Source organism: Perca fluviatilis, chromosome 9 (assembly GCF_010015445.1).
Source record: "Perca fluviatilis chromosome 9, GENO_Pfluv_1.0, whole genome shotgun sequence".
NCBI lineage: Eukaryota > Metazoa > Chordata > Actinopteri > Perciformes > Percidae > Perca > Perca fluviatilis.
The window spans coordinates 9,314,374-9,871,414 of NC_053120.1; the positions used below are offsets into that span (position 1 = coordinate 9,314,374).

A 557,041-nucleotide genomic window follows, 5' to 3' on the forward strand; every position below is an offset into this window, starting at 1 on the left:
CTTTTTTGGGAGGGTGACTTAAAGCAGTGTTTTTCAACCCTTTTTTGAGCCACGGCACATTTTTTACATTAAAAAAATCCCGCGGCACACCACCAACCAAAAATGTTACAAAATGACACATTGTAGCCTAATACAGTATATATAACGAAGATTTAGTCTCTCAATGTGGGCCTGTTTAGATGAACACAAAGCTGATATCCTGGCAGGAATTAAAGAAAGGCACACACGAAGCTCTTCCTCAACCGCTCTCAGTCGCTCTCTTTTTTTTGTTTTTATAGCCACCCGTTTCGAATGTTATCATTGGATTGAATGGCCGTTATCAGTGGTTATCAGCCAACACCCTTCCGAGCCTACCAGTAGGCGTAGCAGGTCCCTACTGACCCATATCTATGAGGCTGATAAGCACTGATAACGCCCATTCAGTCCAATGATAACATTCGAAACGGGTGTTATAGCAGTCGTGCTTGAGAAGCTCAGCTCACAAAGATATGTTGTGGAAAATGGGAGCAATGCTGAAATAGCTCTGTTTGCCAGAATGGGGAACTCCTTGGCAGCAGTCAACCAAAAACTGTCCAAAGGTAGATCAGCAAAGCTTAGCTTTAAACCACGGTCTTGTCTCAGTTCAGTTAGTCCCTCCTGCTCCTGCAAAGTCATTTCCTTTCCAAAAACTGCTGCTGAGCTATATGGGTCCCTAACCCAGTCAAGGCATTCAGTGGAGGTTGAGGGGAAAAATAAAATGACAACTTCTCCTCAAGAGTTTTCAAATGTTGACCTATTATCTCACACAGTGCAGCAGTGTTGACATCTCCTTGCCATTTATGGGTGAGTGGGAACATGTCAAGCTTGGCATTTTTCAGATGTTGTTGCCAGAGGTGCACCTTTGAACGGAATCCATTTATTTTATCTGTGCTTGCTATGAGCAGGTTTTCATTTCGGCCTTGCATTCGTGTGTTCAGTTCATTCAGATGCTGAAATATATCTGCCATGTATGCCAGCCTTGTACACCACTCATCGGATGCAAGCAGCTTTGCGTCATCGCACCTATCATCAGTCAAAAACACTTTAAGTTCCTCCCGCAGCTCATACACACGGGCCAACACTTTGCCGCGCGACAACCATCGGACCTCCGTGTGGCGCAATAAGGCTTTATGCTCCGCTCCCATTTCCTCACATAAAGATGCAAATATGTGGCTTTTCAGAAGTCGGATCTTGACGAAGTTTACCATGCGCACGACATCATCCAACACAGGAGCTAGGTCTGCTGGTAAAGTTTTGGCAACAAGTGCCTCGCGGTGCAAAAAACAGTGCGTAACAATAACATCTGGGTGTCTCTCTTTCACTCTGCTAACAAAGCCTTTGCAGCTCTCCATTAGTGCAGACACTTTTCCCACTTAAGTCCTCCTTGTTCAAGATATTCAGTTGTGACCCGAAACATTTCCTCTCCTGTCGTTGTTTCTGGCAATGACTTGCAAAATAGGAAGTTTTCTCTGATGGCGTCATCCACAAAACGCACATTGGCCAAGAGTTGAGCATGTCCACTAATGTCCGTAGACTCATCAAGTTGCAGTGCAAATTTCCCACTGATGCGTATCTTTTCCAAAACAGCACAGTCTATATCTGCAGACATGTCAGAAATACATCTGGCAATTGTGTTATCTGAGAGAGGGACTCTGGCTACTTCTTTAACCGCGTCGGGGCCGAGCATCTCGTTCACAATGGCTTTGCAGGCAGGTAATATTAATGTCTCTTTTTTGATTTGGCTACTAGTTCAGCTACTAAGTAGCTAGCTTTGAGAGCTCTCTCAGACACATTTGTGGTTTTTCTCATTAACGTTACCTGTTTCTCAGTGTGTTCACGCAGTCGGACAAAATAGTCCATGTTCTTGTTTTGAAGTGACGCGGGTTTCGTTTGGAGATGGGGTTTAAACTTGCTTGGGACCATGGCACCGTTGGATAGCTTTTCCCCACACACCAAGCATAATGGAGTCGGTGCAGTTGGATCCCCGGTGAAAGTAAATCCTAACGAAAGATAACTTTCGTTGTATTGCCTCAAGCTCACTGTTTTTGCTTTCTTTTGACCACCACTCGTACTAGACTCTTCATCTTGGTTAGAATTTTGTCCAGTGCCCAGATCAGAATCTGCATTTTTCCTTTTTAAAAATGTATCCATCGCTGTTGCAGGCTTACATCAATGATCTCGGCCCTACTGCTTACATCCTGTCACTGCCACCTTTTGCGCGTAATTCTATTGTCTTAAATCAACAAGGTCATTATTGCGCTATACTGCCACCTACTGACACGGAATAGTATTTAATTGCTCTGCCAGTCATCAAATTGCAGGCACAGATGCACAACAATGGCAAATTATTTGCAGTAACTCAATAAAAAAATTGTTAGACCAATTAAGGAAAATCAGACAATTTCCCATGGCACACAGGACGATCTCTCACGGCAGACTAGTGTGCCACGGCACAGTGGTTGAAAATCACTGACTTAAAGAGCGTTTTAGACAGAGAGTGAATACAGGTATATTCACACAGACAGTATGAGACAATAATGCATTTTTTGAACATTAAAGCATTTAAACATGTTAGAAACCAAAATACAAATAGGAACCTGAAAATAAGTATAATATGGGACCTTTAATGTTTCATTCTGAATTGGCATGTCTTTCACTATGCAATCGTTTTATTACCAGCTGTCCTATTGCTTGGCCTATTGGGGGCATCACCTTTTTTAAATTAATATGCCAAACCTGTTGGCAAACAGTTGCTTATTTACACATCCATCAGTTATATTATGATTCATTTAGATGCGTGTCTGTGTCCAGCTGATGAGTGTAAATCCAACATTCACTCTCTTTTAGCTGGTTTTGGTCTCTACCGACTCCTGAGGGAAATATCTGTCTCTTTAGCTGGAAAATGCTCCACTATGTTCACCCGCTAGTCTTAACTGTGTCTGTCGGCTGTTTGCTGCAGAGCAGGTCGAGTACAGTGGGCTTTTACAGTTTTTCGCTGAAAATAGCTGCAGTGATAAGAATGCTGAGAGTGAACTAAAACAGTGAAGTGGCGTGCAGCCTAACAGCTACACAATGAGAAGGCCGAGGGGAGCTGCAGATGCAGGTTATAATTCTCTGTAGGTTCATCACTACTAGCAACCCCTTTCACATATTTCCCTCTGAAATATGGCTGAGCAGAAATAACATAACATGTTAATGCTTACTTTCCACTCTTCCAAACATGTTACCCAGAGTAGAGTTTTACCCATCAGATGGACCACACTGTGTGGGCTTTTTGGATGAATCTGCATAACAAATGCTTTATCTTCAGCAGGAATGACCTTGTTGAGTTTCAGCATTGATCAGCACATCGACTCATCCACTCCGATAACTCTGAAACCCATTCATCATAGGCAGGTTTCAGCCTGCCGCGGCTACATTTACTGGCAGAAAATCAATCTGTTCGTATCAGTTAATACACCGACGGGTCATGGCAGGAATATGTGAACATGTACAGTACAAGCCAAAGCTCTGATTAGAAAAGATGGAAATGTTCAGTAATGGGGAAAGGGGGAGGGAGGGAGGGAGGGGGGTGGGGGGAGAATTGAGAGTGGAGAGAGGTCAAATCAGAAAGACACGCAGCTCAGTACAATCCAGCACTAATTCGCCATCAAACATCATTCTTTTTCACCGGTTGAAGAGATGTTGAATGAGTATTGTAAAGTTCAATATACATTTCCGGAGTCTCCCAGGAAATCTGCCTGGAAAACAGGAGTAAAATTATATATATATTTTTTTTCTGCTTCCTAATACTAAAATTCTCTGGAGGCGAGGAAGTTCAGCTGTGCTCACACACACACACACACACACACACACACACACACACACACACACTGTACAAAGCAGGACTTACATACCATAGCTACATCTGTATGTGAGGGATACCTTTTGATTTGCATATAATGCAGTCTCAGCCAGTGTCTGAGCCCAGCACACACACTCTCACACATTCAGACAAGAAATGTTGCCACAGCCGTTGACTTGTTGCAAATGGAGAATTTCCCACAAGGCTTGTATATTTATGTAGTATAATGAAGCAATTCCTTAATGGGCAAACTGGGTGTTTGCAGGTGGGATTATGTGTGTGTGTGTGTGTGTGGTGTGTTTGAGATAAACAGGAGGAGTAGGAGAGAGATGGGGGTATTTTTTGCTCCTCTTCTGGATGTATCAGGTTTTGGCTGGATTAAGTAGTCTCTTAATTACATGGTCTGTTTGTTGTGAGGAATAAATAGCAAGCGGCAGAATTGTGCTTGGCATCTTAGAACAAAGCCCATGTAACAATGTGTCATTTGCAATCACAGCTTACAGCGCTCAGAGAGACAAAGTCAATACCCCCTAATGGACACAGGAAATCTGTAACCTGTCCCGTTGCCTGGGCCAGAATGCTTATTTTGTCCAACTGTGACGGCGCAGCTCATCAACTGCATTATGACTGAAGGTTCGCTTAACCAAGCTTCAGCCTTAAATTGATGCAGAGGTTTTGACGAGCAGCGTAATTGCAGTCAGTACTTACGCTAAATGATGGTGTGTGCAACACTGACTTTGTGAATTAGCACTGAGAATCCCCTCTTCAAGGGTCAGTTAACCCAAATCACAACAGAAACACAGATATTAGTTTAATGTGCTGAGGTTTATACCCAAATCCGAAATGTTGTGCTGCCTCCCCAATACATTGGAGATGAATGACAATGTGTTTGTGGTTCTCAAGGCTTTAAAGAATGTGAAAAACTCCACAGCAGAGGCCACGAAAAAACAATCCCTCGGTTAGTGTGGATCCACAGAGCGCTATGTGAACGGGGGGGAAAAAAAACATTATCTAATATTTAACTATCACCATGGCTACTGCTAAAGGCCAGTGTTTTTTTGTGGGAATCTACCATTTATCCTTTACATCATATTATAGATGAAAGAAAATAAATGGGCATGAAAAATAACTCTTGATGTGTTTAAATAAGTCTGCTTTTATCTGTAAATAAGTGTGATTTATACAGCATCTGTTGTCCACATGCAGTTGCTTTAGACTGTATGAAAAGCTTATTGTGCAGTTCATTAAATCCCTGAAGCAGTCCTTAGGCAGCAGGACACATATGTTGATACATCTGCAGCCCCTGATTCGAGAAGTGCCACATCAGAGCGCGGTGGCGTTTCGTGCGACAGTCCACGGTGTTTACCTTCTTTGAATCACGTGCGAATGACACCAGGACGCAGAATAACCACACACGCCTCTGCACACATCCGACAGGTCCGTTTTATAACTCACTGTTCTGCCTGGAGCTCATTAATCCTGTGCGTTATAACCCCTTTTCCAGCTGTTTTTTTATTCTTTTTACTGTTTTATGTAACACTTATTTAACACTGCTGTATCGCATTTCCACGAGATACAGCAGAATTAACCACTGGAAATTGTCGGATCGATGTGATTTTATTCAAGGCTTCAACAAACTATTGATTTCCTGAAGAAGAGTAATTTCATTTGTTGAGCTATTGCTGTCGTATACAGTAACGAACTTCGTGTAATTATAAGGGTCCACCTGGCAGGTGTCAAATAATACTGCTGGCAAATACAGTTTATTTGCTCTTAACTTGGCTTTCTTAATTGGTTCACTGCAAACATCTCTGTTACATACATACGCCATGCGATTTTCTCTCTGAACTCTTCCTGTTATGAGGCGTGTCTGCCTAGCAGCTCGCTCTCTAATTGGTCACTGAGGAGCACCATTTTATTAACACAAACAATGTCTGGACAGCAGGAACATGGAAACCACCTTTATTTAAGCGATTTAAACAAATAATGAATGCTGCTGTTCACCCAGTCAGGACAGTCTCTTTTTTTTCCATCTTCGCCATTCCATCATTATTTTTGTCACTTGTGTGGAGTAACTTTGCGCAGTCAAAAAGGCAAAGGAAATGCATTCTTTTAATTTGTTAATTCAGGTCTACAGGGAAACTCCATCTCATGGTATCAAAGGTTCATGTAAACAGCTTAACCCCAGCGACACCTCAATCTGTTTGCACATCCCTCTGACATGTCAGCACAACGGTTGTGATCAGCCTTCAACCTAAAGCCAACCAGGGTGTACCATTTGTCTTGTGGTCTGTGACTAATGAATAACAGAGGTAGATATTTACTGAAGCCAAGTGTGGTGGAGATGTGATCATCCACCCTGAACACATCACGCTGCTCTCCAGTAGTGTAATAATGGATGCTAGATGGCTGCCATTACAACCTTCCCTCTCCACGGTGGTGCACTGTGAGCCACGTGAAATTAAATTACTGCTCAAGAGGAGGTTCACTCTTCTCACCCGGCATGTGCCCTCTTTCTATCTCTCGCTTTCACTCTCTCTCTCTCTCTCTCTCTCTCTCTCTCTCTCTCTCTCTCTCTTTCTCTCTCTCTCTCTCTTCTCTTCTGCTGCCTCTGCATCTGTTTCAGAAACTTTTATGAAATTACTTAAAATACTCACATTTAAAGCCCTGCTTCTTGACAGTAAGAAACTGCACATTGTTTATTCGGTGTAATGAATGAATGAATGCCAAATAGGCAACTTAAAGAAAGAAATATTGAATATTCTAATAATAATAGCTTCTATTTCTAACTCCAGATAGCCTACAACTATGGACAGACATATAAAAGCCCCCACCCCCATAGGACTAATACCCCCAGACACGTCGTTGTTTTGTGTCTCTTCGTGGGCATTCTGAGTCCCTTTGTTGTCATTTTGTGTGCCCCTGAGATTGTTTTTTGTCCCCGCTTCGAAATCGTTTTGTGTCTCTTTTGGAATGTTTTGCGTCCCTTGGTGGTTTGATTGTCATACACAGGTTCAGTCTAGGGGCCCCTGGGCCTGTACCCTGTAGGCCCGTTTAGTAATCCATCCCTGATACCAACCAGCCAACTATGTATCACTTTCTGATTACGGAATCAGATTCTACCCCTCCTATTATCTGCCCTTTTCTTTCTTTCATGCTGTCTCTTCTATGACTGTGTGGAAGAGGAGAAAATGCAGGACAAAAAAGGAAGCGCAGGAATCCTTTGAGACCTCATAAATTCTATATATTCATATTGTCTAGACTCCCTAAAAGTGCTTGGGAGTGCATTCAGTGGGTCCATAAGTCACAACTTTGTCAGAAAGGCGATGGTGATGCATGAGGGCGCCGGCGCTCAGCTCATTCCAGAGCAGGTACTCTCCGTCAGATAAACCCAACCTTAATTCCTTCCGCTGGCCTAATGTGTTTTTAATGCAGCGCTGTGACTTATGTTGCTGTCAGTCGGTCCGCCTCTTAGGGATGCCAGGCTGCTAGTGGGCGGCAGACAGGGACCAGGAAAAGGTGGCAAAGATGAATCAAAGCGGCAGAAGCAAACACATTTGATCAAATCCATATTGACTGAGAGCATTGAGAGGGCTGCATCTCTGTAAGTAAAAAAAAAAAATGCTTGGCTAGTCTCCACCGCAGGATAAATGAACTCTGTTTGTTCAAACGTGCATTTGATGAAACAATACGGTTTGACCTCAGAGGCAATTTATGTCATCGGTCCATACCGAGGCAGGTACATTTCTCATTGCGATGCGGTTCAGTGCAGACGTAATTAATTGTTGCTGTGTTTTCAAGCTTTCGAGACTTATTGTAGAATCACCGCACAGCAATACATCACCAGGCATGTGTCATATTGTGATCAACAGACACTTTATTTAAAACCAGTGGGAATTTACAATGGAGGGATCTTCCCTCTAAAATGTCCCTGGGGAAATGTACATGACAACAGTGGCCTACATTTACATTTACCATTTAAAATAATTCGTCTCACTCAGATAACTGGAAGTCATCACAGGAAGTGTGAAAAGACTTTCACCCAGGAAATGTATGTTTTAATACAAACCACGATCTTTTTTTCCTCAACTGTTCCCGTAATGGCAGCTCGCGGTGCTCTGTACCCGTCTTAACCCTTGTGTTTTCCTTCGGGTAACCGGAACCCAAAGGTCCATTCTTAGTGTTTGTGCACTGGAGGATTTCACACTTGTTGCATATCTGCACCGCAATTGACTCCCAAGTAGTTGTAAACAAAATCATTTTGTATATGTATGCACAATCTAAAGTTTCCCATTTCGCATTTGAAAACTCATACATCATTCTGCACAGTGAAGGTTAAACATACAACTACGTTTTGTACACAAGTGCACATGTGCAAGTGCAAATGAGACGTGTAGGTAACTACGCTGTCATCTGCTTTAAGTGCACGCCGGTAATGTAATGCAATAAAATGTCAATAATTTTATTTGCTGCCTGCGTAAAAGTAAAAACACAAATTGAATCCAACTCTGCCGCAGTGTATTCAGTGCTCCATATTTGTGAGTCACCATGTTCCCCCACCCCCCCCAGTTCTGAGTCGGTGGCCAAAGGTTTTGCCGCAAGGCCTCCAAATCCATGTCCCCTGCTCCACATGCTCTTTAAAAATGTTCAAAAGAAATCCTCCTTTTAAAACACCACCATGCTTCCGTTATTTTCTTGCTTTTCTTTGCTGTAGGTTTGTCCCCCGGCCCTGATAATGCCCCACATCCTTGGCTAATCACCAGGAAAGGAACAGGGCAGCAGTGTGCTCAGGGTTGAGTTTTAAAAATGCATGTTCTTCCTCTGAACACACACTGCAGCCCACAGGGAACCAGGCTTTCTCCCTCCTGTGAGGAAAGGAGAACCACAGGCAGACTCCACACAGGGTAATGACATGCATGATTACCGCCTGCATGCACACGTGGCAGATCAGTGCTGAAGGTGAGGATGTTTCCTGAGTGGCGCACAGATAAACAGAGAGGCCAGGGTCATGCATGTGAGAGAGTGTGTACGTCTGTGTAAGAATGAGGATTTGTTCTGGGTGGGAGGTCTTCTGACAGCTAATTGTGTTTTCCCGGCCTTGTGCCTGCCAATAAATTGGCACTGTGGTTTCTCCTAGCTGGCCAGGCTGCCACAGAAAGGTCACAGTTGTTCTGGGAGAACTGAACTACAGTACTGCATTCCGTATTAGGTGTTAAAAAGTCTAATTTGCACGTTTTATTTTTTATCTCAACATGGTCGCAGCAGCAACATGGGCTTTAGTCTCGCACAGGGGCGGGGCTAGAAGGGGGCACGGGGTGGCACCGGATCCCCCCCAAACCATTGGGCTAGACTGCTGTAAATCTGACAATTGTGATTTCCATTGGATGTAAGTTCTGTCACTTTGCTGATGGTTCTGACAATTTTCCCAGCCCTTGTCACATGACCAATTGTTTCCATGATAAGTATCCAAAATTCTGATACCATGGAACTTGCACTGGAATATTTTTTTTTATAAAAGTGGCAGACTAAGTCTATAAAAAATGTGCATTGTATTTGGATATACATGTACTGTATATGTGTGTGTATTTTATTGCTTTCCTTCAATACATAACATAACAGACATAATGCATATTGCAATGTTGTGACTTAAGCACAATATTAGTGTGAGCATTGTTTCTGATATAAAACATTTTTAGCCACTATATTACTATGGGGACTTTGCAGAAATATGTCATCAAAGAGATGAATGTAGCTCATCAACCTGGGAGAAAGAGAGATGAGATCACGTAAAAATTATAACAAAATAAATAAATCAGGTGTATACTGTACATCATTGGGGGACTACAACTGTAACAATAAAAGTGCATCCCCACCCACATCTTTATCTGACAGCTGTCTGTGTATCTGTTGAAATTGTCTGGAAGTATTGCTCCCGAGGCGACACTGGAGGGAATCAAGCTTTGACTGGAACTCTTGTTTAAGCCTCAGAGTCCCGAAGGACGGACGCCCCTCGATATTTTTTTGTTATTGTGTTCGATCACATGCTAGAGTCAGGATGAGTGACAGCTGCTGGAATTACTGAATTTCATCTGGTTAACTCTTTACATGTGGCATCCCAGTACAATGATATCAACCCCAAAGCAGTAATGTAACTTTAATTACACACTTAGGGGACTCTGAAGTTTTTTTTTTTTTTTTTTTTTATACTTTCTACCTTTTTCTCCATTTTTGTGCTTTCACAGGATTCCATCGTCATTTTAATTATGTAGCATTGTGTCTTTGTTTTTTCAAAGATTTACCTGTGTGACATTTATTTGTATTTGCTCGTGCGGGGCCTATTTTGCCGATACTCCCCCCTCCCAGTGTTGTTTTGTTGTTGCACCTAAGAATTCTTCGAGCTGATGTAGTACTCCAGGGCTAAGCCGTGGACAAATAGCTGCATTATTTATCTCATTAGGGATAAATATAACCCGTTGCACTGCTACATTTGCAGGTAACAACACTGATAATGGCGCCTCGGCATTGTTAGGTCTTTTCCTTTCCGTCCTTTTCTTCTTTTTCCCCTCATTGCTGTGAGAGCCATTTCTGTGAACAACAGGCGCACAGTTTTATCTCCAGGCCATTTGGATTTTCACTCATTTTTTTTTTTCAAAACCTCATTTCATCTGTGTTGAATGGTGTTATCTTTAGCTGCACTCTATGGGCTGTAACTGCCTTCCAGAGTGGCTCCACAGTGGCTACGTGGACGCTGAATAACAATCACGTGTTGCTTTGATTGGACAGTTCATTAGCGCCTGACGTCACTGCTGTCGCCGACTGTCCATCAACATGATGCAGATGGACCAAACTATTATTTGGGGATCTACGCTACCTGCTCCATCTGCTGGGTGATATGAATCAGAAAACAATTTTGTATTGATTTTTTTCTATTGATTTGTCTCTTTTATGTGCTCGAAGCGAGCAAGAAAGTTGCTCTGATTGGCTACATGGGCTCTGGCTCTGTTTATGTTGGATTCAGGTTTCTGGTTTAAGAATACACCGTTCTGTCATCTCCTCTGCAAAGTTAAGCATGCAAGACGTTGTGTTTTAAACATGCCGTTAACCGTAATGTTCTGTTTGACCCCGGGCCCTCTTAAAAATAAGTCCATTACAGAAAATGAAGGTCTCAGAGAGCCCTGCTGTAAAACATGGTTAAATACAATGGATTTTTATTACTATTTAGCATTAATAAGCACCATATAAACATGTCCAGACGTTGTTAATAACACACTATAATATAGTTCTTACCAGACACGAGGATATTTTAATAGAAGTGTTTATTAATGAAAAATATTTGTCAATTTTAAATTCTCCTATCAACGATATTTCACTTCACATTGTTTTATTCTATTAAATTCAATGTCATTTGTAGTATCAAATCATAACAGGAGGTATCTCAACACACGATAATTTAAAAAGACCCAATAATTCCAACAATTCCCCGAAGAGCAAGCATTTAGGCGAGGAAAAATTTCCTTTTAGGCAGGAACCTCGAGTAGTTCCTTTTATTCCACTCATGGACACAGACAAAGTTTAGAATTGAACCAAAAATTATTTGCGATATGACATTTCAAATCCATGAGAAAATCGTATTTTTCCAGCCCCTTTCTCAGATAATACAACAAACTGAAATTTGATGATTTTACTCACTTAATTCCTTAGCATATTGCTTTTTTCATTTGTTGTCTGTTTATACAGCAGCCTCCACTTATGGGGGCCCACATGAGGAGTTACATTTGTTGACCTGTACATTAATGAACACATATGCTTTTCACTACTTCTGTTGGAGGTCTAAAAGGTCTAACAGGGAGTTAAACCACTCTAGGGTCTAACTGACCCAACATAAAACACATCACTGTATAGGATAACTTGAATGACTTTTTGGCAAACAAAAATAATATAAATGTTTAAATGCATAACCCATACATATTATATATTTCCTTATTTGGCATAATAACTAAGCCTTGTAGCTTTATGGTCATCGCTATGTTTTGAAAGCTTATTATTATTATCACCACAAACAATGAAGAAGTAAAGCTAGCAGAACATAAAGGTAAAATTACTGCAAGGACACAAGTACCATCCTTCCTCCATTGGCGTTTGTTAGCGAGACATTTCTACAAGCTCCCGTCCTTGAGTGACATAATATAGTTATGGTCACACATTCTCCAGACTGGCCAAAAGTATTTCATGCACATTAATGTAGTTTAGTTTGAAATGAAATACAGTGTATGCAGTTTCACTTTACTGCTCCCCAGTCTCTCTGGCTCTCCCGCTGCTGCTCCTCTTCTTTCACTCTCCTTCTTCTTCCCCGCTCAATCTTACACATTACACTCGCTACTTTATCTCTCTGCCCGCTTCTCTCTCTCCGTGTCTCAGTTTCCAAAGGCTAATGCACTGAAGCAGATAATTATACACACCCCCACCCCACTTGCGTACTGGCTTCTCAAACAACATCCCTCTCCTCCATGTGTGCACAGTGAACCTGCATTGATGCAGGAGAAGAGAAGACAAAATCACATACTCAGCGTACGGTGATAAATGAGGACACAGATGCGGCAAACAAGCTGTCGTTGTGACATTGCTGGGGGCATTTCACCCCATTACCAAAATAGATCCATGTTATTTTGTGTTTTCCCATCAAATCACATCCGAGGATGCTGCTCAAGTTAAAAGCTTAGGACGTCATTTAAACTCAGAGCATTGCAAAGACAACGTGAGGAGTTGGAGCTTTCTGTGGAAGTTAGGGAGATGACATCATTTCCTCTGACAGCAGCAGGCCTAATGGTCATATTTTAATGTGGAACAACATGTCTCAATGTGCTCAGGAGTGAAGTGAAGGTCAGCCTTTTCCATATTCACAGCCATATTCTGAGAGTTTTCCAAACTCTAATTATCCTGACATAGGGCCCATAAATAGGAAATGCAAATGCCACACCTCATCTTGTCTTTACTAAAGCACACAAAAAGATGACATGGTCTTCTTTTTTCATTTTCTCCTGGTTTCCTCAATTTATTTCTTGCCAGATTCAGTCCTCAGTCATGTGCCAAATTGTTTGTGGGATATTGGAGTTAAATCTAGTATTTGCTAATGAAAAGTGAATCCCAAGTTCAGTTGACCTTTTTTTCCCCTAGAACATTCATTAGTTTGTCCTTTGTGTGCTCAAAATGAACGTGATGTTACATAGTGCTACCGGTACTAATGCATGTGCATGCGTGTACGTGTCACATTATTTTTGGAAGCCCTTTACTGTCCAGAAGAGATGAGTAACAGGTGTGTGTAGAGCCAGAAGAGGTTTTTTAAGACACAGTGATACAAGAGCAACAGTTTATACGGGGGGAGTCTAATTCCATGTATGTGTGTGAAAGATTGCCTGCGTACAGTTCATTCTGACCGATTTGTATACATGTTTCAACATTCACTATTTTGACAAAAACATGTGGACATCCTTATCTGTTTGTGTACTCATGGTTGGGGCTGTTTTTTATGGTTTGGGCAAAGCTCCTTAGGTTTCATTGCTACAGCATTGGGCTGCCAACATTGTGGTCACAGTTTTGGTAAGTCCACTTCCTGTTTCAGGATAGAAAAGCAGAAAAAACACGTTTCTGCTACCATAAATGATGTCCATTTGTCAGATGATCCACCTCTTGTGAATCCCTAGATACTTTAAGGTGTTCCAGATATTTTTAAAATAATACAAATAATACAAAAATGTATTTGCATTAATCTCCTCTAGGCTTGATTATTGCAACTCACGGTAGTGCAGTAGCAAAATGCTGCAGACTTCTGACTGGCACAAGGAAAAGAGAAAGCATCACACCGATTCTAGCATCCCTGCATTGGCTACCTATTAAATACAGGATTTATTTTAAGATTCTCTTATTTGTTTTTAAAGCCATACATGGTCAGGATCCCCAGTATATTTCAGAACTCCTCAGCCCCTACTCCACTCCCAGGCCTCTTAGATCCTCGAATCCATTGTTCTTAACTGTTCCTCGATCGAGTTTAGTGGGTAAGGGAGATCGTGCCTTTTCTGTGGCAGCTCGAAAGCTTTGGAATCATCTTCCACTTCTTTGTCTCAGATGTTCCCACCCCTCCATTGATAGTTTTAAAACACATCTCAACCCATATTGGTTTTCAATGGCTTTTGGTTGCTCTTAGAGGCTTTTAGCATTTTAATAATTTCATTAATAATTTATTTTTATTCAATTATTTAAAAATTATTTTATGTTATACTGTATTTTCTTGCTTTTATTGCTATTTTATTTTTATTTGTGTTATTGTATGACTCCTTTTGCTTTGATTTTACTTGTGCCGTGCACTTCAATTTGTACAGCACTTCGGTCAACTCTGGTTTTAAACGTGCTATATAAATAAACTTGACTTGACTTGACCATTTGGTTGAAATGCTCACAACTGTCAGATATGCAAAGAGTGGCTGGTAGAAATGACATTGCTTAGTATTTTGGGTTGGGGACCACTAGTATAGAATAACTTGGCTGGCCTGCACAGAGCCCTGACCTAAACCCCATTTAGTACCATTGGGATTAATCAGAACGCCGACTGCAAATGAGGCCTTAAATAAGGCTGGCGTTATTCCGTATATTTGGTATTGTCAACAAATCCCATGAAAAGATCATTACCGATGATGAATTCACTTTATATACAATACTTTTTCACTTTCCCAGTCTGTCTGGCTCTCTGCCACAAGCCCTGAAGACGTAAATCTTTAAAAACATGTCAGGAATATATACTTTCTTTGAAAAAAAGCTGGACACTGAAGTTTTTCAGAAAAGCTACTGAAACAGGAGTAAATAGTGAATTTGTTGGGGACTATTTTCAGCGGTGGAGTAATACACATTTGCTGCTCCAGTGAGTACAGTATTCCTCGCTCAATTATGTATTTTCAATACTTCCTTGGACAAAAAAAATGTAGTTCTTTTGCACAGAGGATTACTTTAAGGCTTTGACTAGACAATAGTGCATTGCTATTTTTGGTCTTTTCATGGGATTAGTTAACAGGAAAAAGAAAAGAGTAGAATATCACCAGAATTTTTTGTTAGCGTTCAACATCAGTGGCTAACCTCACTAATTCTTTTGTGGCTGAATGGGAGAAAATCTCTGCAGCCAGGTTCCACAATCTGGTTGAACCCCAGTGTCCACATTTTGAATTTATGTGTCTTGTTTGTGAATGGGTCTGTGGATGTTGTGTGTACACTTTCAAAGGTGTCTTCTCGTTGCCCGGATGGCCACAGGTAAAAAGTGACAGAGATCAGCACAGCTGTTAGAAGACCCAGCCTGACCATATATGCAAGGTGACTTCCAAGAGGTATGTGTGAGTAGTCAGATATCATCTCTAGATACCATCGCAGACTTTACTGCTCTGCTGCTGCTGAATAAGACCTTGCATGCGTGCCCACAACCCTGGGAAATAGATTACTGGACGGGTTTAGAGGTCTGTGGCTCATAGAGCTGTGATCCCTGCAGTCCAGCTGGAAGAGGGCAGATGAAGATCTGATTATAAAGGACATATGCAGGATCAGGAGGCATTCGAAGAACAGCGAGAAGGATGGAATTTGGATCAATAATCAATGCCAGCAATTATCATAACCTATAGTATGCATCCATAAATTATTGAAGAGTCCCCCTTTGTTTCCTCCTTTTTTTATATAGAAACAGCAAAGACTAACACCCTCTCTTGCTGTTTTAAAGTGATCTACCCAAACATTTGAATAAATAAACATCCAATTCTTTGGCTGCTTTTCATGACAAAAGAGTGATTAAACCCACAGTTCATTAGAGTTTTTACATTTAGTTGTTTTAAAGGTCCTTGTGCAGAGGAAGGGATGCTTCAGCAGAAACTGTGAAATCTTTGGAATAAACAGAAGCATGAGTAGTTAGTTAGCGCACAATCAAAGGCAAAACAAATATGAGAGTGCCACCCACGACTGACGGTAGAGCTCAGGGAAATGCATTTAATGCTTTTTGCACTAAAGATGACAAAGAGCCGAACAAAAACATTGTATGGCACAGTGAGAGGTTGCCACTGTTACTTCACTGTTTTGTTATAAATATTGCTGCTGAAATTTTCCAGCCTCTCGCCGTGTGGTTGTTTAAGGCTATGTTTAGACGGAAACAATCTGAAGAGAAAACGCAAAAGTGGCGTTGCGTTCTCACTTTTTATAGTTTTGGGGGGGCAATCTGCGTGCATATGGTGACGCAAAAGTGTGTGAAATTCGATGTAGTATGTACGCCCAGGCGGCTAGGTGGCACTGCCACACAACACCACCACACGCGCCAGCGTCCGCGTAGAACCTTCCTTCTATTCTCTCCTTAGTAGCGCCAAACCAAAACATGTCGGCGGACAACAAACAAAAAGCTTCGTCTGGAAAGACGGAGGAGGTGGAGTGGCATGTTTGTCTAATGATGACTGGCACAGTTGACCGTGATAAGCCAAAGTACAGCACCCACGGGAGCACTACCAATACCTCGCGCGCGGCCCTTCAGCCGCTGCTGAGCGCGAGGCAGCGGCCAGAGGAGGCTGAAGCATCTCTCTCTCTCTGACTGCTGTCTCTCTCTCTCTCTCTCTCTCTCTCTTCATCCGCAACGTTGTCGCCTGCTCTGGCTCAAATGAATAGCCTACATATCATCATCGAACTAAAACAACCTTATCCACATTGTCGAAATCATTTAAATATTGAGCCATTACATTAAAATTATTTTAGATAACAGAAGCCTATAATTTCTGTAGCCTACTCTGTAACAACAGACTACCTGGATGCCTTTTTCTCGTCTCTCTCCACAACTCTGTCTTCAGAATTTTGCGTTTTGACCCTTTAGACGGTAACGCGACGGTGGAGCGTTTTTAAGATTTCCACTCTGGAGGGTGGTTTCACCCAAAAACGCTGTCGCCGTATAAACGAAAGGCACATCCGATAAAATATTTTTTCGTTTTCACCCGTGAGCGTCATTGTGTAAACAGGGCCTCAGTTGGCTCGTGTGCTAACCTGCATTACAACTTCATCACTTTCAACTTGTTTTTAAATTCTTCAAATTCTGCAGTGGTTGGGGCAACCTGGTAAAGGACAGTAGCGTGATGGCAAAATGGAGACAATGTGATTCAAAAATTTTAATTTTTCCATAACTTCTTAAAGGTCCAGTGTGTAACGTTTTTAGTTGTTCATTATCAAAATCTGTGTTGCCCGTTCACAAACTTGTCCTTTTTCATGAATATTTACCACCACCATCAATTCCTTTTTGGCTTGAAATTTTACATTTGCATGAACTGGTGTGGACTCCATATTCATGAGCCATCTTGAAATACGTTTAGCCGGTAAGGGACATACAGCACATACTGCTCCGCCTTTTGCGTTTTCAGTGTCACATGATAAACTCCCAGGTGCTGCTAATGGGTATCTTCCTGGCCCTGGCAAGTTTGAAGAAAGAAACATGCAGGAACCACACGTATTCAAAATCTAAATTTCAGGAACAGGAGTCTACTTCTTCACAAACCTAGTCCAAATCATAGCCTACAATGTAAGAACTAGTGTAGTATGTTGTTTGTTAGTTCTTGTTGGTGTTCATAATGATGTGTTACTGTGTTATACATGTCACCTCTTAAATAATAAGAGGGGGAGGGGAGCGTTTGCCTGTCTTCCAACCAATGCATGGTGGGATACTTGTCTCCAAATGTATATATGAAGGTGAGGAAAACAAATTAATAAATGGGTTCCCAGACCAACTATTAATTGGCTGAATGCTCTCTCAGTTTTACCCTGAACCTTGTTATCTCCAAAAACCCACATTTTTGTTTCAGTGCATAAAACGATAATATCTGATGTTATGTCCCTAATTATCCCGCTTGGCATGTAAAAAATGAAAGTAGTGTCGTCTTAAATGAAAAGAGAGAAGATTCATGGATTCAAGCCATTGCAATTTGGAAGAGGGAAAGTTTATTATGCAGAGGAGAATGCAAATGTTGTGTACAAAACTTCCCATAATCAGCCCTGCAAAAAAAGGCACACAAAGCCTTGGTACATATTGGTATTCTGCCCGTATTTCCTGCTGTGGTGGGTGTTCACATCGCAGCGATTATCCCACCGAGACATAGTGGCACCGAACACCAAATATGCTTCAGTGTGTGTGTGTGTGTGTGTGTGTGTGTGTGTGTGTGTGTGTGTGTGTGTGTGTGTGTGTGTGTGTGTGTGTGTGTGTGTGTGTGTGTGTGTGTGTGTGTGTTCAAGGTGAGGAGGACAGAAGTAGACAGACAATTTGTATATTAAGTTACGAAGTGGAAACCTCAAGCAGTTTAGTTCATCTCACAGGTCGAAAGCTTTTATCTGAAATGGAAATTGCGTTGCACACTGAGTACACTTTATTATTCTACATCCTATTGTATGTCTCGGAGAGATGATGCTAATTATTCCCCTCTTACTTTTTTTTAAGGATATTAAGAATTTGTTTCATTAGAGAGCAGGAGCCTGTTTTTAGTTATGTTATTGATGGAGCTGCTTGGTACAGTATCGTCCCCATGCTCTCGGTTATATAAGCGTATTGCTTATTTATTATTTAGCTCTAGTCAAAGTGAATAGTAATTAGCCATGACCCTGTTTGATGCTGCAACTGAGGCCTGTTAAATTGATGCTGTGGAATAACTCTGGATCCAAAACGAACTCAGTTCAAACCTGTTCATTTATTCATGTCAGGCTCATCTGCAGTGCACTTTCATAAAAGTTTGCCTCTTATTTTGCTAGGGTCTGCTCAGCTCTTTTTTCATATAGAAGTGTGTCTGTGTGCAAGTTTGAACATAAAAGTGAGACTGGATGCTGGTGGTGGGAAGGAAGAGATAAAAATTGTGAGATACTATCAGAATTATCCTCCGTACAAGATTACAAGTGGTAATGTTTTCATTCACACAAGATTATTAAGAATGCCTTCAGGTCTATCAGATAATATGTTAAACAACCCAGAACTGAAAATGAGGAAGACATTATATTGTAGAAGGCAATTTACAGAATGACATGAGCTTGTAAATAGCTTCAAATGATGTGTCTCATGATTTTTTTATAACACATTAGCTGTTACTTTCATTAGTGACTACAAAAGTCTAGCAGGATGCTAAAAGTGTTGGTAAAGGAAAAACAGAGCAACATTAAATATAATTCCTTCCCTTTGATGTAAAATCTTCAAGAAGATTCTCGAGAGCCAGTACTGATGGGGGATGATCTCGTATACGTTTTTTTTTTTTTTTTTTTTCATTGCTTGAGGTATATATTTGTCATAGTTTAATTATTTGCAGTAAAACACCCACATGAGGGTAGCGAAGGTTATGAAAAAGGCAATCAACTATGCCAAATGAATATACTGCAGCAACTGTGCTCCAGGGGATAATACATATTTATTCAAAGTCATTCATGTTTATGAGCCACAAAGATTCTCATGACTTCCAAAGTGGAAGAAGACACACACTATTTATGCATTTTAATGTTCCACTGTGGATACAAAATCTTAGAGTTCAAGTATAGCTGCCTGCCAGTGTTTAAATATTGGCAAAACTTTTCAGACTGCAGGGGATTTGCTTAGAGACAGAATACTTTCTAATGACTAGTATTAATGAGAAACTATTGACCAACTCTGCACAGTCTGATTACAACATATTGACCTGTAGAGTGTTATAAAAGATTAATTTCCCATGCGTGCGCAGACATGTTCAATGTGTGGCTATTTTAGTTATGCTCACAACTTCTCTCCCACTCGTATCGCCAGATTATCCAGGTTAATAAACCCCAGATTATGTACAATGTCAGTGTTTTAAAAAACATCTAATGTCAACATTTTTACAATAAATTTTTTCGACAATATCTCCACATGGCAACTACAGTATAGTTAACGGGGAAAGACACCAATTTTACACATCAAAGTCTGAGGAGTACTGCATTTAAAAAAGTTGTCTTAAGCCTTTTGTTGCTCCACAGGGAGCTGTGCTAAATCTGATAAATTGCCTCGAGTGATGTCACTTGTGTCAGTGTTGGTTGGGGCTGAAGACTGCGAGTTTGAAATTGATAAAAAAAAATCTGGGGGTGAACGAAGTGAGTTCATCAGACCTCTGTAGCCCGTTCTTCATCTCTGCTTGAGGCTAGCACCTCCAGGCTAAATTAGCCGCTACTAGCATAACACACCCAAACCCCTGACCTAACTGTCAGTGGCGGATTTGCATTGTGGGTAATGTTGTTGCCAGATGGCCCACGCCCATCGACCAACCAAACTGTTGCTCACCACTTAACTATATAAAGACACTGGCTGTAAATTGCGAGCTTCAGATTGGTCCAGTATGAACATACTTCTTATGGACAGTGGACTGTGTCTTCTGATTGGTCAGTGTTCCTGTGCTGTCCTGTCCTGTCCTTTTCCTCCTAGCTTGTCCCATTTGATTTAGTAACATATATTTTAAAAACGTATCAACCTCGGCTACACTCCATGTGTTGTATGAAAGCAATATGGACTAGGCATTCTGTTGATCCTCATGACAAGAGAAAGAACAAGAACAAGAATCTCCACAGGGAGGTCAAAGGTCAGGCTCAGCTGCAGGGGGTAGAGATTCCAACCCGTTCTCAGTCCCAACTCGTCAGTTGGTCAGTGGCTCTCAGCGTTGGATACCGATGCAAAAATCCCCCTTTGGACTGCGGCGCTGTAAGATGACATAAGAGTGACAATGGTACTGACTAATATGAAAGATACATAAGGAGATTGGTTGGGATGGTGGATGGGTCAAACAACACAGGACTTTCACCCAGGAGACATGGGTTCATGTCCCATTCTTCTCCCGCGTGTCACTGAAACGTACGTTTTATAACCCCATCCACGATCTTTTCCTAAACCTAACTGTCTCGTTTTTGTGCCACATGTCAGTTAAACGTAAATCCCGACCCAGAGCATCAAAAAGTGACACCAAGAGTCCCTAACAAAGCGTGTTTAAATATGACGCTAAAGGAGACTTTTTGCGTCAATAACAAACGCCAAATTTCCCTGACCAAGCGTCGCTTTTTGACGCAATGGGAGTGAGAAAGGCACTTCAGTCAGGAGGATTGCTCTGCCTCATATGCGACTGGACCGGTTCCTTTCTGTCTGTTTCTGATGCCTTCCTCATGTCCATACCCTGATGACTGGCACTGATAATGCTGCTCCGGTGCAAACTTGTAACCTCTAACGTCTAAAGTGTAAGTAACACGTACATCATCTGTATCCGTATTTTATGACTTGCTTAATTCAAGTTTATACAAAACCAACTATGTATTTTAAATATTTTATAGATGCTACTTTGTCAGAACACCAACTGTAACTTTGCTCTTATTTCTCAGATTCTTGAAGTGACTTGGCATTATTTAATCCTAAAAATCTAAACATAGACTGATCTCTCTTATGGACAGAAAAGAAATGCAAACAAGAAAAGATAGAACAGCCAGCAGATGGGTAAACAGCTCTACCACGCCTGCCTTGCTGCCTTGCTGCATAAACTGCATCATGTCATGCTTTTCATACTAATGAGAGACAATTAGTCCTGAGAAACAGTGAGCCACCCCTCCATGTGTCAAACACAACATTCTCTGTTTGATGTGGACTTATTTGTTATGCACCCAGGGCTTATTAATGAATGAATGGCTCTTGTTATAATTGTTGACTCAGCACCACGGCCTGAGAATTTAATTGCAAAGCATTGTCGGCATCATGTGGCAGCCTGACTGTGCAAGTCTCCCCTATGTATTATCAGTGTTAGATCAGATTTATTGAGTATGTTTTCAAAGGGGAAACTCATCCCCGTAAAGTGTTTGCTGATTTGTCCTGACAGGAATGCATGAGGCCACTTTGAAACACACTTTGTCAGAAGTTCACTTAAAAATGTAAATCAATAGCGGTGTGTGCAGCACAATTCAAATGATTTTGTGTTCATTTGAATCATAAAACATGCTGTGATGCTGTATGCTTAGGATCATTTCTAAAGTGAGATTCAGCCAGAGGAATTTTCTTCTTCCAGGGTTTCTCCCCTTCCTCTCTATTAAAAAAATAAATAAATCATTAATGACGCATGCAAAAAAGGCCCCCCCAACTGAAGTCACACAGGGTGGTAAGCTTCTAAGATATGATAAAAGTTATGAATAAATAACAGAAAATACAATAGCAAATACATGAGTGACTTGGATATCAAAATCAAAAGCTACACAAATAATACAAATTAGTTTTATATTAAATAAATACAAATTGAGTAAACAAAGTGATACAACACAATGATGCTGTCACTTCTTCAGGATTGATTGATTAAAGTTTTGGTCACTTGGAGGCAAAAGAACAAGCTGTAACTACAACAGTTATATATAACCACCTATGAAGTTGATATTTCCCCAGGCCCCTGCGTTGCCATTCTCCATCCATCCACCAGATGCCCTCAGACTTTCCCACCTGTCCCAGTCCTTTGTCATTTCAGATCTAGCCACTCCCTTCTGCCCTGCACTAACCTCTTTTTCCCATTACCTGACCTTCCCTGCCCACCAGCTCATCTGTTTCCACTTTCCCTCATCGGTCCTGCATATACACCAGCCCATCTCCTCTCATTCCTGGCCAGATTGTCAACAATGCTAATGCCTTTACTTTCCAGCCATCTGTGCATGAACTCTAGCCTGATCTTTTCCTGATTTTCCTCGTTATCTGTTCCTACATTTCCTGGACATTAGCATTGATTTGGAGTTGTGTTTGAATATACATTCAATATTCATTCTTCTCTTAGCTCTGTTTTGCTCTCCATTAACTTTTTGTTGTTTTGAGCTTTTTATTTGATTTAAAAAAAAAACATATGTACAGTATATCCAAGGTCTGTGTTAGTGCTGTAATAATTTGTTGACCAGCCATTGCAGTGGAAGTTTTAAGTAAATTGAATCACCAACAGCAAGACAAACCTCTGTAACGAACATCACCAACATCTGCCCACATAAACTTACTTACTCGCAGCATGTTGGGGGGCCTCTGTGTACAGTGTTACTGGTTGACTCCCACCACTGTATTTGAAATTCAAGTTATGCTGATGATTACAGACTAAGGTGTGAAATTCATCACATGCAGTACCTACTTCCACAACCCCAGTCTTGCATTTGCCTCTGTTGATTTTCTACATGTATATGTTGCGATCATGAGAAAAGTGCCAAGTCTGATCAGCGTGAAACTGGCTTCTGTGGTACAGTATGTGGTACAGTATGTGTCACCGCGACAGAGTCACTGCTCCGAACGGCAAATTCGCTGGTGACTAATCTGATTCCATCTGACAGCTTTCACATAATCTCCACATCATCCCCAAATAGAAAAAAAGAGGATGTTGTGAAAGGGGAGGCTGTGAATGAATCAAAAGCAGTCTTCAGTAAGTCACACTATGAACATAAACTGCCTTTGTTTTCTGAGAGGAACAGATATGATTAATGACTATACAATTTTCTGCTGTCTTTGTATTTGAATGGCATGATTAATGTTCCAATTTCCAAAATAAACAAAAGTTGTTTTTTTTATTACAAATGTGACACACAGTATATATGCTTTAAATTTATACTGGTGCTTTTTGGATGTTGGGGTTGAAGGAAGTTTGGGGATTTTCTCTCAGTATGACTTTACAAATTGCATGGTCTGTTTAAGGTATGGTTTTCTTTCTATGTGATATGTTTTCTGTGCTGACATTCTTGAAATGTCAAACCTGTTGTCTTCTGCCATAAAGCAGAAATACAGTTTCAAAGGAACAAGGGCGGTGTGTTTTGTTGCTCCAGCCATTAGATCTCCTGGCGGTGATTACATTATTCTCACCAAAGTAATTGTTGAGATCTCAAACTGCGACAGCATAGCTAAAATTACATGTTGGTCTAACAGGGCCACAAACACGAGCAGTCAGACAGTCATAGAACTTAAAGTGAGTGCACCTGCAATGTCCCTAATAATTTATAATTGCATAAAACAACCATGATTGCGTGCTACTGTGGCAATGTCAAAATATAAACTGCTCCTCAGATCTCTGCAGGGTAAATCCAGACAGCTAGCTAGACTATCTGTCCAATCTGGGTTCTCACACGACTATTTTACAGCGGCTCTGTGCAGAGCTTAGCGCTGCCCATGACGATTGTGATTGGTTTAAAGAAATGCCAATAAACCAGAGCACATTTAGTAACTCACCATTATCTACTATACAGTCCTATAGGAGACTGGACATGTTTGTGCTTGTTAACTAAATCCACTATGTTTCCCAAACCCTGACCAAAGGACTGTCTTTTGTCTTTTGTCTAAACATAATCACATTTTAGTCTCTAGGGGGCAGAATTTAACATCCACCACTGGATACCCTGCTTTAATCAAAATGTTTTCTTCTTTTAAAGGAATACTAACCAGATTTTTTTGTATCAAGTCCTCCCCCACATTGGCTTACAATGTGGTTTTAACAAAAAAAGCCATCAAACATGCCCCTAAACATGCAGAATTATTCACTTCGCCAGACTCAGATGTTTTTGCCATGGCTCTGGGTCACCATTGGCATGCAATATAACTGCTATAAATCCAAGCTGACAAATGCTGCATGAAGGAGGAAGCAACAAAGGGTTGAGAAAGCGCAACTTTTCAAGCCCACAGGAAAACGAGTATCTTTTAATGGAATGTTACACTTTTTCTTTGAATTTAAAATGGACTTTCACTCGAAGGAGACAATAGGACTGTTACTTTGATGGTCTAAATGATTTCTAAAGTCTGACTCAGCTTGAGTGAGCTGATTCATAGATGGAGACTTCAAGTGAAGAGCAAACTGAAGAGAATTTAGTTTAATGATCGTATTCTAGGTGGGTGATGCAAACCTTGGCCACATCATGTAAGCCCTGTCGGTCACTCATCATTCAGTACGTTTACATGCACACCAATATTCCACTATTATTCCGAAATGACAATATTCTGAATTTGATACAGGACATGGAAACAGCATATTCCGGTTGGAAATTCCGAATAAGTCAACGGGAATATTAGTGGAATACTCACTTTCATTAGCCAGTTTAGTCGGAATATCGTCTTTTTCGGAATTAAGGCAAAAAAACTGAATTTTATGTGCATGTATATGTAGTCACTGTGATAGCAGTTACAGAAATGAAGATACATGTAGATGGAGGAATGACCTGAGAGCTCCTTTACAGGGCTGAAAGAATACAGCGGACACACCTCAGAGACGCCATCTGAATAGTGAGATCATCCTTGTGATGAGAATGACTGTCGCAGAATAATGAGTGCAAATCAAATAGACGGCACATACAGTAACACCCCTAACTGTATATTGTATTTTTCATTATCCCTCAACAGCATCCACAACTAGCATGCCTTTATGCACACTTATAACTTTACTGAGACGGTGCACAAAATAGTCAGAGGAAATTCTAATTTTGCAGTTTTATGAATTCTTTGCAACCACCACCACAGTCTTTCTGTCTTGCCAATGCCAAGGGATTATGTTGCTATTTAAGAAGTCAAGGCATTGTGAGCTGTTTCCTGGGAGTGTGGTTGTTGTTTAACCCATTTTTTTTAGGTAATTAAATTTCTTTCTGCAAGGCCTTTATCAACTGCTCTAGTATTTGCAGTTTATCTGTCACTTTAATGAGGCTGTCTTTTTGTTTTTTTTCACCTCCCTCGGGTTGTATGAAAGAATTTAAATCTATCAAAATGTGCAATTCTACACATGGAAAGCTAATGAAAACAAGGCAGTGGGAAATTAATTCAAAGTGATTTGAAAGCAAAGTCTGCACCAGGAAACTCAGAGGCAGAATGGGAGTAGCCTCCTTCAGTGACAAAAAACATGACTGAGCCCTTTAGAAAATCTTGAAACAGTTTCTGCACAGGCCGTACGTTTCCCCCAGGACTGCTATAAAAGGATCACTTTGAATACTAATATAATATGTGCTTCAGTAGAGCATTGGTCATGTGAAGACTTCAGGGATGCACCTGGACTTTATAGCCCACTGTTCCCCAATTTGCATTCCCGCTTCAGTCTTTTTTAAATCCTTAGTCTACCATTTGATTAATAATTCGTGCTCAGCGTGCATTCTGCATAGGCATGTCATGAAAGTGTTTAGTAATATGCATAGATCAGATATTCCCCCTCTACCGGCAAGAGATCAGACAGGTGTTAGAGCTGTCCTTGTTATAAGTCTCTCTGATCTCCTCAAGCACCACCACTTGGAAAGGCTCTGTTAAAAATATGCTGTATTCAGTAAAGAAGATAAAAAGACATTATAACTCTCTTGATGATGATTTAGACACCTAGTGAAGCAGTCAAAAGGTCAGATATCTGAATTCATCACTATCATCATCAAGTATTCCCACTACTGCTGTCCACCATATATCCAAATCAGTATATACATCCAGTACTTGCATTAATATAAGCATTTCATTCAAAAAAAACGATATCCATTACTTCAGCCTACACAACGTGACCACAAAGACCTGAATGTCTCATAATCTAGTAAGAAAATTGTAAATTATTATATAAATTCTACGGGGGATAAGACTCCACAATCGGCCTCCATAGTCCTGTGAAAATAATAATTATTGTATAATAGTATTTCACTTTAGTGCGAATATGATCTTAATTATGGAGTAGGGGGACATTTCTTTCTTCTTTTATGAATTGCAAAATATAATCCATCAGTTATGCAGTCTTCTTCCTTACAATCATAGCCTTTTTAACTATCTGCTGGTCTCTCTTGCACACACCAAGTGCCAAATATTGAAAAAGCATTGTCTTTTTCCATAAAGGTGCTGTCATGTCTGAATAAAGCTGTAAAGAACATCCAGTGAAAGACACCTATGTGTAAATGACAAAATGCCATTACTTCAACAGCTTGATGGAGCCAGCAATGTTATGCATTCTGTATTCTGTTATTATTCATTGTCAAGATATACCTGATGCAAATGTTCACTTATGCTGATAATACTGTCATTTATTCCCATAATTATTACACATATATACCAAAGACTGTTATTTACAATGTACCCCCAGCTGCCAGACACCATCTCTTCAACCTCCCATAGTTTAAGGAACTGCATTTATAAAGCCATTTTTTAATTTATAAATCTTTCATTTTATGGTATATTCTACCATCTTATTCATTAAAATACATTCCCCAAAAATATGTGAATAGCTATGGCCTCCATGCCCAAGACTTACTTTTGTTAACAGTCCCAAAGGCCTGCATATGAATAGGTAATGGAGCTTTTAAATATGCTGCACCCCACACCTAAAAGATTCTGCAAAAAGGTGAAAACTGCAAATAGTGGTCTTTTTCAGGGAAAATAAATTATTGTAGCTTGGGATCTTGATATGTTAGTGTTATAAATGTATCATACATGCATGATGTGTTTAATAGCACGTAAATACCATATTGCAGTCCTATGACAATGTATTCTGGTAAAAGTAGCTATAACTTGAGGCAAAAATACTCCTCTACAAGTACTACATTTAAAATCAGTTAAGGTACAGACGTACTAGCATCAACACATTTTTAAAGTATCAAAAGAAGAAAGGATGTGCTTTATAGTACTTTACCTACTTTCATGTAATACATGTTTATCTACTTTTATTGCTAATTTCGATTTTCAATTGAGCTGAACCTGATTCTGTTACTTTTTAATGTGGGTGTCTCGACCCAGGATAAAGCCTCTACTGCACAGGATTTTACATTTTTTTGTATTTAAATTTATAGCTAATAGAAAATTGACATTGTCTGTCTTTGTGATTACTGTAAACCACCACTACGGATACAACCAAAGCTCTCACCCTTATCAGAAAAATAAGAATCTTCATTATCACCACCCATAATAAATACTGTAGGTGTGTTTGATTGTCTGAGTATTAGTATGTCTTTGCTGTGGTGTTTGCACCACCCAAAACACTTACTTGTGATCATGTGAAAGCTCTCACATTAGTAAGCAAGCTAACAGACAGTTTAATATACATTTAATTATGTCAACATCCACTAAATGATGTTAGAGCATTGCAAAATACTTGCGCTAATCTCAGTTTTTTTCATAATCTTATTCTTGTATTGAATTTTACTTTTAATCAATTATTCTGCTTCATTACAGCAAAGAGTATGAGCAAGGGCAGCAAAAGTTATTTTCTTAAACCTTGTCCTTACATGGAACTCTCCTGCTCATAGGCCGTACATAATTTAACTTTATCTTAATTAAATCAATAATATTACCTTCATATGTCTGGTTTAATTGCAAGCTAAAATATCCACTGGGAGTTTTTTCTTTCTCCTGTTTGTGTTTCTTTCTCTCATTTAGTTGCCCTTGAAATCCCGTGTGTCCTTCATTAGTAATTAGCAGCTGTGGGCTCTTCTCCAGAGACGTATATATAATGTATAGATGTCTGTTGCCTTTGTCGGCATCCTTGCTCTCTCCTGTCTCTGCTGTGCTGCGGGTGCTGATGGTCTACCATTCTCTACAAAGGAGGAGGGAATAATCAGGACCTCTTGAACTTCAGAAACCCCGCCGTGTAAGATGGAGTTGAATTTATTTCCCGAAATTACCGCCTGCAGAATGTGGTTAAACTTTCACTGGAAAGCCAGCAGATGCCACTCAAAATGAGGTCTACCAGAGAGACTCCTGGCTTTACCTTCACTGGGGTTTGCTGTCAATTATTCATAATTTTCTCAAAGTACTGGAAGAATATTCTCAAGGCAGCTCGCATTGTCGTGAATATTAGCCTTTAGCTCTGGCTTGTGTTTGAATACAGCCTGTTAATAAATTCCAATCATCTGTTATTTAATTAAAATGAACATCAGTCTTCTCTAATGATGTTTTGTGACCAAACAGAAGCTGTTGTTTGTCTGGCATACACTCGCAAGGGTGACTCTGTTTGTTGTGGTATTTATGAAGTTATGAGGATTGAATATCTGCATAAACACAGACGGATCATTTTACTAATCTCACTGGGCTAGTTAAGAATTTTGGCCGGTGTTAGGGTTTGGTATAGCTTTGGCTTAATTTAAACATTATTGTCCTTTTCCCTCAAATGAAATGATGGGAGTGTGTGAGGTAATGGGAGTGAAAATATTAAAATGCAGTTTCCAGTTTGATCTAGGCCAATTTCATGGCTTGAAATATTCTGCATTTATTTTATTGTCTACAAAAGTAATGAACATACCAAAAGCAACAATGAATTGATCCCGTTAAGAAGTATTGCCCTTTGTCTGCCCTCACTATACATGTAGGTCACACGTCCTAAAAAGGCTGACTTAGAGGTTTTTACTGGAAGCAGTGATTACAAATCAGAAAATAGTACAGTAAACATACAATGAACATGGATCAAAGTACTGTAAAGATGAATTGATACAGTCTCAATGACTCACAAAATTATAGTTGTATGCCCTATTCAAAAGGGATTGACATTACCTGGACACGGAGCTAAAAAACAATACCTGTAGACATTACAACAGCAGAGTTGATGAGCTCTTGCTCTCCTGATTGCTTTTTTTGTTTTTTCGTTGTTGTATTGGTTCCAAAATCCCAAATCCATATGTTGGTGTTACCATATTTCTGTCTCAACATACTTGATAGGTTGGATATTTCAGCCTACATGTTTCAGAATCATCACCCGATATCAATACTCAACATAGCATTCAGTGATGGGAGGAAAACCTGCTCTGGTTTAATGGCATTTCTTTAAACCAATCAGAATCTTCATGGGTGGCGCTAAGCTCCGCACAGAGCCACTGCAAAATAGTTGTGCGAGAGAAAACTCAGATTGGACAGATAGTCTAGCTAACTGTCTGGATTTACCCTGCAGAGATATGAGGAGCAGTTAACCATAGTCCTCATAAATCCACCAAATTTAAAATTCCAACAGAAAGAAAGCAGAAGGAAACGGAAAATACATGCATCCAGCGGCATTTCCTGGGGCAATGGAGCAATCACTGAAGTGGACCGTCAAGAATATAGACTAATTTTAACAGGACCAGTGAATTTGGCGAAAAACTGTAGCAGCTGTACTTATTACTAGGGTTGGGGTGAAATATTACCCAAATACTGAAGAGCGCATGTAATGTTAAAATCACCCCACCTCCCTTAGAGAAATACATCCAGTCCGAATGGGCTTCAACTGTAATAGAAGTTGAAAAAAAGAAGATAGATAAGAGAAAACATAAAAGAAATACAAGCCAATAATACACTTTAAGAAGAACACCTTAAAGCAATGACCCACACTTGTTCAAAGTGTGACGGTTAAGCCGCTGCTCACCATCATGATAAAGGACCCACAATGCAACAGTGGGGGTTCAGCACCACGGACAGCGACCGCCGTACATGTCTCCCTAGGACAGGGGTGTCAAATTCGTTTTAGTTCATGGGCCACATACCCCTAATTTGATCTCAAGTGGGCCAGACCAGTAAACCACTCCAGAAAGATCAGAAACTATCTGACACAGTTTCTTGTCAGCTTGATGTTGGCAATCGCAAGTTGCCTCTGCTACGACAACGTTCTAAGGCTATTGTAGGAAAAAAAATACCGTTACGCACCCAGGAAAGAGGGGTACTATTCCGAGAATAAAAACTTTCTTTCTAAGATTAATGTTGTAAATTTATGGAAAAAGAACTTGGATATTCTCTGAGATTAAAGTGGTGAATTTGGAATTGGAATTAATTACTTCTCTGCAATTTTCACACTTTGCAAAGTCATTCAGTGGGTTCTGATTGCACCCTTTGGTGGGCCGGTTCTGGCCCATGGGCCGTATGTTTGACACCCCTGCCCTAGGAGAAGACGACAGGGATAGAAGCCTGCAGAGCCAGACACAGTCGGTGAAGCACAAACAGCAGAGGAGGCAGTCCGAGGCGAGACACTGCACAGCCTCTGCTCTCACCGTTGTTGCTCAGACCCTGATGATGTCTGGGACTCTCAGGTCAACTGTGCTGCCTGTCCATCATCCTTTATACAGCTGGACTCCTGGCTTGCTCCCTGCTCTGCCAATCTGGTTCAAGTACTTTTTACCAGCCGTGACAGCGGCCCTGGTGTTGTTTTCACCTTGTGTGTCTGTGTGTGTCATTGTGGCAAAAATGTGTTCCTGGAGACACCGACTGTAGCGGCATGTACCACAGAGGCGGTTTTCAGTACTTTACCAGGTGTTATGACTGTCCGTGGACAGATTTTATCACCACGATAGCATCACAACCATGCAAGATGCAGTCAGGAAACTTTACAGGTGGGTAGTTAAAAATCTAAATGAAAGCCAAGTTCACACACAAACTTTACACCCCTGGCCCAGTTTGACGTTGCGGCTGGTGTGATGCCAAGATCCCAAGATGATCTCTAGTGTGGCTAAAGTTCTCTATGTTCTCTTTTTTCTAAAATATTTTATTGGAATTAATCTTAAAATGTTCAAATCAAATGCAAACAGTTAAACTACTACCCACTACTACCAATTTAAGATGTCTCTGGAAATCTCTTAAATTTGAGAGCATTGTTAAGTAAGAAATATGATGCATACCATGTATCTATCTATCTAGTATTCATTGATGATGAATGTGGAAAGCCCTCTTAACGCTCCTCTGCAGCTGAACACTCACCATGCCCATTCACTCTGCAGCGCTTTTCTCCGTCCCACCACCTCCCTCTTTTCTGTGGATAAATTATTCCTTTGATCTCCAACTCTGTGGTCCCTCCCTCTCTTACCTCCTCGTCCACTTTTTCAACTCCCAGTCTTACATAAAAGCCCTTTCAAACATGTGATGCCTTATGTCAAAGTGAGAACTTGATGAAAAAGTGAAGAGGAAGAAATCAAGTCAGTAAATTGGAGGAAATGTTTGCTTCCTTGCAGTGTCCTTATGTGCACCTGCCCATTCAACAGCTGTAACACCAGGAACATCTTAACTGCTAAAATCAAGAGTGCCCCCACCTGTGGCCAGGCAGGTTGAATGCTGATACATCAAGGGCTTTTCACATGAGGAGCGATTGTCGCGCCTCGTAATCAGGCCCGTATTAAGACAATGTGGTGTCCCCGGGCACTATACCTCAAAGTGTCCCCCACCCCCGTCCCCATGGTTGTGTGATAAATGTTTTTATTTGCTTGCCAATTACATTGAATCAAGAAAGCCAACCACTTTTAATTTTTTATAACAGTTAATATTTTACATTCATCATATGATAACATTTTTGGGGGGGTTAAACTGGCCACTTCTGATTATTGTTATTAATGTTAAATTTCAACAATTTCAGTGAATAATTTACGGAAAATATTGTTAAAGCTTGTGTCATGTGGTGCCCCCCCACTGGTTGTGAGCGACGCACAGTGCAAATCAATGAACGAGAGACGGATTCTTGCTTGTTTGTGAGTTCCCTAAAATATAAAGCAGTTTTTTAAAAAGTTATCAGAACATAGACAGCGGAGCTTTTGCTTGTCAGAGCATCGGCACAAGACTGGATTTATTGGGTAACGTCAGTAATAATGACTATGCTAATTTAGCTAACAACAATAACAGTCCGTGGTTAGGAAAGACTAGGATTACAACCATTTGTTATAAATCGACCTGTGATTAGGGATATCTGATTCCACAGTCAGCTAATGTCATTCAGTTGTACGGCAGGGATACAGTAGTGCACAGAATCCCCATGGTTACCACACATTGATTGCCTGGCGTTGTCCTTCACATGAGGAGCGTAGTAGACCCCACGGATCCACGCGACTACGCAGGCAAAGCGTGTCGCTCCCCTTTTTGAAAAGCCCTTCATTCTTCTAATGGCTACTCAGACTCAGATGTTGAGTCTGAGCAACACATTCAATTTAATCTGAAATCTGCTAATTGAAATCCTGTTATCCTGTCCTCATTTTGGACCAAAGTGTTGAACCGACCAAATACAAGTTATGAGAAAATAAAACTGTAGTAGGAATACATTTTACACTATGTTTTGTTGATTTTAAACACTTTGAAGGATTGTACCTTCTATTTCATTAACATGTGGAAGATCTAGGAGATCCACAAATGTGTTTAAAATTCAGTTAAGCCTGAGAAAAGGACTTTCCCAAGATGTATACTGAAGTGTGTGTGCCCACATTACCTTCATGCTATCAACTGCATGTTGTTTGGTATGAAATATATATTGTTGAAAACATCATTCTGTTGTTTTTCCTCAATAAACAGGTTCAAAAGCAATAGTGGACTGGTGAAAATTTGAGGTGTTATGTAACTGTGAAAGCTTGTAAACCCGCCTCATATTGTCTGTGAGAGGAAAACGTTGTATGAGTAAACCAAATTCACTTGTTTGCTGGTGCAACTTTAGCCTGGAGAACATCCAGTAAATGTGTCGAATGTGTGAAAATCTGCCTGCTCGCTTTCTTCTACCACAGGGTCGTGTTCACAGTCACACATTCACAAACACACACAACACACAACACAAGCACAAACACAGCAGCTCCAACCTTCGCATGCCTCTCAGTTAGGATATTGTCTGGATCTTGCCTATTTCATGGATTAGTTACAGGAGGGGCTTTTAAAATTGTATCTGAGTGAACATTTTCGGAGGGAACCTCTGTATAACCTTGCCACTTCCACACTGTCTGCCAGACTTAGGCTCATCTTCTCTGTAATAAAAGCAGACACAAAAGAATATCCTTGGTCCTGCCCTGTATGCTGTGAATGCTGCGCTTCTTTTCTTTGTCCATCACAGAGTCTTTTGGCTGTGCTATTCAGAAGGCAACTTTCAGCAAAATATCTAATTTAGTACTGTGGAAACTTTGAAAAGGACAGAAAATGCCATGCAAAGACCAGAGAGAGGAATTGATTGTTAGCCAGGTATCTGAAATGGAATGAATAAATCAAACAAAACTGAAAAGGACAACTGGTAAATGTTAAAAACAGGAAAAGAAATCTACAAATACGTGACAGAAAATGTTACAGAGGAAATGTATGATAATTCACTGCAGACATGATATGAAGAATTTCAAAGTGTATGAAAGTTCTTCAAGTTGTGGCCAAGTACACAGGTTTCAATCCCCAGAAATGTTATGCAGCTGTTATGAATAGGACAAAATGGGTCTCTTGCAAGAACCAAGAGTAGGCTATACGAGTGTCTAAGAGAATTTGTCAAAACTGTCTCATATTTAGAATTTTCTTTTACATACAACTCGTACAATGCTCTGCCATGACTGTAATTTTCTCATTTTTGGGGTCCCCTAATAAAACTACTAACACTAAATCTATTAATTTTAAGCTCCACAATGTGAAGTTATATTTTGTATTCTTAGAGTGACATTTTTGGGAACATGCCAACAAATGGAGCAGACCAGCTAACCTCACATAGTATTTTAGCAAATGGTCACCTCCTCATGAACAGGTGGCAGTCATCAAGGTAAAGATTGATGAGAAATACATAACAAGTTTGTACATGAAGCTAATATGTTGATGGTATTATGTTTACCATGTTCGCTATCTTGCGTGTTAGCGTTTTAACATTTGCTAAATTAACACTAAACACAAAGTTTAGCTGAGGCTGATGGGAATATGATTAGTTCTACAAGTATTTAGTCATAAACCAAAGTATTGAACACATCACAAATGTAACCTGTTCATGGCACTAGATGAAAGGTGAAGGCAAGAGATTACAGTTCATCTAGAGTTGGTTGAGTGGCTAAAAAGTTAAGCAATGGTTTAGGATAGAAATAAGAAAATGCTCTTTAATGAAGTCCCATGTCAAGTTATTAGAATGCCCTTCAGCAAGGCATTTTATTCCCACCTGTTGCAGTAAGGATAGTCTGTGGCCAACAGGCTTCACATCACCATCACTTTGATTCAATGTGAAAACAGGCTGGGGTGAATTTAAAGGAGCTTTTTTGTATGTGTAATGATGTAACGTACCAAAGGCAGCCTTTCCTCACCCCTTTATATTTTGTGACTCAAAACCCTAGTCCTTTAATGTGCATCAAAAGGATTATTGTTGACAGAGTCCTGGTAACATTAAAAATATATGTCCCTTACCTTTAATGAACAAGTACAAGCCTCAGGGCATTTTGTTGAAAGTCTCACTTCAAAGTTTGCCGGCCCTGTTATGAGAGAGAACCTGCAAAACTCCTGCAGTCCTTCAGGACTTCTCATCAATTCACTTTTCATGACCCAATCACACATGCCAAAGTGGAACACATCAAGGGGAATTAGATCACGCTACTGTTTATTAATGAGCTATCACTTCATGGAAAATCAAGTGGAAGGTTTATTTATTGTTAACTCTATGCCCTGGAGTGCCAATTAAGCAGCTTCTGGGACCTTTTGAATGCCAGTAATTAACAGTCATGAGGAGGTGGGTTTTGGCAAAAGTTTTTTTAAAGAGCATACATGTACGCATAAGATTTCTAGTTGACAGCCTTTTAGTAGAAATATTTGAATGTACAAATAACACCCAAAAAACACCCATAAAAAAGTACGACATACCATCATAAAGAAAATAGGTGTAATTGCTTTGTTCATGCTGATTAGCATGCTTTTGATTCGCTGACTAACAGATGAATGAGAATGTATTGGTGCTTTAAAATATAAAATATATAGACATAACTCAACTGTACCTTATTGTAATTTGCTCATTACTCAATTTTGAATGGAGTTAAGAGGTGGTTAAATACAGTGGGACTGGATGATCCTCCATTGACTATAATGCAATATATAAATAATAATAACTCCAGAACTGTACATGTCATCATAATGAACTTATGTACAGTTGATGTGTGTAATAATTAGCATGTTGGAATATCATTGGAGTTTGTGCTCTATACAAGCACATAGTTATAAATACAAAAAGGCTAAAAAAAAGGGGCCTCCATCGACATGAATGCCTTTTTGGTGTTGGATATTGTTGGCAAACTACAAATTGACCACTGCTAGTAATCTTTGTGCTTGTCTAACATTGTCACATTTGTATCTTATATTCTTTTTTTGATACGTTTTCATTGTGTTTAAATAGTTTATGTGTATCAGCTTTTGCAAACTCACTTGCCTCAAATTGGCCTTTTAGGGACAAATAAAGAACGGATGGAATACATGCGTGCAACATATAATAATATTCTAAAAACTGTGCATGCTGTCATAATGATCTTATCATTTGATCAGTGTAATACTGAACATTTTGAAATGTAATTGGAGTTTTTTACTGTGTACATTGGCTGAGACAAAAATGCAATAGTTGTCTATGAGGATCACCTTTAACTATTAAAAATTCACAAAGTATACCAAGTTACACAAAGTATACCAATACCAGTTACCAATAAAAAAAATAAATAAATAAATGTTGGTCATCGAGAAAGAATTAAACACAATGCATATGACTCGTCTTGGTGGGATTCAAACTCTAGGAGACAACGAGCATAAAATCGTTTTTTTAAAAGTGAAAAAAATCATGAGCACAAAAATAAAAATAGAAATTCATGAATTAGCTCTCTAAATAATAATTTCTGGAATTCTTGCTCTCAAATCAGACATTACTTGTATTTGTGTCAAGTTACCGTAACTGCAGGATCTGAAGGTACAGGTGGGCGTGGCTATAATGGGAACTGTTTCATTCAAATTAATGTTTAGACATTCCCTCCACACATCTAGTTTATCTGGGTTTCTAAGCTTTGTCCACATGCTGCACCAGATGAATACGGGAGCTTGAAAGAAAATCTGCTTAGACCCGGTGCTCTGCAGAACTAGCAAATGGATGAGATGTTTAAAAAGCAGACAGCTTTTTGAAATGACAGAGAATAACACCTGTGAATGGCCACACATTCAAAATAAATCCCCTATTCGAAGCTGTTGTAGCTTACTACAATATGGTTTTGAAATCTGGTAAAGTTGGGTACTCCACCAGCAAATGCAGTTGACCCTCCCTGCTCTCCACTTTTTTGTGCTGCAGTCTCAGGCTGCTCCATCCATGCCAGTGCTTTATCGCTTACACTTTCTCCAAGGTCAGTTCTTCAAGCCCACTCTTCAATTCACTGTGAAAACAGAAGAGAATGCAGTCTCTGTGTTTTTTTTTAATACACTCCTTCTTAGCTGAGAGGATACAAGCTGACGATCTAGCTGCCAGCCTGTCTTGCTGCTATACTCTGCAGCAGCCTGGCTGCCTGTTAAGCTTAACAAGTTAACATTTAGCAGATGGACTTGACCACACAGCAGTCTTGCAATGCATTGCCACTATCCAAGCAAAAAGTCTCGGAAACTGAGGCCTACAATTTGCAAAACGAGGACTCAAAACAGGCACAAATAGGGGAGCTTGAAAGAAAATCTGCTTAGACCCGGGGCACTGCAGGACTAGCAAATGGATGAGATGTTTAAAAAGCAGACAGCTTTTAGAAATGACAGAGAATAACACCTGTGAATGGCCACACATTCAAAATAAATCCCCTATTCAAAGCTGTTGTAGCTTACTACAATATGGTTTTGTGCACTTTGATGTGTTGTGGTTCTTTTTCTACTTCAGACCATTCAGACTCTTAAAGGGGAACTATGCAGTTTTTTTTAGCTTAATTTACCTTAACTGAACAGCTTCGGAGTCATTGGAATGGTTATATGACTTTTTTTCAGGTTGAATGGTGGTCGTCTCGTTTCCCCCTAGCGCCTGTGAGCGAAAAAACCACCCTTGCAACTTTCAGCCGGTGAGCCACCGGCCTCAGCGTCAGGAAGTATCGCGTGAAATCAGGTCTCGCGATGTAATGAATTGCTTCACGGTAGTGCACACATACAGGAACCATCTAGCGATAAGAACAAGGTTGCAATGGAGTTTTTCACACTATCGTCATGGCTGAGCCGGCAAAGAAGAAGCAGAAAGCTAGGAAAGCATTGTCGGAGGAACAGAGAAAGAGAAAACGGCAGACTGACCGAGCGAGGAGTCAGCAGTTATATCTATTCCGAAGCTGTAGGGGGAGCTCTATAGAGAAACCTAAGAGCAAAAAGCGAAATTGCCAAAACTGCCCCTTTAAGTTGAAGTAAAAGAAGTATTAAGTTAGCCTGGTCCTATCAGACTCTCGTACATTTCATTTGTACAGAGAGTCTGGCCACTCGCCATTGACAAGTGTTAATTTCCTTGAAGGCTTAGTGACGTCGGCTTAGTGACGTCGGCTTAGTGACGTCGGCTTAGCATCGCTAGCGTTCGCCTTAGCTAACTCCTTCACCAGTAAGGAGCAAGCTGGAAAATCAAACGTTTCCCGAACCCTGTGGGAAGGAGGGCCACAACATCATGGCCACCAACACAACTCAGCAAAGATTGTTCTTGCTCGGGCTTTAACTTCTGGATATTCGTCAGCGTTGCTGACGGACTGAATGGCTTCGCTCGCATCTTTCTCCGCAGCCATTATGGAACTACAACTAAGACAAGCGCACAACCTCAAGGAGGATGGAGCCAGGCTAGTATTAAGTACCTTTCAATCAAAATACTCAAATAAAGTAACACTGTTAAAAATGTCAATAATGTGCTCATTCCTAGTCCAAATATTGATACTACTGGAAGCCATTCAGCACTGTACACAGCAAGAGGCTTTTTGGACCCAGGTTCCCTGATTCCTATGCTTGAAATGCAGGTAAAGCTCCTGTGCTCCTAAAAGGTTCCTAGATTTCTAAAAAGGTTCCTGCAGTTGGGTTTTGTTTGTCAGAGAGCTCTTAGGTGATTAGCTGAATAGCCATTTTCCCTTCTGGGTGTCAGCGAAGGATACACAGCAGCTCGGCCTGAACAGGATTCATGTCCCACGTCTCAGGGATGTGTAATAGTTCAGATGTGGGCCCAACAGGTCAGGGTCTGACTCAAGGGTCCTTTCATGGTTGCTAACCTCAGCAGGGGCATTGCATTTCAGCAGAATGAGGATCAGTTGAAGACACATTACAGAGGTGGCCAAAGCATTGAGCTGGCGATGATGATCTTTGACTGTTCTGCCTCAGCAGCCACTTGTGTGTGTGAGATTTATATCAATTAGGAGCAGTGACTTTTTCGTGTGCATTAGGATGTGTTTACTTTACTACAGCTGAATGACTTTGAATGAATCCCTCAAATGCTAATGTCATTATTCCCCCTGTCTGCTGCTTTTGTTGTCTCACATATGACTGAAAAAAGTTCCAAGGTCTGTGGACAAATTTCAGCTTTGAAATTCAGCTGGTAGCTCTACCGAATAGGTCACTCTGACACCAACATACGCATTGTCTCACTGCAACAGATAACTATTTTCGTTTGCCAAACTTTCAGTCATTTTAATAATAACAATAATAATTAATAAAAAATGTATAGCGCTTTATCATAGACACTCAAAATGCTTCAGAGGGGGGGGACACTACTCTCTACCACCACCAATGTGTAGCACCCCGCTGGGTAATGCATAGAAGCCTTACGACACCAAACGCCCACCACACATCAGCTCTTTAGAGAGTGAAACATGTTTTTAATGGTGGGGGAAACGGGAGCACCCTGAGAAAACCCATGCAGACACAGGGAGAACATGCAAACTCCACACAGAAAGGCCCGGGACGACCAGGGTTTGAACCCTGTACCTTCTTGCTGTGAGGCCATGGTGCTAATCATTGGGCCACCGTGCTGCTATTTTGGTCAGGGAACAAACTGCTTCGACATCGGCCTCAGTCTTCCTGTAGGGGATCTATCTGATCAACTCAACCCTAAATCACAAATCTGAGGTGCATGAGGGTCGGCCCTGGTCCAGTCCAGAGTGCGTAGCACCCGAAGCTGTGTGGTAACTATAGTTATAACAATCCACTTCCGGGATTGCTCCGGTGCCGCAGGAAATTACTAAACTTACAAAACTAAATTACAAAACTCTGGTGGATTTCTGAGGACTATGGGTAACTGCGCCTCAGATCTCTGCAGGGTAAATCCAGACAGCTAGCTAGACTAGACTTTCTGTTGCATGACTAAAACAACTTTTGAACGTACACATGTTCCACCAAAACAAGTTCCTTTCCGAGGCTATTTTGCAGCAGTTCCGCGCAGAGCTTATCGCCACGCATGACGATGGTAATTGGTTTAAAGGAATGCCAATTAACCAGAGCACGTTTTTCTCCCATTCCCGGAATGCTATGTGGAGTAGCCAGACCCTCCTCCGCAGCTCCGCAGCATGTGGAGGATGGTCTGGCAAAGCGAGACTAAGTTACAACACATCTGTTTAGCTAGCATCAGCTGGTTAACAACTTATCCATAAAGTAACAGAAACACATGGATGGCCAAAATGTGTGACATACCACTGAAAATAAGTGTGACACATTGCATCAGCGCCTTGTTTGAGCACAATCAAAACAATTTTTGCAAACAATTTGACTTGTTGAGGACACAGTTAATTACAAAAGAATATTTTTATAGTTGTGTGTGCTGTGTATGATTTTCAGAGTAACAAATCTAGCCAATTACAGGTGAAAACGTTTGTCCCTGATTGGCTCAGTTGGGACTGTAAACATTGATTGGGGCACGGTGTGTTTACTGTTGCCGTATTGTCACAGGGTTTTCAGTGCCCATGAGGGTCTGGTAACCCGTGTCTGTGTGTGTTTTGGCGAACGCTATGATTGAAGGTTGGCGTGTGTGTCTGTGCACCTTTGTCTATGTGAATGCTTTGGTAAGCTTTGAGACACACTGGGGAGCCTTTCTTCCCTCTGCCCCTCAGTCTGGCAGTAATCGCTGATTAGAAAACACCAGCTCATATTCTTATAAAAAAAAAAAAAAAAAATGTGTCCCCCCCGGGGGGGGGGCCTGGGCCCGCCCCCCCCTTCTTGGGAGACGCAAGCAATAACAGGACGCAATGTGTCCACTGAGACTGTATGTGTTTGTGAATACGTTCTTGTTTCTGTCACAAGCAGAGAAAAAGTGAGGATAAGGCCTCAGTCTGAGGTGATGCAAGTCCTGAGTTGGTTGAAGCAATTCTAAAGGTTGAAGGTGGATTTAAAAATGGGGGAATGTAACTAAGTACATATAATCAAGTAGTGTACAAATCTGAGGTACTTTACTTATAGTTTTCAATTTCATGTAACTTTCTTCTACTCCACTACATCTTAGAGGTAAATATTGAAAGTTGTACTCTACTACTACATTGTTCTGACAGCTTAAGCTACTTTTGTTAAATTTTTTTCATCCCATTCCTGTCGAGTAAAAACCATGTTTATCCGAAAAGTCTCGTATAAAATTCTCCTACTTCCTAAGTTAAATAAACTATTTCAAAAAGCCTCTTTGATCAGCTGGAAAATGCATTGTCACAAAGCTGAAAACAGAGCTGTTTTTGTGACACCATGAAAAGTTTTCACAGGACAGCGATGCTACAAACTTATGATGGTCTTATAGAATATGATGCATTGCTGTATGGATTTGAGCTGTGCTGAATATTGTTAGCTATCAGCTTCCAAGTTGTAAAAAAAACATACATAACATGAACCAACCAAAATTGGTCAAATCACATTCAAGTCACAATTAAAAAGTCCTCCATAAAAACCATCACTTCTACAGGCCTCTGATATGGATATGAGATTAACTACAATGTTAAATCCTTTGAGAGTATTAGTAGATCTGCTGGGTACACCAGATTGACCAGGATTGTAGAGATAAACCGATGATTTCTCAGCTTACATTTAACCCTGTTGTCAGCAATCCCAAGAGATGAAAAGCACTCTGATGCACCTTAAAAGTTATTTATTAAAGCGTGAGGAACCACTGTGCTTGGACTCAGGAGACTCATTGCCAGGGGGAACTGAAAGACATTGGTCCCTGATGCTTTCATAAAGGACTTTTAACTCACATCAAAGTGCCCCAGACCTCTTGGGATTGCTGTCCACAAGGTGTGTGGTTGTGACCTTAATGTGAGATGAGCAATCATCGGTTTGTATCTTGCTTTCCACAACTTAAAGAGCATCAGCAGATTGTGTGGAGATTTCATTGGAACCTGGAAATACCGAAGTCTGGCACATAACCTGGTTTTTATCCAGTTAAGTATTTACCACAAAGACAAAATCAGTGTTGCCAAGTCCGCTTATTATAAGCGACTTTGGGCTTGTTTTTCTGTAAAGTCGCTTATATTGGTAGTCGCGGGTCGCGTTTATTTGGGCTTGTGTCAAAAGTGTAGTTGCTTATTTGGGCTTGTTCCCAGCTCCATAACAAGTTGTCAAGTAGTCTTGCCTGTTCCCTCTGTCTCTCCCCTTTCCCCATACACACAGGAGACAGCAGAGTTTTTTCCCACCCACATCCTGCTTCTAATTGGCTCTGACCCAGATGGCAACGAGTACTAGCCAATCAGAGGCAGAGCAGGTCAATCAACTTTTTTCTGTTTAGGAAAACGTTAGTGAGTGATGTTTAAATGAAAATATGCGCGAGTCGCGACTGATGGTGACTGGACTGGAGGAGAGTTTTTGAAGAAACAAATGCCCGGGGCAAAGTGGGCGAAATACGGGAAGAAATATAACAAAGACTGGGAGAAAGAGAAAGGAGTAAAAGAATGGTTTCAACCCGTCGCGGGTTGAATCAATAATGTCTCCTGTTTCTGGGTTATAGTTATTTAAAAATGGGATCTTCTGCAGTCCCTGCAATAATAAATAAAGAATTTGTGAATTCAGGATGATATTTATGTGTGCAAATTTTAATTATCAGAGGTTACTGTGTATATAATGTACTTGGTACATCAGTCTATATTTGATATCCCATCAGTTTTCTAATGTTAAATAATGTTAAAAGGTGGTTTAACTCCCTATTGTAGTCATTGTCCTGAAGCTCGGGGAAGAAAAATAAATAAACTACCCTGTGTACAGTTTTGCTAAACTGTGCACAGTTTACCAATCTGTCCACATGGATGTAAATTGACAATCTATACCCATGGATTGTAAAACCGTGCACACAGTTTATTTATTTTTCTCTTCCCGGAACCTAGGGGGGCTCTGTAGAAAAAGTCGCTTGTTTTGGGCTTGTTTTCACAGGCCTGATTGCTTATTTGTCTCGCGAGATCTGGCAACACTGGACAAAATGTTGAGCTATACCTTTAACTTTTCTCCTCTGAATCCATCATGAGGTAAAACTCAAAAATCAAAACCAACACTTTAGTTTATGACCAGATACCTGCACAACGAATGACATTCGCATCAGCCTGTGTTTTATGTTTATTGCTAGTTAGCAAATGTTAGCATGCTAACACACTAATATCTTGCACATGGTGGAACAGGCATTTCTGCTTCAACCACATAAATAATAATAATAATAATAATAAAATAAATTGATGCTGATTTAAATGCAACTGCTGGTTGACATGTGATTAACTAAAATGGTTTACTTACATTTTAAGCATTATTCAGTCATACGTATTTGCTCCAAGTATTTAGTGGCAGCTAGCCTCACATTACCAGCTCTATCTCCACAGCGCTGCAGAGTAAGGTCTGGCCCCTCCACACCTACACTCCTGGACAGGAGAAAAAAAGGGTCTGGTTTGTTTGCATTTCTTTTTAAACAATCACAAAGGTCTTGGGCAGCGCTAAGCTCGGGACGCAGCGCTAAGCTCGGGACGCAGCGCTAAGCTCGGGACGCAACACCAGTGGATCTGCAATTTTATCTCAGGAAAGAACTTGTTTTCAAGTTCAAAAGAAAAATGCCACATAAAATATCAAATTAACTTAACTGTTGACACAATACAGTAACATGAGCTATTTAAATTAGCTGGATACATGGTTAAACGTAATTTGCTCCTACCAGTGTATCGCCGTGTGTATTTTGTCCATAGCAAATCCCTGCCATTTTCCCAAAACGTCCTAGTGAGAGAGTAAGTACCATACACATATTCTTTGTAAATCTTTACGATCCTTCCCTGAAAGAACCAAGCAGGCCTGTCTCGTTGCACGATCCAATTTCTTTTCAAAAACGGGCAGAGCAAATTTCAAGGTTAGAAAAATACCAAACAGTCTGAATGCTGCTTGCGCAGGTCATTGCATCGCCACAAAAATAGGGCCCTTATTTAATTTTTATTTTTTAAGATCAGGATTGATGGTTCTTTTTTAGCAACTAAGCCTAATTAGATCATTAATTCTTGTTTTATTCTTTATTTTATTTTTTTAATAGGCTAATCTTATATTAAGCTGTAGATCTTTCAATATAAGATCATAAAGAGCACACTTGTAGTCCTTTTCACTGTGCACACAGCACACATTGCAGTCCCTGTATAGAGTGCTTACATTTTCTAAGCATTTACAAACAACACCTGCTCTAAACACCGGCAATACATTTGGACCTGGCTCCCCCCTGCCTGATTGGTCTGAACGGCTCATTTGCTTTATGATGATTAAATTTTCTGAGATAACCTTTTCTTGCTTTGCACAGATGTCAGTAATTTGGGGGGCAGTTTTGTCACAACCACCCATCTCTGGCATTAGTCAGGGCCCTTTGGTATCCAGCATCGTCAGCAATCAATGATGGGTGTGTCTAAATAAAATCTCATCCAATCACCATCTGTGTTTGAAGGTTAGATGACAGCAAGATATAATGTATAAAAACGTGTAAAACTCCATATGCCCTCTACACTCTGTCTGTGAGTGTGCAGTACATAAATACATATATTGCATATTAAATTTGAATTGATCTCCTTTTTATGTTCAAACTATTTGTTTCCTCTAATATCTTGTTTGCTCTGTGTTTCTCTCTTCTACTGTATTTTTCCAGTGAGCTAAAAATGGTGAAAGTTGCTTCTTTATGACCTATCCTCTCATGCATATTTTATGCAATATTCTCATTCACATTTGAAAAGAGGCTAATTCACAGCATAAATATTTGATATGGACCTTTTATATTCCCACCTCACACATTTCAATTAACTGCATAATGTATCTTTGGGCTTAGAATTTACAGCTTGGTAGATACCATGCAAACTCTTCCCCTCATTACCTTTATGTTTGTTATGCTACCATAAAAACAGGCAACGTAAACTATTAGTAAGATTGCATTTCTAATTGATTAACCTAAGAAAGCCTCTTCAAGTCATCCCTGTTGACCACGTTAAGCACACTTCACAGACCATGAGTAGACTTTGATTTCCTGATGACTCTGAGCGAAATGGCCACACAGCTTTATATGTTGTGAGGCGCCTTCACATCTACAGTACCACCTGTGTTGGTCTTACTGTGAGACCAAAAGCGCACAAGGCCACTGCACCTCATCAATCAAACAGGGAGTAATCAGACACAGATTGTTGCAAATTGCCCAGGAGGATGGCAATCGATGTAAAGCAAAATTAACCCAGGGACAAAATTGACAAAGATGAAACAACTGGTACAAAATTGGATATGAATTCCAATTATGATAAATACCATGGCTCAAGGCGCAAGCCTTTGTTTGTTGGCTCTGGATTCTTTGAAGGACGCCAAGTGGAACTGTTCTGCATGAGTAGATATGGAATATGAAGTGGTCTCCTGGCCAATAAGACATAAAAAAGTATCCGGTTTCACCTTGTGAACTGGATCTGTTTTGATTCTCAGAGCTCCACGTAAGACCCAGAGGGCAGCATTATACTGCAGGACATACTGCGTGCTGTAATATGAAGAAAGTACACAGAGGAAAGCAAAGCAAAAAATAAGACAGCTACTGAACATAGTGGATCATTTACCAGCTATTGTATAAAGGCCCAGATATTTCTGTTAGGGGCTGGTGAAGACCAAAACAATGCTTAAAATTCACCAGGTGTTTTGTTGATACCAACCTCTTCTCACTCACAACTCATAAAATACTGACGCTTAGTCAGTGGCTCTCAGCGTCGGACACCGACGCAAAAATCACCCTTTAGCTTCTGTATGGGACGCACCGGGCAGAGCAGCAGCTCGACCGCAGCGCTGTAAGATGACGTAGTATTAAAAGCGACAACGGTAGCGAGTAGTATGAAAGAGCGAAAATCTGCATAAGGAGGTTGGTTGGGGTGGTGAATGGGTTATCACAGGACTTTTACCCAAGAGACCGGAGTTCATGTCCCGTTCTTGTCCCGTTCTTGTCCCGCGTTTCACTGAAACGTACAGTACATTTTGTAACCCCACCCACGATCTTTTCTTGAACCTAACTGTCCCGTTCTCCGTTGTCAGTTAAACGTACGTCTCGACTCAGAGCGTCAAAAGGAGTCCCGACCAAGAGTCCTGACCAAGCGCATCTAAATATGACGCCAAAGGGCTAGACCTAAGTCCAGAGAGCGTCAAATAGCAACACCAATAGTCCCAAACCAGAGCATCAAAAAGTGAAGACAAGAGTCTCTAACAAAGCGCCTCTAAATATGACGCTAAAGGAGACTGATATAAAACGCCATTAACAAACACCAAAGGCACCTCACCGAGCGAAAGAGTGAGAATGTGTTGCTGATGCATGTTCGAAGGCATTATTTTAAGACAAACTAAACAATTCACACAATATTTCTTTCTTTCTGTTAAGACCTCACACAGTGTTTACACCATCATGGGACACTCAGTGCAGGTTTTCCATTGTGTTATATGTTCATTTCTGATCCTGAAAAATTATTAATTATTTCTAAGACTTTTTTTTCTTCTTTTTTAAGGGTAATATCAGTTTGACCCCGACGTGCAGAATGTCAAGCTTTCCAAAGAAGGAACCGGAAGCCTTGACAGGTTTCTCAAGCCTGAATAGGACCGAGCCATCCTCTCTATCTGTGACAAGCTACTGCACCCCGAACAGTGTAGCTGATCCTTTCTAGAGCTGAGCTCTGCTGTGCTCTTATCTGAAGGAGTGTGTTGATGTGACTGTGTCATGATAATGAAGTTAGGGCCACAGAAGCCTGTCTCAGTGACTGAGTGATCGCCTGAGGGCTTCTGCCACCACCTTCATTCATCACAGCGATGATAGTTTTCTCTCTCTCTCTCTCTCTCTCTCTCTCTCTCTCACATGCTCTCCTTCTCTCCATCTGTCTCTCTTTTCCCATTCCCAGTCCCTGCATTTGCATGTGTACCCTTTCAGCTGTTCATTAACACTTGATGAATGCTGCTGTGTAAAAAGGTTTCCTTAAAGTCATTTAGTTTGTGAGTCATGAATATTTCCCTGCCCCCCCCCCCCGCTCAACACCCATCACACATTCTTTTTCTGGCTACACGGCTGCAACGCGGTTTCCAATGCAGGTCATCTGTCAGACACCCACCCCTTATTACCTGTTACCTCAGTAGATGTGACACGGACCTGGGCACCAGCACCTCCTTTCACCCCCGAGCAACCTGAAACCTTTGAATAGGGGCAGACCCAGGAGATTGGAGTGGACTGACATCACATCACCATAATGTCTCTCTCTTCCCAACTCTCTTTCACCCCACACACAGCAGAGGGCTGGCACGCCTCCCCTTCAGAATCTGATTGGCCTCCCCTGGTGCCCCCCCTACCAGAGTCATAAGGGGATAAGTAGTTGGCTGGTTAGTGTTGGTCATGTATTACTGAACAGCACAGACCGAGGGGGGCGGGGCTAGAAGGGTGGCCGGCCCCCGCTGAAATATGATTACCCGAGATCTGCCGGATGATGCTAAATGCTTTGTTTTGCAGTGAATAAGGGTGTGCCCACCCTCATTGAAGAGTTCACGTCACATCATCTCTGCTCCTTTTTTCCTTCCGTCTAACTCTCTTTTTCAATCACTTTCACATCATTTCTTTCCCTCTCCCTCACTTTTCTTGCCCCTTGCTGCTCTTTCTCCTCATCTGGCCTGATTTTGCACTTTGCAGCTGCCATTAGTCTAAAGTACCGTCGCTCATGCATTAACCATTGGCCCATATTGGCTCCCATTAGATCTGCCATCTCTCATAGAGGAAGAGCCGAGGTGTTAGAAGACAGGCTGAGTGCGGTTGCCTGATGCTTTTTACGACAGCCACAAGACGGCCAACCATCTTGTGCTTATTAACATCCTGCTCAGTCATACCTTTTGCAAAAGTTAGCGCTTTTAAAAAGGAGGTTTCAAATTAGCAGCGACAAAGGAACAAGATGAAACACTTTCGAAAGACGTGGACGCTAATTGTGATTGGTTGATTTGCTGCTCCGCTGCCGGATGGAATACTGATTGAGGGACTGAGGCCTTTTGATAATGGGAACATGAATGTTAAAACATAATCACATTGAAAAAAATGACCTTTGCCACCCTTTTGCACCTGTTGGCTCTCTCATTGGCAAAGTGTTTTGATGTTTCACTTTGTGTAAATAATTAAAATTTTGATTCCAGCCCTATCTACTTGCACTGCCAGTGTAACATAAGCAGATAGAGGTAAATGTTAACTTATCGCAATGCTTTGCTGTCAGAAAGATTCAACCTCTAAAATATCTGTGAATATCTACCACAAAAGCAATGCCAGCTACATGTCCTTAAAAATGAACTTATAAATATTTCAATACTGTAAAATGCACAGTAATTAGAGGTAAACATATGTGAAATAAGAATTCAAGTCTGTGCTTTCTTTGTGTTTTTTCTTTTTTTTTTCTTTGTACTCTTCATTGCATCTGACATCTGACAATTAGAGCTCCATTCTGCTACTGCTGATTACATTTGCAGCAGGTATCAATTTGCCCTGATAAAGGATACATGTTACACGGCTGTTATGAAATTAAGTCCAGGTGAGCGTCTGTTTTACGTAAATGGTGCATTGTAATTACACATTTAAACCATTTGCTTAAACACTAGTTCTGTCAAATGCTGTGTTTAAGTGCTTTCTCTCAGTCAGATGCCATTTTTTGGTCACATTTAACAGATGATCATCTGTTTGGATTTATACGCTTTCAAAACAAACAAAAAAGGTCTCTATGAGGGCAGGAGTGTCTAATGACCCCAAACAGTGGCTGTCCAATCATAGCTTAGCAACTGTAACTATGTGAAAAGGGGTCGCTCGTAGTGATGAACCTATAGATAATTATCACACAAATCAGCAGCTGCCCTCGGTTTTAATGAGCTTCATAGCGAGTTTCAGCTCATTGTTTATCTGTCTGGCCCACAACTTTAGTGTTCTGGTTCAGTCTCACTGCTCTCATAGCATCATTTGTCAGAGAAAAAGCTGTAAAAAGCCACCGATACTGCCTGCTCAGCACTAAACAGCAGACAGACACGGTTAGAGACTAGCTGGTGAATAAAGCAGAGCATTTAGCAGATATTAGAGCCAGATTTTTCCCTTTCAGAAGTTAGTTGAAACCAAAAACAGCTAAAAGAGAGTGAATAAAACAAACAATACAACCAGAAACCCCAAATGAAGAATAATGTGCTCCTTAACAGATGGATGTGTAAATAAGCAACTGTTATTGCAACAACGCCATCAGAAACACCACAGTGACAGTTCAATATGTGTAAGTATTTCCATGAGATATTTTAGTACAATGGACAGCGGCATGGATTCATCAATACTAAGCACAGTTAGGCTACTGGTTTTCAGAGCCATGGTCAGGGCCAGAGATTCTAACTTGCACCAACCTCAGTCAGATATGAATCAGGTAGACTAGACTAACATATTCAACTAAACAACCCCTCTTCTTCTGAGGAGAGGGGGGATGGCAGGTTAACAAGGGGCAATTTGGTAACACTGCTAAAAATCCCCCCTCATATTGCCTACTGAGCACAGAAAAACATGGTGTGGGGTAATTTACAGCCAACTATACCAATTGACTCCTTTCAAACTATAGATTTAAAACTTGTATTGTGTAACTTCTCTGTAGTTCTACAGTAATTTCCTCGGATCTTCTTTATACTGTAGATTCAAGATTCAAAATCCTTTACTAATCCCACAATGAGGAAATTCACTCTGTTGCAGCAGCAAGGGATAGGTGAAAAGTACAAGACACTCTAAAGATAAACAAACAAATAAATATAAGTAAAGAGAATAAATGGTAAAATGTATTTACAGGATTGCAGTAATTGCTGTATATCGAAACTTAACATGGTTAATACTAATAACCATGGTTGATGTTTATGTCCATGTCCAAATGCCTGTGACACCCTGATAAGCTCACTCACAAGAGATTTAAAGGCTTACATTCACATAATGTCTGACAAACTACTCATAACAAACCATGAAACAACAACAATAAATATGTCCTGAAGGATAAACTAGACAAATACACAAAATAGAGTCATCAAGTAGAATATAGAAAGGGTTTGACTGGAATAAGACTGCAGTGTAGGCGTTGTGTAGTTATAGGATTTTCTGGTGTGACTGCCTCAGTTACCATGTTGGATTAAGCACAGTGAGCTCTGTAAGACCCCAAACCCTGCAGCCTACAAACACAAACACACTGGAATAAGCTATTGTAAATGAGCATTAGCACTCTTTGGTCAACTTTAAATTCCTGCCACACCGAAACATTTTAAGCCCAAATCATTTTGCAGAAACGCTGCAGAGCCGCATCTTTTTTTCCTGTGTGAAATGGAGGGGGGGATATGGAATGATGGCTTTATTTTGAGCTTTTGGTGCACTGCTTTCCTCGCAAGGAGAATGTTTGTTTTCTCTTTGCTACTAAAACAGTCTCTTTGAATCCCCGCAGGACTCCGAGGCCTCCACTTTTCCAGCCTTGATATTGATGCAATTTGATGTTCACATCTGTGTATCTGTAAGGCATTTTTTTCTCTGGCTGGTTTCTTCAAGCACAATATATATACTTCAATTTTCCTGCTGGGAGGTTGATATAATTGGCCTGAATACAGCTATGTTTGCATCTTTTAGCCATTGCCAATCAGGCATCATTAGTGCAGGCTAAAAGAGAGAGCTTACTGTGTGTCTGTTTTCTCAGTATGAGCTGCTCTCTATCCTGTCATGCTTATTCAGAGGATCAAGAGTCTATCTCATCATTTCAGCTTACCCACACACATACACATGACTAAGTCAGAATTGGTAATAACCCACTGGCACATAGAGAAACAGGAGGTTTAGATGCCACATTGAGTTTGATTGGTTCACGTTCAGAGTGGTGGCCAGTAGGGACGTAGCTCAAAGCTACTGTCTGTGTTTGTATCTATGTTTCACACCAGTCTACAGTCATGCTAATCACATGTGGCTGTATAAGGCTACCTGCTGGTGGCACTATAAAAAAGTCAGGGGATCACTTATGTCATTAGGGCTCATTATTTGGGGACCATGAAAGACAACAATTCATGGTAATCCATTAACATTATTATTATGATATTTCAATCTGGAGTGTGTGTGTGTGTGTATATACATTTAGTTATTTTAAAGCTATAGTGCATAGTTTCTGTCACCACCATGAGGAATTCTAAGTAATGACAACAAAACTGTGGTGCGTCCACATGATACAAGCCTTGCGTAATCGCACACGCGCCCCTACCCATCCCCCACGCAGTTGCTAGTCGCCAAGGGAGACAGGGAGGATTAAAAAAACATGATGGACTCTTCAGAAGAGGTAATTATCTTCACGCTAGCTTCTGTGCAGGAAAGTCACTGGACGACACAATCTTCTGAACATAGCCATACTGAGAGTTTATGGAGCCTTAATTAGCTTTGTAGAAACTCATTTGGCAACGGCTTGAATGTAACAGACGTACATTAATATCAAAAAGTCACGCATTAAAGCTATGAATCTAAATGAGCAAAATAATAAAGCATGACTTGTATTTTAATCCCACCTTCAAAAAAAGAAAGAAAAAGGTGTAAACTTTGTCTAAATGTAAGTGGCGAAACTTTGAATGGTCCAAGCACAAATGAATAGTAGAAAGTTGTACATACAAAAGGCGGGGACCACAATGAATGTAATGTTGGTCTGAAATGTCTATCTTGGCAGGCAGTACTGATGAAACTGATAAAGTGCCTAAAAATTGAGTTAGTTACTGACTGTCTTGACCATGCCAAATGCACTTTTGAGACATAACTTTGGCTTGTCTACTGTGCAAGGTAACAGGCTTTAATATTGGATCATAAGAAAAAAATAACACCTGTGGGACACACTTAAGCTCCATTTTACACTGCACAACAAAGCTGGTGAAAGATTGAAGAGACTGAAGAGGAACCTTGATGTATTTCCTGAATATTGAACTGAAAACTACTAGTGTTATATGCCTATAGCCAAATTGTTTACATTTTGGCAAATCTGCATCAGGGAACATCATGCTGCTTTGGTTACGAGCAGGTCCTGTTTGCACTGCACAAACAAAGATCAACTGGATCACTTTTGATACTGAAGAAAAATCAGAAGCTGATGATGTATTAATATTTGGCATTTTCTCACTTCATTAGGCATATTAGACTCTCAATATTGGATCCATGTATTTTATGAAGAACATATTAATTTACTATAACGTACTGTATTTAATCTTATCAATGCAGGCTGAAGTCTACAGGGTGGAAGCGAAGCAAACATCCCGACATGTTTCCAGTCCATTGGAGGGCAAACACACAGTCATGCAGACAGCTGACAGCTGAGGAAGGTAATTTAACCGTTTGCTGCCTCAACATCAAATAAGAAAAGGGAATCTGGAATGCTGGAATGAGCTGTTTTTATCCCCATGACTGTGGTGTCTGTGTTTTAACTTTTAAATTTAGTCTTTTAAATTGTGAATTAGTGAATTAGGGGTTAGTTGGAAAAACTGACCAGACCTCAACCACCAAAGTCAATGTCAAAAGATAAAATAATACATAGAAATCTAGTCTATATATTCCTGTGACCATTAAGAAATATTAATTTGCTCTGAACATAGTCATCAGCAAGGGGAGATGATTTTGTCTAACAATACTTTATTTCATTTTTTATGTCCCCCTCACTTTTACAAAATCTGAGTTTTCCCTCTTTTGTTTGATTTGCTATTAACATTGTTCTCTGACTTGGTCCCTTGGAAACACGGCTGCATGTTGTTAACCCTCTATGCCTTCTAGAATTTAGATCCTCGGCCCATATTTCCCGCCACTATCCAGGCCCTTGATCAAGCATTTGTGTTTTTTTAATCATTACTTTATTAGCCTAATGGGTGGGGAGAAAGCTATGCAATAATCATGCGCAGCATCTCCTCCATTCGCACGCATCACACCGGGCCTGCTGTGCTGTGTAGCTTATTTGCAACATGGAGCTTGAAGATGTAAAGAAAAAAATGAAAACAGGAGACTTAACTTTGAGCAAGTTTGGAGGAAAGTCTGAGGTATGGAACCATTTTAAACAAGTCGTGGCCAGTGACAACACATGTGTCGGCTTTGTCGAGTGCATTAAGTGTGGCACGCTGCTTGCCTATGACAGCAAAAAAACGGGGACTTGGACGATGAACAGACACATGAAGCAGGCTTACCATGGCAGAAAAGATGATGGTCAGCCTTCAATGTCCTCTTTTGTTAATTCTCCGAGCATACACCTTCTAAACAGATTTCTGCAGTTCAAACAGAATTCAGAACAGAATTGTAGTTGAGAACGTTAGTTTTAACGGCCCACGTATTAAAAAAGTGTCAAAAGTGTTAAATCGGGCTCGGGATCATAATTACAGTTAATGTGTCGGGCGGGCCGGGCTCGGACACAACGTGCTCTACAAACATATTTGGATTTCTTGATGAGCATCAGGGCTTCTAATGGAAATTAAATACCCCCTCAAGTGTTCATAGTCCTGGAATAGAAGTCAATCTTATCCCAACAATTTTCTATTGCTCTGTCTCTGTGTTTTGAGGGCGAAAAGCTGATTAAAGAGACAAAGACATTTTTGGCTTGATGACAATGAAGCTCAGCTCATCCAGAAAACTAATCTCTTTAATTCTCTCCCTCAGAGACCCAAACCCTCCTTACTGACCACCACACCCTCTTCCTCCCATCCTTCATCCTCCCTTTCCTTTCTTACCTCTTCAGTTGTAATACCAATTCTCAGAGGCCTGACTGTGCATATAACCCTCCATGGCTTGATAAGCCTCTGATAAGCAGTCTGTCTCTTCTCCCAGAGGACACTGGGTTTGAGTTTCTCTCTCTGACCTCTCTTTGAGGTCCAGGTTTCTTCCCTGTGGAGGAGCCAGGCCCAAAGCTCTCATGCGGTGACCCGTCCGAGAGCGCTGCAAAGAGCTGACAGGATCAAAAGCAGAGGCATAGAGCTCAGGGAATAGAAAGCTCTGTACATGTTCAGACTGGAGAGAAGGGATGAGATTCACTAACTTTTCATGTCTCTCTCTCTCTCTCTCTCTCTCTCTCTCTCTCTCTCTTCTTATAGTGGATGATTGTTACTGTATACATGTCCAGGCAGACGTGTTGCTGCATACAAATGTATTTGAGCTCTCTGTGGCGTTGTATTTTTTCTGTGTTGACGTTCCATGGCCGAGGTGTGATGTGCTGACCACAAGATGTAAGTAGGTAGACGTAAACAGAAGCACTGAACCAGAAAGAGAGGTGGACATGTTTTCCCACAAGGCAACACAACTAATCACATGATATTGTAGACAGGTTCCATGGGATCCCACAGCGGGGACTGCTGTAAGGAGAATTGCAGAAGTTTGACAAAGGCAGTGTGCACTTGGGAAGTCAATGCAACACAGTCTGGTACTTTATTTTCACAACCTTCACCCAAATTACAATTTTATTATTAATTACTTCTATATTTGTTGTCTAGCCATGTAGATTGTTTGGCTTGAGATAAGTCTGCTATATCTGCTGCTAACCCAACACATTGGGTGTGAAAGGAATTTTGCTCACTGTATACCTTAAACCATGACCAATTACAAGAGTCTAGTACTAACCCTATCTCATAATTGCATCCATTTTGCATGCCTTAAAGTAAATTTACACATTGTATGCATGCAGATGTTTAAAGGACATACTTATTCACATTCAGGACACCTGCAGCACTGCAGCAGATAACATAACATAAAATACTGCTTCAATGGAAACCATTTCTAAAACTTTTAACATTTTCATTAAATTGAGATCATTTCTACTCCCACTGGCAACATGCCGATATTTTTACCAGGAATAATGTTTACCATGTTCACCAGCTCAATTCAATACAGTTAATTTAAAGAAGGGGACCATGCAAATTCATAAAACACATGATTTTACATGGGTTAAAAATACCAGAATTAGCCAAAAGACTATTTTTCATCTGTAGTCTCCTGGCCTGGATGCTAAAAAAGGCTTTTTGGCTTTTTTAGCTGAGTGTAGTGTGTTAGCATGCTAACATTTGCCAATTAGCGCTTAACACAAAGTACAGCTGAGACCGATTGGATTGTCAATACTTTTGCAGGTATTGTCCTAAAGTAAAGGGGGAGACTAAATATGGGAAAAATACACATTTTGACCTGCTGATGGAGCTAGATGAAAAGTCAGAACATCATCAAAGTCATTGGAAATGGTCATCTGGGGACCATTAAGTCTATATAAAACTTCATGGCGAAGTACAAAGTTGTATCTGCTGTAGATGCTAAGAGGAAAATGCCAATCCATCCAACAGTTTTCAAAATATTTCAGTCTGAACCAAAATTATGGACCAACTGAAGACTGACAGACATTGCCATGCCTAAAGCCAAGTCGCTTAGTTGAAATGCAAAGATGTTGGGTTACCCTTTACTTGAAAGTATCTACATAAGAGTGATATGACACTGTCATGAACGTGTCATAAACATTTTAAACAATTTCAATTCAATTCAATTTCAATTAAATTTTATTTATAGTATCAAATCATAACAAGAGTTATCTCGAGACACTTTACAGATAGAGTAGGTCTAGACCACACTCTATAAATTCCAAAACCCCAACAATTACAGTAATTCCCGCAAGAGCAAGCATTAGCAGTGGCTGTTGCGACAGTGGCGAGGAAAAACTTCCTTTTAGGAAGAAACCTCGGCAGACCCAGACTCTTGGTAGGCGGTGTCTGACGGGCCGGTTGGGGGTGTGATGAACAGTGGCAAATAATAGTCACATTAAAGATAATGGAACACTGACTTCGAAGGTAGTCGTTGTAGATGAACTACAACGACTACCTTGAGTCATAAACGTTTATGACATAACGCTTCTGTCATTAAGTGTCATTCGGTTTTTGTCATGACAAATTAGGGCAAGGATTAGGGTTCATGTGTCATGACAGTGTCATGTGTTCATGACAGTGTCCTGTCACTCTTATGTAGATACTGTGGTATCTTTAGTAGCGATGCTGTGGTGATGTATGAAGAGGAATCTTCTGACACTGTTCTTGATTGTAAAAGGTTTATTACATCAAAGAATTCAGCATCAATTACAGACCCTGCAGAAGATCTGGAGAGGACAGTTTCCCAATTCTCAAAATAGTCACTCTAACATTCTGCTGTTGAAACACAGTATATATGCTCGGGCATGGTGTAACATAAGATGTAGTTATGTGGGGGGTAGAAAGCAAGAATAGAACAAAACCCATATAAGCCTCTAACAGAGACCTAAGTTAAAAGTCATAATCTTCAGATACTACAATACCTTCAAGTAAAGTGTTACCAGATGTTGTAAATGTTTCATCGATTTGTACACATTATCTACTTTGCATTTATATTCCATTTTGAAACCCTCCTCAAAGAAAAAACTTAACTTAAATTCCTGTTTTAGATCTGTGCAACACCTGCAACTTTGCTTTAAACAAAAACCTACACCTTCGCAGCAGGACTGTGTTGCTGTTTAAATAACATGGTGCATTTGAGCAGCTGTTGATGCACCCTCTCATGACAAGGTCTTTCGTGCCTCTGCAGACAAAAAGGTCGAGGCATCCAGGAGATAGATCCTAGCAGAGACTTGCTCAACCAAACCAGCCGCGAAAAAGCAGATAAGAAGTGACAACACAGTCTATAACACGGGTTGGATTTAGGTGACAGTAACAAAGACTTGGAGCGGTTTTCTTTTTCAATTTCAACAGAAATAACATAAAAAAACAACATCAAAGGTCAGAAGATAAAATGCCAGTGTTAGCTGTGGGGGGCTGCGTCAAACCCGGGAACCAAATGCAAACGCAACAGATAGTGTCTCCCAAACACATCAGATCAATTATTCATAGACAGAAGAATAATATGGAAACAGTGAAATATAAGCCACAGTCTCAAACTATGGGAGCTACATTCAGACACTAAAAAACTGAGATACTGAATATAGGTTAAGACAAGGAGAAGAAAACTACAATGCCAAATATTTCCAAACAATATGTCAAGATCTACAATGATCCACGATGTATGTGATATGTTTTAGTTTGCGGCTCTTTTTATGAAATCTGAACATCATAGAGATACGCTTGCTTTTGAACTTATAGTAATAAATCGTACAATTTCCTTGGCAAAGTAGAAAAACTCTTTTCTAGGTGCTTGCACTCACACCAGCTTGAAAAAAAAATCAGCTGACTTGACAGTAGATATGCTTGAGTAAAACATTTCATAAATCTTTTCACCTCTGCCTTTCTGGGAAAGATATCTCTTCTCAGAAATTCTCCACATGAGAGACTGAGTTCCTGCTCTGACTTTCAACATCAATGGGACAATATATTCTAGCTCTGAGCTTAAATACCGAGTTCTTGGTACTGCATGCGCCATACTTGCTAACCCACCAGGTAGAAATATTGGACACTTAACTGCTAAAAGGCCACTATTCTGCATTATGACATACATGAAGAATTTAGGGGGATTTATGGTTCTTCATTCCTACACTTTACACTTAGCACCAGTTAGTCCTGGTTGTTTTGGTGATTATCTGGCAGCACTTTAATAGCAATACCACAGCAATGCAGTGCTGTCACAAAGAGAGAAAAGTATTTTGCAACATATCTTCTCATAATGGGAAGATTGTCTCGAAAGCGACACTTAATCAAATTTTTTCAAATGGATCCAATGATTATATGTGTAATGTGAAAGATGTCGTGTGAAGTGACGAACCACGGAAAACGATCAGCCAACCCTACAGTTGCCCGGAATCTTACAAAGCATTTTAGTGTCTTTTAGCCCACTGGTTTGGTTTTGCAACCCGTAACTTCACTCTTTTGGTTTACTCTCACATTAAGCAGGTAGGACAACATTGTGTGTACCACACACTTAGGATATAAGCTTCTGCCAAGGCTCCCCGCAGAGCTTTAGCCGTAGCCTACGTAAGTGGCCTGAAGTTTATACTTATGCGTTGGTGTGTGCTTCGATCTCTTCAAGAGAATAGCAGGGCAGGCATTTGTGTGTGGGCGTGGGGAGTGTGTGGTAGAGCGAGTGTGAGAGTGACGCGATTAGCTTCGGAGCGAGTACCGACTCTAGAAGCATAGTGAGAGAAACAAAGTGTCTCCCCTGTGCTTTTTTACCATGGTCAGAAATCTGTAGCAGGAAAAGTTAACCCTCTCCTTGATTTCATGTTGTGTTACATTTTTTGAAAGGTCGCTTTGAAATGGCGTAGGGTTCGTATCTCCACGTATCGATTTAACGCATAAATTGGCCTTAAGGCTGGAAACAACAACTGTCTGCATCTCAAGCAACCCTACATGAGATCCCAACACCAAGGTTGAGAAACTGCTTTCATGTACATAAACCTGTCATTATATTATCCATAGAAGAGATGGAGTCATTTGGTTTGACAAAAGGACATTCAACGACAGCCATCAGGTCTATGTGTCGTCAACTCAAATGCACCTATGCTCCGTCAAATTGTTTACTTGTTCTTAGGGTATCCCAGAGCGTCACGCAGCAGCACTGTTGATGACTTGAGTGCATGGCTCCCTGCCTGAGCTCATTAAAAACAACGTCAGTAAGGATGCACGAACATATACATATGCAGTGACCCGGTTTTGTGTGACGCTGCCGTTGCTGCAGCTGAGCACCATCACAGGGCCATCTATAAATAATAGTGCAGCAGTGAGTTGACTACATTTTGTTCTGACCCCGCAGAGTGACTGGATTTAGACCGAGTCTACAGGGAAGCCACTGAAACTGACATCAGGTAGAGTCTACAGTATGCGCTGTTCAAGAGGTTTAACGTGGAAAGCTACAGTAGGTTTCCAGTTGTCTCATGGGCATAGTTTTGTTTGCAGTTTAAAGTAATTTCTGCCTAATAACACCTTTGCAGTCCTCTAAAATAAGCAGCCAAAAGTGTTAAGGCTACAGGACATAATCAGGTTTAAAAGGTAAAGGAGAACAGAAAAATACATGTAGCCTCTCACCCCCTTTGACCTGCCTCCACTTGAGCCTTTACATACCAAATAAAACACATGAACACACTGTGGCAGCATGCACTGAGATCCACACTGTTTCACCGGGCACTGTACATTCACAATGAGGTTCAAATGAATTCTCCTGCTTTTGGAGCAGCTGGCAGGTAAAGTGCCTTGCTTAAGGGTGTCAAAAAAATTGTTGCTGACGGAAGAGAGAGCAATACCTCTCACTCATGCAAAGGCAAAAATAGGCACACACTCATGCACACAAGCAGTTTCCTGGCCAGTGTAGGGATTTCAACAACACTGTGTAGTATTGGATCAGCAACAGTAAGCCAACATGAATCCCAGGCAGATATTACTGTTATGTTAAAAACGCCATTAAAAGCAACTGTTATGCCTGCTAATGTCGCCAAATAACATATTCACCAACTTGCTGCTTTGCAGAAACTACATCATCTTTGAAGAGTAACTGACAGTAACACCAGCTGAAAACCTTTTGCTGACCTCCAGTTTTTTTAATTTCTCATCTTGCAGCAGTGATGTAGAAGTGTACTTCAAGGTGTGGTCAGTACACTGTGACATCAGTGTGATAGCAGTTGCGACAAAGCACACCTGTGACCACAAACAACTATACCCAGCATCACAGAGTTGCATCGGCCTTGGAACATTCAATTAGAATGGGCGTGTGAAACACTAGCTTTTTCTCAGCCATTTTTTTCACTTTGGGGCAGCAGAAACAAAACAAAAACAATAAGCTGAAAGATGCTATATAGCTTCATAGACTGCAGTTTTGGGAAATAATTATCTGTGTGTTCATCACTGTTCAGTCGGTCAGATATGGATTGAAAGCCTTCTTCCAGACTTCTGAATTAAAACATCTGACCAAATGACCAATCAAAGCTCTGTGTTCGGAGATTAAGAATTGGCCATTGTCATCCTTCCTTCGAGCAACCATTATACGGGCTGGTGTAAAGACCTTCGTCACCCAGAAAACGGCCATATAGGTTGATTGGGCAAGCAAATGTGGAAGCAAGGTGAAAGCAAAAGAGCGCCAAATTCAACATAAGTAAGCAGGTTGGGTAAAACAAATACAGGATTTCACTTAGAAGACTGGGCTCCGTGTCCCCTGAAACCATAAGTCAAATGTCACTTTTGGACATTTTTTAGTTTTACAGACCTTAGTATGTGACATAATAACGTCCGTTACGTCCTTATATCAGTAGTTTTACGAGACTCATTTTAAACCAATCTCTAATGTTTTACTGACCCTAAGTAATTTGTGTTACCTAAACTTAACTAGTTCCGTTTCACAACAATAACTATGTTAAATAGAACAGTCACATGATTAAATTTTTCACTGCAGTCACGTTAGGTCACATGTTTAAAACAGCCACCATGCAGTAGCGGTATAGAACGGTTATATGTCGCTTTGGGAGTTTTTGCTTTGATAATAGACCTATTCTGTTAATGTAGGTATGAGGACGTGTTGCTGTTGTAAATTGACTTAAAAATAACAAATCTTATGTTGAAATAGTTGTTTGACCATTGTGAAAAACCTTTGTTAACTGCACCCATAGACTGTAACCTAGCAAGAGAATTTGGCCCACTCATGAGAGCGAGACATCATGGCTTTCAAACGAGCAAAGTGGTAGTTGGTCAAGGCCACACCCCCACCCTCCACCTTGCCCCCCTCTCTCCTCCTCAATAGCATTTAAAGCTACAGACACAAAAATGGCACATCCTAAGGAAAGCTCATTGTGGGACTGGCTAGTGGCTGTAATTCTGCACCAAGGCAGAATTTTGGGAAAGAGACTTCAGATACAGTATTAGGGGACCACTAAGGCCTATATAAAAGCATCCAAATAGCACCATGTCATGGGACCTTGGGGAATAGGTCCCCTTGTGCTTGTGAGTCAAGCTTTAGTTATATAAATGTTGAGAAGGAGGAAATAATATTAGTGATTAAGTTCAAACATTTTTACAAAATATGTGTGGAACAGCTCAAAAAACATATGATCACACTGTGTCAAAATCAACATTATTGGCTCTGAGTTTGAAACAAAACTCAGAAAAAAGGCAAAATCTCTGGTTTAGGTCCAGGTAAAATACATTTTCATCCTAATTTTGCTAACAGTTTGCTAACTAACGTGTTGTACTGCCAGAATGCCCGCCATGTCACAAAATGATTCATGGCAGCGGAAAAGCCTCTGTTAATGAGTATCCAGCCAGGTAAAGGGTAGCAGGAGATTTCTAGGCCTAATTGTATTTAAATTGTAATTATTTTAGAAGTTATCTGTTGTAGTTATGGCTGATACTGGGACAGGGCCATCACACAACAGAAGGAAATGAAACAAAGAACAACTCAAAGCTAAAAGGAAAAGTGAAAGACAACAGACAAAACTGAGTCAATTTCGGTCGGGCTTTCAACAGATGGAGACAATTATGGGATTGTAAATGATTGAAAAACGTCCCCAAATTGACCCTCAGGTATGTAATATGTCTATTTCATTCATAAAATAACTTTAGACGTGGTTGTATAACAGTAGCCTAAATTAAATTTTAGTCCGTGTTTGTGTTGGCCTATTATTTTCTTTACCCTTGTCCCCCCGGGTTTCATGAAATTCGCTATTTAAGTTATTACTACATTGGTTGAAACAACAATCTCTTAAAGCTATAGTGCGTAGTTTCTGTCGCCCCCATGAGGAATTCTAAGTAATGACAACAAAACTGTCGGCGCACGATACAAGCCTTGCGTGACCGCGCACCTACAACTAGAACCAACACAAACTGAAAGTTACATATAGCCACTTTAACTTCGAAAATTACTTCTGCCTTTTGGAGCAGCTCTGCCTCTGGAGAATATTTTTAATGATCAATCTGATCAGCAAATGGTCCGTCAAAGTGGCAATTCAATGGCTAAATCGCTTTTTCACTGACTAATTATGAAGCAATTGTGGGGAAAAAGAACCTGCAATTCACATATTGCTCACATGTTACTCCAGAGTCATTTAACTCCATGAACAGTGCACATAAATCCACTGAATGCCATTTCCCAACGCAGAGACAAAGCTGCAATCCTAAAGTAAGCGACAAGTATTTCTTATGGACGTATATGAGGCATTCATCACACGAATCGGGAACAACGTTGTTAAGCTTGGCAGGAGACTCACACACAGCAATCCTTTCATTCCCTTTCAGCCCTATCTGAACTAATGAAGAGTTATTACTGAGGTTAGCGGACCACAGGAAAACCCTGTCGCTGTCTCTCTCGCTGCTGTACCGGGGATTAGGTGTAGGCCAGAACCAAGTCAGTCTGCAGTTTGAGGTGCAAAGTCATCCCGCATTCTCAATTTGAAGTTTTACTTTCTAACCACGTAACATCACTGTCCTCAATATTGTTGTCACTTTTAACAACTACCGCTGGTAATGATGCAGCTACGGTATGTTATTTTTCTGCAGTACCGTTCAAAGTGAACTTAGACAAAATCCCTGACTTATTCCAAACATTTCCCTAAGGACGGTAATTCTACACTTACTGTCTGATTGTAACAATCAAAACATCTAGCTTGGTGTTTTATACCCCAATGCCAAGCTGCCAACTACTCTGCAACTGATAAAAGGCTGCTGAATTTAAACATTCCATACCATATGTATATTTGTCATGATTATCAGGGAAACTGGATGACTAAAAGAGTGCAGATTTTAAGTGATTTTTCTTTTTAATGGCGGATACTAACCAACATAATCCACAAGCACAATGTACGAGTTGCAGTTGGGGCGTAGTCTCTGTGGCGTCACCCATAGATTTCTGAAGAAGACCCAAAATGAAGCTCAAAGTGGGTGGCTTTCGGTGGCATGGACTGGCAATCCATGATGGTAGCAGCCCAGTATTTCAGGCTAGCTACAAGTAAAAAAAAAGAGCATACCCCCGAGAGTTGGCAAAGAACGGGAGTGGAAGATAACTCACTGGCATAACCAGTGAGTCAAGGTGCTAATTCTCTGTAGGTTCATCACTACGAGCAACCCCTTCATATTGCCATTTGATTAAACATTTTTATCATAAAATGTATTGATTATAGTCGCTTTAAAGACCTAGCTTTAGAGGAGGATCTAGTATGAAAATAGAGATGGACAACACTCACTGGTCAATACATGACATGCAATAGAGCAATCAACATATTTAGCCTGTTTATCGGCAATACAAGTCTTTCCCCAGCACAAATATATTGGCATGGAGTCAACACTGCTTTGGCTGTTTGGCAAAATTCAGTGATCTCACCTGTCTTCTATCTCTATTGACATCTGGCCCATCGCCCTGAAGTTAGTTCTGACTAGTCGCAGTGGTGTTGAATGCACAGCTTTGCCTGTCTACAGGTTTTCAATAAATAATGTTGTCGATGGACGGACTAACATTTGGGCTTTTTGAGTGTGCAGTCTGCAGAGACCCCTTGTTTCTTGTATCTGAATCGTTCATTATTCCTTTTGAGGCTCAGCCGTGAAGAGATGTATTAGATTTCAGTCGGTCAGCCATGTGTTTTAACAGGGCCTCTCTTCTTGACAGTCAGCTGTAAGAAACATGAGGATCAAAGCAGGAGAAGCACTGGCACATAAATGAATATTGACTCTGTGGAAAGCCGATGACAGCTAAGACGTAAGCTTATCGTGACAATTTTCCGTTTCACACATCAGCCTTTGCTATGTTAGGAAAAGGAAATCTCCCGCTCGGCTGAAACAACCAGTTCATTAACCTGTAAAAACAAATTGTTACTGCCTACTGTATATCATTAGCATTAAGCTGAAATCCTTAGGGAGGGCTTGGCTGTTTATTTGCAGGGGGCTTAAACATTCATGCTCATCCTGTTGAATAAACAGGCTCGGATTATTTTAGCAGCCAAAGACAACATGCTAGCAACAACCTCAAACGGATCCACTAAGAAGCCCTGTTCATCAGGAGCATTACAATGTTTACTCTAGATGGCAGATGCAAGAAAGACGTATGTAATCCGACCAGAACTGAAAATCTGTCCATTTAAAAATAAAGTAACAGTTAAAAGGTAGCAGAATTATTGATGGACACATTTTAGGTGAGTTATGTCAGTCAGAAACATTATTTAAATCCTTAACATTTTAACATCATGTTTTTTCTGAATATTGAACTTGGTAGAAGTTTGCCCAAATTAGTCTAGAAATTTCTCCTCATTTGCTGATGAGAATGTTGCATGGCCTTTTTTTTTTTTTAATAAACCATTGCTAATAGTAATAAAAAAAAAAAAAAGATGATTAGTATCTTGACTTTCTTATGCCTTCAAATTTGGAATGGCAAATAAACAGAAGGAGGTTGAAGTCCATCGGTGGTTTCAAAAAATAGAATACAACAGCAGTCAGAAATAGTCTAAATAGTCAGGATTTAGCTCTTCAGTACTCCCTCTGTCCCCTTTGGGTGGATATGTGGAACTAAATGAGCACAGTGTTGAGTTCTATGCTAAAATGTATACATAAACAGTGTAAAGGTCAGACAGTAAGCATTGCGTTTCCTTTATGTCCTTTTATGAATCTTTTTTTCTCAACATGCAACCAAAACCAACCGGCTGAGCAGGAAAGTTTGGGTCAATAATAGGATTACAGGAAGTAATAAAACCAGCTGGTGTCCATTTTTCTTCCTGCGACCATGCATTAATAATAGAGAATCTGTAATTTAAAAACATTCCAATTGATTCTTGTATTATATTTATTTAGTTTTTTTTGTTTTTTTTCACATTTCCTCCTCACTTTGCTGCTCTTCCACACTTGTGGATCACTTCTGTCCTCTAGTGGAGGAATATAGAAAGGATGCAAACACAACCACAGTTGTCTAGAAATATTGGTAATCAAGAAAAGAAATAGCTTGGATGACCTTTGTGATTAAACAGTGACATTGTGGAGTTTTTGCCAATTAATCTTCCTTTTCTACGTATATACATTTATTTTGCCACAGTTTTGCCACATTATTCCGTATCCATGGGACACAAATGTCTTCTATGACCCTTTAGTAATCCATAGTGTAGGTGGATATTTCTAGCCAATGCACCATCACTATAGGCCTACATACCTAACCCTTCCATAGTTAGCCCCGTTGAGACTAGAGCAGAGTGTGGGTGGCCCAGTGGGATTTAAATCCGCCTCTGTTCCCACAGTTGCCTTGCAGCAGTTCTCTTAACAAGACTGACCCTCAAAACATAAAATTAGCAACAGATTGTTTTACTTGTGTTGTCTTACTATAAAGGTGAAACAATGTCCTGCTTAACCATTTGTTTCTGACATGTTACATAATTTACATACTACAAACTAAAGCTTTTAAAAGTAGCGGAGTTGAATTAGCAGCTCTTTGACAAGGTCAACAAAAATGTACTATTACCTAAGGTACATGACTGTTGGCTTGTATTGCATTTTAAATGTTTTTGTGTGGTCATTGACATGAAAATGTTAAAGAAAAATGTAAAATGTTAAACATACAGTTCTAATGCTTTGCGATGTTTTAAAAAGTGTAATAGAATATGAAACTTAGTAGGAGTACTTCAGTAAATACTGTATGAACTAAAGAGTTGCTGTTAATCCTAATAGTAAATATGAAATAAATGCCAGAAGTTCCCAGAGTCTTAAGGGTGATGTCTTCATATTGCTTGTCTTGTCCAGCTAACAGTCCAAACTAGGGTTGTGCCGATGGACGATATCATCGTCCATTGTGATGGCTGCCCAACATCACGATGGAGAGCAACCATCGTGATGTGTCTTCCGGTCAAACACACTAATCCTAGTCGCGGGCGCTGGACGGGAAATTGACAAGTGCGTCGGTCTTAAACTAGCAAAGACACAAAGACAAGATTGGCTGTAGTGATACATTCTCTCTCTCTCCCTGTCAGCTGTAGCTCGCGATATCATCGTCCATCACGATGTTTTACTGTTACCATCGTCAACTGCCAATTTAGGGGACATCGCCCAACCCTAGTCCAAACCCCCAAGATATAAAAACCGAGAAAAGCACCACATCCTTGCATTTGAAAGGGAAAAGGTTTGATATTTTTGTTAAATAATTTTTCAAAAATGGTTAGGGTTTAATTTTCTGTGGATGGACTAATCAGTTCTGTGTTATCTATGGACTGCACCCCCAAAAAAAAAAAAATAAAAAATAAAAAAAATTATATATATATAAAATAAACTACAAAAACATGCAGTGTATCCCAAATCCACACATTCATTCTCAGCATGTTTTAGATGTGTCATGTGAGGTATGGCCTAAAAACAAATACACTATTTATTCGTATATTTATAACCCATGTAAAAGTTAGTCAGGAGGACTGCCTCGGCGGAAGTCAGAAGACGCAGTACAAAGAGCGACAAAGTCTGCATAGGGAGAAGGTTGGGTTGGATAGTTGGTCAAAATGACTACGGAGAGATAGCTGTCAATGTGCGGCTTACAGTCATAAGGAATACATATGAATTACAGTGTAGTAATTTTCATAGATATATGTAGGAACAGTTTATGAGGACAGCCCGAACTTAACTAACACTAAATACATAGGTTACATAAGCAGCATACTTATTTTAACCCAAGCCACAATATTTTCCTAAAACTAACCAAGTCGTTTTCTTGCCTAAACAGGATCTGCACTGTGTCGCACTGAAGGCTTGCGTTGCTTGAAAGTTGTAAGGTAACGCACATAAAGGGTTTTCTAAGATATCATACGAACTGTTGTATGAGGATTGTTATTGAGTGATAACTCAGAAATGATGTTGGAAGACTTCAAAGATGACGACCAGTCCGATGAATTCAAATCAAATGCAGCTTTATTCAAACAGTGAACAAACTCTCATGACAACGAGACAACCGTGAGCATACAGACATGTCTTCCCAAGGGTGACCAACATGCACAGCAAAATGGATCCTTTTTAAACTCTTTTTGTGCTCACACAGCCCAAGATATCTATTTCAGGGCACCAGTTTACTCTTAAACTGCACCTTTTATTGCCGATGCTCCTAATAGATTCTCACATTCCAGGCTCCAATTCCTCTGTGTGAAAGTTGTACCCAAACTCATAATAGATTTACACATTCTAAGCTAGGTGTTTCTGTGAGACCATGTCACCTTAACACTGACTCGTCCATAGAAGTTCCTTAGAATAGATGAGATACATTCAAACACCTGCATGCACAAATACCAAACCTATCAAGGATACGTTGAATATGTATGGTGCGTTCTTTTTGTCTTGTAATCGCGACTAATAGCTCGAGTGTGACGTCACATCCGTGTCGAAAAACGAATAACCGCGGGTAGGCTACTGCTCTGCTTTCTCTTCAAGACTCGGCCATTGTTGTCATATAGCAACCGAGCGTCTCTAGCCAATTTCAGCTGCACAAGCTACAAAATAACTAATTAGGCGGTATTTAACTCCTAATAAGACTATGTGCTATGTGTACGACTTCTTCATTTGGTTAGAACAAAGACAAAAGTGCTTAAAATTGTAAAAAACCCACAATGTTACACACTACGTGTGATGCACGACGTAGCCATCTTTGAAAGTGAACTCGGGGTCCTCTGAGTTCAGACGACTTGACGAGTCGTATACGACCTCGGGGGCGTTCTTTTTGCAACTTCCGGTTCATAACTCCGGAAAACGACTCGTAGATCGACTTCGGTGGACAAAAAGAACACAAAAAGTATATTCATAACAGTCAGTATGCATACTAAATAAGGTCAATTTGTAAGTGTGCTGTCAGGGGTCACTATTCTCCCATCATGCATGGCACAAAGGAAATGGAGGAGCTGCTTACAGATGGGAAAAGTAATATAAATTTGGAGTGGTGTTGGTCTTTACTAAATCAATTCTACAACATCTTTCAAATAAAACAGCCGGCAGATGGACTGTTTCTAGCAGAAGAACACATCTTAGTTTGTTGCATTCTGCTCGTCTGTAACTGCATATCATTTGAATATTCAGTGCCATCTGTTTTAACCTCCGCTCTATGTATCCGTCATCTTTCTCTGCCCTACTGATTGACTTCATAAACCTGATTCAAGGTATTATTTATCCAGCAGTATCGATGCTGATATGTAATATCATTTGGCAAAACAGTACAGTACAACACTTTTAACGAGAGAAAAGTTGAACTTCCTTAGTGGAAAACTAGTTTATTACATTATTGAAAAGGGTTGCAGTGACTATGCTTTCCAGTTTACAATGTCCTTTTTTTTTCTCTCAGTGTTTTGTCTCTGTGGAGCAACACCTATCTGCTACCTCAGGAGGTCATTGTTGAGCCATTTATGGAGCAGTTGGGTTGTGAAAGGAATCACATGGAGAAATTAGTATGTGGTATGGAGGGGGGGCATTTTATCAGAATACAGCATAGAAAATGTGATTAGCAATATAGGAAGTATTGGATAGGACAACACAATCTAATTCTGCAAAATAAAACATCAAATTTATTACTCATTTCCCTTGTTTTCATTTTAAACAAATTGTATATCCGAATACAATACACATTTTCTATAAGCTCAGTCTGCCACTTTTTTAAGATACAATTCCAGTGCTGGTTCAATGGTAACAGAATTTTGGATAGTCATCATGGAAACATTAATTGGTCATGTGACAAGGGCTGGGAAAATTGGCAGAACAGGCAGCTAAGTGACAGTACTCTGATCCAATGGAAATCGCAATTATCAGATTGACAGCGCGTTAGCCCAATGGATTGGGGGGGGGGATTGGGCTAACGCGCTGTCAATCTGATTTTACCCCCCTTCTAGCCCTGTTCCTGTCAGTATTGTGTTTATTGATTGATGTCTGACATTGGTTTCTGGGGTAGAGATGGAATCATTGCATTTGCCACAGTCGAACAGAGTGGAATAAATTAACATACACACACATACAGGTGTGGACATACAGTATATATACAGTATATATATATATATATATATATATATATATATATATATATATATATATATATATATATATAAAACTGAGGTTACCCATCATCCAGTTAACAAAATAAAACATTATTTAAAAAAAGTTATTTTGGTAACACTTTATAATAACCATCACTAATAAATAATCGATTGAAAGTTAATTAAATCTAAGTTATGTTATTTTACTGTTAACAAACAATGAAATGATAATGATAACAGTATATTGTTGCACACATCTGACTAAACTCCTGGCCCTCCAAATCCACATCCAGTTGAACATTACTCAACAACTGTCTCTGTCCTTTCTGCTTTGTCAGCAATGGAGGAGGAAGGTTTACAAAGCACACAGCTCTCGCAATCCTCAGTCAACAGAAATAGTTCCAACAATATTGGCAACACATTGACTTAATCTCAAAGTGCTTTGACATACAGGAATGATGAGGCAAATAATTGCAATTTTCTTGTAAGGCAGATATAAAATAAACCTTGATTTTGGGTGGGAAAATGTGATCCTAACAGTTTGTTGTCAGAAATTGGTAACAAATGTTCCACTGCATGGTTTGTGCAATATATGTATTTTCAGTGAGGCATACACTTAACTTCTGTTCAGAACAACTTTGTATGAATAACATGAAGCCATATTGAGAAATAAAGGCTAATCCAACATTGCTCAAACTGACCTTAGGACCTGCAATATTTGTCTCCTAGCCTTTTGGCAGCTTTCTCCACCTTTCTACAAGGCCATCAACAAGCAAACATTTGTATAAAATGTAGCCTTAACAGGGCCATTTATGCACAGTAAAGGAATCTTATGTCAGTTTCAAATTTATTTTAAATAATATGTTTGATTCAGTCTTGAAATTAATATGTGCTTTTCTTTTTTAAATATATATTTACCCTAGATGAGAAGAGTCGAGCCAACTCTCAGAAATGCATTGCATTTGTTAGCTCTATTGATTTCTTGCAAATGATTGCAGAGAAGGAAAAAAGCAAATAACCTGTTACAGGAATACGCATGTTTGTTGTTACTGAATGATAAACATAGCAAAGCCTGACTACGGAGGGCCATTAAACCATTGAAACACAAATTACATTGCAATAAAATACCCTTTCAAAAGATACAGACTAAGGAAGACATTCTTCAAGGATGCATTAAGAATCCAGTGTGTCATATAAGGTGTTGTGAATGTGTTCCCCTCATTCTTTTCTGTCTCCTGTAAGTCTGAGATTGAATTTGGAGGCTGGAACAGACTTGCGTAATTCATTGCGCAATCTCTTTTTCCTGTAAAATCTACAGCTCTCTTCTGTCTGTGTGTGCGTTTGGGTGTAATAGTGTTTCAGTCTCCAGTTTCTACTTCTGTTCAGCGGTTCAGGGGAATGAAGATAAAATGCATGTAATAAACCCAATCTGTGTGCTACTTTTGTGGGTGCATACGCTGACCTTCGCGCTGATTCCAGGTAAGCCCAAGCACTTACCATTTAAATTGCTGATTTGATGTTTTGTTGTAAGGGTAAAAATGCAAAATGATATATATTTCTGTTTTTTGCTGTCCCACAGACTGTACACTTCAACAGTTTTTAAACGGACCCAAGTATGATTCAAATTTTGACACATCTGGGCTTCAGCCCAGCTACCCTGCTGGAAAACAAATTCGAGTGGCCTGCACTGTTGGCTACAGTGGCTTTTTCAAACTGACCTGTGTCGAGGGAAAATGGGAGTCTAGAGGCACTGTATGTCAACGTGAGTTACAATCTTTTACTGATTGAAATGAATTTATTTATTCTGCCATCAAGAGTGGTGAACGGTATTATATGCAACATGTTATGCTGTATCAGTATGTAGTGTTGGTTTGAATGAGTCCACAATGCCAAAGCAGGCTTATCGTTATTGGATTTATATTATGGAATTCATATTATATTATATAGTATAAAATAATACACAGCGTATTATTGAATGGAAGAACCACTTGCTTCATCACTGCAATTTAGTACGTCACACTGTATTTACTCACATTCTCATTACTCGTCATTCTTATGTTTTAAGCAAAATCATGCGGTCATCCCGGCGATGCCCAGTTTGCAGATTTTAATCTGGAAGTAGGAGACGATTTTGTCTTTGGGTCAAAAGTTGTATACACCTGCCACAAAGGGTATGTATAATCACAAATGTATAGTGTTTCTTATGTCTCTTTGTACATTTCTGATGTGCTTTGTACATATTATACTGTATCTCTGTAGGAAACCCTGCATAACAAGGAGTGTAATTTAAATTTGCCTCCATTATTTGTTTTTACCTAATACTCGTTTCAGTTATCAAATGGTCAGTCGCACAAACTCCCGGCGTTGCATGAATGAAGGCTGGGATGGTGTGATTCCTGTCTGTGAAGGTAAGAGCTTGACTATTGTATTGTTCATCCAGTACCAGACACATGAAGGGGGAAAGTTTCACTCTGTGTCATACCTTTGAAATATGAAAATAAAATTGTATTGCTTACCTGCTTATAGGTCGATACATTTGAAAGTTTTTTTTTTGTTATACAATTTATTTATTTTTTATCATATTTTTCCTTCCAGCCCAACAGTGCCCAGTGATTCATGTGGACAATAATGTCCAGGTGAATGGGGACCCAGAGGAAGCGACCTATGGCAATGTAGTTCGGTTCAGCTGCAAGTCCAACAGTTACATCCTGTCAGATCCTGCGTCAGCAGAGTTGTATTGTGATGAAAATGGAGAGTGGAGTGGCCAACCTCCAAAATGCATAGGTGCATGCATACATGCATAAAACACCATAGCAACCAATCACCTGGCAACTACTTAGTAACACCAAACACATGCACTAACCACGTCATGACCACCATGTAGCCTAACATCATGTCAACCAACAGAGTTAATGGCTGCAGCTGATGCAGAGGTTTCTATTGATGCCACTATAGCATCAGTAGTTGATGAACTGGACAGTATATTTTCACTTGAAGAAAAACAAATCAATGCATTTAAAGCTTTTATTGGAAAAGAAATATGTCTTTGCCCATTCTTCCATCAGGAGTTGGCAAAATCTTGAAAAAATGACTTCTGAATGTTCAAAATAGGCACATCATTTTACTCTCGAATGAAGTTCATCACTACTGATCATTTGCCTTTTCGTGAAAATTGGTAATAATATGAATGCTTGTGTGTATTCTTCAACAGAGATTAAATGTGCAGTACATCAGATAGAAAATGGTCAGGTGTCTGATCGCGATATCCGAGAGTATAAAGAACATGATGTCCTGCAATTTAGGTGTGATGTTGGATATAAACGCACTGAAGACAGACCCTCAAAATGCACAAAAGTAGGAATAAGAGCCGAGTGGACCCCCACACCTGCGTGTGAACGTAAGTATAAACTGATTAATGCAATTTATTGGTTATATCACACTGACTAGTGGAAATTGGTGCTAACAGATGATGTGCTTCATTTCCCAACAAATGCAGCAATAAAATGTAAACTGTTGCTGACGCCAGGCGAGGGAACCAGGTATGGATCTGTTTCCAGAAATGTGTTTTTACCTGGTGAGATACTGAGAGTCATTTGTGAAGCGAAATACGGGATTTCTAACAATCAGGAATCAGCAGTAACTACATGCAATGAGGACGGAGAGTGGTCTATCAGACCAATATGCACAGGTACAACCTTAGACAGACTGTGAGATTGTTGTTCTCTACTGTGTGTTTATGGTTCATTAATCTGTGATGATGATTATCAATCTTTAATGAAGATACACAAGTCTGTCTCTTATTCTAGAGGTCGTATGCAGCAATCGAAAACCACAACATGTGTATTCCTGGGGTATCCCTTACTGGAGAAATCAACCATATAAAATGGGTGAGACTATAAACTATAGGTGTGAGACAGGCTTCAAGAGCACAGATGATGCTACCCTGGCCACATGCACCAGAGATGGATGGACACCAAATCCACTCTGTCAAGGTATTGTAAAATGAATCTTGTATGACTGTTAATGTTGGTATCCATATTTTTGATAGTGGAGAAGAAGCTTTTGGTCCAGTTAGGATTAATATTTCTACTCTAATGGCAGTTTTTCACTAGAAAAGTCCCAGGAACTAAACTCTCTAACTAAATTAAGAAGTAAAAGTCAGTTTTTCCACTTTAGTAACTTCATTATTAATCTGTCCAGGTACCATGGTGCTCATTGCAGAGGAAATACTGTATTATGTTGCATATTATTCCACACCGCTTCACTACAAGGCTACTTCACATTCACTCCCATACACACCCCTCACCCCACAACATAAATACAGAAATAACTGTTGGTGATCACATTCAAAAAGAAGCAGGTGCCCATATTATTTTCAGAATATAGCCCCAGAATAGTCAGCAGATCATTACTATTCTGGCCTTTCTGCTACTTGCACTCTGTCACACACTGTCAATCACATATCTCTATAACTATATTTTTACTAACAAGTGTGAAATAAATGTAATATAAAAGCAGTCTTTTATACTGCTGCCAGTAAGAACACACTTGATGTGTACATGTTTGTTTGTTTTGTTTTTAAGAAATAACATGTGACAGAAAGGATATTCAGGAGGCAGAAGTTATCAGCGAATACAAGCAGACATACCGCTACAATGAACAGGTCCGTTATGTCTGCAGGGAGGGTTATCAAGGACAATTCACTCTAACCTGTAGAGAAAATGGTTGGATCGGGAATCAAAAGTGTACAGGTAAGGACGTTCAGGACAACAAATTCAGTGTTGGCATATGCAAAATTTAATAACATTTGTTATTGCTTTTTTGTTTATACATGCATGCAATTTATTGATTTTGAGAAATTACCATCTCAGCCAAACCTGTCAAAATGATTCTCCCAGTCAATCCCAAATCCAGTACAGTCATTCTTACACCACTATATAATGTATTTTGTTAAAGAGATTATTGGGAAATTAATCACTGAGTAATAGTCACACATAATCTGTAATTTTGAGTTTTCTAAACAACAGCAGTAACAGGAAAATAAAAATAAAACAGTAAAAAGGTTTTGAGGTTTGCAAGCTTCGGTTTTTCTTAACCAATCTTATTTTACTACTCCACAGAATGCCAAACTAATCCACATTTAAAACTGATATTAATCTGTTTTAAAAGCATAGGTTGTTAGCTCTCAATAATTTTAATGTTGCATATTAATGTGCTCATTCTGGAGCACTACAAGATCTGAGATGAGACAAGGGGAGGTACCTTACTTTGTGACTTTGTCTTTAAATGCTCTTGTATAGTTTCTATTTTTACTTCTATTCTTATTCTACTTGTATATAACGTCATATTTATTTTACTATCCCTATTTATCTGTATTTATTTCTGTCTTTGTGCTGCTGCAACAACTGAATGTCTCCTCTGGGGATCAATAAAGGCTTCTCTTTCTCTTGGAGACCAGCCTTTTTATATGACAAATGTTTTGTTTCTAACTATTTGAAAGCAGTCTTTCATACTGCTGACGTAAGAACACACTTGATGTGTACATGTATGTTTTGTTTTGTTTTTAGAAATAACATGTGACAGAAAGCATGACCCGAAGGCAGAAGTTATCAGCGAACACAAGCAGAGATACCGCTACAATGAACAGGTCCGTTATCGCTGCAGGGAGGGTTACCGAGGAGGAGAATTCACTCTAACCTGTGGAGGAGATGGTTGGATCGGGAGATCAACGTGTAGAGGTAAGGACGTTCAGGACAACTAATTCACTGTTGGCACATTTTGTTATTGCTTTACTGTTTTTACATGCATGCAATTGATTTTGATTTTGTAAAATTCCCATCTCAGCCAACGCTGTCAAACTTATTCTCCCAGTCAATCCCAAATACGGGTTTTCATGCTTACACCACAATATAATGTATTTTGTTAAACAGATTATTAGGAAATGAATCACTGAGTAACAGTCACACATCATCCGTAATTTTGAGTTTATACGTAAAATAAAAAAGTATTTGGTTTGCAAGCTTCTGTTTTTCTTCTAACAAATATTCTTGAGGATCTTATTATTTTACTATTACACAGTATGCCAAACTAATCCAAATTTAAAACTGATATTAATCTTTTTGAAAAGCACAGGTTGTTAGCTCTCATTAATGTTAATGTTGCATATTAATTTGCTCATTCTGGAGCACTACAAGATCTGAGATGAGACAAGGGGAGGTACCTTACTTTGTGACTTCTTCGTCTTTAATTGCTCTTGTATAGTTTCTATTTTTACTTCTACTCTTATTCTACTTGTATATAACTCCTTGTTTATTTTTACTATCCCTATTATCTGTATTTATTTCTGTCTTTTTGCTGTTCCAACAACTGATTAGGTGTAATGTTTTCATAACCCAATGTGTACTTATAGCTTTGGTTGCTCAAGACAGTAGGCTACACACAGCTACGGATTCGACCAAAACAAACAACCTAAGTCCTGCCTTCCACTTCTTGTTAATACATCTTTTTATTTTGGAATTTTGAAGAGTACCGAAACAGCAGTTTCACAGGATCTAAACAAACTTTTGAAGTGGTAAACATGTGGCATCAGGGGCGCAACTACCCAGTGTCAGAGGGGTATGTGGCAAAAATTTTAGCCACTGTAGGCCTACCATAATTATAAATAATTATATGGTATATATGTACATATATATACAGTACAGGCCAAAAGTTTGGACACACCTTCTCATTCAATGTGTTTCTTTATTTTCATGACTATTTACATTGTAGATTCTCACTGAAGGCATCAAAACTATGAATGAACACATATGGAATTATGTACTTAACAAAAAAGTGTGAAATAACTGAAAACATGTCTTATATTCTAGTTTCTTCAAAGTAGCCACCCTTTGCTCTGATTACTGCTTTGCACACTCTTGGCATTCTCTTGATGAGCTTCAAGAGGTGGTCACCTGAAATGGTTTTCCAACAGTCTTGAAGGAGTTCCCAAAGATGCTTAGCACTTGTTGGCCCTTTTGCCTTCACTCTGCAGTCCAGCTCACCCCAAACCATCTCGATTGGGTTCAGGTCCGGTGACTGTGGAGGCCAGGTCATCTGGCGCAGCACTCCATCACTCTCCTTCTTGGTCAAATAGCCTTTACACAGCCTGGAGGTGTGTTTGGGGTCATTGTCCTGTTGAAAAATAAATGATGGTCCTAAACGCTAACCGGATGGGATGGCATGTCGCTGCAGGATGCTGTGGTAGCCATGCTGGTTCAGTATGCCTTCAATTTTGAATAAATCCCCAACAGTGTCACCAGCAAAGCACCCCCACACTATCACACCTTCTCCTCCATGCTTCTCGGTGGGAACCAGGCATGTAGAATCCATCCGTTCACATTTTCCACGTCGCACAAAGACACGACGGTTGGAACCAAAGATCTCAAATTTTTACTCATCCGACCAAAGCACTGATTTCCTCTGGTCTAATGTCCATTCCTTGGGTTTCTTGGCCCAAACAAATCTCTTCTGCTTGTTGCCTCTCCTTAGCAGTGGTTTCCTAGCAGCTACTTGACCATGAAGGCCTGATTCATGCAGTCTCCTCTTAACAGTTGTTCTAGAGATGTGTCTGCTGCTAGAACTCTGTGTGGCATTCATCTGGTTTCTAATCTGAGCTGCTGTTAACTTGCGATTTCTGAGGCTGGTGACTCGGATGAACTTACCTCAGCAGCAGAGGTGACTCTTGGTCTTCCTTTCCTGGCAGGGACGGACTGGGGCTAAAAAACAGCCCTGGACTTTCTCTCAAATAGGCCCATCATCCGGCCATTTGCCCCTAGCCGTGGCGACAGACACTAGCCAGGATGTCCAGATACTATGCCACAATACTGTAGCCTATCAGCCAAGGTATTCATAGAAAGTAACATCTCAAATGATGATTGTGTTTTTTAATGAAGCCTCAGCCTTCAAATAAAAACTAAAAATGTGCAATGCCATTACATCTGCATTGAAATTTGAATACAAATAATGAAATGTCACTGGCTAGAGAAACCCCAAATTACACAAACTTGTAAACAGTACAGAGTATTACTGACAACACTTTCAGAGATAAAGTAGGCTATTGCTGTACCTGAACATGGGGATTAGATATATTGTAGGCCTATACCAAAACTACACTGAGTGTTAGTTATTATATACTATAACTATTCAAATATAAATGTATATAACATGTGTTACTTTGTGTTAAAGAATTAGCATTGAATAACCTATTTAATATTTATTACACTTTTGATTCATATTAAGGCTGTGAAATTATGAAAATGACTAGGCCCTATCAATGTTGTCTGTTAAGCTTTCACAACCAACCACCGGGGGCCTGTTTCACAAAAGCAGAATATATAAATCCAGGATAACTGATAAAGCGAGGCTTGACCTAGTCTAATCTGTGCATCCTGGCTTGGTGCGTTTCACAAAGGCCAAGCCAGGCTGAGGAGGAGCGACTAGGTCGAGCCAAGCTGAAGTAATTCAGATAAATGCACGTCCACGGCTTTCCTCAAAAGACCGCGAGATCGATCACAGATTTACTAATGCCAACATGGAGAATACGCATTGTACATACTTTATACAGAGTGAGCAGCAGCTTCTTGTGGAAGTATGACGACGTGAAACACATTATTTGTTTAAAAAGAAAAGAAACACGGCCGCTGTAATGAAACAGCATTCGAAAGCGTAGCAGACGATCACGGACCGACTGAATGCGTAATTGTAGCCTAAATATATACATTAACTGACCATGGCTCTGAATTGAAACCGTCATAATAATTCCATTCAAGGATTAGGCTACTAATCATTTTCACAAATTAACAGTTGTACTCTTTGCCTTAAAAGTAAGCAGAAGATAATGTTACTCAGGAAAGTTACAATGAAGATCAATTTTCTACAACGCTAGAATAAGATGCGTTAATATCTCTTTCACTCTGTTCCTCCCTCTCTCTCATGGGCTAAAATATAAGTTTCCTAAGTCATATTAACTTCCACTGCTCGATTTTAATGCAAATTGTACAACTGTTCGTTTTTGCAAATGACAGTGACTCATTGAATGGTTTCAGTTAAGAGCAGTATTTCATAAAGGTATATTTTTAGACAATCATTCAGTCTGTCCGCTATCTGCCACGCTTTTTCTCGCGTTTCATTTTTTTTATTTTTTATAGAGGCCGAGTTTCCTTCTCTACATATTATATGCCTTGCTCCCTGTATATATGGACATAGAAAATAAAGACCCTGAAGAAATTGGACTCTAAAATCTAGAAACTATGAAGATAATTAAGTGATAAATTCCATGCACACTGTAAACATGAATGGAACAGAATATATTCATCAGTTATTTCCCCCCAAATATAAGGTCAAAAACCATTGAGGTGTTCTCTCCCTGTTGTTCCATGAATGTACAGTAGCCTACATCATTAGATAGTTACTGGTCCAGTGAACTAAGACTATCATTTGGGAGGATTGTACAATTAGGATATGTTCTTAAAATTGTACAATCCTCCCAAATTACAGTCCCAGTTTACTGGACAACATAAATGGTGTGCTAAGAATGCCAAATACAATGCACATGGAAGTGGAACAAACATGATCCTTATTGTTAAAGAATTAAAAAAAAATTAATCAACTGAAATAATTCAAGGTGCATTGGTCAACTATAGAAATGTACAGCATTGCATGCCCTTAGTAACAGACTTCATTTAAAACACATATGAAATTTTATCAGCCTTTTGTAATTATGTCAATTGCCATAATATATTCATCAAACTTCTAACAACAATATGAACAGCAGTCTTCATACAGCAATATAACAGTAACAATGACTGTCACATGAATAATTATAAATAAAAAAATAATGGTTTATAACTTTAAATAATAACAGTACTTAAATAAACAGCTAAATGCACCTGTTGTATTTTAATCCAGGCTAATAATAACAATAGGGTAAAACCACTGCTGGGTGATCAGAAAAGGCTCCAGGATTAAATAAATCCTGACTGTTAGCCTGGTCAGGAGCAGGCTAGCTGTACAGAATAAATCTCCATGGTGATTTATGTGCCTCCGCTTTCGTGAAACCGAATCAAGGCTTAATTCATCCAGGATAACTGGGAAATCCCGGCTTAATCCCTTATCTTGGTTTTGTGAAACAGGCCCCGGGTCTTTGCCAGTTCCACAATAGTAAACCAAATATGAAAGACAATGAAAAACTGCACTCTGATGGAAGACAGACAGAAAGTGCAAGCTAGGATTTTTATGGTTAAACTTTTGGTTACATTTGGTAAATTATTTAGCCCCCTTCCCTGTTTGTTAGCATGTTTAGAGTGGTACCAATGCATGCCTGATGTTTTCCCGTTTAATTTAATACCATAATCTTCATCCTAGCAGCAAAAGTGAGTTCACTACAACCTCTCATATACAACCAATTGAAATCGCGGTCAACCCGCGATTCATTTCTAACGCGTTTAATGTTTCAAATTTACCTAACAGAAATTATTAAATACGTTAAGTTTGACAGCACTAAATGGCACGATAATTTTCATAATCATGATGCACATGCTCACGTTGAGCTGACAACATGCAATTCGCTAAGATAGGTATAAAGGCAGCCTATAGACCCTTTGCACGTGACGTCACACTCTACTCCCGCGAATTATGAACGCCATGACGGACGGCGGAAGAGCTATTCTGTAGACGGACGGCAAGTCAAACGAGTGTGTTCGCTGTTCTTGTTCTCACATGCACAATCTGCAGAGTAATCCTCACCAACACAAGCATGTATATGTATTGCCTTTCTGTTTTAAATGACTGATAAATAATAATAATAAAACTTCCTCACCTAGCTAGCTGCCGTGCTAACCAGCTGTTCCTGCTAACAGGTCCCACATAACTATCATCGGTTATTCAGTGACCTACATATCCCAAAAAGTAAGCCGTTCCCTTGATCATTTAACTTAACACACATGCAAAAAATATTGCTTAAATTAAAGATGACATGGCATGGAAACTAGCTTCAAAAAGGCCAAACAACTGAATTAAATGCGGGTCTGCAGAGCTCCTACCCCGGTTAGCCGACCAGCTAGCTGCAGCCAGAGCCATATCACTCTGCTAGCTTTGGACTGCTCGCTAGCTGCTGCCCATCGCGTCGAAATATCCACCGGTCAGCAGCGAATATAATCACAGATAAGACGATGGCTAGATGTTACATTATGTGTGGTTAATACTGATCATAGACACTCCATGATTTACTGCATGGATTAACGTGTGATGAATTATTTCCCAGCTGGGATGCGTTCAGGCATCCATTAGAAAGATGCATCGGCTCAGCCAGTGAACAACGGTACGTGCCTGTAGCTAGCTTGCCCTGCTAGCTGATAGCCGTTATCTTTTAGCTGCCGTCCTGTGAGTGTATGTATGTAGACATCTGTGATAATCATCCCAATAACAATCCACGGTGGTGTGGCTATGTCCTCCAGAGGACAGGTCATGTCACGTCTTGAAGAACGAGACAGACAGAGGGGCAACAGGCAGATGAACTTGCTGCTCCAAGCGCAAGCTAAAGCTAGCCTTCAGTAACTGGAAGACATAGCCACACCACCGCCACTGTTATTGGGATGATTATCACAGAAGCCTGGCTGAATACACTCACCGGACGGCAGCTAACGGCTAGCGGGGCAAGCTAGCTACCAGCAGGATCGAGACAGGGACCAGGGTAGGTGAATTTAAACAATGTCTGAAGAAGCCATGAACAAGAAGAAGATACGGTAGTAGTAGTATTATTATTACAGTTTATTTAGTGTTATTTATTTGAAACTAATGAAACTTTCCGCTCGTCTACTACACTGTTTAGCTTGTGCTTCCGGTGATTCTGCCGTCCGTCATGGCGTCGTCACGTGGTCGTGGTCACGTGTTTGCAAAGGGTCTATAGTGTTTACTGCTCCTGGCATTTACCAGTAATGCTGATGTGAAATTAACTCACGTCTAATGATGTAGGCCACCTCTTCTTCTTCAGTTTTATTTTTACACATAGCATGTAAGTGATTGTATTTGCGCCCCCTGCTGTTGGCTGTTAATATCACTTTAATACACTTTTTTTTTTGTGCCGACAGCCGTCGGTTGGACGGCCGTTCTGGACTTTTCCAGATCGCACAGTTTGTCAGTCCGTCCCTGTTTCCTGGGGTGGTCCTCATGTAAGCCAGTTTCGTTGTAGCGCTTGATGGTTTTTGCGACAACACTTGGGGACACATTCAAAGTTTTCGCAATTTTCCGGACTGACTGACCTTCAGTTGTTAAAGTAGTGATGGCCACTCGTTTCTCTTTACTTAGCTGATTGGTTCTTGCCATAATATGATTTCTAACAGTTACAGTCAAATAGGGCTGTCGGCTGTGTATCAACCTGACTTCTGCACAACACAACTGATGGTCCCAACCCCATTAATAAGGGAAAAATGAAGCATGAAGCTCATTGAGAGAACACCAAGGGTTTGCAGTGCTATCAAAAAAGCAAAGGGTGGCTACTTTGAGGAATCTAAAATATAAGACATGTTTTCAGTTATTTCACACTTTTTTGTTAAGTACATAATTCCATATGTGTTCATTCATAGTTTTGATGCCTTCAGTGAAAATCTACAATGTAAATAGTCATGAAAATAAAGAAAACGCATTGAATGAGAAGGTGTGTCCAAACTTTTGGCCTGTATTGTATGTACATACATATATATAAATACGGGCTCAACATTAACAGTTGCCCTTGGCAACCAAATTGTGACAAGTGGCAACCTAATCATCACCCCTGGTTGCCCCCGTGGCAACCACATTATTGTAGCTCACTTTTTTTCTTGTACTGTATTTTCATTACAATAAATAAATCATCATTGATGGTATTCGAGCATATGTATTGCGGCTGTTTAAATTTGCGTTCTGATTTGTTTACTACATCCCCGCTGTCAGACATAGGCTAATTGTTATATTTTACATCTCTGTCTGCACTATTTTTCCCCAAAAAAGGACATAGTGAATAGGTTGGTCAACAGGACTTCAAACCATACTGGACCTTTAGTTTTGTGTGGTCTAAATAATAGAACTCCTACCTGATGTCATCACTGGTCTCATCTCTACGTGATGCCATCGCCGACCTCATGTCTGTCTCATTCACTCCTTGCCTGTGTTCTTCTCCACTAAGACATATTGTCAAACAAACATTATGTAATTGATTTTCCATATTAATAATATTAAGAAATTAATCTGTTGGTATCAAGTGGCTCCCCGTACACTTCCACCTAATGTTAGACCTACCTATTGCCTTCCCCTGTCTTTCCTGATCCACCATCCTCACACCTGAATGAAACTCACTCAGCCTAGTGTAGGGTGACCAGACGTCCCGGTTTGACCAGGACAGTCCAGATTTTGAATTGCTTGTCCCGAGTCCCGACAAAAGCCTGTCGGGACGCTAAAATGTCCCAGTTTACACCAGGAGCAGCGTCAGCCGATTTTGCCATGTCTTCAGCCCTGAATGTTTTGAGTGTAGCCCCGAATGTAACTTTGTCCAGTTTATTTTTCCGAGGCGAATAGAACGGGCAGCTACGGGCGGGGTCCGACCATGCTGTATTTATTGCTATCACCTAGCAACCATCTATACGTGAGGAAAGCTGTAAAAGGTGAAGTTTTCGGAGGAATCATAGCCAAATCAGTCCAATACATTGATGCCATCAACACAAAGTTTAGGAGCGCAATACTGATTTAGTTTGAAGTTCCCGTGCCGTGACCTTTGCAGTCTAATAGTTCAGACTCAAACACACGGAGCTCTGAAGCAGACCTGTGCGTCGCTTAGTGTCCACTCTCGCTGTAAAATTCAGCGCAGCTTCAGGTTTATGGATGCGCTCAGTAGTGGCAGATGTGTTGCATTTGCACTCTGTGTATTTCTGGAGTAGTTTCAGTTTTCCAACTCCGACATAGAGGAGCGTACAGCCACTTCTCTAGCTAAACTAATTGTCTCATTCAGAGACCAGAGACCCAAACGGGGCTCTGTCTGTCAGAAAGTCTGAGATCTACCTTATCAGCAGAGCAACCACGTAATTTACAGCAGACTATGGTGCAGGTAGATTATTTTCTGAAATATAGAAACTTTATTCTTGTAATAGCCTATTATCACTTTATTTTTCTCAAAATATCATGACTCCTCCAAATCACAGAGAACACAGATATATACTGTATTTTGAATGTGCACAAAGTTTTAGACATAGACAGAAATCTTTCTCAAACCTGAAATATTACAGTCCAGGGGTTTATTAATAAATTAAAATGAATTAGTGTATCATTGAGGTGAATAATTGTCATATGCACATTTAAGGAGGTTACTTCCCCAACAAAAGACGCAAAAGAGGAGGGAAGAGTAAATAATGCCTAGGCTACATGTGTGCTGACTCAGATATAATTAGAAAAGTCGACCCAAAGGAGAATAAATAGTTGAAAGCAATACAGAAAGCCTGAGAGCCTTACGGCAATATATTCCACTATGTTTTTATATTTGGATTGTAATCTATGTTTCTTTTTACATAAAGATATTTGCAGCATAGATTTATTCAGAAAAGGGAAGAAATAGGTGCATAAAAATTCACCAGAATGCAGAAAATGAAGTGTTTAATGCTCAAAATTTTCAATAAATCATTTTAGTTATTTTGGTGTTAATGGAATAAATAACACTTCAAAAAATCTTTTTTAGAAAAAATCTCAATACAAATCTCACACTAAACTGAAAAAGGCTATTGCTGCAATTTTGTTAATTTTACAGTAAAAAACACTGTTATTATTAGATGAGGAGCCTAAGATCAAAATAATGAAGTTTCTGTCTGTGTCTATGTCTGACTTGGGCTGGCACATGTTCACGTTAAAAAGCATGTGCGAGCACAAGCACTACGGTCACACGCAAAGTGTCCCGGTTTTAGTTCCGGGAAATCTGGTCACCCTAGCCTAGTGATGGCATCTGATAAGACAACTATTATGCAGTAAGGTTGTGTTTCTGTTGAAATTACATTCAGATTTTGGATTTTAAAAAGTACAAATATGGAGAGCCACTTAGCACAGATTTTTAAAGAGAGAGAGATGTGACCCTGTAATCAGAGCTGTATAGTAACGAAGTAGAACTACTTCACTACTGTAGCCTACTTAAGTACTAAAAGACTGTATCTGTACTCTACTGGAGTATTATTTTTTTCTCCTACTTCCACTTTTACTTGAGTAAATATTTTCCATGAGTTTAATACTTTTACTACGATAATTTTTTTATGTGCTGCATCGTTTCTTGTTACTGTTGTGAATTCCTCACGCTACGAAGACTATGTGGGTTACAGTGTGTGTAGTTATGGCTACAGTGTGTGTAGTTACGGCTACGTTAGTTACGTACGCTAATTACGTAATTTAAGTAAGAAATCCGTGAGATCGCGTCATGTTTCTTTTCATTACGGTTGCCCGTTCAGAAGTCAGAGACGATGTAAGTTTGTACTCTTTCTGTTTAGCTGTTGTTGCAGCACAGTAATCTATTCCTGAGTTGTTTGAGTCCGCAGTGAGTCCTGAATGTTAACCGGTTGACCCTGTGACGTGAAGCTGCTAGTTTATCTGTATGTTGCTAACTTTCCACTGTTCATCACACGTTACTAGCTAGTGTGTGATACGTATTTGGGGGCTTTAATCGTTACTGTGCTGGAGAAGATGTTCATTTTACTTGCACAGTGTGATAATTGTACATTTTATTTCAGTATTAGTTAATATTTGTTATTTTTAATTATATATATATATATATACAGTACAGGCCAAAAGTTTGGGCACACCTTCTCATTCAATGCATTTCCTTTTTATTTTCATGACTATTTACATTGTAGATTCTCACTGAAGGCATCAAAACTATGAATGAACACATATGGAATTATGTACTTAACAAAAACACATATGGAATTATGTACTTAACAAAAAAGTGTGAAATAAGTGAAAACATGTCTTATATTTTAGATTCTTCAAAGTAGCCACCCTTTGCTTTTTTATTAATAAGGGAAAGAATTCCTCTAATTAACCCTGACAAAGCACACCTGTGAAGTGAAAACCATTTCAGGTGACTACCTCAGGTGACTAGTTTTGATGCCTTCAGTGAGAATCTACAATGTAAATAGTCATGAAAATAAAAAAACACATTGAATGAGAAGGTGTGTCCAAACCTTTGGCCTGTACTGTATATATATATATATATATATATATATATATATATATATATATATATATATATATATATATATATATATATATATACACGTCTGCCTGTAGCTTCCATGTCACCCAACAGATGTAACTATAGCCTGTATGTCTGACAGCTAATGGTAAAACGAAATATATGCATGATTCCATAGTACCAGAGTTATTGCATTAGTTAGGCTATGTTTTCCAGATTGTTCATCATCTATTGTACATGCTACCTTATATTTTCCAGTTTTCAGTTCAGCAACCTCGGTTTTGCATATTCTAAGATAGCCATAAACCCCCATTTGGCTGCTACATTCCCAGTGTTAGCAAACGCTAGCTAGTCTGTTAACATGGATATTTGCAAGCCTCCAAGCACAGACGTCACACTTCTTCTTCATCCACTTATTTAACTGCTGTTGCATCCCTTGACATGCTATCTCCTTTTCCCTCTTTCTTTTTATATTTTTAGCCCTCGACAGTTTCTTTGCTTTATCTATCTTTTTCCATAGATGACAACTCACTACTGTACCTGCTCGCTCAGCGCTCACGGCGTCCCTGCTTGCGATATTACGAATCCTACTATGGCTACGGCAAGACCCGCCCTTCAATAGTCCGGGTCTTGCATAGATATATATCTATGCGGGTTTTGGCGTGGCCATAGTATGATTCGTAATATTGCAAGCGGGGGCACTCCCTCTTCTACAGTAGCCTATGTCAAAATTCTATGATGGAATCTTATGCAATAGGGAGCCTACTCTAGCCTGTTAGTCCTCTACAATGTTATGTAACATTGAGGAAATACAGAAATGATTTAAAAATGCACAACAGCAGCTAGATATAAAAAATTATCTTATTTATTAATTTTTTTTACCATCGCTTTGGCGCCCTCATGGTGCTGCGCTCTTATGCGCCGCATAGGCCATAGCGTGACGAGGAAAAAAAGAGGTGTTCGATGGCTTTACTCATAGGCCGACCAGGGCTATGCCATTTGGGGAGGGGCTGCTCACTGATCCCACTATATATTTCTGATAATCCTAGACATGGTTGTGACCTGCACTTTGTTAGTGCTTTCTGATTAGCCTGTGTTTGTATTGAAATGAGATGCTGCTGCGGCCCGCCGTACGGGTTGAGCAGAGGCTGCAGCGGCCACACACCAGGCCGCCAGATGGTGTTGCTAAGAACTTGCAATGTATAACTAATAGGCTCGTTCGAGATGAGCCAGATCTGTGCAGAATCGATCACCGGCGATCGCCGCCCAATGCATGCCAATTATATTTGTGTCCGACTTGATCCCGACTTGCTCTGACGTCATGCACACGTGGGCAACGATAACTTCACGAGATCAAGGCTGCCGCAGTTCTGAGACGCAGGCAGGGCAGTTTCTTTTCACCGACTGCAAGACCCAAGCGGACCCAGGGCATGCTGGGAAAACCAATCAGCTGATCTAACAGTTGATTGGTTCAGAATTGACATTATGATGTTTTATATAAACTTTTTATTAATTTTGAATTGGAGGGATTTTAGTTGCTATTTGTCTGATTTAAAGGCTTATTCTGTACAGAACACGTGTGGCTGATTGTTATGTTTAGAAATCAGAGAGACTAAATCTGCTCAGATTACAGATCATCTACAGTCAGCAGCAGATCGCATGTAGAGCATTTTGAGAGCTAATCTGTCATAATTAAAACAACTGGAGACGGTTTACAAGCTGATATGTGGGTCTGATAATATTTTATTAGATCAGAATTGGACCACAGTGTTTCTGTGACTTCCTGTTCAGCCTGAAGGCTGCTGGAATCGGCTGGAAACTGTCCGACTTGATGTCAGATTTTTGTCACCGCCCCCGGCTGCTCCCGCCTGCTCTCGTCCACTTTACAGGGAGGCGCAGCTCATCTCGAACGAGCCTATGATCAGACCGGCCTCGCGGCCTCAAAACACTACCGGCCCAACGGAAAAGTCCCGACTCTCCCAATTGCCTCTCCGCTACTGAGGGGAGGTACCTTACTTTGTGACTTTGTCTTTAATTACTCTTGTATAGTTTTTATTTCTACTTGTATATAACTCCTTGTTTATTTTTACTATCTCTATTTATCTGTATTTATTTCTGTCTTTGTGCTACTGCAACAACTGAATGTCTCCTCTGAGGATCAATAAAGGCTTCTCTTTCTCTTGGAGACCAGACCAGCCTTTTTATGTTTTGTTTCTAACTATTTGAACACCTGAAGGATGGGTGATTTACATTTTTTATTTATTTATTTTTATTTCAGAGAAAAAAAACAATATGTGAAAAACTTCACATTGACAATGCAGTTATAACCGGGGAGAAAAAGGAAAGTTACAGCCAAAATGAAAAAGTCCAATATGCATGCACCAACCGTGAACAACAGTTTACTGTTACCTGTGAACAAAGAGGTTGGACTGGGATTAAGAGCTGTACAGGTAACATACAACTACAACAAATACAGTTTTAAGGATATTTACAGTGTGGATTTGTGTTTTAATAGCAGAGACAAGAAGGGCATACAGAGAGCGCAGGCCTCCGACAAGGCCATGCCCTGTCTACGTGAAAAATTATTTGATTCGGATCTGCTCCAAAATGTAATGTGTTCTTCTTTGCCCCGTGCTACACCCTTCCTCTGAGTTTCATGAAAATCAAGCCAGTAGTTTTTCCTTTTACCTGCTGAAAAATAGATAAACAAACTGAACTGAAAACAGAACCTTCTTGGCGGAGGTAAATGACTAAAACTAAACAAATTCTATAGTATGTGAAATTTAAATGTCATTATTGTTTTTCATCAAAGATGTCAGCAGTACTTTGAGCTAAATGTTAATGCCTGCATGCAGACATACTCAGAATGACAATGCTAACAGGCTGCTGTTTTGCTGGTATTATGTTTACCATGTTAAGTATCTTAGTTTAGCCTGTTAGCATGCTAACATTTGCTATTTATACATTTTTGCTATCTAAATATAACTTCTTTCCTTGTTTTTTATAGATGAATGTCCAAAGCCTGAAGTTCCAAATGGATTTGCAGTTGGCCCATACAACAACACAATATACTACAGATGCAAGGAAGGTTTTAAGTTTTTCACCAACAAAGGCTGGTGGGCTGAGGCCAAATGTAATGACAGTCAACTTCAACTATGCATCGGTAATTTATCTTTATTACCCTACGGGTCAAGTTCTAACGAGCATGAAGTAAACCGAAAAATCAAACTTAGGCTGTACATCATTTTAAGATAGAACATGAATTAAGGGCTTGGAATCATAACGATTTCCTAGGAATATAAACAATGGGTATTATCTGAAAGAGAGGTCAAACCCACCCACTACTACGCCACACACTGGCAGTGAACGCATCTAGCCCTATACCTCATAGGAAGCAAAATCTGATATGATCGCAGCCACGGCATATTTTAGTTTTTATAGGCTAAGTGAACAAAATACGTGTTAGTTTTAAGTTGTTAAAACTTGATTTATTTATAAAGGGACTTCCTTAATTTTTATATTTATATTTATTTATATTTATTGCTGATATCACATTTCTTTGCAACAATACACATATACATAATATACAATATAATTGTTTGTAATTATATCCACTCTAGACTCTAGAGAGTGTGGAGAAACTCCTGTGATTCCAAATGGGAAAGTGGGACCTCCACGAAGGCAAAGCCAAGGGCAAGTCCTAGCTGGGATTACTTGTAACACAGGATACAGCCCTAGGGTTAACTACTTAACTTGTCGCGGGGGAAAATGGACGTCAAATGAAATATCAACCAAAGATATTTGTACACGTGAGTCATTTTCTTCTTTCATCGTCTTACTTTATCAGATGTATGAATTTATAAAAAGATGACAGGGTGTAACCCAACACTGTACATGCTTTCAACTCTTGCAGCAACTGAGAAGCCATGCAACCCCCCACCTAAAGTTGAGAATGCAGTTGTTAGGGCATCTTATCAGAAGGAATACCTGTCTGACTCTCGAGTGACTTATCAGTGCCGTGATGGCTATGATATGGTGGGAGAAGACACAATTCTATGCAATGATGGGAAATGGGAGAAGAAGAACATAAGATGCACACGTACGTACAAAATGCATTTCAGAAAGTCACACAGAAAGTTTTTGAAAATATTCTAGTTTTAAAGATGTCTTGTGTAGCCTGCTGACTTTTCAAGATTCTGAATGTCATTATGAATGTATAGGGTGAAAAATAGTATTTATGTTTGCCACTTTTGTGTGTGGTGATCCTTTGCTGCTTTGGGTAGGGTTCAAGCTATTGTTCAGATCTCTGTATATGCACTGATTTTAGCCTCTTTTTTTTTTCGCACATTAATCAACATGAGTACAGAGTCCAACATGTAAATGTGCCAGATTTAGCCAAACAGTCCCTAGCAGGTTGATGGCTTAAAACAATAGATAAGCTACATTTCCAGATCATGACAACTGGCAGGTTGATAGCATGAGAAAAACATAACACAAGTATCATAAACAGTAGACACAGGTAAAAGTGCATAGACACACATTAGAATGCATCAACATCACATAAGCACACACAGAGACACCAGTGTTTCCTTTAGGATTTTTTTTAGCAGTGGGGGCAGGTCCAATCTTGCAAAACAATAGCTGCTTGTATAACAACTCCAGCATTAATACACATTTTATGTTCAGGCACGCACACCCCCTGGTTAAGGTTGGAGAAAGACTGTGGTCTTTGTTCAATAAGGAAATAATCTTTAGGGATTTGAGACATGATGCCATGATCTTTCCCTGGCCTTAACAAAAGTACTTTTGTAGCCTAAACCTAACCACACACCAGACTCGGGATGTGAACCCTGAGTCCAGTGCTTTTTGCACCCTCCATCCACCTAAATCACCTCCCTACAACTCCTGTGCGTTCAATACAATTCTGACTAATCATATGTGGTTTGAAAGATTGTTGGGTCACTGTAATCACTCCCCCAGCCTGTAAAGACTGTAAAGAGATCACTTTTTATTGCAAATACACTGTAGAAATATTCCTTGCTCTGTGTAAAAATGCATTCTTAAGTTATAGTATATGTATCAAACAACATATGAACAAATTAAACATGCAAAGGGTAATGTTATCCTTTACAGAATCATACAAGACAAGGGCACATGTCCTTTTGTCAAATTTTTCAAACAGACTTTAGATTATTACAAACTGGATGCATGATTTACACTCACTGCATGTTGAGATGTGATGCTGAACAAAGACATTTCTCTCCCACAGCTCGTGATGCTGATGCTGATGGTGTTCCCGATACAAAGAAGTCTCAATAAAAATGTCAAGAAAGACAACTTTTTTATCGTTCTTATTTTTAGTCAGTTGTTTGGAGAAACAAAACTGCATTTGCCGTGTGCATTATTCATACTGATGTTTCATCTTGTTACATAAAACACGATCCTGATACATATATTGGCTGAATCAATCATTTGTATCATAAAGTGATCGGAAATCATAAGGCTTTGCCATTGTGAATAAAAGATGAAAATTACAAAGGCTTTATTTGTTTTATTTGTGTTATTCTGAATAATAATGCCTATAATGACTAAACATATGGGGTTTAACCATTAATATACAGTCTATGGGTTTAACAAAGTCATTGGGATGGACATTCAGCCCCTCCCATTAAGGAATAAATGTACAGTTTCCAAACAAAGTTTCAACAGTGGCTTCAGGGTTTTTTTAAACCACGTTTTGTCTTCTATATCCTTTAAGTCTGTTTTATCTTATCTTTCATCTAAAAACAAGTTTGACCCACTTCTCATCTGAAGTTTAAATTTCAACTTGTAGATTTCTGTGAATTTAAATCTCATAAATTACAGTTACCCCCCACAAACACACACACACACACACACACACACACACACACTGTGTTAAGAGCAAACATTTAGAAGAAGACAGTGACTCAGCAAATTGCAACAAATGAAATAAAAGTGCAATTTACATTTCAAATGTTTGTAGGGCCAAATATTGACCCGGCCCTCTGTAAATTGTTGACACAGTGACATCAAATCTGGGAACAAAGTTAACCATTTATTATAGGGTTGTTGAGCTGAATACTTGTTTGTTTTTTGGTTAATATTAAAATCAAGGTTAGGTTATGGTACATGTTTGGTATGTTGAATGTAGGTCAATGCAATGGCCTGCGATTAACATGACAGTGACACAGTTTGGAAAGAATTCATTTCTCAAATTTCCTCAGCAGCATTGCTCATTTGATGTTATTTTAAGTATAAATCATGCAATATGAACAGTATTGCTCTCTTACGTAGTACCATTTAAGGGGAGACACCTGCAGGTGAATAGGAACAAAACTTAATAGATATCAGCATGAAACGTCCCCAGTTGATTACTTACATTAAGACAAATATCTTTTGTATTTCAAGTTTTCTAAAAGGTTATGCAATTGATATTGACACATTGTCCCTGATAAATAAACCTGAAATAAATAAATAAATAAAAATTATGGTTTTGCCTGTAGAGTCTCCCCTTAATATAATTATAATAATAATAATAATAACTTTATTTGTATAGCACCTTTAAAAACAACAGCTTACAAAGTGCTTTAACAGAAGAAACAAAAGCATAAACAAAACATAAATATTCTCTTATTGACTGATTGCTCCACTTAATGATTTTTACATTGGACTTTGTAATCTAGTATCAACACTACTGATGACACATTGATCGTGGTAAGCAAACTGGACCCAAACTGTTTCATCACCAATGGATACTTTAAAACATCAAACATTAAGCTTTACATTCTTTATGTCTAAGCAAAGTCAGCTGAAGAAAGTCATAAACCATGTCATGTGCCTTGTTCAAGCTAAACAATGTACGTTTGCCTTAATGCTGTTGTGTATTAGATTTATTATTTGTCGTTGTTATTGATGTGATTTGTCATAATCATCTTTTCTGACATCCGTCCCAAAAGTTCAGTTATGTTGTTATCAGTATGTTTTCTGGTTGAAAAGCAGACTCCCTTGCAAACATTTTAGGAATTAATTTGATAGAATACCAAAGAAAGTCATTGTGAATATCATCGCAAACAAATATACTGTACGTGAACTTTTGCAGAGATTGAACAGTGCGTGCTGTGTGTGTTCGTCTGCGTCGTGTTGTGCAATCCCACTGGGCAGGCCATGTGTTGACCCTTGGTGCTCCCCAAGGACTGAGGCTTGGGACAAACACACAAACACACAGAACAGCAGTCGTCAAAGAAGTAAGCCTCAGTTAGACTCGGTCACTGCCCAGCTGCTCGTCTAAATGCAATTGTCTTTAATCCTTTTGTTTCTCCAGCTGTGGGGGAACGTGGACGTTTCTTTATCACAGAATGGTAAGGCAGTAGTTGTTTTTTTTTTTTAAATGTGCTTTCCAAAAGTGCTTACGTTTGTAAGGTTAAAGGAAGAGGGATCTGTGTGTTGTGATGGGTGGCTTACTTACAGGACAGTGTACAGTATATTCTCAAAGTTACATTACCCAGTGCCTAAAGATCTTCTGATGTACAGTTTGTGATATGACTCTGACTGGCATTTGTAGCACACAAATGTTGAGAAGACAACTTAGCCAATTTCCTTTTTTTCTTTTCTTTTCCCTGTTTGTTAGCATGTCCAAAACCCCCGGAGGTTCCTCACGCCAGTGTTTCAGAAGTGACCAAAAAAGCTGTGTACCAACAAGGAAACGTGATCCATTTCGTTTGTGAAACTGGTTATACATCATTCCCACCCATCAGATATGCATGTACAGAGAATGGCTGGTTATTAACCAGTCGGGGAAGATGCAACTGTGAGTTAAACGGCTTTCTGCTCGTCTCTTTATTTTGTTGCAACTTGGGTGACTGCCTGCGGTAATCCGGTTACAAGAAACGTGAATCCTTTTAGCGCTGGAAGTCATTATCTTTTCAGACGAGCTATTACAACTTTTTAAAGGTCCAGAGTAGTTTGATGGCTTATTGACACAATTATAATTGCATAAAATGAATTGTTCATACTTAGAGATGATAACTACATGTGTGCATTCTAACATTTGAAAATATCTTTAAAACTTTTCATTGTACTTTCCAAGAGTAACTGTAATTAATCAGATGGTACTGAGAGAGTTGGGGGAAAAAAATGCATTATGCACTTTCTAGTAACTTGAAATCAATCTGCTTCTTCAAAGCAACAAATTAATACTATGGTTGCTGCACAAAGTTATTCTTATCAAAAGAACTAAATCCAGTTATTGCCATTTTGTTAGTGCTTTCAACTCAAATCTAACAATGAAGCCTTAAAGAATAAAGTTCAAACTATAATTTAACATTTTAGAAACTGTTACGTTGATGAATAATCTCTTTTTTCTTTTTTTTTCAGTAAAGCCATGTGTACTTCCCGATGACACACCCAATGGCTATTATCAAATAATCCACGGGGAAGAGTTTGTTTTTGGAACCACAATCAAATACTTTTGTAATGAAGGGTAGGTGCATCTGGAATGATTCAATAAAACTAGACATGATGCTAACACAGCCTTTATAGCCAGTATTTAGACACTTAATATATTATTCACAATGCACAGTTGTATAAAGTACAGTTGTATGACTACAATACAAGACATTTTATTTATGAACACACTTTATATGATCACAACTAACTTTAACTATGTTAAATTATGTGTTATATGTTTTTTGTAACACAAATCAAATGTACCAATATGTTCTCACAACTACATTATAGTGTGTGTTTTATTATTATTGTTTATTCTGGTGTATATGCTGCTTATAAATGCTAAGTAGGGAAGGTTAAAATAAAGTGCTGCCGACACAGGCGCAAGTATTTTTGAATGGTATATGAGTGAGATCATGAAAAGAAATTAACTTTGCACATTATTTTTCTCCCCTTGTTGATTTCTCTGATGGAGTTTTCATGTCATAATGGAACTTTTTGCTGTACTGTTTATTGCAGGTATCAAATGGTAAGTAAGGATGACACCAGGACTTGTATGCTGGACAAATGGACCAATCATGTGCCAATATGTGATCGTAAGTCTTTTTTTGTTATTGCTCTTCAGCGTTTCAGTTAGCAAGGGTTACAAAGTCGGAGGAACTATTACAGGCACCTGTGCTTCTGGGAAACAAACTATGGTGCTGCGTTTTGTTCACATTTGCAACGCCAAAAGCTTTTTGAATGTGGTTCGCACCTCTCACTGGCTTTTTCTCCACGGCAACTACGGCCGAGGCTCATAGGAACTGTAGCATTTGAACGTGTCGGCGACCGTACCAAAATGACAGACGAAACATGATTTCTCAGAAACAAAGCTGAAATAATTCAATAACATAAATCTGTAAGGTTGCTTCACCATCCATGAGTCCTGTAACATTGAGGATATCACTAAAAATGAATGTGGAAGAACAAACCCTCCTCCCACTTAGTAACTCTACGGAGAAGCTGTGCTCTCTGTGGGACTTTGGCTGTTTATTCATACATGAAATTCTTGCCCCGTTCCACTTCTTTTTTTTTTTTGACTGTGTTTACTCAGGTTTGAGCTGCGACCCCCCGCCTGCAGATGGAGGAGTTACAGTAAAAGGTTTACCAGATAATGACAATCCCATTTTCCCTGACCACCTCCTCACATTCAGCTGTGAAAGACCTGGGAAATATCTGAATGGTAGTTCAGTGCTGAGATGTGGTCAAGATGGACAGTGGGATCATCCATTCCCCACTTGTGAAAGTAAGCCTTTTAAGATGAAAGGAAGAATTATGTAGACAATATTTATGTGATACTTTTTTTTATTTTGTAGAGCATGTTACAGTGCATGTTACAGTGTATGCAGTTAAATCTCTGCATACACACATAACCATAACACTGTGGGACATAAACCCCTGTCCACTGACCCGCGTAGTTTTCATTTGATAACTTCTGTTTTTTTCTTTCCAGACCTAACCAGACACGAGGAGGGATGTGGGCAAAATTGTGCAGGTAAAAATGTCGACAACGCCACCTTGAGACTTCCACCCAAAGAATAACCAAAACTTGGGATTCAAACCCAATTCCTTACTTTTAACTACTCATTTGTGTTTATACCAGGGGTTCACAATTAAAAACTCAGAGACGTAGATTCTAAAAAATATAGATATACTGTATTAAAAAACAATCAGAACTAAATGTATACAACAAGAAAGATAAGAAGGAAAATAAAAAGTTTTAAAACACTAATGCCTGAATTTAAAATAGTCAGACACAAGAAAATAGAAAAACAACCTTTAAACAAAAGGGAAATGGAGGAAATACTAAAAGTGACATAGAGAGTAACTACAGCCACACTTAGCTGGAGGGAAAACAAGTGGCATACAACTTCATAAAACACAATAAATAAATAAAAACAAGAAAACAATAAATAAAACACGGCAAAGGCACTCGTTAAAACATGCGCATAGGACAAGAATTAGCCACTTGCTTCCCACAATCCACTCTACTCGTGTAGCTCTCTTACAGAAACATTAACAGGTTATTTCAATTTAGTATTTTCCTCCACAAACACAATGTTAAAAACTAAAAACAAACAATGAAGCCAAAATCACAGTAACTTTCCACTAAAACAATCAAAAGGCCATCTAATAAAAACCAGGCAAAAGTCAATAAAACAAAGAACTAAAATAATAAAAAGAGAAAGCTTGTGCAGTTTATATCCACGATGTTTCACTTCCGGGATGCGCCCATATTATGCTCATTTTCAGGTTCATAATTGTATTTTGAGGTTGTACCAGAATAGGTTTACAAGGTTTAATTTTCAGAAAACACCATATTTTTGTTGTGCTGCACATTGCTGCAGCTCCTCTTTTCACCCTGTGTGTTGAGCTCTCTGTTTTAGCTACAGAGTGAGGCATCTCACTTCTGTTCCATCTTTGTTGGGAGTTGCAAATGCGCAGTAGCTAGGTAAGGATCATATCAGCTAGCTAGCTGTTTAAACAAGTCAGTAAAAGGCAGGATTAGCTGGGAGACTTCTTCTAAACGAGGGCACACTTCCAACTTTCCGTGGAATACCTGCAGAATAGGGACATGGAAGTAGTTATTTTGTAGATTATGGTGAACTTGTGTGTGTTGTAGATGTGTTTTGCCATTGAGAACGAGGGGGCTAACCGCTAGCATGCTAGCGCTACCCCGGCGTTTCGGCAAGTGACGTAGAAAGCCGTGCAGATTCTGAACGGCTCACCCAGAGACTGAAGGCAGGATACATTCAGAAACCCGTATCTCATTCAAAACAGGATGGATGTTTTTTTTTCCAAGTTTGTATGCGTGTGGAAGCACCAGAGACACAAAATAACACCCCAAATCCCAGAAAAAGTGTTTTTTTTCCATAATATGGGCACTTTAAACACCGGTGGATTTCTGATGACTATGGTTAACTGCTCCTCAGATCTCTGCAGGGTAACCTGCCGGTTACACAGATATCACTTGTGAACTTGACGAGATGGCTCCTTATATCAATGTAGCTGGACTACCACCAGCACATGGAACAATGAAGTTTGGACATAAATTACAGTTTCACTGTGACAATCCATATACAGTGGTTATGTATGAAGAAATTGTAAAAAGTAAAGGCTCTTTGGTAAAAGGAAACGTAGATTGAAACTTGAGTAACCAATAAGTAGTATATCACATACATTTGCAGGTAAAGTTACAAAGATTTCGACACAAATTTACATCACATTTGTATTCATTAAATCCCAAAAGTCTGAATCTCAGGTATAATATGCTGCTGTTTATACTGTTTAAACCTCTTGATTAAACAGATTCTCTTCCAAAAAACAGAAAACTGCAAAGTCCCAGGTCTATCAGACGACTTACAACTCACCACACATGAACCAGGCGATCAACTCAGAACAGGAGAAAAGTTGACGTTTACTTGCCGCCGGCGTGGAGACTTTGTAAGAGGGAAAGCTGAGGTGGAATGTTTAGCAGGCGGACGGTGGAGTGATCCATTCCCAACATGTGGAGGTAAATCAATTCTTTTCTTTTCCCCTTGCTCCTTATCTAGGAAAATGATGGGTATAGGAGGTCAGGGTACTAAAGTATAATCCATTTTTTGTTTTAAACCAAAAACGAAAAAACCAAAAAACGGGTCGATGTTTCGTTTTTGGTTTCAAACCAAAAATGGAAAAACTAAATTATGAGCTCCGTTTTCTTGTTTTTCCAATGTCCATAAAAATTAAAAATTAACTGGAAAACTGCTCGTTTTTCAAGTGTTGTTTTTTTGTTATTTATTTTTCTGTTTTAACCCAAGAGCGAGAATATGGGCTCATTTTTATAATGTGCATAATCATTGAAAATCTGATGGAACTCAGGTCTCGTTTATAATGTTATTTTGGTCTTACGTGTTAAGCCAAAAGTTGACTAAAACCCATGCGCTCTGGGCAGGAAGTAACATTAACGTGTCAAAATAAAAGCATGAGAGCTGTAATAACTGCCAGAAGAACGAGGCACCTTATGAATACGTTGTTTGCCTGTAGCTTGTCAGATTAGGCTAAAGTTAGCTATTTAGGGTTATATAAAGTATTTAATTATTTAATAATAATTTTAAAATCACATGAAATTTACATTCATCTATTATTAGCCTATGTGTGGCAGTTATTGACTAGTTACTCTAATCTTACACCAGCCAGTAAAAAGGCATCTAACACTTGTATTGTCTTCGTGTTAAATGTGTCATGTTTTCAAAGTTTCTTATAAGAAATATGGATTTCTTTCAACCAAATTGACCAAAATAACATGCATCTTTTATTAAATTTTATAGCAGTTATGGTCTTCCCGGGCGAATTTTGACCTGGTAGTGCAATAGGGCACTATTGAGCTTTACAGAAGATAAACACATAGGACACACATGCATATTTACAAGTATGTGCATGCACACACACACACACACACACACACAAACAGACACAGACACACACACACACACACACACACACACACACACACACACCTACCTACCAAGAGCCTGGGTCTGTCCAAGGTTTCTTCCTAAAAAGGGAGTTTTTCCTCACCACTGTCACTTTTACGTATTTATGCATGCTCTTGAGGGGAATCAATGGAATTGTTAGGTTATTATAAATTGTTGGGTTATTATAAATTATACATGTGGTCTAGACCTACTCTATCTGTACAGTGTCCTGAGATAACTCCTGTTATGATTTGATTCTATAAATAAAATTGAATTTAATATACAAGTCTGTTATAATCCAAAACAACTAATCGTATATCCTCATTTTACTGAGAAATTAGGTATAATTAATGTAAATGAGGTCTGTTGACCATGAATGCAAAAAAATAAGTGTAAAATTAATGAGTGGAATGAAGTTAGATAAAAGGGGTAACCCAGAATTGAGTGATAAATTACTTCATGCTTTATGAAATGGTCAATTTTGTTATGCCAATAACATTTATAATGACCCAATTTATAAGACAAGATAAGTGCTAAACCACTTGACCACTTAAATGAAAAGGCTTCTTTTTATTGCAACTCTGCAGAATATTCATGTGATATGGTTGACCAACTTAACTGCCATTACAGTTTTTACAATCACTTTGGCACTAGTTTCAGAACCTTGATGTCATTTTTCAAAACTCTAGACACAAAACTCACAACCAATGATCAAAATACACATTTTTCAAAACTAACACTTCTTTCAATTGCTTGGATACAATACACATAAACCTAAGATCACCTGTTCAATATGACACAACTTAACATCAAAGTACTACTATTTCAAAAGGCAATCCACACATTACATTTCAGATGATTGTCTATTCATTTCATTACAATCATCTAACTATCAATACAACTGCTCAAAATGATAAGTAACTGCTCCATTACTCTTAATGCATAGTTGTATGGAAACAGAAGATAATGAGATTCATTGTCACCAGTTAGCGTGGAGCATGAACCAATTAGACTACATGATCTGTGGATGTAATATTTCATCATCATTCTTTTCTGTAATGTACTACTGTTTACTGTATCAGTCTGTTTCTATGGTCCCATGGAGGCTACCACTTTTTCAGACTATTTACAGTATTGACAGTACTGCACTGTATGGATGCAGGCCCTTGGAACTCGTTACTGATGATTGAGATATATATTTTTTTATAAATTTTAAAAAATGTTTTTTTATATATAAAAAAAAAAAAAAAAAAAAAAAAAAAAAATTTTTAAAGTGGTTTTTGAAAAAATTATATATATATATGTAAAGTTTGAATATATTGAATGAAAGTCTGAATATTTTGAATGAACTTTGAATATACTGAATGAACATTGAATATATTGAATGAATGTCTGAATATATTGAATGGAAGTCTGAATATATTGAATGAATGTCTGAATATATTGAATGAAAGTCTGAATATATTGAATGGAAGTCTGAATATATTGAATGAATTTCTGAATATATTGAATGGAAGTCTGAATATATTGAATGAATTTCTGAATAATTATTGGAAGTCTGAATATATTGAATGAATGTCTGAATATATTGAATGAATTTCTGAATATATTGAATGAAAGTTGAAATGGAATCTGACGTCATTGTCTGCCACCATCTTGTGTTTTCGTTGTGATTAATCCTAACCGAAGTGTGACACTATGAGCAAATCAGCAAGAAATCTGTGTCAGCAATTTTGAGCAATGAAGAGATTATTAACACACGGCGAATGCGTATGCGCGGGCAAAACACTGGTAACGATAACTGTATCCAGTACCGTTCTACCAATGAAAAAGTTTATTCAACTTTTTCATCATGGAAGACTAAATGAAAGGAACCTCTTTGGTCAGGCAGGTCCCTTTCATCAGGCTCACTCAACACGCCTTTCATTCAATATATTCAGACTTTCATTCAATATATTCAGACTTTTATTCAATATATTCAGACTTTCATTCAATATATTCAGACATTCATTCAATATATTCAGATTTTCATTCAATATATTCAGACATTCATTCAATATATTCAGACTTTCATTCAATATATTCAGACTTTCATTCAATATATTCAGACTTTCATTCAATATATTCAGACTTTCATTCAATATATTCAGACGTTCATTCAATATATTCAGATTTTCATTCAATATATTCAAGGTTCATTCAATATATTCAATCTTTCATTCAATATATTCAGAATAAGATTCATTCAATATATTCAAACTTCACATATATATAATAATTTCCTTAACAGCATGCCATAATATATATATATAACAATGTGGTACAAGTGTGTGTATGTGTGTATATGTATATATATATATATATATATATATATATATATATATATATATAATATATATATATATATATACATGGTTTTTTTCCAAGATGTTTGGCTAATGAAAACAACCATTGTGATGTAGATGAGAACCTGCGGCCAAATCCACAAGACAGAGTTGATGAAGATGTAGAATACAGTAATCACTCCTTTGTTTGTTTTTACAGTACAAGCAAGTTGAGGAACACTGCATTTGACGTTTACAGTAACAGTACTACAGTCTTTTCTTTCCTAGCTAATTACAGCTTTTTACAATCACTTTGCTATTAATTTCAGAACCTTGATGTAATTTTTCAAAACTCTAGACACAAAACTCAAAACAATCATCACTTGTAACACAGGCTGTCCAATGTTCAAAACATTGCATTGTGCATTCATATCTTTAAATACATCTTGCGCTTGCACAATCATTGGTTCAAAAAACTAATATATTGTGAAATACCATTGAAACGTTACTTTAGATCACCCACACAAGCTACACATAGTTTTACTGTGTCATCGTTCATACAACCATTAAATATTGTAGTACAAAATAGGTGATACATGTACTGCAGTAGTAGAGAGAATACTACAGACACAGTGGAATCATTGAAAAAAAATAAAAAATGTATTGATGAAAAAAAATACAGTACAATCACAACATTGATTTATTTGAATCAAAGCAAAATAATTAGCTACAAAATAGAAAAGAAAAGACAGTACTGTAAAACATCAAATTCAGTGTTCCTCAACTTGCTTGTACTGTAAAAAGCAAAACAAAGAAGTGATTACTGTACTTCTACATCTTCATCAACTCTGTCTTGTGGATTTGGCCACAGGTTCTCATTGCAATTAGCCAAACATCTTGGAAAAGACCTTCGGGCATGGCGAACAATGTGGTATGAGTGTATATTTATATGTATATATACAGTATATATATATATAAAGTATATATCTCAATCATCAGTAAGAAGTTGGCAGAATTGGACAAGCAATTCCAAGGGCCTGTATCTATACGGTGCAGTACTGTCAATACTGTAAATAGTCTTAAAGGTGGTAAGTAAGTAAGTGAGTAAGTAATTTATTTGATATAGCACCTTTCACAGACAGAGTCACAAAGTGCTTCACAAAAAATACATTTGATTAAAAAACATTAAACATGGGAGAAACAGTGTCTGATGAACAGTAGTATATTATCGTAAAGTTGGTACATGAGACCATAGAAAGAGTGTCTGATAAACAGTAGTACATTACAGTAGTAGTACATGAGACCATAGAAACGGTGTCTGATAAACAGTAGTACATTACAGTAGTAGTACATGAGACCATAGAAACGGTGTCTGATAAACAGTAGTACATTACAGTAGTAGTACCAGAGGTGGGTAGAGTAGTCAAAAATTTTACTCCAGTAAAAGTACTGTTACTTCAGAATAATATGACTCAAGTAAAAGTAAAAAGTAGCCATCCAAATAATTACTTGAGTAAGAGTTATTTTTTAACATAAGCATTCAATCAGACGGACAAAAATACAAAATAATCATCTTGAGGCAAATTATAGTTCATCCAATCAATACAATAAATAAAAATTAATTAATTACAAAATAGCTTACATTAAAATAATCCAGGTAAATCCAAACCTACTTTATTTTACCAGGCTCTGCAGGCAGAACTAGAACAAGGTAATGGAGCTGCTGTTTGGCACTTTTACTAAGGTAAACATGCTTTCATTATGAGGCCAGAGGCCTGGACTACGAAGCAAGATTTGGCGTTAACGAGCTAACTTCAGGTTCAACCCAGGGTTTTCTTTATCACGAAGGTGGATCACTTGATACCGGGTTCAATCGCCATGGTAACTCATGCTGGACGCCTAACCTGGTCGGGAGCAGGTTATGTTGGAGATCAGAGATCAACCGGTGTAAAAGCACCGCCTACTGACCAATCAATAGGCCTACTCGATTGATAACGGCATCACCGTTCTTATAGAAGATCAGGCGGAGCTCGGTGCGAGAGAGAGAGAGAGAGAGAAAAAAAAAAAAAAAAAAAAAAAAAAAACGGGGAAATGAATGCGTCATAAAAGTTAAAACATTTAGAGAAAAACATTCCCTGATGGGTATATTTATGAAATATATAGATTTAAATGGGAGGGAATTACATATTATACTTATACTATATTACATACATATATTACTTACATATATTACTATTTCTCTGCTTCTTGAGCCAATGCGCACGTTTTTTATATTTTTTATTTGCTCTCACAATCGCTTCCACTGGCAGGATTGCAACTGAAATAATAGGCTAATTACGGCAGTTTATGGAAAGCACAAGTGTAATTATGGTCAGATCTTGGTTCTGACTGATGGGGAAGTGATATTGATAAGTGTTGATTTACGCATCAGCGTCGCCTATTTTTTGTTGCCAGCTGACGAGACTGCACAACTACGTTTGATTGGTGAACAGTTACGTACGTGGTAGAGCCTTTGGCGGAAGTCTCTCTCTCTCTCTCTCTCTCTCTCTTTCAAAATAAAACATTAAAATGAGGCGTACGCGGGGGGAATACAAACAATGACGCGTAGAATACCAGAGGTAAAAAGAAAAGTAACGAGCTCATTGTAGCCCAATGTAGCGGAGTAAGAGTACAGTTTCTTCTTCACAAATATACTCAAGTAAAAGTAAAAAGTATAGTGATTTAAAACTACTCCTAGAAGTATAATTTTTTCAAAAACTTACTCAAGTAAATGTAACGGAGTAAATGTAACTCGTTACTACCCACATCTGAGTAGTACATGAGACCATAGAAACAGTGTCTGATAAACAGTAGTACATTACAGTAGTAGTACATGAGACCATAGAAACAGTGTCTGATAAACAGTAGTACATTACAGTAGTAGTACATGAGACCATAGAAACAGTGTCTGATAAACAGTAGTACATTACAGTAAAGAATGATGATGAAATATTACATCCACAGATCATGTAGTCTAATTGGTTCATGCTCCACGCTAACTGGTGACAATAAATCTCGTTATCTCGAAACTTTCATGATCTAAACGTGGAATATTGTCTGTCTGTTTCCATATGCATTAAGAGTAATGCAACATTTCCTTATCATTTTGAGCAGTTGTATCAATTGATAGTTAGATTATTGAAATGAAATGAATAGACAATCATCTGAAATGTAATGTGTGGATTGCTTTTTGAAATAGTAGTACTTTGATGTTAGGTTGTGTCATATTGAACAGGTGATCTTTGTTAAATGAACATATGATCTTAGGTTTATGTGTATTGTATCCAAGGAATTGAAAGAAGTGTTAGAGTTTTGAAAAATGTGTATTTTGATCATTGGTTGTGAGTTTTGTGTCCAGAGTTTTGAAAAATGACGTCTAGGTTCTGAAACAAGTGCCAAAGTGATTGTAAAAAAATGTAATGGCAGTTAAGTTGGTCAACCATGTCACATGAATATTCTGCAGAGTTAATTTTACACTTATTTTTTTGCATTCATGGTCAACAGACCTCATTTACATTAATTATACCTAATTTCTCAGTAAAATGAGGATATACGATTAGTTTTGGATTATAACAGACTGGTATATTCAATTCCATTTTATTTATAGAATCAAATGATAACAGGAGTTATCTCAGGACACTTTACAGATAGAGTAGGTCTAGACCACATGTATAATTTGTAATAACCCAACAATTTATAATAACCTAACAATTTATAATAACCTAACAACTCCAGTGATTCCCCTCAAGAGCATGCATAAATACGTAAAAGTGACATTGGTGAGGAAAAACTCCCTTTTTAGGAAGAAACCTTGGACAGACCCAGGCTCTTGGTAGGTAGGTGTGTGTGTGTGTGTGTGTGCGTGTGTGTGTGTGTGTGTGTGTGTGTGTGCATGCACATACTTGTAAATATGCATGTGTGTCCTATGTGTTTATCTTCTGTAAAGCTCAATAGTGCCCTATTGCACTACCAAGTCAAAATTCGCCCGGGAAGACCATAACTGCTATAAAATTGAACAAAACACCCCAAATTGTATGAAATTTGTGAATATTAATTTACTTGCGAAGAGCATGGAAGGGAACAATGCATGTGATTTTGGTCAATTTGGTTGAAAGAAATCCATATTTCTTATAAGAAACTTTGAAAACATGACACATTTAACACGAAGACAACACAAGTGTTAGATGCCTTTTTACTGGCTGGTGTAAGATTAGAGTAACTAGTCAATAACTGCCACACATAGGCTAATAATAGATGAATGTAGATTTCATGTGATTTTAAAATTATTATTAAATAATTAAATACTTTATATAACCCTAAATAGCTAACTTTAGCCTAATCAAACAAGCAGGCAAACAACGTATTCATAAAGTGCCTCGTTCTTCTGGCAGTTATTACAGCTCTCATGCTTTTATTTTGACACGTTAATGTTACTTCCTGTCCAGAGCGCATGGGTTTTAGTCAACTTTTGACTTAACACGTAAGACCAAAATAACATTATAAACGAGACCTGAGTTCCATCAGATTTTCAATGATTATGCACATTATAAAAATGAGCCCATATTCTCGCTCTTGGATTAAAACGGAAAAATGAATAACAAAAAAAAAAAAAACAACAGTTAAAAAACGAGCAGTTTTACAGTTAATTTTTAATTTGTATGGACGTTGGAAAAACGAGAAAACGGAGCTCATAATTTAGTTTTTCCATTTTTGGTTTAAAACCAAAAACGAAACATCGACCCGTTTTTTTGTTTTTTCGTTTTTGGTTTAAAACGAAAAACGGATTATACTTTAGTACCCTGACCATAGGATGTATTGCAGAGCTGTTGTATTCATTTTATCTAGGTGTACCTAATTAACTGGCAGTGTGGACATACTGTATACAGACTTAAATAAGAAAAAGACTTAAAGAGCTTTTTCAGGAAATTACTTATTCGTGTGTGCATGCGTGTGTGTGTGTGTGTGTGTGTGTGTGTGTGTGTGTGTGTGTTTGTGTGTGTGTGTGTGTTTTACGTTCTTTTAGCTCCTTCAGGTTGTCGGACACCACCACACATTGCAGATGCAGACACCAGGGGAACTCTTAAATCCCAGTACAGACATGGAGAAAGGGTTGAATACAGCTGTCAGAATGTCTACATTATAGAGGGTGATGCTTACAAAACCTGCAACAATGGTGAATGGACCGGACAGATGAGATGCCTCAGTAAGTTACAACTCCTTTCACAGTTTTCATGTTGACATTAGTAGCCTATGTAAAACTGGGTTTCTGGGGTTTGCATCCTTTGAGGATTTTGCATACAGTATGTTAAAGCTGATATTGTTTCCAGTGTTTGCATGTAGCCGCTTGATTTAAACATAACATAATGAAGATAGACAAGAACTACAGAATAATTAACACGCAACACTGTCTCTTAAATTATGCTCACAGTAGAACCAGGGTCCAAAATCAGCACCCGCCACTCACCAAATGTGATTGAAAATCTTTGTTGGCGAATAAAATTAAAAGAGGTCACTTACCATTCATTTATGGGTTGCTAAATGAAGCTACTTTACTACAAACTTGATTGACCACATTTTGTTTTGCATCAACTCTGCAACGGCATCGGGGTTGGGTGATATGGCGGTATACCGTGCAACCGTAGAAATGTGTCCACGGTTAGAGACTTGGCAATTCAGTACCATTTATGAGTATTATTATTTACTTATTTTTAAGATTAGTTTTTGGGCATTTTAGGCTTTTATTATATACCGTTTCCACCAAATATCCATGTTTCGACCTCAGGAGCCATTGTCACGTGATCTTGTGATTCTTACAATCTCACGAATCCGGCTGCTAGCAAGGTAACGTGATTTGGGCATGTAAATACAGAGCAGGAGGAGGCATCCCAGCCTTTTAAAATAACGTGTATAAAAAATTATACAAGCTAGAGTTGATTACCAGATATTTGCACACTGTAGCTTTTTTTTAACGTTGTTTCATCAGTTGTTTTTTATAAAAGATGAGCAAATCCTGCAGAAGACTTTTTTTTCTTTTGAAATACTCTAAAATACAAATTATTTATCATTTCTGTGTTTTTTTGAATTTTTCCGGTAACCTGTTTACCTTTAAACCTTAAAGGTGCTCTAAGTGATGTGACGCATTTTTTAGGCTACAACATTTTTCGTCACATACAGCAAACATCTCCTCACTATCCTCTAGCTGCCTGTCTCCTGAACACACTGTAAAAAAACACGGTCTCTGTGGACAGCCCAGGCTCCACAAACGGCAACAAAAACAAACTGCGCCAACCTGCACAACGAAACATAACAAACAATGTTCCAGCCAATAACCGACAAGAAGGAGCTGGTTGAGCCATCACTGCAGCAGCGTTAGCACGTAGGCTACCTCCACAATGCGTATTCATGACTCGACCAGCTCCTTCTTCTCGGTTAATGTTGTAGCCTAAAAAACGCGTCACATCACATAGAGCACCTTTAACCTTGTAATACTTGAAATTATTATATATTATATATTATACTTAAAACTTTTTTAAGTGTTGTCTCATGTGAGGCAATTGTTTTTGTCTGTAGGGAAAATAAAGAAGATAATAATCAAATGTGATAAAGTATGATATAGTTATTTTGAACCATTTCTTTAAGTATTCACAGAACAATTACTGTAGCGTTATATTTACCATAAGCGTGATATGAAATGACATACCATGGTAGAAGATTTTGGCCATCTCACCCACCCCTACACGGTATGCAACGTATGACCATCAATAATTCTAATGAAATTCTTTGACTGCGCCTCAATGTCCACTGTTGGCTTACTTATCTCACTCACTACCCGGCTCGATTAGCAGTGGTACTGGTCGGGTATCACGGAGGAGAATTTAGCACTTACCGCCAAGAGTAGGTTTTGTGACATCAATACATTGAGCCGCAGCGTTTAATACCATCCAATGCAGTTTTATGGCGGGTTAAAAAAAATTGTTTTGCCAGTTAATGTTTTCAAATGAACAGCCAATGGCAGATAGACCCAAAAAGGTAATTTTGGAACTAACCACAATTCAGCCCAGCAAAGCCAGCGCAGTAACATAGTATTTGGTGACAATTGACAGGAATTTGAGTTTTTGGCATCTGTTTTACGTTATCAAACGAAAACTATAGCTAATGATATATCAAGTCAAACCTATAGTTGGGGAGATATCCACGGCTATCCTAAGCTATAGCTATAAGCTTAATTTACTCACTGAGTTTTCCTGAGATGTTATCAGGGCTAGGTCTACTATAACTAAAAAATAGCCATTAACATGCACCAACATTTTAATAATTAAGTTTGGTTTCTCACGTAAATAAATAAATAAGGCAGCAGATGAATGTAATCATGATGCAGACCAAAAACAGGTAAACTCAATAATCTCAACAAAGTAGGAGCAGTAGGCTAAAATCTCAGCTTCTGACTCTGGTGAAATTCATGTGATTCAATTTGACTAAACACCCTTTTTACTGATTTCAATATACTTTAAATAAAAACACAGAAATGTCTAATCCCTATAACTACAGTATGTAAATGATCAAAATAATGTTCATTCTCTCTAAAAGGTATAATTAACCTTCTGTTCTCTATCGTATCGAGACTATCTCTCCACCGTTACATATTCCATATGTATGGGGATGATCGCCCTGAGGTCAGGTATATGGATACTTCTTTAAGACACACCCTATGCTATTTCCTATAAAGCCCCTGTGCTGGCATGAAATCACTGATAGTTTGATTGGAACCGTCTCCAAGCGGCCTACAGTTGGAGAGATAGTCTCTTCACTCAGAGAACCAAGGTTACAATGTAACCGAGCATTTTACAGTTTGCTGGCCATTAATGCGCTATATCCTAAGTATTGTCACAGAGCATGTAACTGATTATATTTTAGAGAACCTATTCAGTTTTTAAGCTCTAAATATATTTTGTATCTAAGAATAGCATTTATTATACATGGAGTTTGATGTGAAGTAATTTCCCATTAATAAAATGCTGTTTATCTGTTTTCTCTTGCAGAACCCTGTACTGTGGATAAACAGCTCATGAGCAGATATAATATTGCCTTCAGATATGGTCATGAAGATAAGCTGTATTCAACCCATAATGATTTTATCACGTTTACTTGTACTGAAGGTCATAGACCTACCGGCTCATTGCCCATGCGTCAGCAGTGTATTGATGGTGTGATGGACCTGCCCACTTGCCAGTAAACATTTTTAGTTAACTGGATGTGATAAACATGATCTGGCTGGACAAACATGTAAACAATTAACCAAAGTAAAAAGTAAGACCAATTATGATCCAGTGTCTATACTTCAGATCTTTGTGTCATAATTTTAATAAAACCTATATTTTTACTCTGTTTTCTGTTTTCTGGCTCTAAATGTATGATCGGAGTAAAGTATGTGTCCCATTTTGATTTTACTGGAGAAAGCTGTTCTTCTCTCCTGGAAGAGAAAAAAACATAATATCCCAAATAATAATGCAACACAATAAATTACAAAACTGGGCCCAGTTTCCTGATAATGATTGGTCTTAGAAGTTAAGAGCATTTTCTACAAACGCTTCTATAAACCTAAATTTCCTAACAGGTTTCTTTAAGCAGCACTTCTCTAAGCATGCCGATGCCGATAAGAAGAATAAGTTGGCAGTTCCGAGGTGCTGAAGATTCAATTCAATTCAGTTTGTTTATGAAAGGGGACAGTGCAAATTAATAAAACGTATGATTTTACATGGGTTAAAAAAGCCAGAATTAGCCATAAGGCTATTTTTCATTTGTAGTCCCCTTCCCTCAATGTTGAAAAAGGCAGAATACACTTTAAAGTAAAATTTAAGCCGTAAATTAGAGGTTACAATTTTTTCAGAAGGACCCCTTACAGAGAATTTACCGGGGACACCCTGATGTATGTCCCGTGAAATAATTTGACGTAGCCCAATTTTTGAGATTATGTCGAAGAACAACGCAAGAGAAATGTATTAGAAAGATACTGTATTAGACATGCATTAAACATGTTTGCTGATTCTAAGAGTTAATAGATTCGTTAGAATAGAACATAATCTTTGGTATGTTAGACTTAAAAATTAAAATATTTGTTGAACTACGAAGTTTTTGGAAAAAGAGATGATAATATGATCATCATGATCAATTATGATAATTTGAATGAATAAATCACAAAATGTTTCATGGACCCCCTGGCAGTATGATGCAGACCTGCGGATGGTTGGAATTATTCATTATGAAAATAAAGCTTAATTTTCAGTAAACAATCTGCAGCATTCAGCCTTTAATACCGTAATTCATGTTCCTGGGTAAATGTCAGTTTCAGAAAATAAACTTGACCTGCTGCTGAAGGCAGATGTTAATTCTAAGGTCATATGAAACCTAAACTGGAGCAGTTTCTTCAGTATGCACGACGTCTATTGTGAATGTCATTCTGTCAACATTTCTGTATTATAGACGTTAGTGTGTTGCTTACATCATACAGTATACGCACCATAATTAAAAAGAAAAGAGAAGATCTGGAACCTAAAAAGTATACCATCAGGTGAGCACAATAAGAGTTCAAAGTCTGTATCAGCCAAACACATTTGAGTCACTTTTATTATTATTGTTGATTTGGTCTTTTCGTGGGATTTGTAATCACATTTTTTCCCATTTGTAAAAAAAGAAATAAAAAAGTTAATACAGAAAATTGCCAGTCTCATCTTTTAACTATTGAAAAAAACAGTGATTTGACCCAACATGCCTTGAATTTTTCAACATTTAACCAAAACTACAACCATGTTTTAGTGGACCAATTTTAAATATGTGATTTAATTGTTTTCTTAAAGTCCTGTGCTTTGTATGCCCAACAACCGTTCCTGGCCTTCTCCATAGGACTTCTAAGGAGAACATCTTACATCTTGAATTGGCCAAACATAGTGAGCATAATCTGCAGCAATCACTAATAGCAAGCCAAACATCTTTTAACAAAGGTAATTTATAACTGTTAATTAATTTCAACCATTGGCTGAAAAAATATTTATACCTTTACATATTTTTATGAATAAGACTGATGCACAAAGGATGCTGTTTGTGAGCACATCTGGAACATCCAGTATTGAGAACGATGTGTGTTGGTGTGTTGCAATGTGTACAGTCCCACAGGGCAGACCATGTTGTGAACCTCAGGGCTCCCCGAGGACTCTAACACACAGTAGTTCTGCTCAGGAGACGTTTGTCAAAGGACCATGAGTTTGTCTGTAATCCTCTTTCTCCAACTGTGGGGGATTGTGGAAGTCTCTTCATCACAGAATGGTAAGTAGGGGTCTTTTATTTACTGAAGTGTTAGGATTTAGCTTTGTGGACTTCAACTTCAACTTTATTCCCTGAAGGGCGATTCGGTGTGCAGCAAGTATAAACACATACAAGATACATAAATACATATTATTATACATATAAGTTCTACACACAGTCCAACTGGAACACAACCGTAACAGTACGAGGACAAATACAGTAAATACCATTACAAGTTTCATGGATACAAGAAACAGAAAGTGTTTATATTAAACTAGGGTATTGTACGTGACTCATACATAAGAGAGGAATAACCTGTATATTACATTGGTATCTTCCTTGTATATATTTAAAAGGCCCATGTTTGTGTACGGATATGTCATTACCATTAGTGTAAAAGTACTACATTTTGAGCAGAGGCCAGTTCATGCGGTCTGTGATAGCATACTGCCTTATCCGAATTATTGTTTTGGTAATTTAAAGATAATTTATCAAATTTGTTCTGTTACCTCAATTCTTACAGTGCTCTTTACTGTTGTTTTAAGTGATCTTATGAGCTTACACATTGATGAAATGTCTTTCCCCGGATTTCCACTGGATGCGTAACAACTGCGGAACGGCTCCGAAACGGCGGCGGAGTCATTAGGTTTCCATTAAAGTCAATGTGTGTATTTCCACTGGCTGCATAACGGCTGCGTGCCAACTCCGGCACAGCTCCGGCGATCCGCAGCCCTCCGGAGCAGATACGCAGAGCTTCTATTTTTGCCGGACGCCGGAGAGCTCCGCAGCAATTCAGCACACGGCAGATAGTGCGGGACAGGAAGTCGAGCACAGAAACAAAATAAAACGGTTAAATCCGGTTCATTTTCAAAATAAAACACACTGTGCTCACGGCGGATCATATTTCCCTGCACTACACCTTGAAAACACAGCACAGAGTTGTTTCCCCTCTACTCCTCTGGATGGAAACTAACTGTTGTTGGAAAAGAGTCAGTTATGACACTGTTTCCATGAATCAAAACAGATCCAGCTGTCGCCTCATGTTTGAAATCCATAGTTTGTCATGCTTTATTTTAGCTTTGTTTATGAGGATTTTTATGGATTGATGTACACATGCATCCCTCCATTTGAACATATACATTTGTTTAGTTGACAAAATAGTCAGATGTACACTACCTGTGTAAGAAGGTGAAGTGTTTCAAAAATGGTGTACCTGCTGAAGATCATGCAATTGCTAATGTACTCTTGGTAATTATTTTAGGAGTCCTTCAGTGCCATGGACATCCTTCAACGTTGTAATGTGTGTTGTGATGTTTCATGTCCATCTCCCTTTCACCCCTTTATCCATCTGTATTTGATGCAAACAAGGTAAGACAGTGAGGACCTTTCTCATGTCGCCATATTTTTGTCTCTTAGCGTGTTCAAAGCTCCCAGATGTTCCTCATGCCCATTTGTCAAAAGAGTACCAAGAAGGAGAACTGATAAATTTCACTTGTGAACCTGGTTATACTACATCCAGTCCAACAATCAGATATGTATGCTCCAGCGAGGGCTGGCTGACAGTGCAACAGGGAACGTGCAACAGGGAACGTAAGTGAATTGTCTGTTCTACGCTCACTGCAGTACTCTGCTTACACTGTTGGAAGATGTGTTTAATTATACTTTTTAAACGTTACCATCTTAGAGTTTGGGGGAAAGGAAACATATGCTAAGTCCCTTTCAGAAAAGGGCTTCATTTTGTAAAGTATGTGGCACATATGTATGGCGGTTTTGACTCAATTGTACACCTATTTGTAAACGATTAATTGTTCAAGATGATGATAACAATATGCATGCATAAACACAAACATTTGGAAATGTGTGAATAACTTTTAGAGTAATTAAAACACAGATGATGGTACTGAGAGGTTTATAAAAAAAAAACTGCATTAAGCTATTTCACTGACTTCAGTTCTGAGCAAATAAACATCAATCTATTTGTTCAAAGCAAAAAAAACTAAATGTGGTAAGTCTGAAGGATTTCAGTGGCCTTTAACTCTTTTCTGTGCTGCAACTCTACTTTGTGCTGATAAAATGTGTGTGTATTTACACATCAACAACTTGCCTTGTTCAGCTTGTTTTTTTATCTTCATTGACCTTACGGACTGTTTGTATTTAGGTTCACCATCGAGCTGTAACCCCCCGCCTGCAGATGGAGGGGTTACAGTAATAGGTTTACCAGAAAATGACAATCCCATTCTTCCTGACGGCCTCCTCGCATTCATCTGTGAAGGACCTGGGAAATATCTGAATGGCAATTCAGTGCTGAGATGTGGTCAAGATGGACAGTGGGATCATCCATTCCCCACTTGTGAAGGTAAACCCTTTAAGATAAAAACTAATAATTCTGTACACGATATGTATGTGATACATACATACAGAAATACAGAAATACATACATACATTATCATTCATTTGAAGTCAACTTTGGCTACCTAGCTAATGAAAGTCAACCATTCACTCTCCCTTTAGCTCCATTTTTGGTCTCCACCATTTCATAAAAATATTTACCTTTAGCGGTTAAATGCTCCTCTACGTTCACCAGCAAGTCTCTAAATGTTGTTTTTTAGGGTATTTTCACTGAAAACAGCTGTCTCTTGTATCTTGTCTTGTTGTTGTGTCTTTGTATAATTACAATAAATAGTACATTTACATACATTTGCAGGTAATGTTTCAAAGATTTGGACACTCAGTCAGATCTTACAGTTGTAGCAGATTGCTTACACACAGAAATCAAAAGTGTTACACAACTATCACTACCTTACACTCAAGGAGCAAAACATTGGCCCAGATGTGCACCACTATAAGCACAATGTCAGCGTCACACTTCTTCCAAAACATTACACACAGTGATTTGCAAAACACTAAACACACGTGTATACATTAGACACAGAAATACTGTATATCATGATGTCACTTCCTTGCAATTCCAAAGCACTGTCAAATGACCACACCTATGAGCCAATCTGTGAAACACAGCCATCAGGTGCGCAAACACATGATTGCTTAATTGTAGACACACCAATCAGGATTAAGCACTATAAAAATGCAGCAGGTAAGTCTAGTATTTTCTGTACAGTATTTTCAGTTTTTTTTTTACTGTAATTGTAACCTGTACTGGATTCAGTATTTTATATTTGTCTGTTGTTTGCTGAGCTAACAGTGTCTACATGTTTTGTTGTGATTCTCGATGTTGACATGATAATTGATTTATGTATATGGAGAGAAATAAATTATATTTTCCTCAGTCTGCAGCATTGGTCTTGTTTAGTGAAGTTATTGTATATTTTCTATATAAAACCGGTCGCTTAAGCAATCGAAAAAAAACTGTAAGTGTAATATGCTGCTGTTTATACTGTTTAAACCTCTTGATTAAACAGATTTTTTTCTTAAAAACAGAAAACTGCAAAGTCCCAGGTCTATCAGACGGCTTACAACTCCCCACACATGAACCAGGCGATCAACTAAGAACAGGAGAAAAGTTGACGTTTACTTGCCGCCGGCGTGGAGACTTTCTAAGAGGGAAAGCTGAGGTTGAATGTTTAGCAGGCGGACGGTGGAGTGATCCATTCCCAACATGTGGAGGTAAAGAAATTCTTTTCTTTTCCCCTTGCTCCTTATCTAGGAAAATGATGGGTATAGGATGTATTGCATACCTGTTGTATTCATTTTATTTAAGTGTACCTAATTAACTGGCAGTGTGGACATATACAAACTTAAATAAGACTTAAAGAACTTTTCCAGGAAATTACTTATTTGTGTTTGCGTGTGTGTTACGTTCTTTTAGCTCCTTCAGGTTGTGGGACACCACCACACATTGCAGATGCAGACACCAGGGGAACTCTTAAATCCCAGTACAGACATGGAGAAAGGGTTGAATACAGCTGTCAGAATTACTACATTATGGAGGGTGAGATTTACAAAACCTGCCACAATGGTGAATGGACCGGACAGATGAGATGCCTCAGTAAGTTACAACTCCTTCCCCAGTTTTCATGTTACATCCTTTGAGGATTTTGCATACAGTATGTTAAAGCTGATATTGTTTCCAGTGTTTGCATGTAGCCGCTTGATTTAAACATAACATAATGAAGATAGACAAGAACTACAGAATAATTAACACGCAGCACTGTGTCTTAAATTATGCTGACAGTAGAACCAGGGTCCAAAATTAGCACCCGCCACTCACCAAATGTGATTGAAAATCTATGTTGGCGAATAAAATTAAAAGACGTCACTCACCATTGACGGGTTGCTAAATGAAGCTACTTTACTACAAACTTGATTGACCACATTTTGTTTTGCTTCAACTCTGCAACGGCATCGGGGTTGGGTGATATGGCGGTATGCCGTGCAACCGTAGAAATGTGTCCACATTTAGAGACTTCGCAATTCAGTACCATTTATGAGTATCATTATTTACTTATTTTTAAAATTAGTTTTTGGGCATTTTAGGCTTTTATTATATAGAACAATTGAATATTTGAAAGGGGATAGAAAGGGGGAATGGCATGCATCAAAGGGCCGCAGATCAGATTCGAACCTGCAGCCGCTGCGACAAGGACAGAGCCTTTGTACATGGCTATCCAAGCGCCCCACCGTTTATGAGTATTTTTTTCCCATGATGGCGAAGGCATATACTGCCCTACTCTGCCACTGATTGGCTTACCCTGACATTCTTACCCTAACAAATCCCACTCCTTTTGCTTAAACTAAACCAACCCAACCACAGCAGGCGATAATTACTGGCCAATTATAGGGAAAGTAGGGCGGGTCGTGCCATCCCCATGCCTTTTCTATTCTAGGAAAACTAATTTTGCATATCGTTTCCACCAAATATCCATGTTTTGACCTCAGGAGACATTGTCAAGGCATCTTGTGATTCTTACAATCTAACAAATCCAGCTGCTTTCAAGGTAATAAAATTTGGGCATGTAAATACAGAGCAGGAGGAGGCATCCCAGCCTTTTAAAATAACTTGTATAAAAAATGATACAAGCTAGAGTTGATTACCAGATATTTGCACACTGTAGCTTTTTTTTTTTAACGTTGTTTCTGTTATGGAACGACACAGAAGGTGGGACCCAAAAGCAGACGACCAACACAAAAAGTAAATGATTTAATGCGTGAAATCTATACAATAAATGTGCTGGTGGCAAAAAAGGGGAAGTAGTGTCGAGGGAATCCAGTGGTGAGTGGTGGGTCCTGTGTGCTCTCCAGAGCGTTCCCCCGTGACGTGGTGGGGGTGACCATGTGGTAGGCCTCCTCCAGAGACCAACAAACAATTGAGACCAATCCGTAGAAAGAGAAGGGCAGGTGTGAGAAGCAAGCAGGCAGGCAGGCAGGCAGGCAGGCAGGCAGGTGAACAAGCAAGGCGGGCTGCAACCTGAGACAAACAGAAAACTAAGTTAGCCACACAAGCAAGAACACAGAAAATACAGGGAACTAGGATTGCCACTATACCACGCTTGTAGACTGTACAATCTGGCGACGAGTGGATTACAGAGCCAGCCTTAAATACTGGAGGAGGTAGATGAGGGAATGAGCTGCACCTGGAGCCACCTGCCAGCTAAGCCACGCCCACAGCAATCAGCACAGGCTGCCATGACGACATCATGACAGTTTCATCAATTGTTTTTTATAAAAGATGAGCAAATCCTGCAGGATAAGTTTTTTCTTTCTTTTGGAATACTCTAAAATACAAATTATTTATCATTTCTGTGTTTTTTAAATTTTTCCGGTAACCTGTTTACCTTTAAACTTTAAGCTTGTAATACTTGAAATTATTGTTCTCAGGAACCTTAAAACTTTTTTAAGTGTTGTCTCATGTGAGGCAATTGTTTTTGTCTGTAGGCAAAATAAAGAAGATAAAAATCAAATGTGATAAAGAATGATATAGTTATTTTGAACCATTTCTCTATGTATTCACAGAACAATTACTGTAGTGTTATATTTACCATAAGCGTGATATGAAATGACATACCATGGTAGAAGATTTTGGCCATCTCACCCACCCCTACACGGTATGCAACGTATGACTATCAATAATTCTAATGAAATTCTTTGACTGCGCCTCAATGTCCACTGTTGGCTTACTTATCTCGCTCACTACCCGGCTCGATTAGCAGTGGTACTGGTCGGGAATCACGGAGGAGAATTTAGCACTTACCGCCAAGAGTAGGTTTTGTGACATCAATACATTGAGCCGCAGCGTTTAATACCATCCAATGCAGTTTCATGGCCGGTTAAAAAAACTTTTTTTGCCAGTTAATGTTTTCACTTGAACAGCCAATGGCAGATAGACCCAAAAAGTTAATTTTGGAACTAACCACAATTCAGCCCAGCAAAGCCAGCGCAATAACATAGTATTTGGTAACAATTGACAGGAATTTGAGTTTTTAGCATCTGTTTTACGTTATCAAACGAAAACTATAGCTAATGATAGCAGCTATAGATATCTCAAGTCAAACCTATAGTTGGGGAGATATGCACGGCTATCCTAAGCTATAAGCTTAATTTACTCACTGAGTTTTCCTGAGATGATATCTGGCCTAGGCCTACTGTAACTGAAAAATAGCCATTAACATGCACCAACATTTTAATAATTAAGTTTGGTTTCTCACGTAAATAAATAAATAAGGCAGCAGATGAATGTAATCATGATGCAGACCAAAAACAGGTAAACTCAATAATCTCAACAAAGTAGGAGCAGTAGGCTAACATCTCAGCTTCTGACTCTGGTGAAATTCATGTGATTCAATTTGACTAAACACCGTTTTTATTGATTTCAATATACTTTAAATAAAAACACAGAAATGTCTAATCCCTATAACTACAGTATGTAAATTATCAAATGAATGTTCATTCTCTCTAAAAGGTATAATTAACCTTCTGTTCTCTATCGTATCGAGACTATCTCTCCACCGTTACATATTCCATATGTATGGGGATGATCCCCCTGAGGTCAGGTACATGGATACTTCTTTAAGACACACCCTATGCTATTTCCTATAAAGCACTTGTGCTGGCGTGGACTCACTGATAGTTTGATCGGAACCGTCTCCGAGCGGCCTACAGCTGGAGAGATAGTCTCTTCACTCAGAGAACCAAGGTTACAACGTAACCGAGCATTTCACAGTTTGCTGGCCATTAATGCGCTATATCCTAAGTATTGTCACAGAGCATGTAACTTTTATTTTTTATTTTATTTTATTTAACCTTTATTTAACCAGGTAGGCCGTTGAGAACAGGTTCTCATTTGCAACGGCGACCTGGCCAAGATAAGCGTAAGCATGCAAGACAACAAATAGTTTCACATTCAATACAGTACAAGAAAACAGAATACAATATGCTACATGAAGTGCAGAATAAGTGGGGATTGCAAATGCCGGCATGTAGTGAGGTGCAAGTAAGTCGGATAGTAGGAAATGCAATAAACATGAACAGAGAGTCTATATCGCTGCTGAGATGGTGTAAAGATTCAATGAGCAGAACTGACTGTTCTGAGCCTGTACTGATGTAACTGATTACATTTTAGACAACCTATTCAGTTTTTAAGCTCTAAATATATTTTGTATCTAAGAATAGCATTTATTATACATAGAGTTTGATGTGAAGTAATTTCCCATTAATAAAATGCTGTTTATCTGTTTTCTCTTGCAGAACCCTGTACTGTGGATAGAGAGCTCATGAACAGATATAATATTGCCTTCAGATATGGTCATGAAGATAAGCTTTATTTATCCCATAATGATTTTATCACATTCACTTGTACTGCAGGTCATAGACCTACCGGCTCATTGCCCATGCGTCAGCAGTGTATTGATGGTGTGATGAACCTGCCCACTTGCCAGTAAAGGTTTTTAGTTAACTGGATGTGATGAACATGATCTGGCTGGACAAACATGTAAACAATTAACCAAAGTAAAAAGTAAGACCAATTATGATCCAGTGTCTGTATTCCAGATCTTTGTGTCATAATTTTAATAAAATCTATATTTTCACTCAGTCTGTTTTCTGGCTCTAAATGTATGATCGGAGTAAAGTATATTTCCCATCTTGATTTTTTTTTTGCGTGCTCAGAGAAAGTCACGTCAGCTTTACTGGAGAAAGATGTTCTTTTCTCCTGGAAGAGAAAAACACCAATATCCAAAATAATAAAGCAGCACAATAAATTACAAAACTGGGCCCAGTTTCCTGATATTGATTGGTCTTAGAAGTTAAGAGCATTTTCTACAAACGCTTCTATAAACCTAAATTTCCTAACACCTTTCTTTAAGCAGCACTTCTCTAAGCATGCCGATGCCGATAAGAAGAATAAGTTGGCAGTTCCGAGGTGCTGAAGATTCAATTCAATTCAGTTTATTTATGAAAGGGGACAGTGCAAATTAATAAAACGTATGATTTTACATGGGTTAAAAGAGACAGAATTAGCCATAAGGCTATTTTTCATCTGTAGTCCCCTGCCATCAATGTTAAAAAAAAGACTGAATACACTTTAAAGTAAAATTTAAGCAGTAAATTAGAGGTTACATTTTTTTCAGAAGGACCCCTTACAGAGAATTTACCGGGGACACCCTGATGTATGTCCCCTGAAATAATTTTACGTAGCCCATTTCTGAACTTATGTCGAAGAACAACGCAAGAGAAATGTATTAGAAAGATACTGTATGAGACATGCATTAAACATGTTTGCTGATTCTAAGAGTTAATAGATTTGTTAGATTAAAATACTATCTTTGGTATGTTAGACTTAACAATTAAAATATTTGTTGAACTATGAAGCTTTTTGTAAAAAGAAATGATAATATGATCATCATGATCAATTCTGATAATTTGAATGAATAAATCACAGTGTTTCATGGACCCCCTGACAGTATGATGCAGACCTGCGGATGGTTGGAATTATTCATTATGAAAATAAAGCTTAATTTTCAGTAAACAATCTGCAGCATTCAGCCTTTAATACCGTAATTCATGTTCCTGGGTAAATGTCAGTTTCAGAAAATAAACTTGACCTGCTGCTGAAGGCAGATGTTAATTCTAAGGTCATATGAAACCTAAACTGGAGCAGTTTCTTCAATATGCACGACCTCTATTGTGAATGTCATTCTGTCAACATTTCTGTATTATAGACGTTAGTGTGTTGCTTACATCATACAGTATACGCACCATAATTAAAAATAAAAAACCTAAAAAGTATACCATCAGGTGAGTATAATAGTTCAAATTCTGTATCAGCCAAACACATTTGAGTCACTTTTATTATTATTGTTGATTTGGTCTTTTCGTGGGATTTGTAATCCCATTTTTTCCCATTTGTAAAAATAAAAAAGGAAATACAGAAAATTGCCAGACTCATCTTTTAAATATTGAAAAACAGCCCAACATGCCTTGCATTTTTCAACATTTAAACAAAACTACAACCATGTTTTAGTGGACTAATTTTAAATATGTGAAACAGGACGGAAACCCTGTTTTTTTTTCTGTCCTGTGATTTGTATGCCCAACAACCTTTCCTGGCCTTCTCCATAGGACTTCTATGGAGAACGATGTGTGTTGGTGTGTTGCAATGTGTACAGTCCCACAGGGCAGACCATGTTGTGAACCTCAGGGCTCCCCGAGGACTCTAACACACAGTAGTTCTGCTCAGGAGACGTTTGTCAAAGGACCATGAGTTTGTCTGTAATCCTCTTTCTCCAACTGTGGGGGATTGTGGAAGTCTCCTCATCACAGAATGGTAAGTAGGGGTCTTTTATTTACTGAAGTGTTAGGATTTAGCTTTGTGGACTTCAACTTCAACTTCAACTTTATTTGTGTCCCTGAAGGGCGATTCGGTGTGCAGCAAGTATAAACACATACAAGATACATAAATACATATTATTATACATATAAGTTCTACACACAGTCCAACTGGAACACAACCGTAACAGTACGAGGACAAAGTAAATACCATTACAAGTTTCATGGATACAAGAAACAGAAAGTGTTCAGATTAAACTAGGTTATTGTACATGACTCATACATAAGAGAGGAATAACCTGTATATTACATTGGTATCTTCGTTGTATATTTAAAAGGCCCATGTTTGTGTACGGATATGTCATTACCATTAGTGTAAAAGTACTGCATTTTGTGCAGAGGCCAGTTCATGCGGTCTGTGATAGCATACTGCCTTATCCTCCTAATTATTGTTTTGGTAATTTAAAGATAATTTATCAAATTTGTTCTGTTACCTCAATTCTTACAGTGCTTTTTACTGTTGTTTTAAGTGATCTTATGAGCTTACACATTGATGAAATGTCTTTGTCATGTCGTAAGTGAATTGGCTGTCTGTTCTACGCTCACTGCAGTACTCTGCTTACACTGTTGGAAGATGTGTTTAATTATACTTTTTAAAGTCTCTTTCAGACACAGGCTTCATTTTGTAAAGTATGTGGCACATACTGTATGTATGGCAGTTTTGACTCAATTGTACGCCAATATGTAAACAATTAATTGTTCAAGATGATGATAACAGTATGTATGCAAACATTTGGAAATTTGTGAATAACTTTTAGAGAAATTAAAACACAGATGATGGTACTTGTTAGGAGTTTTTATAAAAAAATGCGCATTAAATTATTTCACTGACTTCAGTTCTGAGCAAATAAACATCAATCTGTTTGTTCAAAGCAAAACATACCTAAATATGGTAAGTCTGAAGGATTTCAGTGGCCTTTAACTCTTTTCTGTGCTGCAACTCTATCTCTGTGCTGATAAAATGTGGGGTGTTTTTACACATCAGCAACTTGCCTTGTTCAGCTTGTTTTTTTTATCTTCATTGACCTTACGGACTGTTTGTATTTAGGTTCACCATCGAGCTCTAACCCCCGCCTGCAGATGGAGGGGTTACAGTAATAGGTTTACCAGAAAATGACAATCCCATTCTTCCTGACCGCCCCCCTCGCATTCATCTGTGAAGGACCTGGGAAATATCTGAATGGCAGTTCAGTGCTGAGATGTGGTCAAGATGGACAGTGGGATCATCCATTCCCCACTTGTGAAGGTAAACCCTTTAAGATAAAAACTAATAATTCTGTACACAATATTTATGTCATACATACATACAGAAATACATACACACATTATCATTCATTTGAAGTCAACTTTGGCTACCTAGCTAATGAAAGTCAACCATTCACTCTCCCTTTAGCTCCATTTTTGGTCTCCACCATTTCATAAAAATATTTACCTTTAGCGGTTAAATGCTCCTCTACGTTCACCAGCTAGTCTCTATGTCTCTATATCTCTGTTTTTAGGGTATTTTCGCTGAAAACAGCTGTCTCTTGATCTTGTTTTGTTGTTGTATCTTTGTATAATTCCAATAAATAGTACATTTAGATACATTTGCAGGTAATGTTTCAAAGATTTGGACACTCAGTCAGATCGTACAGTTGTAGCCGTCTTACACACAGAAATCAAAAGTGTTACACAACTAACTCACTACCTTACACTCAAGGAGCAAAACATTGGCCCAGATGTGCACCACTATAAGCACAATGTCGCGTCACCGCTCTTCCAAAACCATTACACACAGTGATTTGCAAACACTAAACACACGCCCGCGTGTATACATTAGACACAGAAATACTGTATATCATGATGTCACTTCCTTGCAATTCCAAAGCACTGTCAAATGACCACACCTATGAGCCAATCTGTAAACACACGCATCAGGTGCGCCAAAACACATGATTGCTTAATTGTAGACACACCAATCAGGATTAAGCACTATAAAAATGCAGCAGGTAAGTCTAGTATTTTCTGTACAGTATTTTCAGTTTCAGTATTTTCAGTATTTTACTGTAATTGTAAGTTGTACTGGATACTGGTTTGTCTGTTTGCTGAGCTAACAACACTACATGTTTTGTTGTGATTCTCCATGTTGACATGATGACTGATTTATGTATATGGAGAGAAATAAATTATATTTTCCTCAGTCTGCAGCATTGGTCTTGTGTGAGTGACTTTATTGTATATTTTCTCTGTGTACTTCATTTTACAGTACTCTAATCACTGTGAAGTAGACTTGCTAAAAGTGTTTTAGGTTAGCTACAGCAGTGTGTAACTGGTTCAAACAGAATTAAGTCAAATGATATGTGTGTGTTTCATATGGTAACAAAATATGTTTTTTATAAATTAGTGTATAGTTTTTGCAAGAGTGTTTCATTTAGCAAAGGGTCTGAGGTGTTCTGCAGATTGGGTGTGTGGTTGTGTTAATTGGGTGTGTAGTGTTTTGGAAAACCGGTCCCTGTATTCAAAATATTGCTTAAGCAATTGAAAAAAACTGTAAGTGTAATGTGCTGGTGTTTATACTGTTTAAACCTCTTGATTAAACAGATTCTCTTCTTAAAAACAGAAAACTGCAAAGTCCCAGGTCTATCAGACGGCTTACAACTCCCCACACATGAACCAGGCGATCAACTCAGAACAGGAGAAAAGTTGATGTTTAATTGCCGCCGCGTGAAGGACTTTGTAAGAGGGAAAGCTGAGGTTGAATGTTTTGCGGGCGGACAGCTTGAGAGTGATCCATTCCCAACATGTGGAGGTAAAGAAATTCTTTTCTTTTCCCCTTGCTCCTTATCTAGGAAAATGATGGGTATAGGATGTATTGCAGACCTGTTGTATTCATTTTATTTAAGAGTACCTAATTAACTGGCAGTGTGGACATATACAAACTTAAATAAGAAAAAAACGTAAACAGCTTTTCCAGGAAATTACTTATTTGTGTTTGCGTGTCTGTGTGTGTGTGTGTTACGTTCTTTTAGCTCCTTCAGGTTGTGGGACACCACCACACATTGCAGATGCAGACACCAGGGGAACTTTTAAATCCCATTACAGACATGGAGAAAGGGTTAGAATACCAGATATGTCAAAAAATGTATTTTTATATAAAAAAGGTTGTGCTTACAAAACCTGCAACAATGGTGAATGGACCGGACAGATGAGATGCCTCAGTAAGTTACAACTCCTTTCACAGTTTTCATGTTGACATTAGTAGCCTATGTAAAACTGATTTTGGTTTCTGGGGTTTGCATCCTTTGAAGATTTTGCATACAGTATGTTAAAGCTGATATTGTTTCCAGTGTTTGCATGTAGCCGCTTGATTTAAACATAACATAATGAAGATAGACAAGAACTACAGAATAATTAACACGCAACACTGTGTCTTAAATTATGCTGACAGTAGAACCAGGGTCCAAAATTAGCACCCGCCACTCACCAAATGTGATTGAAAATCTTTGTTGGCGAATAAAACGGGTTGATAAATGAAGCTACTTTACTACAAACTTTCACCACTGTAAAACCTGAGTTGATTGACCACATTTTGTTTTGCTTCAACTCTGCAACGGCATCGGGGTTGGATGATATGGCGGTATGCCGTGCAACCGTAGAAATGTGTCCACGGTTGGAGACTTGGCAATTCAGTACCATTTATGAGTATTATTATTTACTCATTTTTAAAATTAGTTTTTGGGCATTTTAGGATTTTATGATATAGAACAATTGAATATTTGAAAGGGGATAGAAAGGGGGAATGGCATGAATCAAAGGGCCGCAGGTCGGATTCGAACCTGCAGCCGCTGCGACAAGGACAGAGCCTTTGTACATGGCTATCCAAGCGCCCCACCGTTTGAGTATTTTTTTCCCATGATGGCGAAGGCATATCCCGCCCTACTCTGTCACTGATTGGCTTACCCTGACATTCTTACCCTAACAAATCCCACTCCTTTTGCTTAAACTAAACCAACCCAACCACAGCAGGCGATCATTACTGGCCAATCAGAGGGAAAGTAGGGCGGGTCATGCCATCACCATGCCTTTTCTCTCCTAGGAAAACAAATTTTGCATATCGTTTCCACCAAATATCCATGTTTCGACCTCAGAAGCCATTGTCAAGGGATCTTGTGATTCTTACAATCTAACAAATCCAGCTGCTTTCAAGGTAATGAAATTTGGGCATGTAAATACAGAGCAGGAGGAGGCATCCCAGCCTTTTAAAATAACTTGTATAAAAAAATGATACAAGCTAGAGTTGATTACCAGATATTTGCACACTGTAGCTTTTTTTTTTACGTTGTTTCATCAGTTGATTTTTATAAAAGATGAGCAAATCCTGCAGGATAAGTCTTTTTTTTTTTCTTTTGGAATACTCTAAAATACAAATTATTTATCATTTCGGTGTTTTTTTTAATTTTTCCGGTAACCTGTTTACCTTTAAATTTTACCTTGTAATACTTGAAATTATTGTTTTCTAGAACCTTAAAACTTTTTTAAGTGTTGTTTCATGTGAGGTAATTGTTTTTGTCTGTAGGGAAAATAAAGAAGATAATAATCAAATGTGATAAAGAATGATATAGTTATTTTGAACCATTTCTTTATGTATTCACAGAACAATTACTGTAGCGTTATATTTACCATAAGCGTGATATGAAATGACATACTATGATATAGTGTTAATTTTGTCACCTATTTTTAATTTAGTCTTAGTCTTGTGCCAAAATATTTTGTTAGTCAAGTTTTAGTCGACTAAAAGTCTCGCCATTTTAGTCAAGTTTTAGTCAAAACATTTTAGTCTTTTTTTTAAATAAATTATTTCTGATAACCATTTAAGTCAAATAGTTATAAAAATAAATGCTATAAAGTTATATAAATATTGAGCCTCTTCCTTATTTCACCAGTAAACGACAAAAACAACCACTGCATGGGGAAAGGACATTTTACATTTTACAATAAAATAAATGCAGCACGAAACTGGCGAGGCGTATTTCAAGTGAACGCAACATGTGTTGTTTTTCAGACAACGGCAGCTGCAGACTGTCGTACGTCTCGTGTTGGAAATAGAGACAAACCTTTACACCGTTTAGCTGTCAGCATTTTAACTGTGTTAAATCCAACTGCTAGCTAACGGTGGGCTAACGTTACCTGCTGCCAAGTGTAGTGTTAAAGTGATGGTTCGGAGTAATTTCACCCTAGGGTCCTTTGCACCTGTCACGGCTGACCAGGAGACAGACTGGAGTAGTGAAGCAGATCTTTATTAGACAATGATCCAACAACGAGCAGGAAGCAACAGGCAGGAAATCTGGTAGCTGGGTAGGCAGGTTTCAGAGCAGCAGCAGACAACATGATACAAAGTACAGGTAAGGCAAACTTGGAATGACTAGGCTTAACGTGAGTGGTCAAAGCGTCGTGTGGAAACGAGACTAGACAAGGCGTGTGTGTGGTTGTGCTGCTTATGTAGGTGGTGGCTGATTAGTTGCAGGTGGTGGACTGAGGATGAGGCTTGATGAGGTGCAGGTGTGTGTAATTAGGACTGAGGGGACTGGGAGAGTCTGATCTGCGTGAGTGACGAGGAGTATGAATCAGTGGGAGGAGTGTGCTGGAGAATGAGAGAGAGTGAGTGCTGGTGACAGTGAATGGGGAAACAAACAGTCAATGAACACCGACTAACAGTCCAAGATACCCTGACAGCACCATGATCTCGAGCCAAACACCCCCCCAGAAGCTTTTTTCACCCGGGTCGAACATTGGGAGCGTTAGCGTAGCGTAGCGTTATCAGCTGAATAGCTTAGCGCAGAGGCTAATGGATCCGAAGTGTCTCTTTACATTACCCCACTAATAATGCCCGAAATGATACCAAACGTCTACAGTAGTACAAATAGGTTATGCACTCATAAAACGATGGATTGTAAAATTTGTAAGTACACCAGAAGTTTATGTAAATAACACTTGCCTGCTGGCTTCTGCTCTCTGCTGCTGCTGCTGCTGTTAATACCGGGCAGTAAGAGTGCTTAGGGACATCTACAAATTACAACACCAAAAAGAGATGCAACAAAAATATTTATTAATTTAATGATTAAATAAGGTAATGTCTCCAAACTTACCTCAATTATTAATTGTCTCCTGCTAGTTATACTACAGCACTTACTTTAAAAAATAAGTTAAATTAAAAAATATTTTTGTTGCATCTGTTTTTGGTGTTGTAATTTGTAGATGTCCCTAAGCACTCGTCTTACAGCAGCAACAACAACAGCAGAGAGCAGAAGCCAGCAGGCAAGTGTTATTTACATAAACTTCTGGTGTACTTACAAACTTTCCAATCCATCGTTTTATGAGTGCATAACCTATATGTACTAGTGTAGACCGTTGGTATCATTTCGGGCATTATTAGTGGGGTAATGTTAAGAGACACGGATCCATTAGCCTCTGCGCTAAGCTATTCAGCGGCTAACGCTACTCTACGCTAACTCTCCCAATGTTAGACCCAGGTGAAAAAAGCTTCTGGGGGGGTGTTTGGCTCGAGGTCATGGTGCAAAGGACCCTAGGGTGAAATTACTCCGAACCATCACTTTAACTAGCGCCCCGTGCAGCGATGTTTCGGTTGCCTCTAACATCCGTTTAGGAGCATCAGAGAGAAGCGCAGGCTATTCGGTCCGGTAGATAACAGTCGTTAGGGCACCTGTCGGTGCCGTAGCACCGGGTCTCAGTAACAGCTGAATATTCTATCTCATGATGAAAAAGTAGACGATTGTAGACGAAAATGAAGAGAAATTTTATCTTAGTTTTTATTTTATGCAAAACATTTTAGTCTCGTCTTTTTTCGTCAACAATAATGCATGTTAATTTAGTCTTAGTCAGCGTCTATGGACATTGGCGCAGTCTCGTCATCGTCTCGTCTTAGTCATGGAAAAAAAGGTCGTTGACGAACATATTTAGTCTCGTCTCGTCTGACGAAATTAACACTACCATGATATAAGATTTTGGCCATCTCGCCCACCCCTACACGGTATGCAACGTATGACCATCAATAATTCTGATGAAATTCTTTGACTGCGCTTCAATGTCCACTGTTGGCTTACTTATCTCACTCACTACCCGGCTCGATTAGCAGCGGTACTGGTCGGGAATCACGGAGGAGAATTTCACACTAACCGCCAAGAGTAGGTTTTGTGACATCAATACATTGAGCCGCAGCGTTTAATACCATCCAATGCAGTTTTATGGTGGGTTAAAAAAAATTGTTTTGCCAGTTAATGTTTTCACTTGAACAGCCAATGGCAGATAGACCCAAAACGTTAATTTTGGAACTAACCACAATTCAGCCCACCAAAGCCAGCGCAGTAACATAGTATTTGGTGACAGTTGACAGGAATTTGAGTTTTTGGCATCTGTTTTACGTTATCAAACGAAAACTATAGCTAATGATACATCAAGTCAAACCTATAGTTGGGGAGATATCCACGGCTATCCTAAGCTATAAGCTTAATTTACTCACTGAGTTTTCCTGAGATGTTATCTGGCCTAGGTCTACTATAACTGAAAAATAGCCATTAACATGCACCAACATTTTAATAATTAAGTTTGGTTTCTTATGTAAATAAATAAATAAGGCAGCAGATGAATGTAATCATGATACAGACCAAAAACAGGTAAACTCAATAATCTCAGCAAAGTAGCAGAAGCAGTAGGCTAACATCTCAGCTTCTGACTCTGGTGAAATTCATGTGATTCAATTTGACTAAACAACCTTTTTATTGATTTCAATATACTTTAAATAAAAACACAGAAATGTCTAATCCCTATAACTACAGTATGTAAATGATCAAATTAATGTTCATTCTCTCTAAAAGGTATAATTAACCTTCTGTTCTCTATCGTATCGAGACTATCTCTCCACCGTTACATATTCCATATGTACAGGGATGATCCCCCTGATGTCAGGTACATGGATACTTCTTTAAACACACCAGCTTACCCGGTTACACTCTATGCTATTTCCTATAAAGCCCCTGTGCTGGTTGGAATCACTGATCGGAAGCTTCTCCGAGCAGCCTACAGCTGGAGAGATAGTCTCCTCGCTCAGAGAACCAAGGTTACAACGTAATGAGCGTTTCACAGTTTGCTGGCCATTAATGCGCTATATACTAAGTATTGTCACAGAGCATGTAACTTTTATTTTTTATTTTATTTTATTTATCCTTTATTAGGCCGTTGAGAAAAGTTTCTCATTTGCAACGGCGACCTGGCCAAGAAAAGCGTTAACGTGCAAGACAACAAATAGTTTCACATTCAATACAGTACAAGAAAACAGAATACAATATGCTACATGAAGTGCAGAATAAGTGGGGATTACAAATGCCGGCACGTAGTGAGGTGCAAGTAAGTCGATGGATATGCAATATACATGAACAGAGAGTCTATATCGCTGCTGAGATGGTGTAAAGAGTCAATAAGCAGAACTGACTGTTCTGAGCCTGTACTGATGTAACTGATTACATTTGGGAAGACCTATTCAGTTTTTAAGCTCTAAATATATTTTGTATCTAAGAATAGCATTTATTATACATAGAGTTTGATATGAAGTAATTTCCCATTAATAAAATGCTGTTTATCTGTTATCTCTTGCAGAACCCTGTACTGTGGATAAAGAGCTCATGAACAGATATAATATTGCCTTCAGATATGGTCATGAAGATAAGCAGTATTCAACCCATAATGATTTTATCACGTTCACTTGTACTGCAGGTCATAGACCTACCGGCTCATTGCCCATGCGTCAGCAGTGTATTGATGGTGTGATGAACCTGCCCACTTGCCAGTAAAGGTTTTTAGTTAACTGGATGTGATGAACATGATCTGGCCGGACAAACATGTAAACAATTAACCAAAGTAAAAAGTAAGACCAATTATGATCCAGTGTCTGTATTCCAGATCTTTGTGTCATAATTTTAATAAAACCTATATTTTCACTCAGTCTGTTTTCTGGCTCTAAATGTATGATTGGAGTAAAGTATGTGTCCCATCTTGACTTTTTTTTTTACATGCTCAGAGAAATCACGTCAGCTTTACTGGAGAAAGCTGTTCTTCTCTCCTGGAAGAGAAAAACACATTATTTCCAAAATAATAATGCAGCACAATACATGACAAAACTGGGCCCAGTTTCCTGATAATGACTGGAAGTTAAGAGCATTTTCTACAAACGCTTCTATAAACGTAAATTTCCTAACAGGTTTCTTTAAGCAGCTCTTCTCTAAGCATGCTGATGCCGATAACAAGAATAAGTTAGCAATTTCGAGGTGCTGAAGATTCAATTCTATTCAGTTTATTTATGAAAGGGGACAGTGCAAATTAATAAAAAGCATGATTTTACATGGGTTAAAAAAGCCAGAATTAGCCATAAGGCTATTTTTCATCTGTAGTCCCCTGCCCTTGATGTTAAGAAAGACTGAATACACTTCAAAGTAAAATTTAAGCAGTAAATTAGAGGTTACATTTTTTTCAGAAGGACCCCTTACAGAGAATTTACCGGGGACACCCTGATGTATGTCCCCTGAAATAATTTGACGTAGCCCATTTCTGAACTTATGTCGAAGAACAACGCAAGAGAAAAGCATTAGAAAGATACTGTATGAGACAATGCATTAAACATGTTTGCTGATTCTAAGAGTTAATAGATTTGTTAGAATAGAACATAATCTTTGGTATGTTAGACTTAACAATTAAAATATTTGTTGAACTATGAAGATTTTTTTAAAAAGAGATGATAATATGATCATCATGATCAATTATGATAATTTGAATGAATAAATCACAAAATGTTTCATGGACCCCCTGACAGTATGATGCAGACCTGCGGATGGTTGGAATTATTCATTATGAAAATAAAGCTTAATTTTCAGTAAACAATCTGCAGCATTCAGCCTTTAATACCATAATTCATGTTCCTGGGTAAATGTCAGTTTCAGAAAATAAACTTGACCTGCTGCTGAAGGCAGATGTTAATTCTAAGGTCATATGAAACCTAAACTGGAGCAGTTTCTTCAGTATGCACGACGTCTATTGTGAATGTCATTCTGTCAACATTTCTGTATTATAGACGTTAGTGTGTTGCTTACATCATACAGTATACGCACCATAATTAAAAAGAAAAGAGAAGATCTGGAACCTAAAAAGTATACCATCAGGTGAGCACAATAATAGTTCAAATTCTGTGTCAGCCAAACACATTTGAGTCACTTTTATTATTATTGTTGATTTGGTCTTTTCGTGGGATTTGTAATCCCATTTTTTCCCATTTGTAAAAAAAGAAATAAAAAGAAATACAGAAATTTCCAGACTCATCTTTTAAATATTGAAAAAAGTTAACAGTGATTTGACCCAACATGCCTTGCATTTTTCAACATTTAACCAAAACTACAACCATGTTTTAGTGGACTAATTTTAAATATGTGAATTGTTTTCTTAAAGTCCTGTGCTTTGTATGCCCAACAACCGTTCCTGGCCTTCTCCATAAGACTTCTATGGAGAACATCTTACATCTTGAATTGGCCAAACATAGTGAGCAAAATCTGCAGCAATCACTAATAGCAAGCCAAACATCTTTTAACAAAGGTAATTTATAACTGTTAATTAATTTCAACCATTGGCTGAAACCATATTTATACCTTTACATATTTTTATGAATAAAACTGATGCACAAAGGATGCTGTTTGTGAGCACATCTGGAACATCCAGTATTGAGAACGATGTGTGTTTGTGTGTTGCAATGTGTACAGTCCCACAGGGCAGACCATGTTGTGAACCTCAGGGCTCCCCGAGGACTCTAACACACAGTAGTTCTGCTCAGGAGACGTTTGTCAAAGGACCATGAGTTTGTCTGTAATCCTCTTTCTCCAACTGTGGGGGATTGTGGAAGTCTCTTCATCCCAGAATGGTAAGTAGGGGTCTTTTATTTACTGAAGTGTTAGGATTTAGCTTTGTGGACTTCAACTTCAACTTTATTTGTGTCCCTGAAGGGCGATTTGGTGTGCAGCAAGTATAACCACATACAAGATACATAAATACATATTATTATACATATATGTTCTACACACAGTCCAACTGGAACACAACCGTAACAGTACGAGGAAAAATACAGTAAATACCATTACAAGTTGCATGGATACGAAACAGAAAGTGTTTAGATTAAACTAGGGTATTGTACGTGACTCATACATAAGAGAGGAATAACCTGTATATTACATTGGTATCTTCCTTGTATATATTTAAAAGGCCCATGTTTGTGTACGGATATGTCATTACCATTAGTGTAAAAGTACTACATTTTGCACAGAGGCCAGTTCATGCGGTCTGTGATAGCATACTGCCTTATCCTCTTAATTATTGTTTTGGTAATTTAAAGATAATTTATCAAATTTGTTCTGTTACCTCAATTCTTACAGTGCTTTTTACTGTTGTTTTAAGTGATCTTATGAGCTTACACATTGATGAAATGTCTTTGTCATGTCGTAAGTGAATTGGCTGTCTGTTCTACGCTCACTGCAGTACTCTGCTTACACTGTTGGAAGATGTTTTTAATTATACTTTTTAAAGTCTCTTTCAGACACAGGCTTCATTTTGTAAAGTATGTGGCACATACTGTATGTATGGCAGTTTTGACTCAATTGTACGCCAATATGTAAACAATTAATTGTTCAAGATGATGATAACAGTATGTATGCAAACATTTGGAAATTTGTGAATAACTTTTAGAGAAATTAAAACACAGATGATGGTACTGAGAGGTTTATAAAAAAAAACTGCATTAAGCTAGTTCACTGACTTCAGTTTTGAGCAAATAAACATCAATCTGTTTGTTCAAAGCAAAACATACCTAAATGTGGTAAGTCTGAAGGATTTCAGTGGCCTTTAACTCTTTTCTGTGCTGCAACTCTACTTTGTGCTGATAAAATGTGGGTGTATTTACACATCAGCAACTTGCCTTGTTCAGCTTGTTTTTTTTTATCTTCATTGACCTTACGGACTGTTTGTATTTAGGTTCACCATCGAGCTGTAACCCCCCGCCTGCAGATGGAGGGGTTACAGTAATAGGTTTACCAGAAAATGACAATCCCATTCTTCCTGACCGCCTCCTCGCATTCATCTGTGAAGGACCTGGGAAATATCTGAATGGCAGTTCAGTGCTGAGATGTGGTCAAGATGGACAGTGGGATCATCCATTCCCCACTTGTGAAGGTAAACCCTTTAAGATAAAAACTAATAATTCTGTACACAATATTTATGTCATACATACATACAGAAATACATACACACATTATCATTCATTTGAAGTCAACTTTGGCTACCTAGCTAATGAAAGTCAACCATTCACTCTCCCTTTAGCTCCATTTTTGGTCTCCACCATTTCATAAAAATATTTACCTTTAGCGGTTAAATGCTCCTCTACGTTCACCAGCAAGTCTCTATGTCTCTATATCTCTGTTTTTAGGGTATTTTCGCTGAAAACAGCTGTCTCTTGTATCTTGTTTTGTTGTTGTATCTTTGTATAATTCCAATAAATAGTACATTTACATACATTTGCAGGTAATGTTTCAAAGATTTGGACACTCAGTCAGATCGTACAGTTGTAGCCGATTGCTTACACACAGAAATCAAAAGTGTTACACAACTATCACTACCTTACACTCAAGGAGCAAAACATTGGCCCAGATGTGCACCACTATAAGCACAATGTCAGCGTCACACTTCTTCCAAAACATTACACACAGTGATTTGCAAAACACTAAACACACGTGTATACATTAGACACAGAAATACTGTATATCATGATGTCACTTCCTTGCAATTCCAAAGCACTGTCAAATGACCACACCTATGAGCCAATCTGTAAACACACGCATCAGGTGCCCAAACACATGATTGCTTAATTGTAGACACACCAATCAGGATTAAGCACTATAAAAATGCAGCAGGTAAGTCTAGTATTTTCTGTACAGTATTTTCAGTTTCAGTATTTTCAGTATTTTACTGTAATTGTAAGTTGTACTGGATACTGGTTTGTCTGTTTGCTGAGCTAACAACACTACATGTTTTGTTGTGATTCTCCATGTTGACATGATGACTGATTTATGTATATGGAGAGAAATAAATTATATTTTCCTCAGTCTGCAGCATTGGTCTTGTGTAGTGACTTTATTGTATATTTTCTCTGTGTACTTCATTTACAGTACTCTAATCACTGAGAAGTAGACTTGCTAAAAGTGTTTTAGGTTAGCTACAGCAGTGTGTAACTGGTTCAAACAGAATTAAGTCAAATGATATGTGTGTGTATCATATGGTAACAAAATATGTTTTTTATAAATTAGTGTATAGTTTTTGCAAGAGTGTTTCATTTAGCAAAGGGTCTGAGGTGTTCTGCAGATTGGGTGTGTGGTTGTGTTAATTGGGTGTGTAGTGTTTTGGAAAACCGGTCCCTGTATTCAAAATATTGCTTAAGCAATCGAAAAAAACTGTAAGTGTAATGTGCTGGTGTTTATACTGTTTAAACCTCTTGATTAAACAGATTCTCTTCTTAAAAACAGAAAACTGCAAAGTCCCAGGTCTATCAGACGGCTTACAACTCACCACACATGAACCAGGCGATCAACTCAGAACAGGAGAAAAGTTGATGTTTAATTGCCGCCGGCGTGGAGACTTTGTAAGAGGGAAAGCTGAGGTTGAATGTTTAGCAGGCGGACGGTGGAGTGATCCATTCCCAACATGTGGAGGTAAATAAATTCTTTTCTTTTCCCCTTGCTCCTTATCTAGGAAAATGATGGAAAAAGATGATCAATGACCCAAAAGTCAGATGGTTCTAACAGTGCACTGCAATCTCACAACACCTGATTTGCTCTATTTACCTTGTGTTTTTTTTGTGCTGTGCTATTTTCTTCTTCTTCTACTATATAGTAATAATACTTAGTGTTTCAAGTTTCATCAAATTATTATTACTGGTATTAAAATTAATTTAACTTAAAGTTAAGTAAAGTTGAATTAACACATCTTTAAAAGGGTTTGAACCACACCTGAACATTTAAACCTTCATGAAGGTATGGGATGTATTGCAGAGCTGTTGTATAAGACTATATTAGTTTTAGCTAGGTGTACCTAATAAACATTTACAGACTTCAATAAGAAAAAGGCTTTAAGGGCTTTTTTAGGGAAATAACTTTGTGTGTGTGTGTGTGTGTGTGTGTGTGTGTGTGTGTGTGTGTGTGTGTGTGTGTGTGTGTGTGTGTGTGTGTGTGTGTGTGTGTGTGTGTGTGTGTGTGTGTGTGTGTTAATGTGTCTTTTAGCTCCTTCAGGTTGTGGGATACCACCACACATTGCAGATGCAGACACCAGGGGAACTCTTAAATCCCAGTACAGACATGGAGAAAGGGTTGAATACAGCTGTCAGAATTACTACACTATGGAGGGTGAGATTTACAAAACCTGCCACAATGGTGAATGGACCGGACAGATGAGATGCCTCAGTAAGTTACAACTCCTTTCACAGTTTTCATGTTGACATTTGTAGCCTATGTAAAACTGATTTTGGTTTCTGGGGTTTGCATGTAGCTGCTTGATTTAAACATGACACGATAAAGATAGACAAAAACGAAGGAATAATTAATAGGCAATAATGGGTCTTAAATTATACCGACAGTTGAGCTGAAAAGTCAAAATGTAGTTACTACATGTTTGGTGAAAATTAAGTTAAGACAGGAATCTGTTTTACATTATGAAAGAACAACTAGTCAGCTATACACATTTATCAAGTCAAAACTATGGTGAGATATCCCTAAATTTAATCACAGATTTTCCCTCGGCTGTTAAGCCTAGTTGAAAATAGCCTTTCGGAAGAAACAACCTTTAAAGTTTGAATAAATAAATTTGGTAGCTGGTGAATGTAATCATGATGCAGACAAAAACAGGTAAAGTCCATTATCTTAGCAAAGTAGCAGCAACAGTAGACTAACATCTCAGCTTCTGACTCTAGTGAAATTCATGTGACGTGATATGAGTAAACAACCTTTAAATCACATAAAATGGTAGATTATTGATTTCAATATACTTTAAAACACAGATACGTCTTATCCTTATAACTATGGACTGTAAATGATCTAAATAATAATTTTCCTTTAAAATAGGACAAGAGAGGTGAAAGAACACATTTGTTTTATAGATGCTGTGTCTTCCTCTGAAGATTGTTCAGAGGGAGAATGCAGTATCGGCATTTCTTTTGGGTCAAAGCGTCAGAAATAAAAGGTAAATGCATAGATTTCTATCAAATAAGGTAGCACAGACGCATTGCCTTTACTGTACACCAACCGATCATGCACACTGTTGTGTGTAGTAAAAAAAAGGCCCATTCTTAGCCAGGAAAAACCTTGACATAGATAAACAACATCAGGCTACATAAATAAAAGTACACAGCAAACACAACAACACAAAATGTAATACAGAACAACTTGTGTGATAAAACCAACGTCAAAAAAGAAGAAAGTTAGGAGAGTGAATTAAATCAGTATAGGGAATACAAAGACAGATCAGGAAGTGACTTGACAGAAGCCAAGCAGCCTCAGACTACGCTAACAGCAGTAGAAGGGCATGTTACTGATTACACCTATTCAGTGTTTAATCTCTAAATATATTTTGCATTCTATAATAGTGTTAATTATACATGGAGTATGATGTGAATTAATGTCCCATTATTAAAGTTCTGTTTATCTGTTATCTCTTGCAGAACCCTGTACTGTGGATAGAGAGCTTATTAACAGATATAATATTGCCTTCAGATATGGTCATATTGATAAGCTTTATTCATACCATAATGATTTTATCACATTCACTTGTACTGCAGGTCATAGACCTACCGGCTCATTGCCCATGCGTCAGCAGTGTATTGATGGTGTGGTGAACCTGCCCACTTGCCAGTAAAGGTTTTTAGTTAACTGGATGTGATGAACATGATCTGGCCGGACAAACATGTAAACGATTAACAAGAAGTACAGTTATTAACTTATCTTCTGTACCTACTTCTGCTCTGTCAACTGAGACAGTTTTAATAAAACATACATGTTCACGCAGTCTGTTTTTTCCCCTCATATGTATTGTTTTATTAAAGCATTTGGTTAATTTTTGTATGTATTAGTCAGGCCTGCAATGCTGTTAAGCACAACATTTGCATTTAGAGGATTTACTTTTCATACTCTTAATAAATCATTTAGGTACATTCAGGTACTAAATAAATAGTATTCTCCCCGATGCTGGACACACGACTGTAACAGTGTTGAAAAGTAACTAAGTACATTTACTGTTTGAGGGTACTTGTACTTTACTTGAGTATTTCTATTTTATGCTACTTTACAACTTTACTCCTGCTAAATTTCAGAGCAAAATATATTTTACTCCACTACAGTTGACAGATGAGACAGAGTTATTTTTCAGATGACAATTTTACATTTAAAAAAGGAATGATAACCTTATGTAAAACAACACATTGTTAAAGATTAACAATAACAATAACTGACCTTTTTTTTTCTCTGGTGGCACCATATGAAAAAAATGCAGTCTAGCTGAGGACTCCTTGGGCCCTATTTTAACAATTTGAAACGCAAGTGTGAAACGCCAAACGCAAGTAGCTTTGTGGGCGGATCTCTGGCGCTGTTGCTATTATACCGGCGGGATAAATGACTCCTGCGCCCGACGCAAATCTTAAATGGGTTGGTCTGAAGTAGCTAGGTGTGGTTTGGGCGTAACGTGAAAATAACCAATCAGAGGGCTCATCTCACATTCCCTTTAAGAGCAGGCGTATTGTTCCATGGCGGAACGGCTATTATTATGGCGGATTTGCTTAGCGCACGCCAGCGGGAGCTGTCCGGGATGCGGCAAAGTAATAGTCCGCTCCTTGTCCGGGTGGCGATGTTGCTGCGGCCTCTCGGGCGCATCTCCTTAAGTCTGGAGAGGATTGCTGCAGCCATGGGCGCGGGGCCTCCAAACGCACCACCTGCTCCTGTTGTGCCCCTTCCTCCTCCCCCCACTCTATCTCCGTCCACCCGCTTCCATCAGGCGCCGCGATCGTTACACTCCAGATTCACCAGATTTCTCCCGAGTGTCCAATCCCACTGTAGTTCAACATCACGTCTCCTTAAGTCCTCTATATTTCCTCATTTATGTCATCAACACATCCATGATTCATGGAAATGTTGTGTAAAACACAACAAGCCACAAAGAATGCGCGACTTTTTGAGGACTGTACTGTAAAGTGCCTCCTGACCTATCCAAACACCTGAAGCGCATTTTCAGTAATATTTTTCTTTGTAATTATGTATGGTTTTCAAAAATGGGAACTGCTGTAGATGAGAGAGGTGTGCGCTGTTGCACACGCTACATTATGGCCGCGCCCCTAAAAAAGCATCTGAATAACGCTTGCTGACTTTAGCTTAGCGCCCACTGACTTTAGACCAGGTTTTTCCTGGTCAGTGGCGGAATCGTTTTCTGAAACTGCAAAATAGGGACTACGTAACGTTTGCGCCTGAACACGCCCCCTCTTTTCGCTGAACCGCCCCCGGGAGCGCAAATACATTCCCTAATTTACCGACGTGCATCTGTGGAGGGAAAAGTCCGCTGTGCGTCGGGTGCAAAATAGGAATGATACATGCGTCGGTGTACAAAGGCAATTGCGCTGAGTGCAAGATAGGGCCCCTAGTCTCATTTTAGAGAACTTTATCTTTGAAACTTCTTAGATGGTTACCTTCCAATCACTGTTTAAAGCGTATAGAGGTCAAATTATCTATACAAATTCTTTAGTTTTTTCTTCATTTCACAGGCCCTCAGATTTATCTTGTGGGACTGTAGAAGGGCCCCACCCCTAGATTTGGAAACACTGAAGTAAACTAACAACATAAAGTAGATCAAAATAGCTCCACCTCGATGATTCCAGATGCAGGATTTAATTGTAATGGACATGTTGCTTTGGTAAGGATATGTGTACGTGTTCCCCCATTAGTATGTATGCAGTGTGCTTTTAAAGTCATTCCTCCCATTAACAAAATGTGTCCATTATATCCTGCACGATAAATACTGATATAATTAGGTAACATAATAGTGCATTCAAAATGAGCCATGGGTGCCCGATTAGTTCAGTTGGTAGAGCAGGCACCCAGATATAGAGGTTCACTCCTCGATGCAGTGTGCCCGGGTTCAACTCTGACCTGTGGTCCTTTGCTGCATGTCATTCCCTCTCTCTCTCTCTCTCTCCTCCCTTTCATGTCTTCTGCTGTCCCATCAAAATAAAGGCTGAAAATGCCCAAAAAATAATCTTTAAAATTGAGCCATGACCAAAAGCCCATATTAAGCCCATAGTAATGAACCTGAGATCAGGTGTACCAGAGGAAGAGCCACTGAGCCACCCATTGATTGTGGGGGTGTTCTGATGGTGGGATGACCCTGTCCTCTTGTCAGTAAAAGCTTCAGTTGACTGGAAGTGACATGAGCTGGCTGGACAAACATGTGAATGATTAACCAGAGGGAAAAGATATTGTATTGTAGTGCTGGTATCTGTAACAATTCTAATAAAGAAGAAATGTATTTTTGGCCCTAAAGCACTCAGTGCTTTATAAATCAACAGTAGTGTTTAAAATAACTTATTTCACAAACGGGAAGCCAGTTAAAATTCAAACTCCACACAGAAAGGCCTGAGACAATCTGGGTTCGAACCCACAACCTTCTTGCTGTGAGGAAGAAGTGCAAACCACTGAACCACCATGCTGCCTGCTATGTTCAACTGTAGGTCTGAGTCCATGACTGCTGTTTGGATTTGTTTACATTTCTAATCTCATTCCTTGTTTTGGGAAACTGTGTAAATACGTGTGTGTGTGTGTGTGTGTGTGTGTGTGTGTGTGTGTGTGTGTGTGTGTGTGTTGGTGTGTGCGTGTGCGTGTGTGGGTGCGTGTGTGAGAGTGTGGTTGGTGGGGGTGTGAGACTGTTTCACTGCAAATGTCTGCATTTCTACTGCACAGACAGACTTCAATCTGAATAACTCTAAGAGGAAAAACCTTACCTCAGCCTCAAAGAGTGGAGTTCCTAAATACAGCGATTCCTGGATCTTCACAATGAGACTCTTTCACCTTCTTTGGCTTTTGATCCTGTTACTGAACAGTGATTCATCTTTACAACAGAATGGTAAGCATGTCAGATTTCAGGTCCATTTTCTCTGTTGTTTTACTGCAGTTAGAAAACAACACGCATGCATACATTACATACATACATTGTTGTCAGTTGATGCTTGGGGCCTAAGACACCAGCTAAAAAAGAAAATCTATGTTACCAATTTCTATGAACGCCATGTCTGTAATGCATAATAAGCACATTTATAAGACATATTTCATAAGCCCTTGTAAAAATCTTTAAAAATGTGTAGAATCATGACAAATTATAACAAGGTTTATAAAGTATTGTAAGTGGTGGACATTATGTATTATAAGTTAATGTTTTATACCTCCATGCCAAAGTGACAACAGTGTTTGAAAGAAGAGTCTGAGTCCTGGGTTACAGAACACATCATAATGACTACCGTAACTTTAGCCAGTTATAGAGAACTGTTCTGATGTATTATAACTGATGTGAATAATGTCTTATAATCCAAAAATACACTATAGCATGACTGGGAGCTTTAAGCAAAGTGACATCACTGTATAAGGTTATTGCTATTGTATAATACAACACATTTATGAGGACTTATTTTTTATTTTTTTATGGGGTTTACAGTGTTGAACTTAAATGATGATTAAAACATGATATGGTGTCAATTTACACATTACCATTATATGTCACATGAAGCTAACGCCCACAGGAGACAATGTACAATACTCTATCAGCAACGCCGTTATCGAATACAAACACAGCAAAAATTAATTAAATGAATAAAACAGAATATTCCTAGAAATAATAACAATATTGAAATAATGATGAGGACTTATGAGCAGTATTTGCTGGCTGCAAGTTAGGACAAAAATTTATTCCAAATGATTATCAAAGCCATGTCGAGTCTTTATTTTCTGAAGCAGACAACTTCTCATTTTAATTTAAACGGCCAATGGCACCATCACACCAAACACAGTGGCTAATGGCAAAAGACTGGGCTAGTATAGAGCATTGGCTAATCTCCTAGGACAGGTGTTAATGTGCAACAGAGAGTTGCTGTAAGTGAACTCAGCCAATCTACACTGGGTAAATACAACCAAAATCCATGCAATCCCTGTTTAACGTTTTTATCCACCAGTGAGGAAAGGTCGCAAATATGTACTTAGCTTTTCAACAATTATGAAAAGTAAATTTCTTAATATCATGCTATACCTATAGTCCTGCACTTTAGCTGTAATCTTACATGTATACACGCTGAAGCCAGATCTTCAAAATAGGAATTCATGGAATTCAACCTGTTATTGATGATTATTACCTCTGAATGTTTAAAAAGCATAGATTATTTTAGTCTTCTTGAATCAGGTTCATCAGTACTGTTCATTTACCTTTTTAATGAAAACTTGTAGTAATATTAATGCTTGTGTGTATTCTTCAACAGAGATTAAATGTACAGTACCTCTGATAGAAAATGGTTATGTGCCTGATCGCGATATCCGAGAGTACAAAGAACATGATGTCCTGCAATTAATGTGTGATGATCGATATAAACCCACTGAAGACAGACCTTCAAAATGCACAAAAGTAGGAATAAGAGCCGAGTGGACCCCCATACCTGCGTGTGAACGTAAGTATAAACTGATTAATGCAATTTATTAGTTATATCACACTAACTAGTGGAAACTAGTGAAAACAGATGATGTGCTTCATTTCCCAACAAATGCAGCAATAAAATGTAGACTGGAGCTGATGCCAGGCGAGGGAACCAGGTATGAATCTGTTTCCAGAAATGTGTTTTTATCTGGTGAGACACTGAGAGTCATTTGTGGAGAGAAGTACAAGATTTCTAACAATCAGGAATCAGCAGTAACTACATGCAATGAGGATGGAGAGTGGACTATCAGACCAGTATGCACAGGTACAACCATAGACAGACTGATATTGTTGTTCTCTACTGTGTGTGTGTATGGTTCATTAATCTGTGATGATGATTATCAATCTTTACTGAAGATACACAAGTCTGTCTCTTATTCTAGAGGTCGTATGCAGCAATCGAAAACCACAACATGTGTATTCCTGGGGTATCCCTTACTGGAGAAATCAACCATTTAAAATGGGTGAGACTATAAACTATAGGTGTGAGACAGGCTTCAAGAGCACAGATGATGCTACCCTGGCCACATGCACCAGAGATGGATGGACACCAAATCCACTCTGTCAAGGTATTGTAAAATTAATCTTGTATTTATGATTGTTAATGTTGGTATCCATATTTTTGATAGTGGAGAAGAAGCTTTTGGTCCAGTTAGGATTAATATTTCTACTCTAATGGCTATTTTTCACTAGAAAAGTCCCAGGAACTAAATTCTGTAACTAAATCAGGAAATAAAAATCCCTTTTTCCATTTCAGTCACTTCATTATTAATCTGTCCTGGTACCATGGTGCTCATTGTAGAGGAAATACTGTATTATGTTGTGTAGTACTCCACACCACTTCACTACAAGGCTACTTCATGTTCACTCTCATACACACCCCTCACCCCACAACATAAATACAGAAATAACTGTTGGTGATCACATTCAAAAAGAAGCAGGTGCCCATATTAATTTCGAAAATATAGACCCAGAATAGTCAGATCATTATTATTCTTGCCTTTCTGCTACTTGCACTCTGTCACTGGCTGTCAATCTCTTGATATCTTTGCTTACAAGTCCATACTCCCCACATCACTATTTCTATAACTATATTTTTATGTGTACTAACAAGTGTGAAATAAATGTAATATAAAAGTAGTCTTTCATATTGCTGCCAGTAAGAACACACTTGATGTGTACATGTTTGTTTCTTTTGTTTAAGAAATAACATGTGACAGAAAGGATATTCAGGAGGCAGATGTTATCGGAGAATACAAGCAGACATACCGCTACAATGAACAGGTCCGTTATGTCTGCAGGGAGGGTTATCAAGGACAATTCACTCTAACCTGTAGAGAAAATGGTTGGATTGGGAATCCAAGGTGTACAGGTAAGAATGTTCAGGACAACAAATTCAGTGTTGGCACATGCAACATTTAATAACATTTGTTATTGCTTTTTTGTTTATACATGCATGCAATTTATTGATTTTGAGAAATTACCATCTCAGCCAAACCTGTCAATATTATTCTCCCAGTCAATCCCAAATCCAGTACAGTCATGCTTACACCACTATATAATGTATTTTGTTAAAGAGATTATTAGGAAATGGATCACTGAGTAATAGTCACACATAATCTGTAATTTTGAGGTTTCTAAACAACAGCAGTAACAGGAAAATAAAAATAAAACAGTAAAAAGGTTTTGAGTTTTGCAAGCTTCAGTTTTTCTTCTAACCAATCTTATTTTACTACTCCACAGAATGCCAAACTAATCCACATTTAAAACTGATATTAATCTGTTTTAAAAGCACAGCTTGTTAGCTTTCATTAATTTTGACGTAAGAACACACTTGATGTGTATATGTTTGTTTTGTTTGTTTTGTTTTTTAGAAATAACATGCAACAGAAAGGATATCCCGAAGGCAGAAGTTATCAGCGAATACAAGCAGACATACCGCTACAATGAACAGGTCGGTTATCGCTGCAGGGAGGGTTATCAAGGAGGAGAATTCACTCTAACCTGTGGAGGAGATGGTTGGACCGGGAGTCCAACGTGTACAGGTAAGGACGTTCAGGACAACTAATTCACTGTTGGCACATTTTGTTATTGTTTTACTGTTTTTTAAATGCATTCAATTTATTGATTTTAAGGAATTAACCTCTCAGCCAAACCTGTCAAACTTATTCTCGCAGTCAATCCCAAATCCAGTATACAATAAATGCTTTCATGCTTACAACCCAAATATAATGTATTTTGTTAAACAGATTATTGGGAAATGAATCACAGAGTAAAAGTCTCAAGTAATCTGTAATTTTGAGTTTTCTAAACAACAGCGGTTTTTGTTCCAAAGTTATGTTTTTCAAACTATCTGAACACCTGAAGGGTGACTTTGAAAGTTACAGCCACAATGAAGAAGTCCAATATGCACAACTGTTTACTGTTACCTGTGAGCAAAGCGGTTGGACTGGGATTGAGAGCTGTACAGGTAACATACAACTACAACAAATACAGTTTTAAGGCTACATATGGTGTAAGTTTTTATGTTTTAACTAAAGTAAAACATAATTTGTGTATCTGCCAGTGATTCAGATCTGCTCCAAAATGTATTGTATTCTTCTTTGCCCCGTGTTACACCCTTCCACCAAGTTTCAGAAAAGGTTATAAGCTTTTCACAAACAAAGGCTCGTGGGCTGAGGCCAAATGTAATGACGACGTGTTGTCTGGACTTCAACAATGCATTGCTAATTAAGATACACAAGTCTGTCTCTTATTCTAGAGGTCGTATGCAGCAATCGAAGACCGCAACATGTGGATTACTGGGGTATCCCTTACTGGAGAAATCAACCATATAAAATGGGTGAGACTATAAACTATAGGTGTGAGAGAGGCTTCAAGAGCACAGATGATGCTACCCTGGCCACATGCACCAGAGATGGATGGACACCAAATCCACTCTGTCAAGGTATTGTAAAATTTATCTTGTATTTATGATTGTTAATGTTGGTATCCATATTTTTGATAGTGGAGAAGAAGCTTTTGGTCCAGTTAGGATTAATATTTCTACTCTAATGGCTATTTTTCACTAGAAAAGTCACAGGAACTAAACTCTGTAACTAAATCAGGAAATAAAAGTCCCTTTTTCCATTTCAGTCACTTCATTATTAATCTTTCCTGGTACCATGGTGCTCATTGTAGAGGAAATACTGTATTATGTTGCGTAGTACTCCAAACCACTTCACTACAAGGCTACTTCATGTTCACTCCCATACACACCCCTCACCCCACAACATAAATACAGAAATAATTGTTGGTGATCACATTCAAAAAGAAGCAGGTGCCCATATTAATTTCGAAATATAGCCCAGAATAGTCAGATCATTATTATTCTTGCCTTTCTGCTACTTGCACTCTGTCACTGGCTGTCAATCTCTTGATATCTTTGCTTACAAGTCCATACTCCCCACATCACTATTTCTATAACTATATTTCTATGTGTACTAACAAGTGTGAAATAAATGTAATATAAAAGTAGTCTTTCATATTGCTGCCAGTAAGAACACACTTGATGTGTACATGTTTGTTTCTTTTGTTTTTAAGAAATAACATGTGACAGAAAGGATATTCAGGAGGCAGATGTTATCGGAGAATACAAGCAGAGATACCGCTACAATGAACAGGTCGGTTATGTCTGCAGGGAGGGTTATCAAGGACAATTCACTCTAACCTGTAGAGAAAATGGTTGGATTGGGAATCCAAGGTGTACAGGTAAGAATGTTCAGGACAACAAATTCAGTGTTGGCACATGCAACATTTAATAACATTTGTTATTGATTTTTTGTTTATACATGCATGCAATTTATTGATTTTGAGAAATTACCATCTCAGCCAAACCTGTCAATATTATTCTCCCAGTCAATCCCAAATCCAGTACAGTCATTCTTACACCACTATATAATGTATTTTGTTAAAGAGATTATTAGGAAATGGATCACTGAGTAATAGTCACACATAATCTGTAATTTTGAGGTTTCTAAACAACAGCAGTAACAGGAAAATAAAAATAAAACAGTAAAAAGGTTTTGAGTTTTGCAAGCTTCAGTTTTTCTTCTAACCAATCTTATTTTACTACTCCACAGAATTCCAAACTAATCCACATTTAAAACTGATATTAATCTGTTTTAAAAGCACAGCTTGTTAGCTCTCATTAATTTTGACGTAAGAACACACTTGATGTGTATATGTTTGTTTTGTTTGTTTGGTTTTTTAGAAAGAACATGCAACAGAAAGGATATCCCGAAGGCAGAAGTTATCAGTGAATACAAGCAGACATACCGCTACAATGAACAGGTCGGTTATCGCTGCAGGGATGGTTATCAAGGGGAATTCACTCTAACCTGTAGAGGAGATGGTTGGACCGGGAGTCCAACGTGTAGAGGTAAGGACGTTCAGGACAACTAATTCACTGTTGGCACATTTTGTTATTGCCTTACTGTTTTTTAAATGCATTCAATTCATTGATTTTAAGGAATTAACCTCTCAGCCAAACCTGTCAAACTTATTCTCGCAGTCAATCCCAAATCCAGTATACAATAAATGTTTTCATGGTTACAACCCAAATATAATGTATTTTGTTAAACAGATTATTGGGAAATGAATCACTGAATAAAAGTCTCAAATAATCTGTAATTTTGAGTTTTCTAAACAACAGCGGTTTTTGTTCCAAAGTTATGTTTTTCAAACTATCTGAACACCTGAAGGGTGACTTTGAAAGTTACAGCCACAATGAAGAAGTCCAATATACATGTAACGACAATTCACAACGGTTTACTGTTACCTGTGAGCAAAGTGGTTGGACTGGGATTGAGAGCTGTACTGGTAACATACAACTACAACAAATACAGTTTTAAGGCTACATATGGTGTAAGTTTTTATGTTTTAACTAAAGTAAAACATAATTTGTGTATCTGCCCTGTGATTCAGATCTGCTCCAAAATGTATTGTATTCTTCTTTGCCCCGTGTTACACCCTTCCACCAAGTTTCAGAAAAGGTTATAAGCTTTTCACAAACAAAGGCTGGTGGGCTGAGACCAAATGTAATGACGACGTGTTGTCTGGACTTCAACAATGCATTGCTAATTTATTTTTATTGCACTACGGGCAAGTTGTAAGAAGCATAAAGTAAACCAAAAAAATGTATTTCAAGCTGTACATAATTACTAGAAATGGGTGAGACTTCAAGATATTGGTGTAAGACAGGCAACGAGAGCACAGATGGTGCTACCTGGGCCTCATGCAACAGAGATGGATGGACACCAAATCCACTCTGTCAAGGTTTAACTTTATATTTCTTAAGTTACTGTCATAAGGAGTTACTTTTGTGTCTGTATTTTAAAAGTGGGGAAAAAGCTTAGAAAATGGAAATAGAATTTGAAGACACCACAGCCTTCTCTGTGATCAAGTGGCAAAAAAAATAAAAGGAAAAGGAAACCAGATTTGACAGGAATATATGTACATGCAATTTATAATCCTAAAATTTGTTTGTAGTACAAATAAATGTTTTAAGATTTACCATGGTCTGGTTAAAACTGCATATCATAACATTTCTGGTAATCCCTACTGTCCACTCTCCAAACAATGGCAAAGGGTTTAAAAGCTCAAAGAGAAGAAGGGCTAAGGGGACGACCCTGTTCAGGTCCCTAAAACAACATGGCTTGCATTTCTTGAATGTTAGCAGAGTTACTTTTTCTTTTATCTTTTTAATCATTTTATCAGATTGCCATTTTCCATGCTGAATTTGCATCTGATATTGCTGTGGCCAGACTTTAAAAATTATTTCACAATTGGCCCTTTCTGTTCCTTTCAGTTCCTTCCATTTACTGTTCACTGTGCCAAAATCTAATACCTCAACTTGTACCCATATATTTTTTAGAGAGTGTAGGCTGTGGGAGTCCACCACCTCTCACAGATGGAGACATCAAGTACACCATTAAAAGTAATTACAGCCATCAAGAAAGGGTTGAATTCATGTGTCAAAGATACTACACCATGGAGGGTGGGCCTTACAGAACCTGCATCAGCGGTGAATGGACCGGACAGATGAGATGCCTCAGTAAGTTACAGTTCTTCTCATCAATCAATCAAACTTTATTTGTGCATAGCACCTTTTATTAAATAAGTCATGCAACACAAAGTGCTTCACATTATAAAAATGGAGACAATGAGACAGACAGTTATGGGACAAAGTTACAGAGAGCTGTATTTCTGGAAATCTCTATTAAATAAAAATTGAGAGAGACACTAAACAAAACAAGGGGTGTGGGGGTCCTCCGCTCAATTTTTTTTTCAATTTGAATCCCATTTCCTGCATTTCTACATAAGTTTAGGGACTATGGTGATAGAAAATTCAGGAAGCAATTAAGTTGCTATTAACAAAATGCTATTTGTCCATTGTCTCTTTCAGAACCCTGTATTGTGAATGAAGACCTCTATAGACAACACAACATTACTATAAAATCTAGTGACAGTACATTTTTCCCTCATGATGAAATAATTGAGTTCAGGTGTGCCAGAGGAGTACCAGTCGGTGCAGTGGCAATGCGTCAGAGGTGTAATGGGGGTGTGATTCTCCTGCCTACCTGCCAGTGAGAGGCATCTGAAAGTAATCTACAGAGCATGCAGACTTATCCTCCACTTTAACTGTGAACATTATAATAAAATATACTTGATCTCTGTCTCTGTTCTGCCTCCACATATGTAACCTACCATATTATGAGTACAACTCAACATTTCTTTGTTTGAAGATTATTTTTTGGGCTTCTGGGCCTTTATTTGATAGGACAGATGAAGACAGGAAAGGTGGTAGAAAGAGGGGTGGGGGGGGGACGACGACATGCAGCAAAGGGGCCAAAACCAGACTGAAACCTGGGCCGCTGCAGGGAGGACTGAGCCTAAGTATATGGCGGCACATGCTTAACCAGGTGAGTGACCCCTCAACATTTCTTTTTTCAAGAATAAAGCTAAATATATCAGTTTTTATCATTTTCTTTTTAAAAGCTCATGACCTGAAATAAATTCTTTGAGTTCTGAAATTATTTAAATAAGTAGGAAGTTAATTTATATGTTAAAAAAAGATATATATATATATATATTTTTTTTTTATTCCATGCAGTGATGTGATTCATGACATTATGTCAACCATGAGTAACCTAAGATTATATGACATACTGCTTGTTTGGCAAAACCAAGACAGACATTTGGAAATGTGCTCTCCATTACAAATTAAAGTTTCATAACAAATCTTTGTAACATAAAATACAATGGAGATGAACGGATGTCACTGCAAAACCTCCAGTGAAGATGCCTAAAGATTTTATTTTGAATCATTATTATGTGTATATCTTTTAAGAGGGCAGAAAAATGTTTGGTGCTTCCATAAAATTACCCCTTTAATTTAAGTTATTTAATACAAATTACATTTTCTAATAAATGATGTATACCTTAATGCAGAGAATCTAACATCAAGTGGCCCGACTGTTAACTCCTACAGGACAGACAATATACTGTAGTACATTGCAGATTAATGAATACAGAAATGATTTAAGCCCAATGGAGATTGTACAAAAAGGAATAAAATAAACCACTTTGGTCGAGACTGATATCCTGCTGTTTTTAGTATTTCTGTTTAGTGCCAAATAGAAATTTTAATATTAACATTTTATAAAGATGGGGAATATGGTATCTTTTACCTGCTTAATAAGCAGAATGTACTGTATGTTGTCATGCTTCTGTTACATTTAGAGGTGTTTCTAAAGAGCTGCAACTTAGGAGCAAATAAGTGCATTTAAAATTGTAAAAGCGTCAGAAATAGAAGGTTAATGCATAGATTTCTGTCAAATAATGTAGCACAGACTCATTGCCTTTACTGTATGCCGACCGATCATGCACACTGTTGTGTGTAGATGCAGATGAGTGCTAGTTACTTTTCAGATGACAATTTTACATTTAAAAAAAAGGAATGATAACCTTATTTAAAACAACACATTGTTAAAGATTAAACCAGTGGTTCTTGGCCTCTTGTGGACTCTCATTTCAGAGAACTTTCTCTTCTAAACTTCTTAGGTGGTTACCTTCCAGTCACTGTTTAAAGGGTATAGAGGTCAAATTATCTATTTCACGACCCCTCAGATTTATCTTGTGGGACTGTAGAGGGGCCCCACCCCTAGGTTTGGAAACACTGAAGTAAACTACCACCATAAAGCAGATCAAAATAGCTCCACCGAATATGATTCCAGATGCAGGATTTAATTGTGATGGACATGTTGCATTGGTAAGGATATGTGTACGTTTTCCCCCACTAGTATGTATGCAGTGTGCTTTTAAAGTCATTCCTCCCATTAACAAAATGTGTCCATTATATCCTGCATGATAAATACTGATATCATGAGGAAACATAATAGTGCATTCAAATTGAACCATGACCAAAAGCCCATATTAAGCCCATAGTAATGAACCTGAGATCAGGTGTACCAAAGGAAGAGCCACTGAGCCACCCATTGATTGTGGGGGTGTTCTGATGGTGGGATGACCCTGTCCTCTTCCCAGTAAAAGCTTCAGTTGACTGGAAGTTACATGAGCTGGCTGGACAAACATGTGAATGATTAACCAGAGGGAAAAGATATTGTATTGTAGTGCTGTTATCTGTAACAATAGTAATATAACATGAATGTTTTTTGGCCCTAAAGCACTCAGTGCTTTATAAATCAACAGTAGTATTTAAATAACTTATATCACAAACAGGAAGCCAGTTAAAATATATGAGAACTGCAGTGATGTGATCTCTCCTGGTCTTTAGAGGACTTATAAGAGAGACAATGAAAAACAAAACTACAGTAGTCAAGCCTGTTAAAGATGGCATGGACAAGTTTTTAGAAATCTAGGTAAGACATAAGTCCTTTAATGCCTGATATAGTCTTACTGTAAGGTGATACTAGGCTGATTTTGTATCTCATCTTAATGTGGATGTTAAACTGTAGGTCTGAGTCCATGACTACACCAAGTTTTACAGCGTTGTTTGGTGTCTTTAATGATAGCGTTTTGGTCTTTAACAAAGCTATATAGAACAAACGTATTTTCCATTTTACAAGCATTCATGCCCTGTAAGTAAATCCATGTCTGAAAGCTACAATTAATTAATTATGAAGTTAAACCAATATTGCAAAATACTGTTTGGATTTATTTACATTTCTAATCTCATTCCTATTTTGGGGAAATTGTATAAATACGTGTGTGTGTGTGTGTGTGTGTGTGTGTGTGTGTGTGTGTGTGTGTGTGTGTGTGTGTGTGTGTGTGTGTGTGTGTGTGTGTGTGTGTGTGTGTATGTGTGAGACTGTTTCACTGCAAACGTCATTTCTACTGCACAGACAGACTTCAATCTGAATAACTCTAAGAGGAAAAACCTTACCTCAGTCTCAAAGAGTGGAGTTCCTAAATGCAGCCATTCCTGGATCTTCACAATGAGACTCTTTCACCTTCTTTGGCTTTTGATCCTGTTACTGAACAGTGATTCATCTTTACAACAGAATGGTAAGCATGTCAGATTTCAGGTCCATTTTCTCTGTTGTTTTACTGCAGTTAGAAAACAACACGCATGCATACATTACATACATACATTTTTGTCAGTTGATGCTAAGACAAGAAAATCTATGTTATGCTATTGCTATGAACGCCATGTCTATAATGTATCATAAGCACATTTATAAGACATACTACTTTCATAAGGCTTTGTAAAAATCTTTAAAAATGTTTAGAATCATGCATGGCAACTTATAACAAGGTTTAAAAAGTATTGCAAGTGGTGGACATTATGTATTATAAGTTAATGTTTTATACCTCCATGCCAAAGCGACAACAGTGTTTAAAAGAAGAGTCTGAGTCCTGGGTTACAGTACATATCATAATGACTACCATAACTTTTCTGAAATGGAATCATTATTATATTATTATAAACCAATAATACAAAAATGTATTCCAAATGATTATCAAAATTGAAAATTGGTACTAACATATAATATGCTGAATTTCCCAACAAATGCAGTAATAACATGTAAACTGATACTGCCGCCACCCGAGGGAACCAGATATGAATCTGCTTCTAGAAATGTGTTTTTACCTGGTGACACATTGAGGGTCATTTGTGGAGAGAAGTACGGGATTTCTAACAATCAGGAATCAGCAGTAACTACATGCAATGAGGATGGAGAGTGGACTATCATACCAGTATGCACAGGTACAACCATAGACAGACTGTGAGATTGTTGTTCTCTACTGTGTGTGTATGGTTCATTAACCTGTGATGATGATTATCAATCTTTACTGAAGATACACAAGTCTGTCTCTTATTCTAGAGGTCGTATGCAACAATCAAAGACCGCAAAATGTGTATTCCTTGGAATACAATTGGTGGCAACAAAAAAAAATTGGTGAGACTACAAGATATTGGTGTAAGATAGGCTACATGAGCACAGATGGTGCTACCCGGGCCACATGCACCAGAGATGGATGGACACCAAATCCACTCTGTCGAGGTATTGTGAACTTTATATTTCTTCCCATACTGTTTTATGGAGTTACTTTTGTGTCCATATTTTAAATGTGGAAAGAGCTTTGAAAATGGAAAGATTTGATTCGCTGTGATCAAGTGGCACAAAGTGGAAAACTGATTTCATAGGAAATATTTATATTATGTTTGTAGTATAACTGAAAGTTTAAACATTCACCATATAGCATTAAAACTGAAAGAATTTGAAGACTCTACAGCCTTCCCTGTGATCAAGTGGCAAAAAATTAAAAGGAAAAAGAAACCAGATTTTACAATAAATAATTTATGTATATGCAATTTATAATCCTAAAACTTAAAAAGGTTTGTAGTATAACTAAAAGTTTTAAGATTTACAATGGTCTGGTTAAAACTGCATATCATAACATTACTGGTAATTTCCACTGTCCACTCTCCAAAATTAGCTAAGTTTCCATCCATTTGTCAATCGAATTATCTGAAGTTCGGTAAAAAAACTCATGCGAATAAAGCTGGTGAAAGTGTGTTTCCATCAAACAGCTCTAAAGTGAATAAAAACCTGTGCGTAATGACGTCACATGCTGTTTTGCAATTAAATTGGTATATCGAATTGATTTGAGACATTTTATGGTGTTTCCATTCATTTTTGCACTGAATCGCACAACATTCAAGCGAACTTTTGTGAACAAAGTTTTGCTAGACAAAAGTAGTAGTTGTTGTTAATATTAGAAGCCAAGCTAAGCTCCGATGGGCCTTTGACCGAGGATCTGATCCAGCTCATCAGAAAGGTGGAACTTGCCTTTTATTTTCCCTCCGGCACCGCTGCGAGACAACTCTCTTTTTTGAGCCGTGTATCGCTGTTTGAGCGCCTTCCATTTACTCCACAGGACGTCCCACGGCTTGTCGTAAGGGACATTCTAAAACGCTTAACGTGAAAAAGTTTAACGTGGTTTAATGTATCTAAACAACGATCAGTCATCACCAGATGTATCATGGTCATATCTTGTCATGAACACTTAAGCCTGTCAAAAAAACTAAATCGAAATCCAACGATTAAAGAAGTTATCTCACGTTAATGTTTTCGTGCATAATATTTGGACATTGGGTTCGATTTGACCGTTTTAAGTGGTTATGATGAGCAATATAGAAGAGGATTTTTTTGGTGATGATTGATCGTTGTTTAGGTACATTAAACCACGTTAAGCTTTTTCACATTAGGACTTATAAAGCCAATGAGAACCGTGGAGAGTCAACCCCCAGCCGCTCCGCTGCCCTGCTGTGAAGCAGAAATGCTTTATGTCAGATAATGTCCATAATAATTGGACTTTGGGTTCGAGTTTTTGACAGTTTTCAGTGGTTATGAGGAGCAATATGAGAGAGAAATTAGGTAATCATTTATCATTGTTTAGGTAGGCTACATTAAACCAAAAAGCTTTTTCCTCGCCATAGGGCGCAACGATGAAGAAAACATTAACGTGAGATAACTTCTATAATCGTTGGATTTCGATTTAGTTTTTTTGACAGGCTTAAGTGTTTATAACAAGATATGACCATGATAAATCTGGTGATGATTGATCGTTGTTTAGATACATTAAACCACGTTAAGCTTTTTCACGTTAAGCGTGTTAGAATGTCCCTGTCGTAACCTTTGTTGGTCATTTCCTTCGCGAGCTCCTGATAAATGATGGCGTTTCTTAGATTTTTGCTATCTAAAATAGCCGTTATATTTTTCTGGTAAATTCAATTAAAAAAGTATCTTGTCTCCTCGTTTGTCCGCTTACATCTGTTTTTGTTGACAGCTGGCATGTGTGCAAACAGAGCGGAAATACTGGGCGGAAATTAACTGAAACTTCTTCTTCTTCGTTTTATTGCGGGTTGCAACCATAAAATGACCTAAAGCTTAATCGCAATTCATTATTTATTCGGCAAATAAAGTTTCCATCAGCGTTTATCGCATAAGCCGTATATTGATCAAGAGAAAATCCGATGAGACCGAACGTATTTTTTGAGTCGATATTCATGAAATTCAGTCGGATTTTACTGTTTCCATAAGGCATTTTTCATTCGATATCACTTAATTTGGATAAAAACGTGTGGATGGAAACATAGCTAATGGCAAAGGGTTTAAAAGCTCAAAGAGAAGAAGGACTAAGGGGACGACCCTGTTAGAACAAATTTGCTTGCATTTCCTAAGAAAATTTATTTTTCTTTAAAATTTTCACCATACTTCAGATGGCCATTTTCAATTAAAGGACAAATCCAGTGCAAAATGAACCTAGGGGTTAAAAACACATGTGTACCGAGTTTGACGTTCTCTGGGATATGTTTTCATGCTAATCAAATGTGACCATTTTTATTGCAAACCGCTAATTAGCTTATAACGCTAGTCGTCAGGGCAGAGGGTAAAGTAAAAAGAAATTGCTATTTCTATACCACTAACAAGGCTCAAAATAGCACCACACTTCCAGTGTAGCATAATGAGGGTACCTACATGTAAACCAAAGCATTAAGAACTTTGTAAGTGTACAGACAGTTTATTAAAAAGATAGTTTAGAAAGACAATCATTCACGTATACAGGCGGGCGCCATCTTGGGTCTGACCAGTCGAACGACAAATGACGTGCATTGTGAGCTGAACTGTCATTTGAAATCTCCCATGGTCCGTGGTTTCCCAATGGGTCGATAGGAATTACGTTTGTGAAATGTAATTGCATGGAAATGCATGAATTATATCTGTCCATTAAAATATATGCACGGCGTTCGTCGTTCGACTGGTCGGACTGTTTTCACAAGATGTTTTCCCACCTGTATACGTGAATGGTACAGTCTTTATAACCTATCTTTTTAATAAACTGTTCTGTACACTTACAAAGTTCTCAAAGCTTCGGTTTCCATGTAGAGACCCTCATTATGCTACCTGGAAGTGTGGTGCTATTTTGAGCCTTGTTAGTGGTATATAAACCTGTTCCCAGACGACTAGCATTATGAGCTAATTAGTAGTGATGGTCAAAGGAAGCTTCGCAAACCAGTGTCTTTACTTTCTGAGCTCACTAGATGGCGCTCTCTGTTCAAAGAAAAAGGTTAAATGAATGGCAATCAATGGGTTTTCAAACCCTTTGTTGAACAGAGAGCACCATCTAGTGAGCTCAGAAAGTAAAGACACTGGTTTGCGAAGCTTCATTTGACCATCACTACTGATTAGTGGTTTGCGATAAAACTGGTCACATTCGATTAGCACGAAAACATATCCCAGAGAACGGTCGACTCAGTACACATGTGTTATTAACCCCTAGGTTCATTTTGCGCCAGATTTGTCCTTTAAATATGAAGATGAATTTGCATAAGGGACTGTTCATTATTTACTTAAGGGGCCACCGGAGGAGTTTTGGGACCTTTAGTCAAAATTTACCTGATCCTCCTTTCATCAGCAATACATTTTGGATGACCCTCCAAAATGAGTGGGAGAATAGGGATGACACTCCCCAACAATTTATTGTAGTCTGTTATGGTGTGGCGGCCATTTCAGTAGATTTACTCACTAACATTGTTGTGGAAACACAATATGCATGGAAACTAAATGCACACTTCCTGCGTTACTTCAAATACTAAGTTACTCATCTAGTAAACTAGTATTCACATGAAATAAAACAATAAAACATTGAGACCATTCAACAAAGCACACTGGGTAATTCAACACTGGTTGCTATGGACTCATCACTAGGCTTCCTCAGTCATTTTATATTTTAGCATAGGTAAAGCTGCCAAAGTTGAACATTATCCAAAACTCCATTTCTCAGATGAGCGTCAATTTGGGAGCTTGCATGCTACCACTCGTCCCTTCTCAAATGCCTTGAAAAGGTAGCCTGGGTAAACCCTGACGAACTTCCGGCAAATTTTAGATTTGCTCTGCAAGTCAGTCTGGCAAAGAGCCCATTCAAACCGATTTCCAATGTCCCCAAAATCGAGGCACCTGGATCGTTGGTCTGATTGGTTGGACTATCCAATGCGCCCAGAGGCATTTGAGCGGCGTCTGTTGGTGACGCCCCTTTGGAAATTAACTGTCAATGAACCTTTCCCAGACCCACTCTCAGTTCCAAATGAGGGGTTACAAAGGGTCTGGTGTCAACCAGGCTATTGAAAAGTTTGCACAATTTCACAAATAATCACCGGACCGAAAGGATATACCTCCAGTTTCATACCTTCCGGGCTGCCAGCTAGTGCTATCTACAGTGTGAGTTTCGGCTTTTCAAAATAAAAGCTTGCGTCTGGTCAGCTATGTTTTCATACGATGTTTTGGAGGTTTTTGAACTAAACAGTATGGCAATCAGGCTAATTAATAAAATTATTTTTTCAGCAGATGTCTTAGTTACAACACAATTGAGCTAGCAAAGCAGTTTTGTGTTTATATGCGCGAGCGGGATTTATTCAGTTTGGGAATTCCCATGGTCTCTAAGCTACAGGTCTGGCTGACTAAACAGGGAGGTACCCATCTGCTAGCGATAGGGGCCAAGACTGAGAGAGCTACATGGAGCTACATGGATAAATACGCACAAGCCACTTTGAAATTTTGCTCTTCTCATCTATCTATAATCTATCTATAATTTCAGGAACATCTGTCTGTCTGTCTGTCTGGGTGTTAAGCGCATATCTCTGGAACCGTTGGTCCGATGGATTTCAAACTTGACAGGTGTCTTGCTATGGGCACGAGTAAGTGCAGTGCCAAGTTTGACGTTGTATGGATTAGAAATGCAAAATATATCGTTAAATATATAGGTAAAAGAAGCACACATTGGCTTTTGCCGCTCTAGCCGCTGGCCCCTCCCCCTCTCACACTGAGTGAGCAGGAGCAGAGAGAGAAAGAGAGAAAGAGAGCTTTGGCAGCTACAATGTGTCCGAAGTAGCACTACTTTGGACTGTCTTTGACTTTAAATAAACAAACGACAATTCCCAAATTTAAGGATGTATCAGAATCCCACACATGCAAGGCACAACCAGACAACACGTCTGTCTGCACAACAAGTGCAGACAGAGCGTGATCCCACTTATAGGCAGGCTATCTATCTTATAAAGCGAGACGTATCTGTATTTGTGTCCGTGTTTGGGGGGAATGTAACCTGCACATCAGCAGACGCCACATGCAGAACGCTTTAGAACAGCGGAGGGACTCTTTTCCTGTTATTGTATTAAATGAGCTGGCACTCCATACAGTGGAGTTGCATATGAAGTGGTTGTTTGTTCACCTTGTGGTCTGTAGGCCTTCGGTCCAAGCAATCGCCCGTTCCACACGGGCACTGCACTAGTGAATACAAAAGTTGGGTGACCCTCCCCCCTAGACTAAAATAAATTGGATGACCGTCCCCTCAACAAAGAATAAAAACACATGACCCTACCCTATTTTCCTCCAGTGGTCCATTCCATGAATACCAAACAGTCCCTAATATGATATTGCTGTGGCCAGACTTTCAAATTATATTTTACAATTGGTCCTTATCAATGCTTTTTAGTATGATTTACTGTTGTTCATTTTAATTTCCTGCACTTAATTACATATTCACATTTTTAAATGGCCAGTTTTCCTGGTCAGACCCCATAGTTCACATTCCTATGTGCTCATTAGATTGTGATATACTGTCTAGGAGATCAATAGTTTAGTCATCATACAGTTTTAGGATATGTTTCTACAAAGTATTAGAAATCATTGAACAGGGGGAAAATGTACTAAATTAAGACCAAAGACTTATTAGTAAATATATTTTCAAATTTTAAAGGTTTATCTCATGTAAATGTATATTAACCATGTCTTCAGTTCTAGAATCACATCCTTCTTCAGTGGATACAAATATAGGCCTACAAAAGATAATATTATATTTAGGGGGAAAATCTTTTTCAGACTGATTTACTGATTTGTATTTATTTTTTAGGTTGACATTTTTTAACGCCAACCAATATATGTGAAACCTTTTAAACTGTGCCAAAATTTAATACCTCAACCTCTACCTTATTTGTACCAATATTTTTTTAGAGATTGTAGGCTGTGGAAGTCCACCACCTCTCACAGATGGAGACATCAAGTACACTTTGAAAACTAATTACAGCCATCAAGAAAGGGTTGAATTCATGTGTCAAAATTACTACACCATGGAGGGTGGGCCTAACAGAACCTGCATCAATGGTGAATGGATTGGACAGATGAAATGCCTCAGTAAGTTAGAACTTCTTTCACAATTTTCATGTTGCATTTGTTGAGGATTTTGCATACAGTATGTAAAACATTTTTTTTTGGTTTCTAGTGTTTGCATGTAGCCACTTGATTCAAACATTACTTAATAAAGATAGACAAGAACTAAATAATAATTAACAGGCAACAATGGGTCTTAAATTATACAGTAGAGCTGAACACAGCCCTACAAAGCCAAAATATGAAAGAAGAAAGTCAGCTATATATATATATGTGTTGAGTATTGTAACAAAGCAAACTGATTATTACCATTTTTACTATTATTATTACTGATATTCATTTGTTAACTAAATATATTTTTTATCCAAGATAAGTAATAATTATACATGGAGTATGATGTGCAGTAATTTCCCATTATTAAAGTTCTGTTTATCTGTTATCTCTTGCAGAACCTTGTATTGTGGATAGAGAGCTCATGAACAGATATAATATTGCCTTCAGATATACTAATTCTGATGAGCTGTATTTTGCCCATAATGATTTTATTGAGTTCACTTGTACTAAAGGAAGACACACCGGCACATTGTCCATGCGTCAGAAATGTATTGATGGTGTGTTGAGCCTGCCCACTTGTCAGTAAAGGTTTTTAGTTAACTGGATGTGATAAACATGATCTGGCTGGACAAACATGTAAACGATTAACGAGAAGTTAAGTTATTAACTGATCTTCTGTACCTACTGCAGCAGTTTGAATAAAACATACATGTTCTCATGTTTTTTTCTTCATAAATGTTTTATTAAAGGTACAATATGTAACATTTCTGCATTAAAATGTCTAAAAACGACCACACCTATGTTATATATTTGTATGAGTTGTGTTCTTACACTATCCCAAATGTTTCCACCAAATGTCAAACCCAGAGAAATCTGTTATTTTATTTTCAGACACAGGACGTTTCCTTAAGTCGCCCGTCAGTGGCGTCATATAACCTTTCACCGTCTAGTTTGTCGTAACTTCCGTCAGAACACTGGCACCAAGATGATATGTTCAGGAGTAATTGTAAATCATACAATGTCACAGAAAAAAATACTTGTAACCATAATACTGCTTTTTTGCCACACAGCATCATTTTGTGTTTAATTACAACCCTTCGTGTTTAGCTGTCTTTACGGTTAGCTAATTTAATCTGACTAAAAGGTGGGTTAAGCACCAAAACGAAAAGTTCAGATTATAGAAAAGGGGGGGATCGTTCCACCACGCAGCTTGGAGATGTTCTGCTGCTGCACAACGAACCATCGAACGCCCTTCCCATACCGGAGATTCCCCCGGCAATACCCATCCACACCCGTCTCTCAGCCTCCTTGAGTAGCTAGCTAGTGTTACAACAAACCCCATCGGCCCCGGTGATGAAACCATCCAAAAGGTGACATTGACATGTGAAATATAATGTGATAGTCACTGTGGTTTTAGCTGCTGGCTAATGTTAGCTTGCTGGCTCACTAGCTAACTGGTCAGCTACCAATACAGATCGAATCAAGAAAAACGTAATTATGTTGGGGAAAATGCAGCTATTTTTTAGAATGACATGAATAAATGTTACTAAACATAACATGAATAAACTTGAATGGTAAACTTGTCCGTGAACAGATGCAGTCTATGATTCTAATCAGTGAAGGTGTTTAACAATAAAAACTACAACTCCTATAATTCCACGCAACTTCCCAACGTCATCAAAAGTCTGTGTTTACAAGTTGTTTTGGTTGAGAGACCCCTAGCGGCAGAAAGTTACATATTGTATGTTTAAAGCATTTGGTTAAGTAGATCAGACACTATTTTGTATGTATTAGTCAGGCCTGCAATGCTGTTTAGCACATTTGCATTTAAAGGGGTGATAAAATGCAAAACTGATTTTACCCTGTCATAGTTGAATAATGACAGTTTAGGGGGTAACTAGGACATACATAGAACCTCTAAATCCCATTGACACCTCTTTTCTCTGCAAATCTCACAATTTGAAACTGCCTCTGAAAACGGGCAAATCGCAACAAAGCTGGAAGTTGACGTCAACCTCCCAAATCCTCCTCATTTGGCTCAAACTTCTATCTTTGTAACGCCCCAAAATGTACATACTAGGCCACTAACTGATCTGAGGTCAGTTAAATCTAGGTCGTGCAGATCTGCTATTCTATTACAAAATTCACTTCTGAGACTTTTTTATGCGAGCTCATATGTAGAGCTCAAATATGGGTCGTTTTATGAAAATTGATGGCTAATTGCAAATTTGATAAGACGTGTCGGACTTTACGAGCTCCACAATCTGCCAAGACAGGCGGCGGCTGCTGGCCAGGTTTGCTGCCTTCCCTGTCGGCCTCACCGCCTTCACAGACCCCCTGAGCTGGAGCTGTGTACTTTAGAAAAGAAGAAAGTTTGGAGGTTTTGCAAGGATATTGAAAAAGAACCACGGTCGTAAATGCAGTGTTCCAGACTGTACAACGGAATAGCCTACTGGCCGAGAGAAAAGGGTTTAGAACGAGTATATCGGACGAGAGGGAGTTGTGGATCTAACGCAGCGCTGCAGAGGCACTGGCAGAGGACAGGCTTGCAGGGGTTCACTCTCCTCTCCCCACGCTTACTAGCTAAAAAGGTGAGTTAATTCTTTGGTGGAGGTTTATTTATGTCGGAAGAGTAACGTTAGAACAACACTAGTTATAATGAAAGTGTCAAAACTTTTTTATTTTGTCTCGGCTGTTTTAGTCGCTGCGGCTCGCGCCTGTGCATGTCTGGGCATGTAACAGACAGTGAGTCTGTGTTTGTGTGTGTGCGCTGTGCGCAGGGCAGCAGTGTGTGTGTGTGTTTTGAAATATGAGACCTGCTGTATCGTCTCCAATGTATTGTGTATGTGGTTCCTTATCAGCAAGCGCGCAGCTCATCTAAATATTCATGAGCATACCATATTTGGAAGAAAAGCTGTCGTTCCAAATAGAGCCAAAACACAGGGATGCATAAGGGCCAATAAATTATCAACCAGGCCATTTTCAGCCCAACCAATGTTAAATACCCCATTAGGAGACCCTAAGGAACAGTGTAAAATACCCTATATAATCATTCTATCACCCCTTTAAAGGATTTATTTTTCATACATAAAACATTTGAATAAATAATGGAGGAGGTATGCAGTATAGCAGGTACTAAATAAATAGTATTCTCCCCGATGCTGGACACACGACTGTAACAGTGGTAACTAAGTACATTTACTGTTTGAAGGTACTTGTACTTTACTTAAGTATTTCCATTTGATGCTACTTTACAGTTGTACTTTTACTAGAGGGGCCCCACAGCTAGGTTTGCAAACATTGAACTAAACTACCAACATAAAGTAGATTCAAAATAGCTCCACCTTGATGATTTCAGATGCAGTATTTAATTGTAATGGACATGTTGCATTGGTAAGGATATGTGTACGTTTTCCCCTACTAGTATGTATGCAGTGTGCTTTTAAAGTCAATCCTCCCATTAACAAAATGTGTCCATTATATCCTGCATGATAAATACTGATATCATGAGGAAACATAATACTGCATTAAAATTGAGCCATGACCAAAAGACCACATTAAAGGGATACTTCACCGATTTAGCATTAAGCTTTGTATCAGCAGAAACACGGTAGTTATTTTTGAATGACCGTGCTTCCCTCCTTCATGTCCCCCTGAGACGAGAGATCTCTGTATTGTGGGTCTGGAAAAAATCTTCAGATGATGTAAAACGAAGATTTTTGCGTCATTGGAAGATTTTTTTGCCCAGAGGCAATGGACTACAGCCAGTAGTAGGAGTTACTTCCGCATGTTTTCAACCCGCCCATAGGGGGTTGGACTGTCAGCTTTCTCCAAAGATTTCCAAAGCGAAACGAATCAGCAGTCTTGAATCTTCGCTAACTGGCTTCTCAGCAGAAAACTTCTAGATAGATAGATAGATAGATTTATTCATCCCGAAGGAAATTATGTGCATTCAAACTACCGCACATGTGTACCACCGGGATACACTGTACAGATCGGAGAATATGCAGGACACTTTATTACAGACGGAATACTCGACACACTACGCGAGCTTCGCCCGCCTGCTATGGAGAGACCAGCGGTGTCGCTTGATGCCTCTGGCCGGTAAAGGGACATCATCAGCGGAGAACGTTAGCCGGCCACCTGTTCCATCAATCCTGCTAGCAAGTGTCCGCTCATTAGACAACAAACTGGACTACATCCAACTTCAACGAAAATCCCAACGCGAGTTCAGAGACTGCTGTGTTGTTGTTGTTGTGGAAACATGGATGAACAACAGTGTACCGGACTATCCAGCTACCAGGCCTGCTGCTCTGTTGCCAGGTAAGACTAGTGGAGGGAGGCTGTGTTAACACGGACTGGTGCATGTATCCAACTAACTAAGTGTAACCACTTGAGCCACGGTGAAACGTTGTTTCGTGTATATGGTTGGCGTGGCTTGGGAGTAGACGCTAAAGCAGCGAAGCAAGTGCATTCTCCGATTTGGTGTCTTTCATCCACATGAGCAAAAAACACATTTTCTGGCTTTTCTCGGCCTAGAAGCCACCAATTTCTAAAAGATAAATCACATTTCTACTACATAAGTGACCCAATTTAAATATATATTCATCTTTCCAATGGTGAAATATACCTTTAAGCCCATAGTAATGTAAAGTAAGGTAACCAATTGATTGTGTCGGTGTTCTGATGGTGTGATGACCCTGTCCTCTTGCCAGTAAAAGCTTCAGTTGACTGGAAGTGACATGAGCTGTCTGGACAAACATGTGAATGATTAACCAGAGGAAAAATGTATTGTATTGTGTATTGTAGTGCAGTTATCTGTAACAATTGTAATATAACATGAATGTTTTTTGGCCCTAAAGCACAAAGTGCTTTATAAATCTGGAGAACTGGAGTGATGTGATCTCTCCTGGTCTTTAGAGGACTTCTAAGAGACAAAACTACAGTAGTCAAGCTTGTTAAAGATGGCATGGATAAGTTTTTATGAATGTAGCTGAGACATAAGGCCTTTAATGCCTGATTTTGTATCTTATCTTAATGTAGATGTTAAACTATACTGTAGGTCTGACTCCATGACTACCGCAAGATTTATAGCGTTGTTTGTGGTCTTTAATGATAGCCTGGTGGTCAAACATTCTATTATTTTCTATTTTATAAGCATTCCTGCCCCTGATTCCTTGACCCAAGTAAACTAAATTAAACCAATATTGCAAAATGCTGTTTGGATTTATTTACATTTCTAATCTCGTTCCTGTTTTTGGGAAATTGTGTAAATACGTGTGTGTGTGTGTGTGTGTGTGTGTGTGTGTGTGTGTGTGTGTGTGTGTGTGTGTGTGTGTGTGTGTGTGTGTGTGTGCGTGTGTGCGTGCGTGCGTTCGTGCATGTGTGTGATCATGCTTGCGTATGTGTGGGTGCACGTATGAGTGTGTGTGTTGGTGGGGGTGTGAGACTGTTTCACTGCAAATGTCTGCATTTCTACTGCACAGACAGACTTCAATCTGAATAACTCTAAGAGGAAAAACATTACCTCAGCCTCAAAGAGTGGAGTTCCTAAATACAGAGATTCCTGGATCTTCACAATGAGACTCTTTCACCTTCTTTGGCTTTTGATCCTGTTACTGAACAGTGATTCATCTTTACAACAGAATGGTAAGCATGTCAGATTTCAGGTCCATTTTCTCTGTTGTTTTACTGCAGATAACAACAAACATGCATACATTACATACATACATTTTTGTCAGTTGATGCTTGGGGTCTAAGACACCAGCTAAAAAAGAAAATCTATGTTACCAATTTCTATGAACGTCATGTCTGTAATGCATCATAAGCACATTTATAAGACATAATTCTTTCATAAGCCCTTGTAAAAATCTTTCAAATTGTGTAGAATCATGACGTTTACAAGGTTTAAAAAGTATTGTAAGTGGTGGACATTATGTATTATAATTGAATGCTTTATACCTCCATGAAAAGAGTCTATAATGTTGCGTACTACACACAGCTTCACTACAAGGCTACTTCATGTTTGATTATTGTTAATTTAAAGGACCCCCCATTAGCTTATGCCGTAGCAGTCAGCTGCTCTTCCAGGGGTTCACACTAGACACGTTACATCAGACATTCCATTAAGAGAACATATGTAAAGTCACATCAATGTGCAATACACTTATCACACCCACATACATACACATGCAGGTGTTCACCCGCGAACATACACACACGTATATTTCCCGTAAACAAGAGATCAAACTAACAGTCACACTCACATTATAAATAACCCACAATCTAAAACCTGTTCGCACAGAACAAATCCTTTTTTATATATAAAAATAATTATAAAACAATATGAATATTTGTTTTAAACAGTGTGAGAATCAAACAAGACTAATACAATTACTAAAAGAATCAGATGCCGATAACATTTTTGGGAATATAGCCCCAGAATAGTCAGCAGATCATTACTATTCTGGCCTTTCTTCTACTTGCATTCTGTCACACACTGTCAATCTCTTGATGTCTTTGCTTACAAGTCCATACTCCCCACATCACTATTTCTATAACAATGTATGTGTATGTGTACTATGTGTACTAACAAGTGTGAAATAAATGTAATATAAAAACAGTCTTTCATACTGCTGCCAGTAAGAACACACTTGATGTTTACATGTTTGTTTCTTTTGTTTTTAAGAAATAACATGTGACAGAAAGGATATTCAGGAGGCAGATGTTATCGGAGAATACAAGCAGACATACCGCTACAATGAACAGGTCCGTTATGTCTGCAGGGAGGGTTATCAAGGACAATTCACTCTAACCTGTGGAGGAGATGGTTGGATTGGGAGTCCAAGGTGTACAGGTAAGAACGATCAGGACAACAAATTCAGTGTTGGCACATGCAACATTTAATAACATTTGTTATTGCTTTTTTGTTTATACATGCATGCAATTTATAGATTTTCAGAAATTACCATCTCAACCAAACCTGTCAAAATTATTCTCCCAGTCAATCCCAAATCCAGTACAGCCATGCTTACACCACTATATAATGTATTTTGTTAAACAGATTATTGGGCAATGAATCACTGAGTAATAGTCACACATAATCTGTAATTTTGAGTTTTCTAAACAACAGCAGTAACAGGAAAATAAAAATAAAAACATAAAATGGTTTTGAGGTTTGCAAGCTTCGGTTTTTCTTCTAACCAATCTTATTTTACTACTCCACAGAATGCCAAACTAATCCACATTTAAAACTGATATTAATCTGTTTTAAAAGCACAGCTTGTTAGCTCTCATTAATTTTAATGTTGCATATTAATGTGCTCATTCTGAAGCACTACAAGATCTGAGATGAGACAAGGGGAGGTACCTTACCTTGTGACTTTGTCTTTAATTGCTCTTGTATAGTTTCTATTTTTACTTCTATTCTTATTCTACTTGTATATAACTCCTTATTTATTTTACTATCCCTATTTATCTGTATTTATTTCTGTCTTTGTGCTGCTGCAACAACTAAATGTCTCCTCTGGGGATCAATAAAGGTTTCTCTTTCTCTTGGAGACCAGCCTTTTTATATGACAAATGTTTTGTTTCTAACTATTTGAAAGCAGTCTTTCATACTGCTGACGTAAGAACACACTTGATGTGTACATGTTTGTTTTTTTTGTTTTTGTTTTTAGAAATAACATGCAACAGAAAGAATTTGCGAGAGGCAGATATTGTTTACAATAACAAGCAGACATACCGCTACAATGAACAGGTCCGTTATCGCTGCAGGGAGGGTTATCAAGGAGAATTCACTCTAACCTGTGGAGGAGATGGTTGGATCGGGAGTCCAATGTGTAGAGGTAAGGACGTTCAGGACAACTAATTCACTGTTGGCACATTTTGTTATTGCTTTACTGTTTTTAAATGCATGCAATTTATTTAGATTTTGAGGAATTACCATCTCAGCCAAACCTGTCAAACTTATCCTCCCAGTCAATCCCAAATCCAGTATACAATACATGTTTTCATGCTTACAGCCCACTATATAATGTATTTTGTTAATCAGATTTTTGGGAAATGAATCACTGAGTAAAAGTCACTAATAATCTGTAATTTTGAGTTTTCTAAACAACAGCGGTAACTGGGGTTTCTGCAGCAGTTTCTATTTCAAATTTATGTTTTTCAAACTATTTGAACACCTGAAGGCTGACTTTGAAAGTTACAGCCACAATGAAGAAGTCCAATATGCACAACGGTTTACTGTCACCTGTGAGCAAAGTGGTTGGACTGGGATTGAGACCTGTACAGGTAACATACAACTACAACAAATACAGTTTTAAGGCTACATATGGTGTAAGTTTGTATGTTTTAACTAAAGTGAAAAATAATTTGTGTATCTGGCCTGTGATTCAGATCTGCTCCAAAATGTATTGTATTCTTCTTTCCCCCGTGTTACACCCTTCCACCAAGTTTCAGAAAAGGTTATAAGCTTTTCATAAACAAAGGCTGGTGGGCTGAGGCCAAATGTAATGACAACTTGTTGTCTGCAGAGATGTTCACAAGTCATTTTTTGGAAGTCCAAATCGAGTCTCAAGTCTTTTGCCACGAGTCCAAGTCAAGTCTCTAGTCTCTGGCCATTTGATCTGTCCCTAACACTGTATTGTTAAATCTTATGAATTCTAAGCATGTCCTGTAGCTACCATGCATACTGTACGGTATCAAAATCTGTTGTAGGACAACTTCATGGGGTCTACTGCAATCTGAAGAAACACAAATTAAGAACTCCGTTTCAATTTCATAACTGTATTTTTCAACATTTTGTTATCTGCACCAAAGAATACATGTTTGTCTGTGTTACTAACTGGCTGTAAAGCCCAACCTCATCATACATTAAATTTTATAGTGTTCAAAGTTTGAGGGAAACATCTATATTGAAAGTTGAAAGTTAATAGACCAAGCATGGTGCAAACATGTGAGAACTGATACTTTCCATATTGCTATTTAACAACAACCTGGTGAAATATTAACCTAAGTCTGTCGCATCATATGAATACAACTATAAAGATGCAATTTGCCTGTTCCCAGCATTAGCACAACACTTTGCGATGGTAAAATGTGTTCCTTGGGAGGAGTTCAAGTAACTCGGCGTCACACTGGACCCAACACTTTCATTTAAAAAACACATCAAACTTACAGCGAACAGAATCAAATTCAATTTACAAAACTTTAAACAAATCAGATCATCAATGACAATTACTTCTGCTAAAATGTTTCTACATTCAATGATATTTTCACACACAGATTACTGCATCACAACCTGGTCACTTACTGGAAATACAATTTTAAAACCCATAGAAATATTATTCAAAAAATCTAGAAAAATACTTGATCAAAAACCTATGTCATTCCATCAATGTAATATTTTGGAAAAATACAATATGCTTAATTTTGAAAATTTTATTCATTTTAAAAATTGTTGTTTAATTTATAAAGTTTTTCATGGACTTGCTCCACCTTCGCTTTCTATATACATTAAACCAAAGTCTGACAGAGGTCATTGTACCAGAGCTTCATTTAGAGTAGATATAGAGATCCCCCATAGAAAAACTACCTTTGGACAAACTGTTCTGTCTATCAGAGGAGGTCATTTCTGGAACAACATCCCAACAAACATAAGAGAATGTCCAACTTACTGCACATTTAAAAAGCACTTTAAACAATTTCTAAAAAGTTCCCAGTTATGTCATCATTTTGACTAATTTTATTGATGTAATGTAATCTGTCTGAATGCGTGCTAATGTGTTTTCCTGTTTGATATTGTATATTGAAATATCTTTCTGTTTTGCATTATCTTGTAAGTTGTTTTCCTGCCTCGGGACTACAGGTGGAAATTAGCATTTATGCTATAACCTGGCTCATTTACAGTCTGTACAGAAATGTTAGATTGTTCATTAATGTGCACTGTCCCGAATAAATAAATAAATAAATAAAGTAAGCTTGTTACCAGTGACGATATATGCTAAATCTCTTTCATATTAGCAAGTTACTGACCTATCTGGGTGCGTTTTGAGATGTCTGATGAAGTTCAACGTTGTTGATCCGGCGTCATTTATCTTGGGGCCACAAACCTTGCATGTAGCTGTTGGCTTAATGCCACTGTTTACGAAGTTATTGAAAGCTAAACTAATGACAAAAGGCACAACTCCGGGAGGACTTGGTGTCGGCATCGTCAATGCATTTTTCTGTATGTGAGTGCGCGCACATAGGCATAGCGCATGCGTTACGTTGCACATTATAGCAGAGGGCAGGGGACATGCAGCTCGTCATACGTTTCCCCAACGTATATGCGCCACTAAAAGAAAATAGAAATACATGAATGACTTCAGATTTAAAAAGCAATAATTGCATGAAGACAGGTTGTTGACGAGTCCGAGTCAAGTCTGAAGTCTTTTGGGTCGAGTCGCAAGTCAAGTCTGAAGTCAGCTGTTTGTGCGACTTAAGCGTGCGACTCGAGTCCGAGTCTCAGACTCGAGTCCCCATCTCTGGTTGTCTGGACTTCAACAATGCATTGCTAATTTATCTTTATTGCCCTACGGACAAGTTGTAACAAGCATAAAGTAAACCAAAAAATCTATTTCAAGCTGTACATAATTACTAGAAATGGGTGAGACTACAAGATATTGGTGTAAGACAGGCTACGAGAGCACAGATGGTGCTACCAGGGCCTCATGCAACAGAGATGGATGGACACCAAATCCACTCTGTCGAGGTTTTGAAGTTAACTTTATATTTCTTAAGTTACTGTCATAAGGAGTTACTTTTGTGTCTGTATTTTAAAAGTGGGGAAAAAGCTTAGGAAATGGAAATAGAATTTGAAGACTCCACAGCCTTCTCTGTGATCAAGTGGCAAAAAAATAAAAGGAAAAGGAAACCAGATTTGACAGGAAATATGTATATGCAATTTATAATCCTAAAACTTAAAAATGTTTATAGTATAACTAAAAGTTAAGATTTACTGTGGTCTGGTTAAAACTGCATATCATAACATTTCTGGTAATCCCTACTGTCCACTCTCCAAACAATGGCAAAGGGTTTAAAAGCTCAACGAGAAGAAGGGCTAAGGGGACGACCCTGTTCAGGTCCCTAAAACAACATGGCTTGCATTTCTTAAACGTTAGCAGAGTTACTTTTTCTTTTATCTTTTTAATCATTTTATCAGATTGTCATTTTCCATGCTGATTTTACATCTGATATTGCTGTGGCCAGACTTTAAAAATTATTTCACAATTGGCCCTTTCTGTGCCTTTCAGTGTAATTTACCGTTTATTGTGCCACAATCTAATACCTCAACTTGTACTCATATATTTTTTGGAGAGTGTAGGCTGTGGGAGTCCACCACCTCTCACAGATGGAGACATCAAGTACATCAAGTAATTACAGCCATCAAGAAAGGGTTGAATTCATGTGTCAAAGATACTACACCATGGAGGGTGGGCCTTACAGAACCTGCATCAGCGGTGAATGGACCGGACAGATGAGATGCCTCAGTAAGTTACAGCTCTTCTCATCAATCAATCAAACTTTATTTGTGTATAGCACCTTTTATTAAATAAGTCATGCAACACAAAGTGCTTCACATTATAAAAATGGAGACAATGACACAGAGACTTACAGGACTTATGGGACAAACTTACAGAGAGCTTTATTTCTTGAAATCTTTATTAAAGTGATGGTTCGGAGTAATTCACACTAGGGTCCTTTGCACCATGACCTCGAGCCAAACACCCCCCCAGAAGCTTTTTTCTCCTGGGTCTAACATTGGGAGAGTTAGCTAGAGTAGCGTTATCAGCTGAATAGCTTAGCGCAGGGGCTAATGGACCACGTTTGTATCTCGTAAGTTACCCCACTAATAATTTCCGAAATGATACCAAACGACTACAAGTAGTACAAATATGTTATGCTCTCATAAAACGATGGATTGGAAAGTTTGTAAGTACACCAGAAGTTTATGTAAATAACACTTGCCTGCTGGCTTCTGCTCTCTGCTGTTGTTGTTGCTGCTGTAAGACGAGTGCTAGGGCCCGTCTCACAAATTACAACACCAAAAGAGATGCAACAAAAATATTTTTTAATTTAACTTTTTTTTTTAAGTAAGTGCTGTAGTATAACTAGCAGGAGACAAGTAATAATTGAGGTAAGTTTGGAGACATTAACTTATTTAATCATTAAATTAATAAATATATTTGTTGTAACTTTTTTCGGTGTAGTAATTTGTAGACGGCCCTAAGCACTCGTCTAACTGCAGGTAGCAGCAACAGCAACAGAGAGCTGAAGAGAGCAGGCAAGTGTTCATAAACTTCTGGTGTAACAAACTTTTCAATCCATCGCTTTTTGAGAGCATAACTCTTTTGTGGGGGTTTGGTATCATTCGAACGATTATTGGGGTAATTACTGGATACAAAGATGAGTCCATTAGCTTCTTCGCTGGCAACTCTCAGGTGAGCGCAAATTCATTACTCAACCCATCACTTTTAATAAAATGATCAGTAATCTTAAAACATTTAAATTCTAGGCATGTGGGGGGTGGATATGGGAGTAAATAAAGAAGCTTGGAGAGTTATTATGACCAACTGGTCTGTTAGCGATTAGCTAGCCAGTTACTGTAGTTCAACCACCAGCCCTCTAAGTAGTCAGTGTCATGCTAGTTTCTCCCTGCTGTGAACAGGACTTTATGATTAGGAAAAGATTAAGGCTTTAGTTCAATGCTGAAATAAAGTCTCAACTGTATCCAAGGGTGTAACTTTAGTTTGAAAAGAAAATAATTTTTCTATTTGAATCCTATTTCCTGCATTTCTACATAAGTTTAGGGACTATGGTGATAGAAAATTCAGGAAGTAATTAAGTTGATCATAATGATAAATTCTTCCAGAACCAATAGTACTTAACGAAGAAAAAGAATAGACTCTTTGTCTATTATAGGGGGTGATCACCGAGACTTATAAATAAAATAATGTCAAACAAATTGAAAGTGGGGGTCCAAAACTATATTTTGAAAAGGGGTGGGGTTGATGTCCCCCCTGTCTCCAGTGGAAATTAAGCCATGGACAGTATCACCCAACACGTTTACAGTGCTTTACAGTCATTCCTGCTATTAACAAAATGCTATTTGTCCATTGTCTCTTTCAGAACCCTGTATTGTGAATGAAGACCTCTATAGACAACACAACATTACTATAAAATCTAGTGACAGTACATTTTTCTCTCATGATGAAATAATTGAGTTCAGGTGTGCCAGAGGAGTACCAGTCGGTGCAGTGGCAATGCGTCAGAGGTGTAATGGGGGTGTGATTCTCCTGCCTACCTGCCAGTGAGAGTCATCTGAAAGTAATCTACAGAGCATGTAGACATATCCTCCACTTTAACTGTGAACATTATAATAAAACATACTTTATCTCTGTCTCTGTTCTGCCTCCACATATGTAACCTACCATATTATGAGTACAACTCAAGATTTCTTTGTTTGAAGATTATTTTTGTTCTTTCTTTGATAGGACAGATGAAGACAGGAAAGGTGGTAGAAAGAGGGGGGGTCGGGGGGGCGGCTTGCAGCAAAGGGTCGGACTCAAACCTGGGCCGCTGCAGTGAGGACTGAGCCTAAGTACATGGCGGCACATGCTTAACCAGGTGAATGACCCCTCAACATTTCTTTTTTCAAGAATAAAGCTAAATATATCAGTTTTTATCATTTTCTTTTTAAAATCTCATGACCTGAAATAAATTCTTTGAGTTCTGAAATTATTTAAATAAGTAGGAAGTTAATATATATATATATATTATGATTCATGACATTATGACAACCATGAGTAACCTAAGATTATATGACATACTGCTTGTTTGGCAAAACCAAGACATTTGGAAATGTGCTCTCCATTACAAATTAAGTTTCATAACAAATCTTTGTAACATAAAATACAATGGAGATAAACAGATGTCACTGCAAAACCTCCAGTGAAGATGCCTAAAGATTTTATTTTGAATCATTATTATGTGTATATCTTTTAAGAGGGCAGAAAAATGTTTGGTGCTTCCATAAAATTACCCCTTTAATTTAAGTTATTTAATAAAAATTACATTTTCTAAGAACGATGTAACATACCTTAATGCAGAGAGCCTCACATCAAGTGGCCCGACTGTTAACTCCTACAGGACAGACAATATACTGTAGTACATTGCACATTGATGAATACAGCAATTATTTAAGCCCAATGGAGATTGTACAAAAAAGAATAAAATAAACCACTTTGGTCGAGACTGATATCCTGCTGATTTTAGTATTTCTGTTTAGTGCCAAATAGAAATTGTAATACTAACATTTAATAAAGATGGGGAATATGGTATCTTTTACCTGCTTAATAAGCAGAATGTACTGTATGTTGGCATGCTTCTGTTACATTTAGAAGTGTTTCTAAAGAGTTGCAACTTAGGAGCAAATAAGTGCATTTAAATTTGTAAAAGTGTCAGAAATAAAAGGTAAATGCAGATTTTTGTCAAATAAGGTAGTACAGACTCATTGCCTTTACTGTATGCCGACCGATCATGCACACTGTTGTGTGTAGATGCAGATGAGTGCTAGTTGCTTTTCAGATGACAATTTTACATTTAGAAAAAGGAATGATAACCTTATTTAAAACAACACATTGTTAAAGATTAAACCAGTGGTTCTTGGCCTCTTGTGGACTCTCATTTCAGAGAACTTTCTCTTCTAAACTTCTTAGGTGGTTACCTTCCAGTCACTGTTTAAAGCAGTGGTTCCCAACCTGGGGTCCGGGCACCCCCAGGGGGGTCGGCAAAGATCACAGGGGGGGCGCAAGTCTTTATCTGGTTTGAGGTTGAGGAAAAAAATATATATTTGCATATGTTAAACAAATTATGATAATACACTAGAATATATAATGTATACAAAAGTCTGTATGAAAACTATATATTTTGTTGTATCCTCATTTTTCCTGCCGCCACGGCATCACTATTTTATGAATGAAACATGGCGGAGAAATGTAACAGTGCTGATAACTCCTCTGTATCAAAAAAGAAAGTAAGGCTCTATCTCAAGAGTTACCTCAACTTCGGTTCCGGGGGGGGGGGCTCAGCTTTTCTTAGACATGAGTAGGGGGGGGCGCCATGAAAAAAAGGTTGAGAACCACTGGTTTTTCAGTGTACAGAGGTCAAATTATCTATTTCACAACCCCTCAGATTTATCTTGTGGGACTGTAGAGGGGCCCCAACCCTAGGTTTGGAAACACTGAAGTAAACTACCAACATAAAGTAGATCTAAATAGCTCCACCTCGATGATTTCAGATGCAGGATTTAATTGTAATGAACATGTTGCATTGGTAAGGATATGTGTACGTTTTCCCCCACTAGTATGTATGCAGTGTGCTTTTAAAGTCATTCCTTCCATTAACAAAATGTGTCCATTATATCCTGCACGATAAATACTGATATCATGAGGAAACATAATAGTGCATTCAAATTGAGCCATGACCAAAAGCCCATATTAAGCCCATAGTAATGAACCTGAGATCAGGTGTACCAGAGGAAGACCCACTGAGCCACCCATTGATTGTGGGGGTGTTCTGATGGTGGGATGACCCTGTCCTCTTCCCAGTAAAAGCTTCAGTTGACTGGAAGTTACATGAGCTGGCTGGACAAACATGTGAATGATTAACCAGAGGGAAAAGATATTGTATTGTAGTGCTGGTATCTGTAACAATTGTAATATAACATGAATGTTTTTTGGCCTTAAAGCACTCAGTGCTTTATAAATCAACAGTAGTATTTAAATAACTTATTTCACAAACGGGAAGCCAGTTAAAATATCTGAGAACTGCAGTGATGTGATCTCTCCTGGTCTTTAGAGGACTTATAAGAGAGACATTTAAAAACAAAACTACAGTAGTCAAGCCTGTTAAAGATGGCATGGACAAGTTTTTATAAATCTAGGTAAGACATAAGTCCTTTAATGCCTGATATAGTCTTACTGTAAGGTGATACTAGGCTGATTTTGTATCTCATCTTAATGTGGATGTTAAACTGTAGGTCTGAGTCCATGACTACACCAAGATTTACAGCGCTGTTTGGTGTCTTTAATGATAGCGTGTTGGTCAAACGTTCTATTATTTTCTATTTTATAACCATTCCTGACCCTGATTCCTTGACCCAAGTAAATCCATGTCTGAAAGCTGTAATTAATAAATTACTAAATTAAACCAATATTTCAAAATAGTTTTCTGATTTATTTACATTTCTAATCTCAGTCCTTGTTTTGGGAAACTGTGTAAATATGTGTGTTTGTGTGTGTGTGTGTGTGTGTGTGTGTGTGTGTGTGTGTGTGTGTGTGTGTGTGTGTGTGTGTGTGTGTGTGTGTGTGTGTGTGTGTGTGAGAGTGTGTGTGTGGGTGCGTGTGTGAGAGTGTGGTTGGTGGGGGTGTGAGACTGTTTCACTGCAAATGTCTGCATTTCTACTGCACAGACAGACTTCAATCTGAATAACTCTAAGAGGAAAAACATTACCTCAGCCTCAAAGAGTGGAGTTCCTAAATACAGCGATTCCTGGATCTTCACAATGAGACTCTTTCACCTTCTTTGGCTTTTGATCCTGTTACTGAACAGTGATTCATCTTTACAACAGAATGGTAAGCATGTCAGATTTCACTAGGGTCCTTTGCACCATGACCTCGAGCCAAACACCCCCCCAGAAGCTTTTTTCACCTGGGTCTAACATTGGGAGAGTTAGCGTAGAGTAGCGTTATCAGCTGAATAGCTTAGCGCAGGGGCTAACGGACCCACGTTTGTATCTTGTAAGTTACCCCACTAATAATGCCAGAAATGATACCAAACATCTACAAGTAGTACAAATAGGTTATGTACTCATAAAACGATGGATTGGAAAGTTTGTAAGTACACCAGAAGTTTATGAACACTTGCCTGCTCTCTTCAGCTCTCTGTTGCTGCTGCTGCTACCTGCAGTTAGACGAGTGCTTAGGACCGTCTACAAATTACTACACCGAAAAAAGTTACAACAAATATATTTATTAATTCAATGATTAAATAAGGTAATGTCTCCAAACTTACCTCAATTATTACTTGTCTCCTGCTAGTTATACTACAGCACTTACTTTAAAAAAAAAAGTGAAATTGAAAAATATTTTTCTTGCATCTGTTTTCGGTGTTGTAATTTGTAGACGGCCCTAAGCACTCGTCTTACAGCAGCAACAACAACAGCAGAGAGCAGAAGCCAGCAGGCAAGTGTTATTTACATAAACTTCTGTTGTACTTACAAACTTTCCAATCCATCGTTTATGATTTTGTGCATAAATTTTTTTTGGGTTCATTACAGATACAAACGTGGTATCCCTAGCTAAGCTATTCAGCGCACTACGCTTAACTCTAATAACCAGGTGAAAAAGCTTCTGAAGGTTTTAACTTCGAGGTCATGGTGCAAAGGACCCTAGGGTGAATTACTCCGAACCATCACTTTAATTGACTAATGTTCCATTTTTCCAGAGAGACCATGTGAAAAACTTCACATCGAAAATGCAGTTATAACCGGGGAGGTGGAAAAGGAAAGTTACAGCCAAAATGAAGAAGTCCAATATGCATGCAACAACCGTGAACAACGGTTTATTGTTACCTGTGAGCAAAGTGGTTGGACTGGGATTAAGAGCTGTACAGTTATCATATAACTACAACAAATACAGTTTTAAGGATAATTAAAGTGTGAGTTTGTGTTTTAATAGCAGAGACAAGAAGGGCATACAGAGAGCGCAGGCCTCCGACAAGGCCATGTCCTGTCTAAGTGAAAAATAATTTGTGTATCCAGCAAGTGATTCAGATCTTCTCCAAAATGTAATGTGTTCTTCTTTGCCCCATGCTACACCCTTCCTCTGAGTTTCATGAAAATCGAGCCAGTAGTTTTTCCTTTTACCTGCAGACAAATAGACAAACAAACTGAACTGAAAACAGAACCTTCTTGGTGGAGGTAAATGGCTAAAACAAAAAATATTCTATAGTATGTGAAATTTAAATGTCATTAATGTTTTTGATTAAAGATGTCAGCAGTACTTTGAGCTAAATGTTAGTGCCAGCATGCTGACATACTCAGAATGACAATGCAGTTAGCCTGTTAGGCTGCTGTTTTACAGGTATAATGTTAAGTATCTTAGTTTAGCCTGTTAGCATGCTAACATTTGCTTTTTATCCATTGATGCTATCTAAATATAACTTCTTTCCTTGTTTTTTTTAGATACATGTCCAAAGCCTGAAGTTCCAAATGGATTTGCAGTTGGCCCATACAACAACACAATATACTACAGATGCAATGAAGGTTTTAAGTTTTTCACCAACAAAGGCTGGTGGGCTGAGGCCAAATGTAATGACAGTCGACTTCAACAATGCATCGGTAATTTATCTTTATTACCCTACGGGTCAAGTTCTAACGAGCATGAAGTAAACCGAAAAATCAACCTTAAGCTGTGCATCATTTTAAGGTAGAAAATGAATTAAGGGCTTGGAATCAATAAAGATTTCTTAGGAATTTAAACAATGAGTATTATCTGAAAGAGAGGTCAAACCCACCCACTACTACGCCACACACTGGCAGTGAATGCATCTAGCCCTGTACCTCATAGGAAGCAAAATCTGATATGATCGTAGCCACGGCATATTTTAGTTTTTATAGGCTAAGTGAACAAAATATGTGTTAGTTTTAAGAACGTAATTTAAAGCGTTTGATTTTTGTTATTGTTTATTTATTGCTGATATCACATTTGTTAGCAGCAATATACAGACAGACCTAATTGTTTGTAATTATATCCACTCTAGAGAACACAAAGTGTGGAGAAACTCCTGTGATTCCAAATGGGAAAGTGGGAACTCCACGAAGGCAAAGCCTAAGGCAAGTCCTAGCTGTGATTATTTGTAACACAGGATACAGCCCTAGGGTTAACTACTTAACTTGTCGCGGGGGAAAATGGATTTCAAATGAAATATCACCCAAAGATATTTGTACACGTGAGTCATTTTCTTCTTACATCATCTTACTTCATCAGATGTATGAATTTATAAAAAGATGACAGGGTGTAACCCAACACTGTACATGCTTTCAACTCTTGCAGCAAATGCCAAGCTCTGCAAACCCCCACCTAAAGTTGAGAATGGAGTTGTTCGGACATCTTATCAGAAGGAATACTTGTCTGACTCTCGAGTGACTTATCAGTGCCGTGATGGCTATGATATGGTGGGAGAAGACACGATTCTATGCAATGATGGGAAATGGGAGGAGAAGAACATAAGATGCACAGGTACGTACAAAATGCATTTCAGAAAGTCACACAGAAAGTTTTTAAGAATATTCCATTTTTAAAGATGTGTTGTGTAGCCTGCTGACTTTTCAAGATTCTGAATATCATTACCAATGTATAGGGTGAAAAAAAAAAGTATTTAAGTTTGCCACTTTTGTGTGTGGTGATCCAATGCTGCTTTGGGTAGGGTTCAAGCTATTGTTCAGATCTCTGTCATGGTAAACACTGTGAGTCAACCAGGGTGAAAAGAAAATACTGGTATTAAGAAATATGCTTCTGAAAAGTTCCCAATTGAGCTTTTGAAACCTTTAGCCTGAATTTAGTGTTTTCACAACTTGAAGTCATGATTTAGGATTTCAGTTGTCACAGTAATAATGCCTGCGAAATACTAAACCTCTTCTCTGTTTTTATTATTGTTTTTTTGAATAGCACATGTGAGGCAGAATATGTCTCTAAAGTTATTCAGATCTGCTCAAACATGTTTTGTATTCTTCTTTGCCCCGTGTTACACCCTTCCATCAATTTATTTTTTTTTTTTTTTTTTTTTTTTTTTTTTTTTTTTTTTTTTTTTTTTTTTTTTTTTTTTTTTTTTTTTTTTTTTTTTTTTTTTTTTTTTTTTTTTTTTTTTATTTTTTAAATTTTTTTTTTTTTTTAAAAAAAGTTTTTTTTTTGTGGGGGTAATTTTTTATGATGTTTTTTTTTTTTTTTTTAAATTTGTTTTTTAATTTTTTTTGCCTTCGGGTTTTATATATGTTATAAGCTTTTATAACATTGCGTTTTTTTTTTTTTTTTCCCCTTATTTGGGTGCAAGCTGTTGTTCGGTTTTTCTTCTAACCAATCTTATTTTACTACTCCACAGAATGCCAAACTAATCCAAATTTTTGAGTTTTAAAAGCACAGCTTGTTAGCTCTCATTACATTTTAATGTTGCATATTAATATGCTCATTCTGGAGCACTACAAGATCTGAGATGAGACAAGGGGAGGTACCTTACTTTGTGACTTTGTCTTTAATTGCTCTTGTATAGTTTCTATTTTTACTTATATTCTTATTCTACTTGTATATAACTCCTTATTTATTTTACTATCCCTATTTATCTGTATTTATTTCTGTCTTTGTGCTGCTGCAACAACTGAATGTCTCCTCTGAGGATCAATAAAGGCTTCTCTTTCTCTTGGAGACCAGCCTTTTTATATGACAAATGTTTTGTTTCTAACTATTTGAAAGCAGTCTTTCATACTGCTGACGTAAGAACACACTTGTGTACATGTGTACATGTTTGTTTTGTTTGTTTGGTTTTTTAGAAATAACATGCAACAGAAAGGATATCCCGAAGGCAGAAGTTATCAGCGAATACAAGCAGACATACCGCTACAATGAACAGGTCGGTTATCGCTGCAGGGATGGTTATCAAGAACAATTCACTCTAACCTGTGGAGGAGATGGTTGGACCGGGAGTCCAACGTGTACAGGTAAGGATGTTCAGGACAACTAATTCACTGTTGGCACATTTTGTTATTGTTTTTCTGTTTTTTAAATGCATACAATTTATTGATTTTAAGGAATTACCATCTCAGCCAAACCTGTCAAACTTATTTTCCCAGTCAATCCCAAATCCAGTATACAATAAATGTTTTCATGCTTACAGCCCACTATATAATGTATTTTGTTAAAGAATAATAATAGAATTTGAAGACTCCACAGCCTTACCTGTGATCAAAAATGGAAAAGGAAACCAGATTTTTACAGGAAATATTTACTGTATATGCAATTTATAATCCTAAAACTTAAAAATGTTTGTATTATAACTAAAAGATAAGATTTACCGTGGTCTGGTTAAAACTGCATATCATAACAAGGAGGGCTAAGGGGACGACCCTGTTCAGGTCACTAAAACAACATGGCTTGAATGTTAGAAGAGTTACTTTTTCTTTTATCTTTTTAATCATTTTATCAGATTGCCATTTTCCATGCTGATTTTGCATCTGATATTGCTGTGGCCAGACTTTAAAAATTATTTCACAATTGGCCCTTTCTGTGCCTTTCAGTGTCATTTACTGTTCACTGTGCCACAATCTAATACCTCAACTTGTACCCATATATTTTTTAGAGAGTGTAGGCTGTGGGAGTCCACCACCTCTCACAGATGGAGACATCAAGTACACCATTAAAAGTAATTACAGCCATCAAGAAAGGGTTGATGTCAATGTGTACTACACACACCTGGAGGGTGGGCCTAACAGAACCTGCATCAGCGGTGAATGGACCGGACAGATGAGATGCCTCAGTAAGTTACAGTTCTTCTCATCAATCAATCAAACTTTTATTTGTGTATAGCACCTTTTATTAAATAAGTCATGCAACACAAAGTGCTTCACATTATAAAAATGGAGACAATGAGACAGACAGTTATGGGACAAACTTACAGAGAGCTGTATTTCTGGAAATCTTTACTAAATAAAATGATCAGTAATTTTAAAACATTTAAATTCTAGGTGGAGGGGGGGATATGGGGAGTAAATAAAGAAGCTTGGAGAGTTATTATGACCGACTGGCCTGTTAGCGATTAGCTAGCCAGTTACTGTAGTTCCACCACCAGCCCTCTAAGTAGTCAGTGTCATGCTACTTTCTTCCTGGTGTGAACAGGACTTTATGATTAGGAAAAGATTAAGGTTTTAGTTCAGTGCTGAAATAAAGTCTCAAATGTATCCAAGGGTGTAACTTTAATTTGAGAAGGGAGGGCGGGGGGCACAAAACAAAGGGTGTGGTGGTCCTCCACCAAAAATTATTTTTCTATTTGAATCCTATTTCCTGCATTTCTACATAAGTTTAGGGACTATGGTGATAGAAAATTAAGGAAGTAATTAAGTTGATCATAATGATAAATTCTTACAGAACCAGTAGTACTTAACTCAGAAAAAGAATAGACTCTTTGTCTATTATAGGGGGTGATCACCGAGACTTATAAATAAAATAATTTTGTAAACAAATTTGAAAGTGGGGGGTCCAAAACTATATTTTGAAAAGTGGCGGGGACATGTCCCCCCTGTCTCCAGTGGAAATTACGCCCTAGACTGTATCACCCAAAACGTTTACAGTGCTTTACAGTCATTCCTGCTATTAACAAAATGCTATTTGTCCATTGTCTCTTGCAGAACCCTGTATTGTGAATGAAGACCTCTATAGACAACACAACATTACTATAAAATCTAGTGACAGTACATTTTTCCCTCATGATGAAATAATTGAGTTCAGGTGTGCCAGAGGAGTACCAGTCGGTGCAGTGGCAATGCGTCAGAGGTGTAATGGGGGTGTGATTCTCCTGCCTACCTGCCAGTGAGAGTCATCTGAAAGTAATCTACAGAGCATGCAGACTTATCCTCCACTTTAACTGTGAACATTATAATAAAACATACTTGATCTCTGTCTCTGTTCTGCCTCCACATATGTAACCTACCATATTATGAGTACAACTCAACATTTCTTTGTTTGAAGATTATTTTGGGGCTTCTCGGCCTTTCTTTGATAGGACAGATGAAGACAGGAAAGGTGGTAGAAAGAGGGGTGGGGATGGGGGGAGGGGCGGCATGCAGCAAAGGGTCGGACTCGAACCCGGGCTGCTGCAGTGAGGACTGAGCCTAAGTACATGGGGGCACATGCTTAACCAGGTGAGCTCAACATTTCTTTTTTCAAGAATAAAGCTAAATATATATTTTTTTAATAATTTTCCGTTTAAAAACTTGTGACCTGAAGTAAATTTTTTGAGTGCTGAAATTATTTAAATAAGTAGGAAGTTGAAAAATATACAGTATATATATACACAAATTATATATATATACATACATACACACATATGTGTACAATCTTTTTTTTTATATTCCCTGCAGTGATGTGATTCATGACATTATGAGAACCACGAATAACCTAAGATTATACTAACGTACTGCTTGTTTGGCACAACTAAGATAGACATTTGAAAATGAGATGAACGGATGTCACTGCAAACCCTCCATTGAAGATGCCTAAAGATTTTATTTTGAATCATTATTATGTGTATATCTTTTAAGAGGGCAGAACAATGTTTGACGCTTCCATAAAATTAGCCCTTTTAATATAAGAGTTATTTAATACAAATTATATTTTCTAAGAATGATGTAACATACATTAATGCAGAGAGCATCACATCAAGTGGCCTGACTGTTAACTCCTACAGCACAGACAATATACTGTAGTACATTGCACATTGATGAATACAGCAATTATTTAAGCCCAATGGAGATTTTACAAAAAAGAATAAAATAAACCACTTTGGTCGAGATTGATTGAGTATTTCTGTTTGGTGCCAAATATAAATTGTAATACTAACATTTAATGAAGATGGGGAATATGGTATCTTTTACCTGCTTAATAAGCAGAATGTACTGTATGTTAATGATTCTGTTACATTTAGAGGTGTTTCTAAAGAGCTGCAACTTCGGAGCAAATAAGTGCATTTAAATTTGTAAAAGCATCAGAAATAAAAGATAAATGCATAGATTTCTGTCAAGTAAGGTAGCACAGACTAATTGCCTTTACTGTACGCTGACGGATCATGCACACTGTTGTGTGTAAGCCCCCCCAAAGGCCCATTCTGAGCCAGGAAAAACCCTGACATAGATAAACAACATCAGGCTACATAAATAAAAACTACATAACAAACACAACAACACAAAATGTAATACAGAATACACAGAACAGTCTCTTGTGGCAACCTATAAAAAATGCAGTCTCCTTGCATCATTTCTCTTCTAAACTTCTTAGATGGTTACCTTCCAATCACTGTTTGAAGAGGTCAAATGATCTATACTAATTCTTTAGTTTTTTCTTCATTTCACAACCCCTCAGATTTATCTTGTTGGACTGTAGAGGGGCCCCACCTAGTGATGGTCAAATGAAGCTTTGCGAACCAGTGTCTTTACTTTCTGAGCTCACTAGATGGTGCTCTCTGTTCAACAAAGGGTTTGAAAACCCATTGACCCATTCATTTAACCTTTTTCTTTGAACAGAGAGCGCCATCTAGTGAGCTCAGAAAGTAAAGACACTGGTTCACGAAGCTTCATTTGACCATCACTAGCCCCACCCCTAGGTTTAGAAACACTGAAGTTAAAGTGATGGTTCGGAGTAATTCACCCTAGGGTCCTTTGCACCATGACCTCCAGCCAAACACCCCCCAGAAGCTTATTTCACCTGGGTCTAACATTGGGCAAGTTAGCGTAGAGTAGCGTTAGCCGCTGAATAGCTTAGCGCGGGGCTACTGGACCCACGTTTGTATCTCTTAAATGACCCCACTAATAATGCCCGAAATGATACCAAAGGTCTACACTAGTATATATAGGTTATGCACTCATAAAACGATGGATTGGAAAGTTTGTAAGTACACCAGAAGTTTATGTAAATAACACTTGCCTGCTGGCTTCTGCTCTCTGCTGTTGTTGTTGCTGCTGTGAGACGAGTGCTTAGGGACATCTACAAATTACAACACCGAAAAGAGATGCAACAAAAATATTTTTTAATTTAACTTATTTTGTAAAGTAAGTGCAGCAGCAGCAACAGCAACAGCAACAGAGAGCAGAAGAGAGCAGGCAGGTGTTCATAAACTTCTGGTGTACTTACAAACTTTCCAATCCATCGTTTTATGAGAGCATAACCTATATATACTAGTGTAGACCTTTGGTACTCTACGCTAACTCGCCCAATGTTAGACCCAGGTGAAAAAAGCTTCTGGGGGGGTGTTTGGCTCGAGGTCATGGTGCAAAGGACCCTATGGTAAATTACTCCGAACCATCACTTTAACTGCCAACATAAAGTAGATCAAAACAGCTCCACCTCGATGATTTCAGATGCAGGATTTAATTGTAATGGACATGTTGCATTGGTAAGGATATGTGTACGTGTTCCCCCACTAGTATGTATGCAGTGTGTTTTTAAAGTCATTCCTCCCATTAACAAAATGTGTCCATTATATCCTGCACGATAAATACTGATATAATGAGGAAACATAATAGTGCATTCAAATTGAGCCATGACCAAAAGCCCATATTAAGCCCATAGTAATGAACCTGAGATCAGGTGTACCAGAGGAAGAGCCACTGAGCCACCCATTGATTGTGGGGGTGTTCTGATGGTGGGATGACCCTGTCCTCTTGCCAGTAAAAGCTTCAGTTGACGGGAAGTTACATGAGCTGTCTGGACAAACGTGAATGATTAACCAGAGGGAAGAAATATTGTATTGTAGTGCTGTTATCTGTAACAGTTGTAATATAACATGAATGTTTTTTGGCCTTAAAGCACTCAGTGCTTTACAGGGGCGGATCTACAGGGGGGCAAGGGGGGGCAGCTGCCCCCCCACTGTAGGGCCTTGCCCCCCCAGCTGCCCCCCTAACTTTGGCATTCAAAAAACTTTGCTTGTAAAAACAAACTGCCACTATGTGCACAGGCTTCTTAAAACATTGAAACAAACAATTAATTTATATTAATTCATAATAAATAATAATTGTAGATGTAATCTTAGCCCCCTGCCCCTCAAATACTTAGCTACGTCCCTGCATCAAACGTGCAGAGCAGCGTTCGCACATTCAGGCTCGCACACAGCGAGTCTGACAAAAATGTATTTTGGCCCTAAAGCACTCAGTGCTTTATAAATCAGCAGTAGCATTTTAAAATAACTTAGTTCACAAACAGGAAGCCAGTTAAAATATATCTGAGAACCGGAGTGATGTGATCTCTCCTGGTCTTTAGAGCAGGGGTCTTCAACGTTTTTTAGGCCAAGGAACCATTAGCTGAAAGAGAGACAGAGCAGGGACCCCCTATTACATACATTGTATAAAATTGGGTTATACTTATTATACTGGGTCAGATGGATGAAAATGAATGGATATTCATGTATAATTTATAAATGTGGAAGGTACAGCAAATCCTTTCTGTGAATGGCTCCCATAGTGGCTACCTTACCTTGATTAGTAAAGTAAATCCTCAATGTTGTCTAAGTAAAAACATTTTTTATACGAATAGGCTGATTTGTTGTATTCATGTATATATATATATATATATATATATATATATATATATATATATATATATTTCAATCAGGAGAGACTTTGTTGCAGATATGCAAAGATTTATTGTACGAATGCATGATATGACAACTGAGCAGCAGAGAGAGACAGGTTTAAAATGCAGTGATTGGCTCGTGAAATTCAAGGCCATTTCTGATTGGTTAGATAAAAGTGAACGCCTCTAACAGCTGTTCAGTTTTAGAAGAGAGAGAAATGTGATTAAGTTTAGAAGTCTTCCTGCAAGGAATTTATGCTGAGCTCCATATATATGATATATATATATATAATTTTTTATTATTATTACAGTTTTTACACTTTTTTCGATTGCTAAACGACAGTGGGCACAACTGGAGTCACATGTGCAAAACGCTAACTACAGTCTGCACAGCAGCAGTTCATGTGGACCAAACTCTAGTTCGTTTTTCATTGCTTGAACACAGTTTTCAAAACTCTACACACTTATCCCATGACTTTAACCACAACGTGCACAACACTGTAGATTTACAGCACTTTGTTCAAATGCTAACACACTGCTGTCAAAGCTGTTAACCACACATTCAAAACAGAATAGATTCCAGTCTGGTGCCTATCAAACACTGCTGATTGCAATTTTAGCTGAAAGCCTAAGCAGGTGTCTTATTTTAGACTAGTTAGTGAAGATATACGGTATTTATACAGAGAAAGCTCAGAAAGCCTTTTTTGTAATACAAACACCAAATAAGAATGAAACAATCATACACTGTACTGTTTGAGAGAAACAGGTAAAAGAGCAACGATACCAATATGTCCAGGTAAGATGTCTGAGGTTATATACACAGCTATAAAAAAAAGTGAAAAACACTATATCTTTACAATAGTAAAACTGCGTTCTTACTGTTTTTCAGAAAGTAATGGAGGTGAAAGCAATAGAAACACAACATACATTTCTATTTAGAGATTATGCAGACATCCAATGTGATGAAGAGAACTTGCCACATGATGCTGGAGAGAGGCAGGATTAATCACACTATTCTTTGGTACTGTTACGTATGTACCTTAATTTTTTTTCCCCCAGTAATTCCATAAATTACCAGAGACAAAATACTTTATTGAAGAAAACTGCTGATTTTCATTCCTTCTTGTTTACCTTATGTAAAAATTGGTATGCTAAACAATCTATATTTTTTCCTTAAATAAACTGTTGAGTAGTATCAAGCCACTCAAATTGTTCAAACTGTAAAGATGAAAAAGTTTGTAATTTCTGTATTGGTGGTTGACGCTAGTGTTTTTTCCCTCAGTGTGTTCTGAGTGACAGTGTGTGTTATCTCAGTGAGGCCTGTGCATACTGTTTGAGACGTGTTAAGCGTTGTGTTGCTTTGAATGAGTTTTGCAGGAGATGTGAACTGTTTAGCTCAGGTGACTGTTGGTAGTGCAGACTGTAGTTTGAGTTTTGCACACGTGACTCCAGTTGTGCCCACTGTCGTTTAGCAATCGGAAAAAAACTGTATTATTATTTATTTATTTTTAATTTAAAATTCAATAATATAGCGACCACACTGCAGTAACTCTGAGGACCCCCTATGGGTCACGGACCCCTTGTTGAAGATCTCTGCTTTAGAGACATTTAAAAACAAAACTACAGTAGTCAAGCCTGTTAAAGATGGCATGGACAAGTTTTTAGAAATCTAACTGAGACATAAGTCCTTTAATGTTTGATATAGTCTTACTTTTTTTACTTACTTTAGTAATTTATTAATAAATTACTAAGTTAAACCAATATTGCAAAATACTGTTCGGATTTATTTACATTTCTAATCTCATTCATTGTTTTGTGTGTGTGTGTGTGTGTGTGTGTGTGTGTGTGTGTGTGTGTGTGTGTGTGTGTGTGTGTGTGTGTGTGTGTGTGTGTGTGTGTGTGTGTTTGTGTGTGTGTGTGTTGGTGGGGGTGTGAGACTGTTTCACTGCAAATGTCTGCATTCCTACTGCACAGACAGACTTCAATCTGAATAACTCTAAGAGGAAAAACATTACCTCAGCCTCAAAGAGTGGAGTTCCTAAATACAGCGATTCCTGGATCTTCACAATGAGACTCTTTCACCTTCTTTGGCTTTTGATCCTGTTACTGAACAGTGATTCATCTTTACAACAGAATGGTAAGCATGTCAGATTTCAGAAGATTTCATTTTCTCTGTTGTTTTACTGCAGTTAACAACATGCATGCATACATTACATACATATATTTTTTGTCAGTTGATGCTTGGGGCCTAAGACACCAGCTAAAAAAGAAAATTCATGTTACCAATTTCTATGAACTGTAACTGTCTGTAATGCATAATAAGCACATTTATAAGACATAATTCTTTCATACGGCCTTGTAAAAATCTTGAAAAATGTGTAGAATCATGATAACTTATAACAAAGTTTATATAAAGTATTGTAATTGGTGGATATTATGTATTATATTTGAATGCTTTATACCTCCATGACAAGAGTGTATCATGTTGCGTAGTACTCCACACAGCTTCACTACAAGGCTACTTCATGTTTGTTTATTGTTCATTAAAAGGACCCCCATTAGCTTACCCACATCACTATTTCTATAACTATGTTTTTATGTGTACTAACAAGTGTGAAATAAATATAATATCAAAGTAGTCTTTCATACTGCTGCCAGTAAGAACACACTTGATGTATACATGTTTGTTTCTTTTGTTTTTAAGAAATAACATGTGACAGAAAGGATATCCCGAAGGCAGATGTTATCGGAGAATACAAGCAGAGATACCGCTACGATGAACAGGTCGGTTATGTCTGCAGGGAGGGTTATCAAGGACAATTCACTCTAACCTGTGGAGAAAATGGTTGGATCGCGAATCCAAGGTGTACAGGTAAGTGACGTTCCGGACAACAAATTCAGTGTTGGCACATGCAACATTTAATAACATTTGTTATTGCTTTTTTGTTTAGACATGCATGCAATTTATTGATTTTGAGAAATTACCATCTTAGCCAAACCTGTCAAATTTATTCTCCCAGTCAATCCCAAATCCAGTACAGTCATGCTTACACCACTATATAATGTATTTTGTTAAAGAGATTATTAGGAAATGAATCACTGAATAAAAGTCGCAAATAATCTGTAATTTTGAGTTTTCTAAACAACAGCAGTAACAGTAAAATAAAAATAAAAAATAAAAAGGTTTTGAGGTTTGCAAGCATTGGTTTTTTTACTCCACAGAATACCAAACTAATCAAAATTTTAAAACTGATATTAATCTTTTAAAAGCACAGCTTGTTAGCTCTCATTCATTTTAATGTTGCATAATAATGTGCTCATTCTGGAGCACTACAAGATCTGAGATGAGACAAGGGGAAGAAACTTACTTAGTGACTTTGTCTTTAATTGCTCTTGTATAGTTTCTATTTTTACTTCTATTCTTATTCTACTTGTATATAACTCCTTATTTATTTTACTATCCCTATTTATCTGTATTTATTTCTGTCTTTGTGCTGCTGCAACAACTGAATGTCTCCTCTGAGGATCAATAAAGGCTTCTCTTTCTCTTGGAGACCAGCCTTTTTATATGACAAATGTTTTGTTTCTAACTATTTGAAAGCAGTCTTTCATACTGCTGCCAGTAAGAACACACTTGATGTGTACATGTTTGTTTTGTTTTGTTTTTTAGAAATAACATGTGACAGAAAGAATGTCCCGAAGGCAGAAGTTATCAGCGAATACAAGCAGACATACCGCTACAATGAACAGGTCCGTTATCGCTGCAGGGAGGGTTATCAAGGAGGAGAATTCACTCTAACCTGTGGAGGAGATGGTTGGATCGGGACTCCAACGTGTAGAGGTAAGGACGTTCAGGACAACAAATTCTGTGTTGGCACATTTTGTTATTGTTTTTCTGTTTTTTAAATGCATGCAATTTAATGATTTTAAGGAATTACCATCTCAGCCAAACCTGTCAAATTTATTCTCCCAGTCAATCCCAAATCCAGTATACAATAAATTTTTTCAGAGATTACTGGGAAAAGAATCACTGAGTAATAGTCACACATAATCTGTAATTTTGAGTTTTCTAAACAACAGCGGTAACTGCGGTAACTGGGGTTTCTGCAGCGGTTTCTATTCCAAATTTATGTTTTTCAAACTATTTGAACACCTGAAGGGTGACTTTGAAAGTTACAGTCAGAATGAAGAAGTCCATTATACATGTAATGACAATGCACAATTACGGTTTACTGTCACCTGTGAGCAAAGTGGTTGGACTGGGATTGAGAGCTGTACAGGTAACATACAACTACAACAAATACAGTTTTAAGGCTACATATGGTGTAAGTAGTGTATGTTTTAACTAAAGTGAAAAATAATTTGTATATCTGCCCTGTGATTCGGATCTGCTCCAAAATGTATTCTTCTTTGCCCCGTGTTACACCCTTCCACCAAGTTTCAGAAAAGGTTATAAGCTTTTCTTAAACAAAGGCTGGTGGGCTGAGGCCAAATGTAATGACAACGTGTTGTTTTAGTGTGATTTCTTTTAACCTTTATTTATCCAGGTAAGTGGATTGAGAACAACTTCTCATTTGCAACGATGACCTGATCACATTCACACAGTTAGACATTCAAACCTGGAAGCTGCCCAGTGCAACCACAGTCTGATCTGCTGGCCACTGAGCAGCTCCACTGGAGCAGTTGGGGTTAAGGGCCTTGCTCAAGGACACCTCAGTGGTGGTAATGAGGGAGGGACAAGCATTGCTCTTTCACTTTCCCCACCAAGATTTTTTCCTGTCAGTCCCAAAATCATTTCTTAACCACTAGACCACCAATTTACTGTTGTTAATTTTAATGACCTGCATTTAATTACATATTCACAATTTTAAATGGCCAGGTTTCCTGGTCAGACCCCATGTATGTTCCCATTCCTATGTGCTCATTAGATTGTGATATACTGTCTAAGAGATCAATATAATTATTCATCATACAGTTTTAGGATATGTTTCTACAAAGTATTAGAAATCATTGAAAAAACGTACTAAATTAAGACCAAAGACTTATAACTAAATATATTTTCAAATTTAAAAGGTATATCTCATGTAAATGTATATTAACCATGTTTTCAGTTCTAGAATCCAATCCTTCTTCAGTAGGCCTACAGAAGATAATATTATATTTAGGGGGAAAACTGTTTTTGTGACTGATTTGTATTTATTTTTTTGGTAGACATTTTGGACTGCTAAATATTGTGTGATGTAAACATTTTCCGCAGCCCTCACCCACAAAGGTGTGGCAATATATGTGAAACCTTTTAAACTGTGCCAAAATATAATACCTCAACCTCTACCTTATTTGTACCAATATATATGTTTTTAGAGATTGTAGGCTGTGGGAGTCCACCACCTCTCACAGATGGAGACATCAAGGGCACCGTGAAAAGTGATTACAGCCATCAAGAAAGTGTTGAATTCATGTGTCAAAATTACTTCACCATGGAGGGTGGGCCTTACAGAACCTGCATCAATGGTGAATGGATTGGTCAGATCAAATGCCTCAGTAAGTTACAACTTCTTTCACATTTTTCATGTTGCACTTGTTGAGGATTTTGCATACATTATGTAAAACTATTTTTTGGGTTTCTGGTGTCTGCATGTAGCCACTTTTAAACAAACATTACAATAAAGATAGACAAGAAGTAAATAATAATTAACAGGCAACAATGAGTCTTACACTATGCTGACAGTAGAGCTGAACACAGCCCTACAAAGCCAAAATGCAGTTACTACATATTTGGTAAAAAATAATTATTATCTGTTTTACCTTATGAAAGAAGAACTTGTCAGCTATATATATATATATATATATATATATATATTGTGTTTGTGTGTGTGTGTATATATATATATATATATATATATATATATATATATATATGTGTGTGTGTGTGTGTGTGTGTGTATATAAAGATATTATATTAGTATTATCCTTTATCCTAAGAATAGCATTTATTATACATAGAGTTTGATATGAAGTAATTTCCCATTAATAAAATGCTGTTTATCTGTTATCTCTTGCAGAACCCTGTACTGTGGATAGAGACCTCATGAACAGATATAATATTGCCTTCAGATATGGTCATGAAGATAAGCTGTATTCAACCCATAATGATTTTATCACGTTCACTTGTACTGCAGGTCATAGACCTACCGGCTCATTGCCCATGCGCCAGCAGTGTATTGATGGTGTGGTGAACCTGCCCACTTGCCAGTAAAAGTTTTTAGTTAACTGGATGTGATGAACATGATCTGGCTGGACAAACATGTAAACGATTAACAAGAAGTACAGTTATTAACTTATCTTCTGTACCTACTGCAACAGTTTTAATAAAACATACATGTTCTCATGTTTTCCTCTAGATATGTATTGTTTTATTAAAGCATTTGGTTAAGTAGATCAGACACTACTTTGTATGTATTAGTCACGCCTGCAATGCTGTTAAGTACATTTGCATTTTAAGGATTTATTTTTCATACTCTTAATAAAACATTTGAATAAATAATGGAGGAGGTATGCAGTATAGCAGGTACTAAATAAATAGTATTCTCCCCGATGCTGGACACACGACTGTAACAGGGTTGAAAAGTAACTAAGTACATTTACTGTTTGAAGGTACTTGTACTTTATTTAAGTATTTCCATTTGATGCTACTTTACAGTTCTACTACTACTACTACTACTACCACATTTCAGAGGGAAACATTGCTGTAATATCAACAACTCCATGCCTTATTTCCATAACAGCTAGTTACTCTTCAGATGATAATTTTACATAGATAATGATATAACCTTGTACAATACAACACATTGTTAAAGATTAAACCCAACCTTTTTTTCTCTTGTGGCACCGTATAAAAAACACAATCTAGCTGAGGAGTCCTTGTCTCATTTTGGAGAACTTTCTCTTCTAAACTTTTTAGATGGTTACCTTCCAAACACTGTTTAAATTGTATAGAGGTCAAATTATCTATACTAATTCTTTAGTTTTTTCTTCATTTCACAGCCCCTCAGATTTATCTTGTGGGACTGTAGAGGGGCCCCACCCCTAGGTTTGGAAACACTGAAGTAAACTACCAACATAAAGTAGATCAAAATAGCTCCACCTCGATGATTTCAGATGCAGGATTTAATTGTGATGGACATGTTGCATTGGTAAGGATATGTGTACGTTTTCCCCCATTGGTATGCAGTGTGCTTTTAAAGTCATTCCTCCGATTAACAAAATGTGTCCATTATATCCTGCACGATAAATACTGATATCATGAGGAAACATAATAGTGCATTCAAATTGAGCCATGGGTGCCCGGATAGTTCAGTTGGTAGAGCAGGCACCCATATATAGAGGTTCACTCCTCGATGCAGCGTGCCCGGGTTCAACTCTGACCTGTGGTCCTTTGCTGCATGTCATTCCCTCTCTCTCTTTCTCTCTCTCCCATTTCATGTATTCTGCTGTCCTATCAAAATAAAGACTGAAAATGCCCAAAAAATTATCTTTAAAATTGAGCCATGACCAAAAGCCCTTATTAAGCCCATAGTAATGAACCTGAGATCAGGTGTACCAGAGGAAGAGCCACTGAGCCACCCATTGATTGTGGGGGTGTTCTGATGGTGGGATGACCCTGTCCTCTTGCCAGTAAAAGCTTCAGTTGACTGGAAGTGACATGAGCTGTCTGGACAAACATGTGAATGATTAACCAGAGGGAAAAGATATTGTATTGTAGTGCTGTTATCTGTAACAATTATAATAAAGAAGAAATGTATTTTGGCCCTAAAGCACTCAGTGCTTTATAAATCAACAGTAGTATTTTAAAATAACTTATTTCACAAACGGGAAGCCAGTTAAAATATCTGAGAACTGGATGGATGTGATCTCTCCTGGTCTTTAGAGGACTTCTAAGAGAGACATTTAAAAACAAAACTACAGTAGTCAAGCCTGTTAGAGATGGCATGGACAAGTTTTTAGAAAATCTAGCTGAGACATCAGCTGACAAGGGTCAGTGTATATTTTGGTCATTTGATTTTCATTTCATTAACAGGTATTAAAGTGCCCATATTATGAAAAAATCACTTTTTCTGGGATTTGGGGTGTTCTTTTGTGTCTCTGGTGCTTCCACACACATACAAACTTTGAAAAAAATCCATCCATGCTGTTTTGAGAGAGATATGGTTTCTGAATGTGTCCTGCCTTCAGTCTCCTAGTGAGCTGTTCAAAATCAGCTCGGTCTGTGACGTCACAGTCCGAAATGAGCTGGCTAACCACAACCGTTAGCTCGTTAGCATGCTAACCGTTAGCATTAGCATGCTAACGCTAATGCTAACGCTAGCATGCTACGTCGTTCTCAATAGTAGCACTGCTACAACACACACAAGTTCACCATAATCTCCAAAAGAACTACTTACATGTGCGCCCTCATTTAGAAGTCTCCCAGCTAATCCCGCATTGTAACTGACTGAAGTTGGAGAAACAGCCTTTCTTTTACTGTCTCTAGAGTTAGCTAGCTGACATGATCTACATCTGAGCTACTGAGCATGTGCAAGTGCAATCAAAGATAGTACAGAAGAAGAAGATGAAAAGAGGTCTCACTCTGTAGCTAAAACAGAAACCTGGTGAAAAGAGGATCTGCAGCAGTGAGAGAGAGCTGTGCAGTACAACAAAAATATGGTGTTTTTTGAAAATTAAACCATGTAAACCTATTCTGGTACAATCTTAAAATACAGTTATGAACCTGAAAATGAGCATAATATGGGCACTTTAAAAAACAAAAAAAACGAGCGGTTATTTGATTTTCGTTTTAAAAAAAAAAATTGAAAATTGAAATACAAAGCATTTTTCCTTTTCATTGTCAAAACCAATGAGCGAAATTTAAAAAATCATTTGATTTTCATTTTCTATTTCATACAACAAAACATATAATCACTAGAAAACAGAAATGAAAAAAATGCCTGTTTTTTCATATTCTGAGACCAGATGTTGCATTTCCAAGGTAGTAGCACGTTCTCTTACTGCACAAGCTACAAAATAACTAATTAGACGGTATTTAACTCATAATAAGACTGTAGCGACATGCCTGTAGGTAGCAGTATACAGTGCTATGTGTTTGACTTCTTCATTTGGTTGCAACAACGACAAAAGTGCTTAAAATTTTAGAAAACCACAAAGTTTACTACGTGTGATGCACGTAGGACATTAATGAACATTTCTGTAAATGTGCCAGTGTTATCTAGTCAGCTAATTTTCAACTGTAGTTCTAGTTGCATAGCATGCATGTCTTCATAGTGGGAAGAAATCAGAGCACCTGGGGAAAGCCACAATAGCACAGGGAGAACATGCAAACTCCACACAGAAAGGCCTCAGACGACCTTGATTTGAACCCAGCACCTTCTTGCTGTGAGGCAGAAGTGCAAACCACTGAGCCACCATGCTGCCTACTATGTTCAACTGTAGGTCTGAGTCCATGACTACACCAAGATGTACAACGTTGTTTGGTGTCTTTAATGATAGCATGTTGGTCAAACGTTCTATTATTTTCTATTTTATAACCATTCCTGACCCTGATTCCTTGACCCAAGTAAATCCATGCCTGAAAGCTGAAATTAATAAATTACTAAATTAAACCAATATTGCAAAATGCTGTTTGGATTTATTTACATTTCTAATCTCATTCCTTGTTTTGGGAAACTGTGTAAATACGTGTGTGTGTGTGTGTGTGTGTGTGTGTGTGTGTGTGTGTGTGTGTGTGTGTGTGTGTGTGTGTGTGTGTGTGTGTGTGTTTGTGTTTGTGTGTGTGTGTGTGGGCGGGCGGGCGTGCTACGTGTGTTCATGCTTGCGTGTGTGAGTGTGTGTGGGTGCATGTATGAGTGTGTGGGTGTGTTTCACTGCAAATGTCTGCATTTCTACTGCACAGACAGACTTCAATCTGAATACTTCTAAGAGGAAAAACTTTACCTCAGCCTCAAAGAGTGGAGTTCCTAAATACAGAGATTCCTGGATCTTCACAATGAGACTCTTTCACCTTCTTTGGCTTTTGATCCTGTTACTGAACAGTGATTCATCTTTACAACAGAATGGTAAGCATGTCAGATTTCAGGTCCATTTTCTCTGTTGTTTTACTGCAGTTAGAAAACAACACGCATGCATACATTACATACATAAATTTTTGTCAGTTGATGCTTGGGGCCTAACATACCAGCTAAAGTTGTATTGTGATGAAAATGGAGAGTTGAGTGGCCAACCTCCAAAATGCATAGGTACATGCATACATGCATAAAACACCATAGCAACCAATCACCTGGCAACTACTTAGTAACAGCAAACACAAGCACTAACCACGTCATGACCACCATGTAGCCTAACATCATGTCAACCAACAGAGTTAATGGCTGCAGCTGATGCAGAGGTTTCTGTTGATGCCACTATAGCGTCAGTAGTTGACGAACTGGACGGTATATTTTCACTTGAAGAAAAACAAACCAATGCATTTAAAGCTTTTATTGGAAAATAAATATGTCTTTGCCCATTCTTCCATCAGGATTTGGCAAAATCTTGAAAAAATGACTTCTGAATGTTCAAAATAGGCACATCATTTTACTCTCTACTTGCACTCATATGAGCAGTATTTGCTGGCTGCAAGTTGGGACAAAAATTGATTTCAAATGATTATCAAAGCCATGTCAACTCTTTATTTTCCAAACCACACAACTTCTCATTTTAATTTAAACAGACAATGGCACCATCACACCAAACACAGTGGCTAATGGCACAAGACTGGGCTAGTATAGAGCATTGGTTAATCTCTTAGGACAGGTGTTAATGTGCAACAGAGAGTTGCTGTAAGTGACCTCAGCCAATCTACACTGGGTAAATACAACCAAAATCCATGCAATCCCAGTTTAACGTTTTTATCCACCAGTGAGGAAAGGTCGCAAATATGTACTTAGCTTTTCAACAATTATGAACAGCAAATTTCTTAATGTCATGCTATACCTATAGTCCTGCACTTTAGCTGTAATCCTACATGTATACACAATGAAGCCATACCTTCAAAATACACAAAACTAGGAATTCATGGAATTCAAGCTGTTATCAATGATTATTACCTCTGAATGTTTAAAAAAGGTACATAATTTTACTCTTCTTATATCAGGTTCAACAAGTACTGATCATTTACCTTTTTAATGAAAACTTGTAGTAATATTAATACTTGTGTGTATTCTTCAACAGAGATTAAATGTACAGTACCTCTGATAGAAAATGGTTATGTGCCTGATTGCGATATCCGAGAGTACAAAGAACATGATGTTCTGCTTATAGGTTGATACATTTGATGTTTTTTTGTTATCCAATTTATTTATTTTTTATCATATTTTTCCTTCCAGCCCAACAGTGCCCAGTGATTCATGTGGACAATAATGTCCAGGTGAATGGGGACCCAGAGGAAGCGACCTATGGCAATGTAGTTCGGTTCAGCTGCAAGTCCAACAGTTACATCCTGTCAGATCCTGCGTCAGCAGAGTTGTATTGTGATGAAAATGGAGAGTGGAGTGGCCAACCTCCAAAATGCATAGGTGCATGCATACATGCATAAAACACCATAGCAACCAATCACCTGGCAACTACTTAGTAACAGCAAACACAAGCACTAACCACGTCATGACCACCATGTAGTCTAACATCATGTCAACCAACAGAGTAAATGGCTGCAGCTGATGCAGAGGTTTCTGTTGATGCCACTATAGCGTCAGTAGTTGACAAACTGGACAGTATATTTTCACTTGAAGAAAAACAAACCAATGCATTTAAAGCTTTTATTGGAAAAGAAATATGTCTTTGCCTGTTCTTCCATCAGGATTTGGCAAAATCTTGAAAAAAATGACTTCTGAATGTTCAAAATAGGCACATCATTTTACTCTCAAATGAAGTTCATCACTACTGATCATTTACCTTTTTAATGAAAACTTGTAGTAATATTAATGCTTGTGTGTATTCTTCAACAGAGATTAAATGTACAGTACCTCTGATAGAAAATGGTTATGTGCCTGATCACAATATCCAAGAGTACAAAGAACATGATGTCCTGCGCTTTATGTGTAATGATCGATATAAACGCACTGAAGACAGACCCTCAAAATGCACAAAAGTAGGAATAAGAGCCGAGTGGACCCCCACACCTGCGTGTGAACGTAAGTATAAACTGATTAATGCAATTTATTGGTTATATCACACTGCCAAGTGGAAATTGGTGCTAATAGATGATGTGCTTCATTTCCCAACAAATGCAGCAATAAAATGTAGACTGGAGCTGATGCCAGGCGAGGGAACCAGCTATGGATCTGTTTCCAGAAATGTGTTTTTACCTGGTGAGACACTGAGAGTCATTTGTGGAGAGAAGTACGGGATTTCTAACAATCAGGAATCAGCAGTAACTACATGCAATGTGTACGGAGAGTGGACTATCAGACCAGTATGCACAGGTACAACCATAGACAGATTGTTGTTCTCTACTGTGTGTGTGTATGGTTCATTAATCTGTGATGATGATTATCAATCTTTACTGAAGATACACAAGTCTGTCTCTTATTCTAGAGGTCGTATGCAGCAATCGAAAACCACAACATGTGTATTCCTGGGGTATCCCTTACTGGAGAAATCAACCATATAAAATGGGTGAGACTATAAGCTATAGTTGTGAGACAGGCTTCAAGAGCACAGATGATGCTACCCTGGCCACATGCACCAGAGATGGATGGACACCAAATCCACTCTGTCAAGGTATTGTAAAATTAATCTTGTATTTATGATTGTTAATGTTGGTATCCATATTTTTGATAGTGGAGAAGAAGCTTTTGGTCCAGTTAGGATTAATATTTCTAATGGCTGTTTTTCACTAGAAAAGTCCCAGGAACTAAATTCTGTAACTAAATCAGGAAATAAAAGTCCCTTTTTCCATTTCAGTCACTTCATTATTAATCTTTCCTGGTACCATGGTGCTCATTGCAGAGGAAATACTGTATTATGTTGCGTAGTACTCCACACCACTTCACTACAAGGCTACTTCATGTTCACTCCCATACACACCCCTCACCCCACAACATAAATACAGAAATAACTGTTGGTGATCACATTCAAAAAGAAGCAGGTGCCCATATTATTTTCAGAATATAGCCCCAGAATAGTCAGATCATTACTATTCCGGCCTTTCTGCTACTTGCATTCTGTCACACACTGTCAGTCTCTTGATGTCTTTGCTTACAAGTCTATACTCCCCATATCGCTATTTCTAGAACTATGTTTTTATGTGTACTACTAACAAGTGTGAAATACATGTCATCGCAACTCAAGATACAACACGTGCCAACACTGAATTTGTTGTCCTGATCGTTCTTACCTGTACACCTTGGATTCCCAATCCAACCATTTTCTCTACAGTTTAGAGGGACTTGTCCTTGATAACTATCTTTGCAGCGATAACGGACCTGTTCATTGTAGCGGTATCTCTGCTTGTATTCTCCGATAACATCTGCCTTCGGGTTATCCTTTCTGTCACATGTTATTACTTAAAAACAAAACAAACAAACATGTACACATGAAGTGTGTTCTTCCTGGCAGCAGTATGAAAGACTACTTCAGTCCTTCCAGAAATTCTTTTGTGATTGTTGCGGACAAAAATCCTTGATTATGCGGCACGTTTTCTTAAAAAATGTGATGGAATATGCGGGATATTTATTTACAACCCAAATATAATGTATTTTGTGAATCAGATTATTGGGAAATGAATCACTGAGTAAAAGTCTCAAGTAATCTGTAATTTTGAGTTTTCTAAACAACAGGGGTTTTTGTTCCAAAGTTATGTTTTTCAAACTATCTGAACACCTGAAGGGTGACTTTGAAAGTTACAGCCACAATGAAGAAGTCCAATATGCACAACGGTTTACTGTTACCTGTGAGCAAAGTGGTTGGACTGGGATTGAGAGCTGTACAGTTATCATACAACTACAACAAATACAGTTTTAAGGCTACATATGGTGTAAGTTTTTATGTTTTAACTAAAGTAAAACATAATTTGTGCATGTGCCCTGTGATTCAGATCTGCTCCAAAATGTATTGTATTCTTCTTTGCCCCGTGTTACACCCTTCCACCAAGTTTCAGAAAAGGTTATAAGCTTTTCACAAACAAAGGCTGGTGGGCTGAGACCAAATGTAATGACGACGTGTTGTCTGGACTTCAACAATGCATTGCTAATTTCTCTATATTGCCCTAGGGCAGGGATCTTCAACAGGGGGTCCGGGAATCACTGAACAGGGAAAAAAACGTACTAAATTAAGACCATAAGGCTTATAACTAAATATATTTTCAAATTTAAAAGGTATATCTCATGTAAATGTATATTTACCATGTCTTCAGTTCTAGAATCCCTTCCTTCTTCAGTAGGCCTACAGAAGATAATATTATATTTAGGGGGATTTACTGATTTGTATTTATTTTTTGGTAGACATTTTGGACTGCAAAATATTGTGTGATGTAAACATTTACCGCAGCCCTCACTCACAAAGGTGTGGCAATATATGTGAAACCTTTTAAACTGTGCCACAATATAATACCTCAAATTCTAACTTATTTGTACCAATATATATTTTTTAGAGATTGTAGGCTGTGGGAGTCCACCACCTCTCACAGATGGAGACATCAAGGGCACCGTGAAAACTGATTACAGCCATCAAGAAAGGGTTGAATTCATGTGTCAAAATTACTACACCATGGAGGGTGGGCCTTACAGAACCTGCATCAATGGTGAATGGATTGGACAGATGAAATGCCTCAGTAAGTTACAACTTCTTTCACATTTTTCATGTTGCATTTTGCATTTTGCATACATTATGTAAAACTATTTTTTGGTTTCTGGTGTTTGCATGTAGCCACTTGATTTAAACAATACATAATGAAGATAGACAAGAAGTCAATAATAATTAACAGGCAACAATGAGTCTTAAATTATACTAACAGTAGAGCTGAACACAGACCTACAAAGCCAAAATGCAGTTACTGCATATTTGGTAAAAAATAATTATTATCTGTTTTACCTTATGAAAGAAGAACTTGTCAGCTATATATATATATATATATATATATATATATGTGTGTGTGTATATACAGTGCCTTAGTGTTAAATTGTATTGTTTGTTTGCCCCATTTCTCGCCACATTTAGGCCTCAAACATAAAGATATAAAACTGTAATTTTTTGTGAAGAATCAACAACAAGTGGGTCCCAATTATGAAGTGGAATGAAATTCATTGGCTATTTCAAACTTTTTAACAAATAAAAACTGAAAAAGTGGGCGTGAAAATTATTCAGCCCCTTTACTTTCAGTGCAGCAAACTCTCTCCAGAAGTTCAGTGAGGATCTCTGAATGATCCAATGTTGACCTAAATGACTAATGATGATAAATAGAATCCAGCTGTATGTAATCAAGTCTCCGTATAAATGCACCTGCTCTGTGATAGTCTCAGAGGTCTGTGTAAAGCGCAGAGAGCATCATGAAGAACAAGGAACACACCAGGCAGGTCCGAGATACTGTTGTGGAGAAGTTTAAAGCCGGATTTGGATACAAAAAGATTTCCCAAGCTTTAAACATCCCAAGGAGCACTGTGCAAGCGATATTATTGAAATGGAAGGAGTATCAGACCACTACAAATCTACGAAGACCCGGCCGTCCCTCTAAACTTTCAGCTCATACAATGAGAAGACTGATCAGAGATGCAGCCAAGAGGCCCATGATCACTCTGGATGAACTGCAGAGATCTACAGCTGAGGTGGGAGACTCTGTCCATAGGACAACAATCAGTCGTATACTGCACAAATCTGGCCTTTATGGAAGAGTGGCAAGAAGAAAGCCATTTCTTAAAGATATCCATAAAAAGTGTCGTTTAAAGTTTGCCAAAAGCCACCTTGGAGACACACCAAACATGTGGAAGAAGGTGCTGTGGTCAGATGAAACCAAAATCGAACTTTTTGGCAACAATGCAAAACGTTACGCGTTTCCGTAAAAGCAACACAGCTCATCACCCTGAACCCACCATCCCCACTGTCAAACATGGTGGTGGCAGCATCATGGTTTGGGCCTGCTTTTCTTCAGCAGGGACAGGGAAGATGGTTAAAATTGATGGGAAGATGGATGGAGCCAAATACAGGACCATTCTGGAAGAAAACCTGATGGAGTCTGCAAAAGACCTGAGACTGGGACGGAGATTTGTCTTCCAACAAGACAATGATCCAAAACATAAAGCAAAATCTACAATGGAATGGTTCACAAATAAACATATCCAGGTGTTAGAATGGCCAAGTCAAAGTCCAGACCTGAATCCAATCGAGAATCTGTGGAAAGAACTGAAAACTGCTGTTCACAAACGCTCTCCATCCAACCTCACTGAGCTCGAGCTGTTTTGCAAGGAGGAATGGGCAAAAATGTCAGTCTCTCGATGTGCAAAACTGATAGAGACATACCCCAAGCCACTTACAGCTGTAATCGCAGCAAAAGGTGGCGCTACAAAGTATTAACTTAAGGGGCTGAATAATTTTGCACGCCCAATATTTCAGTTTTTTATTTGTTTAAAAGGTTTGAAATATCCAATAAATTTCGTTCCACTTCATGATTGTGTCCCACTTGTTGTTGATTCTTCACAAAAAATTACAGTTTTATATCTTTATGTTTGAGGCCTTAAATGTGGCAAAAGGTTGAAAAGTTCAAGGGGGCCGAATACTTTCGCAAGGCACTGTATGTGTGTATATATATAAAGATATTATATTAGTATTATCCTTTATTAAAGTTCTGTTTATCTGTTATCTCTTGCAGAACCCTGTACTGTGGATAGAGACCTCATGAACAGATATAATATTGCCTTCAGATATGGTCATGACGATAAGCTGTATTCAACCCATAATGATTTTATCACGTTCACTTGTACTGCAGGTCATAGACCTACCGGCTCATTGCCCATGCGTCAGCAGTGTATTGATGGTGTGATGGACCTGCCCACTTGCCAGTAAAGGTTTTTAGTTAACTGGATGTGATGAACATGATCTGGCTGGACAAACATGTAAACGATTAACAAGAAGTACAGTTATTAACTTATCTTCTGTACCTACTGCAACAGTTTTAATAAAACATACATGTTTTCATGTTTTCCTCTTCATCTGTATTGTTTTATTAAAGCATTTGGTTAAGTAGATCAGACACTACTTTGTATGTATTAGTCACACCTGCAATGCTTTTAAGTACATTTGCATTTTAAGGATTTATTTTTCATACTCTTAATAAAACATTTGAATAAATAATGGAGGAGGTATGCAGTATAGCAGGTACTAAATAAACAGTATTCTCCCCGATGCTGGACACACGACTGTAACAGGGTTGAAAAGTAACTAAGTACATTTACTGTTTGAAGGTACTTGTACTTTATTTAAGTATTTCCATTTGATGCTACTTTACAGTTCTACTACTACTACTACTACCATATTTCAGAGGGAAACATTGCTGTAATATCAACAGCTCCATGCCTTATTTCCATAACAGCTAGTTACTCTTCAGATGATAATTTTGATAATGATATAACCTCATACAACACAACACATTGTTAAAGATTAAACCCAACCTTTTTTTGTGAAAAAAAATTAATTATTATCTGCTAAATATATATATGTATATATCAAGTCAAAGCTAGTTGGTGAGATATCCCTGACTAGCCTAAGCTAAAGCAAAATGTACTCACAAATTTCCCCTCGGCTGTTAATCCTAATTGAAAAATAGCCCTTTGGAAGAAACATTTTAAGTATGTTATTCCACGTCAATAAATAAATTTGGCAGCTAATGAACGTAATCATGATGCAGACAAAAACAGGTAAAGTCCATTATCTTAGCAAAGTAGTAGGAACAGTAGACTAACATCTCAACTTCTGACTCTATAAAATTCATGTGACGTGATATGAGTAAACAACTTATAAATCAGATATTTAAATTGTAGATTATTATTATTTTAATACACTTTAAATAAAACAGAAATACATCTGATCCCTAAAACTATGGACCGTAAATTATCTAAATAATAATTTTCCTTTAAAATAGGACAAGAGAGGTGAAAGAACACATTTGTTTTGTAGATACTGTGTCTTCCTCTGAAGATTGTTTAGAGGAAGAGTGCAGTATCTGCATTTCTTTTAGGTAATATGAGGTTCCTAACCTATCTAAAAAAGGTATAAAAAATTCTTATGTTTCACAGTTTGCTGGCCAGTAATGCGCTGTATGTTGAGTATTGTAACAAAGCAAACTGATTATTACTATTTTTATTATTATTATTACTGATATTCATTTGTTAACTCTAAATATATTTTTTATCCAAGATAAGTAATAATTATACATGGAGTATAGGGTTGGGTATCGTTTGGTTTTTTTTCGATTCCGGTGCTAAATCGATACTTTTAAAACGGTGCCGGTGCCTAAACGGTGCCTGAACTGGTACTTTTCAATAAAGTTAAAAAAAAAGAAGAAGAAAAAATTAAGGGTAGTTAACAACAGTCAGTGACTTGTTTATTGCTAAGGCCATGGTCAAAATTAAAGATTTAATAATAATGTAATAACTATAACAATAACAATAACTTATTTCACCAGTAAATTGCTGTTGAACCCCAGATGGGAAAAGGTTTTTTTACAATTACTGTGAATGCACCACGAGGCTACCTGTTTTATGTGAGTGCACCGTCTGTGTTGTTTAATTCCGACAACGGCAGCTGCAAGTGAACGCACCGTCTGTGTTGTTTAATTCCGACAACGGCAGCTGCAAGTGAACGCACCGTCTGTGTTGTTTAATTCCGACCATATAAACATACTGTACTGTCTATGAATTGCGACAACGGCAGCTGCTGCTGCTGCGCTGCAGAGCAGACTGTTACATCCCGCTGTTGAAGTCCTCCACAGTGAAATACAGTCACACTTTACCCCGTTTAACGTTAGCTGTCAGCATTTTACCGGTGTTTAATCCAGCTGCTAGCTAAAGGTAGGCTAACGTTACATGCTGTCAGGTGTAGTGTAAAGTCAAGCACCGAAATGAGGCACCGAAACTTTCGTTCTTATTCTGTCTCGTTACCGTTTACGTCGGCACCGGTTCCCTATTGGCACCAAGTTTCGGTACCCAACCCTAATGGAGTATGACTTGCAGTAATTTCCCATTATTAAAGTTCTGTTTATCTGTTATCTCTTGCAGAACCCTGTATTGTGGATAGAGAGCTCATGAACACATATAATATTGCCTTCAAATATCGTCATGACGATAAGCTTTATTTATCCCATAATGATGTTATCGAGTTCACTTGTACTGAATAGGGTGACCAAACGTCCTCTTTTGCCCGGACATGTCCACTTTTTACCTACTGTCCGGGGCGTCCGGGGGGCTTTTATAAATTCATTAAAATGTCCGGTTTTCACTGTTTTTCATGGGACCATTAAGCGTGTACTTAAATTGACTGGCACTTTGCTCAACACAATACTACGGTAGGCTACTTTGTTGTGTGACGTAATTCCCGAGAGGCTGCCTTGTGAGCGGCTCTGTGACGCGCACATACACAGGGACCAGGGCAGACAGCGGAGCAGCATTACACACAAAATGCCGAAGCGTTTCCTGCTAAAGATTTCCCACCGTGGTCAGAAAACACAGGGGAGAACCTTTGTTTCTCTCACTATGACTCTAAAGTCGGTAGGACTCGCTCGCTGTCACTCTCACTTCTCCCCCGCTCTATATCACACACACACACACACACACACACACACACACACACACACACACACACACACACACACACACACACACACACACGCCGTCTCGACGCACACACTAGCGCACAAGTATAAACATCAGTTACATCACTTACAACCATAAAACAAGACTAGTGCAGCTTCACAGTTGAACTGCAAAAAAAATGTCCCACATACCGTCCCGGTCGGGACCGGACAAGTGGGAGGCGGAGTGCACCATGTGCAAAGCTGGCACATATGTTTCAGTGTCTTTATTATTTATCTTATTACATTGAAAAGGTATTAAGAGATATTTTGTTGAAGCTGGATTTTCTAACACAGAAGAGGTCATATTTAGAACATTATTTCATATTATTTATTTATTTTAAGAGAGAGCTATTATTTTGTTACATGTTGTTACAGATTTGATTTTATTACAGAAGTTATTTTTGCACAATTGAGGCATAATAAAGCATGTTCATTAACCTCTGAGAATCACCACTGTCTGGATTTGTCTCGAGGCCAGGCAGATTGTCCTCTTTTTTGGAAATCAAAATATGGTCACCCTAGTACTGAAGGAAGACCTACCGGCACATTGTCCATGCGTCAGCAATGTATTGATGATGTGGTGAACCTGCCCACTTGCCAGTAAAGGTTTTTAGTTAACTGGATGTGATGAACATGATCTGGCCGGACAAACATGTAAACAATTAACAAGAAGTACAGTTATTAACTGATCTTCTGTACCTACTGCAACAGTTTTAATAAAACATACATGTTCTCATGTTTTGTTCTTCATATATATTGTTTTATTAAAGCCTTTGGTTAATGTTTGTATGTATTAGTCTGGCCTGCAATGCTGTTAAGCACAACATTTGAATTTAGAGGATTTATTTTTCATACTCTTGATAAAACTTTATATGTATTGTTTTATTAAAGCATTTGGTTAAGTAGATCAGACACTACTTTGTATGTATTAGTCAGGCCTGCAATACTGTTAAAAGGATATTTCACCGTTGCAAAGATAAATATATTTTTAAATTGGGTCACTTATGTAGTAGAAATGTGAAAAGATTTTAAAAATTGGTGGCTTCTAGTCCGAGAAAAGCCAGAAAATGTGTTTTTGGCTCTTGTGGATGAAAGACACCAAATCCCAGAATACACTTGCTTCGCTGCTTAGAGTCTATTCCCAAGCCACGCATACCGTTTACAGACAGACAGACAGTAGCTAAGTTTCCATCCACTTGTCAATCGAATTATCTGAAGTTCGGTAAAAAAACTCATGCGAATAAAGCTGGTGAAAGTGTGTTTCCATCAAACAGCTCTAAAGCGAATTAAAACCTGTGCGTAATGACGTCACATGCTGTTTTGCGATTAAATTGGTATATCGAATTGATTTGAGACATTTTAAGGTGTTTACATTCATTTTCGCACTGAATCGCACAACATTCAAGCAAACATTTGCGAACAAAGTTTTGCTAGACAAAAGTTGTTAATATTAGAAGCCAAGGAAGCTACGATGGGCCTTTGGCCGAGGATCTGATCAACTCTCTTTTTTGAGACATGTATCGCTGTTTGAGCGCCTTCCATTTACTCCACAGGACGTCCCACGGCTTGTCGTAACCTTTGTTGGCCATTTCCTTTGCGAGTTCCTGATAAATTATGGCATTTCTTAGATTGTTATCTAAGATAGCTGTTAAAGTCTCTTGTCTCCTCGTTCGTCCACTTACATCCGTCTTTGTTGACACCTGTCATGTGTGGAAACAGAGCGGAAATACTTCTTCGTTTTGTGGCGGGTTGCAACCAGAAAATGACCTAAAACTTAACCGCAATTCATTAATTTATTCGGCAAATAACATAGTAGACCGAACGTATTTCCTTTGAGTCGATATTCATGAAATTCTATCGAATTTTACTGTTTCCATAAGGCATTTTTCATTCGATATCACTTAATTTGGATAAAAACGTGTGGATGGAAACATAGCTTGTGAGACAGTCAACTCAAGTGTGTTTTATTTTATTTTCAACCATATACACGAAACGTTTCACCGTGGCTCAAGTGGTTATAAAAACGACATTATATAAAAACAACATTATATAAAAACAACATTATATAAAAACGACATACAAAACAGGCTATGTTTAGCGCACACACATTATATGCTCCGTAAAGTTCAACTAACACATAGCTACTTCTATTAGCTCTTGGTGGGCTGTAAACACAGAGTATAAACACAGCCGTAAATTTGCGCTGAATGTAGAATGGTCGGCATTTAACAGTCACAAACTCCACCAGCAGTTAGCAGTTAGTTGGATACAAGCACCAGTCCGTGTTAACACAGCCTCCCTCCACTAGTCTTACCTGGCAACAGAGCAGCAGGCCTGGTAGCTGGATAGTCCGGTACACTGTTGTTCATCTATGTTTCCACAACAACAACACAGCAGTCTCTGAACTCGCGTTGTGAGTTTTGTTGAAGTTGGATGTATTCCAGTTTGTTGTCTAATGAGCGGACACTTGCTAGCAGGATTGATGGAACAGGTGGCCGGCTAACGTTCTCCGCTGATGATGTCCCTTTACCGGCCAGAGGCATCAAGCGACACCGCTGGTCTCCATAGCAGGCGGGCGAAGCTCGCGTAGTGTGTCGAGTATTCCGTCTGTAATAAAGCGTCCTGCATATTCTCCGATCTGTACCAATGTATCCCGGTGGTACACGTGTGCGGTAGTAGGTAGGTACTGTTTAGCGAAGACTCAAGATGGCTGACGCTCGTTTTGCTTCGGCAAGCCTCTGTGAAAGACGACAGTCCAACCCCCTATGGGTGGGTTGAAAACATGCAGAAGTAGCTCGTACTACTGGCTGTAGTCCATTGCCTCTGGTCAAAACATCTTCCGATGACCCAAAAATCGTCATTTTACGTCATCGGAAGATTTTTTCAAGGCCCTTTTTTTTTTCTCTCGTCTCAGGGGGACATGAAGGAGGGAAGCATTTAGTCATTCAAAAATACTACAGTGTTTCTGCTGATACAAAGCTTAATGCTAAATCGGTGAAGTATCCCTTTAAGTACATTTGGATTTTAAGGATTTATTTTTCATACTCATAATAAAACATTTGAATAAATAATGGAGGAGGTATTCAGTATAGCAGGTATTTACTGTTTGAAGGTACTTGTACTTTACTTAAGTATTTCCATTTGATGCTATTTTACAGTTTTACTACTACTACTACTACTACTGCTACTACTACCACATTTCAGAGGGAAACATTGCTGTAATATCAACAGGTCCATACCTTATTTCCATAACAGCTAGTTACTCTTCAGATGGAAATTTTACATAGAAAATGATATAACCTCATACAATACAGTGGCACCGTATAAAAAAAGCAGTCTAGCTGAGGACTCCTTGTCTCATTTTGGAGAACTTTCTCTTCTAAACTTCTTAGATGGTTACCTTCCAAACACTGTTTAAAGGGTATAGAGGTCAAATTATCTATACTAATTCTTTAGTTTTTTCTTCATTATACAACCCCTCAGATTTATCTTGTGGGACTGTAGAGGGGCCCCACCCCTAGGTTTGGAAACACTGAAGTAAACTACCACCATAAAGTAGATAAAAATAGCTCCACCGAATATGATTCCAGATGCAGGATTTAATTGTAATGGACATGTTGCATTGGTAAGGATATGTGTACGTTTTCCCCCACTAGTATGTATGCAGTGTGCTTTTAAAGTCATTCCTCCCATTAACAAAATGTGTCCATTATATCCTGCACGATAAATACTGATATCATGAGGAAACATAATAGTGCATTCAAATTGAGCCATGACCAAAAGCCCATATTAAGCCCATAGTAATGAACCTGAGATCAGGTGTACCAGAGGAAGAGCCACTGAGCCACCCATTGATTGTGGGGGTGTTCTGATGGTGGGATGACCCTGTCCTCTTGCCAGTAAAAGCTTCAGTTGACTGGAAGTGACATGAGCTGTCTGGACAAACATGTGAATGATTAACCAGAGGGAAAAGATATTGTATTGTAGTGCTGTTATCTGTAACAATTATAATAAAGAAGAAATGTATTTTGGCCCTAAAGCACTCAGTGCTTTATAAATCAACAGTAGTATTTTAAAATAACTTATTTCACAAACGGGAAGCCAGTTAAAATATCTGAGAACTGGAGTGATGTGATCTCTCCTGGTCTTTAGAGGACTTCTAAGAGAGACATTTAAAAACAAAACTACAGTAGTCAAGCCTGTTAAAGATGGCATGGACAAGTTCATTTATTTTAGTTTATTTGTCAGGGACAATGTACAAAATACATTAATCTTACGAAAAGATGTTTTGTACCAGAGTTAGCTAATGCTAGTTTCCATCTGCAGTCCCTGTCAGTCTAACTGAGACATAAGTCCTTTAATGCCTGATATAGTCTTACTGTAAGGTGATACTAGGCTGATTTTGTATCTCATCTTAATGTGGATGTTAAACTGTAGGTCTGAGTCCATGACTACACCAAGATGTACAGCGTTGTTTGGTGTCTTTAAAGGGGTGATAGAATGATTATATAGGGTATTTCACAGTGTTCCTTAAGGTCTCCTAATAGGGTATTTAACATCCGTTGGGCGGAAAATGTCCCGGTTGATATTTTATGGGTCCTTATGCATGTGTTTCGGGCGCAGCCGTGGCTGCAGCGCGCCTAAAACAGCGGAGACAAAATGCAAAGTTTCCACAATTTTATTACAACTAGTGTTGTTGTAACTTTATCCTTGGAACCTCCACCAAAGAATCACAACTCACCCTGTAGCTAGTCAGCGTGGCCAGTATTCCATTGTACAGTCTGGAACACTGCATTTACGACATGGTTCATTTCCAATATCCTTGAAAAACTTCAAAACTGTCTTTCTTCTTTCTAAAGTACACAGTGCAGCTCGTGTGTGAGATCCTGACAGAGCTCCAGCTCAGCGGGTCTGTGAAGGGGGAGAGGCCAACAGGGAAGGCATCAAACCCGGCCAGCAGCCGCCTGCTGTCACGGCAGATTGTGGAGCTCTTGAAGACCGACACTGTCTTACCAAATTTGCAATTAGCCATAAGTTTTCATAACACAGCCCATATTTGAGCTCTACATAGTTGATTTCTCGCATAAAAAAGTCGCAGAAGTGAATTTAGTGATGTAATATCAGAGATCTGCGTGACCTAGATTCAGAAGACTAAGCTGACCTCAGGTCAGTGGTGTAGCCTATGCAAATGTTAGGGCGTGACTAGGGTTGGGTATCGTTTGGTTTTTTTTTTATTCCGGTGCTAAATCGATACTTTTAAAACGGTGCCGGTGCCTAAACGGTGCCTGAACCGGTACTTTTCAATAAAGTAAAAAAAAAAAAAGAAGAAGAAAAAAAATAAGGGTAGTTAACAACAGTCAGTGACTTGTTTATTGCTAAGGCCATGGTCAAAATTAAAGATTTAATAATAATGTAATAACTATAACAATAACAATAACTTATTTCACCAGTAAAATGCTGTTGAACCCCAGATGGGAAAAGGGTTTTTTACAATTACTGTGAATGCACCACGAGGCTACCTGTTTTATGTGAATGCACCGTCTGTGTTGTTTAATTCCGACAACGGCAGCTGCAAGTGAACGCACCGTCTGTATTGTTTAATTCCGACAACGGCAGCTGCAAGTGAACGCACCGTCTGTGTTGTTTAATTCCGACCATATAAACATACTGTACTGTCTATGAATTGCGACAACGGCAGCTGCTGCTGCGCTGCAGAGCAGACTGTTACATCCCGCTGTTGAAGTCCTCCACAGTGAAATACAGTCACACTTTACACTGTTTAACGTTAGCTGTCAGCATTTTACCGGTGTTTAATCCAGCTGCTAGCTAAAGGTAGGCTAACGTTACATGCTGTCAGGTGTAGTATAAAGTCAAGCACCGAAATGAGGCACCGAAACTTTCGTTCTTATTCGGTCTCGTTACTACCGTTTACGTCGGCACCGGTTCCCTATTGGCACCGAGTTTCGGTACCCAACCCTAGGCGTGACAAAGACTAGGAGTTGAGGAGTTGAGGTCAACTTATCCTCCTGAGAACCTAGGAAAATAAGTTTTTCCTAATCATATTTTTAGTGATTCCATACCTGTTTAAGGTTAAAAAAAAAACATCCTACAATTAAAATTTTTTGATTTTTATTTATTTACAGCATGTCCACTGTAGTGGACAACAGGATCATTTGGTAAATGTGGAGTCATTATTTACATGAAGATAGTCCTGATGTCCACTATAATTGACATTCATAAAATGGCAAATTTTTCAAAAGATACATAACGTAGTTGCTATCAGAACTCAATATATGATTCCTAACACCTTTATGAACAAGAAAATATATGATTACCATAGTAACATAACCATAGACAAACAATATTTGACTCATCTCTTATCTTTCCATAAAATGTGCTTGTTCCTATGCCGTCCATTTTGGATTGAAAGACAGAGGCGGTTCCCGGCCTCCCAGCCAATCAAATAACACATCACTGAAAAGCCCAGGATGTCCTCTGTACAGTACAGCAGGAATTAAGAGACTTGTACAAAAGATTCCAAGGAGAGGAATGAAACTCAAATGTCCACTACAGTGGACATAGGTCAATGGGCTGGGTCTTGGTTGAGATTCACCCGTTTTCAGCAGCAGTTTCAAATTGTGAGATTTGCAGAGGAAAGAGGTGTCAATGGGATTTTGAGGTTCTATGCATGTCCTATTTACCCCCCAAACTGTTGTTTTTCAACTATGAGAAGGTAAAATCGTTTTTGCATTCTATCACCCCTTTAATGATAGCGTGTTGGTCTTTAACAAAGCCTTGTAGAACAAACTTATTATTTTCCATTTTATAAGCAAGCATGCCCTGTAAGTAAATCCATGTCTGAAAGCTGACATTAATTAATTACTAAGGGACCGTTCGGTATTTATAGAATGGGCCACCGGAGGAAAATAGGGGAGGGTCATGTCTTTTTATTCTTTGTTGAGGGAAGGGTCACCCAACATTTTTCAGTCCAGACGGGGGTTCACCCAACCTCCTTCGCTACCAGATGGGTCTGACCCATGAGTTTGCTGGGGCAGGGGGAGCTGCCCTCTGGTGGCTGAAACAGATAATTGCATTGTTTAATAATTACGTATGGCATGACCAGATATGTTATAAATATCTTAAATAACACAAAACCACTAAATGGTAGTAGGTAATACATCTGATTTCATATACTGCTTTAGTAAAAGAAATATTTCCTGGCTGATGATGGGAGCAGCAGGATGTAAAAAACGAAAATGAATGTTGCTAGTCTGGACATCTTACCGTGCCAAGGTTGCAATAAAGGTTTCCTAAATGCCACATTTGATGTCAGCTTACTAATTGATTGCAGGTTTTGTGTAGATTTGGACTTACGTTTATTCCGTTTAAACGGCGAAGTGGAGGAAGCCTAGTGACGAGTCCATAGCAACCAGTTTGTGTGTTGAATGTTACCCAGAGTGCCTTGCTGAATGGTCTCAATGTTTTATTGTTTTATTTCATGTGAATACTAGTTTACTAGAGGAGTAACTTAGTATTTGAAGTAATGCAGTAATGCAGGAAGTGTGCATTTAGTTTCCATGCTTATTGTGTTTCCACAACAATGTTAGTGAGTAAATCTACTGAAATGACCACCACACAATAACAGAGGAGTGTTATGCGTCAGATGAGAATGCAGAGGTTAAATCGTGTATGTCATGGCTGTAAAAAATTTACGGGAATCTGTATATATTTGCCAAGCTCAAACCAGTACAGAAGGTATTGATAAATTGTTGGGGGAGGGTCATACCTTTATTCAAATTGTTTTGGAGGGTCATAGAAAAATCTATTTTGACTAAAGGTCCCAAAACTTCTCTGGTGGCCCCTTAAATAAATAACGAACAGTCCCTAAGTTAAACCAATATTGCAAAATACAGTTTGGACTTATTTACATTTCTAATCTCATTCCTTTTTGGGGGGAAATTGTGTAAACATGTGTGTGTGTGTGTGTGTGTGTGTGTGTGTGTGTGTGTGTGTGTGTGTGTGTGTGTGTGTGTGTGTGTGTGTGTGTGTGTGTGTGTGTGTGTGTGTTTGTGTTTGTGTTTGTGTGTGTGGGCGGGCGTGCTGCGTGTGTTCATGCTTGCATGTGTGAGTGTGTGTGTGTGTGTGTGTGTGTGTATGTGTGTGTGTGTGTGTGTGTGTGTATGTGTGTGTGTGTGTGTGTGTGTGTGTGTGTGTGTTTGTGAAACTGTTTCACTGCAAACGTCATTTCTACTGCACATCTACTTACCTCAGCCTCAAAGAGTGGAGTTCCTAAATACAGCGATTCCTGGATCTTCACAATGAGACTCTTTCACCTTCTTTGGCTTTTGATCCTGTTACTGAACAGTGATTCATCTTTACAACAGAATGGTAAGCATGTCAGATTTCAGGTCCATTTTCTCTGTTGTTTTACTGCAGTTAACAACACGCATGCATACATTTTTGTCAGTTGATGCTAAAAAAGAAAATCTCTGTTACCACTTTCTATGAATGCCATGTCTATAATGCATAATAAGCACATTCATAAGAAATACTTCTTTTATAAGGCCTTGTAAAAATCTTTAAAAATGTTTTTTTTATTTAAATTTAAAAACGTATAACAAGGTTTAAAAAGTATTGTAAGTCGTGGACATTATGTAATATAAGTTAATGCTTTACACCTCCATGCCAAAGTGACAACAGTGTTTGAAAGAAGAGTCTGAGTCCTGGGTTACAGAACACATCATAATGACTACCATAACTTTAGCCAGTTATAGGGAACTCTTCTGATGTATTATAACTGATTATAAATACTTAGTTTTCTAAAATGGAATAATGTCTTATAAACCAAAAATACACTATAGCATGACTGTGAGCTTTAAGCAAAGTGACATCACTGTATAAGGTTATTGCTATTGTATAATACAACACATTTATGAGGACTTATTTTTTATATGTTTATGGGGTTTACAGTGTTGAACTTAAATGATGATTAAAACATGATATGGTGTCAATTTACACATTACCATTATAAGTCACATGAAGCTAACGCTCACAGGAGACAATGTACAATACTCTATCAGCAACACCATCATTGAATACAAACACAGAAATAAAAAAATAAAAAAGAATATATATACCTAGAACTAATAATGATATTGAAATAATGATGAGGACTTATGAGGAGTATTTGCTGGCTGCAAGTTAGGACAAAAATTGATTCCAAATGATTATCAAAGCCATGTCTGGGATTAAGAGCTGTACAGGTAACATACAACTACAACAAATACAGTTTTAAGGATAATTACAGTGTGGATTTGTGTTTTAATAGCAGAGACAAGAAGGGCATACAGAGAACGCAGGCCTCTGCCAAGGCCATGCTCTGTCTAAGTGAAAAATACTTTGTGTATCCGGCATGTGATTCGTATTTGCTCCGAAATTCGCTGTGTGCCTCGGCCACACAGCTGAGCTATTCACACCCTGTGACGTAACAACAAAAACAAGTTGCTCGCGTGCACAGAAATCATGGCAGACGTTCATCTTCCTTGACAGCAGAAACTGGCATATTAGGAAAGTTTTGTCTCTAAAGTTTATAACAATTGAATTTATGGCGGAAAATGGATACAACAGTTGCGCTTTCTGTCTTCAGTGAAATCATACAACCGTTAGTTTGTTAGTTAGTACCTATTTTTTGTAGACAGTATGGTTACCTAGCAGCCGAGGCTTGACGACATCAAGTGGTAAACAGTTGTCTAATTTTCCATAAGAACTGCTAGGTGAGTGGTTAGAACACTGAGCTCTGGTCTGGGAGTCTGGAGTTTGATTCCCTTGTGATGTGATCTTGTTTTTTTTTCATTTTGGATAAGATAATTTGCATGCACTTGCGCAAGTCAGGGCCCGCGAACGCAATTTGTTTTTTGCAGGGTGGTAGGGGAAGACTCATGAATATGCCTGCTCTGGTTGGGTTGGTTAGGTTTAGGCAAGAGGAGTGGGATTGGTTATGGTTAGGGTAAGAATGTCAGGAAGAGCCAATCAGTGATGAGTTCCCTAATGAATATTCGTGAATCTTCCCCTACCACCCTGTAAAAAAAAATATATTGTTTCCCACGCAAGTTTAGCGTCTGCGAAATATTGGACACTGTGACGATAATATTCCAAAAAGGTGTAATACATGAGTAGTATGGATAACTGTGTGTAAATATATGCCAAGGTACTGTAAATGCACAGGGGTGCAAATAGCATACAGTGATATTTGTACCAGACGGGGTATTAATAGAACACATTGCTGTGTGCACCATTCATTTTCTAATTGCACCAGGGTACGAATAGCACTTCTAATTGCACCAGGGTACGAATAGCATACACTGCTAATTTTACCAGGGGTGCAAATAGCCTCACCCAAAATGTAATGTGTTCTTCTTTACCCCGTGAAAACTCAGAAACTCATGAAACTCATGAAACTCAGAGGAAGGGCTACACCCTTCCTCTGAGTTTCATGAAAATAGAGCCAGTAGTTTTTCCTTTTACCTGTTGACAAATAGACAAACAAACTGAACTGAAAACAGAACCTTCTTGGCGGAGGTAAATGACTAAAACAAAATAATTGTGAAATTTAGACTGCATTAGTGTTTTTGATTAAAGATGTCAGCATACTTTGAGCTAAATGTTAATGCCAGCATGCTGACATACTCACAATGACAATGCTAACAGGCTGCTGTTTTACAGGTATATGTAAAATATATGTTAAGTATCTTAGTTTAGCCTGTTAGCATGCTAACATTTGCTATTTATCCATTGATGCTATCTAAATATAACTTCTCTCCTTGTTTTTTATAGATGCATGTCCAAAGCCTGAAGTTCCAAATGGATTTGCAGTTGGCCCATACAACAACACAATATACTACAGCTGCAATGAAGGTTTTAAGCTTTTCAGCAACAACGGCTGGTGGGCTGAGGCCAAATGTAATGACAGTCGACTTCAACTATGCATCGGTAATTTATCTTTATTACGCTACGGGTCAAGTTCTAACGAGCATGAAGTAAACCAAAAAATAAACCTTAAGCTGTGCATAATTTTAAGGTAGAAAATGAATTAAGGGTTTTGAATCAATAAAGATTTCCTAGGAATATAAACAATGAGTATTACCTGAAAGAGAGGTCAAACCCACCCCCTCCTACCCACACACTGGCAGTGAACGCATCTAGCCCTATACCTCATAGGAAGCAAAATCTGATATGATCGCAGCCACGGCATATTTTAGTTTTTATAGGCTAAGTGAACAACATACGTTTTAGTTTTAAGTTGTTAAAACTTGATTTATTCATAAAGGGACTTCCTTAATTTTTTGTTATTGTTTATTTATTGCTGATATCACATTTGTTAGCAGCAATATACAGACAGACCTAATTGTTTGTAATTATATCCACTCTAGAGAACACAAAGTGTGGAGAAACTCCTGTGATTCCAAATGGGAAAGTGGTACCTCCACAAAGGCAAGACCTAAGGCAAATCCAAGCTAGGATTACTTGTAACACAGGATACAGAACTCAGGTTGACAACTTACCTTGTCGCGAGGGAGAATGGACGTCAAATGGAATATTACTCGAAGATATTTGTAAACGTGAGCCATTTTCTTCTTTCATCGTCTTACTTTATCAGATGTATGAATTTTTAAAAAGATGACAGGGTGTAACCCAACACTGTACATGCTTTCAACACTTGCAGCAACTGCCAAGCTCTGCAACCCCCCACCTAAAGTTGAGTATGCAGTTGTTCGGACATCTTATCAGAAGGAATACTTGTCTGACTCTCCAGTGACTTATCAGTGCCATGATGGCTATGATATTGAGGGAGAAGACACAATTCTATGCAATGATGGGAAATGGGAGGAGAAGAACATAACATGCACAGGTACGTACAAAATGCATTTCAGAAAGTCACACAGAAGGTTTATGAGAATATTCCAGTTTTAAAGATGTGTTGTGTAGCCTGCTGACTTTTCAAGATTCTGAATGTCTTTATGAATGTATAGTAGCCTGACATGCCAGACCCACAATCAAGATGTTGGGTCTGGGAACTCACCATTGGCAGGACTCAATCCGAGGGTCGGGATAAACGGTTGTCTTTCAAATTCCCTCTGCAAGCAATAGGATAGCGCTACAACCAACCAGAGCAACGCTAGTTGATAGATTAAACTTTTGCCGTATCCGGTCAGCAAAACTCCTTACACATCTTCCTTTTTTAAGAATGACTTCAGTGCCGTTCTTTGTTCTTTTCTCAAAGAAAAGCTTAAGTCCAAGTCTTCCAGAGTCGCAGCCAAAGCCAATTTGAAAGACCGCTGATCACCAGCAGCAGCAGCCATCTTCTTTGTTTTAGCAGGGAATTCACCATAGACAACATAAACTGGACCAACAAATCCTGTTTCTCTGGACGGAGACCAGTGAAGGATATTAGAAGCACTTTTCCGGTGAGCGCTGAGCGTAACTGAGAGAGACAATGTAGATGTGACGTGAGCAACCTGTCTGACAGTTGTAAGTCTTCTGGTAGCTGTGCCAGGAGAAATCTCAGTCATTCCCAAACTTGCAGAGATGGAGAGCGTAGGTATATGTAAGGAGATAACATAGGCACAGGCTAATTATTGCTAACTAAAATGCTAGTTACCATTAGTAATTAAACTTAAACAGCTCATATAAATTGAAACTGCCTGCGAGCTTATCCTGTACTATACGGTAATTCCTCTACTATGCGACAGTAAGTCGCGTGGTTATGACACAATCATTAGCATATTTTTACAAAAACGTCTGCTACGGAGCCATAACGTGAGGTACAAGGTAATGGAACCTTTTTTTACGTTGTCGTGTTTCTTTACAAAAAAACAATGGACAAATACAGTCTTTTAAACGCTTCAGATATAAAGTTATTCGCTGTCAAAGAGACGTCAAAATGAATGGCAGTCAGTGGAATGCGAACGGGAGGTGATCGCTTTGTAGCATCAAAATGGCGCCATAGGAGGTTCGAGTTCTGAAGCGAAGCTTACCCACTTGGAATTCATGTGGAACCGTCGTAACTCTGCCGTCATTATGTTAAGCCCACCCACCAACTCTATACACGATGTGATTGGCCTGGCTAGAGTTTGGCTTTTCCATCTCGCAAGCCAACGGAGAGTTGCTAGACCCCCTGGCTGCAAATTACATTTGCTGCCACTAGGGTGCGTCTAGATTTCTAGGCTAAATGTATAGGGTGAAAAATAGTATTTAAGTTTGCCACTTTTGTGTGTGGTGATCCAGTGCTGTTAGGGTTCAAGCTATTGTTCAGTTTTTCTTCTAACCAATCTTATCTTACTACTCCACAGAATGCCAAACTAAAAAAGCACAGCTTGTTAGCTCTCATTAATTTTAATGTTGCATATTAATGTGCTCATTCTGGAGCACTACAAGATCTGAGATGAGACAAGGGGAGGTACCTTACTTTGTGACTTTGTCTTTAATTGCTCTTTTATAGTTTCTATTTTTACTTCTATTCTTATTCTACTTGTATATAACTCCTTATTTATTTTACTATCCCTATTTATCTGTATTTATTTCTGTCTTTGTGCTGCTGCAAAAACTGAATGTCTCCTCTGAGGATCAATAAAGGCTTCTCTTTCTCTTGGAGACCAGCCTTTTTATATGACAAATGTTTTGTTTCTTACTATTTGAAAGCAGTCTTTCATACTGCTGCCAGTAAGAACACACTTGATGTGTACATGTTTGTTTTTGTTTTATTTTTTAGAAATAACATGTGACAGAAAGAATGTCCCGAAGGCAGAAGTTATCAGCGAATACAAGCAGACATACCGCTACAATGAACAGGTCCGTTATCGCTGCAGGGATGGTTATCAAGGAGGAGAATTCACTCTAACCTGTGGAGGAGATGGTTGGATCGGGAGTCCAACGTGTAGAGGTAAGGACGTTCAGGACAACAAATTCTGTGTTGGCACATTTTGTTATTGTTTTTCTGTTTTTTAAATGCATGCAATTTAATGATTTTAAGGAATTTCCATATCAGCCAAACCTGTCAAATTTATTCTCCCAGTCAATCCCAAATCCAGTATACAATTTTTTTTTTCAGAGATTACTGGGAAAAGAATCACTGAGTAAAAGTCACTAATAATCTGTAATTTTGAGTTTTCTAAACAGCGGTAACTGCGGTAACTGGGGTTTCCGCAGCGGTTTCTATTCCAAAATTATGTTTTTCAAACTATTTGAACACCTGAAGGGTGACTTTGAAAGTTACAGTCACAATGAAGAAGTCCATTATGCATGTAATGACAATGCACAACGGTTTACTGTTACCTGTGAGCAAAGCGGTTGGACTGGGATTGAGAGCTGTACAGGTAACATACAACTACAACAAATACAGTTTTAAGGCTACATATGGTGTAAGTTTTTATGTTTTATCTAAAGTGAAAAATAATTTGTGTATGTGCCCTGTGATTCGGATCTGCTCCAAAATGTATTGTATTCTTCTTTGCCCCGTGTTACACCCTGATCACATTCACACAGTTAGACATTCATACCTGGAAGCTGCCCAGTGCAACCACAGTCTGATCTGCTGGCCACTGAGCAGCTCCACTGGAGCAGTTGGGGTTAAGGGCCTTGCTCAAGGACACCTCAGTGGTGGTAATGAGGGAGGGACAAGCACTGCTCTTTCACTTTCCCCACCCAGATTTTTTCCTGTCGGTCCCAAACTCATTTCTTAACCACTAGACCACCAATTTACTGTTGTTAATTTTAATGACCTGCATTTAATTACATATTCAGAATTTTAAATGGCCAGGTTTCCTGGTCAGACCCCATGTATGTTCCCATTCCTATGTGCTCATTAGATTGTGATATACTGTCTAAGAGATCAATATATTTATTCATCATACAGTTTTAGGATATGTTTCTACAAAGTATTAGAAATCATTGAACAGGGAAAAAACTTACTAAATTAAGACCAAAGACTTATAACTAAATATATTTTCAAATTTAAAAGGTATATCTCATGTAAATGTATATTTACCATGTCTTCAGTTCTAGAATCCCATCCTTCTTCAGTAGGCCTACAGAAGATAATATTATATTTAGGAGGAAAAGTTTTTCTAAACTGATTTACTGATTTGTATTTATTTTTTTGGTAGACATTTTGGACTGCTAAATATTGTGTGATGTAAACATTTTCCGCAGCCCTCACCCACAAAGGTGTGGCAATATATGTGAAACCTTTTAAACTGTGCCAAAATATAATACCTCAACCTCTACCTTATTTGTACCAATATATATTTTTTAGAGATTGTAGGCTGTGGGAGTCCACCACCTCTCACAGATGGAGACATCAAGGGCACCGTGAAAACTGATTACAGCCATCAAGAAAGTGTTGAATTCATGTGTCAAAATTACTACACCATGGAGGGTGGGCCTTACAGAACCTGCATCAATGGTGAATGGATTGGTCAGATCAAATGCCTCAGTAAGTTACAACTTCTTTCACATTTTTCATGTTGCACTTGTTGAGGATTTTGCATACATTATGTAAAACTATTTTTGGGGTTTCTGGTGTTTGCATGTAGCCACTTCATTTAAACATTACATAATAAAGATAGACAAGAAGTAAATAATTATTAACAGGCAACAATTGGTCTTAAACTATGCTGACAGTAGAGCTGAACACAGCCCTACAAAGCCAAAATGCAGTTACTACATATTTGGTAAAAAATAACTATTATCTGTTTTACCTTATGAAAGAAGAACTTGTCAGCTATATATATATAGATATATATATATATATATATATATATATATATATATATATATATATATATATATATATATATATATATATATATATATATATATATATATATATATATATATGTATAAATGTGTATATATATATAAAGATATTATATTAGTATTATCCTTTATTAAAGTTCTGTTTATCTGTTATCTCTTGCAGAACCCTGTACTGTGGATAGAGACCTAGAACAGATATACATATAATTGCCTTCAGATATGGTCATGACGATAAGCTGTATTCAACCCATAATGATTTTATCACGTTCACTTGTACTGCAGGTCATAGACCTACCGGCTCATTGCCCATGCGTCAGCAGTGTATTGATGGTGTGATGGACCTGCCCACTTGCCAGTAAAGGTTTTTAGTTAACTGGATGTGATGAACATGATCTGGCCGGACAAACATGTAAACGATTAACAAGAAGTACAATTATTAACTCATCTTCTGTACTTACTGCAACAGTTTTAATAAAACATACATGTTTTCATGTTTTCCTCTTCATCTGTATTGTTTTATTAAAGCATTTGGTTAAGTAGATCAGACACTACTTTGTATGTATTAGTCACGCCTGCAATGCTGTTAAGTACATTTGCATTTTAAGGATTTATTTTTCATACTCTTAATAAAACATTTGAATAAATAATGGAGGAGGTATGCAGTATAGCAGGTACTAAATAAATAGTATTCTCCCCGATGCTGGACACACGACTGTAACAGGGTTGAAAAGTAACTAAGTACATTTACTTTTTGAAGGTACTTGTACTTTATTTAAGTATTTCCATTTGATGCTACTTTACAGTTCTTCTACTACTACTACTACTACCACATTTCAGAGGGAAACATTGCTGTAATATCAACAGCTCCATGCCTTATTTCCATAACAGCTAGTTACTCTTCAGATGATAATTTTACATAGATAATGATATAACCTCACACAATACAACACATTGTTAAAGATTAAACCCAACCTTTTTTTCTCTTTTGGCACCGTATAAAAAATACAATCTAGCTGAGGAGTCCTTGTCTCATTTTGGAGAACTTTCTCTTCTAAACTTTTTAGATGGTTACCTTCCAAACACTGTTTAAAGTGTATAGAGGTCAAATTATCTATACTAATTCTTTAGTTTTTTCTTCATTATACAACCCCTCAGATTTATCTTGTGGGACTGTAGAGGGGCCCCACCCCTAGGTTTGGAAACACTGAACTAAACTACCAACATAAAGTAGATCAAAATAGCTCCACCTCGATGATTCCAGATGCAGGATTTAATTGTAATGGAAATGTTGCATTGGTAAGGATATGTGTACGTTTTCCCCCACTACTATCGAAGTGGTGAAGCAATACAAATACCTCGGTATTATAATAGACGACAAACTCACCTTCGAGCCTCAGGTTGACGCTGTCTGTAAAAAAGCACACCAGCGTATGTTTTTTTATCGTAAACTTCGCAATTTTAATGTCGATAAGACCTTTATGAGGACGTTTTATTGTTGTTTTATTGAAACTATTCTTTCCTTTGCCTTTGTGAGCTGGTTTGGGTCCCTCACTCTTAAAAACAAAAACAGGCTGCAATACATTACTAAAGTGTGTGGAAAAATTTCCCTGAACTCTCTGACTGACTTAAAATCTCTATACGAGACAAGGACCCTGAAGAAGGCCCAGTCAGTCCTGGCTGATATAAACCACCCCTTGAACAGCTACTTCATGTTGTTGCCGTCTGGCCGCAGATTCTGTCTGCCTAAATGCAGGACAAACGGACACAAAAACTCTTTTGTTCCTGCTGCTATAGGTTTTGTTAATAATTCAATGTGAGATGTGGACTTTGTGTAGTATGTATTTACTTGTGTTCTCCATCGATAGTGTCTTTTGTCTGTATGGCTTATGTGTTGTTTATGTTGCACTTTATTTGCTGCAAAACGAATTGCCCCTCGGGGATAATAAAGACTCCTTGACTCCTTGACTTGACTCCTAGTATGTATGCAGTGTGCTTTTAAAGTCATTCCTCCCATTAACAAATGTGTCCATTATATCCTGCATGATAAATACTGATATCATGAGGAAACATAATAGTGCATTCAAATTGAGCCATGACCAAAAGCCCATATTAAGCCCATAGTAATGAACCTGAGATCAGGTGTACCAGAGGAAGAGCCACTGAGCCACCCATTGATTGTGGGGGTGTTCTGATGGTGGGATGACCCTGTCCTCTTCCCAGTAAAAGCTTCAGTTGACTGGAAGTGACATGAGCTGTCTGGACAAACATGTGAATGATTAACCAGAGGGAAAAGATATTGTATTGTAGTGCTGTTATCTGTAACAATTCTAATAAAGAAGAAATGTATTTTCTGCCCTAAAGCACTCAGTGCTTTATAAATCAACAGTAATATTTTAAAATAACTTATTTCACAAACGGGAAGCCAGTTAAAATATCTGAGAACTGCAGTGATGTGATCTCTCCTGGTCTTTAGAGGACTTCTAAGAGAGACATTTAAAAACAAAACTACAGTAGTCAAGCCTGTTAGAGATGGCATGGACAAGTTTTTATAAATCTAACTGAGACATAAGTCCTTTAATGCCTCATATAGTCTTACTGTAAGGTGATACTAGGCTGTTTTTGTATCTCATCTTAATGTGGATGTTAAACTGTAGGTCTGAGTTTGTGTTTGTGGTTTTTAATGATAGCCTGGTGGTCAAACGTTTTATTATTTTATATTTTATAAGCATTCCTGACCCTGATTCCTTGACCAAAGTAAATCCATGTCTGAAAGCGTGTGTGTGTGTTTGTGTGTGTGTGTGTGTGTGTGTGTGTGTGTGTGTGTGTGTGTGTGTGAGAGTGTGGTTGGTGGGGGTGTGAGACTGTTTCACTGCAAATGTCTGCATTTCTACTGCACAGATAGACTTCAATCTGAATAACTCTAAGAGGAAAAACATTACCTCAGCCTCAAAGAGTGGAGTTCCTAAATACAGCGATTCCTGGATCTTCACAATGAGACTCTTTCACCGTCTTTGGCTTTTGATCCTGTTACTGAACAGTGATTCATCTTTACAACAGAATGGTAAGCATGTCAGATTTCAGGTCCATTTTCTCTGTTGTTTTACTACAGTTAGAAAACAACACGCATGCATACATTATATACATACATTTTTGTCAGTTGATGCTTGGGGCCTAACATACCAGCTAAAAAAGAAAATCTATGTTACCAGTTGCTATGAACGCCATGTCTGTAATACATCATAAGCACATTTATAAGACAATTCTTTCATAAGGCCTTGTAAAAATCTTTAAAAATGTTTAAATCATGCATGACAACTTTTAACAAGGTTTATAAAGTATTGTAAGTGGTGGACATTATGTATTATAAGTTAATGCTTTATACCTCCATGCCAAGAGTGTATCATGTTGTGTAGTACTACACGTTACATCACAGACATTCCATTACACTACAAGATCTGAGATGAGACAAGGGGAGGTACCTTACTTTGTGACTTTGTCTTTAATTGCTCTTGTATAGTTTCTATTTTTACTTCTATTCTTATTCTACTTGTATATACAGTAACTCCTTATTTATTTTACTATCCCTATTTATCTGTATTTATTTCTGTCTTTGTGCTGCTGCAACAACTGAATGTCTCCTCTGAGGATCAATAAAGGCTTCTCTTTCTCTTGGAGACCAGCCTTTTTATATGACAAATGTTTTGTTTCTAACTATTTGAAAGCAGTCTTTCATACTGCTGCCAGTAAGAACATACTTGATGTGTACATGTTTGTTTTTGTTTTATTTTTTAGAAATAACATGTGACAGAAAGGATATCCCGAAGGCAGATGTTATCAGCGAATACAAGCAGACATACCGCTACAATGAACAGGTCGGTTATCGCTGCAGGGATGGTTATCAAGGAGGAGAATTCACTCTAACCTGTGGAGGAGATGGTTGGATCGGGACTCCAACGTGTAGAGGTAAGGACGTTCAGGACAACAAATTCTGTGTTGACACATTTTGTTATTGTTTTACTGTTTTTTAAATGCATTACATTTATTGATTTTAAGGAATTACCATTTCAGCCAAACATGTAAAACTTATTCTCCCATTCAATCCCAAATACAGTACAGTCATTCTTACACCACTATATAATGTATTTTGTTAAACAGATTATTGGGAAATGAATCACTGAGTAATAGTCACACATAATCTGTAATTTTGAGTTTTCTAAACAACAGCAGTAACGGTCAAATAAAGTGTTGTGGTTTGCAAAAGCTAATTTTCTTGAGGATCTTATTTATTATTTTACTATTTCACAGAATGCCAAACTAATCCAAATTTAAAACTGATATTAATCTGTTTTAAAAGCACAGCTTGTTAGCTGTCATTAATTTTAATGTTGCATATTAATGTGCTAATTCTGGAGCACTACAAGATCTGAGATGAGACAAGGGGAGGTACCTTACTTTGTGACTTCTTCTTTAATTGCTCTTGTATACTTTCTATTTTTACTTCTATTCTTATTCTACTTGTATATAACTCCTAATTTATTTTACTATCCCTATTTATTTGTATTTATTTCTGTCTTTGTGCTGCTGCAACAACTGAATGTCTCCTCTGGGGATCAATAAAGGCTTCTCTTTCTCTTGGAGACCAGCCTTTTTATATGACAAATGTTTTGTTTCTAACTTTTTGACCTGTCAGCAAAGAGGTTGGACTGGGATTAAGAACTGTACAGGTAACATACAACTACAACAAATACAGTTTTAAGGATAATTACAGTGTGAGTTTGTGTTTTAATAGCAGAGACAAGAAGGGCATACAGAGTGCGCAGGCCTCCGCCAAGGCCATGCCCTGTCTAAGTAAAAAATAATTTGTGCATCCAGAAAGTGATTTGGATCTGCTCCAAAATGTAATGTGTTCTTCTTTGCCCCGTGCTACACCCTTCCTCTGAGTTTCATGAAAATCATTTTTTTTTTTTAAAAAAAAACAAACAAACAAAACTGAAAACAGTTTTTATAGTCCCATTTTTTAAAAAAAAAAAAAAAAAAAAACAAAAAAAAAACCCCTTTTTCCAAAAAAAAAATAATTAAAAATAAAAAATTAATAGTAATAACAAATTATATTGTATATGAAATAAATTGAATAAATTTTTGTTTAAAGATGTCAGCAGTACTTTGAGCTAAGTGTTAATGCCTGCATGCAGACATACTCAGAATGACAATGCTAACATGCTGCTGTTTTGCAGGTATAATGTTTACCATGTTAAGTATCTTAGTTTAGCCTGTTAGCATGCTAACATTAGCTATTTATCCATTGATGCTATCTAAATATAACTTCTTTCCTTGTTTTTTTATAGATACATGTCCAAAGCCTAAAAAAATTTTTTTTTAAAAAAAAAGTGGGGTAGGTTTATCATATTGCATTTCCTAAAGTTCATAAATTGAGAAGTAAACAGAAAATAAACCTTAAGCTGTACATCATTTTAAGATAGAACATGAATTAAGGGCTTGGAATCATAACGATTTCCTAGGAATATAAACAATGGGTATTATCTGAAAGAGAGGTCAAACCCACCCACTACTACGCTACACACTGGCAGTGAATGCATCTAGCCCTATACCTCATAGGAAGCAAAATCTGATATGATTGCAGCCACGGCATATTTTAGTTTTTATAGGCTAAGTGAACAAAATACATGTTAGTTTTAAGTTGTCAAAACTTGATTTATTTATAAAGAGACTTGCTTCATTTTTGTGTGTGTTTATTTATTGCTGATATCACATTTCTAGCAACAATATACATATACATAATATACAATATAATTGTTTGTAATTATATCCACTCTAGAGAACGCAGAGTGTGGAGAAACTCCTGTGATTCCAAATGGGAAAGTGGGACCTCCACGAAGGCAAAGCCAAAGGCAAGTCCTAGCTGTGATTATTTGTAACACAGGATACAGCCCTAGGGTTAACTACTTAACTTGTCGCGGGGGAAAATGGACGTCAAATGAAATATCACCCAAAGATATTTGTACACGTGAGTCATTTTCTTCTTTCATCGTCTTACTTTATCAGATGTATGAATTTATAAAAAGATGACAGGGTGTAACCCAACACTGTACATGCTTTCAACTCTTGCAGCAACTGCCAAGCTCTGCAACCCCCACCTAAAGTTAAGAATGCATTTGTTCAGACACCTTATCAGATGGAATACTTGTCTGACTCTCCAGTGACTTATCAGTGCCATGATGGCTATGATATGGTGGGAGAAGACACGATTCTATGCAATGATGGGAAATGCGAGGAGAAGAACATAAGATGCACAGGTACGTACAAAATGCATTTCAGAAAGTCACACAGAAGGTTTTTGAGAATATTCCAGTTTTAAAGATGTGTTGTGTAGCCTGCTGACGTTTCAAGATTCTGAATGTCTTTATGAATGTATAGTAGCCTGACATGCCAGACCCACAATCAAGATGTTGGGTCTGGGAACTCACCATTGGCAGGACTCAATCCGAGGGTCGGGATAAACGGTTGTCTTTCAAATTCCCTCTGCACGCAATAGGATAGCGCTACAACCAACCAAAGCAACTAGCCTGCTGACTTTTCAAGATTCTGAACGTCATTATGAATGTATAGGGTGAAAAATAGTATTTATGTTTGCCACTTTTGTGTGTGGTGATCCAGTGCTGCTTTGGGTAGGGTTCAAGCTATTGTTCAGAGGCCCGTTCCAGAAAGCAGGTTTAGTGAAAACTCTGAGTTTCCCATCTCAGGGTAAATCAACTCAGACATCATGGTTAGACTCAGAGTTTGTTAAACCTTCTACCTGGAACCCAGGCCTCTGATCTCTGTCATGGTAAACACTGTGAGTCAACCAGGGTAAAAAGAAAATACTGGTATTAAGACGTGTTAACATTCTAAATATGCCAATTGAGCTTTTGAAACCTTTAGCCTGAATTTAGTGTTTTCACAACTTGAATTCATGATTTAGGATTTAAGCTGTCAAAGTAATAATGCCTGCGAAATACTAAACCTCGTCTCTGTTTTTATTGTTTTTTTGACTAGCACTGTGAGGCAGAATATGCACTGATTTTAGCCTCTAAAGTGATTCAGATCTGCTCCAAAATGTATTGTATTTATCTTTGCCCCGTGTTACACACTTCCACCAAGTTTCAGAAAAGGTTATAAGCTTTTCACAAACAAAGGCTGGTGGGCTGAGGCCAAATGTAATGACGACGTGTTGTCTGGACTTCAACAATGCATTGCTAATTAATCTTTATTGCCCTACGGGCAAGTTGTAACAAGCAAAAAAAGTAAACCAAAAAATCTATTTCAAGCTGTACAAGATATTGGTGTAAGACAGGCTACGAGAGCACAGATGGTGCTACCAGGGCCTCATGCAACAGAGATGGATGGACACCAAATCCACTTTGTCGAGGTTTTGAAGTTAACTTTATATTTCTTAGGTTACTGTCATAAGGAGTTACTTTTGTGTCTGTATTTTAAAAGTGGGGAAAAAGCTTAGAAAATGGAAATAGAATTTGAAGACTCCACAGCCTTCTCTGTGATATAGGGGGAAAAAAATAGAAAGGAAAAGGAAACCAGATTTGACAGGAAATATGTATATGCAATTTATAATCCTAAAACTTAAAAATGTTTGTAGTATAAATACATGTTTTGAGATTTACCGTGGTCTGGTTAAAACTGCATATCATAACATTTCTGGTCATCCCTACTGTCCACTCTCCAAACAATGGCAAAGGGTTTAAAAGCTCAAAGAGAAGAAGGGCTAAGGGGACGACCCTGTTCAGGTCCCTAAAACAACATGGCTTGCATTTCTTGAATGTTAGCAGAGTTACTTTTTCTTTTATCTTTTTAATCATTTTATCAGATTGCCATTTTCCATGCTGAATTTGCATCTGATATTGCTGTGGCCAGACTTTAAAAATTATTTCACAATTGGCCCTTTCTGTTCCTTTCAGTGTAATTTACCGGTCACTGTGCCACAATCTAATACCTCAACTTGTACCCATATATTTTTTAGAGAGTGTAGGCTGTGGGAGTCCACCACCTCTCACAGATGGAGACATCAAGTACACCATTAAAAGTAATTACAGCCATCAAGAAAGGGTTGAATTCATGTGTCAAAGATACTACACCATGGAGGGTGGGCCTAACAGAACCTGTATCAGCGGTGAATGGACCGGACAGATGAGATGCCTCAGTAAGTTACAGTTCTTCTCATCAATCAATCAAACTTTATTTGTGCATAGCACCTTTTATTAAAAAAGTCATGCAACACAAAGTGCTTCACATTATAAAAATGGAGACAATGAGACAGACAGTTATGGGACAAACTTACAGAGAGCTTTATTTCTGGAAATCTTTATTAAATAAAAATTGAGAGAGACACTAAACAAAACAAGGGGTGTGGGGGTCCTCCGCCCAAATTGTTTTTCAATTTGAATCCCATTTCCTGCATTTCTACATAAGTTTAGGGACTATGGTGATAGAAAATTCAGGAAGCAATTAAGTTGCTATTAACAAAATGCTATTTGTCCATTGTCTCTTTCAGAACCCTGTATTGTGAATGAAGACCTCTATAGACAACACAACATTACTATAAAATCTAGTGACAGTACATTTTTCTCTCATGATGAAATAATTGAGTTCAGGTGTGCCAGAGGAGTACCAGTCGGTGCAGTGGCAATGCGTCAGAGGTGTAATGGGGGTGTGATTCTCCTGCCTACCTGCCAGTGAGAGGCATCTGAAAGTAATCTACAGAGCGTGCAGACTTATCCTCCACTTTAACTGTGAACATTATAATAAAACATACTTGATCTCTGTCTCTGTTCTGCCTCCACATATGTAACCTACCATATTATGAGTACAACTCAACATTTCTTTGTTTGAAGATTCTTTTTTGGGCTTCTGGGTCTTTATTTGATAGGACAGATGAAGACAGGAAAGGTGGTAGAAAGAGGGGGGGGGGGTGGCCTGCAGAAAAGGGTCGGACTCGGACCTGGGCCGCTGCAGTGAGAACTGAGCCTAAGTACATAGTTCACAAGGTGAGCGACCAGGGCGACCCCTCAACATTTCTTTTTTCAAGAATAAAGCTAAATATATCAGTTACAGTAAATTGTTTGAGTGCTGAAATTATTTAAATAAGTAGGAAGTTAAAAAATATACAGTATATAAACCAAATATATATATATAAAAAAAATTATACATAACAGTATATAATATATACTGTGTATATATTATATATACACATACACACAGTATATATGTAATTTTTTTTTTTTTTTAAATATTCCCTGCAGTGATGTGATTCATGACATTATGAGAACCACGAATAACCTAAGATTATTTAACATACTGCTTGTTTGGCACAACTAAGATAGACATTTGAAAATGAGATGAACGGATGTCACTGCAAACCCTCCACTGAAGATGCCGAAAGATTTTATTTTGAATCATTATGTGTATATCTTTTAAAAGGGCAGAACAATGTTTGACGCTTCGATAAAATTACCCCTTTAATTTAAGAGTTATTTAATACAAATTACATTTTCTAAAAATGATGTAACATACCTTAATGCAGAGAATCTAACATCAAGTGGCCCGACTGTTAACCCCTACAGGACAGACAATATACTGTAGTACATTGCAGATTAATGAATACAGAAATTATTTAAGCCCAATGGAGATTATACAAAAAATAATAAAATAAACCACTTCGGTCGAGACGGATACCCTGCTGATTTTAGTGTTCATGTTTAGTGCCAAATATAAATTGTAATACTAACATTTAATAAAGATGGGGAATATGGTATCTTTTACCTGCTTAATAAGCAGAATGTACTGTATGTTGTCATGCTTCTGTTACATTTAGAGGTGTTTCTAAAGAGCTGCAACTTAGGAGCAAATAAGTGCATTTAAATTGTAAAAGCATCAAAATTATTGGTTAACCTGGCTTCCCTCTGCCTCTGTAAATATACTAATAGCGATGATGAACTCTCATACACAAACACACACGGCTGTAGAAATATTTCTATAATCTGGATGGGTCATTCTTGGTATTGAAGTTGTATTCCCTGTATTATGTATAGACTCAGGACACAGATAGTTCACTTCAGCTTTGATTACCTTACAGGTCAGGAATGGGAGGGTGTGTTTTTCTGTACCAGACGGAGAAGTGGAATAGGAGGGTGTGTGTGAGCTGGAGAATCTGGCTGGAGGGAGGAGAGAGACATTGTTGTATCTTGAGTTGCGATGATGTGAAGATGTGTGGAGGAGGAAATTTGCTTGACACCATACTTTATCATAAAGGTTATATTACATCAAGTTTTCAGCATTAATAACGAGTCCTGCAGAACCCGCAGAGTACAAATATACATATAACATACGCTCCCCCTGCTCTAAAAACCATAGCTTATATTGGCTATGTTTAGGCAACAGGTTAGATAACATAGGAAAATGTAAGTTAGCAAAGTAAAGGTAAAAGTCCAAGTACCAAAACAAAACTCCCTTGGACCCCCGCAGCCACCAATCACTGATCTCCACTCAAAACATCCCAGCAAAAATCACTCCACAGAGAGGTAAATCATTACCCACTGCGCTGCCACAGTGCTCCTGATGACTCCGCACATTTGAGCTTTTATACAGACTTTAAACTTATAGGGCCAGATACCACAACGCCTTCAAGCAAGATGATAAAAAGATTAGGAATATGGTTAGACGGGGTTCATAATCTGACAGATTGTGCTGACTTGAACTCTGTATACAATGTCTGCAGTTAGGGAAACTTAATGTCATTTTTGTGAACCCACAATTGTGTTTTGTAAGCTTAAAGGCTGGACTTGAGTAAACTTGCTTAACTGAACCCTTCACCTCAGATTGATCCTTGTGTTCTGGTAAACTGAAGTCCGATGAAAGAAGGTGCAACAATTAATAAATTGGAGTCAGATTTGACAGGCCTCAGGGCCTTATTTTAGACATAATTCCCTACATCAGCCTGCCAAAACAATGTAAACCCATAAGAAAGATGCATGAAACTCACCCATGTTTAAGAAACCAATCCACTTTAATAATATATACATGGAAAACACAGAAGTGATTTAAAAAAAAACCTCAAATAATACATTGTAAAATATTTTCTGAAGTAAAAAAAAAAAAAAAAAGAAAAGAAATGAGAAGAAGAAAGTATTTAAAAGGTTTTCATTTACAACACAATGGCGAGTGTGTTAGCCACTAATGTAATGGCCCGGAGAGGGTCCACAATGTCTCGGAGCTTGTTTTTTCGGAGAACCCACTCTGGTGCAAATCTGAAAAACAAAAAACAGGATCTCAATTACGCCTGCAAACACATACCATCTGTATATCTCAGACAAACCGAACCGTGCATACCCACACGTATACATACTTCGGCACAGGGCGGGATTTACAAGGCGTTGCAGGAACGACGAAGCTCCCGTTGACCGACGCATTCATCTTCTGTTTCATAACAGTTCTTTCTGCATCCATTTTGTTTTTGCGAGCTACGAGGCGGTAAATACTGTGTATCCTCTCCAAGACTTTGGGTCGCTTCATAACCTCCTAAAGAACATAACAACATTTGCATTACATTTACAAAACTACAATAGCCGTCCTTCCTGTAAAATTTGAATTTGGTATTAAAGACATGTTTAAAATTATTGGATTCTTATTTTTTTATTCTTCATGTCATAGTAGCTACGGACCACAGCACGGTGCTTGTCCTGGAGGAGGAGAGCGAGAAGGAAGCAGGCCTTGGTGAAAATACTGCCGCCCTTTTCTGCTACTTTATCCCCCGCCTTCTCCCGGTACCTCTGCAGCAGGTCCAGCAGAGTGTCCACGGAGTTTTCCACCGAATACACCGCCTCGATGGTCTTGTGGTACTGAGGAAAGAAAACCATGAGTGAGTAAGTGGAGGAGAGGGAACAAAAAAAAAAAAAAAAAAAGCAAGAAAGTACAAGCATGGAAATAAAATCAATTAACCACTGTTTATTTCTCCCTTGGACATTATTCATTATTTTTTAATCTTTGATTGTTGACCAAGAATGCCTAAACAAAAGCTGAACGTGAAAAAAAAAAGATTAAAAAAAAACAAACAATCAAAACAAACAATCTGTGACAAAAGGATGTTATGCCAAAACATATGCAAAAGGGAATGAGAGTATCCCAGCTTTGGAGAAAACAGGAAAACATTCCTCAGTTATCAGAGAACCAGATTCATCCTACACTCGTATCTCCAGTCATCTTGGTTCACCGTCCTCCAGTTTCAGCTCTCACTGCCTGAACTTGTTATCTTAAGTTTCAAAACCCCCTTTAAATGTTTTCATTCCAGCATTCCTGACTGACTGCCAGGCTCTGTTCAAACCAATGTTATCTGCTGGCTTGATGCTTTTTATATAATGTGCTGGCATTTCTGTTTTGAACATCTTTAGACTTTGTCAATTAATTCTCTGAGATTCGAAAATCCAAATTTAAGCCGGTAACACTTACGTGTCTGACAATAACCAAAAATACATAATAACCTTATATTTACTTATCCAAGGTACAGATTCTTTATGAAATTAACTTGGTAAAGGACATGTGACCGATGCAATGTAAAGTCTTTTAAGTTTGTGGTCATTTTATCATGAAAGTCATAGAATCATTTGAAACAAAGATTGCCTTAAATGTGAAATGTCAGTTTGTATAACAGTTTTGTTTTTTGTGTCTCCTCATGAACAAAAATGCAAACTTGGCGAAATGTTCCAGCAGTATCCACATGATGCATACTAAATTATGGAAAACAGGAACCACTAAGCTTAAAAACTGACAAAACGAGGTTGGCGCTCAGTCTGAACTTTGTTTAGCAGAAGAGGAACTGAGCCATGTGAGAAGGAACAGTAAGCCTGTGGGGAATTGAGTAGGGGGTGGAAAAAAAGAAAAAAAACGTATGTCTCGTGATTTTTTTTGGGGACGATTTGGTGACACACTCGGCACCCATGTATCGTGACCGAATCGGATCGGGACAAAAGCATATCATCCCAGCCCTAGAACTGAGAGCTCAGGGCTGTTGAGAAAATGCTGTGGCCTTCTCCATCCATCCTCAGCTGAACTTTACTTTCATGTCAGACAAGTTGCTTGGTAGTAACTCCTTATTCAGCACCGTGTGCAACTTAAACTATTCTTTTAACTCGATATTCATCCCATCAGTTTGACATTTTGGGAATACAGAGATCGATACCACTCGCAACTCGGTATGCTTAACATGAAGCTAGAGCCAGGAGGCAATTAGCTTAGCGGGAAGCAGCTAGCCTGGGTGTCCAAAAACAATCCATCTACCATCCCCTCTAAAGATCACTATGCAACGGGTTTTATCTCTTTTGTTCAATCCGTACAGAAACTCCCCAGTAAATACAACAAGCTGACAAGAAGTCACTGCGCCTTGCAATATAAATTAAAACAAATTAGCCCTGCACAAAATACTCCGTAAAACCTTAAGGTGTTTAATGTTAGAGATACACAGCCACGTAGATTATTTTTGGACTATTAGGTTATATAGGTTATATTATGCATATATTGTGAGTAAAAACGCTTGCGTCTGCTTGGTTTAGAAAGTTCAGCTAGGCAGAATTCTTTGGCCTCTCCCTAACCGTGACGTAAGGGATCCAGTTATTAACCCGAGCCCTGACGAATACCTTTTTCTTCAGGCGAGAGGTGTAGCTTATTTGTCAAAGGACCCTTTTAGCAAGTCAAAATATCACTTTAACATCATCTTCATGTTTCACACCCTGATCACGACAGCCTGATTACTTTTCATGGCTACATAAAGAGAGCAGGTCTTAGGTTTGTACCTTGGAGAGGTTTAGGAGGATCTGGATGGAGTAGGTGATGACGTCCATGCAGGGGACACTCCTGTTGCAGGAGCGGATGAGCGTGAAGATGACGTTGGTGGCTCCGCTCTCTACCAGCCGCTCACAGCACTCTGGGGACAGTCTGGTGGTGGTCTCTGCACACACACACACACACACACACACACACACACACACACACACACACACACACACACACACACTAACGTTAGCACTCAGAACAAACTGCACTACCGAAAAGATTGACACCTGAGATAGTCTTCACAAATGCTAGAGCTACAAAAATTATTTGATTCATCAATCAGTTGTCAACTAGTAAATGAATCGCCAAATTTAAGATCGTCGATTAATCAGTTTGAGTAAAATGGTTTGCGTTTCTAAGTAAATAGGTTTTGATTCCAGATTCTCAAATGTGAATATTTTCTAGTTTCTTCACTCCTATATGACCGTAAACTGAATATCTTTGCGCTGGGGACTCAATGAGACATTTGAGGACGTCATCTTGGGCTTTGGAAAACAATGATCGACATTCATATTCATTGATAATGATAATTATTAGTTATAGCCCTAATACCTACTGTTCAAACGTTTGGACTATATATATTTTTGAATGGTCTTTCATGCTTCAAGGTTGTAAAAGTTTTGTATATTGAGAGAAAAGGTTGTACAATGGTTTAACCAGACTGACAATTCAAATTAAGGACAAAAAGAAAGATCAGAAGAAGAATTCCCAGTAATTGGTTAAAAAACAGATTTGTGTGCAGATTTAAATAGAAAGGAACAGTGTCCTGTTTCACAGTTGTCAAGTACACAACAATGCAGCCTAACAAGCTGGAATTAACAAGCAGGTTGTTTTAGCGAAGCTCTTCTTCAAAACTTCACAATACAAACTGGTGGTTAGTCTAGGGTAAGCACTATTGGAATATCAACTGAACATACTATGGACCGACAAATCAGTTTAAACTTCTTCAATCTAACCACTGAGTAGACTGCAGACAGCCCAAACAAAAAAAAAAAACGGGGTCCCAGAATATTTAGAGCCCAATTGCACCGTTGTGGTTCGATAACGATCGAGGGTCACTTGCACTTTTCTGGACTGAAATTCTAAATCCAATTCAAACTGTATTGTCCCTTGTTATGCAACACTGCGGGGACATCGACTAAATGGAAGTTTGAATCATTTCATTCTTTTTTTTGGAGCCACATCTATTGTAAAGTACATATTTGGTGTCTGAATATGCGGTTTTTATCTGTTTAAATAACAATTGTTGTTCGGGGCGACCTCTAGCTCGGCCAATTAGAGCCCCAGCACCCCCAACATGTGGCCCTTTGCTCAGTGTCATCCCCCATATCTCTCTCCCACCTTTCCTGTCTATCCACTGTCACTCTGAATTAAGAGAAAAAGCCCACGAAAATTCTTTAAATAACCATTGTTGAAGCAAAGAAAAAAGGGGTCAATATAAAAGCTGATTATAGACCTTTGAACAGCGAAGTCAATCAGATTCAAGTATTAGCCAAGGAAACTCAAAAACTTTTTTTTTGTCTATGAGGCACTTACACTTTGGATGTTTAAATTGCAAAAGTCAAACACCTTCTTATGTAATGAACTTATTCTTATCTTGACAAACCAAGCACTTTTGATACGACAACACACAACCAAAATACATCAGAAGAGGAACTGATTCTCCCGCACTTCCTACAAAGACTTCCCGTTTCTCAGTCCAAACGGTTGCTAAATTACAGCGGGTTTTGACATGACTTGTCTAGACTGGAATCATCGTTTAACCCTTCCTCTGGTTGTGAGCAGTTTCATGCAAGAATCTTTTTTTCTACAGAACTACACCTGTGAACACCGGTGAACGGTCGCTTTACTAGTCTTATAACAACACTAACTTTGCGAAGTGTTCTCTTCCCTCGCCCAGATTGTTGCTCTGCTGGCCTTTATCAACTACAATAAAGGTTGCTTTTCCAGTAAAGCTACATAGTGGCATATGGCTGAATTGCCAGAAGAAGCAAACCTTACCCAGGTTTCTCAGGGCCTCTAGGATGTAGGAGAAGTGTTTGAATCGAAGGAGGTATTCCAGGGCAGACGAGGTCTTGTTGCACAGTTTGTCCTCCTCTTTGGCGCCGGCAGAGACTTTGCGTAGACGGTGTCTCAACTTCACCACCTTGATATTGTCATTCAGTCTACGGGAGCGGTGTCCTCTCCACAGAGCCTTAAGGGAGATGGAGGGAAGACAAGAGAGAAAAAAATAAAATAAAAATGAGTTGCTAATCATTAGCGCATCGGATCAGAGGGGGATGTTTACCATTTTATCCCGAAGGGAGGAAAACTGAGGATTGAAATGGTTCATCAACTCAATCAAATTACCTTCATCTTGGACTATCATCTACATTCCATTCCAACCAAACATTTTGTTGATAAATTAGGTTCTCAAGTTGCCCTGATTTCCCTGAAATGATATAGCCAAGAGTCATACTGCCCTCATGTGTTCAAATGTCCTAGTTTAGAGGTTGGACATGGTCAAAAATATTAGAGTTACAGAAACTAACATCTTATTGGACTACTTTGTCCAATAACATCAGAATAAAGGCGACAATTCAATGCAATCTGCATTGCATAAAGGCAATTCAGTATCAAATTTCATTTTTGTGTCCCCGGACAGTGGTTCCAGATGTTCTGCAGAGGGGACAGTATCGAATAGAAGGAATATTGTACTAAAACGACTCCAGATTTTGTCCACATTCATTTCCCTTGAAAGTGCATTAGAAGAGGATCTCCTAATGGCCAGTATGAACAGGAGGAATGATTACAGCAAACACAAACCTGTTCCACTGTTCATATGGGCACCTGACTATTGTATAAGACACATCTGAAAAAGTGTGAACCCAGTACAGAAGTCACTTGCTCCAAATTCACCACTGACTGTAGTACCTGTGCTTTTACAATGCCCTGTTGAACCCTCTTCTGGCGCCTGAGAAGGAGGAATTTGCGGACGGCTTGCTGGATGACGGACGCCACCTTGTGGCGACGAGCTAACCAGCGCTTGACCGCTCTCTGGGCTATGACCACCTTCCTCCTGTCTTCCAGATACCGTCTCCTCTGCTGCCTCGCTCTCACCCATCGCTAGGATGAAGAAAAAACAAACAAGGAAATTGTTTGCATCACTGTAAGAAAAGAGCTCAGCACTGATTCATTAAACTCATCAGAAGTGCTTTTCAGTGACATTTCATTTTGGAAAAATGGAATTGTTGTCTATGTTTCTGTACCTGTATGGTGATGACAGAATGGATTTGTCTTTTGGCCGACTCCAAAGCCCAGTGTGCTCTCAGAGCTCGCTGGATCTTTATGGCACGGAGGTGGTGGAAGATCGCCGATGTAAAACGGAGCCTCCTCTCTGCCTTGGCTCCTTCTAGTACCTGAAACACAATAGCAAGGATTATAACTTTTTTTTTTTCTACAAATCACATTTTAATATGGCGAGCTTCTTTCCAGACAGGCAGTATTTGTTTTTTTTTTTTTTTTTTTTTTTTTTTATATTTTTATTTATAAATTCGTCTATTGACCATATCAAATTACCACTTGTTAAAATACAAAAGGCTGTGAACGATTACCCGTTTAAAGCAATTTTCTACAAGGTTAGTGAATGCAAATGTAAGGCTGTCTGGAAGGCAAAGAAATGTGTTTTAGCAAACTATGAACTGTAAATAAATCCCCATTACCTGTTGTCTTGCAATCCAGGCTCGGCAGTGTGTCTGAAGTGTGATGGCAGCTTTCCTGATTCGGGTGTAGTCGTTCCTCTCCAACCTGCCGAGCTGCACCGCCCGGACCCTCTGCTGAAGTTTCACAGCAGTCTCACGCTTCCTTTGGAAAAGGCGCCTCTGCACTAAGCATCTCCAGCACGACTGGATCACAATGGCAGCTTCATTTTGTCGGCTTATGTCCCTCCTGACAGACCAGCCCCTAAACGCTGCCTGAAGGGTGATGGCGGATTGCTTCATCTTAAGGAACTTTTCTCTCTCTCGTCTTTGAAGAATACAGGCGCGATAGTATCTCTGGTTGATAATGGCAGACAGGCGCATGGCCTTGAACTTGACTTCCTCTCTGTGCTTTCTGAATGCAGACTGGATCACAGTGGCAGCCTGATGCCAACAAGCAACATCCTTTCTGAGCTGCTGGCCTCTGTATGCCGCCTGAACAATGATGGCTGCGCTGCGCATTTCCAGATATCGACTTCTTTGTACTTTAGCTGCAACAGCCGACCGATATTTTCGCTGAATTGTAAGCACGGACAATTTCATTTGCAGATACTGCTTGCGTTCGAAGAAGCCTCTGTAACCTCTCTGGATAACACTGGCGGCATGATGCCTTTGTTTGAGGATTCTTCTGGATTTCATGCCACGGAAAGCAGCTTGGAGTTTAATGACAGCTTCTCTAACGTCCTGATAATGTTTTACCTCAATGTGTTTAAGTCTCTGAGCTCTAAACCTCTGCTGTAAGACACAGGCTGCCCAGCGTTGCTTCCTGAAGGCCGACTGCTGTTTATGCCTCTTGAGGTTTGCTTGGATGACAGTAGCTGCCCTGTGCATACTGGCAATGTTGGCTCGCACACGATGACCTCTGAAAGCTGCCTGGAGAACGATGGCAGAATGTTTTATTTTTAGGAAATTTTCTCTGTCACATCTCTGAAGAATACAGGCGCGATAGTATCTCTGCATGATAATGGTGGACAGACGCATGGCCTGGAATTTGACTTCCTCTCTGTGCTTTCTGAAAGCAGACTGGATCACGGTGGCAGCCTGATGCCAACGAGCAACCTCCTTTCTGAGCTGCTGGCCTCTGTATGCTGCCTGGAGGACAACAGCAGCACTGCGCATTTTTTGGTATATTTGCATTTGCTCCTTTGCTGCTACAGTGGCCCGATACCTCCTCTGAATGGTGATGACGGAGGATTTCAAAGTCAGATACTGCTTGTGTTCACAGAATGTTCTGTAACCTCTCTGGATAACACTGGCAGCCTGGTGCCTTTGTTTGATTTTCTGCCTTAATTTTATTGCACGATATGCAGCCTGCAACATGCTAGCAGCTTTTCTGCGCTGTTGATAATGTTTTACCTCAATGTTTCTCTGTCTCTGAGCTCTAAACCTCTGCTGCAAGACACAGGCTGCCCAGCGTTGCTTCCTGAAGGCCGACTGCTGTTTATGCCTCTTGAGGTTTGCTTGGATGACAGTAGCTGCCCTGTGCATACTGGCAACGTTGGCTCGCACACGATGACCTCTGAAAGCTGCTTGAAGAACGATGGCAGAATGTTTTATTTTTAGGAAATTTTCTCTGTCACATCTCTGAAGAACACAGGCGCGATAGTATCTCTGGATGATAATGGCAGATAGACGCATGGCCTGGAATTTGACTTCCTCTCTGTGCTTTCTGAATGCAGACTGGATCACGGTGGCAGCCTGATGCCAACGAGCAACCTCCTTTCTGAGCTGCTGGCCTCTGTATGCTGCCTGGAGGACAACAGCAGCACTGCGCATTTTTTGGTATATTTGCATTTGCTCCTTTGCTGCTACAGTGGCCCGATACCTCCTCTGAATGGTGATGACGGAGGATTTCAAAGTCCGATACTGCTTGTGTTCACAGAATGTTCTGTAACCTCTCTGGATAACCCTGGCAGCATGATGCCTTTGTTTGAGGATTCTTCTGGATTTCATGCCACGGAAAGCAGCTTGGAGTTTAATGACAGCTTCTCTAACATCCTGATAATGTTTTACCTCAATGTGTTTAAGTCTCTGAGCTCTAAACCTCTGCTGTAAGACATAGGCTGCCCAGCGTTGCTTCCTGAAGGCTGACTGCTGTTTATGCCTCTTGAGGTTTGCTTGGATGACAGTAGCTGCCCTGTGCATACTGGCAATGCTGGCTCGCACACGATGACCTCTGAAAGCTGCCTGAAGAACAATGGCAGAATGTCTCATCTTTAGGAACATTTCCCTTTCTTGCCTCTGAAGAATACAGCCGCGATAGTATCTCTGGATGATAATGGCAGACAGACGCATGGCCTGGAATTTGACTTCCTCTCTGTGCTTTCTGAAAGCAGACTGGATCACGGTGGCAGCCTGATGCCAACGAGCAACCTCCTTTCTGAGCTGCTGGCCTCTGTATGCTGCCTGGAGGACAACAGCAGCACTGCGCATTTTTTGGTATATTTGCATTTGCTCCTTTGCTGCTACAGTGGCCCGATACCTCCTCTGAATGGTGATGACGGAGGATTTCAAAGTCAGATACTGCTTGTGTTCACAGAATGCTCTATAAGCTCTCTGGATAACACTGGCAGCCTGGTGCCTTTGTTTGATGTTCTGCCTTAATTTCATTGCACGATATGCAGCCTGCAACATGCTAGCAGCTTTTCTGCGCTGTTGATAATGTTTTACCTCAATGTTTCTCTGTCTCTGAGCTCTAAACCTCTGCTGCAAGACACAGGCTGCCCAGCGTTGCTTCCTGAAGGCCGACTGCTGTTTATGCCTCTTGAGGTTTGCTTGGATGACAGTAGCTGCCCTATGCATACTGGCAACGTTGGCTCGCACACGATGACCTCTGAAAGCTGCTTGAAGAACGATGGCAGAATGTTTAATTTTTAAGAACTTTTCTCTGTCATGTCTCTGAAGAATACAGGCGCGATAGTATCTCTGGATGATAATGGTGGACAGACGCATGGCCTGGAATTTGACTTCCTCTCTGTGCTTTCTGAATGCAGACTGGATCACGGTGGCAGCCTGATGCCAACGAGCAACCTCCTTTCTGAGCTGCTGGCCTCTGTATGCTGCCTGGAGGACAACAGCAGCACTGCGCATTTTTTGGTATTTTTGAATTTGCTCCTTTGCTGCTACAGTGGCCCGATATCTCCTCTGAATGGTGATGACGTAGGATTTCAAAGTCAGATACTGCTTGTGTTCACAGAATGTTCTGTAACCACTCTGGATAACACGGGCAGCCTGATGCCTTTGTTTGATAATTTCACGGGATTTCATTCCTCGGAAGGCAGCCTGTAAGACAACAGCAGCATTTCTCATGGCACGCAGGGTTTGCATCTCCTCTCTCATTTTCTTGTTGCCTCTGTAACGTGCTTGCAAAACACTGGCAGCCCTGTGGAGATCCGTGTAGTAGGTTCTCTGCTGGTACTTTCGGAAGTGAGACTGAATTGTTACAGCTGCTGTGTGCTGGATGCGCAACTGCTTTCTGACCTCACATCCTCTGTAGGCTGCCTGCAGACAAATTACTGCGCTGCGCTTTGACAGATAGTCCAAACGGTCTTTTCTTGCCAGAGTTACTGCTCTGTACCTCTGCTGACAAACCAAAGCTGCTGCCTTGAGAGCTAGGAACCTATTTCTATCCCAAGTGGTGAGAAACTTTCTCTGAATGATTGTAGCAGCTCGGTGCATCTCTACAATCTTCCTCCTGGCGCTGTGGCCACGATATGCTGCCTGGATGACTAAAGCTGCAGATTTCATTGTCCGATAACTCTGCACCTGTTGATCCCTGAGCATTTTGGCCCTGTAGCGTTCCTGAATAACGATGGCAGCACACTTGGTGGCAAGGTAAGCCATACGCATTCTGTGCATCCTGAACTGAGCTTGGATTGCTCTGGCAGAGTTGTGCTTCTTCTTTAGGTCATCTCTCGCTCTAAATCCCCGGTAGACAGCTTGTATCTTTACGGTGGCCTGCTTCAGCTCTCTGTATTCTTTTTGTTGTGCCCTGCAGAGGAGAAGAGCTCTGTATCGGCTTTGGATGATAATCACCGCACTTTGTAGTAAGAAATATTGTTTCCGACATAAAAACATCCTAACTGAAGCCTGAATGACAGTCGCTGCCCAGTGATTTTTCTTCAGCTCCGCCCTAACTCTCATGCCTCTGAATCCAGCTTGGAGTGTAACACAGGCTGCTCTTATGTGCTCATATGCTTTCCTCATCTCTTTTCCTGCAACATAAGCTCTGTAGTGACGCTGTATGACCACAGCGCAGGCCTTCTTGGACCTGTATTCCGCTTGTGCTTTGTGCCGACGGTAGTGAGCCTGTATCAGTGTTGCACACTGGTGTCGCCTCTCTATCCTCTTCCTGTCAGCTCTGCCTCTCCAGTTTGCTTGTATGACAAGTGCAGCATTCCTAAGAGCGTCATAATCCTGCTTTGTCTTAAGGGCCAAATTTCTGGCTCTGTACTTCTGCTGTATCACAGCTGCAGCTTTTCTAAGCACAAGGTAGCGCCTTTGGGCAGCATACTTCCTGAAAGCTGCCTGGATTACCGTTGCTGCCTGGTGCTGTTTTTTAAGAGACTCCCGAGCCACTTTTCCACGATAGGCTGCCTGTATGGTAATGGCAGCGCATTTCATCCTCACAAACATTTGCCTTTCAACGTCTCTTTCCACGGAGGCCCTGAACCTGCGCTGGATTAGGACGGCAGCGCATCTCATCTTTGCCACCCGTTTTCTGACAGCATGCCCTCTGAAGGCACTCTGAATGACAATAGCCGAGTGGTGCTGCAGTTTTAACATCTGAAAGCAGCGCCTCTGTGCATGACCTCTGTACTGGGCTTGAATGAGCACCGTGCTTCTCATGATCTTTCTGTATTGATGGAGACACCTCTGCGTTCTATACCAGGACTGAATCCTCACAGCAGTAGCACTTCTTTTAGCCATTTTTTCCTCGTACCATTTCTTGAACACAGCTTGTATCACTTTGGCAGCACAGTTTTCCTTTTCCGTTTTCTGGGTTTTCCATCTTCTGTACCCCCTTTGTATTTTTACCACTGCTGCTCTAAGGGAGAGATAATGTTCCCGATCTCTTTTTGCCAGAGCCCATGCTCGCAAGTTCTTCTGAATGACAGTTGCCGCCCAATAGATTCTTCCATAAGCAGCGGCTGCCCTCCTCATTCGCCATTGTGCTTGGACAACAATGGCGTAATATCTAAGGCCTTGGTAAGCCCTCATGGCCGAAAACATCCTCCATTGAGCCTGTGTGGACAAGATAAGAACAATCTACTCACAGAACAATTACACAAGCAGGGTTCATTATGACGCAGGTGTCCTTGATGCAACCAAATGGAAAGACATTGAAATTTAAGCAAAATCACAAATGGTAACTAAACAGCATGTAGATTCATGACCAAAACTTTTAAAACTGTCTGAGGCAAGAAAAACAAAACCAGATGTGATTGCTTTTACTTGTTGATCTGGTTTTGTTTTTTCACCTGAGAATGCTAAAATGTACAGTACACTCTTATTTCTACTGTAAAATCTGCTAGGTGATATTTTTCATTTCAAATCAATTGTAGATATTAACTCAAAAACTCTAAATGGTTTATCATGTACAACTTTAGCTTTTGTTAACAGTCCTTTTCATCCTCACACATGTAATAAACCCCTACCTGGATGACTGTTGCCGATTCATGCTGCAGAGCCCGAAGTTGAGCCTGTTTTTTTAGCCTCAGCCTGTTGCGGGCTACATAACCCCTCCAGACTGATTGGATGACAACGGCAGCTCGGTTTTGCCTCTTAGCTCTGCGCTTCTGGAGAAAACTCCTCACACATAATTGGAGTTTCACAGCGGCCATGTTTCTCTCCTGTGTCCCAAAAAGAAAGAAAGAAAGAAAAAAAAAGCTCATTATAGTTTCAATCAATATCAGTCTCCTCCATGCTTACAGTGGCTATAAATCAATATTTTAATATTAAAGCAACACTAGAACTTTTTGCAACTTAAAATAATGTTTTCAAAAGTGGTTCATCAACTCGTAACAGGGTGAACAGCACTTATGCATTCGCTTTGCGGCTCTCTACCGGCTTTAACCGCTCTATGCAAGTTTGCCAGATCGAGTAGCGGATCTGTAGTTTCAATGAGACGTAATGGGACAATTCTGCTTCCAACCTGTAGGGGGACCGGAGCTGGAAAAGTTCTCGAGCGTTGCTTTAATGCATCAAATGACTTTGGTTTTATAATAGAAAATAAAGCAGGATAAAAGAGCACAAAACATGAACAAACCGAAATGTTTTTTTCAAAGTCTGTGACAGATTAATGTTGGTTCCAGCCAGAAATAAATAGCCTCACCAGTGACTGAACTTTTTTTTTTTTTTTTTTAAAAGGGCAGCATGCGCCCGTGAGCACTCACGGAGGAAAAGTTAAATCGGCGCCTATGTTTGCAGTTGTACTAAACACTTCACCAACCTTGTAGAGCTGCAGATCCTTCTTTAACCTGTATCGCCTCCAGGCGCCCTGTATGACCCGAGCTGCTCTGGTCTCATTGCGCAGGTCGAGCAGACGAGCACACAGGATAGCCAGGTAAGACATTACAACCTGTAAATAAACACATGTGGATGATGACGGATGTGTAGCCTTGAATCCTTTTTCTACAGAGATTATAAAGATTTAATGATGGATCTAGAGCAGTCAGTCTAAACCCAGATTACTTTAAACATATTAAATAGTCACTATTTCTCACATTTGGAAAGACATACATAAAATGTAAAAAAAAAAAAAAAAATTGGAATAATCATAATTGCTGCTAGTTAAACTACAATTAGATACAGAAGTAGAAGTCTCTCACAGAAAAAAAAAAAAATCCAGACAAAAGGAGACGAGACTAACAAAATAAAAAAAACATTTCAGTTGTTTTAGCTGAATAACTACTGGTGGCCTACATTAGCGTTAGTGTCGGTCATATCCCAAAGTATGCAATTATAACTTAACATTTTCAACTTAGAAATGTTCAGGTGAAAAAAACACCTTAAGTCCTTCACCTGCCTAAAGACATCAGCATTTATAACTCACTGTAAATCATGATTTTGCTCCAAAAACAATGTTTTATCCTCTGACTAATTTCCAGTCATGGGGGTGTCCTGCCTTCAAGAAGTTCTGATTTGAGAGACTGTTAAAACTTCTAAAGCTCTAAAATTGAGGTGCTTTAAAGAAACATGCATTTCATTATCATGCATTTCTGATTATCAAGTTTCTTTGCTAGTGGATATTTATGGCGTACTAAAATGAAAGCCACAGTTATGGCACTTCAGTTCAGGGCTTCACCTATGACCTGATATTTATGAACATGAACATTATTCTTTTAATGCTGGAAAATAAGACATATTGTGCTTCCAGGCAACAGCCTGCTCCAGTGACAAATTTGCTATACATTGGTAATGTTGACTAAGAAGATAAAGTAGATTTATACAGGTCTGCATTTGATAAAAAAAAAAAAACAATCTGTGTTCCTGCAGAGGGTAGAGAAACCCTTGTGCCTGGTCTCACCTTCTCATTGGGGATCGTGTTGGACATGTCCGCTGGGTTGATCATGGCAGGAACTCCGCCCAGGAAAGACACTGCCGTGTTGACCAGTCTGAAGTTGTTTTTCTCATTCTCCAGTAGCTCTTTAAATTCCACTGACTGAGAATCTGGGCCTGTTGACAAAAATAACAGACAGTCATCATTAAGCCTTTTATTTCTTCATAAGCTTTTAAAAGTCCTACATACAAGTTCACAAATATACGTTTAATTTGGAGGCATGACATGCAGTGATTCATTTTTTTCTAAATGTGTCCTATAATTAAAAACAATCATCTTTCCACATTTGGAAATGAAGTCAAGTTAACATGCAAAACATTACGCATTTGATTTAATTTCTTTTTTACTTTTCAATGAATTTCCAAAGCTACACCAGTGTCCTTTAATGGCATTCTCCTTGTAGGAGCCAAAAAAGCAGTTTGTTGATATTTAAAAGAGCAATAGTTATTTGAAGACTTCGCATATTTTGATAATAGTTCTGATCAACTGATTTTGATTGACAGCTTTTTTTGTGGAAGTCCTAGCTTTGGTTGAGACCAAACCGTTTAACCACATCTAGTCATCCTGTTTCATCTTATTTGATATCATTTCAGAAACCATCAGTATTGTTTATTTTCCCTGATTCATACACAAGCAACATTAGCCTACAACACTTTTTTTAGGATCATAAAGATTTATTTCTATAGGTAGGATATTTGGGTTTAATTATTTTCAAACAACGACCGCATGCCTGGATCAACAATAAACGAACAAAGGTGCGTTAAAACCGCTCTTCTGTTGCTGGGGCAGTGGCTATAATTTTTAAACGGAACAGCCACTACACTCCTCATGAATGTTTGTTTCAAATAAAAAGTCTAGATCCCGTAACAAGTGGGTTTACTGTGTATAAAGCCTGCTACAAATCCCAGGGCTAGTGTAATGACTGTATAAAACATGATGGGACTATAAACTCAGGTTTATTCCTGTCAGACTTGGTAGTTTTCCCTGATTTTTCTATCCCCCCCCCCGGATGTTGCAGACATCACATTCAATTTCACGAAACAGACACAGCTGACAAGTACCGTTCAAGGCTGTCGGCAAAGAGTCAAAGGAGTTGTCAGAGTCGCTGGCTGAGCAGTCGAGCTCCAGGCGACCCCTTGGTGAGCACTCGACAGTCTGGCTGGTGCGGTGACTGACAGCCCTCTCTGGCAGGAGACTGGGGTGGTAGTGGTGGATAAGGTAGCAGAGGACGCGGCCATCCGAGAACGTCACTGTGAAGTTCTCCACCTGCACAGACAGCCAACACACTTCATTTACGGGTTTTCCTAAAAGTTGGACTTGTGAGGGACTTTTGGGACTGTGACAGTTTGACACGAGTGAAAGTAGAGAAATGTAGCTGCCTCTAGGCACACGCAGCAGTTTAGCAACCCAAACAAAAAACTGAAGTTTACTTTTTAACCTTTACAAGTTTTTTCAGGTGAAACCGCCACCAAATACACAGCACCAAAGGCTACAACAGGAGAACAGTTCAATAATACATCAAATGACGAGAGGTGAACAAAGTAGCCCTGCATCCTGCTTAACGAGTTGAAATGAAAACAATCAATACAAACTCTTAACATTTTTATTTTCAGCTCACGGTCCAAAAACAAAATGCTTCAAACTCACCTTAAGATTGTAGAAGTCACAAACAGTGCGGGCCCAGTCCATCAGCAGTGTAATCTTAGTGCTGCTGTGTTCATACAGCACCCTGGTCTTTGCGGGACTTGGCTGGAGGCCCCGGTCGGCCCTCAGAGACGCCAGCCTCCGTTTGGTCCTCAAGGTTCTCTTCAGGAAGCCAATTTCCTCCCTCAGCTGATCCTCGTCCAAAATCACCTCCACCTTAACAGATCATTTGATAACAGCATATCAATCAAATCCTTCCACGGGTTTAAAAAAAATAAATAAATAAATAAAAAAAAAAAAAAGGATGAATTTTGTGCCCTACTGGCAGATTTGAAACAAAGTCAGGTACACACATGAAACGCGAAGATGATTTTCCACAAGAGGCTTAGGGTCTTCTCTCTGTGTCCATCCACAATGTCTCTGGAATCGATGATGGAGCCTGAAAATAAAGACATAATGCTCATAACGCCTTTGAACCACATCGGTTCATTGCATTGAAGTCTCATTACTAAACTACTTTTCTCCCTTCGTATTATAAGCTGCATCTCATGGCCCTTATTTGACAGCTCCTTGGTCCTGTGCTGAACCGGAAGTTGTTCTGTCTCTCCTCGGTGAAGGCCGTCTCAAAGCTCTTATTTCTGCCCCGAGGAGCGAGCATCGAGGAGGGCTCACCGAGAAGCAAGGATACACGAGAGCAGCCTTCCCGGAAGCCGTGCAGCTGACAAAATTCATGAGACGCTTCAGAGGAAAAGACGTCTCATCCCTCTAAAAACACATTTCATCGTTGCTTCCTCGGTGGGAGGGACTAAGACAAGGAAGGGAGGCAAGTGGAGGAGTCGAGGAAGCAATTCAAGGGACATGAGAAGCACCTATAGTAAATGGAATATCTTTGGGTTCAACCCGCAGACTTTTTATAAAAGCTGGACTTAACAGCTCCCCAAAGGTGAAGCCAAACCTCTTGATGGCCCCCTGGTGGCTGGCTGCAGTATAGGTCATAAATCCCAACCCCTCTATGTTGGCCGATGGCACATTGGCCAAGGGTGTTGCTAAAGCCACTTTTAGGATTGAAAAGGAAGTTGTTGTTTTTTTTAAAGCATTAGGGGTGGTCTTTTTTGTGATTGAGTTGCAAGCAAAGTTATTGAGTTTAATTTCCTTCATGTTCTCGAAATGGTAGGTTTCGTCAAGGACCGCTTAGTCACCGACACGTTCCCTTATGCAGAAGTGCACGAACAACCAAGCATATTGTTAAATAAATGGAAAAGCAATCCAATTATGTCGCTGTGCAGCTGTACAACAGCTGGTGTTGATCAAACATAAAAATGTGTGCAGTGAAATGGCAGGTGTTCATGCTGAAGTGAAAGATGTAATAAATGAATAAAACGTTTCACAATGGTGAAAAAAAGCCCAGTATGAAAAATACAATGAATATGCACCACTTCTGTGAAAGAGAACATCAGACCGTAACCCTATAATCTCATTTTGGGGAGGAAAACAAACAAACAAACAAACAAACAAACAAACATTCTTTCAGGTTGAGCGGCTCCGCGTTTTTTCCCCCCGTTTGCTCAGGAGAAAAACAATTACCGTGTTCATCCTTGAGGTCGACCCCTTTGCTTTTCAGCACTTGCAAAGCAATGTCGACGTTGTGGACCTTCTGCAGACGGCTGATGGCTGGCAGACGGAGCTTGGCCGACAAACTCCACTCCTGGATGAGGAGCTCCATCACACGCCTGGAAGCAAAACCCCACATGAAAGCCCTACTTTAAAATGATGCTGCATAAGAAACTTTGCCTCTATTTTTTGACATCTTAGGACTTGTTGCTTTGGCACTTTTGTTTTACTCCAATAACCTCACATATTCCTTCTATTGTAGAATCAATGAATGCTGATGGTTTTAGTCCTAAATGACCACAATCATCATTTCAGACAACTACATGGCTCACTCTTGATCAGCTGCTTGAGATTTTGTCATCCTATCAAGCATTTTTGTAGGAAACCAATTTACACAAGAAAACCAATTTGCAAAGAGCTACTTAACATAACATGTTGCACCTTCAGATACATCAAATAAAATGTAATTGCAGCATGTTTTTGGGTTGACAGCCTCTGTTGGCACCTTGGCTTTGATTGCAATACAATAGCAGTTCAGTATTGATTATTCACCCAATTAGCTCTGTGTGTAAATGAAGCCATTTCCCTGCCTCCCCAACGAGAGGGACACACACACACAGTTTTGTCGAGGTTCTTCATCGTACCGATACAAAAATGATGTTATGCCAATCCTGCCATGAAGCTAATCCTGCTAATTGATCGCCAACATTGCCCACAATGCCTTATTACAACCAGAAACCACAAACTTTAGGAGACACATGCATGAGATTGAACTATGATCAGAGAGCAATACTGTTCGATCGGTAGGGCAGCTGGAGAGCGCATCCTTCAGTGAGAACCACATGAGGAAATCCCCGGTCTCAGACTGCTCTGCTGAACGCTGATTCCCTCCCAGCTGCAGGGATACTGCCGTGTAGCTGAGCCTGACCTTTGAGAAAAGCAAATATCCGACGGGGATCAGAGCGTCACATTAAAATTCACGACTAACTCACACTAGACGAATGCCACATTTCAAGTCAACTGCCAAATTCTTCACAGCAAAGTTGAACTCGTCCAGGGGCGTCTGAGCGTGGGAGACGGGTAACCCCAGGTAGCCGAGATGCCGGGGGAGGATCCCCTCTCCACTCAGGAAGTCCCTGGAGAAGGCCAGGAGCAGGTCTTTACTGGTCTGTAAAAAAATTAAAATAAATAAAGCATATAGCATGGCAGAGTTTACTACAACACATTCATCATTTAAGTTGAACGATGGATTCAGAAAACGAGGATAGCGGTGAAGTTCACTTATGCGTAGCTTTTCGGGTCTGTGCTCATCGGCATTTAAAAAAATAAATACATACCAGTGCACGCCTCCTCTCAGATAAAAAGGGTAGACTATGTAAACATTGTACACATTTGTTATTTTTTTCTTTTTTCATTTGGTCACATCCCAAATAATGTTATAAATCTGAGCTAATATGTATTAGGTGACTCAAAGTAAGACTTGATATATTATTGGTACATAAGCATAAATGTACATACATTTTACTATTACTACTTTTAAATCGATCTGTTGATCATGAACTATTCGAGAAGCAATCTTATAATTCATCTGACTGAGCTCTGAGACAAGATACAAATACTAAAAAGTATTAAAAAAAAATAAAAATAAAAAAGGATGCATCTTTGGCCCTTAATTAGAAAGCGATTTAATGTTATTTTTTATTATTTTTATTAATGTATTTAATGTTTGTTGCATTGACATGAGGACTACCTTGAACTCTGCGTCCAGGCAGAACAGACAGGGGTCGTGCTCAATCAGCCGCGACTGTTTGGCTTTGTCCAGGAAACAGACCAGCAGGAGCAGCTTCTTCAGAGTGAAGCGAGACAGCGCCTCCTCGTGGCCTAACCGAGGACAGGCAAAGAGACGTCAACACCAGGCCAGGGCAACACAAGCCTGACAACGTACACAACTTAGACAACTGGCACAAGAACTACATGAAACAATTGTGCGGATTTGCAGTTTCATATAATTTTAAAATCAATATATGTTGGCTGATCTGACAAATCTGATTAAAGCATTGCAGCAGTGTTGATTTCCCATACAAATGTTTTTTCCAAAAGTTTTTAGCATCCTGCGCACTGATCTACCAAATAAACTACATGACTTGTACACAACATGCTCTCATTTTGTAGATATCTGCAGAAAATGTCATAGCTGTTGTGTTTTGCTAAGCAAGTTTTGCTTAGGTCAGTGAAAGAATGGCAGGATGTCAAGTTGTTTAACGTCTACCCAAGTTAAGTTTCTGTCTGCATATGATATGGAAAAATTGGTTTACGTTTCTGCTTGGGTAGGAAAGGGGAAATACAACCTGAGCCAATAACTCACTCAATATCCCTTTAAATTTGGATACGAATATATCACAACAAGTAGTTCCCAAGATAAAAGTCTCCACCTCAGGATATTTCTGAAATGTTTGCAACTCTGGCAGTAACAGAGCAGTCTTCAGACATTCAGACGACACAATAACTGATGCTCTTAAATTACCGTCTTTGTATAGGTTAGGCACTTTGGCGTGTCTGAACTGAGCAGCGATGTCGGGGTTCCAGAGCAGCCGCTGGAGGATGAACATAGCCAGACCCAAGGCATCACTGTTGCTCTCCAGCGAGATCAACTCCCCATAGATCGTCTGAGAACAAACAACATTGTGTTTAGTAAGTGTAGCGTGGATGGTGAAGAAACGAACATATACAAAAAAATATATATTAAAAAAAACAGAAGGAAACACTGTTGTACAAGATTACCTCGAGCCCAATCCGTAACCACAGCAGGTTGTATGAAAGAAGCCAGTTGAGGACTTTTCGTCGTTCACCTGAAAGAATGGCAAAAAACAAGAAAAAAAATAAAATTAAAAAAAAGTTACTTTCAGGCATATCTGGGGTTTGATGAGAACAGAGCATTTCAAAACCCTACATCAGCAGGTTTCATGCTGTAATGTTCATTTACCTATGTCCTTCCAAAGATGGCGGTCTTTGCGGACGAGCAGCCTCTTGGCCTCCACCTCCAGTTCGAGCCTCTGAATAGCTTTGACCATGGCCTCAGAAGTGAACAGCTGGCACGCAGAACGACGGAGGCGGTTCAGCTTCCGCCGGGCCGTGTAGGTGCTGAAAGACATCTCCTCCTTGGTGGGAGCTTTAGGCCCACTGTACTTGTCATCGCTGCCCATGGCGAGGGACACGGCATTCACTATACAAGAAATAAATGAAAAATCAATCTATAAGACTTATAAAGTCCCTTGTGCAAACATGTAGAGCTCAGATACTCATTAAAACAAAGACTCAACCACAGCAATTACTGTGTTTAAGTTGTAAAGTGTTCAGACTAGTCAGAGTCAATAAATCTGGAAGCTACTCTAACATTTCTTGAAACCAAACCCCACACTCTACAATACAAAGATGTTCCCCACATCATATTTGAGTAGTGAAAGCCTGCTGAAGGTTACCTTGAGCGACTTCAGTGTTGACTTTAAAGTCATCTGGGGTGAGGACGTAGTTGATCCACCATGTGAATCCCCTCTGCTGCTTCTCAATCCACCTCTCATCATAGAACATGTTCGTGGCAGCAAACGGCATCGGGTGCCTCGGTATGGCTGGAAGAAAAAGAGTAGATGCAGAAAACGGAATTGACATTTTATGATAAACAAAGGCTGCAAAGAAACTCCCACAGTGTCTAACTTGCAAAGATTTTTGCCTGATGACAGTCTAGTACCAAAACATTGCCTACTATTAAAATAATTACTTTTTGCAAGTTAGACAGTGTGCGGGACTTTCTTTGCAACTTTTGACCTGCTGGTCTCCCTCCGTCTCACGTTGTAGATGTGCAAAGTAATTTTCTGTACCAAGATGACCAAAAAAAGGCAAATTACCCTTTGACACACTCAAACAAAACATTTTACAATGTTGTGCCATCAAAATACCTGTTTGCGCCGGCTTAATGAAGGTCAGCTTCGACTGCGCTACAGCAACTACAGCTGACCGGGCACCTGTGAACAATAGAAAGGGTCATTTTGAAATTTCACCACAAATTTATGTTGGCAAAACTCCCAGACAGACCTACACTACAAGAACAGCAATTGGGTCTCATTTAAGGAAATTGGACATCCTTGAATACCTCGTGAGGAGAGTTTGGAGCTGGATAGCTTTGCCTGGGCAGGAACCACAGACCTTGCAGTCCTTAGAGATAATGTTGTCACTGATCGCACCGAGCCTGGGGAAGAAGAAGGGGGAGAAGAAAAAAAACAAAAAAACATTTTAAGTACAGAGAGTCCAGAAACAAGTCAGATATTAAACAGAAATTTTGATAAAATTTTTGGAAATACAGGTAGTCATGAGTTTTCATTGATTTCCATAAAGGCACATCTGCAGGGGCGGACCTGTTTATCTGACTCCAGGATCTAACCACCTACAAATCATCAGGTAGGATAGTTATTGTAAGGAAACTATTTGCTGTATGTCTATGTACCTTCAAAGAGGTACTAATCTGAACATGACATAGCCTATATAGGGTGAAAAAACATTTAATTTTATTGTGGCCTTAATTTTTAAAATGCTCCAAACTTGGGACCTATGTGATGTGATGCTGAAGTGAAAAAACGCTGAATAATAGAGAATGTTTTACCGTCTTAAATTGATTAATGAACCGACTTAATGCCAATACTTTTTTGTAATTTTAAAGCAAACCAATTATCATTTACTTCTTTACTGCATATCATTTGATAACAAATCAAAAAATGTTAAGTAGAATAAACAAGCCTTAAATGATGCACTCTGATATGTGCACCATTCAAGTTGTATAAACTCAGTTGTCCATTTGTAAGTTATGCCCAGCTAAAACTTGTCCAATACAACAGTACTGCTCGTTTGTTTTTAAACAGATTTAATTCAACTTTATAATCCTTTTGGAATGTAGTTTGTGGTGTTGAGTTATACAGAGAGGTGTTTGTTATTCAGCCTACCCTACATCACTGAGATACATGTGGGTTTCGATAGACCTCAGAGCGCAGATTTAGACTGATTTTAATATGCAGGTCAAAAACAGACAAAACATCTGTAGCATTTTTGAATTTCTATGAAACAACACATCACACACCCTAACATCAAACATCAATAAAAGTTCACATTAGCTCACCTGCTGTTCTCGGCTGTTGCCTCTGTGATGCACTTCTCCTCTCCTGGACCGATCTTGGGGGCCCTGTTTTTCCAGCTACCCCCCTGCTCCTTTTGACACGCTCAGCATTCCCAGCATCCACAATCTTCGCATCACTTTTCAAATACTCCTCACTCTTCCTCTTCTTGCTATTCACTGCCATGTGAATGGGAAATGAGTCTTCCTGAGCGGACGGAGGTACCGAGGGAGTTGGAGACATGTGTGGAGAAGATGAGCCCAGGGGCGACGCAGAGGGGACAGTAAAAGTTGGGGCTGCATGAGGTGAGGAAAAGGCTGGGAAAGAGAAGCGACCAGGGGCCATAGACGGAGGGGAGGTGACGGGGAAGGGGATGGGTGCAGGCGAGCCGTCGAGCCGTCGAGTCAGGCTGTAGGAGGTAAACTCCTGGGCGTGGTGTCTATCATCACACAGGGAGCTGGCAGCTTCAGAGATTTGCCAGTTCTTGGTTTCTCCGTCTAGGTCTATAACAGGCAGGTCCGGAGTGCCTAGTCCGGGCTCACACTGACTGCTGCTGTCAGACAGCTCCAGTGTTTTTTCTAAGAGCCTTCGCCTTGACTTCTTCGTTTTCCTGTCACTCGAAAGGTTCGCCTCCACTGGTGCTTTGCTCTTGGTCACTGTGGCAGAGGTAAAGGAGGCCTTTTTGACCTCTGCATTATCAGCCTCGGAAACGACAACAATCTCACTTACAACATTTTTGCTGACAAAGAAAGTAAGTCTTGGCTCGTTGGACTCGGGTAATGCTTTAAGGGCATTTATTTCAGGTCCACAGGCGAGACTCCCACTCTTGGATTCCAGGGAGTCTGAAAAGCCACCGCTCGAACTCGTGTCTCGAGGACTGGTGTTAATGTGGCTCAGATCAGAGTCAATGAGGGCCAGGGCATCTTTCAGCGAAGGCACCGGAGTTCCAGTTAACACACGGTCAGCGTCATCAGCCACGGACTTCACAGTAGCAAAGAGTGGGCTATCTGACTGAATACGCGGCATGAGCTTCTTGAACATCTCTGGTGTCCCGATAGGCGACAGCGTCCTGTTGAGCATTTTGGCAAGACCTTTGTTTTCCGGTTCGCCTAGCAATGTATCTGGGCTGGCAGACACGTTGCCAGAGTCCGTCAGCATTATGGCTGGTACGAGCAGGCCAAGAGGAGAGTTTCTCTGGACATGATTGATATTCTCCTGGCCTGACAAGCCCAGAGACCGTTGCCTCAGGCCGGAAGTGGAGGCCTTCCTCTCCTCTGCATTCTGAGAGTAATCGTCAACAGGACTGACCTTGGAGAGGGACCTCTCTCTGACAGCTTTGCCCTCGTTGAGAGAAGCAAGAGGGCTGCGTGGCTTTTCTCGTTTGTACTGTGGCTTTCGGGACACTTGGAAGGTTTTATTAGCAGCCATCTTCAGGGGCTGTTCGGTTTTCTTTCTCCTGGGTGCGGCTACTTTTTCGCCCTCCTTTTTGTTTTTGATTGTGTCCCATAAGCTTTTCTGAAACACAAATGAAAAACAAAGATATATGCCATGTCAGAGTTACAGTATAGGATGTAGTTGTTAAAGTTCCTGATCCTGTTTAAATGAGAACTTGTACCAGGTTTAACCCTTGTGTTGACTTCGGGTCACAATGAGCAGTTTTCAATTTTTGTTTTATATCAGAAAATATGGGACATAGAAATAAGCGCTGAAAATATGTAGAAGAAAAATTTAATAATTTAAAACGTTGGAAAAAGCAAAAAATATGTGGAGGAAAAAAAGGCTTAAAAAAAGAAATGACGGGAAGACAACACAAGGGTTAACTAAGCAAATTAGGCCTGAATGTAGGGCTTCAAATCATTTTCATGGTTTATCAATCTGCCAATTATATTTGTGATTAATAGTTAACATCCGAAAAAACGCCTAAAAAGTACCCATCACAATTTCCTATAGGCCAAGGCAATGTCATCAAGTCTTGTTATATTGATAAGGCAAGAAAAAGAAGCACCTTTTCACCCTTTAGAACTTTCAACAATATCCTATTTTTATATTTTGAAAAAAAAAAAAAGAAAAGAAATCAACCCAGTGATTGTTCAATTATCAAACTAGTTGCCAACTAATTTTCTGTCAATCAACCAATTTATTAATATTTGTTAGAGCTCAACCGGAGTTAATAAAAATCTTCATCTACTTGTGTGCAATTGTAGCTGTAACAGCCTCTGGGTTTAGCTGGGGACATTTACCTTTTTCTTTTTGGGTGCATCTGCTCTCCCAAGCAGTACAGCCTGGTGTTTGAGGACCCCATTTGTATTAAAGATGATGAGCTCTCGGATCCCACCTTCTTCTGTTGGGGTCCAGGTTACTGTCAAATTGAAGGAGTCCTCAGGCTACAAACACAAAGCACAAGTTAAGATGTGGAACAACTGCGACCGTACAATGGACAAAACTAAAATCATGAGGGGTATATTGATTAATACGTTCCAATAGTGTAAACATAAAATAAGGAGAACAGATTCATTTGGGCACAAAGCAGCTCCGGAGCATGACAGCAGCTTGGTTTACAGGCTCTGTGGGACATGGCTTTACCATGAAGTAGGAGAGTTGTGTCCACATAGATATAGAACAACAACAAAAAACAGTCTATTCCATAAGTTCATAAAATAAATAAATAAATATATATATATATATTTCTTAGAATTGGTCACTAACTTACTGGAATGCTCATACTGCCCCCCCATTATATATTAGTTATGGCATATTTGACATCCTTAAACTTCAAATGGGTATCGTTACTTTTGTTGTGCAAAATATGTTCATGAAATTAATGTTATTTCTTCATTTGTTTAATTCCTTGGTGTTTGTATGTCTACTGTACATAGATAGCTATGTCGGTTGGTAAATTGGTGACAAGCATATACCTTTACAGCTGTCATTAACTCCAATGTAACGTTAAGTTGGGTTCCTTTTACAAGCACTCATTCTAACTGTGCATTTTCGTATATATTTGTTCTTCTTTTTGTTTTATTTTCTTACATGCACAAAAAAATAGCATAGGTTGCGTCCCTTCGTGTACGTTAACGTTAAAGAAAAGCGGTTAGTTAGCGAGATACATACCTGAATCGTGAACGTGTTGTGGTCCACAGAAAAGCCTTTACTTGACGGGACCTTTTCAACAGTAACCTCCGCTTCGGCATAGTCTGTCGGGTTTTCAATACGCAAAACAACAGCCTTCGATGTGCCCAACTTTACGGTTCCAAGTGAGAGAAACGGAGCCTTTGAAAAATGGGTCAAAATCAAAACTGGAACATTGTTCTCCTTGTTAGATTCTTCTCTCTTTATTGGACTGAAGTCCAGTAATTCTCTCCGTGTTGAATTTCCCGTGTCAGCCATTTCAAATTAAAAAATAACAGTAGCTAATAGCTAGCTGCATGTTACGAAGTTACCTAATGTTAACTGCAACCACTAGTAGTTCTGCCTAGAATGATACTAGCCAAGTAGCAATCGTTAAAACACGCTTCTTTCAACACTGACTGACGAGCAAGTTTGAAATTCGGTTGTGTTGTTTAATCAGCCAATTATAAACGAGGGTGGCTGCGTCTTGTCCAATGGGTAAAGAGAATACATCTGATCCATAAGAATACTTTGCTATCGACCAATCAGTTATCGAAAACATTTTTAAACTGCCGCAAGCCACGCCCATAGTCTGAGAAACCAAAAACCGAAGCTGCTTCATATATTTCGACACCACTAAAGCCAAATTACTAATTTATTATATTATTTGCTTTAATATGTATTTTACTTATTATGGTTAGTTATCAAATGAACTAAAAATGTTTGACATAAATAATAATTGTAAAAATATAGCTAACTTAATCTTCTTTGTTGCGTTAGTGACGTTATATCCTTTTTAAAAGACGTTTGACAAAAAAAGTGCTCTGTTACAGCAGTAGAAGACTTTCTGTGAAAAAGTGCATCTACACCTGGAGGATAGCTCGCCGTGATCGTATAGTGGTTAGTACTCTGCGTTGTGGCCGCAGCAACCCCGGTTCGAATCCGGGTCACGGCAGTCTTTTGAGGGATCATCAATGACCAACTTACAGTTAACGTTAAAAATGTGCCATCAAAGATTGTTAAATTAGGTTACAAAGCCAAATTACTTAGCAAGAAAAATACCAGCATATGAAATGTAGCTTTATTGCCAGTGATGTTGTAGCCTATAATCTTACAAGTTAATAATTGTAGAATACTAGTCTGCCAAGTAAGTACAGTAGTATAAGTTCTGAAATATAGGCTAGTTGATTAGATTATTACAAGTAGGCCTACCTCAAAAGGCACAGTAAACCTACCAAAAAGGTATATATATATATATATATATATATATATATATATATATATATATATATATATATGTAACTTTTTATAATAATAACTGGACCCAGTGGAGGAAACCTTCATTTTAGTAGGCCATGTGTCTGTATGTGTGTGTGTGTGTTATAAGGGGGTGGAAGTAAAACAGACTGAACCTGGTTCAGTAGTTTGACTCATTCAAGACATGCTTTTCACACTAAGAGAAACCTTTTATTGTGGCAGGTGGGATTTGAATCCACACTTTTCAGATTGCACAGCTCTTTCTATCAGAGCTTCGAGGACAAGCTGAATCTCACACACAGAAATATTAGACCTTGTCCATGTGAACATGTTTCCGTGTAAACGTGTTCCAGTGTGAGGTCTGTAAGCTTTGTTCCTCTGCAGGTTGATGAAGGTGAAGTTTTTGCAGCTCCAGTATGATCTTCATTCTCTCTCTGGTTCTCTGTGTTCGTCGGTGCTGGCGACGACCTGAATTTTTCAATAAAAATGTAAAAATTAGGTTAATTAATGGCTAAATTAATGGATTGATTTATACGAGTGTTTTAATTTATATACAAAGTTTAAGGTTAGTTTTTATCATCATCAATTTTCTATTTCAAAAGAAATGCTACAAAAGTGCCTTGTTTGCCCCTGTGGTAAATACAACGTGATAAAGTGCCCTCTAGAGTGCCCTTTTAGTGGAGAAAATGGGATAAAGTGGCATTTAGGCTGCCATGCATGATAGAAAACTTTCTACACACTGCTGGTGCCCTTTTTATGTTATGACTCTGCCACTGGTACGCATGAAGACCAGCTGGGGGCAGCCATGCTCAGGAGTTCAGTATGACCCTGCAGTGTATTGGTGCAAAATGTATAATCCTCTTTCAGAGCCTTTTATTGCATTCAAGCATCACATATAATATATTTTTTTTATTGATATTGAGGTGATTCATCTTTATCTTGAGGTGATTCATATTTTAAAAGTATTTGAGAGCAACCTCTTTTGAGAGAGCAGCATTTCAGAATGTTTTTTTGCCTCAAGAGTTTATTTCCAGTGGTTACAAACGAGAACGTCTCGATTCATTTGTTGGTTGTTTATTTTTTTTAAATCAACTTTATTGAAATAAACAGAATAAGGAAATGATATACACAGGACATAAATCTGGGACATTATAAAAAATAATGATTGAATTACTAAAAAAATGAAGAGTTGATAAAGAATAACAATGTTTCACAATGTCTTCCAGGAGAGTAGCAGTTTTTTTGTTGCACTTTTCGGTTTAAATGATTGTCAAAGTATACATAAGATTCCACAGCAATTTTAAAAGGTCTTATGTTGCATGTCACCTACATCCACTCTGTAAGTGCAGTGACGCAACTGGTCTAAAACCCACTAAATCATGACTCATAGTACATCTTGAACAAACAAATGTGATTAAAATAGCACAAAAATACAGAAAATTATATCATCACTCAGTCACTCTATCAGCTGTCGACATGCCTTTGCACAGAAAAGGCCAAACAACAGGTCCGTGCACTATATGAGACACATCTACTGCACTTTGGCACTTTATATTTTTCAAAGGCCTCACAAGTTGCATGTTATTCATGTCTCTCCGTAACTACTATATGCTCCTCATCTTGTATCTGTGTAATTCCTGTTTTGGTTATTGTGTTTTTCCATTAGTCTTTATTAGTAGTACCACTGCTGCCCCTCTCTTAAAAATATGTTTTGCTGTTACTTCACTTGAATGTTTGAGCGTCACTATGCATTGAATGTGCAGAGTTTGATTGTAGAAGCCTGTTTTCATATTTATCTGCTGAAGAGAGACATTTTCTCTGCATGCGCTCTCCGCACCTTAAATCTGAACTGAAGACGTGTCAGCACGAGCATAATTTGTGACATGTTGTCACAATCCTAGCACAATATGCATTCTACGCAACTGTAATATGGAAACTTAAAGTCTTCACTTTTATGTAAAGTAGGAGACATTGTGTGTGTTCAGCAGTTACACTTTTGAAAGTAACAATATTTGCATGTTAATAGACTCAAAATGAGAAAGGAGTAGATGTAATTTTAACATTTGTTTAACAAGGTCATATGTCTTAAAACAAGTATGGAGGAAATTTAAAGCAGTTTCAGTATTTTTCTACACCAGCCATCTTACTTTTTTTGGTTACCCCCACCTCTCTTTCCGCTTTTAACTGATCAGTATAATCCATGGTATAATCACCACAAAAGGCCTTTGAAGACATGCTAATGTAAATTCCCAGTGTGTTTGTGTCATTGAATGCAATAGAATCGTCTCCATACACTAACATTGCTGACACTGCAGCTCTTTGACTGTTCCTTTAGGCAAATAATTTATACTGTTTATTGATCCCCAGTGGAGAAATTACAATAAAAAAAGAGAACAGCAAACGTGGAATAACGTTTTTGTGGAGGACAGAAGGGTGGTCTCAGGTCTCGTCATCAGTGAAACAATATCTTTATCGTAGACAGGATGAATCAGATCGTTTTAAAAGCTAAATTGTGCTGCCTTCACGGTCGAACACCCTCTTCAGTTCGAGGCTGACCACGTGACCCGCGCGCCGTCCAATCCCGTGCCAGAAAAACACGGCTCGTAATTTTGAACAGACGGAGAGCAGCCAGGCAGAGCTGTGTGTATCTTCAATGCTGCCATTCATTATATGGTAGCAAAACATCGGTTAATTCCTTCCCTGAGTAATGGATATTTGTACCTCTTGTCATATCGGATGAAGACAAACGTTTTGTGTGATAAATATGAGTTCTCATGTTATCACTCCTGGACCGTACCGGGCCACAAAACTGGTAAGTTAACATTGGCTGATAAGGTCATTATCTACGTTAGGTAACGTTAACTAACCTAAAGTTAGCTAACGTTACCTGCTAATTTGAACGTTAACTCGTTCGATAAAAAGCGTCAACGGCAACGCTATAACGTTAACTGTAAAGAATATCGAACTTAAAATTACCGTTTGTTGTTTCGGTGATACACAAGTGTTTATCGCGGATTTATGGTCTTTCACGAATTTCTACTTAGCAACTAACATTAACGTCAATCCAGCTAGCTAGCTAATGTTAACGTTAACTTGTTAAATACGTGGCTATGCTTTTTCCTCGAAACTGTTGTTGCAACTTAGCTAAGTTATACACGACTATTTTAATTCCCATGAATGTACCAAATATTCTCTGAAGGTTAGCTAATCGATTAGCTAATATTTTGGTGTAACGTTCTATGGTTATAACATGTCTGTTTAACTAATTTAGCTTAATTTTAACGTTACGTTACAATAGAAGATTAGGAAAACCAGCAAATATTCACAATTGAAATGGTGGAATCAGATAACTTGCCTACAATAATGTAGCTACTTTACTCGTATCAATCGTTATCAAAATTTTTAACAGTTAATATTAGTCAATTAATCTATTATTTGTATCCGCTGTATTTAAAAACTAACCTATTCAATCCTCGTCGAGCTGCCCTGTCAGATCATTTCAATTGCCCTTTTTTGTACAAAGTACAACGTGACTTGTTTTGACACAACTTCACTCTTAACCAATAAAAGCCAAACAGCTAGCTAGCTAGCTAACGCTGGATACTGAACATTGAGCCGAATGTGAACTGAGGCATGGGTGATATGGATAAGGTCTAGATGTGACTTGGTTCTAGGGCTTCAACTAACAATGATTTTCATTGTTGATCTTTTTTTCCCCATCAATCTTATAGTTTGTCAGATGAAAGCTGAAAAAATTTGGAAAAATGTCCAAGTTGGAAAACAAGTTGATGTCTCCTAATAGCTTGTTTTTATCTCACTAAAATTGATGACTCAAAGAAAGTCAACTTCACTTTCTTCCAATGTGCATGAATCAGAAAAGATTTATTGCTGGAGTAAGTTACACTTACAAGGGGAGGTGCACTTACATGGAGGTGGGAAATAGTCGTAAGTGGTCAAAAATTCCAGCAGGCTAGCAACACTTGTAATACAGAGACATACTTTACAGTTAACCCTACAGTGTTTGACCTGTGGCCCTCTGGATGACGTCGAAGAAGACCACAAGCCAAAACTGTTGATCCTACCGTTTTATACTACAAGTGTTGCTGGAGTTTTGATCCTTTAGGACCACTAATCTTTCAGCACGACTTGGTTCTCACTATTGTTGGTCTCAACTGTGGAGAATTTTGTTAAGTTTGTCTCAGAACGATGCTCGAGACAGAACATAATTATCTGGTGTCCAAGCCCGAAAGGTTTGTAAACCTCTTATCAAACTGCACCAATACTTCTTCAGTGGTCCTCGGGTCGATGCTGTCAGGAATGTCCCTCAGGACACAGTAATAAAATAAAATTGTTCTACTGTGCATGGACAGTTTGGTTTGTACTAAACTCCTCCTCTCTTGTTTCAGTGGAATGAGGTGACTCGTTTGTTTCGGGCTGGTATGCCCGTCAGGAAACACCGCCAGAACTTCCGGCACCACGCCGCCTGCTTCACCGCCTCGGCCGCTGTGGATTGGATGCACCAGCTGCTCCGTAGCAACAACAATTTTGGCCCTGATGTCACCAGGCAGCAGACGGTGCAGCTCCTGAAGAAGTTTCTGAAGAACCACGTGATCGAAGATGTGAAGGGTCGCTGGGGCACAGAGGATTTGGAGGACAACAACACTCTGTACAGGTAGGCAGCGTTTTGGAGAAACTTGCTTTTTTAATTATTCAAAAAGGCACTGTGAAATGTATGTAAAAATGTATGTGCTTCCGCATGCAAAATTACGCACTCCATTTTCTCCCAGATTCCCCTCCACTTCCCCTCTGAAGCCCATTCCCTGTCCAGCCTCGGCCCCTGGCTCTATTAAGAAAAAATCTTCATTCAGGGACAAGGAGAGTTTCTTCAGGTTTAGGAATATCAAGAAGCAGCTTGAGAAGGAGACACAGGTAAGCTAGACTAGACAAAGATTATTGTATCTACAGTATTTTATGTACAACCTATACTTAAAACACAGTCACCGTCTGAAGAACGGTCTAAATGTGTGATGGTGATTTATGCTCCGTTTGTGCCTTTTCTAGGAAAATGTAGATCCTGCCCTCCAAGCAGAGGGAGAGAACGAGCCAATAGGAGAGCAGCAGGTGCCGAGACGAGAGCTGACGGTGGATGATGAACAGGAGATCTGGAGAGACATCACCCTGACCCAGTACGAATGCACACATTTCAACTGAAGGGGGGGAAAAAGACTTTACTTGTTGATGTCATAGACATTACAAGTTTGTTACAAAGCAATGTTTCCTTTTTATTTGAAGAACCTGTAGAATAAGTACGGACAAAGAATCTGAGACCAGAAAGTGAGGAAGATTTTTGTGTGTGACTAAACTTTGTGTGTTGTGTTTCAGCCTGCAGAGGATTCTGGGCGTTGCATCTCTTGATGAGGTCTTAGACCAACGTTATGTAAACCCACAGAACATCATCCATAATATGACCAAAGTCAACAAGCATGGAGTGGTCACACTGGACGACAAGACCAGTAGGTTTATACATCAACAAACAATGTTTATCGATAGAAAGCGTAAAGCTGCAATCGCACAGCCTGCGTCGGCCGTTAGACCGCTAGCGGCGAAAACGCAGGTCTGCCCATTCATTTTGAATGAGCAGGTAGTGCGTTTAGGCTGTGGCAGGGGGTGGCGAAAAGTTGAGAGCGACTCAACTTTTGGGGAAACGCAACTCGACGTCGCGCTGCGGTGGCCAATCATGTAACCGGTGATCAGACTTGTCAGTTTTGAGGCAGTGTGAGAGTCCTGAACCGTGAAAAGGAAACATGACTGCCTCTATCGCTGCCACAAGAACGTTTTAAAACACAAAACGCGAGCACTGAACTGCCGAGGAGTTTGTGTAACGTTTGCCAAACAACAAAGCACGGACGCTCCGTCTCGCTCGTCCCTTTTTCTTTCTCTCTTTCTCCTCGAAATGAAGCTGCCTTCAAGTGAGGTCGGAAACGTCGAGATCTATAAACGATCTAACGGAAAACAGTAGCGGTGATATATGAAGTCTACTTGTGCTACATTGGGGGGGCTAAAGAACACAACGACGTCACACAAATGGGCCGTTTCAGTGACACTCTCCCCCCTCAAGGCACCTAACCCTAACCATAACCACTGCCTAATCGACTTCAAGGCAGCGCTGCGACCGTTGACTTCAAGGCACCTAACCGTAACCATTGCCTAATCCTAGTGCCTTCCAGGCAGCGTTGCCTGGAAGGAGACGTTGGGGCCTTAAAACACTGATAAACTCTATTCAGCCCCTCTCATTGAACACTTCTTTCACTGGATACTTAGATTCTCTTTTCTTTACCATGTATACTGCTCACTTTATAACTGTAGTCCACTAAAATATGAGCATCGACAACATGACGTAAACTATTAGGATTCTGTTGTTTTAGGTGATACAACCCACAAACAGTACAATTTACTGTAACTATCAACCATTCTAACCTGTTAATCATTTCTCTAGATGACCTTCCACACTGGGTGTTGTCTGCCATGAAGAGCCTGGCCAACTGTGAGTAGCAACAAGTTGCTCAGACACCAGGCCTCCTGTGCTGCATGGGGGTGGATAACAACTTAAATGCATCATTTTTTTTAAACTTTAACTACATTTTGACTTTCTCAGTCAACATTCAGTCACATTAACAATTAAAAAAATGTGTGTGGATGTTTAAAATTCTATTTCAATTTTTTAACCCTTGTGTTGTCTTCCCGTCAACCTTTTGACATTTTTGATGCTTTTATTTCACAGTTTGTTTTTGCTTTTTCCAACGTTTTAAATTGTTACATTTTTCTTCTACACATTTTCAGCGCTTATTTCTACGTCCCATATTTTCTGATATAAAACAAAAATTGAAAACGGGTCAATTTGACCCGAAGTAAACACAAGGGTTAAAACTCATAAATAGGTTTGTGTTGGGAGATTTGAAATAGCCTTCACTCTCATGGTAGCTGCAGTAACGCGCTGTTTATTTCCAGGGCCGAAGTACGACAGCGCGCAGCCGTCCTATCCCGGCTTTGAGAGGGACGTCTTCAAAACAGTGTCTGATTACTTCTACAGCCTTCCGCAGCCAGTACTCACATACGAACTGTATGAACTATTTATCAACGTCCTGGGTATGTACTGTGGACTCATTCCATGAGGCTTTTTGCCTGACCATGAAACAGCAGTTAAATGGGAGTGCTTTTAAGAGGCTTTAGTTTTAGTGGGTGCTGTTGTTAGTGGGTGCTGTCGTGTTACACTGATGATGGTCGAACTGACGGGAGTGTCTGCAGGGTCTTCACTCGGTTGGGTTGTCACGCTGTTTCCACTATGTGGTTGCGTGCTCGGACCTCTAACCGTGCCTTTTGACTGCTAACAGAGGTTCTGGTTGTTACTTATGTCTGTGGAGTCCCAACGGCGAGCCGAGCAGCTGTACTCTGTGTCTATGCCTGTTCTGTGTTGTCTCTGACTACCTGATGGTTATGTATGCACCGTAAAGGTTTGAACTAACCAAACCCTCTCCCTCCCCTTCACTGTCTGCTTGCACTGACGCTCTGCCTGCTCCGCTCGGCTCTCCCTTTCTCTGCATCCGCTCTCAGTGTTTTGCGGGTACGTCGCAGCGCCCGCAATACCCCAGCGCGGGAAGCGCAAGAAGCCGGACCTCCCCTCAGTCCCGCCTCCAGCCAAGGCTTCTTTCCGCTCCACAGAATGCCTCCTCCTGTCGCTGCTCAGACAGGGGACGTGCGACGAGACGGAGTCGCCAATGAGCGAGGTGATTGGCGGGAAGCTTCAGTCGCGGCTGGCGGCGCTGGAAGGAGGCACTGCCGGCGCGGGTGACGGTCGGTTAGGTGGCAGCTGCGTGAGTCTGAGTACAGTTGGTTCCACGAGGCCTCGAACCAGGAGCTGCTCACTGGAAACCATCCTAGATGACTCTGCCCCGCTCACCAGGCAAGTGCTGTTCCTGTCCAATGACAGCCTGGCATCCTGCGCCTATAGCAACAGGTGCCAGGATGACGGCCCTGTCATCACAACCCCCCACAGTCATGCCGACTCTAAATCTGCGTCCAAAGCAACCCCCTTAACTTGTGAAAAGGCTCCAGGAGGTCCAACCAGAAGGTACAGCCGCTCCTTGCGGCCGCACAGCGTAGGTAGCTGTCTGGACATAGTCGTAGAAACCAGGGAGGAAGAAGACAAGGAGACCAAGTGGCAGGGCCGAGCAGCCAGCTGCCTCAACGTCAACACTCCTGCAGAGCAGCATCACTCCTCCTCCGCTTCACGTCCTCCCTCGTTGCCCTCCTATCATCCCTCCTTTTCCTCCTATCATCCTTTCGCCCCCTTCCCTTCATGCGCTTTGGCCAAAGTACACGGGCCCCATGCTCCTACAGGACCTAGTGGGCCCAGACCCGCCTCCAGTACCTCTGATCTTTGGACGCTCCCTGCACCTGCTGTCGCCCGGCGCTGCCTCAGCTCTCTGGATGTGTCGAAGCCTGTTTCACTGTTCGCTCCGCCTGTCCGTGTGCCCGCCAGCATCTCCCAGCCCCCCCAACCCAAACCTGAGCACAGTAAGACCCTCTCACCTAATACCTGTCTGTGTGTCTGCTTGTCTGTTGATCTCTAATCAAACTAACTACATCTAACCATCTAACCACTGTTGGTGTGTAAGGTTTTAACTCAGAAATACAACTTCTGTTGAACTCTAAAAAAGTCGAAGTCGAGATGTGAGTCGAAGAGGTGCAGAAAATGACTTCACGTATTGGTGTTATAACATTTCTACGGTTTCAGTAAATACGTTGGCCAAAGAGAGCACTGGTTCAACATACATAGAGCTCATGTGCAACTTAAGCCTTAGATTAAATACTTTAAGGTACGCAACACTTTATATGTTGCTTGCTTTTGGCATGTTTTGTTATTTCATCTCTGCTGCTTTTGATTTATGCAACACACTTTGCAGCTTTATATCTCAGTCCTTTTATCAATATTTTCTGGCACTTGGGCATTTCAGTTACCAATTTACCCATACAATTTGTTAAAGGTAGAGCATTGAAAATACAAACTCAATGGATAGGAGACAAGCTTCTTTTTCTTGTCTTTCATTAAAGTCAATACAAACTGTGTGAAATCAAAGAAGAAAGAATCCTTGTTCACCAACTGTAGAGCACCAGTGACAGGAAGATGTATGAATGAGATTACCATATTAATCATTAGTATCTCTGCAACGTGCCTCCCAGCCACGACTAGCAGCACTGAGTGTTCCTCGACAGAGCAGCAACATGGTAAGGGAGGAAGGACAGCCGTCCTAAGGTACGTCTCATGTCGTTAAATTGCATCCACGTTTCCTTTTACTTCCTTCCCTTTCTCGCGTCTTAGTCAAACCCACCGAGGAAGCATGGGAGGGACGCGAGGAAATCGCACGGGAAGAGAGGAAACGATGAAATGTGTTTTAGAGGGGTGAGATGTCCTTTCCTCTGAAGCGTCGCGTGAATTCGTCAGCTCTATGGGTAGCGTTAGCAACGACTTTTGTCTGCTTTGGCTTCCGGGAAGGCTGCTCTCATGTATCCTCGCAGATCCTTCCTCGCTCCTCGCTCCTCGGGGTAGGAAGGAGGGGCCAGAACGACTTCCGGGTTCAAGCGAGGAGCTATCAAATAAGAGACGTGAGATTCAGCCCTAGTAGGTTGCGTGGAATATCGCAATAATCAACATTCTTCCCATAGCAAATTTTATGAGCGACTGTGACTGAAATGTCCAAGTTCCAGGAGATATCCATGCAGGAACATGATGCACATGGTACAGTCCTGGATCAGGGCTATGAACAGGGGTGTATGCTTTTACATATTACACATACAATGTTATATTTATCACTCTTCCCTGACTCATCTTACACTGTAGCTGTAGTTGATTAATCCTGTCTCCCATCCATCCGTCCGTCCATTCATTTGTCTGATCTACTGAATGTGATGTAGCAGTGATGGATGAATGTGGCCACAACTCGTGATTCTACTGCTGTGTGTTTCTGTACTGATTGCGCTACAAACTTCCCCAGTCTCCGTCATTATCACTGTATGACCGTGTGTGTGTGTCTGTGTATAGGCCTTCTCCAGCCTCAGTGTGAGCGTGTGGCCATCGAGGCCCTGCAGCTTTGCACCCTCCTCCTCCCCCCCAACTCCCGCAGGAAGTTGCAGCTCCTTATGAGGATGATGTCGCGCATCAGCCAGAACGTGGACATGCCCCGCCTCCACCCCGCCATCGGCACGCGGACACTGGTGAGGCACAAAACTGATGATGATGTGGTGATCTTTCCTCTAGAACACGTGTCAAACTCAAGGCCCGCGGACCAAATCCGGCCCCTTGCAGATTTAGATCCGGCTCGTATATCATTTTGGGTTCACAATAGCCTACATTTTGGCCCGCCTAGTTGTGCGCCAAACCAAAAACACAGGTAAGTGTTTTTTAAACTGCAATTACCTGTCATTCAAAGCAGAATATGGCAGATTTGCCGACTCTGAGACCACAGAAGCAGAGCGTTTTCATATTCAGGCTGTAAAACAGGTTGTTAAAAAACTATGATGGCTAAGGAACTCTTTTGATGACTTTTGTAGGGCTTCATGTCAACAAAAATGCGACAAAAAGTGTACAAAAATGTTTTTTTTCCTTCTTTACATTTATTTATTTGTGTCTTAGTGGCTGTTTTTTTTTTTTTTTTACTGCTTGTCTTTATTTACCCGTTTCTCTATCTGTTTTTGTGGTTCTCCTTCCAGATGGTTCACACGTTTTCCGGCTGTGTCCTGGGCAGCGCCGAGGAGTGTGATTTGGACGAACTGTTAGCTACCAGACTGGTGTCATTTCTAATGGACCATCAACACAGCATCCTCTCGGTCCCAGAGTACCTTCTCAGTGCTATCAATGACCATATACAGTACCTGCGCACTGTACAGGTACACAGCATAGTGCACCCTGGGGACATAGGGACAAATAGAAAACCACATACGCAAATAAGTCATGCAGTCATAGACTATGTAATACAATGTACAGTTTATTTGTAGAAAGACGCCTCAGCTAAATTTTTAATTATACATGTACAGTAAAATATACAGTATTGTTCTGACCTCCTACATATATACAGTATAAAGTGGTATGGTTTAAGTAGGCCCCAGACGGTATGCAAACCTAAATGCAAAAACAAAAATCTGGTTAAAACAGTAATAGATACTATTACTATTTTGCTGTGTTATATCACTTGTACTGCACTTTTGTATGGCCAATATTTGAACTGCTTGTTGTTCAGAATTGTCTTTTTTCTTTTTTTTTTTAAATGTGTTAAACATAAACAGTAATAGATACTTAAGGATTACGAAGTAGTAAATAACAAGTCATTAAACTTGCTTCAACTCCCCCTTTACAAATATATATATATATATATATATATATATATATATATATATATATATATATATATATATATATATATATATATATATATATATAAACTGCATTTCAAGCCTGACACCCCATCGACACAGTGAAACGTCCGTGTGTAGTTTATCAAAGTCATTTTGAGATGGTTTCATAAACCTAGTGTTATAAAAATGTGGATGTGTAAAATGTGTAAATATGTAGTTCAAAGTATGTCAGAAGCAGACCGCCTCATTTGTCAACAATATGAAAAAGGCCAGTGATTGAAAGCCTTAAAGGAACACGCCGACTTATTGGGAATTTAGCTTATTCACCGTAACCCCCAGAGTTAGACAAGTCCATACATACCCTTCTCATCTCCGTGCGTGCTGTAAGGCTGTCTGACGGCTCCAGCGGCATCAGCCCATAACAGAACATGCAGGTGAATGGTTCCAGTAATCCTACTGCTCCCAATAAGTGACAAAATAACGCCAACATGTTCCTATTTACATGTTGTGATTTGTAGAGTCAGAGCGTGTACAAAAAACAACGTAACATGAGACACAGCCATCTTCTAACCGTAAACAAACCGGGAACTATATTCTCAGGCGGAAGAATATAGTACTTGGGCGGAGTGATATGCTTTGCAGCAAGCCTGTCTGAGAATATAGTTCCCGGTTTGTTTACGGTTAGAAGATGGCTGTGTCTCATGTTATGTTGTTTTTTGTAGACGCTGTGACTCTACAAATCACAACATGTAAATAGGAACATGTTGGCGTTATTTTGTCACAATTCGGAGCAGTAGGCTAGTTGGAACCAGTTACCTGCAGGAACTGTGCTAGGCTAAGCTAATGCCGGAGACGTCAGACAGCGTTACAGCACGCACGGAGATGAGAAGGGTATGTATCGACTTATTCTGGGGGTTACGGTGAATAAGCTAAATTCCCAATAAGTCTGCGTGTTCCTTTTAAATAGCTCAATCAAAAGTTGTGAGCAAAGTGGGATTTCGGCTTCATCTACTTTGATCGAGTAAATCAGAGACACACAGACATACGCATGTTTTTTTTCTTGCTCTCCTGACCCCAGGTCCCCATCGATGGTGTTTCCAATGTCGATGGCGGCAATCCAGTTTGCGTTCCAATGCCCATGTACGCGTTCTGCCGTCAAATTAGCGGCGCCGAGTTTGAACAGCAAAAGCTGGCCTCTTCCCAGAAGGCCATGGAGGAGTTGCTGGAGATGCTGCTGGCCGACCAAAACATGAGTGAGAAGGACAGACGCAAGAAACTGAAGCAGGTAACAAAACCAGGGTAAACCAGACGCTTTGGACTATAGTTCTCACTGAGGTCCCTTAAAGGTGCCATAGGCAGGATTGCAAAGATCCAGGACTTAGCCAAAAAATGTGAACATCAACAACTTCTCAGTCCCTCCCCCCTTTCCACTAAAGCTCGAAACGGTTTCCTAAGCCCCTCCCCCCCACAAGGGAGAATGAATGCGTGTGCATGAGCAGTGATTGACATGCAGTTAGAGCCCCCCCTCCCTCCCTTGGCCCTGATTGGTGCATCTGGACAGGGAGCGGTGGATTTTTGCAAATCGCACTACAGGCTGTAGGTGGTGCCAGAGGAGTCAGATTTTTTTTTTTTTTTATTACCTGCTTCATGTAGTTCTACTGGACCATAGGGTAAGTTTCAGCAAATATGACAGAACGTTAGTTTTATAAGTCTTACCTACTGCACCTTTTAACTTTTCCAAGCTTACCATACTCCAAAACGGAGGACATATGGGTAGACAACAAACCTTTTTATATTATGTAGCTACATGTGGACACGGAAGGTCAATCACTCAGTCATGAGTTTAATTGTCTTTGCTTCAGTTTCAGAAGCAGTACCCAGACATCTACAGTCGTCGGCTCCCCTCCTCAGACGGCACTAACAACAAACCAAAGATTAAACCTCCACTTCTCAACATCAAGAAGACCAAAGCTTTCAGCATCAGGAACTAAACCAACCATACAGGTTGTCCCCATTCTAGAAGCCGCAGTCATTGTTCCGCTGCACTGATACTGCACTGATACTTAGAGATCTCGAGAATTCACTCCTCGTTGCGGCCGTTAACTCGTTCTCGTTTTAGTTTTAGTCATTCCTGCCGTGTCTCATGTACTGTATGTAGTAATGGGAGAGATAATGCAGACTGGAAGACTTCTGTGTGTGTGTGTGTGTGTGTGTGTGTGTGTGTGTGTGTGTGTGTGTGTGTGTGTGTGTGTGTGTGTGTGTGTGTGTGTGTGTGTGTGTGTGTGTGTGTGTGTGTGTGTGTGTGTGTGTGTGTGTGTGTGTGTGTGTGTGTGTGTGTGGGGGTGTGTGTGTGTGGTGACCGCTGAATAAGATGAAGGAAAGTCGACAGTTCAGTTCACATTGATTACTGTGTTCAAATATAATATGGTTTTATTAAGCAAGGTTTTTTTTGGGAAAAAGTTTTTGAGTAACATCTGTGATAATTTGTAACGGTCAGATTTTCTATCTACCCATTTTCTTTTCCCCCTCCTGTCTTCTCTATTGCTTTGGAAGTGTGTGTGTATGTGTGTTGCATTTTGGGAGAAATAATTCTATGATCACTGGTCAATATGGGAATATTTAGATTATAGATTTCTTAATTTATATGAATGATAACATTGGGAGCAGTGCTTAGATATCCTTGCTTGAGGTGTTTCTTGTCATGTTAACTGTTTTTATAGACTTCACTAAACATTGTTTATCATAGATTCTCAAGTTTAATTTAAAATGATCTTTAGTTTTTAGATGTGGAACCTTTTTTTTTCCTTCAGAATTGTCATTCTTGTCCTTTGAGTCTTTTCTTCCTTTTTGCTTTTAAAGCAGTTTGTACAGGAATGTTTAAGGCTTTCTCATCGGGGATCTTTTGATTTTCAGGATCTCCGCTTTTTTTCCATATACAACTCTGTTATTTTGAAATGGAGCTGGCCCTTCCCAGTTTCTTTCATTCCATGAGTTTGTGTCTCATATCCAACCCATCCCTGTTTAGTTTATTGGATAGAGAAATGTTTTGCACTGGAGTTAGGCATTGCAAATGGCCAGCAAGCTTCTGCCAATCATCAGAATAGTTAATTTATACACATTTTAATGTATATTTAGACTCCCTAGAGAAGGTTTCCCTAAACACCTGTCATAATTTGGGTTGAAGGTTGCTAATGCTTATGAATTTAACCTTGCATGTTTTCTCAACAGCTGTACGCATTGCCTCTAATGAGAGAAATAGTTGTCAAAAAGCATCCATTCATTTCAGTGATGGACGCTATTCAGTAAACAGAAGTGCAATACAGAACCCATTTTATGTATGAGTGTCTGAGGTAACATGTTTGGCTTAAAATTTCAAACTATTTTTTATTTATCTGATATGAAGTATTAGTTCTACCCTGATGTGTTTGTCTATACCTCAAAAGTGTGTGTGTGTGTGTGTGTGTGTGTGTGTGACATCAGCAGTGTTATCAGGGGTGTTATATTGTACGCCTACACAGTTGTGCTCTTCCTCTATATTGTTTACTATGCAAAGTCCTGGGAAATAAATCTGTTTAGCAGTTTATTTATATGCCATTGTCCTGTTTCTATTTGCGTGTGTGTGAGAGAAATTTATTTAATTAAGTTTAGTTTTTACTTTATTACAGCATTACTGTCAGCCTTTTTTATTTATTTTTTAAAACTACATCCGGTCTTCATGTTGCCGTGAATTATACTGAGCATGTTTATGATCCCCAGAGGATGAACCCTTTTCTTGCTTTTTTTTATTTTTTTTTATTACATTGTATATCCAGTGGCTCAGTTGCCATATAATTAGTTGTATATAGTCATGGTTTGTCACCCTCATGCAAAAATGTTAAGATTTTAAAGTCTAAATGGACACAGTACTGTGGTATTTACTGACCTGTGTCATGCTCCTTGGGGGGGTGGGGGGGATCTCTGACCATTTTGTTCATTCAACATGACCCCTCCTTTTGTTAGCTGTATTGCTAGTTGGGTTCCTGTGAATGTTCATCCTCCCCAGAGGTTGAACCGTACATTAGCCTTATTGCGGTGGTAATGCTTACACAAAAATGTCCCCTAAAAATACAGTATATTACATATACATAGGTAGACTGCTTTTTATGATATTTAATGAGCACGTTGATGCTGCTTTGATCTCATGGCGGTGCTAGGTGAAAAATCATCAAATTTAGAACAGTTCATCCAGAGGGGACCCCCAAATTTCATGGCGATTCGCCGAACAGTTGATTTGACATTTCACTCAAAACCACAAATGTCAACGTCATGGTGGCACTAGATGAAAAGTCAGGGGATTGACAAAGGTTTTATGATTCATCCTTTGGGGAACATCAATGTTTTTACAAAAGTTCATGGTAATCCATCCAATAAGGTGTTCCCGTTTGTTTCTTTGTCCTGTTCATTTATTTACAGGCAGGCATCTGTTTGTGAACCTGCCCTGAGCAGCAACACACAAACACTAGAGGAGCGATTACTGCTCCTTTTAACCCTCATTAATGCAACTATTCCTTTCACCCTTTCACCCTACTATTCAACTTTCATTTATCAGAATGACGGAGGACCAAAGAAATAGACTGGTGAATCATCGGCGCTCTCCCTTCCAGAGAAATCTGTTGCTCTTTCTCCCCCCTCCACAGCCAGCCAATTAAAATAGTTTGAGCGTTTGTCGAGGCTGTCTGGGACTAATTAGACCGGATTCCTTCTCCACGCATATCTACCTACAAACAACAACACAAGCTCACCGCTTTTAAAGGCCGACGTCGTTAGTTTGACCCACATCATCGGCCTGTTTGTGTTCCCAGGGTGACAAAGACCTTGTTTTGGGGCCTGGGGAACATTCTGCACGGAGCTGCAGAGCCAGACGGCTGAAAGGAGAAGAGACAAAGCTGGCTTGTTTAGCTCTGGGTAAGACCAGAGGAGGAGGAAGAAAAGAGGGAGCAGGGGAGCAAAAGGCATGAAAGGAAAACAGGAGGAGAGAGAGGGAAAGAGGAGGGATTGGGGGAATGAGAGAAGGGGGGTGAGAGAAAAAAGGGAGGAGGGGGCCCAGTTTCCATCTCTGACCACAGGAAATCTGTGTGTGGTTCAAATGCAAGCAAGTCCAAGTCGCTTTTTGCAGTCTACTTGTGTGTGTGAGGAACATACGGCAGCATGACCAGCCAGTGAGTAAAACTTTTCTTTCTTTTAATTTTTTTTGCATGTTTGAAGATAGAGACTTCAAGACAACACCTACTTTTGAAAAAGGCCTTTCAAGGGTTTAAATGTATTTGGTTCTCAGGAATGAAATAAGGGAAAGACGCTTGTAGGTGCCCCTCAGTGATGTCTGTTGAGAGAAAACCGATTTAAACGGGGAAGTCAACTATGTAGAGTTTAGTATTCCACTAGATCTTTTAACTGTGAGTGGGAGAAAAACTGAACAAATCTCAAAAATGAAGAAAAGATTCCAGAAAAAAAGATTGCTGCAGCAGTGACATACCCAATAAAGATTGGGAAAAAAAGACCTCTGTTAAATAACTGAGGGAAAGGCGCAGTCTTTGAACTCCTCAGATCTTGTTTTTCTCATTTTATCGAACCAAGGACATGCAGCAGACAAGCTGTGGATGCAAAACTCCCATACGTTATAATTATTTAGAGGGGTGTTAAGCATTTCACATCAATATAAATAAAATTAGGATAGAAAAAAAAAAGAAACTGATAAATGAAAAGGAGGACGAAGAGACAGAAGGAAAGGAAGAGTAAAAACAAGGGGAAAAAGAACAGAAAAAGAGAGCCAGAAAGATAACGACACGTTAAGAAAAATAAATGGAATAAATTACAAGAAAGATGATGGACACAAATATCAAGAACGGACGGCTTGATGGAAAGAAAGTGGTTTAAAAAAAAAAGGCAAAGAAACAACAGTTGGCAAAAACAATCTCAGCACACGGAGTTTGCCTAGTTGTCTCTGAATTGTAGATGTTCAAATTCCCATGCTTAAAGGAATTACTTTAATCGATTGAACTTACAAATGTTTAATTTCAACAACCTTAATTCCGTGATTACTATGCGTACTCTATCTGGTGTGGAAGATCTTGCGATCTAATCAGAAGCTCCAAAAACAGCCACTAAATGGATTGCTTAAACCTTGTGATAAGATTGTTTGGTCCACTTTAAATCTCAGGTAAGAAATTATCTGCATTAGCTGAACCCCATCGATCAGTGTCTCTATAATATATAACTTGACTTGATCGTGTTGTGGAATTGTTCCTCAAATTCATGTTTTTTTTGTTATTTTCCTCTCCAGTGTGGAGCATCCTGCTGCAGGCTACAGGAAGATCTTTGAGACCGTGGAAGAGCTGAACGAACCTATACCTGCTAAGATCTCTGGTAGGAAAGAGAGCAGCCTGCTTGATGGTTTTCAGAAATTCAGCCTTCATTTCAAAGTTGACAACAGAAAGTCTCTACTGTGCAGTAATGTGATGTGATGGTGATGGCACAGTGGATATTACACATGCCTTTGGTGTGGGAGATCTGGGTTCAATTCCCACTGCTATACATCAACCAATGTGTCCCTGAGGAAGACACTTAACCCCTAGTTGCTCCAGAGGCGTGCGGCCTCTGACATACAATTGTAAGTCGCTTTGGAGAAAAGTGTCAGCTAAATGACATGTGATGTAATTTTAGATTTTGTGACCCTTCAGTATATACTTTTTTATTCTATTAACCCTCGTGTTGTCTTCTAGTCAACCATGAACTTGTTGTCCTACGGGGTCAAAATTGAAAATTCACTTTTTTTTTATTCTTTTGACGCTTTTTTTTCTTCTTTTTTTTACATTTTCTTGCTTATTTCAATGTTTTTTTTTATTTTATTTATGGTCAATAAACCTAATTTATGACATTATACCTAATTTTTGAGTTAGAAAAAGCAGAAATTATAAATTATTTTAACTAATAAACTATTTCAGATCAGAGGATGTCGAGTGGATAATCAGACTGGTTAATGTCAACATGTAGTCTGGATACTGTTTTAAAACCATGTAAACATCTTTTTTTTCAAATGCTATAAAATTGAATAATCACCCCAAATGCAATGGAAGTAATCATTAATTTTACCTGCGAAGAACGTATTCATATAACATACATCCATCTTATTTTTTGGGCAATTTGGTTGAACAAAACCAATATTTCTGATCTAAAATAACTTTAAAAACGGGTCAAATTTGACCCGAGGATAACACAAGGGTTAAAAAGTGTTGCCCAAATATTGTCAGGCGAGGTATACGCTAATGTTTCTACTATCATAGCTATCAGATCTGAATATTATAGGGTCACAATTTTTGGTTGCCAGCTATCAAAATGTATCTTCTATAATCTATAGACTATACTACGTTGCACCATTTTGGTAGCACCTATCATAAGAGAGTATGTGATAGAGTATGATAAAACATTTGGTGTTTGGTGGATTTTGTCGTAACACTGGTAGCCAGTTAGCTTAGCTTAGCACAAAGACTGGAAACTGGGGCGAACAAATAGCCTTCCTCTGTCCAAGAATAAAAAGAATTTCTACCAACCAGCACCCTTTAAAGGTCCCATGGCATGAACATTTCACTTTTTTAACATTAATATGCGTCCCCCCAGCCTGCCTATGGTCCCCCAGTGGCTAGAAATGGTGATAGGTGTAAACCGAGCCCTGGGTATCCTGCTCTGCCTTTGAGAAAATGAAAGCTCAGATGGGCCGATCTGGAATCTTCTCCTTATGAGGTCATAAGGAGCAAGGTTACCTCCCCTTTCTCTGCTTTGCCCACCCAGAGACTTCCGCTGTGTGTGGCTTTAGAGTGTCCACTTTTCAGTGCTTCATACAGATTTTACGTTTGCTTTCACATTAATGTTATGTTGTATACAAGTTTTATTAACAAATTCATTGGCTATTTCAAACTTTTTAACAAATAAAAACTGAAAAAGTGGGCGTGCAAAATTATTCAGCCCCTTTACTTTCAGTGCAGCAAACTCTCTCCAGAAGTTCAGTGAGGATCTCTGAATGATCCAATGTTGACCTAAATGACTAATGATGATAAATAGAATCCAGCTGTGTGTAATCAAGTCTCCGTATAAATGCACCTGCTCTGTGATAGTCTCAGAGGTCCGTGTAAAGTGCAGAGAGCATCATGAAGAACAAGGAACACACCAGGCAGGTCCGAGATACTGTTGTGGAGAAGTTTAAAGCCGGATTTGGATACAAAAAGATTTCCCAAGCTTTAAACATCCCAAGGAGCACTGTGCAAGCGATAATATTGAAATGGAAGGAGTATCAGACCACTGCAAATCTACGAAGACCCGGCCGTCCCTCTAAACTTTCAGCTTATACAATGAGAAGACTGATCAGAGATGCAGCCAAGAGGCCCATGATCACTCTGGATGAACTGCAGAGATCTACAGCTGAGGTGGGAGACTCTGTCCATAGGACAACAATCAGTCGTATACTGCACAAATCTGGCCTTTATGGAAGAGTGGCAAGAAGAAAGCCATTTCTTAAAGATATCCATAAAAAGTGTCGTTTAAAGTTTGCCAAAAGCCACCTGGGAGACACACCAAACATGTGGAAGAAGGTGCTGTGGTCAGATGAAACCAAAATCGAACCTTTTGGCAACAATGCAAAACGTTATGTTTGGCGTAAAAGCAACACAGCTCATCACCCTGAACACACCATCCCCACTGTCAAACATGGTGGTGGCAGCATCATGGTTTGGGCCTGCTTTTCTTCAGCAGGGACAGGGAAGATGGTTAAAATTGATGGGAAGATGGATGGAGCCAAATACAGGACCATTCTGGAAGAAAACCTGATGGAGTCTGCAAAAGACCTGAGACTGGGACGGAGATTTGTCTTCCAACAAGACAATGATCCAAAACATAAAGCAAAATCTACAATGGAATGGTTCACAAATAAACATATCCAGGTGTTAGAATGGCCAAGTCAAAGTCCAGCCTAAATACCAATTGAGAATCTGTGGAAAGAACTGAAAACTGCTGTTCACAAACGGCTCTCCATCCAACCTCACTGAGCTCGAGCTGTTTTGCAAGGAGGAATGGGCAAAAATGTCAGTCTCTCGATGTGCAAAACTGATAGAGACATACCCCAAGCGACTTACCAGCTGTCGCAGCAAAAGGTGACGCTAGGCAAAGTATTAACTTAAAGGGGCTGAATAATTTTGCACGCCCAATATTTCAGTTTTTTATTTGTTTAAAAGGTTTGAAATATCCAATAAATTTCGTTCCACTTCATGATTGTGTCCCACTTCTTGTTGATTCTTCACAAAAAATTACAGTTTTATATCTTTATGTTTGAGGCCTGAAATGTGGCAAAAGGTCGAAAAGTTCAAGGGGGCCGAATACTTTCGCAAGGCACTGTAAAAGAGACTTCAGATACAGTATTAGGGGACCACTAAGGTCTATATAAAAGAGACTTCAGATACAGTATTAGGGCACCACTAAGGTCTATATAAAAGAGACTTCAGATACAGTATTAGGGCACCACTAAGGCCTATATAAAAGAGACTTCAGATACAGTATTAGGGGACCACTAAGGTCTATATAAAAGAGACTTCAGATACAGTATTAGGGGACCACTAAGGTCTATATAAAAGAGACTTCAGATACAGTATTAGGGGACCACTAAGGCCTATATAAAAGAGACTTCAGATACAGTATTAGGGGACCACTAAGGCCTATATAAAAGCATCCAAAGAGCACCATGTCATGGGACTTTTAAATCTCACTAATTCACATGTTTTGTCTTGTTTGTTTAATCCGTAAAAAATTAATTTTTTAAATTAACAAAGCTTTTTTATGGGCAGTATTAGGATGGGCTATGTACTGATTTTTGAGACTTCAGGTCAGGAAGTTTAAATTATTTTAATTGGTATCAAATGTATATATTTTTTATTATTATATTTTGCCAAAACCCTGTCATGCTCTTCCTGTTTTGTGTTGCATTTCTACCACATTCAATCCAACGATGCAGTTGGAGATTGTAATATTGACCGACTATTTGTAGCACATGTGTTTTCTTTACCCTATACTTGTATTTACCTCGTGTGCATACAGACGCTTAGACCTAACAACAGCATGTGATGTGTGTGTGTCTGTAGGTGTGATACCTTCATGGCTGGGCGGCAGTCTTCTCAGGATGGGTCCAGGTCTTTTCGAGGTGGGAGATGAACCTTTCTACCACCTGTTCGATGGACAGGCTCTCATGCACAAGTTTGACCTGAAGGATGGTCAGGTGACCTACTACAGGAAGTAAGAATACACGCTTGTTTGTCTCTTTCTGTAAAGCACCTAACCGTCCTGTTGTCCTCGGGTCAAATTTCAACCATTTAAAAAAAGTTTCCATATCAGAAATTTGGGTTTCTTTCCACCAAATTGTCAAAGAAACGTGGATGGTTCCATACAGCCATTACTCTTCACAGGTAAAATAAATGATCAGTTCACTACTTTTATCGAATTTGGGTGTTTTATTTAATTTTATAGCATTTGAAAAATAAAAATGACAAAAGAACGTTGAAAAAAATTACAAAAATGTTGGAAAAAGCTGCAAAAACGTGGCGGAAAAAAAATCGACAAAAACATAGGATCTAGGTGTGGGTCCAGGAATTTTTGAAGGATTTCTTAACCTTTATTTTCTATTCACTACAAATCAATCAAATCTTGTACATGTATCCCATTGTTTAGCACTTTTTTTGCTCTGATGTAGATCCCAAACCAGATGTCGATATTTTATGGCATCTGATTTCTGTTAGTGCAGAGAGGCATGCAGTTGATCTGTGCAGCCGAGGAAAAAGAGCTGACAGTAAATGAATCCAAACAGGAATGTTGCAAGGGAGGAGACAAAACCAATACTCTGCCTCAGACCACATAAATCCTTCATTCTACTCCAATAGATGTATCATTGTATTGGATTTGTATATAGTTGTGTTTTTATGGAATTCAAAACTACATTAACAGTTTGATAACGGTTAAAAATACTGTAAATATCTTGTGATTTATGGTTCTCTGACTCTGACGCATGTGAAAATCTCTCCACTCAGGTTCATCAGGACGGATGCGTATGTTCGTGCCATGACAGAGAACAGAATAGTCATCACTGAGTTTGGAACAGCAGCCTACCCAGACCCATGCAAAAACATCTTTTCCAGGTAACCCCAAATCCAAATATTGTAGATGTTGTGCTTAATATAAATAGTATTTTGATGATTGTGAAATGTTAAATGCATTTTTTTTAACCATGAATACACGTTCCAGTTTCTCGAATACTTGCTGTGTTTTTTGTTTGTTTTTGAAGATATTGAACTCAGTATGTCTGGCTTTTTGAACTACTAGTTGGACAATACGAGCTATTTAAAAATGTCAACTTAATTTATAAAGAAAATAGTTGGCAGATTAATCAATAATGAAAATAATTGTTTGGTGCCGCCCTTAACTTCATAATGCTACAACACTAAAATACAAAGGTTGAGTCGGTTTCCGCTTTCAGCGGAGTGTGTGTTAATAATGTACATGTGTTGTTATGGACATATAATAATAGATATAATGCCATGCTTTGCAATAATTTTTCGCCTAATCTCGAGATAACAAAGCTTGTTTTCTCGTGATAACGGCTTGCTCTAAGCGATGTCACGTGTTTTTTAGGCTACAACATTTTTTGTCACATACAGCAAACATCTGCGAGCTGCCAGTCCCCTGAACACACTGTAAAAAAAACGCGCTCTCTGTAGACAGCCCAGGCTCCACAAACGGCAACAAAAAAAAAAACTGCGCCAACCTGCCCCAAGAAACATAACAAACAGTGTTCCAGCCAATAACTGACAAGAAGGAGTTGGGGGTGAGGGTTGGGGGGTTAGTGCGCGGAAGTAAGGGGGAGGGGCCGGGATGAGGAGGAAGGAGGGGCGAGCTAGCCTCAGTCTTGTTTGACAATACTTTGAACGTCAACAAGAAGTGACGTCACCCAACATCGCTTAGAGCACCTTTAATTTATGTTGATTCTTGAATTAACAAAAGGACAATTTCTCGAGATAACGAGGTCATTTATCACGAGTTGTTTTCTCCAACACGGGCTTGTACGTGTACCGTACGCAACTAACATTAGTTTGCTGATGTGTTTTCGACACAGTGTATACATTTGGACGAAAGTGAAAGTTGTGGTTTGGTAGCAGCATTCTTATCCTTTCAACAGCTCAGCCTACTCTTAAAGGTGCAGTAAGCAATGATGCGCCAATATTGTTAATATTTACGAATACAACCCCCATTCAGAAGCTCCGCCCCCACAGAGTAACGGACAGATAACTACTGGCCGGCAGGCACATTCACATGCTGCCTCCCCACTTACCATCAAATTTCGCCGCCTGTTGCTGATTGGCTGGAACAGTGTTTTGTGGCCCGTGCACTCCTTTCTGTTTGTTTTCCATTCACACACAATGGATTTTTTCTTCTTCAGCGCACACAGAAAATAGAGAGCACACACCACTGTGGGGTGGGTTTGGCAGTTTTAAAGCAAACCGTATGAACTTTTTATGAACTTTTGCCATTCGTTGTAAGAATGTTTTCCCTAGTGATTTGATATGAGGGTATTTGCATAACTTATGGATAATTATTGTAAGGGATAGACTTACATATAGTGGTCAACTTAAAGCAGATGTGTTACTGTCCAGTAGGCTGCTCCTGATAACTCTTTCTGAAGATGGATTAGTTGTCTCATTTACTCAAGATCATGGGTTAATTATTTCATTCTTTCCAGACAACGGCATTAAAAAAAAGTCGCAAGCACGGCTGTTCTTGGCTTCCTTACCAAAGTATTAATATACTGTAATATTATTATTACATTGTATTACTCATTGATAAAACCTTTGTGTGCTTGGATAGCAACTGGCCTTCAGCTTTCCTGTTTTTTTTGTGTGTAGATTCTTCACTTACTTCAGAGGCATTGAGGTGACTGATAACTGCGTAGTGAACGTCTATCCAATCGGTGAGGACTTCTACGCTGTCACGGAGACCAATTACATCACTAAAGTTGACCCTGATTCCCTGGAGACTTTAAAGAGGGTGAGAGCTGATTGGTTTCTCATCATCTTGAATCTTTGGACTTGCAGACAGGACTACACTGATGAAGAATGCAATTTGTCCATTTAAGTACCAGGGTTTACGTTTAGAATGCATTACATCTTAACTGTTATCTTTTATCTTGAGTAAATTATTATTATATGTAGTTATGAATGCATGTTGTTTATTTCGTTGTTTAGACAACCTTTATGATAGCTGTTTCAACTGGCAAACCCATCATACTGACACTCCACCAGTCTAATTCTTTCTTGTATTCATTCTCTGTCTTGTGTGCATGTATTCATATTAGGTGGACCTGTGTAAGTACCTCTCAGTGAATGGGGTGACTGCGCACCCCCACACTGACACAGACGGTACAGTCTATAATATCGGCAACTGCTTTGGCAAGAACATGAGTCTGGCTTACAACATTGTCAAGATCCCACCGGCTCAGAACGGTGAGTTTTGCTCCATATTCAAAAGAGTGATATTTTAATGGGACTAAATTGGACTTAATCCCATGCACACTCACAAGACAATACTGCAATCACACACTGTCACTGTGTGTTTCAGACAATTCCGATCCCCTGGAGAAATCCCAGGTTGTCGTTCAGCTACCCAGCAGTGAGAGGTTAAAACCCTCCTACGTACACAGGTACCCAGGTAGTTCTTCCATTTCTCACAATATAATATATATATATATATATATATATATATATATATAAATAATATGAATACACAATACAATGAATTCAACATAATATAACCTTCACAGCTGTACTAGTTTTGCCCAAACCAGCCAAAGAAACTGGTTGTGTCTGTGACCCCCGCCCCCCCCTCAAGACGTTGCCCCCTGCTGCTTATGGATCTGAATCTGTCTATCTCTCTCTCTGATTGTCTGTCTGTAGTTTCGGTATGACAGACAATTATTTTGTGTTTGTGGAGCAGCCGGTGAAGATCAACCTGCTCAAGTTCCTGTCGGCTTGGAGCGTCAGAGGAGCCACATACATGGACTGCTTTGAATCCAACGACAGCATGGGGGTAGGTCGGGGGCGGGGCCAGAGGGTGATAGGTAATTGGCTTGTGAGTGTCACGGATGGATTACAGACCCTGGGGCCCCTGGACCAGACGCTCCGTATGAAGTGACTGTTAAGAATGCTTTTTTAATTGTCCAAAGGAGAAGGTAGTACAATAATGAACAGTTGCAATAATACGATAAAAAAAATTGAAACAACATACTGTTAACAATTGTTGTTGGAAAGTCAATCAAACACAACCACAAAGAGAAGCAAAACGACCACTTAGAGTCACAAAATGACCACATAGAGATGCAAATTGACAACAAAGACAAGCAAAATGACCACAGAGACACAATTAACACAAAGAGTTGCTTCTATGTAGGAGGGCCGGAGGGCCTTTTACATCTGTGTCCATGAGCCCATTGTCTTAGAATCGGCCAATGGATGCAGGCTATTTTGAGTTAAAAAAATAGCAGCTATTAAATGTCATATTAGAATATTTAAAGTTGTTTGTTTGGAACAATCAGTGTAACTGTTAAAAATGTACAGTTTATTAGTGGCTTTAAATTTGAGTCTTAACACATTTTTACTCATTTTACAAATTTCCCCCCCTTTCTTTTAATCTGTGCCCCAGGCTGCCCCCTCCCCTGTTTAAAATCCCCACAGCCTCACTCTACTGTGAAATACAACTGTGCAATATTTGCAATGTTTATTCTCGTTACAAATACAAACAATATCCCCCATACATGTAGTTGTATCCTCCAGTTAGAGTATTCATAATTTTTTTGTAGAGTATCTAAGTTTTTTTTGTCTTATTCTATTTTAATTTATTTACCTTGTATAATATGTATTATATAATATATAATAATGTAATTAATCGGTGTGCTTTTCTCTTTTTACTTGACCCAAAGAGCCTGCACAAGAATTCCTATGTGCCTCTGGCTCACCCAGTGAGGGCGTGCGCCCCATGTAGGCTGAGCCCTTTGCGGCGGCGCGGGTTCGGGTCCGACCTGCTGCCCTTTGCTGCGTGTCATTCCCCATCTCTCTCCCCCAAAAAATAATCTTAAAAAAATCTTGAATCTTGAAAAGTTTCTTAACCTGCTTTTGGGGCCAGGAAGGAAAGTGTTTGATTGATTACGTGTGACTGTGCCTGTGCATCTCAGTTCATATACAGTATGGTGTGTTGTAGACATGGTTCCACCTGGCCACTAAGGACCCAGCAGATTACCTGAGCAGCCACAAGTTCAGAACATCAGCTTTCAACCTCTTTCACCATATCAACACCTATGAGGACCAGGGATTCATCGTGGTCGACCTCTGCACGTGGAAAGGGCGAGTGTGACTCTGTGTGTGTCTGTTTGAGTGTTTCATGAACAGTACAGTTCCCTCATCCTGACTTCTCCCTCTGTTTTTCCGCAGTCATGACTTTGTGTATAACTACCTGTACCTGGCCAACATAAGGGAGGAGTGGGAGGAAGTGAAGAAAGCTGCGATGAGAGCTCCTCAGCCTGAGGTCAGACGATACGTACTGCCGCTGGATATACACAGGGTGAGTGCACACAAACACACACACACACACACACACACACACACACAAACTGTCATCACTAATGTGTTCATTCATTTATTTATTGGTTGTATAGCATTCTTTACAAGCTTTTATTTTGAAATGTCTGTCATTCTCTCTTCCTAAACTACTCATAACACATACATTCTACTAAATCAAGATGCAATTAAAAAAGAATACACTGTATTCACAGATAATGTTCCAACAAGATAAAATATGGCTGTTGATATTTACCTGGACACAAATCTGACAAAATGTCAGTAAGAAGTTGCTACTAGCAACAGAATATTTAACTGAAACCAACTGCTGGTGCAGACTAATACAATGCTAAAAGACTGAGGCTAAAGCTACATTGACTTTGAGGATCAACTTTTCTTGGATTAGTATTTCACTCAAGTCAGACATTTCACATAAACCACACTTTTCTCACACTCCTGTATAAAATACCCCTCAAACTAGAGAGTGTGTGTGTGTGTGTGTGTGTGTGTGTGTGTGTGTGTGTGTGTGTGTGTGTGTGTGTGTGTGTGTGTGTGTGTGTGTGTGTGTGTGTGTGTGTGTGTGTGTGTGTATGTACATCCATGTGCGTGCTTGTGTGTGTTCTCAGGAAGAGCAGGGAAAGAATCTGGTGTCTCTGCCCTACACTACAGCAACAGCTGTCCTTCACAGTGACGGCACCATCTGGCTCGAACCTGAAGTCCTCTTTTCTGGACCTAGACAGGGTAATACACACACACACACACACACACACACATTGGATGGAGACGGATAACTTTGTTGAGCAGCACTTTACACTTTACCCTTACATCAAGGATCTATTGCATGCACACACTTCTGGTCGCTCTCTGAGGTCTTCAAGTCAAGACCTTTTAACTGTTCCCAGAACACGTTTTAAAACTAGAGGTGATCGTGCATTTTCTGTGGTGGCTCCAAGGCTCTGGAACTCTCTCCCTTTAGCCCTGAGAGCCTTGGACTCTGTTGAAACTTTTAGGAAACACCTAAAGACACATCTTTTTAGACAAGCATTTAGTTAGCAATATGGTTTTGTATTGTATTTTATTTGTTGTTGTTTCTTTTATTTGTTCCTTCTGTAAAGCACTTTGTGACTCTTCTTGTCTGTGAAAGGTGCTATATAAATAAAGTTTACTTACTTACTTACTTACTTTACTGTTCTTCACACTTCATCAGCCTCATAACAATAAAACTTCCCCGTTTCACTTAATCACATGTAGATGAACTAACCAATCAGACGCTAGCAGAACTTAGACTCAGGTAAATGTGAGGAAAACCACAGAGTTTGCTGCTGATAATAATTACATGTAAATAATGATATGTAAATATACATATTCTGACTGTTTAAACACACATATGTAAATAGTTAACTGTATAAACGTAAATAAATGTTTAGCAAATTAACTCAAATATATGAATTTACTTGTAAATCTTACAATATAATATAATAACAATATGGTATGAACAATATCAACTCAAAGCAGAATAATTGTACATTTTACATCAGTATGATGGTTTTAAGTTGAGCTTGAAGGTTCATTCTTGACCTTGTTGTTGCTGAAGCTTACAACCAATCTTTTTTTGTCATGGTGCTTCTATACATTCCCCAAGTTTGGAATCAACTTTTATATTGACGGTTTTTCTCCTTTCCTCTAATAACTATTTTAACAGACATAAAAACACTATTTCAGACGTCAAGTGTTTTATTATAGGTTATAATATTCGGCTCGGCTTGTCCGTCAGTTTGTTTGTCTGTCAGCTGAATTACGGAAAAACTACTGGCCCGATTTTCATTAAACTATACTGTATATCTTTGTATAATATCTGTCTTGCTGTCTTTTTCTCCCTTAGCCTTTGAGTTTCCACAGATTAACTACTCTCTGTGTCGTGGACAGAAGTATTCCTTTGCCTACGGTCTGGGACTCAACCACTTCATCCCTGACAGGGTAAGGAGCGCTTTCATCGTTCACAGGAGGGGACAAAGACAGTGTCTGTGCTCGTCTCCCCAGCCCAAAGTAATCCAGAAAGTGACGCTGACGTTGTTGTTGTTGATGGAGACTGTCTCGCTTGTTTATTGTTGACTTGCTGTAGATAGTCAAGCTGAACGTGCAGACCAAACAGACCTGGGTGTGGCAGGAGGAAGAGTGTTACCCATCAGAGCCGCTGTTCGTACCAACACCTGGAGCCACAGAGGAGGACGATGGTAGAACACACACATAATTACACTTTTAAACACACACACACACACACACACGACACAAAATGCCACTTGGCTTATAATGAAAGGGTTTCAAATATTGTGTGATAGGGACCCTCTTTTTCCAGTATATTTTACAGAAATATGACAGCAGACTTTAAAAATGATTTTGTAGTTTTAATTATTTGTAATACTAATAATATAATAATTTAACTTTGACTAAGAAAAAATGTAGCCAGAGCTGGATTACCAACTCGGCAACTGCCCCAGTGCCCCATACCCACAGGGGGCCTAAATTCTCCCGGTTCACCGTGTGGTAATTTGATACAATTCTTTTTGTAATATAGTCTGAACCACAAAATGTGCTATTTTAAGAGATATTACAGGGGCATGTGTTAAAGGGGCTCATGGCCTTAAGTTAAAATATAGTTTTAAAAACCTGTATTATTTCAGTTTACCTTATATGGCATTTATGCCTAGTAAAGTTACCACAAATCCTTACTAATTTTATTACTTCGACCCTGAATGTAGCACACCAAATCCTGTTTGGAGAGGTCTTGTCACATGGGAACAGAACACAAAGATTTAAAAATTGCACCAGAAATATTGCAAAAAACTTTAAGATCTTTATCAGACATATGAGCAAAAATCTAACAAAAAATGGAGAAAGAAAATGGAACAGCCAAAGGGTAACTTCAATTCTAATCTTTACGTGATCAATTTCTAAATATATTCCTAAATCAAACTCCCACTTAGATTCATTTTAACCCATACCTAAACGTCTATGGTGGAAACACACACACACATATTCATCCCATCTGTCTGGGTGTTGCAGGTGTGCTGCTGAGCATCGTGGTGAAGCCAGGCACAGAGAGACCGGGCTTCCTGCTGGTGCTGGATGCCATGACACTGACAGAGCTGGCCAGGGCCGAGGTCAACGCCATCATCCCCGTGACCCTCCACGGCATGTACAAACCATGATCCACACGTTGACCCCAACCCAGCCAAGACATATCCTTAACCCTCCTTCTCGTCAAGCGTGCACCTGTTGTCCTCCGGTTTGGTTTACCTGTTTATAAAGCTTAAAGTAGCCTCTTTATGATTACCCAATTGTATGTTATATCATTTTAAGCCAACTTCATAAGTTGTTACCACTAGTTTTACACTTCTTTATGGAATTGATGGTGATAAACATCATTTACATGAAATTATCGGTAATCTTTGAGTAAAATGAGCAGAAATTAGGAATTATCTCGACTAATAGTTAAGGTCAGAGAAACATATGTTTATGGATGATCACAGATTTTCACCCGGTTAGACCATAAAAGTAATGATCAATAAGTGGATGGAACCATCCATGTTATTTTTGGGAACTTTGGTTGAAAAGAAAGCCATATTTCTAATGTAGAAACTTTGAAAACAGGTCAAATTTGACCAGAGGACAACATGAGGGTTAAATAGGCTACACCGCCTTCACTTCCCTGTCAGCCAACTACAAAGTTGTGAGTGTCTTTTGATTGGAATGTAAAAACGGTTTCTTCTTATAGACAATTGAACAGCGTCTTGTAGCTGGTGGATAAAAACAGTGCCTGTGTACAGAGAGTTTACTTCATAGTTTACTTTGCTTTAGTTAAAAACACCTTAGCAAATACATTCACATTTAGTCCATTGAAAATGTTTTATTTTATAATTAATATAGCACCTGCAGATTTGTAAAACCCCTCTTCTAAAGTGAGGGCAACAATTAAATACAAAAAGAATTTTTGCAACATGTATTGTAAAAAGCTATTTACATTTGTTTTAATCAAATAAAAACTATTACATGACTATGATAATGTCACGTTTTTGTAATTAGATTACTGGTTACAGTTTTTTGACAACAATTACTGTAAAATAATATCAATATCGTATCAACATTCATACGAGTTGCTTTTGGGCGTGCAGATTTTAATCTTTCATCTCCTAGAAGAGAGAAAAAAAGAATAAAAAAAAAAAAAGAATTAAAAAACATGCCAAGACAACTGTGTTATGTGCAAAAATGAGGCAAACATTAAATTATACACAAACAGAAGCCACATGGGCATAATACTCAGTATCTCCTAAAAACTGTTCATGTTGTGTTTACTGTGGCTTGTGCTGCCCCCAAGTGGACAATAAACGTGAATGCAGGTTTAATGAGGTAATCACATTGTGGGACCTTTGAAAGTTTCTACCACCATTTATCGGAGGATAGGCAATACAATCATCTATCTGCTTGTTAATATTTCTGTACAGTGTCCATGCGGACACATTTGCATTCAGTATGTGCAGCAATTGTAGTTGATTTGAATTATTCAAAGTATGAAGATAAAACTTTTACTGAAGTGATTTGTATTACATTACCTGTGTAATCAAAACAAAATAATCTTATATAACCAGGAAAGTACTGAAATAGAAAATTATTGTTAACAGGAGTTAAAAGATGCAGTAAGATATACCTATAATATGACCTTTAATAGAATAGATTAATTATGAAGGGAGTAAGCATAATTTAAAATTGATTAAAAATCTATCTAAATTAATATTCCCTCGCACACAGACTGTTAGCTGCTGGTCGATGCATCTTTAAGAGATTGTTGAGATAATTCTCGTTACCTACAATTACTAATTTACACTGTATGCAAACATGTTAGCATGGCCAGACATACAGACACAGATTATTGTAGTGCACACATTGGAAAAGATGATCAATGGGCTTCAGCAGCAGTTTAATCTCAGAGATGGACAGATGTTTGTAGTGTCCAGAGGACATGAGGAGGACAAAAATGGAAGCTTCTATATACGTAGAAGTGGCGGCTGCAGTTTCTCTGTGGACATCTGATACTGCTGCTGTTTGATGATGTCCAGGCAGTCTCTTAGAACCTGCAGACAGAAACAGATGTGAGAAAAAAAAAACCCATCATAATGGGGAAAAAAGGGAAAGTTGAAATCGTATTGGTGTTTTTTTTTTTACCTTCCTGGTGTCCTGAGGCAGAATGACTCCATCGTCCCAGAGCCTGCTGGAGGAGAAGAAAGCTGAGCTCTCCTCCTCCAGTCGCCTATTTAACTTGTCCTCCTCCTGCGTCTTCTTCTCCTCCTCCTGCTCGCTGTCAGGGGGAAGCAGAGAGCCGGCGTGACCCGGAGCAGTAATAGACACTCTGGCGTTGGGCCACAGGAACAGGAAATTAGGGTCAAAAGCCCGCCCACACTGGAGGAAGAAAAAAGGAAACAAGATTGAAATTGTGGGATTAACCCTGAATCCTGCAAGAGTAACATGTATGATGATACAGTAGAATAAGAGGGATTGTGTACAATTTGTTGTTCGTAACCAAGGGTAACAAAAACTAGATTGGTATCCATTAAATATCTTTTGCAGTTGATTCTGCAAAAACAATGCGGTCATACAATGAATTGGACCAGGTCCCATTTGATGTTCCCCAAGACGATTCATTTCTGCATTCAGGATAATACCACCTTTAAAGCTCTACACGTAGTTTCTGTCGCCCCCATTAGGAATTCTAAGTAATGACAACAACACTGTCGGCGCATCCACACGAGCAAGCCTTCAGTGATCAGTTACTAGAAGTGTTTAACCCGTCAAACCAAGGAGGACACGGAAGAAGCACGATGGACTCTTCAGAAGAGGTAATGATCTTGTTTGATGTCCTCTTTGGCTCCAAGGCTGAATGCTGCTGAGGCCTTTCTCAGCGGTGACGTACTGTAAAACTAGGGTTGGGCATCGTTTGGGTTTTTCCCCGATACCTGTGCGAAAGCGATACTTTAAAAATGGTGCACATGCCTAAACGGTGCCTGAATCAATACTTAAAAAAAATATATATATTATTTAAATATATTTTTTTTAAATGATTATTATAACAAATAACATATTTCACCAGTAAATTGCTGTTAAACAACCACCAGATGGGAAAAGGTTGTTTTACAATAGCTTTTGATGCATCACAAGGCTTAGGCTGCCAGTTTCAAGTGAATGCAGCACCGCCTGTGTTGTTTTCTCAGACAACGGCAGCTGCACACGGTTACGTCCCGGTGTTGGAATCCTCTAAAGTGAAATACAGTCACGCTTTACACCATTTAATTTATACAATTTATGCTGTTTATTGATCCCCAGTGGGGAAATTACAATTTAATTTTAACGTTAGCTGTCAGCATTTTAACAGTTTTTAATCTAGCTACTAGCTAACGGTAGGCTAACATCAGCTGCTGTCAAGTGCAGACTTAACTAGTGTCGCGTGCAGCGATGCTTCTGTTGCCTCTAACATCCGTCTCGGAGCATCGGAGAGAAGCGCAGGTATTTCAGTGGCATCGAAATCCGCGTTGCTATTGGTCCGGTAAATACCGGTCGTTTAGGCACCGGAGCCATATTAGCACCGGGTTGAGGTACCCAACCCTACGTAAAACGCATCACTCGAGCTGCTGCGCGTGAGCAGTCGCCAGACTACACCATTTGTAAACATAGCCATACTGAGAAATACAGAGAGAGTTGTGTGGAGCCGATAGCCTTAATAAGCTTTGTATCAACTCATCTGGCCATGGCTTGAATGTAACGGACATTCATTGATATAAAATAGTTGCACACTATAGCTTTAAATGAATAAGCTAGGTAAAAGACCAACGTTTTTGTTATGAGATTGTCACATAACTACATTAATGTTCATCGACGTTTACCATGGCGAAGCTGTCCGCACCATGGCATCCACCAATCACCACTGTGATTTTGGGGACGGAGGCACACGCTACTGCTGACATCATTGAACCCTGAGCCTTCAGATGGTTAGTGTTCATCTCTGCCTAGAAGAGAGAGAAACAAACTGAGAAAATACAGATATGAAACTACATTATTTTTATTAAAATGTTACAAGCTGGCCAGGATTTTTTTTTCTAAATCCTGCCTTCAGGAATTACTAATTCAGATTCTATCTTTGATGTCCCAGAATATCTGTACAAAATTGACAATAATAATTTATACATTTACTTATAAATATAAATCCAAGAAAAGACCAGAGAACTATTTGGTAAAGTCTATGAGTTGTACGATGCATTTTGAATCCAAACAAGCCTGTGTGTGTGTGTGTGTGTGTGTGTGTGTGTGTGTGTACCTGTGTTGTGGAGAGTGTTAGAGCCGTTGTGGGTGCCGTGTTCTGGAGGAAGAGAAGGGGGATGTCTCTCTGGTCACACAACTGGACAAAATGGCTTCCTTTGAGTGTGGCCGGGTATGACAGCTCTCCGTCGTTGGCTACTATTCCCACTAAGTGTCTAACACAGTACATGCACACAGACATGAAAACAAATACTCACATATACTCAAAAACAAATAAAAACAGCTCAAGCTATCCTGCAGAGGCTTCCACTGTGGCGTTTTCTGACGGCAGGGATCCCCCCCGCTTCCCAGCATTGCACGCTAGTGGGCTTGCCACTAGCAGTTATCAGTTTCTCTTCACTGTCCACTGACAAGCAAAGAAAAACAGGCTACACCCTGAAACAACCGCGATGGCTGCACCTGATTGGACAAACGCTTGACATGGGGCCGTAATGCATTACGCGGCTGCTCATGGGAAGCGGGGAAATGCCCTTTGGCAGTGGACACGTACCGTTAGGCTGCTTTTCAAGCATCTTCGATACACACATTAGAAACAACACAATAGTGTAAATAAGTCTGATCAGTTCAGTCAACAGATGAATTTGTTCCTACAAAGTCTTACGTGGCCTTTGGTCACTTTCAAGGGATTGAGATTCGTTTTGGTCTTCTGTCTGTTGACATCTACTGATTAAGACGTAACTGAGGGCAGCTGCTAATCTCATGGGTGAGGGGTCACTGAGTTTAAGAGTGTATAGTGTAAACTATGCAAGTGTCTCACCCATTTTCAGTATAAAGAAGCCAAAAAGGACCATTCAAAAAATAATCTCTGCACCCAAAACTACAGAAACTACATCTTCTGTTTATTGTGTTCAGTGAGAGATTCTATTGGCCAGATTCAACAGCACGGTGCAAATTAACACAGTTTGTGCTGACAATCTGCTTGTAATATATGCCTTTATTAAATAATTAATTATTGTTAAATTGGCAAATTATTATAATTTACTAACTATTATTCCAACTTAACTGCAGACTTTAACTTAAAGTTTGTTAGCTGAACAGCGTATGTTATTCCTGCCCCCATTATCTAACTCTGTGTGCGTTTGTATCCATTACCCATGTATCTTTGCAAAGCCAGTGATGAGTGTGGTTCCATAGAGAGCTTTAAACTCCTGGAAGCGGCTCCCGTCTGTCAGCCGACTGATTACCTGGACAGACAGACAGACAGACAATAACAACAACCAACAGCGTGTTATTAAGTCTGGATTCAGTGAGACAGGAACATGACTGTCATGACGTGAAACTGACTTTTCCACATACCAAACGACAATATACAGTAATTTGCCATGAATTTTGAAGGGATAATCTAAAATCATTGTGGTGTTTTTGCACTTACTTGCCAGAGAACATGTCATTAAACCACTGTGACAAACTGCAGTGTGTAATGATTCTGTAATGATTACATAGGTCTCTTTTCCCTGGCTGTTACATCAGACGGAATGTATTTACTGCCCATGCTAACTACATTAATATTTGTTTTGCACACTGTACCATCTTAACATCCAGACTGTAGTTATAACTTTTAGGAGCGAGCCCCAGAAGATCCTCTGAACTATACAGCGGCTCTTCCTCAGCTTTCCTCTTCCTCTCTTCATCCTCCTCCTCCTCTTCCTCAGGCAGTTGGAAGTTGAGGGTGGAAACAATGTTTCTGGTGTAATCGTACGCCTCCTTTTCTTCCCAGGCAAAATGGTCCACACAGCCACTCACCCTGAAACCAGATGATGGATTGACAGACTTGACAATGTGAACTTATTCTGTTATTTATTTAATAACAATAACATTTATTAATAATAATAATAATAATAATAATAATAATAATAATATTTTGGGATTGGTTTGATTTATGGGCCTACTCAGCGTGAAGCCTGGCTCCTCCCAGGTCTTCTGCGGAGACTTCCTCTCCCGTGGCGGCCTTGACAAGGGGCGGTCCTCCCAGGAATATGGTTCCTATCCGGTGCACCATCACTGCCTCTTCTGCCATGGTGGGAATGTAAGCGCCACCCGCCGTGCATGACCCGCACACCACCGACACCTTTAAGATTGTTGTTTCTATTTAGAAATAGTTTATATATATATAAAAAAATTTTTAAACTGCAATAGCTGTAATTTTATCAAATGATGATGTGGTTTTGTGTCTTTTCTGTGTGGACTTCAGCTTTTAAGACTGGAACCCAAGTTTGAGAAAACTCTTGCAGACCTCAACATGTTATGTATGTAGGTAAAAAAAAAAAAAAAAAAACTTGATTAAAGAGGAATCAAAGAATCCTTCACACTGTCTGTCACAGAGTCAGGACAAAGAATAAAATCAAAAGGTTTTTAATGAAGGTCGTCAGGCAAACAAAAGTCAAAAACAGCATCAAAAAAAAAGGTTGAGTCAAAGAGGTAAAAAAACTAAACAAAAAAAAAAAAAACAAAAAAAAAGGAGAATGGTGCCAAAGGCAGTGTCAGAAATACCAGAAAAACTCAGGAGACTTCTAGTTAAGCTGTTTAAACAAACTTAGTAGTACATTCATTTCTACCTTCTATGGCCTAAAGATCAATTTAACACCAATTATATTTGATGTACTTGAAAGGAAATTTGTAAATCCGATGCCTCTAAAACTGCAAAATAGAGGGAACCTTAAAATAGCCTGGAAAACACCATGATACAATTTCCTGAAAATATATTGTTAGCACATTTTAACAGTTTTGTCTGCTTTTTGCTTTACATGGCTCCAGGGACAGTAGCATGTCACATGTGACATCTGTTTAGTATTTATAACACATTCATTCATTCATTGCCTTTTTTATTTTTAGTTCTGTTTAAGCCCAAACTACTTTTTTTTCTTTACCTGTGCGATTTTCATGGCAGACATGATTGCTTCGTTATAGAACGTCCTTCCTCCCTGGTTCTTATCAGGAAAGATCTCTGACTGGATAATTATACAAACACAGAGAATTAGAGATTAAAATAGCAGTCAATATACTTCAGCTTACATTAAGATCCCCTGAAAAGACACTCTTCTAATGATAACCTCTTACTGTGTGTGTGTGTGTGTGTGTGTGTGTGTGTGTGTGTGTGTGTGTGTGTGTGTGTGTGTGTGTGTGTGTGTGTGTGTGTGTGTGTGTGTGTGTGTGTGTGTGTGTGTGTGTGTGTGTTTACCTGCAGTGGTAGAAAAGCTCCTCCAGAGTCGACCAGGTAAACACAAGGTAGGCGATTCTGAATTGCTATTTCCTGTGCTCGTAGCTGCTTCTTCACTGTGATTGGATACGCTGTGCCACCTTTCACTGTGGCATCGTTGGCAATGAACATACACCACAGGCCACTGATCCTGCCAATGCCTGGATAGATACGCACACAAGGACACACAGTATAAGTCGGTGGCATGCATGTGCATCACACATGCATCGTCATAAGGTGGGAAATAATAATAATAATAATAAGTTATAATTTAAAAAATAAGTCAGAAGAGTAAACTGAGTTAATTCGAGGCACTGGGGTAAATCAAACTAGTCAGATTATACAATCTATGGTTAGTATTTAAGGTGCAGGATTGCAGCTAGTGGTTTCTGACCAGTCAGGCATCCGGCTGAAGGGATGTCCCCATATGGCAGACCCAGCCCAGCGAATGGTGACAGCTCCAGGAAGTCCTCATCATCCAACAGGAGGCGCAGCCGTTCCCTGACCATCAACTTCCTATTTCTCTGGGTGTGTCTAGCGATGGCATTTTCCCCTCCACCTTTCCGTACCTTTTCAATCAACTCTATGTACCTTACAGAGAGAAAAAAGAGAGAGCTAATGATCAGCATGCATTTGCAAACTAATTTCAATGAATAATGCAGTAGGGGAAATCAACAAGAACTGGTCAGAGCTGATAAGAGCAGAACTTACTTGTTGCGACAGGCGATGCTGTTTCGGAGGTTAGCTTCATACACATGTTGGTTGTTGGGCTGGAGGGGTTGCTCCAGGACCTGGAAGGCACTGCGCAGCGCTCTCCTCCTCCTGGCTGCAGAGCTCATACAGCGGACTGAACATTGCCAACGCTGCTCAGCCAGCCTGCAACAGATTCATCTATAAGTGTTTATTACTGTGTACTGGTAGCAAAGCATGTTCATGGTCTGTTTACAACATGACAACCTGATGCAAAAAGATGCAATGTAACATTCCCTTAAGAACATTGCAAAATGTGTGTAAAAGTAGTGCAAGTTATTAAGTATGTTGTTGCTATCATCTTTCCGTATACTGTAAAACTATTAATTGATGAGAGCATAAATAGCAAAAACACCCAACATGTCTCCAGTTTATTATGTCTCCAGTACTCCATGCTAACACTTTAGCATGCTGACAGTATGTCAATAGCATTATCCAAAAGTAAGCAGAAAAACTTTTATTATAAAAAGAAAAATTATAAAAGATTATTTTTAATATAATACCTTTAGTTTCACAAAATCTAAAATTATATATTATTTTTCAACATGACTTATGTGGCCGGGTTCATTTTTGAAACTGTTCCTGGGAAACATGTAGTTGTTCATCCACCCTAAAGTGATTTTAGCCGTGATGCAACAAAGTTGAAAAATTGATCGATTTTATTGTAAATCAAAATCACCAGAGCAGCTGTTTTGATTGTAATCTACATACTTAACAGCTGTTAACAAGCTGGAGCAAGTTAGAGGTAAAGCCAAGGGTTTCACAGGTTATATTAATGACTGTCACCAGCAAATTGAACTACTTACCTTAATTCTGTGAGTTGACAGACGGGATTTAACAGCATTTTTAAACATATAACATATATAGTTTTATTATTATTACAAAACAAAACCATCTCTAATATTATTGTAATGCCAAGTATACAGACCTTTTTCACGGCAGACATGTTGACATGTCATAGTAGGAAAAGCACAGGTGTATTCAAAACCATTAATGATGGCTGCATTCTACTTAGGAGAGACCCTGGTATTGTACATGCTGACTCACTCACTTGATGGAACTGAGCCATCGTTAAGGTTATTAATTTCAGCTGTGCTTTTCCTACTATGACAAGTCAAAATGTCTGCTGTGAAAAAGGTCCACACCACTAATGTAGCCTAATATCTTAATTAATGTGGGCTTAAGTGGTCAATTTCACAGCAAACTAGCCAATTTACATAGCTATTTACATAGTTTACTTTTCCCCCAACTAGCTAAGAAAAAACGTGTGAGGAAACCAACCGGTACAGCAGCCTTTTATATAATGACATTAATGTAGAAACAAAATTAATTTATAATTGAATTTACTATTCTTCAATTGAACCCAGCTAGACTTGAAACATTAATTTCCATAAATAAACAGACTAAAAGTTATGGAAATGGCGTGAACGACGACAATGTAGACACACGTTTGCTCATATTTTGTCACGTGAATCTAAAGATATTAATGATCATACAGTGAAATTGTTTTAAAGTAACATTTGGATAACCTCAAATCCCAGATACGTTAGCTCCCTCCTGTATACCAACAGAAAACAAGAAATGTATGCCAAAGGTCGTAAAGGCACCTGAGTGCACTTCAAGAATGCATGTGTAGATTTATGGACGGGAAATAAGTTACGCCTCTTACCTTAGCATGCAGCGGAACATGTCTGTCTGTGTCTGCTCTAAAACACCTAATTACACAACTTCAGTAGCTTAAAAACTACCCCAAAACCATGAAAAGCAAACCCAAACAGCTAACTTTACTCCATCGCCATAGACATTCTTCTTCCTTCCTACTGCTGTTGGCAGTTTGTCTTCTGTTTTACACATTACCGCCACCTACAGGAGTAGAGGGGGAGTGGGATGGGAATCAGAATCAGGTTCACGTACAAGAAATTTGCCTATTATTTTGGCACATAACAAAAACCAAAGTAAGAGAAAATAAAAAATAAAAAATAGGCATACTACAAATGTCAAGAATCATAAATAGAAAACAGATTGTATGAAAAATGTGCAATAAAAAATATGAAATTGTATTTAAACAATTCTCATTTTAAAATGAAAATAGCTGTGTGCAAAGAGGATGGAATGTCAAAATACACTTGATCTATCTATCTATCTATCTATCTATCTATCTATCTATCTATCTATCTATCTATCTATCTATCTATCTATCGCTGTATTAACACATCTTGGCCGCTAGATGGAACTGCTCATTAACCAATTAATGAACAGGGGTTCTGCATAGACTGTACATATTAACAGTCTATGGGGTTCTGTCTAAAGATGAAATACATCCCTTCCCATAAATGTCAGTTTTTACGAGGTGCATTTGATTTAAATAAACAATAGGTGTTTTAACATTAATATATTTGCATCAGAAGGAGATATTTGGAAATGTTCTGTGCATGCTACATAACTAAATTGAGAGTAGGCTCTTACATTTTTACAGTTGGTGTATTGTTCCCTAACTTCACTGACAAAGCTAACTAATAAACTATTTGAATGATGAAAAGTAATGATTGCTGAATTATTACTGTAAGTCTAGGTCTTACATCATTTGTTATAAATATTGTAGTAAGATACCATAGACTCCCATAGACAAACCTTTTAAGGTACTACTGTACATGTAGGCTATTTCTTTCTTTTTTTAGCCTTGAGATTGAATTTTTATTGTTAAATTTCTTCACACATTTATTTGTTTATTAAAGAATCAGAATACTTAATGGATCCCCTCAGGGAAATTGTTTAGTTGTAATTATTGTACCAAGTAGGCTAATTATTGTACAATTGTCCAAGAATGTTGAGATGTGATGTGGAAATACGTGTTAAGTCCAGTTTTGACACTAAGCGTGTAACACTCAGAGAGAGGAGTTATAGCCTATAGAAGCTAGTAAGTAGGGCTGCTCGATTATGGAAAAAAATATAATCACGATTATTTCAGTCAATATTGAAATCACGATAATTTAACACGATTACTCGATTCTTCTGGAAAGATGTTGTAATTATTGAACTTAAAAAACAGTGGAAAAAATTAAATAAATCAATAGTAAAAAAAACACATACAACTGTGAAATTTGCCTCAATAGTTGCCCTATTTAAACTTTATTTTTTTCATTCAGAAAAGAGAAAATAAGAGTTTACTTGCAAAACGTAATGAGCTAAATAATTGTTTTTCTCGATTATTCTGTTTTTGTGATCATTGGGAGCCAAAATCATAATCACGATTAAATTTCGATTAGCCTAATTGCACAGCCCTACTAGTAAGATTGTTTCATATCATCAATACTTTGACCTTTATGATTTTTTACACTAGGCTATAGTTGGAAGGTAAACTTTGTTTGGTTAACTTTGTCTTGAAATTGGGCCAACAGAAAGCATGATAAAATAATATCAAACTGATTAAAATAAAATGCATTTAACTCGATGAAACAATCAATCCCAATGAAATAATAGCATAGCCTACTCTAGACTGGTTCCTTTTGCATTTATTTGCCTAGGCCTACTGAATGAATCAATAATATCACATAACATTAGCCTAATTATTTACAGAAAGCTCATAGTTATTTACCTGTTGTTGGTCTTTCTTAGGTCTAAAACCGCTTGGCTGACCCAACAATAACCCTATTTTTAGAACCACTGTGGTCCAGGGCCCCTGGTTTGGGCGGCCCTGCTGATTCAGGCGGATAGAGAGCAGGAGGAAAAGAAGGAGGAGGAGGAGGAGTGTGTGTTTGTCAGCAGACACTGAAGAACCGGAGTCCCAGCGGCAGTTCAGGAGAGTCTTGAGCGGGGAAATCTCTGTCTAATACGGGAGAACTCAGAAGGGGGAATCCGCGATGAGTTGGGGAACGGAGCTCTGGGTATGTTTAACTGTGTTTATGATGTACTGTTTGGCTGGTTTACGTTGTGTTTCTGGCCCGGTCAACACACCGACTGTTGGGAACCCGAGTGGAAGAAAGGTGCCGTGTTACCTTTTTAGCTTTGTGTGAAAAGGCGAGCGGCTACGCTAGCTGGCCGGCTGTATTGCGGCGAGGCTAAAAGCTAAAGCTAGCTAATCTGCGGTGCACCTTAACGGCTGTGACAGCGGCGGAACAATAGGCAAGACTGCAGACACACGGCACGACTGCCGGGGCGGGGGTCACGCTGCCTTCTCCGCCCGGTTACTTATCAACGTAAATAATATCTGAGTTGCTAAATTCTTGATTTTGTTTGACTGGCAAGTTACGAAGTTGAGGTTTGAGGTTTTTTGGAGTGTCACACCCTGTTTCAAAGAGAAGCTGGAAGGGATTCCCGACCGGTAGCAGGGTGGAGAATCCGGGTAGAGACCACAGTCCTGTTCGGTCTGGCTCCTTAAAAATACCCGTCCCTAAACAGCCGCTGGTTTCACTGACTGATTGGCATAGCATGGCTCTTTGTGGCCAGTTATCCCATCTTTTGTCTTAACTTCCATGCGATTAGAAGAGGACACATGAATCAGCCGCGACACAATTCACCTCCCAACGTCTGCCCTGTCTTTCTAGCAATTGCAACTCAACGAGTAGCTACAAGTCAGTCATATAAAATGTTATCGCTTAAATCACTCAATCATGAGCTACTGCTGCTCTTTGTCAAGTACAGTAGAGATCAGAGTGAGTGAATATGTCCTTTTTACATCGTCCATGTCCTCAAATTTGATATTATGATGTGGTGTAATTGTTTGTTGCACTATGGAGTTAATTTATTAACTATTTGTTTGAATACGAGTCTTAGCTAACATACTGTATTTTCTGGGGTGTTGGCCATCACAAGCTGCTGTAACCAGAGAGGCAACCAGCAGCATTGTGTGTGTGTGTGTGTGTGTGTGTGTGTGTGTGTGTGTGTGTGTGTGTGTGTAGGAGGGGGTACTTCACCCTCCCTGAGATGATACTCCTCCAGCTGACCTCAGTGGTTATCTGCAGTTTAATATAAGCTAATTTTTGGCTTGCTCAGTCCTCAAATGTAACATGCTGCTACAGACAAATAGATAACTGTTTGCTTGTCTGTGATGAAGTGTTGTGAAATATTGTACACATGGACGCAGATGTGATTTTTATTTTTTATTTTTAAATGTCCCATTCATGTTATCCATTTAGTTTTTCTTCCTCCCTCCCTCTTGGTTTTTTAGTACCAAGTATGGAGAGGATATAATCATGTCAGTTTGTGTTCCCAGCTAGACAGATGGAGAGGCTGGCAACATGGCTTTAAGACTGGAAAGGGAAATGTAAACATTTTTGAGCCTTTTTCTAAAGGTGTGAATGTGTGTTTCAGCCAATTTCTTTAACAGAAAAAGACGAGATAACACTTCTGTTTCTAGATGTCATTTGATTCAGTTGCATTTCATATAAGATTTAAGAACAATCATACCAAGAAAACTATTTAAACTGGGTGTAACTTATGATTATTTTCATTATCAATTCACCTGTTTGTGATTTGTCCAGTAATCAATCATTTACAACTATAACATTTCCAAAAACTGTGAAAATGGCCATCACAAGCGATTCATGCTTAACACACACACATTAATAAATTGATTAATCGTTTCATTATTCCTAAGTATTAAGTGTGTGCAGAACTATGTATAACATTTTTGTAATCTTTACACTTTTTCGTGTTGGGATTTACATACATCCAGCCACATATGTCAATATGTCGTTTATTTGTTTAGCTCAATATCCCATAAGGCTACAATTTCTCAAAAGCAGGACATAAGAAAAGAAACATTGGGAGAAAAAATGCAAGCTTGCAAGACAATTAAATAATTCACAGAAGAAATACAAAATAGCCTAGTTGGATTCAAATTCAACAGCAGGATTTTAAAACTAATGTAGTACATTCATCACAAAGGTCCTGATGAAATAAGTCCAAGGTGTGACTTTAGTAAAAGTAACTCAAATTCGAAAGTGTTAAATCGCTTTACTCTCTCATCAAACCTGTTTCAGTTCATCTCTGCGTCGTCGTTTCCTCGGTGCTAAAGAAAAGCAAAACACACAAAGATCTGCTGAGTGGGGACGCTTGCTGACGGGCCGTCATAATCCCCTCAATCCATTGATGAGATTAATTTGTTGGCTGTCTGATGTCAGATTATACATGATTGGCTGTCTGATGTCAGATTAAGGATTATTGTCCCCGCGATGGAATGTCAAACCGTTGATTGGCTGTTGCGTTTTACAGATGACCGACGATGTAATGTCAGACACCATACATTATTGTCTGGCTAATTTCATTAGGTAGTAGGCTAGTAGCTTGGCTGTCGGATCTCAAATGAAACGTGATTGGCTGTCCAATAGAAGTTGGCAGTTGTGGGCCAAACACCATTATTTGGTTGTCTCACGTATGATTATGATGGCTGCATTGAGTCAGCCATCATTAATTTGAATGTCTTCAGATTGTTTGTTTTATTGGACCAACAGTCCAACATTCAAAGGTGTTTGATTCACTGCCATTTAAGATAAAGAAAAGCAGCCAATCTCATTCAACATTTGAGTAGCTTGAAGCAGCTAATTTTTGGCTTTTTTTTTCTTGAGAGATGGTATAAAATCATTGCTCAGATTATCAAAATAGCTGTTGGTTGATTTTCTGGTAATTTACTCCAACCTTTGTGGATTGAGACCCCTTAAAACCAAGCCTTGTCTACTGGCAAACCCTCAGTATTGCATATTACTACTGGCTGTGACCAAATTCAAACAAAAAAAGTCTAAAAAAAAAATCCCAAAAATGTTTTTTTCTTGTTTTTTCCTATCCTCTTGATCATCTTGTGAGCCCTCAGATTTTCCTTGTGACAGCGTCAACCCCTAGGTTGGTATTTTCTTTTGCAAACGTCATTATATGAATAAAAAGCATCAAGCAGCACTCAAGTAAAGGCAGCATTAGTATGTTCAATGAAGCCCGGTGCCTTTGCTTTTGCCTTGCGTTCTGGCTCTAACCCAGGTCTTTGAGACATTACAAAGCAAGCGAGGAACATCCTATTACGGCGCTGGCTTCCTGCCCTCCGAGACACACACACACACACACACACACACACACACACACACACACACACACACACACACACACAAAGTAGGAAGTGTTGGTCTGAATTAAAGCTCTGTGTGCGTTCAGTGTGTGCGCTTAGTGCCAGGATGCTGCCATGCTGTGCTCTGGTCTGTCTGGTTGAGGTGAGCCGGAGGCCGGCAGAGCGGAGCAGCCAAGTCTGACTAAAGGACAAGAGGCTGACAGGCAGTCGTCTTTACTGATCGGCCAAACTGAATAGCAAAGATAAGGGGATAAAGGATGGAAAGGTAGAGGAAAGAGGGCAGGCTTTAAACGGCTGGCTAGACTCTTGATTTTACTTTGAAGACTGTCAGCCGATAAATGGAGAGGGAAAACCAATTGTGGAAACTCAGATTCAGAGCAGTGAGCAGGTTGTTACCGTCTTGCCTAGCAAGGGGTCAAAAGAGTTTGCTTTTCTTTCCTTCATGCGTTGTGTGGATTTTGAAAAGGCTTATTACTGCGTTCCCCCAGGTGTCCTATGGGAGGTGTTGTTGGAGAATGGGTTACCAGGCTTATGTGTGAATCGTTTGATTCTTGGAACAAGAGGATTGCTTGTATTCTTGGCATCAGGTGGCCATCGGACTCAGATAAGGGTGCTCAATATCCCCACTCCTATATGTGATATCTATAGACCGTAGCCTACAGTGTATATATACGTCTTACTGACTGTAGGGTTGCATCTCTGCATTTCACATGTTTTGCTTTATGGGACTATCAGGATGAGGATTGGGCAATATATTGTATATTAAAGATATACTGTAATTGCAGTGATTTTTGAATACTAAAGTGATCATTCATGTGCGTACTGTGTGTTTTAAGTTTCCTGAATCCTGGATCAGTTGTAGTGGTCTCGCAGTCAATCCTTGTAGTGCTTAATATGCCTAGTATGATTAATTGATTAGTCGATCAAAAGAACATGAACTGACATCAATTGGAATAATTGATTACTAGTTCTAGTAATTTATCAGGCAAAACATGTCAAACATTTACTGGTTTCAGATTCCTAAATGTGAGAATTTGTGGATTTTTTTAGAACTGTAAATATTTTTGGACAGTTAATAATCAGACAAAACAAGCAATTTGACAATGCCACCTTGAGCTCTGTAAGTGGACTTCATTACATTTTTTTTCTGATGTTTCAGTTATTAAACCGCTAATTGAATAGAGCATAGAAGTTCAATCTTTGCCGTTGGATCTGAAAACCTCTTAAAAATTTGGCCATCTACATGACTTTGACACCCTCCAATTTGATGCTGTTAGAGATTTTGTTCTGATGTTGTCTTCTTCCGGTGTGTATTCAGTCTTTACCCAGTGTTCTCCTTACCATTAACTAGTTTATTATTGATTATTGATAATGTATATCCTTGACTCCAGAGTATGAAAGGGTTAGCGTTAGGGCCGGGTACAGAATTTAGGCTTATACTTTTTAGGCACCGACTACTTGCCTCTAAAGTATCGGAAAAATGTAATTTCAATACCTAAGGAGTAAACCTCACCAGCGTCAGTGAGCCAATAAGCATGCAGCATGCTTCTGCCAAGATCTAACAATGTCTGTGATTGGCTGTCTAACGTTACACGTCGTCGAGGCAGGCAGGGAAAACTCTACGTTACACAGAGACAGAGCTCAAGCAGTAGGAGCTGGAAAAAAAGATTTGTGCCGTAATGTGAGATGTTGGAATTTCTTTTTGTTTTATAAAATTGGTTTTAAAAATAAAAGTATCGCTTAGGAACCGGTATCGAAGTCACGGCATTGGTATCGATACCGGTATTGGATATTTTTTGAACAATACCCAGCCCTGGTTGCTGTGTTATGTGCTCCTTGATCCACCATTCGTTGTCTATCTTCTCATTGGCTTATGGATCTGTGGCAGTGAAAGCTCTGATGAGAGGGTTCCTGTTGTTTAGTAGGCCAGTAGTCTGGTTCTTAGCAGGACACAGCGGGTGTGAATGAAGTCATGTTGAAGCTGAGGGCACTGGCCTGGACACGACAAGCTGTTATATCCAGTCTAGCCAAGCTTTTCAACTCTGTGTGTGTGTGTGTGGGGGGGGGGGGGGGTTGTAGGTGTAAGTAACAGAACATGTTTTCAATCCTGGATGTGTGACAATGATTGTGCCCAGATTACTTTGTGCATGTCCTGCGTGTGAGGGCCAATGTCTTTCTTAATTAACAAAATTGTGCTAACACACATCTCCAGGAGACAGGGAGGAAGATGAGGATAGAGAAGGTGGAATGAGGTGTGAGAGAAGAATGGGAGGAGGAGGAGAAGAAGAAAGCTCATAAAAAGGATGTTTAATGAGCGCAGAGAAGGGAGATACTTTCATATGTTAAGAGGAGGAGGTGCATTGATGAAGGCCCATGCACTGAGAGACCAGTAGAGTTTACAGACATAAAGGATTAGATTAAACATTAATGATCCAGGTGGAGAATTGGCTGCTGCAACAGGATACATCAAGAATAATGATGCAAAATGTCAGCAGAAGCTACTGTACCAACCTGAATTTCCGTTGTCTAGTAATAACTGGCGATTGACGGGAAAACAACGCTGAGGAACGAAAATTCTTATTGTCTCCGGTCAGAATGACTGATGTAAATAATTTCCTCTGCACAATTTGAATTGTGTTAACATAGGCTACAGTGATTTTCATAACTTTCGATCTGTTAAAACAATAAACAATCATGTTTTAAATTTATTTTAAAAAAAAATGACTTGCTCTGAATGAATGCAGGAGTAGATTACCGTAGATATATAAACTACAAACGGCGACAAGCAAGCGGGAAAGTCAAAGCCCAAGCCATGGCGAAAAAGGGATATATTGCAAATTACTTTATAAAGCCAAGCAGCAGCGGGGCTAAAATAAATTACGCCAAGAAATTGCCAGCGAGGACGAGTCGGCACCAGCTACATGCTCAAATTAGCACCACACTTCCACGGTAGCATAATGAGGGTCCCTACTTGTAAACTGAAGCATTGAGAACTTTGTAAGTGGATGACAGTTTATTAAAAAGATAATTATTAAGACAGTACCGTTCATGTATACAGGCGGGCACCATCTTGGGATAACAGTCATGACCAGTTGAACGACGAACGCCGTGCTTGAGCTAGGTTACTGGTTGTACGGCGTTCGTCGTCCCATTCGATTAGCATGAAAACACATCCCAGAGAACGGTCGACTGGGTACACGTGTTATTAACCCCCTAGGTTCATTTTGCACCGGATTTGTCCTTTTTAATGTCACAAACTCACATCGAGATGCCATCCCATGATGGCAGCCCTCTGTGGTTATGGAGGCTTGACTTTCTCAACAGCCTGCGAGGTTCTTATTAGGGATTAGCCTGCGTGATTCCCGTCTGCTCAATAGGAGACCCCTGATCAGAAGAACTGAAAACACCTGTGGGAATAATAGTGGTAGTAGTTAGGGCTGGGCGATATGGAGAAAATCAAATATCACGATATTTTTGACCAAATACCTCTATCGCAACGATATTGTAGGGTTGACTATCGGTGCTTTCACAAAATATTTACACAATGAGATTTTTGATAAATAATCATCAGTAATGTGGATACAATGACTAAGTGGGGAAAGGAAAATAATAATAATAAAAAAAAAAATGTTTCTACGTAACAATGATATGCATAAATTCTCAAGAATGTAATCCGAATCAGATGAATGGTGTTGGCAGTTTCACCGGATGACATATGGACAAACAAAGGAAGGCAGTGACAAATGAGGCAATTAACTACCAAAGGAAGAAATAAATGGTAGAATTACCAATCCATAGTCTTGTGAATTTAATTATTTCATTCTGTGGGACTAGTACTACACACACAAACAGAGTTGCTGCCTTCTTCCTCTTTGTTGTTGTTGGACTCTGTCCCCAATGCTTCTCTCCTCTCCTTCCCTTTCTTCCTGCCTCTCATCCTCCCATCGCTCCCGTCCTCCTTCTGGATGCAGTCACAGTTGTATCCACCCAGCCAGCTGTTTGGCAGTCATGCTCTTCTTGGATTCAGACACCATCACACCTGTACGCCTGTCAGACCACTGCAGTGACCCTGGATAAACCTGTTTTCTGTCAGTCTAAATGAGTCAGTGTCATACAACACGTATGACCTGGCTTTGTGACCGTCCTCACAATCGGGGCTTATTGTTGGTGTGATACTTCTTTTTGTGTCTTAAACTCTAAGAATACTATATGGCCTCATATTGTCAAATTGTGTCATGCAACTTCCCAAAGTGGCTTGAATGAAGCCTTGCCTATTCTTAGATATTTGACTGTCTCATGTATTTTGAACTTGTGGTTCATTGTTTCCTAATACCAGTCATAAAGATACATTGTTATCATTGTTGACAGTTTCTATCCATTGTTGCAACGTTTTCAATTTCTTTTCCGGGAAGTACAAACTGAGTCACCAGAGACAGAAACGGTTCCAGACGGCTCCGATTCATGACTTGTCTATATGCAGGGTTTTGGTCAGCGTTGCAGCTGTAGTCACTGTTTGCTATCTTCCAGGAGTCAGTCTGTCTGTCAACTGTTTATTAGTCAGTTACTTTATTAGCCAGCGGATAAAAATGCAGGCTTTAAGGACACATGGAAAATTGGAAGATGTTGGGAATTGTTCTGGTGAATTTTCCCTAGATTTCCAACCCAGTCATTACACTAAGCCTCTGCTGGATGGCTATCTGCTGTCAATCCTAGGCCTGCTTGTGTTACATGCTCACAGGCAGTAGTAAAGACTGTATGCTGATGGCATTCTTGTTTGTTAGTAGGGCTGGGCAATAGATCGATTATTATATCGATATCGTGATATGACACTAGATATCATCTTAGATTTTGGATATCGTAATATCGTGATATGACATAAGGGTCGTCTTTTACTGGTTTTAAAGGCTGCATTACAGTAAAGTGATGTACTTTTCTGAACTTACCAGACTATGATTTGCCTTTTTCCCTCTTAGACATTATGTCCACATTACTGATGATTATTTATCTAAAATCTAAGTGTGAAGATATTTTGTTACAGCACCAATTGTCAACCCTAGAATATCGCCGCAATATCGATATCAAGGTATTTGGTCAAGAATATCGTGATATCTGATTTTCTCCCTATCGCCCAGCCCTATTTGTTAGCCCTGTTTATTAACAGCGACACCCACTAGTTTGAAAGATTTTAAAAATATTTATAGGAGGGTTGGGCAGTATACAATATATTGCCATACTGTTTATACTATGGTATAAACTATGTCTATGTATCCCTTTTAATATCTCTTGTAGTTTTAAGCCATTGTTGGTAATGCTGCGAATCAATGAGCAGAACTCTTTTTGGGAATATTGGATTTTTATGATCCTTTTGCATCAATATAATGATTTTTAAAAGTATTCAATTCACTGAATTGGCCAAAAACAAAATTTCCTGTCTGGTCAACTTTGACATCAACAATTTCTCAGTGGAGTTTCCATAATATTTACTAAATCACAATACACAGTATCATAATATGAAATTACATTACATATGAAATTACCAGAGACTGTATGGAATTACACGAGAGGTTTTTATTGCACACCTCTACATAGAACCGCATTCTTAGTTTGAATTGAGTAAAAAGTTATCCAGCCACAATGATTTCTGTAGGTGATTGATAAGATTAAGTTTATTTGGGTTTTTTAAGTTTTTACAGAAAAAAAAAATACTTAATTTTAAAACTGGAGACCATATATAATGCCCCTAAAACATTCTCTAATTCCAGCTTTTCTCATGTGAATATTCACTGCTTTTGTTTTCTTAAGTGAAAGTAAATTGAATATCTTTAGGTTATGTACTGTTTGTTGGAGAAAACAAGCACTTTGATGACACCACCTTGGGCTTAAGGAAACTGTGATGGGCATTTTTATATATAAATCACCTCCTTACTGTAGCATCCCCTTTTTTGCTCCCCTGGCTAATTTCTGTTGACTGAAACGGCATCGAGACAAATGTTTTTGTCACAGCTGTGGACCGTGTGGGTGAACCTGCAACAACTTGTCCAGTTGGTGACGTGGGAGCGAGATGTCCTCCAGCTGATGTCCTTTTCTGGCTGTGTACTAAACACATCAGCTGACTGCCAAACCTGCCCATCTCAGCCGCACAGATGCTATCTGCTCTGTGGACTGACATGATACCAAATTACTCAAAGACAAACCCCTGCAGAGAGATAACCTAAAGAGGCCTACTCAAGACAAAGCTTTCATTGTGCAGCACAGTGTCCTGTAATTGTTGGTTCAGTTCCATGTTTAGTGATCTGGTTCCCTGTTGCTACAGTCCCATTACTTCCCTTGGCTACCAATGTTAGCGCATGGAGAATAAGTCAAGCGTGAATGAACGAGTCGAGCACCTTTTTGTTCCCCGTTTGTGTGTGTTCGTGTAAGTAACGACCGGCGGCCATGTGACAATAAACCGTTGGCTCTTCCTTATCCCGTTGTGGAGTCAATAATTGCACCGCTGCCTTCCTCTCCATCCTTACGCTAGCACTCTTCATCATCCTCTTCATCCCCATCAACAAACCCTGCCTCTTTTCCCTCGGGATCTGGCAGAATTCTCCAGAACTTTTATATAAGGGTTTCCCACAGGCCAAGATAGAAGTCTTTTTAAATGTTTTAACGTCACGGACCCTTAAATAGACTTTTGTGATGTGAAACTGCTGTTTGAAAAGGTTTTCTCCCGCATGTGGGATGATGTTTTTGTTTGAGTTAAACTGGACATAATAGTGGTTATTTTTGCATTTATTTGATTACTGGTTTATAAAGTAAGTAAATAAAACCTAGTTCTAAAACGCTTTTTCAAAGACGTACTGTAAGCCACAAGTGCCTTGTAGGTGCCTTACAGGACATCAAACTATAAATCGAGGAATCTCTGTGCATGCGTGTGTCTCCTGCATACGCAGTACAGCAGCAGGGGCAGGGAGTTGCTGCATCCCTAAAAGGCTCATTGATTGCGGTTCACCGGCTGTCTTGCCAAAAAGTGGTCATCTGCCAAAAACTGATTGCTGTCTACTTGCAAATCGTACACAAAGACATGGTAGATGGACGCCCTCTCTCCCTCGCCCGGACAACATTGCTAGTGGCTTCTCTGGCAGACTGAGCCAGGCTCCCTGCTCCCCCCGCCCGAGCTACATCGCTACCTGGATGTGTGACGGCTAGACGGAAAAAGGGCACATGCCCAATCTCTAAATGAGTCGCCGAGCCACGTCTGATTGAACTGCGCTTATAGTAGGATTGGGCGTCGAGAACCGATTCCTACTTGGAATCGTTTCAAAAATTAAGATTCCAGTAGAATGGTTTCTTTATTGGAATCGTTTAGAGGATTTGGTTTCAAATCCGATCATCGCTTCCCAATTTAATAAGTGCAAGTTTTGATTTCCGAAGTGGCCAGGCGCTTGTTGTGTTGCAGCCTTGGAGCACAGTAATCAGCGTTCTAGTGTGGCTTTATTTTACATTGAAAAAGCCCTGTAAAACTGCAAACCACCATTGAATCAAAAAAAAATAAAAAATCCTCTTATTTGTGAAAATAGGCATGTGACCCGTTTCAGCTCCACCCCTTAAAGAATCGGAATCGAGAATCGATAAGAACCGGAATCGAAAGGAAGAATCAGAATCAGAATTGTTAAAATCCAAACGATGCCCAACCCTAGCTTATAGGTAGATAAAGTTGTGCGGAAAAAATACTGGGAACATTACCTCCCCTTTCTCTGCTTTGCCCGCCCAGAGAATTTGGCCCACCCATGAGTGAGAGACATCATGGCTTTCAAACGAGCAAAGTGTCAGTTGGTCAAGGCCATACCCCCACCCTCCACCTTGCCCCCCCCTCTCTCCTCCTCAATAGCTACAGACATAGAAATGGCACATGCTAATGAAAGCTCATTGTGGGACTGGCTCTAGTGGCTGTAATTCTGCACCAAGGCTGAATTTCAGGAAAGAGACTTCAGATACAGTATTAGGGGACCACTAAGGTCTATATAAAAGAGACTTCAGATACAGTATTAGGGGACCACTAAGGTCTATATAAAAGCATCCAAAAAGCACCATGTCATGGGACCTTTTAAGAATCCACAGAAACAGCTGACAATAATGGTGGAGGCAGAGCCTTCCGTAGTTTAGGTGCTACGGGACAAACCTAACTAAGACAAAAGCACCAAATTTTGTGGCAGCTAAAACCAGCTAATGTATGGCATTTTTGCTTTATAGATGACGATGAAGCGATTATCAGAATTATTGTGGATAAATTTGATGTCCACCCATTAAACAATCGTTTGACTAATAGTTCTTCTAGCACTAGCTCAGGTGACCCGTCAAAACATATACATGAAAACTAGAATTCTTTCAAGTCTCCCGTGACTGCAGCTGCATATCAATCCCACATGGGGTCCTGACCCCAAGGTCAATATTTGTCTTTTTACTATGGCCTTCCAGGAACCATGTTTAAAGGTTCTTGTAGGTCCCAGCCCCCTTGTGCTCATGTAACAGTTGGCATTGTGTACAAGCGATAGAAAAGCAGTTTTACGACACTGCCTTATCGGACAGCAGAATCTATTTGTGTCTATTTTTGCTGTTGTGGTTGATGCAAAGTGTATGTATAGGGAAACACTGGCTTTTGGCAGGAATTTACCACAATGCACATAGCATAAATACAGACATCGTGTGCTAAAGGAAGTATATACATGGGATAAGCGTAACTAGGACAGCTCCACCCCCTCTCCTTTCACTCCCCTCCCATCTTTCCTTTCTCTGTCTCCCTCCCTGTCTGACATACAGCCTGTTTGCATACAAGCAACAATGTTCATTCTAGCACCATAGGACTTTTCCCAGGCTGTTTATTTTCAAAGCCCAATAAAACGGCTACTTGCAGCTCATTTGTGCACACACACACACACACACACACACACACACACACACACACACACACACACACACACACACACACACACGTGTGCTAGCTGCTCAGCATGGAGGGTTTCTGGTTACCTTGGAAACCTGTCCATAAAGTGTACCCAGTGTACCCCCCTGGTTACCGCGGGTACCCCAGACCATAATACGTCAGGTAGTCAGAGTGCACAATAAAGGAGGTGTTACCACACTGAACAGCAGGCCAACTCTGAGCAGGTTGGTTGCCCCTGTTGTTTATCAGAAACGATGATCATAAAAAAAAAATGTATAAATAGAAAAGAGATGGAAGTGTAAAGGATTTGTTATCTTTTTCTTTGAGTAGGTGGAAACATTTTAAATGTTTCCTGACAACCTGAGACTTGTTTTGGCTCCAATTTTTTAAATCGGCCAACTATAAACTGCGAGAGACTTGAGGGAGGAAATCTTTCCCAATGCGACGACAACAATAGTCTCAAACAAGCTTCGGATTTCTCCAGTCTCTCGTGAACTCATTTAAACCCACTTTGTGACCCACTATTGTCTCCCAAAGCGGTCTTTAACAAAACACTACTTTGTGTTTTTCTAGTCCAGGCTTGCCATTGTTCATTTAATCCCTCTTAATGTTTGCAAATTGTGACTCAGGAGTACGCAACACAAACACTGTAACAAATGATCGGTCCGTGCTCGTGGCTGAAGAAGAGCTACAGAGATGTACTGTAGCAGTAATGCTAGTTAAGGTAGTAGCATTAGCTAGAAAATGTCTAATTGCAATTCCAAATCATTTTTAATATTATTTTTCAGGCCTCAAAAGGTGAACAGTTTAACAGTTTGGGATCCAACAGTGACCCACTAGAAAGGTACTAAATGGCCCATTTAGCCCAGTCCCAGACAGTCTCATCTCAAACACTGTAAGACCACAGTAGTTCAGCTGATGACAGCAGCATAGTAGTTGTACTACACCCAAGTTCTCACCTCCTATCATATATTGGTCATATGATTTGGAGTTAATGGTTAACCCACATGAGACACGTTCACAGCAAGTCCTTTGTGAAAAATCAAACCAAGACCGTGCAGAAGATTCTCGGTCAGCATGTCACATGATAAGGTCAGACATGTTCAGTTACTCCCTACAGGAAGTGAAAGGGCATCTCTACATTCTACACGCTTGTTTATACCGTGGTAAAGACTTATCTGAGGAGATGTTTCCACAGTTATTGCAAGCTATTTAAATGGAATTTCTGTTGGATATAAGGGAACATATAAGGGAACGTTTTAGGGAACATTCCGTTCCACGAGATAAGGGGCATATTTTATGGATTTTCTTCCAATTAACACACGCATTTAAAAATAGATTTAGAGTAGACTAGATAGTCTGTTAACTACAATGTTAAAAGAATAGTTTGACATTGTGGGAAAGGCGCTTATTTGCAGAGAGTTGGATTGATAACACTCATATGCTGGTTAAATATAAAGCCACAGCCAGTTAGCTTAGCTTAGCATAAAGTGTAGGAACAGGGAGAAACAGCTAGCCTGCCTACCAGCCCCTCTATTAACATATAATATTTAGTTTGTTTAGCCCAGACAACTTGTCCTTTAACACTTTTTTTATATGTAGCCGTTTCCTCGTTTTCAGTCTTTATGCTAAGCTAACAGCCTGCTGCCTGCATCTTGAGTGGACAGATGTCTTAACAATTCCTATTAACCAGCACATCCCGGCCGGGCTGGGGACTTGTGTACTGAGGCAGTGATATGGTTAGTCTGGAGTATACACAGTCACTTTACATATTTAAATTAATTAGTTTTACCTAATCCTTGCTGTTCCTCTGCTATTCACAATTTAAGCTGCAAGTAACTCATTTTAACATAACCTAAAATACAGATTTGTGATTGTTAATGCTGAATGGACTAAAACTGATGTGATGTGTTCATTGCCTAAAAATAGTGCCAGCTGTCAGCACCCTAACCAAGTGTCATAGCCTACAGTCAACCGCACTAACCGGCATGAACACTGTGAGGAGAAGGTGTCAGGGTCAACACACTCTCACACAGCTGGGAGCCAAAGATGCCAAACCTCGACTGGTATCAGGCACTTGAGTCAGGGGTAGGATAAAGGTGTGTGGGGGGGTGGGGGTGGGGTGTGTGTGTGTGTGTGTGTGTGTGTGTGTGTGTGTGTGTGTGTGTGTGTGTGTGTGTGTGTGTGTGTGTGTGTGTGTGTGTGTGTGTGTGTGTGTGTGTGTGTGTGTCTGTGTGTGTGTGTGCCCACAGGCATGCAAATATGCTCTGATGACACAGCTCAATGAATTGTTGAACAGATACAGTAACTATCACATCCTGCCCTTTCATATTGCACCCACACAGGAAACGCTGTGGTTAATACTGTAGACAACCACTGAAAGTGTGTGTGTGCTCGTGCTCTAATTCTTATCTCTCTCCTTGCAATTTTTTGTCTTTAGCAAAGAGCCACATCAAAAACCTTTCGGCAGCAGCTCCGTAATTTTTTTGTTGTTGTTGTTGGGCCTTATGGTTGATTTCATTTGTAAAAAATTGCAGACATCAGATTATATTTTCTGTCACCAACTAACATTAATTTAACCCTTGTGTTGACAAAACAAGGATTAATACAGCACCTTAGTGCTTGTTTGTACAGCATTTTGGTCAGCTTAAACTGTGTTTAAATGTGCTCTAGAAATAAACTTTACTTACTTTACAAGAGCAATTCTCAACAAAATAAACGGAAGTACATAACCCTTGTGTTGTCCTTCGGGTCACTGGGACCCGAAGGACAACACAAGGGTTAAGTGAAACTTTAAGGGTTAAGTGAAACTTCACGCTGCTGTCTGGTCTATGCAACTCTGCAACTGCAGTTGGACCACAGTGGACCGTGTCATTTCGTAGTTCAGAAAGACCAACAAAGTGGCGACTCTTTAGAAAAACAGTCTTGGGAGAATGGAGTATGTTCCAGGTAAATTTATGGAATTAATATCTATACTGTAGACTTATCAACGTATAGGTTCTGGTTCGGGACCCCCACTATTTTAACCAAGTAGCTTGTAAGAAAATAAGGTGCGAAAGTAAGTGGGCTACATGATCCTTCACAGCCAACAAAATATGATTATTTAAAACTTTAGTTGCCTGCAAGCTAAACTTAATTAGATTCCATAAAAGGTTTGAAAGGATTTGAATATAATAAGTGTATCGATACTGGCTTCAAATTCAATAAAATTCGGTCAAACTGTAACCCTACGTATGCAACCGTCTCGCTATCGTCTTTAGTAGGGATGGATGTCGGCAGGATTTTAACAATACAACTACTTTATCGATTCTCTAATTGGTTCAAACATTCAAACGGTTAACCAAATGCTTCAGTCAAACTATTCTGCTGGTGTATGTGTGTTGTTCTGTTGTAAGACTTAAGCTCTTTCTGAGGCTCTGAGCCAACCTGAAGCAGTCCCATAAAACACCCACCACTGGCCTCAACATTTCATCAGCTGTCCGCGCCCAGTGTTTATTAAACACAAAGTCTCAGGCTATCAAGGCTTTTAACTTAAAGGTGCTCTAAGCGATGTTGGGTGACGTCACTTCTTGTTGACGTTCAAAGTAAGTATATATCAGGACAAGTGATGAGTGTCTGTAATAAAATTAAATATCTGGGTCACTACATTACAGATCAGTTATCTGATGATGAGGTTATACTCAGGCAGCGTCGCATATTATATGGCCAAGCTAACATGTTGGTAAGAAAATTCCACATGTGCACGGATGACGTCAAAATGAGTCTGTTTAAAGCTTATTGTACTCCTCTGTATACTGCTCCCTTATGGACTAAGTTCAAAAAGGCAAGCATGCAGAAGCTCAAGGTTGCTTATAATGAGTGTATGAGGATACTGCTCAAAAAACCCAGGTTCTCTAGTGCAAGTGAGCTGTTCTGTAATGCGGGGGTCAGCACCTTCCAGGCATTGTTGAGGAGTCTCATCTACAAATTTATCGTCTCCCAAAATAGCATTGTTATGCTATTAGTAAATCCTAGGTTTAGTGCCATACGATACCAATCATCACTGTGGAAACACCGGTATAAGTATCTTTTATAGAAATGGAGTATTGTTGTTTCTTCTGGCTTTTATTTCTTGGTATATGTTTTTATTTGTTTTTAAGGTATGTTGTATGTCATGTCTGTGTCTTTTGAATGGACCTTGAGTCTGGAATAAAAACGTTGATATATTGATTATTGTCAAACAAAACGGAGGCTAGTTCTGCCCTCCCTTCCGTGCTTCCGCGCACTAACCCCCCAACCCTCACCCCCAAATCCTTCTTGTCGGTTATTGGCTGGAACACTGTTATGTTTTCGTGGTGCAGGTTGGCGCAGTTTGTTTTTGTTGGCGTTTGTGGAGCCTGGGCTGTCTACAGAGACCGCGTTTTTTTTACAGTGTGTTCAGGGGACTGGCAGCTAGCAGATAGTGAGGAGATGTTTGCTGTATGTGACAAGAAATGTAACCTAAAAACGTGTGACATTGCTTAGAGCACCTTTTAAATAGTTGTGTCATGGTTGATGTTGACCTAATGTGGAAATATCTACAGGTCCTGTGACTGCATAGCCTCGTTACTCTGGCTGTTGATGGGTGCTGCTGCCATTATTTGTTTGAAGTTTTACAATAATGTCTCAAAACTGTCCGACTGGAGAAATCTCAGTCAGCAGAGGTTCAGAGTGAGGCGCTGTCGTCTATTACTATCACTAGTCCTCCATAATGAGGCATAAGCAAATATACCATGGAATATTGATACTTTATATTGTATTGTGCCTTAGTTTAAACATTGTGACAATGTTGGTAGAAAAAAGAAGAAGATTATTTTACAAAAAAGAGCATTCACACACAATGCTGTCCAAAAGAACAGGGTTTCCTCTGTTTCACCACTTTAGATCAGATGGTGAGCCAGGAAATCCGCTAGTCGACCTCCGTGTCAGAGGGTTGACACCCGGGTCAAGATCAGGGTTGAGACATGAAGGGTCAGACTCAGGCTGAGGCAAGCTAATGGACTCTGATCCAAGTCCCTGTCTGACGTTTACAAAGTGGAGACACGAATGTTGGGAGAATTCAGCTTTTTTTTGTTGACAATCTTAAGATAACCACAGTCAGTTGAAACACATTACTGACAGTCCTTCCTAATCATATGAACAACTAATGTTTGAGACATTTTGCACTGCTTAAATGGGCAGAAACTACCACATGAAATAAGTTGCAGCATTTTTATAAAAAAAAATAAAGGGGCCATTTTAGAGCTGCAGCTGATTAATATTTTCATCATCTGCCGATTAATCATTTATGTAATTAATGAGAAATTATTTTATTTTCTCACTGAAGTTTACAATATCAGAAAAAATAGTAAAAAACTCCCCATAATAATTTCCCAGGCAATGTCTTAAAATTTATATCTAGCTATCTTCAAAGATATTTAGAGAAAACAAGCAAATATTTACATCTGAGACGCTGAATTCAGAGAATTTGTGGAGTTTTTGCTAGAGAAAATTACTAATTGATTATCATAATTGCTGGCTGTTGATCATCTAATGGATTAATCGACTAATCGTTACAGCCCGAGTTAATTTGTAATGAAATTCTGGTTTCTAGAATTAATATTGTTTCCCAACCCTGGTTCAATTAGACATGGATGACCAGGCAAACATTTTCTGTACAAGAAAGGGATGGAACGACAAACCAAGTAGTGGTTCTCATGCGAAGCAAAGACAATAAACAACATTACTTCTTGTCCCCTCTGAACTAATATGATTTGATGCCAGCATTTTCCCTGAACATCACCGTGATGCCACATCATCAGCTGACATAAGAAGACGTATTATGTTAACTGTCATGGAGCAAGCATGTGTTGGTAACATGGTTAAGTGTTGAAAATGGCTTGAATCCTGTGCTTGCCAGGACACGATCATATTGGGGTTAGATTAATTTCTTTTTAGCTATCCAGTCAGCTGTCTCTCTCGCTTAACCAGTCTGTCAGGGTGTGTGTGTGAAACGGCAGCAAAGCAACACAATAGAAGGGATCAGGTTGCAATGAAACCTGGCTAGCTAACCACAGACAGGTGTGTGTGTGTGTGTGTGTGTGTGTGTGTGTGTGTGTGTGTGTGTGTGTGTGTGTGTGTGTGTGTGTGTGTGTGTGTGTGTGTGTGTGTGTGTGTGTGTGTGTGTGTGTGTGTGTGTGTGTTCCACAGACGGGTAGTAAATAGTAACTGTATCGAGTCAAACCCTCTGTTTTGGGAAAGGGTGTCAGTGGATTCGGATTGCCTCACCAGTTATTTATGCTGTCTGCAAATCATTGAAAGACTTAACATGCTTTTCATGCATAATTACTTGGAATAAAGGCCATAATGTCTTTAGCATGGGTAAATGTCTTTAGCATGGGTAAATGTTGCCTCATGGGCCAGACACGTTGCAGGCGACGGCTGCTCCTTTCAATTAATCTCCATTGTAACAAATGTTAAAGAGGTGAATCTTTATGGAGCCAGGACAGTGACAGTAACCTGTAGTATTGAAAATAAAAATTGGCATTGAAACAACAAATATTGGAACTGAAAAATTTTGAACTGAAATATAAAACACAAACATCAAAAAGTAATAATCTCACAATGCTATTATTTTATTTCACTTTGACATATTTTTGCATTATGATAGGTTTTTCAATGCCAATCCATACATTTTTCTTGATGTCTGACTTTTTCAGTGACAGTTTTTTTTCGCTGTCAGGATTTTTACAATGTCACTGGTTTTCAGTTTCAACTTTCTGTCACTGTTTTGGCGTAGGGGAGGAGGGGCCTGAGGGGAGGGACAAAGGGGCGTGGTTTACAGGTAATTTGCATAGGCTACTGGGAGAGACCGCAGCTCCACAGGCATCCTCACAGATTACCCATATCTGCAATGGCTTCCACAAGTTCACCTGGAACCTCCAAATCTCAAGTAAGTCTGTTTATTTCTGCCATTTCTTTTCAGTAGAAGCAGGCTGGTTTAGTGTTAACTTTAAATGTAGGCCTAAGCTGTGGCAGAGGTTAGAACTGTTCTCTTAATACATCCATGCTTAGCACACGTCCAGCTAACTTGTGGCTAATTGTAGCTAAGTCTCCCGCAGGGATGTCAATCTATCTTCTATAATCTAGTATTTATAATAACAGTAATTCCTGTCCTTTAGGAGTCCTAAGGCCAGTGTTACTGCTGGTGCACGAGGCTTGACTCTCGCCATCTCTCATTAGCTCCGTCATGGATGTCTTAAGAGAACGGGCTCCGCTCTCTCTACCTGCCGCCGGCACGGAACTCCCCATAACTATCCTCCAATCACAAGTATAGCTGCTGACTGACAGGTTTCTAGGCAAATCACACAGGCAGAACGCGTTTACTGACATCTCCAACTGGGAAAACAGTTACTGAAAAACTGCCTTAGCTGAACATAAGTTAACATTATCATGTAAACAGTCCAGTACAATATTTTATAACTGTTAAACTGATATTATCGGTTAAAGGTTTACTTGGACATACATGTTTAAACTTGCCTGTAAACAAAAACTAGTATGTCTGTGGTATTTCTGGCTTAAAGGCATAACCTTTACATTTCTCATCTGATTTCACTAAGTTGTGTATAATTACAGGCACCTTCGACTGGGAGGCAGCTTACGGAGAGACTGCTGAGAAGGCTTCAGGAAGTTCTGCAACGTCAGCCTGTGGATTTTGACTATTTACACTTACACTGTTTTTAGTCATGAAATGGGACTTGACCCTTTCGCATAGGCCAGTACATTAACCCCCATATGCATTATCATTGCATTTACTGTAATTTGTTAAGAATATAGAGTCAAATTCTTACTTGAATATATTTATTTGTTATTCACTGAAAAGGTACAGATTTAACTGTTTTGCTGGAGCCCATACTGTAAATGCATGTCATTTCAAAAATTGTTAAGATTAAAATCAGTACTACATATAAAGTAGTAGTGGTATTTGTCATTTTAAAATAACAAACAAAATGTTTTTCCTGTGTTGTCCTGCCATGTTTATGTGTAAAGAATCACATAGTTCTGCCACAGTCTGCGGCCTCAGAGGGCACTGGATGGGTGGTAAAAGTACTCCACTGGCAGACTCTTCTGTCACGGTCCCCTCCAAGAAAAGATCTTGTATATCCTGTAATTGACAAGTAATGTTAAAAGACTGCAGTTGCTTTTAGAATACTTCACAAAACAATTACCTTTTTGTAAATAAAATGCACACTTTAGGTGTGCATTTAATTTGTTATGCACATATGGCCATAATAAGCATCCAAAACAAAATTGAAAAAAAAGGTTTAATTGAACATTTTGAAGCTGCACAGGGTCCTGGACAAGTCTGGTAGTGTCAAGGTCCCTCTGGAGGCGTTACAAACAGACTGTTATACAGTCTATCGGTACAAATATATAGTGGGTACAAAATAAATGCAGACTGTTGGAGGGATTTAGCAGGCGACCCTCTTAAAGACTGACACATCAGTGCACTATTAATATCACTTTAAACCCCAAGTGGGCTAGCTGATGTGGTATTAGCTAGCGTTAGCGCTTGTTCAACGGGAGACTTAGCTACAATTAGCCACAAGTTAGCTGACGTGTGCTAAGCATGGATGTATTAAGAGAACAGTTCTAACCTCTGCCACAGCTTAGGCCTACATTTAAAGTTAACACTAAACCAGCCTGCTTCTACGTGAAAAGAAATGGCAGAAATAAACAGACTTACTTGAGATTTGGAGGTTCCAGGTGAACTTGTGGAAGCCATTGCAGATATGGGTAATCTGTGAGGATGCCTGTGGAGCTGCGGTCTCTCCCAGTAGCCTATGCAAATTACCTGTAAACCACGCCCCTTTGTCCCTCCCCTCAGGCCCCTCCTCCTTACGCCAAAACAGTGACAGAAAGTTGAAACTGAAAACAGTGACATTGTAAAAATCCTGACAGCGTAAAAAAAAAACTGTCACTGAAAAAGTCAGACATCAAGAAAAATGTAGATTGGCATTGAAAAACCTATCATAATGCAAAAAATATGTCAAAGTGAAATAAAATAATAGCATTGTGAGATTATTACTTTTTGATGTTTGTGTTTTATATTTCAGTTCAAAATTTTTCAGTTCCAATATTTGTTGTTTCAATGCCAATTTTTATTTTCAATACCACAGGTTACTGTCACTGTCCTGGCTCCATAAATCTTTCGTGCAAAGCTACAGACGATGCACAATTGTGTCTTGAATTGTATGCCGATGCACGTTTACATACATTTCTTGGCTTATGATGCAACATAACACAATAGCTAATTCATAGACGGAGGTTATATCGGTGGATCAATGGGAAAAGCTGTTCCCAGGGTACAATGCAAACTGTATGTCATGTCAATTACACTTTACAGGCAGCTTTCACTGTATTCTGTGTTAAAAATGTCAACAAAGATTTGTATCTTTTTTTTATAGCCGTGCAGCAATGAAAACAACTTTTTGTAGCACTATTTACAAGTGCTAAGCAAGTCATTTTACTAGGAGAATCTTTATGATATTTCTCGCATCCACATCTGTTACAAGACACACAATCTACTAAAGAGATTCCTCAATTGCCTAAGACAGTGGTTTCGAAAAGTTTTCATGTCCAGGACCCCTAAACTGACAGACTTTCCACTTACCACTGGCCTATGTTGTGTAGGCCAGTGCAATGCAACGCGGGCTGCATGAGTTGTCAGTTTTTGCGCCCCTGGCCTACTGTGTGTCCCTCCCTTTAGAGACTATAAATATTGTTTATACAGTGCTCTAATCTTGCAGTGGGTCATTTCCCTTGATGAAGTTTGATACTGCTGTAGATATGAAGCAAAGTTGGTGTCCGTCTCAATTTGACGTTAAAAAAACCCTCCAAAAATGTTTTCTGAAATTTGTCTGTCCAGTGAAAAGCTAGGATCTTATTTGGTATGTCACAGTTACCAGCAGTTACCATGTCCACACTTTGATGTATATTTGCGTTCTTTACTTTAATTCAGTACTGCCAAAACATGCTAGAAATCCAAGCAAAATGACCTGATTTATTCAGCTAATTTCACACACAAAAAGATGTTAGAGAGGATAAAGCGTAACTCTCACCACAATGCAACCTAGGGTCTTTTTGTGAATGTACCCGAGTCAAACTTTAGTTTAAAAGCATAATAAGAACGTATTGTCGTTTTCAGTCACATTTTGAATGGGAGTGCTAGGGCCACCACTATGATAGCATCAAAATCACTATTTTTAAAACACTAAGAAGGCTCGACACAACATGAGACTTTGCTCGAAGTATCACCAGGGGCTCTACATTGTTGGTGTACAGAGTTTACTAAAAAAGGTTTTGAACAACTCACTTTAGCTGTTGTTGTTTACGCTATCTGCCATCTTGTCAGTCAAAAAGTGTCGATCTCCGAATGTGAATGAACAGACTCTGAACAGACAGAAATGTCATTCTTAAATGAGGCTCCTTTTACAACTACAAGGTCAATATTGTTTTTCACTAATGACAAATTATCCGTGCATTTATATGGAACTAAGCTTTAGGAGCTTTCCATCTTTACTCTCCTCCCTTGACTATTTTTGACTGGCAAGAAGGACGGCGACCAGAAAAACCAACAGCTACAGTGAGTTGTTAAAACCTTACTTTTTAGTAAACTCTGTGTACACAATGTTCTCAATGCTGGAGTTCATGTGGAGAGCCCCTGGTGATACTTCGAGCAAAGTCTCATGTTGTGTCGAGCCTTCTTAGTGTTTTAAAAATACTGATTTTGATGCTATCATAGTAGTGCCCCTAGCACTCCCATTCAAAAGGCCATTTGACTGAAAACGAGAATACGGTGAATCTTTTAAAAGTGGCGTTTCCGTCCTATGTATGCTTTTAAACGAAAGTTTGACTCTGGTACATTCACAAAAAGACCCTAGGTTGCATTTTGGCGAGAGTTACGCTTTAAAGGCTAAGGAGACAACGTAGATTGTAGTCGAAGCAAAATGATGGTCGACAGGTATTTTTGTCTTTGAACATTGTGAAGCACATTGGCCTACATGTGGAATGGTTTATTGTTCTGTTTGTATGAAAGACCGCAAGAGAACTGAATGCATGCATGGCTGTGCTGCAGTAACCGTGTTAATTGTGGTAAAAGAGGTCAGATGAGGGAGTGTCATCCATGTTTATTATCCACACATGTGCACAGTGTGTCTCTCTCAATGCTTCCCCTTTCTTCTCTTCTCGTTAACCTGGTGCCATTCTTTCCACAATCAGCAAAAAGCTTGTTATGCATCGACTAACTTCTGACTGGTTAAAGAGTGCGACTGTCACTGATTTATGGCCGGATCGTAGAGGGCAGCAAGACTTTTCTCCTCCTATACCTGCATGTATGATGTGTAGAACTGTGAGCCAACACCGCCTGTTTTTATTTACTAAATATAAGTATATGAGAGTACAGCAATGCCACTAGGCAACATTTGCTGGATGACTTTTGCAGAGGCCCACTCTAGTGCTTATTTAGTGGAACACAGTCCCACTGTGGCAGGGTTGGTTGGGTTAATGTTTGACTGACCCGTCTCCGACTCGGACACAGGCAGGTTTTGTCTGTGTTCATTCAGAAATGGCTTACTTATTTGAGAAACTTGCACCACAGCCAGAAATATTAATATATATATATGTGAATATATATCTTATGATATAATCCATCCAAGAAATTGGTAAAAGCTGGGATTTTTCAAAAAAGGCTTTCTCGATTTAATAGTTTGATCGAATGTATAAAATGTCACGAAATGGTGCCCATCACAATCACCTGAAGCTCAAGCTAATGTATTTGAATTGCTTGTTTGACCAACACACTAAAACCAAAACCTATTCCTTTTTTCAGTGATTATAATGTCAGAAATTACAGCAACTCCTCAAATTTTAAGAAGCTGAAACTAGAGAATGTTTGGCCTTTTTATTGCTTGATAAAGACTTTAAAACTATAAATCACTTGTGCTATTAAACTGTCAGAGATTTGTTTTTTTGACCAACTAATTAATTAGTTGACTAATGGTCTCAGTGCCAGACCAGACTGGCGTACATTTCAACTTTTTAAAGATACAAACCAGAAGATGGACCTCCTTCTCTGTTGCTACCATGTTTGCGGTCTCTGTTTCAGTCCAGTTACAAAAGGGAAGACAGACAGAGAGTCATTGCTGACATTTTCAGCCAACATCTGGTACAACTTTCCAGGTGCCAATCAGTTTCAGTGTTGAAATGTCTGTGTTTGAGGTATTTATTAGCAGTTGCAATGTTTTTTCCTTCTGCGATCCTTTTGGCTTTTTAGGAAGGAGTTGGCCTCTTTTTTGATGTTTCCCCTGAGCTGCGTTTGCTGGCACACAATGAACACAGGTTCCTGTTAAATCGCCCCCCTGGGTGTTTGACTGGTCCACCCACTTTAGAAACTAAAAGCACACATTCCAGTGGAGAGTCCGTCAAGAGAGATTACCGTAATACAATATTTGCAGTTCTGATGCAGTTTCTCAGCTTTGACTTAGTGCTGATACGGAGTATCTGTGACTGGGACCTGAATTTCCTCTGTAACATCTGCACATCTGTTAGCGAGGTGTAAATCAGGGCTCTATTTGGAATAATCATCCATCCCAACAGTAAACAATACACAGGCTGGGAAACAAAAGCTTCAACTATTACATAAGAGGAAGAAACACCCATTTATTCAACTGAACTGAACCGTTTGAACTGATGTAAACAAATGTATTGCCTGATTGAACAATAGCTGGAACACCTAGCAGGAAACCCCTTTGACTCCTTTGGTGTACTCTAGGATGCACACATAAAAGAAGTATGATGAAGTTGTAATGCACTGATCGATGGATGTGAGTGGAGCCAAACATGGAGTCATAGAGTGACTGTCTGTAGGAAGGAAGCAGCTCACTGACTCGGAGCTTACTGTGATCCATGAGACTTAGTCTTTGAATCATATTAATCCGATAAATCTATCTTTAATTTGAACTATGAATCACATAGTTTCTCTATTGCTTGTGTGTATAAGCAGTTTGGTCTGTTTATGTAGTTGCAAATATGCAGAAGTTTCTGTTTCTGCATATTTAAATTAATTAGTTTTACCTAATCCTTGCTGTTCCTCTGCTATTCACAATTTAAGCTGCAAGTAACTCATTTTAACATAACCTAAAATACAGATTTGTGATTGTTAATGCTGAATGGACTAAAACTGATGTGATTTGTTCATTGCCTAAAAATAGTGCCAGCTGTCAGCACCCTAACCAAGTGTCATAGCCTACAGTCAACCGCACTAACCGGCATGAACACTGTGAGGAGAAGGTGTCAGGGTCAACACACTCTCACACAGCTGGGAGCCAAAGATGCCAAACCTGGACTGGTATCGTGTGTGTGTGTGTGTGTGTGTGTGTGTGTGTGTGTGTGTGTGTGTGTGTGTGTGTGTGTGTGTGTGTGTGTGTGTGGGTGTGTGTGTGTGTGTGTGTGTGTGTGTGTGTGTGTGTGTGTGTGTGTGTGTGTGTGTGTGTGTGTGTGTGTGTGTGTGTGTGTGTGTGTGTGTGTGTGAGACGGTGTACATAGCTACTTTTAAACTGAAGTAATTGAATTACAAACACTTCTACAAAGGTGGGTCTAGTTGCTTTGAGTGCCAGTTTAGCAAAATGTAATAGCTATAGAATTGCCTATCAGCAGTTAACAGACTTTTCAAAGCAACATAAGATGTTTAACAGAACTATAAAAAAATGAAATGATTTGTGGCCGGGTTGGCTCAGTGGTAGAGCAGGAAAACATATACTGAGAGGTTTATGCCTTAACGCAGAGGTCCAGGGTTCGAATCCAACCTGTGATGATTTCCTGCATGTCTTCCCCCTCTCTCTCCCCTTTCTCACCCAGCTGTCCTGTCAAATTAAAGGTGGAAAAGCCCAAACAAAAAAATGAATGAACTTGAAATGATTTGTCTAAAGATTGCAGGTGCAACATAGCCAAACAAAAGCAAAACCGTTGAGAATTTGAAAACTGTCTTGAGAATTTTGCCAAACACATACAGTACAACTCCATAGCATGCGGTTGTAGATTCATCTTGCTCTTGTTTCACACATTGTTCAGTAGCACTTCTTCTCTGTGATGATGCTTATTTCCAGGTTTGTGAAATCGTGCCATAAACTTGGAAAAACTGCAAGAAGAACACTTCCTGCAGGTGCTTTTTTTTAAACTGCAAATAGAACAGTTTGTCTTTAATTTGGGGTCTAAATTTATATTCGTACATTTTAACTGCAGTATTGTTTACACTGTGCTGACACAGTTTAAGCATTTATCAAACCTCCAACTCCCAGAATTGGGTTAATGGGAGAGGAGGGCTCTCTATTGAAAAGCTCTCTGGGGGAACCAGTGATCAAAATTCTGAAACTGGCTGTACCTCCTGCCTGCAGAGCAGTGAGGGAGGTGAAGTCAACAGTGTGCCAGTGCAGTGCTCCTTTCTGTTTTGCCCATAGATGGAAATTGGAGACAACAACCTTTTTTAGAAACCCATCCAAGTCTGTTCAAATCCAAATGCTCTCAGCAAGGAAAACAAAAATTGTGCATGCGTGTGGGTCTGTAATATACACAGGTATAAACTATGTGTGTATACCTTTTTGGCTTCTACTCACAGTTCCAATAGATGCAGGCCAACTCTTGTTTTGTCTAACCAACAGTCCAAAACATTCCAAAGTATGAATACCATTATAATCTATGTCAAACAATAAGTTATTATGTATTTAAATTGCAGGACAAGCAAAAAAACTAACATTTCCATCTTATTTTATCCATAAACGATTGATTTTTCCTGAAATTTTCCGATATAATATTAGGGGTGTAAGAAAATATGTATACACTTGAGTATCGCGATATTTTTTTTTGCAATACTGTATTGATTTTCAAAAAGGCTACTTAAAAAGAATCACAATATATCACCTTACACACGGTATCGGAATATATTGCAATATATTGACTCGTGACCCATGTATCGTGATACGTATCGTATTGCCAGATTCTTGCCAATACACAGCCCTAATTAATATTGTGATTTAAAATGAACGTATGTGACGCAGCTTTTTATCAATATCATCACTCACCTCTAGCTTGATATCCGGTAACCTGAACAGATAATATCAACTGTAGCTGGTTGGAATACTTTATTATTGCATCTATGTAACAAAAAAACGTTTACTAATAACACTAAAACACATTTAAATCGATTAGAATTATCTAAAATATTACATAAAACATTAGTTTATAGTTTGTGATCTATTAAAATCAGTTTACATTATTTGATAAAATTTTGTGTGTTGATATTCAGACGTAGACCAAAATAATGTTTATCTCACACAGATGCCAGGCCTGCTCTCCTGTCCAATTTCCTTCGTACTTTCCTCTTGTTTTTCTTTCCTCCCCTCTCAAAATGCCACTCTTCTCCTCCCTGACACACACAAATACTGTCTCCTCCACCCCCCTCTTATTCCTGGAAGAGACCTTATTTTTCTGGTTGTCTTCGAGGAAGATGAACACCAATAGACGCAGTAAACACACACACACACACACACACACAACACACACACACACACACACACACACACACACACACACACAGGGTGGGGAATGTCAACCTGTCTAAAACACTGGCATCACTCTGAAGACCCCTGGGCTCTGTCTGCACTCTGTGTGTGTGTGTGTGTGTGTGTGTGTGTGTGTGTGTGTGTGTGTGTGTGTGTGTGTGTGTGTGTGCGCTCTGCTCTGGAATGCCACATTGTGTAGTTAGTCTTTTGTCCGATACAGCATTTTCTATGCTAATTAACCTGCCTTCTCCCATGGAATGCACACAGGCCCTCTGGCTCTTTGATTGGCTGGGGAGGGGCTGTCTAGCCGTCTGATTGGTTAGCAGGGTGCACAGAAAACTGTGGGATCTTCACACAAGGGCGTCTTGAGCTCTCCTCGTCTGGGATCTAAATGACTAATTTATTCTCTCACCCTGAGATCGAAAGCCCATTACAGCAGAGCGGTGGCTTTGTCAGTGACAACCGCAGCGGAAGTAGAACTGTGACCCATTTTTGGGTTTGAATCTGGGAAGCAAACCAATACTGTTGTCCACAGGTCACAGTGGCATGTGATTAGGCATGTGCCCATATACAAATTGTGCTCTTTGGTAGAAAAAAGTATTTAACCGTCCGTGTCGCTATGACCTTCGAAATATCTTTGGCATTTCTCTTCTTCAGTTTCTTGTTTTCTTATTGGCCCAAATATACACCGATACCAATATATCTGCAATGAGGTTAAAGTTGACTGATGAACCTGCTCGGCCGAGTCATCGTAGCTGTTGTCAAAATGGTCACAATGAAAAATATTTCGATTCATAAATCAATATATAAAATTTAAATTAAATGTGGTGATTTAGTGACTTGTAGTAGTTGAGTGACTATGATCTATACTACAAAAAAACATGCTATTTGTTTATTTTTGGATACAAAAGTTGTTTCTGACATTCAATAAGGATTTTTGAAACAACGTTAAAGATTTCTTTTCTTTTTTTAAGATTATTTTTGGGGCATTTTAGGCCTTTTATTTGTATAGGACAGCAAAGATTTTTTTTATTAAGTATCCATTTGAAATCAATTACTACAAATTTTATAAAACAATGTGTAAGAAACCGCCTATAACATCTTGTGTCCTTTTTGAAATGTAGCAAGCCAAACAATGTTGTAATAAATGTGTCTGCTTCTGCCATCTCTAGTTTTCTTGTGTTGCTGCATCCAGTAAGTCCCTCCATGTCCACGGTTCCTTACTTTGAGGAAACATTTTGTGATAACAATAAGAAAATGCAACGTTCTCATGAACAGACCGAGTCGCTGCCCTTGGCTGAACATGTCGATGTATCTTGGGGTTCTTGTTAACGGTGAAGGTTTGATGAAGCGTGAGATTTAGTGATCTATCTCGGAGTGATGTAGATATTAAACCAGATTGGATATTGCATTTTCCAGCCGACCTGCGTTCGAACCCTCACCTGTGGTCTGAGCTCTGGGTAGTGACTGAAACGGAGTACAAATGCTAGTTTTCTCAATCCAGTACACATTGTACAAATGCCCTAATGCTCTGTGGGGAAGGGTGTGTTGTTATTGTTTTGTTTGTGAAGGCATTCCTTCCTGTGATTATGTGACAGGATGTTGTGTTGCTGCTACTGATAACACGCCCATTGGTGCACCTTTCTGTTGCTGTCAGAGATCACGTCTGTTATTTTTGCATCCGCATTATGTAATATTGTACTTTTACTTTGTGCAAATTTAGAAACATTTTGAGAAACGGTGCTGGACCAACTGGTTAAACTATATTATTCAGCTGTGTTTCCTCTATGTTGATTTTGTAGTGGCGGCCCACCATGGCAAAACTTCTGCCGCCCTACGGTATCAGAAATAGGGCTGTACAAAAAATGTAGTAGCGGTTGCCTTTTAAATTATCCTGCCGACCCCCTGTTGGCTGCCACTCACATTGCAATTTAACAACAAGTAGAACGATTCAGAGGTTATTGGGCCCGTCCAGTTTAACTCCACATACTGTTGTGTTGATGTAAGTTATTGTCAAAACGTTCGGACAAACCTGCCCCAACTGCTAAAAAAATCCTAAAGGTAACACTGTTCAGCTTTTAAAATTGTCATTCATTTTGTACATAGCATGTTTGTAAGGGGTTCCTTCTGCTCTGCTCAATGAATAACTAAGTAACCCGAACGATTTACTAAGTAGAATTTTTTTTTTTTTTATGTTTATCATTTTGGATGCTGCAGTGGACAAAGCTGGAGTTTATATGTATTTGTTTTAACATTACACTGACACAAAGGGTAATCTACATGAAGTAATAGCAAGTTAGCAACTGCTAGCCTCATGATGTTATTACTAGAGTAGGAGACCTGAATGCCAGAGCAAATAAGATACTGGACTCTCTGAATAGACAGGATCAGTTACAGCAGTGTTCCCCAACCACCAGTCTGTGGGTCATTTGGTACCAGGCTGCACAAAAAAAACAATTTTCTTTTTAAAGATTATTATTTTTATTTTCCCTTTATTTCAGAGTGAGAGAGAGTGGATAGACAGGAAAAGTGGGAGAGAGATTGGGGATGACACGCAGCAAAGGGCTGCAGGTCGGATTCGAACCCGGGCCGCTGAAATGGCCTCAGCCTCCATGGAGCGCACGCTCTTACTGGGTGAGCTAGAGGTCGCCACGTTTGAAAGATGTTTTATTTTGAAAAATGACCGGATTCTCTCCGGTCTCTCGCGCGTCTCTTCCTCTTGACACATGTCACGTGATAGTTACCGCTCAATGGAGCCCACAAACTTGCTAAAAAATGAGTAAACAAACGTCTTTGCAGAGGTCTTTTGCTCAGGGGAAAAGGCCCGCAGAGGAGGAGCCAGAAGAGGAGCCTACAACTTCAAAGACAAAGAAATTTAACAGACAATACCAGGAGTCCCACTTAAAATACGGATTTATCGCAACAGATTCTCATGTGCCAAGCATGCGCTGTATAATATGTGGCCACAAGCTATCAAATGAGGCAATTATGAAGCCTTCAAAACTTATTCGGCACATGGAGACCAAGCACCCCGATTTTCTGGCGTGACAGCGATCAAAACAACATCACGGAATAAACTGGACATAAGGAACGCACTTCAGCTGTCACGGTTTCCCGTTACCCCCAGATGGGACCGTTTGGTTGCACAGAAAACAAGCGCAGGGCTCCCACTGATACATCGTTAAGGTAAATAGTGTTTTTCATGCATTTTAAATTAGTTTCCATATGATATACATTATTAGATATTTGTTTTCATGCTGGTCGTATGATTTTTATTTTGTCGTGTTTATCCGCCAAAACTTGAAGACCGGTCCGTGGTGCAAAAAAGGTTGGGGGACTGCTAGTTACAGTGCAGGTGTTTTGCGGTAGCGTGGGATGCTGAGTACAGGCCAGATTGTAGCTCCCGGATTCAGTCAGCTCTGGTAAAACCATCCTCATCATTTTTTATCCTCCTACTAGCCTACTGCTTCCCCTGCGAGCCTAGAGACCCGGAGCGCAAAGATGTTGTCATTTCCCCAGTGAGCCAGGCTGTGCTCAGCTTGCCACAAACTACAGGATGAGCTCATACTCTATTACTTATTCATAGACACCGTCACACAGGCTGACGCAACCAGGCAGACACACTGGTTACAAGGAGGTGGACAGGCGCGTTTGCAGGCCAGGCCTGTAACAGACGGGCTGGTAGGCATTAAGCAGAGGCAACCAGACCGGCAGGATGCAGATAATAATGGCAGAACAAAAAAAATAGGCATCCTGATAGGTTTCTGTATGACATCCTGCTTACCTTTTGTCACTTTTTCACATCTTGGCTGCATTTTTTGGGCTTAATCTTTGTTTTTCATCAACAAAATATGCTTACATTGGCAGCTTGACACTTGGCACTTGTTTGCACCACTGTGAACTTCTTTCTCGCTGATGAATGCTGGCATTAGGCCTTGCAGAGACCAGTGGATGCTGTTTACTCTGCCAGTCCATGTTTCACCCCGTCACTGGTTTGTTTTAACATGCTGGGGTCCTTTTGTTTGTGTCAGTGGTTTCATTTTGTCGGTCTGTTCCTTGACTGAAGGCTGCTTTTGGATTGCAGGCGTTCTTTTGTTTTCTTTTTTTGAATCCATTGAATGTTCTCTTTCAGATCAGTGGAAATATGACCCAGTGTTACAGGCTTTAATGGATCACTTATGGTGGACCTCAAACACAGGAAAATATTAGACGGATAATTAATTGCAAATTAGTTTCACGTCATTCATTCAGCCTCACATTGTGCTCATGGTAGCCAATTCCTTGTTGGAAGAGGGGCTATTATTTTTGTTTTGCCCCAGCCCATCAGACCAATCAGGGATGTATTTTTTGTATTTTTTTTGTATTGACATGTAAACACATTGATGAAAGAAATTGAACTGTTTTATTTTTAGGAAGTCGGTGTCTGCCTCAAGGATACTTTGGCAGGGCAAATGCTACATGTGGGGATTGAGCCCTTTCCTCGGTTCTTTACTCGTCAGTTACTTATACTATTCATATTTGCTGTGTACAGTCATACTATTTAACGACGTTCTGTACATATACCGTGTTACTTGCACTATTCATATTTACCTCTCAAAAACCTCACAACTGCTTTTCAGTACTTGTACTCTGATTAATGACAATAAAAATGTTAATCTTAAAGTATCAAGGATTTGGCCATGATAAAACACATTTTTGACTAAATTGCTCATCTACTCACCCCTACATATAGGTTGTTTTTCTCAACACACTTTCTTCAGAAACTAAAAAAAGGCAAAAGACAATGCTGCTTGGCATGGCTGTTTGAAAACCTTTTTGTATTTAAAGAAAATGATAACTGAACAAACAAAAAGGTCAGCTGTCTCGTATTTCCCTTGGCGACCCTTATTTGCTCCAGTCCATGCCCTTTTTTGTGTTGACACACCAACAGAAAGGCCCAGAGAAGCATAAAGAGTGGTAGCCAGGGTGTCCACAGTAAGAAATACTAGGTAAATGGCTTATCTCCACCTTTTTAGATTGTCCTGTGTTAACTGAGAAGTTTTTGTAGTTCAGAACAATCAATGTGTTGATTTAAGTTGCTTTACAGCCACTTGTGTACCATATGTGTGTCACAATGCTGACTTAGATTGAGATGAATTTGTTGCTTTCATATATAAAAAAGCTGAGAGTGGACACTATCTTGGTGGCATTTTCTTCAACTTAGTATCAATTCCTGATTATTTTTTGAAAGTTGTGTTGTTTCTTGGTGGGCAGCAGTGGCCTAAAGATCAGCATGTGGGCTTGTAAATGTAATGATGCAGATTTGATCTCCAGTCGGGCTGGATAATTCAGGGTTAAGAAGCAAATGAGCATCACCTGCCCCTCCCTTATTACCACCATTGTTGTGCCCTTAAACAAAGCACTTAAAGTGCTCATATTATGCCTTTTGGCTTTTCCCCTTTCCTTTATTGTTATATATCTTTTTGTGCATGTTATAGGTTTACAAAGTGAAAAGCCCAAAGTCCACCCCAAAGGGACTTAGCATCGGCAACAGAAAACACTGTTCACAAACTGCTCCAAACAGCTCTATTGTAGTCCAGCCTTTACTTCAGAGACAAACGTGGTCACTTTGTAACACACGTTATAATGCTCGCCTAGCTGCTAGCGTGGCACGCCCTCATACTCTGCAACTGACTAGCTAGCAGTGCTGACCTAGGTACTGCGCATGTGCGACTCCCAACAAAGATGGAACAGAAGTGAGATGTCTCACTCTGTAGCTAAAACAGAGAGCAAAACACACAGGGTGAAAAGAGGAGCTGCAGCAATGTGCAGTACAACAAAAATATGGTGTTTTCTGAAAATTAAACCATGTAAACCTATTCTGATAGAACCTCTAAATACAATTATGAACCTGAAAAGTTGTATAATATTAGCACTTTAAATGACCAGCAACTACCACAGTGGGAAACAAATAGAAAAAAGTCTTGATATCGAGACTATTTATTTATTTATTTATATATATATATATATATATATATATATATATATATATATATATATATATATATATATATAATACATACATACATACATACATACATACATACATACATACATACATACAGAAATGGAACACTCTTCCCACTGAGTCACTGGCAGGAGGACATGTGTATTTTATTTGTGTGAATAAGAACGGGCAGACGGACTGCTGAGTCGTGTAACCCTAGATTTTAACCCCACGTGTCAGAGAGATGAAGAGTTTTCCACCCAGCTGTCAACGCACCTTTTATCTTTTCATTTCAAAATTCGTTTTTTTATGTGTTTTTCGTTGTTTTGCCAAATTGGAGGCATTCATCAAAATTAAAAATGTTTTCCTCTTTTTTTCCTCTTTCGTCCTTCCTCCCCTGCCCTCTTCTTCTGCCCTCCATGTTTTTTCTTCTCCTTGTTCATCTTCAGGACCAGTTTGAAAATCTGGACAAACACACTCAGTGGGGCATCGACTTTCTTGAGCGCTATGCAAAGTTTGTCAAGGAGAGGCTGGACATAGAGCAGAACTACGCCAAACAACTACGGTACACACACGCACACACAAACCAGTAAACATGGGCAGATAGACTGACATAGAGCTGGGCAATATGGAGAAAATCAAATATCACAATATTTTTGACCAAATACATAAATTTCGCCATTGCCGCGATATTGTAGGGTTGACTGTTGGTGCTTTCAAAAAAATAACACAATGAGATTTTTGATAAATAATCCCCAATAATGTGAATACAATGAATAAGTGGGCAAAGACAAATAATAAAACTGCTAATAAGTTTGCTAAGTTCAGAAAACGACATCAATTTACTGTAATGCAGCCTTTAAAACCAGGAAAAGACACCACTAGTGTCATATTGCGACATTAGGAAATCTAAAATGAAAGATGCCATCTAGCCTCATATATATCAATAGGGCTGGGCAATATATCTATATTATATCAATATCGTGATATGAGACTGGATATTGTAATATGACATAAGTTGTCTTTTCCTGGTTTTAAAGGCTGCATTACAGTACAAGTGATGTCATTTTCTGAACTTACCAGACAGTTGTAACTGTTCTATTATTTGCCTTTACCCACTTAATCATTATATCCACATTACTGATGATTATTTATCAAAAATCTCATTCATAAATATTTTGTGAAAAAAACAATAGTCAACACTACAATATCGTTGCGGTATCGATATCAAGGTATTTGGTTAAAAAATATCGTGATATTTGATTTTCTCCCTATCGCCCAGCCCTATATATCGATGTGGATATAACATCGATATATTGCCCAGCCCTACTAACATACACTGCAAGGCTTTCATACAGCTATGAGAGATGCACTCTCACTCCATTTTTGACTTTGTCTTCTACAAATAATGGTAAAGTTTTTGATTCACAGATGTCTAGATGCGGAGTCTAACATTTTATATTTTACTGTAAAATTAGGTATGTTTCAGTTGGTAAGACAAATCAAATTTCAGAATAGCTCTGCATTAAAACAAGCTCTTTTGGTCACTGTATCAGATCAGGCGATCATACAGTCAGAGATTCTCGACATGGCAGACTACATATTGGACACTGACATGCTAGTCCTGCTAGTCAGGACATTGTGAAGCATCCCCAGTACAGCTTCAGTTACACAACACCGGGGCACTCATTTTCTTCCAGACGCCTGCATGTCTGTCAGGACCGGCCATTGTCGGGCTGATATCCTGTAGTCTGATCTCGGCATAAGTGTTGGGACATGATTTAGGCAGCCTGTCTTTATATCCAGCATGCACATTATCCTAATTTTAAATACAGATTTACCAATATCAGCACTTGGTAGTTAATGTTCAAATAAAGGTTAGGTTGACTGGGGATATATTTTTATTTTTGTGTTTTTGATCCAATGTTGAAACGCTCGTTGAGACAATTCAACAAGAACAGACCCAGTTATCCTCATCAAAAACCAGTAGCGTCCCAGTGGATGATTTCAAAGGGGGGGAAATCCCTTCAGAATACATCTCTCACACACACACACACACACACACACACACACACACACACACACACACACACACACACACACACACACACACACACACACACACACTCTCTCCTATACATTCCTCTGCTCTCTAGTTAAATCATTAAATCGCTGCTGTTCTGGAGTCTGTATTGTCAGAGCCTGGGGGAACAGACAGGCAGAGGCTTTGATGTCATCTTTAATAAAAAACTGAGATCCTGTGTGCCTCTTGTTGGTTTACTTGTCTCTCTACCAGGCCTAAAATATCACAGTATTTTTAACCTCCGCTTCTCTTCTCTCTCTCCTTCTATCAGGAACTTGGTGAAGAAGTACTGTCCAAAACGCGCCAAAGATGAGGAGCCGAGGCGAGTAAACTTTCTGCTTTTATTTACTTCTTGGACGCATGCGCAATTTCAGAGCGGAAAAGGCCTGCTAGACAGTATATATATTTTTTTCTTTCTGGTGCTGGAAATAATGTTTGACTGTTCATTTGTAGGATCCAGACACTGAGTTTGATGTGGTTCCATTCATTTTTTTTTTTTTTCTGTCCAGCCATTCTTTACAGTGAACTTGTTCATAGAACACTGAGCAAGTGTTTTAGACCAATCAGGGAACACTCTTTATTTTACATTAGTATATGTAATGGATGTGGACCGGGTATGAAAGGAGACAACTTCAACTGACGGTTTTCCAGAATTGATTTGCTCCTGCAGACGACACTATTACATGAATTGGCTTCTTGTCTATGGTTTCCTTCTGTCTGTACCTCTGCTCCTCAGCAATACAAAACGCTATTGTCAGAGTGATCTCATTTTCTACGATACATACAGTACATAAAGCTGACATTACAGTATAGTATCTTACTCAACTCTTACTGTGAACATTACTAGCTAAGATCATTTCAAATAGGGAAAACAAATAACCAGAATTATGACAATAAAAACATGAGAAACAATGAACAGTTTCAGTGGTCAAAGTGAAACAGTACGTGGGTTTGGGTGACTACACAGAGATAACAAAAATGATATAACATCTAAAAAAGAGATACACATACCTGCAGAAGAGCATGTTACCTGAATTGGCTTCTGGTCCGTTGTTTCCTTCTATTTGCACCTTTGCTCCTAAACGTTAAATGACAGAATTTACGCACTCAAAATGGACTGTAGAGCCGCCGTTATTTACATTACACAGTACCGCGTGAAAATGGCGCCGAAGAAAGAGTTAAAGAAAGCACCTTTTTAAAATTTATAATTTAATAATTTATACTTTATATATATATCCCCTGGGGGGAAATTACAATTGTTTCACTCTGTTGTTAGAACACACTACACACAGGCCTGAAATACAGAGATATTTAACCGGAGAAACGGCACAAAATGGCTAGTTAATATTATCATATTAACATTGAGACAATAAATATTGAAGGATCACAACACATTATTTAAAGAAAACAGTAAAGCGCAGCAGCATCTTCCACACAACCTACCTCGGCAATACAAGACGGTATTGTGAGGAGGAGACGGAAGCTACGGCAACTTAGGAGGTACAATCGAGTCGCAGTGCAGCGACATTTCCTCAGGAAACAATAGCAATATGATAAATAAAATAAACTCAATAAGATAAAATGCATGAATACAACCACATTAAATTAAATATATATTGGAACTGAGAATGAATAAAGTGCATTTTTAACTCCCCTGTCATCCTCACCTGCCACGTGACTGTTGACACGTCATCTTTTCGCACTTTTTGGTGTTTCGTAAGCGTTTTGCACCCTCAAATGTTTCCGCAAGTGTATTACTGCAGATGCATCGACAGCAGCGGATCGAAGTAGTCAGTGGAGTAATCTCACATTGAATGTGCGTCTGTTGTTGCAGGTTAACAACTCAATTCGCCCGGTCAGAGGGAGGTGGTGGCGGAGGAGATGGCTCACAAGGTGTACGGAGAGCTGATGAGGTACAGCCAGGACCTCAAAGCTGAGAGGAAGCACGTGAGTACATATTATGGAATAAAAGTGACACACGAGGTTTGTTTTCAGTGGTTTGCATTGCATCTATTGATAATTAAGACCACGCTTCTCAGAAAAGCAGTTGCTTCCCGTCATGAAACGGATGTTGCTGTTTGCCCTTTTGTATCCTGTGTGTTGCCTCATGTGCATTTATTTTCTGTTTGGCTTCACTCAAGAGGAATATGTTGGATGTGATGTTAACCATCTGTCTTTTACTTCTTCCACCATCTGCTGATGCCATAAGCTCTGAACATGTGAGATCCGAGTGCTTTGGAAGAACAGCGCCCCCTTCTTGTTTTGTGCTGTAAAGCTTTAACTATCCCTCCAAATTTCACTCCGTGACCCCATTATAAGGCACAATGTACATGCTATTGTTTTCAGTTATTACAGTTCTTGCTTGTTATGTTTATCATATTGATGTCTTAAATCTATAATGGCATTGATTTATTTGTTCTGTCTTGTGGCCCGGCAGTGATGAGCTGCCTGTGGATTCATAGTATGACTGGAGAGTTGCTAATGTCTCTCAGTGTGCCTTTTAGGAAGGCACTGAGCCTTGCTTGATGAAGCATAAAGAAACACACATTCCATTTAATAGTTGTATAATAAATTACATCTGAACTGTGTCAATGTCTCGTATCTCTCTGTAGGACCAGAGTTAGGATTTTTACCCATGATAGGAGACTTCCTCCATACAATGACATATTCTTTTGTTTGGTTTTTGTCCGCCACATGACAGTCCTGGCAGTTTTTGTTAACCATCTTTTCTCCCAAGTGCAATCTTTTAAGTTTCTTTTAAAAGTAGATGAATGTGAATGTGACGCATCCTTGCCTCCAGACAAATCACAAACTGGGACATCGTTATGCCGCTGTTGTTTGGTTCAGGGTAAAGAAGCAACGCCGGCCTAATGGCAGGTCTTCTCTACAGCAGTATTACAGAATCTCTGTGTAAATTAGCCTACTGTTTCAACCACAGCACACATTTAAACAATATATATAATTCTTTGAGTATGTAAAAAAAGCCCCAACTCAAGGTCTACACACCAGCTTTTCCTGGAGCTTTTAACTATCACATGGTTCTTATGAGCATATGGAGGGAAATCTGTTATTATGTATTTCATCCACAGCACTATTAGGACTTTTTTGACATTCTTGACCTCGGTAAATTGTTGGTATGCCGAAACGCTCCCAACTCAAATCAAACCTTCTCCTAACAATATGTATGCTCTTCTAACCTGGAATGCAAAACCTTCATATGTAATAAGTAACTAGTTTTCAGTCAGTCTGAATTTATTTTACTGCTTTAGTCACTGGACTCTTGGAAATTTCTGTCTGTGGCCTCAGCACTTTTCCTTTCCAGTGGATTGTTATTGTGGACGTAACTGTGCAAATAATAATTTAAGTCCAGTCATTTGTCATGTGTATGTGCATATGAATGTGTTTTTATATACACTATTTATGTGTATTTTCGTGTGTGTGTGTGTGTGTGTGTGTGTGTGTGTGTGTGTGTGTGTGTGTGTGTGTGTGTGTGTGTGTGTGTGTGTGGGTGTGTGTGTGTGTGTGTGTGTGTGTGTGTGTGTGTGTGTGTGTGTGTGCGTGAGAGAGCAGCATCTACAGGAGGGCAGGAAGGCCCAGCAGCATTTGGACCATTGCTGGAAACAGATGGACAACGTAAGTGAGGAGGGAGGGAGAAGGAGGAGGGATTTTTTTTTTTTTTTTTTTTTTAAAGTGTTTAGTGTAAATATTCTCTGTTAGGGACAGCCAGCTGTACTCGTCTTATGCTTGTTTGCACAAGGAATGCAAGAAATGCAGACAAAGGTAACTGTTGGACAAATGGGGATCCACTTTTCCTAATCCCACACATGCCATTATGAATTGAAGAGACAAATATGGCATTTGTGGTACTTGTATGTTTTTATATAAACATTAGTATTATAGGCTCCTTTTTGGAGCTGTCCAAATTAATCAAAAATATAATATGAGAATGTTTGTGTCTACAGCAGGGAGCTTTTACTTCTTCCTGGCAAAGTTCCCAGTCTGCGGACCAAGGACAGGGGCCAGCAGAGAGGCCTCAGTGTAGACAAGCCCCTCACATCAATACAAAGCAAAGGCCCATGTGCCACATTTGGCTCTCAACAACCTTTTGTTTTGGCTTCTAAAAGGCTCCAGAGAGAGATATTCCATTTGTTCACTGAGGTCATTTAATTGCATTTGCAGAGTTATTTTATAACAAACTGCTTCATTACAAGACTAGAGCTAAATAGCTAATTGCTACTTGTTAAATTTATAAATAATGCATGCCTAGTGACATTTTTAGGCCTGTAGCCCATTAGTTGAGGTACTTTACTCTGCCACATGTGAGGGAGAGCGTTTCATTGTGTGGTCTGCATGACTTTAATAGTGACTACTTGGTGACTGGACTGTAATGTCTAAACTATTCACTGTGTTCCCTTCACTACTAATGTGACCCAGATGGGCTGGCAGGAAGTAAACTATCTCTCTCTGCCTGATTCATCTCCCTCTCTCCCTTTTTTGGCTTTAAACAAAAAAAAACTAAAAACAAAAACCAGGAAATGGAGATGGTGCATTATTAATGAAGATGTTAAACAGTATATTCTTTGTGTTTATTGAAATATTCAACATTGTGCCTTCTTTCTTTTTTTTTCTTTTTTTTTTTTTTTTTTTTTAGAGCAAAAGGAAGTTTGAGAGAGAGTGTAGAGAAGCGGAGAAATCCCAGATTACCTACGACCGGTTAGACAATGACATCAACGCCACCAAATCGGAGGTGGAGAAGGTAGGAAGCTGCCTGCAGCAACAACTGCCGTTAATGTACTGTATGTGTTTCATCTGTGAGCCAGCCTGTCCTTTCTTTTCCCATCAGTGAAAATAGCAGCGCGTTTACTTTCAGTCTATAATGGGCACATGACCGAAGACAGTAAATTATTGGATGAGCCGTAGCAAAATCTTTAACATAGTAAGGAAAAAACACACAGTTCTTTCACGTCCAGCAATTCAATAACAGAATAACTTCATCTCACTACCATCATACCTAGTATTTAGTTTTTCTTAAAGTTAGTAGTGTATAATTGATGCCTGGGAAATTATACTGTAGCTCCCCTTTTCCTCCACACTTACTGTATAATTAGACTAGGTGGATTAAGTTAAAGCTTGAAGGAAAATAAACCTTTCCAAATAGAGGTTAAAGCACAGGCCAGTCAGCCTTGTTTTTAGATGAGGTACTGTCTGAAAACAGTTTTTAACAGAACTATGGAAATAAGAGCAGCGAAGGCTGGGCGATAGGGCCACAATCTTCTATTTGATTTCATAATCCGATAACGATGCATTTCAGGATATAGCATGTTTTCTGGGAATTCAATAAATAAATAGTCTATATGAAATAACAACATGGTAAATTGGCCTATTTTGTATACTCCTGTGTGAATCAAATACTTGACAAATGAAATGTACTGAGTATTTTCTTATCTTTAGTGCAAAATGAACATAACGTGCAAGGATCAGAACATAAGGCGTCACTTTTTAGACATTGAGATAAAAAGGATAAACTATATATATATATATATATATATATATATATATATACTAATTGACATTTTTATATTGTTTTTACTATATATACATTGTCATATCGCCCAGCCCTAAGAGGAGACGTATTAGAAATGCTCCTATAAAAGTATAAATTTTGGTTAAAACTTTATTTTTGTTAACTGTGCTCAGGGCGGTAGACATCTATAGCATGGTGTGTATGTGGTGTTTGTGCTGTTGAACCAAACCTATATGACATCCATTAAAACATGACTTTCCATCCTTTAAAGGAGGAAATGTAAATGTTTTTGTAGTGTTGGGTTTCAGCAGTAGCTTCGTTGCTGATTTGTTGCGGGCTTCAGATTGGATCTAAGTGCCACTGTGTGTGCACATTTCTCGCGTGGTCGTGTTGGGACAGACGAGGTCGGTCGTTGAGGCGTCAGCTAATGTGGTTCTGATGTTTGTGTTGATGTCATCGTTCAGGCCAAAGCCCAGTTCTACCTGCGCAATCACATGGCTGATGAGAGTAAGAACGAGTACGCCGCTCAGCTGCAGAACTTCAACGCAGAGCAGTGGAAACATTTCAACAACGCCATACCACACATCTTCAAGGTAATGCAAACCTGTCGTACTGCAGCTTCACATCCATCTTGTGACGTGAGTTTATTGTCTTGTAGGGATTTGAACTAGTCTTAACCAAAATGTGATCAAGTCTTTCTGACTTTTAATTGAATCGCAATTCTAATAGCTCATTTTGGTGGGGAAAGGGGTATGAAGAGCACCGGCAGCGCAGAAACGTTCACCTTTTATTTATGGTTTCACCTATATTTTTTTTAAAGGGTCTGTACTCGACATTCAGAACATTAATATAGCAGTAGTCTCGCTTTGCCAGACCTTCCTCCACAGCCCTGCAGAGGAGGGTCTGGCTAGTCCATGCAGCATTCTGGGATGGGAGAATAACATGCTCTGGTTTATTGGCATTTCTTTAAACCAATCACAGTTTGTCTTGGGCGGTGCTAAGCCCCCGACACAATGACCTCTGCCTCTGCAAAATAGCCTCGGGAAGGAACTTGTTTTGGTGGAACATGTGTCCGTTCAAAGGTTGTTGTAGTCGTGCAACAGAAAAACTCAGATTGGACAGATAGTCTAGCTAGCTGTCTGGATTTACCCTGCAGAGATCTGAGGAGCAGTTAACCATAGTCCTCAGAAATCCACCGGAGTTTAAAATCTAACACAAAGAAAGCGGAAGGTAACGGACATCCGGGTGACATTTCCGGCAGCGTCGGAGCAAAGTGGAATGTCGTGGATATAGACTAATACAGAAGTATAGCAATATTTGCAATGTAAAGATACAGTGGAGTAATAGCATTCTGAGTAGAGGCTGAAGTCCCGCTCCCTCTGCGCGTGTTGTAAACAGAGCTTCTTTGTTTTGATAACCGGTCCGGCCGCATGTGGCCGTGAACAAACGTCTAAGGGAACGGTCTGTGAGAGCCAGCGGTGGAAGAAGTATTCAGATCCTGTACTTAAAGTGATGGTTTGGAGTAATTTCACCCTAGGGTCCTTTGCACCATGACCTCGAGCCAAACACCCCCCCAGAAACTTTTTTCACCTGGGTCTAACATTGGGAGCGTTAGCAGCGTGAATAGCTTAGCGCAGAGGCTAATGGATCCGAAGTGTCTCTTAACATTACCCCACTAATAATGCCCGAAATGATACCAAAGGTCTACACTAGTATATATAGGTTATGCACTCATAAAACGATGGATTGGAAAGTTTGTAAGTACACCAGAAGTTTATGTAAATAACACTTGCCTGCTGGCTTCTGCTCTCTGCTGTTGTTGTTGCTGCTGTAAGACGAGTGCTTAGGGACATCTACAAATTACAAAACCGAGAAGAGATGCAACAAAATATATTTTTAATTTAACTTATTTTTTAAAGTAAGTGCTGTAGTATAACTAGCAGGAGACAAGTAATAATTGAGGTAAGTTTGGAGACATTACCTTATTTAATCATTAAATTAATAAATATTTTTGTTGCATCTCTTTTCGTGTTGTAATTTGTAGATGTCCCTAAGCACTCTTACGCCCGGTAGTAACAGCAGCAGCAGCAGAGCAAAGAGCAGAAGCCAGCAGGCAAGTGTTATTTACATAAACTTCTGGTGTACTTACAAATTTTACAATCCATCGTTTTATGAGTGCATAACCTATTTGTACTACTGTAGACGTTTGGTATCATTTCGGGACATATGTGGGGTAATGTAAAGAGACACTCGGATCCATTAGCCTCTGCGCTAAGCTATTCAGCTGATAACGCTACACGCTCCTTACGCTCCCAATGTTCGACCAAGGTGAAAAAAGCTTTCTGGCGGTGGCGTCGAGAACGGGGGCAAAGGACCCTAGGGTGAAATTACTCCGAACCATCACTTTAAGTAAAAGTACTAATAACACACTGTAAAAATACTATTGAAAATGTTACTTAAGTCAAAGTATGCAAGTGTCATCAGGAAAATGTACTTAAAAGTATTAAAAGTAAAAGTATTTCATGTAAATGGAATGTTTTTATATAGCGCTTTTCTAGTCTCAACGACTACTCAGAGCACTTTTACATAGTACAGGCACCATTCACACACATTCATACGCTGTGGTCGAGGCTGCCGTACAAGGTGCCACCTGCTCATCAGATAAACATTCACACACATTTACACTCCGATGCACAGCATCGGGGGCAACTCGGGGTTCAGTGTCTTGCCCAAGGACACTTCGACATGGGACTGCATTTCCCTCTGTAAATGTAGCAGAGTAGAAGTAGAAAGTGGCATGAAAAGAAAAGACTCAAGTAAAGTACAAGTACCTCAAAATTTGTACTTAAGAACAGCACTTGAGTAAATGTACTGAGTTACATTCCCCCACTGGTGATAGCCACGTGGAGGAAGTTCCCAGCCACTTCATCACTAAAACTGTCGTGTTTAGAGAAAGTGTGTTGTGCTCGGCGTAAGTGCCCCATTAAATGTTTACCTTGGCAGCTTGTCTCATGTAAACCATTAATAATATACTGACTGGGTATCAGTGCTGCTCAGGGAAAGGATCTGCTCACTCGTGACAGGTTGTTTACCGCTAAGAGGCTTGTAGAAATGTCAGCGTGAGCGCTTTGGTAATAGTGTTTATTCCATTTCCTGCGTGCTACAGAATCTGCAGGACATGGACGAACGTCGGACGGTGAAGCTCGGAGAGACGTACCGGAGCTTCGCTGAGGCCGAGCGGAGAGTCATTCCCATCATCTCCAAATGCCTAGAAGGAATGGTTTCTGCTGCCAAAGCTGTCGATATGCGAAAGGTATGTAGCAGGCCGGAGGACGGGTGTAAGAAATGGGAAAGGAAACGGTTAGAAAGAAATCCAGAATAAATAGGATTTTACTTAACCTACTGTAGGAGAGATAGAGAGAAGAACCTACATTTACTTGCTTGGTGTCTCCTCCTGCCTCTCCTTTTGTCTCCCACCGCTCATCTGTTTCTATCCTCCCTTCCTCCTAGGACTCACTCATTGTCGTGGAATCGTTTAAGTCGGGCTTCGAACCTCCGGGCGACTTCCCCTTCGAGGACTTCAGTCAGAATCTGAGCAGAGCGGGTTCAGACGGCACCATCAGCAACACGCCCAAAGGAGACCGAGAAGGGGCCCCGGGGCCACGACCCGATCCGAAACATCCTATGAGCAGAACCAAGAACAAGCTGTGGCTGTTTGGGAAGAAACCAAAGGTACGAGGAGGGAAGGGTGCTTCTTTTGTTTGTTGTTGTTGTTGCGTTATTATTCGGCAGAAAATATCTCAAAGTAAAAACCGTCCTCCTAAAACCATAAAAAAGAATAGTTAGGAATAATTGGAGTGGTTGTCAGTGTCAATCAACCTCTTTTTAGAAGATTTTTCAAATTGAGCACGATCCCATCTAGTGACTAGTGATGTGATTTGCCATATTCCACTTAATGTATGTTTTTTTAAATACCACTGTTTTCAAGAAGCAATTGTGAAATGGGAAATTCCATTAAAGGTCCCATGGCATGAAAATTTCACTTTATGAGGTTTTTTAACATTAATATGCGTTGCCCCAGCCTGCCTATGGTCCCCCAGTGGCTATAAATGGCGATAGGTGTAAACCGAGCCCTGGGTATCCTGCTCTGCCTTTGAGAAAATGAAAGCTCAGATGGGCCGATCTGGAATCTTCTCCTTATGAGGTCATAACAAGCAAGATTACCTCCCCTTTCTCTGCTTTGCCAGCCCAGAGAATTTGGCCCACCCATGAGAGAGAGACATCATGGCTTGCCAACAAGCAAAGTGGCAGTTGGTCAAGGCCACACCCCCACCCTCCACCTTACCTCCCCCTCTCTCATCTTCAATAGCATTTAAAGCTACAGAAACAGAAATGACACATCCTAAGGAAAGCTCATTGTGGGCCTGGCTCTAGTGGCTGTAATTCTGCACCATGGCTGAATTTCGGGAAAGAGACTTCAGATACAGTATTAGGGGACCACTAAGGCCTATATAAAAGCATCCAAAGAGCAGCACGTCATAGGACCTTTTAAGAAACCTTTTTTTACACTGAAGATATGAGAGAAAACTGGAAAACCATATAATTATATAACCATCGATACTATATAACTATGCAATATGTGCTATACAAGTACATAAAAAGCATATAAAAAAGCATACCTCTTCTAGAAAGCTATGAACAAACATTAATAGAATGCTTGTAATTCATCTTTAATGTATATCTACATTGTTTCATTAGTGCAGATCTCATGTGTCAGTATACATCATATATTCTTCAAAGTATGGACAATAATGCATTACGACCTTTTTATAATGCACTTCAGATGTAGAAGTCATAGAAAGTGCCTTCTGAATTGAACGATTTATTTATTTTTAGACTGAGTGTTTATCATTTTTGCTGGTGGTCAATTGCACGGACTCCTAGTTAAAGCTACAGTTATAATTCCCCACCCTGCAGCTGAACATCAGCTTTATTAGTCACGTCCTGAACACTCATGCTTTATTACTTCCTCTGCTCCTCAGCTGTATTCTCAGCTTGTCTCGAGTTGTAGGGTTTTGTCACCGTTTGCAGTGTTTGTATTAACAGTCAAATCTTTTCTCCGATACACTCCTTGGACTTTGTCCCTCTCCATAAAGACCAGGTTGGTTAATCATTAACTCTGCTGTTGGTTTATGTTGGCGTCATCAGCTGCCTCGCAGTATCAGGATACTAGGGTGTGTGTTTGTGTATACGGTTCAGTTCAATTGTACAACACTCGGTGCCCTAAATTTTCACAAGCGGGTGTCTCACAAGTCGGAATTTTAAAACCCCTGAAAAAGTGGCTTCAAATCTTATCTTAAAGTATTTCTCTATAACTTGAAATATTCATGACTAAATAAGCAACAATTAAAAACCATCAAGAATAAATTTGTATCCATGGAAACATTGCTAAATCCTGATTGGTATGTGGAAGTACTGACTCCCTGTTGGTTCCCTTCACACGTGAACAGCTCTTTGAAACAGGTTAATTGCCAAGTAGAAAATGTATTATTATTATTATAATAATATAATAGAAATTTATAATAAAAAACGAAAAAAAATATATATATATATATAAAAAAAAATATATATATATAAAATGTCTATTTTTAAAATGAAAAGAGCTGTACAAAGAGGATGGAATGTGCAAAATACGGACCAATCCAATTGGACTGAATGATTTTTTTTTTTTTTTTTGTGTTTTTTTTTTTTTTTTTTTTTTTTTTTTTTTTTTTTTTTTTTTTTTTTTTTTTTTGTGTTTTTGTGTGGGGGGGGAAAAAGGTTTATTCCACCCCCTTTTTTTTTTTTTAAAAAAAAAATTTAGGGGTACCAAAATACCCCCCGCCACTGCTCCTGTTCTCGGGTGGCTCAACAGCATCATTTGAGAAGCTTGAATGAGTCAGTTTTGAATTCATCAAAGGAAAAGTCACACACGAGTCATGCGTATGACTCTTCCATGACTTGGTAGGAATCATGTGAATAATAATATGTGAACCTGAACACTTTAATGATAAAGAATGTGTCATCCTGACCTTTTTGGTTTTGTCCTGTCTTCCTGCTCCCCACCAGTCCCCTTCCTCCTCTCCTCCACCACTTTCCTCCCCTTCCTCCTCCCGTCCCCGTTCCACCTCCACCATGTCTTCTTCATCCCGGTTCGGCACTGACATAGTGAGCCAATATTTGTCTGAGATAAAGACTACAGTACCCAGAATCCCCCAGAGTTTGAGGGGTCTGAGGAGAGGGGTGAGACAGGAAGTAGCGTTGAAGTGTGTTTGATTGACAGGTTGACTGATTTTAGTTTTTTTTTTAAATGTCTTCTACAGGGTGTCTGCAGTTTCTGGACTATATATTAAAAATATTAAACTCAAGACCTTCAATGGCTTCATAATGTTTAAAATCTGAAACCCAGTTTTCTTAGGCAGGTGTCATTCTGCTCTCAAAGGTCTGATCTGATTTAAAAATTTCAAAATGTAACTAAACTCGATGAAATTAAGACACCCTGTCGTGTTGTTTCTCTCACTCATTTTTTTCTTGTGCTGTATTTGTTTTTCTTGCTATGTTTCTCTCTCTCTCTCCCCTTCCCTTTTCTTATTCCCACTATTTCTTTTGTTTTTGTGTGATTCTAGTTCTCCTTTCATTTATGAGACGGAGTTTTGCTCCAATCACAAGATGGAGGACCCTTGGTGATATTGTGTGTGTGTGTGTGTGTGTGAGTGTGAGTGTGAGTGTGATTTGGAGAGCTTTTACTACTCTGGTTGCAGTGTTGTGTGGTGAAAATGAGTTTCCAACACCAGAGGCCTGTTCTACGAAGCAAGATTTGACGTTAACGAGCTAACTTCAGGTTCAACCCAGGGTTTTCTGTACCACGATGGTGGGTTAGTTGTTACCGGATTCAATCGCCGTGGTAACTTATGCTGACCACCTAACCTGGTCGGGAGCAGGCTAAATTGGAGATTAGAGATCAACCGGTGTAAAAGCACCGCCTACCGACCAATCAATACTCGGTTAATAACGGCGTCATTGTTCTTAGAAGATTAGAGAGAGAGAGAGAGAGAGAGAGAGAGAGAGAGGCACTCAGAAAAGTTAACACATTTAGAGACCGACAACCCCGTTAACATTCCCTGATGGGTATTTTAATGAAAGCTATCGATTTTCAGAGCCGTGTGTTGTTTGAATTATGTTTTTATATATTTTATTTTCTCTCACGGTCGCTTACCACTGCCAGGGTTGCAACTGAAATAATAGGCTAAAGCAACGGCAGTATATGGAAAGCACAAGTGTAATTATGGTCTGATCTTGGTCCTGACTGATGGGGAAGTGATATTGCAAAGTGTTATGATTTACGCATAACAGCGTCGGCTTTTTTGTTGTTGCCAGCGTTCCTTCCTGTTTTAGGAAGCAGCGACTGTATTGCGTTTTGCCTGTTAAACCGTGTCTGTGTTCTTCATATTTATGTAGAATTATAGTTTGCTCTTCTTATGTAAAATATGCGGCTGTGGTAGATGTTTGCGATTGGGATTGGGAACTGCTGGGTTGATTGAACCAGTTGTTAACCATCGTGGTGACACAGCTTACCTGGGAGCAAAATTACGAATCCCACTATGGCCACGCCAAGACCCGCCCTACGAAGCAGCTCGCTTGGTCGGGGTTAGGCATTTCACCTCGAGTGGTTAAGGTTAGGGTTAGGGGATTGGTCAGGGGATAGGACCTGTACATGTAAGCATGGACGCCTGGCCAATAGTAGTGTGTGAATGCTATTGAAGGGCGGGTCTTGGCGTGGCCGTAGTGGGATTCGTAATATCGCTACCCGGGACTGCGGTTGTTAGGTTAGGTGAAGCCGGCGGGTAACTGAAATAAATCCAGGGCATGTTGATTTTGCTTCATAGTACAGGCCTCAGGTGTGTTGCTCTGATGTTGACCCGAGTTTGCAGTGATCTGTGTACGTGTTTGTGTGTGCGCACTGCTAACAGTGTCGGTATGTGCTGAAGCGGAGCTTTCGGCTTTCACACAGTTTAACACAAATTTGTAAGTAAACACCCGGCCTCAGTGCCAAGCCAATACTTTAATTGGCTCTTGCTCCCATCAATTCTGTCAGGACCATCTGTGATTGGCTGCTTTTCAATCTACTTAAAGTGGCCCTCAGAAGAAAAGGCCTGACCACTGGTTTGACGGCTGACCTAATACCCTCTGCTTACTTACTTGAGGCCTAATAATCATTAGAATTCATGTAACACTTTAAAAGCGGATTTATTTTGCATAATTTTAAATACCTGTTGCTGCCTTGTCTTTGATATATATAATAGAAAACTGAATTTCTTTGGGTTTTGTAAAAAAAAAAAAAATCCAGACATCTTAATGAGCTGTGGGAAATTGTAACAGTAATATGTATTGTGTGACTCACATAGCTCCTCATACATAATAACATAATTACTCTTTAGCGCTTGCTACTGGTCAAAAGCTCCACAGGGTAATGTTATAATCAGCACATTTTAGAAATTGTCATTTAATAGGAATGTACCAGAATGCATTTTATTTCAGCCCAAATGTTTTATTCATTTGCCTGAAGTAATTTTTTTATTATTATTATTATTATTATTATTATTATTTAACCAGCAACAATCAATCAGTGTTTTACTTTCATGAAAAGCCTTTTAGTTTTTGAAAGTTTTTGTAATTTTACACCGAAGAGAAATAAATAATGAAATGCTGCCTCTCTTCACAAGAAAACATCCCTAGTTGCTGATAGAAGCAGGAAATAAATCTGCAGGGTAGTATGAATATTCAGTAGTTCATGTGCTGTACATGAAAGTGGTATTTAAACATGAACTTCTGGGAAGACGTATCGATCTGGCTGGTTTTCATGCTGACCAACTGCCATGTTGGTGGCTGTGTGATATACTGACAACTAAGCCGCATCCCATGTGGTTTGTCTCTTTTTACTGTAACGGTTAATGCGTCAGTGGTCAGTCAAGATGGTAAGTGTGTGTGTGTGTGTGTGTGGAGGTAGTAATAAGAAGACCCAGCAGTGTAGGTGCTTGTGCATGTATCCTCCCATAGTGTCCAATATACAGTACAGGCCAAAAGTTTGGACACACGTTCTCATTCAATGCATTTCCTTTTTATTTTCATGACTATTTACATTGTAGATTCTCACTGAAGGCATCAAAACTATGAATGAACACATATGGAATTATGTACTTAACAAAAAAGTGTGAAATAAGTGAAAACATGTCTTATATTTTAGATTCTTCAAAGTAGCCACCCTTTGCTTTTTTATTAATAAGGTAAAAAATTCCACTAATTAACCCTGACAAAGCACACCTGTGAAGTGAAAACCATTTCAGGTGACTACCTCATGAAGCTCATTGAGAGAACACCAAGGGTTTGCAGAGTTATCAAAAAAAGCAAAGGGTGGCTACTTTGAGGAATCTAAAATATAAGACATGTTTTCACTTATTTCACACTTTTTTTGTTAAGTACATAATTCCATATGTGTTCATTCATAGTTTTGATGCCTTCAGTGAAAATCTACAATGTAAATAGTCATGAAAATAAAGAAACTCATTGAATGAGAAGGTGTGTCCAAACTTTTGGCCTGTACTGTATAAACCCAGTAGTGATAGTCCTCTCCTAGTTAAATTAGATTTCCTGCCCTCTGTCTGATATCATATTCTTTTCACTTACTAAAGCTACATTACACCCACTTAAATACAATTTAGTTACTAGTAACATTTAGTAACATTAGTTTCCCATGTTAAGTCCATTTTATTCTACTTTAATGTCAGCTACTGCACAGTATACCTGATCAGTACTGACACAGTCCCAGAAAGGAGGGTTTGTATCTTTAGAAGCAAAATTATTATTATTAGAAAGCAACAAGGAGGAAAAAAACTAAACTTTTGAATACTTTAAAGTTACGTTTGAATACCAACCCCGCAAAAAAAAAATAAATTTTTTTTTTTTTTTTTTTTTCAGGGTTTTTTTTTTTTTAAAGTGTGTGTTTTCAAGGAAGAAAAAAAAAAAATTTTTAACTTTAGTTTTTTTTGAGGTTTTTTATTCATAAGTTTTACATTTTGACATTTCATTTTGGCAATTAAGCATTGATAACAAAGGTGATTATCTGCCTTTAACGCTCTATTCCTTCATTCAAGTTAGGTTTGAGTGCAACAGCTTACGTGCCGATTCAGGCTTGCTTATTTTTAAGTCTCTTTTAAGTCTCTCACTTTCTGTGGAAAGTGTTAACAAGTGGAGGCAGCTGGGCTCAACAAAAAGTGCAGTGGTACTGTTGTGGTTTTAGCAGATCTCTCCAGACCTCCTAGAAATTAGAGAAATTCTGGCCCCGGGATTATTTCTCCTCATCACTGACTTCATTTTGAGTTGGTTTGTAGTTTGAGATATGTGTGTGTTTTTGTTTTCTACCACCAGGCCCCATCTCTGGAGGATTTCAGCCACTTACCCCCCGAGCAGAGGAGGAAAAGGCTGCAGCTGAGGATCGACGAACTCAGCAAAGAGCTCCAGAAAGAGATGGATCAGAGGTAGGGTGTCACCCATAATGCATTGCCTAGTCCAAATCATCAACACGTATCCAGAGGAAACGAGGAAAATAAGCCAAACATGACCTATGAACTGCTTATTATCATTAATTCCATCCCATCAACTCCAGGGCATGTTTGTTTTGTGTCTTTCAGAGATGCCCTGAACAAGATGAAGGATGTGTATGAGAAGAATCCACAGATGGGAGACCCCAGCAGCCTGCAGCCCAAAATATCGGAGACCATATGTAACATGGAGAAGCTGCGCTCGGAAATTCACAAAAACGAGGTACGAAAGTAAAAAGGTTTAGATTTTTGTTATCTTTTTTAAAGATTTTTTTTTGGGGGGCATTTTAGGCCTTTGTTTTGATAGGATATCTGAAAACATGAAAGGGGGGGAGAGAGAGGGGGAATGACATGCAGCAAAGAACCCCCACACATGGGCACACGCTCCACCAAGGGCTCCCCAGGCCCCCAAAGGTTTAGGTTTAAGGAGTCAAAAACAACCCGACTGGGGCGCCCTGGTAGCTCAGTTGGTAAAGCGCGCGTCCAAATGAAGAGGTTTATTCCTCAACTCAGAGGCCCAGGGTTTGAATCCGACCTGCGGCAATTTCCTGCTTCCCCCTTTCTCTCCCCTTTCATATCTATGCTGTCCTGATCATTAAAGGCGGAAATGCCCAAAAAATTATCTTTTAAAAAAAGAAGAAAAAAAACCTGACCGTAAAACCCAAGAAAGAGATGGAGGGTAAGAGAGGAAAAGACAGATAAAAGCAACAGGTTCTCACACCCAACTCGTAAAATAAGGACGTTTGGTCAGGAGCCTTTCTCGTTCTTATTGACGCTAAAAGTCTCCTTTAGCGTCCTTATTTTACGAGTTCGTCGCGGGTGGGCGTACGGTTCCGGTAAAAAGCGACTCTACAAGCGGGACGCGAACCCGGGTCTCCTGCGTGAAAGTCCGGTGTTTTGACCCATCTCTCTCTCTCTCTCTCTCTCTCTCTCTCTCTCTCTCTCTCTCTCTCTCTCTCTCTCTCTCTCTCTCTCTCTCTCTGTGTTGACAGACTTGGTTATCTGAGGTGGAGGGAAAGCAAAGCTCCAGAGGAGACAGAAGACACAGCGCTGACAACCACCATCACACTCCTCAAGGCAGAGAGAGGTAAACAAAAACACAAAATATATGTTAAGCGCAAACATTCACTTTACGTATTCATGAATGACATCAGAGACAGTCAGAGTAATCTTTTTTTCCCAAAATCATAAGTGAATCCATTTAGTAAGAAGTCTTCACTGTGAAGTGGTCATTCCACTGGCTTCAGAGTGCGTTTGTAACCAATTCTTTACTTTAGTCTTTTGAATTATTTCCTAGGAAGTTTCTTATAAGTAACAAAGTCATCTGGTACTGATTATAGGGGAAAAAGAGGCAACGTCCAATCATGTAACATACAATTCAACAAATAAAAATGAATTGATTAATAACTTAGGTTTAAATTGAGCTTTTCCTCTATTACAGACCCATAAAAATGACACATTGCCTAAAAATTCAGCATGTCATTCTTTCACCTTTTTAAAACTTGGAATTAGTTGGAATGTAGTTAAATCTGCATTCAGATGGACCTTACAGGTACAAATATCCACAACAATATAAAGGTTCCAGTTTATTTATTTTTAAAAATCTAGTAATCTGGTGTTGCACTTGACTCAAGATCGACCTCTCAACCTGCTAAATGCAATTTTTCTCCATGGGAAAATGTACTGGGTTTCTGCTTTTGTATATAAGCAAAGGAGCAACAATGCATTTTAACATGCTAACTCAGTGCTCATTCCTGCTGCCTGTTTCCCATCAGTCCTGAGGGCAGTTATACAGACGACACCAGTCAGGAGCATCACACACCTCACAAGCGGCCCAGTCCTCCACAGCCCGGCCAACCCAACCCCGACCCGCACGAGTTTGATGACGAATTTGACGACGACGACCCGCTGCCAGTCATCGGACACTGCAAAGCGCTCTACTCCTTCGATGGTACGGACAAAGAGCATACAATGTTTAAAAAAATCTCTTCAGTTAACTATGGGGGGGGGGCACAATTATGACAGCTGATCGAGGAAAACTGAGAGCGGTTATACAAATCCAACCAATCTATGAAAATAGTAGAAAAGTTGTGTTATTAGGGTTTGATGTAGACCGAATTACAACATTAAACAAACCATTGCTTTTCTAAGCTAACTAGCCAGGTGGCTAGCTTGGCAGTAAAACCAATGTTAATGTAAGCATGTTGCTACTTACTATGGCTACTATTTTCCACATGTTAGCAACTGTAAAACGCAAGGTGGATGTAATTCTCAACAGATATATGTGTGTGTGTGTGTGTGTGTTAAGGAACACTCATTCTGCAGAAATTATTGTTGCTGCCCAAGCGGGTGCAATGTTTGTCAGTGATGCAAAATGTGGGCACAACATCAGCAAAGCAAGCTGTGGTCATGGCCGGGGGATGTGCCGCTGCTACCGGGTGTGGGGCTCACCGTGTCCCGCTGGAGCTCCGACTACAGGTCGAGGTCGGCAGCGAAGCTTTCTGGCAATAATAGCGATGTTGCTACGCTGGCCGATCCCCACTGGTGACGGTCCGTCTGCGGCTGCAGGACCTGCAGCTCACCGCCAGTGTTTCAGTTTGACTGTTAAAAAGTGTTAAGATAATTAAAAGGTATTTATTTAGAAGCAGGCTGGTTGGTTAGTTATCGAAGACTAGCTTGCTATTCCACCAGGCTTCCATGCTACATAGCTAAATAAGCCGGACAGAGTTGTCCCTCATCTGGCGATAGAAACCCTGCTTTCCCCGTTCTGTTGGCTCAGAGCTCCACAGCCTAAGTCCACAGGTACAAATTAGTTCTGCACCAAATGTATCGCAAGAAGTGTTGCAAAAGTCGAGGCGCAGATTCGCCACTTTGTGATGCATGAGAGCAACATATCGTCACCTTCCTAAAATAATTGCCTAAGTCATTTTTTCACGTTTTTCAGAAAACACAAAAAATAAAACGGCCTAAGTCACATGCTTGACATAGGTAATTATACTAAAGGTGTAGAATCACATCACATGACCTGTTCAACTGAGGATGTAGGCAATTTTACCAGAGGTGGCCAGCACCATGAGGACATGATTTAGGCAACAAAAGCATTTTTGTTAAAAATCATTTTTTCAGAACATACAAAAAATAAAACTGCCTCAGTCACATGCTTGACATAGGTAATTATACTAAAGGTGTAGAATCACATGTCCTGTTCAACTGAGGATGTAGGCAATTTTACCAGAGGTGGCCAGCACCATGAGGACATGATTTAGGCAACAAAATCATTTTTGTTAAATAATGACTCAGGCAATTATTTTAGGAAGGTGACGATATGTGAAGACAGATTCGAGAGGTTGTAATCACTGAGTTGTGGTTGTGATGGAAAATGAACCTGAGTTAAAAAAAAAAAGTACACGAGTAAATGTTGCATTACAAGTTTGCGTTTGTGTTCATACAAATATCAATCTACACATTTGTGAATATTTTTTCTGCGACTTCACATTCAGAATACAGGTGTGTGAATATTTTCTAAAAGTGCAAATTTCAATTTACAAGTTCAGATTTTTTTACAAGCTCTCGTGTTTTTTTTTCTTTTTGTCACATCAAATTCAGATCACGTGTGAATATTTTTTACAAGTGCAAATTTTTGTTTTACAAGTGCAAATTTTAACATACAAGTTCAGATTTTTTGTTCTGCAAGTTCTCACATTGTATTCTGCAAGCTCTCACGTTTTTCACCATATTTACCTTCATACAAAACAAACCTGGGTGTGTGCGTTTAATGTCACTATGGTCTGTTTGACTCTCAGGTCAGAACGAGGGGACACTAGTGATGGCAGAAGACGAGGTAATGCTTGTTTCTTATTTATTACTTTTGTTAAATTGTGTGTTTTGTTACAGGTTGTAAATGGTAAGGCTGCATGCAGATCAAAACCAACAATGAATTGAGTGACGAGCAAGTTTATCCAAAGCCATATACAGCTTATTCCTCTATCTGTTATGAACACACTCACACACTGTTGTTTATTTTGACCCAGTCACACACCGTCCTGCTGCTGTAAATACTCACTAGAGCACAAAATGTGTATTAATCCGCAGCTGAAAATAGTTCCCAACAAATGTACTATTTCCTCCTGTTTAAGTAAGTAACCAATAAGTACCTTGCCAGCTGTTTTAGAAAATTAGGCTGATGACAGCAAAACTGTAGTATAGTCCCAGACTTACAGTATGCTTATTAAAGCCCCGGTGTGTAAAGTTTTAAAAAATCTCACTTTGGCAACTCCGAGTGGTACCAAATAAAAACAAAGAAATACTCTAAATTTGCTGACAGAAAAGCATTTCCCCTCAACAAATCCAACGTGGACACGGAGACAATAGCAACACATAGTCTGCAAGAATTTGAATGGGGTTGCCTCATTTGTTTCCAAACAAAAATGTGTGCCATCAAAGATAATGTTACAGAAGGTATTCTCATTTAAAATTTAAAAACTACACTAAATGTCCTTTTAAAATATGCTGTAGTCAATGGAAGGCCTCTGTCCAAGTAATATACTTAATTTACTCATTAAGTGATGATGATCATCCACATATTGTGCTGTATAACTTTCATTAACAACCATCCAGAAAGTCATTTAAAAAAAAATAAATAAAAATGTATTTTTAATTTTTCGCTGCAGGTGTTATACATCATCGAGGAGGATAAAGGCGATGGCTGGACGAGGGCGAGGAAGCAGAGCGGAGAGGAGGGCTACGTTCCCACCACCTACGTAGAAATCACCATGGAGAAAAACTGCAAAGGTGCTGTCACCTACATCTGAAGCTAACACTGTCTCTCTCATCCTGTCTGTCGTCCTCTCCGTCCTCCCCGCTTTCTGTTCCTCGAAATAACACTACAAAAAAAAAAAAAAAGACATCTGCATCTCAACAATTGCATGGACATTCATTTGTTTTTTTTTCTGATTGCCATCCCGTCTCTCTGTCCTCCTGTTTATCCCTCTAACCCTGTAATCATTTGTCCTCCTCTCACGTGTGTGGGACAATTTGTTTTTTTGTGGTTGTGGTTGTTTGTGTTTTGTTTTTTTGGGGGGAGGAGGGGGAAAAAAATTTGTTTTTTTTTTTTTGTTTTTGTGTGTGTGTGTGTGTGTGTGTGTGTGTGTGTGTGTGTGTGTGTGTGTGTGTGTGTGTGTGTGTGTGTGTGTGTGTGTGTGTGTGTGTGTGTGTGTGTGTGTGTGTGTGTGTGTGTGTGTGTGTTGTGTGTGTGTGTGTGTGTGTGTGTGTGTGTGTGTGTGTGTGGGGGAGAGAGAAAGAAAAAAAGAAAAGAAAAAAAAGAGAGAGAGAGAAGAGAAAAAAAAAAGAAAAGAAGAGAGAGAGAGAAAGAAGGAAGAGAGGGAGAGAGGAAGAGAGAGAGAGTGATGTCTCCACTGCTGTTTTGGGCCTCATGTAAAGGCTACACCACTTCTTATCGATCAAAGTGTTCTAAGTTCTGTGTATATATTAGAAACAATTTATATTTTAATTATGTTGATGTTTCTGCATTTTAAACTGGAGACGTTTTAAAACTGATTTTAAGCTCTTTGGATTCACGTGTCGACTTAATTCGAAGATGTTCTGATTTCATCTGTTTTTATTTTTCTGTCCGATTTGTGTGTGTGTGTGTCAGAATGCACGTTTTGTTTTTTCCTGTGTTACCTGTGCCATCACATTAAAGGTGGAGTTGTTATTATTAAGGTTTGTCTGGTTTCAGCCTTGGTAGTGTTGTATCATACAGTTACAGGCGTTTGGCTGATTTAGTCTTTTTGATATTATGTGTCCTTTCAGAGCAGAGCTGGAAGTTTTATGAGGATAAGACACGTCATTCTTCATTTTTATTTATTGTATACAACTCCCATGAAAAGACCAAAACCAACAATATGTTAGTTTCTCAATACTATATATATATATATATATATATATATATATATATATATATATATATATATATATATATATATATATTCTAAATTTAGAATCCTTAAGTTAGAAGATGAAGTTAGGAAGTGCAGTGTGAAAACTGTTTCACTTCAGTTAACGAAGGCTGTAAGAATAATATAATAATAATTCTCTCAATCATGTATTTCATGTTATCTTGCACTCCTCAACAGACTGTCCTTGGTCATTGTTTGAGTCTCTGATTAAAAACAGCTCCGACCATTTGGCCGGTTACACACTGGCTGCGTGGCGTGAGCGTGGCGTTTCTGTTGCGTGTCAGCTGCGTGGATTTTTCTGTCTTTCCACACCAGAAACGTGTCTGACGCGGCGCTGCTGCTAGCCTTGTCTGGACACATGTAGGTTACCCATTGATAAAATGAAATACCATGTTAAACATAAATATATACTGATTTGATTACAGCAAAGACAACGTTCGGCAATATTGACGGCAAAATAGGCTACAGAATATTTCGTTCTGTATTGACAGGTGACATATTAGAAAATTGTTTTTATATATATATATATATATATATATATTTTTATATATATATATATTTTTTTATATATATATTACAAACGCTTTCCACACGCTTGCGTGTCGCGTGAAAAATAGGCGTCGATTCTATATCTAGCATGCACGCGTTTTCGGCGTGGCTCTAACCTGTTAACAGGGGAGCCGAAATATAAACGGACACGCCACGCAGCTGACACGCTCACACACCGCAGCCAGTGTGTAACCGGCCTTAGAGTTTCTATTGGCATCCCTGACAGTATAATCCTCTACTGCAGGTGGTTGACAGTAACTGTGCCAGCTGAAGCGTCTCAGTATAGTCATGTCTGAAGGGTTATTATTATTATTATTATTATTATTATTATTATTATTATTGCAGTCAACACCTCGTTGTACCAACAAGGAGGAAGAACCATGGCACCCAAATTCTGCATGCCTGAATACAGAGAACAGCTAACTGGAAAGTGTTGCCACCATGTATTTGTTGCCATTATCGTGTAATTCATTCTTACACACATACTGGTCAAATGTTTTTAAAGGGGAGGCTGCCAAACTTACAAAAAGTGACTTTTTGTTCTGCCTTTTTCCCCCACTCTGTAAATCAGTTAAGTCTATCCCTTTATATTATTCATTCCTTTCTTTCCTGTCTTCATGTATTTTTTTCCTCAGTCTTCTTTTGTCTTCTTTCTTCCTGTCTTCCATCCTTTCATTTCCTCATCCCCCTTCTCTCTCCCTCCTTTGAGTCATGTATTTCCTGCTTTCCTGTCCTTCCATTGCCTCATCTCCCTCCTTCATATTCCTTCTCCTTATTCCTCATCTATTTATCTTTTATCTGTTTCTGTCTTCCCTCCTTTTCTCTCCTCTCCTCCCTTTTCTTGCTTCCTTCCTTTACTTTCTTGTGAATTGTGTCCATGGAAGCTACTCTTTTTAAAAGTCAGTTGGCAGTCTCTCTCCGTATGCACTCTGTAACCCTTCAATTCTGTTAAAACACAAACTTCCTTCTCAGCCCTAGGTAACTGCAGCACCTTGTGTGTCTTGTAGTAACTCGCTCTCTCCTCTATGTGACTGCAGGTTCCTGAGGGCTGCAGAGTGGCCGGGCGATTTGATTGGCTGGTGAAGGGCTCACGCTGATTGCTGATTATTGGTGGTGGTGGTGGGGTGGGGGGTGATGAAGAAAGAGACAGGTAGAGAGGGATAGATGTTTGAGGCAGGTTTGCATGTCTGCATGTTCACATATCCATAATCAGCAAAGCATTCTGGGTTACTAGAGGAAGAAGGGAGGGTCATAAGTAGAAGAGTAGATGACCTCAAAGCCCAAAAAAAGATACTAGCACTAATATCATCTAATAATAAGTATCAGCCATTGGAGAAGTCCCACCCTGACTAGGAGTTTCTGAACTTTTTTGCTTCAAAATTTGGACATGGTAACACTTCAGCAGCAGCGGCAGAAAACTAGGAACACGGAGGTGGAAACCACAATCCCTCCTCTGCTGCTGTGATATAAAAAATTTTTTTTTACACGTTTTATATCTATGATGAAGCCACTGTCAGATGTTTATTAGAATAAACGGAAGCTGCAGACGCTTCCTGGTCTATCACGGTCGACTTGTGTGATGGCCACACACTTTGTTTAGGGGGAAATCCAATCACATCAGGGGGAAAAACTTGCTGATGTTCTTCTCTCTGTGGGTTCAAACATACAGTGTATGTATCACCTTTAAACCTTTGACAGCAAATAGAAAGCATGTGCTACGATGGTCCGTGTACGCTTATCAGTTCAATTTTGTAAGCACAAACGGACATTTGGAAAAACAGATAAATGGGTTCAAATATCTAATTTTTCATTTTTTTTTCACCTTGACAAATAAAAAAATTTGATCTTTAACCTGTTTTTCCAATATTCAGTTTTTTATTCGGAGGATCAGAAATTGAGAAAATTACAAAATTGCGTCTGAGCTCCAATTATTCAATTCTGCAATGATATTCTCTTCCTCTGCTTTGCGGAATATGCAGGGTATTAACTGCATATGGACCAAAAAAAAAAAAAGAAACTGATAGACTTTGGGGTCAGAGGTGCTTGCAACTGATGGTTTCGAATGGGGGGGGGGCGTAGCTAGGCGGAACGAGGGAGAGAATACCATTGCAGTATTGAATAATTGGAGCCCAGACACAATTTTGTGTCAATTCTGAATAAAAACAGAAAATTGAAAAAAAGATCCAATTTTTTAATTTGTCAAGGCAGAAAAAAATAAAAAATTGGATATTGGAACCTATTTTTCTGTTTTTCCAAATGTCCGTTTGTGCTTAGAAAATTGAACTGATAGGCGTTGCACTGACCTACGACCTCACTAATTGCTGTGTGGCTAAGAGTAAAACATACATGTCTACTTGAACGTTTCAGCTTACAGAGACCAGTGCCAACAGCAGGTTTTCCTCTCTGATTTGTTGTGGATTCATCCTTTAACGACAGGAGCATCTTCCCACCTCACTGATTTACTGTCTGCTTGGTGCTTTTACAGGATAGCTCGCCTTTTTATTCGTTTAAAAAAAAGTCTCCTGTGAAGGGGCTAGTCAAAGTGTTGATAGAAAAGTGTTCTGTAAGTCTTTTGTAGAGGCATCCATTGAAGCTCCTTTCATTGTTTTCACTCAAACGAATGGGCTCCTCAAATCATAAAGTAGCAAAGAAAAAAATAAATCTCATCACAAAAGATGACATGGAAGGCCATGAGAGCTTCGGAAACATCAAGTAAGTAATGAGATATTTTATGGTCAAATTGCCATTTCCAAGCTCTAATAATGGACCCTCAAATTCATAACAAAACATATAATAATATAATATTTCCTACCTATATTCTCTGAATCCGACTACCAACATGTAAACTTTCCCCCCAAAACTTCGGGTCCAGCTCCTGGTGAGAGAAAATCTGTCAATTTCAAACTTAGACTGTCAGGGTGTGTCACCTTTTTTTTAAAGGGTCAGTTGCGCTTACAGTATTTGCTGCCACTAACCATGTCAGTGCTGCACTCATCCACCGTCGCCTGTTATCATCTGTGCTCTGTTGGTGATGTCTGCCTGAGCCACTCTGCTCCTCATGCCTGCCCTCACCCTCATACAGTCGCATGTCCTTAAAATGTCCCAAACATGACCAGACGTTTCATCTGTGACTTTAACTGCAACTCTGTGTGTGTGTGTGTGTGTGTGTGTGTGTGTGTGTGTGTGTGTGTGTGTGTGTGTGTGTGTGTGTGTGTGTGTGTGTGTGTGTGTGTGTGTGTGTGTGTGTGTGTGTGTGTGTGTGTGTGTGTGTGTGTGTGTGTGTGTGTGTGTAACCTCGGCTGAGTTGTGTGTTGAATGCTGCGTCATCCTGATGTTTTAATGAAAGTCCGGCATGCGGATCATTTTTATTTGTGTGCGTTTACTCAGTTCCTCCTCATTAGGCAGATAGCAGGACTATCGGGTGAATACAGGACTTCTCTACCCGTCTTTTTCTTTCTTCCCCCACCTTTCCTCTCTTCTTCCTGCTGGGTTGTAATACCACCGGTCGAACCAGCAGATGGGAGCCTTTCCTCACCAAAACCACAGCTCAGCTTGAGCCGGGCTGGGCCACTTTAGATAACGCCAAACGCAAAGAGGAGCTTCGGTTGTCTTCGCCGTCAGACTCTGCCTTAAAACTTCATGGCGTTTTTACTGTGGAGGGATTATTCCACTACACGCCTGTATGTGTCTGCTCCTCCGCCTGACTACATCTCCCAGCAGCCACCTGGGCTCACCTCACCACCTTGGGGACTCTCAACTGCATATCCATTTAAAAAAATAAAATAAAAAAAAGTTTTTCCCATTTTAATCAGTTGTATTTGTGAATGTGACGATACGCTGGCATGTATCAACGACGCGTACGCACGTTTATGGCAAACAGGCCAAAAACACGTGTTGAACGTTGCCGTGTTTGGCTCTGCATACTACTAATATGTAAATGTGTGTACATGTTCCCGTGTTACATGCCTGACGTTAGTTTTTTTACCATTGAATGATTTGTACATATTAACCTCTTTTTAAGTCATGCTGAATGTGTTTCCATGGTGATTGTTTTTAGGTCTGTTTGACACTTCATGAGAGACAACAAGGTTTGAATTGAACTGATGCACTTTGCCCTGAAGTAGCTACTACAGCATTTGAATCTGATTTTAAATGGAACGAGTTAATGAATGAATGAATGGATGACTGAAGGTCTGCGTTGTCTGCTGAGAGAGGTGTGAACTTTATGAACGACCACTGTGTAGCAGCGAGAAAACACTTCTAGTAATGTTCTCTTCCTGATGGGTTTTTATACTCTTTTGTAACTCTTGACGAGCAATGACCAACATTTTTGTTGCATGATTTTATAGATTCTTTGAATGCATTTGTCTCTGTGGTGATTTTTTTTTTTTTAACCATTCACTGTATCTCTTCAATAGACTAACAAAACTACACATCTGAAGTCAAGTTTGACTTCCTTTTGATGCTATTCAAGGCAAAAATGCCACTAATGATCCGGCTGCTTGTCGATCTAAACAGCAGGTGGCGACGCCTCAGTTGTAGTCTGTGTTTCTCCGATGAAGCTGTGAAATGTACAGAATGATGCTGTCGCTGTTACTTGAACTACGCTTGTCCTCTCCCATTTGCGATCATTGTGCATCGGAGAAGTAGTTTGACATTGTGAGAAATTCGCTTTCCACAACTTGCCGTTTTTACACTTTGTATGGCTTAAACAAACCCACTTGCTTTGTTACCTTTGAACAGAGCCAGGCTAGCTGTTTTCCCTCTGTCTTAATGCTAAGCTAACTGGCTGCTGATTGTAGCTTCAGATTTATCGTACAGAGATGAGAGTCGGATCTCATCCATCTCTCTGCAGGAAAGTGTAAAAGCGTAGTTCCCAAAATGTCTAAATAGTTTTCAGGCTTCCCTCTGTACTGATTGGGTTTAATTTGCTTGGGGATGCAAAATGGTGCAAATGAAAGTAACCAGTTTCTGCAGTCTGTCAGTGTTAGCTTTTCATGACGATGCTTTGTAAACCTATACACGAAACCAATCGGTGCTTTTTGCTTTGTGTACACATCTGATGCCATGGTTAGCTACAGATGCTAGCCTGCTTGTGATTCCTTAAATTGAGCTAAAACGACACATTTTTGGCCTTTTTTTTGTTGTTGTTGTGAAAACTACAATGTAAAATGTGTGCAGTCAAGTGTTGCATATTAGATTTATTTGTTCCAGTGGTAATACAGTCATACCGTTAAGACCTGTTTTAAAGCAATTAGGGCTGAAACTAATTGTCTGTCATTATCAATGTAGCCTATTATTTTTGTTATTGTTTAATCTTTAAAATGTAAAATAAAATAGTGAATAATGCCTGTCGAAAGTTTTAACAGCCCAAAGCAATGTCTTCCAATGTTGGTTTTGTTCAACAATGATATTCAATTAACAATTCTAGAAAACCGAGAGAGGCAGAAGTTGTAAATGACTTCTATACAAAACAACTCTACAAAAACCTTGCTTGTAATTGTTAATGTGCACTCAGACATAAAGGTAGGCCTACGAGATGTAGTGGAGATGATAATCCTCTGTTATGACGTGAAGATAAAGGCAGTGGCCTCTGTTACTTGCTGAATTAGTGTGTATTATGTTGATATTTGGATTCTTGCAGGACATTTATACTAACTCTTAAACGGACGGTACACTCCAAATCTTTCTTTTTTTGTCTCTAATTTCCTTGTTTTGGTTGACTCATTCAATTCAAGTTTATTTATAGTATCAAATCATAACAAGAGTTATCTCATGAGGCATTTTTGGAGTGTACTGTCCCTTTAATCCAAGAAAACATGTCAGTAGTAAAGCAGAAGCTTTGAAATTAGCAACGTTTACCAATGGTTATTTTATTTTTTAGTCTTAATATACATATAAAAAATGTGAGCTGAGTATTATAATAGCCACTGTGCTGTAATTCATAATATGCAAAAATACTTAACAAAGCAGCTTTGGGATGTTAAATAATAACGTTCTTGACGACTTACGATGAAACCCTTTTTTTAATTTTTTATCAGCATCAACCTCTAATCACAGTAAATGAAACCAGTAGCAGGTACACAGTGATTCTGCAGGATATTCATCCATGTAAATGTTTTTACCATGTTGTATGTTATAATAACCAGTGGCAGTACTTCTATTTCCATTTTGTGTGCACATCTTTTTACTTTGAATGTTGTCAGACACTTTGTGAACAAATTGCTTTTTTCTTCTTTCAAGATATTGTTCTATAATAAAATAAGCAGCAATGAAAAGTGGGTTTGTTCTGTGAAATTTATGCAAAAGTGATGTTTAAATTCACCTGTGACTTTTGACTCTGCCAAATAGGACCTGTTAGTGACATTTAGTTATATACTTTATGGCAAATCAAAAGTAAAATTACCTTAAAAATACAGTCAACATCTGGCAGAAGTTAAAGCTCATTAACTAAAAACAAAGCCTTCAAACGTGTTAAAGATATGTAACTTTTAAGCATTATAATTTCTAAAAACGACACCTTTTTCATATATTTTGTTGAGCTGTGTATAGGTTAGCCCAAATGTTTCCAACAATGTTTAAACCTAAATCTGTAATTCTATCAAAGGACCGTGTCCGTGTCATTCTGTGCGTTCATGGACATCGGAAAAACGTTTTTCCGAGTGAAAACGTCACCATTCACGTAACGTCCTGTGGGAATCAGTGGTGGGAAACTCGGGCTGGATTTTGATAACAGAGTTCCCCAGCTGGTGACGCGTTGTTGACAACTGACGTTTGATGGAGGCGACTTTGGTTCACTGAACATATTTCAATTATAATAAACTGTTTATTGTGGACAAATGCCTCTGCCAAGAAACATACACAGACATAACGTGTTTAAAATTATTCATAAATAGGCCCATGTATAAAAAAAACCCACATTATCCGTGTCTTTTCCCGTTCGTTGTCCTGCAGATAACACAAACAAACACCTGACGATGTGCTGTTTGGATGCTCGCATAAAAAAACAGCAGATAATCTTTTGTTATTGTGGCCTCCATGTTTTCACACACCTGATGCTCTAGGCTACGGCCAACCGTTGGTGGCAGTCATGCAAAAAGTTGTTATGCCAAACGCCAATATAACAGAAGAAGAAGAACGCGCACCCCGACCATGTGAACGCTGCCAGTCGGAAAAACAACGTAACCAGGGGGGCGGTGCCTGTTATTCCCATTCCGAGGTGGCATGAACGCAGCAACTTGCTCGCATTGCTTGCTCGCTGACGGTGTCGTGACGTCTTATCCCCTTTGTGCATACGTCAGCGTTGTGGTTTTCTGCCAGAAGCCGTAATAAATTTACTTTTTCTTGCATTTTTACGATAAACTTTTTAGATCTTGGTCGTTTTTAACTATTTATTTTTAAATGGGTGAAGGGTTTTAGTCGCCACCAACATCTGGGTCTTCCATTGTCAGAGAAACGATCTGTGGGAGATCGGCCCCAGCCCTTTTGCCGACTTGCCGAACAGCATCGGAGAAACACGGATTTTTGTTGTGAAACTGCCATGTTCAGTGTTTTTACCGGTTTTAATGACCGGGCCCATTCGTTTCGGAGAGGAGGAGTCCTCTGCGGATAATTCGGCTGAGTCCTCTGCGGATAATTCGGCTGACTTAAAAAAAAAACTCCTGAATGTTGAACACTGTAGGAATATGCTACTAACCGGGAGAAGCTGACCGCAGTGACGGCATTGCGCCGTCTTTTGTTATTGTTTTGATTGAGAGACCCCTAGCGGCAGAAAATGTTTGTTGAAGGATTCAACTAAGATGTGAATAAATTCGAAGCCGGTTGACCTCCGCAGATTGTACACCATACAGTATTTATTCAATCTTACCACAGTAGTTCATAATAATATAAACATATTAAAACCATCATCTTTTTTTTTTTTTTTACAGTCAGTCTTATACAGAAAATGTACAGTCTATTGTTTACATACTAACATTTCAAATATGTACAACTTTAGTCTCTCGCATGTTAACGGACTTCTGTCATTTTTTTTAAATCATTTCATTCAGGTTTATGTAGAAAATAAACATTTTCATCTGGAAAAAGACATAGCTACATGTACAGGAAGTTTTGAATTGCTGCTACAAATCAGATGTTCTGCTCCTACTTTATGTAAATACTGTACAACAGATCTAGTTCTACTGTACATCTTCTTTGTCTTTCTTTTTTTTTACTTCTTAGTGGTTTTGTATCAAAGGTCACACTGATAAGTGCAGCCAGCAATCTCATTGTAACTCTTAAATACATATATTATTCTATCTAGACAATATACACAGATGTCAACTTTGTAGTTACATTTCCTTTCTCTGTTTAAAAAACAGTTTCTAGCAGTTTGTTACCAGGAATAAATACGGAGTACATTAACGTCTTTACGGAGACATCCTTACATTTTACTTTTAATGTACTTGTCACAAGATGTGGAGCTATTTGCAGTTTTTCCTTCTTTAGTCTTAACATAAAATTATGTTCAACATTAACTGATATTAAACAAGGGCCTGTTTGAAAAAGAGCAACATTTCTAAACCAACATCACTACCTTTTTGAAAATGTCATTTTTCAAGCACCAAACGGCACATTACTTTTTTTTTTTTAGAGGATTGTTGCCACAAAAACATGGAGGAATTAAAGTGCTCATATTATGCTCATCTTCATGTTCATAATTGTATTTAGAGGTTGTACCAGAATAGGTTTACATGGTTTAATAAAAAAAAAAAAAACATTTTTGTTGTACTGCACATTGCTGCAACTCCTCTTTTCACCCTGTGTGTTGAGTTCTCTGTTTTAGCTACAGAGTGAGACATCGCACTTCTGTTCCATCTTTGTTGGGAGTTGCAAATGAGCAGTAGCTAGGTAAGGACTACTAGCCAGTCAGAAGCAGAGTATGAGGGCGTGCCATGCTAGCAGCTAGGTGAGCATTATAACGTGTGTTACAAAGTGACCACGTTTGTCTCTGAAGTAAAGGCTGGACAACAATAGAACTGTTTGGAGCAGTTTGTGAACAGTGTTTTCTGTTGGAGATGGTAAGTCCCTTTGGGGTGAACTTTGGGCTTTTTCACTTTGTAAACCTATAACGTGCACAAAAAAAGATATATAACACAATAAAGGTAAGGGAAAAAGCCAAAAAGCACAATATGAGCACTTTAAGTGACCTGTGGCTCCTGCATCTCCTGCAATGGAAATAAGTGAGTAAAGCATAATAATACTAATCTCAATCCTGTTATATTTATATTGTTCCCTGTGTGTTTTAGATTCTTCCTGTATGTGTGTGTTTTTATTTTACATGTGAAGTGTCATAGTTGTGAGTCTTCTGATTTATTTTAACCCAGAAATTGTGCAGAGACTGAGGGTGATGATGTGCACTTTAAACAAACTGAAGTTGCAGGTTTATTACAGACTTTGTAGAGTATTAAAGGTGCAGCAGGTAAGCCTTATAAAACTAACTTTCTGTCATATCTGCTGAAACTGACCCTATGTTCCAGTAGAACTACATGAAGAAGGTCATAAAAAAAAAATCTGACTCCTCTGGAACCACCTACAGCCTGTAGTGCTCCCTGTTCAGATGCACCAATCGGGGCCGTGGGGGGGGTCTAACTGCATGTCAATCACTGCTCTCACACACATTCATTCTCCCTTGTGGGGGGAGGGGCTTAGGAGACCGTTTTGGGCTTTAGCAGAAAGGGGGGAGGGACTGAGAAGTTGATGTTAAACATTTTTTTTGGCTAAGTCCTGGATCTTTGCAATCCCACCTACGGCACCTTTAAGTGAATGAAAAGTCTGTAACCTTGAGAGTCTTTATCTGGAGAAATAAGACGACTGAACAGCTACTGACAGCATCGTGTTCAGCCGCAGGAGAGCCTGCGTGAAGTTTGATTTAGAAACGTATCCTCTTCCTCGGACTACCAACCGGTCGTTCTCTGATCAACTTCCTGCCTCGTTGAGTTGATTTCTCTCCGTCAACAGCTGGTTTCTGATCCACCTGATGTTCTACTGAAGTCCAGAGTGCGTCCGGATGTCAGAGTTGTTGCTCAGGTGAAGTCAAATTAAAGTTTGTGTTTTGGGCGGGGGCTCCAGTTTTCGTGACAAGGCAGTGAGGATGAGGTTAAATTTGTTGTAACGATCTGATTGGTTGACTGAAGCTCCACGGCTTCCCCACAGCAGCCGCAGCTGAAAGTCTGTTTTGAACACCTCCAACAGGTCTTCATCCCACGTGAACCCTGAAGACAGGGGAAAAAAACACAGCTGTTATTGACATCTTCTCTTTCAGTTTGTTTTAATTTAAAAATTTAATTTACAAAAGATAGACGCGTCTTTGTGTATAACTTTGTGCCTTTTCTTGTTTTTAACCTTGTAAGAGCTCCTGTGCGTTGGCTGTGTAGGTGTTTGCGTTGCGTGCAACGTTGCGTGCATCCTCCAGGTGGCGCAGCATGATGTCACAGCCCTGGTCGCTGGTCTCCCAGAGCTCCGCCCCCTCGGGTGTGATTGACGAACGCTCCATCAAAGTGAGGAGAGGCAGCAGGAGGGGGACGCAGACCACCGCAGGGGAGGAAGCTGCAGGAAGAGGAGGAGGGAGATCAGTGGATTGTTTAAAATTGGAAATACCTTCCTGTATCTCTTAAACTTAGAAAACCGTTCTGTCGTCTCTGAAATATTATAATAATTGCACTACGATATTACACTTCTCTCCCAGGACGGTATCATTTAAAATCATCCGAGTCCAGTCAACACTCTGACAACTCTAAACTTTGTAAGGAAGAAAACGCATGAATCGTACTGTAGCTCTTAAAGGCCTTCTTATTAGGAATCATGTGAAATGTGTATAAAACTAAAAAACTTTAAAAAAAAATAAAGAAATACACTGCTGCTTCCTACTAAGGGACTTAAAATTGTCAGAGGTTTTTACTTTTGGTGAATTCAAGTCACTTTAATGATCTGAAAAAAATAGTCAATACATTTGCTTGTAAATGCAATTAATGAATTATTTTTAATAGTTTCGGAAACTCAAACCTGTTAACGCGTCCTTACTGGATATGCTATACTGTGTGTTTATACTGCCTTAGCCTGTTGATGTAGTTTGTAGAAATTGTTGTACAATTGTTTTTATGCGGCCCTCTTTGCAATTTTAATATCAAGACTTTTACACCAGGTGAAATTAGGGGAGGGGGGGAGAAGAGGTTGAACCTCTTGATTTAAGGTATATTCATCCCGCCATCTCTGTGAGCTTGCAAGTATTTTTTAGTACCTATTTGTAGGTTTGAAAATGTCTGTCCAGTCCAGTGGTAGTATTTGCCAATATTTGTGTCCCCTTGCAGGATTAAAACAACCAGAGAGAAACTAGCTGCCTCACATCCTCGTTGTTTTATTTCTCTTTAAAATACACATAAATCCCTGGCATCTAGGAGAAGGGAGAATTGACAAGCACATGGATGCAACATCAGCGTCTGGTTCTGGCAGGGGTTTGGCTGTTTCTTTCCTTTTATTGATTCAGTGTTTGAGCTGTTTCAGTAATTCTCCTTTGGTCAATATGTTGTAGTGATGTGATTTGATTTCATCTATAACTTGTGTGTGTGTGTGTGTGTGTGTGTGTGTGTGTGTGTTTCAGTACCTGTGCCCTCATACAGATTCTTGTAGAAAGGTCTCAGTGTTTTCTCGTAGGTGATGGCGGTCTGTGTGTAGTTCCTTCGTAGAGCCGTCCATGTTTCCTCCAAACGGCTGATCTGCAGAGGACAACCCATCAGCTCGACAGTGTCTCACAGTACCATCAAACATTTTATTTAACAATATCAGAGATAATTACACAGACTGAAGTGGTCAAACGTGGTTTCTGAATGTCAAAATAATATGTGAGTATGTGTGAGTCCTGGACTTTATTGTGTTTTTATCCTCTATTGTATTAGATGTCTTTTCATGTTTATGGCATTCTTGATACAATTAAACAAATCAAAGTGTGAGTGTGTGAGTGTGTGAGTGTGTGTGTGTGTGTGTGTGTGTGTGTGTGTGTGTGTTACCTGCGGCAGGTCCAGAGCTTTCATCAGGGCCGTGAAAGCGAAAAGGTCGCCCACCGTGTCCTTCAGCTCCAGCGCGACCAGGATGATGCGATTTAAGGTGGACGCCCGCTCGTCCACGCTGCCCGTACATCCCAGAATATCCACGGCAACGCCTATCGCCATGGTGTGGTGCCTGGCGGACAGAGGAGAGGTGGATTATCAACGCGAGCCGAACAGCAACGGGATCTGCTTTTTGTTTGACCGTTTGTAATGTGATCTGTCAGTGACTGTGTGCAGGCGGACAGCCTCTGTGTTTACAGGAAGCACAAGGAACCAGCAGGCAGGAATCACTGCTGACGTCGCCTCAAATTCTAGTTTCGGTGCATCAGCTTCGGCAAAAGCTGTTGTTTTCCATCTTTCTGGCGTGTAACCCCTTCAAATAACTACATTTCAGAGGTCTGGAAATTATGCAGTATTTTACTAGAAAAAATTGAAATAAATATGTAAACTGTGAGCTTGAAGTGTGTAAATTATCTTTTTTATAGGGACTTGAACTTCCTGGAATTGTGTTTTGTATTTTGTATCTGTATGCAACATTTGTGCTGTTCTGTATGTGTGTGTGTGTGTTTGATGTTTGTGTTTGAAGTGTACCTTTCCATGAGGTCCAGCCTCAGCTGTCGACCGTGTGGCAGCGTCACCAGCTCCAGACCGGAGGTCACGCCCATCAGACCTTTAACCTCTGAAGTCACTCCGACTATCCTCGCAACCTGGAGGAGAAAAAAGGTTTTCTGTTGTATCTTTCTCTCTTATTCTGTCTATCTAGTGTGTGTGTGTGTTGATTAGCTGTAATATTGTGTTTGGCTCAAGGCTGTTTTCTTTCTCAGTGATTCTCTCTGAGTCAGGAGGATCCTTTTATTGCATCAGCTGCAGGAGAGAAATCTAATTCTGTGTGTTACAGAACCAGTAAAAAAGCTTTTCTCCATCTGTCTGGTGTCAAACTTGGCATCTTTTTATGTTGTAACTAACTATTCTTGATGCGACACGGCTTAAAAATTTGCTTCCCAGTGGAGCCTGACTGATAAAGCACCGACAGAGCAATGACAAGTTCATGTTTGGACTTAAAAATGTCCGGCTCAGTTTTTATCGTGTCACAATAACGAATTTCAGATTTGAAATTCTCAAATTGTAATCCGCCTAAAAAAAATTCTGTTTTATTCGCCGGGTTAATGTAAGGAGAAAAAGGAGGTGAAAATGCTTTGGCAATTTAATTTACCTCCAATATTTTTAATGATATTAACAATATTCATTAAACAACAGCGCTTTTATAGAGAAATTAAAAATGCTGTTAGATAATTACACTGAATTATATTGTTGGTGTGTGTGTGTGTGTGTGTGTTTGTGCGTGTGTGTGTGTGTGTGTGTGTGTGTGTGTGTGTGTGTGTGTGTGTGTGTGTGTGTGTGTGTGTGTGTGTGTGTGTGTGTACCTGGCAGTCGGCCATCAGCAGGTGTCTGGCGATACTGTGGTGATTGTGTCTGAGCAGCAGCTCCTTGGCTCTCTTCAGCACCACCATCTCCAGCGGTTTGTTCTCCGTGGGCAGAAGTCGAGATTGGAACTCGGCCGGCCGGAACGTCGACTCCGTCTCTTCGACGGGCCGCTGGAAACCGCTCCTCCTGTCCTCCTCCCTCCCTGCGTCCTCCTCCTCTTCCTCGCTGGTGTTTTCTAAAGCAGCGATGGCGTGATGGTAGGAGCTTCTGTCCATTCCTCTACTCCCTCCTGTCTCCTTCTCCTCCTCCTCCCCCTCCTCCTCTCTCCCTGCCTCCCCCTCTCTCCTCAGTCTCTCCACGTAGCTGCAGAGCAGAGGCTGGAGGCCAAGGTCCGTGGTGGGGTTCGGGGTATTTGATTCCTCCCAAACCAGCGGGCTGCAGGACCTCAGGTCTGCAGGGCTCGGCTGCAGGCGTTCAGTCCGTCCTGTTTTCGCCTCTGAATCTGAATGCTGACCCAGTTCAGCAGGTGAAAGTACAGAAGTGGAGGAGCTGTGAGAGTCTGCAGGCAGGAGCTGATGGAGGAACTTCAGGGGTTTGACTGGAGGTACAGCAGGGCCTGTGGTGGCTGTGGAAGAACAATCACACTTTTAATAGTTACATATTTTTAATTTCTTTTTAGAAATTGTGTTTAGATGAAGAGTTAATAAATAATAGATAATAAATATTACTGTAAATGTCCTGGCCATAGTCCATATAATAATAATAATAATAATAATAATAATAATAATAATAATAATAATAACGCAATGGAATATGAGCACCCAGAGCAATTCAAAAAGAACAACAGAAAATAAAAAGTTTATGTTAATAAAAGGTTAAATAAAGTAAAATTGGTACTAGACAAGACAATTCAATTGGGCTGAAAGCAGCTTGTGAACTTCTTCTGAAAATGAAGAAAATAACATAAGGCTGAAGGCTTTTTAAAATTAGTAAAGCAATGTCAAATGCATTGTAGCACCTTGGAAAGCTGTAATTAATGAGTAGCAGCTGCTGTCTCAGAGGCTCTGTGCTGCGTTTTCTTAACATTAAGACCTAGAGTTAAAAGGATTGCTTTCGGCTCTCCATTAAATAGGAAAAAAACGTTTTACCGTCACCCTCCTAGATTTAAGTCGCCGATATTGGAACGTTTTTACAGCCACAACACCATGGGCTCGGATAAGGGGCAATAGGTTTTTTTTTTTTTTTTTTAAAGATAACTTTTTGGGGCTTTTCCCTTTATAATATAGAGACAGTGGATAGGCATGAAAGGGGGAGAGAGATAGGGGATGACACGCAGCAAAGAGCAGCAGGTCGGATTCAAACCCGCACCACTGCAGGACTCCCTGCGAAAATAATGCACGAGAAAAACTTTAATTTGTGAACTCCTTTTGTGAAATCAAAGCAAAAATGGGTACTGTGATGTTTAAATAGCCTGTCATTTCAATTTTTATATAGAAATTCTGAAAATCTTTCACTGTTTTTTTTCTGCGGGCTTACAAGCGGGGATTTACAACTAAAGCCTTCGAAAATATTTCATTTCACACACAGAAAATCTAAATCAACATTTAGTGAACCAATACCCCATCTCCCACTTGGCAGAAAAATAAGTGTCAACAACTAAAAATTGAAAATAAAATCCAATATATGTTCTAATTCAGTTGATTAGGCTTAACTGTTTGGATCTGGTTTCACTAACAACTTCAAACATGTAACACGATACAAAGAGCTAATTTAAGTGTACTGTACAAGGCTAGCATTGGGGGAACCGATCTTGGAATAATGAATTACTAATAAAACAAAGTAAAATGCAGTGGTTAAGTCTGTAGAGGCAGCTAATGTTCCCTGTACTAGTTAATATGTTTTACAGTTGTTACATACATCTTTGAAACTAACAGGGTAAGGATTTATTGATGATAAAAGTGCTCCCAGTAAAGAAAAACAGCAAATGTGCAGCTACTGATATGTCAAAAATGCATTTCATTACCTCCACTCCTCCATGTAGAACCCAGAGTTTCCACACACGCGGAGTCCAGGGGAGATGCCGTTAACCGGGGGGAGGTGGAGGAGTAGTCTGTGAGGCTGGAGGAGCTGGAAGGGGGGGCTAATGGCTGAAGGCAGCGGGGGCGAGGCAGTCGAGCAAGCGGCACCTTGCTTGGCTTGGGAGGCGGTTTGGGACACAACTGGCTATCAGAGCCCCGGATGGCCTCGCCTGTAAACACATGAACAATACTGTCATCACATTATCACCCAACACCTTTTATCACATTATCACCCAACACCTTTTATCACATTATCACCCAACACCTTTTATCACATTATCACATTATCACCCAACACCTTTTATCACATTATCACCCAACACCTTTTATCACATTATCACATTATTATCACCCAACACCTTTTATCACATTATCACCCAACAACTTTTATCACATTATCACATTATTATCACCCAACAACTTTTATCACATTATCACCCAACAACTTTTATCACATTATCACCCAACACCTTTTATCACATTATCACCCAACACCTTTTATCACATTATCACCCAACACCTTTTATCACATTATCACCCAACAACTTTATCACATTATCACATTATTATCACCCAACACCTTTTATCACATTATCACCCAACAACTTTTATCACATTATCCCCAACTTTTCCTTTAATCCCCACACTTTTATCACATTATCACCTTTATCCATTATCCATTTATCACATATCCTTCTTATCACATCAACACCTTTTATCACATTACCCCACACACTTTTTATCACATTATCACCCAACTTTTCCTTTATCAATTATCACCACACTTTTATCACAGTATCACAACTTTTAATTATCACATTATTATCCTTTTTAATCATTAATCACTTATCACTTATCACATTATCACATTATTATCACCCAACACCTTTTATCACATTATCACCCAACAACTTTTATCACATTATCACCCAACACCTTTTATCACATTATCACCCAACACCTTTTATCACATTATCACCCAACAACTTTTATCACATTATCACCCAACACCTTTTATCACATTATCACCCAACAACTTTTATCACATTATCACCCAACACCTGTCATCACATAGACTTGATTGTTTTGAATCAATGTATCATCTGTATATATGTACAGATGATATGTACTATATTTGTGTCTGTATTTAAGACATTTCCTTCTCATTTCTGTGAACTGTCTTTTATTTACTTTACTTTATTTGCCAAATTTAAACTAGAGAACCAAAGAATGTGTGAAAGCACAAAAAGGACAGGGTTAAATTGAATTTCCTATCTGCATGCAAACAATGGCAGGAGCATGTAGGGAGACAGCTTAAGATCAGCGTCAGACATATGTCAGACTTTAAGGTCAGTCTGACATATGCCGATTTCATGCCGGTCAACACTACAATTAACTGACAACATAAGTTATAAGAGTTAAAGTTCTCAAGGACGCACGCACACAGACGTGACAGCACACTCTCTTTTCCCTTTCTCTCAACTTTTCCGCTGTGTGTTGCGTGTACCCGCTCGCGGTGTGAAGCGTGTGTCCGCGCTATTCTCGCACATGTAGGGAACCTCGTGAATCAACCTGCAACATGTCAGCCGTTTGGAAATTCTTCAGCGTGTGTGCAGAAGATAACAAGTTTGCAGTATGCAACACCTGCAAGGAAAAAGTAGGGCGACACCAAAACCCCAAATCACATTTTTTTAGTTGGATATTGGATGTGAAAAGAAGGAAATGGTTCTAACATTGCTCTTTAGATGTGTGTGTGAATTTCCCACACCATGAGTAATTTATATAATGTTCTGTGCAAAATGTTCTATTAAAGAAAAGATAGAAAATAAATATTTGTGTGTGCTGTGGTTAGAAAAAATGAAATCCGAATCGGCTAAAATCGGTATCGGCTGGCCTAACTCAAAGAACTCTGAATCGGCGTAGAAAGTTGTAATGGGTGCATCTCTACTTAAGATAAATGTATGGTTCTGTGGAGGCTCCACGCGGAGCTTTCGCCATAGCCTACGTAAGTGGCCTGAAGGCTATATGTGTGCGACGATCTCTTTAAGAGAATAGCAGGGCCGGCATGTGGGGAGTGTGTGGTAGAGCGAGTGAGAGAGTGACTGTGATTAGCTTTGGAGCGAGGACTCTAGAGCGATATAGCGAGAGAAACAAAGTGTCTCCCCTGTGCTTCCTGACCACGGTCGGAAATCGGTAGCAGGAAAAGTTACTGAGGTCTTTGAGTGTTAATAAGCTGATTAGTGTAACGTTGGATTTGATCCTCCTACTGACCTGCCAGAAGCTCTGCAGATCTCCGTGAGACTGAGGGACTCAGCAACGGCTCACTGCCCGTCCGAAAGACTGGAGACTTTGGGCTCGGGAGGGAGGGGTCAGCAGACTGCTGGGGCTGGGCTTTGGATCCTGGGGAGATGAGGAGAAGACAAGTAGAGGTGGTCACAGAAAGAAAAGAATAGAATAAAGGAAAATAGGTGTGTAAACCAAACAGAATGTATAACTCAAAAAATGGAGAAAAGAGGAAATGGGTGATAAAATAAGCTGGTCAAAATCCTTACCACTCAGACCTTTTTTCATCTAAATTAGATTTGTTTATAAAAAAAAAAAAATCATGTACAGCACAATAAAGAGTGAATAGAGACTCCAGTGTGCTTCAAACATACAAACAAGTCTTGTATAAAGGCAAAGGGTTTACACACGCTCAAAAGCAAGAAGGAAAGACAGCAAGGAATCCCACACACGTTTAAAGTAAAGGCCTTCAGTGTTGCACTCGGCTGTACACAGAAAACGTACTTTACTTTTACACCTCTGCACACCTGGCCAATCACGGCATAAAATAAGAAAGCTAAAGGTCGGACGACTTTTTTCTTTCACTTTTACTTACCAAGAGGCAGGTAGCTTTCTGATTGGTGCGCCTTGAGCGGGCGTCGCCTCTCTTGGACCTGATTGAGACTTGCTGGTTGGCTGCCACAGCGATCCTTTGACCTGAGTGAAAAGTGGACGTCCAATGATCAATACACATAAAACACCTACAAATACAAAAGGGAGAAATAAAGCAAACCCATTTTGTAATAATAATAATAATCAAAAGCTTAACACAGTGAGAATACAGAGTAACATTAATGAACACGAAACAAAGAAAGACAACACTGAGTTTTTAATTCATATTTCTCTTCCTTCCTTTATACCACTCCTCTCTCTGTTCTGTTCTACTCTGGACCACATATTTATCTTTTCCTCGTTCCCTCTCCGTCTCTTTACTCAGACAGATATGAACTCCATACATTAAGCTCAATGCACTTGTGAAATTACACACTACTGTCCCCTTCAGCAGAAAAGTCACACACACCATTTCTTTATTTATAGAGGACTTACGATACATATGGAACGTGTTGTATATACAGCCCACTGCCTGGATGATGAATCTTAACAGCTCGAGGCTACGTGTTAAAAGCTTAAAAGCAGGAAGGGATTTAAAGGGTTGATTTAAGTCTTTCAGAGAGTGTGAGAGAAAGAGAAACAAAGAGAGAGAGAGAGGATGACTGAGTAAAGGTGGGCCTCCATTATTCAAATATAGCAGACAGCTTGTTATTTGGTCTGTAGCCCACTACGCACTTTCAGTAATAGGCTTGTGTCCCTTGGAGCTAAAAAGCACAACAGTCTTTAACCCAGTATTTATCAAATCTAACAAATTATACACGCTTAATATGTGATTGTCTAGAAACAACAAACACACACATTACTCCAGCCACTGAGGAATACTGGGGTTAATCAGTGTGTTTGTGTGGGTTTCTAGTTGGGTACCAACCTGAGCTGGCTGCCTCGGCTCACGCCGTCGTCCCGGCCGTGTGTGCTGTCGTGCACGGTGTGTGTGTTGTCGTGTGTGTGTCCGTTGGTAATGTTGAGGCTGCGGCGCTTCTGATTCCGCCTCTCCTGCGCCATGAGCGCCTCTCGATGATGGCTGGACAACCCGTACTTTTCCTCCAGACAGCGCAGCGGCAGCCCCCTGTTAATTGGCTGGAAGATAATGGCTCCTACCACCTTAAATGCACAGATAGAAGATGAGATGACGTTAAACTCAACATGTTTTGTTTTTCATCAAACAGTCTCTCTTAGTGAAATAAGGGATATCAAAACATTTACTTTTACAACAAAAATGTTATACTTATATATAGGCCTATATATAAAAGGCAGTCAAGAATTGTATTGATCATTTTGTGTGAACAAAATTCAATCTTTGGATGGCATTTGACATCTAGTTATCTAGCCATGTACTGTGCATTAAGTTTTTAACAGTCCTTCCAGAAAAATTGAGTTTTTTTGTGATTGTTGAGCTCAAAAATCCTTGATTATGTGGCACGTTTTCTTAAAAAATACAATGGAATATGCGGGATATTTATGGAATTTTACGAGATGAAATTGCGGGAACTTGCAAAAACTGCGGTTTGATGAAAAAGAGAAAGTGATTCCCTCAACACCCTGCTTTTCAATGAAGTTCACGTCGCGTAATTCCGTCACTTCATAACGTCACTTCATAACGTTTCCATGGCAACAGGGGAAAATGGCTGCTCTTGTGTGAAGTAAACGCAATATTTTTCAACTTTCTGTTAAAATATATGGGACAAGTCTGTGCTTGCTTTATAGCTTCCAATTAGGAAAACAAAACCAACCTACATATTTTACTGATCACCAACAAATCAACTGTATCAAAGCAGCTATGAAGATGTTATCCATAACAACATTCAACCAAACCCACCTGGGAGACAGGTTTTCTGTTGCCGACATAGTATCTCACAAGTGCAGGGACGTGTTCAAACCCGTCCCTCTCCAGCCGGTACTCCACTCTGGAGTAGGCTTCGTTCAAAATCACTACCTGAAGGAGAGATGTAAAAAGAAATGACGTATTTATTAGTTATTACTCGGTGGTTCCCAACCTTTTGTTATCTGTGACCCCTTAAAATGAAGCGACCAACTGTCACAGGTTGCATTTGTCTGTCGTTACCAGTTCAAACAAAGAGTGACGTGTGACAATGTTTCCTCAGTTAGCCTTTTAAAATGATATCAGATTAGTAAACAGAATGGGCCTTTGGAACATTGGATGAATGGTTGCTGATAATGGGCAATGTAGATATTGCATTAAAGATCAGCCACTTATTTCTACAACAGTCGAGAACCCTTTTGCAATTATGTAAGCACATAATATAATCTGAAAACTGCTGCCCTGGTTAAAAAAACAATGCAACTGATCTCAGCTGGTAATGGTCTGTAATGGAGTGGATCGAAAATTTGACCCCAAACTTTTGACTTTTTATACACTACCGGTCAATATATATATATATATATATATATATATATATATATATATATATATATATATATATATATATAATATATATAAAAGTAAATAAAATAAAACGTGTGTGAAATAGTGTCAGAATGGGTTCCACCACCAAACCAAAGTATTACATTATGCACCTTCCTACTACTAAGTGTTTGACAGTTTTATATGAATTCATAAACATTATTTTACCCTCTTATTGATTTTAAAGTGCTGGGCAGTGTTTCGCCACTGGCAGGTCAGGACATAACTTCCCGGACTGGACAGCGAATCACGGATCAGGAAATCTCCGTCACGCTGCACCAAGTTTTCTGCAACCTGGAACGATACAGAGGTTTACATACGAGCACACACACACGCAGGCACACCGTGCTTGTTTACAGTCCAAACATTTCATTAAATCTAATGATGGTCGGCTGTTATACTGTTACCTTCTTTATGAGCTCAGTGCCGGATGGTTTGCAGCGGTTACTTAAGACATGGAGATATGTAAAACCTCAACCTCTCACAGTATTTATCCAGCTAGAAAATCCTCAGATAGATTTGAACATTTGTGTTTTATAACTTAACTTTCAGATGGGAAATGTGCTCTTATTTTGAACCCATACAGAGTTATATAATATGACCAAAAAAAATAAACTTACTCCAGGTCCATTTACCAGCTTTTTCTGGACATTTTAGCCGAATCCCAACTGAAAGATTTAAGACTTGGGTCAGTGAGCTTTATCCGTGACAACTAAGCTACTTCCATCTGTTGTGCAACACCACACGATTTGGTTGAACGCTCCAGGAAAAAGCTAATAAATAGACCTTCAGTTAACATTAACATTAGTTAGTTTTAGACTTTCTTTGTCAAACTACTGTTTCCAAGGTTAAGAATCAACTTTCACTTCCAAGATGTGTATATTTTAATGCATGCAAACAGAGCTGAACCAATTAAATTGTATTAATTAGCATATCGACAGAAAATGAATTAGCAACAACTATAATGAAAGAATAGTTAATTGTCTTTTTTTTGTAGGACAAAATATTAAACATTTGATGCTTTTCTTTGTCATATATGATATTAAACTCAATATAATTGGGCTTTAGACTGTTGGCTAAATAAAACAAGCAGTTTGAGTCATAAGGGACAGTTTTAAAAACTCATCAGAACAGAACAAGAATAGATGTCAAAAATTTGATAAAAAAAAAAAAGCCTTTACTTCATTACATCAAAACCCAGGGGTTTTAATTTTTTTTTTTTTTTTTTTTTTTTTTTTTATTAAAATTTTTTTTTTTTTTTTTTTTTTCCATTACATTTTCTTTCTTTCATTCCATTCCCCATCACACACACTTTTTTTTTTTTTTTTTTCTCTCTCACACACACACACACACACACACAAAAACACACACACACCACCCTTCACACAGTTACAGACTTTAATTAAGCAAGTGTTTGTATAGTATATAATGGTGGTTTAGGTTAGTTTAGCCAAAGGAAGCACTTATTAAAATGATTACATCTCAGAGCTGGCTTTCAGAAGGAACACAATCTCTCTCTCTTTACACACACACACACACACACACACACACACACACACACACACACACACACACACACACACACACACACACACACACACACACACACACACTATACAGAAAGGGCTTTTTGTACAGTCACCTGACGTTATAAACCATGCTCTGCTGCAGGAGCCACTATTTAAGCTTTAACCTTTCTGTAAGCACCGTGTGTGCCGTGTGGCAGTCTAATAATAAGTGATCTGGTTCAACAAGTTTTTAACCAAGCTTTTAAAGGGAGGGACTCATGACTCAGATTTTTGTGTGCGTGTTACCTGTCTGGGAATCGCTCCATGGTACCATGCGTGGCTTCTCGGCTCCTCGCAGTTCATCTTCAGTTCTTCCTCCAGCTCTCTGCGAAGTTTCTCTGAAGGACAGTCCACGATGAACTGATCTCTGGAGAACTGCGATAATAAATACAGAAATAACAGAACTGAATAAAGTGGTTGACTTTATGGAAGAACACACAGAAAAACAGACGTCAGTGTCTTCATTCATCCATCATTAGCTATGATGACAGCTATACAGACCATAAATGTTAGTAGTTCTAGTTATGGGAGCATAGCTGACACCTAAAACCTCAAGACTGACAACAATCATAAAAGTTGAACAGTTCCTTATTACCTAAAACAAACAATGATGGGGTCAAAGCTCAAAGGCACGGATACAGCAATGACAAATATTGCAGTCACTCCAGAGCAGTCTATATCGACGAAGTTCCACTTTCGGGATGTCCCTCTTTTTAGGCCGGATGTCCGTCACCTTCCACTTTCTTTGTGTTGGCATTCTAAACTATGAGGACTGTGGTTAACTGCTCCTCAGATCTCTGCAGGGTAAATCCAGACAGCTAGCTAGACTATCTGTCCAATCTGAGTTTTCTGTTGCACGACTAAAACAGCTTTTGAACGTACACATGTTCCATCAAAACAAGTTCTTTCCCGAGGCTATTTTGCAGAGGCAGTGGCATTGTGTCCGGGGCTTAGCACTGCCCAAGATGATTGTGATTGGTTTAAAGATATGCCAATAAACTGGTTTCTCTCCCATCCCGGAATGCTGTGTGGACTAACCAGACCCTCCTCCGCAGCGCTGTGAAGTAAGGTCTGGCAATGCATAGTAGTTAATGTATATAATGTTATATAATATTAATGTTTAATATGTTTGTTTGTTTATTATTTGTATGCCTTTTACCAAGGCAAATTCCACATAAGCGTACTTATTGTGGCAATAAAACCTTTTCTGATTCTGATGCTAATAAAAAAAAAAAACGATATGATTAGAGAAGACACATGATAAGGGTGTACAACTTACAGGACATAAAAAAGCTTAGTAAAATAAAAAACTTTATAGGAGCCAGTAACAGAAATAAAAAAAACTTCCTAAACAAGCAGTAATCCTACTTTAAAAAACCCAAAATAACTAATTTGCCTCATAGGACTTAAAAATCTGTGCAACCGACAACATGCAATATTTTTAAAACCAAATTGAGTGAAGGTGACCCAAAACACAGAAGGTTACGAAACTAGGATACCAAGACAGGTACCAGGGAGAACTAATAGTTTCATTTTATTCAGACATCTGACAGATAATCAAATGATTGATCGGTCATTTTAACCCCGACAGAGAGCCCAGAAAGTTTGGAAAATTGAAAAGTGAAGGACAGAATGATCTGGTAACAACCTGACAGGATGCAGAGTCAGCACAACCACCTGCACCACAACTCGTACACAACACATTACACACACACACACACACACACACACACACACACACACACACACACGTACACACTTACATGACAGCTGCTGGGTCTCTGCATCGCTCCCTCTGTCTCCTTTCCTCAAATACAGACTTCATATCAAACATACAAACTATTAGATTTGGTCTCTCGTATTAAATAGCTTGTTTTCAAACCCCCACGAGTCCTTTTTCCTTGGGGAACATGCTCTCGCACACCGTCTCTCTCTCTCTCTCTCTCTCTCTCTCTGTTGTAAGTGATTTTCCTCTCTTGGCTTTCTATCCTGACCCCACCCAACTGCCCAGACCTGCCTCCATACACACCTTTACCTGACGTACATACACACAGGCACGCACGCACGCATGCACGCACGCACACACACACACACACACACACGGTGACGCAACTTTCCCTGAAAGTTGACTGGTGAAACTTAAATGTACTCACTAGTTTGTATTTTCATTTGTTCTGTGTTGAGTGTTCCTGTTTTAATAAGGTAAAAAAAACATCTATCCGAGACCGATAATAATGATAAATAAATGTTTTTTACAGCTTTTTTGCAAGTTGTATATAATTTGTGCATGGCATAACAGTACAGTACGCCAATCTGGCCCGTTTTTGTTAGCTGTCACTAGTCCTCCCACATTAACCTCCCACAGAGTACTGACTTTGTATGTGTAGACACTGTTAAGACTGTTAATGATTATCAATACTGTTGAGATTTCCTCATCATTCATGGTAATTTGGTAATTATAGCCATTTTAGGAATTCAAATGATTCTTGTGATGCAGGAAAGTACTTGTGAACATGCACAATACTTCCCAAAAGAGAGACCCTTTGGATTAGTTTGATCTGTATTTTCTGCCAAGAAACAAAGTAGGTTAATTAATGGTCTTTTGTGTGCATGTTGTGTCATGTTAGACAGCTCAGTCTGGCTTAAACACACAAACAGAAAGTGATCATGCTCATGCACCTGTAATGATGTGGCACGTCTAACTAGTGTTGACAGTATTAAAAGGCACCTGCCCTTATTGTGCCATAATAAAAGCTTCATTATATCAAACTATAGAAGAAGCACATCCATGTTGACCATTTTCTGGTAACATTGAAGCTCCAATAAGGGATACAGTATTTCTGCCATCAACACTTGATCCCACTGAGAATCAACATCAGTCAGTAGCTCTATAGAGGTTTCAGCCAAAAAGACATGTGTTTTCCTTTAGTTGGCAGAATAAACCAAAGTTAAAAAGAAGAATTTTACAGATGGCAAGAAAAATGACTTAAAACGAATGCCCATGTTCTTGATTCTGTGTCACTAAGTTAAGAGAAGAGTAAAGCAATAGTTGCTGACACGATAGAACATGATGAACTTGCCCTCGTATGGTAAAAAAAGGCTTAACGCAGCTCCATATGTCTCTCATCCAATCACAATCCACAGTCACATTGTGATACACAAGAAATACGTAATTCGGTATATTTAAAAAAAGCAGCAATAAAATACTTTTTAAATTACGTAACAGCCTAATATTTTGCTCCAAACAGCTCAAGGAAAACTGGATGATGGTTTCAGGTGCATGGTTTAAGCCTTAAACCATTTGAGCATTATCATAATATTATTAAACCATGCACCTTAAACTTTAAGGTGCATGGTTTAATAATATTATAATAATGCTATACTGTGTAGCTGCAACTTAGTTGTAATTTTTCCACTGGAAATCATTGATAGCACCTCCACATGCTGGTGTAAAGAGACCTTTAAAATAGCTCCCAAGGTCCCTTAAAGGTGCTGTAGGTAGGATTGCGATGATCCAGGACTTAGCCAAAAAATTTGAACATTGATAACTTCTCAGTCCCTCCCCCCTTTCCGCTAAAGCCCAAAACGGTCTGCTAAGCCCCTCCCCCCACAAGGGAGAATGAATGTGTGTGCATGAGCAGTGATTGACCCCCCCTGGCCCTGATTGGTGCATCTGGACAGGGAGCGGTGGATTTTTGCAAATCGCACTACAGGCTGTAGGTGGTGCCAGAGGAGCCAGATTTTTCTTTTTTTAATTACCTGCTTCATGTAGTTCTACTGGACTACCTCTCTATTTCACATGTTCTGTCTCTCTCTCTAAAGTCATTACAATAGACCCCTCTGCCCTCAGTCTCCAAGTCTCCATGACTGGAAATCAGCATCCTATTACAGCTCTGACACAGAAAACACTAGAGCAGAAGCCAACAGGCTCTGGGTCATAAGGCACACGCACTGATTAGTTTGTTTGTTCCAGTGCAGCCTGACGTCTGTCGTATGACTATGTGTGCGTGTTACTGTGTATCTGTGTGTTGGTGCAGCAGTGGAAAGTAGGCTACTAGGGGCAGTTTAATTGAGCTGTCATTCAGTCACGCCACAGGGCGCCATTGATTTCACTGTCTGGAATCACATGTACAATATATTTGCCCAGTAGTTTGGACATGTGAAAATATATATATATATTTTTTTTTAAACAAATAGACTCAATGAATTAATAGATAAATAAACTGTAAAAATCAGAATTTAATTATTTTTCCTTTATTCATTTCTTCAATGGAGTCTAAAAAAAGACTCTTGAAAATGAATTGAAAATGACATTGTGTTTTCATCTTGAGGTACCTAACCAAAAAAAACAACAACTTATTTTTCTGATATCAATACCACTATTTGAATGAAGTTATCTTTGCAGCAGGAAACAGAATAACTTTTGAGTGTGGGGACAAATCCAAGTGAAAATCAGTTTCAACCTTTCTAATGCTTTTATAAGATCTGCGTATTTTAGGTTAAAAAACCTATAACCTAATGTGAAAAAAACCTCCCCACCCCCTATATTGTAGGCTACACTGTTCAAGTCACTTGGCAGAAATTTGGGGTTCAGTGTCACTTCATCATTAATACTTTATCGTTCTAGGGTTAAGGCAGGCAGAAAGGAGGAGGAAGATGTACTTAAGATTTAGAGGGTGCATCACCTTCATTTTGTTTTACTTTTTGTTTTGCTTTTCTGTTAAACATCAGTTAAAAGCAGTATGTCACACCCATTAACCCACTGTCTGGGCAACTTGCTTTTCCTGTCGTACCTGAATTACACAACACATTTAGACTGAGATGAGCTGAACTGGATAATACTGAAAACATAAGAGCTGGTGGCTGTTTTAACTTTGGTTTATTTGGCTTGTGTTGAAGCTCTCGTAAAAAACTCTTTTTTTGCTGTTATTTTGTTATGGATTATAGTCACATCTGTGAATACATTCATTACTACAATAAAATGCTATTACACCTGCAGCCACACGAGCAACAGGCCTGATGAACAGGGGAGTGCTGTGGAGATGTAAAGGGAGGATGGGAATGGATGGATCATGTAGCTAAGTAAGGACAAACAGAACAGAAAGAAACAGATGAGTGAGGATAAGGGGGGGAGAAATGGAAGGAGCAAAGGAGAGGAGGAGAGATGGAAATAGTGGATGGGAGGGTTATTTTTATAGGCAGGCCTTTAATAAGACCCTGCAATATGATGTCATCCTCTGAGAGCAGCTGCATTTATACTGTACCACCCTGTGCATATGGACCACAACACAGCACTAACAGTACTGTGGACTGTACTGACCCGCCTGTCTTTCTAACATCCTTATTACCTTTCCTCCATTACTTCTCCTATTCTTCTTCTCTCAGTAATTCAAAGTTGAACAAGCTTCCTGATGGAGCCATAAAGTCAGACACCTTCACGAGTGAAGGACTGTAGATAAAGTGACAGTAACATTGAGCCTCAGTACGGGTGAAAGTTAAGTATTAGTTGGAGTAGAGGTGGGAAGTAACCAAGTACTGTACTGTACATTTATTCAAGTACTGAATTTCAGTAGAATATTTTGAGAGTTTGTACTTCTAATATGTGTTTATGGTGGTTGTAGAAAGAGGAATAGAGTACAATCTGCTGTGGCACCTAATCTGTATGCCGCTTCGGATAAAAGGCCACATTAATAAATGTAAACTGATTTTAATTGGATTAAAATCCTTACAGTTGGAGATGCATCTGGACTTAATACTGTTATAATAACAGACAACAGTATACATTTAAATGTCGAAACAAAGATTAAGACAATTGGTTCAAATTTAGCGCAGCACTATTTCTCTCCAATGTCTAAAAACACTGACATGCCATAAAAATAATCTCTTACTCAGCATTAAAGTGCAGCAGTTTTAGAACAAAAAAAACAAACAAATGGTATTATTCACAGTAAATAACATCACATCCCTTTGGATGTTCTGGATTTTATACAGGAATAGAAAGTATTTTCTTAAATGTTTGAAAGGTTTCTGTGTGTACGTTGGAGATGATGCGCAGGTTTAACCCAGGTCTTTTTTGGCAGCTGTGACAATCCAGCCTGAGCTCGAGGGGACCAATCAGAAGCAACGGACAACTAAGCTGCTTGTCCTTTGAGTTCAGTGAGGTGAAGACAAATAACCTTTTAGCGTTATAAATCTGATTCCTCATCATCTCACACACACGTGAACACATGAACACACTAGTGGACATTATAATCCCTAGTTGATGTCCAACATCATCGATTTAATCTGCAACTGTGCAGGGTGAGAAATAAACGGTAAGATCATGTTAACAGAAAACCACAGGAGTATTTGTCCAATTAACCATACTTTCTTTTGCCGCTCTAGCTGCAAACATTTGAAAGAGTTCATCCACAATAAAACATTTATAGCATAGTCACAGTGATTTATGCATTGTCACATTATTTTGTATGTGTGTACTGTACACTCTGATAGTTTAAATATTAAAATCTGCCGCACTCCTGACTAATCTCCATGTCTGACGTCATTTCAGGGATTGCCGGGAGTGATGTATCATTACACTCACGGTGTAAACCCACCAGACTCCATTTAAAAAAGCAATACTTTAGCGTGCATAGAGCCAACATATTTTACATCTTGTAAATCGGTAAACTGTGTTTATTTCAACCAAAACTAGACTTGTGATGGTTGGAAAAGTGTAAAAACGACCCATCATTTTGTTTCTTTCGACTTTGAAGTTAGTGTATTTTACGATGCTTAATTATTGTTTATTTACATGGAGTCTGGTGGATTTAGCGAACGCAATTTCGCGGATGTTTTGATGTTTAAAAAACTCATCTTACTCTTTAACAGAAAGGTCGACCTTCTTAGAAATCCTTTCCTTAATGTTGTCAGACACTTAGAATATTAATCTGAGCCTGTCAGTGGCAAAACGAGCACTTTTGTGAAAGTAAATACAAGCTGGACAATTGCCCTTATTGACTTACATTGTAGCTTGTTTCGCCGCTACCGACTGCAGCGATATCGCTTAATACTGGACTAATTTCAAAGATTGTTCCCATCAGTCACTTAGACACAAAAACATGGGAAAATTGGGTCCAGGTTGACAAAAAAACGGTAGTTACCATTTAATGATTTAGTAAAGCTCCTTATTGAAGCGGATATATAGACCAGGCATTTTCAAAATGAACACCTTTTAATTTCTTCATAGAAAGTGTTTTGGATCTGTGCTTCTTCAGACTTGAGATATACTGTACTTCTTTGTAGTGGAGAGATCTAGTGATTTTCACAAGAGCCATCATCCTCATCATCACCACCATTAAAATAACAGTTTGGTCTGCTGTTTATCTGGTATTTCCTCTGCTCTTTATCTTTCTCCCTCTTTCAGTTTCTGTCTCTTTTCCTCCTTGTGGCACTCCATTTCTTGCTGTCTCTAGCTACTGTACTGTATGCATCCATCCAGCTGTCAAACTAACTCAGCGTGAAGTTTTGAAAAGTCCCAACATGAATGCAAACTGTCAGTAGTGCAGCTACTTTGGAAAATACATCCAGGAGGAAAGGAAGGAAAAACTTTTGGGTGCCGCATGATTATTCAGCAAAAACCTCAATCTCTCCACATTTCACCATATATGACATGTTTTGCAATACTGAGAAAATTCTATTAAATTTCATTTCTTCTATTCAGCTTTTTTTAAAGTTCAATACAGTCTGATAATAACTCAGGGCAGGACGCACAGTTTCTGTCTCTTACATTCGACTGGATTGACAGTTTCAAAGCTGTGGAAGGCTGATGAAAGCTAATAACCCTGAATCTTTTGATTTCTGGATCTGGACATCTTGGCTGCATGATCACAACATCCCCACCTTTCCTGTTTACCCGCAACTAGATGGGTGATTCTTCCCGTGTTTAGGCCAGGAGGCATCTGACGGGTTGGTCTGGGTCAGCTACAGAGGGAACATCATCAGTGCCATCTCTGAGATAATGCTGTATAGTGTTAGTTGAGAAACACACTTTTCCCAGACGCTTCCTGGAAACAATAAACTATCCGCTAAAAACATTTCAAAGTCCCAAAATCTGGTGAAAATCTTTCACAAAAGAGCCGAGGCTGTTGTAGCTGCATGTTAATACCTATTGTGTGATTTGGTCTGAATCAAATCTGGTTGTTCACAGACTTTAATCATGTAGCAACAACTGAGCCTGGGAGATGAAGGGTCTGTAGCTTAAGGATGCCTTTGAAGGCTCTGACACACCAACCAGACGGCCGACCTTCGGCAGAAAAGGCAGTCGGACTGACTGCCTCCCCGAGTTGGTCAAAAAAGTGCCTCGGAACACACCGAAGCGACGCCGACTTGAGTATACGTTCTGCCCGTGCGCGAGAGGTAATACGTCTCCATAACAGCAGGCAGCGCTAATCTGTAATGTCGCCCAAAAAATGAAAACCGGTAGCTGATTGGACGAACGCGTCACGTGGGTCTGGCTGCTCCCGGATTTTACAACCGAGAATAATGGCGGCTCATTTGGAACACGATACATTTTAAGCGAGAAATAGGCCATGCAATTGCTGAATCTGTCTTCATTTCAGATCGACAAAGGTCAGTTTAAAAGATTTTCGTCAGATTTTGAGAGGCGTTAGTCAGGCTCATCCCGCTCGTCATTTCCGGGTTAGCGCTTCACCAATCACATTGGCCATTGAGTCCGACTGCCCGCCTTCCGATTCAACAAGTCGAAATCGGCCCAAATGAAGGCCGACGGCTCCTCCGAATGACGGCACAGAACACAGCGAACAGACTCGAGTCACCGACCTCACCAGATAATTGGGTTAGTGTGTCAGGGCCCTGAAAGGGTTTTTTAATGTTTAGTGCGTGATGTGCTAAAAGCTAAAACACTCTCAAGCTCTCAGTAAATTCCTTTTTGTTGTACACACAGAGAAAAAAAAACTTCAACAAAAGATAGGAGGTAGACAAATAGCTTTTTCTATGTTACTATACTTTTTGTTTTTTTGTGACAGGCTGTGTCCCACAGGGAACATGTGTAATCTCAATGTATAGAATTACTGTGCTGCTAAGCTTTGGATAAAAATGACTTCCTGCACAACCTCTGAGATAATCTGCTCAATCTCCTCTGTTGGTATGGTATGATTAGGGATTCAAATTGGTCAATGGGGACTTGATACACAGAAACAAGAAGCTTTCTCCTTTTGGTTAAATGGCAACCTCCCAAAAAGACAGATGGAGGAGAAAATAAAGAGGCAAGTGAGGGAAAAAGGGAATGGAATAAAACCCCGGGCTCTTTGGAATCATGACAAGGACAAGACACAGATAGAGAGATAAAGACCAACAGAGAAGATAAAGAGTGAGTGTGTTGGGGGAAAGATGTCAAGTAGAGGAAAGGCAGTGCTCGAGGGACACTGTAGAGCCAGAGAGGATAAGAGGACAACACAGAACACAGGCAGATGACAAGTTCAAGTTCAATCAAAGACACCCAGATTAACAGATTGACTCTCTCTGTAACGACACCAAGACAATACTTTGGGATCAGAATCGGTATAAACTGCACACAGTTGTCCAATTAGTAATATGTTTAGCGTTGGTCTATTAGTAGAAATGGATTCCTAGAAATGACGACACAAAGGCACGAGTTCAAAGCTGCACACCGACTGTTCCCGTGAGAGTTGAATTTTGAGGACGTCAGTGGTCATGTGAGTTAATTATATGAGGTTAGAGAAAGTGACGAGTTTAGGCAATAATTATGAATGTTTCATTTTTGGGAGAATGTTTGCTCTGAAGTTACATTGTAGATGTTAAAATGTTCACTTTAAAGGCTGCTCGCCCATGTTAGCTTGGTTAAGATTTGACAGTCAAGTGCACAGGAATAAATACAATTTGGGCCTTTACAATTCCATGACAACTGGTCGAACTCTGCTGATGAAGATGGTGTGATATGACTGAAAGCTCCAGAACGGCTACTGAATGGACCCTGTGGTGAGAGTTCTTGTTGAGATCTTGTGTGCTCCTGGGAGGCAAATCATCAGGTTTTGATCACTGTTATGGCCTCTGACATGTTGATGGTTGTGCATTGTAATAAATCCAATTGTGTTGTTCTATTGATTAGTATTTATTCTCTAATTGGTGCATTTTTTATGTTTAAGTTTTGATATTGTTTACACTATGTTTTACTAGAAATGATGAACAGCTTATGGACATCCACATTAACTAACCAACTAAACAAAATAAATTGAAACAAAACTACTAAACTAAACTCGATGCAGATGACTGGATGAGACCTAATCACCTTTTTTTTCCTCATAGAACGATTTGAGACCCGTCCTTTATCCAGGCACAGACTGTATTTTAACAGCAGATTTAAATATGGTCCAGAAGGCACAAGACCGACCATCTCCCGGCTGATCTACGGAGGGACTAACCACGTCACCTCAGCCTGCAGCGCCGCTGCTCGCTCTATCCAATCAACCTAATGGCATTCATACATTTCACTGACGTCATAAAGAAGACAAACTATCGCAAGTTAGTCATTTATCATCCTCATGAGGACTGTCACGCCCGTCCTGGTACCTTTGCGTCTATAACTATCTCTGTCTTACCCTTGCCATCACACACTGCCCTGTCTGTCTGCCAGCACTAGTTATGGACGAAGCCAGCTATATATCTCACACTCACACACACAGTCAGACAGTCACACAGTCGGTCATTTATGAGAGCGTCTGGTCCGAGTAATAAAAGCCCAGTGTTCAACTCACAGTGAGAGTGAGGGAAAGAGGAGGGCTATTCAGTGTGATTAGATTTTGCTCAGACTGCAAGTGTCACCATGCACTTTAAAAAAAAATAAAAAAAAATCTACCATGCAATGTGGGGTTAATAATGCCCTTTTCTAATGTCTCATTGTGGACTGCACAGTTTCCTGTGGTCTCCTTTGAAGGACAACAACAGATTATGGGAGCCCTGAAAAGTAAGCTTCCATGAAATGTTCATTCTTCGTTATTACAGTAATACACTTAAAACACACACACACACACACACACACACACACACACACACACACACACACACACACACACACACAACAACGCTGCAGCACACAAACCTGCACATGTGCACTTGGAAACATGCTTGCTTTATAGGATTTCAAACACAAATGCAACACAAACACATTGATGAAAACACTGACACACACAACATGGACTGTCAATACCTACACACATGCTCACACACTCTCTCACCTTGGCAGTGATGACAGAGTTCTTGTGGTAGAAGCAACACAGAGCTGCTGTCAGGGTCTTGACGTTGCATCGCTCTGACATTCTTGTTAACTTTTCTTAAAAGCCGAGACTCATTGGGTAACCAAGCTCACTTCAGCTGTAAGTAGCAGCGCTAATCACCTTGACTACATACCCCAAGCTTAACTTTACCAACTGTCAAGTCCATCCACAATTCCCATTTGCTTCTTCCAAGAAAAACTTCCATCACAGAGTTACAAAAACTAAAGTGAAGTGCAGTGTAGTCAGATGTGATTTAAATAAACTAGAATAGGTCCAAATCTGTCAACCTCAGCTCCCAACATCCCCGTCAGGATGACTACTGTATCTATCACTCTCCTCCACAGTCCCCTGCAGAGTGAACCTTCCACTGCTCACTCATCTCTAGAGATCCTTTCTCACACTTTTTCCCCGTATTTGCCCCACCCCCAAGCTCCATGTATGGATGAGAGAAAAGACCCATGTGGTCTGGTGTGAGCCAATGATGTATGGTTGAACGGGGAGTGGCCCCAAAGGCAAAGTCTCTCGCTCTTACTCTTGAAAACACATGGATGATGGATGGAAGAATATCTATATAGGAACATAGATAGTAAAACATATTTTGCATCAGCCACGGGGATCTTATAATGTCTCGCCTATACCAAATATAACTGTTACTTTTGTTTCCCTTGGGCTCACAGTAATTTGCATCTAGGGTTGAAACTATATATGTTTATTGTATGCACAAAACACACAAATTCCATGCAAGTGAAAACGTACTTTGGCAAAAAAAAATGTATTCTGATTCTTTCTAAACTGCCGTTCACAAGTTGATGTATTAAAAAATGTTTTGTCCAACCAACAGTCCAAAACCCAAATATTCAATTTACTATCATAGAAGACTTTTATTGATATGTGAGAAGCTTGAACCGGTGAATGTTATTTTGCATATTTACATATACATATACATAAAAATAACAAATGATTAATCGATGGCCAATTCATTTTCTTATTTTCTTCCCGTCTCTGCCTTTGAGCACTCATCGCTGTGGAGCTTCTCCACTGCACTTGCCAGAGATCACCTGTCAATCCAGCAGGATGCCCAGCACTGATATCACTCTCTTTGGACGTCTTTGGAGTCTTTTCTTTGACTGTTCAACCATGGTTATTTAACAGCTCTCCCAAACTACCTAATTCTTCTTCTATTTATTAACTAAAAACAGAAAAGTCATCACTTCCTGCGTTGGCAAGATTTTTCCTGAGGAAATAGCTACCAGACACTGACAAAACTATTTAAAAATATTTAATGGAAAGTGGCTGTAAGTTCAGTCACTGTGTGTACTGAAAATAATCTACAGTGCTGCTGCATGAGTGTCTAGACAAGAGTGAGCCTGGTGTGTGTGTGTGTGTGTGTGTGTGTGTGTGTGTGTGTCCTGCGGAATGATGCTGATAAATAGCTGGCCATTTGTGCTACTTGACTGCTGAGCAATTACACCCACACACTAGTTAAGTGCAACAACTTTCCCACCAATTCACTCACACACACACACACACACACACACACACACACACACACACACACACACACACACACACACACACACACACACACACACACATTAAAGAAAGAAAAGGACAAAAAAACAAGAATGTATATACATACAGGCAAAATCATGTACACTTACAAACAGCGACTTACATCAACAAAGACAAACACACACTGAGGGTGACACCCCAAACGCAACCAGTTAAAGGAATATTCTGCAGCCGGACATGGAGCCACTAATTACAGTGTGAACTCTCTGAGGATCCATGGAGGAAATACATGTAGAACATTCCCTGGGGCAACACACACACACTACTGCCAACCACAGCAGCCCCAAATCACCAGCTAGGCTAAATGTCCACCTTAAAATACACCCATCCGTCGCTCCAGGAATGCGCTGGAAAAACAACGAGGGACAGAAATCAGCGTGGTGAGGTTCTATGTTGTCTATTTCTATCTGTTTGTTGTTTCTGTCAAATGGACTAAAGAGAGCCGAGCTGGTTCAGCAACTTAAAGTTACGTGACAAAAGGGAAAAGATTAATTTTTTTATGTAAAATGGTAAAAGTGTATTATGTATTTTTTTTTTTAACAGTGGAGCTGAGACGAGAGAAATGGCTGAACCAAAGAAAATGATGTATAACTCCTACGTGGTTCCTCTGTCTTAACAATAATTGATTTTACTGGCCGCTTAAGGCCAGCGGAAACAAGTTGTGAACACAACACTGACGTGTCATCACCTGAACAAACAGTTATCATTCATTTGGAGTCATGTTTGTGGCCTCCTGGCAAGTGTAAGTCCAATATAAACTCTCATTATAGCTCTGTTTGTGGTCTCTAGTAACTCCTGAGGGAAGTATCTGTCTCTTTAGCTTCTAAATGTTCCACTGTGTTCACCAGCTTCCTCTAACCGTGTCTGCTGTTTGGTGCTGTAGTGTGCAGTCGGTTTTTAGAGCTTTTTCTCTGAAACTGTGGCTGAAAAAAGACTCTATGAGAGCAGTGAGTAGGGCTGGGCGATACGGCCAAATTCTTTTATCCCGATATAGCTAATTTTATATCTCTGTAACAATATATATCGCGATATTGTTGGTTTTCTGGTAATTCAATAAATAAATTGTATATATGGAATAACCACATGGTAAAGCCTATTTTTGTATACTCCTGTGTGAAATAAATACTTAACAAAAAAATGAAAAGTACTGAGTAATTTCTCATTTTATGCGGAACTTTAGTGCAAAATGAACATAACGTGCAAGGATCAGAACGTAAAGCGTCTAATGAAGTAAATACTAACGCAGTTCGGCTTCTGGTTTTTCAACATTTTCGTCATGAAAAAAGATATAGAAAAATATGGCAAAGTATGATGAGCAGAATGATTTATTTTTCGCTATTTTTTGTACAAAAACATTTGTTTTACCTTGTTTTGACCCCCCACCCGCATGACTCTGTGTGGATGTTTGGGATGGGTCAACGTTCAGTAATGGACTGTGATCTTAGTGACATTCATATTGATTTGTGCAATGGGACGCCTCCACTGCTTGAGCCCTCGCAACATCAATAAAACTGTTTTTTATTTTTTTTCAGCATCTGAAAATGGTTTTATCATAGGGAAGATTAACTTGATGAACCATTTGGTTTGAACAGGTTCAAACTGTCTTTTTTCTCCACACAGTTAATGTCAATGCTGTGTGTGGTTAAACTATTTAAACCATAACTGGGAATGCATATTCTATTTAGGTTGTGATGATAGTTTTACTAATTTTACCTGCATTGTAGACATGCAATTAGATCCTAAAACTCAATGTGGGAATATAAACTGTACATTTCTCACCAAACTAAAGGACACAAGCATGTCAATGTTCTCTGTTTCAAACTAGTGAGTAACATGGTTTACATTGTTACTCCTAATCCACAGAGTTTGGCCAAAATTAAACATAATAACATAATAACACAGAGCGTAAAAAGAGTCACCTTTTTTGTCTGTTCTAAAGGGGGTTATACTGTATACATAATCATTTAAAAGACTTGTGGCAGTTCAGGAATTCTTACAAAAGGAAGTTTCTCGGTACTCGGTACGGTTGACTGAGGACTATTACTATTGATCTTTTAGTGTAATTAGGATTGATTGGCTGTGCAGCTTATTGACTGGCAGACTGACACACCTGCAGGCTGGTTGGCAGGGTTCAAAATTAACTTTTTCGTCCACCAACCAAATGACTAGTGAATGTTCAAATTTTACGAGCTACTCAATAGATTACCATTGTATTTTTGGCTGGTGAGTGAAGCAAATCTACCAGCCACTTGCATATTTTACCAGCATTTGGGTGGTAGATGGTGCTAATTTTGAACCCTGCCGGTTAGTAGCTGAATAGTTGGCTAGCAGCGTGAACAGCTGGATTGCTATTTGAACTCATGCTGACCTGCTGACAGACTGGTATGATGATCCTGATGAATGTCACACTGCTGTTTGGACTTCTAACTGGCTGACTGACTTCCTGATCCATTTACAGCTGTGGGGGCGAGTAGCAATTGGACGGGGCTGTCTAGGATATTGTAGTACCTTAATGTGACCACTAGAGTGTACCAGAGTGCATCTTTACCTTCATGCACTCCTCTTTTACTGTATCTGTTTATTAACTGTAAATTAATTCAGTAATTAATTGAATGAGTAAACACTTGAATTGGTGTTTTGATCACTAAATGTGTGTGTGTGTGTGTGTGTGTGTTTGTGTACTGTAAGTGGTTAAGTGTCATCCTCTTTGAGAGTTGAAAGCTTTTGCAATCTGAGATCACACACACACACACACACACACACACACACACACACACACACACACACACACACACACACACACACACACACACACACACACACACACACACACACACACACACACACACACACACACACACACACACACACAGAGCATTATTGTTTCTTAAAACTCTCATGAGGGTAGAGCAACTTGATGTTTTCAAGTCAAAGACAGAGTGGGAATAAAAGAGAAAGCGCAAAAGAGGGAGCGTACTTTGGAGAAGGCTGAGTCAAAGAGTTGTGGTCGTGCTGAACCACAGAGGATCAACAGGGGGATAGACTTTTTCTTTCTTTCTTTCTTTCTTTCTTTCTTTCTTTCTTTCTTACGAGGAGAGAAACTGGCCTATAGTCAAACAAGAGAGGGAGATCTTTACACGATTGTTCTCCACAGACACTTCCTTCCCTGCTTACATCCATCCTACACACTTGTGCTGTACATAATTGATGGCCTGATTGCACTAAACAACGCAAGGCTAATTGCACAGTCTTTGCACTTTTGACCTTTCCACAGGATTTGGCACAGAGCATCTGCACTGTACTGCAGTCTGTGTGCGCATGGACATATGTGCATGTTTTCATCCACAGTGGAAATGCAAACACACCTGGAGTACCACAGCTGACAGCTACACTTTCACACATATTATACAATACCTGGGATACAGTAGCTTCATCTGCGGTCAACACACACACACGCACTCACACACACGCACACACACACACACACACACACACACACACACACACACACACACACACACACACACACTCTGTTGAAACTTGCACGCAACCCTAATTTGACATAAGAAATACACACAAGTTTGTGTGTGTGTGTGCGAGTGTGTGTGTGTGTGTGTGTGTGTGTATGGTTAGCTCCCACACGTTCTCGTGGGAAGGTATGAGTTTGCTTTTCAGACTGAGGTGTCAGCATCCAAACGTATGAGCCAATAGATGGTAAGAAGTGATGGATGGGAAAGAGAGCGGAATGAATAGTTGGGGGGATTTAGAAGACAGAACATAAAGATTTAAAGAGAGAAGAAATGGGGAAACATTATCTCAGTACGTATGTGTAGTTAGGACTGCTTTACACTGATCTAGTTATGTATATTTGTCAAGACAATGGTTTTTAGGTCAAAATAAGATCACACAAGAGAGGCAAGATCACATACAGTAGTTTAGCTTTACTTTGTTATTAAGAGGTGTATGCAGATGTTTGATATACGATGGGGAGGTTCAGAATGTCAAAAATCAAAAGGAAAATGTGATATTTTGCTGGGTTTCCACTGCTTTGACTGTACAAAAGATTTGAACTAAAGCTGCATTACTCACCAAGATAAGCCATTTCATGCCTTTAATTTGCCCTCACAAGGGAAAAAAGTAAAGTAAAGCTGGGTGTCATTTAAAAATGTTAAGCATGAGAACAGAAACTGATTTTCTGCATAAATACAATAAAAGTGCCTTTTTTTGAAGTTATGTTGCTGAGTATAAATGTGTTTCTCTACAGGTTTCTCACAAGCCTTTAGAATCTTGTCTTCGCTTCTGATTCAGAAAAAGTTACAGTATGCCTCAATATGTAGCTGTTGTCTGAGAAGCTGTCAGTAACCAAAGGATTGATTATCTGATGTACCCTGCTGTGAACTGGTTGTCTGGCTAAACCCTAGGGGTTAATAACAGATGTGTACCCACTTGATCGTTCTCTGGGACATGTTTTCATGCTAATCAAATGTGTTTGTAGCTTGAAACAAGCTAGCGCGGACTGCTGATTAGCTTACAACGCTAGTATTCGGGGCACAGGGAAAGTAAAAACAAATCGTTATTTATAACCACTAAAAAGGCTCAAAATATCACCACACTTCAACGGTAGCATAATGAGCAACCCTAAATGTTAACTGAAGCATTGAGAATATTGTAAGTGTACAGACAGTTTATTAAAAATATAGTTTAGAAAGACAGTAGCTCCCAAGACGGCGGCCGTCTGTATACAAGAACGTGACTTTCTTTATAATCTATTGGGTGATATTTTGAGCCTTTTTAGTTGTTATAAATAGCGATTTGTTTTTGCTTTCCCTGTGCCCCGAATACTAGCGTTCTAAGCTAATCAGCGGTCTGCGCTAGCTTGTTTCAAGCTACAAACACATTCGACTAGCATGAAAACGTGTCCCAGAGAACGATCAAGTGGGTACACATCTGTTATTAACCCCTAGGTTAGTTTTGTGCCGGAATTGTTCTTTAACAATAAAACCTTTTAATTGTACCAAGAAAATTTTTTTCTTTGCCGTGATCAACATTTTGAATTCTGTTGGATTGGTTGTCTTTGTTTTTGCCATGCAGGGGGTAAGCATGGGACCTACAGATATTTTAGATTTAATAAAAAGCTACATATGTCGGATTTTCTTACAATAGGCACTGTTTAATGCTGTTGTTTAAACACAAGAGTTAGGATAAATGCAGTATGAAATAACTAAATCATTATTTAAATCAGACAATGTCTGATTGAAGAATACATAAACCACAAGCATGTGTTGCCAACTTCCGGTACTTGACAGTGTGTGCTACTCAATGTGGAAACTCTGGTCAATATTCAAAAAGTATTTAGATGTGATACACGGCCCAGCCTTCTTATTGTGTAAGTATTTAATGTGTACGTATTTAAGTATTTAATGCCCCATGGATTTTCCCAAACAATGAAGCAGAATTTGTACAGGGTGAGTATAAGAAGAAAGGCAAAGACAGAAATAGAAACAGACAGTAAAGCACATCATATGTCAGCTAAATGATATTGTGATAAGTGAATGATCACCTCTCAGTCATCAGCTCTCTTTGACTGGGACTCAGGTGGTGTGTGTATGTATGAATATGATTTACAACAGTGTGGCAGCAAAAACATAAAATAGCAGACATGTTATTTAGAGGAGTATTATCCTTGTAGGCCAGAGGCAATTGGATTAACTTCTGCTATGAGGCCTGCGGAAACAGCTGAATATCATTTTATATCCAGTTTTAGTCAAATTACAGTTGCTGATGGTGATGGATTTGTTAAATTTTCTTTTACTAAATGCAAAGAAAAAGAGTGCTTAGTTTAGAGTTGCAGTATTTTGACAATCTAGTGGAATTTTTTTTTATTTTAAATAACTAGTAGAATTACTTATAGTACAGAAAAAAGCACACTTACACCTAGAACAACTTACGAAACAAATTTAACTTTGTTGCCGTGTTGCACGTATGCATGTATAGGTCCTGTTTGTGCATGTATTCCGGGCCTGTGTGTAATGTGTAATATCAACAGAGTGTAAAAATGTAATTTCCCCCCTAGGGATCAATAAAGTATGTCTTCTTCTTCTTCTTCTTCTTGTGTGTGTATTTTATCTTTGTACAGTACAGCCAGTCCCAGAGAAACTGCATATGCTCCATAAATGTGTGCAACTACTGAAAGTGAATCTAATGTGTTGTGTGAATGCATCAGCAGAGTGATAAGTGCAACATACTGTAAATCTGTCTTTCTGTATACAGTCCCACAAGCAAAAAAGCTACAAAAAGAATAGTGTTGGCAGGATTTAAAACCACCACAATCCAGGGCTTATTTGTAGCTGTTGCAGTTTTTCTGTAAATAACAAACAAGCACATTTGTTGTTCCTACCTTTACATAGTCCACTGTGGCGTCCAGGCCGGCAGCAGGCTCCCTGGGAAACACAGACAAAGACATGGTCCTGTTCAGTGAACACATCTCTGCTATTGGACCCAAACTGCTGGGTGTTGATCTTTGGGTCCTCTCTACAGCTCCTATTGCAAATAAACTGCTGATCTGGTTGTTTTAAGTCCAGGTAGGTCCCTGACTGGTGCTGATGCTGCTTCTTCAGAGATTCAAACACTGCTCGGCTCTTTCTAGGAGATGATATAGTTCACTGGAGGTGTGCCACTTTGTATTTAAAACTCCAAATGGATGTCACTGGTCCAAACAAGTGTCCATATTAGCCATATGCTAGACCAAGAAGGTACAGCTGCACTGTAAAGCTGGCATACAGTTAACTGTAATGATGTCCCAAGTTCACTTTTTTTTCTGAAAGAAAGAAGTCGAGTGAAACCAAACCTCACTGAAATGCTTTAAATCGAAGTCTCACTCTATCTCTGCCCCACACGCTGTCTGTCTCTCTCACTTTTCTTTCTCTCAGTCAGTGGTAAACATGTTCACTCACTGCCTGCCTGACTTGGCCTCCCTCCCTCCCTCCCTTCCTCCCTCTCTCACTCTCTCTCCTCCCCCACCATAACACACATCGCAGCCACACGCCTACCTTTCAGAGTCCACTGACAAATTCACAGAAAGGTTAGAGCAAACAAATACAAACGGCGGCATTTTCTTTGATTCCTTCATTAATCCACGCAAGATTGCAATTTGACATTTTCTATCTGTTCCATCCATGACTCCCTCTAACTCCTGTTTCATTGGCTTTTCCTAGACACTTTTGTTTAAAGGTCAGAATACATAGAAAACATTTTCAGGGACTGTATTTTGGCATTTTGTTTGTTTTGACCAGCAGTATAAGATCCTCATATTGTGTTCCTTACAGAATATCTCCCTCTCCATCTTTCTCCTTGAATATTGGTGCTTGAGTGTATAAATGTATCTCAGGGTCTCTCTCTACAGGAGCCTTATATCCAGGGGCTCAGTGAAAGAGGTAATTAGCTCAAATCCCCCACTACGTTAGCAAGGTTGGTTGTTTAAAGCTCTTAAGACTACACTGGTGTTCCCACGGGAATATCAGCACAGCCCATTACTTACCAAACCAAATATGTTTAGCTCTAAGCCCTCTCAGTTTAATACGGCCCCAAATAATGAATGGGATTTAGTTATGTAACTAAACAGAAGCCTCCATTCACAACAATGTATAGTCATTATTCATAATAGGTGGAGTGCTCAGGCCTCTCCATCCCCATCAGGATCTCCTGCAGATTTCACTTTGCAGAGCCGAGAAAGCTCAGTATATGGCAACTGATACTGTTCCAGGTCTAAACATCCCTAATCCAACATATCCTGACATCCCCCCAACAGTGTATGAACACAAATCCAAGACCAAGTTGTCCTAGTAAGAGAGGGCACATCAGTTGTTGTTGGCTGAACAACTGTCTGATGGTGCCAGGAGCAAAAGGCTGAGCATCAAGGGTGGGTATTGCTTGTTTTGCTATTATATAGTATTGGCTTCGGTTTAAGTTTTTTCCGATCAGCTATAGAGAGCTGAAGTGCTCTACAGACCACACTCGTTCAGACATATTCTTTATTCTAAGCTAAGTAGATATCTGCTACTGGACTTAAAAATATAGTGTGATCAATTCATTATTAGAGATTATTTTCATTATCAATTAATCAGTTCTTTCTTTTTTGTCTTTCTTGTCTTATTTTCAAGATCCTGACACTTGTTTCCAATGTAGTATCATGCAACTTGTATCATTTAAGTGGCGTCCATATGAAAGGCTACATGTATATAGATAAGGCATTTGGATAGAAATATGCCATTGATTGGTGCATCTACCTACCCTACCTCCTGTGGGTGGTTTGCCTTTTAGTGATGAGTGACAGATGCTAATAGTTTAGCTGCTTAATATTTAACACTGCTGAGGATAAAGAAGACGATGAAGAGGAGGAGGAGGAGAATGAGGAAGAAGAATGCAGGAAGTTTCTGTGGTCACAAATCTAAACTAAAATCAGACATTCAGTTTGACATTGACCACCTTTACTGTAGTCGTATGTGTTGCTTTGTTGGGGTCAGTGGTTGGCTGGACCTCTGATTGGCCCCAAACATTCACCACACCAACCACCGGCCCCTCGTTACCCTGCCCTGGCTCTGTTGTCTGAGGTGGGTGAGATGAGAATCACCACAAGCCAGACAACACCCATATGAAGTCTCCTGGAGTTAAATGTGCTACGACTTAGGGAAATTCCCTCTTCTCCCCAGGGAGGTCAAAGGTCAGGCTCACAAACAGAGTGGCAGCCATGGAGCTGATGGTGATTCAGCGTGTTGAACCCAGATGTCGTCAGGTGAAGGATGGTGTCTCCGCACTGCATCTTGATGGATAATTTTTCACATCTTTATTCTTCCCTTATAATGTTTAGTAAGCCTGACTACAGCACTAAAAGAAACTGAAGCAAAGTATGGTGAGAGTGAGATGGTCAGGCATTCCAGATTGACCACAGCTAAGTTCGCCTTTTTCTGCCCATATTGCTGAAACAGCATCAGACACTGGACTTTTCTGCTACTACGACCACAGAGTTGACCTGCAACACGGACAGAGACAAAGCTATGAAGATAGAAAGAGTAGAAGTGAGCTAGAGAACAAAAAACAAAAAAAAAAACAAGAGTAGGGAGGGCAGAAGCAGGCAGCACTCGCCACAGTCTTTTTCTGGCTACTGTTGTTCTTTGTGCTTCACCACACAATACTCAGCACGACCACAACTGGCTTTAGTGAGTGACTACTCCATATTTGTGTGTGTGGGAGAGTAAGAGAGAGAGAGAGAGAGAGAGAGAGAGAGAGAGAGAGACCGACAGACAGTGGGAGCAATAGAAACGGTTTTATGAGCAACATGTAGCGTCTGCAGGCAGCCTACAGAGGTCAGTGTGTTTTCATATTAAAGATCCACAGACTCAGTGCAAAGTTAGTATTTGTGTTTCCAATCCACACTATAAACTACTGTATATGCTATACACTAATCATATAATCAAAAATAGTATATTGTTTTAGCAGTTGGTATGCAACAATTAAAATGAAGACAGGAAATCAATGTACAGCACTGAATGTACAGTACAGTTCATCAAGGACATTATATAAGGCAAAAAGTAAAATTTAATTGTTTTATTGTTCTGTTTTCCAAGGGTTTTGAGTTTGTAGGGTGTCCACATTGGAAGTGTGACAACATAAATACTCAACAAAGTTGAAGAGAATACTTAAAAAACTGACTAGAGGAGCTGCTCAAAGCTGCAAACATATGAAACAAATGTGAAACAGCTCCAGGAACACATTAGCACAAGAAAACAGCACTATTAAAGGTTGGGGAAAACACTTTGCTGATTGGGAGGTTTAAAAGGTGCAGTAGGTAAGACTTATAAAACTAACTTTCTGTCATATTTGCTGAAACTGACCCCATGTTTGAGTAGACCTACATGAAACAGGTCATAAAAAATATATCTGACTCCTCTGGCACCACCTACAGCCTGTAGTGTGATTTTCAAAAATCCACCGCTCCCTGTTCAGATACACCAATCAAGGCCAGGGGGGGGGGTGTCTAACTGTGTGTCAATCACTGCTCATGCACACACAATAGGCTCGTTCGAGATGAACTGCGCCTCGCCTGTAAAGTAGACGAGAGCAGGCAGCAGCAGCGGGGGGCGGTGACAAAAGTCCGCTCTCAAGTCGGACAGTTTTCCAGCTGACTCCAGCAGCCTTCAGGCTGAACAGGAAGTGACACAAACAATGTGGTCCGTTCGGGTCCGATTCCGATTTAATAAAATGTTATCAGACCCATATATCTGCTCCTGCACAGTCTCCAGTTGATTTTATTATGAAAGAGTAGCTGTCAAAATTCTCTACCTGTGATCTGGTGCTGATTTTAACATTCATTCTCCCTTGTGGGGGAGGGGCTTAAGAGACCATTTGGGCTTTAGCAGAAAGGGGGGAGGGACTGAGAAGTTGTTGATGTTGTAAAAAATGTTTGGCTAAGTCCTGGATCTTCACAATCCTACGATATACAGTTAGTATGTAGTTTGAAACTGGGACACGGCACAGATGTAAGCAGCTAGTAAAAAAATCTAGTAAATTTGGTAAATTGGTGACTTTTAACATTTTGCCACTTTTCAAGTTGGAACAACAAGCTACAAAGTCAAAACCCCGTTGGAAGTGGTGTGTTGTAGAAAATGTGGGATTCCTCAAGTAGTGCTTAGTAGCCTGGTTTCCAGTTGAGGACAAATCCGGTACCAATAACTTCACTAGTGGTTTCCAAGACAAAAATCTCTCCAGCGCTTATCTCATTGACATTTTCAAATATTTTACTTCAGCACTAATAGAAATCTGTGCTTTAAATAGAAAATCCATTTTGTTTATTAAATGTCTGGAGGCGAGTCTCTGTTGACCCCATACCTCTCCATCTCACATCCTCCTTTTTATTTGCAGCAATAAAGCACCCTGCTGTTTTTCTCCCTCAGTTTGTCAGGGGTGTTAGTAGGGCAATAAAACATCAGGTATAAACATGTTAGTTTCTTTTAGTTCATAAACATACTAAACGTCTGCTTTAAATAATCAGTTCAAGCTATCGGTCTGATTTGATCTAAAATATGTGAAGAGGTTAATCCAAACAAAATCAACAGATAACTGGGGAATTCAGAAGGGTTTTTATTTTCAGCTTATTTATGTTGATGAAAGGAAAAGTTCTCAAGTCAACAGTCTGTCACTGTCGATCTCTTCTCCAGCCCCTCACATCTCTCTCTTTGCTCTACTCCCTTACACTCTTTCTTTCTGCTCTCTCCCTCTCCCTCCCCCTCCTCCTCTCCCGGTGGTCTGCTGAGCTGCCCACAGAGGTCAACGGAGAGACAAACTGACCAATCGGAAAGTAGTGCAACATAAGGTCAGGGGTCACAGGTCAGCCGACAGCTTGAGCAATGGAAAGTCAAGAGCGACTGGCCAGTGGTTTCATACCTTAGAGATATTAACTCCCTTATCTTTTTATAGAAAACTCAACTGAGATTCTTTTAAAAGTGAGCTGGGAGGAACTTTTGGAATTTTGCAATGCTACTGGTTCATTTAACAACATCAGAGAGTGTCTATTTACCATGTAAAATGTTGGATTTTCTTTCTTTACTAAATCCCAATGTGCAGACAATCTTTAAATTTTTTTTTTTAATAATACTTAAAACTATGGGAAAACATTTTCTGAGATGTGCCGAGATGCAACTATCCAGTATTTTTATGTGATTAAAGTTATATCTTGTGAAATTACAAAAAGTTAACATACACACAAAACGTTTCACTTATGGCGCTTACCCACTGCTAGTACCAGCTCTACTCTCTCTAGATTTAGTACCGCCTCATGCCTGAGGCGAGCGTGGCTGGTCGTCATAGCGACGCCGCAGGAAACTGCCGTGACCTAACGCGACACACACACAGAACGTCGAAGGTGTGTTGTTTTTGACTCTCGGCATGTTGCCACAGCCAGAAGACACATTTTGTTTCCAAAGAAGCTTGAGGCAGCAAAAAAAACACCGCTGGCTAAACTATTTTAAAAATGGCGGGTTTTGTTCAGGACACCCCCGTCTGTCGCTAGCAATGATGACGCAGTGATTAGTGACGATTCTCTCTGACCAATCAGCAGTCTGCAGGTTTTCACGTCACCTTTTGGTATCGAACTCAGCTCGCTTGGAACCTCGACGGAAGTGATATAAAAAAAGTACCTGTTAGCTGGTACCGGGGACTTTTTTTCGTAATGGAAAACCAAAAAAGGTAAGTAGAGTCGAGGCGAGTCGAGCAGGTACCATGTGATGGAAAAAACGCCATTAGAGAGAAGTTTACCGTCAGTAAGTGAAACAAGCAAATCAAACAAAGAGATCAAATAACTATGGGCACAGTGATATTTATCTCTCATACCTGCTGTCTCACATAATATGGGTCTCCTTTGTAGCAGTGAGGCCATTCATATGTTAATTCCACTATTAGCAAGTGCTGAGGTTTGATCTTCAGATAGCTTCACCCACCTGCCAAAAATCACTCAGCTCTAGAAAAATGTCTCCTTTTGTGGTGATGCGTTTTGATTACATTTAGTAAAGCTAGAAACACACTTGACTCTCGTCTTACTTTTTTGACATTTCAAAAGTAATAGGTATAATGACACAATGAGAGAATGAGTGAGGGAATGATGTTGTTCATTATTTAGCCACCTGCACGGGTTGAATTTGACCTGGACAAATTGTCCTGCTGTATGTCAGCAGTGTATGAAATGTATCCAGCACAGAGGCAGAAAAATGGAGAGAGCAGACAAAGAGTTCACAGAAATCTGTGATCTGTCCTGCCACGCCCTGACCTACAAAGGTAACCCAACTGCTGGGGGCTACACGCACGCACGCACCCAGCCACAGACACACACAAAGCTGGCTACATCAGATACAGTCTGTTGTAACTCTACACTAAAGATAGAAAGATGGGATGACATGATGAGGGATGAGGTGTGTGTGTTGGTGTGTGATTTTCCCTCTGAAGTTGAGCTAACTGCTACACCCCCTCAGGGCTCTTCACCGACTCGCCTCTCTCCATCTAACCCCAAACTCTCTTTCTGAGGCCTCGCTCTGAAGAGGAACAGAAATGTTTTTTTTCCTACAGAGCATGGCTAGTCTCAGTTGATCAAAAGTGCCAAAAATACTGCTCAGAATTACAAGTTATCCCTTTAAAGAAATACTACCACAAATATATATCTTTTGAGTATTACTACTCACTGCCTATAGGGTAGTGGTTCTGAAAAGTTTGTAGCTTGCTCCTCCACAAATGACAGCAGCATGGATTCACAGCAGTTGCGATAGGCTACAATGGTGACCCAACACCCTTGCATGATAGGTTTTAGAAGTAATCATGTATTTTTAAAAAAATGATAAAGATAGTGAAGATGGACATTAAACATGGAGAAAGACAGGGGATGACATTAAACAAAAGTTCCTGGCTGGAATCAAAAAAGCATTGCAATTTTGTAATATGCTTCTAATGTCTTTTTTTTTCTTCCATTTTCCATATGTGCTGTGTCTCTGGGTCACTCCTGGAATCCATACTAACTGCTGTAAACCCAATCTCACCCAAACTTGTGTCCGTGAAGAAGCAGGACACAAAATCTGTTCAGAGCCTCCTTTCAAACCTATTGAGGCTGAGTATTTGAAGTTGAAAAGATAAATTTTTGGTGGATTGTTCCTTTAATTGTGTCACCTATTTTCCTTTTACAGTCTGCAATTAAAGGTATAAGCCACTACACAAAAGGTCATGTTGAATACAAAAATCACATAAATATCAAAATGCATATTTGTTAATCAATAAAGAGCTGGTATGACCTCACATAAGCATATTTATGTATTTGTTGTACACGTGTTTACCTGTAACCATGAAAGTCGTCAATTATATTTTGGACCAGTGGAGAGGTCATGGGTTGATGGGCTTGCGCGGGACCCAGTGACATGTTCCCGCCAAATATCTGCTGTGTGTGAACGGCTCTTGGGTCCCAGGTGTAGTTTCCGTGGTTGAGGTTGGCCCCACCTCTCTTGCGTCGAGGCAGAGTTCCGTGAATGGAGATTGGGTGGTAAGCAGTAGCGGGCAGCTCTGATAGGCTGCTTCCCTGCCCTGGAGAGAGACTGGGAGAGGAAAATGACAGAGGGGGAGACAAAAATTAGACTGAAGTATTGAAGTAAAATAATACACCCTGAACATTTGTGAAGACTCTATACTTCACAAATATCAGAATGTCCGAAAAAAAATCCTCTTAAAACTTCTCTTTAGTACCTTTAAAGGTAGAAAAACGTTTATTTCCAAACTTATACATACAAAGTATAAATGTGATGCTGTCAAACACTGTATTGAAGCTTTTTGATGCTGCTTAGTGTACACACACTAAAATATTTAGCTATGCTTACGTCTGCTCAACGTCAAGGAAATATTTTATGTCCTGTGTATCATCTTTTAGATATTTCTCCTATTTTTGGAAAGTCTTGGGTTTCCCTAGTTGTTTAAATTATGGTTTCTGGGTCTGAACAACATGTTGTAACAACTGACCCAACCCTTTGTAGAAGCAGTGCCAAAGAATAGAAAATAAGTAGATCATTATTATTATTTTCTTGGGAACCAAATAGTTTTGTGATCATCTGCTTATTCAACAAAATGTGTTAAACCACCATCTTCAATTTCTTAAAACCTAAACGTCCTTAGAGAAAAGACTATTGGCTTGTTTAACTTGTTATTTCAGTCAGAAAGACCCTGAATTCTGTCAGGTTTCTTTGAAGACCAGTTTCTATTGTGCTGTGAGCTTCAGTTGGTCAGCCAACTCACCCAGGTCTGGAGCTGAGGAGGTCCATGGAGGAGGCGAGGGAGGCCTGGAGCCCCCTGGAGGAGCAGGTGCTGCTGCTGTGGACACCGAGGGAGGTGGAGGGGACTCCGGGGTGAGCCGTGCCTCCTCCCAGGGCGTGGTGTGCATGGAGGGACCTGGGCAGACTGGCAAAACGCCCCTCAGCCATCATCCTCAACTCTGGGAAGAAACACACGTAGAAATGCAAAGTCAGACAGAGAAGACTTCTTTTACCAGTACTTTAAAGCTTTGATTGGAAGAGCTGATCTCAGTCTTTCCACAGACAGATTACTGTACAAATACATATTTTTAAACTTCATTAAGGAGATAAATATATAAAGAAAAGTAAGGGGATTAACCTCTTGTTGTGTGATATAAACCTAACATGCTTACTGTACAATAACCAGGGGAATGTAGTTATGAGGTGTAATACTCTGTAATATATTGCTGTAAAGACATATGATCTCAAACACACATACACTGACGTACAATACTCATTGAGATTAAATATAATGATATATGATCCAGTACAACAGGTGCCTCCCCCCTCCGCCAGCAATACACTGACATGGCTCGGCTCATGCATACTAACACATTGCCTGGAGGGTGATAAAGCTTGTAAATACATAACATTAGGCTACCAGTAGTGTGGTTTTAACTGTGCCTGTATGTTTGAATGCATGCATGCATGCATGAAAACATAAATTCCAAAAGAAAATCTGCCAATCTAGTGTACGTGTTGTTTAAAATCCTTCAAAACCACAAACACATTCTGTAATTAAATTTAGATCTGTTTAATTGAAGGTTAAATTGAACCCCCAAACCAAATACAACAGTTTGGAACATACAAGGAGACATTGCCTCTCACTCTTTGACCTAGATTTTCTTTTTCACTTGAAACCCTAAGGAGGGCATTGGGGACATTGCTAATTTGGTTTATAGGAGAAGGACAATACTGCCAAGACTGTAAGTGATGTCAAATTGCATTCAGATGCAATTATGTGGGATTGAAACATTTAAAAAAAAACCTTATGCCAAATCTATTTCTATTTCTACTGATCTGACAATTTAGTATCATATCACAATACATAACATATTTGTAAAAATATGCAAGTAGAAACAATCTTGCTTTGTTAAAGGAATAGCTCCGGTGCTGCACTATTCAAAATTTCAATATTTGATTTGCTTAAATATTGCAGTGAGGTTTTGAAAGCTAGCCCACAGATAGTTCCAACAAAACTCAATAAATCATACAAATACATATTAAGCAAAATGTGTAATAAGCAACAATTATATATCCTTTAACTACAACTACTTAGGAAATCAGTATTACACTGTACAAGTACCTTCCATGCCATAACAATGACTAAATAAAGACTGGAATAAACAAATGTAAAGCCATATTGACTGTGAAAGGTATATGACAATCAGTCAGTTAGATACAACAAGCTTCAACATATTGCAGTAAAAGGTACCTGAAACTGACTGAACCACCTGATCCTTATAGTAGTTGTCGTTTTCAGAGATTTCCCCCCTGGCCGTTTTTACATGGTGCTGTGCTTAAAGCAAATATATTAAGTTCACCAGACACAAGGCTGACTTCAGCTCACCTATTGGTGGACGTGAGAAGATAACAGAGATCTGACCTTCTGCTTCAGTTTCAGGCGGTATTTTTATCAACAAACTCTGAATGTCATACCATTCGAGAATGCTTCAAATTCTTTATATTCCAGCAAAGCACTTAAAACAAGCTTATAATCCAGACCTTTCAAACAGGGTCAAGAAAATCTACACTTTTTTTTTTTTGCTCATGGGGTAGATCTTGTCATACGGACAGACAAGCAGATATAATTACGGTACGAAGAGATGAAGAGGACAGATATGTTGGTAGTGCTGGAAAACACTGGACAGGGTCTTGATAAATTCCCCTGCCGTGTGATGATGACTGGACTCTGAATCACTCACCATGCTTCAGTTAGTCACACTGTACAAACTAAAATACCATCAACTGACAGACACGTTAGTAGACTGAATGGTACGAGATTCCACAAACCCTCCCTATTTCTAATCTCATTATCAAACCTAAGGATCTGACCTGAACGACTATGCTGGTGTTTGTTATTGTTTCTCTAGTGGGCTGCAGAGGAAACTGTGGGGCTTGGCACTGTACTGTAGCAGTCAGACGCAGACAGCCCTGTTTTAAACCAAGGCAGCGGATCTACTGTCAACGTTGTGAATTTGTCTCATGTTCTTTAAATGTCATGGAATGTGAATGAATCATTTCCTTAATTGATGAAGTTAAATTTCATTAATGCTGTCCAACATCATTAACAGTTCTTTTTTTGGTAAAGATTATTTTTGGGCATTTCCACCTTTAATGGAGAGGAAAGCTGAGATATGAAAGGTGAGAGAGAGGAGGGAAGACATGCAGGAAACCGTCATAGGTAGGACTCGAACCCTTGACCTTCTGCATTGGGGAATAATCCTCTACATATGTGCGCCCACTCTACCAACTAAGCTAACCGGCCACATGATGATTAACAGTTCTTAATAGCAGAATGTGGAGAGTGAAACAACTGATTTAACTAAAGAAATGACCAAACTGAAGTGACTTATCTGTAATTCTGTGCAAAAAGGTGCCGGTGGTGTTGTTGAACTGCCAAAACACACTGTCCATTTGTGAATTGAAAGTGGTGTTTCTTGTTGTTTAAACAATCAAAAGCTTTACGTTTTACTTTGTACTTTACAGACTGTTAATGTGCTACATCAGCCGGTAATGTTTGTCATTTCAGATATAACTTCAGAGACCTGCTATCTCGATGTGTTGAACACTGCTCTGCTTTGTTAATAAAATAGAGAAATAAATAAGCATGCCCTATTTCACAATGTTAATGCAGTGGGAATCTTTTTTGCCAGTTGGGAACTCATTTTTTTCAATTATTCCGGCACCGCATGAATGCAACACAAATGCCTTTTCCCGCAATGTTAACAAAAGTGAAAAATAATTTGTGAATATGCCCCGTGATTCAGATCTGCTCCAAAATGTAATGGATTGTTCCTTGGCCCATGCTACACTCCTTCACCATGTAAGAATCGGGTAAGTAGTTTTTCCGTAATCTTGCTGACAGACAAACAAACAAACAAACAAACAAACAAACAAACTAACAAACTAACAAACTAACAAACTAACAAACGGACAAACTAAACTGGAAACGTAACCTCCTTGGTGGAGGTACTAAGAGATTCATAAGCTTTGGAGCTTAGCGAATGCAGGAAACCTGGAATATAAAGAGAAAACAAAGCCCAACTTTAGCAGGGGGTCTGAGTCGCCAGCTTGTGATGATGAATGTCAATAAAAATGCAAATACAGGTTTAGGGAAAGGAACAGCTGGCCAGCTCAATACTTTTCAGCGTGACAAGTAAAGTTTATACACACACACACACACACACACACACACACACAATGTAAAAGTCCTGCTAAGGCATGCTGGGTCAGAGTGTGGATTCCTCTGAGGGGCAGAACGATTACAGGAGGAGGACCTATTATAAGACTCTCAGGGATGGTCAGCTCTGTGTGTGTGTGTGTGTGTGTGTGTTAATGTGTATTTGTGTGGCCCTGGCCATCTGCCAGACACACACCCTCCCCTGCAGAGGAGAAAGGACTGAGTGAAAACACAGACACACAGCACTTACGCACATGAATACTCAGTCAATTAATCTTATAAATAAATTATTCATGCTGAGAGCTATAGGAAGTAATTTCCACATGGAGTGAAGGTGTGAAAATCTCACTCATCCTCCTATCTATCTATCTATCTATCTATCTATCTATCTATCTATCTATCTATCTATCTATCTATCTCCCTCTCTCCATCTTACCCATCAGCTCCTTCCTATTTTACTTTTCTGCCTTAGTTAAATCACTCTCTCCTTTTGACTCCATCCCTAATCATCCATCTTTCCCTCTTGTTTTTCAATCGTGTGCCCCCCCGACAGATATCCCCTCCCTCCTTCTGTCTGTCCATCATGATGTCAGCTCTTCATTTCCTTCTTTCTGTCCTTTGTCCTTCCACCTCTCTTAATAAAAGACTTTGCTCTCTTTTTCTCTCTCCCTGCTTCATCCTCTTCTCCCTACAGCTGTTCAGCCATGGGCTACATTTCCCTGCATCTCACGCACGCACGCACGCACACACACACACACACACACAAAAAGAGAAAGAGGGAGCACTGGCATTTCCTACACTACAATTTACCAAAAAAGAAGAAGTTTGTAGTCAGTTTAGCCCAGTTCAGATTAGTTTCTACAGCGCGTTAACTGGTAACCTGGCGTGAAGCATGAGTATTGTTTCTTTGGTTACATTAATGTAACCTACCTTGTGTAATGACTTAGAATGGCAGTTGAACCGTTGACTGGAACTACAGTATGTTTGTGTGATAGAGTTGATAGAGTTGTGGAAGGCGTTATTATGGCGTCCAGGGTTACGGAAGCAAAAGTCACAGTTAATTGTTAATAGTTGGAGCACTTTCAAGATTTGGATGGGCAAGAAACTCTCTTAAAAAGTCAAAAGATACAGAAAAAAAAACAAGAGCTTAAAAATTGCCTACACTGCAAACGGGAGCTGAAGTGTAAGATCACATCTAACAAAACATTCTACGGTTTAAGTATTTTTCTCTCAGATTCGGTGTCAATGTGCATATGAATTCAGCATTGTTCCAAATTGCAATGACAAAGAGTTTTGAGTTGAGTAGTGACTGATGTTGCCCCGATATAGCGGCTGCTAGGAACGATTGACTTAATGTTTGTTATGTTGATAAAAAAAACTTGACGATTATGCTATTTTTGTAAATTGATCTACAAAAACGTTTGTTAGCTGCTTTGATGCCATTGTTGTGGCCCTTTTTCTGTCAACACATTCTGTTTTTGAACTACAGCCCGACCAATGGAGGATTTAAAATTTCTCGTCGTTTATTGACTGACGTGGCTGACATGACAATACAGATAGATCTGTAATGAGCCAATATTAGAAGATATATTTATTGGGCTTCATAGAGGATATCATTAAAGGAAAACTGTCAAATAGGAATTTACAGTGGGAAAATACCATAGACGGTAAAATAATGGACAAAGCGACGCCGTAGACTTCCAAGTCGATTAGAAACACTTTTCCGGTGATGGCTGAGCGTTACTGCGCAGCCTCCAGCTGAGCTTGACGACGTAGATGTGACGTGAGCAACCTGTCTGAAAGTTGTAAGTCTTCTGGTGGCTGTGCAGAGAGAAATCTCAATCATTCCCAATCTTGCAGACGGAGAGCGTAGGTATATGTAAAGAGATAACATAGGCACAGGCTAATTATTGCTAACTAACATGCTAGTTAACATTAGTAATTAAACTTAAACACCTAGTGTAAGTCGAAACTGCTTGCGAGCTTCTCCTGTACTATACGGTAATTTGTCTACCGTGCAACAGTAAGTCGCGTGGTTATGACACAATCATTAGCCTATTTTTACAAAAACGTCTGCAACAGAGCCATAACGCGAGGTACAAGGTAATGGAGCCTTGGTACGCTTTCCAGACACTCGCTTACCCCCTCGGAAAACACTCCTCTAACTCCTGGCAACCAATCAAAAGTATTTTCCTTGACCTTGGTATGAAAGACAAAATACTCTGAAGTTAAAGTTTGCTTTGTCACCAACACTAGTGAAGGCCTTGGGTTGGGACAGCAAACACTCACACAAACACACAAGGCCTTGGGTGGGAAACAAGCGCAGATTAACAGGAAGAGGAAATGGCAGTATAAACATTTAGACAGCAAGCAGCTCATTAATAAGGATCACTGGCATAAAACTTCCCTTCCTCATTTTCACTATCACCCTCACTAATAGTTCTGTCTCACATGGTTAAAGGACATAACTTTCTTAATAAGTTTAGTTTAATATATTGTTTTGATAGTAAGCCATCTTCCTTTATGTGTCTCTTTGAGACAAAAAGCTTTGTTGTTAATCCACTGAAGTAGAGGTTTAGAAATGAAATGGAGTTAAAACAGAATCTGTCACATGTTGCACTACTGGTCTGTTATTAAATATACACACAATGGGGAGGACAACATGAATATCCACATGTTTTGGGAATTAGGGGTTTCCTCTTGTCGGCTTAAGTGTCTTCCTGCATGCACACACGCGAATGCACGCACTCGCACACGCACGTGCGCGCGCACCCACACACACACACACACACACACACACACACACACACACACACTAATGCATTAGCAAAACCACCCCTGGCCAGAAGTGAACAATGGGAACAACTGTCACATGTCCGCTGTTTAGAGCCAGCCTTTGTTAGAGAGAGAGAGAGAGCGAGAGAGCGAGCGAGAGAGAGAGAGGGGTGTCCTGCTGCGCTCTTCAGTGTGTGGGCCCACCGGTGTGTGTGTGTGCGTGTGTGTGCATGTGTGTGTGTGTGTGAAGTATGTGTGCAACATATTAATGAGGCTTTTATTAAATCCCACAGCAGTAGCTGCCACATAAAAGTTCTGAATCTCTCACACACACCACCTACCCTCAGTCTGTGTGCTCTTTTCATATAGTATGTCTACAGTAAAATGTAAAGATGGACAGTGTGAGAAACGTACAGCCACTGATCACACTGAGTCAGTCAGTCAGTCATTCAGTCAGTCAGTCAGTCATGCACACAGAGAAGCAGTGAGCTGAGTCAGTCAGTGGTGGAATAAGTATCTAGTTCCTTAATTAAGTAAAAACAGCAATGTTTAAAAACCATGTTTTTAGACTTTGGTCTTTTTTCCCCTCCTCTTTTTCTCCCCCTGCATCATCATCTCTTCCCTACAGCTGTTCAGCCATCGGCTACATTGCCCTGAATCACAAAGAGAAAGAGGGAGCACTAGCATTTCCTTAACTACCATTTACCAAGGAATAAAAACTGTCAGTTAAGCCATGTCGAGATTAGATTCTACAGCATGAGCATGAGTATTGGTCACACTTGTCTTCTCAATGCTTTAGTCATCTGAACATGCCAGGACGCATTGTCAAGTCTATATGCTCCAAGATCGGAGCTAAACCACATGCCTAGGTGGCCTGGCATCGGATCACGAAGGTGGCTTTGAAAAGTCAAGTGTTACCACAGCCAAAGCTATGAATAAAATGTCCGTGAACAAACAATTCATTGCTAAAAATATAAAATGACATGCTAAATTGGCATGTAATGACATAGATACTAACTTGTGTTTGTGTTACTCACCAGGCACCAGTCTTAACACCTAACATGCAGATAAAAAAAAACAAAAAAAAAACATGGTTCCTAAAGGAAAAGTTTAACTTTTTTGGGATAAACATACTTCATTCAGTATGTTGCTGTATGGTTTAATCTGCATCCTATTCTACGCATTTTTCATATGTTTTGTGTATGTAAAATCTTTGTCTGCAAATGAACTGGTACCTACATGGGCATCAGGGAAAGGTAGTAGAGTGAAAAGTGCAATATTATTTTTCAGAAATGTAGCAAACTTTAAAGCAAAAGGTGGTACTGCTTTAGTTAAATACCAGTATTCAAAACTATAATCAAGTAAAGTCCTTGAAAAATATATATTTACGATTTTATTTTTCGACCTCTGCAGTCAATCCGTCAGTCAGTCAGGCTTTGTGAAGACTACAAGTCACATAGTGTGTTGGCTGGCTGGAATACCAACCACCTCATCCCACAGGGGCAAGTAACACAACGCAAAATACTGCCACTGCAAGTACACGTCAATCACAGAGTCAAAGCTGAGCTCTATGAATCTCACACAGACACACTGCAGGACTAATTAAAGTTGAATTCTCATTGGCTCGATTCAACGCCACTACGGGGTTCAGACCTAACACTGTCTAATGTCTGAAACGCATGTGTGCGTTTATCTGCACAAAACATCAACACTACACACACACACACACAGATGCACACATATGTATGTCTGCCTCTGTCATCATCTCATGGATGGCTTGCTGTTTAAAGATGTGTTCCCATAACTGAAAGGTCAGAGTTGAAATCTGAGCCGCAGCCGTTCAACCTGTCATAGGGTTTCTGAGCAGGACAGATGTTTGATTTGAGCCTCACACGGTTTTGTTTTAGGTTCCCAATTTTGAAATCATACACTACAATAAATACTCATGACTTTGCAGTGGTATGGACGCCTATAATTTATCATATCAATGTTGTTTGACTGAGAAAAATGAACTTCTTTAAAATATTGAAGCTGTGACCTTAACTTAAACAAGCAATCTCAAACTTACTTTAAAACAAGTAAACAAGAAAAGAAAAACCTTGATGAAAGATCTTGATGTTATCTGTCATATTTCATGTAATTATTTCCTTCTGGGGTGTTTCCACAGTTAGCACCACCAATTCCAGCAACCACAGTTACACCCAGAGCCTTGGGAAGGCAACTTATTGCTCAAAAGGTCCCTAAGCAAATCTAACTCACTTGCAAGCTGTAAACAATTTAACTAAAAGGGATGGAGAGAGTGACAGCTAAGAGACGAAGAGAAGGCACGGGAGTGCGGAGAATATACAGCAGCCACAGAAAGAGAAACAATAGCATTTTCTATTTTTAACTTGTTTAGATTACGAAAAGTCAGAAAAACTGAGACAAATGAAAATGCATCCAGAGGAGAAGATGACCATGACCAACTACCCACACACACATTCCTACACACACCTACTGTATATGGATGCACACTCACATAAACACCGATTTTTTTTTTTATTCCTACCTGTCGGTGTGACCTCTTCTTCTTTCCCACGATCTTTGCTCCTACTTATCTTTTAGTTTTATATACTTCTATCGAAAAGTATTCCCGTTCATAGTTTGGTTAGAATGAGTGAGTTGCTGACTAGCTGACCGGCTGGAAGACTATACACTCAAGCTCCTTCAGACAGGCAACAACAAGTAGCGCTACACACAATCAGAAGCCCTGCCCTCCTCCTCTTTCTCTCTCTGGGAAGTGATTTGCGAGCATCCAGCCCCTCCTCTTGCTCTACTGTGTTTGGGAGGAGTTTTCTTTCTTTCTTTTTTAGCTGAGTTGTCTCTTGCACCCCCCACTACCCCCTTCAACTCCTGAACAAAACTGCCCACCTCTCCTCCACTTCCTCCTCCTCCTCCTCCTCCTCCTACTCTGTGTTCCCTGCACAGCCTCATATTTCATGCTCCAAGACTTTTTGTTTGGGACCTCTTACACCAACACCACCGGTTGCTTAGAAAAGATTTAGATGTGACCTAATGTTGCTATTTGCAGAGAGGGGATAAAAAGGAAAAACGTGATCTTTGCATGGTTGTGACATGTTTGAGCAACTTGAGGTGAACTCAAGACTCGTGAAGTTTAACTACTTGACTCAATGTTGGCTTACACATAAATCAGCTCAGCGTCACAGTTTAAAATTGACTTGGAGTGGTCTTATAACACAGATTTCAGATATGGAGAATGCTGGCAAAAAGCACTACATTTCATCTTTAGCTCTATTTTTGTCATTACATCAGGTATGAGGTCATGTTGAGTATACGTGTGTGTGTTTGTGTGTGAGTAGTGATTGGCCCTCAGGACAACACTCTCTCCTGCCTTTGTCCTCCTGTTCCTCTGTATTGTCTAGAGTTGATAACACCCAGACACGTGCATGTGTGTGTTTCCTTTCAGACAATATAAGAAGGCCATCCTGCCACTATGGAAGCCGAGATGATCAGATGGCCCGCATTGGACACACACACACACACACACACACACACACACACACACACACACACACACACACACACACACACACACACACACACACACACACACACACACACACACACACACACACACACACACACACACGTAGGTGTTTTCATCTGGAGCTATTCAAATTACATTTGTTAAGATTGAGAAAGCAGTTGAAGTGCATGAGGGCCAAAACTGTCCACATGGTGGTAAAGAAAGATTTGGGGGTTTTAAAACCTTATTTATTATTCTTCAGTTTTAGATGGATAGATAAAATCACCCACTTCACTGTCTGAAACTTGGCACCGCAGCAACATCAGAACAGAATTCAGTCGAGACAGGTAACACATTAACAAAAACAAACCACAAAAAAAAACCACAAAAAAATATCTATTAAATGTTAAACATCTATTAGATTTTGCATTGTGACTTTCTGGTTCAACTCGCAGCAGTTGTGAATGCCCATTCAGTACATACCTGAAATAACTGTATATTGTTTAAGGTATGTCTACTTTTTAGTTTAATTTCCAAATGACATAGATATAGAACAACATTGTTTTATATCTATGGCTGGAAAGACCGCTTTTAGTATTAGTGAAGCAGATTCATGGAATCTCCAGCAACATGATTTAAAACTGAATACTTTGACATCACTTGGACACTGTAGGATATTGTTTGTTGTTTTGTAAGATTGTATTTCTATTTTAACCGGTGTGCTTATTGATTGTTTGTTTGATGTCTTTGTTCACTGAAAATGAGGGTCTCCCTCAATTGATACATTGAGTCTTAAGTAAAGGTTTGAAATGAAATGATGAAATAACTGGTTCAGTTACATGGTTAAACATAAGGTTTGGATACAATCTGTGTACTTTTCAGACCACTCCTTCCTGCCTTACTGTCACAGATGACATCAGTAACCTTGGCAAGTAATATGTAATCATAAGCCACACAAATGATCAACAAAACAATGAAAAGTAAACACATGGTGTTAAAAACTAATAATTTTTATCAAATGTCATTGTTTTATGTCAGGGGTTCCCATCATAGGGGTCAAGACACCCATAAGATTTATGAAAGAATCCAAGATGGAGTAAGCATTGATAAAAACAAAATTATGTTTATTTTGTAAATCTTTTATCATTATTTTGTGTGAAATACAATACAGCACAGTTGTCTTCCCACAACTTAAAATATTTAAGACTCTGAAGGGAAATCACTCTTAAACTGAACAATCCTAGACAACAAAGCTTGGGAAGCACTGTTTAAGGCTCTACTTTCATACGGTAGTCACATTTATGAATTGTTTCCGCTTTTCACCACAGACAGTACAGAAGAGGTCCACAAACCAAAACTCATCACTAAAAGAAAGCAGAGACACTACTAAATCTAAATCACTACTAAAATGACTAAGGTCATACTACTAACAAACTACAAAACATGTGGTCAATTAAATCCATGCAATATAAAAAAGGTCCTGAGGCATTAGGCTAATGGCGATATAATCAATGAATAAATACGTTTTTTGGTCTGTTCACAACACCCGACATTGTGAGCAGGGAACACAGCCTGATTGTTAAAGCCAAGCTTAGAAGTTGCTCCTGGACTCCAGTAGAGACGGAGGGACTGTTTGGAAGTAAAAATATCCAGCTGAAGCTGAATTTCACTTATTTTCCTCTTTTCATCTCAGTACTATTTCACACAGGTTTGGGATAATTCTCCGCATCTTTGTGTGTGAGGGTGTTATTTCCAGGAAGGTGTACAGTGAGTCAGGGGGGTAATCTGTAATCATCTCCTGACTCACCTAAACTTCAATGGGGGTAGGAGGGGGGCGTCGTTTGGCTCAGCCGAGCAGAACTGTAATCTTCAACTGATATGTGTCTTTGTGATGAAATTTCCTATCAGAAGCAGAAAGGAGTTTATTGCCACAGCAGTTACCCTACCTAATTTACCTAGGTGATATGTGCATACATACACAAACAAACATATTTAACATAAATAAGAAATAAATAAGAAATACAGAAACAGAAACAAATATATACAAAATAGCTGTTTAGTATAAGAGAAAGGAAGTCAATTTTGCCGAAGAACTAATACAAGCAAGCACAGAGGCACATCCTTATTTTTAAATGATCTGATTAAAGTAGCTTTACACCATAGAATGAGTTTGGACAAGACATATTTTTCTCACAGGGCGCTACCTATTTGCTCTGGTTATCGTAATCATGTGCAGTGTCAGCTGGTATGAAAATGTATAGGATGTTTAGCATTTGTTCAGTCCTCAGTCCTGGTCTTCCTTCGTTAGAATCATGCATTAGCCATTAGATACACAAGTGATAATACATGAGAAGGCAGAGAAGAATGCCCTAATGCGATGCACAGTAGCATTTCCTCCAATGGCACTTACAGTATTTTTAGACGTTTTATGCCGCGTACAGACTTAATTGTACTGCTCGGGAAGCCATTAACATCAAGGCTTAATCTTCACCTTCAGAAAAGTCTACAGATCAAAAATACTTACTATACTGCAAATGTTAAATGACTTTGGAGAATGCCACACCATTACAGCCATTTCCTGCACTTCCTGTTAGTATGAGTCCTCAGGCCAAACCCTGCTTCGGCCCATTGGCACTCAGGCAGCACATCGTGTTGGCACAACGCCTCGCTGAGTCACTCATTTCCAAACATTGACCACCAACCCACCTCGGGGCACCAGTGTTTCCCACACCTTTCAACTAGTAGGAATATCTTCCCCACCCACTGCAGATGCCACCTGTACATTTTGGATTTAAGCAATACCAATTTATTACAAGTGGTATTAGCAACCATTTGTTTTTTCTTTCATTTTGGTTCCTTTCGGTGTAGTGATTTGTGGTATTCCTGCAACTCCTCAGTAGGAAGATATGACCTGTTCAAGGAACATTCTCTTCCTGATTTCATCCTCTCCTCCTCCTCCTCCTCCTCCTCCTCCTTTCTCCCTCTTCTCTCCCCCTCATTCCATCCACTCCTCGTCTCCCTCTTCCCTCCCCTCTGTTCCCCTCCTCCACTCACTTTTTCCCTTATAGATCTGTATATACAAATGCTTGTGTTTCCATGTGTGTGTGTTTCTGATCAGAAAAGTGTGAAGTGTAAACAGTTGAGTGTTGCGGCCACTCCTCATTCCTCCGGTTGCAGCCTCTGGGCCTTACGATAAAAAAATGATTGGTCCAAATGTGTTTGTTCATGTGGAAATCTACAAGTTTTTCTGACTCATGCCATCATATTGTCTGTGAAACATCAACAGTTGATCGACAGGATTCCGGACGGTTATTTAAATTAACCTGACAATGCTGCAGAATTTCACAGGAGCATCACTCATGATTTATGGAAGCTTCTACGTAATATAAACCTGTAAATGTTGCAACATGCAGCGGCCTAAAGCGATTGTAAAGAAGTACTATAAAATCTGGGGTGGTTCTCTTCTAGTAATTTAATCACTTTAATATCTTTATGAGGGACCATGTACAACATTACACGTACATGATCAAATTTTTGTATTTATGATGTTTGTACCAACAATAACTGACAGCAGATCAGATTTTCTTGCTTCTTATATTATAAAACCAGAAAAAGGACAGAGTTGGTAATATATTCAAATGCCTACAACAGCATATATTTAATTGTATCTGACAAAACCTATAGTGGCTCTAACAGAATGTTACTACATTACTGCCACATTTTTGAACCGTCAAAAAAAGAAGAAAGCTTGGAGGATCTTTAGTGGGAAGTTTGGGATTTTGGGTAAGCCTCAAGACATGTTTTGTCAGTTTTTATATGTTTCTGATTGTCTGCATATAAACTCAGTTACAGTTACTCGGTTATTAGGTACAGCTACAACTGTTGCAGTCTTACTCTAACCACATTTAAATGAAAGAGTTTAGGCTTGATAACAGAAACACTGCTCTGTATAATGCCGTACAGTTCATCAGCACAACAACCTGCATCTAAACTTTATTACCTTCATGAAAGTAGGATGTATTGCAGGACTATTGAACTGGCAACTGAGTGTAGTTGTTGTGATGTGTTACCCGACAACACCAAGACACCTCTCATTGCAAAAAACACCTGTGCGTGATGCCATCACCATTAAAGGTCCCATGGCATGAAAATGTCACTTTATGAGGTTTTTTAACATTAATATGAGTTCCCCCAGCCTGCCTATGGTCTCCCAGTGGCTAGAAATGGTGATAGGTGTAAACCGAGCCCTGGGTATCCTGCTCTGCCTTTGAGAAAATGAAAGCTCAGATGGGCCGATCTGGAATCTTCTCCTTATGAGGTCATAAGAAGCAAGATTACATCCCCTTTCTCTGCTTTCCCCGCCCAGAGAATTTGGCCCACCCATGAGAGAGAGACATCATGGCTTTCAAACGAGCAAAGTGGCGGTTGGTCAAGGCCACACCCCAACCCTCCACCTTGTCCCCCCCTCTCTCCTCCTCAATAGAGAAAGAGACTTCAGATACAGTATTAGGGGACCACTAAGGTCTATATAAAAGCATCCAAAGAGCACCATGTTATGGGACCTTTAAATAAATGTTACAAAATTAAAAACCAGGGTTGGGTACATAGCACAAAAATACAGTGAAAGGCAGTCACTTGCAATTAGCCACATCTTTAGCTACATTCCTCAAGACTTTGTAAAAGAGAAAATAGCCTCCACAATGTCCCAACTTAATTTTTGTTTTTTGTATGCTCCTATCTTGGACCAGCCTAATTCTGGGAACTGGATCTTCCCTGTTTTGCCATACGCGAGATTATAGTTGTTGTTACTGACATGCAGACAGACAGAGGAACATGTTTATAGTACACTTAGTATTAACTTGAGGTCATGTTGATAAGTTTATCACCTTCACATGAGAGATTATCCTGGTTCAGCCTATACTCCTTGGTGGGATGTAACATAAATTATCTAATATTTAAAGGCTGTGGACTTAAAAAAAAAAACTCTGCATACTCAATTAGAGGGGAACTTTAAATCTGTTTTTATGGATATTGTCAGTGTTACATGAAATGTGACCCATTAGCATGGACCTGCTGCAGCTCATTTTTCAGTTTTCACAGTGAAGGGAAAAAGCTGACAGTGCGAGCTTATATTTTATGTAATTTGATGCTGGCCCTCGCTTTACATACAGTGGCAGCAGAATACTTTGTTCACAATGTCTTAAATCTCTACCCTCTAAGAAAAATACAGCTTCCAAATTACACTGCATTTTGTGCTATTGATGAATGAATTGTGTGTGTAGATACATATCTCAGAACTAATTAGGTTGTTGGAACATCTATTTATCACAAAAATACAGTTCAGCCTAAAGAACTTGTGAAGAATGTGGTGTGTATTGACCTCGGAGGTTGTACGGAAACTACAGACAGCAAAATAACAAAACAGATCTGAAACAGACTGAAGACATGAGCCTGATTTGAACTATGGCATCTTAAACATAATGGTGTTATAAGTCTTGGTGGCCGGAGAGTACTTTAGCTTTTATAACAGCTGACAAACCAAATAGCAGAAAAGAAAAGAACTAAACAGAAAACAATTGTACTAGCAGGTTTAAATCTTGAATTTGAAGTGGCCTAAAGTATGTTGGGGGAAATGAGGGAATGGCTCTCTTCCCTCAGTCAGCAACCTCTGTAGTGATAAAATACTGAACCTCCAGCTCACTGGCAGTTCAAGTCAGTTGAAAGCTACTGTGTGAATGTGTGTAATTGTCAGTGTGAATGCTCTATCTTTGGTTCACAAACTAACTTAACTCCCAACTGACCGCTGTAAGTATTCTGTGACTATGGCAACATCACTGTCCAACAGCGAAAAAACAAACAAGCAAACAGTGTCTGCATGAACACCTGCTGTCTAGCTTTCTCTTTCTCTTTCTCTCTCTCTCTCTCACACACACACACACACACGCACACACACACACGCACACACACACACACACACACACACACACACACACACACACACACACACACACATGCACGGACGCACACGTTAAACTTGTGTCAATCCATGTTTAACATGGCATAGCATAGCAGTATGTTGTCTGTGTGTGTTCTGGTATTCACATTACTCACTTCCTCGGCTCATATAGTTCAGGAACCCTAACCCTAAGTATCCAGGAGGAGCTCTGCATTTAAAAATGAAATGCTAAATACCCTATTTCTGTGAATCAATACAAATCGCAGGCGCTGAAAGAAGGTCAAGATGCAATCCTTAAAATGTGGTAATTATGTCACTAAGGTCGTGGTTGCAGCTGCTGCCGTGGTCCTGCTCGACGCCATGCTACGCCCTGCACTGCTACAACTATTATTTCTAGTTATAGTTCTATTATCTTTATTGTTACTATAAATGCCACTTTTCATCATACCAACTGCTATAATTATTATAAATCATATTTCTGTATATCAATGTGTCCCTGTGTCCCAACTGGCAGCGGCAGATGGCCGCCCACCAAGAGCCTGGGTCCGTCCGAGGTGGTCCCCTAATACTGTATCTGAAGTCTCTTTTATATAGACCTTAGTGGTCCCCTAATACTGTATCTGAAGTCTCTTTTATATAGACCTTAGTGGTCCCCTAATACTGTATCTGAAGTCTCTTTCCTGAAATTCAGCCTTGGTGCAGAATTACAGCCACTAGAGCCAGTCCCACAGTGAGCTTTCCTTAGTATGTGTAATTTCTGTGTCTGTAGCTATTGAGGAGGAGAGTGGGGGGGCAAGGTGGAGGGTGGGGGTGTGGCCTTGACCAACTGACACTTTGCTCGTTTGAAAGCCATGATGTCTCTCTCTCTCTCATGGGTGGGCCAAATTCTCTGGGCGGGCAAAGCAGAGAAAGGGGAGGTAACCTTGCTCCTTATGACCTCATAAGGAGAAGATTCCAGATCGGCCCATCTGAGCTTTCATTTTCTCAAAGGCAGAGCAGGATACCCAGGGCTCGGTTTACACCTATCGCTATTTATAGCCACTGGGGGACCATAGGCAGGCTGGGGGAACTCATATTAATGTTAAAAAACCTCATAAAGTGAAATTTTCATGCCATGGGACCTTTAAAGGACGTTTTTCTTCGCCACCGTCGCACCAAATGCTTGCTCTTAGGGGGAATTGTTGGGTCTTTGTAAATTATAGAGTGTGGTCTAGACCTACTCTATCTGTAAAGTTTCCTGAGATAGCTCATGTTGAATTTGACAGGAATTAATTTAAATTAAATTGAATTAAAGGTAATGGTCATGAAGGGGGTCAGATATGTCTAAACACATACTGAGGCTACTGTCATTCCATTTCAAAGCATCACTGACATGCTGTTTTCAACATTTTGTCATTTTCTTTTCCACTATTTTCAACATGAAATTAAAAACAAGAATACAGCTATGGTTTCAGTTAATCTTTTAAACAGGAGTATCCACAGAACAGAGTCAGCACTACAGCAACAACTGTAACTAAACAAACTGTAACCTCAAACTGAAAAGGCCTGAAATATGTGAAAAATTAGTGTGTGCCTGTGTGTTTTACTGATGCCTCCTACAGTACTTCACCCTCTAATTGTTCTAAACGGAGCATCTCTTCTTCTCTGCTGCATTTTAAGTCCTGCCAACAAGGAAAGTACCTGGCACATGCACACACACAGATTCTTATTCTTGCCACGTAATCATATACTGTAGCCAAAAAACAGTAATATGATGAAATTAATATGTGCCTGGACGCAGTGTGTGAGTGTGCATGTGTTTTATCCTGAAGGTGCGCTCACTGGAATGCTCTTATCTGGGTCAAATGTTGAGTTGGCATTTTCGGAGGATGCTGCGTGCGTGCGTGCGTGCGTGTGTGCGTGCGTGTGCGTTTGTGTGTGTGAAGGATACCATTAGCTGAACAAATCTGGCCTTTGTGGTAATGATAGGGGTGGCAGGCTGCCAGGCAGACAGATAATACCACAGTAGTTGGTGACTGAGTGATTTCAACTAGAGGCTGTTTCACCTCAGCAACGGTCCTCAACCTACAGGTTGGGGCTTCGCTAGCGGTCACACAGAGATCTCAGGAATGTGAAAATGTATTATAAAGGGCTAATCTGTGACGTCCTTATCTTGTCTATTTTATGTCTTTGGCAGGCACACTTACTGTACCTGTTCCTCACAGATCACTGTGATAACGCTTTAGTTTTTTCTGTTGATCAAGCGTTTGTTTACTCAATACTCATTTCATCAGTTCTCTATATCTTAATTATCAGACGGTCTCTCCGGAAATTTAAATATTTTACATTCATGGCTGTCAGAGGTTCAATCCTAATGACTTGGTGATTGCCTGGCTTTTCACTTGGCACAACCAACAGGCAAAACATTTCATTTTACACATGCTTACTGTATGCATTTTGAAATACAAGTTTCATTTTATTTTGTCTTTTTTTTACCTCTAAACACTTGGATATTGACCTTCCATAGAGATGCCGCACAAGGAAAGCAAGACATTAGTACAGAGGCAAGACAAGCTGAACCTACATTAATAGGGTATAACTTTTTTTTTTTTTTTTTTTTTTTCCTTTTTCCCCTCTTCCATTCTTATTGATATGTTTTCCTATCATATGACCATATTTTTATTATTACTTCATACAGAGCCATTTAATTAATATATCCTGCAATTACGGCTTGTTTGACTGACAATATATCACATCAGAAATGTTCTTGGCTTCTGTGCTGCTTTATTAAATTGTGTTCTTGAGCCTGGCAGCTTTGTGAAACTGGTTTATATTTTAGGCGGGTTTAAGGTTATGAGCACCATAATCTGTTTATTTAGTATATCAACCACTATAGTAAAACATTGCATAGTGTTGATTTCACATACTGTAGGCTTTTCTTCTCTCATACATGTTACATGTTTATATGAGCAATCTTTCTAACGGTATCTTTTACCATTTTAACTTTTTTCATCTGATTTCAGAGACTTTCAACATTTTTATCGCCTCTAGACATAGACCTACGGAGGAAATGACGAGCAACAAAATTCAATTTGCAAAAAATGTAACTTCTGTCAAACACAGCACTGCAAATGAAACTTTTTTTTTATACTCACTGCAGCTTGAGGTCTGTTTTAGTTTTTTAAGACACTCCATTCCAGATGGGCTCAAACTGCCGGGTTTACTATGAGATAGGAGCAGATTCTGTCTTTATAGCCCCTGCTTCCTTTAACAACTTCAACATTTCTAGTTAGCCAAGAGAACTTGTCCACACTGCGGGTTGAAGCAAATGTGACGCATTGTTTTGGTTGCAAACTGAATATTTTGCCTGTGCAAACACACAATGATTTAGTTCCTAGTATATTTATGCCTTTAATGTGAGGTAAAAACAGTTGCAGAGGTCAACAGGTCAAATGTCCCTGTGTTATATACGGTATGAGCTTCAGAAGATTCACTGAAATAATTTATTCACTTGGTATAAACTAGACTTATGCACGCCTCAGTCACCAAGACAACAGTTAGATTTCACTGTATAATGCATGGGAAACTGGGAAAACAAAGCAGGCAGTCACACACAGACACACACACGCACACATCTACACATTCACACACTTCTAGAAGTGATTAAACTCAGCAGGACTGCAGGCCTCAGCACTCTTCTCCTTATTTACTGATAGCTTTGGAAGGGTTCACATTTGTGTGTGTGTGTGTGTGTGTGTGTGTGTGTGTGTGTGTGTGTGTGTGTGTGTGTGTGTGTGTGTGTGTGTGTGTGTGTGTGTGCGAGACAAAGTATTGTTCTCCCCCAGACAACCCCCTCCCCACCACCGGACCCCCCAGGCATAAGCATGTCTTTACATGACACTATGCTATCCGTCTCCGTCTTTCTGTCTACTCTCTAGGTACACAGGGAGAAAGACACAGAGATGGAGACTCAAACATGGAGCCAGCCATCAACAATTTGATGGAACAGATAAGGAATGATAATGTTTGGTCAACTCTGTGTGTGTGTGTGTGTGTGTGTGTGTGTGTGTGTGTGTGTGTGTGTGTGTGTGTGAGAGGGACTGTCTGTATGTGAGTACCTCTCCTCCTCTCTCGCTCCTGGAGGAGGCGTAGAGATGTGAGAAGGTGCAGGCGGTGAAGGTGATTGTGGACTCCGAGCTCCAAGAGGTCATACTCTGAGATGTGGAGCAGGTCCTGGAAAACATAAAAACGGAAACATAAAGTGAAGTGATGGTGCTCTAGATAATAGCCTCTGAAGTTATGGGATAGTTTAGATATTAACACTGACTGTAATGTTAAAGTATTGATCTATTTGATCTATCATCAGCAGCCCAGTGTGCAGCTTTCTACAGCTTTCAGACACTTTCTGCTCAATGTTTTTGGTTCTGCCTGTGTCGCTGGTAACAGAAAAATATGGCAAACATTGCTCGTGAACAAAAGTAATATATTTTGCAAACCAAAGAGATATTTTTTCTCAGGAGTTGGTGATCAAAACCAGGGCTAAAACATAAAGACGTTAATTTTTCCTTCTAGCATTCAAAAGCTGCGTGATACAGGTTGCAGCAAGGTTTATTGATTGAATTAGAGAAATAAAGTACAGATTTTATAGCTTTTTATGTTCTCTGGTCACAGTTGGAGTACTGTATCTCAGCATTAAAAACATGCCTATTGAATATAGATTGCCTTTCATGTTATAATCACGCCAGATAAATGAGCCACATAAAATGTGTCCGTAGACCCAGAGTACACCAAAATCCATAGTCTAATCAATCTGTTTTTACTTCCTTTATTTAGCATCAACAATGGAAGGATGAGCTGATTGTGGCAGCATGTGTGTGACGTCTCTGTGTTCCAGATTGACAGATTTATGGCACTGAGAAGAAGAGTATCATTTTTGACTGAAATTGCGTTGCTCAGGTGTTAGAGGTTAAACTGTTACTATGTAATGTATGTATCTATGTACACAATACTGTAGCTATGTGTGAAGTGGCTCAATATACCACTTAAAGGACACTTGCCTACCAATAACAAACATGTGGTGATGTTGAACCTTTAACATGGCAAATATGAAAAAGATTGTTGAGGTCTCCAGATACTAAGGAATAGTATTCAGAACATAAGTACAAACAACTGGCTTTAGATTTTCTCACAGGGGAAGATATTGTTGTGCTTGGTAAAAACAACACAAAAAAGACACACAGTTTATCTAGACGGGTTAGTGGCTCCAGCAGAGCAAGAAAAAAATTGCTGAGACAACTGGTGACCTCCTATCTTCGAAAAGTGTGCCGTCTCCTCCCCTCATCCTGTTCCTGTCCGTACAACATTATCTTAAACACACAAAAAAACACACCCTGTCTCACTTCAACTATCACTATGGTATTAAGGTAAACGACCCCTAAAATAGCCCAGTGACGGAGAGCCACAAAGTCTTTGAACCAGAACTCAACCTTGTACAGTAATGGACAGCTACACACACACACACACACACACACACACACACACACACACACACACACACACACGCACACGCACACACGCACACGCACACGCGCACACGCACACACACGTAAATGACACACAGTGTATCATCACAGGACACTTGACAAACCAAGGCCTTGTTGTTTTGGTTTCTCAACAATACGACCATTCTCTTCATCACAAACACAAGCTATTTAGAATACACACAGGCAGTGGGCAAACCCATGAATACACACACACACACACTCTCACAAACTCAGAGAGAAACAGTGCACCAAATTAAAGTCACCCTTAGTCACATACAGCTAGTTAGAAGTTATACACACATTCACAACCACACGCACATACCCAAGTACCAAAGTAGCTGTTTGCACACACACACACACACACACACACACACACACACACACACACACACACACACACACACACACACACACACACACACACACACACACACACACACACACACACACACACTGGTCATTGCGGTCAACGTGCCTCAACAGCTCAGTAATAACAAGTTATTAGTTTAAAGAAGAAGACACTACATTAGTTCTGTTGATGATAAAACAAGTAATAACAGCTTGTGTTTGTGTGTGGTGTTGGTGTGTGTGTGTGTGTGTGTGTGTGTGTGTGTGTGTGTGTGTGTGTGTGTGTGTGTGTGTGTGTGTGTGTGTGTGTGTGTGTGTGCGTGCTTCCCTGCCTGCCTGCATGTGTGTGTGCGTGAGACGTGCTGGCATATCACAAGCCTAATCTATCTCAGAATCTATCTCCCCCTCCCTCTGTCGTTCTCGTCTCACTCTGTGTCCAACAGCAAGTTGACATGTTTTCTTTTTTCTTTCTTTTCCAGATCATGCAGAGCTGAACATCAATATGAACTCTCATACCAGTCCTGTGGAGAGTTGATATAGCAGTTGTGAATGTTGGCTTTGCTCTCATGACTGTTGTTTCAACGATGAAGGTAGCTTGTGAATGAGAAGACCGAGCAGTGTGGTACAGACAGCGCTGGGCAATAAAGACATCAACATCAACATTTCTGAAAGTTGTGTAAACTTGTATCTGCAGCTTTACAGAGCTTTAAGACTCCTTTAACTCATTGTTATGGTTTTACGTTAATATGATTTTCTCTTTTCACACTATCATTGACAAAACAAAACTGAGTTGCATAAGGAAATAAAAAATAGACTTTTTTGTCACAGTCATGTCATGTTTGCAAACAATATTGCTGTTTTGGAGATGAGCACTTATTTTAATCATTGCTGTATATAATAATAAGTATAAACACAAATGATGTACACCATAGTGAAAAAACTAAGAGTTCTCCCTTTGGACACTTTCTGTGCATGTAGCTGTTAGTAGTGTTGATGAGGTTGGCTGAGTTGGTTTAACCGGTATGTTGTGTTAACGAGCAGCCTGGATGGCTAGGAGGCACTGATCTGGATATTGTTGTTATAATATTTAGAGAAAGGTTAGCAACGCTGAGCCGAGCTCAATGTGCTCCCTAAAACTGCAATTTCTCGGTACAGAGACGGTGGAGAGTTAGAGAAGTGCCAATAGCTCCAGTCATCAGCTTCATGCATACATTTTAGACAACTTATAGAGACTTTCCTTTAAACTAAAGGAATTCCTTTCAGTGCACAGAAAAAGGTACTGATTGCTTTTGTAGATTTAAGCGCACAAAGTCATTAACGTTTGAGAGAACATTTCACACAGAAAATCAACCTAAACTCTATTAAAGTTAAACGAGACTTTGTTTGCTCTGTGTCTCTCTCCTTGCCCCTTTCACCTCCTTCTTCTTCTTCTACTTCTTCTTAGGCTTTCCACATTATGCCTTCAATAATTACACCAATGCATTCTGGGTAAACATCAGCAGGAGGTAATGGAATAATTCATCGTCTTATTGGCTAATCAATCTCATCTCCAAGCCAATGGCTGTGTAACGTTCAGATTGAAGTTGGCTAATGGCTGGATGTTAAAACAGCCCCCACATCACTGTCCATTGAGTCTAATGTGCCTGTGAGGACGTTTTATTAGGCTGCTGTGGGAAACACTTTCAATAAGAACGGTTGGTTTTGCCGGAATAGAAAGATTTTCTTATACAACACAGTTTCATCAAACATTTACTGAAATCCTCTTTTTAAACAGACATGTTAAAGGGTCAGTTCATCCAAATGACAAAAACATTGTTTTTTACTTGCTCCTAATGAAGTCTGGCCATTCAGATAGCGTCAGCTTTTATGTGCTGAATCTCAACAGGATCCATTTCTTTGGTATAAAGTAATTCAGATGAAAATTATTCACAGCAATGCTTTAAAGTGATGGTTCGGATTAGTAATTTCACCCTAGGGTCCTTTGCACCACAACCTCGAGCCAAACAACCCCCCAGAAGCTTTTTTCACCTGGGTCGAACGTTAGCGTTATCAGCTGAATAGCTCAGTGCAGGCACTAATGGATCCAAGAGTGTATCTTGTACATTACCCCACTAATAATGCCCGAAATGATACCAAACTTCCATCAGTAAGACGAGTGCTTAGGGACGTCTACAAATTACAACACCGAAAAGAGATACAACAAAAATATTTATTAATTTAATGATTAAATAAGGTAGTGTCTCCAAACTTACCTCAATTATAACTTGTGCCGGTAGCAGTAGCAACGGAGAGCAGAAGCCAGCAGGCAAGTGCTATTTATATAAAGTCCTGGTGTACTTACAAACTTTCCAATCCATCGTTTTATGAGTACATAACCTATTTGTACTAGTGTAGAAGTTTGGTATCATTTCGGGCATTATTAGTTGGGTAATGTACAAGATACACTCTTGGATCCATTAGCGCCTGCACTAAACTATTCAGCTGATAACAACTGATTTTATCGAGGTAGAGCCAGATAACTTAAATGCCAGATATCTCAAAGCCCCAAAACTACCTTTATGTCTAGAAGCCATTGGGGTTAAGGCTTTTTGTAATTAGAGTCAACTGACCACTTAGTAAGGGTGTCACAATCACAACACGAAATTAAGTCACAATCTTGAATTTCGAATAAAAAAATGGAATCGTCAGCTGCTAAGACCGCTGTGCTGGCTGGATGGTGTTTTAAGCCCCCAACCAAGCCTTCAAGGCAGCGCTGCAACCGTCGTCTTCAAGGCACCTAACCCTAACCATAGTCTTCCAGGCAACGCTGCCTGGAAGACGACATTGGGGCTTGAAACACCAAACACTGCTGTGCGTCTGCAGTCAGTCAGCAAACTTATTTATTTCTTTTTACTTTATTGAGAAATTGTCAAGTTTCCAATTGACTGAAGATATGTTATTGTTACATTAAGTTGTTAATAAATGTTTTAAATTTGACAACGTAGTGGTACATTGCAAACAAAGGTCCGATATTATATTGCATAAAAGTCTAGTCTAAAAATGGCATAGCAACCTGTGCTTTAAAAAAAACAAATGTAAAAATCGAGAATCGAATCGAACCGTGACCTTAGAATCAAAAATGTAATTGAATCGAGGATTTGGAGAATCGTGACACCCCTACCACTTAGAATAGAATCAAATAGATCTTTATTGTCATTGTTTTCAACAACGAAACACAGTTTAGCAGCTCTCAATATGACAGTTAAATCACAGACAAACAGAAATATACAATTTAAATAGTAAAATATAAAAATAACAACTAAATAGAAAATTGAAATAGTACAAAATATAACAATGAAGATAAATAAACACGATGAGGTGGCACTATATACCTAATGTTATTGCACTTCCAGTTTTTGGGGTTTATTCCACACAAAACTCTGGTAGGGACTACTTTACTTTGCTGATCCAGATGTTTTCAGAAAGTTTGGGGATTTGCTCCTGTTTATACACCATCAGGACCATAGTACGGTCTGTTGTACGGTATTGTACAGTGTCTGTATGGCTGCAGCATGGGTAAAGTGCCCAAGACAAATTCCCCACGATGTGGGACAATAAAGTTAATCTTGAATCTTGAACCTCGTAGGTACGTTGGTCTAATGCTACCTCAAGAGTTTTCTCAGGAACAGGCAAGCCTGTTTTCAGTTATTTCCTAAATAGTAATAATGAATAACTACTTATGTATATGTTTGTTAGGTTTGTTGGTTTCTGCGTGTTTGTATTACCTCGACACCATCATATTCCTGCTCCAACGCTGGGCAGTATTGTGGCAGTCCCAGCTGGCTCAGCCATCGGGAGATAGACTGGTGCTTCATTGTGACACATATACACACACAGAGGCATGTACACAAACACACTCTGCCACTCACACACTTTCAGATGGAACCTGAAACAAAGAGAAGGAATAGAATATACATTTAATTTAGATGACTGGTGGAACAAAAAAATCCAAACAAGTAATTAGAAATGGATGCCAAAGCTACAAATTGTGAAACCTTCATTATTTAATCTCACACAATGCTAGATTCAATGCTTTTTTTTTGCAATTACTTCATGTCATTTAATTAAAAAATGAGAGCCACACAAACTTAGATGACTCATGTCCTCAGTGACCTAGCACTAGTCATGGCTCTGGAATCTGCCAGTTTACTACTAGTTGGCTTTTGGAAAAGTACTACAAGACATGAATGATACACATTTACATCCTCTTAGGGGGGTCTGGGAGAAGGGCCTGTGAACTCCAAGCACATACAAGATGTGGGAGGTTTCACTGAAAATATCTAGCCATTTCAGTCAGTACATGACATAATGTGATACTTTTCAAGGTTGTTCACAAACTACACTTCTCTCCTACAGTATCAGACTGCAGAACATATCTGTAAAAAGACAAACGACTGTTAATTAAATTGTTTCCTTTTCCTTTTGAAAACAAAAAATTCACAGGACGTGCTAGCAGACCGTTTAATTTTCACAGCAAAACTACAGATACTCCAATGCTGTAAACACCCCTGGGTGATGATGTCTCAGTCTAAATAGAAGGCTGATACTGAGCCTGAGAATAAAACTCTGTCTTCCGCCACTCAAGATAGAGCCACAAAACATTAAAAGGAATGTGCAGCAACTATCCGGAAACTGGATCCTGGGAATAAGAGCTGATATCACCCTAACACCCTGCGGATTACTACCACAAATCATTTTTACCAAGAAGCACTGGTCTCTACAGCAACATACGTGAACACAAGGTGATAAAATATTAATGATGACAGTGTTATATGTCAAGATACAGCTTGGTAAGAAAATCTGCTGAGTTAAAACTGGCTCCCTTTTAGGGAGTGTCTTACATTGGCAAAATGTCTACAGTACTGTTTCTCTATCATATCGAGACTATCTCTCCACCGTTACATATTCCATATGTATGGGGATGATCCCCCTGAGGTCAGGTACATGGATACTTCTTTAAGACACACCAGCTTGCCCGGCCACACCCTATGCTATTTCCTATAAAGCACCTGTGCTGGCGTGGAATCACTGATGGTTTGATCGGAACCGTCTCCGAGCGGCCTACAGCTGGAGAGATAGTCTCTTCACTCAGAGAACCAAGGTTACGTTATCTGCTGCAGATAGAAATTAGTATAGGACAGAACAGAACGGAACAGAAAATGAAGTGGCCATTAGTGATTACTGAGGATGTCCCGATCAAGTTTTTTGGCCCTGTTCCCACGTTCTTTCATATTGGGACTCTACCGATAGTACGGTATGTTTCTCTCTGAAATAAACAGGGCAAAGTGCATATGTCATTTTTTTTATCAGGACATAGATCTATTTATTGTGATATCATATATTTTCTGGAAAATCAATTTAGAAACTGTTAATGGCAGAAAAACACAGATGAGTATGTTTTTGGCTAATCCAGCAAATTAAATACCGTACCACTGATGCTACAATAATATCAATCAGATCTCATGTTAACTAATACACACCACACTGATCCCAACTGTTTCAGGCCACTTCATGCAATAATAATGCGGTAAAACCAAAACCACTTCTGTTTGAAAGACAGAAACACAAAAAAGCGACGACCATCTTATCAACTGATTTAGTAAAATTAGCATTACAGATTTTTGTTGATATTCTTCTGAAATGCTGACAGTCTCATAATTTTCCACCCCCATGAATGAAAAAGATGTGTAATATATGTAAATAATATTGTTCTGGATCAATAGGAAACAAATTTATATTGATGAAAACAATAATGACTTTTCTCTGCTCTATTTGAGTAACTGTGTGTTGTTGTCAGGTAGCGTCATTGTTTGTGTGTTGTCAGTGTGTCTTTTGTGTATTATGTGAGTGGCAGAGCACACATGCATGTAGGGGGTTGAACTGCCATTACGTTTTATGTCACTGGTGAAGACAGAACAACAACAACCTTGTCAGGCAAAGAGGCGGTAACTGAGCACGGGCAGTGAACCCCCCTACCCCACCCAATCAAATTAAGTTATGTCACAGAGACGTACATGATGTCACTGACTGCCGCTAAAGGTTGTTAGACCCCAGGATCCATCTCAAGGCGCGCACACACACACACACACACACACACACACACACACACACACACACACACACACACACACACACACACACACACACACACACACACACACACACACACACACACACACACACAAGCCCCGTTTTTCAATCATATCAATCTAATCTATGAGCATGTCATCATGTAGATTAGAGAAGAGGAGTCGTTCATACAGTATATGGACTCCTGTCAGTGTCAAGCACCATCTCCAGTTTAACCTAATGGAGAAATAGAGGGCGTACAGGAGAATGAATAACCTCTGTGTCCCACCAGCAATGAGCTTATACACAGTACACACGGTAGACAGTACCAGGCATCAGAAAGAAGATTCTTTCTTCATTGATATCTGGACTCTTACATGATGCCAATGTTAGAATGTTAAACAAATGATTTACCATGATTCCCAGATGAATTCCCCTTTTCAGACAGCTCATAGCGTAGATGATCGATCAAACTTAAAACTGAAGATTTACTGAAAAGGAGTTTTTTAAAAGGTGATCTACAGTAGAGCTGAACAATAAACGACATTAGAAGGCAATGACAGATGTAATTTTGTTTTAGGTACATAACTGATATGTACAATATAATAGAATAGGATATGGGTTAATACATGCTCTATAACTTTTTTTTAAATGTTCTTGCCAGAAACAGTTTTTTTTGTTTGTTTGTTTGTTTGTGTGTCACCTCATAGTAAAAGCATTGTTACTCATAGTTAGTGTGTTCAGCACACTAGTTCACACACACATGTATGCACACACTTGTACAGATGCATGCATGGAGAGTCACTGTATTGGCTCTTTCATTATGACATGCCAGATACACATTATGCTGATGTCATCTCTTACTGCCCAGTTCATCCATCAACTTAAATCATCTTCTTAAAAAACACTGGATGTCATCTTGATGAAGAGCTTCTGTAACATGCAATAAAACAAACTACAGTTGCAAAAAAAATACTTAGTGATAAATAGTAAAAATAAGTAATCAAAGAAACATAAATAATAATAATATAGTTGATGCAAACTAAAAACTAAGCTGCATTAGCAGAAATTAGCTCCAGCTAGATACCCTATATACATTACATCTGTTGCATTGCAACAATGTACGGTTCAAGTCCCCATACGGACGTAAGTATTGAAAGTGGACTGGCAGCTGGAGAGGTGTCAGTTCACCTCCTGGGCACTGCCAGGGTGCCCTTGAGCAGGGCACAAAACCCCTCCATGGGCTCCATGCCATTGTTAACCCTGCACTATCTACTGAATTGCATCTGAGCTGTGGGCTATGTGTATAAAGAGGGGTTTGCGTAAAATACATTTCAACTGCCAATTACATGGACCTTGTGGATTGACAAATAAAGCTTTCTTTCTTTTCTTTTCTTTTCTTATCTGTATGGTCCCTGTTAAATAAACACACACAAAAAGTGCAATTAATAAATGCTGACTTTTTCTTGGTGGAAATGCTCTCTTTACTGTAATGTTTCAAGGCGACACTGCCGATTTTAAAGGTTTAACAAAACCCTTTCTGAAGTAGAAACTGTAGAAACTGTCTCCTACAGATAGCAGCTACTGAGCTCCATTCAGGGAAATCATGGATAAATCAACATCAGCCCTTTCTGCCTCTTTTAAACCTCACAAACCAGTAAATGTGAGCGCTCCCTGTGAAGTTTACAAGAAATTTACATTTTAGTCACCTCTAACTGCTGCCAAATTGCCTGGTTTCACTTCCACTAATTTATAGAAAGGGAGATCACAGAGGAAAAGGGTCTCAGAACCATGCCCTCCATATGATTACTATAAAAATGTGCCATCAAGTCTTACAGTCTGAACAACTGGGATTAATTGAGAAATATGTGCAGCAAGAGGATGCCAATTAAACCTGCGTTGGCCACACCCTGTCTGTCCCAGTCTACTGCACACAGATAGTAGGACCTTTTACTGCATCTTTCAGCCAGATGATCCATGTAACAACTGAACAGCCTATTACAGACTATTGAACAGCTGTGTGTCATTTTAAAGTGTTGAGGTTTTTCCCTGATATTGTGAGCAGTTTTTCCTGTAAACCTTCCCAAGGGTCCCACAAAGCTGGTTAAAAAAAACTCTTGAAAGATCACAGAACCTTTTCAAGACAAACAAATAAATGTAAAGACTTGGAAGGAAAGCAGTTTAAGGATACAGTATGCTAGGAAAAAAAAGGGAAAACTATGCATTTCCTTTGGGAAGGTCAGATTTCTTTTCTGGATAAGAAACAAACACTGGTTGTCCCCATAAGACAGGCAACTCAGTAGGGATGCCACCAACTGGCCAAAGCCAAAGGTTTAACCATCTCCTAGGGATCTCGTTTTTACAGCACTGGCATTTTTTCTTTTTGGTTACAATGGAAGGACACAATTGTACACATTCCCAATAGTGCTGACAGGACAAGGAAGAAGAGAAGAGGTCAGCACTGATGAGTAGAAAAGACGTGAGCTCTGAGGAAAAGTATTCCCAGTAGAACCAGTGAACAAGTTCACTATACAGAAAACTGAACCCGTACTCTATTCCCTAGAGGGTTATTCTTCCAGTCCGGTCCAATCCAAGCTTCCTCTCCTTTCCTCTCCCTGTTGGTTTGACCTCAGCGGTTTCCCATGACCACATTTCTCTGGAGCACCGTCACAGTGCCATTTGTATTATTGAATATACAGTAAATGGACCTATCCCAGCATCTCACTTACTGAATGAACAGGCCTGGCTATTTGACAAAAACTCACCAACTACCAAAGCCACTATGGCAAATATCAAACTCAAAGTCCAGACCAGCCACGACAATTTTCCATTTACTCAGTCACTCTCTAATGTCTGTATTGGCTTGCCTTCTATAGTCCAAGGGCGTCCGTTTTTGCCAATCACATTAGACTGACACAATCCAACCAATTGAATTAAGCTTCAAAAATAACATCAGCATCACCACCAAGGCAATTCCAGCTCCTGTTACCGAGCCAGGAAGCACAAGGTTTCAAATGAAGGACACCACGGCATGCAGAGAAGACGAGACATTTTCACTGAGTTACAATCTCAGGCAGCTATGCTAATAATACAGGTGGCAGGTAAGGTTGCTTCCCATTTTTCCAATATGAGTAACAAGGACACAAAACAATACAAGCAAATCCGCTTGAATACAACCAGTGCACCAAAGTCAGTCAGTGCACCAAACAAATTTCAGTTCATGATTCTCATTCAATACTTGCCATACATACTAAAGCACAAACTGTTACTAGTTGTTAAAGGTCCCATGACATGGTGCTCTTTGGATGCTTTTATATAGGCCTTAGTGGTCCCCTAATACTGTATCTGAAGTCTCTTTACCAAAATTCAGCCTTGGTGCAGAATTACAGCCACTAGAGCCAGTCCCACAATGAGCTTTCCTTAGTATGTGCCATTTCTATGTCTGTAGCTATTGAAGAGGAGAGAGGGGGGGCAAGGTGGAGGGTGGGGGTGTGGCCTTGACCAACTGCCACTTTGCTCATTTGAAAGCCATGATGTCTCTCACTCATGGGTGGGCCAAATTCTCTGGGCGGGCAAAGCAGACAAAGGGGAGGTAACCTTGCTCCTTATGACCTCATAAGGAGAAGATTCCAGATCGGCCCATCTGAGCTTTCATTTTCTCAAAGGCAGAGCAGGATACCCAGGGCTCGGTTTACACCTATCGCCATTTCTAGCCACTGGGGGACCATAGGCAGGCTGGGGGAACTCATATTAATGTTAAAAAACCTCATTAAGTGAAATGTTCATGCTATGGGACCTTTAACATGTGAATGCTCCCACCAAAAATAGCTTGATGTAGCTACAAGGCCCGGCCAATATGTTATGAGCTCGATATCATTACATTCATATTTTCCAGATATTGTTATTCAATATATTAATTATATGGCAAATCTGTATATCTGTATATGTGTCGCTGTACCCCAACTGGCAGCGGCAGATGGCTGGCCACCAAGAGTCAGGTTCTGTCTGAGGTTTCTGCCTGTTAAAAGTTTTTTCTCGCCACCATCGCACCAAATGCTTGCTCTTGGGGGGGAATTGTTGCATCTCTGTAAATTAAAGAATGCGTTGCTCGGTTTTTATTTTGTGACTTTCGTTTGAATAAAGGACTATTTTTCCAGTCTTATTTCTTCATTGAAGTTTTCTGTAAAATATTGTTAAAATCTCGTCTCGTCTCGATCTCGTGAACCCAATCTCGTGTCTCGTCTCGTGAGCTGGGTGTCTCGTCACACCCCTACTTGGCACAAAGCTTAGCGTTGCAAAGCTTATCATAAACAAAGCACAATATTATACCTAACTCATGTGCAATCCAACAAAACCTATTTTTGTTGTTCAGTGTTCTGTGTACTGATTATGAGATGCCCCATGACCCAACTATCTGTTGGTGTGAATATACACATTTGGCAGAAGTGGAATATCATTTTCTTGCTGTGGTTGTGAACATGTCTGAAGCTGTCTGAATGTGTTTACCTGTAGGTTACAGTAACTACAGAAGCAGCTGAAATGTGACAGAGGAGCATATCTTAGTGAGGATCAGGTGAGACACTGAATAACTACTGTTTTCACAACAAGGAGGCAGTCTTAGGACCGATTAAGAACGGCTCCCCTTTGCTTATTTTCCTTTCTTCTAATCCTCCAAACTTGTCTTCCTTTTCCTCTGGTTTCCTAGCATGTTCTCTTTTTTTTAATCGTTTTTCTTTAATGGTTTCCAATCATCTGCTCACTCCTTCACCATCTAACACCTCTCCTTGCCTCATCTGCGTTTTTTCTACAGTTCTTCCTCTTGCACTTTATGTAGCCTTTCTGTCTCTGTTTGTCCCTCCTTCCATCTTCCATTTTTATATCTATCCATTTATTATACAATCTCTTTTCAGAGGGCTGAATAAAGAGTTAGAGCCACTTTACAGCTGTCTGCATTTGGTGCACATGTGAACTGAGACTAAACCACTGCCATATCAAGCATGGCTGGGCTTGCAGCTAAGTAGCCACACAGCAGCAAACATCTTATTTGTGTGAAATGCTAGACGACTTTCACTGTGTCTGTGCTACAGGCAGAGGGGCTATTATCACACTGCACCACAATATCAGCAGTTTTCATTTGGTTTGGATTTGTGCCTCCAGGAGGTTTGGATTTCATTTGAAGTATTTTCTCAGCTGCCAAACTGATTCAAATGTTTTCTTGGAGGCTAATTCTTCTTGCTTTATTTGGTATTTAAATACAAGTATTTGTATTTCTTTTACAAGCCCAGAGGGAAACAGGGTAATACTTTGGCAGTGTAATTTAACCCCATAAAATTACACATGTTCCAGTCAAAGTTCACCTCCTGTACTTTGACCGTGAAGGAATATAGCCTCATATTACTTAAATCACTAGTCTGACCCTAATTTGTATAATTGAATCAGTGACTCAATATCATAAAGATGCCAAAGATGTCATGCTAAAAACTGCTTGGATCTACAAAATATTTTCAGGAGATGTGAGCCAACATGTTTCTGCATCACTGTTTGATGCCCTATAAAACATAACATGTTGGATATGCAGAGAAAAACGTGCAACTTGTCATCACTTGTATGGAATCCTATAATTTTATTTGGCTAAAATTCTTGCAACTTATTTGCACAGTAGTTTCATCTTTCTTGACAATTTTATTGAAAGGTTTAGTGAAGTGAACTCTTGTTGTAAATTAATTCACTTGTTTTAGGAACATGCGTTAAGTAAAGACAATTTGCAATGTCACTCCAGGCATTGAATTTAATTAATTTGTTTTGATTTTTTTAAGAATCTATGCTCAAAAAGAACTCCCTTTTTTAAAGAAATGTAACTTGTATTTAGGATTAAATGATTGTGGCCTGGTGATAACAGCTGAAAGATAGGAGATGGGAGACAGAGAAGGGGAGGTATAATTTGCATGACTCAGCTCTGAGGTAAGAGCATTCCATCGGGGAGCTGCCTGGCTTCTGCACATACTGTAGACCTACGAACAACTTAGCAGCATCTGGTTTTCTGAAGGAGCTATGGAGAAGGTCCAACATGAAATAGTGGATCCCCCAGCAAAGAGGAATACTCAAGGCTCATTTCTCTCTTATCTGATTCGATAATCGTTTTAGAGGATTCACTGTAGCCTACAGTGTTACTGTGTTTTTCATGCTGAATCATAACTGACAAGCAGGACCAAGTGGTCTAAAAGTGCATCTATTTGAAAGCCCCTGAAGTAAAAAGATTTTGGAATCACCAAAAACTTTAACAAAAACACAGTTTCAAGAAGTCAGTGCAAAACTGTTTTCTATATTCTTACAGACTTTTTTTCAATCTTTGTCTGAGTTGAACTGAAATTATGTTTAAGTTGCAAGTCAAGTGCATTATACAAATGTGCATCCTGCCAGGTGAAAGTCAGCCATTAGTGAACTACATCTTAAATGTGTTGTAGCATGGCTGCATCTCTTTCCCCAACAAATGTCCATTAATCACAATGTGTCCATCACTAAGTAATAAATAGACTACTATGTCTTACCTTGCGAGAGTTGCAGAGCGACAGAGACACAAAGGCGGTGCAGCGCACTGCTGCATGCAGTCTGCACACTTGCTGGGGATAAATTGCAGAGTTGATGAAGGAGTCCCCGGTCACAGCGCTGATTATAGTAGCCACGTTTTGGCACGTTGCACTGGTAACTGCAAAGTTTAAATCTGCGAATGACTTCAACTGGAGTGGCTGTCGGCAACTCAGCTGAGGTCTGCAGAAAGCCACAACCTTGAAGTACCTGTCAGCACCGAGAGAGAGAGAGAGAGAGAGAGAGAGAGAGAGAGAGAGAGAGAGAGAGAGAGAGCATCACACATCCAAGTAGACCTAACGTTACACAGAATAATAAAATATAAACTGTAGGCTAAACGTTTAGCAATGCTAATTGCTAAATAGTCTGAAAGCCCTCCAGCAGCAACATATATATATATTTTTAAATTAAATCACATATGCTGTAACTGAAACTATTGACTGATGACTTCATGTTTTGTCTTTCTGTAATTGTAGCCTAAATGAAAGCATTAAAAATGCAATAAATTAGACAAGATATGTTTAAGTGACATTTAAATATAGGGTGTGCATTTGTCTCAATTGCTGTAGCCTACCTACGCATCTTATTTATTCATTAAACCCACGTAAAAGCAAGCATTAGACGAATAAAAAACAACCTAGCGACAGCTAACGTTACGTTTAAATTAAGGTTACAAATTACCGTTACTTAATCATGCTGCATTAGCTCACATAAAAATGAAATATATTCTTACATATTATTTAAGTTAAACTTACCTGGTTACATAATCAACTGATCAATTACTAACTCTTCAGTCCTAATTTCAGACAATCACAGTAGGCTATCTCAGCTGTGTAACTTAACGTCTTCGTTAGCATAATTCTTCGTTACCGTCAATTGAAATTTGTACACCCGGCCATGTTCCTTTCAAACTAAAACACATCCGTCCTCACAGGAAAATACAAAATAAAGGCCACAAAACTAAACATCATACACTCATAGACTGTTAATATTAATATTTACTTTCAATGTATACACCACACGAAACGGACAGCATAGAGAAGCTGGACGATTTTAAGATGATTATGGTATTTGTTCATGCAAATGTGTTTCAGATTCCTCTTCCAACGTGCTGAAAGAATGTTTGGGAGTCACGAACGACAGAACAACTGCATGTGCTATACATTTTGCCAAGTCTCTTTTATCCATATAAATATCCATGAATCCATTTTCTTTTTTGTATTCTACTGCCCCTGTGTGGTATTTTTCAGTAGCTGCATCAATTGGATGTAAAATGATGCCTTTCTGCAGTCAAAACATACATTGCAGATGTTAGACCCTTATTTTCATTATTTTGTACATAGCCTACCAACACCTCCTGTAAAAGGTTCCCCTCGTTTAAAACTGCGTAACTAGCAAAACATGCATTTCACGCAAATTTGTAAAACTGTATGTATGTATACACATACATACATACATATATATATACATACATACATACATATATATATATATACATACATATATATATATATACATACATATATATATATATATATATATATATATATACATATATATATATATATACATACATACATACATACATATATATATATATTTTTTTTTTTAAAGCAAGTGTGGTGGCAATATTCACCGACTACTCAATGTAATGCAATATCTAATATAAGATAATGTTAACACAATTCAGGTCCCATAAAGATTTTTTTTGAAGCAGTCTAACAGCAGCTGTTTAAATGTTAATGCTGTTAAATTCAAGTAAGTATACAGAAAATCAAGTTCAACCGTTGAATTTATTATGAGCTATGAGAGACAACAAAATCAAACATCAAGGCACCAAAAACACCAAAATTCATCTTCATCCAAGTCCATCTCTGAGCTTACGCAAATTGTGTGAAACAATTTGTGGCAGCATTCACATTGAACCCACAACAGCAATCCTTCTGGATCCTTTGGAGGGTGAGGCTGTCGGCACCGTCCACATCGCAAAATCTTCGTTTCCCATTTCTTATTTTTTGCAGCTATGTCACCTGCTCAGAGAGAGAGAAAAAAGAACATGTGTTAGGAAACTGCTGAATTTTCATGGGTTTACATGTAAACACTGTTAAGCATACGTACCAGTGGATGTTGTGGGTTCAGCAGTGGAGGAGCTGAGGGAGCTAGAAGCCTGAAGGTCTGCCAAAGATTCAAAGCTGTGCATAAAAAAATAAAATACATGACTTAGACATGTTTACTCTTTTATTATAGCTTGTTACCAACATTTTAAAATGCCAACACAAAGAAAGTGGAAGGTAACGGACATCTGGCCGAAATAAAAAGACATCCGGCATAATATCCGGCAGCACCACAATCCTGGAAGTGGAACATTGTGGATATAGACTACATATTACCGGTATATAAAGTATTTCTATTGACAGTGTAAGAAAGAAGCTGCTGTATGCTCTACAAAATCATATTAAAGATTAACATCATTATTCTTAATCTTAATCTTATGCATGCATTCACATACAAAATGTAGGCTGCTTTGTCAAAAAGAAGAGAAAAAGCAGCATTCCAGCAGCCTGTTAAAAAAAAGTAACAAAGAAAGAAGCATTGTGTGCAATATTCTACCTTCTCTTCCTACCTCTCTGTCTCTCTCTCAAACACAGACACTTTAGGGCTGCACGATCTGAGGAAAATATCTAATGGCGATTATTCTGACTGATATTGCGATATGATTCACAATATTGGAGGGAATTATCATTTTTGTATCATTATTCTCATTGAAAAATATTTAAATAAAATTAAAATGATTATAGTGTGATTTTTGTAAGGATATGTACCAAACTGATTTTTTCTTAAGTCTGTAGGATACGATTTGTAGGCCTCGACGTCTCTGCAGCACTACAATACTTAATGGAGAATGGTTTGACACATATTTTGCCATATGGATATTACGATTTCGATAAAGTTGCGATTAATTGTGCAGCGCTAACACACGTACAGTGGCGCTCACTCCGCCTCTGTCCTTCTCGGTTTGTGGGTCAGACTCGGGTTAGGTTTGGGTGGTTGATTAACATTGCAGATCTGTAGGGGTGGGAATCAGCAGAGGCTTACAATACGACATCATAACGATACTTATGTCACGACGATACTTATGTCACGATACGATATTATTGCGATTTTAAACATATTGCAAAATCCTGCGATATATTGCATTCATTAACTTTTTTCCAACTTCAAATTTTTCCCAATTTCAAATTATGTCCCCAAAATGGGCTTTTGTCAAACTTTGTCAACATCGGTTTTATCTAAAAAGATACATTTCTCTGTTTGTTCATCTCACTTCAATTGTATTGCTGCAAAATCAGATTGTCTAGCGGACAGACTGACCAACACATAAATAATAATAGATTGATACTTGGCGTCTGTGTATCGATACAGTATTGCCTTGGAAAATATTGCAATACTATGCTGTATCGATTTTTCCCCCCACCCCTACAGATCGGCTCACACAAACTAGACGCTGACACGGTTGTGTCACATGTCATGTCTCTTTGGCTTCCGGGATGCTATGTGAAATGACACTGTAGGGCGACATTACTTTTATTAACTCATTTTTTTGTTTTTAACATCATTTATTAATACCGCAAGGGAAATTCAAATAAAATTACACCTCCTGTCCTTGGTGCTGTGTGAAAAATCAAGCATTATCACAGTTATTTTTTAGATATACCAGTACAGGGCCCGTTCAAAATGTGCCTGGTTGGAACAGGCCGAGTTCTTGGCCTGTGGAATAGCTGCTTGTAGCTTTCTCCAGAACCATTGCACCCCAAAATAACTTACAGAAGGACCCCAAAGCAACCCAACTGTATTACCTGTATTTACCTGACAGAGAAATGTTACTGGTTATGTTGGAGAGTCTGATTTTACTCACAAAATATACAAATTTACAACTTAATACGGTAATATGATAGTGTCTTGGTTTTGTTTGATATCTTAATGTGAAGGGTAGACACAGAAGAATTGAAGCCAGCTATGGCATTTTTTTTCTTCCCTCAACCTTTATTGTGCGGTCATCCAACACTGTCCAAACTGCTCCAAATTCCAAACGCCAAGTTAACTGGGTACCCAGCAAGCCAAAGCGTGAAGTAGATTGGACAAATGGTCCTCGAGATATTTGAAAGACAACGGACACAAACACACACACACACACACACACACACACACACACACACACACACACACACACACACACACACACACACACACACACACACACACACACACACACACACACACACACACACACACACACACAGATTTATAGGTAGATTTGCTCAAACATTCTAGTAGTATGCACCCAAATAATTTACCCACCTGTAGGCCTACTTGTCATGTGGTGATAATATATTTATCCATGTATGACACCACAAAAAGATGCTGCTTTTCATTACATACACAGGTGATGCATGTGTGAGCAGATGGGGGGTGCAGCCAGTGCTGGACTTTGTACCCGTTTTCCTCAACCTCTATGTGCTGCAGGCTGTTTGTACAAACCTGCAGCTCTTTGGGGAGATGGAGGAACCAGTGATCAATATGAAGTATAATTGTAATTTTACAATTATCATTGATACCGCACAGTTGTACATATAATAAAATATATATATATATTTTATTATATGTACAACTGTGCGGTATATATACACTACCGGTCAATTTATTTTGGTTTTTTATTGAAATTTTAGCAGTTCAAGTCCAGTGAATAGCTTGAAATGGTACAAAGGTAAGTGGTGAACTGACTAAGGTTAACAAAAAAAGAAAGGTTACCGAAAACTGAAAAAATAATGTACATTTCAGAATTTTACAAAAAGGCCTTTTTCAGGGAACAACAAATGGGTTAACACGTAAAGCTGTTCTGCAGCAATGGAGGTTGATCAAGTTTTGAAAGTTGATCAACTTTCATTTCATTTATGTCAAACGTTTGAGTACTGATACATTGTGTTGAGATTTATCAGTCAAACTAGTTTTTTAACTAAGGAAAAGGAGCATTTACTTCACTATAATAAGAATGTAAGAACTAGTTTCTGACTGATGTTAAGGGTTACTAACTGATCACTGAGCATTTCTCATAAGAACTCTTTATAAAACTGCTGTAAAACACATCACAATGTGAGGGGGGGAGGGAGGGACAGTTCAGGCTGGTCTGGTGCTCCATGCGTCCATCAGTGGGTCTTCACTGACGGTTAAAGGGCTGTTCCAACTTGTCTGGATTACTTACAACCCCCTCTGTTTGTATAAAAGTATTGTTGGAACAAACTGTGGTACCGTACCCTCGTGAGCATTATTTGAACAGTACTGTACTGCCGAAAGTAGTGTGTTGCTATAAAAATGGCGGGAAAAAGACAATTAACAATGGAAGAGAGACAGACCATCATAACACTTAAGAATGTTGGTCTTTCCTACAGAGAAATTGCGAAGAAAGTCAAGGTGTAAGTGAGTATAGTATTCTTCACCATCAAAAGGCACTTAGAAACTGGGGGAAACTCTGACAGGAAGAGGTCTGGCAGACCCAAAGCCACAACAGAATCAGAAGACAAGTTTCTGAGAGTCAACAGCTTGCGTGATAGGCGGCTCACAGGACAACAGCTTCAAGCACAGCTTAATAGTGGTCGTAATAAGCGGTTGCAGCAAGAAAGCCATTGCTAAGACGTCAGAATAAGAAAAATATGCTTGCCTGGGCCAAGAAACATCGTCAATGGACTACTGAAGACTGGAAGAAGGTGCTATGGACTGATGAATCAAAATTTGAAATCTTCGGTTCATCACGCAGGATTTTTGTACACCGTTGAGTAAGCGAAAGGATGGTTCCTCAGTGTGTGACATCAACTGTCAAACATGGAGGAGGAAGCGTGATGGTCTGGCGCTGTTTTGCCACAGTCGGTGATTTGTACAAAGTGAAAGGCAAAACGGCTACCACAGCATTTTGCAGCGCTATACAGTACCCTCTGGTATGCGCCTAGTTGGTCAGGGGTTCATCCTACAGCAAGATAATGACACAAAACATAAGTCCAAGCTATGCCAGAACTACCTTAGCAAAAAAGAAGAAGATGGTAAGCTTAAAAACATGGAGTGGCCAGCACAGTGACCAGACTTAAACCCCATTGAGCTGGTTTGGGATGAACTGGACAGAAAAGTGAAAGCAAAGCAACCTACAAGTGCCACACATTTATGGGAACTTCTGCAACAGAGTTGGGAAGAACTTTCTGAAGAATATTTGATTTCCATTGTAGAAAGAATGCCACGAGTGTGTTCAGCTGTTATATCTGCCAAAGGGGAATACTTTGATGAGCCAAAAATGGAGAATACATTTTGGTTTATAAATTGATTCCATGATTTCTTTTTTAACTTAAATTGTTCATTTGTTCTATTCTTTCATTTCAGAGTACAATAAGACATTGAACTGCATGAATTTCAATAAAAACCTGGAAAAAATTGGGGTGTTCTAAAACTTTTGACCAGTAGAATATATACACTACCGGTCAAAAGTTTGGGGTCACTTAGAAATTTCCATTCCAGACAGAATACCAGCTGAGATCAGTTGCATTGTTTTTTTAATCAGGGCAGCAGTTTTCAGATTACATTATGTGCTTACATAATTGCAAAAGGGTTCTCGACTGTTGTAGAAAGAAGTGGCTGATCTTTAATGCAATATCTACATTGCCCATTATCAAAACCACTCATCCAATGTTCCAAAGGCACATTCTGTTTACTAATCTGATATCATTTTAAAAGGCTGACTGAGGAAACATTGGAGAACTCTTTTGCAATTATGTAAGCACATAATGTAATCTGAAAACTGCTGCCCTGGTTAAAAAAACAATGCAACTGATCTCAGCTGGTATTCTGTCTGGAATGGAAATTTCTAAGTGACCCCAAACTTTTGACCGGTAATATATAAATTACATGTAATGTAATATATGTATATATACTGTGTTGAACAGCACTCCTGTGAACTAAACAATTTACCTTGTACAGTTTGTGCTGTTGGTTACATCTGGCTGGTGACTGGAGTCATCAGTTGACACCTCAGACCTTGTCCTTTTGACTGGTGTGGATCTCGTCCTTGGAACCTCACCTTTGCTTCTCCTGTTGTTAACTTCTCCAGCACCATCATTTGTGCTGTCTGGTTCTGTCTGGCACCCGATCTCTGTGGTTCGTTTATGCTGAAACAGAACAGGAATCTGTTTTTCGAAAATAATTGTGTTATAACTAGTAGAGATGCCCAGATCAATGTTTTATTCGCCACCGATTGCCGGACCATATCGGTCGATATATCGTTTAGTTTTGTTTTGCTATCAGCCGACCTTGACTGTATAAAGCTACAGTATATGTCCGTTTGACTGTTTGTAGTGTATTGGGATCTCCGCCAGTTGGCAGCATACAGGTTATAGCCTACGTGCTGTGTGAATGAGTAAAGAATCACAAAAAGTCAATCTTGTTTTTCTTATTCCAACATGCTTAAAGTCCGTTCAATCGACAGAGCATGTAGCCTACAAAGAGCTCATCGCAGGAGCAATGCAACATGCGAGTACACTAGTATATTTCTAGAAGGACATTTGATATAATGTACCGCGGTGCCTACATACCGATTGTGTGAATTAATCAACACATATTTCTACATGCTAGAAAAGCTAAACAAAAAAATAAAATCGGGTGCTCTGTTAAAGTGGTTTGTGTAAAAGGTTACCTGGTGTTTAGGTGCTGCTTTGGATGCTGGTTCAGCCTTCATTTTCCTTCCACTCGCCGCGGATAGCTTAAGAAACTCGCTATGCTTCGCCGGGTGACGCGTGTTCAAATGCCTTATTAGATTTGTTGTGCAGAAATTTTTTAACTTGTTTCCCCCACGAGGTATCGTGTTTTTGCATACATTGCAGATGGCAAATTTTATATTTTTCTCACACACTTTGAAAAAGTTCCACACCGCCGACATGTTTTGTTTTGTTTCCGTAGCGTGTCGCGCGCCTGAGATACCACACGTGCAGCTCCTGGCCAGTGAACGAGGTGAGAGGCGGGACTAAACTACACACGCGCACGCGGTTGTTGCTTTCATCCGCTTGGGCGAGAGTGTATCGGGATTTTACCATGGAGTTTAGTTTGTTCAGTTTCGGTTTGTTAATACATCCGTGATGCCAATCAATCGAGGGCAGATCAGCCGGGATTCAACCACTAGGGCACGCGATACGTCTACTTCTAATGTAGAATTAAAATACTTTGCACTAAAATGTCAAGATTTGGACCTGAATCCATCAACAACACTAGTAAATCCCCATATTCATTGGTGTTGGATTTTAGTTACTCTCTGTAATGAAACAAAAAAAAAACATAACAGAGTCAGATCCACCCTTTAGATTATGTCAGATCGGTAGCCAATTAGAACGTCAAACGCAATACAAGCAGGATTGTAAACCAATGAAAATCGAGAGTGGGCGGGTGCTTTGTTGTTGTGGTTGACGGTTCACTTCCTGCTTTACCTTATAGCGTGACATAGACATATAGTGTGAAATAAACTGCGGGGGTAAAAGGAGAGAAGAAACCGAAGACCTGGCAGCAAAGTAGGTATTTTACAAATAATTTCTCATTGCTTTTTCTGTAAAGATTATTTAACTGTAGCCCGTCTGTATATACAGTGTGAGTAAACCAAAAAGAAAATGTGTTAATCTGAATTTAATGTGCACACCCTCTGCTGCTCACAAGACTGTGGCATGTGATATCGATTAGAGAATCGCACACTACAGTCCTGTTTCAGCTGATGGACTGCCAGGCATATGGGTCAGGGTATGTGTGTTGTTAATTTTATTTTGATACGCTCACTTTGGATAGATTCAGAACTTAAGTTTGTCATATATTTGATTGAATACCTCGATTTCGACGACCACAACATCGAAGTTTAAAAATGTGAGGAGTGGGATGATATTTTAGAGGCGACTAGAACGTTTTGAGTGAAGTTTTCGGTTGATATCCAGAGCAAACTGGAAGGCATTCACTCAGCATTTTACTAACAATATTTCATAACAGCAGTGCTTTATTCCATTTATCTCCATTGCACTGGCCATGTGAAGTTCATGTACTGTAAATCTTAAACATCTTAAACAGTCCAAAATGCAAAAATATAAAATTGACTGTGACATGACAGAAAAAAGCAGCAAATCATTACCATCCTTAGATGCTGAAACTGGATATTTATCTTTTTTTGCTATCAAAATAGTTGCAGATAAAGTCTCTGTGTGCCGATGAATCGAGCAGCTTCATATTACATGTTAAATGGACGTTTTGAAGTGTTTTGCATTCCAAATGTGTAATATCTGAAAATAAAATGTGCCTATATTTGAATGTATCCAAATTTAAGATGCCATAACCAAACCAAACCAATGTGAATTTTCACACATGGAATGCTGTTCCACATGTGATGAACATGAGAATATGTTTGACCTATGATAAAGTCACATGTCATTTACCTGGTCAAATAAAAGCAAGCCTATGTGCAAAGTTGTATACAAGAGGCAAATGAGAAAAAAACTTTTTTTATAATTATGTGAACTGACCCATTTACCTGTCCAATAACCAAATAGTAATTTCTAGTGATATCTATAAACTGTCCAGCTCTAATAAGCTTGTGTTTTGTTTGTTTTTAATGATGGTAGGTGTCCTGTTGGATGAGACCTCCAACACACCCAGACAAAGTGGAGTTTATAGATTTCTCTGCCATCAAAAGAAGACAAAGCAGCAGTAAACCATTGAATTTCCACCCTGGACTGAATCCTCTCTCCAAGAGGCGGAATAAACATGGTGCATGTCTACAACTGCCATCCTTTCGCCTCACAGCAGATAGTACAGGTAGGGGGAGCCTGGATGATACTGACAAGTTGTTTTTTCAATGCTAATCACCACTGATCATCCAAATTCTATTGTTTTGTGTCTGTATCAAGCTAATTTACCTTCCCTCTCTGTGTCTCAGGTGGAGCAGGAGCCTGGACTGGTCTGCTGTGGAGGTGGTGTCTTGTTCGTGGTGGCTGCTGGTGGATGCAAGGTTACTTTAAATATGTATATTTTTAAACCATAGTTATCCTGTTTTTGGAATTTATTTGTGTGACAAGAAAAACTAAACCCTCATTGATAAAACCTATTATACCTCATTAAATTGATATTCCAGAACTATTGAAAAGCTAATATTATTCCTTATATACAGTATTAGTCTATATTTACGATCTTCCACTTCCGGGTTTGCTCCGTTGCACACTGCAAATTTCGCCGTATGTCCTTCTTTTCGTCCGGATGTCCGTTACCTTCCGCTTTCTTTGTGTTAGAATTTGAATAATAGAATGGTTAACTGCTCCTCAGATCTCTGCAGGGTAAATCCAGACAGCTAGCTGGACTATCTGTCCAATCTGAGTTTTCTGTTGCACGACTAAAACAGCGTTTGAACGTACACATGCTCCACCAAAACAAGTTCCTTCCCGAGGCTATTTTGAGCTCCTTAGTGCCACCCAAAAGGACTGTGATTGGTTTAAAGAAATGGCAATAAACCAGAGCACGTTTTTCTCCCATCCCAGAATGCTGTGTGGACTAGCCAGACCCTCCTCCGCAGCGCTGTGGAGGAAGGTCTGGCAATGCGAGACTAATACAGTATCAGTGTAACCTCATAAATAACAGACCTAAATGTCTGCAGATTGTGGGAATACTCATGAGTCACAGCGCTCATCAGTTTATCTTAATTCTTAAGAGATTACCTTTGGAGATGAAAGGTTTCTGCAGCATACTGACCACGTTGTGATGTGTTGAACTCAACCAAGGTGGAGGCCTACAGTGTGGAGCAAGAGGGCTGCCCTTTCATCTGTCGCTTTGCCACCATGGGCACTGTGAAGAGCATCCAGCACAGCAAGATTGGTAAAAAAACAAAACACAAACTCTCTGTCATCCTCTGTCTCTCTGCAACAGCAACTACAACAAGTATCGATATATTCACCTGTAGCAGTTTATTTGTTTGAGCAAGGGAAGCTGGCAGCAGTCGTGGTTACAGTGTGAGTTAAGAGAGAATTACATTTTAACATGCTTGCTTTGTTTTCCTTTCTACCTCCCTCCCGACATCCAGGAGATTATCTGGTGACCATAGAGGAAAAGAACAGCGCCACCTACCTGAGAGCCTACACCAACTGGCGCTACCAGGTACACACTGACCAGCTTAGCTTTCTCACAAGTACTTTATATCATAGTGTTATGAAATGTAAGGACACCCTATTCTTTTTCTTTCTGTCTTTGATCTGATTTCAGATAAAGATTTGTGATCTTAATTTAGACCATATTATCACTTTGATGTGATCTAAACTAGGGAGTAGAATAAAACATAAAGCAGCTTTTATTAAACAAAAAATAAACTAGAAAGCAATTTATCTATGAGGGAAAATTGCCTGTGATTATAATCAGGTACTCTATTGTGGCATTAACATTAAACCTGGTTTACTAATGTGTGTGTGGAAATATACCAAAGACAAATGAGCTTTTTTATGCTATGAATTCAATGAATGTCTGAATATGAAGTTTTAAAATGATGTTTGATCTGTATATCTACTGCAATATTAACATCTTTACTCCATGTATTTTTTTTATGTACTTATTTCTTGCTTTCTATTCAGGCGGAGGGGAAGGCTCGTGTCGGGGTGCGTTTGTTGGGCCACTTGCTGCGTGGAGCGTCTGTGCAGGGCGGAGTGCAGATGGAGATCATTGAGATCCCTCTGTCCACAGAAGTCCATTTTTTTTTTTTTTTAGGGAACCAGCAGAGACTATGCAGCTTCCCTCTGTAGACTTTGTATAGATTATCTTAATTTAAAAACTGATTCTTACTTTCTTAACATGATGCAATTATATAATAAATTATTCCTGTAATTTGTTGGAGAGGGACGTAACACAGTGAAGGATTATTCTGAAGTGTAAATCGTTGTATTATTAGTTAAAGAGAGAAGAGCTGTTTGATTTCATAGCAGAGGCAGGCAGGCGGGATTACCTAAAATATTGTTATTGGTTAGATCATATGTTCAGACCTACTGAGGCAGGATGAGGTCACCATTTAAGAAACACTGTTACAGTTTAAAATTAAAATGTCCATTTCATTATGTCTTTAAGCCTTCAAACGGTATTAAAATATCATATGTGGTACATGTATTAGAGAGAGTTAATCTCTCCTATAAAGCATGCTTTGTCATTGTCACTTATCCACTACTACCTAGTGGGCTCTTATTGAAACAGTAAATGTTGCAGTAGCTTAATGTTTGTTTCTTTCTCTGGACCCCCCTCCCCTTGCAGAATCAGAGTCAGCAGATCCCTCAGAGCACCTGGCCGAACTCTCAGCAGAGCTCCAGTCAGAGTCAAGGTAACTCATGGAAAGTAACACACAATCGTAAACACATTTTCAGGCAAAGACTCATTTTGTACCAAAACTTGTATAAAGTGTATACTTTGTTAACTGGAGAGGGGTATTCCAGTTACCAAAAGAAAAAACTCTCCAAGTGTATTACCTGTGTAGGCTCTATATATTAAGAGTCCTCACATAGATAATAGTCTCCAAGAATGTGAGACAAAATGAGTTCTCTATGTAATTCCATCATTATGTGTAACTGTACGTCATTAAATCACTGGTGCCTTTGTACTGACCTTAAATGTGAACAATGTGCTTGTAAACAAAGCATATTACTGTATGACTAGTGTTGCAGGAGGTAAGGGGCTGTGATGAAAGAAAAAATGTCCTCTTTGCTGACTCTTCCGTGGTTTCCTGCTCCGACTGATCCGTCCTTTCTTTGTTTTTAGGTCAGACCTTAAGTTCAAACCAAAATTGCCTGGATTTTGAACGCTCAGTTATCCTGCATCTTCAAAAAATCAAGCCTAAAAAGGTACTTCTTTTTCACTTTTACTTTCTGTTGTTTTTGGTTTTATTTTCCTCATAGTTCAATTCTGTATCTGCTTCACAGTCTTACTAATAAATAACACCCATACTAACTGTTCTGATATTTGGTTTCTCTTGTTGAGTATGTGCATAATCCAATTTTTATCAGATACTGTTATAAATTAAAGAAGAAATATCAGTCCTATAGTCACATTGTGTTTTCAACTTTCAACTCATTTTGTTGTTGTTGCTGAAAACCTTTAAACAACTGACATATGTTAGTGATCATCAGTTACAACAATTATAAGTTGGCAGTATGTACTGTACCTGGAACAAAAGACAAATAGAGGGAATATCCTAAGTAGTTTTTGATAATTTCAGAAACGTGAGACTCTGAAGTTCAAACTTCTGATATTGATATTGTCTGTGGCTTGGTTCCTTTGACACCTCCTCTGCCCTGTAGGTGGCGCTGTGTGGAGGGTATGTGGCGGTGCATGCGGAGCTGGAGGTGCTGGTTCTTAAACTGGATTCATCCTGTGAACAGAATACCTTGGACGAATCATCAGACCCAAAGAAAAGTCAGTGTTTGTTGCCCTCTGTAATGATTGATGCCATCTCTGCATGTTTTTGGGGTATGTTTAGGTTACAGACTGTAAGTCAGTGACGTAACTTTTAGGTTTCTGAAAAGACATTTTGGGTATTGCATTGGGGTTTACTACTGGCGGCAGTTTTTGTCTGTTGCGGATCCAGAAAATCCAATTTTGGGGCAAAGGGACGAGGCCTCAGTGGAGCTGAGGTTGGACCAGGAAAGTGGCAACCACCACTGCTGAATGTGATTGGTTGAAACACTCCAAAGGCACCCCGAAACAAGCTTCATCATAAATTATTTTCAAAATTGATGCCATGAAGCACATATTGAAAGAGGTGAAATCAGCTTTGAGACCTTAATGTCTTGTGGAATTTTTTTTTTGACTTTCGAGAGAGAATTTCACTTCACACCTTCACAAGAGCTTTATTGTGGCGGAACACACAACAGTCATTTGTGATGCGTTTGTCTGTGTACTTATGTATGTGTGTGCGTGCAGCCGATCATCTAGAAGACCAGGCTGACTTTCTGGTCCTTCAGAGACACCAGGAGTTGCTCGGTGATCGAGCTAAAGACTGTGACATCCCTGTCAGCATTGAAAAGACCGGGCTGGAGGACAGTACAGGGCAATACACGCTGTCATATGTTCTCTTCAGGTGTGTGCGTATATTTCTAAAAAACAGTTTAGCCTTTAGATCTTTACAGTGAGCGTATTGTTGCTATGTGAGGCGTATTTTAACTTGTGTCACTTCTCTCTTGCAGGCGTTTTACTCCAGATTTCTTCCAGGGCTGCAATGTGGAGGAGACTCAACTCCACTCCCTACAGCTCTACCCGCTGTTCACCAGTCAGTACACCAATACAGTATGAGATATATATATATATATATATATATATATATATATATGATGTCAGTATAAAAGCAGCATCTTGTCACAGGATTGGGATTACTACTCAATGTATTCCCTGTATGTCAGAACAACTTTTGATCAAACCATAAATATATTCTGGACAGTTATAACGTAATTTAACTCCAATGAGCTGCCTGCTCTGTTGCAGCAAAGCCCTGCATAGCATTCACTGCAACTCCATCCACACCTTCAAGATCTGTTTTTCTAAAGAGAAATCCTACCAGTTTACATCAGTGCAGTTTCCCTTCTTTCAGAAGTTTAAAAAAAATTAACATCCTGAAAAAAATCTGAATAAGGCTGATTGCTACCCCAATTATCAGTACAATCACACATAATTCTAGGATATTCATAAAACATTGGGCTTGATTTGTAAATCGCAATCCGTGGGTGGCTAAGCCAAGCAGAACAGTTAAGCTTCTTCTCTTAAAGTGAAAGTTGGTTAGTAATGGAAATAGGTGAACTTATGTGATTTTCATTTACTGGCAAAACAAGATTTTAAAGCTCCATTGTGTAATTTTTTTGAGTTGATATTTGTTTGTTTTTTAGCAAAAACTCCTTTTTTCTTTCACAAATATGTGCTCATTCATGTGTAATTACTTCCACCAAGTAATCAAAGTATTCTCGTACGCGTAGAATCTGCCATTCAGAATCATTCAGAATACATGTGAGCGACTCGCGCAAATGACGGCCACAATGTAGCGCCTCCATCTTTAAAATACATTAGCCAAAGAGGGACATACCTCCGTATTTTGCGCTTTTCACTCAGTGGCACTGACTTTGACGAATGCCAGGGAGGGAGGGGGAGAAGATTACTTGCGACTGCAGGCAGATTTGAAGGAAGTTAAAAAGAGAATTAAAACGACAAGGCAACAAGATCAAAGTTAATATTCAAATGGCTTTTCCAAGATGGAAAGAGCTCATAAGGAGCAAGGATTTAAAAAGGACACCGAAGTTGCCTGCTTTCTCCTCGAGAGGTAATTCTGCCTATTTGTGTAAATTCAAAGTTTTATAGTTGCTACTTTGCGGGCTAACTATAGCATGGTTGTGCATAGCGCTAGAACGACGTCTAGGATACTTTTCATCGTGTCAATGATGAAAAAGGATTGTCTACCTTGTCACATAAACGTAATCTTATGTGTTGTGATTTCACACACAGCTAGAACTAGAACAGCTGCTTGTAAACGATTGAGATACTAAGAGCTAATTTCGGTTTCATTGACATTGTTCATACTGCTCAGAGAAATATATTGAACACACAAACCTCTGTTGCTTCTCTCCTACGCTGTAAATATTGTCTTACACTATTAATCTCGTACAATATACAGAATAACGATAGTAGTGATACTTTACTAACATTAGCTTGCATATGTTTGGGAACCTGATAGCTGATGTTAGCAATGAAATGCTACCAAAATAACGTAAAACTATTATTACATTGGAAGGAACACTCACGGACGAAGTCGTCACTAATTTCAGGTTCGGCCACCGTAGGAGTTAGAAAGCGCTCGGAATTGGGGGGGGCTAGAAAGTAATATTCAGTTGGTTGTCATATACAATTTCACCGCTAGATGGGGGAAATTCTTACACAATGTAGCTTTAAGGTTTTAGGACTCCATAACAGACACAATAACTGTGTAGATGAATTGGTAACCACAACATTGTTCACTTAACTCCATCAAAGCTCTGGACAAAGCTTTTAAGTGGACCTTGACTGTTTTGGTCAAACTTAGTTTCTGCTTCTGTCTTTCTCTCTCTCCAGGTAACCAGTCAGTGTATCTGGAAGAACCAACCTGTGTGTTCTGCTTCTTCTCTCTCCCCACCGCCGGCTACCTGTACAGTCTGAAGGGTGGCGTCGAGCTTCTCTCAGCCTATCAGTATCCAGAGAAGGTCCTGGAGGCGGTGCTAACAGACCATCTGTTGCACGTCATAACAAAGTAAGTCTGCAGTCTGATTTTGATACGGAAAGCAGTTCGTCTTCACTGAATCGCAGTTTGTAAAAAAACATTCCCATCCATGTCTGGACAAATGATTTAAAGTAACGTTGAGTTATTCAAGATGGAATATGTTTACCACTGTAGTCTGAAGATTGGTGTTTGGCATTTAAGTAAGTTTGTATCTTGATTTATGTGTGTGTCTGATAGGAATGCATTGCAGTGTTTCACAGTGCGCTGTTCAGCAGTAGCAGCCAGGATTAAAGACCCCTACATCGACACCACCATCAAGGTATAAGCCTAACCTTAAAACTTTGTGGCCTCTTGGTTCATTTACAGAATGGTTCAGTCTCGTGTGTGTGTGTGTGTGTGTCTGTGTCTGTGTGTCTGTGTGTGTCTGTGTCTGTGTGTGTGTAGGCCTGTCCGCCCTGCAGCCTGGAGGTGTGCGCGCTCAGGATGCAGCTGTTTATCGGTCTGCGCTCATTGTGTGTCTACGGCCGCCATGTTATCCTGCTCTCCACCGCCGACGCAGAGACACCAGAAGAACCAGAACGCACCACACATCGCAGAGGCCTGTAAGTCACACAAATGTATAAGAATAATAAATCATACACCTTTCAGTTTGAAAAGCATCAGACACCTCCCTGCGGGTACCAGACAACTTTATGAGCCCTGGTTTTGTGTGTGTGTGTGTGTGTGTGTGGGCATACATGCATTTATAAACCTGTTTACTGTGTGTGTATGTTATTTTAGCGAGTTGAAAGAACACACCTTGCTGACTGGTATTTTCCTGGCGGTGGGAATCGATCCCGCAACCACGCCGGCTCTGGAGAGCCTTCTATCACGCCCCTTTCTGTAAGACAAACCCAACCCCCAACCCTAAACCCCACCACAACTCAGTTGTCACTTCTAGGCCAAGCTGCAATGCCAGGACACCATGGACATACTCCCCTTATCAGATGATTGCCTACCGAGTCCTCATATCAACCCTTATTTAAAAGGGAAACCTCGATGGTTTGTCACAGAACAAGCCACTTTTTTCCTCGCAGCTTCCATTTAGCCCTTTATTTGTGTTATTTGCATTTGTCACTGAAATCTGTATTACAAAAGCCTTGAAGAGGACGTTCAACATGTCAAAGTTTCTCTTTGCCCTCACGTAAGACCCTCAGTCTCACTCTTTTTAGGGTCCTAGAGTTCCTACTTAATTTATAAAAAATAAGGGAAGTAATGGTACAATGTACTTGCCCCTTTTGAGCTGCCTTGCATCACCATAAATGATCGAATATTCATTAAGGTCCATTATGATTAAATCAGAAATTCAAGCATTTTCATGATTTCAGACCTAAATTCTGTAATTATGAAGTTAATCAGGGATTTATATTGGTGCCACTAAACCCGGTAATTAAACTGCACATTACCTTCTGGTGTAACGTTAATGAAGAATAACAAACCATATTGAAGATTTTTGAAGTGGATATTGAAAATCCACAACCTACTAAGACAAATCTTTACTTTTTAATTACATTTGAAAGCAGCAATTCTTTTGCATTAAAATAAATAAATAAATAAATAAAAAAACATTCATGGTCTGCAAATGCCTTGAAGACTCTTTCTTGTCTTTAAAAACAAGTTTCTCCATACGGCAATTTACAATTTATCTGTGTTTTTTTGCCCCCAACGGTGCCTTCCAGGCAGCGCTGCCTGGAAGGCACCGTTGGGAGGCACTGGTTAGGGTTAGGTGCCTTGAAGGCAGCGGTCGCAGCGCTGCCTGGAAGGAGCAGTTGGGGGCAAAAAACACCATCGAGCTGATTCTGCTTGTGGTTCATTCTTGATCTGACGTTCTGCGTGCCTTTGCTGCTCGGTCTAAAAGTGACAACACTTTCTGTTTTAGTTCCTAAACCAATCCAGTAATAACCCCCACCCACCCCCCCTAACTGCCCCCAGTGTGTGTGACTTTTTTTCTCACAAACTAATTTATCTTTGGACCAAAATAAGAAGATCTGTTTTTGACACACACACACCTGCATATTTATTTTTTCAATATATGTTTAAAAATTAATAATACATGCATTTATAATTCAATTGTGGGATTTAGATAGTTGCACCTTCTCCAAATATGGCTGCTGCCAATAATTGCAGGGGCAGGGCCGCACCTTTTAAGTATTTAGTGTTGGCCATTACCATCATCCGTGACCTCCTTAACGGACAATTCCGGATCTTACTTACACCGCCAAATATAAGAACAAGTCTTTGACACGTAATGTGGGAACTCCCAAAACTTCATATCTGGTCTAAGTCTGTCCTTTGGATAACCCAGGTGGGATTGTAAACTTGCTGAGATCATTCATAAAGTCTCTCTCTGTTTTGTAGACAGACTGTTTGTAATTTGTATTAAAAATCAAACCGCAAGTCTGAGGCCACATGCCGTGACTTGTGTGACCAGCTGCCACAGCATGAGCCACAGGAGCCCCAGATTACCTTTCCACCATGTTAACCTGTTCACTAACAGTTCACTAACCGTTGTTTGTTTGTGCATAATATAGTAATATGTTTTAGTCTTAGTCAGTAGATTGTGCTGGATTAGATAGAAACTGTACCCAAAAGGTTGTTCTTTACTGTGATTATGATCGTGATGCAGACAGTAGTATGAAACCCTCTCTGGTTAATTTTATTTATTATTTATTTATTTATTAGTTTCTAATACATGTGCAATGTCATAAAACGTAAGCAGGAAACATTTCTCCACACGGTTCATGGAATACCTGTTATTGAAATGTTCAGTATACTGATTGTGCATGTTTTCAGTTTATTAACATCTTCAAAGATACATTCACAAAGACGGTTAGATTAAAAAAATCAATAATTATAAATATATATAAGCATGTCCACAGTAAGACCAAAAATGAAGGTAAAGAAGAAGCAGCAGAGAACATTCACTATTGCTATTACATTTTTAGGTGTTATATAATCCTATATCTTTAATTTAAATAAAATTAAATGGGAGATATTTAGGCTGAATCTCAGTTTCTAGACTCCAGACTGTAGCCAAAACAATGCACGTTTACATTTTTACTCATTGTCCTTTCATGTTGACTTAAGTGATTCCATGAATCGCGGGAAATTCACTTTGAGTCTGCAGGTTGTGAGATTAGTCTCACAACCTATAGAGATAAAACGTTGAGATTCTTTTCGTTTATGGTCATTTTTTTCCGTAACCCACTCTGTGTAACCTCTGACCTCAGGAGCAGGAAGTGGACAATCTCTTCTCCCAAAGAAACCAGCTCAGCAGGACACGGATGGAACCTCTATGTGGTCGACACCGTCTCCCCCCTCACTCTTTACCAAGAGATGGTAACACAAACATACTCACTTAAACTCAATGTCTGTTCTTCCTGTTGTTGTGTTTTTGTACTTATATTTATATTATTAATGCACAAGTATGAATGATAATCATGAAAGACTAAAGAAATGGAACCAGAACAAAAAAACGTGTGTTGAACATGAAAAGCAAAAGAAAGGAACGTGAAAACTAAAATCAAAAACCAACTACATGAAAAGACCCTCGACTGTGACATGCATTTCTCAGTAAAGATTCCTTAAAGTTTTATTTTTATTTTAAAGTTACAACATTAGCAAGCGTAATGAGATCTGTTTCTATTGCAAATTATTCTGTTTTCAAATATTTTCCAAAATCAGGTTTATTTTTTAAATCTAGTCCGACTACCTGTCGTATTCTTTCCGGGTTTTTTTTGTTTTTTTTTAACTTGTTTTAATAAAGTAAGGTTTTAGGAGTAGACTGGATAAGAAAAACATTTTGTTCTCTGAATACTTGAACCTTACTGAAGATGTATACTGCATGTTCTTGAGTCTGTATACTCCCCTGTGTGTCTCCGTGTGTCAGGTTGAATACAGCCAGCGGTATGCGGAGACCAACCCGCAGGCCCAAAGCCTTCGGCACCTCCTCAGTGAAGCTCACCTCCTCCTCCGTGCCTCCTTACTCCAAACACCAGAGCAGCAAGGAAACATCGAGGGTAATCCCACGGTGTCTCTGCAGACAGATACAGATGGACCAGCTGAGAAACAGACAGCTGTCCAGACAGGCATTCAGGAACTGGAGGAAGCACTGAGGCAGAACTGTGCACAGCTGGGAGACTGTTTTAGCAGGTAACACACACGTACATGCACACACTGCTTAATATGAACTAAGGTTCTCTTATATTATAGAAGATGATGCACCAATTTACATATTTAGGGACCAAAATACCTTAGAGAGATACAAATAAAAATCTGTTCTTTGTTCACCTCAAGTGGTTTAAAGGGGAACTATACCCATTTTCAAAATCCTTATGTTATACTGTATATATACTATGGCCTAAGACGGTCCAAAAATGTGAATAAACATAAACAACTCTCTCCAAAATCCAAAAACTAGAGTGATAAAACTGAAATGTGTGATGTCATCAAGTATAAAGTGTGAAACTGCTCCATAGACCATGAATTGGGAAAAATATATTATATGACACTGAGAAAACATTGTCTACGGAGCAACTCCAGACTCTATAGTTGATAACATCACAAGTTTGAGACTTACTTCTCTGGTGTCTGCCTTTGAGAGGGAGTAGCTCATGTTCACAAATATTGATCGAACTTTCTTAGGCCATGGAGATAACATTGGAATTCTGAGTTTTAAACATTTACAGTTAAAGGTCCATTGTGTAACGTGTTTAGTTGTTCATTATCAAAATCTGTGTTGCCTATTCACAAACTTGTCCTTTTTTATGACTATTTACCACCACCATCAATTCCAAGTATTCCTTTTGCCTTGAAATTTTATATATTTGCATTCGCATGAACTGGGGTAGACGCTCCATATTCATGCGCCATCTTTAAATACGTTAGCCGGTAAGGTACATACAGAACATACTGCTCCGCCTTTTGCGTTTTCACTGTCACATGATAAACTCCCAGGTGCTGCTAATGCTGCTAATGGGTATCGTAGCTTCCCGTCCCTGGCAAGTTTGAAGAAGGAAACATGGAGGACAACACATATTCTATCCAAATTTCAGGAACAGGAGTCTTCTTCTTCGCCCAGAAAAAGAAAAAGGATATGGAAAAGAGCAAGAGACTTTTTGAAGCACAAAGGCTACCGTAGCTGTAATACGTACTTTGAACTGTGTGGTGTGAGAGAGTTGATTGCGATATATAATCTCAACGCTAGATGGGTGAAATTCCTACACATTGGACCTTTTAAAATAATTTCAGTCACATCATTGCAGTGGTTATCATTGTGTGGTATGTGTTAAGTTTTAATATTCTCTTCTATTTAGGAATGCAATTATGTTTTGTTATTGAATAATCTGCTGATTTGATTTATTGTTTAATCTATAAAATGTCAGAGTATAGTAAAACATGACCATCACAATTACCTAGAGAAGAAATCTTCAAATTGCTTGTTTTGTCTGACCAACAGTCCCAAAACCAAAAGTGATATAAAAATCCAGGAAAAGTAGCAAATACTCACATTTGAGAAGACTTGATTTATTTTGTGTTGATAGACTAAAAGATATTTTAGCACTCATTATATCGTTTTCTGTTCTTTAAGGGGCAGTCAGAAGGACTGCCACCTGGCTCTGCCGTACTACCGGATGTCTGGTCTGTCAGTCACAGACATCATAGCCAGGAACCACCCACTTCCCAGCAGCCCTCACTCCTACGGCCCTGGCTTCCTGTTCTACCTGAAGCATTACCTGTTAGAAGAAACAGAGCAGATTCTCAGTCAGGTACAGACAAAGCTTCACATGTGCACGCTCAGACTTGTTACGATGGGAGACTTTTACTATTTACAGATCTGTTTTGAAGGTTTCATATGAAATACATTACAGTATTACATTTATTGTGACTATGTGGAGTGTGTTGTGTGTGTGTATGTATGTATGTATATATATATATATATATATATATATATATATACATACATACATACACACACACACACACACACACACACACACACACACACACATAAACACACACACCCCATACACAACACACAAAACATATATATATACATATATATATATATATATATATATATATATATATATATATATATATATATATATATATATATATATATAAAATAAATATCTCTCTGCAGGAAACAGCTGATGAGGTCATAGACATTTTCAGCCAATCAGAGCCCTCACAGCTCGTCAGTGTGTGTGCAAGCCCACCCGTGATAAACATCAGTCCTGCCCAGACGCTGCAAGTCTTACAACATCTGGAGGCCACAGCTGGCGTGTCGGTTCCTCTGACAATCACCATGGCAACCATGATGCTGCGTTTGGATGACCTGCCACAGTACAGACAGCTGATGGAAAGACATGCTGAGGTTAGAGGGGAGGGAACACAAATGATTAGAGTTTACATTTTCAAAAAGTTATTTTTTTTAAATGCAAATAAAAGCCATTTGATAGATGAATATTTTCACACCAGTGTTGCTATTTGTACAGTTTATTTTGTTTGTGTAAATCCCTAAACCTTTCTTTAATGTTTGCATTAAATAATTATTGATTACAGTATTTCAGAGAAAGAACATGGAGCACATTTGCAGTTTGCAATAAATTGCTCTGATCTTATTTCCTGGGTGCAACTACTGTGCCAAGTTATAAAGCTTTAAGACATTGTACATTTCCTGACTGGATATGAGTAATTCCTACAGTGTAGTCAAGGGTAAATGCATCAATAATTGGGAACAATGGAAACCAGAGGTCTGTCTGTTTGTGTTCAGATGCTGCTGGTGTACGGGTTCATCGAGGAGCCAAGGCTGTTGCTGCACGGCGGAGGTGGAGGCCAGCACACACACATCCGTCCCACAGCGTTGACTCGCCAGTTGGCAAAGTCCCAACCAGGACTGCTAGTGGCTGCCATGGTGGCTTTACATGAAAACAACAAAGTCCAGCTGGAACAGGCTGGTCACATATTTAAGGTCCGTGTGTCACCGGCTCCTATTAATTTATAGCCACGAGGCCAGAAGTCCAATTATCTTACTGATTTGTCACATTACTAGACAAGATGATTTAAAACAAGGTGTCCTAATTAGTCCATTTTGATCAATCCCCCATGAAAGATCTAGAAAAGAATAGCAGTAAAAACATATATGTGTGTGACTGTGTGTTTTGGTTCTAGGAGCTGGGCTGTGAGAATTGCTTACAGGTGGATTTCTGGGAGGCGATGCTCATGGCCTCCTCACAGGAAGCTGTCATCCAGGAACTTCTGTTCCGACTGGTGTCCGTCTACATCGACCGACTGACAAACACGACGTCGGATGCACACCCCAACGAACCACACGCACCTTCGAGACGCAGGCCGCTGAAGAGCGCAGACGATCTGGTACATTTCTGTCAGATGCTCGTGAAATGCCTGGTGATGTTTGACCACCACCTAAATCTACTGCTAAAAAATATGATTGTGTATAAATATCATGATGTTCAGAAATCAATTCCTATGAACAGTGGCCTGCATGGTTGTTTGTGTCTCAGATGAACTCATGCTCCCATTACGGTGCTCTGTACCCGTGGCTCACTGTTCTCAATCCAGCTCAAAATACCAGCTCCCAACACCAGGAGGCGCTGTACAAACTGCAGGTAATTTGTCAATGAATAAAATAAGTCTGCTTCTCAAAAACTCTGAATATATTAAATTGAGCAAGGGAATGTTTTTTTAAACGTATGACTTCAACTTGTTTAAATGTAAGACAAAGATTGTGATTCATGATCTGTCTGTCTCCAGTCTCTCCTGTGTGGTCCGTCCCTCTCCGTGGGCTCCGTCGTGCCTCTGATGGAGCGTCTGTCAGAGGAATCCTTATGGGGCTTCAGCCTGCACCTCCTCTGCACAACCAGAAGGGGGCAGTATGACAGGAGCATTGAAAAGCTGCTGGACCGATGTCCTCAGGCCATCATAGCCTACGCCAACCACCAGTTACAAGACAAACATATGGTCTGTACTGAGCAGTAGCCTGAACTGTGAAGTTTGTCACTATTTCACTCTGCCCTTACTCTGTTTCACGTCTGTACATTTTGAAGTTTAGACAGTGATTATCAGAAGTGTTACCCTTTCTGTCTTGTCTAATCTCTGCAGGTGTTATGGTGGCAGAAGCTGCTCCCAGAGCTTTGTAACAGGACGAGAGCTGCCGCAGACAACAGCATCCTATTGTCTGCTCTCAAAGGTAGTCTGTCAAAAGTACCCCGGTACTTTATTTTTAGAGATGTTCCGATACCGATACCAGTATCGGTATCGGCTCCGATACTGCCTAAAACGCTGGTATCGGTATCGGGAAGTACTGGAGTTTATGCACCGATCCGATACCACGTAATGAAGCCCTAAAGAAAATCTACGTTAAAGTAGTTTATTTATGTTCTTTTTCATTATAACTATAAAAGAAAGTTCTGGGGCATTCCTTGTTTGCGTTTGTTCATGTTTCACAAAGAGTTTAACCTGAGCCAGACCGACAACAAAGAAAGAAATCATATCACATCCATACAGAGATAGTAGTATACAGATGTTAAAACATAATGAAATATATGACACGCTGGTATCGGATCGGTACTCGGTATCGGCCGATACGCAAGTTCAGGTATCGGAATCGGTATCGGGAAGCAAAAAAGTGGTATCGGACCATCTCTATTTATTTTAAAGCAACACAGCCGCTTTCTGACCAAGTACAGGAATGTAGTTATAGGAAAAGTCCACTTCTAAGCAGATCTACTAACTACTCTCCCCCAAATCCGTTTGGGGGGTCCATTTGCATTCGCACTGGCCAAGTGGCCATAGGGACTATAGGAGGGGTAAGGGAGTGATGCAAGCACGGCAACGGTCTTTATAGCGTTAAAATCAGAAAACAAATACACCAAAAAAAGTATGAACTAAATACTAAATCTAATGTATATAGCATATTTGTCATAATTTAAAGGTGCTCTAAGCGATGTTGGGTGACGTTACTTCTTGTTGACCCAACCCCCACCCCAAATCCTTCTTGTCCGTTATTGGCTGAACGCTGGAACACGGTTTGTGTATGTTTGTATGGTCCAGGTTGGATCACTATGTTTTTGTTGGTGTGGAGACTAGGCTTTCTACAGAGACCGCGTTCTTTTACAGTGTGTTTAGGGGACCGGCAGCTCGCGGATAGTGAGGAGATGTTTGCTGTATGTGACAAAAAATGTTGTAGCCTAAAAAACTCGTGACATCGCTTAGAGTACCTTTTAAACAAGTCTCCCGAAGAGAAACGGGTATCTCTCTCTCCCCTGTGCGTGTGTGTACGCTTGTAGAGTTTAACTCCGAAAAGGCCTATTTTTAGGGCTTTATTTCCATAGGACAGATGAAGTCATGAAAGGGGAGAGAGAGGGGGAATGACATGCAGCAATGGGCCGCAGGTCGGAGTCGAACTCACGGCCGCTGCGTTAAGGAATAAACCTATATATGTGTGCCTACTCTACCAACTGAAAAAAAAAGTAATCAAAGTAGCATGGCTGGGTAAGCTACCAGCCATGCTACTTTGATTACTTTTTAAGTCAACAGAACAGATAAATAGATAAAGGATTCTATATTTTCTCACTAGCTTTTCTCTAGTTTATTTCTGGCAGTACAGAGAAGATTTGAAACAGCATTTAGACCTTCACCTGGGTAAATAGTATTTACAGAAGACAAGATTGATTAGTTAAATACATAAAATATGACAAATTTAAATATTTTGTAGAATCTAATTTTATATAGCAATACAAGCCAACATATTAACACTACTAAGGGAAGCTCCACTTATTTTACACATCAAATTATTTTTACATGTCTAGTTGCAAGTCAAGTTGCATTGTGGGTAAAGTAGGCACCTGGTTTTGACAAGTAAGAATACTGCATGGAAATAAAAAAAGACCATATGTCTGTGATGTGATGTTTTGACCCTGGGATTTTAACGTGGCCGGTTTCCATGCCAACAGAGACTCTAGTTGTGGTTGCCATGGAGATGAGCCCCACAGAGTTCCTGGAACTGATGCCTGACGACGGCACGGCATTCTACTTCCTGCCTCACCTCTTGACTTGTAGCCAGAGTCACTTGCTAGCATGACTGTCTCTCACACACACACACACACACACACACACACACACACACACACACACACACACACACACACACACACACACACACACACACACACACTGCTGCAGGCCCTTAGCAGTGGTGTTTGAGGATTATTCAACCATGGTAACACTGAAAACACAATATGTAATCTCTATGCTCTGACCAGCACTTTGTTTCATCAATCATGTACAGGTTTTAATACTCGACCAACTTTTGAGTATTAAGCAATTAAATTGAACATGTAATCAGTTACTTGGGTGATGTATGCTCTGTGTTTTTAGATGACTTAGATATAGAGAAATAGTAGTAGATATAGAAAAGAATCTAATTTGCAGGATACACTGAACAGACTACAGTATATAGAGCACAGATATGAATCAAAAATTGTTTTTCAGTTTCCCTGCAAGTTCATGTTTGTATGCGGATATTGCTTTGTAATTCTGTGTTCTCCATTAATATTGTGATGTGTTGTCATTTTTGTTTCAATGAGAATTTATTTTTTATTTATGTTTGTATTCCTGAAACTAGTCCTGTAATTCATCAGATAGGCAGTAAGTTTAAAGCACTTCAGAGCTATGGAATCATTTATATTGCCACAAACGTGTCTTGTGAGATTGTTGTCAATAAGCCAGAAAAATGTCATTGGTTGTCACTCATGCAGCAAGTATTCACAACTTCCTGCTAACCTTTTATTGAAGTTTCTTCCTCCTAAGATAAATCGAAGAAACTATTGATTCCTGCTTATGAAGCGTCATCTGGTTAATGTGAAACTCATGTAAGTTAGTAAAGAATAGTTTACTAATTGAGTTTCTTGTGGGTTTAAGTTTGAGTGCATGAAGTTGCTGACAGGCAAAGATTCCTTGTGCTGCTGCCTCAGTTGACTGACACATTGATTACAGATCGTTCAGTGTGTGGTTTTGTTAAGTCAACACATTTTCACCAGAGAAATAAGGTGTGACTTTAAACAAACACTTTTCAGTTTGACCCAGGGAAAAACATGATTAGATAGTAGATCACTGTGGTGTTGTATAGGCTACGTCTTTGCAAACTTAAGTAATTCAGCTGTCAGTTGTTTTGGGCTGTTTGGATACAAAGTTCAAAAAATATCCTACTTGACTAGCAAAGACACTAAAGTAGATCATTTTAGAGCGCAATTTATTCATGGAGTTAAAATCAAAAGTGACTCAATCATCAGGTTAATGATGAAATCACCACAAATGATGTGTGAAGAGGGGTTGATTAATGACATTGTATTTGTCTTTTCAATCTTGTACTTGTATACCAGTATTGTAACTGTATGTTAATTTTTATTCTTGGTCCTTGATGTAAAGCACTGTGGTTGCTGGAAAGGGCTATATAAAGTAATATTGATTGATTGATTTTTAATCTTGTTAACTCTTTAAACTCCATGAGCCATTTGAGACTCTTTAATCACTTAAATCCATCATGTAGGAACTGCAATCAACAATTTAAAAGCTCCAACAGGACACTACAGAACCAAGCAGAGCCATTTTAAAATCATCTCAACCAATGAGGGCTTCAGAACAGTCCACAGGACAAATCATATCTTAAGAGCACAACTCTGAGCCAATCAGAGTTTTAAACTTTGATAGATCTCAGCTTGAGGTAATGAGAGCTCAACTGTTTAGATGTTTGGAAGGCTACCATCACCTCAGGAATATATTTGAAAGGTTTAACTGAATCTAGAGAGGAAATAACAGGCAGTACCAGGCATTAAAACTATAAAAAGGGAAAACCGATTAAGGAGATAAAAAGAAATAAAGAGAAAGAGCAGAGGAAAGCAAAGGCCAAAGCAAGGATCTAAGAGAAAAGACAGGGAGGTTTTAAGTGAAGGAAGAGTGAAAAGGAGATTTTTATGATAAGGAGTCAAACAACAAAGTACAGTTTTTAAAAAGTAAGAATTACAGCAGATATTGTAAAGTTGTATCAGAGAGGATGAAGCTTAGCGAGAGGAAGGCAACGCTGCTGGCCGGCACAGACACCATTGAGATGGAGCAGTTTTCTTCAGAGGAGCCTTGCATGGGGACATCAAAACAGAAGGAGGAAGGACAGCGCTTTGACAAGGTGTGTCTTCTGTATCACAGCATCTGGGCATACAGGTTGAACAAGAATAACTTAAAACTGCATGACTAACTGTGACTCAGACTGATATTTAATGGCTGTGTTTAGTAACCACCTTGTCATTGAGTCATTGACATTCCAAATAGCCTGTTCTGCAGGTAAATATGATCCAGTTCTTCAGGCTGAAGTTGTATAAACAGAGGAATTTCTGTATGTAAACAGTCACTTATCTTAATCAAGGAACTGTAGTTAAAACATTCACTAGTGCTGATTCCTTTCCTCATATAGCTCATGTGACACCACATGAGTTAGCAGACAGATGGTTTTTATTGTGGCAACCATATATTTTGATTAAACCAAGTACTGATAGTCAAATTAACGGATCAATTCCCCCAAATCACAAGTAAACTGAACATATTTTTACCACTTATCTTAGTGTAAGTATTATTTGCTTAAATCTTAGCCAAGTAGAGCAGGGGTGCAGTAAATACACCAGCACTTTTTGCACTTCACACTTTAATTATTACAGTTAATTCTTAGGATGTTGTGTTGTCTGTGGTGTCGTGTGTGTCCTTTTGTGTCTTAGGACGCTCTGCTGATCTCACTTTCATGTTGATTTTATCTTATTGTATTTGTATTTTATGTTCATTTGAGAATGTTTTTATGTTACATGTTGTGAAGCAACAGATTGTAGCACTATGTCCAAGACAGATTTCCCCTCAGGGAGAATAAAGTGTATTCTGTTCTATTCTAATGCCCAGATTTTTAGAAAATTCTGAAACCACCTCAACATGAAAGGAACAGAAGTAAATAGTCACTATATTGTTTGTTGGTTAACTAAAAACTGTCTACAATGAACCTGGGGGGTCACAAGACAAATATGACAGGTCAAAAGATACTGTAATTAAGAGTATATGAAAAAATAAAAAAACAGCAAGGTATGACTATTTCTTAGATATTTTCTTTTAATCTTTTGGATTACTTTAAATTACTGGAAAATATTCTGAGTAGTAAAGCAGTTTTTTTAAGTGGTAAAAAACAAAGTTGCTTTAGGGGTAAGTAGGGAAATGTTAGTTTTTTTTGTGTGTGATTTGGATGAAGTGGCCCTTTTAAAAAAAAATTTTATTATGTTTTTGTATGTGCATGCACCATCTTCCCCTTCCTCTTCTTAAACCCAGAGACACCTGGAGCATCCTTGTGTCACCGACTGTGAGGAGGAACCAGAGGCACGCACGCATCTCGCCATGCCCAAAACAGAGGCCAAGCACTGCCCTCCTGATCTAACATTCATGGAAGAAATTGAGATGGAAATGGAGGTTAGTGATATTAGTGATGTAATTAGGTAAATAAGTAAATATATTTATAGAGCAGCAATGCAAAGGAGCATGCCACGCCACCTTTTTGTAATGATGTGGAAAAAGAACTGGAAATAACAGCTTATGAATAAAATACAAACTCTGCTGAGCAGCTGTTAAGGAATTCTAGGAGAGGGTTTGTTTTGCATGTTTTTTTTTGTTTTTTTAACCAAATGAACCCATGTTTTTCTTTTCTTTTCTTCCATGCAGGTGTTTCCACCCTTCAAAATGCCTGAGACTGAAAATAAAATGGTCAAATCAGCTGATCCTTCCATAATGACCCCGGTATGTCACCTCAGGTTTTATTTAGTCATTGAAGAAAATTGATGATCCGAAAATTACAACTTGGAAACAAACATGGGGCCTGAAACAATGTTGATAACCACCGAGCCCACTTCTATCGCAATAATATAATCGGTTAAAGAAGAATTTTATTAGGTTTGGTGTAGTGGCCAAAACAGAGGTTTGTCGTGCACTAATCCTGTCTACCAATAGGGATAGACTGAAACCAAACATTATATTTACTCAATAAATCAATCAGTCAGCTCTGTTGCCCTATCGATGATGTGCTTTCATTCTTTATTGCTATTTTTGCTAAATTTTTGCAGTTATTCTGCTTGTAACTCATATGTTTTATTTATGTTTTTTAAATTGATTACTTGTTTATTGTACAAATTGTCAAAAAATAAGACATATCCACACTGCAACCTCTTGGGCTAGTGAGATGTTATTTTGTCTGCATCAGTTTAAACTGTCATTTTATTGATTTAAATATAGAGACTGTATGAAACTTGATTATTGTCTGTCAATCGACTAACAAATTATTTCAGTGGCAATGTTTTATCTTGTTCCTGCTAGAAACATTTATTTTCCGGTTAAATTGTAAGACGTAATGTACGTTGCTTTTTCAGTTTATGGTACAAGTTTCTTTTATGCAGTATGTGTCCATAGTTAATTTGGTTTATGAATATGTCTAATCTACCTGTCTCTGTTTGCTTCATTTCATGTGATGTTGTACTGTGTGCTGCAGCCGTCCCTAAACAAAGCTAGTCGTCTCAAGTGGAAGAAACTGACTCCGCAGAAGACAGGACTGGTGGTCAAAGATGTGGTCTGTCTACCCAGAGGACACTACCTGACACAGCTGGAGAGGTGAGAGGTGGTGGTGTTGTTGTGTAAGACCATCTGTCCATCCATCCGTCTTAGAAGCGTGGCATAATGAAGAATAAGTGACTTGTCTTTGCTTGTTGGGACTAGTTCAGAATATTTTAACCAGACATATTGGTTTGAACTCTGGTATGGATATTCATGCGCTGCATCTCATGTTTCTTAAATTGCCTCCTCGAGTCCTCCACTTGCCTCCCCTCGCGTCTCTCCCGTCCCTCCTCGGTGGGAGAGACTAGACGCAAGGAAATCATGTGAGGAGAGAGGCAACGAGCAAATTGTGTTTTAGAGGAATGATGAATTTCCTCTGAACCATCGCGTGACTATGTCAGCTGTTTGGGCGGAGTTAGCAACTCCTTCAGCTACATGGCTTCCAGGAAGGCTGCTCTCGTGTATCCTCGATCATAGCTCCTCGATGATCCCTCCTCGATGCTGGCTCCTTGGGCAGAAATAAGGGCTTTGAGACGGCCTTGACCGAGGAGGGACGGAACAACTTCTGGTTCAGTCGAGGACCGAGGAGTCAAGGAGCTATCAAATAAGCGATGTGAGATGCAGCTATGGTCTCTATTTGATGATTCTTAATATTTTTGTGACCCCTTAACCTTAAACTTTTACCGTCCATTGTGGTAGTTGAGTCACCAGCTGTCGAGTCTGAGTCAAGTCTCAAGTCCCCCAGTGTTTGAGGCCAAGTCCAAGTCTGAGTTACATGAAGAGTCTGATGCAAGTCAACCTGAGTTCGAGGTTGAGTCACGAGTCAGAGAATAGCAGCTCAAGTCACACTCGAGTCCGAATCCAGGACTCAAATACTCCATCACTGCCTATTACACATAAAAGTAGTCAGAAACTTCAGAGAACTATTTCATAAATGCTTGAGTTTGATTTCATAAATCTTTGAGTCCGCGTAATCAGTGAACAAGTCCAATTTGAGTCACAAAGTTAGAGAATAGCGACTCGAGTTGGACTCATATACTCCATCACTGCCTTAGTAAGAGCTCTGTAGTCCATTCGTTCTATGGAAACCAAAGGGCAATTTTCCCTGAAGTCTTCTGTGGATATTCTTGTTCCTGAGAGCATGAATCTGGACGTTTGCGTTGACCCCCGACCTTTCCTCTATTGTGCCACAATTAGTGCATATGTTTCTCTGTTGCCCCACCAGGATCAACACTAATCGTCACAATGAAATGAAATTTACTGGGCAGGTTCATGCTTCTCAGAGGATCAACTCCCTCCAATTTGAAAACCATGTGAAGTGCCATTAAAATGTGCTAAATACCTGTATGTTCATGCTCTCTTAAACAGCATGTGTGTTCTTTCTAAAGTAATGATTACGGCAACACATTTTGTGACCATAGTCTCTACTGGTCACATGCAGGTGACGTATTTCTTAATTGCTGATGTGTATAAGTATACTATCCTCCAATACAAGTGTATATAAATTAAGTAAATAGTCCTTTCTGCTCTTCCAGACACAGTAAGCCACAAGGCAAAGAACGAGCATCTCTAGCGGCCATTGGAATGACTGCTCGTATCACCATTGATAATGGTTGGTCGGCCAATCAAATGGAGAGTCGGCTGGCTATGCTCTTCCAGGGGCGGTTTGTAAAACGGGCGGGACAAAGGTTCTCTTTCACATATCTGCAGGTGTGTGTGATGTATATTTATCCCTATAAGAGAGCTAGTTTGACTTTATATTTTACTGGTTCACTCTTTCTGTGGAGGTTTTATGGGCTACTATGTTAAGATTGATTCTAGGATTATGTTTATCTTTCCACAAGGTTAAGTAAATCAGAAATCTGACAATGACTCTGGCAAGTTTCCTACAATTCTGGTACAAAATTTTGGTACATTTATATCTGATGGTATGTGTGGTTTACAGTGTGTACCGGGCTCCAGGGTGCTGTTTGTCCCAGACTCCCCTGCAGAGGGCTGGACTGGGGAGCAGGTACTCAGGACCTGTGGACATGGTGCTTTGTACATCCTCAGCCACCAGGACCACCCTCAGGTAAACCACAGCTGCTCCGAGTTTCTCTTTCAAGCTTGATTTAGTTGTGGAGGCTTTTGTCTCCAAAAGTAAATTTCTGTGACCCATTTTCACATTTTTTTTTCCATTAAAATCTTCCCCAAAACTCAATTTCAAATCAATTCAATTTAAAGTGTCGTATTCAGCTGTATATATGTAAAGGCTAGTCTATATCCTTGACGACCCACTTCCGGGATTGCTCCGTTGCCGACGGAAATTCCGCCAGATTTCACTCATTTAGGCCGGATAGCCATTGCCTTGGGCTTCCTTTTGTGTTGGCATTTTAAACTGTTGATTTTTAAGGACTACTGTTAACCTTTTCTCAGATCTCTGTAGGGTAAATCCAGACAGCTAGCTAGACTATCTGTCCAATCTGAGTTTTCTGTTGCACGACTAAAACTACCTTTGAACGTACACGTTCCATAAAAAACAAGTTCCTTCCCGAGGCTATTTTGCAGCACCACCGAGGCTTTTCCCGGTGCTTAGCGCCGCCCAAAATGATTGTGATTGGTTTAAAGAAATGGCCAATAAACCAGAGCACGTTTTTCTCCCATCCCGGAATGCTGTGTGTGTGGACTAGCCAGACCCTCCTCTGCAGCACCGCGGTGGAGGAAGGTCTGGCGATGCAAGACTATGTAAAGGCTAACTGAACATCCTCCACTTGCTTTGTCTTGTCTGTTTGAATGCACTATGCAGGATCTGCATGCATTAAATGATATACAATAGTTTGTTCAATGTTCATTTTAAGTACATATTAAACTAAACTGTAACTCTTACATTATTTTTCCACAGTGCATACAATTCAAATACTCTCAACAAGCACAACTGGAGAAGTCAGCAAGCAAGACACCTATGGTGAACATGTGAGAAAACATCAAATAGCCTGCGACAAAAAACTTAAACTTATAAATGGGGAAGCATATTACTCAATTATCTGAATATATGTGTGTTGTCTCTTGTAAGGATGAAGTTCTATCTGGAGGCCAGCACAGAGAGCTGCCCAGACAAAGAAAATCAGCTTGGAAGACATACCCAGCCTTGTGTTCCCAGCACTACCGAGAAGGTGAAAAAGAATAAATACAACTTTTTGATGATTGTTAAGTGGACAGGAAGGACACCATTTCCTCTGTGTATCCCCTCATGCCTGTAAAACCTGTCTCTGTGGTATGCAGTTCAAACTGGACCTGGACTCCATCCTGAAACTGTTCAAACAGGAGAACATGGATCGAGGTGAAGAAACCCACATCCAGGTGGGGCTGCTCCACAGCGCTCTGAAGATGGTGAGGACGCCGGGCTTCTGTTTCAGGACAACACCTGGCGTCTCCTTCAGTGGAGAGAAGGCTGACGGCTACGAGGGACCTCTCAGAGAGTTCTTCAGGTTATGATTGTTTACCTTCTTATAGATGTGCTTTCAACACTCTCTGGTTTCCTACACTCCTGCAGCATTTCTTTCAGAATGAATTTAATTTAATACCGGTACTTGTTTTTATATTCTTATTAGATTTTAGTCTGAGATTTGTAGTCTGAGATTTGTAGTCTGAGATCCAATATGAATATTTCTGACATTTACATAATTTGAGGGAGTCATTGCTTGCAAAATGATTATCATTGCAAAAATGACAGGATTGTTGCAAACAATAAACAACAAACATTTATTTATCAATTAATCTGCTGATTTTATTCTAGTATAATTTTGTCTATAAAATGACAGAAAAAGGCCACAATTTTTTTTAGTGAGGGATCACATGTTCACTCTTTATAATGGTACTCTACACCAGATCATTAAGGCATTCTTCTTACACAGATTGACTTTGTTGGAGCTGCGACAAAGCTCTGTATTTGAGGGTCTTCCGGGGCGTCTGTTGTTGACCTACGACCTCGCAGCTCTTGAAGATGGGAAGTATTACGAAGCAGGTGTTCTGATTGGCTGGTCTCTGGCTCAGGGCGGGCCTGGACCTCGTTGTCTACACCCTGCCCTCTACCAGGTAGTGTGCATGCGTCTCTTATGTAGATAGAAAGTCTACTTAATTACAGTTATGTTCGAGATTCTCATGGTTGCTACTTTGATTCCAACTTCCATGCCAAGTGCTCATTTTTGAGTAAATAATGAATGAATGAATAAATATACAGTATATGCTGCCACTGTTTGTGTTGAGAAAATGTCAACGTAGTGTTAATTGTTTGTCAGTGCACCAAAGCTGACAAGAGGTGTGTGTGTGTGTGTGTGTGTGTGTGTGTGTGTGTGTGTGTGTGTGTGTGTGTGTGTGTGTGTGTGTGTGTGTGTGTGTGTGTGTGTGTGTGTGTGTGTTTAATATATATACTGTACATACAGTATAGTATATTATTTTGTACATTATGCTTGGCAACTGTGTTGATTTGTATTTGCACATTGGTATTGTCTTTGTCATTATATCATATTTCATTTCGCAGTTGATGTGTGGCCAGAATCCATCTTTGGAGAACTTCAACTGGAGATACATTGTTGATGCTGAAGCACAGATCCGACTGCAACAGGTAACCCAAAGCCACACCAAAGCCAACTTACTTCCACGCAACATGGTCATGTTACAAGGCTTTTAAGGAAGCATAAATAAGACTTTCTTGTCTGTGCCTTTTTTAAATGGTGAATTAATAGAGTGATGCAAATCGATGGGCGATTCTTTTCCTGTTTTTGTTTTTACTTTACACTTTCACAACATTAGAGGGAAACTGGCCACAAATAGATTTACTAAAACGGTTTGTAAATTCATTTTCCTTTTCTCACTCTTCTGTCACCTTAACATTTAAAATCACACAATAGAAATCTGTCGCCACATAAAACCAATAACTAAAGTGTGTGTGTGTGTGTGTATGTCTCTGTCTGTCTGTCTCTGTCTGTCTCTGTCTGTCTCTGTCTGTCTGTCTATCTATCTATCTATCTATCTATCTATCTATCTATCTATCTATCTATCTATCTATCTATCTATCTATCTATCTATCTATCTATCTGTTTATCTATCTGTTTATCTATCTATCTATCTATCTGTTTATCTACCAAACCGGTTTGGTAACCACACACACAAAAATAACACACCTCTGCTCCTCTTGTAGCTGCATAGTTGTACTGATGTGAAGCTGCTTTCTCCCAGTCTGTGTGACTGGGTGTCGAGCTGTGGGATCCCTGGAGTCTATTCAGCCCATTCCGATGAAATACCATCAATCTATATCCGCCTGGTCAAACATTACATCTACCACAGGTTGGACGGACACACACTTTGTGTGTGTGTGTGTGTGTGTGTGTGTGTGTATATATATATATATATATATATATATATATATATATAATTTTTTGTTTTCCTTTACAATTTCACAATAAATTTCAAAGAAAGATATGAATGTATTGTATCGTCTCACTCTTTAGCAAAATCCAGGATAGTAAGCCAATTAGACAATCACTCAGGCCCGCTGTTGTCCTTCAGGGTGGCCAGTATGATCTCCCAGTTCACAGAGGGACTGAACAGCTGTGGTGGATTGTGGGATACAGTAAAGTCCCACTGGGAGGAGTTTGTGCCAGTGATGACGAACGCATATCAGCAACCTCTGACCCTGGAAGAGTTCAAACTGCTATTCACCATCTGCTACAGCTGTCCAGACAGCCAGCTGAGGGTGGCTGAGGAGGCAACAGCTGGACACTGGGAAACAGTTCTCACCATGATCAGCGGTACGAACGGAGGGATGGATGGAGGATTAAAGTGAAGAATATAAAGACTCTTGTGGTTCTTGTATCAGGCAGTGATATAATAAAAACGTTTAAAGTGGCATTACGATGAAAAGTGTTTCAGGGTTTACTATGAGAACATTTAAACTAAAATGTGTCCTTGTGCACACTCAGACGATGGGGCAGATCTTTCCTTTGAAGACCTCCTTGCCTTCATCATTGGAGCTGATCATCTGCCTCCTCTTGGGTTAACCAGATTGATCTCCCTGCGTTTTTACTCCCAGGTTGGTATCTGTCGGATAATCACTTGACCAGGTCATATGAAAATGTCCTGAAAACGGTTCCCACACTTCTAGTTACATGTAGAACTCCCAGTTGAAACCAGTACCAATGTGCTACTTAAAGCTGTGTGACTTTTACAGAGTGAGACATTATACTTATTCCACCTATTGAAGAAAATATTACAAACTAATTTTGTTTGATGTTTAACCCTTGTGTTGTCTTCCCATCGAATATGAACTTGTTTTTCTTCTGGAGACAAAATTTGAAAAAAATTAACCTAATTAAACCAAATTTTAGAGCAGATATGAGTTATTTTCACTAATGTTATAGGGTTCCATACAACATACATGCATGCATCCAAGTTGTTTTGGGACAATTTGGTTGTAAGAAACTCATATTTCTGATATTTATAAACTTTGAAAACAGATTTAATTTCACCCAAGGACAACACAAGGGTTAACCCATTTAGAGAGACATGTTGCTACGTTTTGACCTCACACAGCCCAGTCATTAAAGTGATGGTTCGGAGTAATTTCAACCTAGGGTCCTTTGCACCATGACCTCAAGCCAAACCCCACCCCCCCCCCCCCACCTGGGTCGAATATTTGCATAGAGTAGCGTTATCAGCTGAATAGCTTAGCGCAGGGGCTAATGGATCCAGTGATGTATCTCGTAAATGACCCCACTAATAACGCCCAAAATGATACCAAACTTCTACACTAGTACAAATAGTTTATTTACTCATAAAACCATGGATTGGAAAGTTTGTAAGTACACCAGAAGTGTATGTAAATAACACTTGCCTGCTGGCTTCTGCTCTCTGCTGTTGTTGCTGCTGCCGGCAGTTAGAAGAGTGCTTAGGGCCGTCTACAAATTACAACACCAAAAAGAGATGCAACAAAAATATTTATTAATTTAATGATTAAATAAGGTAATGTCTCCAAACTTACCTAAATTATAACTTGTCTCCTGCTAGTTATACTACAGCACTTACTTAAAAAAAAAGTTTAATTAATAAATATTTTTGTTGCATCTCTTTTCGGTGTTGTAATTTGTAGATGGCCCTAAGCACCGTTACTGCCCGTTAGGTAGTAGCAGCAGCAGCAGCAGCAGAGACGAGAAGCCAACAGACAAGTGTTATTTACATACACTTCTGGTGTTATCTGCTACAAACTGATAAAATACATACTGCTCTGTCCTCATTATGTCATTAATGACACTTTTTCAAACTGCAATGTGTATTTTTATGGAAGCAAGGAAAGTATTTAGAGAGATATGTGCTTAAGAAATGTACAAATGAGTTACCGGAAACCCAGGATCTAAATTTAGGAACCTTGCTCCCAAAAACATTTTTGAAATTGTAAAACTTGAAACTGGACTTTCAAAGAGGTGAATTCAAACCACATGAATTCAGATAGATGGTTTTTCAAAGTAAAATATTCATTATGCTATAAATGGTATAACCTACAAATAAAAATGTTAAGTATTCTCTTGTGGTTGAATTTCACAATTTGATATTAAGTTGCTTGTAAGATTAAAACTACCACGGCCTTTCTTTGCTTCCATATGTTTTCTTCTGTTTTGAGATAAATCTTCATGTCACATTTTCCTCGTCTTGAATTCATTTTCTAGGATGCCAGCATGTCAGGGGGGTGTCTGCCGCACACCTCCACCTGTGCTCTGGAACTCTTTCTGCCGAGAGGAGTGGCAGGGGCTGCAGACCTGATGGTGTTGCTGAGCAGAGCCGTGCATGAGGCCCTCAGCTGTACACATTACCAGACAAAGGGAGATGGAGAGGGCAGCTGCATAGAAGTGATGACAAATTTATGAATTGGACCCTCGTCTGGACACTTGACATTTTGCTTTAGCTGACTTTGTGGAGTTGAAAGGTTTCTGCAGGATATGAAAAACGTGACTCAAAAGAACAATTAATGTACAATCAATGCTTATATATTTCTATATGCTTTATAAAACAAATTAAATGTTGAATTTCTTTTCAAAGGATTTATTAAAGAACACAAAATTAACACAAAGAAGCCACTTTAAATATGTCTCTTTATTCATCTTTTATAGGTCTGATGTACAGTACATCAGAACAATGTCATTTTTAGTTAAAATATATTTACAGAATATATAAATCAGTGATTGATGAGAATGTATGCATTTAAATTTTTATTATGCGACTACAGGACATTAGATAAAAGCTTCTACACTAGATGTCTATCTGATAGTTCTATAGCTTAAGTTAAGGAAGGTATTCCAACAGAATTTAATTCAATTGCCGTGCCTTATAACAAGACTCCTATGTTAACTTTAGTCACTCCCAAATTGACCATTTTGTAGACAGTGCTGCGGTCTCGCTACAGATGACTTTAGACTCTGTTGCTTCTCTCAAAAAGATCATGATACAAAGGAAATAAATACCTTGGTCTAGCTCCCAAACCTCTAAATTAAAACAAACCTTGCGAAAGCTTGAAAGTAAATGGAGTTCCACCAATCTGGAAAAATCTCATTTAGACTGGCAAGACAAGTCTGAAAACACATAGGAAGGTCCTCGGAAATGCCAGCGGAGCCTATTACTTGTTGTTCTTAAAAAAATAAGAACAACACCTGGACTCTTATCAGCACTGTAGGCTGACAGAGAGTTAATACCCAGCAGCAGTTGTTTGGGCCGCAGTTGTTGTTGCCAATGATGATGGTGCAGCAGTTGTAGCTGCAGCAGTTGTTGTTGCCGCTGTTGATGGTGCAGCAGTTGTAGCTGCAGCAGTTGTTGTTGCCGCTGTTGATGGTGCAACAATTGTAGCTGCAGCAGTTGTTGGTGCCGCAGTTGTTGGTGTTGCAGTTGTAGGTGCAGCAGTTGTTGATGCAGCAGTTGTTTGGGCTGTGGTAGTTAGTGCCACAGTTGTTGTTGCCGCTGTTGATGGTGCAGCAGTTGTAGCTGCAGCAGTTGTTGTTGCCACTGTTGATGGTGCAACAGTTGTAGCTGCAGCAGTTGTTGGTGCCGCAGTTGTTGGTGTTGCAGTTGTAGGTGCAGCAGTTGTTGATGCAGTAGTTGTTTGGGCTGTGGTAGTTAGTGCCACAGTTGTTGGGGAATCAGTGGTAGAGGATGGAGTTGTTGGTGCTGCAGTTGTTGGGGCAGAAGTTGTTGGGGCTGTAGTTGTTGGGGCCGCAGTTGTTGGGGCCGCAGTTGTTGGTGCAAGATTTCTTGGGGCCACAGTTGATGGGGCTTCAGTTGATGGTGCAGCAGTTGTTGGTGCAGCAGTTGTTGGGGCAGTAGTTGTTGGTCCAGCAGTTGTTGGCGGAACAGTTGTTGGTGCTGCAGTTGTTGGTGCAGCATTTGTTGGGGAACAGTTGTTGATGCAAGAGTTGTTGGGGCTTCAGTTGATGGTGCAGCAGTTATTGGTGCTGCAGTTATGGGTGCAGCAGTTGTTGGGGGAACACTTGTTCGTGCAAGAGTTGTTGGGGCCGCAGTTGTTGGGGCCGCAGCTGTTGGGGCAGCAGTTGTTGGGGGAATAGTTGTTGTTGCTGCAGTTGTTGGTGCTGCAGTTGTTAGGGCAGCAGTTGTTGGTCCAGCAATTGTTGGTGGAACAGTTGTTGGTGCTGTAGTTGTTGGTACAGCAGTTTTTGGTGCTGCAGTTGTTGGGGCAACAGTTGTTGGTGCTGCAGTTGTTGGGGCCGTAGTTGTTGGGGCCGCAGTTGTTTGGGCATTTGTTGGGGGAACAGTTGTTGATGCAAGATTTGTTGGGGCCACAGTTGATAGGGCTTCAGTTGATGGGGCTTCAGTTGATGGTGCAGCAGTTGTTGGTGCAGCAGTTGTTGCGGCCGCAGTCGTTGGTGCTGCAGTCGTTGGTGCCGCAGTTGTAGGTGCTGCAGTTGTGGTGCAGCAGTTGTTGGGGAAACAGTTGCAGGTGCTGCAGTTGTTGGTGCAGCATTTGTTGGGGGAACAGTTGTAGGTGCAGCAGTTGTTGATGCAGTAGTTGTTTGGGCTGTGGTAGTTAGTGCCACAGTTGTTGGTTCATCAGTTGTAGGTGCAGAAGTTGTTAGTGCTGCAGTTGTTGGTGCCGCAGATGTAGGGGCTGCAGCTGTTGTGGCTGTAGTTGTTGGGGAATCAGTGGTAGAGGATGGAGTTGTTGGTGCTGCAGTTGTTGGGGCAGAAGTTGTTGGGGCTGTAGTTGTTGGGGCCGCAGTTGTTGGGGCCGCAGTTGTTGATGCAAGATTTCTTGGGGCCACAGTTGATGGGGCTTCAGTTGATGGGGCTTCAGTTGATGGTGCAGCAGTTGTTGGTGCAGCAGTTGTTGCGGCCGCAGTCGTTGGTGCTGCAGTCGTTGGTGCCGCAGTTGTAGGTGCTGCAGTTATGGGTGCAGCAGTTGTTGGGGAAACAGTTGCAGGTGCTGCAGTTGTTGGTGCAGCATTTGTTGGGGGAACAGTTGTAGGTGCAGCAGTTGTTGATGCAGTAGTTGTTTGGGCTGTGGTAGTTAGTGCCACAGTTGTTGGTTCATCGGTTGTAGGTGCAGAAGTTGTTAGTGCTGCAGTTGTTGGTGCCGCAGATGAGGGCTGCAGCTGTTGTGGCTGTAGTTTGTTGGGGAATCAGTGGTAGAGGATGGAGTTGTTGGTACCGCAGTTGTTGGGGCAGAAGTTGTTGGGAGCTGTAGTTGTTGGGGGCTGTAGTTGTTGGGGCCGCAGTTGTTGATGCAAGTTCTTGGGACGTACAGTTGTTGGGGCTTCAGTTAATATGGTGCAGCAGTTGTTGGTGCAGCAGTTGTTGGGGCAGTAGTTGTTGGTCCAGTTGTTTTGCTTTGGAATTAATTGTGTTGCTGCAGTTGTTGGTGCAGCATTTGTTGGTTTTTACAGCAGTTTTGGTGCTGCAGTTGTTGGGCAAAGTGTTGTTGCTGCAGTTGTTGGGGCCGTAGTTGTTGGGCCGCAGTTGTTTGGGCATTTGTTGGGGGAACAGTTGTTGATGCAAGATTTGTTGGGGCCACAGTTGATAGGGCTTCAGTTGATGGGGCTTCAGTTGATGGTGCAGCAGTTGTTGGTGCAGCAGTTGTTGCGGCCGCAGTCGTTGGTGCTGCAGTCGTTGGTGCCGCAGTTGTAGGTGCTGCAGTTATGGGTGCAGCAGTTGTTGGGGAAACAGTTGCAGGTGCTGCAGTTGTTGGTGCAGCAGTTGTTAGGGGAACAGTTGTTGGTGCATGAGTTGTTGTTGCAAGAGTTGATGGTGCAGCAGATGTTGGGGCAGCAGTTGTTGGTGCTGCAGTTGTTGGGACTGTAGTTGTTGGGGCCGCAGTTGTTGGGGCCGCAGTTGTTTGGGCATTTGTTGGGGGAACAGTTGTTGGTGCTGTAGTTGTTGGTACAGCAGTTTTTGGTGCTGCAGTTGTTGGGGCAACAGTTGTTGGTGCTGCAGTTGTTGGGGCCGTAGTTGTTGGGGCCGCAGTTGTTAGGGCCGCAGTTGTTTGGGCATTTGTTGGGGGAACAGTTGTTGATGCAAGATTTGTTGGGGCCACAGTTGATAGGGCTTCAGTTGATGGGGCTTCAGATGATGGTGCAGCAGTTGTTGGTGCAGCAGTTGTTGGGGCAGCAGTTGTTGGCGCAAGAGTTGTTGGTGCCGCAGTCGTTGGTGCCGCAGTCGTTGGGGCCGCAGTTGTTGGTGCAGCAGTTGTAGGTGCTGCAGTTATTGGTGCAGCAGTTGTTGGGGGAACAGTTGTTGGTGTAAGAGTTGTTGGGGCCGCAGTTGTTGGGGCCGCAGTTGATGATGCAGCAGTTGTTGGGGGAATAATTGTTGGTGCTGCAGTTGTTGGGACAGTAGTTGTTGGTCCAGCAGTTGTTGGTGGAAGAGTTGTTGGTGCTGCAGTTGTTGGTGCAGCATTTGTTGGGGGAACAGTTGTTGATGCAAGAGTTGTGGAGCTTCAGTTGATGTTGCAGCAGTTGTTGGTCGCTGCAGTTGCGGCAGCAGTTGTTGGGGGAACAGTTGTTCGTGCAAGAGTTGTTGGTGCCGCAGTTGTTGGGGCCGCAGTTGTTGGGGCAGCAGTTGTTGGGGCATCAGCTGTTGAGGCAGCAGTTGTTGGGGGAATAGTTGTTGGTGCTGCAGTTGTTGGTGCTGCAGTTGTTGGGGCAGCAGTTGTTGGTCCAGCAGTTGTTGGTGGAACAGTTGTTGGTGCAGCAGTTTTTGGTGCTGCAGTTGTTGGGGCAGCAGTTGTTGGTTCTGCAGTTCTTTAAATGGTAGTTGTTGGGGCGTCAGTTGTTGGGGCGACAGTTGTTGTGGGCATTTGACGGGGAACAGTTGTTGATGCAAGATTTGTGGGGCCACAGTTGATGGGGCTTCAGTTGATGGCGCAACAGTTGTTGGGGCAGCAGTTGTTGGTATAGCAGTTGTTGGTGCAGCAGTTGTTGGGGCTGCAGTTGTTGGGGCAGCAGTTGTTGGGGCAGCAGTTGTAGTGGTGCTGCAGTTGTTGGGGCAGCAGGTGTTGGTGCAACAGTTGTTGGTGCTGCAGTTTGTGGAACAGTTGTTGGTGCAAGACTTTTGGGCCGTAGTTTTGGAGCAGCATTTGTTGGTGCTGCAGTTGTTGGTGCAGCAGTTGTAGATGCTGCAGTTGTTGGTGCAGAAGTTGCAGGTGCTGTATTTGTTGCAGCTGTTGTGGCCAAGAATTTTGCTCGTTGATGGTGCTGCAGTTGTTGGTCCAGCAGTTGTTTGTGGAACAGTTGTTGCTGCTGCAGTTGTTGGGGCAGCAGTTGTTGGGGCCGTAGTTGTTGGGGCCGCAGTTGTTGGGGCAGCATTTGTTGGGGCTGCAGTTGTTGGTTCAAGAGTTGTTGGGGGAACAGTTGTTGGTGCAAGAGTTTTTGGGGCCTTAGTTGTTAGTGCAGCAGTTGTTGGGGCCACAGTTGTTGGGGATGCAGTTGTTGGGGGAACAGTTGTTGGTACAGCAGTTGTTGGGGAACAGTTGTTGGTGCAGCAGTTGTTGGTGCTGCAGTTTTGGGGCTGTAGTTGTTGGTGCAGCAGTTGTAGGTGCTGCAGTTGTTGGGGCCGTAGTTGTTGGGGCCGCAGTTGTTGGGGCCGCAGTTGTTTGGGCATTTGTTGGGGGAACAGTTGTTGATGCAAGATTTGTTGGGGCCACAGTTGATAGGGCTTCAGTTGATGGGGCTTCAGATGATGGTGCAGCAGTTGTTGGTGCAGCAGTTGTTGGGGCAGCAGTTGTTGGCGCAAGAGTTGTTGGGCCGCAATCGTTGGTGCCGCAATCGTTAAGCGCGCAGTTGTTGGTGCAGTAGCTTAGGTGCTGCAGTTATTGGTGCAGCAGTTGTTGGGGGAACAGTTGTTGGTGTAAGAGTTGTTGGGGCCGCAGTTGTTGGGGCCACAGTTGATGATGCAGCAGTTGTTGGGGGAATAATTGTTGGTGCTGCAGTTGTTGGGACAGTAGTTGTTGGTCCAGCAGTTGTTGGTGGAAGAGTTGTTGGTGCTGCAGTTGTTGGTGCAGCATTTGTTGGGGGAACAGTTGTTGATGCAAGAGTTATTGGGGCTTCAGTTGATGTTGCAGCAGTTGTTGGTGCTGCAGTTATGGGTGCAGCAGTTGTTGGGGGAACAGTTGTTCGTGCAAGAGTTGTTGGTGCCGCAGTTGTTGGGGCCGCAGTTGTTGGGGCAGCAGCTGTTGGGGCATCAGCTGTTGAGGCAGCAGTTGTTGGGGGAATACTTGTTGGTGCTGCAGTTGTTGGTGCTGCAGTTGTTGGGGCAGCAGTTGTTGGTCCAGCAGTTGTTGGTGGAACAGTTGTTGGTGCAGCAGTTTTTGGTGCTGCAGTTGTTGGGGCAGCAGTTGTTGGTTCTGCAGTTCTTGGGGCCGTAGTTGTTGGGGCTTCAGTTGTTGGGGCGACAGTTGTTAGGGCATTTGACGGGGGAACAGTTGTTGATGCAAGATTTGTTGGGGCCACAGTTGATGGGGCTTCAGTTGATGGTGCAACAGTTGTTGGGGCAGCAGTTGTTGGTATAGCAGTTGTTGGTGCAGCAGTTGTTGGGGCTGCAGTTGTTGGGGCAGCAGTTGTTGGGGCAGCAGTTGTAGGTGCTGCAGTTGTTGGGGCAGCAGGTGTTGGTGCAACAGTTGTTGGTGCTGCAGTTTGGGGAACAGTTGTTGGTGCAAGAGTTGTTGGGGCCGTAGTTTTTGGGGCAGCATTTGTTGGTGCTGCAGTTGTAGGTGCAGCAGTTGTAGATGCTGCAGTTGTTGGTGCAGAAGTTGCAGGTGCTGCAGTTGTTGGTGCAGCAGTTGTTAGGGGAACAGTTGTTGGGGCTTCAGTTGATGGTGCTGCAGTTCGTCCAGCAGTTGTTTGTGGAACAGATGTTGCTGCTGCAGTTGTTGGGGCAGCAGTTGTTGGGGCCGTAGTTGTTGGGGCCGCAGTTGTTGGGGCAGCATTTGTTGGGGCTGCAGTTGTTGGTTCAAGAGTTGTTGGGGGAACAGTTGTTGGTGCAAGAGTTTTTGGGGCCTTAGTTGTTAGTGCAGCAGTTGTTGGGGCCACAGTTGTTGGGGATGCAGTTGTTGGGGGAACAGTTGTTGGTACAGCAGTTGTTGGGGGAACAGTTGTTGGTGCAGCAGTTGTTGGTGCTGCAGTTTTTGGGGCTGTAGTTGTTGGTGCAGCAGTTGTAGGTGCTGCAGTTGTTTGGGCAGCAGGTGTTGGTGCAACAGTTGTTGGTGCTGCAGTTTGGGGAACAGTTGTTGGTGCAAGAGTTGTTGGGGCCGTAGTTGTTGGGGCAGCATTTGTTGGTGCTGCAGTTGTAGGTGCAGCAGTTGTAGATGCTGCAGTTGTTGGTGCAGAAGTTGCAGATGCTGCAGTTGTTGGTGCAGCAGTTGTTAGGGGAACAGTTGTTGGGGCTTCAGTTGATGGTGCTGCAGTTGTTAGTCCAGCAGTTGTTTGTGGAACAGATGTTGGTGCTGCAGTTGTTGGGGCAGCAGTTGTTGGGGCCGTAGTTGTTGGGGCCGCAGTTGTTGGTTCAAGAGTTGTTGGGGAACAGTTGTTGGTGCAAGAGTTTTTGGGGCCTTAGTTGTTAGTGCAGCAGTTGTTGGGGCCACAGTTGTTGGGGATGCAGTTGTTGGGGGAACACTTGTTGGTACAGCAGTTGTTGGGGGAACAGTTGTTGGTGCAGCAGTTGTTGGTGCTGCAGTTTTGGGGCTGCAGTTGTTGTGGCAGCAGTTGTTGGGGCCACAGTTGTTGGTGCCGCAGTTGTTGGTGCCGCAGTTGTTGGTGCCGCAGTTGTTGGGGCCACAGTTATTGGTGCAGCAGTTGTTGTGGGAACAGTTGTTGGTGCAAGAGTTATTGGGGCAGCAGTTGTTGGGTCCGCAGCTGTTGGTGCCGCAGTTGATGGGGCAGCAGTTGGTGCTAGAGTTGTTGGGGCCGTAGTTGTTGTTGCAGCAGATGGGGGAACAGTTGTTGGGGCCACAGTTGTTGGTGCCGCAGTTGTTGGGGCAGCAGTTGTTGGGGCAGCATTTGTTAGTGCAGCAGTTGTTGGTCCAGCAGTTGTTGGGGGAACAGTTGTTGGTGCAAGAGTTGTTGGGGCCATAGTTGTTGGTGCAGCAGTTGTTGGGGCCGCAGTTGTTGGTGCAGCAGTTGTTGGGCAGCAGTTGTTGGTGCAGTAGTTGTTGGCGTCAGCAGTTGTAGGTACCGCAGTTGTTGGGGAACTGTTGTTGGTACAGGAGTTGTTGGTGCCGCAGTTGTTGGGGAACAGTTGTTGGTGCAAGAGTTGTTGGGGCTTCAGTTGATGGTGCTGCAGTTGTTGGGGCAGCAGTTGTTAGGAACAGTTGTTGGTGCAAGAGTTGTTGGGGCTGCAGTTGTTGGTGCTGCAGTTGTTGGGGCAGCAGTTGTTGGTGCAGCAGTTGTTGGTGCAGCAGTTGTTGGTGCTGCAGTTGTTGGTGCAGCAGTTGTTGGGGCAGCAGTTGTTGGTGCAAGAGTTGTTGGGGCCGTAGTTGTTGGGGCCGCAGTTGTTGGGGCAGCAGTTGTTGGGGCAACAGTTGTTGATGCACGAATTGTTGGGGCTTCAGTTGATGGTGCAGCAGTTGTTGGGGCAGCAGTTGTTGCGCAGCAGTGTGCTGCTCGGCTGCAGTTGGGGAACAGTTGTTGGTGCAAGAGTTGTTGGGGCCATAGTTGTTGGTGCAGCAGTTGTTGGTGCAGCAGTTGTTGGTGCAGCAGTTGTTGGGGCTGCAGTTGTTGGGGGAGCTGTTGTTGGTGCAGCAGTTGTTGGTGCAAGAGTTGTTGGGGCCATAGTTGTTGGTGCAGCAGTTGTTGGGCAGCAGTTGCTTGGGGAGCAGTTGTTGGTCCAGCAGTTGTTGGGGAACAGTTGTTGGTGCAAGTTGTTGTTGAGGTCCGTAGTTGTTGGGGCTATGGTTGATGGTGCAGCCGTTGATGGTGTTGCATTTGTTGGGGGAACAGTTGTTGGTGCAAGAGTTGTTGGCGCGCAGGTTGTTGGGCGGCGGCAGTTTTTTGGTGCTTCAGTTAATGGTGCAGTGTTGTTGGTGTAGCAGTTGTTGGGGCAGCAGTTGTTGATCCAGCAGTTGTTGGGGGAACAGTTGTTGGTCCAAGAGTTGATGGGGCCGCAGTTGTTGGTGCAGCAGTTGTGGCCTGCCGCAGTTGTTGGTGCAGCAGTTGTTGGGGCTGCAGTTGGAGAACAGTTGTTGGTGCAAGAGTTGTTGGGGCTGCTAGTTGTTGGTGCAGCAGATCTTGGTGCAGCAGTTGTTGGTGCGCGCAGTTGTTGGGGCTGCAGTTGTTGGGGAACTGTTGTTGGTGCCGAGGTGTTTGGGCGCGCAGTTTTGGGACAGCGGTTGTTGGGGCGCCAGTTGTTGGGGCTGCAGTTGTTGGTTCAGCAGTTGTTGGTGCAGCAGTTGTTGGTGCAGCAGTTGTTGGGGAACAGTTGTTGGTGCAAGAGTTTTGGGGCCGCTTAGTTGTTGGAGCAGCAGTTGTTGGTGCCGCAGTTGTTGGGGCCGCAGTTGTGTTGTTGCTGCAGTAGTTTAGGTGCTGCTTAGTTGTTGGTGCAGCAGTTGTTGTGCGGAACAGTTGTTGGTGCAAGAGTTATTGGGGCAGCAGTTGTTGGGGCAGCAGTTGTTGGTGCAGCAGTTGTTGGTCCAGCAGTTGTTGGGGGAACAGTTGTTGGTGCAAAAGATGTTGGGGCCATAGTTGTTGGTGCAGCAGTTGTTGGGGCCGCAGTTGTTGGTCCAGCAGTTGTTGGTGCTGCAGTTGATGGAGCTGCAGTTGATGGTGAAACAGTTGTTTGGGGCGGGAGTTGTTGGGGCAGCAGTTGTTGGTCCAGCAGTTGTTGGTGCAAGAGTTGGTGGGGCTGCAGTTGATGGGGCTGCAGTTTTAGGTGCAGAAGTTGTAGGTGCAGCAGTTGTTGGTGCAGCAGTTGTTTGGGCCACAGTTGTTGGGGTTGCAGTTGTTGGGGGAACAGTTGTTGGTGCTGCAGTTGTTGGGGCTGCAGTTGTTGGTCCAGCAGTTATAGGTGCAGTTGTTGTTGCGGCCGCAGTTGTTGGGGCAGCAGTTGTTGGGGCTGCAGTTGACGGGGCTGCAGTTGTTGTTCCAGCAGTTGTTGGTTCAGCAGTTGTTGGTGCAAGAGTTGTTGGGGCCACAGTTGTTGGTGCTGCGGTTGTTGGGGCAGCAGTTGCTAGGGCAGCAGTTGTTGGTCCAGCAGTTGTTGGGGGAACAGTTGTTGGTGCAAGAGTTGTTGAGGCCGTAGTTGTTGGGGCTATGGTTGATGGTGCAGCCGTTGATGGTGCTGCATTTGTTTGGGGAACCGTTGTTGGTGCAAGAGTTGTTGGGGCCGCAGTTGTTGGGGCAGCAGTTGTTGGTGCTTCAGTTAATGGTGCAGCAGTTGTTGGTGTAGCAGTTGTTGGGGCAGCAGTTGTTGATCCAGCAGTTGTTGGGGAACAGTTGTTGGTGCAAGAGTTGATGGGGCGCGAGTTGTTGGTGCAGCAGTTGTAGTCGCCCCAGTTGTTGGGGGAACAGTTGTTGGTGCAGCAGCTGTTGGGGCTGCAGTTGGGGGAACAGTTGTTGGTGCAAGAGTTGTTGGGGCTGTAGTTGTTGGTGCAGCAGATGTTGGTGCAGCAGTTGTTGGTGCCGTAGTTGTTGGGGCTGCAGTTGTTGGGGAACTGTTGTTGGTGCAGGAGGTGTTGGGGCCGCAGTTGTTGGGACAGCGGTTGTTGGGACAGCGGTTGTTGGGGCTGCAGTTGTTGGTTCAACAGTTGTTGGTGCAGCTGTTGTTGGTCCAGCAGTTGTTGGGGGAACAGTTGTTGGTGCAAGAGTTTTGGGGCCTTAGTTGTTAGTGCAGCAGTTGTTGGGGCGTACAGCGGTTGGTGCGTTTGGCGCAAGTTGTTGGTGCAGCAGTTGTAGGTGCTGCAGTTGTTGGTGCAGCAGTTGTTGTGGGAACAGTTGTTGGTGCAAGAGTTATTGGGGCAGCAGTTGTTGGGTCTGCAGCTGTTGGTGCCGCAGTTGTTGGTGCCGCAGTTGTTGGTCCAGCAGTTGTTGGGGGAACAGTTGTTAGTGCAAAAGATGTTGGGGCCATAGTTGTTGGTGCAGCAGTTGTTTGGGCCGCAGTTGTTGGTATAGCAGTTGTTGGCGCTGCAGTTGATGGAGCTGCAGTTGATGGTGCAACAGTTGTTGGGGCTGCATTTGTTGGTGTAAGAATTTTTGGGGCAGCAGTTGTTGGGGCCGCAGTTGTTGGGGCAGCAGTTGTTGGTGCTGAAGTTGTTGGTGGAACAGTTGTTGGTGCAAGAGTTGGTGGGGCCACAGTTGATGGGGCTGCAGTTTTAGGTGCAGAAGTTGTAGGTGCAGCACTTGTTGTTGCAGCAGTTGTTGGGGCCACAGTTGTTGGGGCAACAGTTGTTGGAGCAGCAGTTGTTGGTCCAGCAGTTGTTGGTGCAGCAGTTGTTGTTGCAGCAGTTGTTGGTGCTGCAGTTGTTGGGGCCGTAGTTGTTGGGGCGCAGTTGTTGGTGCCGCAGTTGTTGGGGCAGCAGTTGTTGGCGCTGCAGTTGTAGGTGCAGCAGTTGCAGGTGCTGCAGTTGTTGGTGCAGCAGTTGTTGGGGGAACAGTTGTTGGTGCAAGAGTTGCTGGGGCTGCAGTTGTTGGGGCAGCAGTTGTTGGGGCAGCAGTTGTTGGTGCTGCATTTGTTGGTCCAGCAGTTGTAGGTGCAGTAGTTGTTGCGGCCGCAGGTGTTGGGGCAGTAGTTGTTGGGACTGCAGTTGTTGGGGCTGCAGTTGTTGGGGCTGCAGTTGACGGGGCTGCAGTTGTTGTTCCAGCAGTTGTTGGTTGCAAGAGTTGTTGGGGCCGTAGTTGTTGCTGCAGCAGTTGTTGGTGCAGCAGTTTTTTGGGGAGCTGTTGTTGGTGCAAGAGTTGTTGGGGCCACAGTTGTTGGTGCCGCAGTTGATGGTGCAGCAGTTTTTGGTGCAAAAGTTGTTGGGGCCGTAGTTGTTGGTGCAACAGTTGTTGGTGCTGCAGTTGTTTGGGGAACAGTTGTTGGTGCAGGAGTTGTTGGGGCCGCAGTTGTTGGTCCAGTAGTTGTTGGTGCTGCAGTTGATGGAGCTGCAGTTGATGGTGCAACAGTTGTTGGGGCTGCATTTGTTGGTGCACCAGTTGGTGGGGCTGCAGTTGTTGCTGTCACAGTTTTGGGGTCTACAGACAGAGTTGTGATTGTTGCAGTTGAAGTTGTTACAGCTGTATTCATGGGGGCCACAGTTATCGGAGTGGCAGTTGTGGGGGTTGCAGTTGTAACTCTAACCCTTTGAATGTTTGTCACAGTGACTGTGTCAGCTGTTCCATTCAGGAGCTGTTCCCTAAAAAACTAAATGGCAAGAAAACAATTATTAGAATTGTGTATTATCATTGACAATTTTAGCTGAAGAGCCTTCAGAAAAGTTATTTTACACACCTTTTTAACACCTTCAATGATGGTTTCATTGCTGACCTCTCCAATAGAAGTTATCTTAATTTGTAGATGTACAAGTGATTCCAAGCCTGAAGGCAAAAAAAATATTACATGTGTAAATTGATTTTAAAAAGCTGTGATTTGTGCAGAGGTGTCAAGTATAAATACTTTGTTACCTTTCTTAAGTAGAAATTTTGGGTATCTATACCTTACTGGAGTAATTATTTTACAGCAGACCTTTTACTTATACTCCTTACATTTTCACGCAATTATCTGTACTTTCTACTCTTTACATTTTAAAAATATCCTTGTTACTGCTATTTCAGTTTGGTTTGTTTTCATTCCAACTTGTCATTGTTAAAAAAAAACACACACAAAAAAATCTATCCAGGAAAATCGCGCCATCCGGATAGAGTGAATTTGATTGTGATTGGATGAGAAGTATGAACATATACCATTCCGACACCCTATTGGTTTGTGCACCTGCACAGACCCGGTGCTAATATGGCACCGGTGCCTTAACGACCGTTATCTACCGGACCGAATAGCAACGCGGATTTCGGTGCCTTATTTAGGTGCCACTTAAATGCCTACGCTTATCTCTGATGCTCCGAAAACGGATGTTAGAGGGAACCGAAACATTGCTGCACGGGACGCTAGTTAACGCTATACTTGGCAGCAGGTAACGTTAGCCTACCGTTAGCTAGCAGCTGGAGTTAACACGGTTAAAATGCTGACAGCTAAACGGTGTAAAAGTGTGTCTGTATTTCACTGTAGAGGATTTTAACACCAGACTGTAGCTGCCGTTGTCTGAAAAACAACACAGACCCAGCTGTTATTGTTATTACATTTTTAATAAATCAAATTTGACCCTGTGGCCTTAGCAATACACAAGCCGTTCTTTAATGTTGCCTTGTGCTCCTTTTTTTTTTTTTTCTCTTTTAGATAAACTTTATATTGTTTTATATTTTTGAACATACAGAACAGACAAATACAATTGAACAAGGTGCTCCTTTTTTGTGGAGGTGGGGTAGTGCACTATAGGCCTCTGTGGGGTGGGCTAAGCTTTTGTCCTTAATTCCCCCTTACATTACTTTTACTTTTATACTTTAAATAGTTTTGAAAACAGTACTTTTACACTTTTACTTGAGTAAAAAGCTTGAGTTGATACTTCAACTTCTACAGAAGTCTTTTCAAACCCTAGTATCTATACTTCTACTTGAGTAATGAATGTGAATACTTGACACCTCTGGATTTGTGTATTTAAAATAATTATTGTGTTCCTGAGTTGTTGGGGCAGTTGAATCCTTAAACATAAGAGCTAATTGGTAAAAATGTATAGAAAATAAAATGTCCTTGTCAGGATCCTCCATAGGAAGTATCCTTATATGCACATTTGCACAAAAGTGAAGGCATAGATTGTAAAATTAAGTGACAAAGCTTCCAGGTTAGGGTTAGGTCCGATTAAGTCCGTAGGAAAAACAATCTACTTTTTACTTGATTTATTACCTCAATAAACATTTTCATAATGAGTTTATAGCCTCAATTCCTACTTTCAAGTCTTCCTTTAATACAGCATGATGTTCACAGCAGATTTATTCCACCACTTTCAACTATTTATTCTCCTTTGGATCGACTTTTCTAATTATATCTGAGTCAGCACACATGGAGCCTAGCATCATTTACTCTTCCCTCTATCTTTTGTTGAGGAAGAAACCTCCTTAAATGTGCATATGACAATTATTCACCTCAATGATACATTAATTCATTTTAATGAATTAAACCCCTGGACTGTAATATTTTATTTATATATATATATATATATAAAATCTGAACTACGGCAGAAATACATGGAGCTCAAACACGACACACCTGCCGCAGCATCTCCACAGAAGAGCGCGTCCATTATAAACCTGAAGCTGCACAGACAATGGAAGGTGCGCTGCTCATCTCTATTTTTACAGAGAGACTGGACACTAAGCGACGCATGGGTGTGCTTCAGAGCTCCGTGTGTTTGAGTCTGAACCATAGACTGTAAACGTCACGGGAACTTCAAACTAAATCATTAGTATTGCCCTCCTAAACTTTGTGTTGATGGCATCAATGTATTAGATTTATCTTTAATTTCTCTGAAAATTACACCTTTGATAGCTTTCCTCACTTAGAGACGGTTGCTAGGTGATAGTAACAAATACGGCATTATGGTCAGACCCCGCACATGGCTGCCCATTCTATTTGCCTCGGAAAAAGAAACTGGACAAAGTTACAGTTCTACCATGAGTTCTAGCACAATGAAATAAGGCAACAAGGTTTATTTTTACAATGGACCTCATGTTTGAAATTTCTGTGATAGAAAAAAAAATACAAGCGGTATTTGATAGTATTTGATGACGCTGTGCTCAGTCAGCGGGGCAACCTGCTGGGTTAATGCCCTCCTCCCAGCCAATCAGAATCAAGCATTCTTAAACAAAGTAGAATAAGTGGCATTTGAACACACCAATTTGGCACAACATACACTTAATGTCTGGTAACAAACCTTTTGTTTATAACCAGTGGAGTGACAAAAGTATTTATACTCTAGACCAGTTATTCAATGATGAAGGTATGTTAAGTTTTGAAAACCTGAGAGCTAGCTTTGAGGTCCCTAGGACATCCTTCTTCCTTTATCTTCGCTTAAGATCAAACCCTAAAATGTTATGGATTACCATGGGGGAACAGTTTTGAGATGCACCCAATCATTAAATGGCTTGTTGAGAGGATTAGTGTCCAGGATTTATGCTAAACTGATGCAAGTATCTGTAGGAGAACTCCCAATACTAAAGAAATGGGAGCGAGAGCTGAGCCCGCAGGGGAACATAATTAATTAGGAGACAGTTTGGGACAACATTTTCCACTGTTCCAAGAACCCAAATCACCAGCAGATCCACTTCAACATATGCCATTGGACATATTGGACTCCTCAGAAGAGATATGTCTCTAAAGCCATTCCTATTCCCTATTGCACGTTCTGCCAACCTGAACAAACTGGAACTTTCTTGCACATGGTCTGGGAGTGTGAACAGGTGTATGAGTTTTGGAATAAAACAACATCAATAATATCTGATGTGATAGGATGTCGAATTCCTACTGACCCGATTGTTTTGTTACTTAATGATGACTCTAAATTACACCTACTTGAGAGACAGAAGAAAATTTGTCTAGCTGGCTCAACCGCGACCAAGCTCAGCGCTGGCTCCCGCCCATAGGCGGCACTAGGCTATTTTTATTCTAAAAATCATTTCAGCACCCCTGAAAAATAAAGTCCTTATCATTGTGATTTTGTGAAATTGTTTAGTGCTCAAACCTTATTACTTTTGCAAACCTGATTTTAGCGATGGAATAGGATAAATGACGACAGGCTCAGCTCAGTTGTAGCCTAAAGTCAACAGCCTATCTGCGATACCCTGAACGAGGGCGCCTCAGTCAGCCTACTGTTCAGTCTGCGCAGATAACTTTGGGGAATTCGGTCGTCAGAGTATGGCTACTTTCAACCACTAAAAAGGTATGGCTAATGGAGTAAAAATTAAATCTAATCAAATGAGCACATTAAGTAGGCTACAGGTGTAGTATTTGTGGAACCAATCTGTGATCCCTGATCACAGTGATGGCAATTATATCTGAATTAGCCTAGCTTATTCACCACAGAGTCCAATTTTGTTGTGCAACGTTAGACAAAATTGCTAACTGTAGGCAAATGTAGCTTAGGAGTAGCCTACAACGAGTTTTTAAAGTGTGCTATTAATAGCCTGCTGTAACGGCTTGAGCACTGCTAAAAATAGCATATAGCGCCGCCGCTGCAGTTACCTCCCTACCAGACACTTTATTATTTTTAACTGTCAATGCAAATGAAAAATAAATAATTTGACCTGACAGATCATCAGACTCATTCATATCAGAATTGGAACAACAAACCTATTTTCTAGACATAGTTATGCTTGAGCTCTCTACAGCAAGGATTAACAAAGCCAAGTAATCGACTATAGACCTATGGAAAAACTTAGCAGCACAAGTATCAGTCCTAATGACCTCAGCATCACAAGAATTATGGCGCGTTCATGCCACCTGGGAATAACAGGGACCACCCCCGTGATTACGTTGTTTTTCCGACTGGCAGCGTTCACATGGTCGGGATGCGTGTTCTTCTTCTTCTGTTATATTGCCGTTTGCCATAACAACTTTTTGCATGACTGCCACCAATGGTTGGCCGTAGCCTAGAGCCTCAGGTGTGTGAAAACATGGAGGCCACAATAACAAAAGATTTTCTGCTGTTTTCTTATGCGAGCATCCAAACAGCACATCGCCAGGTGTTTGTTTGTGTTATCTGCAGGACAATGAACGGGAAAAGACAATGTGTTGTTCTTTTATACATGGGCCTATTTATGAATAATTTTAAACATGTTATTTGGCATTTGTCCACAATAAACAGTTTATTGTCATTGAAATATGTTCAGTGACCCAAAGTCGCCTGCATCAAAAGTCTGTTGTCAACAACGCGTCACCAACTGGGAAACTCGGTTAGCAAAATCCAGCCCAAGTTTCAATTATTTTGATGTTCAAGTAGGTCTATACATTTGTTTTCTGGAATTGTGATGGGGTGGCGACCTAGCACTCTTTAATAACATAAGTAATTCTGTGTATGAAATGGGTTGAGAAATGGAAACGTTGTAGTGCTATTCAAGAAAAAATGCTGCTCCCGGGTTTACTGACATTAAAACCAACTTACGGCAGCTTTGATTGGCCAGGCATCCATGCTCGCTTGAGGTAACAGAAGCCGATTTGTTCAGGATCCCCTGACCAATTGGCTATCCTAACCTTAATTTCTCGAGGTCAATTCCTAACCTCAACCAATCGGGCTGCTTTGTAGGGCGGGTTTGCCCAGAACTGCTGTCGGATCCATAATAACACGTTGTAAGCGCAACCCATCTTGTGGGTTTTCCAAGGAAATTAAATTTCCGCGTAGTTGACAACAAAGTGAAGCAGGGTCTCTCAACTGCCGACAAATTGCCATTGTGATGCCGCGATGTGTACTGAACGGATGCCGCTCGTTTGCCACTGCTGTACCACTGTTGTAACACCTACAACTTAATATGGCTATTAATGAACTTTTTAAAGACATTCATATTAATTAGAACAATTATCACTTTTCCACATTTCCTACAACTTCACCTTCTTCCTACACATTTAAACCAGCAATCCAGTTTAGCATTAGCATTAGCTTTTCAAAAAACCTTTAATTATTCCACATCTTTTTTTAAATTGGTGGTGTTATTTAACTTGTCAATTAAATTAATACTAATTAAAACCCTTCCCACTTTTTCAACTATTCTCACAACTTCACCTTCTTACGGATTTAAGCTATTATCCAGTTTAGCTTTAGCAATTTAGCTATTCAGCATTCACGTGCATTTTCTGCAGGAAATGCATTTTCTACTTCTACATATGTATTTTTTTGTGAAGAACATGTCAGTTTGTTCCAGTCTATATCACTGTAGCGACAGATAAAATCAGCTGCTCAGGTTTCCACTAAAACGGCGTTATTTCTTTCATTCCTTTTCCCCATATTACTTTATTTTCGTGCAATTCTGTTTAGCGTTGATGGCCATAAGTGATCAGCTCATTTCAACCGCTTCAGCGGGTGGGTGGTTCTCACCCACGATCTTTTCCAAACTGTTGTATAGTAGTAACTGTAGTATTTTCTTTGTGTAAAAAACATTGTGTTGGTTTGTCCGATTTTACGTGCTGCTGCAGATAGTCAGCTGATGAGTGCCGGACACAGTTCCGCTATTTCCTACTCCATATCATTAATTTCCCTTAGAATTGCTTTTATTTTCATGAAGTTCTTTTGAATAACAGCTTTCATGGAGAGAACAGTTCGGTAGTACAGACGTGTCTACCTCAGCTACCTCCTTACAGCATTAAAACAAACAAGCCATCTGTAGTCAATCTGGGTTTTACAAAATGCTTCAGCAGAATATTGTCACGACCTAGTCAACAGGATATGATAAACATAGCTTTAAGAGGCACACTCACTCATACAGTAGGCTTCATCAACTAAGAACGACTGATTTCTCAGGCCAGTTAAATGTTTTGTCCTTATCACTGCTCCCCCTGGTGGATAGATAAACCATTGCAACTAGTTCTTCACACAAAGGGCTTGGGGGTGTTATTCCCGAGCTCATTGCATCATTGTGTAGTTTTTTAATGGCCAAGGACCCGTCACGCACCTGCCGGGGCCCCAGCACGGAGGGACCGGAAATTTTAGATGGCTTCATCTATACATTTTATTTGGTGCATTAATATAGGACGTTAGCCAGTCAGTTTCACCGAAACTCCTTTAATAGGTGTCCTTTAACAGTTTTTATGGACACTCTGCAGCCAATCAGAATTGAGTATTCACCCAGTCAATTGAATACTTAATTCTGATTGGCTGCAAGAGGTCCGTGATCTAGGACACCTATTAACGATTACTGATTGTTAACTGTATACAATGTTATTGACTTTAAATCTTGCTAGCATGACGTTAGCTTTCTGGCTCGTAGCTGTCTGAGCCAAAGGGTTCTATGAGCTGAGTGGACTACCAATATCCAACACGGTCTCACGGCAGTGAAATGGTCACGTTATTTTTAATCTATTGATTCATGTTCACGGACACGTTTATCTCGTTTATATCGTGGTGGTCAGCACGTAAATGGGAAGCATCTATACAGAAGTTGGGTTTAGTAAAAGAAGAACGGGGAAAGTAAACGTCACACGCCGGGACATGATCCGCGGTCTCTGGGGGACGCAGGACAACAACGTGTCGGTTGAGTTTAAAAGAACAACAGGGAAACTTAACGTCACACGCGGGACACGATCCCCGGTCTCTGGGGTGGAAGTCCTGTGTTGTTAGAGCCATGCACCACCCCAACCAACCTCCCTGCGCGGATTAAATAAACGAGATAACAATATATGGTGTGTGTGTATATCAGCTGTGTCTTCTCTGAAATGCCCAAGAAAAATTTCTCTTAAGGGAGACAAAAAGGCTTATCCTATTGTATTAATTTGGTTTTACCAGTGTACTGCTGTGTGTACTTTGATCATATCAATCACCCACCAATCGGTCCCAAAACGTCTGTAAACTGTTGTAAATCTTTACAACTCTTCACTGAAAGGGTCAAGCAGGCCTGCCTTCTTGCACGATCCACATTTTTTTCAAAACTTGCCATTTTCAGTGTCTAGCTTTTTATAGCTCCAAGTTTGTTTTTGTTTCCCAAAGTGAAAGGATTTTATAAACAGCAAATTCCTGGAAATGTACTTCCGTTGATCAAACATCAAACATCTTTTTATCTGCCACACCAAGATTTATTTTTATTCTCCTGTTTAATATTCTCAACAAAGGACCATTCAGGCAGTAAATAACGCTACTAATGTCAGGCTACTCTTAAAGAAAAAACACATTAGAAAGTAAAATGCAAATAATCAAAGACATAAAAATATAATTTGAATAGTTACTTTGTCCAGGCGATGTGTGTAAATATCCAAACAAACAAATAAGTAATATTCTTTCCATGATGACTGGTGTTACTTATCACCACTCCAGGCACAGGCACATATTCTGTTAATCATTGTATTTTGCAGTTAGTTTGTGAATCACTCCTCCCTCCTTTGTGGAGTGACAAGGCATTGTTGACAGACGCCATTTCTTCACAACCTGAAAAACCAGGAAACACATACACACATGCATGTCATGATAAAAAAAAATAGGACGCTACGAACTAAATTATAAAACATCGTTTAATTGATAAAAAAATATCGGGCTTAGGCAGACAATTGAATTTTCTGAGATAATTAATTTGTTGAATTGCTTTATGAGTCAGCTTCTAGTAAGTAATGATTGTGAAGGTAGCTTAGTCTTTGTACACTTGGGTCTTTGTTTCAATGTTTATCAGTGAAATTGCTCTTTCCTCGAAGGATGATATTTCCAATTCTAAACAGAAGCCAAGATGGGAAATTATTTGCCAGAGTATGTCATTTCAAGTTAATTAGAGAGTCTTGAGGGCAGAATGTTTTTTGATTTCAACACAGGTACAAGCTTACTAACATAAGTTTATGAAAGAGTTGGAGATTTTATTGATATTTATTTGGAATGACTTTTCTGCATAGCAGTGCAAAATGGGTTTCTTGTATTTGATTTAAGACATAATATATATTTGAATTCACAAAGGCACAGGTTACTGTAACAACACTTTTACAGGACTAATCTGCTCTCTGCTTTGCAGTCCGTATAAAATCTGTTCTACATTACTTTGTTTCACTGGTATCACTACTTTAATTACAGGCACAAGCTTAACTTTAATCATTAAAAAAATAACTGAATTCTGGTTTCAATATATTCTACCACGATCTGGTTATTTAGATAGATACAGATAGACCAACACTGAAGACTTATGCTGCTTGTGCTGTTGTGCGTTTCTATATTCAATGTTCTAATTATTTTGCTGTGAAAGCATAGACTAGTAAGGGCAAACAGTAAGACTAAATTATGGTAGCATATTTTACTTTTAATATTATTGCTTCAAGAGGATGCAGGGCCTTTTTTGGTAACTTTGTTAATAAACATCACCAGTAAATCATAAATTGATATTAAACCCAAAGGCATAGTATATAAATATCCCGAACGGTTGATTGGGATTAAAAGCGCTGCACAACCTGTGCATATACGTGTTTCCACCATGGATGTATAAGGTCTCCACTTTCACGATGGATGTATCAAAAAAAAAAAAAAAAAACTGCCTTGTATAAAATTAGCCCGATGATTGGTGCTTCTTCAGCACTATAGGACCCATTGCCCATACATGGATGTAGAATAAAACCTGCCAATGTACAAAAGTGAAGCCAACATATCCTGGATAGGGAAAGCAGGTACGCAGGACCTGTGGACATGGTTCTTTGTTTCAGAAGTTATTACTAAAAGTAAATTCCTAACATTTGGTGTGACTGTAAAAAAGGGGGGGGGGGCACGTGTGAGCGTAAAATATAAAATTGTGTACAGGGGCCGACAGTGCCACCTAGGTTTTTAGTGAGGCCTAGGACCTCTTAGAATTAGATTCCAATTCAAGAAGAAAGATTAAAACAGGTCCTTTGTACCGGGGGAGAGCGGTTAAAACAAGTGTATTTAAAACTATGAATAAAAACCAGATGAGGATTAACAAAATTTAAAAAGAATAAAATAAACCAATTAAAACTCCTCAAAAGAATTTAAAACTAAAACACAAACTAAAAAGTCAAGCAAAAAAATAGTCAACAGAACAGGGGTGAGGGATTAAAATGTCCACAGGTCTCCGCTGGCAACCAGCTTCTTTATCGTTTGGCTCCTCTCCTGGGGCATAGTCTGTAAAAGAGAACTCTATGCCAGTCAAACATCCTTTAAAAGTGCCACCGCTTCATACAATTCACACAACAAACACCGGTCTTAGAAAGAGACTTACGCGCAAGGGAGAAGTTTTACCTTCTCCCACTGTTGCCGCTAGCAAACGGTGTTTGAGTTTCTCTGTGTTGCTCTGTCTGCTCCTCTGTCTGTTCCATTCCATCTGTGGTGCTCTCATTCTGTCCATGTCCTCCTCCATGTTCTCCTGTTGGTCTCTTGTACGTCTTCGCTCTCGGTGTCCTCCATCATGTGCTTCTTCGCTCTCAGTGGCCTCCATCTTTTGCTTCTTCGCTCTCAGTGTCCTCCATCTTCCCCTCACTGTTGCTGTTCTGCCCTTTTTATCTTAAAAAAAACCCCAGTCAATCCCTTCTCTGGCTCCCAGGTGCAAGTCCTTTACCCTGATTGCTAAAATGTTCACTGGCGGAAGTAAAACCAACATTAAAAACACACACCACACATTTCAAAATAAAAGCATGCAATATAAAAGCTAAAAACCACAGCAAATCCAATAAAAGCATGCTCAAATAAAATCAACTTCTGCCCTGTGACATGACCATTTTTATATTCAATAAGTTTTTGTTCCCATTAAACTCTTCCTCTAACTTAATGACAAATCTATTAAATGTAAAGACTCTCATTCAGCTGACTGTGTAAATCCTCGACCTGCTTTGTCTTGTCTCTGTTTGAATGCACTACGCAGGATCTGCATGCATTACATGCAATAGAATAGCTTCCCCAAATTCTGATATAATTACTGTCTATCTTTTGGTATGTGAAGTGAGTGCTCTGACAAATATGGATTCAGTGCTATGGGTATATTGCGACAGTATTCCCTTTATGTTCATTTTAAAGGACAATTCCGGCGCAAAACGAACCTAGGGGTTATTAACAGATATGTCCCCACTCGATCATTCTCTGGGACATGTTTTCATGCTAATCGAATGTGTTTGTAGCTTGAAAGACGCTAGCGCTGATTAGCTTAACGCTAGTATTCGGGGCACAGGGAAAGTAAAAAAAAATTGCTATTTATACCACTAAAAGGCTCAAAATATCACCAAACTTCAGTGGTAGCATAATGAGGGTCCCTAAATGTTAACCAAAACATTGAGAACATTGTAAGTGTACAGACAGTTTATTGAACGAAGAGCTGCGGAGCTCCATTGAAAGGGCTACGAGAGAGCTACCGGAGTGTATGCCGCAACACAGCCTCGTACTTCGGGAAACTGGTGGTGTACCTGCGGACATTGTGAAGCTATGACCACCGAACAGGAGTGTCTGTGTTGCGAGCATTGGGTCCTGTTGCGTCACGCGACACCAAGAGACACTGTGTTTTGCACAGTCTGAAGATTTTCCCTCTCTGATAAACAGGGCTGTACTTGAAACTTTTTTCCATGTCCGAAAATAAATTGGAGACAGCGACCCAGACCGAGGGGGGCTGGCTAAGTGCTAGCTACACTAGGCAAGGCAAGGCAAGGCAGCTTTATTTGTATAGCACATTTCAGCAACAGGGCAATTCAAAGTGCTTTACATAAAAACATTAAAGAGCAGTTAGAAAACAATTTTAAACAATTTTAAAACATTAATAAACAAATTAAAACAAGAATAAAATTGATAGTGCAGTATAAGAATAAAAGTTACAGTGCAGTATAAGAAATTAAAAGGTTAATAAAAATGATTATTTAAAGAAAAGCAACATCAAAAAGATAGGTCTTTAGCTTAGATTTAAAAGAACTGAGAGTTTCAGCGGACCTGCAGGTTTCTGGGAGTTTGTTCCAGATATGTGGAGCATAAAAACTGGACGCTGCTTCCCCCTGTTTAGTTCTGACTCTGGGGACAACAAGTAGACCTGTCCCAGACGACCTGAGGAGTCTGGGTGGGTCATAGTGTAGTAGCAGATCAGAAATGTATTTTGGCCCTAAACCGTTTAGTGATTTATAAACCAGTAAAAGTATTTTGAAATCAATTCTTTGAGGCACTGGAAGCCAGTGTAAAGACTTCAGTACTGGAGTGATGTGATCCACTTTCCTGGTTTTAAGTGAGGACTCGAGCAGCAGCGTTCTGGAATCAGCTGCAGCTGTCTGATTGATTTTTAGGGAAGACCTGTAAAGACACCGTTACAGTAGTCAAGTCTACTGAAGATAAAAGCATGGACAAGTTTTTCCAGATCTTGCTGAGACATAAGTCCTCCTAACCCTTGATATATTTTTAAGGTGATAATATGCTGATTTTTTAATTATGTTAATGTGGCTGTTAAAAATTTAGGTCTGAGTCCATGACTACACCAAGATTTCTGGCTTTGTCTGTTGTTTCTAACATTGTCGTTTGAAGCTGGCGCTGACTTTCAATCGTTCCTCTTTTGCTCCAAAAACAACCACCTCCGTTTTTTCTTCATTTAATTTAAGAAAGTTCTGGCACATCAATCATTAATTTGTTCAATGCACATATTTAATTGTTGTATTGGGCTATAGTTTCCTGGCGATAAGGTTATGTAAATTTGTTGTGTCATCTGCATAACTATGGTAAGTTATTTTGTTGTTTTCCATAATCTGAGCCAGTGGAAGCATGTAGATGTTGAACAGAAGAGGCCCCAGAACTGAGCCTTGGGGAACTCCCACGTCATGTTTGTATGCTCAGATGTATAATTACCTATAGACACAAAGTAGTCCCTATTCTTTAAATAGGATTCAAACCACTTTAGTACTGAGCCAGAAAGACCAACCCAGTTTTCCAATCGGTCAAGCAATATGTCATGGTCTACTGTATCAAATGCAGCACTAAGATCAAGTAATACTAAGACTGAAATTTTGCCACTATCTGTGTTTAAGTGGATGTCATTAAAGACTTTAACAAGAGCCGTCTCAGTGCTGTGGTGTGGTCGAAAACCTGACTGGAAGGCATCAAAACTGTTGTTTAGCAATAAGAAAAGATTGAGTTGTTGAAAAACCACTTTTTCTATGATTTTACTTAAAATGGAAGGTTTGATATTGGCCTATAGTTGCTCATTAGTGTCGTGTCTATATTGTTCTTTTTGGTTTGGCTTGAGTGACTGCAGTTTTCAGGGCCTGTGGAAAGATACCTGAGGAGCAGAGATGTGTTTACAATCTGTAGAAGATCAGAAGCCAAACACTTCAGAAACATTTTTGAAAACACCCGTTGGTAGAATATCAAGGCAACAGGAGGAGGTTTTCAGATGTTGTATAGGTATTTCCCAGGTTTTTAAAGTTGATCGTATGAAATTGTGTCATGTTGGAATTTGTTTTGCGTGCATACTGTGACAACACATATCCTGTACTTGATATGGAGGCACTGACTGTTTGTCTAATTTTCTGAATTTTGTCTGTGAAGAAGGAGGCAAAGTCGTTGCAAGCCTTGGTAGACAACAGTTCAGATGCTACCGGTACTGGAGGGTGTTTGTTAATCTATCAACAGTAGCAAACAAATCCGTGAATTATTATTGTTTCTGGCGATAATGTCAGAGAAAAAGGACCGTCTTGCATTTCTTAGTTCCAGATTATAAATGCGAAGTCTCTCTTTATAAGTGTTATAATGGACCTGGAGATTAGATTTTCGCCAACTGCGTTCAGCTTTTCGACACTCTCTTTTTCTGTTCTCACACCTATAAAAATTTTCTCCATGGAGATCTTTTCTTACCAGAGACAGTTTTGACCTTAATTGGGAGCAATAGCATCAATAACATTCGTAATTTTACAGTTGAAATTATCTACCAGCTCAGTGACTGAGGCCCCAGTGAGGGGTTGGTGTAGCGGAGAAAAGCTGAATGAATGATTCACTGGTGTTTTTCAGTGATATACCGTTTTCTGATTAACTTTGTTTGAACACTTTTGGGCACAGAGATAGTGCTGTTAAAGAAAACACTAGACAAGTTATGTTTTATATCCAGTGCGATTATACCAATGAACTCCGGCTCACGGCACACACCTATTTGCATATAAAATTGGAACAAGAGAAAAAACACAGGGCACATACACACACAGCAGACCAAATAAATAATATGACCACAGTCATAACAGATATATTGAGCAAATTCCTTTTGATTTTAGTTTGTATTGCCAGCTGTAAGTCATGTTTTCAAGATGGCGGCTGTATGTAAACATGAACGCAAGTGTCTTTATAATCTATCTTTTCAATAAACTGTCTGTACATTTACAAAGTTCTCAATGCTTCGGTTTAACATTTAGGGACCCTCATTATGCTACTGTTGACGTTTGGTGATATTTTGAGCCTTTTTAGTGGTACAAAATAGTGATCTGTTTTTACTTTCCCTGTGCCACAAATACTAGTGTTGTAAGCTAATCAGCGGTCTGCGCTAGCTTCTTTCAAGCTACAAACACATTCGATTAGCGTGCCTAGAGAATGATCGATTGGGTACACTCCTATGGTTCATTTTGCTGGAATTGTCCTTTAAGTAGTCCATTAAATTTACTTTTACATATTTCTTCCACAGTGCATATTGCATAATATTCAAATACTCTTCTCTCAACTGGCAGAATCTGAGAAGTCTGGAGGCCAGCACAGAGAGCTGCCCAGACAAAGATAATCAGCTAGGAAGACAGACCCAGCCTTGTGTTCCCCAGCACTACAGAGAAGGTGAAAAATAACAAATACACTTGTTTACAGGCCTCCCAAATCAGATAAACATTTCATAAAAGAATTCTCAGACTTTCTGTCTCATTATACAACATCCTATGACCGTTTCTTGATTTTCGGTGATTTTAATATCAATGTGCTCGGCCCGCCGGGTAAACCCTTGGTTAGTGAGTTTTGCCATGTAATGGAGTTATTCGGCCTCCTCAGGACATAAATCAGGCGACCCATGTTCATGGGCACACCCCTTGATCTGATTTTATCCCATGGGTTTTCCATTGATAATATAAGCATTGATGATGCATCCTTCTCTGACCATATGCCTATTGTGTTTCAATGTTAAACTACTTAACTCACGTACACAGCCAAGATCTTCTGGCCACTACTCGTCATATTAACCCTTTTACCGCAACTAAGTTCTCTTGAATGCTACTTGGGAAATGCTATCACTGAATCTATCACTGCCCACTTGATCACCTTTTGAGCCCTGATGAGCTAATATCCTTCTTCAACACATCTTGCTCAGCTATCCTTGAAACTGTGGCCCCTCTTAAACTCCAGACACCATAATTTTAAATCTCAACAGTGGGCTGATGATTCCACCCGCCATCTCAGACAGGTTTGTCGAAGAGCTGGCTAAGTGGAAAAAAAGATCACCTCCTAGTCTCTCTAGAAATATTCAGAAATTCCCTGGCCAAGGGCTAAGCATTTCTCTGACATTATAAAGCAAACATTCCCATCGCTTCCCTAGAATTTTATTTAATACCATAAACTCAATTGTTAACCCTCAAGTCTCTCAGAGGTCGAGGCATCCACAAATAGCTGTGAAGAGTTCCTGGAAGTTTTTACTGAGAAAATTGACCACATCAGAGCACAGTTCACTCTTGTTGTATCTGACACCCCACCTCATTTCCCCATTGCTACAGCTACTTTTGACCAATTCGAAGCAGTGTCCTACACTGAACTATGGGACATTCTAAAGCACATGAAATGAAGATACAAATCGCTCTGCATTCATTTGTGAATTGCGTTTCGCGGATACAAATCATTCTGCATTCATTTCTGCAATGTGTTTCACAAGTCACAAATTAGAGGCACATACACAAAGCATATTTACAGATACATATCACTTTGTATTCATTTGTGCATTGTGTTTTACAAGTTGCAAATACTTATGAGACTGTTTTAGGACCATATTGTTCACCTCATATTTACCTGAAGCTCTGTATATAAGGGGTCTTCTGGGGTGTCTGTTGTTAATCAGAATCAGAATCAGAATCAGAAATACTTTAATAATCCCAGGGGAAATTATTTTTGTTACCACTCCAGGTATACAAACAACAAATAAAAACAACATATATTATCAAGACTTGAGAGAGTGTTGTAAGAGTTTAATGACCACAGGCAGGAAAGATTTCCTGTCGGCTCTGTGGTGCATCTGGGTGAGAGGAGTCTTCTGCTGAAGGTGCTCCTCTGCTGGGGCCAAGTGTGTCATAGAGAGGGTGTGAGACATTATCCAAGATGGACAGAAGCCTAGACAGCATCCCTCCTCTCAGCCATGGTGCGTCAGTGTGTCCAGCTCCTCCCCCACGTGACATCACCAGCCCTCCTGATCCAGTTTGTTCAGTCTGTTGGTGTCTGCAACCTTCATCCCACTACCCCAGCGCATGACAGCCGAAGAAGATAGCACTGGCCACAACAGACTGATAGAACATCCTCCAGCATCGTCCGGCAGATGTTAAGGACCTCAGCCTCCTCAGGAAAAAGGGTTGACTTTGGCCCTTTTTGTAGACAGCCTCGGCGTGTCTAGTCCAGTCAGTTTATTGTTTAAGTACACCCCCAGGTACCTTGTACTCCTTCAACAGCAGTTAACCTGCGACCTTGCAGCTCTTGAAGATGTGAAGTGCCGTTAGCTGGTACATGTTCTACACAGAAGATGGAGAGAGGGCACGGCTACATGAAGTGATGACGAATTTATGAAGTGGGCCAGCCCCTCCCAGCACTTCGAATTCTGCTTAAGCTGACTTTGTGGAGCTCAAAGGTTTCTGTAGGATATGAAAATGTGACTGAGAAAGCCACCACACATGTTGGTATAGGTGCTGGTCTGTAAGCTTTTGCCCTGATGAGGGAGCCGGTGACCAATGTTTTTGCTTAAGGCTTTATTCATTCACAGTCAGGTGTATAATAGCAGCTTTGCACAAGTGTCATTTATTGTCTTTTAGAAGAAAAAATATGGGGGAAATGGTTGAGGGTTTTGTAGATCAGATATGATAAATGGTTTGACAAACTGTACTCAGTTGTTGACACAGATATAGGGAAGTGAACTTGGAATGTGTAACTCTCTTATAGATCAATAATAGATTAATTCTTTTAAATTAAAGGGAATACTTCACCCCCTCAAAATGATAATTCGCCATATATGCTTACCCTGTGTTTACATTGATTTTTCGTGATGACTTCCATAGGTGAACAAAGAGTTTTTTGCTTTTTGATTTTTCATTCACCATGAGGCGCATGGTGAAAACACATTTTATCAAGAATTCAAGGTAACATGTTGGACAATGAATATACGAATTTACTAAGATGACTCATTCATGTTTTGTTTTAATCTTTAATAAAGCTACAGATCCAAAAGTCACGCACCAGACCGTACGTTTCTTTGACATCTCCTAAACAGCTGGTTTTAAATACTTTGCATTGTGTCTCGCTGATATTCATAATTCCTTTGATATATTCAGGACGCTTTTACTAACAAATTAATATAAAATTTTCATAAAATTCTCAATTCTATACTGTATTTTGCTCTCACAGAAATGTTTTGTATCGATCTCAACAATTAATGTATATATAATTCTCATACGCTTTAAAAATTAAATGTTGAATTTCTTTTCAAAGGATTTATTAAACAAACACAAAAATGAACAATAAATGCTTCAATTTCAAATAGATATTCCTTTATTACCTTTATAAGGATAGACCTACATCAGAACAATAAATAACAATTCTTATGAAAAATAATTTGAGATAAATATTTGAATATACAAATCAATGATGTTGAGAAGGCATACATGATGTCTGTAGGTGAAAGGATAAAACACTGTTCAAAGGCAAGTGTCAAAGCAATCGTTCAAAACTCATCATATCTTGATAGTGCAGCCCGGCTTCCAGCTACAAACGCCGGCCCAGTACCTTCGTTTCCAGCTACAAACACGTAACTGATGCATGTACCGTTTCCAGCTTCAAACAAGCAGCTGATGCAGCCCGGCTTCCAGCTACAAACAGCGCCAACTGATTGCAATCCGCTTCCAGCTCTAAACAACACAACTGCAACACCACTGCTTTCATTTGCCATCCCGGGTGAAATCATCATGGAAGCCTGCTTTGATGTTCATAGACACTAGGCCTGCAGCCATCATGGAGTAGAACCATGGCGCAGACATGGACTGTACATAGGCCTACACGCAGAGTTTTGGTATGGCTGTGGAAGTCCCCAGCAATGCGATATGAGATAGCTGAGTCTCGCGGGAAACTTGTCTTGGGCATTCAAAGGAAGATGAATGGTAAGCATATATACACACCATATGTCTGTATGTACAAAACCAAACTACAGTTAACATTCGGTAGCTAACACACAAGACAGCAAAAGAGATGATCAGGGGATTCACATAATTTAGCTTTAAAGCCATTTCTGTATATGGCCTAATGCAATCATCATCTTTGGCTGCTACTGTTTTGTAAGTAGTATTGTGTTTGTGGGAAAATGTCATCATGAAAATTGGCGTCAATCTGTAAAATTAGCGTTACCAACATTAGGTTATGCACATTTACTGTAATTCTGCATAGCATTGTTTCCCCAAAATAAACTGTAGCTTATACATATGTATTTGGTGGTATCTGTACTTTAATCTATTAATATTTGCATTGTTAGCAAGGTTGAACTAGTGTCTTAATTTTTTGTTTCCAGGGCTGGAATTGTCAAACATATAGTTTTTTTTTTTTTTTTCCCAACAGGCTTTGCCTCACTGGCATATATGAATGAAGATGAGAAGCTTCCATTGGAGAGGTCGCAATGGAACCATCATTGAACTTATTGAACAGGTGTGCCAAAACAGAATGTATAAATTAACTGTTTTGTGGAGGTTCTTCAGCTAACATTATCAATGATAACATAGAGAATATAAATATCTGTGTTTACATTAGCCATTTTAGTTTTAGCAAACAGCTCCTGAATGGAACGCAAACAGTCACTGTGACAAGATTCAAAGGGTTGGAGCAACAACTGCAGCCACAACTCTGTGTAACCAATTCAAACCAGCCCACCATGCTCCAGTTCCAACCACCACAATTTGCGCATACTTAACTCCAGTTCCAATCACCTACCAGGTGAAACCACCCCAGATGAAATCATCATTGATCCTACCATCTCATAGATACTGCCTCCACCACGGAATTTGAAACCACCACAGGTGAAATCATCATGATCCTGTTACACCACCTCCAACCACCACGAAGCCACCTTATTACCGACACAAGCCACTTACGGCTCGCACCACAACTCTGACCCCACCCCACGGCTACGGTAACTACCACCACCAACTTGAGCCACCACAACTTGGACGCACCCGCTCACTGCAGCCCCCACATCTCTGGCTAAATAATGTTTATAGATGGCACGATTATTTACGGTTTCCTGGTTTCACATTTTTTACGAAAGCAAACCTCATATGCTTAGAACACACAAATCCAAAACACAAATACATAGGCAAAACACAAAGTATCCTAGCAGAGCTGAAACTTACGTTCAAAACAATTAGATGTCTCCCCAAATGTATTTTTGTTTAAAATGACAGCACGCACACACACACACACAAACCACACACAAACCAATAGAATGGGCAAAGAACCAATTGAACGCGATGCTCAATGTAAAACACTACTATGAATGGAAAACACTTTATTACGTTTATCAGGGAGTCCCTATATGAATGCTTTTGCAAGTTCATTTGTTGACCTCCTAGTAGTCTGCTTTAGAATTTTTTTAAATATTATATTATATTATATATAATATCTGTAAAAATGTTTTTATACTCAAATTCAAACACACACAAATATAATGTCATATAAACAAAATGTTTATTTTTCCACAGAATATTGTCTCCACATCATACATATAGCTGATTGTATAAAATGTTTTACAATAGAAAGTATGCTAGTATACAGTAAAAGGCTGAAATTAGGCTGCATCCCTGTCTTCTATTTTTGTACTTTCCACCCTAGCATCTGTATCAACTTTGCAGGCAATGTGTGTTCCTTCTCCTGGTCAAGCAACAGGGGAAGTTATGCCAACATTTGGATCACAAAGTTTCTACCTATGTACAGCATCTTCTAAATTGCAGAGGGTATACGTATGTGAATTGCGTAGCTTCTGTAAGCTCTCAAGTTTAGTGTACTCTCTACCGTCTCCCCATTTGTTAGACCAAAGTGGTCAGATCTCATGAGAGATTATGGCTCAGCTTTGTCTTGCTCTCTTCACTCACTCTTACTCAAGCTCCTCTTGCCCAGGCTGGCGTAACTATCAGTAGGCGGGAGTGTAGCGTTGCTTCTGGGCCCCAGACCAATCAGGGGGCCTGATAGAGTATTGATTGACGCTGGGTGCCCCTACTTATTTTCATTTTCCTCGACATCCAGCGTCAATTGTGCCCCACTGATAAGCGGGGTAGAGAGCGTCAAATTAATTTCCTTGTTTCTGATATAAACAAGACTCTCTTATATGTTTTTCCAGGTTGCTAAGCGACAGTGCCGAACAATAGATCCACATGTTTCAACTCAAACTAGTCTACCCTACCAACGCACTGGCTAAACAGTTCATGTCTGCAAACTCATTTCAAAGCAACCACCTGTCTCAAAACCTCAATTGCAAATGAGCGAGTATGCACAACCTCACTGGATAACACACACTGTCCTCAGACCTGAGGGGTAAAAACCTAGCCCTCAAACACCAAAACAGAAATTACAAACTTTTTCATCTTTACAGTTTGAACAATTTGAAGTGACTTGACACTACTTTACAACAGTTTATATGGAATAAATATAGATTGTATAGCATACCAATTTTTACTAAAGGAATTAAACAAGAAGGAATTAAAATCCCAGCAGTTTTCTGCAATAAAGTGTTTTGTCTCTAGTAATTTATGGAGTGACTGGGGGGAAAAACTAAAGGTGCATCTAACGTACCAAGAATAGTGTGACTAATCCTGCTCTCTCTCACACATCTATGTGGCAGAGTTTTCTTCATCACATTGGATGTCTTCATCATCTCTAAATACAAATGAATGTGTATGTGGTGTTTCCTACTAGCTTGCTTCCTCCATTACTTTCTGAAAAACAGTAAAGAACCCTGAGTTTTACTATAGTAAAGATATAGTGTTTTTTCCCTTTTTTTTGCTATTGTATATAACTCAGACATCTTATCTGACATATTTGGTATACGTTGCTCTTTTACCTGTTTCTCTCAAACAGGTGCAGTGTAGAATTGTTTCATTCTTACAGTTTTCTCATTTGCTAAGACACACTAAATGGGGATCACTTTATCTTCATCATCACGTATTAGCACAGAAGTCTTCTCTTGCAAATGTTTTAACACTTTTTTCATTTGTTTCACATTTTTCACACCCTTTGTCAAAACAGATTTACCACCAGATCTCATTGAAGACAGAACTCTATTGCATTCACTGTGTTGAACAAATGGAAGACATCTATCCACAGCTGATAGAAAGTGCATGAATTATAAACTCTATGCACCTGTGTGAAACTCATTTGCACACACTCTTCAATCTCAATGGGTCCTCATCCATCTACTTAAAGATGCCCCCTCTGTGTTGCTATTTTGCAAGCATGGATCAAAGAGGCCCATGAGAGTAAGAGACCATGGCAGAGGGCCAGGAGGGAGAGGACCATATCTGGTGGAGGAGCTACAGCAGCAAGAGGGACAAAATCGAGGGCTCAAGTTTCAAGTGAAATTCAGGGCAGCAATAATTTTTGACCATGTCATCAATCATGGCTTGTCCTTTAGAAGCTGGACAGAGGGTCCAGCCCATTCTGACTCTCAGAGCACTGTGTGCATCTATTGTCAGGCTTTTTCTGAATGAGAACAAGGTGAATTCACAGTGTTACTGTGTAATGTATACCACTGTGTATTTCAGCTTTACTGTATTGCCTGTAGCAGAACAAACTGTGTCTACAGTAATGCAGATGTTTTACAGTGATGTCAATTTTGACATGCTTTTTGCTTTTACTTTATAGGATCCACACATTGCACACACTGGTGGCAGAGGAAAAGATATTTAGTAGTGAACAGGAGTCTGCCATTGTAGATATAGTAGTGGCCAAACAATGCCAATCAGACTTCTGCAGAGCCAGGCCGTGGTGCAGATAAGGGGTATTTAGAAATATAAACAGTGTGTGAGTTTGTCAGAGATCCGAGATCCTTAAACAACACCATGTCAGGGGTAGCAACGCTGTACCAAGTTTCCATTTCAAAAACTCTGACATGAGTAAAAGGAGGCCCCGATTCCAAGTATGTGCATGCTACAGATTTTGTTATTGTAATACCTTGTGTCACCATAGTTACATCGACTGGAATGCTGTAATTTGCTTTATGAATTTTGCTCTCTTTTCTTAGAGAATAATGGAGCTTGAAGCTGAAGGGGCACATCACAAATTAATTTTTGTGGATGAAGCCAGCTTCAACTCTGTAAAAGTGAGGAGCGGGAGAACATCATTGGAGCAGAGGACCCACTGTCACAGTGCCGGTAGAGGGTGCCAATATCTGCAGTGTGATCTCTCCAATGAGTGTCCCCCATTCCTCATGCAGACGCCTCTCACATTTCTTGAGTTCATTGGAAAGAAATACTGATTCAGGAGAGGGCTGTTGAGGGACTAGCATAACTGTATGTCATAATTTGGGACAATGTGAACACTTCCATCACTCATAAAGCTTGTGAGCGAGATGGTTTGCAGCACAGCCTCGAGTATTATGATGCAATTCCTTCCTGCATGTACTCCCTTTTCTGAACTCATCGAGGAGTTCTTCTCTGCTTGGAGGTGGAAGGTGTATGATCCACTGTCCATATGAGCAGATGCCCCTCCTGGGAGGCAATGAATGCTGGTTGCCTGGCAATAGGTGCAGAGACTGCCAGGGAGTGGATGGCATGCAAGGAGGTATTTCCCTCAGTTGAGTGCAAGGGAAAACATTCAATGCGATGTTGATGAGATCCTTTGGCATAATGTCGTCCAAGAGCAGATGGACTAAATGTAAAGAAAGATAAAATATATATATATATATATATATACATATATATATATATATATATACTATGTATAGATCAGGTGCTGGGCTTGTCACAAACTTTTCATTTCAATTAAGCTAAGTGGCATGAATTTTTAGGTGAAGAATGTTGCTAAAGCAGAAATTCACATAAAAATGGACATTTGATGCTAAGAAAAGATTAATCAGTCCACCAAAGTTTTGGTATTTTTATAGATAAAGCGTCATGTATTGTCTAAGTGACACATGTTCCTTTACGGACCGTGAGTAATATTCTTCTGACACATTTAATATTGGATGTCTGGAACAGTAATGAATAGCGTTAGTGCATTTTTACACTTTTATTGAGACATTATTTAAATTAGTGGAAAGTAGGTAAATGGAAACAAAAAATATCTGGTTCCCTACAAATCTTTTTGTCTTTCCCACATCAGGCAGTTCCCAAGTAATGTTTAATACTGATCAGCCAAAGAGGAAAAGCAGCGATTCTCGACCCCTCCCCCTTGCATTGTGAAAAAGGACAGACTTTCATATGTATGTCCTTTGGAACCCGGTCAGTTCACACCAAAGGCCTCAGAAGAGCTAGAACTTGCCCATGCCTAGCAGCTTGGGAAGAGGATGTTAAGTATACCATGACCACTTGAAACACGGTGAGGTAATCATAGAGTATATAATAATATTGTAAAATGGGTAATGATTAAAAATGTTAATCATTTGCAGAATAGTGACTCATTTCATTTTTTAAAGATTGTAGCTCTACTTGAGGAGGAATTTCCTAAACTGAAGACCTTACAAGGAGGTTGGATGTTTTTCAAGTCTACAGGGTAGAATTTTTCTAAATCTCAAATTACGAAAAATAGTTAATGTTTTTGAATTCAAAACCTCAGATATGTCATGTGATGTCTGGCGATGAATTACCATTCCACACCACTATTCAAGTTGTATAGGACCAGTACTCATGCTTGTTTGCCCTGAAACAAAATATAACTTTTAATATTAATGATTGTGAGACTGCAAGGTTTTAAAGGACTCTTACTACTTTCCATTTTAAAATAGGTGGTAGCAGATGTCGCAAACTGTCCACAATTCCAATTGACGCTGAGGGTTACTCCACAAGGCTTCTTAAATCAGCATCTAACAATGGGAAAAACGTAGTATTTGTAGTTCCACTACAGGAGAAGCTTTCTACTGAACCACTTTCCTATGATTCAGTAGAGTTCGCCAAGATGCCACAGTCAAAATGCATTACATGTGGCAGTCAAATCCATCTACCATAGGCATGGATGAATTCTTGGCGGTAATAGATGTTGTCTTTTCTGTTGCTTTGGAATTTAGTAAGAAAGCATTATTTTTTTATTCATCACATAAAGTAAGTAAGCAGAGGTTTTAGTACAGAATAATGTAATGCTTGCAGATAGATAAATAGATTGGGCATGACACATCTCAAACTGAATTTATTTTTTTACTCTGACACATATGTACACATTTTTGATCATAGCATATTTCCTGTCGCTAGTGAATATAACATGGTTGTAAAATGCAGAAAACATGACACTATTCTTATAATAATTTCATCTATGAAAAGTATTGACTTTTTTTTTTTTTTTTGCAGGTCTGCCCAATCTGTCTTGTATCGTACCCAGCTGATGTTCTCCTATCTCATGCAAGCATATGGTGACAGGTAGGAAGTTTATGTCTGATAGATTCAGGTAGTAGTTAGACATTATCAGAATATAATGACATGTGTAAAGTGTCATTTCATTAGATTATAACGTTAAGAATTATCAGAGGAACACCTTTCTGCATAAATGGGGGAAACATGACATGTGTTGGAAGTGTTTCTGGAGCTACTGGTTTTGGCTGCCTCTGAGGGATGTTAGCTTGCTAATAGTGACAACACCTTTGTCCCTACCTAATGTCTGTGGTGATATTGAAACATAACTGGTCATTAAAATGATGCACCCCAATTACCAAATTCTTTTATTCATATTAATTCTGTATCACATTTAGTTAACCTAGTTTTCTTATATTAACTCCATGTCTTAATTTTAATATAAACATTTGGCACCACTGACCAACTAGATGGTAAATGGTAATTAAAATAATCACCACTCATGATTTGGCTGTTTCCCATTCTTTCAAGCAATGTTTTTTTTTATAATTTATTTGATCTGTTCTAAGACTGAACTGTGCTCACCTCAACCAGCGTGGCAGCCAGTCCCCCAAGGGGAGAAGGTACCAGGACCCTCAGTTCCACAATGGCTTCAGTTCAACAATGCGTCAGCAGGTAATTTATGCACAATTACTGCTTTAGTGTTGCGTTGTTGAAAATAATGTCAAAATAACTTTTGTCAAGTGATTTAAAAAAGGAATATTGATTTCAAGTACTTGCCCATGATATATTACATTAACCTGCAGGGGATTTCAAAATGTCCCTGCTGAAACAAATTATTCTTGCTTTGGAAATAAGTTGATATTAGTATATCATTTAGAAGGCCCTTTGCATCAACAACTTTTTGTGGTAAATTACAAGCTTCAACCGGGCCCACTGAAGTCGACCCCCAAAAGCATGCCAGTTGTTCAGAGAAGATTTACTGAACTGTTACTCTGAAAGTCCATGCCTCTCTCTATCCTCAACATGTTTGATGCAGAAGAAGAACAGGACAGTGCATTAATTTCGTTCTATAAGCAGAATAATGTGAACTGGGCAGCTCCATTCAAGTGCGGCTGAGAGGTATTAATAAAGCATGTAACTTTTTTCCATTATAGGTAGTTATTCTCTGAATTGAATTGCGGTCCATGGGCGACCCCCTGTATTTATTGTCTTAGAAACTTTTAGCACAATAGCCATGCTCTGTTTACTTGACATAATCTGGTCGATTGTCCTTTTCACCTCAAATATGTTCCCCAAGGGATATGCAGCAGTGGGTGATGGTGTCAACAGACATGTTTTGTCAATGGCCATGCAGAAATTGAAAACTTGTGTGTGTGTGTAAACTTTTTTAATTGCGGTACCTTTTATAGTCTATTCATTGGACACTTATGTCATCAAATGAGGGAATATGTATTTACATGTAAACTCTACTTTAAATAAACGATATGTTCTAACTTAATCTAAATGAACCTCCAAAGAGACGATTTGGGTCCAACTGTGATCAAACATGTTTTTAAACATAATTCTCAATGTTTCTTGACTTTTTATTTTTTATTTTTTTTTATATTATAAGGCTCTGCTGCTTCTACAACCCTTTTGAGGGGGAAAAAGAACATGGGTTCCCTCTGCAGCTGTTATCTGACGGAAAGCAACCCTATTTGAGATGGCAGGTCATTATGATGGGTCATTCTTTCCTGCATGGTGGGTTCAGCTTCTCTGGACTCAGTTTGCCTTAGTGACCCTATTGACTGGTGAGAGCATTGACACTGCAGCAGCAGCTCTGACACTGGAGGACTGTCCTGATATTGACCATCGTGAAACAATTGGTTTGGTGAGTAACTTAGTTACGCATTGCATTTGTATGAATTACTACATTTTTGTTCATGTCACACACGCGTGTCTGTGCTGAGACATTTTGTGATTTCCAAAGCTTTTGGTGTCTGTTATTTACTCCAGATGTTTTTATTGTACACTTTGCCTTTTGTGGATTGCCTGGTGACAACTGTAATTATTAAATGCTTTTACCTTTTGTGAATGTGTACCTGCTTTTGCTTGCGAATGGTGAACTTACTGCAGAGAAAACACCAAAGTTGACTGATCTTTTGCCTGTCCTGGGATCTTCCATTTCCACCTCCACCAATGCGTGTCTGGCTGTTCCAGGAACTGCTTTGACATGCAGTAATTATTTTATAAATTACCTTGTTGGTATTTATATTGGAGGTTGGCCATGTAACTCATGTTACATCTGTGCCCACGGTCTCTTTCCTATAAAATAGTGCCTCTGTGTAAATGTTACGTTCTGTCCTGTCAATTCTGTCTGCAGGTACTTCCATGTTAAACAGCCAATTAAACAAATCACGGAAAGGCCTTAAACAAACCCGGGAATCTGGCCACTTCTTTCTGATAGGCCAGATGTCCACCCCTTCATTTTCCCAAGGGGAGTCAAGTGAGGGAGCTTAACCCACAGGTAAAGCCTAGTTCACACTACGATTTGATGATCGGAGTTAAATCAGTGATCGATCGGTTGCCAGTTATGTGTGAACTACTCAACGACTCATCAAAAGCGGCACCCCAACACATCAGCCAACACCAGCCAGATATCTAGCATGAGAAATATCTGGAGAAGTTGGCCAACTCATTATCCACATCCAGCCGTGAGAGCAGGCAGCTACTTTTTCACCTGCAAAACACTTTTTCCCCCTCCAAGCTCTCGTAGCTCAGACAATCCCTGCTACCTGCGTGTGCTAATCCATTCTTTCACCCAGATTATTTGGCTTTATAACTGCTATCTTTATAATAACAAACAGCTGTTTTTGTGTAGGTTTCGTCATTTCCCGCTTCACATTTCACGTGTTTTCTTGACAATGTGGTTTGGAGACCTGTGTCAGGTGAGACAGCCGCTGTCAGCGCCGCGATGTGTGACCCGTCACCGATCAGTCCCGTAGTGTGAGCAGACCCCCGACGACTTCAAGACTTCCCGTTTGGGGATTTACTTATTTATTTTTGCAAAGACTGTGTGCAGTTTTGTTTGGTGTCACAGGGGTGTGTACATCTAAAATGAAAGGTTTATTTTAGTCATATGTTAAAGTTGTGTTACTTATGTGACAGAAATGGATTGGTCATTCATAAAAAGATCACTACAATTTTGAGATCACTTTGCAACATTTAATAAGTTTCAATCCTGACATGATAGGTTTATATTTGATCCCTTGTAGACGGGATCAGAACATTACCTGGCCACAACCTAATTTTGACAGCGACAAGGGATGAGGACGACTGTTCCATTGGAGAAAATCAGTCTTGTCACTGGATTTTTGAGAAAATTCATAGAGGAAGGTAATATTGTAAATGGTCTTTATTTCCTTATTTTTCATTCTCATCTTAATTCACACAATTGTTTCCTCATAACAATCCCAGTTGCTACAATAATAAAGTGGTTCTTCATATTTACCATGTTTTATGTGCATTTGTGTTCCATTTTATCTGTGTGAGCTAGTTTACGGTTTTATTGTCAAATGGTCATGCTTCTCTCCCTCCTCCTTTCTGCCCTCTGCTGTGTGCTTTATAACCGCACAGGGATAGAAGACATAAATGTAAATGTTTGACAGAAACGGTAAAGCCCAACTCACACTGAGATGAAAAGAAACACAAATGCACATAAAATTGGTAAATTAAACGTCATACTTTGTTTACATTCCACAGTATTTACAGCAGCATTTAAAGTAATACTTTTGACGTTCTAAACTAGGAGAGGAAGAGACTACAGGGATTTTACTTTTGTAAAGTTTGTACTGTTTAAGTTCAGCACTGATATTTCTCTTCCATAGTGTCACCAGATGTGCTGCGTGACCTGATGAAGTTTTGGGTGGGGTTGGAACTCCCAACAACAAAACTAAATCTTGAGGTTGTAACCTCAACTTATCCAGTGGCTCTCACCTGCTTCTTCAAGTTGAAGCTCCCCAGCCACTACCAGACCTACAAGATTTTCACCAGGACTTGAGGATGGCCCTCAGTTCCGTAAGTTCTGGCTTTGGACTTGTGTAGGTGTAAATGTCATCAACTTCTTGCACTCAGTCACTCTTTTGAAATTGAGTCACTTAAAAGGGCAATTCCTGCTAATTTATGTACCATTAACGTTATAAAGTTTGACTATTCTACTTGTCAGGCGCAACCTTCACCTGTCAAATACTTTGGAGTTGGTTTGGTGATTGGCTTTAGCCTGTGTTATTTTTTTTGAATTTGCAGAAGTTCTTTTTAGTGATTTTCATGTTCTTAATATAGCTACTAGTGTACTTTTCTGATGTCCTCTGCAGTGCAATGAGCTTGGATCATATAAAGATCATCTCTTTGAGAGCTGTGGCAGCTTTCTTGGCCTCTAGTTCATTAAGCTCAGACTTCCATAGACATTTAGTTGTAATTATTGAACAGTTTATACAGCTAGTACATGTTTATTACATTCAGATGTTGAGGTAGATACCAGTTTCTCCAATATTACTGTTGCCCTTTTACAGTAATGTTCTAAATGACAGTGTGTACACTTAACACTGTTGGTTTTGTAAAGCCGATTTGTCTAAATTTGTTACCCCTTTACAGTGATGTGTTGTAAATACAACTGTACTGCTACATCTGATAAATTTACACACAAATGTTATGTTCCCTTGAACAACATTGAAGGTGTTAAACAAGCATTTTTATGGTCTTATTCTTTATGCCCTGGTTCATGTAGCCATTTCAAATGGCCTTCTCACTCAATATTGGACCAATTCCAAAAATGTTTTCACCACCGTTACAGGGACAAAGTTTAAAAAATACAGGAATTTCTTTAAAGCAATAAATCAGTTCTTTATTAACATGTCTTATTTACATAGCATGCAAAGCGCAAGTAAAAAAAAAAGTACATTTCATACTATTAAGTCAACGCTCCATGAATGTTGAAAAAACCCCAGCAACAACGCATAAAAGGACCTGGTGCCAACATTCCAGTACCACCTCAACAGTCCTGAATCCATGCCCCAATTGTGTCTGGGCTGTTTTGGCAGCACAAGGGGGACCGAAATAATATGGCAGGTTGGTTTTAATGTTTTTGCTGAAATGTATCTACTAACTCAATCATTTGTCTGAAAAGGCTTTTCCTATGGAATTTTCTGCTGACTGAGCTGCAGCTGTTAGGTCCTGGAAATCCTCTGCGATGGTCCACACGGTCTATGGCGGACAAAGTCTTTGTACCACGTTCTTTCCCAGGATGCAGCACCAAATGTGACTCAGCTTACTAACTTACTGTATTAATTTGTAGTGTCAATTAGTATGGAGGCTCCTAGCATAAGGCACAATCAAAATATTTGAAATGTTCCAAAGTAGTTTGTTAAATTTTTGGTCCAAGTCACAGGAAGCCACTGGAAAGTGCCAAGAGAGCCACATGCTCTTATCTTGCCTCAATTAAGTTCTCAACGTATTGGACAGTGTTGAGGTATATATCCGCTCCGAAACAGTCCGATTGCTGCAATGGATCCATGTTGTCTCGCAGTGCTATCATTTCCAGATCCAAAAGAGGACTGTCCAGTTCAGGGATATTGACCCCGGAATGAGGCTCATTTGTGTAGCCACTGTCCTCCCATTGAATCTCTGGGATGGGTATTCCCTGACAAAGACGTGTGTATAACAATTAGGCATATTAAATGTTATTGAACAAATTTACACTTGTGCACTGTGCCCATATCACTACTTATTACAAAACAGTTAATCATCCATCCATCCATCCATCTTCGTCCGCCATCTTCGGCGCCCAGGGGGCATCCTTACCAGATGCCCGAACCACCTCAACTGGCTCCTTTCGACGCAAAGGAGCAGCGGCTCTACTCCGAGCTCCTCACGGATGACTGAGCTTCTCACCCTATGTCTAAGGGAGACGCCAGCCACCCTCCTGAGGAAACCCATTTCGGCCGCTTGTACCCTGGATCTCGTTCTTTCGGTCATGACCCAGCCTTCATGACCATAGGTGAGGGTAGGAATGAAAACTGACGGTAGATCGAGAGCTTTGCCTTCTGCGCCGGCTTCTTTCGTCACAACGGTGCCGATAGATGGAATGTAATACCGCACCCGCGCGCCGATTCTCTGACCAATCTCCCGCTCCATTGTCCCTCACTCGCGAACAAAACCCCAAGGTACTTGAACTCCTTCACTTGGGGTAAGGACTCATTCCTACCTGGAGAAGACATTCCATCGGTTTCCTGCTGAGAACCATGGCCTCCGATTTAGAGGTGCTGATCCTCATCCCAACCGCTTCACACTTTCGGCTGCGAACCGATCCAGTGAGTGCTGAAGGTCGCAGGCCGATGATGCCATCAGGACCACATCATCTGCAAAAGCAGCGATGAGATCCCCAGCCACCGAACTGCAACCCCTCCCCACCCGCTCACCCACCGATATCCTGTCCATAAATATTACAAACAGGATTGGTGACAAAGCGCAGCCCTGGCGAGGAGGCCAACCTCTCACCTGAAACGAAGTCCGACTTACTGCCGAGAACCCGGACACAGCTCTCACTTTGGTCGTTACAGAGATTGGATGGCCCTGAGTAGAGACCCCCTCACCCCATACTCCCGCAGCACCTCCCACAGTATCTCCCGGGGACCCGGTCATACCTTCTCTCAAATCCACAAAACACATGAGACGGTTGGGCATACTCCCAGGCCCCTCCAGGATCCTTGCGAGGTGAAGAGCTGGTCCGTTGTTCCACGACCAGGACGGAATCCCGCATTGTTCCTCCTCAACCTGAGGTTTTACTATCGGCCGAACCCTCCTTTCCAGCACCTTGGAATAGACTTTACCAGGGAGGCTGAGAAGTGTTACACCCTGTAATTGGCACACACCCTCTGGTCCCCTTTTTAAAAAAAGGGGAAACACCACCCCAGTCTGCCACTCCTTTGGCACTGTTCCAGACTTCCACGCAATGTTGAAGAGACGTGTCAACCAGGATAGCCCCTCCACACCAAGAGCCTTGAGCATTTCTGGACGGATCTCATCAATCCCCGGAGCTTTGCCACTGTGGAGTTGTTTGACTACATCAGTGACTTCCGCCCGGAAAATCGACGACAAAATCCCCGTCATCCTCCAGCTCTGCCTCTAACATAGAGGGCGTATTAGTCAGATTCAGGAGTTCCTCAAAGTGCTCCTTCCAACGCCCATATTACCTCCTCAGTTGAGGTCAACAGTGTCCCATCCTTACTGTACACAGCTTGGATGGTTCCCCCCTCCTGAGGTGGCGAACAGTTTTCCAGAAGCACTTTGGTGCCGACCGAAAGTCCTTCTCCATGTCTTCTCCAAACTTCCTCACACCCACTGCTTTGCCTCTTTCACGGCAGAGGCTGCAGCCCTTCGGGCCCGCCCGGTTACCCTGCAACTGCCTCCGGAGTCCTCTGGGATAACATATCCCGGAAAGACTCCTTCTTCAGTCGGACGGCTTCCCTGACCACCGGTGTCCACCACGGTGTTCGTGTTTACCGCCCGCGAGAGGCACCTAAGACCCTAAGACCACAGCTCCTCACCGCAGCTTCAGCAATGGAAACTTTGAACATTGTCCACTCTGGTTCAATGCCCCCAGCCTCCACAGGGATGCACGAAAAGCTCCGCCGGAGGTGCGAGTTGAAAGTCCGTTGGACAGGGGCCTCCTCCAGACGTTCCCAATTTACCCGCACTACACGTTTGGGCTTACCAGGTCTGTCCAGAGTCTTCCCCCACCCCCTGACCCAACTCACCACCAATTAATCATTTCAGACCATATAGAAAATTTGATTAATTTATGTAAATAAATGAATCACTGTGTTAAAATGTGAAGGTAATTACATATTTAAGACCAAAAAAGACCTGAGCGCTGTTTCAGAAAGCGGGTTTAGTGAAAACTGAGTGTTCAACCTGATGAGGGGAAACTGGGTTTTCAGTCTCAGAGAGCAAGATCAGATAAACTCTAGATCAGGAACCCTCGCAACTTACGCTGTGAACAAACGCAGAGTTTTCCTCATTCATAATGTCGGTATCAAAGCACATCTGAACGCATTTACGTCTTTAGAAACCTTGAAATCCCGGTTAGTTTTTTTTTTTTTTCAAACATGATCTTGAGCATGACCGCTTTGATTACTAAAGCGGTAACATGTCATCGATGACTGAGGAGAATCTCCCGGACAACGTGGATTTCTCTTCAGCACAGAATAAAATCGTTAGGCTACACTGTCCTTTATAATACTGACTATGTGGACATTAAGGCAGCTGTCAGGTTGGCAACAGTTGCACTGAAACACAGCCAATTGGCTATACTGTAGTAGCCTAATCACTAAACTAATCTGTATAAAACCAATGAACAAATCTTTCATTATGGTAGTTGCACTGATTGGAACATCTATATGGTAGTTATGTTGGATAGGCTATGATGTGAATATTTCTGAGTGAGGATGACTGTGGTGCAGCTGAAACAAAGAAATGTAGTTTAAAAGTGAGTTTTTCCATTATCTGCTGATAGTCTGTTTTACATAATTTCATTAAACACATGAACTCAGAGCTCAGGGATAAGCTCAGTTTGTTAAGCCTGCTTTCTGAAACAGGGCCCTGGCTATGCTCAGATTCTTGTCACTTCACTAGAGGTGCACACAAACAATCCTATTCTTGCTTGCACCAAGCCATGGCTTTTTGAATCCCAAGAAAAGGACTTCAATTAATAAGAGTCAGAACAACCTTAATTTTTTGGCAGTGTCTTTTTTGATTTAGGCTCAACATTACTAATGCATTATTTACCTCAGAATCAGGATCTGCAACGGGGTTAAGGGCCTGGCCCACCTGCCACAACTGATTTGGTGTCAAGTTCTGCTCAGTCCTGATGGGATGGTTGTCCCACGCATCACTGAAGACATCTAGGCTTGCCTGAATGCGCGGTAGGAAAACATAGTGGCAGCAGAATGTGTGTAGGACGTTGCTGATTTCAAGTTGGTGTTCGTCCTCAAGAGAGTGCAGGATATTGTAATACACTCCTGTAACACTCATGAACAAATCACGCCAGAGGCGCTCAATCCTGTATTAAAGAAAGGAAAAAAAAAAAAAGGGGAAAATACATTTTTCATAATGTGTCCTTTAAGATCTTTTGAATAACTTAACTTTTCCCCAGCCACTGAATAAATGGCCATGTTTCAAATTGATTATTGTATACATTTTAATAGAAATCAACCGACATGGGAGTTAATACTATAAATTAAATTCTAAGAGTTTTTTATTTTTTATATTTGCGATCATGGCCAGTAGATTTTTTTTTGTGAGGATATTGTCTTCTTACAATTGCTTATGGTAGGCATCTTAATAAATACTACCTTTAGGATTCCAAAATTAACTTTAACTCACCGCTGATTGTGTACGCTTTTCCCCGCAATGAAGCTGTTAATGTCAGTTCCACGAACTGAGAACATTAATTCCGCTATCCCCACATTTTCTCCTCCGTGATCTCCTCTCACTCTGAAAATAAAACATGAATTTTAGATCTCATCAAGGACACAATTATGCAGAAGTGCCAACAAATAAGTGAATCCTTTAAATTTCCCTGCTTTTTTGCATAATTTAGTAATACAATATGGTCTGACAGGTCTATGTACTGTATGTAGTATAATTGATCTGTAGGTGCTCACAAAGTATAATGAGAAATACAAGTAACTTCAATTGTTTCTTTCTTAAACTGGTAAATAAGCAAGATTACTGGGCCCCGTTTCAGAAAGCGGGCTTAAAAAACTGAGTGATATGTGAAACTCCAAGTTCCAGAACAGCTGATCAGAATTAGTTCAGTCAACTCTTAATATGTTGAACCTGATTGAAACGCGTGTATGGGGATAACAAAAAAAAACATCATCAATGGAGCTCCGATACTACGATTCAGCATGGCAATGGGTAAATAAAGGCAGAGCCTCCATTTTAAAATCGGGTGGAGCTGAAAAAAAATGAATGTGTGCCAACGCGGACCATGATAGGTTATTCACGTTAAAATGCAGGAGTGGAGGATCAATACGTTAACATTTTAGTAGTTTTTAATACAGCGTTGCTCATTCATCATTTACCAGACTGGACTTTCCTTAATGAATGATAAAGTGCTGGAATTTTCCTAGAGCCCATTTTAAATAGGCTACAGGCCTGTTTATTCATTTGTAATATGACGGGACAAAATGCAGGTGGCAATAATTCAACATAAAAATATTAGTAAAGTAAAGTAACAGTCCGCCCCAGTAGGTTAGCCTATTAATGATTTTCTTTGCAGTGGAAGAGGTGTCTAGGTTCAAACTGACTGTAAAGTTCTATTTTAAATTGATAAAATTTTGTATTTTATGAAATGCTGTCAACACATTCAGGCAATGCAGCTAAGAATAAAAATCTCACTTTTAAAACTACTTTTATTTGTTTCTGCTGCACCACTGCCAGCCTCACTCAGAAATGTCACATGTATCATATCCAACATGATAACTATGATAGGAATGTTCCAATCAGTGCATCTACAATATAAAAGATTACTGTTCATTGATTAGTTTTATAGAGATTAGTTTAACAGTGATTAGGCTGCTGCAGTAATGTAGCCACAGTAAGCATCTCAGTGCAACTGTTAACCTGACAACTGCCTTAATGTCCACAGAGTCAGTGTTATAAAGAAGAAGGGCAGCGTAGCTTTGTTAAAAAAAAAAGGAAAATGTCAGACAACTGCTTCAGGCTCTGCAGGAGGAGAGAAAGCCCTAGGGTTTATCTGATCTCGGTCTCTGAAACTGAAAACCCAGAGTTTCCCTCATCTCTGGCTTAACTTACTCTGAATTTTCACTAAAGGGCTTTGGTTTGTTACTCTTTATATTAAAAAATACAAATGAAAATTGTAACTGTCATTTTTATTTCTTAAACCACTAGTTTTAAAGGGGAGAATTTTGAATGAATGTTCTGAATTATGTTTATTATTTAAAGTAGCTTTCCTTAAATTGTCCAATGGAGCAAACATTTCAAAATAGTTTAAAACGCTCAACTTTGAAGGTCAGTTGATTTGTTTTCAATTCTCAACTTTTTCTATTTCCATTGTACAAGTTAGATTATGGAACAATTGACAATTGTTGTAGCTTTTCTGATAACTGATATAAGAAAGAAAAATATTGTCATGGAGGCCTATGTGTGAGGTTACAACATACTGTAGTTGATTCATGTTAGAGACAACAATTTAAAAAGTAGCCCATGTCATGTGAAAGAGTAAGACCATTGAGAATTCTGTAATGTCATCTTTTAACAATTGTACATAGATGTGCTAATGAGCTTATACAAGTTTCAGATGCAATTTAGTGACCCGGGGCCTGTTTCACAAAACCAAGATAAGGGATTAAGCCGGGATTTCCCGGTTATCCTGGATGAATTAAGCCTTGATTCGGTTTCACGAAAGCGGAGGCGCATAAATCACCATGGAGATTTATTCTGTGCAGCTAGCCTGGTCCCGACCAGGCTAACTGCCAGGATTTATTTAATCCTGGAGCCTTTTCTGTTCACTTAGCAGTCACTCTGGTCAACGAAACGAATGTGTTCTTTAATAGGCCTAGTTATTCCATGTTTTCATAGCTGATTACGGACGTTGGACGGGTGGAGACGCGCCAAATTTTTATCGTCACTTTTCAAATTAATAGTTAATTAATTTCACAGTTTACCACAAGTTTGTTGTTCTTATTATTATTATGTTCGATTCCGTTTGAGTTAAATAGGAATTGTAGAATCATTTCTGTCAACATAATACTCATTTTTTGGACTATAGCCTAAATTATTAGTTTCAACAATCATCACCACGTCAGATTGGCGGATCTATATTCTACATTTGGCGAATAAAGCAATTGCTATCCTGACATTTATAAATGTTCCTGTTATTATTTTAACAACCATTAGCCTATTACTTTTTATAGGTAGGCCTATTGATATTCATTACTGTTAAACTATAGCCTACATTTATGAAGACGTCTGCACTGTGTGTTTTTGAGGTTTATATAAAGTTGAAATGGCGGCTGAAGTTCCAAGGCTGTTTTCGATAAACTCATTAATAGGCCTATATGAACAATATAAAAAAGATCCCTGGCTGCGTGTGTGTTTTTCGATTTACTATGGCGTGCCCGTTCATAGACGAGGTAATGGACAAAGAAGCACTAATACTAAGAAGAGCTTTCCGACGAGAAAGATTTTTTCGGGACCGGTCGGACCCTTTGGCTTTTGACGACAGCCATCTGTATGAGCGATACAGATTTTGTGGAGATGGCATACGCTATCTGTGCAGACTGCTGGGTCCGAAAATTCAGCACCGCACATCTCGGAGCCATGCCCTCACCATCCCACAGACGGTGTGTATAGGGCTACGGTTCTTTGCCAGTGGCATATTTTTATATGCAGTTGGAGATGCCGAAAATTTGAGCAAAGCCACAGTTTGCCGTTCAATCAGACAAATGTATTTAGCGCTTAAAGGATTCCTGAACATCTTCATCACCTTTCCTGGACACAAACGAACATGCTTCATTAAGGAGGAATTCTACAAAATTGCAGGTGGGCCTAACATGAATTACAGATTACAGAATCGTGTTACTTTCACAGTAGGCCATTACTCATTATTTTGTGTTACAGGTTTCCCTAATGTGATAGGTGCACTGGACTGCACTCACATTAGAATAAAACGCCCCTCAGGTGTTCATGAGGGAGACTTTGTGAATAGAAAATCCTACCACAGTATCAATGTTCAGGTAAGTAGGCTACTTATGTTGTCTGTCAACTGCATAGGCCTAAATTAATTCTGAGCATGACATGACCTTGACACAACCTATTGTTTCAGATGATCTGTGATGCTGACTGCACTTTCAGCAATGTAGAGGCGAAGTGGCCTGGCTCGGTCCATGACTCCAGAGTCTTTAGGGCCTCTACAATTTTCCAGCGACTTTCACAAGGAAAGCCCCTGTCATTTTATTGATAAGCACCTTGAACATCATGATAGTGTCAACAGTTTCCCTATACTTCTTGTTCTAACTATTACATTTTGTGTTCTCAGGGGAATATGCTGGTGTTTTGCTTGGTGACAAGGGCTATGCATGTCAGCCATTTCTTCTGACTCCATTTGCAGACCCCCAGACAGCAGCACAGCACACCTATAATCTTGCCCATGCAAGATCAAGGGCCAGCATCGAGATGGCATTTGGCCTTTTGAAGTCCCGTTTCCAGTGCCTTCACCACCTAAGAGTCACCCCAGAGAGGGCCTGTGACATCACGGTTGCCTGCACTGCACTGCACAACATTGCCTGCCTGAGGAAGGAAAGGGCTCCCAGAGTAGCCTTGGATATGGACTGGGACAATGAAGCAATATTCCAAGACACTGTCAATGGCAGGCTGTTCAGAGACCAATACGTTGCCAATTACTTTTGATTCCTGAGTTATGTATGTTTCATTTGGCTTTTGAAGTGGACATTTGTTTTTGGTTTAATTGTATAGAGTAGGCCTATATACCAAGGAAAAGACACCACAATGTTTTTTGACCTTTTTATTTTGTAGATGTCTCACTTGTCTGCTGCGAGCTTGGGGAAAGAACAATAAAAGATTAATACATTGTGTTGCTGTCATTCTTAAAGTATGCATTTAAATGATCATTTACTTCTCTCTCCAGTTTCTTGATTTCCAAATCCAGTTTCCTCAGGGTTTGTCTTTTGATTTGCATATCAAGGTCCATTTCCTGCATTTTTCGTTTCTTTAACTGAATTTTTATCTCTGCCAAATCTATTTGTTTCTGTAGGTGGGTTGTGTACAGGGACCTGACTGTTTGGGAACTCTGTAGAACACATATCAGTTATGACTTGGCTGCTGTGAGACTTTCTTAAATACAGCAGGAATTGTGCATGGTGTGAATTTGTTCTTCAGGGTAATACTTACGATGTTGGCAGGCTGAGTGTTGGCCTGCACAGTGTCTGGGTCCTATTAAAAATATATTTGCTATGAGCACCACATCACTATAATCCATTATGTACTAAATAAGTATTTCCACAAGAGTGACATGATACTGTACCTCCTGTCTTCTTGAATCCACTGAAATAGTTTCCTCCTCGTCTTGTGCAGCAGATGTGCCTTCACCCTATACCAGATTCCACAGAATTGTATTGACAAAGGTTTGACAGGGGCCAGGCCTTGGGGGGGCATTAAGAATTAATACTCACCGGATCTACGTCATCATAAAGGGGCTCCAGAAGAGTGATAGTATTGCCAGACACTGCAAGACAATGTCAGACAGTCCACATGATATCTTGTAGGCTAAATGGTTTATTATGTTTCATATTCAGGCTACTACAGTATAGGAATAATGTAGCCTACCTTGTATGAAGTGGGCACTTTCTGTGGGTGGGACAGAGTCGGTGGAGGTCCCACCCTGGATTCCTTCAATTATAGGCCTCCCTTTGTTCAGGTCGAGGGCCACCTCCTCTGCTGGGGTAGCTGGGCCACCCCCCGTGCCAGACCTATGTGTCCTTTTTTTTACTGCTAAAATCAGTACAAAATAATATCAAATATGAGCAGTCCCCTTACGAGTAACCTATACACCTCATTTGTAGTAGGCCTACATTGTTTCACTAACATTAAACATTTACCAGTCTGCAAGATGTTCTTGTATTTGATTTTGACTTGCTGCCAGGTCCTCTTTTGGCCAGTCATGTTTGCTCTGTAAACATGAGTAACAGAAATTACATTAAAACCGCCAGACTATCATAACAAGTAACAGCCTTGCACGTTAATATGTATACTTAGAAAGAGAGAGAGAGAGAGAGAGAGAGAGAGAGAGAGAGAGAGCGTATCATTTGAGTATTTTAATTTAACGTTACTGTGTAGGCCATTTTGGCATCAGTAAATCTGTGATCGACCTCGCGGTCTTTTGAGGAAAGCCGTGGACGCGCATCTATCTCAGCCTGGCTCAACCTAGTCGCTCCTCCTCAGCCTGGCTTGGCCTTCGTGAAACGCACCGAGCCAGGATGCACAGATTAGACTAGGTCAAGCCTCGCTTTATCAGTTATCCTGGATTTATAAATTCTGCTTTTGTGAAACAGGCCCCTGGAGGGGTTTGTGATGCTGATTATGTCCACTTGTAGGTCCAAGCATGTGTTCAGACTATGCTACTTTGAACCAACTGCAAAGCACTACTATATCTGCAATAATAAGTTTGAGTGTTTTTTTTTTTTTCCATCTGATGGAGCCGTTTGAGGGTAGCCTCAAATTTACGCAATAACAATAATAATTACAATTAAATAACATCACTACCTCAGAGGAAACCCATGCTCATTCACAGCTTCATTGAAGAATGCCAGGTGTGTATCAGATCAGTTGTTGTCTGCTACCTTGAGGTACATCATCTACACATACAATAACAAATAGAATAATACATCAATACTGTCAAGAATTTATTTTCCCCTGTAAAATAAGTCAGCTGACAAAGTTCTGAAGGGGTAAAACGATGCCTAAATGACAGTTGGAACAGTAAGAACTATTGACTCATTCAATTTATAATGGGATCTAATGACATGAGAAATCATCAAAACAGTTAATTTTAGTTCAGTTCATAATAAAGAGTTCAGCACTGATAAAACTGCATTGGCATGAGGAATAGTTCGCTGAATGGGACAGATGTAAACTTGACAGGAAAATTGTTAAAGGTTAAAAGTACACCCTCAAAGTTAACAGAATAATACGTAATAGGTTCAATACGACTTTGCAAAGTCAAGTTCATGTAATTGACTTTACTGAAACCATTCAAGTGAAAAGGCTATTAAAATCTACAGGATTTAGGAATATGCTGTGTATGCCAAGGCTAACCAGTTGCTTATTTTTGACATTGCAAAGACCGGCTAATTCTGACTTTTTCAAATTATGAATTAGGAGGTTCCTGAGTTGGTATGGAATGACCCTAGGGGTAGGCTACACTGCTGGATGACAGAAAACCATAGAAGTCAAATATATTTGTTTCTAAGGAACACCACCTGTTTGTACAGAAAATAAACTAAAATGTATGAGAATAAAACATCTTCCATGCTTAAAATGGGGTCAGTCAGTAAAATTTTGCAGTTCTTTGTCCTTGATAGGTAAAATTCTTACCTTTCTTGAATAGCCATCTATTCCCCCAAAGATTAAAATAGATTAAAATAAATCAGACAAGTAGTAAGTCCAAAACATACTACATAACTCTGATCTATTACTCTGGTTGATGTGATACAATATACACAATGCCAGAAACAAAAACGAACTAAACAGATACAGATAGGCTACAGACATACCTGATGAGCTTGTGATTGGTGTCAATGTGCACCATGTATTTTGGGTAAGGAACCGTGTACGTCCTCCTCACCACACATCTCAGATGAGTCATCCTGGAAAGCACACCTACACTGTCCACGCGATGCATGGATGCATACACTCTGTCCCATTGCACTCTGTGTCCCTGTGCAAGTAGAGCACCTTTGACTACTCTGCACCCAGCATCTGGCATTGTGCTCTTAATTCCTGTGATCAATGAGTCCAATTCATCGTCACTGCAGCCACTGTATGAGGCAGATATAAATAGATTATTTTCAGCCATCCGCCTAAAAAGTGTAGCTCTCGACACACCAAGGAGTCTAGCGATGCATTTTGATGGCAGCCCAAGTTCTAGAAGATGTGTGAGGGTCTCTACTGACGTCGTCAATCGTGGACGCCCACGAAAGCCCTTCTGCAAATCCAGTGTTATAAATGTCTGCTCATTCTCCATCTCCTGTTGGATAACAGTACTTAAATTTGTAAGTGGAGACAGTAATTCTTCTCCTACATTCACTGCGTCATCCAGAGCACTTAATAAAACTAAATTCTGATGGCAAACAAAATGTAACCCTTCCATGTCGAGAGGCTGCCTCTCCAAGATGTGTAGCAGTCGGTCATGCAATCTCTGAAGGATTTCACGCTTCAGTGATTCCTAGGGGATAGAGAGAAATATATATTTAATTGTATTCACTTGCTGTCTGTAAACGTTTTCTTAGCTTTCCCCTTAAATACAGAATCACAAGCTGTGAATTGGAGGCCAACTTCAGCTTCGTCTTATGCCGGTTTCACCTACAACGCAGTTCCCTATGGAGTTATATTCCTATCTTTAATCAAGAGCGCATTCTTTCAATTTGAGAGCATTTCTCACTGATATTACGTTCAGATTTTGTAATAATTTCCCTCAAAACCTTGCTCTCACACTCAAATAGTCACTGCTCGCGCTTGGATTTGCTCTGCTTGTGCTCAAAGTTTGTGCTCGCGCTTGGATTTTCTCTGCTTGTGCTCAAAGTTTGTGCTCGCGCTTGGATTTGCTCTGCTTGCACTCAAACTTTCTGCTTGGACTCAGATATGTTGTTGTTTGGACAGATTTCCTGCTCTCAGCTTTGAACCTTCTCCTCGCACTCAGGCTGATTCTGCTCACTTGCAAAGTTTCTGCTCTCGGATTTCTCCTGCGCGCTTGGATTTTTTGTGTGTTATAACCCTATCAAAAGTCAACAACCAATAGAATGCCCAGCTGTAGTGTTGACCAATGAAAGATCCCAACCCCGGTTTAGGGTGCGTTCACTTTACTTTAGAACGTCTGTTGAGGGCGGCTGCACTGTAACCTGACTGTAACCAAGTTTATATACCCCGGCGCGTTATACGCTTTATTATAAGTATATGTCAACAATGTGCACAGAATGGTCGACGCATCACCTGCAGCACCCGGCCAGGAAACGGGAGAAAGCTTTGAAGTGGGACGTATGAAGTTATGTCCACAACTACGAGGGTGAGTAACATAACTTAAGCACCTAGCTAGCTAGCTAGCATATGGCCTAGCTTGATGTCCAGAAACAAATAGAGGTGGTTTAATGTACCTAAACAATGATCAATGATTACCAAATTTCTCTCTCATATTGCTCCTCATAACCACTGAAAACTGTCAAAAATCTAACCCAAAGTCCAATTATTATGGACGCGTTGTGTACTGATAACTGATTGATATCTGATTGATCATTGTTTAGGTACATTGGAGTTACCACGTTAAGCTTTTTCTACTATAAGCGTTAGAATGTCCCGGCTGCTGTTGAGGGAAACTGTAGTCTATAACTTCCTGAGCGAATTGATCGTCCATTTTGCCCCCTTTACATAATAAATATGGCTATGAAATGGAACATGAAATACATAAATGAGGCAATACATATATAGGCATTAGTCATTATAGTTCAATAGCCTAAATACATATGTTTTACTTATATTTATTTCCGGGGACTTTTATTTATTCCGTCTATTTATATGCACGTTATATTCAAAGGAAGTTTAGTTATCTCACAGGCTCAGACTAAAAGCAGCAGCAAGCCTGCCTGACATCAGTGCATAGCATATCACTGCAAAGTAAATAAAATATGAATAAATCACGAGCGCGGTAGATTCCCAGGTCAGCTAGAGCGGTAACGCAGCTCTGCAGACGGACCAGAGCCAGTCAGCACTGGGAACGAACCGCGGGGACCAAGCTCACAGGGCTGGTAGCTAGCTGCTAGCTAGCTGCAGCAGCTAATATTAGAATATTAGACCCAGCACCGGAGGTCTGATCCCCATGATTTAAAAACGAAAATCAAATAACCATTTGTTTTTAATACCTGTTTATGAAATGAAAATCAAATGAACGAAAAAGTACACGGACCCAGTCTGTTAAGTACAATTTCACCACTAATAAAACAGATCTAGAGATGATATGCTTTATTTGCAACTTAAATGTAATTTTTTAATTAATACAAAGCAAACTGAGCAGAAAGAACAAGTGTTTTGTTGGTTTGTTTCTCTTCTTCCAGGTGTGACTTAAGTACCCGTTGAGCTGCAGCATCACAGCTGCACTATGTGCATGGACCTGTGCCAGTCAGAACATCACTCACCTGTGTGCAGAGGACAGGCAGCAGTAGCACAAACCAAGAAGGTTGGCTAGTCTGATAATAATGCAATTGTAAAAATAATAATAATATAATAGTAAAATCATGTTACATACACTTATGTTTCTTGCTTAAATTCACAGGGTGCACAACCAGGCCTGGGAGAGAAAATTACTGATGTCCACAAAACCAAATCAGAGAAGGTAAGGTAAGATAGTAATGATGTTAAAGCAAGCTATGTACACCTAATATAATACATGTTGATGTCTATGAATCTGTCTTTAATAGGAGCATACTATACAAAGACAACAGTGGAGAGTTCCTGGATCGGTCTGTCCTCAAAGTGCCAGAGATCTACAAGGACTTCACCTCTTTCTGCACCATCAGCGTATAATCAAAGTGATAAAAGAGAGAGAACAAATTATTGTTTTCTCTGTTGACATGAATAGGTGCCTGTAATGTCTGTCCATATATTCAATCAATTCAATAAATGTTGATAAGTATCACTGCTATTTCTTAAATCATTGTAGTTTTTCAGAGCAATAAGATACAGATTATTAAAACCATGTTCACATTTGCAACAAATTAAAACCCTGATCAAGGCAAATTGTTTTTTCAGTTCCATAACATTTATAAAAAAAAAAAAGTACAATTAAATTTACCAGAGCTGACACTTGGTAAATAGCTTTAATTTACCTTGTCAAAACAATGAGTAATTCATAACAAATTGCACAATATTTGACACAAAACCTTAAAAGTGTATGGTTCATACTACGGTGAAGCAGTACAATGTGCCTATAGGATTTACTGTAGCAGGAACATTGATATTGGCAAACAGATGACCCAGGTTCAGGTGAGTTTGTGAGCAAGGTTATGAATAAAGATAAGATAAGGCTAGTGTTCACAAGAGGGATGATTCAGGTATGGCAACACAAATTAAGAATAATTCAATTAAATAGGAGGTATGTACAACTAGTAGAAGATAAATTAACTATACAAGAGCAATTAAGGTAAAGTTTTGAGGTGGCAAGCTAAAGTATAGTCAATAGCATGGAGTCAAGTCAACAGTGTACACCAGAATAATATATACTGTGATTAAGTAATGATACTTACTGTTGTCTGTACTAATATAACACAAAAAAATAATACAGTGTTTGATGCAGTATGGAGAACAACCAAGTCCCATATGAACCCAAGCTACTTTAAGTGCAGCTGTTGATGATGTTCACTACAAACAAAACTTGCAGATGGTTGTAGTCTGTAGCCAGTCATACAGTAGGTAGATCTGGAGCAGATGGTTGTAGTCTGTAGCCAGCCGTACAGTAGGTAGATCTGGAGCAGATGGTTGTAGTCTGTAGCCAGACATACAGCAGGTAGATCTGGAGTAGCAGGGTGAATTCTAGCTATCATGGGTTGGTGATATGACACACAGATCAACAGGGGTCAAACCCCTCAGCCCCACCTGGATGAAAAGAAAGTAAAACAAAATACTTGTTTTTCAGTTCAGTTTGCTGCTATTTAAGGAGCAAATAAGAAACCATATCATTTCTAGATCTGTTTTTATTATAGTGATAAAATTGAACTTAACATTACGTTTTATACAGATTGCTATGAATCTATTTTCAAACTAATGTTATATGAAGGAATGAAGACTAAATTCTGATGAACAACAAACAACAGTGATGCAAAACAGCACACAAACAATCCAGTTTCTTGTGTTCTTTCAGTTATATTACAGTTTATGTTTTACTACTGGCTCTAACATGAAATTAGCCAAATCCCAGGAACATGGTTAACCAAACGAGGAAAAAATACAAAGTAGGGTCATCACATATACACACACTATCTCCGTATATGTCGTCAATCTAGCTAGCTATACAATAAAGAACATATATTTGTTTCTGGACATCAAGCTAGGCCATATGCTAGCTAGCTAGCTAGGTGCTTAAGTTATGTTACTCACCCTACGTAGTTGTGGACATAACTTCATACGTCCCACTTCAAAGCTTTCTCCCGTTCCTGACGGGTGCAGGTGAAAGTGCGACCATTCTGTGCACATTGTTGACATATACTTATAATAAAGCTATAAACGGTGCGGGGATATATAAACTTGGTTACAGTCAGGTTACAGTGCAGCCGCCCTCAACAGACGTTCTAAAGTAAAGTGAACGCACCCTCAACGGGTTGGGATCATTTCATTGGTCAACACTACAGCTGGCATTCTATTGGTTGTTGACTTTTGATAGGGTTATAACACACAAAAATCCAAGCGCGCAGGAGAAATCCGAGAGCAGAAACTTTGCAAGTGAGCAGAATCAGCCTGAGTGCGAGGAGAAGGTTCAAAGCTGAGAGCAGGAAATCTGTCCAAACAACAACATATCTGAGTCCAAGCAGAAAGTTTGAGTGCAAGCAGAGCAAATCCAAGCGCGAGCACAAACTTTGAGCACAAGCAGAGAAAATCCAAGCGCGAGCACAAACTTTGAGCACAAGCAGAGCAAATCCAAGCGCGAGCAGTGACTATTTGAGTGTGAGAGCAAGGTTTTGAGGGAAATTATTACAAAATCTGAACGTAATATCTGAGAAATGCTCTCAAATTGAAAGAATGCGCTCTTGATTAAAGATAGGAATATAACTCCATAGTTCCCGGGCCAATAACTGCACAAAAGCCCGAGCTGATACCTCGGCTTGGAGCGACAGACCCTGTCAAACAGTCACTTAATTCACAAAAATTTCACCTATGGAAAGATACTAGCCTGACCCTATTAGCATGCAGACGCGCTAGCGTAGCTCGCTAGCTCAGCTCGCTAGCTTATGTTGATAGTTGCACAATTAAACCGGTTAACATTAACAATTAAACAACATCTCATAACAAGGAGCTAACTAACTAAACACGTTAAGTTATACTTACCGCTCCCCTGTCGTTGCCAGAAGCCATGTTGAGGTCTCAACCAACTGACTGAACTCCACCGTGACCGCGCTAGCCCACACCACAGGCACTTAGCGCTGTGCGAACGCGTTCGTTTTTGGCTTATAAGTAAACAATCCCCACGTGGGGTGCGTTCTTGTGATTGGCTAAAACAAGGGAGATATCTGATTGGTTGCAGATCTGTTTAAAAAAAAAGGCATTTGTGTGTGAGTCGAGCCACGTCAGGGGAGTCTCAAAATTCACACACAAATGTATATATTTGTGTGTGCATCAGAAATATATTTGTGAATCTTGTCCTTTGCATTTGTGAATCTTGTGTGCATTTGTAAATTTTGTTTGCATTTCTGAATTGTGTGTGCATTTATGAATTTTGTGTGCATTTATGAATTTTGTGTTTATTTGTGAATTTTGTGTGCATTTGTGAATCTTCTGTGCTTTTTAAATGTTGTGTGTGTATTTGTGAATTTTGTGCGCATTTGTGTATCCTGTGTGTGCATGTATGAATCCTGTGTGTGCATGTGTGAATGTAGTGTGTGCATGTGTGAATGTAGTGTGTGCATTTATCTTTATTGAGACTGTTCTAGCTCCATATGATGCGACCGCCAAATTTGGTGAGTTTTTGAATATGTTAAGCCCCTCAAAAAGGCAATTCATTTGACGGGAAAAAGAATAGAAAGAAAGAAAGAAAGAAAGAAAGAAAGAAACAATAATTCCTTCAGTTTCAATAGGGCCTTCGCCGCTGTCGGTGCTCGGGCCCTAAATATTGGTTAATTCCATCCATCCATCTTCGTCCACTTATCCGGTGTCGGGTCACGGGGGGAGCAGCTCCAGCAGGGGACCCCAAACTTCCCTTTCCCGAGCAACATTAACCAGCTCTGACTGGGGGATCCCGAGGCGTTCCCAGGCCAGGTTGGAGATATAATCCCTCCACCTAGTCCTGGGTCTTCCCCGAGAGCCTCCTCCCAGCTGGACGTGCCTGGAACACCTCCCTAGGGGAGGCCCAGGGGCATCCTTACCAGATGCCCGAACCACCTCAAAAGGAGCCGCTGCTCCTTTTGGCCGAGAGCAGCGGCTCTACTCCGAAGCTCCTCACGGATGACTGAGCTTCTACCCCTATCTTTAAGGGGAGACGCGCCAGCCACCCTCCTGAGGGAAACCCATTTCGGCCGCTTGTACCCTGGATCTCGTTCTTTCGGTCATGACCCAGCCTTCATGACCATAGGTGAGGGTAGGAACAAAACTGACCGGTAGATCGAGGCTTTGCCTGCTCGCTGCTCGTCACAATGGTGCAATAAATTGAATGTAAACACACACCGCTGCGTCGATTCTCCGACCAATCTCCCGCTCCATTGTCCCTCACGTGCGACAAAACCCCAAGGTACTTGAACTCCTTCACTTGGGGTAAGGACTCATTCCCTAACTGGAGGAGGCACTCCATCGGGTTTCCTGCTGAGAACCATGGCCTCAGATTTAGAGGTGCTGATCCTCATCCCAACCGCTTCACGCGACTGCGGAACCCGATCCAGTGAGTGCTGAAGGTCGCAGGCCGATGATGCCATCAGGACCACATCATCTGCAAAGAGCAGCGATGAGATCCCCAGCCCACCCGAACTGCAACCCCTCCCCACCCCGACTACGCCTTGATATCCTGTCCATAAATGTTACAAACAGGATTGGTGACAAAGTGCAGCCCTGGCGGAGGCCAACCCCACCTGAAACGAGTCCGACTTACTGCCGAGAACCCGGACGCAGCTCACTTACATTGTCGTACAGAGATTGGATGGCCCTGAGAAGAGACCCCCTCACCCCATACTCCCACAGCACCTCCCACAGTATCTCCCGGGGGACCCGGTAATACGCCTTTTCCAGATCCACAAAACACATGTAGACCGGTTGGGCATACTCCCAGGCTCCCTCCAGGATCCTTGCGAGAGTGAGGAGCTGGTCCGTTGTTCCACGACCAGGACGGAATCCGCATTGTTCCTCTTCAACTTGAGGTTCGACTATCGGCCGAACCCTCCTTTCCAGCACCTTGGAGTAGACTTTACCAGGGAGGCTGAGAAGTGTGATACCCCTGTAATTGGCACACACCCTCTGGTCCCCCTTTTTAAAAAGGGGAACCACCACCCCAGTCTGCCACTCCTTTGGCACTGTCCCAGACTTCCACGCAATGTTGAAGAGGCGTGTCAACCAGGACAGCCCCTCCACACCCAGAGCCTTGAGCATTTCTGGACGGATCTCATCAATCCCCAGGGCTTTGCCACTGTGGAGTTGTTTTGACTACATCAGTGACTTCCGCCTGGGAAATTGACAATGATCCCCTGTCATCCTCCAGCTCTGCCTCTAACATAGAGGGTGTATTAGTCGGATTCAGGAGTTCCTCAAAGTGCTCCTTCCACTGCCCTATTACCTCCTCAGTTGAGGTCAACAGTGTCCAATCCTTACTGTACACAGCTTGGATGGTTCCCCGCTTCCCCCTCCTGAGGTGGCAAACAGTTTTCCAGAAGCACCTTGGTGCCGACCGAAAGTCCTTCTCCATGTCTTCTCCAAACTTCTCCCACACCCGCTGCTTTGCCTCTTTCACAGCAGAGGCTGCAGCCCTTCGGGCCCTTCGGTACCCTTCAACTGGGATAACGTATCCCGGAAAGACTCCTTCTTTAGTCGGACGGCTTCCCTGACCACCGGTGTCCACCACGGTGTTTGTGGGTTACCGCTCCTTGAGGCACCTAAGACCCTAAGACCACAGCTCCTCGCCGCAGCTTCAGCAATGGAAACTTTGAACATTGTCCACTCGGGTTCAATGCCCCCAGCCTCCACAGGGATGCACGAAAAGCTCCGCCGGAGGTGTGAGTTGAAAGTCTGTAGGACATGGGCCTCCTCCAGACGTTCCCAATTTACCCGCACTACCCGTTTGGGCTTACCAGGTCTGTCCAGAGTCTTCCCCCAACCTCTGACCCAACTCACCACCAGATGGTGATCAGTTGACAGCTCCGCCCCTCTCTTCACCCGAGTGTCCAAAACATACGGCCTCAGATCAGATGAAACGATTATAAAATCGATCATTGACCGTTGGCCTAGGGTGCTCTGGTACCAAGTACACTTATGAGCATCCCTATGTTCGAACATGGTGTTTGTTATAGACAATCTATGACTAGCACAGAAGTCCAACAACAAACAACCAATCTGGTTTAGATCAGGGAGGCCGTTCCTCCAAATCACGCCTCTCCAGGTGTCTCCATCATTGCCCACGTGCGCGTTGAAGTCCCCCAGCAGAACAATGGAGTCCCCCACTGGAGCCCCATGCAGGACTCCAGTCAAGGTCTCCAAGAAGGCCGAATACTCCGAACTCTTGTTTGGTGCATATGCACAAACAACACTCAGTTTCCCCCCCCACAACCCGCAGGCGTAGGGAGGCGACCCTCTCGTCCACCGGGGTAAACTCCAACGTAGCGGCGCTCAGCCGGGGGCTTGTCAGTATCCCCACACCCGCCCGGCGCCTCACACCCTGGGCAACTCCGGAGAAGAAAAGAGTCCAACTCCTATCCAGGAGTATGGTTCCAGAACCGAGACTGTGCGTAGAGGTAAGCCCCACCAGATCTAACCGGTAGCGCTCCACCTCCCGCACCAGTTCCGGCTCCTTCCCCCACAGAGAGGTGAAGTTCCACTTCCCCAGAGCCAGCGTCTGCTGCCCGGGTCTGGTCCGTTGAGGCCCCTGACCTTCACTGCCACCCATTTGGCAGCGCACCCGACCCCAGCGCTTCCTCCCACAGATGCTGGGCCCATGGGCTGGAGAGATGGGAGCCACGTAGCTTTTTCGGGCTCCGTGGCAAACCCGGCCACCAGACGCTTGCTGACGAGCCCGCCATCTGGGCCTGGCTCCAGACGGGGGCCCCGGGCTTCCTCCGGGCAGGGTCACTCCATCTCTACCTCGTTGTATCATAGGGTTTTTGAACCATTTTTTGTCCCCTCACCTGAGACCACTTTGCCTTGGGAGACGCTACCAGGAGCACAAAGCTCCAGACAACACAGCCCTCAGGGTCATAGAGACACACAAACCTCTCCACCACGATAAGGTGATGGTTCCCGGAGAGGTTAATTGCTTTGGTTAATTTCCAATGTAGCATGCCTGAATGGTCCTCTGTCAAGGATGTTGGAGAACAATAAACGAGCATAACAGAAATCCTGGCTAGCAGACAGCATCAGGTGCAACTGTAGCATCAACAACTGAGAGTCCAACAACTGTGGCCCCTACAACTGCAGCACCAACAACTGTAGCATCAACAACAGCTGCCCCTACATCTGCTGCTCCAACAACTGCTGCACCAACAACAGCTGTCCCAACAACTGCAGCCCCAACAACTGCAGCCCCAACAACTGTGGCCCCTACAACTGCAGCACCAACAACTGTAGCATCAACAACTGTGAGTCCAACAACTGTGGCCCCTACAACTGCAGCACCAACAACTGTAGCATCAACAACAGCTGCCCCTACATCTGCTGCTCCAACAACTGCTGCACCAACAACAGCTGTCCCAACAACTGCAGCCCCAACAACTCCTGCACCAACAACTGCGATCCCAACAACTGCATCACCAACAACTGCAGCACCAACAACTGCTACCCCAACAACTGCAGCCCCAACAACTGTAGCATCAACAACTGAGAGTCCAACAACTGTGGCCCCTACAACTGCAGCACCAACAACTGTAGCATCAACAACAGCTGCCCCTACATCTGCTGCCCCAACAACTGCTGTATCAACAACTGCGGCGCCAACAACAGCAGCACCAACAACTGCAGCACCAACAACTGCGGCACCAACAACTGCAGCACCAACAACTGCAGCACCAACTACTGCTGCCCCATCAACTGCTGCACCAACAACTGCTGCACCAACAACTGCTACCCCAACAACTGCAGTCCCATCAACTGCAGCACCAACAACTGCTTCCCCAACAACTGCAGCAGCAACAACTGCTGCCCAAACAACTGCGGCCCCAACAACTGTAGCACCAACAACTGCTGGCCCAACAACTGTGGCCACTACAACTGCGGCACCAACAACTGCAGCACCAACAACTGTAGCAACAACTACTGCTGCCCCAACAAGTGCTACCCCAACAACTGCAGCACCAACAACTGCTACCCCATCAACTGCAGCCCCATCAACTGCTGCCCCAACAACTGAGAGTCCAACAACTGTTGCCACAACAACTGCTTCCCCAACAACTGCAGCCGCAACAATTGCAGCACCAACAACTGCTGCACCAACAACTGCTACCCCAACAACTGCAGGAGCAACAAGTGCTGCCCCAACAACTGCTGCCCCAACAACTGTAGCACCAGCAACTGCTGGCCCAACAACTGAGAGTCCAACAACTGTGGCCACTACAACTGCTGCACCAACTGCAGCACCAACTACTGCTGCCCCAACAACTGCTACCCCATCAACTGCAGCACCAACAACTGCTGCATCAACAACTGCTACCCCAACAACTGCAGCCCCATCAACTGCAGCCCCATCAACTGCTGCCCCATCAACTGCTGCATTAACAACTGCGGCCCAAACAACGGCAGCACCAACAACTGCTACCCCAACAACTGAGAGTCCAACAATTGTTGCCACAACAACTGCTTCCCCAACAACTGCAGCACCAACAACTGCAGCACCAACAACTGCTGTCCCAACAACTGCAGCACCAACAACTGCTACCCCAACAACTGCAGCCCCAACAACTGTGGCCCCTACAACTGTAGCACCAACAACTGTTGCATCAACAACTGAGAGTCCAACAACTCTGGCCCCTACAACTGCAGCACAAACAACTGCAGCATCAACAACAGCTGCCCCTACATCTGCTGCCCCAACAACTGCTGCACCAACAACTGCTGTCCCAACAACTGCGGCCCTAACATCTTTGGCCACTACAACTGCAGACCCAACAACTGCTTCTCCTTCATCTGCTGCCCCAACAACTACTGCGACCCCAACAACTGCATCACCAACAACTGCTACCCCAACAACTGCTACCCCAACAACTGCAGCCCCAACAACTGTAGCATCAACAACTGAGAGTCCAACAACTGTGGCCCCTACAACTGCTGTATCAACAACTGCGGCGCCAACAACGGCAGCACCAACAACTGCTTCCCAAACAACTGCGGCCCCAACAACTGCTGCCCAAACTAATGCGGCCCCAACAACTGCTGCACCAACAACTGCAGCCCCATCAACTGCAGCCCCTACATCTGCAGCACCATCAACTGCTGCCCCAACAACAGCTGCCCCTACATTTGCTGCCCCAACAACTGCTGGCCCAACAACTGAGAGTCCAACAACTGTGGCCACTACAACTGTGGCACCAACAACTGCAGCACCAACAACTGCTACCCCAACAACTGCAGCCCCATCAACTGCAGCCCCTACATCTGCAGCACCATCAACTGCAGCACCAACAACTGCAGCACCACCAGCAACCACAGCTCTTCCAACAACAACCACAGCTGCAGCAACGACAACCACAGCTATTCCAACAACAACCACAGCTGCCCCAACAACCACAGCTGCTCCAACAACAACAACCACAGCTGCCCCAACATCAACCACAGCTGTAGCAACAACAACCACAGCAACGACAACTGTAGCACCAACAACTGTTACAGCAACAACTGCTGGACCAACAACTGCAACCCCAACAACTGCGGCCCAAGGTATATTATTTTAATTTTCCTTTTTCATTCTCTCTCCATGGTGTAATACAGGATGTTCACAAAATATGTATGGCTCAAAGCAATAAGTGAAGGGTTAAGCTTATCCTGACAGATATATTTTTTTTTTTCACCAAATACGTCTTCCAGTTTGATGCATCACAAATGAAACTATAAATATTGTCAATTTACTTGACAAGTGAGTTTAACATTCAAATAGATTAAGAGCCATAACTTTAGGCAGTTGAAATGCATTTGTATAGCTTGGTTGAAATATATGGGTATGCATGCATTCAACAATGGTATGTTTAAGGACACAGCTACCCCAAAAACTCAAACACAGAAATTATTATTATATATATATATATATATATATATATATATATATATATAGACAAATACTATTATTTGTACAGAGATTGTATTTTTTTTACATTTTCAATCCCTCCCCAACCAACCCAGAACAATCTGCCTTACATGATATTTATTAATAGTACAAAAGATGAAAATAATAATAATAATAATACAATATTAAAACAAAATTAAAAGAGAGAGAAAAACAGTTGGACACCACAATCAAAAGTGTAATAATGATACAACAATAAACACAACCCCTACATATTTACATATGTAAATACCTGGAGAAACACCTGGAGCACTTGTGTCGAAGCTTCAAAGACCATGAGTTTGTCATATAGAGAGGTGTGTTTAAAAGAAAAAGTTATGGTACCAATGTAAATCCCACCATTCCCAAGGAAGTACATTTATGGCAGAGAAATAGGATAATAAGGGTTGCCAGACATATGAAAATTTATGGGAGCGATAATTGAATATTTAATCTTTTCCAAATGTAGGTATAACATCAGATCCTGAAGCCAATGCAATGCTTTAGGTGGGTTTGCAGATTTCCAATGTAATAACACCCGTCGGCGAGCCAGCAAGGATGCAAAAGCAATAATTTTTAGTTGCCTTTGAGTCAGATTCGATTCATCAGCTGGACCACCAAATATAGCAAATTACGCACTTGGCTTCAGTTGTACGTTACATACAGTAATTGAGTGTATCAAATATAGTTGACCAGTAAACCGTAAGTGTAGGGCACGTCCAAACCTTGTGAGTCAGATCAGCTTCTCCAGTGTGAGATCTTATACAGGTCTCATCAAAAGTAGGATTAAAAGAAGCAATCCTTGTTCTGCTTAGGTGCACACGGTGCAAAACCTTAAACTGTATAAGACTCAATCGGGCACAAGAGGTACTACCATTCACTCTATGGAGGGCATTGCTCCAGAACTCCTGAGAATACTGTTCCAAGCTCTTTCTCCCGTCTACTTTTAACTTTGTAATTCCTACACTTTTTAAAGACATGAAAATTGTATATATTCTTGAGATAAAACCTTGTAGATGGAGGGAAGCTTCAAACCGAGAGTCTGCAGGAGACTTAGATGGAATATGTGGAAATGATGGGCTTTGGGCATTCACAAAATGTTGTATCTGAAAATACCAAAAAGGTCAGCTTGATTAAGATTGAATTTGGAACGCAAATCATTAAAACTAGCAAAAAGACCATCAATATAAAGATCACCAAATTGAGCGATGCCCTTATCTTGCCATTGTTTAAATGCAGAGTCTAGTTTGGCAGGGAGGAATGCATGATTGGTGCATATTGGGCTCTGAAGCAAAAGTGCTTGTCTTAACTGCAAATGTTGGCATAGCAGAGTCCAAATTTTAAGAGTAGAATGAACAACCGGATTTGATGTATATTGTGCTATTTTAATAGGTAGGTTAGATGTTAATAGGGCTTGTAGAGAGGTTGCTGTGCAGGATTTAGATTCTGTTTCACACCAATCAGTGGTACCTGATTAGTGCATCCAGTAGACTATCTTTTGAACTTGAGCTGCCCAATAATAATATAAGAAATTAGGGCGAGCTAAACCCCCATCACTCCTATGCTTCTGGAGAAACTCTTTCCGAATCCTAGGTGTTTTTCCATCCCATATAAAACTGGAAATAAGTTTGTCTAATCTGTTGAAGAAAGTTTTGGATAGGAAGATGGGTAGGCATTGAAATAAATATAAGAATCTCGGGAGAACTGTCATTTTAACACAGTTCACCCTACCATCTAGGGTTAGATGAAGAATCCTCCATTTTTGAAGATCGGATTTAAGTTTAATCAAAAGAGGAGTAAATTATTTTATTTTATAATAGTCCTCTAAAGTTATGTGCAATATTGATGCTCAGATATTTAAACCCAGATCTTGCCAAGCGAAAGGGGAACACAGAATCAGGCACATGCCTGGCAAGTGTGTTAACAGGCATTCATTCACCTTTAGAGATATTCAATTTATAGCCTGAGAAAGCCCCAAAAATTGTGCAAGATTTTGATAATATCATTGATGCCGTCATGGCTATAGAGAATAAGTTGGACCCAAATGCAGAGACTGGCAGGTAGTGTAGGTTTGTCAGAGGATTTAATAATAAATCACAGCTCCCCAAACAAAAGGTGTCCTGATACAGCAGGCAGGGTATAAGCAGGAACAGGCAGAATCCAAAAACTGGAACAGGCAGGGGCTTGTTTCACAAAAGCAGAATATATAAATCCAGGATAACTGATAAAGTGAGGCTTGACCTAGTCTAATCTATGCATTCTGGCTTGGTGCGTTTCACGAAGGCCAAGCCAGGCTGAGGAGGAGCGACTAGGTCAAGCCAGGCTGAAGTAATTCAGATAGATGCGCGTCCACGGCTTTCCTCAAAAGACCGCAAGGTCGATCACAGATTTACTGATGCCAAAATGGAGAATACGCATTGTACATACTTTATACAGAGTGAGCAGCAGCTTCTTGTGGAAGTATGACAACGTGAAACACAGTATTTGTATAAAAAGAAAAGAAACACGGCCGCTGTAATGAAACAGCGAGAGAAAGCGTAGCAGACGATCACGGTCCGACTGAATGCGTAATTGTAGCCTAAATATATTAACTGACCACGGCTCTGAATTGAAGCCGTCATAATCATTCCATTCAAGGATAAGGCTACTAATCATTTGCACAAATTAACACTTGTACTCTTTGCCTTAAAAGTGAGCAGATGATAATGTTACTCAGGAAATTTACCATGAAGATCAATTTTCTATAACGCTAAAATATGATGCGTAAATATCTCTTTCACTCTGTTCCTCTCCCTCTCTCTCACGGTCTACAATATAAATTTCCTAAGTCATATTAACTTCCACTGCTCGCTTTTAATGCAAAGTGTACAACTGTTCGTTTTTGCAAATGACAGTGACTCATTGAATGGTTTCTTTCAGTAGATCAGAAGTGAACTTAATCATGTCCGTTCCGATTTCACTGTCCTCAGGCACATTTATGATCCAAAGATTTGCCCTGTGTGAACGATTTTCCAGATTGTCCAAACGTTCTAACAGCGCTTCGTTGGTTGTTTTTAACGCAGTGATGTCTGCCTCCGCTTTAACAAGGGCCTCAAAGTTTTCCCCCGCCGTAGTTTCCATGCTTGTGAGGCGCTTTCCGAACGCATCCACGGTTTTTTGAAAAGATTCTATGGATAGTTGAATTGGTGCTAGGGAAGACTTGATTAACGCACTCATATCCTCTTTGAGATATTCACGCTGTTTTTCTAGCTCCGTAGTCAGCATACGGTACTCAAAGAAAAATCCTCGTTAGCCTCCAGTGCAGCTGCTGCCATTTTAGCTAACTTGCTGCTTATGGAAGTTTTCTTCGAATCTTGATCTGTTTTCGTTTTAGAGTTAAGCATTTTTCCACCGCACCCATATTACAGCCCCCTAATGTGTGTCTGACCTGTTATAGAAGACAGTTATTGATATTTAATTTGAAGTTGTCGGGAGGCTCACACACACGCATCCTCTGCCTACATTGCTCAAACCGGAAGTCCACAGGAATTATTTTACATTGACATTATTTTACATTGACATACACAAATCCCAGATTTTTTTAAATCAATTTACACATGTAATGTTTGTTTTTTATCCCTACAGGCTTGGAATCACTGGTACATCTACAGATGAAGATAACTTCTATTGGAGTAGCCAGCAATGAAACCATAATTGAAGGTGTTAAACAGGTATGTTAATCAGATTATATAAAATAACCATTTTTGTGAAGGCTCTTCAACTAACATCAATTACATTTCAACAATAATGCATACACACAAGAGAAAGGGTGGGATGAAGTGAATGAGGTGGATCTTCTGATATTTATTCTGTTTTTTCTCCATTAAGTTTTTTAGAGAACAGCATCTGAATGGAACAGCCTACACGGTCACCGTGATAAACATTCAAAGGGTTACAGTTGCTCCATAGAAATTGCTTGTGGATATATAAAGTTGCCTCAACCATTTGATTTGTCGACAGTTTGAGCACAACACATCAATTTCCCCAAATCATAAGTATCTGGATTGCACTAAAGGTACAAGAAAGTTTTTTTTTTTATTAAACACGGAGGTTTAGATTTTAGGCTCAGTCCCCTTTTACATATCTTTATCATCATTGTCAAAAACAACCCTCTACTAGGCAACATTAAGACATGTTTCACTGTATAATCTCCAAACAATATTTTCATTATCACACTGTTGTCTTTAATGCCCAGAAATATGTATAGTGGAGATGTCCATTTGGCTCAAGTATCAAATTACTTGCACACTACAGAGTTTAAGAGTATAATACACGAATGGGGAAACATTTTACATAGAAGACTGGCAACGATAATCTTGATGAGTGCCTCATACCAAGTGTATGACAGTTGTACCTTGAATCATGGAAATTAATGTGGTATAACTGACTGACAGAATGCACTGTTATGTTTATTTAATGTAAATCCATTTTATCTTGTACCATTAAGAACATTTTCATGTATTTTTCCAATTCATTGGACAAAAAGCACTATGTGTATGTTGTTTGTTAGGGGCTCTGCTATTAAACAACATCTTGAACTTTTTTAGTACAGAGAAGGAAGTCCAGGAAATTATGCGTGCAGGGTAACTTCAAAACATTTCCATAACATGGGCTTGAGGCATACATAAATGATTAAGGGTGGATTAAGGTGTGGAATAAGTAGAAATCATAGACTGTAAACGATAGAAATGTATAATTAAAATGTCACGCGTTTAAGTAATTAAAATGTATTCATAAAGCACTTTTCACAAGTCTCAAAGTGCTTTGCAGGGCCAAACACAAGAAACACAATACAGAATGCACGAAGTATTACGCATTATTAACAATTTGTAATCCTTAGGTTAGTATGCATCAGTCATTTATTTTTTGCTTGCTGCTAGGTTTTGCAGCAAAATGTTTTATCTTTTCACCTACAGACATCATGTATACCTTCTCAACATCATTGATTTATATATTCAAATATTTATCTCAAATTATTTTTTCACTAAAATTGTTATTTATTGTTCTGATGTAAGTCTATCACTTATAAAAGAGTAATAAAAGAGACATATCTATTTGAAGTGGCTTATTTGTGTTCATTTTGTGTTGTTTAATAAATCCTTTGAAAAGAAATTCAACATTTAATTTTTAAAGCATATAGAATTATATATACATTAATTGTTGAGATCGGCCACAAAACATTCTGTGAAAACAAAAAATACAATATAAAGTGAAAATTTTATAATTTATATTAATTGTGTAAAACGTCCTGAATATATCAAAAGTATAGATATCAGCAGAGACACAATGCAAAAAGTATTTAAACCAGCTGTTCGGGAAGATGTCAAAAACATGCAGTCTGGTACATGACTTTGGAATCTGTAACTATTAAAAGATTAAAACAAAACATAAATGATAATCTTAAATGAATACTTCACCCTTAAAATTCATATTCATTATTCAACATGTTACCTTGAATTCTTGATAAGATATGTGTTTTTCTCGCATGCCTCATGGTGAATGAAGAATCCAAAAACGAAGAAAACTCTTTGTACACCATGGAAGCATGCGAGAAAAGAATTCAATGTAACACAGGGTAAGCATGTTATATACAAATTATCATTTTGAGGGGTGAAGTATTCCTTTAATTTAAAGAATTAATCTATTGATCTATGAGAGTTACACATTTCAAGTTCACTTCCCTATATCTGTGTCAACAACTGAGTACAGTTTGTCAAACCATTTATCATATCTGATCTACAAAACCCCTCAACCATTTCCTATTTTTCTTCTAAAAGACAATAAATGACACTGTGCAAAGCTGCTATTATACACCTGACTGTGAATGAATAAAGCCTTAACCCTTGTGTTGTCCTTCGGGTCCCAGTGACCCGAAGGACAACACAAGGATTATGTGCTTCCGTTTACTTTGTTGAGAATTGCTCTCTAAAACCGGTTTCTTTTAAAGTAAGTAAGTAAAGTTTATTTCTAGAACACATTTAAACACAGTTTAAGCTGACCAAAATGCTGTACAAACAAGAACTAAGGTGCTGTATTAACCCTTGTTTAGAGAGCAATTCTCAACAAAGTAAATGGAAGTACATAATCCTTGTGTTGTCCTTCGGGTCACTGGGACCCAAAGGACAACACAAGGGTTAAGCAAAACATTGGTCTGGGCTCCCTCATCAGGGCAAAAGCTTACAGACCAGCACCTATACCCCCAACTGTGTGGTGGCTTTCTTCTCAGTCACATTTTCATATCCTACAGAAACCTTTGAGCTCCACAAAGTCAGCTTAAGCAGAACCTGAAGTGTCTAGGAGGGCGCCCACTTCATAAATTCGTCATCACTTCTATGCAGCTGCCCTCTCCATCTTCCTGTGTCTGGAAACATGTACAGCACGGCACTTCACATCTTCAAGAGCTGCAAGGTCGCGGGTTAACTGCTGTTGAGGATTACAAGTACCTGGGGGTGTACTTAAACAATAAACTGGACTGGACTAGACACGAGGCTGTCTACAAAAAGGGCCAAAGTCAACTCTTTTTCCTGAGGAGGCTGAGGTCCTTTAACATCTGCCGGACGATGCTGAGGATGTTCTATCAGTCTGTTGTGGCTAGTGCTATCTTCTTCGCTGTCACGTGCTGGGGCAGTGGGATGAAGGTCGCAGACACCAACAGACTGAACAAACTGATCAGGAGGGCTGGTGATGTCGTGGGGGAGGAGCTGGACACACTGACGACCATGGCTAAGAGGAGGATGCTGTCTAGGCTTCTGTCCATCTTGGATAATGTGTCACACCCTCTCTACGACACACTGGCCCAGCAGAGGAGCACCTTCAGCAGAAGACTCCTCTCACCCAGATGCACCACAGAGCGCCACAGGAAATCTTTCCTGCCTGTGGTCATTAAACTTTACAACACCTCTCTCAAGTCTTGATAATATATGTTGTTTTTATTTGTTGTTTGTATACCTGGAGTGGTAACAAAAATAATTTCCCCTTGGGATTATTAAAGTATTTCTGATTCTGATTCTGATTCTGATTAACAACAGACACCCCAGAAGACCCTCATATACAGAGCTTCAGGTAAAATATGAGGTAAACAATATGGTCCTAAAACAGTCTCATAAGTATTTGCAACTTGTAAAACACAATGCACAAATGAATACAAAGTGATATGTATCTGTAAATATGCGTTGTGTATGTGCCTCTAATTTGTGACTTGTGAAACACATTGCAGAAATGAATGCAGAATGATTTGTATCCGCAAACGCAATTCACAAATGAATGCAGAGCGATTTGTATCTTCATTTCATGTGCTTTAGAATGTCCCATAGTTCAGTGTAGGACACTGCTTCGAATTGGTCAAAAGTAGCTGTAGCAATGGGGAAATGAGGTGGGGTGTCAGATACAACAAGAGTGAACTGTGCTCTGATGTGGTCAATTTTCTCAGTAAAAAACTTCAGGAACTCTTCACAGCTATTTGTGGATGCCTCGACCTCTGGAGAGACTTGAGGGTTAACAATTGAGTTTATGGTATTAAATAAAATTCTAGGGCGATGGGAATGTTTGCTTATAATGTCAGAGAAATGCTTATCCCTGGCCGGGGAATTTCTGAATATTTCTAAAGAGACTAGGAGGTGATCTTTTTTCCACTTACGCTCAGCTCTTCGACAAACCTGTCTGAGATGGCGGGTGGAATCATCAAGCCACTGTTGAGATTTAAAATTATGGTGTCTGAGTTTAAGAGGGGCCACAATTTCAAGGATAGCTGAGCAAGATGTGTTGAAGAAGGATATTAGCTCATCAGGGCTCAAAAGGTGATCATGGGCAGTGATAGATTCAGTGATAACATTTCCCAAGTAGCATTCAGAGAACTGAGTTGCGGTAAAAGGGTTAATATGACGAGAGTAGTGGCCAGAAGATCTGGCTGTGTACGGTGAGTTAAGTAGTTTAACATTGAACACAATAGGCATATGGTCAGAGAAGGATGCATCCTCAATGCTTATAATATCAATGGAAAACCCATGGGATAAAATCAGATCAAGGGTGTGCCCATGAACATGGGTCGCCTGATTTATTTCCTGGAGGAGGCCGAATAAACTCCATTACATGGCAAAACTCACTAACCAAGGGTTTACCTGGGCGACAGACATTGATATTAAAATCACCGAAAATCAACAAACGGTCATAGGATGTTGTATAATGAGACAGAAAGTCTGAGAATTCTTTTATGAAATGTTTATCTGATTTGGGAGGCCTGTAAACAAGTGTATTTGTTATTTTTCACCTTCTCTGTAGTGCTGGGAACACAAGGCTGGGTCTGTCTTCCTAGCTGATTATCTTTGTCTGGGCAGCTCTCTGTGCTGGCCTCCAGACTTCTCAGATTCTGCCAGTTGAGAGAAGAGTATTTGAATATTATGCAATATGCACTGTGGAAGAAATATGTAAAAGTAAATTTAATGGACTACTTAAAGGACAATTCCAGCGCAAAATGAACCTAGGAGTGTACCCAATCGATCATTCTCTAGGACGTTTTCATGCTAATCGAATGTGTTTGTAGCTTGAAAGAAGCTAGCGCAGACCGCTGATTAGCTTACAACACTAGTATTTGTGGCACAGGGAAAGTAAAAAGATCACTATTTTGTACCACTAAAAAGGCTCAAAATATCACCAAACGTCAACAGTAGCATAATGAGGGTCCCTAAATGTTAACCGAAGCATTGAGAACTTTGTAAATGTACAGACAGTTTATTGAAAAGATAGATTATAAAGACACTCGCGTTCATGTTTACATACAGCCGCCATCTTGAAAACATGACTTACAGCTGGCAATACAAACTAAAATCAAAAGCAATTTGCTCAATATATCTGTTATGACTGTGGTCATATTATTTATTTGGTCTGCTGTGTGTGCGTGTGTGCCCTGTGTTTTTTTCTCTTGTTCCAATTTTATATGCAAATAGGTGTGTGCCATAGCCGGGAGTTCATTGGTATAATCGCACTGATATAAAACATAACTTGTCTAGTGTAGCTAGCTACTTAGCCAGCCCTCCGGTCAGGGTTGCTGTCTCCAATTTATTTTCGGGACATGGAAAAAAGTTTCAAGTACAGCCCTGTTTATCAGAGAGGGAAAATCTTCAGACTGTGCAAAACACAGTGTCTCTTGGGTGTCGCAACGCAACAGGACCCACTCCGTGCAACACAGAAGCTCCTGTTAGGTGGTCATAGCTTCACAATGTCCGCAGGTACACCACCAGTTTCCCGGGCAATGCAGGCTGTGCTTTCGCGCATTGACTCCCCGGTAGCCTCTCTCCTCGTGAAGCTAATCAGCTTACGCCTTCAAGCTACAAACACATCTCGAATAGCGCCGAAAACACATATCCCAGAGAATGTGATCGAGTGGGACATATCTGTTAATTAAACTTCTAGGCTCTGTTTCGTGGCGCCGGAATTGTCCTTTTAAAAATGAACATAAAGGAATACTAGTCGCAATATACCCATAGCACTGAATCCATATTTGTCAGAGCACTCACTTCACATACCAAAAGATAGACAGTAATTATACTGTGAATTTGGGGAAGCTATTCTATTGCAT

The 557,041-nt window shown here is 39.8% G+C and overlaps 15 protein-coding genes, 2 long non-coding RNA genes and 1 other non-coding gene across 37 annotated transcripts; 13 read left to right on the top strand and 5 right to left on the bottom strand.

Annotated features, from left to right (window-relative positions):
- Positions 1 to 70,131: 70,131 nt before the first annotated feature.
- LOC120566011 (complement factor H-like) lies at positions 70,132 to 229,162 on the top strand. Of its 9 annotated transcripts, XM_039812197.1 has the most exons (24): positions 70,135 to 70,363; positions 70,464 to 70,646; positions 70,950 to 71,055; positions 71,216 to 71,292; positions 71,480 to 71,668; positions 72,096 to 72,281; positions 72,381 to 72,572; positions 72,691 to 72,876; positions 73,468 to 73,635; positions 74,452 to 74,622; positions 143,295 to 143,465; positions 144,182 to 144,367; positions 145,003 to 145,170; positions 164,899 to 165,066; positions 178,861 to 179,028; positions 187,350 to 187,517; positions 188,316 to 188,486; positions 215,349 to 215,504; positions 215,945 to 216,133; positions 216,238 to 216,423; positions 218,284 to 218,454; positions 224,121 to 224,291; positions 228,361 to 228,540; positions 228,892 to 229,162. In XM_039812197.1, the coding sequence occupies exons 1-24, from the start codon at positions 70,294 to 70,296 to the stop codon at positions 229,074 to 229,076; spliced, it is 3,966 nt and encodes a 1,321-aa protein (XP_039668131.1). In that variant the 5' UTR covers positions 70,135 to 70,293; the 3' UTR covers positions 229,077 to 229,162. The 9 variants fall into 9 exon arrangements, with proteins under 9 accessions (XP_039668137.1, XP_039668136.1, XP_039668139.1 ...); XM_039812203.1 differs by lacking the exons at positions 72,096 to 72,281; positions 72,381 to 72,572; positions 72,691 to 72,876; ... (1 more) ...; positions 74,452 to 74,622; positions 164,899 to 165,066 and adding exons at positions 141,209 to 141,394; positions 141,494 to 141,685; positions 141,804 to 141,989; positions 142,625 to 142,792; positions 145,673 to 145,840 and having other exon boundaries at positions 70,132 to 70,363; XM_039812202.1 differs by lacking the exons at positions 72,381 to 72,572; positions 72,691 to 72,876; positions 73,468 to 73,635; positions 74,452 to 74,622; positions 164,899 to 165,066 and adding exons at positions 141,494 to 141,685; positions 141,804 to 141,989; positions 142,625 to 142,792; positions 145,673 to 145,840 and having other exon boundaries at positions 70,133 to 70,363.
- Positions 92,337 to 191,554, top strand: LOC120566012 (complement factor H-like). Of its 6 annotated transcripts, none has more exons than XM_039812208.1 (15): positions 92,337 to 92,497; positions 92,767 to 92,946; positions 93,513 to 93,618; positions 94,104 to 94,180; positions 94,678 to 94,869; positions 95,077 to 95,118; positions 96,952 to 97,137; positions 105,467 to 105,646; positions 112,901 to 113,098; positions 114,181 to 114,366; positions 114,569 to 114,748; positions 132,640 to 132,837; positions 134,184 to 134,369; positions 134,937 to 135,116; positions 190,708 to 191,554. In XM_039812208.1, the coding sequence occupies exons 1-15, from the start codon at positions 92,428 to 92,430 to the stop codon at positions 190,899 to 190,901; spliced, it is 2,355 nt and encodes a 784-aa protein (XP_039668142.1). In that variant the 5' UTR covers positions 92,337 to 92,427; the 3' UTR covers positions 190,902 to 191,554. The 6 variants fall into 6 exon arrangements, with proteins under 6 accessions (XP_039668142.1, XP_039668141.1, XP_039668144.1 ...); XM_039812207.1 differs by lacking the exon at positions 190,708 to 191,554 and adding an exon at positions 136,370 to 136,713; XM_039812210.1 differs by lacking the exons at positions 132,640 to 132,837; positions 134,184 to 134,369; positions 134,937 to 135,116; positions 190,708 to 191,554 and adding exons at positions 118,444 to 118,685; positions 136,612 to 136,713.
- On the top strand, positions 120,348 to 123,248 carry LOC120566015. Its single transcript, XR_005640321.1, has 3 exons — positions 120,348 to 120,520; positions 121,631 to 121,828; positions 123,182 to 123,248. It is a non-coding gene; the product is annotated as an uncharacterized LOC120566015 (long non-coding RNA).
- LOC120566014 (complement factor H-related protein 2-like) lies at positions 148,072 to 159,001 on the top strand. The gene is made up of 6 exons (XM_039812213.1): positions 148,072 to 148,382; positions 150,825 to 150,987; positions 151,499 to 151,690; positions 151,809 to 151,988; positions 158,001 to 158,180; positions 158,606 to 159,001. Exons 1-6 carry the CDS (start codon positions 148,371 to 148,373, stop codon positions 158,794 to 158,796), a joined length of 918 nt encoding a protein of 305 aa, XP_039668147.1. The 5' UTR covers positions 148,072 to 148,370; the 3' UTR covers positions 158,797 to 159,001.
- LOC120566016 lies at positions 179,780 to 180,984 on the top strand. Its single transcript, XR_005640322.1, has 2 exons — positions 179,780 to 179,843; positions 180,712 to 180,984. It is a non-coding gene; the product is annotated as an uncharacterized LOC120566016 (long non-coding RNA).
- Positions 229,163 to 231,388: 2,226 nt separating the features above from the next.
- aspm (assembly factor for spindle microtubules) lies at positions 231,389 to 257,455 on the bottom strand. 2 transcript variants are annotated; one of them, XM_039812216.1, is made up of 27 exons: positions 257,045 to 257,455; positions 256,174 to 256,317; positions 253,939 to 255,448; positions 252,922 to 253,017; positions 252,728 to 252,793; positions 252,254 to 252,400; positions 251,758 to 251,997; positions 251,556 to 251,623; positions 251,299 to 251,440; positions 250,525 to 250,655; positions 249,767 to 249,942; positions 248,748 to 248,893; positions 247,517 to 247,602; positions 247,167 to 247,379; positions 246,581 to 246,785; positions 245,487 to 245,635; positions 244,410 to 244,538; positions 243,616 to 243,810; positions 241,190 to 243,202; positions 237,923 to 239,218; positions 237,470 to 237,619; positions 237,135 to 237,326; positions 236,223 to 236,415; positions 234,182 to 234,336; positions 232,058 to 232,234; positions 231,742 to 231,914; positions 231,389 to 231,643 (listed from the first exon to the last, which is right to left on the bottom strand). In XM_039812216.1, the coding sequence occupies exons 1-27, from the start codon at positions 257,318 to 257,320 to the stop codon at positions 231,541 to 231,543; spliced, it is 8,571 nt and encodes a 2,856-aa protein (XP_039668150.1). In that variant the 5' UTR covers positions 257,321 to 257,455; the 3' UTR covers positions 231,389 to 231,540. The 2 variants fall into 2 exon arrangements, with proteins under 2 accessions (XP_039668150.1, XP_039668149.1); XM_039812215.1 differs by having other exon boundaries at positions 237,923 to 243,202.
- A 469-nt stretch (positions 257,456 to 257,924) lies between these two features.
- trnah-gug lies at positions 257,925 to 257,996 on the top strand. Its single transcript has one exon. It is a non-coding gene; the product is annotated as a tRNA-His (tRNA).
- Positions 257,997 to 260,884: 2,888 nt separating this feature from the next.
- depdc1a (DEP domain containing 1a) lies at positions 260,885 to 273,296 on the top strand. 2 transcript variants are annotated; one of them, XM_039812217.1, is made up of 12 exons: positions 261,063 to 261,110; positions 262,705 to 262,970; positions 263,086 to 263,227; positions 263,360 to 263,484; positions 263,681 to 263,811; positions 264,795 to 264,842; positions 265,307 to 265,444; positions 265,910 to 266,872; positions 268,398 to 268,570; positions 269,066 to 269,242; positions 270,786 to 270,992; positions 271,570 to 273,296. In XM_039812217.1, the coding sequence occupies exons 1-12, from the start codon at positions 261,063 to 261,065 to the stop codon at positions 271,696 to 271,698; spliced, it is 2,547 nt and encodes an 848-aa protein (XP_039668151.1). In that variant the 3' UTR covers positions 271,699 to 273,296. The 2 variants fall into 2 exon arrangements, with proteins under 2 accessions (XP_039668152.1, XP_039668151.1); XM_039812218.1 differs by lacking the exon at positions 265,910 to 266,872 and having other exon boundaries at positions 260,885 to 261,110.
- A 1,486-nt stretch (positions 273,297 to 274,782) lies between these two features.
- LOC120566020 (retinal Mueller cells isomerohydrolase-like) lies at positions 274,783 to 289,202 on the top strand. Its single transcript, XM_039812221.1, has 14 exons — positions 274,783 to 274,905; positions 276,027 to 276,109; positions 279,868 to 280,018; positions 280,807 to 280,914; positions 282,676 to 282,817; positions 283,125 to 283,272; positions 283,388 to 283,469; positions 283,723 to 283,855; positions 285,023 to 285,165; positions 285,253 to 285,382; positions 286,005 to 286,119; positions 287,261 to 287,355; positions 287,501 to 287,612; positions 288,442 to 289,202. The coding sequence occupies exons 1-14, from the start codon at positions 274,895 to 274,897 to the stop codon at positions 288,585 to 288,587; spliced, it is 1,599 nt and encodes a 532-aa protein (XP_039668155.1). The 5' UTR covers positions 274,783 to 274,894; the 3' UTR covers positions 288,588 to 289,202.
- A 68-nt stretch (positions 289,203 to 289,270) lies between these two features.
- si:ch211-198n5.11 (methylcrotonoyl-coenzyme A carboxylase 2) lies at positions 289,271 to 300,395 on the bottom strand. 2 transcript variants are annotated; one of them, XM_039812219.1, is made up of 14 exons: positions 300,285 to 300,395; positions 298,359 to 298,552; positions 296,651 to 296,815; positions 296,334 to 296,530; positions 295,922 to 296,100; positions 295,611 to 295,691; positions 294,633 to 294,811; positions 294,271 to 294,487; positions 293,836 to 293,927; positions 292,742 to 292,898; positions 292,311 to 292,433; positions 290,599 to 290,832; positions 290,429 to 290,507; positions 289,271 to 289,568 (listed from the first exon to the last, which is right to left on the bottom strand). In XM_039812219.1, the coding sequence occupies exons 2-14, from the start codon at positions 298,376 to 298,378 to the stop codon at positions 289,444 to 289,446; spliced, it is 1,848 nt and encodes a 615-aa protein (XP_039668153.1). In that variant the 5' UTR covers positions 298,379 to 298,552; positions 300,285 to 300,395; the 3' UTR covers positions 289,271 to 289,443. The 2 variants fall into 2 exon arrangements, with proteins under 2 accessions (XP_039668153.1, XP_039668154.1); XM_039812220.1 differs by lacking the exons at positions 289,271 to 289,568; positions 300,285 to 300,395 and having other exon boundaries at positions 289,955 to 290,507; positions 298,359 to 298,378.
- Positions 300,396 to 300,421: 26 nt separating this feature from the next.
- fnbp1l (formin binding protein 1-like) lies at positions 300,422 to 357,415 on the top strand. The gene is made up of 15 exons (XM_039812222.1): positions 300,422 to 300,573; positions 334,719 to 334,834; positions 336,624 to 336,712; positions 338,193 to 338,299; positions 339,923 to 339,985; positions 341,004 to 341,108; positions 342,341 to 342,469; positions 345,043 to 345,189; positions 345,387 to 345,608; positions 352,341 to 352,450; positions 352,604 to 352,736; positions 353,506 to 353,600; positions 354,289 to 354,464; positions 356,317 to 356,354; positions 357,184 to 357,415. The coding sequence occupies exons 1-15, from the start codon at positions 300,550 to 300,552 to the stop codon at positions 357,322 to 357,324; spliced, it is 1,695 nt and encodes a 564-aa protein (XP_039668156.1). The 5' UTR covers positions 300,422 to 300,549; the 3' UTR covers positions 357,325 to 357,415.
- An 11,291-nt stretch (positions 357,416 to 368,706) lies between these two features.
- Positions 368,707 to 444,323, bottom strand: bcar3 (BCAR3 adaptor protein, NSP family member). 4 transcript variants are annotated; one of them, XM_039811949.1, is made up of 20 exons: positions 444,244 to 444,323; positions 443,452 to 443,698; positions 434,560 to 434,720; positions 429,023 to 429,137; positions 409,210 to 409,405; positions 408,264 to 408,518; positions 400,793 to 400,835; positions 381,776 to 381,904; positions 380,130 to 380,255; positions 379,356 to 379,472; positions 378,408 to 378,640; positions 377,484 to 377,584; positions 376,877 to 377,005; positions 374,551 to 374,775; positions 372,527 to 373,152; positions 371,694 to 371,809; positions 371,064 to 371,235; positions 370,661 to 370,772; positions 369,403 to 369,606; positions 368,707 to 369,272 (listed from the first exon to the last, which is right to left on the bottom strand). In XM_039811949.1, exons 3-20 carry the CDS (start codon positions 434,647 to 434,649, stop codon positions 369,094 to 369,096), a joined length of 3,168 nt encoding a protein of 1,055 aa, XP_039667883.1. In that variant the 5' UTR covers positions 434,650 to 434,720; positions 443,452 to 443,698; positions 444,244 to 444,323; the 3' UTR covers positions 368,707 to 369,093. The 4 variants fall into 4 exon arrangements, with proteins under 4 accessions (XP_039667883.1, XP_039667885.1, XP_039667884.1 ...); XM_039811951.1 differs by lacking the exons at positions 434,560 to 434,720; positions 443,452 to 443,698; positions 444,244 to 444,323 and adding an exon at positions 420,777 to 420,870 and having other exon boundaries at positions 429,023 to 429,130; XM_039811950.1 differs by lacking the exons at positions 429,023 to 429,137; positions 434,560 to 434,720; positions 443,452 to 443,698; positions 444,244 to 444,323 and adding an exon at positions 417,992 to 418,166.
- Positions 444,324 to 445,262: 939 nt separating this feature from the next.
- LOC120565508 (zinc finger BED domain-containing protein 6-like) lies at positions 445,263 to 451,582 on the bottom strand. The gene is made up of 4 exons (XM_039811354.1): positions 451,218 to 451,582; positions 450,497 to 450,693; positions 445,607 to 445,680; positions 445,263 to 445,518 (listed from the first exon to the last, which is right to left on the bottom strand). Exons 1-4 carry the CDS (start codon positions 451,458 to 451,460, stop codon positions 445,310 to 445,312), a joined length of 723 nt encoding a protein of 240 aa, XP_039667288.1. The 5' UTR covers positions 451,461 to 451,582; the 3' UTR covers positions 445,263 to 445,309.
- A 120-nt stretch (positions 451,583 to 451,702) lies between these two features.
- Positions 451,703 to 470,767, top strand: hps3 (HPS3 biogenesis of lysosomal organelles complex 2 subunit 1). The gene is made up of 25 exons (XM_039811520.1): positions 451,703 to 452,082; positions 453,172 to 453,364; positions 453,486 to 453,557; positions 454,321 to 454,414; positions 454,620 to 454,693; positions 455,161 to 455,271; positions 455,828 to 455,894; positions 456,329 to 456,411; positions 456,868 to 456,982; positions 457,490 to 457,646; positions 457,753 to 457,835; positions 459,659 to 459,833; positions 460,041 to 460,122; positions 460,248 to 460,405; positions 460,584 to 460,685; positions 463,073 to 463,181; positions 463,732 to 463,994; positions 465,433 to 465,610; positions 465,988 to 466,221; positions 466,621 to 466,818; positions 467,019 to 467,222; positions 467,372 to 467,476; positions 467,622 to 467,828; positions 467,970 to 468,057; positions 469,823 to 470,767. Exons 2-25 carry the CDS (start codon positions 453,314 to 453,316, stop codon positions 469,948 to 469,950), a joined length of 3,138 nt encoding a protein of 1,045 aa, XP_039667454.1. The 5' UTR covers positions 451,703 to 452,082; positions 453,172 to 453,313; the 3' UTR covers positions 469,951 to 470,767.
- A 651-nt stretch (positions 470,768 to 471,418) lies between these two features.
- On the top strand, positions 471,419 to 482,616 carry LOC120565507 (G2/M phase-specific E3 ubiquitin-protein ligase-like). The gene is made up of 15 exons (XM_039811353.1): positions 471,419 to 472,050; positions 473,226 to 473,363; positions 473,613 to 473,687; positions 474,433 to 474,551; positions 476,030 to 476,204; positions 476,440 to 476,565; positions 477,376 to 477,446; positions 477,547 to 477,646; positions 477,756 to 477,961; positions 478,388 to 478,568; positions 479,014 to 479,097; positions 479,674 to 479,819; positions 480,042 to 480,283; positions 480,455 to 480,564; positions 482,195 to 482,616. Exons 1-15 carry the CDS (start codon positions 471,922 to 471,924, stop codon positions 482,390 to 482,392), a joined length of 2,100 nt encoding a protein of 699 aa, XP_039667287.1. The 5' UTR covers positions 471,419 to 471,921; the 3' UTR covers positions 482,393 to 482,616.
- Positions 482,617 to 483,071: 455 nt separating this feature from the next.
- LOC120565619 (keratin-associated protein 4-2-like) lies at positions 483,072 to 483,899 on the bottom strand. Its single transcript, XM_039811522.1, has 3 exons — positions 483,778 to 483,899; positions 483,215 to 483,623; positions 483,072 to 483,080 (listed from the first exon to the last, which is right to left on the bottom strand). Exons 1-3 carry the CDS (start codon positions 483,897 to 483,899, stop codon positions 483,072 to 483,074), a joined length of 540 nt encoding a protein of 179 aa, XP_039667456.1.
- A 45,998-nt stretch (positions 483,900 to 529,897) lies between these two features.
- Positions 529,898 to 531,902, top strand: LOC120565620 (putative nuclease HARBI1). The gene is made up of 3 exons (XM_039811523.1): positions 529,898 to 531,229; positions 531,319 to 531,430; positions 531,532 to 531,902. Exons 1-3 carry the CDS (start codon positions 530,552 to 530,554, stop codon positions 531,900 to 531,902), a joined length of 1,161 nt encoding a protein of 386 aa, XP_039667457.1. The 5' UTR covers positions 529,898 to 530,551.
- Positions 531,903 to 536,751: 4,849 nt separating this feature from the next.
- On the top strand, positions 536,752 to 551,082 carry LOC120565621 (gamete and mating-type specific protein A-like; the record flags this gene model as incomplete). The annotated part of the gene is made up of 3 exons (XM_039811524.1): positions 536,752 to 536,796; positions 545,525 to 545,671; positions 551,053 to 551,082. Coding segments are annotated over 3 exons (222 nt in total), but the record flags the coding sequence as incomplete, so codon positions are not given.
- Between the last annotated feature and the right edge of the window lie 5,959 nt (positions 551,083 to 557,041).

Coding starts and splice junctions, on each gene's coding strand:
- aspm (XM_039812215.1), bottom strand. CDS start 257,320: ATGGCTGACACGGGAAATTCAACACGGAGAGAATTACTGGACTTCAGT. Junction 253,018..253,938: donor GCAACAGCCGAGAACAGCAG/GTGAGCTAATGT, acceptor CTTCTTCCCCAG/GCTCGGTGCGATCAGTGACA. Junction 247,380..247,516: donor AAATCATCTTCGCGTTTCAT/GTGTGTACCTGA, acceptor TGATCTGTTAAG/GTGGAGGTGATTTTGGACGA.
- hps3 (XM_039811520.1), top strand. CDS start 453,314: ATGGTGCATGTCTACAACTGCCATCCTTTCGCCTCACAGCAGATAGTA. Junction 453,365..453,485: donor CCTCACAGCAGATAGTACAG/GTAGGGGGAGCC, acceptor TCTGTGTCTCAG/GTGGAGCAGGAGCCTGGACT. Junction 460,406..460,583: donor ACCACACATCGCAGAGGCCT/GTAAGTCACACA, acceptor ATGTTATTTTAG/CGAGTTGAAAGAACACACCT.
- LOC120566014 (XM_039812213.1), top strand. Junction 151,989..158,000: donor ACCAAATCCACTCTGTCGAG/GTATTGTGAACT, acceptor ATATTTTTTTAG/AGATTGTAGGCTGTGGAAGT. Junction 158,181..158,605: donor TGGACAGATGAAATGCCTCA/GTAAGTTAGAAC, acceptor TATCTCTTGCAG/AACCTTGTATTGTGGATAGA.
- depdc1a (XM_039812217.1), top strand. CDS start 261,063: ATGAGTTCTCATGTTATCACTCCTGGACCGTACCGGGCCACAAAACTG. Junction 261,111..262,704: donor CGTACCGGGCCACAAAACTG/GTAAGTTAACAT, acceptor CTCTTGTTTCAG/TGGAATGAGGTGACTCGTTT. Junction 264,843..265,306: donor CATGAAGAGCCTGGCCAACT/GTGAGTAGCAAC, acceptor GTTTATTTCCAG/GGCCGAAGTACGACAGCGCG.
- LOC120566012 (XM_039812208.1), top strand. CDS start 92,428: ATGCAATTGTCTTTAATCCTTTTGTTTCTCCAGCTGTGGGGGAACGTG. Junction 94,870..95,076: donor TCCATTCCCCACTTGTGAAA/GTAAGCCTTTTA, acceptor TTTTCTTTCCAG/ACCTAACCAGACACGAGGAG. Junction 114,749..132,639: donor CGGACAGATGAGATGCCTCA/GTAAGTTACAAC, acceptor GTTTGTATTTAG/GTTCACCATCGAGCTGTAAC.
- LOC120565508 (XM_039811354.1), bottom strand. CDS start 451,460: ATGTCGGCGGTGTGGAACTTTTTCAAAGTGTGTGAGAAAAATATAAAA. Junction 450,694..451,217: donor AAGCAGCACCTAAACACCAG/GTAACCTTTTAC, acceptor GTTCTGTTTCAG/CATAAACGAACCACAGAGAT. Junction 445,519..445,606: donor TGAACCCACAACATCCACTG/GTACGTATGCTT, acceptor CTCTCTGAGCAG/GTGACATAGCTGCAAAAAAT.
- bcar3 (XM_039811949.1), bottom strand. CDS start 434,649: ATGAAGCACCAGTCTATCTCCCGATGGCTGAGCCAGCTGGGACTGCCA. Junction 408,519..409,209: donor CTCCTCAGCTCCAGACCTGG/GTGAGTTGGCTG, acceptor TTCCTCTCCCAG/TCTCTCTCCAGGGCAGGGAA. Junction 369,273..369,402: donor CGCACAGGAGCTCTTACAAG/GTTAAAAACAAG, acceptor CCCTGTCTTCAG/GGTTCACGTGGGATGAAGAC.
- fnbp1l (XM_039812222.1), top strand. CDS start 300,550: ATGAGTTGGGGAACGGAGCTCTGG. Junction 336,713..338,192: donor TTTATTTACTTCTTGGACGC/ATGCGCAATTTC, acceptor TTGCAGGTTAAC/AACTCAATTCGCCCGGTCAG. Junction 356,355..357,183: donor TAGTGATGGCAGAAGACGAG/GTAATGCTTGTT, acceptor TTTTCGCTGCAG/GTGTTATACATCATCGAGGA.
- LOC120565619 (XM_039811522.1), bottom strand. CDS start 483,899: ATGCTGCACCAACAACTGCAGCACCAACAACTGTTCCGCCAACAACTG. Junction 483,624..483,777: donor CAACTGAAGCCCCATCAACT/GTGGCCCCAAGA, acceptor TAACTACCACAG/CCCAAACAACTACTGCATCA.
- LOC120565620 (XM_039811523.1), top strand. CDS start 530,552: ATGAACAATATAAAAAAGATCCCTGGCTGCGTGTGTGTTTTTCGATTT. Junction 531,230..531,318: donor ACCACAGTATCAATGTTCAG/GTAAGTAGGCTA, acceptor CTATTGTTTCAG/ATGATCTGTGATGCTGACTG. Junction 531,431..531,531: donor TTTCCAGCGACTTTCACAAG/GAAAGCCCCTGT, acceptor TTGTGTTCTCAG/GGGAATATGCTGGTGTTTTG.
- LOC120566011 (XM_039812197.1), top strand. CDS start 70,294: ATGCATGTAATAAACCCAATCTGTGTGCTACTTTTGTGGGTGCATACG. Junction 144,368..145,002: donor ACCAAATCCACTCTGTCAAG/GTATTGTAAAAT, acceptor TTTGTTTTTAAG/AAATAACATGTGACAGAAAG. Junction 165,067..178,860: donor TGGGAGTCCAAGGTGTACAG/GTAAGAACGATC, acceptor TTGGTTTTTTAG/AAATAACATGCAACAGAAAG.
- LOC120566020 (XM_039812221.1), top strand. Junction 282,818..283,124: donor CCCTGGAGACTTTAAAGAGG/GTGAGAGCTGAT, acceptor TATTCATATTAG/GTGGACCTGTGTAAGTACCT. Junction 287,356..287,500: donor ACCACTTCATCCCTGACAGG/GTAAGGAGCGCT, acceptor GACTTGCTGTAG/ATAGTCAAGCTGAACGTGCA.
- si:ch211-198n5.11 (XM_039812219.1), bottom strand. CDS start 298,378: ATGTTCCGCTGCATGCTAAG. Junction 290,833..292,310: donor GTGCGGACAGCTTCGCCATG/GTAAACGTCGAT, acceptor TTCTTCCTCCAG/TGTGGGCGGGCTTTTGACCC. Junction 289,569..290,428: donor ACTGCAGCCGCCACTTCTAC/GTATATAGAAGC, acceptor TCTCTCTTCTAG/GAGATGAAAGATTAAAATCT.
- LOC120565507 (XM_039811353.1), top strand. CDS start 471,922: ATGAAGCTTAGCGAGAGGAAGGCAACGCTGCTGGCCGGCACAGACACC. Junction 474,552..476,029: donor TACCTGACACAGCTGGAGAG/GTGAGAGGTGGT, acceptor CTGCTCTTCCAG/ACACAGTAAGCCACAAGGCA. Junction 476,566..477,375: donor GCCACCAGGACCACCCTCAG/GTAAACCACAGC, acceptor ATTTTTCCACAG/TGCATACAATTCAAATACTC.